Source organism: Macaca mulatta, chromosome 6 (assembly GCF_049350105.2).
Source record: "Macaca mulatta isolate MMU2019108-1 chromosome 6, T2T-MMU8v2.0, whole genome shotgun sequence".
NCBI classification, from domain to species: domain Eukaryota; kingdom Metazoa; phylum Chordata; class Mammalia; order Primates; family Cercopithecidae; genus Macaca; species Macaca mulatta.
In genome coordinates this window covers 138,784,440-139,361,155 of record NC_133411.1, presented here as the reverse complement: position 1 = coordinate 139,361,155, position 576,716 = coordinate 138,784,440, and the positions used below count along the sequence as shown (strand labels likewise).

Here is a 576,716-nt window from a genome sequence, read left to right as displayed (position 1 = left end):
ATTTCACATGAATTAAGAACCAGTGTCGGGGCGCAGTTTAACTTCAGAGAGATACAAAAGCAAACTGGAGGATTACTTGGTGATGAAAGTAGAAAAGGAGATGATTAAGAGGGGACTTAAGGTCTTAGAGATTAAATTTATTCCTTATTTAAAAAGAAAAAAGAGAACGTATTACAAAAGTTATACTTGTATCCATAATTTATTAAATTGTTACCACCAAAAGAAATCAGGTTCAAGAAATCTTTGAAAGCCAGCACCATAAAGATTTAAATAGGAAGTCACTGACATGAGCTATTGGAAAAAATCCCTTAAAGACAGTTTACATATAGTTGTAAGTAGTGTCAGCACACAATTTTAACAGAGTTAAAAGAGAAGGCCAAGAAGATCGATGAAGAATAGATGCTGCTTCATACAATGGGTTTTATTATAGTAGTTATTTTAGGTAGGGAAGCATGACCAGGACATTTATAGAGTCAAAAATCTAAGTGAAGGCTTAGGGCACATGATGCAAAGTAAAAGGGAGTCTAGCATGACTGCACTAAGAATACAAGTCTGGTTTAAAATATTGGCTATTAAAAGTCTAGATCTCTGGGAATAATCATGGACTTGGTGGTGGAAAGGATTTTTTTCAACAATGGGCAAACTCTTCCATGAATACCATACTGGACTGAATTTGGAGTATGTTAATTTGTCAAGTATATAAGATTTAAAGCAGAGATAAAGACTTAACACTTTGCCTGATATTTGACCAATTAACATAGATTTAGACCTATAGGCTCTGTAATAGACTGAATGGTGGCCCCAAAGGTATCAAGTCTTAATCCCTAGAAGGTATGACTATTATAGGAAAACAGTCTTTGCTGATGTGATTAAGTATCTAGAGATGGGGAGATTATCTTGGATTATTTGGGTAGACACTAAGTGCCATCATACGCATCCATATAAGAGGGAGGCAGAGGGAGACTTGAAACAAACACAGAGATGACTATTTTAAGACAGAGGTAGATATTGCAGTGATGTGGCTACAAACCAAGGAATGTTGGCAACCATCAGAAACTGAAAGAGGCAAGGAAAAGATTCTCCTCTAGAGCCTGTAGAGGGTTTGTGGTTCTCATGATACCTTGATTTTAGCGCAGTGGAACTGATTTTAGACCTCTGACCTCCAGGACTCTGAGATAATAAATTTCTGTTGTTTTGTGCCATTAATGTGTGGTAATTAGTTACAGCAGCCATAGGAAACCAGCAGCGGGGTCCCAAAAGGAAAATATGAGGGCAGTGTTCAAGGTGGAAAACCAGAGAGAATAATAAGCTTGATGGGGGAATATGGATCTTGAGGAAATGAAGATCATTGTAAATAGATGAGATAAAAGGGTTAAGGGGAAAATAAAACTGATTTATTTTCATATTATGTGGTCAATAATGGTTAATGGGAAAATAAAACTGATTTATTTTCTTTTCCCATTATGTGGTCAAAATTATACTATTTATGAATTTTCCCCCCAAAAGAGCTACATTCTCTGATGGAGGGATCTGCAACCTCAGGAAGCTACAGAAACTTTGGAAGTTAAAAGTTGACTTTGGAACAGAACATCAAATGCATAAAGCAGTAGATGAGGCCTGCTGGTTCAATCCAAGAATGGTGAGCCCAGAATCAGGAAGCACACATCTCTTGGCTGTGGTATTTTACCAGGACTGAATCCATGAGGCTGTATTCCAGGGAGTGGGTATGTTAGTGGGTGGATTGTTTCTGTGAACAACTGGTACTCAATTCCATGAGGTGGAAAGTTTGGGTTTAATAGAAGTTAGTCTATTTCATTAACACTCCACTCTGGGAAAATGGTCTTCCATGATCCAGCAGGAAGTGTGCCTGGCTTCCAGGGAAGCCTTGAATACCAGAGGCACTTTGTGGAGTGTTTTAATGTTTGCATCTTCTCAGTGGACCAATTTCAGCTGCAGAGCTACTTGCCATTTCCCATTTACTCACCATATGACTTTACTAACAGTGTGACCATTGCAATGAGGGGTGTGTGTGTGTATATACATGTGTGTTTTTAAGACCTGACTTGCCTACCTGTTATAAAGGGCAATCTGAATTATATTTTGTTGGCACTTTTAGATATTATTGTTACAAGGAAGGAATCACTGACTCAGATATTTGAATTGTGCTTTCACCTCTTGGAGAATTCTGCATATTGATTTTTATCTGCAGAGGCATGTGATTGCTCTTCGCCAACTTTATTTATCTTTAATTCCCTTTGATAACAGTGTTTCACAGATTATGGTCTGGAAGTGTGGCTTTCTCCTAATTTCATAGGCAATGTTTATTTTTTTTCTCTGTTTTCATTTCCTGTGTTGCATTCAGTTTTTCTCAAGCCAAAGCATGAAGAATTTACTTTTCTATCTTCAACAACAGTCCAAATGTCACAATTTGCCTAGTTGCTAATGGTTCTTGCAGTGCAACTGAATTATGTGTATCTTATCTTATTTCCACTATCATAAGCATCATAGGAAGGCTAGTGTTATCTCCATGGGCCTAAGAATTAAAGAGCTTTAAATATTGATTCCGTGGTTGCTAATGAAGAAACTGTCGTCTGATTTATGTGAGAGATAATAGCATCAGTGCCATAGGTTGAATAGAATCATATTCTCTGGCTTCTCATTCATAAACTATCCTTTCTTATTGTAAACTGGAAAAAAGATTTTCTGGGATCATTTGGGAAGTTAGCACAAGCTGTAATTTTGAAGTCCCAACATAGTAAATATGTAGTGTTGGCATTTGGTGGGAATATAAGTCATAAAGATTGTGTTTGTATCTTTTGGCTTAAAGGTTTGGTTCTGATTCATTATAAGGCAATTTATATCTCTCAGTTTTACTATCTTAGTTCCTTGCTTTGAAATCTCCCTTTCTATGATCATTAATAAATGGAATGTCTTTAAAAGGAATACATTTGAAGGGAAAATCTCAGAGACAAAAACCTATACACAATTCACCTCATCATTCTTTCTTTCCTAGGACTAGTGGAGTTAATGAGCTGTTGTCTCCTGCATTCTGTGGATGTCCTTATTGTTGGGATGTTAAATAAGGTGTTTTTTCAATGTTATATCAACTTTTATCTGAAATGTGTAGGATTTACCGACTAGATAAAATCCCATAGAAGGAATGAAGTTCAGTAGTCAATGTTTTTGCTCAGAAGAGGAGAAAACATAATAATCATATATTTTACCTAAAACACTTTCTCCTAAACATGTGAGAAATATAAGGCCCATGAGGGTAGGAACTTTTCTTTATACTCATCCCCAGTACCTATAAGGTCACTGCAGCATTACATGCACTCATTAAATATTTTAAAATAAAAGAATGAATGGAAAATATAACAATACATAATACCTATATAGCATTTTAGTGTTTAAAATACATATTAAATAAATCACATTAGTTTTCACGTTTGAGAATCAAAACAAACTTTCTTTCAACCATTACTATCCCTAGGTAACAAGCGTGAAACTCAATTTGAGTGGCAATACTAACTGGCCATGAACCTAGATATTCCAGCACCTGGTATATAACCTGACCACAGAAGCCTGTTTTCTAAAATATGCTTATTCTGATGAAAGCTAGGGGGTCACATGAAAATAATGACAAATATGAAGATATTTGTCTATTGCATATGACAAATGGACAGGAAGTGAAATGCAGCACGTTTTAAAGTGTGGCATCAATAATTGCTATTTTAAAATCACAAATAATAACTGCTGCTTCTGACTCCTTGGAAATGTCATTGTTTCTTTCTATAGAATATGGACCTTTGAGAGAATACCTGAATAAGCAGACACAAGCACATGGTTTGAAAGGAGACAGCAAAACAAAATGATACTTTCACGGTTCATAATTAAGAAGACACTAGGAATAAAGGAGAGGAACTTTGAAAATACAAGAAAAATAAAGGGAGATGATTAACAACTTGAATGTGGAACGGAGACTATCGTGCATAAGTCCAGAACCGTGTTGGCTATGGCTAAAATATTTTAAGTGCACAAATACCATTTCTCTTCTATTATACCACACCTTTATTAAAACCTGCCATGCACAAATGAATAGTGTGCCTTGGTGGTGTGTGGAGACCTGGGAAACCTACACTCATGCTCTATGGCCTGTGTAGCAAGAAAACAGTCACACATTGTGAGATATAAATAAATAAATCAATAAATCAAAAGCAGCAGGACATCAGTGCAAGAAAAGGTTTTAAGAATTTAATCCTCCTGAAATTCACAGATATCATGAGAAGAACATTTCACTTTCCACAAAAATATGGAATAGAGTATTTGAAATAATTTTTTGTAAATCTCAAATGATAGGTGACTCAACTGAGGTCTAATAAAAATCACAGGTTGTTATATATGACAGTTTCCAGAGAGCTCAATGGATCTTCAGTCTAATGTAAAACAGCTGGTTTTAAAAGTATTTGCCTGAGTTTGGGTTTGGAGGAACAGTCTTAAAAAACATGTTTGAAAACAAAGTGCTCACAGCATCTTTTAGAAGTATGAGAAGATTAGGCTTTTATGTTCCAATGCTATACTTGAAGAAGTAACAGTCAGATGGTTTACTTCATCCCTGAGGGAAAACCATTAGGCATTGAATGCTCAGTGAGAACCAATCAATGTACACTAAGAACCAAGAACATGGGCTGTGAAGTCAGATTGTAAGAGTCAAACTGCTACCTCTATCCCTTCTAGCAATGGATTCTGAAAATTTTGTTATTCTGGAATGCCATTATCTTTCAAAGATGGTTTTTTTCTGGATATAAAACCCTTGACAATCAGATTGTTTTTTTATTTTAGCATTTTGAACATATCAGTTCAATCCTTATGGCCTCTGTGCTTTAGATGAGATGTCGGCTATTAATTATATTGTTTTCCTCCACGTGATGAGTTGTTTTTCATTCATTGCTTTAAAAATGTTCTGTTTGTTTTTGTCTTTCATCAGTTTGATTATGATGTGTCTAGGTGTTGATGTCTTTGTGTTTATCCCAGTTGGAGTTTATTGAGTTTTTTTTGTGTGAATAAATAAATGCTTTTCATCAAATTTAGAAAGTTTTTGGCCAACTTTTTTAAAAAATATTTTTTTCTGCTTCATTCTCTCTTGTCTCCTTCTCCTATTTTATGTATGATTACATATGTGGCCACAATGAGATACCACTGCATACCCACTTGAAAGGTAAAATTTTAAAAGGATGATTATGCAGAGTGTTAGCAAGAATATGTTGGACTGGAACTCTCTTTCACTACTGGTCAGAATATAAAATGGTAAAAGCACTTTGAAAAAGAGTTAGGCAGTTTCTTAAAAAAAAAATCAGACATACATCTAGCACTATATATGACCCAGACATTGTACATTCAGGTATTCACCTAAGAGAAATGAAAGCATATGTCTTCAGAATGACTTGTCTATTCTAACAAAGAAAAAAAGAGAGAAGATCCAAATAAACATAATTAGAAACAACAAAAGAGATATTACCAATGATCCCACAAAAATACAAATAACCATCAGATAATATGAAAAACTCTATGCACATCAGCTGGAAAATCTAATAGGAATGGATAAATTCTTGGACACATACCTCCTCCCAAGACTGAACTAGGAAGAAACTGAATCCCCAAACAGACCAATAACAGGCTCTGAAGTTGAAGCAGTAATAAATAGCCTTCCAACCAAAAAAAGCTCAGAACCAGCTGGATTCACAGCTGAATCCTACCAGATGTACAAAGAAGAACTGGTACCATTCCTACTGAAACTATTCCAAAAAATTGAAAAGGAGGGACTCCTCCCTAATTCAATCCACAAAATCAGCATCACCCTGTTGCTGAAACCTGGCAGAGATATAACAAAAAAAAAAAAAAAAGAAAACTTCATCCCAATATCCTTGGTGAACATCGATGCAAAAATCCTCAACAAAATACTGGCAAACTGAATCCAGCAGCACATCAAAATGTTTACCCACCACGATCAAGTAGGCTTCATCCCTGGAATGCAAAGTTGGTTCAACATATGCAAATCAATAAATGTGATTCTTCACATAAACGGAACTAAAGACAAAAACCACATGATTACCTCAATAGATGCAGAAAAAACTTTTCACAAAATTCAACATCCTTCGTGTTAAAAGCTCTCAATAAACTAGGTATTGAAGAAATATACCTCAAAATATAAGAACCGTGTACGACAAACCCACAGCCAACGTTACACTGAATGAGTAAAAGCTGGAAGCATTCCCCTTGAAAACTGGCACAAGACAAATATGCCCTCTCTCACCACTCCTATTCAACCTATTATTGGAAGTCCTGGCCGGGGCAATCAGGCAAGAGAAAGAAAAATAGAGCATCCAAACAGGAAGAGAGGAATTCAAACCATCCTTGTCTGCCAGTGACATGATCCTGTATCTAGAAAACCCCATTGTCTCAACCTAAATGCTCCTTCAGCTGATAAACAACTTCAACACATCTCAGGATACAAAATCGATGCACAAAAATCATTAGCATTCCTATATACCAACAACAATCAAACCAAGAGCCAAATCAGGAACAAACTCCCATTTGCAATTGCCACAAAAAGAACAAAATACCTAGGAATACAGCTAACTAGGGAAGAGAAAGATCTCTACAAGGCAACTATAAGCCACTGCTCAAAGAAATTAGAGATGACACAAATAAATGGAAGAATATCCCATGCTCATAGATAGGAAGAATCAATATTGTTAAAATAACCATACTACCCAAAACAACTTGTAGATTCAGTGCTATTTCTATTAAACTACCATTGAGATTCTTCACAGAAAAAAAAAAACATTTTAAAATTCATATACAACCAAAAAAGAGCCTGAATAGCCAAGACAATCCTAAGCAAAAAGAGCAAAGCTGGAGGCATCATGCTACCCAACTTCAATCTTTGATATAAGGCTACAGTAACCAAAACAGTATGTTACTCATACAAAAACAGACACACAGTCCAATGGAACAGAATAGAGAGCCCAGAAATGGGGCTGCATACCTACAACCATCTGATCTTTGACAAAGCTGACAAAAACAAGCAATGGGGAAAGGATTCCCTCTAGAATAAATGGTGCTGGGATAACTGGCTAGCCATATCCAGAAGATTGAAACTGGACTCCTTTCTTACACCATATAAAAAATTAACTTAAAATGGATTAAAGACTTAAATGTAGAACCTAAAACTATGAAAACCCTGGAAACCAACCTAGGCAGTACCATTCTGTACATAAGAATGGGCAATTTTGTGACGAAAATGCCAAAAGCAATTGCAACAAAAACAAAAATGGACAAATGTGAGCTAATTAAACTACAGGGCTTCTGCACAGCTAAATAAACTATCAACAGAGTAAACAGGCAGTCTACAGGATGGGAGAAAATGTGTGCAAACTATGCATCTGATGAAGGTCCAACATCCAGCATCTAGAAGGAACTTAAACAAATTTACCAGAAACAACCACTTTGAAAAGTGGACAAAGGATATGAACAAACAATTTTCAGAAGAGGACATACATGCATCCAACAGGCATATGAAAAAAAGCTCAATATTACTGATCATTAGAGAAATGCAAATCAAAACCACAATGGGATACCATCTCACACCATTCAAAATGTCTATTACTAAAAAGTCAAAAAAAGAACAGATGCTGATGAGTTTGTGGAGAAAAAGGAACATTTATACACTGTTTATGAGAGTTTAAATTAGTTCAACCATGTGGAAAGTAGTATAGCGATTCCTCAAAGAGCTACAAACAGCTATCCCATTAGTGGATATATACCCAAAGGAATATATGTTGTTCTATTGTAAAGAGACATCCATGTGTATGTTCTTTGCAGCACTATTCACAATAGCACAGACATGGAATCAACCCAAATACCCATCAGTGGTAGACTGGATAAAGACAATGTGATATGTAACCATGGAATACTCTGCAGCCAGAAAAAGGAAAGAGATCATGTCCTTTGCAGGAGCATTGATGGAGCTGGAGGCCATCATCTTTAGCAAACTAATGCAGGAACAGAAAACCAAATACCACATGTTCTCACGTGTAAGGGGAAGCTAAATAATGATAACTCATGAACACATAGAAAGAAACAACAGTAATTGAGGCCTACCTGAGGATGGATGGCAGGAGGAGGGAGAGGATCAGGAAAAATAACTAATGGGTACTAGGTGTAACACCTGGTTGATGAAATATCTGTACAACAAACCCCTCGTGACATGAGTTCACCCATATAACAAACCTGAACTTAAAATAAAAGTTAAGGAAACAAAAAATTAGCTGGGCATGGTGGTGGGCACCTGTAGTCCCAGCTACTCGGAAGGCTGAGGCAGGAGAATGGGCTTTATTTGTAATAGCAGAAAATTAAGAATAACCTAATGTCCATCAACATATGAATAGATAAACACCTTGTGGTATATTAATGTCATGAAATTCTACTCACCAATAAAAATAAATGAACAAATGATATATACAATATTATATGTGAATATATAATTATGTTTGGTAATAGAATCCAGACACAAAATATTATATACTGTATGATTCCATGTACATAAAGTTGTTAAAAATCAAACTAATCTGGTAGTGACTGAAAGCAAATCAGTAGTGATTGCCTGGGAATTTAGTGAAGTTCATGAGGGACATATTTGTTGAAAGATGTATTCATTATCTTGTCATTAAGGTTTCATGAGCACATACATGCTTCAAACATATCAACTTCCATATAGAAAATATGTACAGTTTATTGTTTGCCAATTATACCTCAATAAAGCTGCTTACAAAAGACAGTACATTATATAACAAAGAACATGCATCTAGAATATACAAAGAACTACATGTTAATGATGAACAACAAATAGCCCAATAAAAATGGACAAAAATCTTGAAAAGAATTTTATATGTTTAATAAGTGTACTCAAATACAATTATTATTATTAATTTCAGGGAATGAAAATTATAAAGCACAATGAAATACTACTTCAAATCCACTAGAATGACTAAAATTTAAAAGATGGACAAAATAAAATTATTAGTAAGACAAAATAAAATGTTAGTAAGAAACTCTCATATATTTTTGGTGGGAGTATAAAATGGAACAACTACTTGGAAAAATGCATTTTTTTTTTTTTTTTTGAGACAGAGTCTCACTCTGTTGCCCAGGCTGGAGTGCAGTAGTGCTATCTTGGCTCACTGCAACCTCTGCCTCCCGGGTTCAAGCAATTCTCTGCCTCAGCCTCCCAAGTAGCTGGGATTAAATGTAATTCTACATCTACCCTGATACCTAGAAATTTCACTTTTTAATATTTATCCAAGGGAAATAAAAACATATGTCCTCACAGACACTTTTACAATAATATTTCTGGCAGTATTATTCATATCAACATTAAACTGGAAACAATCCAAATGTCCTTCAACAGGAGATATGGTAAACAATTCATGGTGCCTTCATACAATGAAATAATACTAAGTAATACTAGGGAGCAAAGTACTGATGCATACAACAATAGGAATAAATCTTCAAAGCAGTAGGTTGAGAGAAAGAAGCAAGATACTCAATAGTGCAACCTGTTAACAATGTATGCTTCCATTTGTACCAAGCTCAAAAACAGACAAAACTGGTGATAGAAGTCAAAGCAATTATTTCTATGGGCATGGGTATTCTTGAACAAGGGCATGAGGGAACATTTTGGAGTGAAGAAAATGTTCTGTATCTTCATTGCGATCATTAGTACATGGGTGTAGACGTCTGTTAAGATCATCAAACAGAATGCCTAACATCTGTGTATTTCACTGTATATAATGTATATATTTTATCTCATTTTTTCAAAAAATCTATGGATAAAAAATTCATTTAATGTTTTTATCAGGCTGCCCTACTTGATGATGCTCTTGACCATTCGTCTGATTTTATCTCCTGTCACTCTTATCACTTGGTTAAATTACACTGGCTTCAGTTTATATGTTTCCTGGGAAATTTCAAATAAAGTACAGGATATTAAAAATCAGAATTGTTTAGTAGACAGCATTATGACTTTCAGTGTTTAACACTGGCCCCATTTGGCAGGTTGTCTAGAGGAAGGCGTTGAGGCAAGGGCTAGGGATGCTCATGGCTTCATTAGCCACTATGCATGTCATTTGTCTAGTAAACCAAAGAATGGAGCCATCGTGCCATTCTAGAACTGCCCTTTCTATCAAATATTTCACATTGCTTTTGCTTATTACTGAACCTGGAGAAAAAAAATTTCCAAGTTGCAATAACTGGCACTGTTATTCAGGATGCTGTATGTATGTTTCCTTCTTCTAAGGCTAATCAGGAGCTTTAAGAAAGTACTTGAAACAATTTTGCAATAAGGAGAGGATTTTGGAAAGGCCTAGCACTGTTCAATTCATTTGAAGAGTTGGCTAATTTTTTGTGAAGAAAGGAAGGGATAACTGTACATTTATTCTACATTCAACATTCCCTGCTTAGAAAAGAAAAATCAAAGGTGTGGTTTATATGACCTTTTCTGGAACATAAAGATCATTGCTATGATGAAATCTTTCAGTGTATAATAAAGTTTTAATGTAACATTTCAGTCTTTATGGCTTCAAGAATGCAATAAATTTACTGAGTTTTAGATATTACAGTAAATTCTCTTAATTAGGTATCATCAAATAGTGAGAAAGTCTGATTAAGCGAGCATTCTCTCTCTCAGATAGATAGATAGATAGATAGATAGATAGATAGATAGATAATGATGAAAGTAATAACTTAAATTTATTGAGCATTTTACATGTGCCAGGCACACCGTTAAGCACTTTACATAGATGTCGTCATTTCATCATCATGACAGCCCTCGGTGGTGATTGCTATTATAAACCACTTTTTTACTCAGCAAATAAAAAAGACTAAAATTTACATATTCACATAGCTAGTAAAAGAGAAAGGAGAACCCAAACGCAAGTCTTGGCTTCTTATAATCTTAATCATTATGTAAATTTGCCTTATCATTCATTTACTCCTTTTCTCAACAAAAATGTCTTGAGTGCCTACTGTGTGTACACTACTCATATGTAAAAAACTCAGATATGTAAAAATCACAGAAATCTCATTATACATAAAATTATCATTCGCTTCAAGTTAATTTAATACTTTTTGGTAGTGAAAACTGGAAAGGTTTAATGCAAAATTGTTGATTTACACAAAGTTAGAATATAATGTGAGCATGTTTGTTAATAATTTAATAATAAGAAAACTTTAAGTAGTAAAATTACCACGAAATTTATCTTAGGAAAGTGTCCTGTTGGATGAGATGCCATCACTCAATACGTTTACTGCTTCCTCTAGGGCAGTGGTCCCCAACGTTTTTGGCACCAGGGACCGGTTTCACGGAAGACCATTTTTCCACCGACAGGGTTGTGGGGGGTGGTTTTGTGATGAAACTGTTCCACTTCAGATTATCATGCATTAGATTCTCACAGGGAGTGCACAACCTAGATCCTTTGCATGCACAGTTCACAATAGGGTTCATGCTCTTTTGAGAATCTAATGCCACTGCTGGTCTGACAGGAGGTGGAGCTCAGGCGGTAATGCTGGCCGGTCGCTCTCCTCCTGCTGAGCATCCTGGTTCCTAACAAACCAGGGACCACTGGTGGGGAACCGGGGTCGTGGGGTGGGGGGATGTCTAGAGGCTGGCTCTCCAGATGAGTTTCAGAAAAGGTTCTTGTTTTGAGTTAAGGTGTCACAGCATAAGAAGCTACTTGCTAATTTTTATACACTAGAATTACATTCAGTTTGGCTGGATTCTCACATCATGGGAGGTTCTTGGGAACAAATATCCATGAGAGAATCCCCCCCCCCCTTTTTTTTTTAAACCTCCAATGTCTTGTTCTCTGTAAGGCATACTTTCAGAGGATGAAATGTCAGGCAATGTAAAGTATTTCTCTCTTTTTAAAAATAATTTTAAAATTTATTCTATATTTCATTTCCCTACCTACCTCAGTCTAAATAATCTTTTTTTCTGATTCTGTTTGTCATTCCTTTGTAATTTCTTATAGCATTAACTACTCTCTGAAGAAGTATATTTTTACTTTATTTTAAACCGTATTGCAGTATATTGATTTTATATTTAGGAATGAAATTTCTGTACCATAAGGCATAGAATGTTCCGGTTTAGGAAAAAATGCCAAACTGATTTTCTAAGTGAATGCACCAATTTGCACTTCCCTCAGCAATGTGTAAGAGATCCTCTGGTTACACGTCCATTTCAATGCTTATTATTGTCTAATTCCTTATTTTTATTTTTTATTTTTTGAGACGGAGTTTTGCTCTTGTTGCCCAGGCTGGAGTGCAATGGCGCGATCTCGGCTCACTGCAACCTCCACCTCCCGGGTTCAAGTGATTCTCCTGCCTCAGCCTTCCGAGTAGCTGGGATTACAGGCATGCACCATCACGCCCGGCTAATTTTGTATTTTTAGTAGAGACGGGGTTTCTCCATGTTGGTCAAGGTGGTCTCCACCTCCCTACCTCAGTTGATCTGCTCTCCTCGGCCTCCCAAAGTGCTAGGATTACAGGTGCCTTCTTTTTATTTTTAAACAAATGAATGTAAGTGGTATCTCAGCAATTTTGATTTTTATTTTGCAACCATTAATAATTTTAAATATTTCATTGTATGATTATTGCCATTCATGGATTTTATTTTTAAAATTACCATTTATAACTGTTTTTTTTTCTTGAGACGGCGTCTCACTCTGTCGCCCAGGCTGGAGTGCAATGGCGCGGTCTCGGCTCACTGCTACCTCTGTCCCCCGGGTTCAAGTGATTCTCCTGCCTCAGCCTTCGGAGTAGCTGGGACTACAGGCGCCCGCCACCACTCCTGGCACCTCGTGATCCGCCCGCCTTGGCCTCCCAAAGTGCTGGGATTACAGGCGTGAGCCACCGCGCCTGGTGCCAGTTATAACTTTCAACAATTTTCTCTTTAATTTTTACTTTGCTTTTCTTATTGACCTATAGAAGCACTTTATTATCCATATCAATGCTTTGGCACTTGTCTGTAATACGGATATTGCCTCCCAATTTGATCTATTATTTTGATTAACTAATGCTGTTAGTTTTAATCCAAATGTATCATTTTTTTCTTGTACAGTCAATGCATTTTGTACTTATTTAAGAAACTTTTCTTATTCTAAAGTCTAAAAGATATTTACTTATATTTTCTACTAAGAAGCTTAAGTCCTTAATGCTTTTGGAATCTATTTTTATATTCTATGAGGCAGAGATTTAATTTTGTCTTTATTCACTTGGCTGACCATGTTTCTTAATCTCGATTTAATAATTTCAACTTCTCTATTTATTAAATAATCTCAACTTCACCCAGCCATCTGGCATGCCATCTCTGTCATATAACAATGTTCCATTAATGTTTGGGAACTTTTTTAGCACCTTTATTTATCGAATAAGCTATATTTTCTATCCCTGATGCTGTAACATACTATTTAGATTATTACAGATTTAAAGTATTTAGTAGGACAAATTACCCATCTTTCACTTATTCAGATGAGTCCACGGTATTTATTAGCTCTTTTTGTTCTTTTATATAAATTTTATAAAAATCTGAACAAGTTGCATTTTAAAAAAAAAAGAAATTTCTTTATTTTATTTTATTTTATTTTTATTTATTTATTATTATTATACTTTAAGTTCTAGGGTACATGTGCATAACGTGCAGGTTTGTTACATATGTATACTTGTGCCATGTTGGTGTGCTGCACCCATCAACTCATCAGCACCCATCAACTCGTCATTTACATCAGGTATAACTCCCAATGCAATCCCTCCCCCCTACCCCCTCCCCATGATAGGCCCCGGTGTGTGATGTTCCCCTTCCCAAGTCCAAGTGATCTCATTGTTCAGTTCCCACCTATGAGTGAGAACATGCGGTGTTTGGTTTTCTATTCTTGTGATAGTTTGCTAAGAATGATGGTTTCCAGCTGCATCCATGTCCCTACAAAGGACACAAACTCATCCTTTTTGATGGCTGCATAGTATTCCATGGTGTATATGTGCCACATTTTCTTAATCCAATCTGTCACTGATGGACATTTGGGTTGATTCCAAGTCTTTGCTATTGTGAATAGTGCTGCAATAAACATATGTGTGCATGTGTCTTTATAGCAGCATAATTTATAATATTTTGGGTATATCTCCAGTAATGGGATGGCTGGGTCATATGGTACATCTAGTTCTAGATCCTTGAGGAATCGCCATACTGTTTTCCATAATGGTTGAACTAGTTTACAATCCCACCAACAGTGTAAAAGTGTTCCTATTTCTCCACATCCTCTCCAGCACCTGTTGTTTCCTGACTTTTTAATGATCGCCATTCTAACTGGTGTGAGATGGTATCTCATTGTGGTTTTGATTTGCATTTCTCTGATGGCCAGTGATGATGAGCATTTTTTCATGTGTCTGTTGGCTGTATGAATGTCTTCTTTTGAGAAATGTCTGTTCATATCCTTTGCCCACTTTTTGATGGGGATGTTTGTTTTTTTCTTGTAAATTTGTTTGAGTTCTTTGTAGGTTCTGGATATTAGCCCTTTGTCAGATGAGTAGATTGCAAAAATTTTCTCCCATTCTGTAGGTTGCATGTTCACTCTGATGGTAGTTTCTTTTGCTGTGCAGAAGCTCTTTAGTTTAATGAGATCCCATTTGTCAATTTTGGCTTTTGCTGCCGTTGCTTTTGGTGTTTTAGACATGAAGTCTTTCCCCATGCCTATGTCCTGAATGGTACTACCTAGGTTTTCCTCTAGGATTTTTATGGTATTAGGTCTAACATTTAAGTCTCTAATCCATCTTGAATTAATTTTCGTATAAGGAGTAAGGAAAGGATCCAGTTTCAGCTTTCTACTTATGGCTAGCCAATTTTCCCAGCACCATTTATTAAATAGGGAATCCTTTCCCCATTTCTTGTTTCTCTCAGGTTTGTCAAAGATCAGATGGCTGTAGATGTGTGGTATTATTTCTGAGGACTCTGTTCTGTTCCATTGGTCTATATCTCTGTTTTGGTACCAGTACCATGCTGTTTTGGTTACTGTAGCCTTGTAGTATAGTTTGAAGTCAGGTAGCGTGATGCCTCCAGCTTTGTTCTTTTGACTTAGGATTGTCTTGGAGATGCGGGCTCTTTTTTGGTTCCATATGAACTTTAAAGCAGTTTTTTCCAATTCTGTGAAGAAAGTCATTGGTACCTTGATGGGGATGGCATTAATCTATAAATTACCTTGGGCAGTATGGCCATTTTCACGATATTGATTCTTCCTATCCATGAGCATGGTATGTTCTTCCATTTGTTTGTGTCCTCTTTTATTTCACTGAGCAGTGGCTTGTAGTTCTCCTTGAAGAGGTCCTTTACATCCCTTGTAAGTTGGATTCCTAGGTATTTTATTCTCTTTGAAGCAATTGTGAACGGAAGTTCATTCATGATTTGGCTCTCTGTCTGTTACTGGTGTATAAGAATGCTTGTGATTTTTGCACATTAATTTTGTATCCTGGGACTTTGCTGAAGTTGCTTATCAGCTTAAGGAGATTTTGGGCTGAGACAATGGGGTTTTCTAAATATACAATCATGTCATCTCCAAAGAGGGACAATTTGACTTCTTCTTTTCCTAACTGAATACCCTTGATTTCTTTCTCTTGCCTAATTGCCCTAGCCAGAACTTCCAACACTATGTTGAATAGGAGTGGTGAGAGAGGGCATCCCTGTCTTATGCCAGTTTTCAAAGGGAATTTTTCCAGTTTTTGCCCATTCAGTATGATATTGGCTGTGGGTCTGTCATAAATAGCTCTTATGATTTTGAGGTACGTTCCATCAATACCGAATTTATTGAGCGTTTTTAGCATGAAGGGCTGTTGAATTTTGTCAAAAGCCTTTTCTGCATCTATTGAGATAATCATGTGGTTCTTGTCTTTGGTTCTGTTTATATGCTGGATTATGTTTATTGATTTGCGAATGTTGAACCAGCCTTGCATCCCAGGGATGAAGCCCACTTGATCATGGTGGATAAGCTTTTTGATGTGTTGCTGAATCCAGTTTGCCAGTATTTTATTGAGGATTTTTGCATCGATGTTCATCAGGGATATTGGTCTAAAATTCTCTTTTTTTGTTGTGTCTCTGCCAGGCTTTGGAATCAGGATGATGTTGGCCTCCTAAAATGAGTTAGGGAGGATTCCCTCTTTTTCTATTGATTGGAATAGTTTCAGAAGGAATGGTACCAACTCCTCCTTGTACCTCTGGTAGAATTCAGCTGTGAATCCATCTGGTCCTGGACTTTTTTTGGTTGGTAGGCTATTAATTATTGCCTCAATTTCAGAGCCTGCTATTGGTCTATTCAGGGATTCAACTTCTTCCTGGTTTAGTCTTGGAAGAGTGTAAGTGTCCAGAAAATTATCCATTTCTTCTAGATTTTCCAGTTTATTTGCGTAGAGGTGTTTATAGTATTCTCTGATGGTAGTTTGTATTTCTGTGGGGTCGGTGGTGATATCCCCTTTATCATTTTTAATTGCGTCGATTTGATTCTTCTCTCTTTTCTTCTTTGTTAGTCTTGCTAGTGATCTGTCAATTTTGTTGATCTTTTCAAAAAACCAACTCCTGGATTCATTGATTTTTTGGAGGGTTTTTTGTGTCTCTATCTCCTTCAGTTCTGCTCTGATCTTAGTTATTTCTTGCCTTCTGCTAGCTTTCGAATGTGTTTGCTCTTGCTTCTCTAGTTCTTTTAATTGTGATTTTAGAGTGTCAATTTTAGATCTTTCCTGCTTTCTCTTGTGGGCATTTAGTGCTATAAATTTCCCTCTACACACTGCTTTAAATGTGTCCCAGAGATTCTGGTATGTTGTATCTTTGTTCTCATTGGTTTCAAAGAACATCTTTATTTCTGCCTTCATTTCGTTATGTACCCAGTAGTCATTCAGGAGCAGGTTGTTCAGTTTCCATGTAGTTGAGCGGTTTTGATTGAGTTTCCTAGTCCTGAGTTCTAGTTTGATTGCACTGTGGTCTGAGAGACAGTTTGTTATAATTTCTGTTCTTGTACATTTGCTGAGGAGTGCTTTACTTCCATTACGTGGTCAATTTTGGAGTAAGTACGATGTGGTACTGAGAAGAATGTATATTCTGTTGATTTGGGGTGGATAGTTCTATAGATGTCTATTAGGTCTGCTTGCTGCAGAGATGAGTTCAATTCCTGGATATCCTTGTTAACTTTCTGTCTCGTTGATCTGTCTAATGTTGACAGTGGAGTGTTGAAGTCTCCCATTATTATTGTATGGGAGTCTAAGTCTCTTTGTAAGTCTCTAAGGACTTGCTTTATGAATCTGGGTGCTCCTGTATTGGGTGCATATATATTTAGGATAGTTAGCTCTTCCTGTTGAATTGATCCCTTTACCATTATGTAATGGCCTTCTTTGTCTCTTTTGATCTTTGATGGTTTAAAGTCTGTTTTATCAGAGACTAGTATTGCAACCCCTGCTTTTTTTTGTTCTCCATTTTCTTGGTAAATCTTCCTCCATCCCTTTATTTTGAGGCTATGTATGTCTCTGCGTGTGAGATGGGTCTCCTGAATACAGCAGACTGATGGGTCTTGACTCCTTATCCAGTTTGCCAGTCTATGTCTTTTAATTGGAGCATTTAGTCCATTTACATTTAAGGTTAAGATTGTTATGTGTGAACTTGATCCTGCCATTATGATATTAACTGGTTATTTTGCTCGTTAGTTGATGCAGTGTCTTCCTAGCCTCGATGGTCTTTACATTTTGGCATGTTTTTGCAATGGCTGGTACCGGTTGTTCCTTTCCATGTTTAGTGCTTCCTTCAGGGTCTCTTGTAAGGCAGGCCTAGTGGTGACACAATCTCTAAGCATTTGCTTATCTGTAAAGGATTTTATTTCTCCTTCACTTATGAAACTTAGTTTGGCTGGATATGAAATTCTGGGTTGAAAATTCTTTTCTTTAAGAATGTTGAATATTGGCCCCCACTCTCTTCTGGCTTGTAGAGTTTCTGCCGAGAGATCTGCTGTTAGTCTGATGGGCTTCCCTTTGTGGGTAACCCGACCTTTCTCTCTGGCTGCCCTTAAGATTTTTTCCTTCATTTCAACTTTGGTGAATCTGCCAATTATGTGTCTTGGAGTTGCTCTTCTCGAGGAGTATCTTTGTGGCATTCTCTGTATTTCCTGGATTTGAATGTTGGCCTGCCCTACTAGGTTGGGGAAGTTCTCCTGGATGATATCCTGAAGAGTGTTTTCCAACTTGGTTCCATCTTCCCCCTCACTTTCAGGCACCCCAATCAGACGTAGATTTGGTCTTTTTACATAATCCCATACTTCTTGCAGGCTTTGTTCATTTCTTTTTCTTCTTTTTTCTTTTGGTTTCTCTTCTCGCTTCATTTCATTCATTTGATCCTCAATCGCTGATACTCTTTCTTCCAGTTGATCGAGTCGGTTACTGAAGCTTGTGCATTTGTCACGTATGTCTTGTGTCATGGTTTTCATCTCTTTCATTTCGTTTATGACCTTCTCTGCATTAATTACTCTAGCCATCAATTCTTCCACTTTTTTTTCAAGATTTTTAGTTTCTTTGCGCTGGGTACGTAATTCCTCCTTTAGCTCTGAGAAGTTTGATGGACTGAAGCCTTCTTCTCTCATCTCGTCAAAGTCATTCTCCGTCCAGCTTTGATCCGTTGCTGGCGATGAGCTGCGCTCCTTTGCCGGGGGAGATGCGCTCTTATTTTTTGAATTTCCAGCTTTTCTGCCCTGCTTTTTCCCCATCTTTGTGGTTTTATCTGCCTCTGGTCTTTGATGATGGCGACATACTGATGGGGTTTTGGTGTAGGTGTCCTTCCTGTTTGATAGTTTTCCTTCTAACAGTCAGGACCCTCAGCTGTAGGTCTGTTGGAGATTGCTTGAGGTCCACTCCAGACCCTGTTTGCCTGGGTATCAGCAGCAGAGGCTGCAGAAGATAGAATATTTCTGAACAGCGAGTGTACCTGTCTGATTCTTGCTTTGGAAGCTTCCTCTCAGGGGTGTACTCCACCCTGTGAGGTGTGGGGTGTCAGACTGCCCCTAGTGGGGGATGTCTCCCAGTTAGGCTACTCAGGGGTCAGGGACCCACTTGAGCAGGGAGTCTGTCCCTTCTCAGATCTCAACCTCCGTGTTGGGAGATCCACTGCTCTCTTCAAAGCTGTCAGACAAAGTCATTTTCGTCTGCAGTGGTTTCTGCTGTTTTTGTTATTTTTACTGTGCCCCGTCCCCAGAGGTGGAGTCTACAGAGACAGGCAGGTTTCCTTGAGCTGCCGTGAGCTCCACCCAGTTCGAGCTTCCCAGCAGCTTTGTTTACCTACTTAAGCCTCAGCAATGGCGGGCGCCCCTCCCCCAGCCTCGCTGCTGCCTTGCCGCGAGATCGCAGACTGCTGTGCTAGCAATGAGGGAGGCTTCGTGGGCGTGGGACCCTCCCGGCCAGGTGTGGGATATGATCTCCTGGTGTGCCTGTTTGCTTAAAGCGCAGTATTGGGGTGGGAGTTACCCGATTTTCCAGGTGTTGTGTGTCTCAGTTCCCCTGGCTAGGAAAAGGGATTCCCTTCCCCCTTGCGCTTCCCAGGTGAGGCAATGCCTGGCCCTGCTTCAGCTCTCGCTGGTCGGGCTGCAGCAGCTGACCAGCACCGATCGTCCGGCACTCCCCAGTGAGATGAACCCAGTACCTCAGTTGAAAATGCAGAAATCACCGGTCTTCTGTGTCGCTCGCGCTGGGAGTTGGAGACTGGAGCTGTTCCTATTCGGCCATATTGCTCCGCCCCCCCAAAAAAAAGACATTTCTATTGAAATTTTATTAAATCTGGAGTTCTACTTAGGAAAAATTGATTTTTTCTATAATATGAGGTTTTTCTCTTTATATATATGGTTTATCTGCATTTTATCATTATTTTTAATAGCTCTAAAAGTTTTATAACTTACCTGTAGAGATTTTATATATCTTATGATATATTTATTCTTGTATTCTTGTAAATAGTGCTGTATTTAAATTATTGAAAATTTCTTCTTCTCTTTATTTTTGTTTTCCAGGTATTTGCTTATGGTGTATATAAATGCTATTGACTTTATATGCTGTCCTTTTATAAGATTTATGGATTCTTTTGCATTTTCTAAGTAAATGATAAAAATTATCTCTAATAATTTTGCTTTCCCGTCTTATACCCTTAATACCTTTTTTGTTTTCTCTTATACTACTTACAACTGCCAATAAAGTAGAATAGATGTGGTGGTAGTGTATATCATTGAGTTGTTCCTTATGTTTAAGGAACTGTTTTCAATCTTACCATATGTAAGATGTTTGCTCTAGATGTTTATGGAAATATTTTGTTAGGCCTTGGGGGTTCTCATTTATTTCTAACTTAATAAGTGTTTACTTTTTTGAATTATAATTGCATACTGAATTTACTAAATGCCTGCATCTATTATGCTGACCAATTCCCCATGCTCTGAGAGCATGAAATGTTGTTGATTAGAACTCAGTTTGGCTCCCTGAGAATTGTTCTCCAGGGCTTTTGGCTCTGCCTCCTGTAATGTTGGTCCCATCCTGTGAGTCACTGCTCGTCTATGAAAAATGGCAAATATTTGCATTTGAGTAGTTCCCTCAGACTGCTTAAGGAAGGAGTCCTCTTTACATTTTGCACAATTGCTATCCTTTCAGTACAAGATGACACAAATCCCTTAAAAGTTGCATGGAATTCTTGTAGATTAGATTATAAACCACTCTGTCACACAAAGCCACACCGATGCATACCTTCAATCCAGGTTAATTTCTACTTTGGGCTTAAAAATCAAAAAGCAATGAGACAGTTCCATTCAACTTGTTAGAAACTCTTTTGTCTAGCTGAGAACTTATAGGAGCTGTCTCTTTAAATTTCTCCATGGTCTTACCAGAGAGGCTGATAAGTTGCACCTGTCAGTTGGAATCTCATGTAGATTTTGGAATAAACGCCCTTTACAGCTCATACTTTATGGACTTAAACCAATTTCCATGGCTAAATAAAAGGCAAGAAAATCTGATTCTCAGGAAAAAAGAGGGGTAAATATTTTAAAATATCAATAACAGAGTATATGAAAAGGTAAAATTAACAGTATATTTTATTTCATTTAAAATGGCAATAATTATGACATATTCCTCAGGGACTGTCTAATTTTTCCCTAAAAGTTTCAAGTGTTAAAACATTTGGGTAAGAAGACAAATAACCTGATTTTTTGCCTCTTGATTTGTAAATCATTTTTGAGGAGCCCAAGCCACTAGTCTTCCTTCTTCCTTTCTTCTATCAGTGTATTAGTCCGTTCTCATTCTGCTAATAAAGACATTCATGAGACTGAGTAATTTATGAAGAAAAGAGGTTTAATTGACCCACAGTTCCACTTCTGGGGAGGCCTTACAATCATGGAAGAAGGTGAAGGAGGAACAAAGTCACATCTGAAATGGTGACAGGCAAAGAGAGTGTGTGCAGGGGAACTCTCCTTTATATAACCATCAGATCTCTTGAGACTTATTCACTATCATGAGAATAGCAGGAGGAAAGACCTGCCCCAATTATTCAATTACATCTCTCCAGGTCCCTCCCATGACACATGGGAATTATGGGGGCTACAATTCAAGATGAGATTTGGGTGGGGACACAGCCAAACCATATCATTCTGCCCCGGCCCCTCCCAAATCTCATGTTCTTACATTTCAAAACAAATCATGCCTTGCCAACAGTCCTCCAAATTCTTAACTCATTTCAGCATTAACTCAAAAGTCCACAGCCCAAAGTCCCATTTAAGACAAGACAAACCCCTTCTGCTTATGAGCCAGTAAAATCACAAGCAAGTTAGTTACTTCCCACATACAATGGGGATACAGGCGTTGGGTAAATACATTCCAAATGGGAGAAATTGGACAAAACAAAGAGACTACAGGCCCTATTTGAGTCTGAAATCCTATAGGGGAATCATTAAACATTAAAGCTCCAAAAGTGACCTCATCTGACTCCATGTCTCACATCCAGGTCACACTGATGCAGGGAAGTGGGCTTCAATGGCCTTGGGCAGCTCCACCCCTGTGGCTTTGCAGGGTATGGCTCCCCTCCTGGCTGCTTTCATGGACTGGCATTAAGTGTTTGTGGCTTTTCCAGGCATGCGGTGGAAGCTGTCAGTGGATCTACCATTCTGGGGTCTGGAGGATGGTAGTCCCTTTCTCATGGCTTCACGAGGCAGTGCCCAAGTGGGGACTCTGTGTGGGGGTTTCAACTCCACATTTCCCTTCCATGTTCCCCTAGCAGAAGTTCTCCATGAGGGCCCTACCCCTGCAGCAATGTTCTGCCTGGACATCCAAGCATTTCCATACATCCTCTGAAATCTAGGCAGAGGTTCCCAAACCTCAATTCTTGACTTCTGTGTACCCACAGGCCCAAAACTACGTGTAAACTGGCAAGGCTTGGGCCTTGCACCATCTGTAGTAATGGCCTGAGCTGTACATTGGCCCCTTTTAGCTGAGCTGGAACTGAAGCAGTTGGAATGCAGGGCACCATGTCCCAAGGCTGCATAGAGCAGGGGGGTTCTGGTCCCCATCCATGAAAGCATTTTCCCCTCCTAGGCCTGTGATGGAAGGGGCTGCTGTGAAGGTCTCTGACATGGCCTGGAGACATTTTCCCCATTGTCCTTGTGATTATCATTCATCTCCTGCTTCCTTACGCAAATTTCTGCAGGTGGCTTGAATTTCTCCCCAGAAAATGGGTTTTTCTTTTCTATTGTATCATCAGGCTGCAAATTTTCCTAACTTTTATGCCTGTCACCTCTTGATTGCTTTGCCCCTTAGAAATTTCTTCCACCAGATACCCTAAATCATCTCTCTCAAGTTCAAAGTTCCACAGATCTCTAGGGTGGGGGGCGAAATGCCGACAATCTCTTTGCATAGCAAGAGTAACCTTTACTCCTGTTCCCAAAAAGTTCCTCATCTCCATCTGAGACTGCCTCAGCTTGGATTTTATTGTCTATATCACCATCAGCATTTTGGTCAAAGACATTCAACAGGTCTCAAGGAAGTCCCAAACTTTCCCACATCTTCCTGTCTTCTTCTGAGTGCTCCAATGTGCTCCAGCTTCTGCCTGTTACCTAGTTCCAAAGTCACTTCCACATTGTTGGGTATCTTTACAGTAGCATCCCACTCTACTTGTACCAATTTACTGTATTAACCTGTTCTCATGCTGCTAATAAAGACATACCAGAGACTGAGTAATTTATAAAGGAAAGAGGTTTAATTGACTTACAGTTCTACATTTTGGGGGGCCTCACAATCGTGGTAGAAGGTGAAGGAGGAGCGAAGTCACATCTTACATAGAGGCATGCAAAGAGAGCTTGTGCAAGGGGCCTCCCCTTTATAAAACCATCAGACCTTGTGAGACTTATTCACTATCATGAGAACAGCATGGGAAAGACTCACCCCATGATTCAGTTATCTCCCTCTGGGTCCCACCCATGATACATGGGAATTATGGGAGACACAATTCAAAATGACATTTGGGTGAGGACACAGCTGAGCCATATCAATAAGCTTCTGAAATGAAATGACTAGTTACAAGACTTCTACATTATAATCAGCTCTGTATGGATGGAGATAACTGCACTCTTCTTATCATACTTCTTCCTGATGAAATGCCTCTGGACCAACACAGAAAGGAATACATTTTTATGTAAAAAATGTGATCATTAGCTGCTCAACTAGATTAATTAAAGGGGATCATTTTACTTGCACTATTTAATTTTTATAATAATTACTGATACATTTTAAGACTCGATGGCTTTTAAAGCTAAAAGAAAAATCAATATTCATTTAAAGCCATGGAAAGAAAGACTGTTTCTGGATAAATTCAATATTTAAAGAAGAGACTTACATATCTATTTAAGTGGAAATATCAGATATAGAAACTTAAAGTAAATCAGAAGCTAACCAGCCATGGCTGTTTCATTATCTTCAAGTGAAAGGCAATCTCTGGAAATTGTGTGCTTGTGATTAATATAATTTACATGACCTATTTTCATTTCCCTGCAAATGTCTACAGAAAAATGAACAGCAACCAAAATCTTCCTTTCATAATCCAATAGGTAACAAAAGACAAAGTTTACATATATTTTTTTCCAGAAGAAATTTATTTATTTAACTTGTAGGGCACATTCTGTATACCAGACTAGTCACTGAAAATACTAGGACTCTGTCTGAGTGGAAGGCTTTTCTATGGGAGAACAAATGCCAATGAAGACTGTAATTCAAAGAATGTATTTTTATTTTAATCAATGGTTATGAAACATTTCAGAAGTGCACCAAGTGTGTGCATGTGTATTCAATTATGAATACTATTAATGATGTAAAACATTCTGACTTTTAATGATAAAAATCAAGTGAGATATAAACATTTTTTCTAAATGTGGAATATGGTGAATTGTATAAAATGTTTTTTACCAATTATTAGGGATTCAAATTTGTAATCTTTAAAACTATATTAGGATGCTTATATCTTTTAAATCACAAGGGCCTTATTTACTTAGCTTTTGTGAAGTCCAAAGACTCCTTCCAAACTAAAGTTTAGTTAATTTGGGTTGTATTTTTAGTATGGCATTAGTTAGCATTTTCATCTTGAAATTTCTCTACCAGATGTTGACAAACTTTTTCAATAAAGGGCTAGATAATAAATATTTTAAGCATTGTGGGCCATATGTTCTCATGGCAACTATTCAATTCTATCTCTGTAGGGTAAAATCAGCCATAGACAATATATAATGAAGGTATTTATGTTCGCGTAAAACTTTATTTCAAAAACAGGAAGTGCCTTGATTTGGTATTTTGGCCATAGGTTGCCAACCTGTGCTTTCTAAAATAGGTTTAATTTCTTTATTATCAATTGTAAGATCTGTTTCCCTGTTAGCTTTTATTATATGTAATAACTTTTTATTCTATTTAATTCTTTATTATTTTCACAAAATAACCTTGAACCTCAAGTACAATTGATATTATTATAATGTGCTTTTTTCACCCTACATTAACAAATATGTATTTTAACTGTTAATTCCATGCAAATTAATGATTATAGCACTTTCTTAAGCTATATTTATTACTACATGACAGAATACCTTCAAAAGTTTATACAGTTTCCTTATGCTGACACCCACTGGAAAACCTTAAGTTTGGACTAAGTTCAATACCTGGGAGTTACATAGTATCATGCAATTTTGGAATATGAGACCTGGGAAAGCTGAGATGTAAAATGATTTGTCCTATGCTTAATTGTCCCAAAATTCTCCTAAAAGAAACTTCCTAAATTCTCCTAACTTGTAGACTGTTGTTTTTTCTACTGTACTATGGTAATTTTGAACTCTGACCTTATGTGCTTCATTTCCAGTTATGTTCATGGCCATCTTCTATTCTCAGTCAGATTGCTATGTCCTGGAAGTAATTAATGAGAACAATTCATTTCCCTTGATAAAGATACAAAATACTATTTTTTTGTATTATGGTCTATATGTTCCTATACAAGTGCATGCTTTGTAAGAAAGATGTAGAAATACAAGATCAATGAGAAAAATATATAAACTCTTTGCTATAAACAGGATATTAGATAGATTCCTTGACCTTCACATAATAAAATGTAGTGCTTGGTTGTAATAACTGAAGACATATTCCTAGACTCAGTTATTGTTATTTATTTAAAAAATTATTTTCCTTTGGCAGAACGTTTTTAAGTTATTTTGGAAACAGAAGATAAAAGAGTGACAAAAAGAATACTTAAATGCAAAGGAGGTATTTTAAAACAAATTGTTTTTTTTCTTTTTTAAAAATTATACTTTAAGTTCTGGGATACATGCGCAGAATATGCAGGTTTATTACATAGATATACATGTGCCATGGCGGTTTGCTGCACCTGTTAACCTGTCATCTTTGTTAGGTATTTCTCCTAATGCTATCCCTCCCTTTGCCCCCACACCCCAAAAGGCCCTGGTATGTAATGTTCCTCTCCCTGTGTCCATGTGTTCTCGTTGTTCAATTCCCACTTATGAATGAGAATATGCAGTGTTTTGTTTTCCATTCCTTTGTTAGTTTGCTAAGGATGATGGTTTATAGCTTCATCCATGTCCCTGCAAAGGACATGAACTCATCCTTTTTTATGGCTGCAAAGTATTCCATGGTGTGTATGTGCCGCATTTTCTTTATCCAGTCTATAATTGATGGGCAGTTGGGTTGGTTCCAAGCCTTTGCTATTGTGAATAGTACTACAATAAAGATATGTGTGCATGTGTCTTTATAGTGGAATGATTTATACTCCTTTGGATATATACCAAGTAAGGGGATTGCTGGATCAAATAGTATTTCTGGTTCTAGATCCTTGAAGAATCACCACACTGTCTTCTACAATGGTTGAACTAATTTACACTCCCACCAACAGTGTAAAAGTGTTCCTATTTCTCCACATCCTCTCCAGCAGCTGTTGTTTCCTGACTTTTTAATGATTGCTATTCTAACTGGCATGAGATGGTATCTCATTGTGTTTTTGATTTGCATTTCTCTAATGACCAGTGATGATGAGCTTTTTTTCATATGTTTTTTGGCCACATAAATGTCTTCTTTTGAGAAGTGTCTGTTCATATCATTTGCCCACTTTTTGATGGGATTGTTTGTTTTTTTCTTGTAAATTTGTTAAAGTTCTTTGTAGATTCTGGATATTAGTCCTTTGTCAGATGGATAGACTGCAAAATTTTTCTCCCATTCTGTAGGTTGCCTGTTCACACTGATGATAGTTTCTTTTACTGTTCAGAAGCTCTTTAGTTTAATTAGATCCTATTTGTCAATTTTGGCTTTTGTTGCCATTGCTTTTGGTGTTTTAGTCATGAAGTCTTTGCCCATGCCTATGTCCTGAATGGTATTGCCTAGTTTTCTTCTAGAGTTTTTATGGTATTAGGCCTTATGTTTAGTCTTTAATCCATCTTTAGTTAGTTTTTGTATAAGGTGTAAGGAAGGGGTCCAGTTTCAGTTTTCTGCATATAGCTAGCCAATTTTCCCAACACCGTTTATTAAATAGGGAATCCTTTCCCTATTGCTTATTTTTGTCAGGTTTGTCAAAGATCAGATGGTTGTAGCTTTGTGACATTATTTATGAGGCCTCTGTTCTGTTCCATTGGTTTATATATCTGTTTTGGTACCAGTACCATGCTGTTTTGGTTACTGTAGCCTTGGAGTATAGTTTGAAGTCAAGTAGCATGATGCCTCCAGCTTTGTTCTTTTTGCTTAGGACTGTGTTGGCTATATAGGCTCTTTTTTGGTTCCATGTGAAATTTAAAGTAGTTTTTTTTGTTTTTTTTTTTTTTTAATTCTGTGAAGAAGTCAATGGTAGCTTAATGCGAAGAGCATTGAATCTATAAATCACTTTGGACAGTATGGCCATTTTCACAATGTTGATTCTTCCTACTCATGAGCATAGAATTTTTTTTCCATTTGTTTGTGTCCTCTCTTATTTCCTTGAGCAGTGGTTTGTAGTTCTCCTTGAAAGAGTCCTTCACATCCCTTGTAAGTTGGATATCTAGGTATTTATACTCTTTGTAGCAATTATGAATGGGAGTTCACTCATGATTTGGCTCTCTGTTTGTCTGTTATTGGTGTATAGGAATGCTTGTGATTTTTGCACATTGATTTTGTATCCTGAGACTTTGCTGAAGTTGCTTATCAGCTTAAGCAGTTTTTAGACTGAGAAGATGAGATTTCTTAAATATGCAATCATGTCATCTGCAAACAGAGACACTTTGACTTCCTCTCTTCCTATTTGAATACTTTATTTCTTGGCCTTGCCTGATTGCCCTGACCAGAACGTCCAATACTATGTTGAATAGGAGTGGCGAGAGAGGACATCCTTGTCTTGTGCTGGTTTTCAAAGGGAATGCTTTCAGCTTTTTCCCGTTCAGTATGATATTGGCTGTGCGTTTGTCATAAATAGCTCATTATTTTGAGATACGTTTCATCAATACCTAGTTTATTGAGTGTTTTTGGCATGAAGGGGTGTTGAATTTTGTTGAAGGCCTTTTCTGCATCTATTGAGATAATCATGTGGTTTTTGTCATTGGTTCTGTTTATGTGATAGATTACATTTATTGATTTGTGTATGCTGAACCAGCCTTGCATCCCAGGGATGAAGCCAACTTGTTCGTGGTGGATAAGCCTTTTGATGTGCTGCTGGATTCAGTTTGCCGGTATTTCATTGAGGATTTTTGCATCAATGTTCATCAGGGATATTGGCCTGAAATTTTCTTTTTTTTGCTGTGTTTCTGCCAGGTCTTAATATCAGGATGATGCTGGCCTCATAAAATGAATTAGGGAGGAGTCCCTGTTTTTCTATTTTTTGGAATAGTTTCAGGAAGAATGGTACCAGCTTCTCTTTGTACCTCTGGTAGAATTCGGCTGTGAATCCGTCTGGTCCTGGGCTTTTTCTGGTTGGTAGGCTATTAATTACTCCCTCAATTTCAGAACTTGTTATTGGTCTATTCAGGGATTCGACTTCTTCCTTGTTTATTCTTGGGAGGGTGTATGTGTCCAGGAATTTATCCATTTCTTCTAGATTTTCTAGTTTACTTACACAGAGGTGTTTATAGTATTCTGTGATGGTAGTTTGTATTTCTGTGAGATCAGTGGTTATATCCCCTTTATCATTTTTTATTGTGTCTATTTGGTTCTTCTCTCTTTTCTTCTTTCTTAGTCTGGCTAGCGGTCTAACTATTTTGTTAATCTTTTCAAAACACCAACTCCTGGATTCATTGATTTTTTGAAGGATTTTTTTGTGTCTCTGTCTCTTTCAGGTCTGCTCTGATCTTAGTTATTTCTTGTCTTCTGCTAGCTTTCGAATTTGCTTGCTCTTGCTTCTCTAATTCTTTTGTGATGTGAGGGTATTGATTTTAGATCTTTCTCGCTTTCTCATGTGAGCATTTAGTGCTATAAATTTCCCTGTAAACACTGCGTTAGCTGTGTCCCAGAGATTCTGGTACATTGTGTCTTTGTTCTCATTGGTTTCAAAGAACTTACTTGTTTCTGCCTTAATTTTGTTATTTACCCAGTATTCATTCAGGAGTAGGTTGTTCAATTTCCATTTAGTTGTGCAGTTTTAAAACAAATTGTTTTAGATGTGCCTAGAGAATTATGACTATATGGTCTATGATACTACACTTTGTAGTAGAACACTCGTAATGAAAAAAGTAATCATTATTTCCACCAAAGACCCCTCCTAATTTTTGCATTAACAAAATTTTCAAATTAAAGCCAAAAATTAATACAATTATCCTTGAAAAGGTATTTTTTACAAAGCTCTCAAATTTTTGCCTTTTTATATATATTTTTCATGTTTTACTTTTTAATTGTATTTTTCCCAAGAAAATATACCAATATTTCATTTTTAAATCAAAGCTAAATTTTATGTGTTTTATCTACATATTTATGTGTATACAATCTACATATTTTTATATTAATGTATTTAATACATTCATTTTATAATTATAACGGACATTTTCATGATTCTGTCTGAGTTTTAGTTGTTGATTTTTACTGCATTTTGGCTTTTTCCTCCATAAGCTATTTTTGTTTTTATTGCTCTAATTATTCAGAAAATATTCTTGTCTTTTCATGCTTAGTGATTGTCTTTATCTTTTTTAAGAAAAATAGGATTCACTAGTTAACAACATAAAGAATAACTATCCATTTATATTTTATTTAAATAAAAGGCATGATTTTATTTGGCCTCACCCACTTCACTCTACATTTTGATTTTAAAAATCTGGGATTTTATACACAGGTAAGTATTATATTTTATCATTATTTTCTTTATATTATGTTTTAAAAACATTTAGACAGTAATCATTTAGATGAAATTTTTATTTACTAGATTTTGTTACTAGGTTTTAAAATTCTTGTCCAGATCCCAATTTAAAGGATGCTACTGTTGGTTTTTCATCCCTGAAGCCCACATCTCTCCAAGAGGTAGTGGAAATATTTTATTTCTTCTTTGTTTGAATTCTACAGCCTCTTTGTGATTTGATTAGTGAAGATCCCTTTGATATCTTTTAGATAATTAAATCTAAACTGAATTTGTAGAACTCTAATAATGTTGCATATATATGTCCATTTTCATGAATGTTACAATGGGAAATAAAGATGACAATTCAAACTTTATTAGTAACTAACTGGTACTGATTCCTAGAAATTTGTACTTTTATATGGAATAGCTTAAAATATCCTGGAAGAATCATTATGAGAAAATACTTTGAAAATAAATTTAAAAAAACCCTCAACTACAATAAAAATAGTATTGTGTTTTCACTATTAACTTTACTCTTACTTCAAATAATACAACTGTTTTTGATCACATTATTTTAAGTAATAGATTACCTTTAAGGTAAAAGCTGCCTATTAGGAAAATTTTAGGGTCCATTTTTCTTCCTTCAATATTAAACAACTTAAGGAATATACTTGAGAAGTTACTTCCTGAAAAATAACAAACATTGCTGTGTTTTGAATTATCTTTGATAATTGCATCAACAAACACACATAAATTGTATCAACATTTGGTATAATACTATGAGTAAAGTTGATTTGAGAATCGTATTATTTAAAAGGCCAAAATTTTCAATATGAATTTTGGAGCTATATATAATAAATTTGAACTGTGGTCAACATATTGTCAGGTTTCTAAGAATACAGCCGCTAAACAACAAACTAAAACCTAGTAAAAAGATAGTCTAGAGGAATAGCTCCATAACTAAAACAGGAAAAATATTTTCCTAAACTATAACTTAATATGTTTCTTTTAAGCATAGAAATCCTAGTTCCTGATCTTTTTCTTTGTAGCTAGGCAGCATTGATGCTGTGCAGTGGTTTAATTCTTTTGGAATGTTACTTTGAGGTTGGATACAGAGATCAGTTCTCTGAGCAGTGGGTTCCTTTTATAGATACTTTCAAATAAAGGCAGTTGAGTGTATCTGTTGAATGACCCATGTGCCTACTGGGCAAGTTAGGGAGGATCTAGAAAATCAACAAATATCACTAAGACAAAAAACAAAAACAAAAACAAAAACAAAAAACAAAAACATACAAAAAACTTCTTTTTACATGAGTGATTAAATTTTAAAAAATATTTTTCTCATTTAAAACCATTATTTCAGATGTGCAGAGAATGGAAATATAAAGATAACAATTTTGTGGAATTGGTAAAAATAGGTATTTTTCATCATGAGGAGTTATACTAGGATCTGCAGTTAAAATAAGATCTAGATAAATTCCCAGTTCTTCAGTGTTCTTCTCAGCTACCAGTTGTCTGTGCTTCAAGCATCCTGAGAGCTGGTGATTTCTACCCACATTCAGTGTGAAAGAGTACTCATCATGCCCTTTACTTCAAATTTAGAAATCACCTTGTTTATACTTAATATACTGTCCATGTTCGGGAGAATGACATGAACAGGAAATTATAAGAGAACTGAGTATTTGAGAATCAATTACATTTTCCACAGATCTTGTACTGTGAATTTTCTTTAAAGAGAACAAAAGCTAAAAGCTAGCGGGTAATACTGAAAAGTTAGAAATCTGATAGAAATAAAGTTAGAAATCATTAGGACACTAATGATAATGCCACTTAAATACTTCTTTTTTTTTTTTTTTTGAGATGGAGTCTCGCTCTGTGACCAGGCCAGAGCGCAGTGGCGTGATCTCGGCTCACTGCAACCTCCACCTCCCGGATTCAAGCAATTCTCCTGCCTCAGCCTCCCGAGTAGCTGAGACTACAGGCCTGTGCCACCACGCCCAGCTAATTTTTGTATTTTCAGTAGAGATGGGGTTTCACCATGTTGACCAGGATGGTCTCTATCTCTTGACCTCAGGGGATCTACCCGCCTCGGCCTCCCAAAGTGCTGGGATTACAGGCGTGAGCCACCATGTCTGGCCTAAATACTCATTTTCTTATGATGTATGTGACGAATACACACACACACACACACACACACACACACACACACACAATTTTCCAAGCATTGTATCTTGTCATTACTCTCAGTGAACAGTTAAGCTCTCTCAAATCTCAACACTTTGAGCTTCCAAAATGATTTATTGCTATTAAATGGAGATATAACAGTAAGAAGTGGTCTGTATACTTTATTTACATAGATTTCAGTATATAATAGGCAGCAGAGTGCAGATTTTGAAGAGATTATAAAGTTTCTCAGGAAATCCAGGCCTATTGAAGAGAAGTACAAAGCCACATGCATTATTCTTGTTTTTGCTTTATTTTAAAATCTTACTTATACTAGGATTTCAGAAAACCAAAATTTGATTGGCAATAGAATTGTGTTTTTATGCCAGTTTCTTAAATTAAGGGAAAAAAAGAAGTGGCAATAAGATTGTGGATTTCAGTATGTCATCAGAGTCAAATTCTAGGAAGCTTAAGTTGTAGGAACTTGGAAATTCTTTGATTACACAAGGTTTCTGAGGAATGTGTATCATTCTCCATGTAGTGCCTTAATTCCCATATTATATAGCTTCTTGTTTTCACTTGTATAAATATTTAGGTTAGATGAAATAATGACAAACATCAGTAACAATTAAGTAACAGGTAGTATTATTTATATTGCATATACAATTTAAGGAAGTAACATGAACAAAATTTGTCCTAAATCATAAAGAAATTTAATGTAAAGCATCCTTGAAAAATTCCATGGCTGTGTTAATCACCCAAGAATCAATACCCTTTGATGAATTCACTGTGTGACTCTGGAAAAATGGGAGATAACAATGACCTTTAACCTAAAATCTGGGTACCTGATGAAACCTGTCATCTTTAATTTTGCATAATAACTTATTTTGCATTATTTTTTATGGTGTAATACTGTCCAAATGTAAATACTTGGCATTCTATTTTGTCCATATATCCCTCTCTAGTACTCACTCAACACATATCCAGTTCTTTATCTGTTCTACTTCCTTCTACATCACAATATGTTGAAAATTTTTCACGAGAAAAGTACATTTTTCTCAAAACCATCAATTTTTACACGTCCTCACCCATGTTCTTCTGTGCAAACATCTATCGAGAGAGTAAGGGGTGAGTCTTGCTATCAAACCACTTGGGGCTCTTTGCTCTGGAGATTAGCCTTTAGTTTCAAGGTGCATGACTGTTTTCCTCACTAAAGCTCAATGGGCTCAGACATAAACGGATTGAATGAATTCACAGATTACCTTAGCTGTTCCCTCTCATATTCTGTTTCCAGACCATATGTATCAATGATGTTCACATGAGAATGTATGGACCTTGACTTTATGAAATAATTTAATATATGGAAATACAGGTAAGGCATATAATGGAAGCCAAGAAACTCTTCAGCACTTAAGGTCTAGGTTACGTTTTGGAATTATGTTTTTATCACTTTTACAAATTGAGGCAAAAGTAACAGAATTCGAGTGAATAAGTATGGATTACAACACATGAATAGAATTAAACAGTAGAAAGCTTTTGGAGTTGTGAGTTGGGGGAAAATTCTATTATTCATCTGTGTTAAGAAAAACTGGTACACTGAAATGAGTTTATGGAACTGCCAATGTCTGCAAATCTAAGTACACTGCACGTAAAAAGTATGGCTAGCTAAAACACATTATTATTATTATTTAGGATTTTTTCTATATTAATATCATCATAAGCAAACAAATAATTCATCAGATACATTGAATCAGAGTTATGTGTTAAACTGAAATTTTATTAAATATTTCATTAAATTGGATAACGGCATTAGTGTAAGAAAAAAACTTATTAAAAATAACTCATTAAAGTTGAATTAAAATATGATGGCTTATTTATAGTATTTTTTTTTTTTAAGATGGAGTATTCCTCTGTTACCCAGGCTGGAGTACAGTGGTGCAATCTCAGCTCACTGCAACCTCCACCTCCCGGGTTCAAGCAATTCTCCTGCCTCAGCCTCCCGAGTAGCTGGGGCTAGAGGTCCCTGCCACTACGCCTGGCTAATGTTTGTATTTTTAATAGAGACGGGGTTTCACCTCGTTGGTCAGGCTGGTTTCGAACTCCTGACCTCTGCTGATCCACCCACCTCGGCCTCCCAAAGTGCTGGGATTACAGGCGTACAGGCGTGAGCCACAGAGCCTGACCTATGACATTTTTTAATTATGTAAAATAAAGTAAAACTTATATAAAAATCACCTAAATTTTTCTTTGAAAATTTAAAGTAGTAGACTACAAAGAGACATGAAGTAGTGTTACAGCTCTTTTAGAATTTGTCTAGCAGGTTTTCTGTTTTTTAGCAGAAACCCTCCCCAGCCAATACACACACAAAGACGATGTGACTAATCCTCTCAGAGAGCTCTCTCAAGTTTATAGAACAAATCTCTCTCTTTACATGCACTCTTTTTCTTCTAAATTTTTCTCATTTGAGCTTCTTAGAAGTTCTATATTTGCTATTTATCATTCTATTTAAATTTCTCTATAAAGTCATCCAAATTCTCAAATTCATAAGCACAAAGGAAAATCTTTCAGATCCTTTTGGTTGACCACTAGGTGACATTTCACACCATTCATCACTTCTTCCTTCCCATAAACCTTTCCTCCCTCAGTTTCGTGACTCTCTCGGGGCTCCCCTGCTCCTCAGCTTGTTGTTCATGTGATGCTGATCCCCAGGCCTTCTGCTTTCTGTTTGTCTTTGATCTTTAAGAAGCATTACACTTTCCTTCTGCTTTAGCTCTCACAGTCATGGAAAATATGTAGCAGTTGAAGATTCTTGCCACTTTATCCTGTGCTACATGCCCATGAAATAAAATAGAATGCATTTATAAGTCTTTCCTGATTTATAAATTCTCAAAATCCATCACATTGTGAACCGGGAATAGGGTTTATTTCCCCAGGTAAAGTCCGAAATCATGGGCAAGTCTCACCAAGGATGTGGGAATAAACCTAATGAAATGTAAACCATGTTGTGTCTCACAATACCTTTTGCCAGGACAGAGCTCATAGGTGGTTCAGCAGCTTTGTTTTAAAGAATGGCAACCTAATGCTGCGTATTATTGTCAGGAGTGCTGGTCCTTCATGTTAGTGTTAGGATAAAAGGGAAGCAACATGGGGATGGGGTATAATGAGGCATGTTCAACTCCCACTTCCTGTCAGAGTCTGATATTTTTCTGTTTTGGGATCTTCTTGGCCAGGAGGTGGGTTCCATTCAGTTAGCTGAGGGGCTTAGAATTTTATTTTTGGTTTACAATCGGAAAAGTAAATGCCAACTGAGAGGACAAAAATCCTTATAGATATTACATTGGCTGGGCTTCTTTGATTATTTGTATCAAAGTAAAGATAAGATTGTTTATTAGGGGACCATGAAATTTAATCAGTGAAGACATGTTAGAATTTTCACTGAAGAAAAATTGTAAGAAATTATCATTTGTAGAGGACACTATTGTGTCAAGGGAATATCTCTTTCTTATGCTTTTAGTTTTCTCAGTTAAATTTCTTATTAACATGTTTATCAACTGAAGTTATGGCAAGAATTACATTTCTACAATAGGTAACAATGCTGCAGGAACAATACCATGTTTAATGGGTTATTCATATCTCTGTTAAGCTTTCTTCAAAATAATTAGAAAATACTGCATTCACCTGAAGATAAAACATTCAAGCAGAAATGACAAGATAAATGTATGTGAGAAAAGGGGACAGACTGCTATGCAACTCGATAAATTGTCTGGCATATTTATTTCTTTTCCATTATCTTTAGGGTGTTTCAAAGGATTGTGAAAATGAGATAGAATCAAGATGAGTATTCTCCTCTTGTAGCAAATGACTTTTTAATACATCAGTTAATTGAACTGTTTTCCCACAAAGAAGGTCACAGACAGTATCAACTGTCAAAACTTTTAGAGAAAAAATGTTGCATTCTTCCTAAAAATTAGGAAACAACATTCTGTTACATTTAGTTTTATTAAGTTAGAAGATGAAACTAAGCATTATTTTTAAAGTGAAGGTAAATTGCTGGCAAAGCTACATTCTCTTCACTTATTTTAAATAATTTTATTCATTCTTCATTGTCTCAGTGAGGCAGCCATCACTGATCATTCTATTATGGAGAATACTATAACCAATATTAGCACTTGAAAAAATATCTTGAGGATTGAGAGTCTGCATTTACACCAATATATCCCATAAGCAGAGAAAATGTTGACAACTGCAGTCAGTACCACGCTTAAGTCAGGGCAAGAGACAAGCTCACTGGGATAATGTGTGTCTCCCCCTTCTAAACCATGTTCCTGGCACCAGAGACCCTGCAGTTCCTTCACTATATGGTGCCAACCCACATCCAAGTACTGTACCAGCCTCTTTCCAGTTTCACCTTCGTGAATTTAGATTACATGTTCAATGTGACCATACCTAACTCATATGAGTGGCCAAAGAAAAGAAATGTGAGAGAATGGAGTTTGGGAAGAGAAGGTAGGTGGCCCAGGGACCAGCTTTCCTCCTGTGGTCACATCTGCATTTTTGCTCTAATATGTTATTACATGTTACTATTACTTACACATGTTACTGTTATTGCCCTTGTCATTTGGTATTACCTGTTTTTTGTTGTTGTTGTTGTTACCTTTCAATTTCCCATTTGAGCCATTGAATGCTGACAATGGTTTTTTTTTATTTATTTATTTTTTGTATCCCTACTGGCTTCTCCAGTGCATAAAATAAATTTTCACATGATAGATGTTAGTAAATCTTTTTGAATTAAATAATGGTAACATATTATCTATTTAAACAAAATCTGGGATTCAAATCAGCTATTCAGTTGGTTACTCAAATGAATTTATTGTGTAATATTCTTGTCATTGTGGAATTGCTATTTTAAATGTATCTCCTGGAACAAGTGGTATTTTCATTGACATGATATTCTATCCATTAAATTGTTATCTAAGTGCAAGAGAAAATGGTAAGAAGTATAATAATATTTATAATTTCAAAAAGTTCTGATCAATTGTTGGACTCAAGTAGTCAGAAATCAAAAGGATGAGTGCTAATAGAAATAAATGCAATGGTGTAATGAAAGTTTGTCTTTTAGGCTAATCCATGGAGACTTCATACTTGATAGCATGATTTGACCATTATAGTAAAAGGAAAAATTTCATTAGTGTGTGTCTTATACTATTTTGTGGAAACTGTGTCTTGTATTATTCTGTATAACTCTGTGTAAATTCATTCTTGTGAAAATGCTAAGTAACCATAGGTATAGTTTTTTCTTTTAAGTTCATGGGTACATGTGCAGGATGTGCAGGTTTATTACACAAGTAGATGTGTGTCATGGGGGTTTGTTATACAGATTATTTCATCACCCAGATATTAAGCCTAGTAACCATTAGTTGTCTATCTTGATCCTCTCCCTACTCCTACCTTCCACCTTGTGATAAGCCCCAGTGCTTGTTGTTCCTGTCTATGTGTCCATGTGTGCACATCATTTAGCTCCCACTTAAAAGTCAGAACATGCCATATTTGTTTTTCTGTTCCTGTGTTAGTTTGCTAAGGATAATAGTCTCCAGATCCTCTCACGTCCCTACAAAGGACATGATCTAGTTTTATTGAGAAAGTATCAAGAAACCTATCAGTCCCTATATATTTCTTCCCACTAATTACAATGATTTGAATTGTAACTGTGGCTGTACTTAGTCCTGAACATATGATCATATTATTAGTAGAAAAAAGGATTTCCCCAAATAAAACCCATATATTGACAATATAAAAAATATATATTTATAGCCCAAATCTCTCCTCTGGGTTCTAAATTCCAATTTAATTCTTAATATCCATAATTGGATACATCAAAAATGTCAAACTCAACATGCAGAACGGAACCTATTACTTTTACTCAAATACCAATTTTCCACATATCAGTAAATGTTCTATCATATACCCAATCACTTAAGGTAGAAACCTATAAGCTATTTTTTCTTCCAGTTTGTTCTTGCCTCCTGCTTGCCATGATGTCCAATTGGTCAGAAAGTCTCAAAGATTTAAGTTTCAGTCAATTTTCCGCTAAGTATATTATGAATTTCTCTTCCTTTCTTGTCTAAAGCTACTGCATTTGTCTATCATGTCATTCCTTATATGGACTTCTGCAGCAGTCTCTCAAGCCATCTCCCTGCTTCCACCCTTGCCACCTCTGATCCTTCCTTACGCATCATCTCAAAATGTGAAGCAGATCTTAACCCTTCTCTGCTGAAAGCCTTTGTGTTGGCACTTGGAATAAAAATTCAAGTGCTTTCCTGCATCTGATCCTTCCTGCTTTCTCCCTGGTGGGTTGCTCCAGCCTTATAATATAACAATACTTTCATTGCTCTTTATACTCCTGCGACATTTTTCTTCACTGAGTTCTTCTGCTTGTCATTCACTTTATTCCAGTTTTTACGTGGCTACCACCACTTAATTATGCAATTCGTAGTTTCAATATCCATTTCTCAAAGAGATGTTCCCATATATAATGTGGCTTCATTCCACCCACTCACACACATTTTTCTCCATTATTTTTTATTTCTTTCATAGAATTTACCCCAATTTACAGAGTTTATTCTTCTACTAGCACTTATATTCATCTCTCTTCTTCTGTCAGAATGAGAACCACAGGTGTTTGATTTACTACTGGATTTCCATTACCTCGCATGGTTCCTGTTGTGTAATAGTTAATTAATATTTGTTGAAAAATAAGTGTATCTAGGATAAATTTACTAATATGTAGCCTACTGAAGCTCCCTGAAAAATATTTTAATGTAAATCATACAGATGTTGTCCTCTTAAAACTTTATTAAAATAAGATGGAATACAAATATATAAACAAAGAAACAACCAGGTAGTGCAGTTTTAAATTTATTTGGTAAAAGTAATAGGTTTTCCAAAATATCTGTCCATAGGATAGTGAAAGGCTTTTGCTATTTTCAAACTACATTGGTTCTTATCTTTATATTTGAGGAAGATGAAACTCTTAACATGTCAAATTTTATCCATTAGTTTCACATTTTACCTTATAATTTAAAAGTGACTTCCATTGTCACTGAGGTCTCTATCAAAAACACATCTATAAATATCCTTTGCTCATTTTCTTGAAACGAGGTGTGAAAGAATATTGTCATTCTTTACAATTTCGTAAAAATAATAGTCAAGTTTTTTTTTCTGAGAAAAAACTACTATATCCATGCTTGCTTTTTATAGTTTGGTTTTGGTTAAACAACATAATAGATTAAATAAACTACATTGTGATATAACGATAGCCAGTTTAATATATTAATAATATGCTAGATTTTGTCATGTACCTATAAGGAAAACATGTGCCCAAATACTCAAAATGAAATGGATATTTAAAATGACAATGATAGGTGGCCAGATTAAATGAGTTAACTCCAATCTTAATAAAATTCCCTGTTTTGCTATAATGGTTATGTAATTAGAATAGAAAATGCATTTTAAGTCCAGATAACCCCAATATTGCATTTGTTTCCTGTGTTTTACTTTAGACACAGTCTGTATTTTACTAGTATTATAACACCCAAGAAGCTGTCCTTAAGTATAAAATAAAAATCATTCCAATCTGTGTTATCTCTACAATTCAATCTCTGGGGGAAAGAGTTCTAGCAAAAAAGGACCATGTTTGTAGTAATTTGAAAATAAACCATGCTAGATGAGGTATGAAATGGGACAAATCTTAACATTTATATGTTTATTTTTCCTTTCTTCTGAAGATTCTTAGTGAATAACTGTATTCCTATGAGACAAAGCAGAGTTTATAATAACTGAATTACATTGTAGAAAATGATGTACTTGGGGTTTTAATATTTTAATATTTTTGTTTTGAAGCGAATCTTGTGATTTTTCTACTTGTTATAAGTCAAAAATTTTGAGACATTAATAGATAGGAGGAAATGGTTAAATGATTTTTATAGTTTTCTTTATTACTGATTAGAATAAAAGTATAAACAATTTTCAGCTATTATTCATAATGCTATCCACCATCTCTGCTTGGTAGGGGCAAATTCAATAGTCCATGAATCCTTGGAGCCAAGCTGTGGTAGTTTTAATATGTTGGAGGCAGACAAATTAGGGCCAGGGTGGTTTACAATCTCCACTTGCCTGAATAATTGAAAACAACGTGATAGTTTATTTTTATAACTTGTCTATGGTCTAAGAGTGCAGTGGTTAGAGGTGAAGCAGGGGATAGAATTTATCTACTACCACACTATCATTTACTGCAAAGTCTTCAAACAATTTTTAAACAGAGTAACAGACCTTTTCTCAAATGGATTTAAGGAGAATTATGCAGTTCATTAAGTGAAAAATCTAAAATCCCAGAGACATATACATAATATTCAACTTTTCAGAGTGAAAACTTGTACATATCTTAAAGAAAAATGGGGGAACTCCTTTTTAGGGAACTTTTGTAATTTTTAAAAATATTCTCTTTTCCTATATGGTGGGAAACATTATGTGACAAAACAAGAAATTAAAGTTCCCCCTAAATCTCCCATAGAAATACCAAACTAGAAAATAAAAGCTGGCCAAGGTGGTGGCTTACGCCTGTAATTCCAGCACTTTGGGAGGCCAAGGCGGGCAGATCACAAGGTCAGGAGATCGAGACAGTCTTGGCCACCATGGTGAAACCCCGTCTCTACTAAAATACAAAAAATTAGCCAGCCATGGTGGCATGTGCCTGTAATCCCAGCTACTTGGGAGGCTGAGGCAGGAGAATCACTTGAACCCAGGAGGTGGAGGTTGCAGTAAGCTGAGATCACGCCACTGCACTCCAGGCTGGCGACAGAGCAAGACTCCATCTAAAAAATAAACAAATAAATAAATAAATAAAAATAAAAGCTGAGCCAAAATATCAGCTGAACCTTCATTAAGTGTGGGATACATTTTATCATATTTAGAAATCATTTCACATATAAATCATATGTAAAGTGACATATTTAAGCTATCAGAAATATTAACATCATAGATAAGTTTCTAATTTATTCTGTACATAATAAAATATTACAGATGGAGAGAGAAAATATGTACATTCAGAGATCATACATTTTTCATGACTCCACGATTCAAGTGATTGATATTTACAGAATTTTTAATAGCAAAGACAATTCACAAAAAGCTTAAATTCATAATACTAGATGCAGCTTGTCAAACAGGATGAACAAAAACATCTAGTAATCCAAAGTAAGAAAAGAAGGTGAAGTTTAAATGGACAGCAGAACACTTGAATTAAATCAGCATATCTCTCTGTGAATCTAATCAGCTTACATTACGAGTATTCTTCGATTCACTCCAGCAACCCAAAATTGCTTAAGCATTCAGCCAAGCAGTAATTTTATTTGAAATTACCTAGACTTTATGTGTGCTGAATGACCATGGCTTGGATTTTTATTTGTGTTGAATTAACAAAGTTGACCTTCCCAGATATTAGCACTCTGTTTAAACTTACCTTTATATAACAAATTCCACATTTCTCTCTAAATAAGCTGCCTAGCCTTAACAGTTACAGTAATACTCGAAGTCTCATCAGCTTCACTCAAGACAGGTCATTAGAATATCCACTCTTATAGGCATGCTACCTCCACCTCTTTTTCTTAATGCACATGTTTATATATATATTTATATGGCGCCCTTGATGTTCAGACCCATCCTTATGAGATCCGCAGCCATGACAGGATGTGAGACCATGTATCCTATGGAAGGTCCAGTCTTGACCAGCCTGTCACCAAGGACTCTAACAAACTTCTGTACTTTTATCATGAGGAATAAGGGTAAATCTGTGAAACTTTAGTCATATTTCAGCCAATTGTAAGGAAGAATTATAAAATGTTAGCCATTCAACATGCCTCAGAAAGTATGATTGTCCTCACTAGAATTTTCAGATAGAAGGTGAATGGCCATTTTGTCTTAGATGTCAAAGAGATTTTTATTCATCCACTGAGGGTGATACAGGTCACTGTAAAAGTTTCTTGAAGTCTAGATTATATTTCATAATATTTAGCTCTAATTCTTAAAGAAAAAAAATCTTATCCTCAGTTGTCACAGAAAGAGCCATCTAACAGATGTGGGCAGCTAGATTGTCTGTCAGAATGTATATTTGAACTGGCATGTTTTATAAGAGTGCACCTTGGATAAAGTCCTATGATGTAAAGACAACAGACAGGTTGGAGTGGCTAAGCCTGTGAATAGAAAACAGCACTAAATAATCTCCACCGTAGATGTTCAATCTTGGCCAAAAGTCCAAGGTCTTCATCAACCAATCTATAAAATGAAGGGATTGGACGTTATTTTATTCATCAAATATGTCTGGAATGTTCATTATATTTCAAGTCCTGCAGATACAAAATGTAAAGATATAATCTTTAAAGTACTTCTGGTGAAGCAAGTAGAGCCAGGTGAGGAATGGCATCTCAAGGAGGGCTTCCTGGAGGAGGTGAACTCTGAGTCTGAAAAAGACAGGGATTGAGTCAGGGAGCCTATTGAAAACACGATTGTTATGAATCCAAGCTGGAAAAGTCTTGGTGGGTGAAAATGTGTGTGACAGAGTTAGAGTAAAGGGGAGAAATTATGAGAGGCTCCTTTGAAATTTCAGCTCCCCTGAATGTATTTCTATGCCACTGACCTAAAAAAAGTGTTTTAATTTTTCACTCAGTATTATTTTCTTCAGGATAAAAACCATATTTCTTTCTTTCTTTCTTTCTTTTTGAGACGGAGCCTCGCTCTGTCGTCCAGGCTGGAGTGCAGTGGCGTGATCTCGACTCACTGCAAGCTCCGCCTCCCTGGTTCACGCCATTCTCCTGCCTCAGCCTCCCTAGTAGCTGGGACTACAGGTGCCCACCACCACACTCAGCTAATTTTTTTGTATTTTCAGTAGAGACGGGGTTTCACCGTGTTAGCCAAGATGGTCTTGATATCCTGACCTCGTGATCCTACGTGCCTCGGCCTCCCAAAGTGCTGAGATTACAGGCGTGAGCCACCGCGCCTGGCAATAAAAACCACATTTCGATGTTGTTCTTTTCACTCTACCTCCCTAAACCGCCACCTTACTACTACCACTCAGAGTGAGTGATAATCACAGACTCTCAATAAATAGGTTGGCGAATAAATGCTATACTCCTTTTCCCCTAGGCAAGGATGCAAAGTTAAAATTGAGTCAGAGATCTCTAGGCAATTAACTGCTGCTCATTGGTCTTTTGCATAAACAGGTCTTGGCCTCAACCTCTACCCAACCCTATAAAGTTTCCATAGCTTCCCTCTAATCCCTCCCAACTCCATACCTCACAAAGGTCTAAGTCGACAACTGATATAATTAAGGGACCTCACAGTAATATGAGTCTTTATATGTGAAAAATATAGTCTTGCATCCCCCAGCCTACGGGAGGCAGCACTGGTACTCAGAGCAGTAATGAGGCAATATTTGGAAGCCTGAAAAATGAAGAATCCAAATGAAATCAAAGCTAGTTGGTAAGCCTGTTTTATCAAGCAGTCCTGTGTCTTTGGATTTTTTCTGCAGGCTCACTACATCTGCTTTACGTTGCTGCCATGTTTTACACATAATTGTTCATTGTTCCCATGTTTACTCATTGCTCAGCAAATCGCTGGCACTAACTTCAGAGAAGTCATGGGCCAGGCGTGGTGGCTCACGCTTGTAATCCCAGCACTTTGGGAGGCCGAGGCAGCAGATCACCTGAGATCAGGAGTTTGAGACCAACCTGGCCAACATGGTGAAACCCCACCCTACTAAAAATATGAAAAGTAGCTGGGTGTGGTGGTGGGTGCCTGTAATTCCAGCTACTTGGGGGATGAGGCAGGAGAATCACTTGAACCTGGAAGGCGGAGATTGCAGTGAGCCGAGATCCTGCCATTGCACTCCAGCCTGGGTAACAAAAATGAAACTCTGTCACAAAAAAGGAAAAAAAAAAGTCATGTACAGGAACTATCCAGCAGTCAGGCCAAGGTAGGTATAGTACATGGGGCACAAGATTTGCTATTGAGTATTTCTGTGCCAAGGGCATTAATGAATGAGTGTCTTTAAATGGATACTTGACAAACAATCGCATAATTTTATTCATTTCAGAGCTAGGGAGCGTAAGTATTACTCAAAAATTAACACACACTATGTTTTCATCCAGCACAAGGAGTAGCAAATTTCCCATGTGCCAAGCAAGAAAGAAATCTTTCATCAGCCCTGCTAAGGGCTGTGTCTTTGAGGATAGTCATTTTTCCTTTGGCTCCAATTCATCCTGATGGCTTAAATATAAGGTCAGGTTCGAAGAGTCTAAATCAGGTGAAATAATTTCCTTTTGAGAGGAGGCAGGAGGAGAACAGAGTTATCTGTCCCATCACTAGAATATATTGATTTGGCACTAGAAAGAAAAGAAGTAAAACAAATGGGCTCTATATGTGACTCCTATTAAGAAACATTTACATAATTCAAGCTAGAAGGGAAAAATGTCACCTATCAGAGGATATGCTTTTGGAAAAAGGGAAATAATAACATTGAGATCTCTCTTTACTGGAGACTTTCAAGTAAAATATGCCTCATGTCTACAGAAAATATATAATGGCATTAGTAATGAAAAACTCATATATAATGTAAGTTATCATTTTGAGAAAGCCAGCTACTACTTTTGCATTTCCTCAATAAATTGTCACATTGCATGCATTTGAATTCTTGCAAGACAATTTTCTCATTATTAATAGATAAGAAAATTACAGTACCTTTTACTTATAAGTCACTAGATATTAGTGAAGATTCCCTTGAACTTCCTCTGTCCTCAGTATAATAAATATTGAAAGGCACTTTCATATAGAGATTATTACATCAACTTAAAAGTCATGCAGAGCTGGGTTTAAAATTTGGCTCCACTAACGTATCATTACAAGTGACAGAAAACATGATTTAAACTAGCTTGAGCAAGTAATGGGAATTTGTTCATATAATTAATATATTTCAGGGGAATCTGAATTCAGGTAGAGCTGAATTCAAGAACCAAATTGTATGATCAGAACTGAATTTCTCCCCATCTCTTGGCATGATCTTCTCTCTTCCATGCCATGATTTTGATTTGTTTGTTGGGAGATGGCTATAGCTCCATCTTCTCTCAGGAGCAATCATAGGGATGTTCAGCCAGGAAGACAGTGCGCTTGTAGAACAAAGCTTGAAAAACAGGTGCCCTAAAAATTGATGGTTATTATTAGAAATTTAGTAAATACATTCTTGGTGATGAAAATGCCATTTTCCATCCCACAATAATTTACTGTGTGATCTTGGGCAACTTATTTAGCCCACCCAAGCCTCAATTTCAATTATGAAATGGAAATGATATTAAGTACTTTCTAAGGCGTCTAAAGTTTAAACAAATTTTTGAGAACTGTTTCTAAAGCTCTTGGTAGAATACATGACAAATAATAAGTGGGAAATAAAGCTGCTTAAAACATCCAGAAAGAAGTATGAGTAGGCAAAGGGGATTCTGATCCCCGGCCCTGATCACAGGACTAATGGTCCTTCTAAAGCGGAACTACATTTCTGTGACAAAAATGCATTTGAAAGTTTGTGACTAAGTGCATGGAATAGCATAAACTTGCCAAAGAAAATTACACCAGCATTTATGAGAGATGCAGTATATTTGGTAGAGAGAAATAAAAAGGAAAAATATCTATGTTCTTGCTATATGAAAAATGCATCATTTGTTATAATCCTTCCACCTACAGAGAAAAAAGAGACAGTCAAGGACAAAAACATAGCTTCATGCATATGCATCACTTGGCTATAGAACATTGGTAAAATTTCCTTGTATCTGTTAGGATCTTCAGCCTGATAGCTCAAAGAATACCCACTGGGCTAGACTAGATTGAAAGGACACAAAGATACAAAAATGTGTACCCTCCCTTCCCCCCTGCCCGATGTTGCTAAACTCTTTGTTCTGCTTTCTAATCTCTGCACGTACCAGAGATTTCGTAAGTTCTGTAAGTACATGTTTTTCTTTCTGAGGCCAGGTCACAAGGAATGTTTAAGTAAGATAGCCAGGTCACAAGGTGTGTTTAAGCAAGATAGCCATAAACTGGTTGTGCAACCTGACGCAATATAATTAACTGCCTTTGTGTAAAACTGCTCTTCCGCCTCAAGGGTTGTACTGAAATATCAGAAATGGTGGGAACCAATCATAGTTTGCCAAATCGCTTTGTTCAAACTCCAGCCAATCATACCTCTAATTTGTATAATGATTCTATGCCTACTTTCCTTAGACTATATAACATTGTTCAGAGCTCAGTGGGGGAGCTCTCCTGCCCGTCTCGTTTCACGAGCGAGGGAGAGTTCCAGGTTCGAACCTGTAATAAAGATCCTTGCTGCTTAGCTTTGACTCTGGACTCTGGTGGTCTTCTTCGGGGAATAAACGGTCTGGGCATAACAAGATGATGAAATCGATGAGAGAGAGAGAGAGAGAGAGTGAGAGAGAGAGAGGAAAAGAGGAGAAGAGGAGAGGAGAAGAAAGAAAAAAGAAGGATGAAGAAAGTATAAACCAGGGATGTGTGCATTAGATATTAATGCTGGCAAATATGTGAGGCTCCATATCTTCCTGGAAACATGCTAATGATCTTATTCTGACTTCCTCACAAGCAATATGAATTTCCAGGAGGGCAACAAGGGATAGTTGCCTTGAGTCAGAAAATAGTTGAGGGTAAAGTACTGATTCTAAAACTCTCTTTCTAATAGTCCTCTCAGTCCAGAACTCAGGGCAGATTTTCTGCAGACAGAGTAGACTATGGGGAAGTAACATAATGATTCCTCTATTACTTCAGCTATACTTGTATAGTAAAGACAGGGCAAAAAGTACAACAAGGAAAGTCAATTGATTTGCTATGATAGGCATGGCAATTGTCTTCTTTTTCATTTCTGTCTCAGAGTCCCATCAGGCACAATTTACATTTTATAAGATGACATTTAATATACATGTGTGTTTTTTGCTACAGGGATATTTGAATTCATCAGCACACCATTTGCCTTAGTCTGTTTGAGCTGCTATAACAAAAATAACATAGACTGGGTGGCTTATAAATGACAGAAATTTATTTATCACAGTCTGGAGGTTGGAAACTCCAAATCAAGGAGCTGGCAATTTGGTGTATGATGAGGGCCTGCCTGGATTGTCACATGGCAAAAAGTGTCATGCACTTCCATGTGAAGAGACCACCAAACAGGCTTTGTGTGAGGAATAAAGCTTTTTACTCACCTGGGTGCAGGCGGACTGAGTCTGAAAAAGGAGTCAGCAAAGGGAGATAGGGGTGGGGCAGCTTTATAGGATTTGGGTAGGTAGTGGAAAATCACAGTTAAAAGGAATTTTTCTCTTGTGGGAAGGGGCGGGGGTTACAAAGTACTCAGTGGAGAGGTTCTGAGACTCATTGTCTAGGAGAAGGAATGTCACAAGGTTAATTGGTCAGTTAGGGTGGGGCAGAAACAAATCTCAATGGTGGAATGTCATCAGTTAAGGCAGGAACTGGCTATTTTCACTTCTTTTGTGATTCTTCAGTTGCTTGAGGCCATCTGGATGTATATGTGCAGGTCACAGGGGATATGATGGCTTAGCTTGGGCTCAGAGGCCTGAATAAAAGAACTAGGGAGTCTTGTGGGGTCTCTTTTATAAAGGCATTATCCCATTCATGATGGCTCCATTCTCGTAACTAATCACCTCCTAAAGTCCTCACCTCCTAATACCATCACTATTGGAGATTAGGTTTCAATATGTGAATTTTGGGGGAATATAAACTATAAGTCCATTGCATTGTCATGATCAAGGGTGGAGCAACTTGGAATCAATAGTTCTCAAGAATTACATACTATATTGAAGGTGTCCAAGTGATTGTGTTTTCAGAGAAAGAAGTTCAAGAAAGAGTAATTAAGAACTGTAGTCATTCATATGACAAATGAGGACTGGTTGATAAACCCATCTAACATCTAGATTCTGGCTCAGAATATTAATTGTTGAGGAATTACATGGATGGAGCTACTAGCAAATATGTTTTACCTCTTACTAACCATGATGGCTGATTTGGGGTATCAACTTAACTGGATTAAGGGATACTTGGGTAGCTGGAAAGGCACTAAATATTCTCAGTGCTTCCGTAGGCACTGAGCCTGTCCCTCTTCCGTTAAAAATAAGCCAGGTGGTTTGGCATTAGATTAGAAGATTGAGCTGCCCTAGGTGTGTCTGTGAGGGTGTTTCAAAAAGAGATTGGCATTTGAGTCAGTGAACAGAGTAGAGAAGATCTGCCCTTACTGTGGGCAGGTATCATTTAATCAGCCAGCTAGAATGGAACAAAAAGGGAGAGGAAAGGAGAATTCTTGCTGTCTCTTCCAGAACCTGAACACCCTTATTCCACCCTTGGACAACAGAATTCCTTATCTTCCATGCTTTGAGACTTGTACCTGTGCTGCCTCCTCTCCGAAAAAACCCTCTTTCCCTGGGGTTCATGGGCCTTGGGCTTTAGACTGAGAGTTCACCATCAACTTCCTTGGTCCTGAGGCCTTTGAACTTGAACCGAGTCACACTACTGGCTGGCTTTTCTAGTTCTCAAACTTGCATATGGCCTATCATGGGACTTCTCAGCCTCTATAATCAAATGAACCAATTCCCCTAATAAATCCCTTCTGGTCTATGTCTCTCTGTCTCTCTCCATATATATATATACACACACACGTATATACACACGTGTGTATATACACATATATATATACACGTGTATATATATGTATACATACACGTGTGTATGTATATGTATATATACGTATATATACATATGTATATGTGTGTATATATGATTGGATCATATATGATTGGATCGGGGGGCAGTTTTCCTCATGCTGTTCTCATGATAGTGAGGGAGTTCTCATGAGAGCTGATGGCTTTAAATGAGGCACTCTCTGGTTCTCACTGACACTCCTGCAGCCTTGTGAAGAAGTTGCCTGCTTCCCCTTCCACCATGATTGTAAGTTTCCTGAGGCCTCCTAGCCATGCTTCTTGTTAAGCCTGCAGAACTGTGAGTCAATTAAACCTTGTTCCTTATAATTGCCCTGTCTCAGGTAGTATTCTTTATAGCAGTGTGAGAATGGACTAATACATCACTGATGTTATATAACCACCAAATACATTGTTTTCTTTATACTTTAGTCAGTTATCTTTTAATGATTAAAAGTAAGAAAAAAATGGCTTTTATTATTATCTTTAACTTTACCTTTTCCAGTGCTTTCATATTCTTTGTGTAGCTCGCATTCTCATTTGTTATACTATTTCTTATGCCTGAAGACATTTATTTATTTCTTGCATTGCAGGTATGCTTGCATTGAGTCTCTCAGCTTTTGTTTTTCCAATAATTATTTACTTTGCCATTATTAAAATATATATTTGCTACATATTGAAATCTGGATGAGATTTTTTCCCTCAGAACATAAAGATATTGCTCTATTTTTTTCTAACTTGTACAGTTTCTAATGAAAAGTATGCTATAATTCTTACTTTTGTTCCTCTGTATCTAGTAATACTTTTTTTTTTTAATTATACTTTAAGTTCTAGGGTACATGTGCACAACATGCAGGTTTGTTACATATATATACATGTGCCATGTTGGTGTGCTGTACCCATTAACTCATCATTTACATTAGGTATATCTCCTAATGCTATCCCTCACCCCTACCCCCTCCCCACAATAGGACCCGGTGTGTAATGCTCCCCTTCCTGTGTCCAACTGATCTCATTGTTCAATTCCCACCTATGAGTGAGAACATGTGGTATTTGGTTTTCTGTTCTTGCGATAGTTTGCTGAGAATGATGATTTCCAGCTGCATCCATGTCCCTAAAAAGGACACGAACTCATCCTTTTTTATGGCTGCATAGTATTCCATGGTGTATATGTGTCACATTTTCTTACTCTGTATACCTTCAAGGTACTCTCTTTATTTCTGATGTTCAGAAGTTTGACTATAATGTATCTAGGTGATGTTTGCTTTGGTTTAGTTTATATTTTTTTAAAAATTGTTTATTCTGCTAGAGATTTCTAACTTCTTGAATGTATGGTCCATTTTTCTTTCACTAACTTTGAAAATTCTTGGCCAATGCCTCTTCAAATATTCCTCTGTGCTGTCCTTTTGATTCTGTCTTGTTATTTGTGGATTTTAATCACATCTATGTTAAAGTCTTTGGTATTGTCCCACAGCTATCTGTGCCTCACTGGCTTCAAATTCCTCTAGTTCTCAGCTTCTGTTATTTTGTACCCAGTGTATGGCCTGAGATGCCAGGGTATTTTTTCTCAGTGTTTCCAATTTCCTCAGCTTTCAGTAGTTTCTGAATGTTTGTGCCACAGAAAGGACATTTTCTCATTCTTTCTTCATTGATAGATTGTTGAGCTCATGGTGGTGTGGCAAAGATGTTTTCAGTTTTACTTGTTCAACTTTAATACTATGCAGGGCTTGTGATCCTGGGCCTTGGATAAATGGTCTTTTAAGAACCCCTGCCCCTCCTCTACTTGGCAGTTAGACTCTGCTATGTATTTGTTGGGTCTTGGACAGGACAGCTTCCTGCTCCTTCCCCAGTTGTAGCCAATTTCTATTTGGTGTCCATGAAGGAGGCTGGACCAAGTGATTTTTCTGCTCCTCCCCTGTGGCATAGGGCCTCTGCTTCTACCCTTGCCTAGAAGCAGTGGATTTTTTTTTTTTTTTTTTTTTTTTTTTTTTTTTTTTTTTTTTTTGAGATGGAGTTTTACTCTTGTTCCCCAAGCTGGAGTGCAAGGCACAATCTTGGCTCACTGCAACCTGTGCCTCTCAGGTACAAGCGATTCTCCTTTCTCAGCCTCCCAAGTAGCTTGGATTACAGGTATGCACCACCATACCTGGCTAATTTATTTCTTTTTTATATATATTTAGTAGAGATGGGGTTCTACCATGTTAATCAGGCTGGTTGCAAACTCCTGACCTCAGGTGATCCACCCGACTTGGCCTCCCAAAGTGCTGGGATTACAGGTGTGCACCACTGCACCCAGCCACGAAGCAGTGTGTCTTTATCTGGGTCCTAGGGTTGGGGGGATTCAAATCCCTTCTAAGATCTTCGTGTTTTTATTTTGTATGAGAGTAATGCCCAGAAAAGCAGTTGATGTTTGATGCCTGACCCAGGTAGCAGTTGAAAACTATTTGTGCACCTGCATCACGAGGAGGCAATTTTACAACCTCCTGCTTTTTTTGTGGGCATTGGGTGGAGGCCTATGAAAAAGACCTTTCTAGTGAACATGGCCCCCACTTCTGACTGGCGGTCTCAGCTATTCTGAGTTTATATGCTAACCCTTGTTAGTTGACCTACTTGTTACATAGCTTTAAAGGATGTTATAGTTTGTTGCAGAGGATATAACCACTGCCATGAATGCACAGGGAACCTGGGAGAGCTTTTCTTATGCCCTAGAGCTCAAAGAGAAATATGTTGCTTATTTAAAATTAATATAGTTTAAGACACCAATTTTCAAAGTTTTCAGCAGCATAAACCCTTTTCTGTAAGAAATTTTAAGTGGAACCCCCAAAACCAGGAGTAATTTACAAAGTCAAAGTTATAATTGATTTTTTAAAGTGATTTCAACACTGTGAAGCAATAGATGAGAGGTTTTTTTAGTAAAGTCATAGAAAATCCTTGGTCCTTTTACCATGATTTAAGCAAAGATTTGGGATATCAGTCTAGTCAATCTGTTTATTTGAATTCTCCAACACAGAGAGAAGAAACCTTATGTCCTCCTTATTATTCTTAGGCAGTGACTACAAGGTCTCAGAAGTCTTACCTTAAGTCTATATTTGATTCTAGGTAAGTTTGCTTGATAGTCCAATTAAGTATTTCATCTTTTCCAGTTATCAGTTGCCAGAACTGCATGCCCAAATGATAGTGAGATTTTTACTAATGTCAAATAATGACTGTTAATACTAATTTTCTTCAAATCCTACTTTCTGTAACCACCATTGGTCCCAATTGCTATTAGTCAATTTTTAAATTTTAAATGACATAACCCAGGCTAGGTAGTTTCAACAACAACAAAAAAAAACACATGCATTTGTAGATTCTATGTCATAACGGAAAATCAAGTCTGGGGACAACGTAAGGAGAAACATTGACAACATAGACAGAATCCAGTGAAGACCCACTGCTGCCTCCCAAAGACACAGTCCCTAGAATATATCTGTTTATTCTGAGCACTTGATGTTTAGACTTCAGCTTCTTCTCTCATTTGACCTCATGTCAGAATGGTACTTGCTTCTTCGCATCATCTACTTTTGAATCAATGTCTCATAAAGGTGCATCTGAATGGCACAGGCTGGGTTACATATATGACTGAAGGGAGGCTGGAGAAGTGATTGTGGACTTTCTGCCTTAGGGATAACAAAACCAGGGACAAAAACTCTCCTAGCCTAGAAGAGATGTTAAAAAGATTTTAGGTAGACAAAAAAGCATAATACTTGTCTCCTGTAGATACCATTTTCTAGCACAAAATTATTACTCAAAATTATGTATTTTGAGTATGAATTTCTTGTACAATTCTCCCTACCCTTATCCCAGAAGTTTGTTTTGACTTTTCTGTTTCTTCTTGAGAAAAGATAAATAGGACAATAATAAACGTTATCTCTAAAATTGTTCACCATCCTCATCATATTATTTGTTGCAGTGAGAATACTTTTTTCTTAAGAATATTCTTCTTAAAATCCTAAGAACTCCCCCATAAATTGTAGACTAGTTATTTTTCAGGTTTACTGCCCAGCTGTCTTCCTCAGATTTCTTTCCATTTGCTCTTTTGCTTGAATTGTCTTATTTCTTGCATTCCATGTATCTTCTTTCTTGAATTTCCTTTGTTTTCAGAATGCACTCTTCTTTTCTCAGAAAGAGTGCATGGGGAAAAACTTTATGACTAAAAATAATTTCACTTTTCTCTTGTAGTTGATTAAAAACTGGGCTATGTATAGAATTCTAGATTCAAAGTTATTTTACCTCAGAGCTGTGAAGACATTGGTTCATTTTCTTCCAGCACTTAATTGCTAAAACACTGATTGTAATTATTGTATTGATTATGATGATCCTTCTAATTTCTTTGGGGTTAAGTTGTTTATATAACTAGGTAATAACATTATTGGCTATCGAATTTTATTGGATGTGAGAAACATAAGTGAAGATAAACTATGCAACTCTTTTGTTAGCAAGTATGTTGAATTGTCTCAAGATGAGAAAGACAAATAGAATGCAAGAAATGAAAACAGGAGAATGTTGTATATTGATTTCCCATACTTTTTACCATCTACACTCTTATAGCCCCTTACACTCTATTTCCATTCGAGATACAACCATTCCTCCATCTTTGAGCACAAAATAGTAATATCTTCCACAACAACTAGAGAACCTGTTCAGTTTCTTTCAGTGAGAGCCAGTGCTAAGTGAAGAATTCTGTGCCATTCAGGGTTCAACTAGAGAAGCATAACCAGCAAGATATATTTTATATAGATATGCATATCTGTATATATACATATGTGTGTTTGATACTGATAATTGACTGACATAATAATGAGGACTGGTTAAGCAGTCTTTTGAAAGCTATGTCTCTATCTTATGTTGGAGCTTGAAGTCCACAGACAAGGAATCAGGAAGAGAAGATTGGAAGTATGTCGGCAACCCCACAAGGATGAACTTAAATGCATGTCCATTCTTGTTGCCTCTGACCTTGGTTAAAAGGGTATCCTGCAAAGGCCTTTATCTCAGAGCTAAACACCTACCTGGCCCAGGGGCCAAAAAACTGAAGATGAATCCAGAAAAGGCTCAACAACTGCAGATTCAGATGCTGCTTTATGCCATTGAAATGATACAGCAGATCAGCAACACCATAGGTCAGCTATAAAATGTCACTTCCTTCCCTAGGTCTTCCAAATCTTGCAAGAATCTCCTTTGTGCTTCGCCTGATTGGAAATGCTTAAAAAAGGGAATTCTGGGTAATCTAGTTCAACCTAGCTAAGTTACACTTTAAAATGTCATCATAAGGCCGGGCGCGGTGGCTCGAGCCTGTAATCCCAGCACTTTGGGAGGCCGAGACGGGCGGATCACAAGGTCAGGAGATCGAGACCATCCTGGCTAACATGGTGAAACCCCATCTCTACTAAAAATACAAAAAAAACTAGCCGGGCGAGGTGGTGGGCGCCTGTAGTCCCAGCTACTCGGGAGGCTGAGGCAGGAGAATGGCATAAACCCGGGAGGCGGAGCTTGCAGTGAGCTGAGATCTGGCCACTGCACTCCAGCCTGGGCAACAGAGCGAGACTCCGTCTCAAAAAAAAAAAAAAAAAAAAAAAAAATGTCATCATAGTCCCCCCAAAGTAATTTTTAAAAAATTAGTTTTATCCTAAAATTTTATTCACTAAAAGTAGAAAAAAAAGTCTGTAACAATTCTCTCAGGAACTTCTGGTGGCCATCAATATGATTTCACCATATGCCTGACAGAGTGAATGAAACTAAAGCCTGGAGGTAATTGAGGGGTAAGATTTTTTAAAATACAGAATTATTTTGGTTGCCTAAATGTTTTCCAAAGGGAATCCTTTTTTGTTTAATCCTACTTCTATACCAGATACTTTTGAATCATACAACTCTCACTGAACAAAACCATGATGTTAGCATACACAAAGTTTTTCTGGTTATTTGCAGAAGTGACATCTTTTGGTTGATCTAAAAGTGGAATCACACTATTATTGGATAATTTAAAATCGCTTTAAATTATAATATGTCTAGTTAAGATACAAGTCCTGATTTCTCTTGCTCTAATGGTGTCATAAGCACCAAGACTTTATAGAAGCATTAATAATCAAACTCACGTCTTGGTCTTGTCAACATAATCAAAGACTAAAAAAGTGATTTAAAGCTGAAAGCAATGGTCGGAACAGTTCTGGACTCATTCTGCTACTGCTCATATAGCCTTTACATGGTGCTCCAAATGTATAATCCGAAATGGAAGGCAAATGAGATTCAGCTGGTCTCAAAAAGACACAGGGAACTTGATGAAAGCATTGCAAAATCCAGTGGACCCGTCTATCACAAATTGTAAGCCATGTTTTAAAATTAAAACAAAGGGCCTGGCAGAGAAATTGCCAAAATGCTGTTCTTTAATAATGAGACAGAACTGATAGTTTGTTCAATTTACCCATCAATTTGTCCAGAAGCTTTTGTTGGGAAGGAAAATTATTTGAATGCTAATCACTTTATACTCTAAAGGTGCCTAAATCTCCAGCCAGAGTGTATCATGAAGAGATTAAAATGTTCTTATTTTGGGCTGGGTGCGGTGGCTTATGCCTGTAATTCCAGCACTTTGTGAGGCCAAGGCGGGTGGATCACCTGAGGTCAGGGGTTCAAGACCAGCCTGAACAACAGGGTGAAACCCTATCTCTACTAAAAATACAAAAATTAGCTGGGCATGGTGGCAGGCACCTGTAATCCCAGCTACTCGGGAGGCTGAGGCGGGAGAATCGCTTGAACCCAGGAGGCAAAGTTGCAGTGAGCCAAGGTCGCACCACTGCACTCCACCCGGGGCAACAGAGCAAGACTGTGCCAAAAACAAACAAAAAAAAAGTTCTTACTTTTGTAGAGATTGAATTTACAGCAATGAGTTTAGAAAACTAAAATGTGTGTGTGTGTGTGTGTGTGTGTGTGTGTGTGTGTGTGTGTGTGTGTGTGTAAAATTTCCTGTGGTTAAAGCTGTTATTAAGAAATACCCTAGGTATCAACATGATCATTTTAAAGCTCTGGTTTGCCACATCTTGCATGGTTTTGATGTCACAAAAAATAGAGATTTTTCTAATTCTGAGTATTATTGTTTTCAAAGAAGCCAGATTTAGATAAATTTAATCATATAAAATACCTCATATGCTCTTATCAAAGTGATTTAATTGCTCAATCTCTCAAGACATAGCTATTTTAGTTGGTGTTATGAAGCTAAGTTTCTTGGAAAGCCTCTTTGAATCTTCTAAAATACTAACTAATGTGTTCAGTTAAAGGAAATTGGGAGAGCAAACTAGGTATTGAGTCTCATTTAAAATATCTTGCTGATGAAGCGATATCTGCGCTCCCATGTTCACTGCAGTATTATTCACAACAGCCAAGATATGGAAACAACTTAGATGTTCCTCATCAGATAAATAAAGAAAATGTGATGTATAATTACACAATAAAATGCTATTCAGCCTTGAAAAGGGAGAAATCCTGTCATTTGCAACAAGATGAACAAACCTGGAGAACATCATGCAAAGTGAAATAAGCCAGGCACAGGAAGGCGAGTACTGCAGGATCTCACTTATACGTGGAATCTAAACAATTTTAACTCAAGGAAGTAGAGACTAGAATGAAGATTACCAAAGTCTAGGGAGAGTCTGAAGTGGGAGAAGGGAAGATGTTGATCAAAGGGTAAAAGAGGAAAAATAAATTTTAGTGAGTTATTGCACAAATGGTGACTATAATAAATAATAATGCATTGTATATTCCAAATTGCCAAAAGAGTAGATTTTAAATGTTCCCCCCAAAATAAGTATATAATGTATGGATTTGTTAATTAGCCTGATTTAAAGATTCTATATTGTAAACATATATCAAAACATCCCACTGCAACCCCATAAATATATTATTGTTATTTTTCAATTAAACATAAGTTTTAAAATTAAAAAATAATATATTAAATGGTTTAAAAGTAGTTTGAAAGCCCCCCCTCCAAAAAGAACTAGCATATTTAGCCCCATCAGACTAATTACAAATTATATGTATGGTATTTGCTTCAATATTTTTATGGATGACTCTTTTTAAGCCAATGATTCAAGTGGCTCTTAGGTTTCTAGTGGTAGTTCAAGATTTCACAAAAGATAATTCAAATTTCACAAAGAACCTTTATATTATTAAAAATTTATTTAAAAACAGAGATGTATTATGTACCACAATTAAGCTTATTAAAGACCATTAAGGATGCTAATTTTATGTCAGATTTCTTCATATTTATGCAGTTTTCAAGGAGAAAAATCTTTTCTTCCTAATCCTGTTTAACTGAAGAATATCCTAAGATCTCAAAAAATACTGCTAAAAATATTTTACCATAACCACCTACTTGCTGATGTAAATGGGATTTAGATGCATGTATTAGATTTAACTATTGCCCAAAACTCCAAATTTTAAATGCCTGTGTTCATCAAAAAAACCAAACTTAGTATTTTTACTTTTTAATAAGTAAATAATTGTGCATTTAGCCCCAAGTAGCAAAATTATATTAATAAATAGCAAATATTAAGTGGTTGCACAGATCTGTAGTCCCAGCTGCTCAGGAGGTGAAGGTGGGAGGATCGCATGAGTGAGCCTGGGAGGTTGAGGTTGCAGTGAGCTGTGATCATGCCTCTGAGCCTGGGAGGTTGAGGCTGCAGTGAGCTGTGATCATGCCTCTACACTCCAGCCTGGGCAACAGAGTGAGATTCTATCTGAAATTTTTTAAAAAAGAAGAAGTCTAGGACTCTAAAATTTCATAAAAATACTATCTAAATCCATCTATATCCTACTTGAAAGAATAAATCTAAATAAAATGATATAAACATTTTGAAAAAAACAAGATACAAAAATATATGTCATAAGCAAGCAAAATAAAATCTGTAATGATAATTATATCAGATAAAATAAAATTCAAGGTGGAGAGTTTATACTGATAGAAAAGCAGAGTTTATATTGATTTTAAAAAAAAACAATTCTTGAAGAGAACAGAGTCGTGAGCACATCAGTTACATCTGAGAATGGCACCTGATGAGGTTCTGTGTGGATCCCATGAGAAAGCCATCATTTGAATTAATGCTGTAATACAGACATACCACAACTTGCTCTCAAAGCACTCTAACCAACACTGCTCTTTCTGCTATTCATTAAACAAAGCCAACCATACTTCTGTTTTAGGGCCTTTATACCCAGTTTCCCTGTCTGAAATTTTCTTACCCCATATATCCTATGATATATTCTATTACCTTATTCAAGTCAATGCTGAAATGTGACTTCATCAGAGAAAGTTGTTCCTGAACACTCTGTGTTACATAGCAGCCTCTCTACCCCTCATCCTTTCCCTACTTCTACTGTCTAGATCCTGTATCATAAGCTGATATTATATGTTTATTTCTTTATTCGTCCATTTGTCTCTCTCATCCCGATAGAAATGATGCCTCATGAGGGAAGGAACTTAATTTCTTTGGTCATTTCTTTATTGCCATCCCTAGAAGAATATCTGAATAAGCAAAAAAAGAAGTGCAAGTGTGTCAGCTGTAGAGTTTTTTCACTGAAGAACTGGGAGGAGACTGAGTCCAGTCGCTCATGCTTAACCCAGCACTTTGGGAGGCCATGGCAGAATTGCTTGAGACCATAAGTTTGAGACCAGCCTAGGAAACATACTAAGAACTTGTCTATACAAAAATAATAATAATATTTTTAAATGATAGGTCCTATAACAAATACCTAAAAATGTCGAAGTGGTTTTGGATTTGGATTATGGATAAAGGCTGGAAGGGTTTTGAGGCACTTTATAGAAAAAAAAGTCTTCATTGTCTTGAGGAGACTATTGGTAAAGATAATAACATTAAATGTGCTTCTGCTGAGGTCTCAGATGGAAATGAATATGTTATCAGAAACTTGAGGAAAGGCAATCCTTATTATAAAGGGACAAAGAACATGGCTGAATTGTGTTGTAGTGTTTTGTAGAAAGTGAATGTGTAGACATTTCTAAGCAAAATGTTGAAAGTATGGCCTGGTTTTTCCTTACTGTTTATAGTAAAATATGAGAAGACAGCTAAATTGAGTAAGAAATTGTGTAAGAAATTGGTAAGCAAAAAGGAACTAGAACTTGAAGACTTGAAAAATTCTCAGCCTATACATGTTATACAAAATGAGAAAACACATTCTATAGAGAATATCCAGGGTGTGGTTGGATGATCCTTTGCTGAAGAGATTAGGCATGTGACTCACAGATCCAATCAACTAACTCAGCAGAAGCCAGGAATAGAGATGAGTTAATCAGGAAAGATCTGTAAATGATCCACTTATCTGATGGACCGGACCCCATGAATTGCATGGGAGGCCAATAGGTTTCTGAAAATTTTATACAAGCAGAAATGCTGGTACAGTAAACTGAGATGAACGGAGATGGGATAAAATGAATGAAGGTTGCCAGACTTCTAGAATTCTACAGGAAAGAAATGGGCCAATAACACTAACATGAATTGTCCTTCAAGAAAAGAGAACAATGACCTGGAAGTTGATTCAGAGCATGTCAGGGCTGCCACTGCTACCACGGCTCAGAGTGCACAGCCTGTGTATGGGACCATCTCCTGCTTGGTTCCAGAGAATGGGGTCATCTCCTTGGGTTCAGAAGGATTGGCCCTCTGCTCAGAGCAGAAAAGGTAGGATTGCCAACATGGCAGGCCTGGAAAGTGGGGTTACCACTACTGTGGGCCTGTAGGACAGAGCATGAAGCAAAAGAGGATTATTTTCAAGCCTTAAAACTTTAATGGAATTTGCCTTGTTAGATTTCAGACTTGTTTGGAACCTGTGATCCTTTTCCTCCTTCATATGTCTTCCTTTGGAATGGGAATGTTTATCCTATGCCTGTCCCACCATTTTATTTTGGAAACAGCTAACTTGTTTGGTTTCATAAGTTCACAACTAGAGAGGAATTTTTCCTCCAGATGAATAATACCTCCAATCTCACGCATACCTGTGTTAGGTGATATTTAGATGAGATTTTGGACTTAGAGTTGATGCTGGAATTGGTTAAGACTCTCAGGGATGTTGGGATGACATGAATATATTTGCATGTGAAGGACACAAATTAGAGGATACAGAGGGTGAAATGTTATACGTTGAATTGTGTTCCAAAATTCATATGTTGAAGTCCTGACCCTCAGTGCCCTGGGATATGATTTTATTTGGAGATAGGATCTTTACAGAGGTAATGGAAGTTAAAAGGTCATTGGGATGAGCTCTAATACAATATGACCTGTGTCTATATAGAAAATGGAGCTTTGGATACACATATACACAGATATGTATAGAGAGAAGATAATAAGAAGATACAGAGAGAATATCATGTGAACATGAAGACAGCCATCTACAAGCCAAGGAGAGGGACCCGGAACAGATCCTTCCCTCACAGCTCTCAGAAAGAGTTTACCCTCCCAACACCTTGATTTCAGACTTCAGCCTCTAGAACTTTGAGACAACATGTTTCTGTTATTTAAGCGACCCAGTTTATGATACTTTGTTGTAGTAGCCTTAGCAACTATTATAGTAGAAATGTAAAGGATTTGATCATATTAATTATACATTAAACAATAGATGTCACATGTAAAATACACTCCTGCATATCAATAAGCCAAAAGAAAATGACCTGACAAAAAAATGGACAAAGACACTTAAGTAATTCACAAAAGGAGTAAAAATAGTCTGTATTCATATGCAATGATATTCTACTTTACCAGAAATCAGAGAATACAAATTAACACAGCAATATATTTCCGATTCATAAAAATTAAAATGACTATTGTGAGGATGGTATGTGAGAATTAAGCATAGGAATTTTAACACAATTATTGATAGCAATTACATTTGTGCAATGTGTTTTGGAATTATATATTGAAATAAGGGTTGTACATATTATTTTGATCACAGAGGTCCAATTTTGGAATATGCTTCATAAAAAATCTATATCTACCTACATATACATTTTCTTAATAAAAATATTCTACACATATGTATAAAGATATTCATTATAGGATTGATTATATTACTAAAACATTAGTAACAATTTAGATGTTAATCAGTAGGGAAGTTATTAAATGAATTAAGACACCTTCGTAAAAATGCATACAGTAGTTAAATGAGATCTAGATGCTCTGAAATGGAGAGACTGCTAAGTCACCATGTCAACAATAAAAAGACATTTAAGTAGCATGATTTTACTTAGGTAGAAATTTCCATTTTTTAAAAAAAGGTAACATATATTTATATGAATGCATACAAAATGTCTGAAAGGGTGCACATTAAACTTGAAAAAGTGGTTAAGGGTCCATGGGATGGGATTAGAGAGGAGTTTGGTAAAGGAGAATCCCTACTTTTTACTCTAAATCCTATAATTATATTTTATTTATATTATTATTGTACATTCATTATTTTTAAGTCTATGAACAACATAGAAATCTGTGCCATATTTCTCATTATGATATCCCTGGGCCCAGGAAAGTATATAACAAATAATAAATATCAAATAAATGTTTTGGATTCAATATATAGGAGAAAGAAAGAAAGAGGCAAACATAAATCTTGAAACAAAATTATTTAGAATGAGCTTCCAAAGGCAAAAAAGAAAAAATATATAAAGAATAAGAGATATTTTAATAGGAGAAGGGAAAGAAAAAGGTTTAACATGATTACATCTTAGAAATCTGTTTTGTTGCTCTGGGTAGAGGGATACAAATCAGAAAAATCAGATTAGAAATGAATCTTGCTTTTGTATCTGTACTAATGGATGTGGGATAAAGCAGCATATGGAGAAATATAATTATACTAGAATTTTTACAGCTAGTTTTAAGTGTGTTCTTTCCACATAGGTGATTTGAATGTATTAAAATTCTTTGACAGTTTTCTGGCCAATTGATTCACATATGAAGACTTTCTTTCTCTGGTGATCTATTTTTATTCAAATAATAAATTTTTATTATATAAATGAATGGAACAGAAATAGAATCTAGGAGATTCTACAAAGCAATTGGTAAAAGTAATATCATCTAAAATTAAGCAGTTCTCAAATGAAAACTGAACTGGAGCTTATATTCCTACTTGCATTGTCAGTGGGCCAAGAAGACGATATAGCTCCTATGCTTACTGAACACAGTGAACTCTTTATGTTCTTCACTTTTGTGACTCATATTAAAATAGGTAGATTAATCATATCTTTGATGAATTATATGTGGTATAATAATCAAGCTTATATTACATCACTTTGGTTTGTATTTTTAAAAGTTTTGTTGTAAATCTTCCTTTGAGTGACATCTGACACACTAGGACTGATAATTGAGTTTTCTATTTCTTTAAAATGTATTTTAATAAAAATTTTAGTGTGCAACTTAAAGAATAATCTCAGGAATCTTATCAACATTTTTTAAATGAAGAAGAAAGACAAGATAAATTATAAAATGTCAGCTATTTATACCACTTAATGAGAATTTGAGTTATTATTCAGTCTATTAAATCTCTTATAAAGACCCCCAAAAGTAATATGATCCAACTTTGTTAGTTTAATATTCTTGCCTGGAAGATTTTTTTAAACTGAATAAAATTTATCTTGAAATTTGTCACCTTTAATTTTATATTTTCTCCTTTTTTCAGGGCAGTGTAAAGTAGAAGATTTCAAATTATTCTTATAGTCAAGCATCTTCAAGTAGTCAGCTTTTCAATCTTATTTATAAGATCAAGTGCCCTTTAATTTGCAGCATCCATTATCTTTCTAAACATCAAAGAGTACAAATAACTTTTTTATATTAATGGAACATATAGGAACAGATAGTACAGGATTAAGTTCTTCCAATTTAGGTCAATTTTAGAACACTTTGATAGACATTACCAGTGGTTTGACATGGTGTAATGTTTTCTAAATGTTTAAATAGTTGTTATTTTATTTCTAGAGAATAAAAATTTTTGTTACATATCCTACAGGAAAATTTCTGTTTTATGTATGAAATTATTTGATTATTTTCTCAATGTCATATGTGATAGAATAAAAATTCCTAAAGTTCACATCTTCTCATATTTTACTTTTTGAATGAAACCCTTTGAGTTTCTTTATCAACTTAGCTGCTAGCTATTGCCCTCAGCAGCCACCACAGGCCAGGACCAAAGAGCACCAGCAGGGCTTGCATGTGCCTGTGCCACTTAGGGCAGCCTTGCCATCAGGGGCTGGAATGCAGACACAGCTTCAGTGACACAACCACAATGTTAAAAGTTTAAGAGGTTGTTTTTTTTTTTTTCTAACTTTTAAGTTCGGGAGTGCATGTGCAGGATGTGCAGGTGTGTTACATAGGTAAATGTGTGCCATGGTGGTTTCCTGCACCGATCATCCCATTACCTACGTATTAAGCCCAGCATCCATTAGCTGTTCTTTTTTTTTTTTTTTTTTTTTTTTTTTTTTTTTTTTTTTGAGACGGAGTCTCGCTCTGTGGCCCAGGCTGGAGTGCAGTGGCCGGATCTCAGCTCACTGCAAGCTCCGCCTCCCGGGTTCAGGCCATTCTCCTGCCTCAGCCTACCGAGCAGCTGGGACTACAGGCGCCCGCCACCACACCCGGCTAATTTTTTTGTATTTTTTAGTAGAGACGGGGTTTCACCGTGTTAGCCAGGATGGTCTCAATCTCCTGACCTCGTGATCCACCCGTCTCGGCCTCCCAAAGGTCTGGGATTACAGGCTTGAGCCACCGCGCCCGGCCCTAGCTGTTCTTCTTGATGTTCTCCTTCCTCCCATCCCCAGCCCTCCAATAGGCCCCAATGTGTGTTGTGCCCCTCCTTGTGTCCATGTGTTCTCATCATCCAGCTGCCACTCATAAGTGAGAACATGTATTTGGTTTTCTGTTCCTTAGTTTGCTGAGGAAAATGGCTTCCAGCTCTGTCCACGTCCTGGCAAAGGACGTGATCTTGTTCCTTTTTATGGATGCATAGTATTCTATGATGTATATGTAACACATTTTCTTTATCCAGTGCCTCATTGATGGGCATTTACGTTGGTTTCATGTTTTTGCTATTGTGAATATTGCTGCAATAAACATACACATGCATGTATCTTTATAACAGAATGATTTACATTCCTTTGGGTATATACCAAAAATTGGTACAATGGTATTTCTGCCTCTAGGTCTTTGAGGAATCACCACACTGTCTTCCACAGTCGTTGAACCAATTTACACTCCCACTAACAGTGTAAAAGCATTCCCTTTTCTCCACAACCTTGCCAGCATCTGTTGTTTGTTGACTTTTCAGTAATAACCATTTTGACTGGTGTGAGATAGTATCACATTGGGATTTTGATTTGCATTTCTCTAGTAATCAGTGATATTGAGCTTTTTTTTTTACATTTCTTGGTTGCATGTATGTCTTCTTTTGAGAAGTGTCTGTTCATGCCCTTTGCCCACTTTATAATGTTTTTTTTTTTCTTGTAAATTTGTTTAAGTTCCTTGTAGATGCTGGATGTTATGTCCCACGTGTCAGGTTATGAGTTTTTAATACTTACAGGCCCTGGGTGGGGTCACAGCACACCTGTAGGCCACAAACACAGAGGTCAGGGAGCATAGGTAGGGAGAGAGAGCCAATGCCTTTACTAGTAGGTTGGTGCACGAGTAATTGCAGTTTTTGCCATTAAAAGTGATGGGGAAAACTGCAATTACTTGTGCACCAAACAAATAGGCCCAGGGCATTTTCCAAACAGGTCTCCTGTGGGGAATATTAATTGGTGGGTTTAAAACAAGGAGGCATGAGTTCCAGGAAGTCACACACTGACTGAGAGGTGGTCACTGTGCACAGCCCATGTGAGGTGTGAGGGTCAGCAGGGCCAGTCAGGCAGGCTGCACCTAGCTGTTTTCTAGCAAAGTAGTTACTAGGAAGCAGTTGTATATGGATCTACTGTATTGAGGCACTGAGGGAAGAGGAGTGTGTTGTGTAGAACTGGAAACCGTCAAGGGTGACTAAGCCCTGTTCCCGGTATAAGAAAACCCAACTTATATTTGTGTATGTTTGTATGCATTTATTTTTAATTTTATGGGAACACAGAACATGTGTATATTTATGAGGCACATGATGCATTTTGATACAGGCATACAATGTGTAATAAACACATCAAGATAAACGTGGTGTCCATCACCTCAAGCATTCATCATTCTTTTGTGCTATGGACATTCCAATTGTACTCCCTCAGTTATTCTAAAATGTACAGTGAATTATTGCTGACTGTAGTCGCCATGTTGTGCTGTAAAATACTAAATCTTATCTAACATATTTAAAATGGATGCCAAGACAACATAACGTTATAAGCATTCACTACACTTACATGTTAATCTAATGTCAATCGTGAGTTATAATCCAATAATGGCATCCCCAATAAGTCAGAGTTCAGTAGGGGGAATAGAAGGTACTCAAGGTACTTAAGCTGAAAGAGGTTTAATATAAGATATTAAAATATCATCAAAAGAACTCAAAGATCTGGCTCTAAGCTAGACCTCCAAGGACGACTCCCAAAATAATAAAAACTCACCATAGTGTTTCTACCTCTGAGATCAACTAGCAAGCCAGAGCTGTTTTTTTTTCAAAGGAGAAATACAATAGTATTTGGTGAGTTCTGTGGCTTAGTTCCAAAACTGTAGAGTGTGATTCTCTTATTGAAGATTTCCAAGTTCTTTATACGATGTCCTAATCTACCATAGAAACATCAAGGGTGACTATATCTACTTGGTCATAAAAATTTGTTATGTAATAGCATATCTGCTTGACTGGCAGCTTACATCAGCTACCTTGAGCCCCATTCTAAGCCAGTTGCCTATGGGTTACTTAGTAAATGGTCAGAGCAGCACCCTTAAATATAATGTATGCAGCATCCAAAACCCAGAAATGCCTACCAACACCAGTGGGTCATGAATGTGCAGCCAACTGTGTTTCACTGTGAAATGAGTATACTGATAATGTGCTTGTATATTTCACCAAGGTAGCAGGCACCTATATTTTCATTGAGTTACCTTCCACATTCTAATGCACTTGTATCTTTCTAAGACAACTGGGATAGCAAATACTTCTGGCCCACTAGGTCCATGTGGCATTCTGACATCAACATTGGAAACATCATTGTGATGATCTGTAGTATGGTAAGACAATGAAGATCTTCTTGAGTTTATTACACAGCACTGGAGATTTGACACTACCTGAGGTAAACCAGTATAGGTGTCCTACCTCTAGTGGTGGTGAAAACAAATTGGTTTGCTCCAGTAAAGAGACAGCACCTGGATAGATAGCTGCAATTATCATCATCACCTGATTATGCTTCCAGCAATCTACTACATAGTGGTGGCACTAATTCCCTTAAGGATGTGCTGAAAGTTAAGGAAATTCTTCCAGTTACTAAGTGTATTTTTCCATTCTACATTCACAAACAGGGGAAATAGCAAGAAAATAAGTTCTAGACCCAGAGAGTCACAAGGGGATAAAGTTTCATCAAATCTCCGTTTATCATACCTGAGAGCCAAAGTGGAACACTGTGTCTCCAGAGACTTGTGTACTTTGAAGGACTGAGAGCATGAGTACTCAAAATCTTTGATTATTTTTCTTTCTTTAAGGTACAAAAACCATGGGAAATAGCTACAGATTCCTTTGGGAAAGACTAGGAGGAATATTTAAAGTGTATACTTGAAGAATGATGTCATGGAACTTTCTCAAGAACACTTGATTTCCAATTTATTTAAGCATTGCTGGGTCTATACTGATTCAGGTCTGGGATTTTGCTCTTCATTGTGGTGGCTTAAATTATGACTGTATTCTTCACACTCATACAGGTTATATTAAGCAAATAAGGACTTAGTTGTTCATCTGAACAAATAAAGTAAGGGGAGTATATATTATAAAGTTAATCTTAAACATTCCTATCTCTTAAATGTGTTAATACTCATGTTATAACAAAAAAAAATCTGGCATCTTAATTGCTTCTAAATCTAGGTTTCAGTCAACAGAGCAAGCAGTTACCCTCAGCTTCTCAAACCGCACATCAAAAGTACCACCAAAATTTTCTGTTGTAGGAATCACTCCATCTGCCATAGCCTTACTCTCAGTAGCTACTTCGTTGCCGATTACATCAAGTTATAATTTTAAGGTATTGTTTTGTCATCATGTGGCATGGACTAGTAGTATTCTTATTTCCTATTTTGATAGGGACATCACTGCCTTTAATTCTAAGTTAGGTAAAGGATCTAAGATTCCCATCCTTGTAGTTTTGTTGCAAGGAACCTCTTCTGGCTCCAAATACTGATATCAGTAAAGGCTCTGTGCATGAAATAGAAAATATTTTAGGTATTAAGCAGGAAATAGGGTGTAATTAGGTGCTTAGAATGATTGGAAAAGCTGGGGGAATGAGTCTCTACATACGACTTTCAGAGCAATGCAGAAATGACCCACTGAGAGATGCTGTTTACTAGATCACCTTTAAAACTATTGGGTTCAACACACTACCACATTATGATTTAGGGACTAGAAAATAAAATCAAAGCTCTAACAACTCTGCCTATACCTCCTAAATTACCTTTGGACAACCAGAAAACTACAGAACAGTGAATGGAAAATAGCTGAAGAAAAACCTTATGCTTTCATGATTTTATCAGAAAAAATAGACAAAGAAGAATAAGAGAAGCTCTGCTTCTGTGTACCTCTATCTGTCAAATTTTATATATGTAAAATTTAATTTCCACGCAACTGTAGCTACAAAGAATTCTGAAAAATGTCGATTTTAGGTTTCTGGTCTCTGAAGTAGAGTAATGGACTCTGGAAGACGGGTGAAATGAAGATTAAGTAAGCTAAATCATGGTACCTAATACATATCTTCAGATAGAAATTTGAAACAGAATTAAATGATGTCTATAGAAAGATAATGTTAATATAAACAGCTAGGAGTCTGTTTAGAAATGTACGGATATGTGCCTAATGTCACAGCTCCAAAATGTATGAAACAAATACTAAAAAAATTGGAGGAAGACATAGTTCAACAATAATTGTTGGAGACTTTAGTCTCCACTTTCAGAGATAGAACAACTAGGGAAAAGTCAACAAGGAAACAGAAGACTTGAACAGGATTATGAGCCAAGGAGATCTAACAGACACCTACAGGACACACGAACTCAAAACAGCAGAATATCTGTTCTCAAGTGCACATGGAACATCCTGCAGAAGAGACAATATGATGAAACACAAAATAAATGTATAGAAATTGAAAAGGTTTGAAATAATGCAAAGGATGTGAATATTCTCTGACTACAATAGATTTAAATTAGAAGCCAATAGCAGAAAGACATTTGGAAAAATAACAAATTTGTGAAACTTAAACAACACACTGCTACCTGGCCCATTGACTAAGTATGAAATCACAAAGAAAATTAGAAAATATTTAAAAGTATTTTTAAAGAGTAATTCAAAAGGAAATGAAGCACAACATAGCAAATTTATGGGACATAGCTGAAATAGTGTTCAGAACAAAATTTATATTTGCAGACAGCTATATATTTTTTTAAAAGATAAGATATAAAATTAAATGTACTAACCTATCATTTAAGACACTGGAAAAAGACAAGTAAGCTAAACTTAAAGCAAGAAGGAAAGGAAATATTAAAAATTAGAGCAGAAATTAGCAATATAAAGTATGGAAAAATAAAAGAGAAAAATCAACAAACCCTAAAGTTAGTAGTTTAGAAAGATCAATAAAATTGACAAATCTTTAGCTAAACCAACCAAGAAAAAGAAAGGGAACACTCAAATTATCAAATCAGGAATTAAAGAGCAGACATTACAATGTACTTTACAGAAATTTAAAAGATTATTGAAAAATTCTATGAAGAATTATATACCAACAAAGTAGACACACTAAATGGAATGGACAAATAGATAAAAATGCATACGGTACCAAAATTGACTCCAGAAAAAATAATTTGAATAAGCATATAATAAACAGATTGAATTAATAATATTATATTACAACTTCCCACAAAGAAAGCCCAGGCTCAGATAACCTCTCTGGTAAATTTAATGAATCATTTGAAGAAAAATTAATTATAATTCTTCATAAACCCTTCAAAATGTGGAAGACAAAGGAACACTTCTCAACTCATTTTATGCAGTCAATATTAACCTGAAACAAAACTACTCAAAAACAGCACACACATGGCCAAGTGTAGTGGCTCATACCTGTAATCCCAGCACTTTGGGAGGCCGAGGTGGGTGGATCACTTGTGGTCAGGAACTTGAGACCAGCCTGGCTAACATGGTGAAACCCCGTCTCTAAGAAAAATACAAAAATTAGCTGGGTATGGTAGTGCACGCCTGTAATCCCAGCTGCTCGGGAGGCTGAGGCAGGAGAATTGCTTGAACCAGGGAGGCAGAGGTTGCAGTGAGCAGAGATTGAGCCACTACGCTCCAGCCTGGGTGACAGAGTGACTCCATCTGGGAAAAAAAAAAATTAGTACACACACACAAACCCCTAAACTATTGACCAGCATCTCCTATGAATATACATGAGAAAATCTTCCAATAAAATACTAGTAAAGCAAACCCAGCAATATTTTAAAAGATTTCATACTATGACCAAGGTAGATTTAATTAACATCTAAAAATCGTATAATGCAATATACCTTATCAATAGAACAAAAGACAAAAAGTGCATCTTCTCAATGATGCAAAAACAAAAAAATCGCATTCTATCATAAAATGCTTTTATGATAAAAACTGTCAAAAGGTTGGAATAGAGAGGGAACTTCTTTTTTTTAAATTTATTTATTATTATTATACTTTAAGTTGTAGGGCACATGTGCATAACGTGCAGGTTTGTTACATATGTATACTTGTGCCATGTTGGTGTGCTGCACCCATCAACTCGTCATTTACATCAGGTATAACTCCCAATGCAATCCCTCCCCCCCAATAGCAAAGACTTGGAATCAACCCAAATGTCCATCAGTGACAGATTGGATTAAGAAAATGTGGCACATATACACCATGGAATACTATGCAGCCATCAAAAAGGATGAGTTTGTGTCCTTTGTAGGGACATGGATGCAGCTGGAAACCATCATTCTTAGCAAACTATCACAAGAACAGAAAACCAAACACCGCATGTTCTCACTCATAGGTGGGAACTGAACAATGAGATCACTTGGACTCGGGAAGGGGAACATCACACACCGGGAACTTCTTCACTTGATAAAGAATCTGTACAAAAAGCCCAAAGCTAACATCATTCTTGATGAAAAAATACTGAGTGCTTTTCTCCTAAGATCAGGAACAAGACAGGAATGTCCACTCTAGTCAGCTTTGTGCTGAAGGTTCTAACCAAGCAATTTGGCAAGAAAATGAATTCAAAGGCATTCCTATTTGAAAGGAAACAGTAACTACCTGTATTTGCAGATAACATGATCTGGTATATAGAAAATCCTAAGAAATTCTCTAAAAATGTATTAGAACTAATAAGTTCAGAAAGGTTGCAGTATAAAAGATCAATATTCAAAAGTTTATTGCATTTTATACCTTCTTAGTGAACAATCAAGCAAGAAATTAACAAAAATATTTACTGTAGCATCAAAAAGAATAAAATATGTAAAAATAAATTTAACAAAGGCATGCAAAACTTAAAATTTGAATTTGGCCAATAAATTACTGATGTAAAATAAGAGTTCCTTGAAAACATCTAGACTTAGTTGCCTGCAGAAAGTCAGGCTGGGCCTTAATCATAAAATATGCAAAATTCCACTTTTAGACATTTAATCTTGCAGACTATTGGAACTGTACACTCTGAATTTCTGCAAACGCAAAATCTGTGCCTTCATATTGAGAACACATTAACTCAGTTGAATTCAACCCACTGAATTTTATTTAAAACAATATTTTTAAAAATCCACTGAATAGCAGATGTCTAATTTGGCTAATTATTTTTTTACTCCCAAGTAAGTTGTTTTTTTCCCCTGGATGATATAATGCCAAATTATTATACCTAGCTGTAGGCAAGTTTTGACTGAAAGAGATAGATTTTATTCATTGTTTCTAGCTCATTTCTCTTAGCCATAGCCTTATTGCTTTTAAACTCATAGGATACTATAATACAAATAATAGTTCAACAAAAAGTTTTTGTTGAGGAAATCATAGTGTAGGTGCAATAAAAATGGTTACATCAAATCCTAGCTTAAAATTATTCTAACTGCATGAGTCAACTAAAATGAGTTTTAGCATCTAAAAATTTTACAGCACATTCAAGTCTGTTTCCTCTATTATGCATAAAATAAATTATAGGGAAAACTACTAAAAATAAAACCTATTCCCTTAAGCTAGCTAATTATGAAAAGTGACTTACTATGGGAAATTTAGTTGTATCCAAAATGAGTAAGAGCATGGAGCATGGAGGTGCAACTTAGCAAGGGGAAGCAGAAGAGGGCTATAATAGCTGATACTACAATGTATCAAGGAAAATAATTTGAAAATGATTCATAAAGCTTTCAAAGTAGACAAATGGTCCCATATATGCCATTACCCATAAGAGCAACTATTTCCACTTCTGACAGCTTAGAGATCAGGCAGGAGTTGATAGGGGCCATCAGCAATTACTTGTTTGATTCTGTTGTACCTGCATCATTAAGCCAATAAAAGAAACCGAAGGTAGTTACGGGTAGAAATCAATTTTTCGCTGTTTCATTTTAAGCGTGTTATTGGCTAAGGTGTCAGTATTGCACTGCAGCTAGATTTTTCACTGTATTTAGTAGATTCTGTAATTAAAATAACACTTTTAAAGGATTTATAATTAAATATCTTAATTTTGTTATGTATTATGAAATACTAGAGTTTGTTATGAATCTTTCCCCCTATTGCTGAGATTTCTGCGGAACTCACATTTTGCTATTGGGGAAATGACCTCTTCTTCCCACAGTTTAGCTATTTAGAGCTATTGAAAGCTAAACAGATAACTAGAATTTATAGGTGATTTATAGCCATGAAATAACCTTATTTGACCATGAGAGAATTATTTTCTATACTGTTTATTTAACATTTGCCATAATTCCTTATATGTTTAAATATTTTCTTGATTATCATATTATATCTTTCAAAACTTGTAGGCAGGAATTCTTGGTTCTCTTTTCCTACATCCCACAAGCGCACCTAACATCACATGCACTCTTAGATTACTGAAGATGAAGAGGATTATCTCATGCAATCCCTTCACACCATAAATGAGCAGACTGAGGTGTAGCGGTTTGGATAATTTTCTCAAGGTCACAGAACTAATTAACAACACATTTAGGGCGAAAACCTATTCCAGTGCTCTCTCTACTGTGCTGCACACACTCTGAAGCTAAAGAGTCATCCCCACGTATTCAGCGATGATCCCTTTGTGTGACGGAGATTCTTCTCGGTAGAGCACACAGTGATTATGATGATGTTCACATTGTGCTGCTGATCCTTGTAAAGGCTGTTGTTCATTCTGTAACAAGAGCTTGCAATTCAGCCACATTTTTGATAGAGGTGATATATTACCAACAATCTAAATATATTCTTTATTTACTCCCTAGCGTTTATGGTCAAGGACTAAAGTAGACATTTGCCTACAGTAGCGCTGTGAGAACCAACTACAAAAATCTAGAAAGACAAGTCAATCTCAGCAAGAGTTTTAGAATGTGGGAGGAAAGGTCTCTTTTGGTATGAAATCTGCATACCTCTTACCAGCCTACATACCAACACTAAGTGAAAGCAGATATATATCTTTTCATTAAATTGTTAAGGCAGAACTTCATGTAACTTAAAATTCCCCAAGACAGATTTTATTTCATTTCTTTTTTTTTTTTTTAAGACAAAAGAGAATTCTTATTCCCTCTGAGGGCCAAATAACACTTATTCAAATGACTCTTATAAAACTATAATCATAAACACAGAATACCAGAGTTAAAGTGTTTAGAACTGTATATTAGATGTAGACTGCCAGAATGACAGCGTGAGAAGCTTCACTGACCCACCTTTATTGAAACTGGTGAAATCAATTTTAAAAGATAACCGTTTAAAGCCTCTGGAAATGGTTGTAAGGATAAACAGCATACGGAGAAACAGCAATTAAAGAAAATCTATTTTAAAAGGTGAGCATCTGTGGTATCTGAAGCAAGAACATTCCCTTACTACCTCCTCCCAGCTCAGCAAGGTAAAGACTTCGCTTCAGATTGCTGCAGCCAAAAGCACAGGGCCCCCTCTCCCCAAAACTCTGAGTCAGAAATCATTTATATATATATACACACACACACACACACACACACACACACATATATATACACACACACACATACATATATATATATCTTGGGAAGAGTAGGACATCAGCATTTCTCATGCTGCCCTCAGCTACCTGTTGCTGAGGCTAAGTCCTGTGTGTCACTGAGAAACTGTCTCAGAGCCTCCACTCATAGAATGGAGTTTGCATAGGGCATAGTGATCTGAGGAGCCTGAGGCCCTGATCATCTTTGTCCTTGTTCATGCCAGGAGAGGTAAAGGAAAGGACCTCTGGCTGCCCCCTAACCCCACTCCAGAAGCACTCAGTTCCTAGGGAAAGGTAGACACTTGGAGAAAAGCTTGCTATTGTCCCCTCTTCCAGCTCCAGAGCCCTGGTTTACAGATTTTGCCTGGAGGGAAAAGTGGGCCATGAGACAGATAGTTCCTAATTTATTCTCAAAGAAATTGATTTCCTTTGCGACAGAGCAGGGAGAAAGTCAAGCTTAAGGGCACTCTCAAAAACAGTGCAGGTTGTAGTAAAAGCATATTAGGGAGTGATTCAAGATACAAGCTAAAATGTAGGCTAGCTAGTTTGCAAGAGAGAACAGCTATAGACAACTAGATAGAAGAAAAAGACATGCAAATTACCCTGATCTCATCACTGTGTGTTATATGTATCGCAGCATTACTATATACACCATAAATATGTGCAATCGTTATGTGTCAAATTTTTTTTAAAAAAAACAGATATCTACAGAACACACAACAGCAACAGCAAATACTATTTTCAAGTTCACATAAAGCATTGTCTAGAATAGACCATATGCTAGGCCATAAACTGAGGCTCAATATATTTCAAAGGATGCAAATAATATAAAGTATATTCTCCTACTGCTATGGAATGGAGTTAGAAATCAATAGCAGGAGGAAATTTGAGAACCTCATAAATATGTACAAATTAAACAACATGCTCCTAAATAACCAATAAGTCAAAAAATAAATCAAAAGGGAACTCAAACCTTAAACTATAAAAATCCTAGAAGAAAACCGGGAAATGCCATTCTGAACACTGCCCATGGCAAGTAATTTGTGACTTAGTCACAAAAAGCATGCAACAAAAACAAAAATTGACAACTGGGGCCTAATTAAGCTAAAGAGCTTCTGCAAAGCAACATAGTAAGCAGACAACCTACAGAATGGGAGAAAATATTCACAAACTATGTATCCAACAAAAGCCCAATAGCCAAAAGCTATAGTAACTTAAATCAACAAGCAAAAAACAAGTAACCCCATTAAACCATAGACAAAGTACATGAACAGACACTTATCAAAAGACACAAATGCTGCCAACAAGCATATGAAATAAATGCTCATCATCACTAATCATTTGAGAAATGCTAATCAAAACCACAATGAAATATCATCTCACACCAGTCAGGATGGCCATTGTTAAAAATTCTAAAAACAACAGATGCTGGGAAGGCTACAAAGAAAGGGAAACACTTATATACAATTGGTCACAATGTAAATTAGTACTGCCACTGTGGGGAGCAGTTTGGAGATTTCTCAAAGTACTTAAAGCAGAACTACCATTCAACCCAGAAATCCCATTACAAGGTATCTATCCAAAGGAAAACAAATCATTCTACAAAAAAGATCCATGCGCTTGGTGTGTTCATTGCAGTGCCAGTTACAATAACAAGACATGGAATCAACCTAGGTACCCATGCATGGTGGATTAGATTAAGAAAAGGTGCTATGTCTACACCATGAACTATTATACAACCATAAAAAAGAAAGAAATCATGTTTTTTGCAGCAACATGGATGCAGTTGGAGACCATTATGCTAAGCAAATTAATGCAGGAACAGACAATCAAATACCACGTGCTCTCACTTCTAAGTGGGAGCTAAGCATTTAGTACACAGAGATGTAAAGATAGAAACAATTGACACTGGGGACTACCAGAGTGGAGAGAGAAGGAGGGGATGGTGGGCTGAAAAACTACCTGTTTGGTACTATGCTCTCTATCTGAATGATGGGATCATCCATACCCCAAACCTCAGCATTGTGTAATATACCCATATAACAAACCTGCATACGCACCCACTGAATCTAAAATAAAAGTTGAAATGACTTTTAAAAAACAGACAAAAACAGAAGGGAACTCAGAAAATTCTTTGAGATGAATTAAAACAAAGAGAATTAAAATAAATATACAACTTATAAAAACATATGGTATGCAGCTAACGCACTGCTTAGAGGAAAATGTAAAGCTGAAGATGTCTATATTAAGTAAGAAGAAAGAGCCAAATCAATAACTAACCTTCCACTTTAAGACACTGGAAAAAGAAGAGCCATCTAAACCTAAAACACACAGAAGAAAGGAAATAAAATGTTAGAGCAGAAATTAATGAATTAGAGAATAAAAAAGCAGTAGATAAATTAAACCAAAAGTTGGTTTTCTAAAAAGATCAATAAAATTGACAAATCTTTAGGTAAATGGCTGATGAAAAAGATAGAAGACTCAAATTAGGGGACATTAATTCTGAACCTACAGAAATAGAAAGGGTTATAAATGAATACTATGATAACTGTATGTCAACCAATTAGATAACTTAGATAACCTAGAAAGACACATGCTAGCAAAACTGACTTGAGAAGAAATAGATAACCTGAGTGGAGATATATTATGTAAAGATATTAAAGTCATAATAAAAAAAAATACTATCCTCAAAGAAAAGCTCAGGATCAGGTGACTTCAAGCTGAATTCCACCAAGCATTTTTTTTTTTTAAAGTAGTACCAATTGTTCACAAACTCTTACCTAAAATAGAAAAAGGGGAAATACTTCCCACTCATTCTATGAGGCCAGTATTACCCTGGTAACCAAACCAGGCAAAGACCTCACAAGAAAACTAGAGACCAATATCTCTTACGACCGAAGATACAAAAATCGTCTACAAAATACTAGCTAACTGAATCCAGCAATATATAAAAAATAATTTTACATCATGACCATATAGGACCATTATTCCAGGAATGCAAGATTGGTTTAAGAACTGAATATCAGTGTAGTACATTCTATGAATGAATAAAAAGGGAGGAGCATATGATTCAGAAAAAGTATACGATCATAGGTTCAGAAAAATCCAATACCATTTCATGATTTTTTAAAAATTCAACAACCTTATCCCTGATGAACATCGATGCAAAAATCCTCAATAAAATACTGGCAAACCGGATTCAGCAACACATCAAAAAGCTTATCCACCATGATCAAGTGGGCTTCATCCCTGGGATGCAAGGCTGGTTCAACATTCGCAAATCAATAAACATAATCCAGCATATAAACAGAACCAAAGACAAGAACCACATGATTATCTCAATAGATGCAGAAAAGGCTTTTGACAAAATTCAACAGCCCTTCATGCTAAAAACGCTCAATAAATTCGGTATTGATGGAACGTACCTCAAAATCATAAGAGCTATTTATGACAGACCCACAGCCAATATCATACTGAATGGGCAAAAACTGGAAAAATTCCCTTTGAAAACTGGCATAAGACAGGGATGCCCTCTCTCACCACTCCTATTCAACATAGTGTTGGAAGTTCTGGCTAGGGCAATTAGGCAAGAGAAAGAAATCAAAGGTATTCAGTTAGGAAAAGAAGAAGTCAAACTGTCCCTCTTTGCAGATGACATGATTGTATATTTAGAAAACCCCATTGTCTCAGCCCAAAATCTCCTTAAGCTGATAAGCAACTTCAGCAAAGTCTCAGGATACAAAATTAATCTGCAAAAATCACAAGCATTCTTATACACCAGTAACAGACAAACAGAGAGCCAAATCATGAATGAACTTCCATTCACAATTGCTTCAAAGAGAATAAAATACCTAGGAATCCAACTTACAAGGGATGTAAAGGACCTCTTCAAGGAGAACTACAAACCACTGCTCAGTGAAATCAAAGAGGACACAAACAAATGGAAGAACATACCATGCTCATGGATAGGAAGAATCAATATTGTGAAAATGGCCATACTGCCCAAGGTAATTTATAGATTCAATGCCATCCCCATCAAGCTACCAATGAGTTTCTTCACAGAATTGGAAAAAACTGCTTTAAAGTTCATATGGAACCAAAAAAGAGCCCGCATCTCCAAGACAATCCTAAGTCAAAAGAACAAAGCTGGAGGCATCACGCTACCTGACTTCAAACTATACTACAAGGCTACAGTAACCAAAACAGCATGGTACTGGTACCAAAACAGAGATATAGACCAATGGAACAGAACAGAGTCCTCAGAAATAATACCACACATCTACAGCCATCTGATCTTTGACAAACCTGAGAGAAACAAGAAATGGGGAAAGGATTCCCTATTTAATAAATGGTCCTGGGAAAATTGGCTAGCCATAAGTAGAAAGCTGAAACCTTTCCTTACTCCTTATATGAAAATTAATTCAAGATGGATTAGAGACTTAAATGTTAGACCTAATACCATAAAAATCCTAGAGGAAAACCTAGGTAGTACCATTCAGGACATAGGCATGGGCAAAGACTTCATGTCTAAAACACCAAAAGCAACGGCAGCAAAAGCCAAAATTGACAAATGGGATCTCATTAAACTAAAGAGCTTCTGCACAGCAAAAGAAACTACCATCAGAGTGAACAGGCAACCTACAGAATGGAAGAAAATTTTTGCAATCTACTCATCTGACAAAGGGCTAATATCCAGAACCTACAAAGAACTCAAACAAATTTACAAGAAAAAAACAAACAACCCCATCAAAAAGTGGGCAAAGGATATGAACAGACATTTCTCAAAAGAAGACATTCATACACCCAACAGACACATGAAAAAATGCTCATCATCACTGGCCATCAGAGAAATGCAAATCAAAACCACAATGAGATACCATCTCACACCAGTTAGAATGGCGATCATTAAAAAGTCAGGAAACAACAGGTGCTGGAGAGGATGTGGAGAAATAGGAACACTTTTACACTGTTGGTGGGATTGTAAACTAGTTCAACCATTATGGAAAACAGTATGGCGATTCCTCAAGGATCTAGAACTAGATGTACCATATGACCCACCCATCCCATTACTGGGTATATACCCAAAGGATTATAAATTATGCTGCTATAAAGACACATGCACACATATGTTTATTGCAGCACTATTCACAATAGCAAAGACTTGGAATCAACCCAAATGTCCATCAGTGACAGATTGGATTAAGAAAATGTGGCACATATACACCATGGAATACTATGCAGCCATCAAAAAGGATGAGTTTGTGTCCTTTGTAGGGACATGGATGCAGCTGGAAACCATCATTCTTAGCAAACTATCACAAGAACAGAAAACCAAACACCGCATGTTCTCACTCATAGGTGGGAACTGAACAATGAGATCACTTGGACTCAGGAAGGGGAACATCACACACAGGGGCCTATCATGGGGAGGGGGGAGGGGGGATGGATTGCATGGGAACATTATACCTGATGTAAATGACGAGTTGATGGGTGCAGCACAGCAACATGGCACAAGTATACATATGTAACAAACCTGCACGTTATGCACATGTACCCTACAACTTAAAGTATAATAATAATAAATAAATTTTAAAAAATTAAAAAAAAATTAAAAAAAAAAATTCAACAACCTGGAAACTGAAGGAAACTTCTTTAACTGATAAAGAAGGTCTATGAAAAACCTCTGGCTAACATCATACTTAATTGTGAAAGACTGAATGGTTTCCCTATAATATCAGGAGAAGGACAAAGACACCTGCTCTTGACACTTGTATTAAATATTGCACTATAAAGTCTAGCTATGGAAATTAGTAAAGATAAATGAATATAAAGGCATTCATATTGGATAGGAAAAAGTAAAATTGTCTTGGTTCATAGATGACTTGAAGTTGTAGATAGAAAATCCTAAGGAATGCACTAAAAACTATTATTACAATTAATAAATGAGTTCAGAGACGTTACAAAATAAATCAATATACAAAAATTCTTATACACTTGCCATGAATAATCTGAAAATGACATTAAGAGAACAATTCTGTGTATAAAAGCATTCAAAGAATTAAAATACTTAGGGATAAATTTGACAAAGCTGTGAAAAATTCATATTCTGAAAACCACAAAATATATAGAGAGGAATTAAAGAAGATCTAAATAATTGAATAAATATCCCATGTCATGGATTGGAAGACTTAATATTGTTAAGAAGGGAACAGTCCCCAAACTGATCTGTAAATTTAATGCAATCTGTATCAAAATGACTTCTTTTAAAAATTAACAAGCTGGGCCAGGCGCGGTGGCTTACGCCTGTAATTCCAGCACTTTGAGAGGCCGAGGCGGCTGGAACATGAGGTCAAGAGACTAAGACCATCCTGGCCAAAATAGTGAAACCTCATGACCTCATTAACCAGGCGTGGTAGCACGTGCCTGTAGTCTCAGCTACTCAGGAGGCTGAGGCAGGAGAAAAGCTTGAACCTGGGAGGCGGAGGTTGCAGTGAATGGATTCCAGCCTGGCAACAGAGCGAGACTCAGTCTCAAAAAAAAAAAAAAAAAAAAAAAAAAAAAGACAAGCTGACTCTAAAATTTCAAAACTTCCAAATAACTAAAATAATCTTGAAGAGAAGAAGTAGGATGCCTAACATTTCCTGATTTGAAAACTCTCTACAAAGCAAAGTTTAGATAGTGTAGTATTGGTATAAGGACTTCGGGAGGCTGAGCAGGTGGATCACCTGTTGTCAGGAGTTCAAGACTAGCCTGACCAACATGGTGAAACCCAGGCAGGAGAATTGTTTGAACCTGGGAGGTGAAGGTTGCAGTGAGCCGAGATCGCACCACTGCACTCCAGCCTGGGTGACAGAGTGAGCCTCCGCCTCAAAAACAAAAAACAAAAAACAAACAAACAAACAAAAAACAGAACAAAAAACCCCACAAACAAACAAAAAACCCCCAAAAAACAAAGATAATGGCTATGATAGATCAATGGAATGTAATTGAGAATATAGAAATAGATCTATTCATATATGCCTGCTTTTTAGCAAGTGTGCCAAAACCATCCAAAGTGGAAAGAATAGTCTTTTTGACAAATGATGCTGGAACAACTGGATAGCCACTTGCAAAATCAATCAAGTTGGGCCGTTTCCTTACACCATATACAAAAATTAATTCAAGATGGATCACAAGAGCAAAATGTAAGATGTAAAGCTGTAAAATTTTCAGCATAAAGCGTAGGAGTAAACCTTCATGAATTTGATTTGGCAAAGGATCCTTAGATATTATATCAAAAGCATAAATAACAAAAGAAAAATAGATACACTGAACTTCATCAAAATTAAAAACTTTCATGCATCCACAATCTAGTATTCAAAATCATATACTTGATAAAGATCTAGTACCGGAATACATAATTAACTCTTACAATTCAACAACAAAAATACCACCCAATTTAAAAATGAGCAAAAATTTGAATAGACATTTCTCCAAGGAATATATACAAATAGCCAATAAGTACAGAAAAAAATGACAAACATCATTAGTTTCCAGGAAAATGCAAGTCAAAACCATAATGAGATGCCACTTTACATTTACTGTGATGATAATAAATATTAATTTATAATAAATATGTATTTATCATATTAATAATATTTATCATATTTATCATATTAATAATATAAATAGATAATAAAGACTCCAAATCAGAAACTGATTATGCAGAGGAGGAATGACCCTAATTGAAATTCTGAAATTAAGCTAGTTTACTGAAAAAAATGAGATTAACAATTAAGACACATTCTTCCCATTTCCTGTACCTGCTGACATCTCCAAAAAACAGACAAACAAAAAACCCAGCAGCATTCTTTATTTAGGAAAGCTAATAGCACCACTACAAGGTTACTACTAATGAATTCAGCAGTAGACTTACTTTACCTTTGTAATGCTTAGTATCTCACTGGACCACATACTTTATTAAGTAGCACTTCAGACAGGATTTCTTATAGCAATAAAAGGCAGCACCATCTATCTAGACGTGTAAACTAGATATCTCTAGTCTTGATCAAAGTACACTTGGATGTATAATAGGCATCTTAAACAACATGGATGATTTGAAATTCTTTATTCTTCCTTCCCTGTCTGAAAAACTTTCTTCTCCTAAGTTGTCCTCCTCTAAGGATATGATACTATCATCTCAGTTGTTCAACTAAAAACTGAGAAAGAGGGCTGTCTTTCTTGAACCCCCACATCTAATCCAACAACACATTCTTCCTTATTTACCCTCAGAATAATCCCAGTTGTATTCATTTTCTCCATTTTCCACCAATGGCTCACTAGTCCAAATCACTATCATTGCTTCCCTTCTGGTTTGCTGCAATAGGATCTTGATGACCTTCCTGTTTAAAAAAACAAAAAAACAAAAACAAACAAACAAACAAAAAACTTTATGCTTTTCCATAGGCATTGCATAAAGTTGAAACTGTTTAGCATGATCTACCAGGCCCTACACGATCTAGCCCTGCCTCTCCAACCATCATTCCTTCCATGGCACCCCTCCGCATTCCTTTCCAAACAAAGTAGCCTTCTTTTTTCCTTAAAGACATTAGGCTTGTTCTACCATTAGGATATCTGCACTGCCTTTTTTTGGTTTGGTCTGGAAGGCTCCAATTCTATTTCCTCTTATGACTAGTTCCTTCTTGTTATTGAGGTTTCAGCTTAACACTTAACTACTCTTTGAGATGCTCTCTAGATACCACCAATTTAAACATTTCTTCAGTGACTCCCTGTCGCATCACAGCATTTTATTTTCCTCAAAGTACGTGTGATTTTTATATTATTTTATTATTTCTTTATGTGTTTATGTGTCTTCTCCGCTGATATGTAAGCTTCACAAACTCAGGGACCTTGTTCATCTTGTTCACTGGTGTACCCCTAAGTACTACAACAGTACCCAACACATAGTAGTGTTTTCATAAATATTCACTGAAAGAACAGCGCCTTGAAATATTTTGTACTCCAATCCCATCCTCAACCTTTCATTAAGTCCTATTGATATTAGTTTGCAATTAACTTATGAATGCATCAACTTTATCATCAATTTTTCATCAAATTTTTCATCTCCCTTGTCACTTTATCAAAATAAATGATCATTAATCTGTTAACTGGACCACTGATATAGACATCTATCAGAATTTCTGGTATCATCTTTTGTCCCTCTCCAATCTATTAAACACCCCGCAGACAGGGCAAGCCTTTCAAAACTATAATCCAATCATGTCACCTTCCTAATTGATACCATTCAGTGGCTTCCTATTGCTTTTAGACAAAGGTCAAAATTGTGAACATGAACTACAAAGTCATGTGTTGTCTTAGTAATATACACCTCACCTCTCCAGTCTCATCTTTACATTTTCTCTTTCACATTCTGTTCTGGCCACTCACACTCTCTTTTAACTACTCATCATATTATGCTTTTTGCCTACCACACAGGCTTTGCACATGTTCTATCTGCCTGGAACGTCCTTCTAATCCCCGTTTACATATGTTTCAGATCTCTATCATGTTAAGTGCTTTAGGAATACCTTGCCTGAGCCACAATCCAGGTCAGATTTCCACTCCTGAGTTATCAACAGGAACAGTGTTCTAAAAAGAAAAAAAAAAAAGTATATAGTAAATACAAAAGAAAACAGATGAGATGCTTGTATCCACTTCAGGCTTCTTGGATGAGAATATAAAGGAGTAGGTTCCAGTCACCCTTATTTTCTAAGCAACTCTTTATTTCTGACCTTAGATTATGAAACTCTGGCTATATAAGATTTCCAGGTACTGGTCAAAGTACTGTAAAGATTGAGAATAAACTGCTCCCCAAACGTGGACATTCCACTTTGGATAGTTTCAATTAATCTTTAGAAAGTTTAACTTTAGTACTGGATGCAATGGCGCATGCCACTAGTCCCAACTACTTAGGAGATTGAGGCAGGAGGGTCACTTGAGGCCAGGAGTTTAAGACCAGCCTAAGCAACATAACAATACCCTCGTCACTAACAAAATAAAAAATAAAGTTAGCCAGTCTTGGTGGCATACGCCTGTAGTTGTAGCTTCTGGGGAGGCTGAGGTGGGTAGATCACTTGAGCCCAGGAATTCAAGGCTGTCATGACACTGCACTCCAGCCTGGTCAATAAAGTGGGGCAGGGTGAGTTTAGAGCTTGAGTGAAAATGGTTTTCCCCATCTTCTATCAATTGATGCTTATTCGATACCTCTGACACATAGAACAAATTAGAATTTAATGAAGCTCAGAATTGCTTTATTTTATTGAAAATTTATTTTACAGTTTTTGACTCATAATAAGCTTGCTTTTCAACAAATATTTTCTCCCCACTAATACTGATGCTAAGTAATACTGATGCTTAATGCACATGGACAGTTCTTTTTTGGGTTTTTGTTTTACTTAAGTGTGCTGTTCTTTAATTTTCACTATTATAATTAATTTTATTCCATTCAACCTGTTGTTCTAGAAAGAAACAGTTCTTGGATTCCTGATTTGCTACCCTTCAGCTTTATTTTATCTTCTATCTAATAACTTTGCCTTCCTGAAGTCATTAATGAAAATGCTCAGTAAGAAGAGTCTAAATTGCAGACCTTTATTATGCCACTGAAGTAATTTCTTTATCTTAAATTCTTTCAATATTATCACCTGGTTACAAATTCACCTATTTACAATAAAATCTGTTCTGATCTGTCCCCATTTATCAATTTAGACAATATTTAACACTTTTCCAAAATCTTTTATGAATACATGTTATATTTTAACCCAACTAAAGTTTCTCAAAAAATAATGACAATCATAAAAATAGTTTATGCTTTTTAAGCTCTTACCATGTATCAGGCAGCAATTCCAATTGTTTTAAGTCTATGAAGTAAGTCTATTAAGTCTTAGACTTAATAGGTTAAAGTAAACATTACTGCCACTGTTACCCTTGCACATATTATTTCTATTACTGCCACTGTTATCCTTGCACATATTATTTCTATTATTTTTTTCCTTAGAACTTCCATAGTCTATTAATCTTATAACCTTGTTATTAAAAAATGTAGTTATTGTGATATAACCTGTTTAATGAGGACATGCTGGCTTTAATAATCACTCGTTTCTTTCCCAGTTGCTCACATATCAACCTTTTAATAATGTAGCCTAAATTTTAGCCTGGAATAAAGGTCATGTTTTCTTGCTCAAATAACTTTTTTTGTTCGAACGACTTTTTCCTGCCTTTTTCGTTTCTGCATAGTCCCTTAGAGTTGCTTAGCATTATCAATGGGTGAAATGGACAATCCCTGGAATTCTGGCATCACATTACTAATCAAAATTTATCTATGTATTTGAAAGGCTGGAATAATTTATACTTCAATATAACATACAGACCACAACCAAAGTATTGACTAATTTGTCCAAATAATTCATTTTTATATTCTAAGGATGATTAAATTTCTCTATATACAGACATATGTGATTACCATAGTTTTTAACCATTATATTAAACTTATCTTGATCATAACACAAGGCAGCATTTAGACATCTATTTAGTCTCTGTGAAAAGGTTATATGTGATGGCTAACATCAGGAAGGAACCTTCATTTATCTGGTTTTGTTTTCTTGTGCAGAGTGACAATGCTCCTTTAATGTTCAGGCCTCTTTCTTCATCCCTTTCCTATTCTTCTCCATATAGAACGTGTCGTATTTGTTGTTGGTTGGCAAGGGTCTGACACCATAGATCCATGTTTAAAATTAACAGACCTCATCTATTAAACATCTGTAAGCATTGGGGATTAATCTTCTTTTATTTCTTCTCCACCCATTAAGGTCATCATCCCAGATCAGTATATTTACTTAGCAGACCCAAAGTTTCCCTAGGGTGAGTTTTAGCAGGCCCTATGTTATGAAAACTAAAGCCAAATTCTCCATTTAGCTTTATCATTATTAAAACCAATATTTCGTCCTCATCAGTATCTTTTCCATGTTTTATTTCTTAATTGTTTTAAATTCAGGACAGGAAAAAAAGGTATGATTTATTGGTTTTCCCAATCCAGTACCTTTACCTCCTGCCTCTCCCTTTGTTCTCTTGGTTAGATTCTCAGGCACCTGCCATCCTACAGCCAGGCACCCAGGCAACCTGCTTCACTACATTATTCTGTGAGAAACTGGCACTGAATTTTCCAAATAGTTGTTCTAGGCTTTGTATGAAGTATCTACACATACACTGGCATCTAATTCTTATGCTGATCATCCTCACAAATGAACATACCAAGAAGGGTTTGCTTAATTTATCATCTCCAAATCAAAACAGAAGTGGATCGAGTGCTACATACTAATCAGCAGTCTTGTGTACTCCTGATGTCTCCGTGAATGACATAGCAACATGTAATAAATGACGTAGCAACACATAATCCAAAAGAAATTGAATGTACTATGTCTCTCTGTCTTTTATCTGTCTCTCTTTTACACACACACACACACACACACACACAGAGAACTACTTCACTATTATAATGTCCTAATAATATAGATAATGGGCAAGAGTTATTTTTCTGAGCTGAAAAACCCCCCAACAACTATGAACACAATAGTCACTGCATTAGGCAACAGTCACTGATGTGAAGGAGATATGAGGATGAACTTTCTGGGAACCTGATAATAATATATTTCTTGATTTGGTCTACTTGGTAGTTACACTGGTGTTGATCACTTAGTGAAATTTCACCAACCTGTATAATTTATGACTTGTTCACTTTTCAGTATGCATGTCATACAACAAAAATGTTTACTTTAAAAAGCCACACAGGAACCAATCAAATTAAACAACAAGAGCTCAAACAGCATATGAAATTAAAAATTGAGATTTAATTGTATCTTGGCATATCTTGACTTATGAAAAAATTGGAACTTCTATTTGTATTGGATATGTTTATATTCTCCACTTGAATAACATTGAGAAGCCCTATGTACTTGCAGCATTTATATCTGACAAAACATTAAACATAATCATAAATGGTGGCAAATTATTTGATGTTTTCTAAAAATGTTTGTCAAAATGGTAGTCTACATGGAGACAAAAATACTATACTTGTGACAATACTTCTGTTAAAATATTTATGTATTTCTTTATGAAAATAATTACAATTGACTGTATTTTCCAGTTTGTAGAATTTGCTCTGAGATTATCAGAAATTGATGTGCCACGAAATACAACTTTAAAAATACTGAAGTAATGTTATAAGAAAAAGAAAAAGTAGGACCGTACTAAAAATATATCTTTTTTCTAAAGAACTCCAGTGACGTGATATTAGAGATACGGCCAAGAAAGATTAAAATTCCAAATATGTACCAAAAGTAATTATTTAATTAATATAATTTTTCATAATCAGATAGTCATATAACGTTTTTGTTTTAATGTACCTAACTATACTATCTTTATTTTTCAAAAGAATTTTATTTTCATTTTAAATTTTCAATATAAGTCGTAGGTCCACCAGTAAATTAAAACCGATTTGGAAATGCTTAAAACATGTTAGACTAAGTGTGATGATTAATTTTATGTGTCAACATGGCTGTGCCACAGTGCCCAGATATGTGGTCATACATTAGGACTGTTTCTGTGCAGGTGTTTTCGATGAGATCTACGTTTAAATTGGTGAACTTTGAGTAGAGTATCTTCTATAATGTGGGCAAGCCACGTTCTATCAGTTGCAGGCCCGTGTAGACTAAAAGCCTGACCTCCTACAAGCAAGAGGAAATTCTGACAACAGAGCAACCAGCTTTAGATTTCATCTGCAACATCAGTTCTTCCTGGCTCACCAACAGACTGCCTTTGGACACAAATTGCAGCTCTTTCTTAAGTCTTCAGCCTTCCAGGCTTCCTCATCAGAATTTGGACACGCCAAGTCTGGAAAATATCATAAGCCAATTCTTTAAAATAAATCTCTTTAATTTATATATATTTATACACACACACACACACACACACACACACACACACATCCTATTGGTTTTATTTTTCTGGATAATCCTAACTGATTACTAAGTGTCAGCAATTTTTCGTAATTTCTTCAGATCCTCCAATATTTGAGCAAGTAGGCAAGACAAGAATATTTTGGGGAGCGGCAGGTTATCATGCTCTCAGTATTGCAATCTACAGCAGCATGCAAGAGACCATGGTAATCTGTCATGGGAGGTTCCCCTGGTGCCAGGGTCCCAGAGCTGGGCTCTGGAGGCGTGGCTGTTGACAGAAGGTAAATAGGAAATAACTAACCATTATCAAAATCCCTATTGTTAGAATCTTACATACTTTACTCTTATATATCTTACCTTTTAATGTATTAGTCTACAATTTTAATTCCATATTGCTCAGATTAGTAGCTTCGCTGAAAGAATACAGAAATGAAACCCTATTCTGTTTAATAATACAGACATTTCTCAAAGTAAATTTCCAAAGTGTCATTCCTTTCTCTGTCTGCCCTTCCAATCCCATGAGATTAAGTTCATGCTCCATACTTGGGTGGTGACTCATTTCTTCAAGATAAACTGGAAGTTGCATAGTAATGTGCTGTTTTTACATTTTTAAAACATAATGACAAATGAACAGAAAATGTGTTAGAAAGAAAATAAGGACTTGTTCAGTTACAAGTGATACAAACCCAATTTGAATTAGTTTATGCAAAATAAAACTATAAAAAGGAACGTAATGGTCCTATTAACTGGAAAAGGAGAAAGGGATGCTGTGTACAAAAATGAGAGACAACCACTACGTTCCACTAAGTGGCCTCCTAGCATGCACATACAGACCCACATATGCATGCTTCTTCCGATACCATAATTCATTTTAGCCCTTGTTTGTATAGTAATATTTATAGAATTACACAAGCAATGTAGAATGCATTGTCATTGATAAAAAATGAAATATTATGGGTTAAGGTAAAATGCTTTTTGACTACTACATGTAATACCTCTTTTTATCCCAGATTATCATTTAATGGGTATATTTTTAGGCTTTTTAATGTGTTAAATACACATGTACTCATACAAGCAACTATTTAGAGAAATGTACAGTGTTGCTGTGTGTGTTTGTGTTTCTGATGGATAATTTATCATGCTGAATGCTTTATTATGATAATTGCTTCCTATTCCCTTCTCTCACCACCATAATCCCTTTGGAGACTTTTCTGTGTCACTTTTTAACCTTACATAGTGTATGCTATACTATGTATGCAATTTATTTGTAGTTTAGTTATTTTCCCAATGATGGAAATATAATTTGCTTTCAAATTTTTTATAATAATAAACAATATTTCCATGAAAATCTGTTTATTCCTCTTGTTCTTAACCATGATATTAAATCTGAGTGTATAATAATAAGAAATAAAACTGTTGGTCATTAGACATATAATATTTAAATTTGGGGGGGCTACTTATTTCCCATAACTCTACATTTGATATGAACAAACTAATTTTTGCCAATTTTTTTTCCTTTTTCCTTTTTTTTTTTTTTTTGAGATGGAGTCTCACTCTCATCAGGCTGGAGTGCAGTGGCATGATCTCAGCTCACTGGAACCTCTGACTCCCTGGTTCAAGCGATTTTCCTGCGTCAGCCTCCCACGTAGCTGAGATTACAGGCACATGCCACCATGCCTGGCTAATTTTTATGTTTTTAGTAGAGATAGGGTTTCACGATGTTGGCCAGGATAGTCTCTATCTCCTGACCTCATGATCTGCCCGCCTCAGCCTCCCAAAGTGCTGGGATTACAGGCGTGAGCCACCATGTCCAGCCACCAATGTATATTTTAAAAATGCTTGACTCTACTTCATATGTCCTTGGTTATATGTATTTTCTGTTGTTAAATGCTATAGTTGTTTATATTTTCAGCTCTGTTTTCCATTGGCCTATTATTTTTATTATTTGGTAAACCCTTTACATATTTTAATATTAATCCAATGGCTGTTTTATGTGTACTTGTTCTCATCTGTCATTTATCTTTTAACATTGTTAATGGGGCCTTTTTTTCGATGGCAGAGACATTTTTAATTTTAACATTGTGAAATTTGTTAGTCTAGCTTTATAGCTTATAATTTTAGTTTATAGAAAGCTTCAATAACTCAGTTCTGAAATTATTTTCCTTTACAAATTTTATGATTTTGTATATTCTATTTTAGATATTTAATCCAATTAGAATTGTATGTTTGCGATTGAAGAAGGTGTATAGCTCTAGTTTTGCCAAATACTTGTCAATGTTTCCAGTGCCGTTTTTAAGTAGTCTATAGGTTCTTAACTAAGTCAAAAAGTTATGATAACTCTGTGCTAATTTTCCATATAAGTACAGTCCATTTTCTGTCCAATAGAATTTGCTTAACTCCACATCAAATAACCAGTATTTTAATTAGTCATGCACTGACTGCATACCGTTGTTTTGGTCAACAATGAATTGCCTATTTGAGAGTGGTCCTGTAAAATTATAATGGAACTGAAAAAAATTCCTCTCACCCAGTGATATCATGGCCATCCTAACACTATAGTGCGTATGTTTGTGATGATGCTGGTATACTCATATGTTTACTCATATGTTTGTGATGATGCTTGTATAAACTAACCTACTGCTCTCAGAATGAATCCCTGTAATTAAGTGATATGTGACTGCATTTTCTTATAGAGCACATTTTCTCACATCTTTAGCTCTAAATCGTCTTGGTTTATTTATACTTTCAACTGAGATAGAACAAGAAGGATCAGGTTTATCCTGCTAGCAGAAACAATGAAAATCAGAGTAAAATATATGAAACAATAGTTTTCAAGACATTGGATATCAGGAGAAAAGGACAATGATCACTGAAAAATAGGAAATAAACAAGCTTAGCTCTGCAGTTGCCACAGCTTACTGCCTTCAGTGTTCCAGCCAGTGGAGCAGGAAGAAAAGACCCAGGCACAGCCTGGTAGACCTCCTGATTTGCAATGATAAAGCTAGAAATCCAAGGAACCTAAGACACCTCTAATTACCCTAGGATACATACTGCTGTGGTACTACCTAATAAATCTCAGAAATAGGCACTCTTCCTAAATAATGTAACTGCATCTCAGAACAAAGGTCATTCATATTTATCTCAATGAAAAAATTCCCAGCAACTAAGAAGGTAAAATCAACAATGGTTGGCATTCTATAGAAAAACCATATAAAAAGCAGGAAAATACAACCCCAAATTAGGAGGAAAAGCAACCAATCAGCAGCAAACCAGAATTAACACATACATTATTAGTAATAGGCATTAAAACACTTGTTATAGCTGTATTTCACATGATTGAAAAGCTAGAGGAAAGGTTGAGCACGTTAAACAGAAACATAGAAGATTAAAAAATATTCCAAATCAAAATTCCAAAACCGCAAATTAGTACAGAAATAAAAAATACTGAAAGGATTTGATGGCTGATTGGATATTGCAGGAGAAATAATAAACTTGAGCACATAGAAATAGAAACTACAGAATATGAAACAGAGAGCTAAAAACTAAAAAATAATAATGAAGAGAGAATAAGTGAACAGCGTGACAACTTCAAGCAGCCTAGTTTATGTGTGATTAGTATCCCAGAAGGAAAGGAGAGAAATGGTACAGAAAAAAAACAAAGCTAAAGAGGTTGTGACTAAAAATCTTACAAATTTGATTTTAAAAACAGGAAAAAAAAAAAAAAAACCCTATAGTGCACAGTGTGAAAAAGTTCAACAATCCCAAAGGCCGAAAGACACATAATTTAAAATCTTCACCACGCATATGGCCCAAAGCTAGGGATAAAGACAACATTTTAAAAGCAGAGAAAAACAGACAATACATAACGTAAAGAATTAAGATACGGATGGCACCAGATCTCTTATCCAAAACAACAAGAACCTGAAGATAGTGGAATAACATCTTTAAAATAATGAAAGACAAAAAACATTAATTTACAAATCTATCTGTACCCATCCAGTGGTAGGAGAGTCAGAAGGGAAGGATTACAAAGGACACAAAGAAACTTCTAGGAATGATATTCTATGTTCACTATCTTAATTGTAGGGTCAAAATTTATCAAAATGTATGCACTTAAGAGTATGCACTTTACTGTACGTCAATTATGTCTCAATAGCACTATTAATTTTTTAATGAAGTAAAATTTGTTCTGGTGATTTGTGCATATTTTACTTTTTAATTTTAAGTTTTAGGTTTAGCTTGTGAAATTTTATTGTAATCCCTATTGGAATATAAATCTGAATTCCACTGATTTATGATGTACTATAAGAAAGAACTGACAATATTTATCACTTTGACTCTATGTTCTTTATATGTGTGTGTCGTATTTATATCTGAAATGTTGTCAGATTGTCTAAGATTATGATCTTTCCAATTTCCCTTTTTATTTAGTCTTTGAACCGTATATCCCCACTTACCTGTGGTTTTGCTTTGTATTATCTGTGGTTTGCTTTACTTACCTGAGATCAACCGCAGTCTAGAAAATATGAAATGGAAAATTCCAGAAATACTAATTGTTAAGTTTTAAATTGCACACCTTTCTGAGTAGCATGATGAAATCTCATGCATCCTGATTCATCCAGCCCAGGTCATGAATCATTTCTTTGTCCAGTGTATCCACACTGTAGAAGCTACCAGCCTGCATCACTTATTAGCTGACTTGGCTTTCAGATTGACTGTAGAGGTATGGGTACTGCTTATGTTCAAGGAACCCTTATTTTACTTAGTAATGGCCCATGCATGATAGTAGTAATCCTGGCATTTGAATATGGCAAAAAGAATCCCTAAAGTGCTCCGTTTAAGTGGAAATGTAGAAGCTTTGAGTTAATAAGGAAAGAAAAAAAATCATGTGCTGAAGTTGCTAAGATCTACAGTAAGAACAAATCTTCTATCCATGAGATTGTGAAGAAGGAAAAGGAATTTGAGCTAGTTTTGCTGTTGCACTTCAAATTGAAAAAGTTACAGCCATGTGATAAGTGCTAAGTTAAAATGGAAAAGATATTAAGTTTGTGGGTGGAATCTGTAAACAGAAATATATTCCAATTGATGGCATCTGATTGGGTACCATCAGTGGTTTGGGCATACAATGGGGATCTTGGAACATATCCCCTGTAGATAAGAGGGAAACTACTGATTTCAAAAATTCCTCAACTAGGGCTAAGCACAGTGACTCATGCCTATAATCCCAGCACTTTGGGAGGCGAAGGCGGGTGGATCACTTGAGGTCAGGAGTTCAAGACCAGCCTGGCCAAGAAGGTGAAATCCCATCTCTACTAAAAATAAAAAAAATTAGCCAATGTGGTGGTACACACCTGTAGTCCCATCTACTTGGGAGGTTGAGGCAGGTTAATTGCTTGAACCTGGGAGGTTGCAGTGAGCTGCGATCATGCCACTGAGCTCCAACCTGAGCAACACAGTGAGACTGTCTCAAAAAAAAAAAAAAAGAAAAAAGAAAAAAGAAAAGCCCCAATTAGCTCTTCCCTGTATAAACAGAAGTGGAAATATTCCTTCACTAAAGGAAAACAATTAGTTTCTTTCTCCAGAAACATCTAGTTGCTATCCAATAACATCTAGTTCTTATTCAATTCCAAATGCAGGATCTCTGATAAGATTCAAAACTGGTTTTTTGGGATCTTAGAAAATGTGATTAACTTATCCAAATCATAGTGGGAGGAATGATTATAAGTGTTTTCCACTTAGAAACAGAGGAAAAGGTACTGGCAATAGTGGTTTCTGGTCCATAACATATCTAGATGGGTAGAAGAAGCAGTTTTCCTACTCCCTGAACTTAATGGAAGTTCTTTGTTCTGTCAATCTGGCTGCCCAGAGCTCTGCTCACTGTAGGCTCTTTCTTCCTTGTTGTCTCCACTACAATACTTCAAAGGTACACCACAAAGACTTCCACTTCTGATGACTAAACCAGTCCAACAATTCAGTTGCTGTTCATGTCAGTTTTATGAAAACATTGGGAAGACACTCCAGGACATTGATCTGAACAAAGATTTCTTGAGTAAAACCTGAAAAGCATATATAATCAAAGCAAAAATGGACAAATGGGATCACATCAAGCTAGAAATCTTCTGCATACCAAAGGAAACAATCAATAGAGTAAAGAGACAATTCACAGAATCAGAGAAAACATTTGCAAACTACCCATCTGTATTAGTCCATTCTCACACTGTAAAAAGAACTACCAGAGACTGGGTAATTTATAAAGAAAAGAGGTTTAATTGACTCACAGTTCCACAGGCTGTATAGAAGGCACGGCTGGGGATGTCTCAGGAAACTTACAATCATGGCAGAAGGGGAAGCAAGCATGTCTTCACATGGCAGCAGGAGAGAGAGCGCAAAGGGAGAAGGGCAACACACTTTTAAACAACCAGATATCCTGAGAACTCTGTCATGAGACAGTACTAGAGGAAGGGTGCTAAACCATTAGAAAACCACCCACATAATCCAATCACCTTCCACAAGACCCCACTTGAACATTGGGGGATTATAATTAAACATGAGATTTGGGTGCAGACACATAGCTAAGCCATATCATTCTGCCCTGGTCCCTCCCAAATCTCATGTCCTCCTCACACTTCAAAATACAATCATGCCTTCCAAACAGAGTTCCCCAAAGTCTTTTTTTTTTCTTTGAGACAGAGTCTTGCTCTGTTGCCCAGGCTGGGTGCAGTGGCACGATCTCGGCTCACTGCAAGCTCCGCCTCCCAGGTTCACACCATTCTCTTGCCTTAGCCTCCTGAGTAGCTGGGACTACAGGCGCCTACCACCATGCCTGGCTAATTTTTTATATTTTTAGTAGAGACAGGGTTTCACCATGTTAGTCAGGATGGTCTCCATCTCCTGACCTCGTGATCCGCCCACCTCAGCCTCCCAAAGTGCTGGGATTACAGGCATGAGCCACTCCACCTGGCCCAGTCCCTCAAAGTCTTAACTCATTCCAGCATTCACTCAAAAGTTGAAGACTGAAGTCCCATCTGAGACCAGTACCTTCTGCCTGTGAGACTGTAAAATAAAAAACAAATTAATTAGTTCCAAGATAAAATGGAGGTTCAGGCATTGGGTAAATGAACCCATTCCAAAAGGGAGAAATTGGCCAAAACAAATTGGCTACAAGTGTCATGCAAATCTGAAACCCAACAGGGCTGTCATTAAATCTTAAAGCTCCAAAATAGTCTCTTTTTACTCCATGTCTCATATCTAGGGCACACTATGCAAAGGGTGGGCTCCTAAGGCCTTTGGCAGCTCCACCCCTGTGGCTCTGTAGAATACTGCCTCCATGGCTGCTTTCATGGGGTGGTGTTGAATGCCTGCAGCTTTTCCAGGTGTACAGTGCAAGCTATCGGTGGATCTACCATTCTGGTGTCTGCAGGATAGTGGCCTGCTTCTCATAGCTCCACTAGGCAGTGCTCCAGCTGGGATGATGTGTAGGGGCTCCAACCCTACAATTCTCCTCTGCACTGCCCTAGTAGAGGTTTTTCATGAAGGCTCTACCCCTGCAGCTGACATCTGCCTGGATATCCAGAGGTTTCCATACTCTCTCTGAAATCTAGATGGAGGCTTCCAAAGCTTAACTCTTGCCTTCTGCACACCTGAAGGCCTAACACCACATGGAAGCCCCTGAAGCCACAGTCTGAGCTATACCCTGGCTCCTTTTAGCCATAGCTGGAGCTGGAGCAGCTGGGGCACAGGACACTATGTCCCAAGGCTGCATAGAGCAGCAGGTCCTGGACCTGGCCCATGAAAACATTTTTCCCTCCTAGGCCTCCAGGCTATGAAGGTCTCTGGAATGCCTCAGAGGCATTTTCCCCATTGTCTTGACTATTAACATTTGGCTCTTCTTTACTTATGTAAATTTCTACAGCCTTGACTTCCTCCCCAGAAATGGGTTTTTTCTTTTCTGCCATATGGTTGGGCTGCAAGTTTTCTAAACATTATGCTCTATTTCCCTTTTAAATATAAGTTCTAGTTTTAGGTCATATCTTTGTTTATGCAGATGAGCATATGCTTTCAGAAGCAGCCGGGCCATATCTTAAAACACTTTGCTGATTAGAAATATCTTCTGCCTGATACCTTAAATCATCAATCTCAAGTTCAAAGTTCCACAGATCTCTAGAGCATGCCACCAGTCTCTTTGCTAAGGCATAGCAAGAGTGGCTTTCACTCCACTTCCCAAGAAGTTACTTATCTCCATCTGCGACCACCTCAGCCTGGACTCCATGGTCGATATTACTATCAGCATATTGATCACAACCATTCATCAAGTCTCTAAGAAGTTCCAAACTTTACCTCATCTTCCTGTCTTCTTTTGAGCCCTCCAAACTGTTCCAACCTGTGCCAGTTACCCAGTTCCAAAGCTGCTTCCACATTTTCAGGCATCTTTATTGCAGTACCCCACTACTGGTACCAATTTTCTGTATTAGTCCATTCTCACATTGCTATAAAGAACTACCTGAGATGGGGTGATTTATTAAAAAAAAAAAAAGATTTAATTAACTCACAGTTCTACAATCTGTATAGAAGGCATATCTGGGGAGGCCTCAGAAAACTTACAATCATGGCAAAAGGGCAAAGGGGAAGCAAGTCATCTTCACATGGCAGCAGGAGGGAGAAAGCAAAGGGGGAAGCGCTACACACTTTTGAACAATCAGATCTCATGGGAACTCTATCATGAAACAACACTAGAGGGATGGTCCTAAACCATTTGAACCATCCCCATGATCTAATCACCTCCCACCAGGCCCCACCTCCAACACAAGGGATTATAATTCAACATAAAATTTGGGTGGGGACACAGAGCCAAACTATATCACTATCTCACAAAGGATTAAAAGCCAGAATATATAAGGTGCTCAAACAACTCAATAGGATAAAAACAAATAATCAAATTTTTAAATGAGTCAAAGTTGTGAATAGACATTTCTCAAAAGAAGACCTACAAGTGGCCAATAGACATATGAAAAAAATTCTCACCATCACTAACCATCAGGGAAATGCAACTTAAAACTACAACAAGATTTCATGTTACCCCAGGTAAAATGGCTTTTATAAAAAAGACAAGCAATAATGAATGCTGGTGAGGATGTTGAGAAAGGGAAACCCTCGTACACTGTTGGTAGGAATGTAGATTAATACAGCCACTATGGAGAACAATATGGAGGTGCTTCAAGGAACCAAAAAGTAGAACTACCATATCATCCAGCAGCAATCCCACTGCTGGATATACATCCAGAATAAAGGCAATCAGTATATTGAAGAGCCATCTGCACTCCCATGCTTATTCCAGTACTATTCATAATAGCCAAGATATGAAATCAACCTAAGTGTTCATCAAGGGACGAATGAATAAAGAAAATGTGGAGCATATATGTGATGAAATATTATTCAGCCATAAAAATAATGAATTTCTGTCATTTTCTACAATATGGATAGAACTTGAAGATATTCCGTTAAGTAAAACAAGCACATAAACACAAATATTGCATGTTCTCAGTAATATGTAGCTGCTAAAAAAGAATTGAACTAATGGAGACAGAGAGTAAAATGATGATTACCTGGGGCTGAAATTGGTGGTGGGGAGGAGGGCATAAAGAGGAGATGGTTAGTAAATAAGATCTAGTGTTTGGTAGCATACTAAGATAGTTATAGTTGAAAATGTATTGGTCATTTCAAAGTAACTTAAAGAGTAGAATTGGAAGAAAAAATAATGAATGCTTGAGGTAATGGCTACCCCAATTACCCTGATTTGATCATGATACATGATATGCTTATATCAAAATTTCACATGTACCCTATAAATATGTACAACTATATGTGTTCATAACTTTTTAATAGTTAAAAAATATTTTCAGAAATATTGTAAACAATGCAGAAAAATATATTTTATTAAGTATATAGATTTTTGGCCATATTTCTATTTGCTGACTATTGGATTAACTTGTAGTTAAAGATTTACTAGGTTAAAAGTTATAGCTACTTTAAAGTTTTAAAAAATATATCTCTTGACAAGTTGTTTGATGAAAATGTTTAAAGAATTTCTTTCTGCCCCACACTACAGTGTATAAAGGTGCTCATTTCCTTAAATCCTTTGCTAGTTTGATAGATAAAAAACTATCCCATTTAATGCATTTATTGTATTAAATGCATTTTATTTTATTAAATATGTTTAATGGCTAGTTTTTCTTTGATCTGAATTGAGTATTTGCCACTTTTTCCTATTTTTCTATTAGTGCATTCATCAATTTATATTGATTTATGAAATATACTAAGGCTTATGTGACTAATATTTTCAGTTTGTCTTTTACATTTTATTTTTCATTTCTGAGGTGCCATTGTTTCACATTTTAATATTGTCAAATCTATAATGTTTCCCTTTAATGATCTCTGACCTTATTATTTTGTCTCAAACATCCTTTTCCATTCCATATAAATGTTCACCTAAAAGAAGAATTAACTTAAGTGTTGGGCAGTCAGAAGCTACTGGATGCCAAAATTAGATTTCTCTGACAATTCAACTTCCATAAAACTGTAATTGGCTGGTTCTTGTTAATTACATTAGCTAGTAATCAAAGCCAGAATTTTTACCAGTCAGAATTTCAAATTGAGGCAGCGTTTGAGTATTTTCTGACCCTTAGTAATTGGCATGCAAGTGTTGTCCTTATTCCTAATTTCAACTTAAAAGATTGTGTTGGTGTTTGTCTAACAGTAATAGAAAATTACAGGCAGGGATGTTGGTGGAGATACGTTGCCTTTGCGCCCAAGCTTCAGTCTAGTAAAAAGCATACTTTTTAAACTTTTATTTTAAGTTCAGAGGTACAAATACAGATTTGTTACATAGGTAAACTTGTGTCATGGGGGTTTGTTGTAAATATCATGTCCTTTGCAGGGACATAGATATAGCTGGTGGCCATTATCCTTAGCAAACTAACGCAGGAACAGAAGCTCAAATATTGCATGCTCTCACTTGTAAGTGGGGGCTAAGAGATGAGAACACATGGACACACAGAGGGGAACAACACATACTGGGGCCTTTTGGAGGGTAGAGGGTAGGAAGGAGAGGGTCAGGAAGAATAACTAACAGATATTATACTTAAATTATACTTGTGTTGTGTAAGAGTTTTCAAAGCACTAGGTATTTGTAAGAGGCCCAGAGGATCACATTCTCCCATTCCCCAACCTATTGCCCTGAATCCTAACTTCCAACTTTGTTTCTCACAGTGTTTGTCATTTTAGATTAACTAATCAATCTAGAAAGATAATCCAACTTAGTCTATAAAAGGGAATTGAATTTTAATCCTGCAAAGTTTATTATTATCTAATCTTTGACAGTCATTGGTTGCAGTTCAGTGACCTTTCCTAAAGATGCATATTTTTCTCTATATGCTCTCAGATATGACGGCTTAGACTGAACATTTAACACTTTCCATTTGGATGTTACTGGAAGTTACAAGAGATAATAAACACATTAACAACATGATGTTTCTCTACCATGCCCATGAAGTGCCACTCTTGGTTGATATATGGTCCAAGATCCAAGGTATAATAGGTTATAGATCTACCAACTGCTTTGCTATTGGTGATTGCAAAATGTAAGATCCATACTTCCCTTCACTCCCTTTTCTATTCTGTCAAATCTACATTTTAGGATTTTTCCATTTGCAATATTTTTGTTTTAGTTGGCTCTCTGTTCATCATATTTGACAGAACTTCAAGTAAAAATAGATTAAGCAAAAGATAAGCAATTTGTTAGCCTACATTCATGGGAAATCCAGATGTGGGAAAGGTCTCAAGGCTCCAGATACTCAAATGATACCATAAGAAATATTCTTTCACCAATTAGCTCTGGTTCACTTCATGTTTTGGCCTCATTTCCTCCACTGCTGCTGAGCCTTCCCCCAGGTGGGAGATAAAAGGTGGGAATGACATATTTGTAGACGGCTTTAAGCTTACATGATGTCAGCCTACTGATCTCAGAGTAAAGTGTGCTTCTGTTATCCAGTATTTACATATTAAATGCCACATAAAAGATCAGCAGCGCTCCTTTTGTAACATTCATTAAACAATACTTTGGCTGCCTGGCCAGGCCCAGGTCAATGACCCGTACTGGGTTTGGTGAAATACAATTGGCATCCTTGTCAGGAAGGGACAACTTTCAAAGGAAATTGTGTCCACTTACTGTTACCAAAACACCAGGTGTTCGGTCTAGGTCCTGTTGCTTGCTGCACAGAAAGCCAATCACTGAAACAAGTATTGCCAAAAATGAAGCCTTTAATAGAGTGCTGTAGCCAAGAGGCCAGGAGATCTCAAATCCATCTCCCTGACTGACTAAAATTAGGAGCTTATATAGCAGGGAAGAAACGTAACTATGTGTGGGAAAACAGGAATTAGGGAGGTGTAAAGAAGAGCAGCTGGTCAACGGGAAGCAGGTGGTCAGTTAGGCAATCATAACAGATGAGGTGTCTGGCATCTCATTGTCCAAATGCAGTGATCTGGTGACTTTCAGCTCCTTGCTACTATCTGGGAGGCCTGATGGCTGGTTTCCTTGGAAAGGAACTCAGATAAGAAAAATGCAACTTTCTCAAGTTTTAAGACTGGGAGGGCCAATTTCTATGCTTATTCAAAGAAACCATGAACTTCAGCTCTATGGGACACCTGGGTCAGTTTCATTACCAGAAGAATGTGGAAATGATCTTTGGCTGATGAAAGAGTAAATGCTCGTGGGAAGAAAAATAAAAAGAAAAGCTCTGAAAGTGACTGAATCAAAGACTGACATCATCTGATACAAGTCAGTTATTCCCTTTTGCCTAAGTTCCATCAGGTATAAAATAAAGAAGATAGTCTACTCCTTAACCCCTCACATTTGATAGAAGCACAACTGGATGAACTTGAGTATTTACTTGCTTGGGACATCAAGGTTTCTTTGCTTTTCTCTTTCTTTCCCCGATTACAGAAAATTAGTGCTTATAAAGTAATAACAAAATATTAATAAGTCAATACTTACATAGTATTCATTGTTTGGCAGGCTGTTCTGAGTGTTTAACATATATTAACTCATTTAGTTCTCACAACACCCCTAGGATGTAACTATTATTAGTATCCCCATTTAAGAGATGAGAAAAATAAGAGAGATTGGAAAATTTTCTATGGTCACAAGGTTAGTAAGTGGCAGAGCTGGGATTCAGATTCAGGTATCCCATTTGCTGCTGAATGTATGATTTCTACTTCTCCTTTCTTTCAGTAAGTATCACTTACTGAAAGTCATAGTTGAGTCTCACTATAACTTTTCAGAAACACCAGGAACTATAGGCATGATAAAAGAAGGGCTTTGTATATGTTCTTAATCATGAAACAGTAGATAGCACAACATCCATTTTTATGTAAATTTGAAGAACATATTTTAATTCCTGTTAAAATCTCTCCACTAGTACAATGAGCTCCTTCAACAGGAAACAGGTGGTCAGTTAGGCAATCATAACAGCTGCATTTCTTATCTGCCAGGTATTCTTAAGATATTGCTCACTTCCTTTTTAACTTTCACAAGCCATAGCTACTCTGATGTAATTGATCTTTTGAAAGTGTATAAAGTGCTATTTAAAAGTTGCTTAAGCACAGGAAGATTCTACATCCTATACCCATTCAGTGGAGATGAGAGTTTTTGAGGAGTAACAGTTTATTTGCTGCTGTTTTATAGGAACACACATTTGGGTACCCACCTTGTACCAGGCACTGTGATAAGGACTTTGTCACCTTCAATAGGACTTTCTTACCTTCACTGAGAGGTGTGAAGCTCAGTTATCCATAAACACAGGCTGTTCGGTCTATAGTCAATTCTGTTCTTCAAAGGGATTCTCAAGTCTCCCTTCATCATCATCACAGAACAATTTTTTTTTTTTTTAAATCTGCTCAAGTCTTCTAAGCGGGTCTCAGAAATAGAAAGCAATTTTCTGCTAAATTAAGCAAGGTTGTAAATTCAAAGAGGATAGTTTACTATAAAGGCTTATGGGATTGTGAATCAATGTAAACAATTTACTTCTAAAGCCTCTGCCTGGATGGCCATTTAAGGTTGAAATGTGTTTCAATAGTGCCCTGAAAGCTTAAATGAAATTGTCATATAAATACTCCACACTTTGACACATTTCCAATTATTATAATAATTTCACAGCCTTTGAGACTTTTGAAATTATTTGGTTCAATTTAATGTGTAAGGAAAAGACCAATGAAATTCTTGTTACTTAAGAAGATTAACACAACCTTTGACAGAGTTGTTTCTATCATAAAATACAAGTATTTGAGCACTTAGTATTACAAAAGCTACCTATGATTTTTACATTTTGAAATGAAGAGGGGAAATTATGTTTTTACCAAAGGTCCATATTTTCATTGCGAAACAATATTAAAGGAGAACACATGTAAGAATGAATTCTTATAATTATTTTATCTGTGCCTTGGGTGGGAGTGTATTAATTATATCAAATTACTACCTAAATAAAAAAGAATGAAAATAATCGTTTATGGAGAGCAGAGCTAGACATTGAGAGCAGAGCTAGACATTAAGATTATTAGAAAACAACTGTCATTTTCCCTTCTAACTTTAGGAAACCACATTTTATATGGGAAAGTGAAAAAACACAGAAAACCTAATAGCATTATTCTACATTTCTTTCTACTAACTCACTCTAATATTGTCCTAACGACATGCATGAACTTTTAATATTCTAAAGGATAAACACAAAAAATAAAAAGTTTGGATTCCATTATACAGCATTTTGTATTCCTAGATTATATATATATATATATATTCCAAATTAAAGAAAACAAAAATATTTGTAGTAATCAATTCTTCAACAGAACTTAGTGATGGCACCTACATTATAGATTAAAATAAAATTATGCATACAAAATTATACAAATCTGTTCACTTAATGCTTGAAGTAGGTAGGAGGAAATTACTGCATGTGATTTTTAGAAAGTGTTGTTGAGCACATCAGAAGAGGTTAAATTAATAACCCCTTAAATCTTTGCTTGTTATCAGCAGCCATTCACAAGAGTAATATATAGGAGCTATAAGTAAATGTTTAACCAATCTGTAGAAATGTCTTTTACTCTATAACTTAATAGTTCTGCCAGAGTTTTACTTAACTAGAATTATACCAAAATAATACCTGTTATTTTGAGGACACATTTAAAAAATAATAAAGAATACTTTACACTGTTACCAAAACAACATTATGGAGCCTGCAGAGAGCATGTCAGGAAGACAGAATGCATAATTTTTCTCACACACGACAGTCAAAAGCCTACAAATGTTGTTCGTTGTTGGTTCAATAATACATTCTAACATTCTCACATCTTGTGATGTCATGTTTTTAACCTTGCGATATTGATTCCATAGATTAAAATCTACAGTCTTACCTAATTTGGAACCAACAAATGCTCTGGTTGGGTGTATCTGAAACACTATCTGAAGCTGAAGATTATCTCAAAAATGAGCCTGGCCCTGAAGAATTGTAATTTTTTCTTAACATATGGACTATGATGCTTGTGCAAATATTTACCTTAAATCAACTATCTTAAATCAAATGCAATATTCTTTCTATTTGCAAAACTGTATACCTTAACTTTCCATAAAGAAGGTGGATACTCACCCTCAGGACTGTGAAAATTACACTTCTATAAATGGCAGGTGTGAATCTCTTATTCAAAATGTGTGAAAAATAGAATCAGAGTTAATTTGCTTTGCCACAGACCTATTTCCCCTGATTCTTCTTTCACACTAAAAAAATTAGTCATGTGCATTTTGGAATTTTTAGAGTCAAATTATATTGCTCTATTATTACTTTTGACTATAGGGAGAAGAATTTTCATTGTCCAAGTTTAATGAAATGTTACTCTCAAGTAGACTGGATTAGCCAAAAGACAAATTTATAATGTAAATATGTAAAATTTCCTTTAACAAGACTTCATAAAATTCTGATAACATATTTTCTTTAATTTTATACACTTTTATTTTAGATTTACGGGTGTATGTGAAGGTTTGTTATAGAGGTCACTGGGGTTTGTTGTACAGATTATTTGGTCAGCCAGGTACTAAGCATAGTACATATCTTTTCTGCTCCTCTCCCTCCTCTGCCTCCACCCTCAAGTAGGCCCTGGTATCTGTTGTTGCCCGTTTTATGTTCATATGTTCTCGTTGTTTAGCTCCCAATTACAAGTGAGAAGATGCAGTATTTGTTTTATGCTCCTGTATTAATTTGCTTAGGATAATGGCTCCCAGCTCCATCCATGTTGCTGCAAAGGACATGATCTCGTGCTTTTTTTATGGCTGCATAGTATTCCATGGTGTATATGTACCACATTTACTTTTTATTTATTTATTTATTTTTTGGGACGGAGTCCCGCACTATCGCTCAGGCTGAAGTGCAGCAGCATGATCTCAGCTCACTGCAAGCTCTGCCTCCCAGGTTCATGCCATTCTCCTGACTCAGCCTCCCGAGTAGCTGGGACTACAGGTGCCTGCCACCATGCATGGCTAATTTTTGGGGGGGGGTTTTTGTATTTTTATTAGAGACGGGGTTTCACCATGTTAGCCAGGATGGTCTCGAGCTCCTGACCTTGTGATTCACCCACCTCGACCTCCAAAAGTACTGGGATTACAGGCATAAGCCACCACGCCTAGCCTACATTTTCTTTTTCCAGTGTACTGTTGATAGGTATTTAGATTGATTTCATGTTTTTGGTGTTGTGAATAGTGCTATGATGAACATATATGCACATGTGTCTTTACAGTGGAATAATTTATATTCCTTTGGGTATATGCCCAATAATGGGATGTCTGGGTTGAATGATAACTCTGTTTTAAGTTATCTGAGGAATCCCACACTGCTTTCCACAGTGGTTGAACTACTTTACATTCCCACCAGCAGTGTATGTAATCCCTTTTCTCTGCAACTTCACCAGCATCTGTTATTTTTTGACCTTTTAATAAGAGTCATACTGACTGGTGTGAGACGGTATCTCGTGGTGGTTTTAACTTGCATTTCTCTAATGAGTAGTGATGTTGAACATTTTTTCATATGCTTATTGGCCATGTGTATGTCTTCTTTTGAAAAGTGTCTGTTCATGTTCTTTGCCAACTTTATAATGGAATTGTTTGGTTTTTGTTTGTAAATTTGTTTAAGCTCCTTATCTAATCTGCAAATTAGACCTTCGTCAAATGCATAGGTTGCATTTTAGGTCAGAAAATTGTACCTGAGAGGAACACGTACGTGAAAGGTCCATGGAAGCAAATTCCATTTTACTTGTTTATTCTCACTTTTCCTCTGCATCACTCCTTCCCCTAATCCCCTCTCCCCTACCCAACCACAGCTACCATTCTATACTGTCTAATGTTATGTTCTTTCATTGGGTATGTGTTTTATGAAACACATATTGTTATTTTGTGTGGATATTTTTTAGTTTATATAAATGATATTGGAATATATAGCTTATTTCATCTTGTTTTTTAACTTTTCTCATATAAGCTCTGAGTTTTTTTGGGTTTTTTTTAGTTGTTTTTTTGTCATAGTAAGATCTATATTCAGTGTAATATAAAAATCTTAAATGTACATTTTGATGAGTTTTACTAAAAGCATTCATTTGTGTAACCATTACACCACTGAGGTACAGAATAATTCTATCACACCCGGACATTCCTTATTGACTCCTTTAGTCAATCTTCCGCCACTTTTTAAATTATATCAAGACTTGGAAGACAAAGCTTACAAACCGGAAAATACTAAAAATTATTTCTACCAGATCAAGTGTGGAATTGAACAGAATGAAAAATGAAAGGTCAAACAGTTCACAAGACTTAAATTGGAAATCCTGTAATTGTGATATTTTGACTTGAAAGAATCTTTTGACAGAACTGCTATTTTTAATTGGATAAATTACACTGTATACTATGATAAAATTAAATTAAGATGGTCTACAATTTGTATCTAAATGTGGTAAAATATTCAAAAAGTTAATAAATACGATTTACTTTATGAGGTTAGCTTAAAAATATTTATCAAAGAAAGGTCTTCTAAAGGAGAAAAAAGAAGAAAATAACTTGAAAAATACATTGGTTTAAAATGTTACACATTTCAATATGAAAAGAACAAAAATTGATAATATCTCACATTAAGAAAATTTTTTTGAGATTACCAAGTACCTCACATGCAGAAAGAATATTTTATTTATTAATATTTTCTTTAAAGAAGAATTTATTAAAAATATCAACTGTTAAAGTTACAAAGTATAAAGTATAACTTTAAAAATTATTGGAGTTATTTGGAAAAATAAAAATAAGACCAGCTGAAAAAATTCTAAGCACTTCAGAAAAATATCAGTGACAAAGTATTAGAAGCTAATAAAGTTTAAAAACTGATTATGTACCAAGAATAAGTAATTAACTTAGTCTATGTTTAATTTTAGATAATGAATGGGATTTTTAAAAATTTTGCTTTAATATGTGCAGATGTACGTTATTTTTAAGAAAGTTATTTTTGAATGTAATTTTTTAGCTAAAGTGTTTTGTAGGTCAATAAATGTTATCAAACTAATTTATCAGTCAATAAATATTTAAAAATTAAATTACTTCATTTGTTTGTTTTGTTTTATTTTTTTGAGACAGGATCTTGCTCTCAAGATTTTTTGAGACAGGATCTTGCCTAGGCTGGAGTGCAGCGATGCAATCTTGGCTCACTGCAACCTCCACCTCCTGGTTCAAGCAATTCTCCTGCCTCAGCCTCCTGAGTAGTTGGGATTACAGGAACATGCCACCACGCTGGGCTAATTTTTGTATTTTTAGTAAATACGGGATTTCACCATGTAGGCCAGGCTGGTCTCAAACTCCTGACCTCAAGTGATCCACTCACCTCAGCCTCCCAACGTGCTGGGATTACAGGCATGAGCCACCATGCTCAGCCAAATTATTTAATTTTTTAAGCATTACTTTTTACTCTCTGAAATGCCCTGGTTCAAGCAGTAAGTTATATGGTCACTATTATAAAGGGGCAATGTCCAATGTCCTTGAGACTTTTTAGACATGACAGTTGCTCGCAAAGAAAGTAGAGGTACAATACCTACCAATGGGTTAACCTTTTGTTTCTTGTTTGGATATTTCTCCCTGACATTGTAGGTCTCTATGGAAGCACAGACATTCTTTGTCTTGTTCCCTGCTTTAGGCTGAGCACATAGAATGCTGCCCAAAAAGTAGCAGAGGCTGACTAACAAATTTTCAAAGATGGTCTTTTGTTAATAGGATAGGTGTATTTTCATCACAACTAATGAGAATTTGCGTTCCCACTAAGCTCATTTATGTAAAACTATATGAAATTATTTTTATTTGTGTTTGGTCATGGCAGTAAAATGAATTTCAACAAATGCTTCAACATTTAAAAACTATATTTATATTATAAATCACCATAGTAGAAATATTTATACTCTAGAGTTTTAAAATTTTAATTATTAAAAGATTCTTTATTTTTAAACACAGCCAGAATTTCCCCTAGAACAATGATGTTACAATTTTATGCCCTCAGAATTTATGGTAATAAGTATGAAATACAAATTATCCCAGATATTAAGAGCATTTTTGTATGTTAGGTCACATTAACATTAAGTGACATTTATTGTTACTGCTGCCATTCTTCCAAATTACATCCTGCGGGATCTTCATCCCTGACAAGCTCAGCCCAAGTGTTTCTAGACTATGTTTGACATTTGTCCATGAACTATCCCACTGCACTTACCCAGCTGTGTCTTCAGATCTTCCAGGTACTCTTTTAGCCACCTTGATTTGGCAGGCCTACCAGTGCTTTATTAGGCACTAGAATTTCTGCTAAGCAACTTATTGCTCCATCAGGAACTAACCCGAGGCATCACCACTGAGGCACCAATGCCCTCATGGCATCAGAGCTACTCACTGATGTGTTGCAAGTTGAATATACCTTTGTAGTATATTCTATGTGATCTGAATTGCTGCTTGTGTGCTCTTGCCTTATGGCTCTGTTCTCAGACCAAACCAAGGGTCAGGGAGCTTATTCTTGTGGCCCAATAATGAGATGCAGATGAACTGGGAAAGAAGAGTTTATTTCTGTTACCGGGCACAAGGAGAAGGCTGAGAAAATATTACCAGACCAACTCAAAATTATGAAGTTTTCCAGCGCTTATATACCTTTTAAGCTACATATCTACCTGTAAGTGTGCATTCATCTAAAGACATAAATGATTAACTTCTTCTAATCTATAACTAAGGTCTGAGTCCTTAAGGCCTTCCTCTGGAGCCTCAGTAAATTTACTTAATCTTGATGGGTCCAGGAGATAGGGGTGATTACCCTTATCTTGTCTTCTGCTAAATCATGGAGGTTTGGGGGGTTCCCCAATAAAACTTGTTTGTGGAGGTCTGCAGAGTTTCTTCAGACCCCCAATAAAACTTGTTTAATCTTAAATAGATTGTGTTAAGAATTCCTTCATTATCTTGTCACGCTTCAGGACCCAGCGAAAAGCCTAGGCAAAACCCTTGGTGGGCTTCTGTTACATTCCAGCCTTTGTAAAAGGGCACTGGTCCTATCAGCTTTTAATATTTAACTTAACCACTCGGTCAGTGCTAAAAAAATCATCATGGAGGCCTGCCTATTCAGCTGTTAGTGAGACCTGGCCTGCTACAGCCCTATTATTTTTACTTATATCACTTTCTTTCACAAGGACCCAGACACGTGGCTATTAGCCCAGGCTGTTGATAACCACCTCAGTGTAGTCAGAATTAATACCACCTTTGTAATGATGAAGGCTTTGTAATGGGAGAGATATTTTGGCCTGCCTCTTTTTGCCTATAGAAAGCCTTTACACAGAATCCTCTCTTGACTCTTTTTACAGTTGGCCAGATGTGGTCAGACATGTTAAAATTTCAGGATTCCTAGATATCTTGAAAGTCTCAGGGATATTTATACAAAGAGAGGGGGATTTTCTACTGCTTTAAATCTAATTCACGCTCAATTTAGGAAACATACATATTGATTAATATGTTTTTAAATGCTGAGATTAATCAATTAAATGATCTTAATTTAAAATAAAATTATGAATTTCTTATTATATTTTAAAAAATACATCAAACCTCTTAAACAGAAGATAAAAAATACAGAAGCTCAGCACTCACAAATTAAACGGAAGAGTTCCAACTGCACCTATTTTAAAATTTAAACTCCATGAGTTTTATTCTGTATTGATTCTTATACTTTGTTTGTACAGTAATATATATTATTCTGATACCCACCAAGGTAACAATATTATTTTGATACTTTTCCATGGTAAAGGTAATGTAACAAAAATAATGTAACCAGATAGCAGAAGGTTATAGTGTCTAGAATATTAACTCTTTGATATTGATTATGAACTGGTAATTCAAATTAGAACTAACATACATTGAGTTAAAACATTTCTAAAAATTATACATCACTTACTATATAAATAGGACTTTTTGCTCCATTTCTTTCACACAATTTTTTTAAATTGAACATTGTACCCAATAGGTAATTTTTTTTTTTTTTTTTTTGAGACGGAGTCTCGCTCTGCCGCCCAGGCTGGAGTGCAGTGGCCGGATCTCAGCTCACTGCAAGCTCCGCCTCCCGGGTTCACGCAATTCTCCTGCCTCAGCCTCCCCAGTAGCTGGGACTACAGGCGCCCGCCACCTCGCCCGGCTAGTTTTTTTTTTTTGTATTTTTTAGTAGAGACGGGGTTTCACCGTGTCAGCCAGGATGGTCTCGATCTCCTGACCTCGTGATCCGCCCGCCTCGGCCTCCCAAAGTGCTGGGATTACAGGCTTGAGCCTCAGCCGCCTCCCACCCTCTCCACTTTTGGAGTCCCCAGTATCTATTATTTCCATCTTGATGTTCATATGTATCCATTGCTTAGCTCACACCTATATGTGAGAATATGTGATATTTGATTTTCTAAGTTAGTTCACTTAGGATAATGGCCTCCAACTCCATCCCTGTTACTGCAAAGGACATGATTTCATTCGTTTTATGCCTGTTGGCCATGATTATTATTCTCTTTTTCAATCTCACTTGGTAACAATTTAGCTTACGAAAATGCCTTAAGGTTGGCTTCTTTCAATACTGCCCCAGACATTTTAAAAGCATCTTTGCTTTCCAGCAATAAGATATTTCATACACTTTTTGTTTTTAATGTTTTCCTGGTCAAAGACATGAAATCAATTACTCTTCACATAACAGTTTAAATTTAGAGTGAAATAGAGTCTAAATATCAGCATAGGTATAAACATTTTTTCTCCATGTTCACTGATAGTATTCACTCCCTTGCTGGGTCTGTTTGGTGACAGTGCTGAAATATATATTTCTTACTAAAATAGTGAGCTCACATAGATACTTCCTAATTTTTGCTACTAAATCACTTTACTTTTTCCAGTATAAAACTTTAAGTAATTCTTATATCATATATTTCTAATTTTGATCATTTTCCCAAACTTAATTTCACCCAAATCTCTTTAAGTTTACGCTGACCACACACAAACAAACACATTCACACATACACACAAATAACTTTCCACTACTACATTGGATTTGACCCTGGCTCAAAGTAAAATCTCTGCTACTAGCGTTGTAATAGAAAAACCTGTGAACAATTAATTAGGACACTAACTTATTTTTATTATTAGGTCAAACAAAGATTTACTAATATAATGATCGGTTAGGAAAAGTTTAGCCCCATTTGAAATTATGGACATTTACAGTCTATTATTATTTAAAAAATTTCTAATTCTATCCATTTCTCCAATAATATTGCCTTCATGTCTCTACCTTCAACCAGAATTTATAGTGGATTCTTACTGCTGATCAAATAAAATTTACTTATTTCCGAATGCATTTAATTTTGACTGACTTTACTTTTATCAAACAAATGCATGTACTTAGTAAAAAGGTGAGAATAACAATGGAATTTTATTTTCTAATAATCAGAAGCAAGGCAATCCAGATTAACACTCCCATTGAGACAATTAATAAATCTGAACAAAATATTAAAAATATGTACTTATATTAGACATCTATTAAACTATGAAGGACTTTTAGGCTGAGATCCAAAAGAAGGCAGAATCGCAGTGAGGTAGGCCCCAAACTGGCATTGCATTTTTCAAGATATTTTCAAGAAATGAAAATAATGTCAAAAAAATTAATGCATTGGATATGATTAATGGCAGATTGGACATTGATACCCAAAAGATTAGTGAACTGGAGGCTGGGCACGGTGGCTCACATCTGTAGTCCCAGCACTTTGGGAGTCCGAGGCAGACAGATTATGAGGTCAGGAGTTCCAGACCAGACTCGCCAATATGGTGAAACTCCTTCTCTACTAAAAATACAAAAATTAGCTGGGCATGATGGCACGAACTTGTAGTCCCAGCTACTTGGGAGGCTGAGGCAGGAGAATCACTTGAACCTAGAAGGCAGAGGTTGCAATGAGCCGAGATTGCACCACTGCACTCCAGCCTAGGCAACAGAGTGAAACTCTCTCTCAAAAAAAAAAAAAAAAAAAAAAAAAAAAAAAAAAAAAAAAAAAAAAAGATTAGTGAACTGTACAAAATGAAACATAGGGGAAAAATAACTGAAAATAAAATGAACAGTTTGTGAGTGAGGTGCTGGACAGCTTCATGTGGTCTAATATACATATGCCTGGAGTATGTGAAGAAGCGAGAATAGGGAAATAGGAGAAAAAAACATATAAATAAATAAATAATGACTGAAGAATGTCAAATTTAATGAAAACTACAAGCCCCAGAGATCTAAAAACTCAAATCTAAAAACTCCAGAGATCTAAAAACTCCAAGCACAAGAAACAAATAAAATTACATCAAGGCATATTTGAATCAAATTGTTTAAAACCAGTGACAAAGAAATCATCTTAAAATCAGCAAGAAGACAAAATACAACATGTATAGACGTAGAGAGATATAGATGGCTACAGATTTCTCACTGAAAGCAATGTAAGCCAGAAGATGGTAAGCAATATTTTTCAAGTATTGGAGGATAGGAAATTTGTCAACCTAGACAAGTATTTCCAGCAATTTCTTTTAGATTACTAATAAATCACATCCAGGGTCAATACAAGTCTCAATAAACTTTGAAGAATTCAAATCATGCAAAGTGTATTCACTGACCACAATAGAATTAAGTAAGATGCCAGTAACAAAAAGATATCTCCAAATATTCAGAAACTAAAAAAAAAAAAAAAAAAATTACTTTTCAATAACCCAAGGTCAAATAAGATATCAAAAGTAAAATGGGAAACATTTTCAGCTATTTATATTTTTGAAATACAAATAGAGCACATCAACATTTGTGGTATGCATCTAAAACAGCACTTAAAGGGAAATTTATACGACTAAACACCAATACATATATGAAAAGAGATGAAAACTAACTTCAGTTTCTACCTTAATTAACAAAAAAGTGTAAATGAAACCTAAAGTATGCATTAACAATGAAATAATAAAGATCAGTCCAGAAATCAATAAAATACAAAACAGAGAACTAACAAAGAAAATAAAGACAAAAGTTTTTCTTTGAAGAAATATATAGTTGATTAACCTGTAGCTGGGCTAATCAGGAAAAAAAAAAGAAAAGGCAAAGTTTAACCATAGCAAGAATGAGAAACACTATCACTATAAATCTACAACTTTTAAAAGAATAATAAAGACTAAGGGAATATTATGAACAACTTTATGTCAATAAATTCCAAAACGTAAGTGAATGGGACAAATTTCTTGAGAGACATAAACTGTTGAAGCTTACTTCAGAAGATACAGATAAACCGGATAGCCCTATACTAATTAAATAAATTAAATTTGTAGTTAAAAACCTAACCACAAAGAAAACCACATGTGCAGATGGCATCAGTGGTAAATTATGCCTAACAGTAAACAAAGAAATAGTTCCAACTCTACACAAACTCTTCCAGAAAATTGAGAGGAGGGAAACACCCTCCACATGAGAATAGCAGTATTTTCTACCAAAACTAGATAGAGACATTACAAGGGGAAAGATAAACCTCTAAACTACTCACCAAAATCTCTTAGGAACCCAGAATCAACATTTTTTAAAGATGTAGGGGGTACATGGGCAGTTTTGTTACGTGGGTATATTGCATAGTGGTGAGGTCTGGGCTTTTAGCGTACACATTTATGTATAGTAAATATGATACCCAATAGATAATTTTTCAACCCTCACCCCCACCCCACATTTCTGAGTCTGAGTCTCCTGTGTCTATTTTCTCACTCTGTATGTCCACGTGTACCCATTGTTTGGCTCCTACTGATAAGTGAGAACATGCGGTATTTGACTTTCTGTTTCTGAGTTATTTCACTTGGTTTAATGGCCTCCAATTCCATCCATCTTGCTGCAAAAGCCACGATATCATTCTTTTATGATAGCTGAGTGGTAGTTCATGGCGTATAGAGATTACATTTTGTTTACCAACTCATCCATTGACAGACACTTAAGTTGATTTTGTATCTTTGTTATTGTGAATAGTGCTGTGATAAACATACAAATGCAGGCATCTTTCTAATAGAATGATCTTTTCTTTCTTTTGAGTATATACCCAGTAGTGGGACTGCTGGATTGTATGGTAGTTTTATTTTTAGTTCTTTTTATTTTTCAAGTTCATTTTACTGTTAGTTGATATATAATAACTATACATATTTATGGCATATAGTGTGATGTTTTCATATAGGTATACAATGTGTGATGATCGAATTAGGATAATTAGCATATTCATCTCCTCCAAAATTTATCATTTCTTTGCGGTGAGATCACTCAAAATCCTTTCTTCTAACTATTCTGAAATATGTGGTATATTATTGTTGACTACAGTCACCCTACTGTGCAATGACACATTACAAATTATGCATCCTATCTTACTGTAACTTTGTACTCCTTGACCAACCTTCCCCAACACCCTCACCCTATCCAGCCTCTAGTAGCCACTATTCTACTTTGTACATTTTAAAAAATAACTTTTACTTTAGTTTCAGGAGTACATGTGAAAGTTTGTTACGTAGGTAAATGCGTATCATGGGGCTTGTTGTACAAATTATTTCATCACCCAGATATTAAGCCCAGTACCCAATAGTTATCTTTTTTGTTCCTTTTCCTCCTCCCACTCTCCATCCTCAGGTAGACACCAGTGTCTGTTGTTTCCTTCTTTATATTCATAAGTTCTTATCATTTAGCTCCCACTTTTAAGTGAGAACGTGCTGTATTTGGTTTTCTGTTCTTGCAGCCCCATCCATGTTCCTGCAAAATACATTATATCATTCATTTTTATGGCTGCATAATATTCAATGGTGTATATGTACCACATTTTCATTATCCAATCTGTCATCGATGAACATTTAGATTGATTTAATGCCTTCGCTATTGTGAATAGTGCTGCAATGAACATTCGGGTGCATGTGTCTTTATGGTAGAATGATTTATAAATATATTCATCTGGGCATATACCCAATAATGAGATTGTTGGGTTGAATGTTACCTCAGCTTTTAGCTCTTTGAGGAATTGCCATACTGCTTTCCACAATGAATGAACGAATTTACACTCCCACCAACATGGTGTAAGTGTTCCCTTTTCTCTGCAACCTCACCAGTCTCTGTTAATAGCAGACATTCTGATTGGTGAGAGATGGTATCTCATCATAGTTTTGATTTGCATTTCTCTAATGATCAGTGATATTGACCTTTTATTCATATGCTGATGGCCACATGTATGTCTTCTTTTGAGAAGTGTCTGTTTGTGTCCTTTGCCTTCTTTTTAATGGGGTTGTTTTTCTCTGTAAGTTTGTTTAAATTCCTTATAGATGCTGGGTATTAGACCTTTGTCAGATGCATAGTTGGCAAATATTTTCTCCCATTCTGTAGGTTGTCTCTTTGCTCTGTTCTTAAATACATTTTTAAACAAAATTCAGTCAAATAAAATCTCTCATAGGCAGCATTCTGAGATAATCCTCAAGATTCCCACCATCTGGTGTATGTGCCTATATAATCCCTTTTATTGTGGGTGGAAGCTATAATTGTAATTAGTTACCACTCTCATGATTATGTTATGCTATACATCTAAAAGGGAAATTATCCTAGGTGAGCCTGATCTCATCAGGCAGGATCTTTACAGAGAGTTTCTTCTAGCTAGTTGCAGAAGAGAAAGTCATATTTATGCACTCCTTCTGACCTGGGAGAATGCAAATATCCATGTTGTGAACTGCCCATGAGCTCCACATGATATGAACCCAAAAGTAGCTTTTAGGATCTGAGAGTAGTCGTTGACTGACAGAGAGCAAGAAAATGAATACCTCTGTCATACAACCTCAAGAAGCCTAATTCTACCTAAAACAACCTGAATGAGCTTGGAAGACCCTAAACTCCAAATAAGAACGCCATCATATTTGGCACCTTGCTTACCGCTGTAAAACTCTGATTTGAGGACCCAGTTAATCCATGCTCATATGCCTAACCTATGAAAACTGTGAGATAATAAAATCATGTTTTAAGCAGATGTGTTATTGGGAATTTATTATGCAGTAATGTATAACATAACAGAGCATCCAGTAACATCCAAAAAGCGTAATACATCATGACCACATGGGATTTACTCCATAAATCCAATGCTCACTTAGCACTGAGCTATCGATTTTGTGGTATACACTGTGTTAATATAGCGTGATCGTTTATCACATTAGTAGAATAGAAACAAAAAATGCTTTGATTATCTCAATAGGTTCAAATAAGTATTTGAGAAAAATTTCACATCTATTCTTCATGAAAATGCTCAGAAAACTAGGAGTAGATGGGATCTTCCTCAACTGTATAAGGGATATTTATGAAAAATCTATAGCTATCATACTTAATGGTGACATACATTGAGTACATACATACATATGGAAGGATGTGTGTGTGTGTGATTATGTTAAGTGTAAATGAAGTTAATGTAAATATAATATGTTTTCAGACTTTATAAAAATAATAACATGAACAGCAACAACCATACTCTATTTAGAAAGCATATCTAAAGGACATACAGAAGCTGAAAATAAATAAAAGTGAAAAGCATACAACTTATAAATAACATTCAAAGTGTACAGACCTATGAAATAAGACATAAGACATAAAGAAACACTAGATTTGTGAGATATGCTTTATAATAAAATGTTTTAATTTACTAGGAAAATAGGACAATTTTAACCTGAATCACCTTAATAATGTCATCTAATAATTAATTTTTAAATGATGTATTAAAAAGTAAAAATATACAAATCTACATTATTTGGGGGAGATTTTAACATCATTTTTTTAAATTTAGAAAACAAGCAAACACATCTCAATATGACTATTTATTATTAAAAACATAATATTTTTGGTCCAAATGACATACTTCTCTGCATGTGGTGCCAAAATCACAAGATACACATTTCTTTACTAAAATTCACCATTTGTTTAGCCAAATTTTAAAAGACCATATCATATACTATGTAATTTTACCATGGTACAATTAGCATAGAAATCTATAACTACAAGATAATTAGAAAATATTCCAAAGTTTGTAAATGGAAATATTCGTAGGTTAAAAAAGAAATCACAAAGGAAATTAGGAAATATTTTGGAACAAATGATAATTAAGGTACTACGTATCAAAATGTATGTAATGCAATTAAAGCTGTGCTTCATATGAAATTTTAAAGTTCCTCATGAAAATGCTCAGGAAACTAGGAATAGATGGGATCTTCCTCAACTATATAAAGGATATTCATGAAAAATCTATAGCTATCATACATACATCATTTCATAGAAATTTTATGATTAGTTAGAAAAGATAGGTGGAAAACAATTATCTAAGCTTCTATCTCAAGAACTTAGAAAAATGACAGTAAATTTAAATCTATAAAATGTAGAAGGGAAAGAGTCAAAATAAGAGTTAATGAAATAGCAATAAACATAAAATAGATCAATAGCTAATTTTTTTCAAGAAAACTAATACAATAGATAAACTCCTGGTGTGATGGGTCGACAAATAAAAACTAACAAAAAGCAAATAATAAGAATAAAAAAGGGACAATAGTAATAGGAATTAAAAAGTTTGAGACATTTTAGTGAGCAACTTTATGCCAATAAATGTTTAAATTTAGAAGAAAAGGACAATTTTCTAGGAAAATACAACTTACCAAAATTGGCACAAGAAGATATAAAAAGTCTCTATTGTCTTAAAACTGTTAAATGAAATAAATCTATAATTGAATACTTTACCTTAAATAAAACAGATAGATTATCTGGTGACTCCAACTGTGGTGTACTGGAGATGGCTTGTTCCTGACAACCGCTAAAATTTCAGAAATTTTGCAAACTAGTTGTTTAACACAGTCATTATTAGAAATTAAAACATTTAAAATTACAACTAAATAAATTATATTGAAAAATAATCAATATCACAAACTTGTTACTTCCTCATTACTTTTTACTACATTTTACTATTAGCTGCTCTCGAGGTTATTAACATTTATTTTATCTGTAGGGTGCAAATACTTATACTGCTGCTCTACTGTGTCCCTCTTCCCAATTTTATTTTCAGTGATATCACATTGATAGCATGAAATCAGCCAGGGTGGGAGAGTTAACACCACAGAAATTATTAAGCAATATATATGAGGGCTTGATTTATTGCTAAATATAAAGAGGCTTCAGTTTAATAAATATAGTTTGTATGAAGGTAAGAATTAGTTGATCAGTAGATCACATATATGATTTAATAACAGTAAATATAAAAGGAACACATTTAATAGATTAGGATACAAATCTATTTATCATATTGGCTAAATTGCTCTTTTAGGGTGAGTGTGGATACAAGAGTTCAGAAAGAAAGCAACTAAAGTATTATATGAGACTCAATTGGCAATAAAGAGTTTACAGTAAAGAATGTACATTTTATTTGTAAGTTGTGTGTTACACATCCTTAATAGCAGTAAAACTTCACAATGAACATGCAGTATATACTACATATATAATATTTGCATGTTATATGTAACATAAATTATAATATATATAATATTTTTGAAAAGCCAGCTGGTAAATATTTACCAGCATGAGACTGATCCTACTTACATTTAATGAAGAAATAGCACTAGTTTTCACAAGCTCTTACAAAGAATAGAAAAAGAGAGTACACTTTTTATCTTGTATTTTTAGGCCTAATTAATTTAGCTTTGAAAAATATATTATAAAAAGGCAAAATTAAAAGCCAATATATCTCATGAACAGATGCAAATATCCTAAATGAAACATTAACAAACATAATTCAGCACTATACAAGAAAAGAATCATTTATTACAATCACATTTGACATGTTTCTGGAGTAAAAATCTGGTAGATCATTTTTAAGACTGCATTGTGTTGCAGCAACTCAATTTAACTGATTGTCAACCAGTCATTACATTTATACTTTGTCGATGAGCCCTTGTACAAAAACTGAGGTTGTAAGGAATGAATCGGACTTACATAAATGTCTGTGCTGTGATCCATTATAGGGACTTTCCAAAATCTCCCTATAGAGTCCTTATCTGCCATAAATACTTCAGCAGCATCAGATCTAATGCAACATATGTCTCAAGAGGAAGAGCATCTGGCATGGCAGCCTGGATCTGTTGGAGAGGCTTCTCTTATTGCAGTACCACTTAAAAATGGCATTCTTTTGTGTTCTTCAAAAAACAATGACTATCATACCCGATATTCAAAGACTACCACTTGGTATTGTACTTCTTTCTTAGTGGTATAAGGGGCCGGATCCAGTAATTTATGCTTCATCTTAAAAATAATATCTCAGCCTCCTGCAGACCACCGAGCCCCTAATAGCAAGATTACAGGTCCCTAAATTTTGGTAGGATTTACTTCTCATCCTTTGATAAACATTTGTCTTCCCAAGGTATCTAGAGTAGCTGCTACTTGCTATTCACCAGATCCAATGAGCAAAATATTCATATTACAATATTATCAATCAACATGATATTATGAAATGAAGAAATGATCAAGGGCCCTACAAACTAGATTGTGTCATAAGGCTGGAGAGTGGAAACCACCCTGAAGTAAGACAATGAAAGTGAAAACTTTACAGCTAAATCTGCCAGTTAAATCAAACTCCTTTGGCAGTATTTACTAAAAGATATAGAGGGCAGAAAAACATTCAGCAGATCAAAAGCTACATATCAGGTGACAGAAGATTTGTTAATTCTCGTTGGTAAAGGAAAAACATCTGGATCAACAGCTGCAATTGTAGTCACCATCTGATCAAGTTTATGGTAATCTGCTGTTATTCTCCAAAATTCATCTGTTTTCTATGCAAGCTAAATAGGCTAGTTAAATGCAGTAGTATCACCACTCTGATATCTTTCAAGCACATTTTGGTGGCACTAATCTTTGCAATTCTTTAAGAAATGCAGTATTGATTTTGAATTATCATTTTGACAAAGAAAACTCTAGAGGTCTCCACTTAAACTTTGCTCTGAGAGTATACTTATTCCAATTATGCCCAGAAGGGTTGAGAAAATAATCACAGCATGAGTTTGAGGGATTACCAAGCCAACCGTGAGATGGACTCATGCTAAAACTCCATTAACCCACTGCTCTCCTTAAACCACTGCTCAGAGCCAGTGATCAATAATCTCTGAAAAATCTGATTATTTTCCCTACTCCCATCAACAATCATTCTTTTGGATGATCATAAGTTCTTTTGAGGAAAGCTGGGGGAAATTTAGGGCCTAAGTTTTGGGCAGTATAATTCTCAAATACACTCAGCATTGCCTAAGAGGAGCTGGGGATGTAAACGGGCCATAACTCCATATGGAGAAATTCAAGTCGAACTTCTGTTCACCACATGTAGGGCCATTTATTGACATATACCAACTATAATGTTAGTAGGCTGCATATTTATTTTAGCCATAGGGTCTCCATGATTAATTAGCCAATGCCAAAGGTCTCTGTGGGTCAGACCAATTTTTATTACTGCTTTGAGTCTGCTGCCCATGTTGTCTTTGGCCATTTAGTGCTTGCATTTGACCCCTGAAATATAGGACCCCATAGATTCCATTCAGTTCAGAGAACCCGTTTTTATAGCAGTACTTTCTGCTGTCATTTCTGGCCTCCAGAGAAGCCACTACAGAGCAGTGTTCTTCTCACTGACACATTTCTCAAACCCTAGTTGACGGAAGTATTCTCTGCACTCTCCAAGAAGATATAGTTAATGGTTGATCTGGCAGGTACTACATTTATTGAGACATTTGGATATATCCCACCACCTTATTTTATGTTTACAATAGGATTTTATTTATTTTTTCTTACACGTTCCCTTTTGTTTATATTTCTCTGGCATTTTATTAACTCTTTTCTTCTTCTGGTTACCTGGAATTTATCAATTATATTTCTAAAATTTTATTGGTTACCCTTGAATTGTTATCAAACATTGAACATTTAAGCATATTTTCTTATTATAGTCAAACATTGATCTCTCACTGAAAAGACAAGATCTTTAACACCTTCAAACATACCATTACACATCTCAAACCACGTTAGATAGTAAACTTTTGATTATCTCCCACTAAATCCTATTCCTACATAATAATTTCCCACCTCACTAAATACCACCACCATCCTTCTGTTGCTCAAACCAAAAACCCAGGAATCATACCCAAAGCCTCTACCTTGTCTGAGATGACATCATTCTTGCCTAGACTACCACCTGAGACCATTTACTGGTCTCTCTTCTTCCACTTTGCCCTTATTCAATTATTTTCCTCAGAGCTAATGTAGTGATTGTTTGAGAAATAAAGCTGATGATGCCATCCTTCTGAGTAAAACCTTTAATGCTATCTCATGGGTCAGAAAAAGAATCCAGGCTCTACTGTGTTCTACAAGGCACTTCTTGACATGGACACTGCCTCACCTTACATCAATCTTCCCCTTTCTCATGATGCTCCAGGCCCACTGGCTTCCTTTGTTTTTCTCAAAGATGCTGCCCTCCTCCCAACTATGTAGCCAGGCCCCCTTTTTATGACTGTCCCTCTGCCAGAAATGTTCTTTTCCATAACTTTCCACATGTTTGGCTCATTCTCTTCTTTCAGGTTTCATATTGTTACAGGAGCCCTTCTGACTTTCCTTTATAAAGGGACTCTCTTACTACCTTCTAGCTCCTCACCTGCCTTTTAAACTTCTGTATCACTTAACCATAATCTGTATTTTTCTTTATTTGCTTATTTAAATATTTTTCTTTACTTGCTCGTTTATCATTTGTATTCGCTGTAAGACAGTTAACTTTATGATGCCAATGACCTGTTCTGAATTGTTCACCTCAGTGTATCTCATTCTTTGATCAGTGCTTGTCATATCACATGGACTCAATAAAAGTTCTATCAGGAAAATTACTTGATTTACAAAGAGAGAATTATAATGATTATAATGATTCATATATGCAGCTGGGATGGGCTTCTTAATTGTGAAAAAAAATGTTTCACAGTAGCCTTCCTCATGAAAGAGAGGAATGAATTTGGGTTCTGTGCAATTGGGCGTTCCTTTTGGTAGGTAGGTGGAGGGCAAATACTCAAGGTTGGGTTTTTATGATTGATAAAGAGAAGAATGATGAACATTGGAAAGGGCATCAAATGCATCTGCCTTTCTCACTTGAGTTTGAGCCCAGTCTCCCACCTTGAACATCTCTATATCCCAAGATGATTGGCATGCCTTGCCCACTATGACAGAAAGACCAGTCATCATGCCCACCCACAGACTACAGATTTGGGATTTTTCCAGGGACTTATTAATAAGACCAATTATCATCCCTGCAGGAGGATGCACATTGTGTATATTGTTATAATTGACTTTGCTTTAAATTTACCTGCCAATCTCAAATCATTTTTTGCTATTTTCCAGAAGGCCCTCAAAGGGCAAATTTTCTGGTTCTCATTTTTTTGTTGTTGTTAAGGGATTTTGTTAAGTAATCTTTTATTGTTGTTTTGATTTCAAAAATGAGAGATGAAGAGAGACACCAATGTCACATTTTCGGTATGCCATCTTCATCAGAGCATCATTAAATACAATTTTGAGTAATTCTCACTGAACTTTTTTTTTTTTGAGACGGAGTCTCACTTTGTCACCCAGGCTGGAGTGCAGTGGCACGATTTAGGCTCACTGAAACTTCCGTCTCCCTGGGTTCAGTGATTCTCCTGCCTCAGCCTTCCAAGTGGCTGGGATTACAGGCACACGTCACCACGCCCGGCTAATTTTTGTATTTTTAGTAGAAACGGGGTTTCACCATATTGGCCAGACTGGTCTCGAACTCTTGACCTTGTGATCCACCCACTTTGGCCTCCCAAAGTGCTGGGATTACAAGCGTGAGCCACCGCGCGCGGCCTCACTGTAGATTTTTTAAATTAGCTATTGGTGTTGTGTTTAAGGACAGGCCATCATAGTATTTATTTGCTTAAAAGATATTTGATGAAATTTGTTTAACATGTGATGCTCTATAGAAAGTAAAATTGATGTTATGGAAATAAAAGTGACTGTAAGAGTGAGGTATCAAATTTTCAACTTAGACTCAAATGGAATAAGATTAATATTCCCCACATTTATATTGAACTTTTCAAGAATGGAAGCTGTATCTTATCATTTCTCTAGTTCCAAGGTATGCATAGTGACAAGATCGTTTTACATATTTAGGGACTGTTAGTTAAATGAATGAAAATAAAGCTGAATATTTTCAACACTTGCATTGAATTTTAAGTAGCTGGGAAACAATCTTATTTACCTTTTTGGCAGTGGCTCAAAATTGTTACCAGTTTGGTGGCCCTACCACCAATTTAATTCATATTTTTTTTAATGTCCAAGTATGGACATTTAATTCATATTTTTTTAAATGTCCAAGTATGATTTCACAAACTTTATAACTGTTTTAAAGTCACATTTGTTTACCTGGTACTTCCTTGATAATTATAAATGACAGTAACAAGAAGTGAAGGAGCATGGACACTGGAAAGATATTGTTCCTGCCAGACACACAGACCTGTCATCATGTACCAATTTTAAAAAACAAATAAAGTCATGATTTTATTGAGTACATATATAAGGATCCAAAAAATCTGAAAAATATTGTTATGCTGACTAATGGTCAGAATGGTTTTATAGAAATTCCCAAAACAAGTTTGTGAGAAAGTGTTACCCTTTCTGTCCCCTTTTTTTGCCTTGTGTTTGTTTTTAGTTATTTTAACCAGTGTTTTTTCCAAGGCTAATGATGTTGTTTGCTAGTTTCCTCATGTTACATCAAATGAATTTGGATACCCTCTGAGACATCTAAATAGCAACTGCAGTAAATATTCATCATGTGGAATTAATAATACATCTTGAAATGCTCTATTTGTTTTTTACGGGCTCTCTTTACCACACAGAACCATCACCCAACGTGGTATTAAAAACAAAAGAGGGCCATAGCTGGATTTTACATTGCATTGAGAGGAAAAAAGGTGGAACTGTGAGATCACTTTGGTAACAATCACTAGCAAAGCTTAAAGGCTTGTCAAGAAACTTGGGTACAGGAGAACTTGGGTTTATGATTACTTAGATATTATCCCTAATGTGAAATGAATGAAATAATTATAAATTGCCCAGATAAATGATTATTGGTTAATTGCTAATTTCTGATGCAATAAAAATTCAAACTGAAGTTTTCTATTGATCCCAAATACTTATCAGACTTAGAAGTGGAACTTTCCAGTTATATGTTAATTAGATAAAGCAAATGAAGAAGCTCTATAGAATAATGTTATATAATTTCTGATTACAGGAAAACTTCACCTTGAGTTACATTCATTTAGCATATCCTGTCTATTTTTTATTATTAACTGTAGATAGAGAAGGAAAAAGAAAGAAAATGGGACAAAGATGAATAAAAATAAATAACAGATGACAACGCCATTGAAGTTTTTTAAAACATTCTTTATTGGTTGGGTGGTGCCTGTGGGGCCTGTATTTCTGCCTTGTGTGTTTAAAATAAACTTTAAAAGCTAGAGAAATAAATATATCTGCCAATTGTTATGGTCACTTTTCTTCCTGCTACTCTTCTCATTAACATTTACTTGGAAAAAGAATAGAATCCAAGGAATACCTGGCAATAGTAATTTTAGTTCCATGTGTTAAATTTATTTTATTGAAATGTTTGGAAATTTTAAAATTCTAGGCTAACTTAATAGCAAAATTAATATATTTAAAATTGTCTCTAGTAACCATTAGATTTTTAAATGCATAATTTCTAAAAAAACTAGAATAAAGGGAAAAGAACAAAGAAAACTCAATGCGTTAGTAAAAGGCATGAAAGATTGACAATAAAACAAATGAAAATAACTCTAAAAACTTTAAAAAAAAAACAGAAAATGTAGGTCTTGATAAATCTAGAGTGTGTGTTAGTTTGACTTTACAGCCTACTTGGGTTAAAGATCACATACTTTCCATATTTTCTCCTTTATAGCCTTTTCTTAAGCCTCCATTAAATACTGAGTTTGAAGGGATCCACTGGTTCCATTTTCCTGGCAAAAATAGTTTCCATTTTGTCAAACATTTAGAAACCAAATGTTGATATTTGTCTTATAATTATTGTCAAGAAACATTTCCTTGGGGATATCAAACTGACTGCTGCTAAAACGGACTCAAAACACATTTCTCCATTTGTTCTGCCTCCAGGGACTGTTTCCTTTTGCCACCTCTGTACCGATTGGTAATAAAAACAAATTTGAGCAAATTAAAACTAACAATCTGTGCTGCAAACACCCACTGTCTTTCAGAACAGGCCAAAGAAATGTCACTGGTGCCACTGGTACAATTTGAATTCAGTTGTAGTTAGACTTTGAACCTTGTTTCGTTTGCTGAAATTTGATCTGTTTGCTGCTAGTTGTTGAAGTTTCTTCTACTTCACCAGAATGTTTATTTCCAGGGCACCACAGAAATTGTTCTTAGAACACATGACTGTCACTGAGTCTTCATGAGCAAAGAAACTTCTTGTCTCTTAACGATGGATATGAGTGAGTATATGCATATAAAGTAGCTAAACTAAAGTTTTCAGAGATGGCACAGATAAATTAAAACAGTAAAAGATATATTAGTCTGTTCTCATATGGTTAATAAAGACATATTAATAAAGACTGAGTAATTTACAAAGGAAAGAGGTTTAATGGACTCACAGTTCCACATGGCTGGGGAGGCCTCACAGTCAAGGCATAAGGCAAATAAGGAGCAAAGTCATGTCTTACGTGGTGGCAGGCAAGAGAGCTAGTGCAGGGAAACTCCCATTTCTAAAACCATCAAATCTCTTGACACTTATTCACTACCACAAGAATAGTATGGGGGAAACCACTCTCATGATTCAATTATCTCCGCCTGGCCCCACGCTTGACACATGGGGATTACTACAATTCAAGATGAGATTTGGGTGGGAACATAGCCAAACCACATCAAAAGGAATTTTAAGTAGGAGTATTATTCCTCCTAGTAATTTTAGATGGATATTTTCTAAAAAAGAATTGAGATGAAACAACACAAACTTAAAGTAATCCAAACATCAAAACTGATGGTTTCTAGTTTTCTTTCTGTCTCAATGAAAGAAAATAGGAAAACTTGACTACATAAATTAGAACACATAGAAGTCCAACTTCATGTTGATTAAGAAGAACTTGGCTGGGTGCGGTGGCTCATCTCTGTAATCCCAGCCCCTTGGGAGGCCAAGGAGGGTGGATCACCTGAGGTTAGGAGTTTGAGACCAGCCTACCAACATGGAGAAACCCTGTCTCTACCAAAAATACAAAAAATTATCTGGGCATGGTCTACCAAAAATACAAAAAATTACCTGGGCATGGTGGTGCCTGCCTGTAATCCCAGCTACTTGGGAGGCTGAGGCAGGAGAATCGCTTGAACCCATGAGGTAGAGGTTGCAGCGAGCTGAGATTGCACCACTGCAGTCCAACCTGGGCGGCAAGAGCAAAACTCCATCTCGAAAAAAAATAAATAAATAACTTAATTGAATGGACTTTATAAGCTCTAGGGGAGAAATGGGAAGCTCAAAAAATACCAAGTGTTGTTATAATCAATTGGCAATTGGAAAAGAGTTGCAAGTCAAGGTAAGACAAATTAGATAAACTCATGTTTCCCAGGTAAAGTCTCAGAATGCAAGTGAATGTGAAGTGCATAATGGTGGAAGTAGAGTGTTTCTTCATAAAATGATGAAGAAAACACACAACTGACTATGAATGACAAAATGTAACAGGGTGAGAAATAATATGCAAGGAAGGAAAATGCCCCTGGTGATCTAATCATCAAAATAATTATTAATGCTTAAATTTTTTTTAACAAATCAGCAAGAATTAAAAGTCATAATATTAAATGGATATTGATATATGCACTTTCATCCACTGATAGTGAAAGTACACATCTTGTAAGTGTCAAGGACAAGTGTAACAAGAAACTTTGTGGTATTTATCCTAATGAATTCACCCTACAAACATCATTATTTATTTCTGTGAAATGAGAAAAAAATATAAACAATAGAAAATGATTGAATTACCCTTGTAGACATCTTTAAGAAAATGTGCAGAGATTAGAGATATTTATTAAACTTATAGCACTAGGAGCATTTTACATTGTTAAAATGATAAAAAAAAGAAAACTTTGTGTAAAAGTGAGCATGTAAAATTTGATCTGATACATAAAATAAACTACAGTCTATGCATAGGAACACACCAAAATGTTTACAGAAGTTTTCTTCAGGAGCTGTTGCCATCAGTGAAGTATATTTAACTTCTTGTTACTTTCCTACACCTCCTAAATTATAAAGCTTACAGTAAATTTTATTTGTATGAAGTTTAAGGAGATTTCTTTTAGTATCACTTAATCTATGCAAAAGTATCTATTTCATCCTCCTCACCGACATTGTTAACTTTACTGCATTTACTTACTCCTTTTCTTCAGGTAGAAATTCTGTAACAAATCCCTCAGCTTCTATCTCATTTCTTTCTTCTTTATCCTGGATTTAAATGAATCAAACACAATCAACTGATGAGCAATTAACAACATGAAGTGATGACCTTGCTTTTTTTCCTATTTGGCAAATCAAATTTTTAAAAACTAATTGAATTATTTGACATTTTATTGCTTCCCCCATATATACACTTTATCTTTTTTATGTACTCTTTAACCAAGACACAATTAAAATAAGCATGCTACCACCAAATATGATAGTAAAAGCAAAAGTGTCATGGAGTTTTCAACTTACAGAAAACTCCATCACATTCAAATTTAGTTTATTTAGCTTACCAAGAAGAGGAACAACCCTAAAACAGTCTATTCCTTTAACGTGAAATTTAGTTTGTCCCTTTCTTTCTTAATTCCCTAAGGTATTTCCTCTCATTTTAAAGCTTTCTTTAACTCTCCTCAGTTTCTCCCTGATCATTCTGATAGTTTCTCCTCAACTAAACAACGAAGCCCACCACAATACAATTATGTCATTTATTCCTACTCTCTCTTTTTAAATTTTGCTAAGAAATGACAATAATGTTTATGGGGTACAGTGTGATATTTCAATACATGTATACATTGTATAATTATCAAATCAGGATCGTTAGCATGGCCATCACCTCAAACCTTTATCATTCCTTTGTGGTGATAACTTTCAAGATCCTTTTCCTGGCTAACTTGAAATACACAATACAATGTCATTAGCTATAATCACCTTGGTATATAACAGAACACCAGAAATTATTCTATCTGTAACATTGTACCTGTGATCAACCTCTCCTCATCATCTGTCTCCTTTCCTCACCCCTCCTCAGCCTCTGGTAACCACTGTTCTCTCTACTTCAGTATATAGAAAAATCTGCATTTCCAAGTTTATTATAGCAGTATTCACAATAGCAAGAGATGCAATTAACCTAAGTGTCCATCAGTGAATTAATGGATAAAGAAAACATAATTTTATATATATGTATACATGCACACATATATATACACCCATACATATATACATTTGTGTATATATACATGTATAATTGCATTTTCTTTATATATATACATATATGTGTATATAAGTACAAGAAAAACCATGACTGGTTGGTATAATTTGCTTAATGATTACCCTGCTTTTGCTTATATATAGTAGATATTCCAACTTATTACAGTGAAGTCATCATGGAAGTCAAAATTATACAATCAAATGGAAACCTAAAGTTAAAAAATACAATTTGGGTAGTATGCCATAATGTGATATTTTATCATTAGAATTTTACATTGAGAGTTCCTGACCTTTAGCTCAGCCATCTACAATTATTGTGAAAATAATCATATGAGAAGGGAATGGGAAAGGAATTCTGTTCTAATTCAAGCATATGAATAGTACCAAAGGATCTATATCTGTTCAGTAAACATCTTGATGGCAGTATGGCTCATAGTTTTATTGCAAACACTTATATCCAAAGTATTTCCCACTCCCTTTATTTTTGTTTTCTTTCTCATAGAATTTCATTCTCATGCCACAGTTGTCTTTCAAGGATACAAAATCAGATGCAAGGTAAAGACAGTGATAAAAGGTTGAGACATAGAGCAAACTGGTCAGCTCTGCTGCCTAGTTCTCAGGTAAACTTAGATGAGTTATTAATTTTTTTGAACTTCAGATTCTTCATCTAAAAATGGAATAATATTACCTGCCTACTTCTCATAGTTTTGAGTCTCAATGAAATTGTGAGTACAATCATACTAAAAAATGTATATATAATATTGTTATCAATTATTTATATTTTCATTGCTTAAAATCTTCACTCTCAGCATGCAGAGGTTTATTAATAATTATTTTAAGTATTTCAATGAAGCCTATAAGTAGAATGATATAAATATTAATTATTGCCCAAAATATATAATACTTATTCCAGACAGCAGGTTATATAGTCAACCCACTTATAACCTGCTGGATGAGTTTTCAGCATATGTTTAGGCACAAATGAACTCCAGCAAGTATTTTAATACTTTAAAATTCTTTATTTGGCAAATTCCATGCACATGTAAAATAATTTAAATGGAAGATAAGTGTTATTTTTTTGAAGCAATTTAAGCCAAAATACCATTTTTCCTGATCTCTATTCACAAATGATGGTATTTGACCCTAATTTCAAAGTTTAAAAATACATAAATTCAGTATATTTTTGACAAATTTTATTTCTTCAAAAGTTTGTGTGTGCTATATATAAATTATCTGCTATAGTAACAATTCTTTGTGGTAGGTGTTTTATTTCCATTTTTCAGATGGAGAAATTGAGTTCCAAGAGGTCATAGAAGACTTTCTCTGACAGTCATGAATAAAGTACCTTCTGCTGACTATTTGCTATAGTCATAATGTACTCATTAAAGGTGTAATGGAAAGCAAGGTTTCTGTGAATTGAAAGCCAATGTACTTAAACACTACTCTATATCAACTACCAAATAATAGTATCCAGCATAAAGCAATTGCTCAGCAATTGTCACCATCATTGCCTTTATTAACATTCCCCCCAGCTTTATTAAGATATAATTGAAAAATACAAATTGTATGCATTTGCACTGTACAATGTGATATTTTGACATATGCATACAATGGGAAGTCATTAAATCAAACAAAATGACATAGCCATTACTTCACATACTTGTCTTTTTTTAGTGGTAAGAAATGTAATGTCTACTCTCTTAGCAATTTTCAAGTATACAATACATTATGTTAATAATAGTTATCATGCCATACAGTAGATCTTCATAATTTATTCATCCTGTCTGAGACTGCACTTTTTGATCAATAGCTCTCGTTCTCCACCTTTCCTACCCCCAGCCTCTGGCAACCACCACTCTACTCTCTGCTTCTATGAGTTCAACATTTTTAGATTTCACATGCAAGTGAGAACATACAATATTTGTCTTTCTGTGTCTGGTTTATTTCACTTAGCACAAAGTCTTCCAGTTTCATCCATGCTACAAATGACAAGACTCACTTCTTCTTAAAGGCTTAATAGTACTCCATTGTGTGTGTTTGTGTGTGTGTATGTGTGTGTGTGTCTGTATATATCTGTGTGTGTATCATGTTTTCTCTTTATCCATATATCTATTGGTGGAAACTTAGGTTGATTCCATATCTTGGCTATTGTAAATAATGTTTGCAATGAAACTGGGAGTGTAAATATCTCTTTGACATACTGATTTCATTTTTTTTGATAAATCCCCAGTAGTGGGATTGCTGGATCATATGGTAGTTCTATTTTTAGTTTTTTGAAGAAGTACAGCAGTGTTTTCCAAAATGGCTGTACTAATTTACCTTCCCACCAACAGTATGTGAGTGTTATCTTTTCTACATATCCTTGGCAATACTTGTTATCTTCCATCTTTTTGATAACAGCCATCATAACAGGTGTGAGGTGATATCACTGTGGTTTTAATTTGCATTTTCCTTATACTTGGTGATGTTGAACTTTTATTTTTCATATACCTGTTAGTCATTCGTGTGTCTTCTTTTGTGAAATATCTCCTTTGGTTCTTTGCCCACTTTTTAAATTGAGTAATTTTTTGTCTTGCTGTTGAGTTATTTGAGTTCTGTCTTGTCCATTTTGTGTGCTATCAAGGAATACCTGGGGCTGAATAATTTATGAAAAAAAAGTTTATTTGGCTCACTATTCTGATGGCCAGAAAGTTCAAGATTGGGCATCTGCATCTATTGTGGATCTTAGGCTGCTTGCACGTACGGTGGAAGGCACAGGGGAGTGTTTGGGCAGAGGTGCAGGAGAGAGAGAAAGGGAAAAGGTTCCAGGATCTTTCTAACAACCAGATCTCTCAGGAGCTAAAAGAATGAGAACTCACTCACCCCCACAGGAGGACATGAATCTGTTCACGAGGAATTCACCTCACGACCGAAACACCTCCCATTAGGCCCCACCTCCAACACTGGGAATTAAATGCCAACATGAGGTTTGGAGAGGACAAACATCAAAGCCATAGCAAGTCTCTTAAATATTTTGGACATTAACTCCGTATCAGTGGTTAATATTTTCTCCCATTCTCTAGGTTTTCTTTTCCCTCTATTGCTTTCTTTGCTGTGCGAAAGCTTTTTAAAGTTTGTTGCAATCCCATTTGTCTATTTTTGCTTTTGTCACTTATGCTTTTGGGATCATATTCAAAAAATCTTTGCTTAGATGAATTTCAAAAAGTATTTTTTCCTATGTTTTCTCCTAGGAGTTTTACATGTTTAGGTCTTATGTTTAAGTCTCTAATCCATTTTGAATTGACTTTTGTACGTGGTGTGAGAAAAGGGTCTAATTTCATTCTTCTGCACATGGATTTCCATTTTTCCCAGTATCATTTATTGAAAAGACTGTCCTTTTCTCAGTTTGTGTTCTTGGCACCTTCGTTAAAGATCAATTGGCTGTAAATGCATGGATTTACTTATGGGCCATCTTTCCTGTTCCATTCATCTATATATCTGTTTTTATGCTAGTATCTTGTTTTGAATACTATAGCCTTGTAATATATTTTGAGATCAGGTGGGGCAGTGTCTCCAACTTCAGTTTTTTTGTTCAAGTTTCTTTTTAATATCTAGGGTTTTCTGTAGTTTCATAGGAATTTCAAATTTTTTTCTATTTCTGTGATAGTAAAATTTTTAATAATCACAGACAAAATCATCAGGAACACTGAGTTATGATAAGAGTCTATAAACATAGTTCATTGTATAATATCAAGAATATTCAAGCAACTTTTTAGAAAGAATTTTTCAAAAGCCAATCACATTGGCAAATTAGGTGCATTTCCCTTCTGAATTTCACAAATCATTTATATGGATGTTGTAAATTAATAAAAATATCCTAAACTTTAGCAGCATATCAGAATAAAACTCCCTAGAGTGTTCTTTCAAGAGAGAGCATTAAATTGCAGAATCATTAATTTTCACACATAACTTCATTGTGTGAGAAGCAGGGGAAAGTCACTTAATTTATGAAAGTGATAAATTACTTCAAATTGAATGAATCAGTATGCACACATTTCAGAAAGAATGCAGCTCAAATCTTCGATAGACTTAGAACCCTTTATAAAAACAAGGATATCCATTATCGTTAATTTAGTGAAGCATCAAATATTTTCTGTTAAAGTCATATTTATTTCTCAAATAGTTTTGGAAAGCAATCGGCTCTTAAAATAATATCCATTTCTTAGTATCCCATTGGTGGTAACTGTAGCAAAGGACTGATTTATTTGACTTCATAGACAATTTGGATAGCTAAACATAATGATCAGAAAGTTTTGAAAACACATTGGGAAAATAAGTTTTCTCCTTAAACAAAGTAAATGACAGTACACTTTCTTTGGAACTACGCCAAGTTTTCTTACAATGTTTACTAAAGAGGGTTTCCTGAGTTTCCAGTTGGTTGTTCCAAACATGAACTTTATTTGTTCCTACCTAGAGGAGTTACTGATGCACCTGCGGCCATGTACCCAGCCATGCTGCCTGTTCTCCACACAGCTTGACTGGCGGCATGAAGACCCGTGCAAGCAGATGTGACCAGCTGCATGCTGAGACTGAGATGTAGAGAGCAGGAAGGGAGATAAAGCATCAGCCATGTGCAAATTTTCCCTGTAGCACTTTGAAGGCTTTGAGTTTGCCATAGTTTTAAAAATTAGACTATATATTCAATTAGAGATAATTATTACATTTTTTTTTTCATAGTGCTCTTGGTTGCTTCTCAGATAAAATGACCGTCCATATGGCATCAGCCTCACCAGAGGTCAGATGGCTTATTGCAGGGATTGGGAACCAACAGTCTTTTGCTTAAAGAGGCACTTAAATTTTTTCAAAATGACACAGCCCTGGGAAAAATCTTGTTTTGGAATTTCTCCAGCTTCCCTGTTTGCTAGCACCTCCCTGTTCTCTATGAATAGCCTATTTCCTCAAGCCTCTTCCACACCCACTCAGTTTGCAACCTCTGTTTAGTCTTGCGTTATGCTGACTATCAATAAATTCTTCCTAAGATGTTTGTTACAGTGGGCTTATTAAGGTGATAACCTACATAGAAAGTTCTTTGATTATTCCTTCCACTGACAAAAACCTGTTGCTTGGGCATCACTAAGTAGGCTTCTGTCACCTGTGCCAATGGATCAGCTCAACTCACTTGGCATTTTGTGAGATGACTCTGGTATCACCGCTACATTCCTCTTGACCACAAAGAGAAAAAGAGAAATTCTCCTGTTTTCTACTCATGGAAACAAAATAAATGAAGAATTGCATTTCTGCTGAGTTTTTACAAACCCACTAACTATCATAGTTTTGTGTAAGGAGGAAATCTGCCACCTACTTTGGCAATACCTTGCACTAACCCGCTACATTCCTTAGAATGATAGTCACTGCTCTAAGCAATCACGCAGCCTAAATTTGGAAATTCATTCATTTGTGTAGCTTTTCTGGGGTTGTTTTAACAACTGTGGTGCAGTAGAGCCAGTGATTTGGGGTTTCAACGTAATTGTGCTCTGGGGAATTACCTAGGGACCTGGTCTATGTCAGATTTACGGGCTTGATCCAACTGGAATATGGAAAGCTTGTCTGAACTACAGTGCACACATGCACACACACACATGCACACAAATGCCTGTGCCAGAGCATGTGTCTGTGCTTATGTAAGGTAATGGAGTTGGGTTATTATAACAACTAACACACTTGTTACATTAAACTATGTTTTAAAATATTTTTTCTAGTCTAGAGTCTGCTGAAGAAAGCAGAACAGTTTAGCTCACATCCTGCTCTATAAATATTAAGTCTATAAATTAGAGAATTAATTCAGGCTAAAGAAAAGAATCAGATTCAGTAAGGCAAATTTGAAATTGTAAGTATTTTTATAATTTCATATAATCATCATAATAACTAATCTTTATTTAGTTTTATAATGTGCCAGGCACTATGCTAAGTACCGGACATAAAATAACTCATTTGTTGACTTCAGAAACTTTGTGAGGTAGATCTTATTATTATCCCTATTTTAAAAATAAAGACATAAGCTCGGAGATATTAAGTCCTTTGCTGCAAATACAGAGGCAAAAAGCGACAGAGCCGGGATTGGAACACAGGTATTCTGGACCCCAAAGTTAAGGCTTATACAGGATCTAAACATTTTACCTCTCTGGCGGTACTTTGCACTCTTTCCCGCAGTGAATCTCTGTGTCCCAGCCACCCTGGCCTTTATTCAGTTTCTCATGCTCTTCACGTGCCTTCAAGCTTATCAGGTTCTCTCTGTATAGTGTTCTTACACTTGGATGTGCCCCATTATAATTGTTTACAATCATATAATTATTGTGATTATGTGATTAATTTCTTTTCCTTCACTAGGCAGGGTCAAGTACCATGTCTGCTTAACTCACTATTATTTTAGAGGAGACACTATGAAGTGGTGTTCAAAAGCTTGGGTTCTGACCTCACGATGTTACGTTACCATATGTGTTTCTAACTTCTCTTTTCCTCAATTTTCTTATCTACAAAATGGGGATAGCAGCAATACAGCCTTCAGGAAGTTATTGAGGTATAAATGAGTAAAAGAACAATAAAGTATTTAAACTCTTTCCTAGTACCAGCAGGGCATAATAAGAATTAGCTATTATTATTTTTATCTGTTCCTGACACCTGTCACAGTGCTGGCTAGGTAGAAGGCACTCAGTAAATATTTTTTGAATAAATGCATGCATGCATGCAAGAATTAATGAAAGACTATTTTTTTCTGGAGTTATCTCAATACCTACTCTGTTTGTATCACATCCAGCTTTGAGATTGCCTTCCAAAAATTAGCCAAGGATTAGTGCTACCTTGGTCCCGCATCAAGGAATGGATATTGTCTCTTTGGATACTCTTGAAAAAATCCTGGATTTGGAGTCCAGAGTCCAGGGGCCTGGTCTTGCAACTCATAAATGAAAGTTACCTCCAAATCAATTATGCAATAGTGCATTTGTTCTCTAGTTCTCTGTTTGGTACTATAATCTTCAAAAAAAATTCTTTCAAGAAAGTGAGAATAAGAAAAACAATTAACCACATCTGGGCTCAGAATACTTCATGGATGTATTCAAAATTGCCTTACAGTTATGAAACGATAGTAGTCCCTTCTTATAGCCATACTGTATATATGAAGCTTTCAGACCTATAATAACATACTGTTAGGTACTTACTATGTTTCAAGAACTTAGCATACATAATCCTCAACCTTCAGAACTAGAATGCAGAAAAGTTGTTTTTATTATTTCAATTTTATTAGGTAGAAAACTGAACTTCAGAGATTAAGAAACTTGAGCAAATTCATGCAGCGAGAGAAGAAAGGAGTGTGGTTTGAATACCACATTGCCTCATTTTATTCTCGTGCGTTTTATTCCTTTTCAGTATTTTAAATTAGCACAAAATACCTCAAAAAGGAAAGATGACTGTTAAAAGGGTTACATTTTTAACATACTGAAGGCAATTAGTAAAGATGTTAAACAAAATTTTACCAGTAAGTGTGGTTTGCTTTCAAATGTCAAAGATAAAAATAATGCTAAAGTATTTTTGGCATCTTTATTGGACATCATCGTTGGGAACAAGCTAATGCGATGGTTTTAGTCATGCTCCCTCAGGAACACAGCTAAGAATTAGGGAGTAGATTAAATTTAGTGTGGAGCTACTGTATGCAGCTGTCTCTTATAAAGCAGATGTTATATCCTGTCATTGTCATCATTTTTGCAGAAAAGTACATTTTCATTGGCTCTAAAGTGTGAAAAAATAAAATGTTTCCTATACAGGAACCCGGGAAGCCATCTGTCCAAGGGGAAGCGCCTATTCCCAAGATGATTATATAGCAGCACTAAAAATATTTATTTGTTCAAACTGAATCTTAAAGACCTATGATCAGTCTTTAGATGGCCCTGTACACTCCATCAGGATTATAACCTGCCAGACAAGAATAAACTTCGCCAGCAAGAGAAGCAGTGGGGAGAGATTCCAGGCAAGTGAGTTTTCCTTGTATTCCTCTAACTTCGAGTCAAATATGCATGGATGCTCAGAAATCCACTGACCAAGATGGTCTTAACATTACCCTTAGCTTGACTAAACTTTAAACAGATTTCTTCTTGACTATAAACCCCTGACCTCTGTTAACTGAGAGCATCTAATTTAGGAAACTTGCAATTGTAGATTTTTTCTCTTCCCCTTTTGAGATGTACATCTCCCAGCCTCTTGCCAGTTTTACACCCAAGGAATGTCTTTCTCTAGGACCTGGGAGCCACCCTTTTGAAATATAGTCATCAAGAAAGATAGTGCCCCTCTCTCTCAGTTTCTGTGGGAGGGTAGGAGTCTAACTTGGATAAGCACAATTAGAAAACGCAGATGGCCTAATCACATGGACCAACCTCCCCCTCAACATCCTGTAGTAGTTTTCCACTAGCTTACCCCAGTGCTTAAAAACTCTCCTGCATTTTTTCCCAGTAGAAGTTGAATTTGATCTCTTATTCTTATTAGCAATAGTCTTGACTTTCACTGTAATAGTTTTGAATAAAGTCTTCCTTGCCTGTTTAACTCTGGTATAATTTCTCTTTGACACCACAGAACAACTTCCAGAAATATATTGCTGGACAGTCAATATTCTAAAAGCTATACATTCCACTCAGTAATCAAATTGCCAAAATATTTGCAATACCAATGCTAGCCATTAGACCCCATTCTCTCTCACTGGAGTTCTCTCTGGAAATTTTTGTATGTCTCCAACCAGGAACCCATAATATTAATTAATGAATATTTTTTCATTCCATTACACTGTGAGCTTCTGGGAGGCAGAGATAGTTTTAATACTACTTTTCTGTTTCCAGTGTCTAAGCCAGTGCCTTGAAGAATATCACTGCATCACACTAGGGGAAGCAGTCGGGCAACCTCCCACGACATTATACATAGGGTGAGCATATAATTTATCATCTGTATCAGAACAGTTTTGAGAATAACAGGAGGCATTAAAATAATTTTATGTAATTTTTGAAACATTGTGTTGCCAGATAAATTAGTTTTATAAAAGAATGGATAAGAAAAACTCACCAAAGTATTTATTTTTAAGATGTTTCATCAAATTTATTTAACTGTTATTAGGTTCAGGGGTACAAGGCAGGTTTGTTATATAGGTTAAACTCATGTCATGGGGGATTTTTGTATAGATTTAGTTACTTGAGTACTAGGTCTAGTAGCCAATAGTTTCATTTTTCTTGATCCTCTCTCTCCTCTCACTCTCCACCCTCAAGTAGGCGCCAATGTCTTTTGTTCCCCTCTTTGTGCCCATGTGTTCTCATCATTTAGCTCCCACTTATAAGTGAGAATGTGCAGCATTTGGTTTTCTGTTCCAGTCTTAGTTTGCTGAGGCTATGGCCTCCAGTTTCATCCATGTTCCTGAAAAAGACATTATCTCATTCTTTTTTATGGCTGCATAGTATTCCATAGTGTATATGTACCACATTTTCTTCATCCACTCTACCATTGATGGGCCCTTAGGTTGATTCCATGTCTTTGCTAAATTTGGATGTTAAAAAAATCGTAAGTTTTCTAAATTTGAATCTACTCAAGAACACAATTTTCATTTATACAGCTATAGAAAGGAGTTTAATCAAATATTTTTCTCAGAAGTGGAGATATTTCAAAGTGGAGATATTTTAGGTGGAGAACCTAAAAATTCAACCTATACATTATTTGAATTCTCCATGTTTAATTTACTTAGTTTGCCCTTGCTTTTGTGGGTATAAATTTCAATTTCTATCTGCAAGCTTTGTTTTCAGTTATTCAACTTGATAAAGTTGTATTTTTTGGTACTCCATTTTTTGAATGCTTTTATTAAAATTTCTATCTGATTAAAAAAGGGAACACAAACTCTTTTCCAGTAATGGTCGATACTACTGTTGAACATTTAGATTGAAATTGTTCTCCAAAGTCTCAGCATTTTTAAAGTCTGTCTGAAAATGGGTAGCAAAAAGAGAAAAACCAGCTGTTACGCTGAAGTATTTGTTTCTATTCAACAAATTGGAAATAAATTGAAGTCCAGTTTCTCTCTCTCCTTCATTCTTTCTCTCTATGCATATACAATTAAATCATTATTAGAATTATTATATGTGCATTTATATATTTAACCAAGTATTTTATATATATATATATAGTTACTTGTACATTTTAATTTTTTGCTTCTGTGTAAATTGGCAAAGCATTTCAGCTTGTTTTAGGTGCACTGTGAATTGTGAGTGTGCCTCAACCAATTTTACATGCATTTCTGTTCCATAGATGCTTTAACTTACTAAGAACATTGGTTTTTACTATGATGTTCTGAACCACCAAAAATTTATTTATGTAATTGGTACCAATATATTATTTTATTCACTTAACTTTTGAATGAATTGATAACATCTTTTTCGATAATGTCATTTTTGACTGAATTAACTTATGGAAGATTTACTTTTTCCATAAACTGAATAAAAAATGAATAAATCATTATTATAATTAACTAAATTTATTTCAGCAGCCGATGATATTGACATAAAACTAACATCACTGAGCAATTCTCCTTTTGCTAATGCATTAATAGCCACCACTTTATTCTTTGTACTTATGTAAGAAAATCTGAAATCGTAATGAGCAAAATTAATATAGATGAAGAACAATCAATCTAAATAAAAAGTGTTGTTTCTAGAGTGATATGCAAATTAACTTTTATAGCTATATGTGTTAAGTTATCATCTTTGATCACAGTACTAAAATCACTAATAAATTTTAAAATGGCTAAACTTCTTAAGCTGTTTGGTGTTTTCTGGTTTTCATATTATTGGTGTTATTATTACTGTGCTCTTGGTGGATGGTAAAAGTCCATAAACATTTTACATTAAAACATACAGTACTTATATTCTTAAGAAACAAAAATGCTGTATTCTTTTTAAATGGAATGCTTTTGTCTTATTAAACTTATTGCTGTCAAAATATTTGTATTCAAAATTGAAAACATTACAGCACAATAAAATAAATAGTTGTAAGTGTCCAGAATGCTGTAGCAAGAAGACACAGCAGAAATGCTGAATTTCCATCTCGCATCTCTTACCTTTCATTTCTGTGTTCACAGCTGACCCTGCCCATGACTGGCCTTGTAGCTTATTGCCTTTCCTAGACTGGGACACCAGGAAAGGCAGGAGCAATAATGTCAGATATTTTCCTTATCAATTATTAGAGTCCTCTTTAGGAAAAAGAAGATGGAATTATAAATGCAATATTATGTAACAGTTCCTTGAAATAAGTTTGTGCATATGTGGAGCCCTGCATCTTAACAACCATTAGTTTCATGGTAAATCAGCCTCTGGGTAGCCAATCAAAGGTTTGGGTCCTGGAATGTGCTCCAGGCCAAGGAAACAGCAAGTATGATACAACTATTCTGATGTCCAACAGAAAGAGTAATAAGAAATGAGGTTGCCGAGGAGAGCAGGAACCAGGTGATTATGTAAAAATTTGATTTGTAATCCATGGTAAAGAATTTGAATAGGATGAAAGGTAAAGAATAAATAAGTGAATAAAGCAGTGAATTAATTGTGCTTTCAAGAAATAAGGAGTAGGAAAAAATAGAAAGGTCTCTTCTTTTATCCAAAGGCAGTCATCAGATGTAACCCTTATGATTAGATCCAGGAGGGGTGGCATGCTGTCACATGCAGAAATCTAAGTGGTTAGATGGGTGAGGGTCCCTCATGGCCACGACTATCCTAACTTTCTGTTTTCTCATCCACAAAATGTGAGAGTTAGGCTAAGGTTATTTATGTCTCCAAAATTTACTTCTAAAATTCTTTGAAAACATTCTTCTTTCTTTCTTTCGATTTTGATATTGGTGTGAAGAATGGTTTTCCATAGTTCCCTAACTCCCAAATGAATTTTAGGATTTTTACTGTGATACCTTTTCTAGTATTTGGATGCAATGTTATTTGATCATTTGTTTTTATGAGATGTTTTATAACGTATTTGTATCTTCACCTTCTGTCTCAACTATTACCTGCTTTAAGTTAGTGACAAGGCAGTGACAAGGACCTATCTTTCTTATGATCTTATCAACAATTCTTTTATTTTATTTTTAACTTTTATGGGTACATAGTAGGTGTATATATTTATGTGGTACATGAAATGTTTTGATACAGGCATATAATGCATAATAATGACATTAGGGTAAATATGATATCCATCATTTCATGCATTTATCATTTCTTGGTGTTACAAACATTTCAGTTACACTTTTTAAGGCCTACTCATCTTTGAACTCCCCAAAGTGCCTTTCAAAGTCTCTGGCACATGTCTACTGTATCTCTCATAAAGCCTTTGGTGGAAGGCAAACCAACCCGAAACTTAGTGGCTAAAACAGCAAACTATTATTATTTCTTACAATTCTGTGAGTCCACTTGGCATTTCTTCCATTCTGTGCTAGCGTGGTCTAGAATGGCCTGACTTACATCTGGTTTTTGATATCTTACGTGGTCCACGGGCTCTCAACTGAGATGGCCAGGATGGCTGGTCTCTCTTCTTGTGGTCTCTCAACCTCCAGGAGGCTAGTCCACACTTAGTCACATGGGAGCAGAAATCATCTCAGCCCCAAGAGAGGAGAAAAGCTAATCTACAGGCACTTTTCACTCCTCTGCCTATGCCATATTTGCTGATATTCTATTGGTCACACCAAGTCACAAGACCAACCCCAGGTTCACAGGGAAGAGAAATATTCTCTACTTCTTGATAAGTTGAATTTCCTTCAATGTATCCAATTCATTTAGCAGCCAGTGATTTCTGCAAGCATATGTCTACTTCACCCTTAAGGTGACACTGAAGCAGAAAAGCAAGCTGTTTCCATTATATCCCTCTGGCCCTGACCTGGCTAGAAGTACAGATTTTGGGGAAAGTAAAAGGGAAAAACTGTGAAGAATGTGGCTCTGTTAGTAGATTAATGGGAGAATAGGAAAGAAACATTTCCTGTTTGTGAATATCTTCAGCACTGTAAAAATACTGGAATGAAATAAAAAATGAATAAGAAATCCTGTGATACTTTACCTAATTGGGGCTCCATAAATACCATTTGTAAATGGCTCATTTTATACAACTAAGGCTTGTTAATGTGCAAAAGTGCAAACGGCATACATTTTGCTATCTTTCATGTCATGATTTGAATTCTATCCAGGCCACTGCCTAGCATGTGAACTTGAGGAAAGTACTTAAAACAACCTCAGTTTTCTAATTTCTTAAATGAGATAGTTGTAAATAAAAGACAGCTCCAAATAATATAATATATATGATTCACACATGCTAAGCAGCCAGGAGTTGGCTCCTTTCTTTATTTTCTTATGTATACTTCAGTTTGTATAGTATTATGCACTTTTTTGAAAGATACGTGCTTTCAGTTCCTAAAGTTTTAAACTGCTTTCTATATGAATAACAAACTCACATGTACTTGTGTGTATTGTGCATATTGCTACAACTCTCAGTAGGTACAAAGTGATGCGCTAAGTGGTTTATTAAAAATGAATCATTAAAACCTCACAAGAGATCAATGAGGCTGGTACCATGATTTAATAGTGAGGGAAACTGAGAATAGAGATGTTGAATGGTTTTACCGGAGAAGGAAACCGCAAATAGAAATGTTGAATAAGGTACACGGCAGGTTTAAATAAAATAAAACATGAAGCTGAGGTTGTAACACACAGCAGCGTGTCTCTAGATACGTCCTCCTAACCACAATGCCCAGCTGCTAATTGACGGCAAAGATTCATTGCAGTTAAAATGAATTTTAAAACCAACTTTTAAAAAGGGAATCTATTGTATTAATTAAAATGAAATGTGATTGTAATTAATTTAAAATAGTCTCCAGATTTTTTCCCTTTATACTTGCACTTATTTCCCCTTAGTCCATTCAGGTTGCAGAGACGGAATACCACAGACTGGGTAGCTTATAAGCAACAAATGTTCATTTCTCACAATTCTGGAGACTGAGAAGTCCATGATCAAAGAACTGGCAGCTGTGGGTCACGTAAGGTTCTGCTTCCTTGTTCATAGAAGGCCACCTTGTCAATATAATCTCACATGACAGAACAAATAAATGAACTCTCTGGATCTTGTTTTTATTTTATTTATTTATTTGTTTGTTTGTTTATTTATTTATTTATTTTTGAGAGGGAGTCTTGCTCTGTCACCCAGGCTGGAGTGCAGTGGCGTGATCTTGGCTCACTGCAACCTCTGACTCCCGGGTTCAAGCGATTCTCCTGCCTCAGCCTCCCAAGCAGATGGGATTACAGGTGCCTGCCACCAGGCCCAGCTGATTCTTGTTTAGTAGAGACGGGGTTTCACCATATTGACCAGGCTGGTCTAGAACTCCTGACCTCAGGATCCACTGCCTCAGCCTCCCAAAGTGCTGGGATTACAGGCGTGAGCCACCGTGCCTGGCCTGGAGTTTATTTTCTAGGGGTTCCTAATCCCATTCATGAGGGCTCCACCCTCCAACCTAATCACTTTCCAAAGGCTGCACGTTCACTTATCATCATCTTGGGGGCCAGGTTTCCACATATGAATTTGGAGGGAGGGGAATAAACACTGAGTCTATAGCACCCCTTAACAAAACAGTTTTGTTTTAGAAAAAATATCTAGAAAAGTAAAAGCCATCTAGATTAAACTGCTTGTTTTCCTAAAATTATTTTGAGAGGTGGCCTAGAGACAAATTGTCATGGTATTTTAATTTTAATCGGTCACTATAGTGCCTTGCTGGTCAGAGAAAGTGTTTTCTAAGCTTGTCCTGACAAGGGTGGGGTGTATTACACAAGATTATAGCTCTGCTCCAGCAAACTTTTGGAGTTAAAAATGGGTTGTCATTTTGAAAAGGACAAGGACATAATAAAATATTCAAAAGGTCAAAGGCATATTTTGTTATACCTAAAGTAGTTACGCTTTTGCACAGAATTTTAAATGTAAGCTAGGCTCCAAAACTGTAGAGCCCCTTAATTGTATTTTCACTTGTTAAATGCTAACGATGTGCTTGACAGAAATTTTGATAGAGATATACAACGTATTTCTTAATTTAAGAAAAATCTCTCTTACAGAGAAGACAATTCAGCTTTTGTCAATTCAGTTGTGAGTCACATAACTGAGTCAGTTAGATATACTCATACAGTTTAATACCAGAAACATAATATACCGGGAAAAAATCCAGCATCTCTTAATTTTTGGAGGAGAGAGGACATTGTCTTTCTCTAGTTATGCTGTTTATCTTCCCTTTTCTGCCATTTTTATTCATGTCACTGAATGTTTCATGCTTTCCTTTGCCTTCACTGAACACTACTTACTCTGCAATTTTCTGCAGAAGTGGCTTCTCAACTGTCTACACCCTAGTTACCTAAGGGTCAGGTTGAAACTAGACTGGTAGACTTCTTGCTTAACACTGCTGCTGCTTTTGAGATTTCTTGCTTAACACTGCTGCTTAACACTGCTGCTTCTTTGCCTCGTGCTAAAATTTTTACATATCTGAGATCCTGTGAATGGACTATAGAGCACAACACCCTTCTATACTCCTGTTCTGGATACACCTTATATTTTGGATGCTGGCTCAACTCCCCTCTATTCCCTATTGCTGCTGCATGTATGGAATAACGTATTCAACGTCCACTCTCAAGCTCACTACTGTAGCTACTCACACATACAGCTACACTCTGGTTATTACCTCATTCTGGTTCTTACACAGAATACCTTGCAGAAGTAGCTCCTTGAGGTGGGGGACAGTTTCTCTGGGGTTAAACACTGTGTCTTCAACAATAAAGTATCTGGTACATATTAGGTACTTAACTAAGTAGTTATTAAATAAATAAATACATAATCACATCATATGAGGAAATCTTATTCCAATATCTTGCCTAAATTCCAAGAGCTTACTATTTTTACCACTTCCTATCTTTCCAGCTCTCTTGTGACCCAAATTTTACTCTACATTTTACATCATGTTGACCACTATTCCTATCCTTTCTCTATTGTCTCCTAATCTCTCAGTTATTCTCTCTGTTTTACATATTTTACTGACACCAATAAGATGGACCTCTCCTTGCCAAACACTCTTTACTATTACATGCCCCTTCCTAGACAGTACATAGTCATAAGGCAAAACTCTGACCCAGTCCCATAAGCTGTCTCTAATGGCAGCAGTGGCCCATCTGGAGTGGCCACTGCCAAGGCGCCAGCTGCAGCAGAGAAGTGTAGCCAGGGCTGCATGCTCTGCAAAGCCGGCAGGAGCCCTACCCCATTCTGAGTTGATGAGGCAGGAGCCTTGTGCTTCTGGACACAGCTGCAGCCACCCATCTGTGGCTGCGGACACAGGCATCCCTGCATTCTCCGGGCCTGGGAAGCTCTCCTGCCCCCAAAGGCTCAGAAGTGCTGCTCCTGCTGCCTGGCCTCTCCTTCCTCTCAGCACCAGCTCTGATTTCACAGCAAAGTTGTGGCTGAGTCTAGGCGTTGTCACAACCTGGCTGGGTGTACACATGCTCAGGGTGGCACTGACATGCCAGCCCCCTGCCTCTTCAACCCTCTCTGGACTTTGAACACCGACAAGTATGGGAGGGAGACGGAGTGGGGGGCTGAGGGCGGCATATTGTGAGCCTGCAGGCACCTCTCGGCATGAACCACCTGGGTGCCATGAACAGTGGCAGGAGACAGACGGGCTCCTGGGCTGAAAGGAGTAGGTCCCTGGTTAAACCCCATCTTCAAGCCAGGGACAGCCTGAAGCCTGGGAGCCAGGCTGCCAGTTCCACAGACTGGAGTGCAAAATTATGAATGCTTTTTCTGGGCCAGCCCATGGCCACCAATCCAATCAGCATTCACTTCATCCCCTCTGAAGCCCATAAAAAACCCCGGACTCAGCCAGACTCAGGCAAATGATGGGACTACCTGCCTGCGGAGAGAAGCTACCCACTCTGTCTCCTCTCTGCTGAGAACTGTACACTCATAGGGACAGCCTGCGGCCTGCCTGTAGATAGGAGCTACCCACTCTGGATTTCCTCTCTGCTGAGGGCTGCACAGATGTTGCGATGACCTGCCTATGGAAAAGAGCTACCCACTTCTGGTCGCCTGGGAGCTGAACTGTTATTCAATAAAGCACCCTCCACTTGTCCATGTTGTCCACCTATCTCATTCATGCTGGATGCAGGACAAGAACTCAGGACCCTCCAAATAGCAGGACTGAAAGAGCTATAACACACACAGCTGAAACATGCCTCTTCCCACCCCACTTGACACACTGCAGGTGATGAGGAGAGAGTAGCTGCGGCCCTCTGGGGACCCCAGACCTTGGAGCTCCCCAAACCAGGGCTGTGACACCCTCTTTGGGACTCTGTAGTTCCTGGCATCTCCAAGCTTCCAGGTGTCACTCCATTCCCCCGTGCCCGCAGTGGAAGCCGCTTATAGTACTCCTGGTCCAGCCACTGCAACTGGCATGCCTGGCTATGTGCAGTGGCCAGACCCCATGCTTGCCTGCTCACACATCCCTCGCCACTCAGTCCCTGGCTACCCCTTGGCAGGTGTGGGTTCTGGGCCTACAGAGCAAGCTGAGTGCAGCCTGCCAGGCTGAGTGGGCAGAATGAGCCCAGCAGCCCCTAGCAAAACTCTGGCAAAGGTGCCACTGTATATAGAGGTTTCTGGCTGGCAAAGTGACACCCCAAGGATCCCATGACACCTCCTCCAGTCTTTTGCTCAAACTGTCAAGCACAGCAAAAGAAAATCACACAATCATGCATATGAGTGACAGACAAATTATAGTCAGTTGTAAGGGGATCCCTGATTCTAAGAAACAATCCTTTTGTTGTTTGTAATCCCATTCCTCAGCAAGAATGTGCTAAATCTTTGCTATTTCTCTCCACCACCCCCACTATTCAGCACACTACTAGATGTGAGTGTACACCCATCAAATCTGAACTACAGCTGCATGACTCCTCCATCTTCAAATACTTTCGCATCTTCATTCTAACATTCTTTTAGATTCAGATGTATGGTGCAACTTTAGACTCTATTACAAAAACCAGTGGATGATTTTGAGTTCTTCACTTACTGCAACTCTTCTGGAATCTTCACTGTCTTGACTTTATTGGCACTATCTTCTAAATTTCATTCTAATTCTGGCCATTCTTTCTCAGGAACTCTAATCTAAATCTACATCTTCCTTTTGAACAAGAGAAAGGCTGTAGAACACTATTTCTATTTACTTCTTAAAGGTTACTGTTGGATAGCTGTTTAGTTCTATTTTGATTTTATGAAAAAAATAAAATAAATTGCTTTGTTTTATGAGTATCCAAAAGCTACAGGTTTGTATTTGTATACAATCAAAATTTGTCTTAGCCTTATAATACTATGGTAATCTCCAGATTATAAGTTCAAATTTACCTGAAAATTTTAGATTTAGTTTACATATGACAGCAGTTAGATAAGGCTGTTTTAAATATATGTTCCTGCTGTAACTTTTCAGCTTATCTTTGAGGTGGTATAAAGAGAAGAGAGAGTTGGAATGCAGGAAGAGTGGCCAATCACAGTATTACAGTGATGTGCTTTGGAAATAGCAAAGCCTTTGATTCAGACAGAACTATACAAGAAACCAGGAACTGTCCTTTCACTGTCTAGTGGGCTTTGGTAAATTACTTTAGTTCTCTGAGTCTTCGGTTCCTCATATTTAAAATAGATACAATAATGACTTCCTAACATAAATCATTTACAAGTATTTCAAGAGCAATGTTTGCACATATTAGGGATTTAGAAATACTGCTTTTTTCCCTTTTGTCTCCTACTTCCATCATAATGCAGGTTAGATCACAACAGAAATTTTTAGGTTTTTTTGTATATAGCAAAATTTTCTCTTTTTGTTAAGGTTTAGATGGATGATTCATTCATATGAATATCTCTACAACCAAGATATAATTTTTCTTTTGAGGATGACTTTATTATTAACTAACTTAGGTTTTAAGATTCAAGGACATTGAAAGTAGAATTTAAAATATTGGCTTCTGCAAAATGTTTAAGTAACAAAACTAAACCCAGAATCTAGTCACATTCAAATGGATTATATTCAATCTTTAGAATGGAAATTAACACAACTTCCACACTCTAATTTTAATAATATGATGACTAGGCATACTTTTTTCGTCCTATTTAAATCAATATGGAGAGCAAGCAAAAGTAACATCTCCCTACTCTAGAATACACCTGCTTCTGCAAATGAAACTAAGCCCACTCATCAGCTTATTTATCAAAACCATTAGCTTGGGGTATCAAAACTCATTTCAATGACCACCAGTCCAAATTTCTTATGCTATTTCATAACCTCTGCCCATTCCCAGTCTAGAGTGGACAACTATCCCAGTTTTCTCAAGACTTAAGTTTTAGCACCGTAAGTTCCACATGCTGGGAAAATCTTTAGCCCCAGGCAAACTAGGACAGTTGATTACTCTATCTTCCACTTGCCTAGAACGAAATCATGTCCTCTGCAGCAACATGAATGCAGCTGGAAGCCATTATCTTAAGCAAACTAATGCAGAAACAGAAAAACAAATACTGCATGTTCTCACTTATAAGTGGGAGCTTAACATTGGGTACACACAGACATAAAAATAGGAACAATAGACACTGGAGAATAGCAGGAGGGGGAAGTGGGGGAAAGGGTTGAAAAACTACCTATTGTTATTGGTACTATGCTCACTACCTGGGTGATGGATTCATTTATACTCCAAACCACAGCATCATGCAATACACCTTCGTAACAAATCTATATGTTATCCTTGATTCTAAAAAAAGAGTTGAAAAAAAAATCATCCAGTCAAGGCTCCAGTACCCTGCAAATTCTCTTTTTAAATTTATCCTCTTAAATTTTGTCAAAACAGCATTCTCCATTGCTTCAGTGAGTCTAACATACTCTTTCTTGATCTACAGGTTTTTCTGACGGGCTTTTGGAGAAATCAACTGTCAACATTCTCCACAACAATCACTAACTCTATCAAACAACTCAAGAAGGGAGTAAAGATAATTAATAAAGTAAGTTAGGTTGTATTACACTCACAAATAAAAATAATTGGAATCATTTCTGGGTGACGTATGGAGCTAATAAAGTACTAAAAAGGTGCCAATGATTTTAGGTAAAAGATCTTGCCACCCCGCTCTTGTTATGTGGCAATGCCTAAAGAAGAGATAGCACCAGCTGCAATAATGCCCCAATGGTTAAGATATGCCATTTACTCAAATTGGAAAATCCAGGTATGTTCACGAAACTTACCAATCTTTGGTTACTAGTAGGAAGTCTGCACCAGCAGCAACTACCACAGTTGTTCTAAAAACAGGGTGCTGACAAAAGGCCACTCTTTCAGGCTATGAAGACATTTTGGCTTTTGTTTTCACAATTAGAGACTCAGCAGCTTTCTGGACAGAAACTGCTGGAGTCCAGGCTATGGCATACTTGTTTCATCTGTTCTCTCCTTCTTGGCTTCTGTCAGCTTTCTTGTCATTGTTTCACTTGAGAACAATTATACAGCTTTGTCATTTTCCCAGTTAAAGACCCATTTCCATTTTGGTGTTAATGCTGCTATTTTTTTTCACTCCTAATGTATAAGAGCAAGCAAATTTTAAGATACGGTTCTAACAAGAGTTGAGAGTTGAAAGAGGATTCAAAAATCCACACACAAAAAATGGGCTCTTCTGATCATTTACATTTATAAAATAAAATGGCAATAGATGTGATTCATTTGATATTCATTAATAAGATTCTTAATAAAAACCTACCATGTGGTAGGAGTTCGACCAGATTCTGAGAAAAATATAAAAGAAAAAATGTATCCTGCTCTAAAGACTTTGCTCATAGACTGTTTAGGAGACATTCAGACTTGGTTTCTCTTGTTCACATTGTCCTATAATACAACATGTTGTGAAGATGGAAATTTTGAAAGAAGTGTAAATATAGTGTAATTATAGGACATCAAATCAAGGTTATGAAACAAACTATTTTTTATGTAAATAAATGTGTTAAAAAGTAAGCCTGGGCCCGGCACAGTGGCTCACACCTGTAATCCCAGCATTTTGCAAGGCCGAGCAGATGACCTGAGCTCAGGAGTTTGAGACCAGCCTAACATGGAGAAACCCCGTTTCTACTAGAAGTACAAAATTAGCCGGGCATGGTGATGCATGCCTGTAATCCCAGCTACACGGGAAGCTGAGGCAGGAGAATTGCTTGAACCCAGGAGGCGGAGGTTGCAGTTAGCCGAGATCACACCAATGCATTCCAACCTGGGCGACAGAGTGAGACTGTGTCCCCACCACCACCCCCCCCAAAAAAAGTAAGCCTGAGAAAGAATGACATACTAAATTTTCAATGTGGTTTTTTATTAAAAAGTGATAATTATAAATATTTACAAGCAAATATTTAAAAACTGATGACATAAAGCATCAATATCAATTTAAAGTTAGTAAGTGTGAGTTCAGTCACTATTCGATTTTGAGAGCTGAAGTCTGTATGCACCTTGCAAAGGTTATTCTAAAACTTTGTGCCTGAGCTATAGCATAGAGCAAGTTGGGAGCTAAATAAGTACTTGCTTCTTGTGACACACAATTTTTGTTATTCAGTGTTCTCACAGAGTGCCTAAAGCAATAAAATTTGGGTTAGAAAGAAAAACTATTAGCTGGGATTTTGGAATACACAGAGATTTGAGTAGTGAAAAGGCGAAAAGTTAAGGCCTTAAGTTAGGGACCTCACCAGGATCAGTGGGAGTTCTTGGGTTAGTTTAAACATAATCCAATATACCTATGCATCATGCTCACAAAAATGGTCTCTTATTCTCTGACTTTTTGAATCAGTGATTTAGGAAGCCACTGACACTCTCTCTTTTACAGTACCAAACATCTATTTTTTTTTCCAGGAAATTGAATAAAGCACCTCTATTATAATATATAAGTAATAAATTACTAACAGAGTCACATCAAATCTGTCATTTTTAGTGAAGTCAAATGTCTATGGGATGTGTAACATGTTTTATCAGGAAGTTGGAGAAAATGGAGTTAATATTATCAGGAAGAAATTTAATGGAACAAAACAAAACAAAATGAGCCTACTGCAATAGAATTTCATTCAAGAACCGGTTCTCAAAAGAGAAGTTGCCTAAGGAAGAAATCAGCATTTCTAAGTGAAATAGCCTTGGAAATGCCATCTTTAGTGTTAACCCCCTCCTTGTAATCCATTAGTTTAATAATGTGGCTTAACTCATTCATTTTTTTTTTAAGAGTTGTCTTTTGATTTACATCAGACAGAACCAAAGACTCACAAGGATGCTGACATGATTAGGCCACCCTTGGGAACCACATATTGAATTTAGCAGATAGGTAAGGTCTAGAAAACTTAGATAATATTTAAAACAAAATTTATAATGGCTCATTGATTTAGAATTCTGTGAAGGCTTAATTAGATGTGTAAAACCCATTTTATGCAAGAAAAGCTATATAGGTTTTATAATACATACGAAGTACATCAAGCTATGAAGAATATCCAATAGACTCTAATATCAGTATCCAGGTATTTTACACCAAGACATTAATGACAATTCTTAGTCAAAATGACTAAATGAAGAGTCTCCAGATTCTCCTCTGGGGAGGGGTAAGAGGTTTCACAATGATCTTGATCTATATATATTTCATTCTTCATAGCTGTTATTACTATATCAGATAATTCTTAGGTTGCTTAAGGATAGGTTTATGGAACAAAAGATTTACTTGTTGACACCAGAAATGACTCTACCATTTCAGCTCTGACTCTCTGGCCTCAGTGTTTTAGTATGAGCAATCTTTGCTCTAATTAACATGTTTTCACTGTGCAGTTATAATGGAAGGTATGCTTTCAGAAGGAAGAATCTTTTCTTACTTGTCAGTTTGTACTTGTAAAACAGCCCTCTAATTTTTACAGTACCATGATATTTCTTCCACAAGGTCATTAAACATCCTTCAGAAATGCCTGCCAAAATACTTTAATCATTTTGTTATCACTTACAATTACAGCATACTTAGAGGGCACCTAGGGAAGCTTCTTACTCAATGTAAAATACTCCCAGGTGGGTGCATGCAGCCTTTTCTGGACAACTCCTAGTGAGAAACAAATCTGGGGATAATAAGGAATCCCTTTGCATTTTTAAATTACTGTATTTTTTGAAAATTATTTGCATATTTTTATATTATGTTAAGATTGAATTTATCTAACTGGGACTTCCGTCCCTTGTTTCAATTTTTTTCTAAGTCTGAAACAAGATATGAAAGCCTTTTAGCCATTTGAGTACATTTATCACAATCTCTTCCCTCTTCTTGCTTCTGATTTATATACATTCCATTCTTTATTCAATAAATAAATTGGTCCTTTTTTTTTCTCTGTGTAGACAGCATTTTTGTAGCAAATAATAGAACAAAATCTAATTAATTTAAACAAAAAAGTTTAGACTTTTAGAAAAATTTCAGGGATATATCTAAGACTCCTTGGAAAGGGCAGACAAGTTCCCCCAGAGATTTTTGAGAAGAAGTGAAAGTCACCAGGAAGAGAGATATCTGTGTTCTCTGTCTTTTTTCTCACTTCTGGTATTTTTCTTACCTCTGATTCTTGGAGTGGATTGGATTCCATCTCCTTTCCCTTTAAACAGCTGGTTTCTCTGGTCCTCTTACTTATGGACCAGTATGATTCACTCAGACTCCACATTCCATCACTTCCTTGTTGAAATGACCAATAAATGGACTAGTCTTTGTGTACTAATTATTTTGTGGTGGGAGTGGAGATGAAGCAAGCGTATAAATTAGCTCAGTCTAGACTGTGGATTGATGCCTACTGACTCAAGCAATTAGTTGAGGTCACATTGCATGAACTTGACAGCAGATCTTCACTTATGGTTTGAAAGTGGGAGTGTTTTTAGAAAAAGGAAAGTGTAAATTAAACAGGTTTGAAAATCACTTTATCTTTTCCACTCATAAGGATCTAAAGCCAACACATCGTATTTTAGATGTGTTGAACAAAGCAGAATATGTTGACCAACTCTCTTACTTCGATCCAGCACACAAATAATTCACTTAATGAAGCACTGGGACACATTATAGTAATATTTTTAGAATTTTAGTATCTTAGTTATCAAATAGATCAACAATTACAAAGCTTCCAGAAGCCTTCTCACTGATTTTTGTTTTAGTACATCATAAGGGAATGGTACTGTATATTTGAACAGCTGCAATTCAAGGTTTGTGAACAATTGTTACCTATCATGATACTGAAATAAGAAACCCATCATTAGTTACATGTGTTATCATTGAGACCAGTTAGCTCACAGTATGTCTTTGGTATGATATTAGAATTAGTCAAAAATCTTGCAGATTATTAATTTTACCCAATTCTATAAACAATTATTTAAATCACAGTTTTAATTTAGACAATGTTTTCACAAAAAGAACATAAAATGAGGTAAAATATCAAATCATTTAACCAAAGAATTCTTATTATTCCATCCTATAAAACAACTCATCCTTTGGATTACCTTATGGGTAATTTATGATTTAAAAAATGCATATGATAACTTCTATTTTTTAGTAATTTTTTACCATATTCTCAGAAATTTGCTAAGGAAATTGAACAAATGTAACCAAGTGACCAGTGTAGCATCACCAGTGATATCATATATCCCAAAATGCAGTGTGAAAAGGACACTTCACCTCTGTGGTATTCTTCCTCAAAATATCATCAGCCTAGTCAAGAAAGATACCAGACAATCTCAAATTGAGGCACATTCTACAAAGTTGACTCTTCAAACTGCCCAGCTCAAAAAACAAGGAAACCTGCTTGACTCTTCAAAACTGTTAAGGCTATGAAAAAAAAAACAGGTAAGTCTGAGGAATTGTAACTAATCAGAGAAGACTAAAGAGACATTAAAGGAAGGACGATATGGTCCTCTGAATGGATCCTGGAACAGAGTTGGAAAACTGCTGAAATATATACAATGTCTTTAGTTAATAGTAATGCACCAATCTTAATTTCTTAATTTGATAAATATAACATGGTTATGTAAGATGCTAACAGAAAGAAAAACTAGCTGAAGGGTATGCGAGATTTCTCTGCATTATCTTTGCAACTTTTCTGTAAATCTAAAATTACTCAAAAGTAAAGAGTTTATTTTAAAATATATGTTTTAATTAAAGATTGTTTTGCACACGAGAAACTACTCTAGCCTCCGTTTTTAAATTTTGTCATTACACTTCTGTATTATTTCACCATTTTGCCTTATTTTTGAGGGAAATAAATGCATGTTATTTGATAATGCTTGAAAGCATTTTGGCTTTCAATTTGTATATGGATAACAAAGTAGAAGAATAAATAGCTATACAAAAGGTCTGTGGTGCAGTCCTTTACAAGCTTGGAGCAATAACTAATATGCTAATAACATTTTAGGATAGTTTAAAGCATATTTGATAATATAAATTATAAAAAGGCTATAATTGTGCCGTGTTCTTGAAAGCTTTTAAGATTCACAGTACAAAGCCTCTTTGAATACCCTGTTATTAATTTTTTTACGAAGTTTAATTCAAATGTCACACTTAGTGATGTATGCTGAAGGCAGAGTATTGACAGTCCCATTTATAGAGGGCTTGTCCTTGCCAGTGCACTGACAGACTATTTTCCCTACAGAATTAATTTCAATGATATTTCAAATATAAACATTTTGGGGTAATATTCCAGTTGTTTCTTCTTTGTGCAAAAGGTTAAGTGGGCAAGTCTCCCTGCATTGAACTCAAATGAATGAACAGGGTAGGTATAGTTGGTGTTTATTAACTTCAAATGTAAGTTGTCATGTTTTTATTTTAAGAAGTTTTTGCTACATTTCCCAAGGTCTCTTCCCAGCCTTTGTGAATAAGTGTGTAATGTATTACCTGTGCCCATCAAACTTGTTTATTCCTTCTTCCTATGATACTTGCATCGCAGGAAGTGGGTAGAAGAAATAAACAAGTTTGATGGTCACACGTAATACATTAGGCATTTCTCTAGAAACAGCCTACCATCAAAGAATATCCAAACAAAGTCTGTGTTTGAACAGAATATCCAGTGCACCAAGATATATATGTGACTATATGTATTCATAATCATCAAGCAAACTCACTAAGGATTCCCTATGCTCTTTTTCAGTCCTCTTTGCTCTGCTACCCCCACCCACGTTGTTAGAGGTTATCTCTGCAATGTAGTCTTCTTAAGGAATTTTATGTAAACCTTGATGGCTGCAGTGTTAGTTTTTCTATTTTCATAAATACATACATATTAAGTAGGGATTTATGTCTACTTTATTTTGTATTATCCATGGGCTGAGTATAGTGATTTTCCAATAGAGAACAATCAGTAAATATTTATTAAATTGGGGAACCAATGAAATAAGAAAGTTTTCTTTATATTACCCTAATCAACTTCCCAAGTGATAATGTTACCTCCTGAGGTTAAATAGAACAAAGCAAAATAAAATCTGGATTGAGAATCAGGAGACAATGATGTCAGTCTTGAGTAATCCACTAACTTTCAGTAGACACTGAGCACCTTACAAAATATGATCATAAAGTAATGAAAGTTAAACTGAAAGCCTTGTAAGACACATGTATGTGTTCTTATTTTCTTTATGGATGTTTATCCATCTGTGGAATTAAGGTAATAATTGCAGTCCTATTCTGAACTGTTGTCCTTCATCATTGCATTCATTCCTTTGTCAAGCACTTGCTGATTGCTTATGTAGTGAATCGCTAAAAATAATAATATATGCAAATGTCAAAATATATGCAAATGAAAATACAAGAATTAATATTAATAATAGTTATTATTAGCAATCAATTATGGTCACATAAAACAACGATTCACTTTTCTCTTTTTATTAAGCTTTGCAAACTTTGGAGAAGGTAAAAATATTCCACTGCAGGGAAATAGGATTGAGTTGCTTAATAGATATAATAAAAGTCATACAGGTCCTACAGCTTTAAAGCAGATAAAGACTGACAACAAAATAAAATTAAAGAAAAGTAATGGAAAGAAATAGGTTATTTTGTGTCTTTATTCCCATGTTTTAATTTTCACATTGTATATGTCATATTTCTCATGACGAATATATCCAGATGACTCATGCATTACATGATTTAAAGAAAAATACTCAAATGATAACACTAATGACTATCATCATCATCTTCACTATTATTTTGGAGTATTTGATCAAAGGGATCTCCTTGATATAAGAAAGCATGAACATCTCAATTATTAACATATAATGATAATAATATATAATACCAATTGGAGTGAAAGCAAAAAAAAAAAAAAAAATCTGCAGACCAAAAGGATTTAGGTAATGTATTCAGTGAAATGGAAATATTTCCCTTCCTTTGAGTTTAATTAGAGTTAAAAGAACAGGAAAATTCAACTTAAACTTTAGCCCTAAATACCCTTTGATTGTCTAAACAATCAAATGATTTTCCAACCACAGAATTAGAGTCAATCTATGGTTTTCGTCAGACATTCAAAGAGTTCCATTACCAAAGGTGATAAGAGGCATAGTTATAATGGGTTTTCTATAAAGCTTAGAGTAAAGCACTTCCAAAAGCTCTATAATGATTTAATTTAAAAAATTTATCTGATCTGGAATTTATCAATTTTTCATGTTTCTAACAGTTATATATGCAAGATATTATTATATAGCTTGTAGTGCAAATAGTGAGTAATTCCAGCTTAAATATTTTACTATATCTACAAAAATATTGCTCATAATATTAATTAGTATGTGCTATGTTAAAATTATCTGTATGAAGCAAAACACAAAACAAAGCTGGAGGCATCACTCCACCCGACTTCAAACTATACTGCAAGACTATAGTAACCATAACATCATGGTACTGGTACAAAAACAAATACATGGACCAATGGGAAAGGTTAGAGAACCCAGAAATAAAGCTGCACATGTACAACAATTCGATCTTTTACAAAGTTGACAATAACAAACGATAGGGAAAGGACTCCCTATTCAATAAGTGGTGCTGGGAGAACTGGCCAGCCATATACAGAACTTTGAAATTGAACCCCTTTCTTTCACCATATACAAAATCAACTCAATATGGATTAATGACTTAAACATGAAACCTAAAATTATAAAAACTCTAGAAGAAAACCTAGGAAATACCATTCTGGACATAGGCCTTGGCAATGATTTAATGACAAAGGCTCTAAAAACATTCTACCATAAAGACACATACATGCATACATTCATTGCCTCACTTTTCATAATAGCAAAGACATGAAATCAACCTAGATGCCTATCAACAATAAACTAGATAAAGAAGATAGAAGTATGGTATTTTTCCATCTGCAAAACAATGGCAAGATAATAATAGTCATGTAAAACAATGTAAATAAACAATCTAAAACAATGATAAAAAAAAAAAAGAAGATAGAGTAAATATACACCATGGAATACTGCACAGCCATAAAAGAAATAAAATCATGTCCTTTGCAGCAACATGGATGGATCTGGAGGCCATAATCTTAAGTGAATTAACACAGGAACAGAAAACCAAATACCACATGTTCTCACTTATAAGTGGAGTTAAACATTGAGTACACATAGACACAAAAAAGGGAACAATAGACACTGGAGCTTACTGAAGGGTTGCGGGTGGAAGAAGGGTGAGGATTGAAAAACTACCTGTCGAGTACTATGCTCACTACCTGGGTGGAAAACTAATTTGTACACCAAACCCTAGAAACATGCAATTTATCCATGCAACAGACCCGCACATGTACTCCCTGAACCTAAAATAAAAGTTAGAGAAAAAAATAAAGAAGAAAAAACATTAGTACGGCCTGTAAAATTCTGATTCAGAAGGTCGAATGTGAGTTTAATTCAATAATTAAGTCCATATTCTATGACAATGTTTACGATGTGGAGTAAAATTTTGTAGCCAATACCCAGATATATTTTAAGGCAAAAGAAGTGTTTTTAAATACCTGTATTTTTAAAATACAATTTCATAGTTATCCAATTAGAATGTATAAATGAAGTAATAGACTTTTAATATTATACAAATCTATTTTAGTAGTCAAAGTATATTATTTGAAGCCATTTGTAAGGGACAAAGGGTAATATTGTGACTTATGTCATTGCTTAACATTATGAGAGTTTATTGCTCACAAAATTTTTGAAATAACTTTTCCACTGAATAGAGAAACCCATATAAGCACTTTAAATTTTTTTCTTATATTATATGAATTATGAGCCTATGAATACTGTGATCTATCTTTTCTGATTAATAATGGGACAAAGTTTACACACAATGTGTATTTGGACCTTGCAAAACACTGATGAAAATAAACAAAGAAGACTAAGTAGGTGATGTACTATGTTCACATATTGAAGACTCAATATTGTTAAGATGTCAATGTCTCTCCAATCTGATCTGTAGATGTAATGCAATCCCGACAAAAAATTCCAGCAAGAAATTAACAAGCTAATACAAAAATTTACAAAACAAAAACCTAAGTGATCTAGAATAACAAAAGCAATTTTGAAAAAGAACAAAGATGGAGGAAAGACATCATTAGATATTAATACTTACTCTAAAGCTATAATAATCAAGACTGTGATATTGGCAAAAGAATGGATACATAGAAAAATGGAACAGAATAAAAAAATCCAGAAATAAAACTCAAATAGTTGTGGTCAAATTGACTTTCAATAAAGGACAAAGTCAATTCAATGTTCAAAAATAATTTTTAACAGATGGTGCTGGACATTGAAGTTTTAGGTAGAAAAATAATGAACCTCTATCCATGAATTTCTGATCTATATTTAAAACTGAACTGTATAACGTCTAGAGAAAAGTGAAAGAAACACTATTTCTTAGATTTGGTACCAAAAGCAGAATCCATAAAGAAATAAAATGATAAATTTATAAAATTGACTTCATGAAAATTTAAAAACTTCTCCTCTTTGAAATATGTTCTTTGGAAATGAATGTACAAGCCACAAAATGTGAGAAAATATTAGCAAAGCACATATTTAAAACAAGTACTATATATAAAGAATTATCAAAACTCCTTAATAAGTAAACAGACAACTCAAGCAAAAAATGAGCAAAACATGGGAATAGACAAAAATATGAATGATAAGCACTAGAAAAGGTGCTTCATAACATTTAATATTAGGGAAATATAGGTCAAAAATCAATGATACATCACTACACACATATTAGAATAACTATAATAAGATTAGTAAAATAAGTATCCAGTGTTAGGCTGCTCTGTGCAACTTGAATTCTTAAAACTGAGCAACTAGAATTGTCGAACATTGCTGATGGAAAAACAAGTGGAAGCAGCTTTGCAGTTTCTTATAAAGTTAAATACACACATAACCCATCGATCTCATTCCTAGGGATTTATTTAAGTGAAACAAAACTTACATTCACAGAAAAATCCATGAGTGGATGTTTATAAAGTTTTATTCATAATCACTATAAATGGGAAATAATCCAAATGTCCTGTGGCTGGTAAATTAATGAACTAACTGTGGTGTATTCATATGACAGAATGCAACTCAACAATAAAATGATACAAACTACTGAAACAAGAAACAAGATAGATGAATTTCAGATGCATTATACAAAGAAAAAAGCCAGACTCAAAGGGCTAAATTCTGTACAATTCCATTTACATGCCATTCTAAAATAGGCAATCTATAGGAAGAGAAAACTGATCAAAAAAATAGTTGCCAGGGCTCGTGGATTAGAGGAGGGTTTGGCTCCAAAGAAGCACCAACAGTTTTAATTTAATGGGCATCAGTACAGGCACAGATGGCATAGTTTAGATGTGATAGTGCTTTAAGCAATAAGTAACATTAGTTAAATATTCATCATTTGGCTCTATTACAGAATTATTAAATTGAAATTATTCAGGCTATGTAACTGGTATGCTTTAGGCTGATCACTTTATATCTAGTGTTTTCTGTTTTTGTGTCGTATTTCAAAAGAGACATTAAAATACATAAAAGCAGTTGACCAGAATTGTTAAGTGTTTTACAACTATTTCATGTCTGGGATATTTGCAATAGGTAAGTCATATTTTAACTTAAAAAGGAAAACAAGAGGAATAAGGCAAAACTGTCAGGAAAAAGTACCAGTCTTTATACTTGTTTCTTCAGGATGGAGAATTCAGACATTGTTGAAGTTACACAGATACACACTGGGGCCCTAAATAAAGACACAGCATTCTAACAATTGTAAGGACCATCACAAAAAGCGCTAACATAACCATACCTGAATATCTTTGGGCAAAAACTTGGTACCTGTATGTTAGAATGCTTTGAAAGAGATTTTTTTTTTTTTAATTGATGAGCAATTTAACTAGATAAGTCAGGGGGCTGTGTGTGGCCATGAACACTCATGAAGTCAATATTAAGCTATTGAATACCAGCATTAAGATGGGAATTGTGCACGATGTTGGGGATAGGAACACATATATCATTCCATCTCCACAACAGAAATTTTCTTAATCAAATGTAGGAGAGAGACATGGATATAAACAATTATAATATAGTAATAGTAACCACATATAGATTTAGGTGCAAAGAGTACTGATATCACTAAGGAAGATGAAATTGACTGACACTCTCACATCTCTTGCCCCAAGGTAAGAGACTATTTCACAACAGAAAATATGTGAGCAAAATACATAGAGAGAGAAAGGAAATTTGCTAGATGAAGTTAGAGGTAAAGGGTAAAGTGGTTTTTTAAAGCAGAGAGAACAGCTTTTATACAGTGATTGGTAAGAGATAGGCATGTTCGTAAACTACAAATGGTATACTATAGCTACCACATTGGAAAGAAAAATTGATTTGCATACAGCTGGCAGAATATTTAGAGTTTGGATGCACATGCGCGCATCGTAAATATTAAGGGATTTATTTCAAGATCCTCAGTTCTCTAAATGTGTTTTCATTAAACTGATGTGTCTAGGAAAGTACCTTTCTTTAAGACCCCATTGTGGTTGGAGAACTGGGGTATCATGGCCTGTGTTGGAATATTCTAAATTCCAATCTATTATGTAGTTGAGCAAAAGGAATGATGACAATTTTTCTAAAAAGACTTTGCTGCTTCTGTTTTTAAATTTTCTAAAAATGTATCACTTCTCAGGAAGAGAATTAGTAAGAAATATTGAAGACAGCATAGTCTTATTTTCTCCTAGTGACAAACTCATGGCAAGGTTCTGTGCCTTGCCTATCTATCTTTGAGTGAGATTTTCCAAGGCTCGTATTAAGCAGGGAGTAAATATCCAACCTCTAAGAAGCAGGCCCTCTGAATTGTCAGTAAGAGAAAATGCTTGGGGAGAACTCTCATACATCAGTGTCTTGAATGTTTTGCATAACATCAATTATGAAAAAGTTAAAAATTCTAATTTTACTTCTGACAGATCCATACTACATTTTCAAATTTAAAAGACTTATAAAAGAGACTAGTTAATGCTTGAAATGTTCTTGAAAATTTATTCAGACTCATTGAATAAACAGTATTACTCAAGCTTACTGAGAAATTTATTGGCAGCTACAAATCCATTCTCATTTTTCCTTCAAATGAAAGTTTCCTGTTAATTGCTACTTGTCAAACACTTTCTGATTATTTACTCACTCAAATCAAATGCATATGACAGAGTAGGTTAGCTTTATCTGAATGTTGTGGATTTTACTTTAAATACCAGATATATTAAGTCTTTAATAGGGTCTTGAAGCCCTCATATACCAGTGGGCTAATAGCTTTCTTTCTTTGGCTGCTAATTTCAACAAATTTTTATTTAATTTATTGATTTGTTTATTTTTTGAGATGGAGTCTCACTCTGTCACCCAAACTGGAGTGCAATGGTGTGATCTTGCCTCACTGCAACCTCTGCCTCCTGAGTTCAAGCGATTATCCTGCCTCAGCCTCCTGAGTAGCTGGGATTATAAGCATGTGTCATCATGCCCAGCTAATTTCTGTATTTTTAGTAGAGACGGAGTTCTGCCATGTTGGCCAGGTTGGTCTTGAACCCCGACCTCAGGTGATCCACCCTCCTTGGCCTCCCAAAGTGCTAGGATTACAGGCGTGAGCCACTGTGCCCAGCCTAATTTCAACAAATTACACTACATTTCATTTTGAAAAATAGAAAAATTTTCTGCATATTAGTGTAGGACAAATGTATTCCCCAAATTTAATTGGAACCATGTTATCTTCAAGCTTAGAAAATCTGCTTTATTTAATTATGGTTAATTCTTCCCTCTTGTCCATTGATATCATGTTCTAATTCTGTGAGAATATGTTTATAAATATAATAGTTTTCAACCATGATATAGTATTTGAAAATCTAGCAATAGGTAATAATGTCTAAGTATCCATATTGCTGGCTTGTTTCATGCCTTTATAAGTCCCTACTAAATAACCTGGTTGTCCTCAACAAAACACTTGCAAACCAAATTCAAAAACACAATAAAAAGATCATTCACCATGATTAATAGAGATTCATCCCAGAGACATAAGGTTGTTTCAACATGTATGAATCAATAAACATGATGCATCATGTCAATAAAATAAAGAACAAAAATCATATGATCCTTTTAATAGGCGTAAAAAAGCATTCATTTAAGCTCAACATTCCTTCATGATAAAAATTCTCAATCAGCTGGATAGAGAAGGAACAAAGCTCAAAATGATAAGGGCTATATATAAAAAACTCAAAACTAATAGCATACTGACTGGGAAAAAAAGTTAAAAGCCTATCTTCTAAGATCTGGAATAGGATACAATGCCCACTTCCACCACTCCTGATCAACATAACTGGAAGTCCTAACCAGATCAATTAGGCAAGAGAAATTAATAATAGGCATCACTACTGGAAAGGCAGAAGTCAATTTATTCTTTTTTGCAAACACATGATTTTACATTTAGAAAAGACTAAAGACTCCATCAAAAAAACCCTGCTATACCTGACGTATGAATTCAGCTAAGTTACAGAATACAGATTCAACATACAAAACTCAGTAGCATTTCTTTTTTTTTTTTTTTAATTTATTTATTATTATTATACTTTAAGTTGTAGGGTACATGTGCATAACGTGCAGGTTTGTTACATATGTATACTTGTGCCATGTTGGTGTGCTGCACCCATCAACTCGTCATTTACATCAGGTATAACTCCCAATGCAATTCCTCCCCCCTCCCCCCTCCCCATGATAGGCCCCTGTGTGTGATGTTCCCCTTCCTGAGTCCAAGTGATCTCATTGTTCAGTTCCCACCTATGAGTGAGAACATGCGGTGTTTGGTTTTCTGTTCTTGTGATAGTTTGCTAAGAATGATGGTTTCCAGCTGCATCCATGTCCCTACAAAGGAAACAAACTCATCCTTTTTGATGGCTGCATAGTATTCCATGGTATATATGTGCCACATTTTCTTAATCCAATCTGTCACTGATGGACATTTGGGTTGATTCCAAGTCTTTCCTCTTGTGAATAGTGCTGCAATAAACATACGTGTGCATGTGTCTTTATAGCAGCATAATTTATAATCCTTTGGGTATATACCCAGTAATGGGATGGCTGGGTCGTATGGTACATCTAGTTCTAGATCCTTGAGGAATCGCCATACTGTTTTCCATAATGGTTGAACTAGTTTACAATCCCACCAACAGTGTAAAAGTGTTCCTATTTCTCCACATCCTCTCCAGCACCTGTTGTTTCCTGACTTTTTAATGATCGCCATTCTAACTGGTGTGAGATGGTATCTCATTGTGGTTTTGATTTGCATTTCTCTGATGGCCAGTGATGATGAGCATTTTTTCATGTGTCTGTTGGCTGTATGAATGTCTTCTTTTGAGAAATGTCTGTTCATATCCTTTGCCCACTTTTTGATGGGGTTGTTTGTTTTTTTCTTGTAAATTTGTTTGAGTTCTTTGTAGGTTCTGGATATTAGCCCTTTGTCAGATGAGTAGATTGCAAAAATTTTCTCCCATTCTGTAGGTTGCCTGTTCACTCTGCTGGTAGTTTCTTTTGCTGTGCAGAAGCTCTTTAGTTTAATGAGATCCCATTTGTCAATTTTGGCTTTTGCTGCCGTTGCTTTTGGTGTTTTAGACATGAAGTCTTTGCCCATGCCTATGTCCTGAATGGTACTACCTAGGTTTTCCTCTAGGATTTTTATGGTATTAGGTCTAACATTTAAGTCTCTAATCCATCTTGAATTAATTTTCGTATAAGGAGTAAGGAAAGGATCCAGTTTCAGCTTTCTACTTATGGCTAGCCAATTTTCCCAGCACCATTTATTAAATAGGGAATCCTTTCCCCATTTCTTGTTTCGCTCAGGTTTGTCAAAGATCAGATGGCTGTAGATGTGTGGTATTATTTCTGAGGACTCTGTTCTGTTCCATTGGTCTATATCTCTGTTTTGGTACCAGTACCATGCTGTTTTGGTGACTATAGCCTTGTAGTGTAGTTTGAAGTCAGGTAGCGTGATGCCTCCAGCTTTGTTCTTTTGACTTAGGATTGTCTTGGAGATGTGGGCTCTTTTTTGGTTCCATATGAACTTTAAAGCAGTTTTTTCCAATTCTGTGAAGAAACTCATTGGTAGCTTGATGGGGATGGCATTGAATCTATAAATTACCTTGGGCAGTATGGCCATTTTCACGATATTGATTCTTCCTATCCATGAGCATGGTATGTTCTTCCATTTGTTTGTGTCCTCTTTTATTTCACTGAGCAGTGGTTTGTAGTTCTCCTTGAAGAAGTCCTTGACATCCCTTGTAAGTTGGATTCCTAGGTATTTTATTCTCTTTGAAGCAATTGTGAATAGAAGTTCATTCCTGATTTGGCTCTCTGTTTGTCTGTTACTGGTGTATAAGAATGCTTGTGATTTTTGCACATTAATTTTGTATCCTGAGACTTTGCTGAAGTTGCTTATCAGCTTAAGGAGATTTTGGGCTGAGACAATGGGGTTTTCTAAATATACAATCATGTCATCTGCAAACAGGGACAGTTTGACTTCTTCTTTTCCTAACTGAATACCCTTGATTTCTTTCTCTTGCCTAATTGCCCTAGCCAGAACTTCCAACACTATGTTGAATAAGAGTGGTGAGAGAGGGCATCCCTGTCTTGTGCCAGTTTTCAAAGGGAAGTTTTCCAGTTTTTGCCCATTCAGTATGATATTGGCTGTGGGTCTGTCATAAATAGCTCTTATTATTTTGAGGTACGTTCCATCAATACCGAATTTATTGAGCGTTTTTAGCATGAAGGGCGGTTGAATTTTGTCAAAAGCCTTTTCTGCATCTATTGAGATAATCATGTGGTTCTTGTCTTTGGTTCTGTTTATATGCTGGATTATGTTTATTGATTTGCGAATGTTGAACCAGCCTTGCATCCGAGGGATGAAGCCCACTTGATCATGGTGGATAAGCTTTTTGATGTGTTGCTGAATCCGGTTTGCCAGCATTTTATTGAGGATTTTTGCATCGATGTTCATCAGGGATATTGGTCTAAAATTCTCTTTTTTTGTTGTGTCTCTGCCAGGCTTTGGTATTAGGATGATGTTGGCCTCATAAAATGAGTTAGGGAGGATTCCCTCTTTTTCTATTGATTGGAATAGTTTCAGAAGGAATGGTACCAACTCCTCCTTGTACCTCTGGTAGAATTCAGCTGTGAATCCATCTGGTCCTGGACTTTTTTTGGTTGGTAGGCTATTAATTATTGCCTCAATTTCAGAGCCTGCTATTGGTCTATTCAGGGATTCAACTTCTTCCTGGTTTAGTCTTGGAAGAGTGTAAGTGTCCAGGAAATTATCCATTTCTTCTAGATTTTCCAGTTTATTTGCGTAGAGGTGTTTATAGTATTCTCTGATGGTAGTTTGTATTTCTGTGGGGTCGGTGGTGATATCCCCTTTATCATTTTTTATTGCGTCGATTTGATTCTTCTCTCTTTTCTTCTTTATTAGTCTTGCTAGTGGTCTGTCAATTTTGTTGATCTTTTCAAAAAACCAACTCCTGGATTCATTGATTTTTTGGAGAGTTTTTTGTGTCTCTATCTCCTTCAGTTCTGCTCTGATCTTAGTTATTTCTAGCCTTCTGCTAGCTTTTGAATGTGTTTGCTCTTGCTTCTCTAGTTCTTTTAATTGCAATGTTAGAGTGTCAATTTTAGATCTTTCCTGCTTTCTCTTGTGGGCATTTAGTGCTATAAATTTCCCTCTACACACTGCTTTAAATGTATGTGTCCCAGAGATTCTGGTATGTTGTATCTTTGTTCTCATTGGTTTCAAAGAACATCTTTATTTCTGCCTTCATTTCATTATGTACCCAGTAGTCATTCAGGAGCAGGTTGTTCAGTTTCCATGTAGTTGAGCAGTTTTGATTGAATTTCTTAGTCCTGAGTTCTAGTTTGATTGCACTGTGGTCTGAGAGACAGTTTGTTATAATTTCTGTTCTTGTACATTTGCTGAGGAGTGCTTTACTTCCAATTACGTGGTCGATTTTGGAGTAAGTACGATGTGGTGCTGAGAAGAATGTATATTCTGTTGATTTGGGGTGCAGAGTTCTATAGATGTCTATTAGGTCTGCTTGCTGCAGAGATGAGTTCAATTCCTGGATATCCTTGTTAACTTTCTGTCTCGTTGATCTGTCTAATGTTGACAGTGGAGTGTTGAAGTCTCCCATTATTATTGTATGGGAGTCTAAGTCTGTTTGTAAGTCTCTAAGGACTTGCTTGATGAATCTGGGTGCTCCTGTATTGGGTGCATATATATTTAGGATAGTTAGCTCTTCCTGTTGAATTGATCCCTTTACCATTATGTAATGGCCTTCTTTGTCTCTTTTGATCTTTGATGGTTTAAAGTCTGTTTTATCAGAGACTAGTATTGCAACCCCTGCTTTTTTTTGTTCTCCATTTGCTTGGTAAATCTTCCTCCATCCCTTTATTTTGAGCCTATGTATGTCTCTGCGTCTGAGATGGGTCTCCTGAATACAGCAGACTGATGGGTCTTGACTCTTCATCCAGTTTGCCAGTCTGTGTCTTTTAATTGGAGCATTTAGTCCATTTACATTTAAGGTTAAGATTGTTATGTGTGAACTTGATCCTGCCATTATGATATTAACTGGTTATTTTGCTCGTTAGTTGATGCAGTTTCTTCCTAGCCTCGATGGTCTTTACATTTTGGCATGTTTTTGCAATGGCTGGTACCGGTTGTTCCTTTCCATGTTTAGTGCTTCCTTCAGGGTCTCTTGTAAGGCAGGCCTAGTGGTGACACAATCTCTAAGCATTTGCTTATCTGTAAAGGATTTTATTTCTCCTTCACTTATGAAACTTAGTTTGGCTGGATATGAAATTCTGGGTTTAAAATTCTTTTCTTTAAGAATGTTGAATATTGGCCCCCACTCTCTTCTGGCTTGGAGAGTTTCTGCCGAGAGATCTGCTGTTAGTCTGATGGGCTTCCCTTTGTGGGTAACCCGACCTTTCTCTCTGGCTGCCCTTAAGATTTTTTCCTTCATTTCAACTTTGGTGAATCTGGCAATTATGTGTCTTGGAGTTGCTCTTCTCGAGGAGTATCTTTGTGGCGTTCTCTGTATTTCCTGGATTTGAATGTTGGCCTGCCCTACTAGGTTGGGGAAGTTCTCCTGGATGATATCCTGAAGAGTGTTTTCCAACTTGGTTCCATCTTCCCCTCACTTTCAGGCACCCCAATCAGACGTAGATTTGGTCTTTTTACATAATCCCATACTTCTTGCAGGCTTTGTTCATTTCTTTTTCTTCTTTGTTCTTTTGGTTTCTCTTCTCGCTTCATTTCATTCATTTGATCCTCAATCGCAGATACTCTTTCTTCCAGTTGATCGAGTCGGTTACTGAAGCTTGTGCATTTGTCACGTATTTCTCGTGTCATGGTTTTCATCTCTTTCATTTCGTTTATGACCTTCTCTGCATTAATTACTCTAGCCATCAATTCTTCCACTTTTTTTTCAAGATTTTTAGTTTCTTTGAGCTGGGTACGTAATTCCTCCTTTAGCTCTGAGAAATTTGATGGACTGAAGCCTTCTTCTCTCATCTCGTCAAAGTCATTCTCCGTCCAGCTTTGATCCGTTGCTGGCGATGAGCTGCGCTCCTTTGCCGGGGGAGATGCGCTCTTATTTTTTGAATTTCCAGCTTTTCTGCCCTGCTTTTTCCCCATCTTTGTGGTTTTATCTGCCTCTGGTCTTTGATGATGGTGATGTACTGATGGGGTTTTGGTGTAGGTGTCCTTCCTGTTTGATAGTTTTCCTTCTAACAGTCAGGACCCTCAGCTGTAGGTCTGTTGGAGATTGCTTGAGGTCCACTCCAGACCCTGTTTGCCTGGGTATCAGCAGCAGAGGCTGCAGAAGATAGAATATTTCTGAACAGCGAGTGTACCTGTCTGATTCTTGCTTTGGAAGCTTCCTCTCAGGGGTGTACTCCACCCGTGAGGTGTGGGGTGTCAGACTGCCCCTAGTGGGGGATGTCTCCCAGTTAGGCTACTCAGGGGTCAGGGACCCACTTGAGCAAGGAGTCTGTCCCTTCTCAGATCTCAACCTCCGTGTTGGGAGATCCACTGCTCTCTTCAAAGCTGTCAGACAGAGTCATTTGCGTCTGCAGAGGTTTTGGCTGTGTTTGTTATTGCCCTGTCCCCAGAGGTGGAGTCTACAGAGACAGGCAGGTTTCCTTGAGCTGCTGTGAGCTCCACCCAGTTCGAGCTTCCCAGCAGCTTTGTTTACCTACTTAAGCCTCAGCAATGGCGGGCGCCCCTCCCCCAGCCTTGCTGCTGCCTTGCCGGTAGATCACAGACTGCTGTGCTAGCAATGAGGGAGGCTCCGTGGGTGTGGGACCCTCCCGGCCAGGTGTGGGATATGATCTCCTGGTGTGCCTGTTTGCTTAAAGCGCAGTATTGGGGTGGGAGTTACCCGATTTTCCAGGTGTTGTATGTCTCAGTTCCCCTGGCTAGGAAAAGGGATTCCCTTCCCCCTTGCGCTTCCCAGGTGAGGCAATGCCTCGCCCTGCTTCAGCTCTCGCTGGTCGGGCTGCAGCAGCTGACCAGCACCGATCGTCCGGCACTCCCCAGTGAGATGAACCCAGTACCTCAGTTGAAAATGCAGAAATCACCGGTCTTCTGTGTCGCTGGCGCTGGGAGTTGGAGACTGGAGCTGTTCCTATTCGGCCATCTTGCTCCGCCCCCCCCCCCTCAGTAGCATTTCTATACACAAACAGCAAACCATCTTAAAAAGAAATTAAGGAAGGAGTTCCATTTTATGATAGCTACCCAAAAATACCCAGGAATAAATTTAACCAAAGAAGTGAAAAATGTCTACAATGAAAATTATAAAACACTAATTAAGGAAATTGAAGAAGACACACACATGCACACGAATGAAAAGATATCCCATGCTCATGGGTTGGAATAATTAATATTGTTAAAATGTTCATACTACCCAAAGTGGACTACAGATCCAATGTAATCGCTATCAAAGTATGAATGACATTCTTCACAGAAATACAAAAAAAAATTCTAAAATTCACATGTAATCACATAACCCCAAATAGCCAAAGCAATATTGAACAAAAAGAACAGAGGTGGAAGCACATTATTTGATTTCAAATTACACTACAAATGTATAGTATAGTAATAGTAATCAATACAGCATAGTACTGGCATAAAAACAGACACATAGACCAATGGAACAGAACTGAGAACCCAGGAACAAGCCCACACATTTATAGCCAATTCATTTTCAACAAAGGTGAAAAGAACATCCACCGGGGAAAGGACAATCTCTTCAGTAACTGGTGCTGGGAAAGCTGGATTTCCATTTGCAGAAGAATAAAGCTAAATTTCTGTCTCTCACCATATATAAAAGTCAACTCAAAATGGGTTAAAGACTTAAGTGTAAGACCCAAGACTTTAAAAACCAGTAGAAGGAAATGTAGGGAAAATGATTTAGGACATTTGTCTAGACACAGATTTTATGCCTAAGACTTCAAAAGCATAGGCAACAAAAAGAAAAACAGACAAATGAGACTAATTAAATTTAAACGCTTCTGCACAGCAAAGACAACCATCAACAAAATGAAGAGATAACCTATAGAATGGAAGAAAAATTGGGCAAAGGATCTGAATAGACCTTCCTCAAAAGAAGACACAAATGGCCAAGTATATGAAATAATGCTCAACATCACTAATTGCAAGGGAAATCAAATCAAAACCACATGAGATATCATTTTACACCAGTTAAAATGTCTATTACCATAAAGATAAAAAAATTAAAGACACTAGTGAAGATCCCCAGAAAGTTGAACAGTTGTACCCTGCTCATGGGAATGTAAATTAGTGCAGACACTGTGGAAGATAATATGGAGGCTCTTCAAAAAACTAAAAATAGAGCTACTGGCTGGGTGCGGTGGCTCATGCCAGTAATGCCAGCACTTTGGGAGGCCGAGTCAAGTGGATCATAAGGTCAGGAGTTCGAGATCAGCCTGGCTATATGGTGAAACCCTGTCTCTACAAAAAAATACAAAAATCAGCCAGGCGTGGTAGTGGGCACCTGTAGTCCCAGCTACTCGAGAGGCTGAGGCAGAAGAATTGCTTGAACCCAGGAGGCAGGGGTTGCAGTGAGCTCAGATTGTGCCATTGTACTCCAGCCTGGGCAACAGAGCAAGACTCCATCTCAAAAAAAAAAAAAAAAAAAAAAAAAGAACTACCATATGGTCCAGCAATCTCATCACAGGGTGTATATCCAAAAAATAAAGGAAATCAGTACAATGAAGAGATATCTCATGTTTACTACATCACTATTTACAATAGCCAATAGCCAAGATATGGAACTAACCCAAGTGTTAATTAATGGGTGAACTGATAAAGAAAATGTGGTATGTATATACAATGGAATATTATTCAGTCATAGAAAAGAATGAAATCCTGTCATTTGTAACAACATGGATGGAAGTGAAGGACATTGTGTTAAGTCAAATAAGCCAGACACTGAAGACAAATATCTCATGTTCTTGTGGTAGCTAAAGAAGTGGATTCATGGAGGTAGAGAGTAGAATGGTGTTTCTCAGAATAGAATGGTATTCTCAGCTGGCAATAATAGAAGGGAGGGAGAGATGAAATAAAATTGGTTAATAGGCACAAAAATATAGTTAGAAGGAATGAGTTCTAGTCACAGTAGGGTGACTGTAGTTAACAAAAATTTATTGTATATTTCAAAGTAATGGGAAGAGAAAATTTGGAATGTTCCACAACACAAGGAAATAATAAATGTTTGAGGTGATGAATATTCCAATTACTCTGATTTGGTCAGTACATATTTTATGCAGCAATCAAAATGTCACATGTACCTCAGGAATATGTTCAAGGTTTGTGCATCAAGTAAAAAAATTATTGGTGAGAGAAACAAGAGAGGCAGGAGGCCAGTGAGAGCTGTGGATTTGGGCATTTTTAAGAAGGAAAATGAACAATGCCATCAACAACTACTGTGAGCAAAGTAGGAAAAGAACTGAACCATATCTACTGAATTTAGCAACAAGGTCACTGAGGATTTTTAGTCATTATATGGCTATGTTAAATGGCTGAGAATTTAAAAATTATCTTGAAGCTAGGAAAGAATGATGCTTTAGCTTTCGTATGCCCTTAAACAAAGAATTTAATTCAATATAAGCATTAACAGGAATTTATTTTTGCATAAGATTTAAAGTATTCTTTCTGTGTACCCTCTGCAGCTCCTATAACAGAAAATATTGCTTTAGCTCAAAGGAATCTAGCCAATTAATTTTCTTATTCTATGAGTATTTTTGTAGTCAACTATCATTAGAAGTCATAACTGTAGTCTTCTCTAATAATGGCTTATATTGAAGTTACCCATTGCCCTTGACTAATTTTAATAACAGCATTTCTGTGTGAGAAAATCACTAGATGTTTGCTTGGGTTTTGAGGAGATAGCAAAATTCCTTATTATTTTTAAACTTAGTGATAAGAGAACTCTCATATTAATATATTATTTGAAAATCTAATCTCAAAGGAGCTCAGGATTAGAACAAACAATAATATGATTGATTTTCCAATAATATGAAGCTAAAAATATCCTAAATTTTATTAATTTTTAAAAGTATATTATTTATAGACAGACTTCAACAAAAACACAGAAAGCAACCTGTTTCCTTTTTACCAGTTATTTGGTGTAAAAACATATATTACTTCTCAATATTAGTGAATTTATTTAATTTAAAAATAAAAAATAAGAATTTCTCGAGTTTAAAAATAAAATAAATTGAAGGAATTCATTAATATGTATTAAAATTTCTCAGGGTCTACATCTCTAGATAAACTATGAGTTGAATGAAACACCTCAATTTCACTCAAGTCTGTCAAAGAAATTTCTTTGGAATTTAATTGACAATTTAGAACAGAAGTTTCTGCCAAACCAGTAACTTTTTCTTGGGCTGCAGTAGCAGTTTAACAAATATTTAACACTAACTGCTTTAGGTCAAGCTTGTGCTCTCCAGTTTGATGAAAATCTCCATCACGTCTACTGTCTCTGACCCAGGCAATCCACCCACCAGCTCTTACTGTCTTTCACTCAGGCAATCCACTCATTTGCTGACCTAACCCTGAAGGTTTTGAGTTTTCATCCCTGGGAACAGAGTTTAGAACTCTGTTCTTGCTATACTGGATAAAATGTAGGTCACAGCAAGGGAATTTTAACCTGTCTTTGATGAATGAAGAAATAGATTAGTTAAAAACTCTTGTTTCTTATTTGCCATCCTGTGGTTATATATTACAGATTAATAATGATTTGAGAAGAATGCAAGCTATGTGATGTCGATATATAATTTTTAACATAAATTATTAACAATTTTATATTTGTTCATCAAGTTTCCTACCTTCACCCCCATCCTAGCATGGAGATGTTTAGGGGACAGGCCCAGGGCCAGTGCAATACCAGCAACACAGCTTGATGTCCACCCAGAGTTACTGAGCATTGAATAGGACTTCAGTAAGTGACATCTAGGGTAGAAATTGATCAGTTCTGTTAGTAAATTAAAAAAAAAAACTTTCAATTTTATAATAATTTAGATTTACAGAAAAATTATAAAGATAATATAGAGTGTTCCCGTATATCTCAGAGTCGGTCTCCCCTATTAATAACATATTAGTTTGGTGCATTTGACACAATTAATCAATATAAATACATTATTATTCATTAAAATTCATACTTTACCTGGATTTCCTTAATTTTTAGCTAATGTTCTCTTCATGCTCCAGGATTCCCATGTAGCATATCACTTTACATTCAGTGGTCATGACATCTTAGCTGCCTCTTGGTTGTGACAGTTTCTCAGAGTTTCCTTGTTTTTGATGATCTTGACAGTTATGAGGAGTATTGCTTAGGTATTTTGTAAAATGTGCCTTAGTTGGGATTTGTCTGAGCTTTCCTCATGAGTAGATTGGGGTTATTGGATTTGAGAGAAAGACCACAGAAATAAAGGGCCATTTTAATCATGTCATACCACAAAATGAATACTATCAACATGACTTACCGCTGTAAATGCTAGTCTTGATCACCTGGCTAAGGTAGTGCTTGTCAGGTTTTTCTAAAGTTATTCTTTTTCTTCCTCTTATTAGGCTTTCTTTGGAAGGAAAAGCTCATAGTTAAGGAATAGGGAATTCTGTTTCATCTTCTTGAGGTTCGAGTGACTACATAATTTATTTGGAATTCTTCTGCATGTGAGATTTGTTTATTCTTTCCCATCTCAATTTATTTGTTTATATTAGTATGGATTTATGAAAATTCATTTTATAATTTGGGTTCTAATACACTACCAATAAAATTCTTTATTTTATTGCTCAAATTATTCCAGCTTTGGCCATTGACAGCTCTTTTAGTTGGTGCCTGTGTCACTTTGACCTACTCCCATCATTGGAAAGCGAGTTATTTTTACTTTATTTGTTTAGAACTTCCTTATTTTTGGCATTACAAGATGCTCCAGGATTATTTTGTATATTTTCTGCCCCAGGTAAATTTTAACAAATGACTGTCCGATGGGTGAAAAGACCTCAATTTGTGGAATTTGATGATTTCTGCCCTGTGAATATTCCACTATGGGCAGTTTCAAGGTACTAATATGATGTCACTGAACACAGAGTTGAGAAGAGATGTACAGTAGCTCATCAGTATAAAGTATTTCTACCTCACTGCAACAAAGGATACAAATAACCTCAAGAGCATAGAAAATATAAAATGTGCTAAAATAATTAGAGATTGTGTTTTCAATATTTATTACATTTTATGTAATTTATTTAATTGTAAGTTTATAAAGTTTAAGTTTTAATAATGGCTATGTTTAAGAATCAGCTCATAAAATTCCTGAAAATTCAACAGTTGGCTCTTGCAAACTAGCTGTGGCATACTCATGAACCAGCTCTTAGGCAAATAGGCAGAATTCATTGTAATTATGATGATGATTATGACAAAGGAGAAGAAAAATGAGGAAGATGAATTAATTTGACACATTTGTGTTATCAGAGATCTGCAAGCACTTTATATGCATTATTTTGTTAAATTTCAAAAATAAATCCATGGGACAAGTAGAAGTAAGGAAAAGCCAAGGGACTCCAAAGCCAAAGTGTGAGTGTCATAAAGAGTAAAAGAGGATAATCTTCATAAATAAGATGCGTGTTTTCCTTTTTAAAAAGCATTTCCTTTTACATTCTCTCCTTCTGTATCAAATTTATAATACATGAAAGCAGGGCAAATATTTTATGTCCAGTTTAATATTTTAAAAATGAGGTGGCTCCACCTACATGCCTTTTTAAATTTACGCAATAGAGGTACATGAAGTTGGTTACTGACTTTTACAGATTATTAAGGGGAGAGATGGGAGAATAAAGAAAATATGCAAGCTGACACTAGAAAACAAATGTTATACAGTAATTATATTTAATGTCATTCAGTTTGAATTAGTTATAACCAATAGGGCATAATAATAAATGCCATTAAGGACATTTTGTGAGATTAGAGCAGTCTTGCATAATTTAAAAATGTAAAATTTCATGAAACATTTTACTTTTAAAGCTTTGGTGAGGTTTACTGGAGCCAGTGTTTTGGACGGGGTTAATAAGTGACACATAACAAAAGAATAAACTAAAGATGGTGAAACCATCTGGAGTTTCTGTACTTAAAAAAAAAAAAAATGTTTCTGTAAGATTACTCCACATAAAACATTTTCTGAAAACAAACTCCCTCCTTAAGATGTCCATGCCTAATGTCAACTCTGCTAATTACACAAAAAGTTATTTCTAAAGATAACCAAACAGTGAAGCCTTGAGCTGCAAATGTTGAAAAGCCAGTGGTTTACAAACCTGAGTAATGACAATGTTACCTCCAATGACAATGACGCTACCTATCCTGCTCAGGCCCCACAGTGGCTTACTCTGAAGATGGTCAAACAACTTCATTAAAAAGTGAGCAAAAGACATGAACAAACGTTTCTCAAAAGAAGACATACAAGTGGCAAACAAACATGAAAAATATTCAACATCACTAATCATCAGAGAAATGCAAATTAAAACCACAATGAGATACCATCTTATATCAGTCAAAATGGCTATTATTAAGAAGTCAAAAACAACATATATTGGCGTGAATATGAAATAAAGGTAACGCTTATACATTGTTTGTGGGAATGTAAATAAGTTCAACTTTTATGGAAAATAGTATGGAGCTTCCTCAAAAAACTAAAAATAGAATTGCCATTCAAGCCAGCACTACCACTACTGGGTTGAAAGAAAGTAAAAGGCATCGTTATATCGAAAAGACACTTGTACTTGCATATCCATTACAGCACTATTCACACTAGCAAGGTAATGGAATCAGCCTAAATGTTTATCAACAGAAGAATGGATAAAGAAATGTGGTATATATACATCATGAAATACTATGCATCCATATAAAAGAATAAAATCATGTTCTTTTCAGCAATATGGAAGGAGGCGGAGGCCATTATCCTAAGTGAAATAACTTAGAAACAGAAAATCAAATGCTGAATGTTCTCACTTATAAACGACCTAAACACTGGTACAGATGGGCATAAAGTTAGAAACAATAGACGCTAGGACTCTAAAAGGGGGAAGAATGGAAGGTTTGAAAAATAACCTATTGGGTACAGTGTTCACTGTTTGGGTGATAGGTACACTAGAAGCCCAAAACTCATCATTATACACATGTATCCATGTAAAACACCTGCACACATACCCCCAAATCTAAAATAAGAATTTAAAAAGTAGAAGAGCATGATGAGATTTCATAACTCATAGTCCAAAATACCACTCCTGATTGTGTACCTCAATGACTTGGAGAGAGAATTTCTTATCTTTGTTAGTGGATTGTATAGTAGAATACTCATTAGATATTCTTTATGAAAACTAATGGATTTTTAAATTATTTTAAATGTTATAATTTAGACTTTTTAATATCTGTGATAAGACAATATTTATATTTAAATAAATATTCCATGGATAGTCTAATTTAAAGACATTAAGCCTGCATTGTCCCACAAGTGACTATTTGGACCATGAAATGGGCTAGTGACATGCTGAAATGATAATATTTTCAACATATTGGGTGGGTTAAAATATATTATTTAAAAAAGAATTTCACATGTTTCTTATTTTTAATGTGTTTTTAAATGTGTACTAATACATTTAAATTACATGTGTCATGCCTTCTATTTCCACTGCAGAGTGCTAATTCATGTGCACTCAGACTAAGGCCAGAAAGAAAAGAGTTTTTCCATAGCAAGAACAAACAAATAGAGAATGTTACCTCTCTTCCGTGGGTGTGTCCCTGGAGAGTGGGATGCTTTCTCAACAGAGGTAAACCACTTAGCTGATGGTTGAGAGAATGGACTTTGGAGTTAAAGGGGCTGGAGTTTGAATTTTGTGTCATCCAATTTAGAGTTTTGGGGTCCTGGGCAATTTATTTAATGTCTCTAATTCTGCACCCTTCTCTCATGTGAAAAGATGAAGGTGATGTTATTTTTATCCTGGGAATGTTCTGCGGAATAAATAAAATAATAGCTATGTAACAGAACTCAGGCTGTTGCCTTGTTAGACAGCAAGAACACCAATCCATGGTAGCTATATTTTTGATATTCTGCTTATTGTGATTATTGGCACGCATAAGTAGACACTTAAAGGGATTAGATGGTAAGAATTGAGGATGAACACTTGGGATGATGGAAAATATAAAATGTACAGTGAACATGTTACTGGAAAACCAGGAAGTGTTGTTCGGGATGCATTACAGAGATAGATAGATAAATAGATAGATAGATAGATAGATAGATAGATAGATAGATAGATAGATAGATATAGATATAGATATAGATATAGATATAAATTTTTTTTTGAGACAGACAGAGTCTCACTCTGTTGCTCAGGCTGGAATGCAGTGAAGTGATCATGGCTCACTGCAGCCTTGAATTCCTGGGCTCAAGCAATCCTCCTGCCTCAGCTGACTGAGTAGCTAAAACTACAGGCATGCACTGCCATGCCTGGCTTACTTTTTAGGTTTTTGTAAAGATGGGGTTGTGCTATGTTGTCCAGGCTGGCCTCAAACTCCTGGTCTCAAGTGATCTTCCCACCTCAGCCTCGCAAAATGCTGGGTGGCGTGAGCCACAGTGCCCAGTCAACTGTTGCTTTATTTTTAATAGCAAATCTGATCCCTGAGAGCAGTCCAGGGTGAAGGAATGAGAAATGAACTCATGTATTTTGAAGAAGTACTTTATAGACTAACAACCAAAAGAAGCCCAGGACCAGATGGATTCACAGCCGAATTCTACGAGAGGTACAAAGAGGAGCTGGTACCATTCCTTCTGAAACTATTCCAAACAACAGAAAAAGAGAGACTCCTCCCTAACTCATTTTATGAGGCAAGCATCATCCAGATACCAAAACCTGGCAGAGACACAACATAACAACAACAAAATAATTCAAGCCAATATCCCTGGTAAACATCGATGTGAAAATCCTCAATAAAATACTGGCAAACCAAATCCAGCAGCACATTAAAAAGCTTATCCACCACAATGAAGTCATCTTCATCCCTGGGAAGCAAGCCTGGTTCAATATACGCAAATCAATAAACATAATCCATCACATAAACAGAACCAATGACAAAAACCACATGATTATCTCAATAGATGCAGAAAAGGCCTTCAACAAAATTCAACACCCCTTCATGCCAACAACGCTCAATAAACTAGGTATTAATGGAACATATCTCAAAATAATAAGAGCTATTTATGACAAATCCACAGCCAATATCATACTGAATTGGCAAAAGCTGAAAGCATTCCCTTTGAAAACCAGCACAAGACAAGGATGCCCTCTCTCACCACTCCTATTCAACATAGTATTGGAAGTTCTGACCAGGGCAATCAGGCAAGAGAAAGAAATAAAGAGTATTCAAATAGGAAGAGAGGAAGTCAAATTGTCTCTGTTTGCAGATGACATGATTGCATATTTAGAAAACCCCGTCATCTCAGCCCAAAAACTCCTTAAGCTGATAAGCAAATTCAGCAAAGTCTCAGGATACAAAATCAATGTGCAAAAATCACAAGCATTCCTATACACCAATAACAGACAAACAGAGAGCCAAATCATGAGTGAACTCCCATTCACAATTGCTACATACAACTTACAAGGGATGTGAAGGACTCTTTCAAGGAGAACTACAAACCACTGCTCGAGGAAATAAGAGAGGACACAAATGAATGGAAAAACATTCCATGCTCATGGATAGGAAAAATCAATATCGTGAAAATGGCCATACTGCCCAAAGTAATTTATAGATTCAATGCTCTTCCCATCAAGCTGCCATTGACTTTCTTCACAGAACTAGAAAAAACTACTTTAAATTTCATATGGAACTGAAAAAGAGCCCATATAGCCAAGAGAATCCTAAGCAAAAAGAACAAAGCTGGAGGCATTGCTCTACCTGACTTCAAACTATACTACAAGGCTACAGAACCAAAGCAGCATGGTACTGGTACCAAAACAGATATATAGATCAGTGGACCAGAACAGAGGCCTCAGAAGTAACAACCACACATCTACAAACATCTGACATTTGACAAACCTGGCAAAACAAGAAATAGGGAAAGGATTTCCTATTTAATAAATGGCATTGGGAAAACTGGCGAACCATGTGCAGAAAACTGACACTGGACCTCTTCCTTACACTTTATAAAAAATTAACTCAAGATGGATTAAATATTTAAATGTAAGACCTAAAACCATAGAAACCTAGAAGAAAACCTAGGCAATACCATTGAGGACATAGACATGGGCAAAGACTTCATGACTAAAACACCAAAAGCAAAGGTAACAAAAACCAAAATTGACAAATGGGATCTAATTAAACTAAAGAACTTCTGCACAGCAAAAGAAACTATCATCAGGGTGAACAGGCAGCCTACAAAATGGGAGAAATTTTTTGCAATCTATCCATCTGAAAAAGGGCTAATACCCGGAATCTACAGGAAATTCAAACAAATTTACGAGAAAAAAACACAAACAACACCATCAAAAAGTGGGTGAAAGATATGAACAGGCACTTCTCAAAAGAAGACATTTATGTGGCCAAGAAACATGAAAAAAAGCTCATCATCACTGGTCATTAGAGAAATGCGAATCAAAATCACAATGAGATACCATCTCTCCCCAGTTAGAATGGCGATCGATAAAAAGTTAGGAAACAACGGATGCTGGAGAGGATGTGGAGAAATAGGAATGCTTTTACATGGTTGTTGGGAGTGTAAATTAGTTCAACCATTGTGGAAGACAGTGAGGCGATTCCTCGAGGATTTAGAACTAGAAATACCATTTGACCCAGCAATCCCATTACTGGGTATATACCCAAAGGATTATAAATCATGCTGTTATAAAGACACATGCACACGTATGTTTATTGCAGCACTATTCACAATAGCAAAGACTGGACCAACCCAAATGCCCATCAATGTTAGAATGGATGAAGAAAATGTGGCACATATACAGTATGGAACACTATGCAGCCATGCAACAGAATGAGTTCATGTCCTTTGCAGGCACATGGATGGAGCTGGAAACCATCATTCTCAGCAAACTAACACAGGAACAGAAAAACAAATACCACATGTTCTCACTCATAAGTGGGAGTTGAACAAAGAGAACATATGGGGGCAGGAATGGGAACATCACACACTGGGGCCTGTCAAGGGGTGGGAGGGAAGGAGAGGGATAGCATTAGGAGAAATACCTAATGTAGATGATGGATTGATGGGTACAGCAAACCACCATGGCACATGAATACGTATGTAACAAACCTGCACGTTCTGCACATGTATCCCAGAACTTAAAGTGTATTTAAAAAATCCTTTAAAAGTACAGAGTCTATAAAATTTAAGTTTTGTAAACTGTGGCCAACAAGAAAATAAAGATGGTCTCATTAAAAGTTAAGAGTTTCTTTAGACTTTAATCAACAATCTGAAGTTAGTGAAGATTTAACAAAGCAAATATTACCTATTTTTATAATTTCAATGAGTAGGATAAGTGAACAGACACTTTCCTGATTTTAATGAAGGTCTAAATTGATTCTTATTTTAAAAATCCTTTATCATTTAACCAATTAGATAGGAAGAAATGTAGCATTCCACATATTTTATTCAGTGAGACTTTTATAAAATTAGTGCATAAAACTCTTTTTGTATGAACAATCACATTCTAGTAAACTCAAAGTGTAAGTTAGAAGTAATAATAAAACAGATAGAAGCCTGTGAAATACTTTGCTCACAGAAAAGAGGTATAAATCTTAATTTTTTTAAATTAATTTTTTGTTAAGAGAGTAGATCTTGATGTTCTCACCACACCCAACAACTGACAATGGGAGATGATATCAAAACATCATGTAGTACACCTTAAAATATACGATTTTGTCAATATGTATTTGATTCCATAAAACTGGAAATTTTTTAAAATTAATTTTTAAAAATATTATTTCCCTTTTAATGGTCATGGAAGTGTTATCTTTTGAGAATGGAATACAATTTTCTTGTAAACTGAAAAAAGACATTTCATATTTTCTTGCAGACCACTAACACCATATTACAGCCAATTTTGCTTTCATGTGTCTAACTGGTAAAAGGACAAAACAGATCTTGGAAATGCTAATAAGGTTTCATCAGCTTCTAACGTTGCAACTAGTAGTAATCAATTCTCTGCTAATAGAATGATGGAATGAAGATTAAAGGGTTTTAAGAAAGTGTTCCTTTTTCTTTCTTTCTTTGTTGCTTCATTATTATTATTATTTGTTTTTGGCTATGAAACATGTACTATCAACAAAATTTTAAAGACTTCAGAAAGATACAACTGCTGCAAAAAAAAATAAAGGTGGCTCATTTCAAATGAAGATGGACTAGATGGAAAAAGAGAATTTTCTCATGGCTACCCTTAGTGACTCCTAATATTAAAAATTATTGAGAAATATACGTGATTGGATTCTGCATTACTATTTCCTTAAATGAGATGCAACTAGCACAATCCTTTTAAAGGAAGTGTTCTAAGATATTGGATTTTCATCATTCTAGTTTTTCTTTTGAGACTAAGTCTAGCTCCATCTCCCAGGCTGGAGTGGCGTGATCTCAGTTCATTGCAACCTCCATCTCCTGGGCCCAGGCAATTCTGCCTCAGCCTCCTGGGTAGCAGGGACTACAGGCATGCACCACCATGCCCGGCTAATTTTTGTATTTTTATTAGAGACAGAGTTTCACCATGTTGGCCAGGCTGGCCTCGAATTCCTGACCTCATGCGATTTCACCTGCGTCGGCCTCCCAAAGTGCTGGGATTACAGGCGTCAGCCACCATGCCTGGCCTAGTTCTAGTTTTTCAAATAAATTTTAAAGTTCTTTAAGCTTAACACAAGCACTTAGATGTAGCAAGCACTCTAAATACTTCATATGTTATTTCATTTAATGTTCATACAACCTTAGGATGTAGGTGCTATTATTCTATCCAATTTTACAGTGAGAAATCTGGGAACTAAAGAAGTGAAGGGCTTAGGGGCTACAGCTGGCAGATCTAGCCACTAACCCAGACAGGTTAACTCCAGAGCCCAACCTGAGCTCTCTGTAAACTTACTATAAATTCAATTCACCTGGAGAAAATGTTAAACCTACAGATTCCCAAGCCTCATGACCAAGAAAGTCTATTCAGGAGGTTTGGAGAGGGGTTTAGGAATGTGTCTTTTTAACAAGTATAATAAAGTTTCTTTTTTTTTTTTTTAATGTTTTCTTGACCCAGTTTTGAGGCCTTGACTAGAGGTGGGTCAGTTCCCCTTCTTGAGCAGGTAAGTCTATAGTCCAACAACTTCTTTATGGGTGATCACACTCTGGGCCACTATACACCTGCCCTAATTGCCCCAGCTATAGATACCAGAAAACTAGAGACAATCCCTCTGCCCTGGAGCCTTGTGAAATCATTCAAATTACCTGATCCACCGGGAACCTGCAAACCCTAGCTAACCTCATGCCACTTGACATATGGAAGTTGCCCCCTATGGCTACGGCTTGCTATTACCCTGTTCCTGGATGCAGCTCTCTGTGGGCCCTGCCTGGCAGCTTTCTTTGGTTTGGAATATCAATGTGTTGTGTTCTGCCATCAAAAGAATCTTTAAATCAGGAGCTGATCATAATCCCAAAAGACAATCCTGAAAGCCATAATCTCAATTGTGGAAATTCTGAAATATCAATATCCTAAAAATATAATTATAAAAATAATTTGAAAGGTATTTATTTATATTTTTAAAAAACATTTATTTGAGAAACATGTGAAAGCATGACAGAACACTTCATAGGCCACTTTACATGATAAAATAGGTAAACAATAGTGTATATTTTTGCAAACATAAAAGCTCAGGTATAATAGTAGCACAGGCATAAAGTTATAAGCAGACAAACCATATTAATATTCATAAAGAAATAGGTGAAAAAGCAAAATATATAAATGTATGTCATTATGGTTGGTAATTGTATATACCCAGCTCAATAATGCAATTCTCTGAAATATGCTAAGAGACAACCCACGTCTTTTCACAAGATGGATCTAAAACCATAAAGGCCACCACCATATATGCAGCCACCCTAGAAGCCAAGAAATTTTATCTTTCACAAATGCACATGTACAAAAAAGACATCTCATTTGTTGAGGAAGTTTCAATGTTTTGATGTATATACACAAGGCTTACACACAAAGTCAATGTTGTGACAATGCACTTTTGTGGAATCAAATTTCTGTCCAAAGTGGCAGGAAAAAAGTCTGTCCCAGCTCACAGAGAGACAAGTTCACCTTTTGTATTTGCTCTCTTCAGGTCCTTGGCCAGTTGGATGGTGCCTGACTATGCTGCAGGCAGATCTTTCCCGCCCACTTTATTCAGACCTAATTACTAATCTCCTCTGCAAACACTCTCAAAGACACACCCAAAATAATGCTTTACAGGTTTCCTAGGTGTTCCCTAATATTGTCAAATGGACACTTAGAATTAACTCCACAAGTCCACCCCTTGTCAATTTGGCATCCAGATGCATCTCTTTAAACCATACTTAATTTCCAAAATAAAGATGATAACAAGGTAATAGTTCTGCCTAATAAGATGCAACTTGACTGTATACAATCAAAAACACACTAATCCCTTCCCCAGAATTCAGCTTTAAAGATTTCAACATTTGGTATTTTAACCTTTTGGAACTGTGATTTTTGGAATTTTACACATTGGGGATTTTGATCTTTCCGGGATTTCAACATTCAGGATTATGGATGGGATTGTCTCTGTTGGGATTATGATCCAAACCCCTTTAAATCTTATAAATCAATCTTAAAAGCAATTGGCTCTGTGAGCAGGATGCATGGCCATGACTGCTGACTCTTGGATGGCTTCTTGGGGGTCTGCTCTTGGTTTACTAAGTGGATCCAAACCACCTCTAGAGTGGCTCCGGCCAGAACCTGTGCTTTGGTTTCAGCTTTGTTGCCTATTGCTGTGTCTGCTGGCACAGCTTTGTTAGAGGTCTCAGGGTTGGCCACTTCTTTGGAGTTAATGCTTATTATTATTTGGGTCAGAACTCTGGTCTGATATACCCCCAATGTTAACCTATATCAACTGTTTAGACTCTAAATTCCTCAATACTCCTAATCTAATTCTTTTATTATGACATTTTAAGAGCTTAGACAAAGATATTTTAAACTATTACATTTATTTGTTTGTTCTTTTTACTTCTGTTTTCTTTTTCTTTTCTTTCTTTTTTTGTTTTTGAGAGGGAGTCTCTCTGTTGCCCAGGCTGGAGTGCAGCGGCATAATCTCGGCTCACTGTAACCTCCACCTCCTGGGTTCAAGTGATTCTCCTGCCTCAGCCTCCCAAGTAGCTGGGAATACAGGCTCATGCCACCACACCCAGCTTTCTTTTTTTTTTTTTTTTTTTTTTTTTCGTAGAGATGGGTTTTCATCATGTTGGTGGCCAGACTGGTCTCAAATTCCTGGCCTCAAGTGATCTGCCCACCTTGGCCTCCAAAAGTGTTGGGATTTCAGGCGTGAGCCACCGTGCCTTGACTGTTTTTACTTTCGAATATGTAATAATCTCACATGGTTCTTAAAACAAAAAATGCACATAAAAGTATACGGCAAAAGGTATCCCTCTCAGCTTTGTTCTCCATCTGCTGGTTCCCACTCCTCTTCCTCACATTTACTGTTTCTGAAGTTTCTTATGCATCCTTGTAGGGTTTTTTTCCTCCATATTAATTCAACTTAGACATACCTGTATTTTTAAGTTAGTAATAATATATCAATTCTAAGATAGTGATTATAAAAATAGGCTAGGTGTGGTGGCTCATGCTTGTAATCCCAGCACTATTGGAGGCTCAGGTGGGAGCATCACCTGAGCCCAGGATTTCAGGACCAGCCAGGGCTAATGGTGAGACCAAATTGCTACCCCAAAATGAAATAAATAAATAAATAATTTACATAAAAATAAGCACATTTTAGCTGTCTGAGTGTAAGTAAAGAAAATAAAACCTATACAACAAGGATAGGACTTAGATAAACACTATTCTTTCTCCCTTTTCCACATGTAAAGAAATGGATGAAACGGGAAAAACACTGTTGGGTTTGTCCAGTGCCACTCAAGTTTCCTTCGGACAAAATGTCCAAATCATTGAAAATATTCCCAAATCAACGAACTACTGAATACCTGGCTCACAAAAAGTTGTCTGAGAAGAAGTGATGAAATAAGCATCTGAAATGAATATCAGAATTAAAACTCAAAATGACAATCCTCAGAGAACTTTGACCAAAGACCCTCTACATATTAGGGTTCTAGTTTAGATTGAAACTAAATCGTAGTGAGCAAAGTAAGCACATAAAGCCCATACTGAGAAAACCTCATGTCAAAGATGGGAGACTGGGGACTTTTGACAGAAAGGCAAACTTCTACATTTCAGGATTTTTATGTTACTCTGTATAAATGGAGCAATCATATCCACAGCCATCCCACCCTCAAAATGTAAAGTCAATTGAAAGTGACTGATCTTTATTGTTTTTTTTTAAATACTTTTTGGTATGTTTTTGCTTATTAAAGACACTTTATATGATACACAATGACCAAGAAACATATGAAAAAATACTCCTCATCACTAATCCTCAGGGAAATGAAAATTGAAACCATCTCACACCGGTCAGAATGGTGATCACTAAAAAGTTGAAAAATAACAGATGCTGGCAAGGCTGCAGAGAAAAGGGAATGCTTATATACTATTGGTGGGAATGAAAATTGGTTCAGTCACTGTGGAAAGCAGTTGGAGATTTTTCAAGGAACTTAAAACAGAACTACCTTTCAACTTAGCAATCCCATTGCTTTGTATAGACCCAAAGGAATATAAATCATTCTACCAAAAAGACACATGTACTCATATGTTCATCGCAGTGCTATTCACAATAGCAAAGATATGAAATCAACCTAGGTGCCCATCAATGATGGACTGGATAAAGAAAATGTGAAACATATGCACCATGGAACACCATGCAGCCATAAAAATGAAAAAAATCATGTCCTTTTTAGTCACATGGATGGAGCTAGAGGCTGTTATCCTAAGCAAATAAATTAACACATGAACAAAAAACCAAATGCCACATATTCTCACTTATAGATGGGAGCTGAAATTAAATACACACAAATGGAAGGATGGGAGCTACAGACCTTGGGGACTACTAGAGAGAGGAAGGACAGGAGCATGGCCTGAAAAGGTACCTATTGGGTACTATGCTCATTACCTGGATGATGGAATCATCTGAACCCCAAATTTCAGCATCACTCAATATACCCATGTAACAAACTTGCACATGCACTCTCTGAATCCAAAACAAAAGTTGAGAAAAAGACACTTTATACCACTTACCAGTTTTTAAAAATAATAATTTAAAAATCAAACAAGACAATAAAAACATCCTCAATGTAAGTAACTTTCCCTTAAATTGGATGAATTTACCTCTGTCCAAAACTTGTTATGTCACCCTTATTTTTCATTTCATTGCATTCTTGTGAAAACTTTATGGTGCAACAACATTTGGGAATCCATGATATAGAATAAAGTAATCTCCTTAAAGGCCAACAAAATACTACAAGTAGAGTAGGCTCCCAGATAACAACTTATTTTCAATATCTATAACATACTTGTCATACAAAAAAGGGTAAGGATATTTTTGTACGAAAGAACACTGCTACACATCTCAGAGATGTCGGAATACCTGATAATGAGGTTCAGAGTTCTATGACTGTAAAGTATTAGAAGATATCAATAGGAATAACGAAGTTAGAGTTAGATTCTAGGGACTTTATGTACCAAGCCAGGATGACAAAAATGAGGAAAATAAAGCTCATGGTATCTATCAAGTGCTAAAATCGCATTTTGTCCAATTTTTGTAAACTCATCAATGTCTAACCCAGCACTAGATACATTGGTCAGGCATAATCAGTAACTGCTAAATTGAATTGAACTCTTACAATGGTGATTTCTTTTTTTTTTTTAATTTATTTATTATTATACTTTAAGTTGTAGGGTACATGTGCATAACGTGCAGGTTTGTTACATATGTATACTTGTGCCATGTTGGTGTGCTGCACCCATCAACTTGTCATTTACATCAGGTATAACTCCCAATGCAATCCCTCCCCCCTCCCCCCTCCCCAGGACAGGCCCCTGTGTGAGATGTTCCCCTTCCTGAGTCCAAGTGATCTCATTGTTCAGTTCCCACCTATGAGTGAGAACATGCAGTGTTTGGTTTTCTGTTCTTGTGATAGATTGCTAAGAATGATGGTTTCCAGCTGCATCCATGTCCCTACAAAGGACGCAAACTCATCCTTTTTGATGGCTGCATAGTATTCCATGGTGTATATGTGCCACATTTTCTTAATCCAATCTGTCACTGATGGACATTTGGGTTGATTCCAAGTCTTTGCTATTGTGAATAGTGCTGCAATAAACATACGAGTGCATGTGTCTTTATAGCAGCATAATTTATAATCCTTTGGGTATATACCCAGTAATGGGATGGCTGGGTCATATGGTACATCTAGTTCTAGATCCTTGAGGAATCGCCATACTGTTTTCCATAATGGTTGAACTAGTTTACAATCCCACCAACAGTGTAAAAGTGTTCCTATTTCTCCACATCCTCTCCAGCACCTGTTGTTTCCTGACTTTTTAATGATCGCCATTCTAACTGGTGTGAGATGGTATCTCATTGTGGTTTTGATTTGCATTTCTCTGATGGCCAGTGATGATGAGCATTTTTTCATGTGTCTGTTGGCTGTATGCATGTCTTCTTTTGAGAAATGTCTGTTCATATCCTTTGCCCACTTTTTGATGGGGTTGTTTGTTTTTTTCTTGTAAATTTGTTGGAGTTCTTTGTAGGTTCTGGATATTAGCCCTTTGTCAGATGAGTAGATTGCAAAAATTTTCTCCCATTCTGTAGGTTGCCTGTTCACTCTGATGGTAGTTTCTTTTGCTGTGCAGAAGCTCTTTAGTTTAATGAGATCCCATTTGTCAATTTGGGCTTTTGCTGCCATTGCTTTTGGTGTTTTAGACATGAAGTCTTTGCCCATGCCTATGTCCTGAATGGTACTACCTAGGTTTTCCTCTAGGATTTTTATGGTATTAGGTCTAACATTTAAGTCTCTAATCCATCTTGAATTAATTTTCGTATAAGGAGTAAGGAATGGATCCAGTTTCAGCTTTCTACTTATGGCTAGCCAATTTTCCCAGCACCATTTATTAAATAGGGAATCCTTTCCCCATTTCTTGTTTCTCTCAGGTTTGTCAAAGATCAGATGGCTGTAGATGTGTGGTATTATTTCTGAGGACTCTGTTCTGTTCCATTGGTCTATATCTCTGTTTAGGTACCAGTACCATGCTGTTGTGGTTACTGTAGCCTTGTAGTATAGTTTGAAGTCAGGTAGCGTGATGCCTCCAGCTTTGTTCTTTTGACTTAAGATTGTCTTGGAGATGCGGGCTCTTTTTTGGTTCCATATGAACTTTAAAGCAGTTTTTTCCAATTCTGTGAAGAAACTCATTGGTAGCTTGATGGGGATGGCATTGAATCTATAAATTACCTTGGGCAGTATGGCCATTTTCACGATATTGATTCTTCCTATCCATGAGCATGGTATGTTCTTCCATTTGTTTGTGTCCTCTTTTATTTCACTGAGCAGTGGTTTGTAGTTCTCCTTGAAGAGGTCCTTTACATCCCTTGTAAGTTGGATTCCTAGATATTTTATTCTCTTTGAAGCAATTGTGAATAGAAGTTCATTCCTGATTTGGCTCTCTGTTTGTCTGTTACTGGTGTATAAGAATGCTTGTGATTTTTGCACATTAATTTTGTATCCTGAGACTTTGCTGAAGTTGCTTATCAGCTTAAGGAGATTTTGGGCTGAGACAATGGGGTTTTCTAAATATACAATCATGTCATCTGCAAACAGGGACAGTTTGACTTCTTCTTTTCCTAACTGAATACCCTTGATTTCTTTCTCTTGCCTAATTGCCCTAGCCAGAACTTCCAACACTATGTTGAATAGGAGTGGTGAGAGAGGGCATCCCTGTCTTGTGCCAGTTTTCAAAGGGAATTTTTCCAGTTTTTGCCCATTCAGTATGATATTGGCTGTGGGTTTGTCATAAATAGCTCTTATGATTTTGAGGTACGTTCCATCAATACCGAATTTATTGAGCGTTTTTAGCATGAAGGACTGTTGAATTTTGTCAAAAGCCTTTTCTGCATCTATTGAGATAATCATGTGGTTCTTGTCTTTGGTTCTGTTTATATGCTGGATTATGTTTATTGATTTGCGAATGTTGAACCAGCCTTGCATCCCAGGGATGAAGGCCACTTGATCATGGTGGATAAGCTTTTTGATGTGTTGCTGAATCCGGTTTGCCAGTATTTTATTGAGGATTTTTGCATCGATGTTCATCAGGGATATTGGTCTAAAATTCTCTTTTTTTGTTGTGTCTCTGCCAGGCTTTGGTATCAGGATGATGTTGGCCTCCTAAAATGAGTTAGGAAGGATTCCCTCTTTTTCTATTGATTGGAATAGTTTCAGAAGGAATGGTACCAACTCCTCCTTGTACCTCTGGTAGAATTCAGCTGTGAATCCATCTGGTCCTGGACTTTTTTTGGTTGGTAGGCTATTAATTATTGCCTCAATTTCAGAGCCTGCTATTGGTCTATTCAGGGATTCAACTTCTTCCTGGTTTAGTCTTGGAAGAGTGTAAGTGTCCAGGAAATTATCCATTTCTTCTAGATTTTCCAGTTTATTTGCATAGAGGTGTTTATAGTATTCTCTGATGGTAGTTTGTATTTCTGTGGGGTCGGTGGTGATATCCCCTTTATCATTTTTAATTGCGTCGATTTGATTCTTCTCTCTTTTCTTCTTTATTAGTCTTGCTAGTGGTCTGTCAATTTTGTTGATCTTTTCAAGAAACCAAGTCCTGGATTCATTGATTTTTTTGGAGAGTTTTTTGTGTCTCTATCTCCTTCAGTTCTGCTCTGATCTTAGTTATTTCTAGCCTTCTGCTAGCTTTCGAATGTGTTTGCTCTTGCTTCTCTAGTTCTTTTAATTGCGATGTTAGAGTGTCAAATTTAGATCTTTCCTGCTTTCTCTTGTGGGCATTTAGTGCTATAAATTTCCCTCTACACACTGCTTTAAATGTGTCCCAGAGATTCTGGTATGTTGTATCTTTGTTCTCATTGGTTTCAAAGAACATCTTTATTTCTGCCTTCATTTCGTTATGTACCCAGTAGTCATTCAGGAGCAGGTTGTTCAGTTTCCATGTAGTTGAGCGGTTTTGATTGAGTTTCTTAGTCCTGAGTTCTAGTTTGATTGCACTGTGGTCTGAGAGACAGTTTGTTATAATTTCTGTTCTTGTACATTTGCTGAGGAGTGCTTTACTTCCAATTATGTGGTCGATTTTGGAGTAAGTACGATGTGGTGCTGAGAAGAATGTATATTCTGTTGATATGGGGTGGAGAGTTCTATAGATGTCTATTAGGTCTGCTTGCTGCAGAGATGAGTTCAATTCCTGGATATCCTTGTTAACTTTCTGTCTCGTTGATCTGTCTAATGTTGACAGTGGAGTGTTGAAGTCTCCCATTATTATTGTATGGGAGTCTAAGTCTGTTTGTAAGTCTCTAAGGACTTGCTTGATGAATCTGGGTGCTCCTGTATTGGGTGCATATATATTTAGGATAGTTAGCTCTTCCTGTTGAATTGATCCCTTTACCATGTAATGGCCTTCTTTGTCTCTTTTGATCTTTGATGGTTTAAAGTCTGTTTTATCAGAGACTAGTATTGCAACCCCCGCTTTTTTTTGTTCTCCATTTGCTTGGTAAATCTTCCTCCATCCCTTTATTTTGAGCCTATGTATGTCTCTGCGTGTGAGATGGGTCTCCTGAATACAGCAGACTGATGGGTCTTGACTCTTTATCCAGTTTGCCAGTCTGTGTCTTTTAATTGGAGCATTTAGTCCATTTACATTTAAGGTTAAGATTGTTATGTGTGAACTTGATCCTGCCATTATGATATTAACTGGTTATTTTGCTCGTTAGTTGATGCAGTTTCTTCCTAGCCTCGATGGTCTCTACATTTTGGCATGTTTTTGCAATGGCTGGTACCGGTTGTTCCTTTCCATGTTTAGTGCTTCCTTCAGTGTCTCTTGTAAGGCAGGCCTAGTGGTCACAAAATCTCTAAGCATTTGCTTATCTGTAAAGGATTTTATTTCTCCTTAACTTATGAAACTTAGTTTGGCTGGATATGAAATTCTGGGTTTAAAATTCTTTTCTTTAAGAATGTTGAATATTGGCCCCCACTCTCTTCTGGCTTGTAGAGTTTCTGCCGAGAGATCTGCTGTTAGTCTGATGGGCTTCCCTTTGTGGGTAACCCGACCTTTCTCTCTGGCTGCCCTTAAGATTTTTTCCTTCATTTCAACTTTGGTGAATCTGGCAATTATGTGTCTTGGAGTTGCTCTTCTCGAGGAGTATCTTTGTGGCGTTCTCTGTATTTCCTGGATTTGAATGTTGGCCTGCCCTACTAGGTTGGGGAAGTTCTCCTGGATGATATCCTGAAGAGTGTTTTCCAACTGGGTTCCATTTTCCCCCTCACTTTCAGGCACCCCAATCAGACGTAGATTTGGTCTTTTTACATAATCCCATACTTCTTGCAGGCTTTGTTCATTTCTTTTTCTTCTTTGTTCTTTTGGTTTCTCTTCTCGCTTCATTTCATTCATTTGATCCTCAATCGCAGATACTCTTTCTTCCAGTTGATCGAGTTGGTTACTGAAGCTTGTGCATTTGTCACGTATTTCTCGTGTCATGGTTTTCATCTCTTTCATTTCGTTTAGGACCTTCTCTGCATTAATTACTCTAGCCATCAATTCTTCCACTTTTTTTTCAAGATTTTTAGTTTCTTTGCACTGGGTACGTAATTCCTCCTTTAGCTCTGAGAAATTTGATGGACTGAAGCCTTCTTCTCTCATCTCGTCAAAGTCATTCTCCGTCCAGCTTTGATCCGTTGCTGGCGATGAGCTGTGCTCCTTTGCCAGGGGAGATGCGCTCTTATTTTTTGAATTTCCAGCTTTTCTGCCCTGCTTTTTCCCCATCTTTGTGGTTTTATCTGCCTCTGGTCTTTGATGATGGTGATGTACTGATGGGGTTTTGGTGTAGGTGTCCTTCCTGTTTGATAGTTTTCCTTTTAACAGTCAGGACCCTCAGCTGTAGGTCTGTTGGAGATTGCTTGAGGTCCACTCCAGACCCTGTTTGCCTGGGTATCAGCAGCAGAGGCTGCAGAAGATAGAATATTTCTGAACAGCGAGTGTACCTGTCTGATTCTTGCTTTGGAAGCTTCCTCTCAGGGGTGTACTCCACCCTGTGAGGTGTGGGGTGTCAGACTGCCCCTAGTGGGGGATGTCTCCCAGTTAGGCTACTCAGGGGTCAGGGACCCACTTGAGCAGGGAGTCTGTCCCTTCTCAGATCTCAACCTCCGTGTTGGGAGATCCACTGCTCTCTTCAAAGCTGTCAGACAGAGTCGTTTGCGTCTGCAGAGGTTTCGGCTGTGTTTGTTATTGCCCTGTCCCCAGAGGTGGAGTCTACAGAGACAGGCAGGTTTCCTTGAGCTGCTGTGAGCTCCACCCAGTTCGAGCTTCCCAGCAACTTTGTTTACCTACTTAAGCCTCAGCAATGGCGGGCGCCCCTCCCCCAGCCTCGCTGCTGCCTTGCGGGTAGATCACAGACTGCTGTGCTAGCAATGAGGGAGGCTCCGTGGGTGTGGGACCCTCCCGGCCAGGTGTGGGATATGATCTCCTGGTGTGCCTGTTTGCTTAAAGCGCAGTATTGGGGTGGGAGTTACCCGATTTTCCAGGTGTTGTGTGTCTCCGTTCCCCTGGCTAGGAAAAGGGATTCCCTTCCCCCTTGCACTTCCCAGGTGAGGCAATGCCTCGCCCTGCTTCAGCTCTCGCTGGTCGGGCTGCAGCAGCTGACCAGCACCGATCGTCCGGCACTCCCCAGTGAGATGAACCCAGTACCTCAGTTGAAAATGCAGAAATCACCGGTCTTCTGTGTCGCTGGCGCTGGGAGTTGGAGACTGGAGCTGTTCCTATTCGGCCATCTTGCTCCGCCCCCCCAGAGTTCTTTTTCCAATGGTGATTTCTTAAGTAGAGACTGTTCTAAGAAAATTATCGGTATTTGTGTTGTTTGAGTGCCTATAATGATCACTTTTAATTTTTAATGAATTAGATCAATAGAATAAAATAGTGTAAAACAGAATATGTACCTCATATCTAATAAGGATATCTATAGAGGTATATATATCACTCTCTCTAAATAAACAATAGATATATATAGATATATAAAAACAAGCTTCATATACAGATATATCTTTCACTTGTATATCTATATATAAAAACTTCGTATGTAAGCAAAAGCTTCATATATAGAGATATATATGAAACTTTTGTTTCAGTCACATGTATGTGTGCATATTGTCTTGATGCAAGATATATTTATTATAGATTATAAACACAGAGTTTTATTAATACAGAGTTTGAAAGGAGTTGATAGATACAATCCCTTTCAAAGGGGTTGATTATATCATAATATATGAATTATATAAATAATATAAATAATTTTAAATAACAATATACAAATAATACAAATAATTATGTACTATATCATAATATAAATAAGATTTAATATAAATATTTAAATAATTTATAGATAATATATCCACCCCTTTGAAAGTGGTTATTATAGATTATTAACACAGAGTTTTATAAACACAGAATTTGAAATTTGAAAGGGGTTGAGAGATATTGGAAACACCAGTTTCACCTGAAATTTGAAAGGGGTTGATAGATATGAACATCAGTTTCTCCTGAAATTTTAGAAATCTGAAATAAAAATATTTTCATTATTCTATTAGAATTGATTAAATATTTTTCATGATGAACAGCTAAACTTCTTTTCTGCAATGGTACTTAAGTATGTTCTTTATATTGAAATACTAAGTAAAACTGAGGATTAAACTATTAAATGTTTAACATCTAAAAGTTGTTCTTACGAATTAATTTTTATGATCACATGTACATAATTATTATAATCAAATATAATCAAAATATATCAACTACGACAGAGAAAATTCACATGTGAACATTTTGATATGGAACTATTAGAAATGACAGTACAAAGTTCCAAGGTTTCTTCTCAACAAAGAGGAAATAGGAGATTTTACTGTCAAATTTCTCTATGATTAGATAGATATACATAAAGCTAAAATAAAAATTTTAAAAGCACCACAAAAAGGCGGCAAAAAGTAGCCATTCCTTCAACACGTAGTTTTTTGAACTACTGGTGGCTGAAACTGAACCAGATTCTAAGAATACAGCAAGGGGCGAAGCAAATTTCCTATACTCATGACACTTATCTTGGGTGAAGGGGAAGGGAGGGCTGTGGTGAGCAAAGTGGACCATAAACGAATGCATATCTAAGAAAATTCCCTACATTAAAATTTGAGTACATGGACAAGGAAGAGTACCACTCAGTTCCTGTTTTGTTTCCTTCTTTTGTCTACAAAAAGAATCACAGTAAAACTGGAAATGCTCCAGAATATATTATAAAAAGGAAGTCATAGCTCAGATGATGTGAAGTCACAGAGAAGTGAACTTCCACCAAAATCATATTTCAGAGTAGTGGAAAGATATGCAGATGTAATCACAAATCATTAGCTACTTTTTGAATTTATATAAAGATAAAGAAGTTCCAGACATCTGCTCAAAACTTTCATGAAACCACTTAAAAAGTGGAGTTCTATTAAGGATCAGCAACTAACACGTCTGATGTTTCATGAAACCACTTAAAAAAGTGTTAGCTTGCTAACGTGTTAGTCGCTGATCCCTAAAAGAACTCTAGAACTGTTAAACAGATTGGCTGTAAAACTGTTTTAAAATAATGCATTATCACTGAACACCACCATGGACTCACTGTGGCTAGGGTATCTAAATCAGGGGAAATTTTTGAAACACCTCATCTTAATTTACCAAAGAATTTGTAAAAATTTCTCCTGAAAATTTGGGACAAAATAGAGAAATGTGGCTTATTGATATATCCAAAGCTTTAACTGACTAGAATGACAAACCTGAACTATAAAACAAAATTTAGCGGGAGTGAAAATGAAATTCAGCATTGACACAAAACTCTTGAATATATATATACAGCCATGACAATAAAATGTAATTGGAACTCAAATTCAATATATTTTTACTAGCATTAGGAACAAATAAATGACCATACAGCATATACTTTTCGAAGGAAGCACACGACATCCATCTGTGAAGTAATCTTGAAAAAACAGAGGGAAATATAAATGGAATCCAATCTCGTTTTTGAGGTGTTATTCAAACTCACATAAATTTTGAAAAATATTGTATTTCAGCTAGTTTTATTAAAACTAATATTTATAACTAGTCAGCAGAGAACCAATAAGGAAGTAGAATGTCCAAACATTTAGGAAATTGCCTCTGGGAACATGACCATCAACCATCTGGAAAGCCTCAGAAAGAGCTGGTGAAACAATCTGAAAGGAGTTAACTTTTGGAAATAAAATGGGGGGTATGTGTTTCAATAATATGTGGCTTGGAATAGTGAGTGTGATAAGAGTTGTCTTAATTCACAATTTTACCTCAACTCATATTTTCTTTTGAAATTCCACTGAGACCGTTCAATGCCGCCTCACCAACAACCTCTAATTGTCAATTTTCTGTCCTTATCTTACTTGGCCTATCAGTAGTGTTTGCCCATTTGATTACTCCCTTCTTCTGAAATACTTTCTTTGGCATTTGGATCTCTCTCTCCCTTTTGCTCTCTGTTTTTCTTCTGCATCACAGGGCACTTCCTCTCAATATCCTTTATGGAGTTCTCTTTGACTTCTAAACTTCTAAGTACTGGAGCATCTTACAGTTCTTATTTTTTCCTCCCTTACTCTTCACTCCATCAGCAAATCATGAAACCCTCTGTCCCAAATCTGCATCCTAAGTCTGACCATCATCACAACTCTGGCTCTCACATTGGTCCATATTACCATTTATCTCTCACCTTTACTCCTGTAAATGGCACCTAAATAGGTGTTTCAGCTTCTCTATTGTTCTACAACACTCACTTCTCAATACAGCAGCCAAAATATGTTATACCACATGACTCGGATGCTCAAAAGCCTTTGACTAAATTCACATCCAGGATAACATCCACAACTCTGCCTCCTGGGGCATGATCGCCTCTTTGTCTGCTTTCCATGTCACTGTTCATTCATACCTTCCAGCCACCCTGGCCTTCTTTCTGTACTTTAAACTCCCCATAAACACTCCCACCTCCAAGCCCATTTACTGAATTTCTCAAAGATAATCCTTTTTCAAAGATAACCCATCACTTTCCTTCAGTTACCCTAGTCTATTTTTCTTCATAGCACTTGAGATAATCAAAATTCTAATAAAAGTCTATGTGCTTATTGTTTGCATCTCCTTATTAGAATGGAAGCTCCGTAAAGACAGTGACCTTGTCTCTTTTCCACTTTAGTGTATTCCTAGCACAAGCAGAATGTTAAGCATAGAATAGAAGCTCAATAAATATTTGTTGGATAAGTGAAGTAAGGAAGTGAGTAGCAGAAGAAAGTAGTAATCTCACTATATTCTGTTGTAATCAAATCTCATTTGGATTATTTTGTTTAATATCGAGCACCACGTTTGTAAGACATTGGTGAGGTAAAGACGTTGGTAGGGAGGCTAACAATGATGGTGTAGGGGTTGAAGTGCGCCCCTCCAATAAAATGGTTATGATAAAGCTCTGGCCCCCAATATCTCAGAATATGACCTGATTTCGAAATAGGATTACCGGAGATGTAATTAGTTAACATAAATGAGATCATACTGGAGAGTAGGGTGGGCCTCTAATCCAATAATCCAATATGACTGGTGACCTTATAAGATGTTCATATAGACATAGACACACACACACATGCACACACATGCGCGCGCGCGCACACACACACACACACACACACACAGAGGAAAAATGTCATGTGAGGGTGAAGGCTGAGATTGGAACTATGCAGCTGCAAGCCAAGAAATGCCTAAGATTGCCAGAAAACCACCAGAAGCTAAGAAGAGGCAAAGAATGTTTTTTCTACAAATTTCAGAGGGAAGATGATCTTGCCAACACTTTGACTTTGGAAGTGTAGCCCCTAGAACTATGAGACAACGAATTTCTGTTGTTTTTAGCCACCTAGTTTGCAGCAGTTTGTTATAGCAACCCCTGGAAACTGATACAGATGGTACATCTAGAAAATCATGGACTTTTGAGGAATACCAGCGATCTTTCACCCAGAGAAAAGAATGTCTGTAGCTTTGCAGCCCATATCCTGGGTTTTATATTAACTGGAGTAGCTTTGGAGGCCATAGCTTAATTGGAAAGATATTTCTAGGGGTCCTAAAATATTAGGTAGTCTGAGGCACAGTCAGAGAAAGGGAAAACCAGGTATGTCTGGTCACATTTGGTGAACAGCCAGAGATAATCTGCCAGATCCTTATGTAAAAGGAAACTGAGAATTCTGCTGGCAAAGAAGTCAAGCGTTACTTGCTGCTGAAGTTCAAACACTTCTGTACATTCTGGCAAGTTTGCGGGGTGAGACCAAAAAACTTCTATCTTCGGGGACTACTAAAGAACCTCCAAGGGAAAAAAAAATCTGAAGAAAGAGGGACCAGGCACTCTGAGGATGCATTAACTAAGATTCAAGCTGGGAAGTGGAGCCTCTATGAAGACATGGAATATGGAGTTTACTCTAGGGATCAGACTTGACACAATGGTGGCATCTGGCGAAGAAGCCTAGGAAAATCTGTTGCTTCTGCTTCTGGTTGTAAGCCTGAAGGCACTGTTAAGACCGCAGGGCCACAAACTGGAATGAAAGTAGGGAACGAGGACAGACTAGCACATGAAACCCATCATATCAAACGGGAATTGCAAGGTTAATATTTAACCCACATCTGTCTCTCATCACCTCCAACCTCAATCATGTGGAAGACCTTCAGAAGAAACGGTGCTCTTTGTCCCAGAGCTGCACATCTGTTCCAGAATTTAGAGAAGCCAGAAGAGATCCGGCAGGAGCTGGATACAAGGCTAGGAAATGAGTGAAACACTAGTCCTTCAGACAACAGTCACTGATGCAAAAATTTATGGAGTGCCAAATAATTTAGTAATCAAGATAAATAATATTTTAATGCAACATATCAAAGTCAAAATTTATCCAAAAATTTATGCTGAATAAAATATTAAAATTTTAGACAAAACAATATCTGATAGGGATTAGAATAAAGCTAGTGAGGCCAAGTCATGCAAGGGACTAGAGTGAAGTTAGTGAAGCCAAATTGCCACACCATCCCAATGAGATAAGCCAGCAGATCAGTGGCAACGGGTGCTAATTATGGTGGTACCTGGTCCCTTACAACGACCTTAGGAGCTAATGGCTGCTGATCTTCTCCTCTCTATAAATCTCACAATTTTCCCTGTGGCCAGCCCTCATCCAGAACCATGGGTGGAAGGGAATTCTGGGAAAAGTAGTTTTAGCTTGGCTGATTTGCCATGATAAAACCCACCACAGTAGATTACTCAGGAACTGGCAGCCCAAATAATTAATGATATTTATTAAATGAATCTGCCAACCTCAGTTCCCTGGACACTTGTCTTGTACCTAGGGGACATAAATGGTTAGCGAGTAAAAACAAAAGCTCTTTCTAGAAAACACAATGTGGGAGAAAGAGATGTGACTTTCAGATCTCTTTAACAGAATATGCCTCGAAGGAGAGAAAGCTATTCTCAACTCCAGTACAGGTTGCCACATTTCTTTGAGAGGTCAGCAGTAAAGTATACCATGCCCATGGAGCCACAGGTGAGATGGGACACAGCAGGGGTGCAATGATTGTCTGTAAAGAGTGGTAGACCATTATCTGAGTAACGCTGACCCCAAGGAGTGATGAAAGCAAAGATAGGACTCAACAGGCAGTTTCATAGATACGGGCATGGAGCAAAATTGATATATTGCTTTGAGGACTCCAAAAGATACCTGGGTACCATGGACTCTAAAAGGGCAAACAGCAAAATCTGGGTACAAATGCATATAGGTCAGAAATGGCTGTAGTTTGGGGCCACATTTTTCATCCATAATATCTTAAAAAATACAAAGCAGTTATTTGGCCTACCTCATATCCCAGAACTCATCAGTATTGGGTCTGATCTATAAATTAGGCATTCCAACTGCCAAACCAGTGTGTTTTCTTTTTTCTTTTTCTTTTCTTTTTTTTTTTTTTTGAGACACAGTCTCCCTCTGTCGCCCAGGCTGGAGTGCAATGGCGCGATCTCGGCTCACTGCACGCTCCGCCTCCCAGGTTTAAGCAATTCTCCTGCCTCAGCCTCCTGAGTAGCTGAGATGACAGGCGCCTGCCACCATACCTGTCTAATGTTTGTATTTTTAGTAGAGGCAGGGTTTCACCATGTTGGTCAGGCTGGTCTTGAACTCCTGATCTCGTGATCCACCCACCTTGGCCTCCCAAAGTGCTGGGATTACAGGCATGAGCCACAGCGCTCGGCCAACCAGTGCATTTTCTATCATACCACCTTGCAACCACATTTCAGAAAAAAATTCTGATTGACTACAATCTTCATGATGGTAGAGTCATATAGGATTTTACATATCATTGTGCTCAGCATGGCACTTGCCATAACTAAGAGATACATACAGAGTTTTAAGTGAATAAATAAACTACAACAGCTCAAGTTTCTGTACTGGGTTAAATAATATCCTCCATAACTTCATGTCCACACAACCTCAGAGGATGGCCTTATTTTGGAAATAGGGTCTTTGACCTTGTAATTAAGATGACGTCATATTGAAGTAGGAACCTAAATCCAATGTCTGGTGTCCTTATAAGTATGCCATGAAAAGATACAGAGACTCACACAGGGAAGAGCATGTGAAGACAGAGGCAGCAAGTAAGAGCGATGCAGTCATAAGCCAAGGAATGCCAAGAGTTGCTGGCAACCACAGAAGCTAGGAAGAGATAAGGAAGAATTCTCTGGAGGCTTCAGAAGGCATGTGGCCCCACTGACAACTTGATTTTGTACTTCTAGCCTCCAGGACTGTGACAGAGTATTTGCTGTTGTGTTAAGCCACCTAGTTTGTGATAATTTGTTACGGCATCTCTAGGAAACTAATACAGTTGCCTGCCCAAAAGAGAGTAGCTGCTCTGATGACTTCTGATGTTCCTTCTCATTATGAGGTTTTGTTTTATATGTTTGCTTTGATTAAAATGAATGATTGGCTAAAAAATAAAGAAAGTTTTTATTTTTCTAGTATTTTCAAGCTAATAACATTTAACAAAAATGGGAAAGGCCTTCCTAAAACTCATGTTTTTACATGATTTTTTTCTTTTCATTTGTAATGTGAAGTCAAAATGTACTAAATTTGATACTTAACTTTCTTTTCTTGTGAAAAAGAAACATGTTTTTACAAATATGCTTGTGCTTCAGATATACATGGTTTGAGTGAAATACAAATATTTTCATAGTTCTCCGGACTCAGTGGCACACGCCTGTAATCTCGGAACAGTGGGAGGCCGAGGCGGGTGGATCACATGAGGGTCAGGAGTTCGAGACTAGCCTGGCTAACATGGTGAAACCCCATTTCTACTAATAATACAAAAACTTAGCTGAGCGTAGTAGCGTGCGCTTGTAATTCCAGCTACTCATGAGGCTGAAGCATGAGAATCGCTTGAACCTGGGAGGCAGAGGTTGCAGTGAGCAGAGATTGCGCCACTGCACTCTAGCCTGGGTGACAAAGCGAGACATTGTCTCAAAAAAATTAATAAATAAATAAAAATAAAGAGAAATATTTATATTGTTTATTTTATATTTATATTAAGGCTCAATATGTTTGGTCATTTTTATATTAACTTAAACCTTGAAGATACTTTAATTCTGACTGTTTGAAATAGACTCAATTTTAATTTTTATTTATCATTGGCTAATAGAAATTGTTCGTTTTTCTACCCTACCATCTCCTGGAAACCACATAATAAATGAATAACAAAGGAAAATTACAGAGGCAATTCAATTTCACATGCCATACTCTAGGCTGTTGTCACAGCTATTTTCCAATGTATCAATCACTGTTTCCTGAGACAAGACTATAACTGGCGGGAACATCTGCCTACAAAGTACACAATGAAGACAGGAGTATTACTAGCTTTTAGAAAAATCTATCAATTTCTATGTCTTTAAATTAAACAGTATTTGCTAAAATTACTCAGTTATGCATACTACAAAGTCAAAATAAAAGCCCTTATAGAACTCTTGCTGGGCAAGTAAAATAACTCAGTTCTAAATTTTACATTAAGAAAGAAGCTTTTAGTATCTAGGGATAGTCATTGTCGATCTTTATGGCATATTTTTCATATGAAAAGCTACCTGATCATATAGGTCTTGTCAATGTGAGTTCTGCACTGATTGCCCCATGATCATACATGTTTCCTTTGACATAGGAAATCACATTTCATTCCTTTTGGTTCTATGCATAACAGTTTCTTTGACAGTGGGAGCAACTGGTTCCTATTCCTTCACTTTGGATCCATCCTGACAGATGGTGGTGTTAAGTAGACACATCTTTCTTTACTTCTCTAACTTCTTTTTAATTTAATGTAATTTTTAAATCAACAGATAAAATTATATGTGTTTATCATGTATAACATGATGTTTTGGAGTATATGTACATTGTGGAATAACTAAATCTAGCTAATATCATGCATTACCTCATTTAGTTATTAGTTTTGTGGTGAGAACAATTAACATCCACTCTCCTAGCAGTTTTCAAGAATACAATATATTGTCATTAACCATAGATATCATTTTGTACCTTCTCTTCCTGATGTGTTAAGGGGGAAAAGTACAAACCAAAAAGGCTCTTCCTCATTCTTTTAAAAGTCCCTTCTCATAATCCATTTACCTACTTCATGTTTAGGTTCTTGCAATTTTCAAGCTGCTGTCTTAATACCTGAGGTCACTATCACACTTTCACCTACACATACATTTGACCTACTTGCTAGGCTTCCTTTAACAATTCTTCTAAGTTCACAGCATTGCTAAACATGGAGTCAAATATGTCAACGTCCCTAAGAGTTCATTGTTAAAATAACTCTACCCCTATGCACTAAACATGTGTCGTAGTTGAACACGCTGTTTCATAACCTAGCATGTGAATTGTAGTCTGCTTACGGTTGTGTTTTTATAAATGGTGAATTAGTGGGATCTCAATTAATAAATATCACTATACTTTTTTATTTTTCTGTATATGTATTTCAATTGGTAATTTCCTGTATATTCTCTTTTTCTATATATTTTAAAAGTATAAAACATCTGAAGTAACAAAAGAATATATGTAACATATATGTAAAGCAATCCCACTAGTGGATGTCTATCCCCCCCCAAAAAAAAGTATTATATTAAAGGGAAACCTGTACTCTTATGTTTATCACAGCACTATTCACAATAGCAAAGAGATGGAATCAACCTGTGTCCATCATGGGATGACTGGCTTTAAAATGTGTTGTGTAGACATAATTGAGTACTATAAAAAGCCATAAAAAGAATGAAGACATGTTTTTTTCAGAAATATGGATGGAACTGGAGACCATTGTATTAAATGAAACAACTCAGACACAGAAAGGCAAATGCCACATATTTTCTCACTCATAAGTGAGAGTTAAATAATGTGTACCCACAAACATAGAGTGTGGAATGATAGACAATGGAGATTAGAAAGGATGCGCAATGGGAGGAGGGTGGAAGACGAAGAATTGCGTAATCAGTACATTTTACATTCTTCCTGTAATAGATACACTAAAATCCTGAATTCACCACTACACAATATAACCATGTAACAACGTTACACTTACAGCCCATAAATGTATACCATTTTTTAAAAGCTTAAAATAAAGTGGGTGTTTATAATCCCTCCAACCAGTTTCAGACCTAGAGCATAACCAGTACCTTGCATATAACTATGTGTTCCTCTCCTAGTTCATCTCATTCCTCCACCAACTGAGACAGACGATATTCAAAATACATTAATCTCTTGTTTTATTCTCCATGAAGTCTTTTTTTTTTTTTTTTTTTTTTTTTTTGACGGAGTCTCCCTCTGTCACCCTGCCATCTCGGCTTACTGCAAGCTCTGCCTCCTGGGTTCACGCCGTTCTCCTACCTCAGCCTCCCGAGTAGCTGAGACTACAGGCGCCTGCCACCACTCCTGGCTAATTTTTTTTTTTTATTTTTAGTAAAGACGGGATTTCACCGTGTTAGCCAGGATAGTCTCTATCTCCTGACCTCGTGATCTGCCCACCTCGTTCTCCCAAAGTGCTGGGATTACAAGCGTGAGCCACTGCGCCCGACCTTATTCTCCATGAAGTCATATCACATATATATGTATTTCCAAAAATATGCTGTTTGATATTGTTTGTTCCTGATTTTTATTTATATATGTGGAATCTCCTTAAAACCTTGCTCTTTTTTTTTGGAAGACCTAGGCGGGCAGATCACTTGAGGTCTGGAGTTCAAGACCAGCCTGGCCAACATGGTGAACCCAATCTCTACTAAAAAAATATATAAAAACTAGTCGGTTGTGGTGGCAGGCACCTGCAGTTCCAGCTACTCAGGAGGGTGAGGCAGAAGAATTGCTTGAACTTGAACCTGGGAGGCAGACGCTGCAGTGAGCCAACATGGAGTCACTCCACTACAGTGTGGGCGAGAGAGTCAGACTCTGTCTAAAAAAAACAATAAAAAAAAAAAAAAACACTTGCTTTTTTAGTGCAAAATTATGTTCGTATATAATTTATTGTAGTCCTTATTTGTATAATATTCCATTGTGTACCTATACAATAATTTATTCATTATCCTGCCAATAGGCAATTAGGATGTTTCTGGTTTGTTGCTATTGTAAATAATGCTACTGTGAGCATTCTTGTATAGGTTTAGTGGCATCAGTCCCTTACGGTGTATGGCAAGGAGTAGAATTTCTGAATTTAAAAAAAATTCAAATATTCAAACTTCCATAATAATGTTAAATTTTTTCCAAAGTGTTTGTATCAATTAACTTTTTCTCCAGCAGGGTATAAGAGTTTTCATATACCTCTATACCCTACATCACTTGTTATTCTCTTTTTTTTTTTTTTTTTGAGACGGAGTCTTGCTCTGTCTCCCAGACTGGAGTGCAATGGCACAATCACTGCAACCTCTGCCTTCCAGGTTCAAGCAATTCTCTTGCCTCAGCCTCCTGAGTTGCTGGAATTACAGGCACGTGCCACCAGGCCCGGCTAAATTTTTCTACACAATTACTTTTTTTCTTATTGATTTGTAGCCATTTCTACAATGTTTTTTTACATCGGGCAGCCTCCCCTGCCAGAGTTAGCTCATAGAGACTTTCCTGAATACTAATTCTTTGTTCAGTGTTTTGTTTTGTTTTGAGACGGAGTCTCACACTGTCACCCAGGCTAGAGTGCAGTGGCATGATTTTTGGCTCACTGCAACCTCTACCTCCCAGGTTCAAGCAGTTCTCCTGCCTCAACCTCCCAAGTAGCTGGGATTACAGGTGTGTGCCACCACATCCAGCTAATTTTTGTCTTTTTAGTAGAGACGAGGTTTCACCATGTTGGCCACGCAGGTCTCAAACTCCTGACCTCAGGTGATTCACCTGCCTCAGCCTCCCAAAGTGCTGGAATTATAGGTATGAGCCACAGCGCCTGGCCCTTTATTAGTTTTATATTTTGAAAATAAGTTCTCCAGGTTTGTTACTTGCCTTTTGACTTTTTGATGCTGTAATTTGATGAATGTTAATTGTTAATTTCAATATAGTCAACTATTAATCTTTTGGTTTTATGGTCTTATCTATCTTAATGACAGAAAGTTCACTAAATACTATTTATTAAGATATTAAAGGTATTTCTCTCATTTTAAGTATTTAATCAGTGGGAATTAAATTTCATGTATTTTTTAAATATAAAAATACTCATCTCAGCCTAATCAAATAGCTTTTCTTTCTTCCTAACATGGCACTTCTTCCATATGTATTTCCACATGAAGTTGGGTCTCTTTCTGGGTTCTCCATTTCATTCTCTTGTTCAATTTCTTTATCTTTTTCTCCAGAGCTTCTATTTCAGTAATATACATTGGCACAGCATGTCTACTTTTATTTGTCCTGATTTGTTAGACCTTTATTCTGACTGGCCAAAAGTTCATTCTGATTGCTAAATATTGAACTCACAAAAATCATTAGAATATTTTAATATATCATCCCGGCCTGGACCAATATACACTGTCTTAGTTATTATAACTTAATAATGTTGCAATAACTTATAGGATAAGTTCCTCACAGTATTCTCTTCTTTGAGAAAGCCTTAGCTCTTTGGGCTTTGTGCTTTCACATAAATTTTAAAAAAGATTTTCAATCTCCATATAACACCAGCTGGAATTCTGATAGAATTAGCTAGAATTTAAACATTCTATGGGATAATTTAATTATTTATGACTTTATGTCTTCCTTTCCATAAATGTAGGACATGTATCAATGTACTTAGAATGTCTTTAATATCATTTTATGTATGTTTTTATATAAGCTCTACTTATCTGGATAATTAATAGTTTTTTTTTTATTATTGCCTATTGTAAATGTTTTTTAATTATATTTCTAACTTGTAATTAAGTTCTAATCTTTTTCTGATTTATTTATAATCCATTCATTTTTACTGTTTTCTAAGCCATTCATATTTACTTATTGTACTATTCTGTTTTCACGCTGCTGATAAAGACATACCTGAGACTGGGAAGAAAAAGAGGTTTAATTGGACTAATAGTTTCACATGGCCAAGGAGGTTTCAGAATCATGGCACGAACTGAAAGGCACTTCTTACATGGTGGCAGCAAGAGAAAAATGAGGAAGATGCAAAAGTGGAAACCCCTGACGAACCCATCAGATCTCGTGAGACTTATTCACTACCATGAGAACAGTATGGGGGAAACTGCCCTCATGTTTCAAGTTATCTCCCACTGGGTCCCTCCCACCACACATGGGAATTATGGGAGTACAATTCAAGATGAGATTTGGGTAGGGACACACAGCCAAACCTTATCACTTATGTTATTTCTTTCCTAATTGTCCTATTATTCATATTACTGTTTTTACTTCTGTCTTTACTGTTTTAGAAACGTACACCCTATACTTCTTTTAGCTTTATCCTTGAAATTTATGAAAAATTATAATATTGAACAATTTATTGACCTTTTTTTCAGAATAATACATGACTCTTAAGACACTCCTTCTTCTTTCTCTGTTAATTCTAATCATGCCCCACCTAGCATACATGCCATTGTTGTTTTGAATTTTAGCTCTTTTGTCTACACTTATATGATATTTATTTAGGTTCACATACATTTTCTATTTTATTTCTCACCAGTTCCTTTACGTTTCAGATTTTTCCTCTTCCTTAAAAGTACATTCTGTTGTGAATTTCCTCAACCAAATCTGCCATTCTGTTAGAAGCAGAAGATCATGTGATGAATTTTCTAAACTCCCTGATAGAATAAAGCTCATGTATTTGCTCTACCCAGAATGAACACTAAATTCAAATGTTTGAAATTTCTTTTTCTAAAGTTAGAGCTCTTTATTTTTTAGCATATTCCAAAGTTGGCAAAAATATTCTCCCAGCTGGTATATGTGACAGTACTATCAGTGGATCTAATTCTATACGTTTTATTTCATAAAAGTTTGTGTCTCTAATATATTTTTCAAAACGTTCTGATTTGTTCTTGAAAACAGTTTCATTCCATAATCACATAATAGATACTGATTGTCTCACTGCATTACATCATTTATTTTATTTTTCAGAGATGTCTTGTGGACTGTCTTGTGGACTGTGTCTTGTGGACTGTATCCGAAATACAGTGACAATCCAGTCCTTCAATCTAAACCTTTTTTTTTGAAAACACAAATGAATATGCCTATTAAATTGTGTGGCTGGTTCATCAAGAACCCGAATAGTATCCAAAATTTATACTCAGCCAGATGTCTTATAGATATTAAAATGACATAGACTTTAGATAGGTTGAAAGCTACGTTAGTGTGGTCCTATCTGCCATTCTGTTTGGTCATTTTCTTAGAAAACAAACAAAAAACAAAACCTTAAGGTCAGCTTTTGTGTTCTACATTACCATGTTATCTATGCTGATGTATAAACCTCCACAAACATCTACCTGTCAGATAATAAACTCCATGCTTAAAAGGACTTTCATCGTTCTTATGTAAAGGATTTCTAAACTACTTTTATTTGCCATACAGTGCAAACCAAAAGTATATTTCCACACTTCTCTGCAGAACACATTTTAAGTAAAATTACCCCCTGATCTTGTAGATACTTTATCAATGCATTTGTTGTAATGAAAATATTAAGACCGGTAAGCAAATGGCATAAAGGTTTTTTTTTGTTTGTTTTTTTGTTTTTTTTGTTTTTTTGTTTTTTGGTTTTTTTTGAGACGGAGTCTTGCTCTGTCGCCCAGGCTGGAGTGCAGTGGCGTGATCTCCGCTCATTGCAAGCTCTGCCTCCCGGGTTGGCGCCATTCTCCTGCCTCAGCCTTCCGAGTAGCTGGGACTACAGGCGCCCGCCACCACGCCCGGCTAATTTTTTGTATTTTTAGTAGATACGGGGTTTCACCATGTTAGCCAGGATGGTCTTGATTTCCTGACCTCGTGATCTGCCCGCCATCCGCCCGCCTTGGCCTCCCAAAATGCTGGGATTACAGGCGTGAGCCACCGCGCCCAGCCGGCATCACGAGTTATTATTTAAAAGTCTGATTTTAAGTAAAACCCTGGATAAGTTACTAGACTGCTATACACATTGTTATGCAAAACCGAGTCTATAGTACCTGGATATTCGAATGTAAAGTCTTTAGTAGGTTTCCTGCAGCCTCCTACTACAGGAGAAAATAAAGTTTCCTTCTTTCTCTGTTTCATCAGTGTTCCACCTGGACCCTGCTGTTTTCAGATTTGTATTAAACATCACACAGCAGGGTATGGGTCTTTGTCTTTTGAATGGCTGATGAAGGGCCAAATGATGCAATCCAGAATCTTTAGCCTCTCTTGCGGTAAATCTTGACCAATGGGAAATGGGAAAGAGGAAGGAATTAAACAGATAAAATGCCTTTAAAAAATGTTTTCTATAGATTACTCTAAGTGTAATTCCTTTTGTATTTCTTTCAGAGAAGCCCTATAGACCAAGTAAACAAATCTGGCTTGTGACCTGCCATTAGTATCACATTATATCTTTTGCCTCATTTCCATTTTCCCTCGCACTTAATACCTTAGGCTTGGTACTTGCCCCACCCCAACCCCCCAATTATTGCCAATGTTATCTTTGTCTCCAGCTCTACTTTCTAGAATACGCAGAGAAAAGCAATCGTACATTTTTATAGCAAAAATTATAACTGTAGAAAACAAAAATTATTCATACAATTAGAATTTGGTAGCTAGACAGAAAAACCCACTGTGTCTTTGTATAAATAATACATGTTTCCTTAATTTATTCTTCTTAAAAATAAAATATTTCTTATATTTTTAAATTTCAAAGACATCTCTATTGATTTAAACAATATTAATTATAGTGAAGAATAGTACTGAAATAGATTTCTGAGGTTTGACTAAAGGCATTGGGATAGCTAACAAGCCATGATTTTTCAAACATTAAGAACAGATACTGAAAATTATAAAGTGTTGTGATTCCAACAGGAATCAGATACAACAAAAGTCCCCAGAACAAACCATAAATAGCAACAATCTTCTGGAAAGTTTTCACAAGGAACCTTTTCTTCTTCTTCCCATATGTTCCCCTCATGTAGATTTAGGTGGTTATTATGTTGTTTGAGAGGGTGAAGTAATAAGTGAAGAAAGAATTAAGGAATTATACTGTAGTAAGAGTCATTGTTAGGACATCTTCTCTGAGTCAGGTTGCGTCTAAGACATTTCCTTACTTCCGTGGATTTGGTAATGCCATGATGAAATAAAAACAACTAAAGTTTTCTACAACCTCTTGCCTCTGCTTTGTAGATTTACGTTTTTAATAAGAGCTTCAAATAAAAAGAGGACTCACATGGTAATGAGGAGTGTATTTCACTTGACAGATAAGTAAATTGAAGTCCAAAGAAGTTAGATTACTTCCATAAGTTGTGTCTCACTCCAAAGCCTATGTTTATTTCATTATGCCCCATGCGGTAAATGAAAATAAAGTGAGGGGAGCAAATGAAAATGTTAAGATATTCAATTTAATTGAATTGGAGAAGTCATAAATATCTGTGGAAACTGCTGGAAATCAGTTTGATAATTTTCTTTGAAAATGTGATACAGTTATTCCATGAGTATGGTATGCCTTCCTAATAAGTCTTCACTGCCTTCTGAACTATCATTAGATGGCAGTAGATGATTCTGAAAGATACAGTCTCATTTAAGGTAACTCTTGTGTTGAGATGTCAAGAGGCAATTCTGTAGACAAAGGCTCCAGAAAATGATCTTCAATATATTGTCAAAGTTTAGGGGTAAGTCAATTGTTTGTGAAAATGCAATTCTCAAGCACTTTACCATTGAGCAGCATTGGTATCAGCTGACAACTTGCTAGAAATGCAGATTTACTATACCAGAACTGCATTTTAACAATGATTCCCAAATTTGAGAAGTAATGCTTTAATAGGCTATTCAGAAATGTTGGGACCAGTTGAAGTCAAGAGAATAAACATGAAAGCAATCACCTACCCAATTTAATTTTTGCTGAAAGCTATGGGATAATAAATCTGCTTTCCGGTGTATGTATTCATCAAAGTTTTCCAGAGAAACACAAATAATAGGATGTGTATGTGGGGGGGGGGGATGTACAGAAAGAGATTTATTAGAAGACATTAGCTGATATGATTATGAAGGCTGACAAATCACAAGATCTACAGTCAGCAAGCTAGAAACTGAGGAGGGCCAATGGTAGGTTTCAGTTCAAAAGCTGATAGACCTGAGACCCAGGAAGAGCAGATGTTTCTGTTTGAGTCCAAGGGCAGGAAAAAAACTGATATTCCAGCTCAAGACAGCCAGGCAGGAGAAAAATTCTTCTTAATTAGGGTTTGTTTTTTTTTTTTTTTTTTTTTTTTTCTGTTCAAGTCTTCAAGGGATTGAATGGATTAGATGGGGTTCATTTACATAAGGGAGGGCAACCTGCTTTACTCAGTCTACCAATTTAAATGTTAATTCCATCCAGAAACACCCTCAGAAACACACCTAGAATAACATTTAACTGAGTATCTGCACATCTTGTGGCCCAGACAACTGACATAAAATTAACTATCAAATCTGGTAATAAATAGAACTAAATGAAAGTAGTTCCATCACAAAATATAACTGTAAATCACTAAAGAAGTAGCCTCAACACAGTCCTGGGATTAAAAAAGCAATCCTCAGAAGATCAAGGCAGAATCATTTGACAGTCCCACATACAGTTTTTGGCTGATTTTAAGACAAAATAACTTATTTAGATCTAAAACAGAGACACAAAGGAAAATACCTACACACAGATAATTCAATTGCAAAAATCAGAGCATGTGGAAAAAAATTCCAGCTACCATAAATATAATCTCAGTGTAAACATTTAGCAAAAGAAAGCATAGGTAACATTAGACATTATAATTTTAAATATTTAGATATTTAATTCTTAAATATTCTTAAGTTTTTCTTTACTGACATGTTACTATTTTGATTTGCAATCTGAAGTCTAACATATTTCTCTTGCACCAAAATATGAAAATCAGAAATTATTTTAGTTTTGATCCTTTAACTTTGAGCAGTATTTATGTTTAAGCAGTTTCTTAGTTGAAGACAGTAGTACACAAACACAGGTACTCATGAACATGGATAAAATCTTGCTGACTGGTTTGTATGGTTACGGAAGCAACTAAGATATTTGTAGAAGTCTGGTTTCTAATATTGCCCTGTTTAGTTTTAGTATTATGTAGTCTTATAATTTAACAGCATCCACTTGCAGTTTTTCATTCACACTGTCAAATTTTTAAGAGAAAATAAACTGGGAAATTGTAATTTATTTTCATAAAATTTGAAATCAAAGAAATCTTTTTTTTTGAAAATTGAATCTTAATCTCAAAATTGTAGAACTTGGCCCAGGCCGTTGCTTTCATTTTGAAAATGAACTTCAACTCCAGAAAGACCAGTGTGTGCTCTGCCAAATAAATTTCTCAGAGTCACAGTCTCACTAGGAATGTGCAAATCATAGCATATGTTAGTGTAAATTCTTTTGAAATCCTTGCCAAGAAATATTCAAAGGAATTCAATGGCTATAATATTCAAGGCTATAATAATGTTCATCCAAATGTTTTTGATCCAGTCTTCATCAGTTAGCCGACTTTCACTGTTTAAAAATTTCCATAAAAGGATTCAGCACCACTTCATACCAAACCACGTAACCTCATTTTAGTAGTGCCAACCACCATATTGTGCTTGCAGTTCATCAATCACGACTAAATTGTCTCCAGTTCAAGCCAAGAGAACACATCTAGGACAACAATGTCTGTTCTTACCCAACATTTATTTCCTTTTTCTCTATCTCAATAGAACTTTTTTTTTTTTTTTTTTTTTTCCTAGAAAATCCCAAGCTTTCAGGGCAGGCTACACTGGTTTAAATATAATTCCCCTTTCATTGATTGGTTCCAGGAAAGGTCTCTCATCTTCCTCTGAATATTACAGTGGGTTAAAAATTGTGTTCGGCACCTCATCCATCAGGCATCTTGCTAAAGCCCGAGTATGAAACCGGCATTGAGGATTCCTATGATATTTAATGAGATATTGAGATATTAAAGCCACCAACTTTAATACCTCTTTCTCTGGACTTTCTGCATGCAGCATTAATATTTTTCCTATTTTTAAGCCAATTGAAATGGAAATTTTCTATTCCTTGCAGCTGAAAGAATCTTGTGTGATATGTGAAGGGTTTGAACAATTTGAACAGTTTGAGCTTTTGAACAATTCCAGCCTCTGGAATGATTTAATTAATCTATGTTCATTCAGCATTGTAAAATGTTGTCCAGTCACATATAAGTTCTGTAACAGATACAGTGTTAGAAGGACCATTCCTTGGCTACAATATTTGTAGATACCCTTACCAACTTTGACCAGTTTTTCAGTAAAATTTATAAGATCCTTTCCAAAATAAAGGTTAAATCAAGGACTATAAGTCATTCTATTATAAAAATACATGCACATGTATGTTTATTGCAGCACTATTCACAATAACAAAGACATGGAATCAACTTAAATACCCATCAATGATAGACTAGATAAAGGAAATGTGGTACATACACATCATGGAATACAATGCAGTCATAAGAAGGAACGAGATCGTGTCCTTTGCAGGGACATAGATGAAGCTGGAGACCATTATCCTCAGCAAACTAACACAGGAACAGAAACCCAAATAATGCATGCTCTTCCTTATAAGTGGGAGCTAAACGGTGAAAACACATGAACACATAGAGAGGAACAACACACGCTGGGGTCTGTTGGAGGGTGGAAGGTGGGAGGAGGGAAATCAGGAAAGTAACTAATGGGGACTAGGCTTAATACCTGGGTGGTGGAAATAATCTGTATAGCAAACCCCCACAATACAAGTTTACATATTTTTCAAACCCTGCAAATGTACCCCTGAACTTAAATTAAAAGTTAAAAAAGAAATACCTACATGCAGATAATTCAATTGCAAATAATAAAAATCATAATAAAAGTAGAAACTGAGATTTAAGACATTTCCCAAATAAAAATATTTAATCAGTTCCTAATACTGCAATTGTCATAGGCATCATGTATAATTTTTTTAATCGTGCAAAAATTCTCTCCCAATAAATACCATTATCTAGATGTCTATATCTGGATTCTAATGCTCACCATACAAAAATCCCACAAATGATTTGACTTTCCCATGTAATTTGTTCTGGAAATTATCAGCTAAACCTTCAACATGCTGATAAGTAGTATTTCTAGGGAGAATTAAATTAAGAAAATATTATTTGTGGTTTCAGATTCACCATTTCCTCTGCATTCATAGATACCCACATCTGTCAATGCTTTTAAATACTTAAGATAATAATTTAACTTAAAAAATACATAAATGCATTCCACAGTAGTACTCCTTTTTTACATACAGAAAAAAATGTTAAAACTATATTCTTTTTTACCCTGGACATTAAGATTTTACCATGAATCTGGTGGTGTCTAGTGATATCTCCCAAGTAAATTACCTGCACAAATAAAAACTATCCATCATCTTGTGGGAAGTATGGAGGGGTGGAGGGGAAGGGGAGGGGATTTGTAAATCTTCTTTAAAAAAGACTGCTGCTAAATCTCCTTACCTCAGTTCTATATCTCTCATCTCTTCTAGAGGTTCTTAGAGCCAATAACTCCAAATTTGGGGGGAATTTTCCATTTTGCTTAAATTTTATGGCTTATTTAAGTAATTTTATCTTCTTTACCTACTTTAATCTTTAAGTAATTAAGTAATTTTTGTTATTTCTCTCTTCTTTCATCCTCCATGTCTTTGTAAGTTTATGCTTTTAATAATGGATATGTTTGATCCCCTCCTTTAACTAGGAATTGCAGATCAAACCTTTTAAATGTATTCAAATTGTTGTGGATTTGGTTGTGCCTTTAACTTTGCAGGCTCAGGGAGTAAATGGTGATGATGATGATAATGTTGATGATAGGTAACTGAGTACTTATTTTATGTAAGACTCTGCTAAAAGCTTTACAGGAAAAAAATCTTTAAGTATATTTTAAAGCAGTGTAAGGTGGATATTAATATTCACACTTTCATATTTTACTTTGGGGAAATGTGAATTACATAATAACTTCAAAAACTTTCAGCAGTGAAATGTTTTTATACCAATATTTTTACCTCATCATTTTTCTCTTGTCTTGCTGCAATGGCTACAATGCAATATGATGTGGTACAATAGCAGTGCTCATTGCTTGTGTCTAGCTTTGATGGAAATATTTCCAATGCTTTATGTCTAGTTAGAGTGTTCGTTGTAGATGTCTGGCAGAGCACAGTTTATAAAGGCAGTTACCTTCTACTTTGAACTTGCTAAATGTTTTATAAGGTTATTTATCAAATTATAACTTAATGTATTTCATCAGTTTTTATTAATCTTCCCATGTAATCACAATTTTTACATTGATAATATAGCCAATTATAGTAACACATTTCCTAATTGTGAGCCATCTTTACATTTCTACAGTTAAACACATTTGCTCCCCATATTCTGTGCATATCTCTTGCATGAATTTAGGGTATTTACAGCTGCTTCCATACATGAAATTAAAGAGTAGTTTTCAGTTTGTGTGATGTCCTTGACTGATTTTTCTTTGCTTTGTAAAATAATTTGGAAACATTTCAATTGTTTTCTTTATCAGAACAGTTTGAATCGGAATTATTATCCGTTCATTAGAAATTGAGTAAAACTCACCTTTCTGGGTCTAGTTAAAAGCTGGCAGTTACATCTCTGACTAGCTTCCCAAATTCTCATACCATCCCTATCAATCCAGAAAATAGAAATTATTATGTCCATTTTGGTAGAAAATTATCTATTTCTTCTCTACCTCCAAATTAATTGACACATATAACTGAAAATAATATTGTGAAGAAGTTTAATAAAAAGCCTTGTAAAGCACTTAGAACAGTTCTGTCATGGAGTAAGTGCTCAATAAAACTTACAATATAGCTATTAATTGGATGTGCTATAGATTTATTTTATAGTTCTATCTATTCAATATGATTATATATGTATTCACACAAACATACATATATATACATTTTTAATCAAGTGATTTTAAATTTATGCAGATCAAGATGCCTTTCTCCCTCTTCTTTATTAATTGAAAGCTTAACTTTCATTGTGAAATCTTAGTTCTCATGTTCAAAACGTTGGGGAAAATCAAACCTATAAACCCTCCATAATGACAAAAAGGAAAAGCCAACATAGAGTTTTTTCTTCCACTTAAGAGTGGAAAACTAAGAGGATGATTTTTTAAAAATTAGATACAGCAAGAAAAAGTTATACATGCTTCCTTGTTTCCAGAAATATATTTAAATTACTATTTACTTGGTAAATCCTACATGCCAAATGCTGTCCTAGTGACTGTGAGATGCAAAGATGAAAAAGACATGATACCTAGTATCTAACTGCTCACAAGTTAGTGAGGAAGAGAGACATGTTGGAAAATAACTGTAATGTATTATGGCAAAATATATAGAAAGCCAGAAAAAGATATGTAGAAATGTGGAAATGCAAATATAGAACAAAAATATTTCCCAAGTTGTATACAGTGTGGGGATGCTGGAGAAACTTACAGCGAGATGTCCCCAGCCTGACATAAGGTGACAGCTTTAATAAGATAAGTCCCCTTTATTTTCCTGGGTTTCATCAGCCACACACAGTAATTTCACCTATATTAGGCTCCAAGTCCTAACCAAGTTTATTTTTTAAAATTTTCCTCCATCTGCTCATGTATGTGGGTGAGTGATTGAATGTGTCTCCACTGGAAGATTTAGGAAGTAAAATCCCCTGATTGGCCCCGCTTGGGGACTCATGCCGGAGTTTCCTATAATAGGACATCATCACAAGCTCCTCTTCTGTAGCTCTGATTTCCAGCGCTAGAATCAGGACTTTGGTTACTGCACACTTTTCAATATTTTGTATCAGTTCCGTTCAACAGCTACTGGCCACACATTCATACTGTTTTTTCCGTCTTTTACAGATTTTTTTTTTACTAAATGTGACAGCCTTCAGCCAAATTTGAAGTATCCATGCTCCCGCATATTTGAGATTTTCTGTAATCTTTTATAATCTAAGTCAGATTATATTACTGCTTTGCTTATGATCTCCAAAGGCTCCCCATCTCACTAACAGTTAAAGCCAATGTCATTAACTGGCACAAGCCCTACATGATCTGGCGCCTCACTACCTCCAAGGCTTCATCTCTTACCACTTTCCACCCCCACTGCTGCTTTACCACTACATGTGCCTCTTTGCTGGTCCTCCAACATCAAGTACACACCCACCTTGAGATATTACACTTGTTCTCTTTGCCAAAGACATTCTTACCCTGTGTATCAATGTGAATCAACTCTTGTTTACTCAAGTCTCTGCTCAACTGTTGCCCTCTTGGAGAACTTCCCATACTACCATGGATAAGATAGCAATCTCTACTCAATTTGGCACTACACAATCATCCTTACCCTGCTTTCTTTTCCTTCCTTCCTTCCTTCCTTCCTTCCTTCCTTCCTTCCTTCCTTCCTTCCTTCCTTCCTTCCTTCCTTCCTTCCTTCCTTCTTTCCTTCCTTCCTTCCTTCCTTCCTTTCTTTCTCTCTCCCTTCCTTCCTTCCTTCCTTCCTTCCTTCCTTCCTTCCTTCCTTCCTTCCTTCCTTCCTTCCTTCCTTTCTCTTTCTTTCTTTCTTTCTTTCTTTCTTTCTTTCTTTCTTTCTTTCTTTCTTTCTTTCTTTCTTTCTTTCTTTCTTTCTTTCTTTCTTTCTTTCTTTCTTTCTTTCTTTCTTTCTTTCTTTCTTTCTTTCTTTCTTTCCCTTTTTTTTTCCTTCCTTCCTTTTTTTTTTTTTTTGGAGGTTTTGCTCTTGTCACCAGGCTGGAATACAATGGTACAATCTCGACTCACTGCAACCTCTGCTTTCCAGGTTCAAGCGATTCTCCTGCCTCAGCCTCCCGAGTAGCTGAAATTACAGGAGCCCACCACCATGCCTGGCTAATTTTTGCATTTGTAGTAGAGACAGAGTTTCACCATGTTGGCCAGACTTGTCTTGAACTCATGACCTAAGGTGATCTGTCCACCTTGTCCTCCCAACGTGCTGGGATTGCAGGTGTGAACCACTGCGCCCAGCCCCCTGTTTTATTTTCTTCATAGCACATACAAGTAATATACTCTGACATATTTTATACTTGCATGTTTTGCTTTTCTGTTACTTCCCCTACACTGTTGTATCCACTGCCGGATAAACCCCGGCACCTGGAATGGTCCCTGACACTTAGTATGTCCTCATTAAATATTTGCAGAAAGATCAAATTCCTAAGGCATTTGGTACTGTTCCTGAGCTGCTCATTACACTGAGCCTTGCACTGAAGTTCATGTTCATACGTGGTTTCTTTTGTATATTACATTGCTCTATCTTTGCGTCATGAGATTATGCAAAACAACAATATAAGCATATAAGTACTGAATGATAAACACATACATACTGTTGCATAGAAACAAGATACGTTACTACATTTTTTTAAAAAGAGTGTGTTTAGAGAAATAAAGTATGAACAATTTGTGGGGAAATAAAATATATAAAGAAATATTTTCTGTCCACTTAGGTAACAGAATATTGAGAGTCGTCAATAACTTTTCAAATATATTTAAATTTGGGGGACTTAAGTAAACTCTTCTTTCTTTTATCTGCTTCACCTTAGTAGCTGGGATGCTCCGTCTTTATTACAGAGCCTGTATGATTTAGTCTAGGATATTCTGAGAACTGGTTTACAATGAGTAAAATAATTTAGGAGGAAAATAGAATAAAGTAACAATTTTTTCAGATATCTTTCCCAAGGGAAAGTTCTGCTTGTTAGTACTGGCCTGAGTTGAGCTGAAAGCTTATTAAGAGAAAAATGAAAGATTTGTAAATGGTTCTGTTTGTTTTAAGAAAGAGTAGAAATGTATTATTTTTATTCCCTGGGGGAAAAATATGCAGCAAGTTGACTCTATTCTTTCCAGTGTAGAAGCCAGAAGCAATTTCCTCATAAGCATTTCCATTCTTTTTCTCCAAGTTCTCTAGTAAGTATTTTAACAGCAAAATGATTTCTAAAAGAAAAACTGGGAGTTACATGATTGTGAAACAAACGCAAATAATTAGATTATGTTGGAAAGCAAATTGATATGATCTACATGATTTCCACTTTTTTGATTTTGCTGAGATTTTCTTGGTAGCCTAATAAATAATCAATTCTTGAAGAGTTTTGTAGGAATATATAAAGAAAATGTGTTCTCTGTTGTCAGGTTATTGTGTTTGAGATATATTGATTAGGTCAACTGTATGATTTATTATATTACATGCACTCTTACATATTTTGGTCTACCTCATCAATCATAACTGACAGTTTATTTAAATTCACCTACAACTGTTGTGACTTTCTACTGACATTTTTGCTTTATGTATTTTTGTGTTACGATAGTTGATGGATAAAGATGTTAGAAAAGGATATCCTTATTTAAGATTGCATGCTTCATCTTTTAAAGGTGTCCTTTTTAAAACATTTTTGCATTGAGAAAAACTCATCTACAAAGCTACTGCTTTCCTAAATATCCAAATACATTCTTCATCCCATTAGTAACTACATATATAGCTAAGTGTTTTTAGTTATCGAAATTTAGTTATAGCCCTACTCTAATGTTCTGAAAACTAAGGATAAAATTATAAATGTAACCACTACCAACTCATTTTAATGAAATAATAATAAGGAAAAAGAAGAACAAGGAAAATAGATTAATATACATAAAAATACAAATAATAAAAACAAAAATAAACAGACAATCATGGGTGGTTGCTCTAGTTGTTTCTACTGTTGGTCATGAGGCCATAGTTGGTATTTACAATTTCCATGTTCTTCAGCTTTGTTTGGTTGAGTGTTATACTTTTCTCCCAATGGGGGATGAGCCATGGTCATTTTTATTGCACTGATTGGTTTGAAACTAATGAAGCTTTTCAGCTGGATGTAGAAGTGCTAGGAGGTATCCCCTCTCAGAGGTTTTACACATAATTTATGCTGTCCCTTTTTTGTAGAAACATCAGTCATACCCACTCTGAGATCAGTCACCATAGATACTTTATCAGTCTCCTTTGCTCATTGGTAGTGGAACATGAGGAGCCCCAAAGGCCAGCTGGCAGCCTCAGCATCCAGGTCAACAGAACCATTATTTTGCTCCCTTGTTTAAGCATTTGTCCCTTGGAAACCAAGAATTCTAATCAGCCAAAAGCATAACTAGAGAAAAATGAAAGCAAAATCTTTTCAAGAGTGTTCTTAAGAGAAATAGTACTGTGCTCTACGTTGCTATATTCTGACTTTGGAAAAAAGAAAAACCAGATACATGTTGTTGATTTTGAGCTCATAAAGCATCCTGTAGAATAGCACCTCAAATTTGCAAGTTGTTGTCACCCAGCCGGTGTCACAGCTAAGATTTATTGACAATTGCACCATGTTGCAATGAATTCCTAAGTAATCAGCCCGTTTTCTCACTTTTTCACCATAAACATTCTTTGTTAAAGGCAAAGTAAAAGGTGATAAAATGATGGCAAATAAGGGATTTGTGGTTGTCAGATTGTCCAAAGAAGAGAAATCCACATTTGGAATAAATATTTATTCCTGTGGGGGCAAATTTTTGTCCCATCCATAATGACATGACTGTCTGCCATGATCCCCTAACCTTGTGAGAAAGGGTCAGTTTTTGCTACTGCTAATAGACTAGGCACTCAGCAGTGGGTGTGCCAGATCAGCTTTAGTGAGGGAAAACCAAGGTTTTTGAGCAAACATATAACTTCCAGCCTGGTTTCTGTGGCCACTTTTCTCATTAACCTTTTGAGCAAATAAGCAGTGAAGAAATGGGAGAGCGGGTTACAAACATCCCTAGAGTGTGTCATATTGTACATCTGATTTTTTAAAGTATTGTCTTCAGTCTGTGCCCTTGATGAATAATTCATATAGGACACACCTATTCTTATGCTCTGGGCCAATTCTGAGACTACCATACTTAAAATGTGTTCAAATCCTGTTTATTCAGATTATTAGACCATTCCATCCAAACTTTTGCTACTATTCACAAATCAGTTCACATTCATACTTCTCGCCATTTCTTTTTTCTAGGCCCTCCAGATATATCATCTGAACACATAGCCAAATGGGTACTATCCAAGTATACCCATGAGATACTGCATTACATAGCAGTTCATTTCTGGCTGGTATCAGTATATTTTGCCTACTCACCTGCAAACCTTCTTCAGTCAACTCTGTCTCGGAGATCCTGACATGAGTCCATTGGTATTTGCTGAGGGAGATGTGTGCAGAGGTGTGGGAGTACATGCACTAAGAATATCAATCACCTGCTCAGGTGGTTTACTTTAGGATCAGCTTAAGGCCAACCTTACATGCCCCACTACTCTCCCCGCCCGACCACCACCTACTTGAATGCTGCCCCTTTGTGCTGAATTTTGTAGCTTATTGGAAAAGATAGACCCTAGTTCATGAGGCACAGCTAAGGTAGCATGAATATTTTGTACTCTGATCTGATGTTCTGTCATGAGTAAGGCCCAATAGTGTACTGGGAGCCATTTCTCAGAAATATAATAGTTACATGCCTAAGAGAGCACTTGATTCCAAAACTCTAGGGGCTTATGACGGAATTCTCTTTAGGTACTTATATTGTCCTTAACTGACACAGGCATTTTAGGCAATATTACTTTGTTTGAACAATAAGGCTAAAGGACAGAGTTTTTATTTATGAGTTACTCACTAATGATCAGTATTCTAAATGTTGTGCAAATACATCTGTGGGTCAGACGCAGTGGCTCACGCCTATAATCCCAGTCCTTTGGGTGGCCAAGGCTGGTGGATCACGAGGTCAGGAGTTCAAGACCAGCCTGGCCAAGATGGTGAAACCCCATCTCTACTAAAAATAAAGACAATTAGCCAGGTGTGGTGGTGGGCGTCTGTAATCCCAGCTACTCAGGAGGCTAAGGCAGGAGAATTGAGTATCGCTTGAACCTGGGAGGTGGAGGTTGCAGTAAGCCAAGATCACACCACTGCATTCCAGCCTAGGTGACAGAATGAGACTCCATCTCAAGAAAAAAAGCAACAACAAAAACAAAAAACAAAAACAAAACAAAACAAAACAAAACCATCCGTGATGGTTAACATTGAGTGTCAACTTGATTGGATTGAAGGATGCAAGTTATTATTCCTGGGTGTGTCTGTGAAGATGTTGCCAAAGGATATTAACATTTGAGTCAGTGGACTGGGTGAGGCGGACCCACCCTCAATCTGGGTGGACACCCTCTAATCAGCTGCCAGCATAAAAGCGGGCATGGAAAGAGCAGACTTGCTGAGTCTTTGGCCTCTGACTTTCTCCCATGCTGAATGCTTCCTGCCCTCTAACATCAGACTCCAAGTTCTTCAGCTTTTGGACTCTTGGACTTATGCCAGTGATTTGCCAGGGGCTCTTGGGCCTTCAGACACAGACTGAAGGCTGCACTATTGGTTTCCCTACTTTGGAAGTTTTGGGACTTGGACTGGCTTTCTGGCTCCTCATCTTGCAGACGGCCTATTAGTTGTGTCTCTTTAGAGAACCCCAACTAGTATGACATCTAAAACCCAAAAAGACCTGCCAAGCATTGTGCCTCTACTTACAGTGGAGTATGCAAGATTAAGCAACCTGGTTTTTATTCTGGAGGGAATATCCCAATATGCACCAGGCTACTGCAAAATACAGAAATTTCTAATTTGGCACATCTGGAATGAAAATTTTTTGTGTAGAGAGAATACTGAAAGTGTTATTGATAAAATTCAATTAACAAATGATACTGTTTGACATCTCATAATGTGAATATCAAACAATGGAGAATTATTCCTGTAACGTGTATGCTGCTGATAATTTGGTAAAGCCCCTCATATTCAATACTATGAATCAGATCTGATGGAGAACTTTGAAATATCTTGTTTGATATATCCCTGGTGATCTACTAAAAAGTGGAAAATAGTTTAATTAATTTATTTAACTTTTGAAAGCAACAACTGACATATAAAAATGTTACAATTATTCCATTTCTTTTCCAATTCCAATTACTATTTATTTTCCCCTCTATATTGTTCTAGCTATTTAAATTGCAACTTTTCTTCTTAACTTTAACTTACTTAACTCTCCATTTCTTATACTCTTAAATATGTGTATGTAAGAGTATTGATATGGTTTGGCTCTATGTCCCCACCCAAATCTCATCTCATATTGTAATCCACATGTCTCAAAGGAGGGACCTGTAATTCCCACATGTCAGGGGAGGGAGGTGATTGGATCATGGGGGCAGTTTCTCTGATGCTGTTCTTATGATAGTGAATGAGTTATCATGAGATCCGATGGTTTTATAAGTGTTTGGAAGTTCCTCCTTCATTCTCTTCTTGCCTGCTTCCTTGTGAAGAAGGTGTCTGCTTGCCCTTTCACCATGATTGTTACGTTTCCTGAGAACTCCCCAGCCATGCAGAGCTGTAAGTCAATTAAACTTCTTTCGTTTGTAAATTACCCAGTCTCAGGGAAGTTCTTTATAGCAGTGTGAGAAGGCACTAATACAAGTCAATACTGAGTGCTCCATTCATGTTTCTCAAACCTGGTCATTCCTGTCTGATTTCCAACTACCAGAATCCATTCCAGTCACCAGAGATAGGTGGCTGAATATCACATTCTTTATTTATCTGCCCTTTCTTCCTGTGTTACTTTCCAACTCCCCATTACTTTCACTTCTCCAATAAACTACTTTTTACTGAAATATTTGTCTCCAAAGTATTTATTGGGAACCTAAACAAAAAACTAAGATAGGAAGTTCCTAAGTGACAGCTCACTCTGTATTGGAGAGGCTCAAGATATTCAACATAGACACCTCTGATATGGATAATTCTAAACTCCCAAATGTAACATAATCATGAAGCCTAAAAGCCTACTTATCTTGCTGTTAGAATCTTCCCAACAGCTGTCCAGTGATAAGATCTAAAAAACAGGGGAGTTTCATGCCAACTATTTGTAAACATACTTTGGGAAATGGATCAGACCCAGCCTAGATCTTATATCTAAGATAATAAGTCACATGGAGATGAGCTTAAACAAAGATATAGATCCCAAAAGTTGGACCTTGGACAAGAAAGCAACAGGCTCAGCTATTGCTCTGTAACAAAACTTAATTGCACTTACCTAAAATAGATATTGAGACTCCCAGTTAGAGTTTTCTATGATTCCTTTTGCGCGCAGTACAATCAAAATGAAGGAACTGTTCAGTTGGCAGTAATATGTAATAACAATTTTAGTGTAGAAATCCTAAAACTACCTGGAGAGATTACTGCTTAGTATTAGGGAAATACTATTAACATGTATTTTTATAGTAAGATATTTTGTATTTTAGCTGTTTTTCTAATTTGTACAAGTAATAAAACAATTAGTTTATTCTCCAAATATTTGCATTGTACATTATTTGGTTTCCATCTCTGGATAAAGTCAACTACATTACTAATAGAAGCTTGGGATTTTTCATAAATGCAGATCAATGTTAATAATTGTATCTATCATTTTAGACATTAAAGCTCTCAGTGATATGGTGACAGGTCAGAAAATACTATGATGCATTAATTATTTTAATAAAACAGATATTTCAGAGGCTTAAAATAACTCTAGTTAGAAAAGTAACATGTTTTAAAGAAGTACTTTTCATTTATTATGGAGAAGATAAAGATTAGATTTTATTAGAACACACCCAAAACACAGTAAAGACATCAGCAATGAAAGCTTGTACTTGTAAATAGTATAAGGAAATGTTGGAATGGAGAATCAAAGCATAACAGTGCTTTCTAGAAGGATTATGCAGGCCAGTTCTTCTGATAAATGAAACCTTTCTGCAAACTATACAGAAAAACATAGAATAAGACAGGTACAAGCGTCTGAGACAATAACAAGGCTTTGGAAAAATAGAAGTACAGTTATCCGGGCTGGTATCATTTGTCCATCTGACTATATGAGTTCCAGGGTGGTAAGAAAATATAGAAATAGTGCCACAAAGCAGTTAAAATATGAGCCACAGAGGCAGAGTAACCCATCTCAATCACTTAATAGCTGAATAACTTGGGTCTATTGACGCCCTGGATCTCATACTTTTTAACTATAAAAATGGGAATACTCATGGTATGCACCTTGTAGAGTTGTATCGAAAATTAAATAACTTATTTATAAACATTTAGGACAGAACATGACACATGAAAGAGTAAATGCCAGCTGTTATGATTTGGATTACAAGAAAAATCTTCTTAGAGCTGGACACAGTGAATTGTGTCTGTAATCCCAGCTACATGGGAAGCTGAGGCAGGAGGATCGCTTGGACTCAGGAGTTTGAGGCTTCAGTGAGCTATGATTGCAACCACTGAACTGCAGCCTGTGTGACAGAGCTAAGAGGGAGACCCTGTCTTGGGAATCTTCTTAGAGATGCCTCAAAGTAAAGAATATAAAATACAGTGTAAGATGGAGACAGTCTAGAGGAAGAAGAAAGATTATGGAGAGATATAATTGTAAGGTTAAACAAAGCATACAATAACTATGTATAAAATATTAAACTGTTAATTTGGAGGATAGACAAAAAAGATCCTGACGAGAGACAATCTTGTTTCAGGACAGCAAAAGAGAAAAAGAAATGTATGAAGAAAGGAATGGCATCCAAAGAGATCAATGGAGGGGAAGCATAAAATTGCAGTAACTTTTTGTATAGATAGAAAAAAAAAACCACTCAAGAAAAGGAGAGAAACCATGAAGAAATGGGAGAATTCAGATGACAACTTAAAGGGTGAGAATGAATAAGTGGGTATTTATATTGAATTGAAAGTTGGGATATTGGGAATGGAAAGATGAATAGTTGTATATAGATATGTTGTTCAGTGGATCAACATAACAAGTTTACAATCCATAAATTATTTATCAGGGATAAAATATACCTATTGAAGACAGTGAAGAATTAATTCATTCTACAAACCTTCACTGAGTCCCTACTATGCACTAGGCCCTTTGCTAAATCCTAAGAGTAAAGAAAGAAATAAAACGCTGTAATAATTTTAATGCGTAGGGGTATTTGCTAATAGGCTGAATGTTTATGGACTCCCAAAATCCATATGTTACAGTCTTAACTCCCAAGGCAATGGTATTAGGAGGTGGGGTCCTTGGCAGGCAATTAGGCCATGAGGGCAGGGATTAGTGCCCTTATAAAAGAGACTCCAAAAAGCTGCCCTACGTTTTTCCTACGGAGGTTATAATCACAAGACAGCTGTCTATGAGGAAGTGGGCCCTAACTAGACACAAAGTCTGTCAGCATCTTTATCTTAAACTTTTCGGCCTCTAGAACTGAGAGAAAAAAAAAAATGTTGTTTATAATTCACCCAGTTTATGGGTTTTATAATAGCAGCCGAAACGGACTGTGATTCTTTAAGAAAACAAATAACGATCAGATAGGAAGAAAGTGGGTCAAATTGGAAAGAACAAAAATAGCTTTTAAGAGTTTCCCCCCACCATTTATTTATTAACTCATTCAATATTTAACAATTCCATGTGATAGTTCCTAATAGCATCCTGAAGAATGAATAGTGATTGTTCAGGAGACAATGAAGGAAAGAAGAAATTGAAAAGGTTATGTGGTCACTTGGTAAGTGGCTGGAATAAAGATGGATTGAGTTTACTGACTAACTTACTCCCTCAAAAAAAGGATGAATTGCTTGAGAAAAAAATTATAGAAAGGAAAACATCTATATACAGTTGAGACTTGAACAATGTGGGTTTTTAACTACATGGTTCCTCTTGTGTGCAGATTTTCTCCTGCCTCTGCCACCTCTGAGAGAGCAAGACCAACCCTTCCTTCTTATCCTCCTCAGCCTACTCAATGTGGAGTTGACGAGGTTGAAGACCTTTAAGATGATCTACTTGGACTTAATGAATAGAAAATTTTTAAATGATTTTCTTAATAACATTTTCTATTCTCTAGCTTACTGTGTTGCAAGAATACAGTCCATAATGCATATAACATATAAAATATGTATTAATTGACTTTTTAATGTTATGAGTAAGGCTTCTGGTCAATAGTAGTCTATTAATTATGTTTTGGGGGAGTCAAAAGTTATTCATCAATTTTTGACTGTGTGGCTGGTTGGTACCCCAGACCCCTGTGTTGTTCAAGAGTCAGCTGTATACACACATACATACACACACACACACACACACACACACACACACACACAATTCAAGTCAATTGTATACACATACGACTGTATAAATATACATATGTACTTGTATACATTTGACTCTTGAACTATACACGATTGACTCGACTCTCTCCCCCCATATATATATATACATGAAGATGTGTGTTTGTGTGTGTATATATATGTGTGTGTATATATGTATATATATGTATTTATATGTATATATATGGGTACATATATGTATGTATGGGTGTGTGTGTGTCTCTATATATAGGTATCATAATAAAGCAAGGATTATGCTGTTTTTAAATTAACATGGATAATAATTGGGAAGGAAGATGGAAAACAATGTGTTGTTATGCTTGCTCTTTATTCTCCTTTTGCTCTTCTAGGATTCTACTCTGCTCTTCCTGGTCTTGCCACCACAAGCTGACATTTAGGAGCTACAACTATATTTCTTTCCTTCTGTCTTTGGCAGGTTTCAACCAATAGCAGGAACTAGCATCAGTCTGGGTAGTGGCAGAAAATAATTAGGGGAATATTTATTCCTCTAGTTTACTCCCTGTGATGCTATGGTTTGACAGTGGCTATGTTTTTCTATCTAAGGCCATAGCCACTTCTTACCAATTCTATCCTTCAGAGTAATAGATTTTTATAAAGACTGATAAAAGAAGAAGTGGCAAGGTCTTTAAATTAAACTTGTCATGACTTTTGCCTCACTACACAATACATTGGAATTTAGAACATCTCAACACAGGCAATAATAGCCTCATTCTTCATCCACCTTGAGGTCTTTAAAGAAGACACCATCTTGGGAGGCCGAGGCGGGCAGATCATGAAATCAAGAGATGGAGACCATCCTGGTCAACCAACATGGTGAAACCCCATCTCTATTAAAAATACAAAAATTAGCTGGGCTTAGTGGTGCATGCCTGTAGTCCCAGCTATTCGGGAGGCTGAGGCAGGAGAATCGCTTGAACTCAGGAGGCGGAGGTTGCAGTGAGCCCAGATCGCCCCATTTCACTCCAGCCCAGAATGAGACTCCGTTTCAAAACAAAACAAAGCAAAACAAAACAAAAAACAAACAAACAAGAAAACAACAACAACAACAAAGACACTATCTTGGGCACATCAGCTTTATAAAAACAAATTTAGAGAATTTGAGGATCTCAACATGAATCCCTTAATATTTACCCTGTGTTCATACTCTTTCAAAGTCTGAATGTAATGCTAACAGTTCATAAATCACATTTCTAGCTATTATGACCTATGTGTGATTTGTGAACAGTCCTACAATTATTAAAATAGCATAGCTGCTCTCTCTTCTTTAAAAACCAATCACTTCACCCTTTACCTAGAGATAATAATTCCCCCTTGCATCATCACCTATAGTGGGCTTACCTCAACCATATCCATATTTGGTAAACCGTTCCTTCCTTAAACATTTTTCATTCTTGCATTCTGAGTGTGCCATCTCCTTGCTGTCAGAAACCTGATTGTCAGGGCTATGTATTGAGATTTTAATCATGTTCTCATGCTTCTTTGCACTGTTAATCTATCCTACTATTCAGGGAGCAGAGTAGCTTTGTATATGCATTGATTGGAAAGGGAAATATGGCTAGAACAAAGAAGTTAATTAAACCCTTAATAGAAATGGCACTCTTAAAAACCACAGCTCTCAATTTCAAGAGCCAGAGAAGAGTTTCTTGAATTCCATATGACTGACTTCTCATATCAAATTTCAAAGCCAGGAGAACTATAAATATGGGGTTAACAACACAAATTATAAAATATAAAAATATTACAAATGAGAATTTCAGAAGTTTTTCTGCCAATGTGGAGTGGGGGAAACTTTTATTGAATTACAGGAGGAGGAGGTGGTATCTTGGAGACAGAAATCTGCTGGAAGTAGAAGAGAAAATTAATACAAATGTGAAATTTCTGGGTTCTGCTCTCCATTGGGCTGAGATCCCAGGGTCAGGCTGAAATATCACATACATTTGGGAGAATCTGAGAAGTGACAGACTTGTTTGTTCTTCACTTTGTGTAGAATTAGGCAGGTTCTTGTGCCTTAGAGGCAAATGCATCTAACCAGTACCCAAGCAATGGCTGAGGGAATGGTTTAGGCAAATGGTTCATAGAGCATATTCCTAGAGTCCTATGTACTTCACAGTAGTGAAGGAGAGCATCAGACTAGTGTCCTAAGAGAGAAACAGATACGGCTAAGAAAGGAGAGCAAAGAGAATACAGGTTACAAGGATCTGATCCCTGTAGATTATTAGCAAAATCTACTGGTTTAGGATGACAGAGACTGGATAAGATGCTGTTCCTCAACAAAAGCCAGGAGCAATGCCAGACTGTGGTATGGTGATGTGATAACCGTCTCCTAGCTCCGGTATGGTAATTGGTACATTAGATGCTGGTTATAAAACCAAGGAGAAGGAATGAGAAGGAGAAGGGTGGAAATCTGAGTTAGACTGGATGTTATACAAAATGACTGAATTCTAAACACACATGACTGAATTACTTGAATTGGCATGTTTAACTTTTCTGTCATTCGCAGAAATTGAAGTATATGATCTATATAATTGATTTTATAAAGAAATAAATTTCATCTTTGTATTTCTGAATATTGCAGATGGGAGTAACTGGCAAGGAGGTAGTAAATTCTAGAGTAAATCAAGACCTTTATAAGTAAGCAGAGCCATATCAGCATTCATACTTGGAGAAATATACCCGGTTTGGATATAGGTCAGGATACATGGAGAAAATGTATATGCAAAAGAGGAAATTATCTGGGCTTTTGACAACAGCACGAATTGGGAGGCTGGATTGCATCTGGAAGAAAGTCAAATATATGGACAAACAACTGGGTCCATCCTTTAGTTTTGCTCAGAAAACTTTATAGGAGGGGCTGATAAGCAGAAATAAAGCATATAGTACATTGTCAAGGTGATTGGATTTTGCAGCCCAGCTAGGGTTGAATATAAAGGTGAACGAAAAATATGTAAAAATTCTGCCAATCCTGTTCCTGCACAAATAATTAATGTATCAAAGAGGTGACATCTGGGAGAATTAAAGTTTAAGTTAATTAAAGGTAAAATAAATAATTTGCACTTCAATTGAGTGCCAGCTCAACATACGTTGGAAGGAGTCTGAACGATTAACCCTCACCTCAGCTGCTAGGCACTGGAAAGGGTGCGCACTCTCTGGAAAATAAACAAAACATGTATATTTAGTGTCTAATATTCTGTTATTCACAATGTCCAGAATACAATAAAATCATTACAAAACATACAGAGAACCAGAAAAATATGACTTAGAATCAAGAGGAACAGTCAATAGAAGCAGGCTCACAGATAAAGCAAATTATTAAATTAGTAGGCAAGGACTTTAATACAATAATAAGCATATGTTACACAATTTAAAAGAAAAGATAAGTATAATTTGTGGAAATATGGAACACTTCAGGAGAAAAACAAATAGAACTAAGTAGAAATTTTAGATCTTAGACACTCATTAACAGAACTTAAAATTCCAAGGGCTTTTTCTTTCTGCATTACCCAATCTACTATTATGATCCAATGATAGCTCAGGGAAGTGGAAGTTAAAACCAAAATGAAATATCAGAAAAACTAAAATTAGAAAGATTTGCATGTGACAGGGAGATTGTAAAGAAAAAGTATTCTCGTACATTGCTGGTTACAGTGTAAATAAAATAGTAAACCACTTTAAGTAAGACTTTGCACATACTAAATCAAGTTAAAGATAGACATATTTTTTGTTTTAGCAATTCCACTCCTTGGATTATATGACCAAGAAAACAAGAGCATGCATCCACAAAAAGAATGTATAAGATTTATTCATGACAGCACCAAACTGAAACAACTCAAATGTCCACCTATAATACAACGGATGAAAAATTGTGACATATTCATACAATGAGAAACCATACAGCAATAAAAAATACTACTACATGTAACTACATGAATAATAACAAAAACATGTAGAGTGAAAGGAAAAAGACCTAAAATGTATCTACTGTTTGATTCTGTTTATATGGAATTTAGAAAGAGAAAAATTCTAATTTATGGTGAAGAGTTTAGTATGTTTGTTACCTCTGGGTGTGTGGTTAGTTATTGATATGGCTTGGCTGTGTCCCCACACAAATCTCATCTTGAATTGTAGCTCCTATAATTCCCATGTGTTGTAGGAGGGAACTGGTCGGAGGCAATTGAATCATGGGGGTGGGTCTTTCCATACTTTACTCATGATAGTGAATAATCAATACCACAAGATCTGATGGTTTTAAAAAGAGGAGTTCCCCTACACAAGCTCCCCTGCCTGCTGCTACATAAGATGTGACTTTGCTCCTCTTTCACCTTCCATCATGATTGTGAGGCCTCCCCAACATGTGGAACTGTGAATCAATTAAACTTCTTTCCTTTATAAATTACCCAGTGTTGGGTATGTCTTTATTAGCAGTGTAAGAACAGATTAAAACAGTAAATTGCTACTGGGAGTACTGGGGAACTGCTCTAAAGATACCTGAAAATGTCAAGTGACTTTGGAACTGGGTAACAGGCAGAGATTGGAACAGTTTGGAGGGCTCAGAAGAAGATAGGTAGATGTGGGAAAGTTTGGAACTTCCCAGAGACTTGTTGAATGACTGACTAAAATGCTGATAGTGATAGGGACAATAAAGTCCAGGCTGATGTGGCCTCAGATGGAGATAAAGAACTTGTTGGGAAGTGAAGCAAAGGTAACTCTTGCTATGTTTTAGCAAAGAGACTGGTGGCATTTTACCTCTGCCCTAGAGATTTGTGGAAATTGGAACTTGAGAGAGATGATTTGGGGCATCTGGTGGAAGAAATGTCTAAGCAGCAAAGCATTGAAAAGGTGACTTGGGTACTGTTAAAACCATTCAGGTTTATGTATTCACAAAGATATGATTTGGAATTGGAACTTATGTTTAAAAGGATGCAGAACATAAAAGATTGGAAAATTTGCAGTCTGACAATGTGATGGAAAAGATAAACCCATTTTCTGAGAAGAAATTCAAGTCTTCTGCAGAAATTTGCATAAGTAATAAGGAGCCAGATGTTATTTGGCAATACAATGGGGAAAATGTCTCCAGGGCATGTCAGAGGTCTTTACAGCAGCCCCTCCCATCACAGGCCTAGAAGCCAAAGAGAAAAAAATGGTTTCATGGGCTGGGCCCAGGGCCCCCTGCTGTGTGTAGCCTAGGTACTTGGTGCCCTGCATCCCAGATGCTCCAGCTGTGTCCCCTTTTAAGGGGCCAATGTACAGCTTGGGACATAATTTCAGAGGGTACAAGCCTCAAGCCTTGGTGGCTTACACTTGGTGTTGGACCTGCAGGTGCACAGAAGTCAAGAATTGAGGTCTGGGAATTTCCTTCTAGATTTCAAAGGATGTATGGAAATGCCTGGATGTCCAGGCAGAGGTACACTGCAGAGGTGGAGTCCCTGTGGAGAACTTCTGCTAGGGCAATGCAGAAGGGAAATGTGGGGTTGGAGCTCCAACACAGAGTCCCCACTAGGGCAGTGCCTAGTGGAGCTGTGAGAAGAGGGACACCATCCTCCAGATCCCAGAATGGTAGATCCACTGACAGCTTATACCATGTGCCTGGAAAAGACACAGACAATGCCAGGCCATGAAAGCAGCCAGGAGAGGGGCTATACCCTGCAAAGCCACAGGGTCCGAGATACCCAAGACCATGGGAACCCACCTCTTGCATCAGCATGACCTGGATACAAGACATGGAGTCAAAGATCATTTTGGAGCTCTAAGATTTGACCACCCTGCTGAATTTTGGACTTGCAAGGGGCCTGTACCCTCTTTGTCTTGCCCTATTTATCCCATTTGGAATGGCTGTATTTACCCAATGTGTGTACTTCCATTGTATCTAGGAAGTAATTAACTTGCCTTTGATTTTATAGGCTTATAGGCAGAAGGGACTTGCCTTGTCTCAGATGAGACTTTGGACTGTGGACTTTTGAGTTAATGCTGAAATGAGTTAAGACTTTGGGGGGACTGTTGGAAAGGCATGATTTGTTTTGAAATGTGAGGACATAAGATTTGGGAGTTATCAGTGATGGAATGATATGGTTTGGCTGTGTCCCCACCCAAATCTCATCTTGAATTTTAGCTCCCATAATTCCCATATGCTGTGGGAGGAACCTGGTGGGAGGTAATTGAATCATGGGGGTGGGTATTTCTCATGCTGTTCTTGTGATAGTGAATAAGTTTCATGAGATCTGATTGTTTTATATTGGGGAGTTTCCCTGCACAAGCTTTCTTGCCTGCCACCATGTAAGATGTGACTTTGTTCCTCATTCACTTTCCACCATGATTCTGAGACCTCCCCAGCCACGTGGAACTGTGAGTTTAACAATTAAATCTCTTTCCTTTATAAATTATTCAGTCTCAGGTCTGTCTTTATTAGCTGCCTGAGAACAGACTAATACAGTTATTTACTGGAAAGTGGCATACAGAAACTACTGGAGAGAGGGAACATGTCTTGATCTGTATGGTGGTAATGTATGTATATGCACACATAAAATTTCATTAAGCTGCACACCAAAATTTGTACATTTTTGTGTATGCAAATTACATCACAATAAATAAAAGGAGGTACATGTTAGCATGGGTTATTAGAGCAAAAAAAGATGTTTGGAGATTTTCAGGATTATATAGCTAATTCAAAAACAGGTCATAAAATTTAAACTAATAACAAAATAATAAATATTATGTGCTTAGAAATGATCACAATATAGGAAAACACCTGTTAATTGACTTCTGGTACCATATTTGGGGGTCTCTTATTTAAATGTTTTTAACATGCTAGAATCCTTGCACCTTTATTAGAATCCTTGATCCTCCACCTTCTGGCTGTGGGACCTGGATCCAGTAGTTTAATCTTTGTGTTTCTGTGCCAGTATTGTAAAGCAGAGAAAATAATACCTACTTTATAGGATTATTGTAGAACAAAATTAGAAAATATCTGTAAAGTAATTCGTAGAATGCCTGGAAAATGAATGGGCCTCAATAAATGTTTACTATTGTTATTTGTAGTATTATTCCAACCCATATCTATTTTAGCTACCAATATTGGTTAAAAATAGCCCATGTATCTGTTTTAAGAAAGGTCAGAAAAATATTTCTGGGAATTAATTCTTAAGAGAAAAGAATATGTATTTTGGGAGGCAAACTCATTCACATATCCTCTATAGAAAGACTTGAGAAAAGGAGAGTAGTTTTTACAGTTATATGCATTCATAGATAATTTTATAAAAGTATGTGGAAAATTTTTACAAAATTGAAGATAAAGATTGTGGATTTTGATGTTTAATTATAAAAAATTCTAAATGCATACATCCTTATTGCTCTCTATTTAGAACTTTTTAATAGAATAAATTCTAAAGTCCTTACTATGAATAAATAGTTCTTTATTTGGTCTTGTTTGGAGAAGATGTTCCCTGCCTGCTCTTTTTGTCCCCAAGAAGAATCTGATCTGACTCTACTGAACCCATAATACATTTTTCTGTTGTGCTATTTCACATATTTTGTAATAGTTAATTGTTCCTGTAAGTTTCTTCAGGATAACAGTCCTATTTTAATCAACTTTGACCAGAAATTAGTGCAATGATAAGAGAAATACAGTAGACACACCAAAATCATTTACAGAATGAATAACATTTTAGAGTCTAGAATTAACATAAGACAGTGGGGAAAATATCAAGCAACACACAGCTGGCTAAAATTATTTAAAACATTCATTCTTCAAATCAATATATATGAAGGGCAGGGTAGTCAGCATGTGCTTAAGGGAAGAATATTGAAAAATAAAGATATAGCAACAGATTTTCATTTATTATCTACAGAGCAAGAAGTGACTATTTAGATCCATTTATCAAAGATTACTTAAGAAAAATATTTTTTGATAAAGTATGATTAGCTTAATGTTTAAAACACGTTATTATCATTAACATTTTTACTAAAGTGGAAAGGAAAAAGAAAACAAATTCTAAAATCCTGTATTGAAAATTAAAATCTTTGGGCATCAAAAATATTAAAATGCATATAAATCAGAACTATTATGAATTATGAAAAACAAATAAAAAGGATGAAAAACAGGAAAAAGAAGAGGGTGATACGGATAACAAGGAAACAATGATGAGATGAAAATTGCTAGATTTACCAAAACTGTGTGTAAGTTGTCTGTTGGAGGATTCATGATTTTGTTTGGTTATAGGAAAATTTTAAACAAATAATATAGGAATCATGTATTCTCTTTTAAGAGTGTTTTATTTTAAATTATTAGGTTATTTTATGAACCAGTGATAAACAAAACTGCTGGTTTTACTTGTGTGAAAGTGCTGAGTTCTTCAGAGTTCTTGAAAATTGCTGGAGAGATAAAACAGCCAATTAAACACTTGAGATTTAAGTTCCCTGAAGATTTAACACTTGTATAATCGAAAGTTTTGATCGATAAATCACCATATCATGGCATTTGCAGCATGCCAAGAATTTTTTGTTTCTGTGAGAGATTAACAGGCAATTTTATAAAAAGTGTTTTGTGAAGTGCCTTTTAAACCTTCTTTCCATGAGCTCACCTGCTTTCTTCTTGAGAAAAAAATTATCAATTCTTGGTCTTTTTTCTTTATAGCTAAGTACATCATTTTGTTGTGTCAAGCTGTGATGAGACTCAGCCTTTCTTTCTCTTGATTTACTGCCCAGTTTTCTGGAGAGGCAGAGATGAAACCATTTTCTGGGCATGTTGAACGTATGGACCACACTTTCTTTGCAATAATTCCTATTGAGATGTAGAATGGAACTCCCTCTCCTCCATGACTGACTTCATGAATAGAATGTGTTCAAATTCCAAAGCTGGATTATAAGAAGGCTTCCAGATTATGCCTTGGTCTCTTGGTACACTTGACTTTGGAGACTTAAGCTGCCAAGTGAAGAAACTCAGCTACCCTTGGGCCGCCAAGCTAAGAGAAGCTCCTTACATGAAGAGGCTCTGAAGGATGTGAGAGAGAGGGATGAAGAGCATGAATGCTTTAGACAAGTGAGTGAAGATGCCATCTTGGAGTAGATCATCCAGTCTCAGCTATTCCAGAGGATGCCATGGGCATCAGCTGAGTCCTTCCCATATTACTGACCCAAAAAATCATGAACAATAAAAAATGTTTGTTTTAAGCTGTTAAGTTTTGGGGGTAGTAGATTAGGCAGCAATAACTAATCAGAACAAATGAAAGTCTAGCAAAAACTTGAAATATATTTGTAAGATCAACTTTGCTTTCAACTTGAGCATTTTTATCAGGGAAACACATCAGTAAAACATTTAAATAAATACTAAAATAATAAATTATAAAGGCAATAAAAGTTATTACATTAGCATGTAATAAGTTCTCTGAGAGAGTGTGCAAACAAAATAGAACTCTCAATCACAGAAATAACAGTAATAACAAAAAATGGATAATCTTTATGTCCATTCTTAATTCTCCCTCAAGCAGTGATAAAATGTCAGCATTTCCAACCACCTAAAAAATTCTGCAGAACTGTTTCTGCCTTTCTGACCTGGTTGAGAAATAATGAGAAGAGGATGTCAAGTTCATTAAAAAAAAAAAAAAGACAAATGATTTTGTCACTAGGGGATACATTAATCTCTTTGTCAGGAGAAAACCTTTCATTGGAGGGATAAGCCAAATACAATCCTAATGTTAAAATTCCATTTCAATTGAAAAGAAGCCTTTGATAACCACACTGTAACTTCAGATGAAATTATTATTTTTAAACGTGTAAGTATGGATATTTAACATTAAAATATCATGTTTCTTCCTAAACAATGCAATTCCAATGAATGGTTATGGACAGCAAAATGAAACAAGATGAAATGAATAACTGATATATACAGGTGAGCGTTATTTTTTTTTCAGGAGAAAGTTTCTAAGAATTTTCTAGACAAAAACATTGAGTCAGACTTGATTTTCAATTTGGAAATAATTATTATAATGCTTCCTTTAGTCTTTTGAATTGATATAAACAAGAGTTTTCAGCCTAATTTTTTGAGTTATTGACAAGTAAGAGAATTGTGAGGAAAGGAAAAATACACTCACTCTGATAACCAAAGATTAACAGAAAATGAAGCATTTTTGAATAGAAACTAAGACAAAGTATGGCTGATTCCCAGCCCGGACAGTAAAGCAGTTTCATGCTCTGGACACTCCCTTAGCACACCACATACTGTTCAGTTACTAAGAGTTGATCTGAAGAGGGATAACAGTGGACTGTCAGGAGGAAATGTCTCATAAATATTTTCATATTTCTTCATGATGTGAGCTTTCTGAATGCTAGTAACCTGGATTCAAACATGAATGAGTGGCAAGAACCCTTTGAAAATTAAATTCAGATATGTCCTGGAGAGATTCAGATTTTACTCCCCTGGAACCATTTGTTAGATGACAAAGGGTAGTGATTCTGGAGACATTCTCTTTCTCTTCCCAGAGAGAATTTGTTTATATTAGAAGATATGATTTCTCTTTCTTCTGAAGGGAGGATGGGCAACTATGACAGCCATTCTATGAAAGCTCAGAAATGTATAATTCGGAGGGTTCCTCTCCTGTGGAACAGACCTCTCTCCTCTTGCACAAACTGGGTACATCTGACTTTCATCACATCACCCTGTAGGGGATTGGGGTGTGGGAAACCAATACAAGATTTTTGTAGGTAATCATTCTGTTTTCTGTGTCAGAAACCTCATGTTTTCTGTCAGGACTAGTAAAGACAGATATAAAACTTAGGAAAGTGGTCTATGGGGTAAAATTCCCTATCTTGTAGTGAATGCAATGTGGGCTGGGGTTTGGAGCTCCTTGAGTCTGTTAATCAGGTTTCTGTCTTCATCCTTTTTCTATAATGTTCTTCAAATAAAAATATTTTATTAAAGTTAGTGCTATTTGTTTAAAAATATCACTCAAGATTAAAATTAAGCATTTATTTAATCAATAGAATTGCATAAAACTTTAGCTAAACTCCAAATTCTGTGCATTACCAATTTGGGAGCAAGGGCCAAGTGGCTGTCAGTGAAGCAGAAAATTATTTCTCTCACTTTTATGAAATGGATGAGATTGTTGTAGATGAAGTTTTCCCAATTTGACATGCCCAACCCTGAACAGTGTCTTGCATTAGGTAGTTCTTAGTAAACTTTAATGGGAATAAATTATAGAAGTAGCTTGTTTTAAGACAGAGTATGCATGTGTGTGGCTTCTGATATCAGAGAATCATCCCCAAATCTCATTATAGATTTTAATGTAATGATGAAACTAACATAACCTGTAACCATGTTTAATATATCCATCATGAAAGCATGTTGTATAACAGAAGAATAATGGTCAACATGGAGGCTAAAAAGGCAGCAAGAAGAAGACAGAGTTCATCAAGTTTTGGGAGACCAGAGTTGTCTGGGCTGTTTCATAGTTCTTCATACGCTTACACTGAAGAAGCCAGAGATGATTGGGAGCTAGCAAAGGGCAAGGTAAAAGTCACATATGAATTTTCTTTCATATAACCCAACTCTCTTTTATTTATATATACTTGTGTGATGGATTTAACATATCAATAGCCATTAGTCATTAGCTTTGGCTAGTCACTTTTCAATTGATTGCTTAGAAGATGCTGCCTTTATGTACTAGTTCTCATTTAGTTGCAAAGTTCAAATAGTTGACCTTAAAAAACAAGTGTGTAACTAGAGTAAGATCAAGACTCTGCAGACATGTGATCATTTTAATTCTCTTTTGTCCTTGTTGCCTGACCATTAGTCGCTGATGCACACTGGTAAAATGCAGGTTTTTATAATTGCTTTTGCATAGAATGCAAGTTTTTAATCTGCCCTAGTTGATATTCTACTAAATATAGTTTAATAAATTCTATAGATGAAATAGGTTAGAATATTATACCCTCTAGAACATGACTGATACATGCACATAACACTATGATTTAAATTTCATTTATGACTAAAACCAGAATATAGTAACACACATTGGGTGAATAGCCTGCATTTTCCTGTAGCAATGGAAGTGTGAGTAAAGAAGGTCCTTGATGTTGGGAAACAGTCATCTAGTTGGAGTCATCCTGGTAGAGGCTCCTCTGCCTATCCAGGCCACATAGTTTGATGGCAATATGCATTAAAATCATTCATTTTGATTAATTCTAAACCTGTGCTTAACCAAACAATCATTTTTTGCTGTTTGCTTCTAAGAAGGCTTTGGATATTGGAGAGATGATAACATGGGGACAATGAATATGTCTTTGTGAATTAATTGACAACTGCTATCTTTGTATTAAGGACCCCATTGGAATTCTGCACCTGGTAAGATTTGCTAATACAGATCAATTCGTATCAGAATCTGCTCTAAACCCTTTGACAAAGTGGACCCCTGAGCCCACAAGGGTCACTGATAGATGCCAGAGCTGTCCAGATTCCACAAAAATGCAGAACTTCTGTCACAGTGCTGAAACTTCAAACATATGAGAGATTTAAATGGAAACATTAGATGACAATACAAGGACACTCAGAGACACAGTTTATTTTCACATTTTGGAAGAAAAAACTTTTAAAGAGAATCTGCCATAATTGTGCAGAGTAGGGAAAAGAAAGAAATAAGTCATAGTATCCTTGCTGATATCCTGAAGGATACTTTTAATTCGGGGGTTGCTCTTTTGTGTTTTGTTATTATTACAAGTGGGGAAGGTACTTTTTCCTGCATTACCTAGTATTTAACAAATATTCAGCTTATGGCAAAAGATGGAAGACTTGCTAATACATGTATAAGAAACAAACAGGGTAAAATAATAAATGACACAATGTGCAATGAAGCTCCAAATCCACAAGGCTGAAATGAATGAAAATGGCTTATTAAGAGAGAAGAGAGATTAAAGAAAGTAGGAGGTAGAGAAGACACAAATGGAGAGAAGGAATAATGAACTGAGTCTGAGATGCCCTCTCCAATCAGGTTCATGCTCTTGACATTGAGATCCCTGAGCAAGGCTCTATTCTAGCACTTGAGGGCACAGCACTGAGCAAGACAGATATTGAGGGTCCCTGTTCTTATAAAGCACTTTATTTTAGGGAGGAAGGACAAGGGGGTGTATTTTAAAAGTAAATAATGAATATTCCAGATTCATTGTAAACAGAATATACCAGATAGAGGTATGTGAGATGCTGTTTCAATGTGATGAGAATAAACAGAGAAGTAAATGAAAATAACTTGGAGGAGGTGGCAGAAGAAGCTATTAAAGATTGAGTGGTCAGAAAAGCCTCTCTGGTGAGGTAAAACGTGTGGTAAGACCTCAATTATAAAAAGGAACCAACTGAGAAGACTTCAAGGGCAAACTTTCCAAGCTCAGAGAATAACCTGGGAAGAGGCACAAAGGTGGGAGCCAGGTTGGCACACTTCAAGTCCAAACAGAGGCTGGTATGAAGGGAGCACAATGAACCAGGTGGAGTGAGAGAGTAGAGAACAGAGAGGAGACAGGAGCAAGTGCCGTGCAGCAGGTTTTAAACACCAAGGAAAGGAGTTTACATGTTATCCTAAGTAAATTTGGAAAGCTCTAGAGACTTTTAAGAAGAGAAGCATCAATCATGAAACTATCTATGATCCAAATCCTGCTTCTTTTTGGAGTTTTAAAACATCCTAATTCAAATACCAAGTTGAGGCTTCAAAAATCAGTGGAGACTAAATATTCTTAAATATTATTTTGAAACAAAATGAATCCCATGATTTGTAAGGCAATTCCCAGTTTTTCAAACTACATTAATTATTAAATATTATTGGACTTAAATGGACCGTTTGATCTATTTTGAGATACAGTTAAAAAAATCAATGTTTAAAAAATACTTGATGAGGTCAGGGGCAGTGGCTTATGCCTGTAACCGCAGCACTTTGGGAGGCCGAGGTGGGCGGATCACGAGATCAGGAGATCGAGACCATCCTGGCTAATACGGTGAAATCCCGTTTCTACTAAAAAATACAAAAAGATTAGCAGGGCATGGTGGCAGGCGCCTGTAGTCCCAGCTACTCGGGAGGCTGAGGCAGAATGGCGTGAACCCAGGAAGTGGAGCTTGCACTGAGCCGAGATGGCGCCACTGCACTCCAGCCTGGGCAACAGAGCAAGACTCAGTTTCACAAAAAAAAAAAAAAAAAAAAAAAAAAAAAAAAGACTTGATGAAATAGCCATGGAAAAAACATTTTAAATGTACAGCCAAATATTATACTATTATAATATCTTCAATTTCTAAAGATTCTGAAGAAACCAATTAGAATGAGAAATGAATTCAGCTATTCTGCCCACGTGGAGGAGAGCCAGCTACATAGAACAAGGAAAATAAAAGAACTACAGGTTAGAATTGCTGGTGAAGGAACAAGTTTCTCCATAAAGATGAAGGCAGTCGTATTAAAAAAAGGTCAAGAAAAAAAGAGAATACAGAAAAATATATAAAACCACAGAAGGAGTAAGGGACTAATTTTCTTATTAGGAAATTCTCCTTAAAGGACCTCAATTTCTATGCAGTATTTTTTTTTTTTGTAAAGAAATATAAAGTTCAAATTTCTTGTCTGAATAAAGGATGCTCAGAGAATAGTACCTGCAACTGATTCACAATAGAGTTTTTGCTGTTGTTGTTGTTTGTTTGTTTGTTTTGAGATGGAGTCTCACTCTGTCACCCAGGCTGGAGTGCAGTGGCATGATCTTGGCTCACTGCAACCTCTTCCTCCTGGGTTCAAGCTATTCTCGTGACTTAGCCTCCCAAGTAGCTGAAATTACAGGCTTGTGCCACCATGCCTGGATAATTTTTGTATTTTTAGTAGAGACAGATCTCACTGTGTTGGCCAGGCTGGCCTGGAACTCCTGAGCTCCAGTGATCCACCTGCCTCGGCCTTCCAAAGTGCTGGGATTACAGGTGTGAGCTGCCGCTCGTGGCCTAGAACTTTTTTTTCTTAACAAAAATATTGTCATAAATTGCCCCATAATATCTGCTTTTTCAAAAATGCACTTGACATTTTTCTATATGACTCAGTCAAAAGTTACTTCATTAAATAATAAACTAATAAATCAAGAAATTATATAGAAGCCGTCAGAGTAGAAACAATAAATCATACATCTTAGAAGCATAAACTTATAGGTTTGATAAACTTATTTATATTTAGGTGAAAAGTAAGCACAATGAATTATACGTTTAAAAAACATATAAGCATGTGATTTTATTCCAAAAGTTATGCAGTCTGGGGAGTTTTGAAGTCTTTCTGGTAGAAGTATGTCCCACTATCTGTGAGTCTCATTTTCATAATATATGATATTTTTTAGGATGTTTTATTGTGGCAAAATCATGAATTGTGGCATTATGGACAATCCAGTTAGTTACTGTAAATTGATGCTGTTGAGACAGTAGTTTGAACAAAACGAGATGTCATACTGGCCGTTTGTCTCAAATAAGGCTTTGGTGTATGTTAGCTCAGTAAAAGAAATAAAAGAAGGAAGAAAATGTTGCTGCCAGAAATATGCCATGAATGACCTGATACTAATATAAATACATACCAGCCTTGCTTAAAGAACCCCCTAAAGAATTTCTGAAGGTAGATGGGTAGATACTCTATCCTGTCTATCTTACTGTATACTGGCGAAAGTATGTGCTCTGGACACAGATGAACTTTCTGGGTCCACCTGCGGCAGATGAACCAAACACATTTGAGCTGGGTTGAGTCCCAGCGCAAATTCAGACATTGTCATTTTTGAGAGCAAAATAAATCTCTGAAATTTATTTTGCTCACCTGTAAAATAGGGATAATGATATCTACTTTAGAGCTGATGAAGCTCAAAGAAGATAATTTTTCTGAGTAACAGTGCAGAATAGGTAAGCACTTAATGAATAGTAACTACTAAAATAATAACAATAAAAGCATTTTGCTTTTTCTCCTCCCTTATTGAAGTAGCTTCTTGTATAAAGTAACAAATAGAAGTGTTTGAAAACAAAATGACCTTTCTCTAAATTGACTGCACATTGGGTGGAAACAGGTATAAATGAAAAAAATGATGATTATGAGCAATGATAATTTATTTCCATTTTTATCACATGCCCTTTCTGATCTCTTAGGCTTATTAAAAGAAATGTTTGTCTTATGTAGAATATAAAATTATGAACATGATCAATATTGAGAAAACAGTGACAACTAAAACATAATTATTTAATATTCCTCATTCAATATAATGAACTATCAGAAATATGAAATACATATAAACATATAATTCATTGTGAATTATTTAGTTTGCAAAGGCAAGATAGTTTCTAAAAATGTACATTATATTATTCATGAAGTCTTTTTCTTTAAATAAATGAATAATTAATTCAGTAACTATTTTCATGCAATCCTTTTTTTCATTAAAGTACAAGCCTGAATATAATGTTGAAAAGATTAATTGAGAAATGGAAGCAATCGAAGGGGATCAAACTTCTCTGCCTTCAGTTTCTAGTCTAAAAACTCCAGAAGCTGTAGAAAAGCCTCTGGCATTCCAGTCGACTAAAAAGAAGTATACTCCAGTACACTTTAAATAGGCCAAGATGACTGAAGAAAAAGAGTTGAAAAATGTATGCTAACTTTGTACTTCAAGCTCATGAATTATATAATAGTAACTTCTCAATCCTCATACTAAAACTTGTAGTCTAAACTGCATGTAGTTTGTATCATCTAGTTTCTAAGTTAGAGAGACGGGGAAGATCTTAATGGCAGGAAAAAAAGAAAAAAAATTTTAAAGTAGGTCATCAACATGTTAGAATGGTATGAAGACTAGGAGTCAAGTTAAAAAGCAGAAAATAATGCATTTTCTTAGTACCATGTCTTTAACATTTTGCTTCTTTACTATTAAAGATACTTCTTTTAGAAGTAGGTGTTGGATCCACTTTGGTGGGTATGGAAGAGAAAGGGAAAAGAGCTTGAGAGTCATTGTGGTGACAGAGCATTTAATAGGTTACATATTAAAAATGATTGGAGCTGAAACCCTATGATTGGAGGTATTTATTTTCATTTTTATATGAACCTTGTATTGGGATGGTGGCAAACCCTACAGTTGAAGGTATTTTTCATTTTTATATTAACTTAGTTATTTTTGACCAATGTCAATTTGAACCTTTGTTGCAAGAATCAAAATGGAACAACTGAGGTAGATTCATGTCTGTATTTGAAATTCAACTGTAGGACTTAGATTCCATTTGGTTTGTACACACACTTAGCCCCACTTGGACAAAATAAGAAACTGTGTTTGTGGGAGACTGAGGGATAGTGGCTGTGGGAGAACTGAGAAAGAGATGGAAAACAGTCCCAAGGAAGGAGGCCTAATAGTACTGAGAGGTTTGCTTCCAGATGATGCATGTTTTCACAGTCTAGGAGTTTCCACTTGAGAGTATTGTTCCCAAACAAGTTCCAACAAATATTTGCTAATCAGTTAACATTACAGATATGAGCAAGTATTGTGGTTTCTTTGTTGTTGTTGTTACTGTTTTTTTTTTTTTTCTGTTGGAAGTCTTTTAACAATAGGACCATTTAATATACAATTTTACCATTCTAATATGATGTTCACCAAATCCTCCAGAATTAAGTCTATAAAGATGGGGGTTGGATGGTAAAGGAATAGCAAAAGTGTACCCATGCATAATGGATAACAAAACTGAAGAATCTCAGCATTGACACCAACCTATAAACACAATACATATTGATTGAATTTGATTGAAATAAAATCCTGCATGGAGTGAAATCCAAAATATGTCTTAGACTTTGGCAGTTTTTGAGATCAGAAAGGAAGAGGGAAATGGACAACTGGGTGTCAAATTGAAGTTGACAATAGAATATCCTGGCACTTTGTGCCAGTGCCAAGTAGTTTGTTGCTTGATGCAGATGCTGACTGTATCACCACCTGGGAGCATGAGTCATTGCCGGTCCCTCACATCATTCCCACCGTCTGCCGTGGCAAGCTTGGCAGCACAGCCAGCATGTGAAGGAGGCTGTGGGGCAGACAGAGGCAGAACCACACTGGCATATCCAGAGGCTCCAACCTGGCACCACTATTGCCACTAGTTGAAAACAAAGGTCTAGGAGGCTCCTGGCCTCAGCACAGGCAGAATGCTCCAACACTGTATGTTTGACAGGGATTAAGATGCTAATAAGAATGTGAATGGGGAAGGTAGGCAAGTAAACAGCACTAAGAACTGATAACAAATTCTTGTATTGTCCCTAAAGACACCGTTTTTCTCATTCACTCTGTAATATCCACAATTGCAGGCTACTTCCTGAAGAGATTGTGCCATCAACAATTAAGCACAAATGAGAGATTAAGTGGACAATTCTTCAGATTACCAGTAGTCTTCAGATTACCAGTATCTACTCTTAGATAGAGATATTGCTAGGAGAAGGCACACAAGGTTCCTGTAACTTGTAGGGTCACAGGTACAGTGACTTAGAAAGCAGGAGGTAGCAGGGAAATAAACGTAGCTTGATCATATAATGTAAAATATGTCGAAACCTTAATTTCTCCATATAAATCTTATCATCAAGGTAATATGAAGCTACAAATATTCTGTTGGTTATTTATATTTTACCAGCATAAGCATGTTTTCTGTTGGGTAGGAAGAAGAAAGGAAGAGAGACAGCAATCTCTTTCTAGATCCAGGTCTACCTTAGAATATAGTCCCCAGGACAAGGAAGTCCTAGCTGAGGGTTCAACAGGGTAGGCAGGCCCACAGCCTCTCATGTGAGCAATCTGAAACTATTAGAAGGGAACCTTATCTGGTGAACCCTACTCCTAGAAGAAAGAACTTTCCAGGGCTCCTCTGGAAATGAAATGAGAGTAGCCCAGTCATGGGGCTGCTGTCTAGAGATGGTCTCCAGGTTTCATATGCTAAAAACAAAGAAACTTCCTAATCTACCTTTTCAGGGAATATTTATTCTCTTGTTTGGACTACCAGTCTACACATTTGAGTGTTTCCTTCCTGTAGTTCTGTATCTATTAACTAGGCATAATGGGCTCAACTCTTAAATTGAGAACTATTTCAGCACTGATAACATTGATTATACCAAGTCCATATGGGTAAAGTGACAGAAAGAGTCAAGCAATTACTTGGTGGTGTTCATCAGTGTGAACAGTTTCTACACTCAGGGGCTGAGATGATATAGAAGGGATATTGTTGGCATCCATCAGAACTTCTGGACAGTTTTTTTCCTTGCTGAAGTTCAGCCATGTTTGAGCAGGTAGACAGAAAAACTCTACCCTTCCCTGACACAATGGTACACAGAAGGATCTAGCAAAGTGGTAGATGCTTGAGATTAAATCTGGAAGAGGCTTTAACTGAGCAAACATCCACAAATTTAGCTCTGCCCAGAAAGAGTGTTCAGCAGGAGCAAACTGACTAGTGGATCTCACATGTGCATGATGTCAGGAGGCCTTTTGCGCTCGCTCCCATTGTTTTCTACATCCCTCTAGCAACTGAGAAGCCATGAGGCAGAGTGAAAAAACAGGGGCTTCAGATTCAGACAGGCTTTTGTTTAAATCTTACCTCTACAGCATACCAACTGTGTGAACCCGGGACAAGTTACTTAACCATGTGTGGCTTCAGTTTCCATATCTGTTTAATGAAGAAAGTAATACCAATATTCTGAGAATTGTTCTGAGGATTAAACTTAAAAATAAAATGCATAGTGTGGTGCTGAGTGGACAGCAGATGAGCAGTAAGAAGACATTGAAGGCTGATGAAATTATTCTTGGGGTGACATTGAAACAGAACATCTACAGCTATCCAAATAAGGTAACACTACAATGTATGGACTACTTCACCTGCATATATTGTGCTTTTTTGGTTGCATTCATAGTGTCTTGCCCTTCAAACTTAAAGGCTTTAGGTAATTGATACTACATGGATAGAAAAACACTCAATTTTACTATCATCATTCTCCCCATATATTCAGTGAGGTAATACTGCATTGCCTGTAAAAGATTATATGAAGGCTGAATGCAAAATTATGTAATAGATTTAAAGTATACTAACAGTAGAGTGTATATATGTGTAATTAAGTTCAAATGAGGTCTCTGTATTCCCTGGTTTCATCAGCATGGTTTCATCATATAATACAGAATGCCACTTCATCCCCTGGCAGCTGCTTCATAACTCTCTAAGTCTTGGAGTTTTAAACTAGGCCTTTACATTTATTACCTCTGTAAAACTCCCTCTTATTTCATTTGTCTGAGTTAAAGATCAGTCCCTGATTTCCTTTCTTCATTAACAAAATACTTAATGCTTATTATTTGGTAATAGATCTTCCCAGATGACTATGTTTACTGAATGTTAAAATATTTAGTGTTCAGGAAAATAAAACCTGCAAGAGAGCTAAGTCTTGTAATATAGCAAAGTAAGTTACTAGAGTGAGGGTTTGTGAAAGTCAGAGACAATATTAGAGCAGAGATCAATTTTGAATTGTTGGCCCTGTCAAGATGAGCATTTTAATATCTAAAAATTCCATTAATTATTTTCTAATGAATTTGACATTATTAAGATTACAAGTTATAGTTAAGGATACTGCCATCCTGTTTGTCCTAATATTAAGCAATGATATTTGTTAAGGCTCCCAAAATGTCTTCAGTAAAAGAGATTGTCAATATGTAAGGAATCCATCACCAACGCAAATGATATGTGGCCTCATGGCATTCAGTAAAACTAATGGCAACAATTTACAACACTCACTTAAATCAATTTTGATGCAAATTATTTTTTCATTAAGTAGAAACAGAACATCAAAGTACAGAACAATATGTATAATATACTACATTTTGTGTATAGAGGGTTAAAAAAATAAAATTTGTGCTTCAGAAACTCTAGAAAGACATGCACAAACCACTCACACAGCCCAAACAATGGTCATGTGTGGTCAGGTGACAGATATGGGTGGATGGGGAGTGGGGCCAACAACTTTAGATATTTAAAAATTTTGTTTGATTTTGGAACCATGCAAATGTATTACCTATTTACAAAATAAGACTTTTACAATATGCCTTAATGACACTCCCTTGCATGGATGTTCATTTTCTCTTATACTTCTTTAACCCAATTATGCTTTTCTAGAAACTGGACACCACTGATCCAGGTCAAAGAAAGAATGATATGTAAAGCTAAATAAGATATTTCCTGATGTGTTTTATAAAATTGATGTGATATTAATCATTTCCCCAGTGACTTTTGAGAGACCTACCAACCCATATTAAAGGCAAGTTTTGAGCTGTTCTTGGGTTCGCTTGATCCCAAAGCTGAAGAGATTGAGGAAGGAGGTTTCTCCCAGATCGTAAATTATTGAGTAAAGAAATTGCTCGGCCGGGAGCGGTGGCTCAAGCCTGTAATCCCAGCATTTTGGGAGGCCGAGACAGGCGGATCATGAGGTCAGGAGATCGAGACCATCCTGGCTAACACGGTGAAACCCCGTCTCTACTAAAAAACACGAAAAACTACCCGAGCGAGGTGGTGGGCGCCTGTAGGCCCAGCTACTCGGGAGGCTGAGGCAGGAGAATGGCGTGAACCCAGGAGGCGGAGCTTGCAGTGAGCTGAGATCCGGCCACTGCACTCCAGCCTGGGCGACAGAGCGAGACTCTGTCTCAAAAAAAAAAAAAAAAAAAAAAAAAGAAAAGAAATTGCTCAGTTAATCACCTATGAAGGCTAGGTTTTCCAGGATAATAATACAAACAGCATACCATAATCCCTTGTTAACTTTTCAAGCCTGCTCAGCAAGCATATTTTGGTGAGTATGAACAGAAACGTATCAAGTATGAGTAAAAGGAAACAACAAAACCTTGTCAGCATTTTTGAAAAAGAATACTGCTATACCTGTGTTTTATTTTAAATAAACAGGTTCTGTCATATTTTATCTTCTTGCCAGCAAATGAAGGACATTATTTCATAAAGCTTCTAAAATGTACATGAATATTTAATTAAATCATATTTCCTTGAGAAAATAAAGTTCATTCGCATTTATAGCAGACAGTTGTGAGGAGCTCATAATTGTCATAAGACCAGGGTAGCCAGTACCGGTTGCTTGTGGAACAAAACTCCTCAATTTTTAAAACTTTTTTTAAAAAATAAACATACAATCATAGGTGTTCATTTACTTTAAAAATTCTAAAGATGAAGAAAATTATTGTCTATATATTTAAGTCCTTGTATAAATTACAAAACTCAAGTTTATGTTACAGAGTCCCTTCCCCATAGGAAGCATAAAGCACTTTTGTGGTACCTTTCACCATTAAATATTTGTATCACATTGAGTTTGAGAAACCAAATAAAAGTCGATATTGCATCTTTAAGTCCAAAGAGAACATTCTTCTAAGCTGTCTCTTGTGATGAATGAGTTTCAAAAGTCATTTTGATTGCCATGATTTAACTCAATCTCAAATAAAGATATATAAAAGTAATAACACATATTGACTTCAGTAGAAATCTGAAACATCAGTGAACTGCAGACTCTTCTTGCTTGAGGTCAAAAAACACCCTTAGGAAGACAACCAAGAGTAGTTTAAGACCAGGACAACAAAATAAAATTATTACAATAATAATAATAAAAATAACAATAAAATAAAAATAACAACAACCAACAATGAGGTAAACTCCCCTTTAAAAAGGCAAAATGTGTTGCCTGGACTGTCAGGAGAGAGTTCGATTGTACCTGACACCCAAATGTTTTTCTAGCCAGAGTTCAGCCAGTTGCATGGTTGAGGCAAAAGTACTTGCCTTGGATCCTAAGCACATCTTATACTGCTTAGGGTCCAAGTTAGGATCACAATGAACTGGATGGAAAATATGCACCACTCCTACTTCTTGACTTCTAAAGGGCCTTAAGCCAGATAGAATGACTTTATTGTAGAGATCTACATCTTCTAGTCCCCAGCCTTGTATTGAGGTATCAAATCCACCTGCACCTAGAAGATCACTTTTGTAAATACAGGTGATTCCATATCCATAGTCTCTCCAAAATCCAGTCTTTTTTGAGAATACAAAGTAATCATCAGTGGGAGGATTTCCCCCATTTGTTACCTTTGGGTCATACTGGCTAAATATGATGGGATAGTACACCTGTTGTCCCTGAATTGTATTGTCTCTACATCGTTGGAGAAAGTCTCCTCTGAAGATCAAGTCAACATCACAAAATAGCAGCAAAGTGTCATTGTCAAACTGGGCAGAAGCCATTTCAAGACCAAGACCTCTGGAAAACTCTCCCTTCATTGGGATCAGGGTCATTTCTGCTTTGGGGTATTTGTTCTGGTATCCTTTTATCAGCTCAATATGCTTGCTGGAATCTTGGCCAGAATCCCTACTGAAAAGGATAATGACCAACTTTACATTCTGCTTTGGGATAAGACACATGTTTTCAAAGTTCTCCATGAATCTCAAGAAAATGTCATATCTTCCGATGAGAGGAACGAGAATGTGTATTTTCTTTTCATTGTGCCCTCCCATTTCTTTGGCACCTTGAAAAGAGGATAATATCTTTAAAGAATTAGATATAAAGGAGAATGATTGAGTTTCACTGTTAATACTCTCCACAAGACTGTTGACATCTAGCTCTTCGGTTTCTCTGAAGAAAGGCTTGCTGAACAACTGCTGAAGATAGGCATGACGTCTCACTGGCACAGTCAGTTTCCTTCCCTTGTGTCTTTTGTATAAAAGGAGCAAATCCAAAATGTACTCCACCCCGTGCATGGGGTTAACTCTACGGTAGCCATACTGAATTTCCTTGAAGTCAATGAGCCGTCCTCTGCTCTTGGCATTCTCGTTGATCATCTCCATTACCTGTAGGACAGTGTCATCCAGTGCTGTTCTTAAAATGCTACTGAGGCTCTGTCGAGGGGGCTGGTTCTCAGCTGCTGAGTATAGGAGCTTCCCTGTCAGGAACTCCCATTCTATCACTTCATTTCTCTCCCGAGGCTGGAAGTGGTTGAAAGAAGGTATCACTCCCAGCTGCTGGTCCTCTTTGCTCACTTCTGTGTTACTGAGCTTGCTCATCAGGGCACTCTCCCTGTGGAGCTGGATGGTGCGGTAGCGAAGTTCAGAAATTTTGCGGCTGAGCATGTAATTATGCAGCCTGTATTGGTATGCAGGTCTTTTGTTGGGGTGAAGTGTTATAGCTGCATGGATTTTGCTATTGTGAAGGTCTTGGATGTAACCCTTCCGATTGTGTTCATAATTTTCATGGAACAGTTGTTGCATCTGAAAAGTAAAATTAAAAAAAATCAGGATTAATTTTAAAAGATTTATTTAAAAAGAAAACCAGCAATAAACTAAAGCATCTAAATGAAAATAGTTAATACATTTTTGGTATCGTATTTCATAACAAAAATGGTTTATAATATTTATATTTTTAAAAATTAAAATAGTTTTATTATTTGTAATTGGTAGATGAAATTCCATGTACTTATCATGTACCACATGTTTTGAAGTGTGTGTGTGTATATATATATATACACACACACACACTTCCCACTATATATATACGTATATATATATGTATATATATAGTGGGATGAGTAAATCTAGCTAATTGATGTATTCATTACCTCACGTAGTTATTATTGTGGTGAGAACATTTATCATCTATTTTTTCCAGCATTTTAAAGTATACAATATATTGTTATTAACTATAGTGATCATGTTATTCAAGAGATCACTTGAATTTATTCCTCCTATCTAACTGAAATGTGGTATCATTTGTCAAAAATCTCCCCAACCCCTCTCTCCAGCTGACTCAGCCCCTGGTAACCAACATTCCACTCTCTAGTCCTATGAAATCAACTTTTTATTTCTATATACGAGTGAGAGCATAAATGTCAGGTTCATAGGCTCAAATATTGCAAATGAACCTCTAGCTATACATAAAACAAGAATTGACTATGTCCATAACCCCATAACAGATCATGGAGAAGCAGAGAGTCAGAATGGACACAGCATGAGTCTTCCAAAATAAGGAATTCACCCTAAGGAGGAAAACCAGTGACCTGTTGTTTGGAATGACAGTAAGAGGTTATTTGCCAGGGGAGTCTTAAATTTCATTTAGCATCCTGATATACTATTTTTACAGAGTAAGTTCTTGGTAAGATAAGGTGAAACAGAAACTATACTGATCTACACTCCTGATGTAAAGTATCATATCCAAAATAGACATGCTTGACACCCTTATGAAACAAAAAGGCTTTCTGCTAGTCTAGAACAAATTCACTAGTTCAGGCAGAAACAAAAATGAAAAAAAAATGTAGTTATGAGGACAAAGTTCAAACCACCAGCTGATTCTTCCTTTTCTGCTAGTCAATTAAGATACCTCCATTATACCCACTCAAGATAAGTGATTATGAAGAAGAAAAAGAAGAAAAAAGATGGGATGAGGAGAAAAAGGTGAAAAGGAAGAAAAAAGGCCAGCAGCATCATGAGATGTCTGCAAATATACTGATGAATAAGAAGAAAGAAATACTGCAAACTTAAGAATACTCATCAGAAGCAGGTACAAATTGTACACAAATTTAAAAAACAAAACCGCCTCTTCAAAAAAATAACTCAATTAATAGACAAATAAGCTTAAAAAAGATAAAAACTAAACTGGCAGAGCTAAAGAAAAAAGGGAGAAAAAAATAAAATCATTGATAGACATATTGCAAGAAGCATAAAAAGAGATTTGTGAAAAACGTAGGAAGAAGAGACTTGAAAAAATTTAGCAAAGTAATAGAAATATAAAATAGAGCTTACAGTTTGGAGAAAGGGTGGTCTTTTAAGTAATTAGTGCCAGATCAGTTGGATATTCATATAAGGGAAAAAAGTAAAAACTGATCTCCTACATCCTACAATGGATGACCTGTCGATGTAAATATAAAGGTTTATTTTAGAAAAAGGCTTTAAAAAGTTTCTAAAACTTACATGAAAATATCTGCATGACTTTAGGGTAGGTGAAGATTTTGTAAATAGGGCATAAGGCACTAACCATTAAAACAGACTAATACCTTGCATTATGTTAAAATTAAGAACTTTGTTCTTTAAAAACACCATTAGGAAAATTAAAAAGGGCAATTACAGAGCTGGAGAAAAAAATTTCAATAGATTTTATGAAAAAGAACCAGTTCCCAGAATAAATAATAAACTTGTACAAATAAGGAAAAAAGGAAGGACAAATCTAACAGAAAAATGGGAAAGAAAACTTGAAAGAGTACTTCACAAAAGAGTATGTAAATACTCAACAGAGATATAAAAACATTCTCTACTTTATTCATCATCAAGGTAAAGCAACTTAAAATGACAATGCGATAACATGATGGATCCACAAAAAAATGGCTAAAGCTAAACAGAAAGATAATACCATGCATTGTCAAGGCACTGGAAGGTTTGGAACTCTCTTACACTGCTAGTGAGAATGTAACTTGGTTCTATCACTGAGAAAACGCGTATCAACTAAAATGAACATACATATTCCCTATGACTCAGTAGTTCTCTCTTAGATATATGCCCAATAGAAATACATATATAAATACATACATACACCTACATATATATAGAAGAATTTTTATAGCTGCATTATTCATACTCCAAAACTGAAAATAACCTAAATTTACATCAAGAACAGAATAAATGTAGTATATTCATGTAATGAAAAACAATACGTCAATTAAATACTTGAAATACTACTCACAACATGGATGAATCTCACAAACAAATGAAAGAAGCCATATAACAAAATAATACACTTTGTATGATTCCATTTATGTGAAATTCAGAAACAGGTAAGCTAACCTATACGGTTTGCTGTTGGAATAATGATCAAGAATCAAGAGGTTTTGTAGTTCTCCTTGAAGAGGTCCTTCACATCCCTTGTAAGTTGGATACCTCGGTATTTTATTCTCTGTGAAGCAATTGTAAATGGGAGTTTACTCATTATTTCGCTCTCTGTTTGTCTGTTATTGGTGTATAAGAAAGCTTGTGATTGTTGCACATTGATTTTGTATGCTGAGACTTTGCTGAAGTTGCTTATCAGGTTAAGGAGATTTTGGGTTAAGAGAATGGGGTTTTCTAAATATACAATCATGTCATCTGCAAATGGGTTTTCTAAATATACAATCATGTCATCTGCAAACAGGGACAATTTCACTTCCTCTTTTCCAATTGAATACCCTTTATTTCTTTCTCCTGCCTGATTGCCGTGGCCAGGACTTCCAACATTATGTTGAATTGGAGGGGTGAGAGAGGGAATCCCTGTCTTGGGCCAGTTTTCAAAGGGAATGTTTCCTGGTTTTGCCCATTAAGTATGATATTGGCTGTGAAGCACTTCACGTCTAAAACACCAAAAGAAATGGCAACGAAAGCCAAAATTGACATATGGAATTTAATTAAACTAAAGAGCTTCTGCACAGTAAGAGAAACTACCATCATAGTGAACAGGCAACCTACAGAACAGGAGAAAAATTTTGCAATCTACTCATCTGACAAAGGGCTAATATCCAGAATCTACAAAGAACTCAAAACAAATTTACAAGAAATAAAAAAACATCAAAAAGTGGGTGAAGAATATGAACAGACACTTCTCAAAAGAAGACACTTATGCAGCCAACAGACACATGAAAAAATGCTCATCGTCACTGACCATCAGAGAAATGCAAATCAAAACCACAATGAGATACCATCTCACGCCAGTTAGAATGGTGAAAATTAAAAAGTCAGGAAGCAACAGGTGCTGGAGAGGATGTGGAGACATAAGAACACTTTTACACTGTTGGTGGGACTGTAAACTAGTTCAACCATTGTGGAAGACAGTGTGGCAATTCCTCAAGGATCTAGAACTACAAATACCATTTGACCCAGTCATCCCATTACTGGGTATATACCCAAAGGATTATAAATCGTGCTGCTATAAAGACACATGCACACGTACGTTTATTGTGGTACTATTCACAATAGCAAAGACTTGGAACCAACCCAAATGTCCATCAATGATAGACTGGATAAAGAAAACATCACACATATACACCATGGAATACTATGCAGCCATAAAAAAGGGTGAGTTCATGTCCTTTGTAGGGACATGGATGAAGCTGGAAACCACCATCCTCAGCAAACTATCTCAAGGACAAAAAACGAAGTACCACATGTTCTCACTCATAGGTGGGAATTGAACAATGAGAACACTTGGACACAGGAAGGGGAACATCACACACTGAGGCCTGTCATGGGGTAGGGGTGGGGGGAGGGATAGCATTAGGAGATATACCTAATGTAAATGATGAGTTAATGGGTACAGCACACCAACATGGCACATGTATACATATGTAACAAACCTGCACATTGTGCACATATACCCTAGCACTTAAAAGTATAATGAAAAAAAAAAAAAAGAAATTTCAGAACTATATACATAAAAATAAATCCACAGCAGTCCGGGAAATCTAAAAAAAAAAAAAAAAAAAAAAAGAGAAGCTTCTGGAGTAGTGCTGGTAATGTTCTTTTATTTATCCAGGTAGTGGTCATATGTGTACATTTAAGGTGTGAACACTCACTGAACTGCTGCTTAAGATACACTTATCTGCTATACTCCAATTAATGAAGGATTTATTTTGAAAGTATGCATATATATGTATGTTCATAAATGTGTGTGGATATGTGGGCTTGGAGAGAGAGACAGAGACAGACAGAGAGATAGAGAGACAGAAAAAGAGAGAAAGAGAGAGACACACACACACACACACACACACACACAGAGAGAGAGAGAGAGAGAGAGAGAGAAGATACCAGAGAGATTTTCCCAGAGAAGGTGACTTAAAAGGGAGATGACTAATACCATGGCAGATTCTTTACCCACGGTATTTCACCTGATTCATTTTCTAAACTTGGACAAATTTTTACTAACAGATAAACAAACATCATTTGCCTTTGAAGAATATAACAGTAGATACTTTGAGAAAGATTTTGGACTTGATTTAAGATGCAGTAGCTTGGTTGCATACAATTTTTTTTTATTTTCTGAAAACACATGACAACTTTAATATGAAACTTTTGATCAATGTTAAATCAAATTATACCCATAATTTGCAGTGGCCTATATATCTCAATTTGTGTAGTATTAATATGTTTTACCTAAAATTGCTTCAATATTTTACACTATGTAACATCCCAAGGATTTTTTTCTTTCTATGTAGGAAGGTAAAACAAATTCTGATAATGTATAAATTACTAATTATACCATCTCTAAAGAATATTGGCTCTCTGAAACTATTCTTTCTTAGGGCATGCTTTACATTACTAAGAAAAGGATAAATGCTAAAATAAATTTTAAAAATTGCTCAGGAGTGAGCTGTTAAATTGCAGGCTTGTCCAGCTCCTTTAGTGATATTGAAGTGATTAATCGCACACAATTTGATAAAAATGACATTATGTTATAAAATAAATAATATTTTAGTATTGAAATGTCTAAGTAACTTACATCATCATTTCTGCTGTCTATATGGTGCTTATGTTGCCAACATATCCCTTTGCATAAATATCATAAGTGAGGAAAGACAGTGGTAGGGATGATTTTTTTTTGTTTGAGATGGAGTCTCGCTCTGTCGCCCAACCTGGAGTACAGTGGTGCCATCTCGGCTCACTGCAAGCTCCACCTCCCGGGTTCACGCCATTCTCCTGCCTCAGCCTCCCTAGTAGCTGGGACTACAGGCGCCCGCCACCATGCCTGGCTAATTTTTTGTATTTTTAGTAGAGACGGGGTTTCACCGTGTTAGCCAGGATGGTCTCGATCTGCTGACCTCATGATCCGCCCGCCTTGGCCTCCCAAAGTGCTGGGATTACAGGTGTGAGCCACCGCGTCCGGCCGGGACAATCTTTAAAAGCAGTGCATTCATACATACTCTAGGTAGAAATGATGAGTGCATCCCGAATTTATGTTATTTGCCATTAAGAATCATAGAGCATATCCTAATTTGCTATAGAGGGATGTCCAATTTATACAAGATAAAAGGGAGAATGTTTAAAAGCTTGGCTATGGAATCAGGGTATGGATTTGAATACTTGCCTCACCATTTCTAAGCCTCCAGTCTAAATCTCAGTTTCCTTCTCTATAAAATGGGAAAATGTCAAATATCTCAAAGGAGATTGAAGCATTATTAAATTTAAAAAACTATATAAAGTGCTTAGCGTTGTGTCTGGCGAATAGAATGCACTCAATAAATGACAGCTGTGTGTAAATAGCACTTTAACAAACCTCCTTCTGAGATTGTGCTTTTTAGCTAGGAGTCTTCAGAGAATGAGATTCATACCCTTTAGTTCACTTAATTCATCTTTGTTCATTTATGGAAATGCATGGGAATAATTATAAATTTGGCCACATACTCAGTATTTCAATGCATCTAGCATGCCATTTAGGTGCCTTACTATGAGAAACACAAATTATTGTGGGGATTTCAGAAAACTACAATTCATGGAAACAGAATTATTCAACCAAGTGTCTACTGAGAGTGATGAGAATAAAATTAAAACTAGAATTCTCATGATTTTCAGTTTTGCTATAGATCGTGATACATTTTGAATGTAGCAACATTGTTCTAAGAAAAAAGCGTGTAAAATTTATTTTAAAAATTATATTAATTTGCTTGAAATAATTAAGAACCTCTAGTTTACGCTGGCTTCATTTCCTTTAAAGAATTATCAGTTGATTTCATGGAACCTCCAGAACATTACACTGCAAAGAAAAATCATTTCACAACAACAAAATCACAGCAGCAATGAACACCAGTGTGTCCCAACTGACGCCAGTGCTTTAAGTGTATCACACGTGATCTCACCCTCTGAGAAAGATTATCTGAGAGGCTCTAGGAAAATCTTCTATAAAAAACCTAACAGAAGAAGAATAAATGCCAAGAGGCAGTTGTATGTTGAATTATTTAGTCTTCTACCGTATTAAACTTTCATTACCCTTCTTAGAATTATTAATAATGAAAACATAGCATAGGTCATTTCTGAAATGATCATAGCTATATAAATGAGAAACTTTTTTTTTTTGTTTTCTTGAGATGGGCTCTCACTCTGTCGCCCAGGCTGGAATGCAGTGGCCTGATCTCTGCTCATTGCAGTGCTCCTGGGCTCATGCAATCCTCCCACCTCAGCCTCCTGAGTAGCATGCCACTGCACCTGGCTAATTTTTCAATTTTTTTTTTGTAGAGTTGGGTCTCACTATGTTGCCTAGGCTGGTCTTGGACTTCTTGGCTCAAGTCATCCTCCCACCTCAGCCTCCCAAGGTCTGGGATTACAGGCATGAGGCACCATGCCCAGTCTTAAATGAGAAACTTCAAAATCTTAAAAAGAAACAAAAACAAAAACAAAACAGTTAGGAGTTGATTACTAACAGGCACAAGGTAACTTTCGGAGCAATGGAAAGTTTGTAAAACTAGATTGTGGTAATGATTGTGTAACTGTATAAACTTATCAAATATCAGTAAAATGTAGTACATATAAGGAGAAAATTTTGTGGAATGTAAATTATACATTGATGAGGCTATTTAGAAAACAATAGGGAATGCTAAAAATAAAATACCGCTAACTCTAGCTTTAAAAACAAAGAGATGGAATAATACATAGTCACCAAAATACCTTTAGTCACCAAAATATTTTTGGAATTTCCAAAAGGTATAGAAAGAATTAAACACTTAAACCCTAGCTTCATGAAGCAGGTTTAATCTGAAGCAGCAGAGAAAATCTATGTCTTTTCTTTGTGGAAATCAGCAAGCTAAGAATTATAGCAAACACTCCTACCAAAATAAATCTATGGTGAATAGCTTGTCCAGGAATAATGCAGTTTTTTTCAGAGATGAGTCATTTATCTAAAAAAGAAAAACAGTGTAACACTGACACGAAGTATCAAAAAAAATTAGATGAAAAACTACCACTGCCTTTTCCCACCAGAAAAAAAGCCATGAAATTGAGAAAAACATTAGGCACCTGTTTTTGAAAATGTATGAAGCATCTGCCTCTATCTTCATAAACAACAAAGCAGAAATATAAGATCTCAGGGGTGTGATGCTAAGATGAAATGTCAGCTCAAAGAACAAAGAAATAAAGAAATAATTAAAAAATAAAGTCTATCACAGGCATGAAAATAAAATCAGAAAAAAACACACACTGTGGAAAGCTATTATTAAGGTATAGAAGGGCAGAAATTAGGAAAACTAAGGAAAATGAAATAGAAATAAAGAGTTAATGACAGTTGAAAGAGAAATCATACTGATAGGAGGGTAGGCTAAGAAAAGCCAAAAACATACTTAGAGTGACTGAAAAAAAAATAAAACAGAAGACATAAAGATACAATTTAAGAAACTGTTATTAAAATAAAAGGAGTATCGTATCTACATTAAATGTACGTCTTACAGTGTGTGCCAGATAAAATCAACCCGGAATGTTCAATAAAAGAACAAAATCCTTTGGAAGGTAGATAAAAAGTTCAAGTCGACTTCTGAATAAAAGTGGTAGATTTAACAGTAATTTCCACATTTACTATTTATTGAATTCAATGAGGACAGTAATAAAGTGATTCTTTAAAGGTATACACAAAAACATAGGGAATAAAAGAAGGGGAGGACACGATAATTGTGGAAGTTGACTGCACACATATAAGTGGTAATAGATTTAGCAAAGTGTAGAAAACTGAATTGTAGACTTGCAATGGGCAAAGCCAAGAATAAACTTGAACTGAATCTTAGAAACCCTTATTGGAACCTCCAGAAACAGGAGTAAAATTTTGTAGAGTGAAAATAATCAGTCAGATTGTGCAGCCAGACCCTCTCTGAGCAAAAAAGTAATATTAACCAACTTAATATTCATTTTCCATCATCTCTGAATTAAGCGATATCCTTATCACTGTTGACAAAACCAAGTCACTTTTTCAAAGTTTCTCATCAGATTTTCAACCCTTATGCTCAATCTTGAGCAGTTTATAAGGATAGAAGCCATCTCTACAGAAATTAAGAATATGGCCGGGCGCGGTGGCTCGTGCCTGTAATCCCAGCACCTTGGGAGGCCGAGACGGGCGGATCACGAGGTCAGGAGATCGAGACCATCCTGGCTAACCCCGGTGAAACCCCGTCTCTACTAAAAAATACAAAAAACTAGCCGGGCGAGGTGGCAGGCGCCTGTAGTCCTAGCTATTAAGGAGGCTGAGGCGGGAGAATGGCGTGAAACCGGGAGGTGGAGCTTGCAGTGAGCTGAGATCGCACCATTCACTCCTGCCTGGATGACAGAGCAAGACTCTGTCTCAAAAAAAACAAAAACAAAACAAACAAAAAAACAAAACAAAACAAAAGACCACAAGTAGATCCATATTTATCCATGTTTATATGTTTTATATCTATCCACACATAATCACACATATCAAGTATACATGTAGAAAACCCAAAACATAAAATGCATCAAGATTAAAATATAACAAATTTCAAAATGCAAAACAAGAGTTGGAAAATAAAGGTAATAAAATCTCCTAGAAAGTTAAGCAAAAAGACAAAACTGAAAAATACGTGGGAAAAGTTTTAAGAATTACAGGAACAGTTCAGGAGATACAATATCCAAATAACAGTAGTTCCAGAATGAGTGAGCAGAGAAACAGAGAGGAAAAGCTATCAACATAATAATTCAAGAAAATTTCCACAAAATGCAACAGATAAAGGGCTTGAGTTTCCAAATTCAAAGGGCTTATTCTATAAAAGCTAAATCTGATGAAATTAGACCCATATGAAGCATACCCCTGTGAAATTTTAGAGCCTTGAGGCAGAGGATATGTTAGATGCCTCCTGGGAGGATAGTGATAAAAGGCTCAAAAAGCAGTATGTCTATAGACTTCTCAATGAAAACTGGAAGTACAAAAAGTAATGAAATAGTCATTTCAAAATACAGATGAAAATGGCTTCAAACCAGAATTCTATAGCTAAACAAGACATCAATGAAGTGTTAGGAGAAAATAAGGTCATTGCTGTACCTCAAAGAACTATCTTTCAAGCTCATTTCTCAGAGAACTGTTAATAGCTTTGTTATTCCCAAGCAGAGAGGAAATCAGGAAAGAGAAGACATGGTGCAAATGGGAACATAAAGGGCAACCAACGGATATTCCAGCAGGTCAGAAGGCAAAAGGAAGGGATTGTTCAGAAAATGAAATTGATAGAAAACCCAGTAAATCTGGAGAAGCAGTTAGTAAAGAATATAAAAAATGAATATATATATACACACACATATACACACTATATACATACTCATATATATGTATGAAAAATTATTATGTGCCCCTTATGAAGTATAGGGAGTCAAGGACAGGATACACATGTGTGATTGTGTAACTTAGTTAACTTAGTAAAGTTAACTAAGTCAATAGCAAATGACTAAAACTGGAAAATGAAGAAAAAACACAAGGAAGTTATTAGAGATGTCATAATCAAAATAACAAGTATTTTAATTCAATCTTTTTTTTATACTTTAAGTTCTGGGATACATGAGCAGATACATGTTACATAGGTATACAGGTGCCATGGTGGTTTGCTGCACTCATCAACCTGTCACCTACATTAGGTATTTATTGTAATGCTATCCCACCTCTAGCACCCCACTCCTCGACAGGCCCTGGTGTGTGATGTTCCCCTCCCTGTGTCCATGTGTTCTCATTGTTCAACTCCCACTATGAGTGAGAACATGCGGTGTTTGGTTTTCTGTTCCTGTGTCAGTTTGCTGAAAATGATAGATTCCAGCTTCATCCATGTCCCTGCAAAGGACATGAACTCATCCTTTTTTATGGCTGCATAGTATTCCATGGTGTATATGTGTGACATTTTCTTTATCCAGTCTATCATTGATGGGCATTTGGGTTGGTTCCAAGTCTCTGCTACTGTGAATAGCACTGCAGTAAACATATGTGTGCATGTGTCTTTATAGTAGGATGATTTAAAATCCTTTGGGTATATACCCAGTAATGGGAATGCTGGGTCAAATGGTTCTAGAACCTTGTAGATTTGCCACACTGTCTTCCACAATGGTTGAACTAATTTACACTCCCAACATTAGTGTAAAAGCATTACTATTTCTCCACATCCTCTCCAGAATCTGTTGTTTCCTGACTTTTTATTGATCACCATTCTAACTTGTGTGAGATGATACCTCATTGTGGTTTTGATTTGCATTTTTCTAATGACCAGTGACTAGGGGCTTTTTTTCATGTTTGTTGGCTGCATAAATGTCTTCTTTTAAGAAGTGTCTGTTCATATCCTTCACCCACTTTTTGATAGGGCATTTGATTTTTCCTGTAAATTTGTTTAAGTTCCTTATAGATTCTGGATATTAGCCCTTTGTCAGATGGACAGATTGCAAAAATTTTCTCCCATTCTGTAGGTTGTCTGTTCACTCTGATGACAGTTTCTTTTACTGTGCAGAAACTCTTTAGTTTAATTAGATCCCATTTGTCAATTTTGGCTTTTGTTGTCATTGCTTTTGGTGTTTAATCATGAAGTCTTTTCCTATGCCTATGTCCTGAATGGTATGGCCTAGGTTTTCTTCTAGGGTTTCTATGGTTTTAGGTCTTACATTTAAATCTTTAATCCATCTTGAGTTAATTTATAAGGTGTAACGAAGGGGTCCAGTTTCAGTATTCTGCATATGGCTAGCCAGTTTTCCCAACACCATTTATTAATAGGAAATTCTTTCCCCATTGCTTGTTTTTGTCAGGTTTGTCAAAGATCAGATGGTTGTAGATGTGTGGCATTGTTTCTGAGGCCTCTATTCTGTTTCATTGGTCTACATATGTGTTTTGGTACCAGTACCATACTGTTTGGGTTACTGTAGCCTTGTAGTATAGTTTGAAGTCAGGTGGCATGATGCCTCCAGTTTTGTTCTTTTTGCTTAGAATTTTCTTGGCTATACAGGCTGTGTTTTGGTTCCATATGAAATTTAACGTAGTTTTTTCTAATTCTGTGAAGAAAGTCAATGGTAGCTTGACGTGAATAGCATTGAATCTATAAATTACTTTTGGCAGTGTGACCATTTTCACCATATTGATTCTTCCTATCCATGAGCATGGAATGTTTTTCCATTTGTTTGTGCCCTCTCTTATTTCCTTGAGCAGTGGTTTGTAGTTCTCCTTGAAGAGGTCCTTCACATCCTCTGTAAGTTTTATTCCTGGGTATTTTATTCTCTTTGTAGCATTTGTGAATGGGGGTTTACTGATGATTTGGTTCTCTATTATTGGTGTATAGAAATGCTTGTGATTTTTGCACATTGATTTTTGTATCCTGAGACTTTGCTGAAGGGCATTACATATTGGTAATGGGATCACTGAAACAAGAAGAGCTAACTACCTGAAATATATATGCACCCAATACAGGAGCACCCAGATTCATAAAGCAAGTTCTTAGAGACCTACGAAGAGACTGAGATTCCCATACAATAATAGTGGGAGACTTAACACCCCACTGTCAATATTAGACAGATCAATGAGACAGAAAATTAACAAGCGTATTCAGGACTTGAACTCAGCTCTGGACCAAGCGGACCTAATAGACATATACAGAACACTCCACCCCAGATGAACAGAATATACATTCTTCTCAGCACCACATTGCACTTATTCTAAAATTGACCACATAATTGGAAGTAAAACACTCCTCAGCCAACGCAAAAGAACGGAAATCATAACAGTCTCTCAGACTACAGTGCAATCAAATTAGAGCTCGGGGTTAAGACACTCACTCAGACTGCACAACTACACGGAAGCTGATAAGCAAAGTCATCAATTTTTTTAAAATTTTTTCTCCTAAATGACTATTGGGTAAATAGCAGAATTAAGACAGAAACAAATAAGTTCTTTGAAACCAAAGAGAACAAAGGCCCAACATACCAGAATCTCTGGGACACAGCTATAGCAGTGTTAAATGTATAGCATTCAATGCTGATAGGAGAAAGCAGGAAAGATCTAAAATCTACACCTTAATGTCACAATGAAAAGAACTAGAGAGGCAAGAACAAACAAATTCAAAAGCTAGCAGAAGACAAGAAATAATTAAGATCAGAACGGAACTGAAGGCTACAGAGGCACAAAAAGCCCTTCAGAAAATCAATGAATCCAGGAGCTGGTTTTTTGAAAAGATGAACAAAATAAGATAGACAGCTAACAAGACTAATAAAGAAGAAAAGAGAGAAGAATCAAATAGATGCAATTAAAAAATGATAAAGGGGATATGACCACTGATCCCACAGAAATACAAACTACCATCAGAGAATACTATAAACACCTCTATGCAAATAAACTGGAAACTCTAGAAGAAATGGATAAATTCCTGGACACATGCACCTTCCCAAGACTAAACCAGGAAGAAGTCGAATCCCTGAATAGACCAATAACAAGTTCTGAAATGGAGGCAGTAATTAATAGCCTACCAAACTAAAAAAGCCCAGGACCGACAGATTCACAACTGAATTCTGCCAGAGGTACAAAGAGGAGCTGGTACCATTCCTTCTGAAACAATTCCAAACACTTGAAATGGAGGGACTCCTCCCTAACTCATTTTATGAGGCCAGCATCGTCCTGATACCAAAGCCTGGCAGACACAACAAAAAAAGAAAATTTCAGGCCAATATCCCTGATGAACATTGATGTGAAAATCCTCAATAAAATACTGACAAACCAAATCCAGCAGCACATCAAAAGGCTTATCCACTATGATCAAGTCAGCTTCATCCCTGGGATGCAAGGCTGGTTCAACATATGCAAATCAATAAATGTAACCAATCACGTAAACAGAACCGATGACAAAAACCACAGGATTATCTCAACGGATGCAGAAAAGACCTCTGATAAAATTCAACCCCTCTTCATGCTAAAAACTCTCAATAAACTACGTATTGATGGAACGTATCTCAAAATAATAAGTTATTTATGACAAACTCACAGCTAATATCATACTGAATGGGCAAAAGTTGGAAGCATTCTCTTTGAAAACTGGCACAAGGATGCCCTCTCTCACCACTCCTATTCAACATAGTATTGGAAGTTATGACCAGGGCAATCAGGCAAAACAAAGAAATAAAGTGTAATCAAATAGGAAGAGAGGAAGTCAAATTGTCTGTTTGCAGATGACATGATTGTATATTTAGAAAACCCCATCCTCTCAGCCCAATATCTCCTTAAGCTGATAAGCAACCTCATCAATCTTTTTTGAAAATCAAAATTGTTTAAAAATTTTGAAAAAAGTCAAAATTTAGCATTTTGATCCAAACTCTGGATTTGCATTATAAATTCAAAGGATCACTTAAGGTTTTAACAAATATACATGTCATGTGTCTTTGATAAAAATTAGGTTACACTAAATAATCATCTGTGTAACATACACATTTTGATAAGTATTATCCATAACCGAGAGACTTATGTTAGAAATTTTCCTGTATCTTCGGAAAGGGACCCACACTTGATAAAAAAGGAGCTGTTTCCTTTCGTTGTTCTCACTTAAAGGAGCCCAGGCACCTTTCCTTCCTAGAATCTCTTCTCCTTGTTGCCTGCCAGGCCTCTTGTTTTCTCTTTCTTCCATCCTGTCAATACACTATTAACTCTGAATTACATCACAAATGTTGCCACCTTTTTCAACTACATGTGAGAAATTCTATTCTATAAATAACTCAGAAATCCTCCAAGTGTATGTCTTAATTACCCCAATCTCCTTCTGTCTTGTACTATAGATGTTTGTCATTTCTCTCTTATAAGTCTATAAATATCCTGAAGGAAAGGAACAGGCCTTTTCCATGTATGTCTCATTGTAATTCAGGGGGGTGCATGTGCATTGCAACAAAGTGCTTAGATTCTGGAGCCAGATGCCATGGATGGAGCCAGGCTCTAAAACTTAATGAACATGTGACCTTGGACAAATCCTTTAACTTTTTGCCTCAGTTTAACTATTTGTAAAGTAAGAAATACAATAAATAGTATATACCTCATAGCATGGCTGTTAGTGTTAAATGAGTACTTGTATTTGAAACATTTAGAAAAGAATGTGGTATATTGTAACCGTTTAGTTATTATTGTATATAATTAGTTATTATTATTGTAGTTGTTATCTTTGTAGTTGTTGAAATTTGTTTTTATATTATTAATGTAGGTATTGAATACATGAGTACATGAAAATGGTCTTGATTAAATTTGCCTTAGAGAATGATTCAAATATATTTACAACAGCTATCATTTGACTTCAGATCATAATTTGAAAACTAAGAAACTAAATTATCTCTGTTGAAATGAAAGAGAAATAAGAGGCCATACTATTATGGATAAAGCTGTTTGTGAACATCTTTGGTCTTCTCTATGAAGGAAAAAAGTCTCCTTAATTTACTTATGTAAAGAAGTTACTTCAATCTGAAAGCTTTTTTGTTTTCATTAAGCCACTACTTTTTTTTTTTTAATTTATTTTTTTTTTTTATTTAAGAGAAGGGAACCTCTAACTTGGAAAAATCTGTTTGTATCTCTTCTTAGATATGAGATGAAGGAGGATTTGGGAGATATGAGATGAAGGAGGCATTCTTTTACTAGGAAGTGAAGACTCTGCAAATTAGAAAAATTGTGAAGGCATATAAGAAAATAAAAAATCATTTAAGTGGTGTACAATATAATGGTGAATATGTACCTACGGGTTCAGTAATTTGCTTTGCAAATATTTAAACCCATTTTATTTTCAATGATTTAGTTACATAACTAAATGGAGAGTTGTATTATCCTTAATGAAAATGACAGTAATCTTTCTTTTATAAGACTAGTGAATATAAAAATTCTAAGTAAAATAGTGAATTTTCAAATTAACACAATTGTTTGTCCTCAATTATTGTCTGCAGATATTAACAGTAAGATTCCTAAAATTTGCCCTACTTCTCTGGTAATAATGGTAAAATTAAAAAAAAAATCCTGATTCTCAATATTAAAGAAAAGAAATAATTTGAGGGAAAATAAATATACATATTTCATTCTATAATTATGGAAAGAATGAAAACATGTTAAAAGGTGTATATAGCTTGAATGAATTGTTTAAAGCAATGATCTGGTATAAAAATAATAGGGTATGCTCTTCTTCATATCATGTATGCATATTTTTCATATAAAATAAGAACATTTTGCTACTAAGATTTATAAAAATAATAGCACCTTGATAATAGATACATCTGATCTATAAACTCTACTTTTGAATTCACTATACGATGTGTGATAAAATTGCATGAAACTAAGTCCATGTGTGTATACATGCACACAAACGCCCATACACAGAGTACTTGCAAAACTAAGAAAATCTGAATAAGATCAGTGGATTATATCCATGTCCTGGTTGTGATACTTGAGTATAGTTTTGCGAGATGTTATCAGTGAGAGAAACTGGATAAAGGACACATGGAATCTCTTGGTATTATTTTTTACAACTGTATGTGAATTGATAATTATTTCAAAACAAAAGGTTAAATTAAAAAAATAATGATGCAAAACAAAAATTTGTCTCTTGCCTCTCTCTCTTTTTAAAGGAAATCCCTCCCCAAATATATTAGTAGCAGTATTGAAAACATGTAGTACAAAGGCTATAGATGTGATTTTTGTTGCTGCCTTTTTTCTTGGTGAGTCCACTATTTTGAATAAATTTGAATTTGAAAGATAATAAGAGAGCAGTGCATTTTCAAATTATTTTCAGTCCCATCAGCTTTCTCCATGTTTGTTATAAATTTAAGTTGTCATAAACTTAAGTTTCCTGAAAGCATTTTATATTTGTGAATATCCTTTTAAAGTAACTTTTAAAAAATCTTAAAATTTCCTTTCCTTTTGAAATCTTATTGCTTGCTACAATATGGATGAAACGTGAGGACATTATACTAAGTGAAATAAGCCAGTCACAAAAAGACAAATACTCTATGATTCCACTTATAAGAAATATCTAAAGTAGTCAGAATTATAGAAATAGAAAATAGAATGGCAGTTTCCAGGAGCTGGAGTGAGAAGAAAATGGGGAGTTGCTGTTCCGGCACGGAGTTTCAGTTTTGCAAGATAAAAAAGTTCTACAGATGTGTTGCACAACACATGAATATAGTTGACACTACTGAACTGTACACTTCAAAAGAGTTCAATGTGGCCAGGCACGGTGGCTCACGCCTGTAATCCCAGCACTTTGGGAGGCTAAGACAAGCAGATCGCCTGAGTCCAGAATATTGAGACCAGCCTGGGCAACATGGCGAAACCCCATCTCTAAAAAAATAGAAAAATTAGCTGGGCGTGGTATCACACACCTGTAGTCCCAGCTACTTGGGAGGCTGAAGTGGGAGGATGGTTTGAGCCTGGGAGGTCGAGGCTGCAGTGAGTTAAGATGGTGCCACTGCACTCCAGCCTGGGTGGCAAAGTGAGCCCCTGTCTCAACTATCTCAAAAAAAAAAAAAAAAGAAAAGAAAAAAAAAAGGAGTTAAACAAAAAACAATTCTTTTTCTTCACTTTTTATTTTACACAACTTTCATCTTTTTCTAAAAGTGAATGCATGTCACACTCTGGCCAATTAACATATTTTGTTATAAATGTTTCCTTCTGGATTAGCTTTATTCATGGGCAAGATCTCTCTTGTAACAGGAAAAAAAAATGGTTTCCTTTGACCATAGGCTCATATTTTGCACACTAGAATCCTAGAGAAAGAAAAGCAGACCTCACCACCCAGACAGGGCAGAAAAGTGACACAAGAAAAACCGAGTGCTATTGAGAGCACTGAACACAGCACTGAGCTATGCCTAAGGCCAGAGCACACTCAGACTTTCCGGCTTCCTAGGACTATAGTTTCTTCTTTATTCCAGTTAGTTCAGCTGTGGTTCTGTCACTTGTACCACAAAGCATCCTGTCAAAAACAACCTGATAAGTGAAGTTGCAATTTCAGCTTGGTACTAGTGCTCTGTATGGTTTTGAAGAAAGTTTGCCTTCTGTTTAATTAGTTAGTTCAGTCTTGGTTGAAATCCAAGTAACAATCTGATATGGGTAATCTGCACCATTAAAACTGACACATTTTTCCTGTTTCTTTTTTTCTTTTTTTCTTTTTTTTATAGCTATTTTAGTTTTTTAAAAACCTGTCAGACAACACAGAAAATAGCTTGCAGATAACAACTCTTATATGTGATGAAGATTTCTCAGAAAGATATATTCTATACAATTTAAAAACACTTTCAGACAACATGGAAAATAGCTCATAGATATTAACTCTCAATCTCTGACATAGATTTCTCAGCAGAGTATATTCTGGATACCTGATGTCTTAGACAAATACCAAAGAGATTAAAAATCTTAAAGAAATCACTAAGATCATCAGATTTGTTTATAATGGTATAATGACACATAATCATTTGTTAGTTTAAATAAACCCATATGCCTTAATTAAAACTATCCTTTTAGAATTAAAATATTACTCTAATAAGAAAAAAAATCTAATGATAACTGAACTTAACTGCTCATCTATCTGCCTGATTTAGCCTGACATACACATATTCAGAGAGTGACTATATAGATACTTCCTGAGATACAGTTAAGATAACACTAGATGATTCTTTAAATCTACACATTTCTCTTCCTCCAAGGCCTTTGAAAAAATTTGGTAAACTTTCAAGTACAATTTTACATTTATTTTTTCCCTAAACATTTTAAGTACTCACTATTTATTATAAGGAAGAGGTAAAGAAGAATATTAGGTTTGCAAGTTGCCATTTTGCAAACATGCACACACCCTTTATTCATGTAATACCAATATAACGACCTCCTTCACTAGTGATTTCATTTTCTTCTAAATGATTGGTTCACAGCATAACTAACAATAGACAAAGAGAAGTTATCATTTCCAAACTAGGCTTTCAAGACCTTTGAAAAACAAAATGTAAAGTAATAGTTACTCAAACAACTCAACAAGAAAAAAAAAAAAACTTCATTAAAACTGGGCAAAGGATATGAACAAACATTTCTCAAAAGAAGAAATACAAACAGCCAACAAACACATGAAACAACGCTCAACATCACTAATCATCAGAGAAATGCAAATTAAAACTACAATGAGATATCATCTTACACCAGTCAGGATGGTTATTATTAAAAAGTCAAAAAACAACATGTTGGCATGAATGCAGAGAACACGGAATGCTCATACACTGTTTGTGGGAATGTAAATTAGCTCAACCTCCATGGCAAACAGTATGGAACTAAAACAGTAAACAACTAAAAACAGAATTACCATTATACCCAGCAATCATACTACTGGGTGTCTATCCAAAGGAAAAGAAATAATTATATACAAAGATACCTGTACCTGTATGTTAATCACAGCATTGTTAACAATAGCAAAGTCATGGAATCAACCTAAGTGTCCATCAACAGTTGACTGGATAAAGAAAATGTGGCATATACAAACCATGGAATACTATGCAATTATAAAAAAGAATGAAATAATGTCCTTTGCAGCAACACGGGGTGCAGCTGGAGGCCATTATCCTAAGTGAACTAACTCAGAAACAAGAAACCAAATAACACATGTTTTTTCTTATAAGTGGGAACTAAACAATGAGTACACATGGATATAAAGATGGAAATAATAGATACTAGGGACTCCAAAATGGGCAAGGTGGAAAGGGGGCAAGGGTTGAAAAATTACCTTTTGGTTACAATATTCACTATTTGGGTAATGGGTACACTAGAAGCCCAGTCTCTACTAGTACACAACATACCCATGTAACAAATGTGCACATGTACCTCTTGAATCTAAAATATTTTATTAAAAAAATTAAAAAATAGAAAGAAAGATGGGAGCTGCTGCCCAATTCATGAAAGTACTGTATCCATGGAGGAAATATAATGAGGGTATGATGTCACTGATCATGCATAAAATCATATCTCTCTTCCAGATAAAAAATAGGAAATTACCTTCTTTCTAATTCATATGTTTCATTCCAGTTTTGAAAGCTTTCAAATACCAAGTAGATTCTTATTTAACTAACGTGCTAAAGCAAAAGTCAAAGGTTGTATTGGTTGTAGTTACTGTTTTGTTTTTATTTTTCTGTGCTCCCAAAATTCAAGCAACCAACTATTTAGCCTTGTGAAAAACTTAACATAAGCTTATCTAATTCTGCATAAACATTATATCATTCACTAATGTTAGAAAGCATAAAAATGGGTCAGATAAAGTTAGGACAAACTTAGGATTTTTTTGTTTGAAGGATAACATATACTTCTGTGAGTATGAGCTTTGGCTACATGATAATTTCCAGTGATCATCATTTATGCCACTATAGTAATCTTCAGGGAAATTTGGAATGCTGTATAAGGAGCTAAAACATGACCGATTTCCAACAAATAGGAGGGCCATTGTGCAGTGCTCAGTGTAAATTGTTTTTTTGGAGTTTCGTATGTCATTTAGTCTATATTCAGATATTCTCAGAAATGGAAATTAGGTATCACATTGTCAATATTTAAGAGTGAAAAATTTATATTCATTACGTAGAAAATGGACCTCAGCTCTCAGTACACTGCACAGTAATAAGGTACAGAGGAGAACATAGTTCACTGCCATGTATACAGTAGATGCTCAAGAAGGTTAGTGAAATCGAATTGACAAAAAAATAGAAACCATGAGACAGATGACACACTGTTCTCTACAACAAGATGATCATTTCAGTAATTTTGCCTGAACAAACCTTTCTTGATTCTATCCTCCCCAACAGTTTGACTCCCTCTCCTACTTGCAGCTATATTTATTCAAATATTTACAAATATTTACTGAGTTTCTAAAATGCATGTTACTATAGATATAGCAACAACAACAAAAATGGTCCTTGTTCTCATGGAGCTAACTATCTAGTGAAGGAGACAAGCACTAACTATATACATTCATAAACAGCTGTATAATTTTGGCCAGTGCTCATTGTACTAATTATTCCATATTGTACTTGCTGCTTTACTTGATAGCGTGCCTTTCTAGATGACCAGCTCCTAGGGGGTAGCCTAGGCCTAATATTTAAGAATACATTTATAATTAATTTTTAATAAATTAATATATGCCCTCCCAAACTAGCTGATAACCAAAACAGGGAGCAAAATGTTTACTGGAAGAACTTTAATTGTCAAAAAGACAATTCTCAGAATTCTGCAGTATTTCCCAAGCTTCTAAATGTTCCTTTAAGTTAAAAAATAAAACTTAACACTTTACACATCTGTGCTGCAAAAGACTTGGCACATATCTTAGAGCTTTTATATCTTATTTAAGTAGTGACTCACAGGCCAGTACTATTGTAGCATGACTGATGGGAGTCCTCCATCTCTTTACTATTTTCGTAATTGATGTAGTCATCCAAGCAGGGAGAAAGGGCGAAGACAGCCATCATCATTCCCGCTTTGTGGCACTGGGATGTGAAATGACTATAGGAGTCTAAACAGATTCTAAGTCAGGCTGCACTCCATCACATTAATAATTTCTGCACAAATAAATGAAGTGCTGCTGAGAGACCACAGTAAATGAGAATGACAGCAAAGTCCAATGAAGGCCTTTGCCAGCTGCATGGAAACAAGGTAGTCATTCATTCAAGAAATAGGACAAAACTAGGGCTTCTGTAGGAAATTTTAAAGTGGTGTGTAGTTAGACCTGGGTTGTGAGGACCTTTCAATTATGTAAAGGAAAGAAAAAAAGAACCTCTTCAGCATATTCCTGTTATTCCATCAGTGTATGTGCATGTGTGTCTATTCCAGGCCAACATTCCCTCTCTGGAGTCACGGGCTTGGATTTGAGACCTGCTCTTCTATTCCCAGTCTGACATTGGATTAAATTACACCCTCTGGGAAAAGAAGAGCTCCTAGATTTTTTTGTACATTATACGAAACATGCATAAATTAGTATCTGACATAGGGTAAATACTCAATAGGTGTTGCTATTATTATTATTTAGTAAACTTTAAACAGTGAAATCTCCTGCACTCTAAAGCACACTTCAAAGACATTCCTTCTGCAACTGAATATCTAATTTATTAGTTTTCTAATAAGTAACCTTTAGTTGTATATAATATTTAAAAGTGTTAAGATTGTATTATATATTGTAAAGTAAGAAAGGGCTTGTACTTTTAGATCAGTTTCCAGATCAAGTAAAATCCAATACCCATCAATGCATGGCCAAGATGGCCTTAACATTTCCCTCAGCTTGAAATAACTTAGGCTTCTTCCTGACTATAGGTTCCAGATCTCCTTTTCCTTAGAGGATTTACTTTATAAAACTTGCAATTATAAATTCCTTTCTACCCTATTGAGATGTAAATCTTCCAGCTTCTTCCCTGCCAGTTTTACAATCTAGAAATGTCTTTCTCAAGGTACTATTAGCTATCCCTTCAAAACGTAATCATCAAGAAAGACAACTCTCCATCTCTTAGTCTCTGTGGGAGGTTGGAAGCCTATCTTTGATAAACACCAATTAGCAAACACAGAAGTCCGGATCACACCAGCCAACTTCCTCTCTAATGTCTTCCAGTACTTTTCCACTGGCTCACCCCAGCACTTAAAAACTCTCCACGTAGTAATCACTTTACTTTGTGTATGCATATAAAAACATCAGTTGTATACCTTAAATTTAGACAATAAAAAAGGAGCAGAGGAAAAAAAGGGAAAACAAACAGACAAAAAACTCTCCTTCCTTTTGTTTCAGTGGCAGTTGAGTTGAATCTCTCTCCCCTATTGTAGTAGTCTTGAATAAGTCTTCCTTGCCTGTTTACCTCCACATTTAGTAATTTTTCTTTGATGTGGATCATGGGCAATACTTAATGAAGCATTGTGTTACAGTGCTTAGATCCCATGATCCACTTAAAACTCTTTCTCCATTAGCTTAAAAAAAGAAGAAAAGAAAGGCTCAAATTAGACCCTACTCCTTGTGATGCAATCAAGGAGATAATAATCAATAAGCAGTGTTTTTTTCCAGCTGATTTTATTAACATTAAAGCTTTATGATAAATTATGAAGATCCCTAGAGCTAAACATCCAATTAAAATAACATAAGCATGGTGGGATGTCTATTATAATATTTTTCTTAGGAAAACAATATCCAATTATAGTGCTGTGGACTTCTGCATGGGCCCAACACTGCTGTGGGAATTGACGGGCATCACAGTGCCAAATAACAGGTAGGTATTTATAAGACAGTGTCAACAAAAATCAAGTAAAACCGAATCTTTTTAAAGTGAAGTGTCTGGAAATGAAGATACAATGACTTGAGTCACTTTGATCTAATTACATTGATATATCTTTACTGGAGACTAAGTATAACTTACCTTTCTTTCTTATGTATAAAGTTGTCACAACAAAAAGAGTAATTTACATAACGGAAAGGGTAAGATTAATAAAATCATTTCATGAGACCCAGTAAGTGTCCTAGTGACTCACCATCACCATAATAGCTTTGGTAAAAGAGTAAAGAACAATTTGGGTTTCAAGTCTCCACAGTTATCTTTTAAAATGGTTGAAATTGAGTTTTTAAGTTTTTCTCTCTGAACAGATAAAATAAAATAAGTGAATTATTCTTAATTTTATCTTTTAAAATGGTTGAAATTGAGTTTTTAAGTTTTTCTCTCTGAACAGATAAAATAAAATAAATGAATTATTCTTAATTTTATCTTTAAAAATGGTTGAAATTGAGTTTTTAAGTTTTTCTCTCTGAACAGATAAAATAAAATAAATGAATTATTCTTAATTTTATCTTTTAAAATGGTTGAAATTGAGTTTTTAAGTTTTTCTCTCTGAACAGATAAAATAAAATAAATGAATTATTCTTAATTTTATCTTTTAAAATGGCTGAAATTGAGTTTTTAAGTTTTTCTCTCTGAACAGATAAAATAAAATAAATGAATTATTCCTCATTCTATAAAGCAGATATAAGATTCTAAGGCAAAAACTACTGAGATTTGAGGAATAAAGCTATAATTAGTACAATAAATGAGCTAAATAACTATATTTCATAAAGAAGCACGCTAAACACTCCAAATCTCACTAGGTTTTGGATTTGTTTTCATGGCTCTGTTTTCACTACTATTGCTCCTAATACTAATGGACATTTAAATTTATTTTACATACTGTTTACAGAATTGTTTAAAACAGATCACTATAATCAAAGTATTCACATGAATACTATGTCCTATTCTTTATATGTTGTACGGCTAATCTCAGTAGCATATTCATTGAGAAAATATTTCACAAAAAGGCAAATGACTCAGAATCATATTTCATATATGATTTATAGGGCCATTAGCCATTCACAAGGAAAAAATAAATTTAGATCCATACCTACCTCATATCTTATACTAAATACAGTAAATGCATATACATATATACCTGTATATATGTTCGGATGTATGTGTGCACATAGATATGTGCATGTATCTCAAATATATAAAAGATCTAAATCCTACTCGGACCCTCTCCTATAAGAAAAAAAAAATACCATTAAAGAATGGGAAAAATATGTAGGTAAATATTTACCTTTTCTAAACATGGAGAAGTTCTTTAAGCAAAAACAAAACTATAAACAAGAAAATAAAGGACAGGATAATGGATTTTAATAGTACCTTAACATTAAAACCTTCCCATATCAAAAGCAACAAAGATAAAATTAAAAGGCAAATTAGGAAAGTGATTTTGCAATAATGATGTCATGTCAAGAGTTATCCCTAACATATCATTATAAATCATTATTATATCATTGCTCTCCTTTAAGCCTCATTACTAATTCCAATCCATTTTACCTATCTCTTGAATCTTGCTTCTCTTCTTCATATCTTCTGGGCAACCACCCTGGTCCAAAATTCCAAGAATTTTGTCTGCAATAGCTACCTGTCTGCCTACATCTCATCTGGCCACTCTCCAATCAGTTCTCCATGATGCAACATGAGGCATCTTTCCAAGACGGGATGTAATCATATGACTCTCCCTTCTGTCAATGCCATCCACTGACCATGGAATAGATGACTGTAGAATAAAGGACTCTTATGGTCTGGTCCTTCTGGTCCTTGCATACCTCTCCAGCTTTCTCTGCTACCTTTCACCCTCTATACTCCACCAATACTGGATCGTTTCCCTCCTAGTGCCTTTGCATATGCCTTTTTTTCTACTTGGAGTGTTCTCCCATCTGTCAATAGCATTTCTTTTCCTATTTAACTCTTACTCAGCTACCTCATGGACACTTACTCTGACTAAATCAGGATTAGTATATGTCTCCTAGTACTAGGTGCTGTTTCTTCCTCACCATTTAATCCAATTATAACTTTACATTTGTTTATTGATCTACATACATCTATCTTCTTAACAAATTTGGGAATTTTCTGAAGGATAGGACTGTGTCTTTTTTTCTCCATTCTATCTCCAGTGCCTGACATCCTGTAAATGGTGCGGGGCAGAGCTGTCTGGGAAGAGAGACTCAATGTACATCACATGCCTAGGAGTGGATTCTAGATGTTCAGAAAGGATGGAGTCTTATGGATCCAACCAGAATAAATCTGGTCTTTATGTTCCTGCTTTAAAGCCATCTCAATACAGTGATATATTGAAAGAGGGGGAAATTGAATAAAACATACATATACTAAAACAAAGAGACAAATAGAGTTTCATCATCCTGATATCTAAATTGTCTACCTTGTACAACTGTTTTCCTTCCTGATATATAGACTTCTTACTTCTACAATGTTGCAGACTCTTCCTTTCCTCCTCTTCCGGTGTCCCAGTCAATCAATTTTCTTTCTTTTTTACAACTGCTTCCTAATTATCCTGTTGTTTCTTCCCCTCTTATTACCTGGACCCTGACTCAAGTTTGAATTATTGCAAGTGTCTCTAATATACGGCATCGGTATTAATCCTCAAGGAAGATACAGATCAAATGAAATATAAATAGTGAGTTTTTAACATTCTAAATCAGGGAGAGGCCCAGGAAAAACCAAAAGGGCATATTAACAGGGCTCTGGAGCCCATTTTTCTCCTCCCTTCAATCACGGCAGTTCTGCTTTAAAGCTGTTGCATATTAGGTTTCCAAGTAGTCGTTCACTTGAAGAGAAAGTTCTGTCAAATGGGAAAAATCGCTGTTAACAATCACCTGAGTTTTCACCTTCTTGCACAGCTCTGTTAATATGAACGCTACCCATTCCTTAAATCTTGTTAGATGCCTATCATAGAGCTGCATCCTCTGTCAACTGCAGGGCACCCTGACTTTTCTTTGCGAGGTATCACAGAGCTCACTATATCGCATAGTTTGGTGTTTACTATAATGCTTTACTTTCTAATTTATTCCTTTATCGATTAGAGATTTATGTGTTAGTTAGCTAGCTTAGTTATTATTTTCAATCCTACCCCATCCACAGTTAAACTGTTAAGTTTATTTTGACAAAGGTAGTAACAGATTTTTCATTTCACTCACTATGATTAGTGTTGAGATAATTCAGTATGGCAAAATGTAATAAATGATCATACTTTTAATGAGGAAGAAAAAATAGGTTTTCTCAAGAAAAATAGATTTTTTTTTTCCTCAGAGATTTAGAAACAAATGGGAGCAACTCTTTGAAACCTCAAGTTAAGAAAGGTCCAGAAGTTGAAGGGGAAGTGTCAGTATTAGTTGGGAGTGAATTCCATGGGTGTGGCATGTATTATTTGTGTAAAGAAATGAAATGTGAAGGCATCCTCATTCTGCTTAAATGTCTTCTTTGTCAAAGCAAACAATTATTATATATATGTCTATTAAGTTCTCTAAAAAGAAGGAAAATTAACCAAGAATAAAATGTGCTTTATTCTTGGTTAATAAAATATGCTTTATTTTATTCTTATTTTAATCAATATTGTGTTTCTTTGTTAAATAAAACTACGTATCTCACTAATAGTTTTATTCTACTCTTCTCACATTTAACTTTTTTTCTAAAGAATGACAACTTAGACGTTACTTTTGTGCCCCACATGTCTGCTTTCCATGTAATCTCTCCTTAAACTTTATTTATTTTCTTCATGGGTGGGGTACGTCTGGGCATCATGAAGTGCATGATGAGTGAATTAAATCATTCACATCCCAGAGTGCTGATTTGCACAAGTTGCACTGATTGAAAAATTGCTTGTTTGGTAACAAATAAACTTGGAGGTAATTGCAATTACATAGAGAAAGCACAATATTGCTACATTCACATCACCTGAGTTTAGATCTGAGTTGATTGCAGCTATGTAATTTAGTCCATCTGCATTGTGCCAGCCACAGTACAATTGGTATGCGACCTTTCTACCATCCTTCAAGACTTACTTCTTAGGGTGTCCTTCCTCATAGTTCTGCTCCAATGCTTCTACTTGGAGACAGCAAAATGAGAAATAACATTAAAAAAATATATATGAGACAGGTGTGGTAGCAGGCTCTGTAGTCCTAGCTACACAGGAGACTGAGGTGGGAGAATCTCTTAAGCCCACCCAGAAGTTCCAGGCTGGAGTGAGCTATGATCATCTCACTGTACTCTATCCTGGATGACAGAGCAAGACCCCGTTTCTTAAATAAGTCAATAAATAAATAAATATAGGAATCTAGACAGTTTGCTGTATGGCTTTACAGAAAGGAATATTAGGAAGCAGCTGATTTCATAAGGAAGGTCATTGTACTGAGAGTCCACTGACCAGCTTTGTGATAGTGGGCAAAGCACATTATTTGTCTATGTCAATCTTCTCATTTTTTTTTAATGGGGAGAAAAATCATTGCTTTTTCAAAAGTACAATGTTTGTATGAAGGTCAAAAAAGGACAGTTATATGAAAACATCAAAATATATTTATATATAATACATTATTTAAACGTGCAGTAGACACAAATAGATCTCTGGTTAAGTGTACATTTTTAAAATAAATGTCCCAACAAATCAAGGAATGACTTTTTTACATCACACAAATGTCAATAGGTAAATGGTCTATTGAGGGGTAAAATTAATTGACCAAATAATTAAATTAAAAAGCTCTTCCTACTATAAATAGAAATGATATACAAGGATAGTCTTAACTTTTCTTTTCTTTTTTTTTTTCTTTTGAGACAGAGTCTCACTCTGGTTGCCCAGGCTGGAGTGAAATGGTGCAATCTCACTGCAGTCTCGAACTCCCAGGCTCAGGTGATTCTCCCACCTCAGCCTCCCTAGTAGCTTGAATTACAGGTGTACGCCACCATATCTGGCTAATTTTCTGTATTTTCAGTAGAGACAGGGTTTCATTATGTTTCCCAGGCTAGTCTTGAACTGTTGGACTCAAGCAATCCACCAGCCTCAGCCTCCCAGAGTGCTGGGATTACAGGTGTGAGCCACTGTGCCTAGCCAGTTTTACGTTTTCAACTATTTTTGAAGTTAAGAAGTCAAACATTAAAGTGGTGATAAGATGGAATAAACATTCTTTATTATAACAAGTTTATAATGGTTGTATGACTGACTGATACACCTTGTAAAATAGCTATTCTAACATAAGAGCAAACTCTGAATAAATTGCAAAATGTAACCACAATCCTGAAGGAGAATATAATTCTTTAAAGTTGATGTCTACATTAATTAAATAAAATCCCTTTTTAAATAGAATGCAATTCCAGAAAGTATATTAACTTTTAAAACTTCAGAATTTGATAGGCTTTTCCTAAAACTTATACAGTGTTTGCACAAAACTGGTAAAAAAAATCTTGAAAAGAAGGACATCCAATTTATTTGAGTAATGTAAGGGTGCGGTAATAGTACTAGGATAGACAAATAGATCAGTAGAATAGAATGAACAATCCAGAAAGAGTACTACACATTCCAGAAGTTTAATAAATTAAAAGGTAACATTTCTAATAAGTGGTCAAAGGATAAATCATTCAATAAGTACTATTAAAATAATCACCTATAGGCCGGTCGCGGTGGCTCACGCTGTAATACTAGCACTTTGGGAAGCCGAGGCGAGTGGATCACGAGGTCAGGAAATCAAGACCATCCTGGCTAACATGGTGAAACCCCATCTCAACTAAAAATAGAAAAAATTAGCCGGGTGTAGTGGCGGATGCTTGTAGTCCCAGCTACTCGGGAGGCTGAGGCAGGAGAATGGCGCGAACCCGGGAGGCGGAGCTTGCAGTGAGCCGAGATGGTGCCACTGCACTCCAGCCTGGGTGACGGAGCGAGACTCCGTCTTAAAAAAAGAAAAAAAAATTACCTATAATTTAGGAAAAATATATTAGCTTCCTAATCTGGCACATACTACAAATATGAATTTTAGATCATTAAAAAATTTATAAGTAAAAACACAAAACTAAAAAAAAAATTAGGGGAAAATTACTTTTCTCTCTCTCTAAGATGAAACACTTTGAATGACAGAGCCTACTTTGAATGAGAGAACATATTCCCACAGAGGAAAAGAGTGCACATATTGTGGAGTATACACAGCATGTCCTCAAATGGACCCCGAGAATTCTCTCTCTCTGCCACACTGGGACTTTCTTTTCACAGGAAAGGGATTGGTCTAATAGGTTTTACTCTTTAGTCTTCTAATTCAAGTGGACCAAAGTCACTGAGCATATTTGCCTGAAGGAATGCCGAAAACTTTTTGCTTAGGCTTTTTAATATTGTCTTCCTAAATAGATTAGTGATAATCGTGTCTGTGTTTATTCCAAATGAAGCCTATTTATAAAGTCCTGCTCTGGTATCAGAACTACTTGGGTTTGGATCCTGTTCTATCTAGGGAAATCTTGAACAAATCACTTAACAACCTAATATTTTTGTGTCCTGGTTTTCTCATCAGTAAAATGTGGGAAATATTATGGTTATCATGAAGATAAAATTAATACATACAAAGTGTTTTGAATAATGTCTGGCATGTAGTAATAACTCAATAAACATAAGCGTTTCACCAAGAATAGAAGTAGTACTGTAGATGAATTTCACTGAGAGCCCTTAACCTATGCCCCTTGGAGAGTAATAGAAATGATCAGTACTTTACATCACTTTCTGGAGCTGTTCCCTGGTATTCCCTCCAAAGGATTATCTGTAGTTGTGGTGAAACCCCTTTACTGGTCACACATCCCTCATCCTCCACTGAACCCTCATTTGGCAAGTGAGTGACACCACCTAAATTAGAACTGTCCTAAACCTAGAGTTAGGCAAAGAGTTAAAAGCAGCATAGGTCCCTTTTGGCTAATGTTAGGACATTGCATTTAATTGGGGAGAAAGATTCTTCCCCTCTGTGAGAATAAAAGAATCAAAACTCTTTGGTACTGAGGCAGAAAGCATCTCCAAATGCCGAGGACACCAGGAAAGCACAAAGTAGGTGCTCAGTAAACTGTTTAGTGGATTTCAAAGGAAATAATGAAGTAATGGGCAAAGGGATGGATTTACAAAGGGGAGGAGATAGGTCTCTGAGAAAGAAATGAGGTCCAAAGCATCAGAAAATGAATGGGCCTTTGATAGGAGAAAGGGCCATCCCATGTTATAGTAAGGAGGGTTGAAAAGATAGTGGGCAAGGAGGAAAGCAGGACTGAGGATTTGGTAGTGAGGAGATGAGAGGCTTCCTATATTATGACTTCTAAGTAAGGCAAGTATTGGGAGTCAGATGGCCAAGGAACTTGCTTGTTCTCAATTTAACTCTGCTTGGTTGAAATGAGTAAATCTGTGGTTCCAATTTACATAATCTTTCTATGAATAAAAATAGAATGCAAATACTCAATCTGCTCCAGATTTAGATCCAAACTGGAATGCAAAATTTGACAGAAATCATCTTCTAAGATGGAATAATCTTTAAATCATGTTAACAGTCTCAAAACAGAGTATCTCCAGTAACATATGCCTTCTTTTTCTGTAACCTGGGTGACACCTTCAAACTCCATTCAAACCACTGTGTTGTCTTTGATCTTCTTTGAAAGAAAAATGCTACTATTAGGGATTTTTAGTTAGAAACATTCTTTGTCCCATGAGGTATGCACTTCTACCAAGAAGCTGTTCCATGGTAAGTAGTCAGTAACTGATTGCCTTGGATGCATTTCTTGGCTAATTTATGGTGATCACTGACACCCATCCTTGCTCTTGACCTTTAAATTATTACCAATATCCTAATCTCACCACTCATACCCCTAGTCATGTGTACCTAAGAATAATTGACATATGCTAACTTGCTTGTTTAAAGTTATTAGACTTAATTTGCATTTTAAAGAGAAAATGCAACTACTAGATATTGCATTCAAGCTTTTACTTCACTTATTTATGCAGCCTTAATTGGAAAAATGAAAAATGGAGAGAAGAGGCAGTACAATAAGTAAAAGAAAAGTGCTTAAAACTAAATTTAAAGTGGTTTCAAGTACTACATGAAACATGCTTTTACAAATCTTAATGTAGAATTGCAGCTGGGTGCAGTGGCTCAAGCCTGTAATCCCAGCACTTTGGGAAGCTAAAACAGGCGGATCCCTTGAGCCCATGATTTTGAGACCAGCCTGAGCAACATAGTGAAACCCTGTCTCTACATAAAATGGAAAAAATAGCAGAGTGTGGTGGTGCACACCTGTAGTCCTGGCTAGTTGGGAGGCTGGGGTGGGAGGATCACCTGAGCCCTGGGAGGTCCAGGCTACAGTGAACCATGATTGTGCCACTGCACTCCAGCCTGGGAAACAGAGTAGACGCTGTCTCAAAAAAAAAAAAAAAAAAAAAAAGAAAAAGAAAAAAAAAAGGACAAATCTTAATACAGAATTAAGGAATAAATGTTTTTTAGTAAACCAAAATTGTGCTTGGTGCCGTGGCTCACACCTGTAATCCTAGCACTTTGGGAGGCTGAGGCAGGCAGATCGCTTGCACTCAGCAGTTCGAGACAGACTGGGCAATACGGTGAAACTCCATCTCTACAAAAAATAGAAAAATTAGCAGGATGTGGTAGCACATGCCTGCAGTTCCAGCTACTTGGGAGGCTGAGGTGAAAATAACGCCTGAGCCCTAGGAGGTCGAGGCTGCAGTGAGCTGTGATCATAGCACTGCACTCCAGCCTGGCCAACAGACGGAGATCCTGTCTCTAAAATAAATAAATAAACAAACAAATAAAAAATAATGGGAATTCCTTTGATGACAACTGTCTTTTTGTCTGTTCATACTTAAGTAATGCTTTTCAGAAACTTGCTGCAAGAACTCTGGGATAAGCTTTCAGCTCACCTATACTTTCCTTTATAAAAGGTCACCACTTAGAAAATTCACTCCCTCTTGTTTAATGGCTGCTCCTGACTTAGAATCAAAGACTGTCCAGAGCACAGTGTTGGGCACTTTAAAGCACATCTTGTCTAGACCCACACTTGATGTTAAATGCATTTTATTTGATCTCTTTAAACTGGGAAATTGACATTAAGTATTTGCCAGGTACCGCTTGTTGGCTAGGAAGTATTCTAGGAAGCTTAGCATAGGGTATAGCTAGATGTTACTTGCTTCTTTAAAAACAGGATAGAGCAACTCTGCCATTGTTCTTCAGAGCAGTGCAATGGTAGAGTTGAAATTCAAACTCTGGCATGTCTGGCTTCAAAGGCGTGCTCCTGCCACTCACCACACCAGCCAGACAACTTTGATTGTCAGAGGTGTTTGTGAACCAGAGTGACTCCATCTTGAATAGGTGCTGGGTAAAATAAGGCTGAGACCTGCTGAACTGCATTCCCAGTAAGTTAGCCATTCTAAGTCACAGGATGAGATAGGAGATCAGCACAAGATACAGGTATAAAGATCTTGCTGATAAAACAGGTTGCAGTAAAGAAGCTGGACAAAACCCATCAAAACCAAGATGGCAACAAAAGTGACCTCTGGTCATCCCCACAGCTTTTTATCTGCACTTATAATGCAATAGCATGCTAAAAGACACTCCCATCAGTGCCCTGCCACTTTATAGGTGTCATGGCAACATCCAGAATTTACCATATATGGTCTAAAAAGGGGAGAAATCCTCAGTTCTGGGAATTTCCCACCCCTTTCTTGGAAAACTCATGAATAATCCACCCCTTGTTTAGCATATAGTCAAGAAATAACCATAAAAATGGGCAACCAGTGGCACATGGCACTGCTCAGCCTATGGAGCAGTGCCTTTTATTCCTTTTATTCCTTTACTTTTTAAATAAACTTGCCTTCACTTTACCCTATGGATTCACCTTAAATTCTTTCTTGCACGAAATCCAAGAACCCTCTCTTGGGGTCTGGATGGGGACCCCTTTCAGGTAACATGATGACTGGGATTCAGTACCTCTCTGTTCAGTTGACTTCTTTTTTAGACAGATGTGACCCATAGAAAATTTTTCTCTACTAAGCGAAAATCTTTGGTCCTTTAACTCTTAGCTACTGGTATTAATTCTAACATCTAACATTGCCAAACTCAGGTTTTATTCCTTCTTCCATATGACATGTCTTCATGTCATAGATAGCTTGGGTCACTTAGGTCTGCTGCTATGTAGCCTAAATAGTTCCTATTAGCACTCTAGTCTCTCTCCTTTAAATATGTTTCTACTGGATTGCAGTTCTATTAAGGTATAATAACCAAAAGTAAACACATAACAGCACTCCAGGTATGGCCTGAGTATCTGAGCACCAGATTTGGCTCATTGTTTTGGCCTTTTAAAAACACAGTAAATTGTTATTCTCTTAACTAACATTTACTCTATTAACTTCACCGTCTTTAAAACATGATGTGCTTGCTGTCTGTAACTTTACCTGAGTCACTGATAATAATGAGAGAGAGAAGTCAATTCTCTGTGGCTCTCTGGTCTAGATTGATACTTAACCTCAACATGTGCACATTTGGGGACCACAAATAAGTACAAATTCATAAACTTGTGTTTGGATCAAAGCCTCACCTCAAACCAGCCAAGTGATTTAGAAAAGGAATTTAACCTCAGTTTCTTAATCTACAAATTAAGAATGACAGTATATCCTTACAGCTGCCATAACAATGATATTTGTAGATTCTAAGAGAGTCTTCACACAGAATAGATACTCAATAAAAAGTGTTTCCTTGCTATTAAAAAAAAAAAGTGTCCATGCTGTTGTCATAGAGATGGGTGTCAAAAAGCCTGATCCTATGGTTTCAGCCAGTAGCTGTCTGTAGGATGTAGCTTGCTTGCCCATAGTCAATCTAGTCCGTGTAGTAATCAATTAAACCTTAGTAATTTGTTTATCTGCTGCTTAAGCAAATCTGTGTCTTTACTAATATTAAGCCCTCTTTGAGCACTGAGTGGAAGGGTGTTGATGCTCAGAAAGCATAATATGTTTAAAATCCCAGGCTGGTGCCACAAATCCATCCTTGGCTGCCTTTGACTTGTTATATTCCTTCATTCAAATCACTCAGCCTTTGTCATCCCACTTTTCTGATCTGTAAAATGGTGATATTGACCCATCTCACAGGTATGCTGTGAAGAAATGCTAATTAATAGTTGACAAAACACTTTGAAAATGCAAATTGCTATTTAAATACTAAATGTGTGTATTCAACAGATGACAAGTGCACCTTGGCATTAAGGTGGCCTAGATGATGAAATGCCTTGCACAAAATGGGGGAAACCAAATAAACAGCCCGACACCTGCTCAAAATCCATACTCCTCTCTCTTTCTATTTTGAAGCAACAAAATTTTTATGGATTTTGTGACTGCAAGTTAGAAATAAGCAGTAAGTTGATCATGTCTCTTTAAAAGGTGGAGGATATGCTTTAAGTGATTGTCAGAAAGAGAAGTAACTAAATTATTCAGGGGAAAAAATTACTCCAGGTAGTATATGCTATGATAAGAAATCTGACAGTTCTTTTCTGTAAAAACTCAATATTACTAATAAAGGTAAGATCATACCATAAGATCTATTGATTTGGATTAGCAGATACAGCTGCTCTCAAACGCTAAACTGTCAGGTTAAGAAAATGTTTTGAGATTGCAAAATAGATTAGAAATGTATAATGATTAAAAAACAAGACTATACAAGCCATCCTATCCTTCTACTGAGGCAGCTCTTACTAGAGCTGAACAGCTGCTTAATAGAATCTCACTAATGTATGCCACTCCAGGAACTATGCAGTGGCCTTCTTCAGCTTCTGAAAAAGAAACTGCTAAATATTCCTCAATATGACTTTTTACCAACTCGTCCAGCTTAGAATCCCTCCCTTGCTTTGAGGATATAAAGAACATAATGCCTAAACCATCTGGAAACATTTTATTTGAGTTGTCTTTTTACCCCACGAGGAGCCTGTGGCAGGATTTGCATTTTCAAGGCTTTTCAATTTTAAACAGTTAATCATCTTAGAGGATAGAGATATGCAAAGCTGGCAGTGTTTCTTGGGAGACTTGATAGAAACTCAGTAGAGGAAAAGAAACGTTTCCAGTTTGAAGTGGAAGGTTGCATTAAACATGAAATAAACACTCCATTCCTGTGCTGCCAGACTCTAAAAATAGGGCCTTGAACAGATTTAAAGTACCATTCTATGCTTTCTCCAACAAAGCCACTAGCACTATTAGCCTGATTACTGCACAAAAAGAGGGCCAGATGGCTTGCCCTTGAACTGAAATCAAAGGGCCTTCTTTTATGTGCACATTTTTTTTCCCCAAATGGGGCTCCTAAATATGTAAAGGTCCCACGTTTACTATAAAGAAAATCTGCTGGCCCATTACAAGCTATCTATCCAGAATCCAGCACTCAGTTTTCTTGGCACGCTGAAGAATTAAAACCAAAGTTAACTTTAGGAAATGCCTCCTACAGACCTCATCTTCAGATTACAGTATGTCCCAGGGAGTAGCAGTCTACCACTTAACCAATACCAAATTCTCCACTGAAGAATCAAACCTGTTGGAGTTGCTGTTCGAGGTGTCAATATGTGCATCATCATAGAGTGTGTTAGAAATGAAGACTCTCAGGCCCCACCCCAAACCTAGTGAATCAGAAGCTGTAGTTTAACAAAATCCCCAGGTGATCTGGATGCAAGTTAAAGTTTTAGTCACACAGGGTTTGCCAGTCTCTATCCAACACTCTACCTTCCTAGGAAGATCTTTAACTCCCTTAGTAGTTATATTGTAGTTATCTCACACTCCTAACAATAACATTAATTTCTCCTCTTACAATACAATATTGAATAGAAAAGAATTTCATCTGAGATTCACACAGCAACAAAATATAAGCACCTCCATGTCAAAGTTAATTAACATATTACTATTAATGAACATCCACTATGTGCTACATAACCATCAGAATTGAAGAAGACACACTCTCAGCCCAACAATTTAATAATGTCTAGACACATATGAATAATTGCAAATGAATAATCACAACGCTGGATGGATAGACACAGAAAAACATGGCATTTAAGAAGGTACTGAGTCTTTCTGAATGGGAGAAAATAAGATCATGGGATGGTTCATTGAGATAGTTTAAGATAATATTGGATTAGCTATGATAATGTTTTGTCTCCTCCATTCCAAGGCATGTGAAATTTAAATCAGCAAGTGGGACACACACATTCTAATACTCCAGAGGCCAGGGGCAAAAAGTTGAAGGAGATTAAGTGAAAAGCTATTTGTCTTATGTGAAAGGAAGAGCTATTTCTTAAATTCTTGTCTATTGGGACTGATGTTAGCATATCTTGCGATTTTTAAAAACAGCCAAGGCCAGGCATGGTGGCTCACCACCTGTAATCCCAGCACTTTGGGAGGCTGAGATGGGTGGATCACCTGAGGTCAGGTGTACAAGACCAGCCTGACAAATATGGTGAAACTCTGTCTCTACTAAAAGTACGAAAATTAGCTGGGTGTGGTGGCGTGCACCTGTAGTCCCAGCTACTCAGGAAGCTGAGGCCAGAGAATCACTTGAACCCGAGAGGTGGAGGTTGCAGTGAGCCAAGATCTTGTCACTGCACTCCACCCTGGGCAACAGCATAAGACTCTGTCTTAAACAAACAAACAACAGCCAGAAATCCAAATTGCTATGGTATGTGCAATTTCCTAATGTTTAAGTACTGATTACAAAAACAAACAAACAAAAAAATGAAAAACAAAAACTAAATGAACAATGAACCAAGTAAATAAAACTAAGAGCTTGCCAAGAAGCAGTAGTTTGCAAACTCTAAACTCTAGCATTTGGACCCAACAGAGGCTTGGCAGCAGTACTCACAATGGGGGCTCCATGATGATCAAGACCAGCTGTGGCACTTGCAGAGGCGACGGCAAGAGGAAGCACAGTGTGATGCATGCTGAAGTAGAATCCTGCCTTCAAAGAGCTATAAATTAAAAAGGGACTATCTGTTGGGGCAATGAGAAAAGGCTTCCCAGATTGGAGATTATACACTGAGATTTAAAGGATCAAAAGTGCAAAAAATGGAAAGAGAGATAATAGGAGAAGGTATTTATAAGCAGGTAAGAAAACTCGACTTGCAAAACTTAAAGGCTGAGAGAGAATGATGTTTTGAGAAAACATCAGAGGTCAGAATGGCTAGGAGAAGGGTATACAAAGGCAACAAATTTATGTAGTTTTAAGCAGTTGGTGAATTATGTCCCGTGTTTTTCTCTCAAGAATGGTAATTTTCCAGGCTGGGGCAATAAAAATAGGAAACCTCTTTCATTTATCAATAGTTGCTTTTTTTAAAAAAATTGTATTTTAGAGTCTCGCTCTGTTGCCCAGGTGCCCAGGCTAGAGTACAGTGGTGTGATCTCTGCCTACTGCCTCACTGCAACCTCTGCCTTCCATACTAAAGTGATTCTCGAAGGCTTGGGACTCAGCCTCCCAAGTAGCCAGGACCACAGGTGTGCACCACCACACCCAGCTAATTTTTGTATTTTTAGTAGAGGCAGGGTTTCACCGCTTTGGCCAGGCTGGTCTCGAACTCCTGACTTCAAGTGATCTGCCTGCCTCCGCCTCCTAAAGTGCTGGGATTGATTCCAGGTGTGAGCCGCTGCGCCCAGCCTATCAGTAGTTGCTTTTATGTAACATGCCATTGATTTGACTGGGGCTATAGAGATGATGTACACAGAAGTAATAATTTTATAAAACTAGTGCTGCTTAGGCTAGCAAATGGTTTCTAATAATTTCTTCAGTTTTCAAAAATTACCAAAAACTGAAAGAAGGCCATTCTACAGATGTTCCAAGGGCATTAAATATCAGTCAAGCTTACTTCATATTTCCTTGCAAAACAGTTTTTAACAACAGCTGTGATTCTTTTATCTGTTGCTTTTAAAGGAAACTTGTGTCTATTGCTGTATGTATAGTTTTAATTATAGGTATTCCATATGTGAATTTTAATTATTTATTTACCCCCAATTTTAGCAAGAGAGCACTGATTAGAAGCTTAAATAACTCTTGCCCTCTTACTCACACTCACAAAACTGATAGGAAAAGTTTTAAATGCTCTGTGGTGAAGGCAAAAAGTCAACACGAAAATATCTACAAAAATTACAGGAAGAAGAGAAATGATGAAAGTTAGTAGAGAATCAAAACATGTGAAGCATATTTTATTTAATTTTTCAATATGTGTTTTGGAAACCATTAATATAGTCAGTCTGCAGCTGTTTCTTACTGAATACAGAGTGTTAGAATGGGAAGACCACAGCTTTTATGGAAAGTCAACAATTTTGGTTATAGTCACAAGGTTTGCAAATTACTTTGGCTTCAAATATTTTGCTATTATTTTTTCCTTATAATAAATATTAGACGTTAAACCTGCAACAGTGGTTTTTAAACTTTGTGAAGATGCAGCTGGGGTGCTTGTCAAAAATGCAGGTTTTCAGACATTTTCTTAAGAGTCCAATTCTGATTTTTAAAATGTGTCTCAAGTGATTCTGATGCAGGTATCTCCGAATTAAATTTTGAATAATGTGGGGCACCTAGTGCCTGGCATAGATATGTTCTCAAAGAAATTAAAAACTTCTGAGATGTATCTACAATGACAATGTTGATGAATGCAAGCATTGTGAGGGGATGAATTTTGCTTGTTTTGTTCACAGCTAATACGGTTAGGCTCTGTTTTCCCACCCAAATCTCATCTGGAATTGTAACCTCGTAATCCCCATGTATCATGGGAGGGACACAGTGGGAGGTAACTGAATCATGGGGGCGGTTACCCCCATGCTGTTCTCATCATACTGAGTGAGTTCTCATAAGATTTGATGGTTTTATAAGGGGCTTTCTCTGTTTGCTTGGCACTTCTCCTTCCTGCCACCATGTGAAGGAGGACGTGTTTGCTTCCCCTTCTTCCATGATTGTAAGTTTCCTGAGGCTTACCCAGCCATGCTGAACTGCAAGTCAGTTAAGCCTCTTTTCTTTATAAATTACTCAGGCTCGGGTATATCTTCATAGCAGCATGAGAACAGGCTAATATAACAGCCACATTCCCAGCACTGAGATTAGCACCTGACACAGAGTCAATAACTATTTGTTGAATGGATGTGTGAAAGAAGGATTTGAACATGTCAGTACTTGCTTTCTGAAGTTCATGACCTTCACTGGATCTTCTATCCCACACTAACAATCAGAAGGCAAATAACTTGTGTCAAGCATGCCCCAATTCGCTCACCAAAAGAGGCATTTTGGGGCTCATAATAATGACATTTGGCAAAGTTGCCAGTCTTGAAAGTGTAATTTTTGAGTTTTATTTTCTGACCTACAAAAATTAAAAGTGTATCTGTAAGGAGCTGCAGTACCTTAGTGGATCACAACAAATCAGCATCCACATTCCAAATGTATAACCTATCACAGAAATATAACACCCATATTCCCCACAAAGTATCCATGTGGTTCTTAATGATGCTGAACTACAGAGTTCCTTTTTTTTTTTTTTCCAGACCCTATGAGCTTGTAAAATGTTCCTGCGTTAGTTGTCATGCTCTGAAACAAACTTGGTGTGATGTTTCAACTAGATCTAAAGGTAATGGATAGGCAGATCCACACAAACACATGATTTCTTTTAAGAAATATTGTATTATTTCACTAGGGCACATAAAAATATTTTATGAAACCATAAAGTTACATAAAACTCATAGGAAGAAGCAAATATAACTGCAAGTTTTATTCCTTCATAGAGATTCAGAAAAGAAGGAAAATACATGGTATTAACCATTGGAGCAGATCCTGTACTATTTTGAATGTGTCCTTCATTAGTAAGGACATCAGTGCTAATGTCCTTAGTAATTCATCCTGTAAGTTAGCACACTTAACATAAAAGTTTACAGTACTTTAGCACCATGATGGAAAGTAATCCTTTTGAGATTGCTTCAGGCCTAAATATCATATAATCATAAAATTTTACTCAGTAGTATATATTCAGATGTGTTCATGTTGTTATTAATTAATACTGGTTGTTTGAACACAGCTCTACTTATCAATATTTTAAATGATTTATCCAGTACAACAGTATTTCTATTTATATTTTTTCATTTTAAAGTAATACTTTGACCTCACAAAAGTAGTTTGTTGGATTTTTTATTTATTTTATAAATCAATTAAACAAAATTTGTGTGCAGCTAGATACTACTTGTTCATTACAATTTATAATTTCTACTGCCATTTTAGTGTCCTAAAAGATATGACCTGTTGAATTTCCGCTTTCATAAAATTAATGATATTGTTAGGCCTAAAACTTTGCTATTTATTTTTCCCCCTCTGTTATTGGAATACAGTGTGTATTTTCTGTTTACTGCTGAAAAATTCTATCCATTTGTCTCTCTCACTAGTAGTCAAACTTTCTAATAAAATTATTTTTCATTTGTTGTGAAAAAAGTAATAAATACTTACTTTACAAAATTTGGAAAATATTTTAAAAGTTGTCAAATACACCCCTCATCTAAAATCGCATGAGAGCCATCATTTTTATATACTTACGTTCAGTCTTTTTGTATGTATTTATACATAGTTGTGATCATAAGACATATGAAATTTCTTAGTCTACTTTTAAAACTAGCTATTTCAAATAGTTTATAAACATCATTTTAATGGCTGAATAAAATTTTCAAGCATAATTCATATTTTAAAAATTACTGTAATTTTACATTTCATTAAAGAAACTTATATACAGATACTGGTGTTTTTAACCAATAAATGCACAGTGGCAAATCTGTCCAATTCTGAGAAAGGTAGCTGACCCTTGTTATACCAGAATTTTAGTCAATAATGCAATTCTCACTCTTTAGATACTCAGTCTCATTTAATATAATAATCTCTCATAATGGGTTGCCACCATATGTTGATATAGTTTGGATGTTTGTCCCTGCCCAAATCTCATGTTGAATTTTAATCCCCAATGCTGGAGGTGGGGCCTAGTGGCAGGTGTTTGGATCATGGAGGCAGACCCCTTACGACTTGGTGCTGTCTTTGTGACAGTGAGCTCTTGCTCTGAGTTCACACAAGATCTGGTCTTTCAAAAGTGTGTGGCACCTCCCCTCCCCCTACTCTCTCTTGCTCCTGCTTTCACCATGTGATGTGCAACCTCCTACTTTGCCTTCTGCCATAATTATAAGTTTACAGAGGCCTCCCCAGAAGCAGATGTTGGTACTATGCTTCCTGTGCAACCTGCAGAACCATGAGCCATTTAAATTTCTTTTCTCTATAAATTACCCAGTCACAGCTATTTCTTTATAGCAATGCAAGAACAGCCTAATACAGAAAATTGGTACCAAGGAGTGGGATCTTGCCATAAAGATACCTGAAAATGTGGAAGCAACTTTGGAATTGGGTAATGGACACATCAATAAATGGTGCTGGGATAACTGGCTAGCCATATGAAGAAGATAGAAACTGGACCACTTCCTTACAACATATACACAAATCAACTCAAGATGGATTAAAGACTTAAGTGTAAAACACAAAACTATAAAAACCCTGGAAGGTAACTTAGGCAACACCATTCTGGACATATGAACAGGCAAAGATTTCATAATGAAGATGCCAAAAGCAATGGCAACCAAAGCAAGATTGATAAATGGGATACAATTAAACTAAAAACCCCGCACAGCAAAGGAAACTACCAACAGAGTTACCAGACAACCTAGAGAATAGGAGATAATTTTTTTCAATTTATGCATCTGACAAAGTTCTAATATCCAGCATCTATAAGGAACTTAAACAAATTTATAATAAAAAACACAAACAACCCCATTAAAAAGTGGGCAAAGAACATGAACAGACACTTTTCGAAGAAGACATACATATAACCAATAAGCATATAAAAAAGCTCAACAACATCACTGATCATTAGAGAAATGCAAATCAAAACCACAGTGAAATACCATCTCACACCAGTCAGAATGGCTATTAATAAAATACCAAAAAATGAGAGGTGCTGGCCAGGTTGAGGAGAAAAAGAAACATTTATACACTATTGGTGGGAATGTAAATTAGTTTTAACCATTGTGGAAAACAGTGTGGTGATTCATCAGAGACCTGAAAGCAGAGCTACCATTCTACCTAGCAATCCCATTACTGAGTCTATACCCAAATGAATACAAATCATTCTATCATAAAGACACAGGCATGTGTTCATTGCAGCACTATTCACAATGCTAAAGACATGGAATCAACTTAAGTGCCCATAAATGATAGACTAATAAAGGAAATATGGTACATATACACCATGGAATACTATGCAGCCATAAAAAGAATGGGATCATGTACTTTGCAGGAACGTGAACGGAGATGGAGACCATTATCCTTAGCAAAATAATGCAGGAACAGAAAACCAAATAACACATGTTCTCACTTATAAGTGGGAGCAAGATGATGAGAACACATGTACATATAGAGGAAAACAACACAAACGGGGAACAGTGATGAGAACACATGTACACATAGAGGGAAACAGCACCCTTCAGGAGAATGGAGGGTGGGAGGAGGGAGGAGATCAGGAAAAACAACTATGGTTGCTGAGGTTAATACTTGGGTAACAAAATAATCTGTACAACAACCCCCCATGACATGGGTTTACCTGTATAACAAACCTGCACATGTATCCCTAAACTTGAGGTTTAAAAAATTACTTGTCAATATAAAGGTAAAAATTGTAAAAAGCAAAAAATGAAATCAAATAAAAGTGTGTATTATCTTCCCCCTACTCGCTCTCATTCCTCCTTTTCCATGTGACATGCAAGCTCCCACTTTGCCTACTGCCAGATTGTAAGCTCCCTGAGGCCTCATTAGAAGCTGAGCAGATGCCCAGCACCATGCTTCCTCTATACCCTACAGAATCAGGAGCCAATTAAATTTCTTTTCTTTATAAATTACCCAGTCATGGGTATTCCTTTACAGCAATGCAAGAATGGCCTAATACACATAGGCTGTTAAAATGCTTGATGTTACAGAAGTTGAAGACATCTTTAACTGGAAGTTCATAAAAGGAATGTCATTTTCTCGTAATGTTAAGGCAGGCATTTAATCTTTCATTGACTCAATTTCTAATTTTTTACAAAAGGAAACAAATGTATTAACTAACATAAAGCCACCATGCAAATTAGCAGTGGTATTGACTACCTGGAATAAATAAAGCTCAGTTGATACGATCACAATTCACATATGCTTTAAAGACTTTGGCTCACAATTCTACATCTGTATCCATGAAGAATGATATCATGGCTGGCAGCCTTCACATCTAGATCATAGTCCCAGATCTGATATGGAACGATGCTATTTATACAAACGCTTTAACCTTTTAACTTCTTTGGATCTCAGATATATCATGTGGAAACAAGGCAAGCAGTACTGCCATGAGATAAAAACATATGAAGTCCCGGCACCGTGGCTCATGCCTGTAATCCCAACATTTTGGGAGGCTGAGGAAGGCAGATCACTTAAGGTCAGGAGTTCGTGACCAGCCGGGCCAATGTGGTGAAACCCTATCTCTACTAAAAATACAAAAAAATAGCTGGGCATGGTGGCAGGCACCTGTAATCGCAGCTACTGGGGAGGCTGAGGCAGGAGAATCACTTGCACCCTGGAGGTGGAGGTTGCAGTGAGCCGAGATCCCGCCATTGCACTCCAGCCTGGGCGACAAGAATGAAACTCTGTCTCAAAACACAAAACAAAACAAAAAACAAATGAAAATGCTTGTTTTTTTTTTTTTTAAATTAACACACTATAATTGTAGATATTCATGGGGTACAATTTAATGTTTCAATATGTACGTATAATGATGAAATCAGGGTATTCAGTATCCATTACCTTAATGATAAATGCATTTATCATTTCTTTGCAAAGAAAATATTTTAAAAAGCCTATCTTCTGTATTTCATAATATATAATAACTTACTGTTAACCATTTAGTGATGGTTAATTCTACCGTACAACAGAATACAAGAACATATTTTTCCTATCTAATTGTAACTTCTGCCTATTAACCAGCCTCTTCCCCTTCCTCTCCCTTCCCTCTCCAGTCTCTGGTAATCACTGATCTACTCTCTGGTATGTTTGATAACACCATTTTTTTTTAAGTTTCCACATATGAGTGAGATCATGTAGTATTTGTCTTACTATATCTTGCTTATTTCATTCAACACAATATCCTCCTGATTCAACCGTCACCTGGCAACATGAAGGATTTCATTCTTTTTTATGGCTAGATAATATTACAGTGTGTGTGTGTGTGTGTGTGTGTGTGTGTGTGTGTGTGTCACATTTTCTTTAACCATTAATCTATTGTTGGACACAGGTTGATTGTATATCTTGACTATTACATATAGTGCTACAATAAACATGGGAGTGTAGATGTATCTTCAACATACTGATTATATTTCCTTTGGATATATATTAAATAGTGGGATTGCAGGGTCATATGATAGTTCTATTTTTAATTTTTTGAGGAATCTCCATACTGTTATCCATAATGGACATACTAATTTACAGTACCACCAACAGTGTTTAAATGTTGCCTTTTCTCCATATCTTTGCCAATACTTTTCTCTTGTCTTTTTAATGATAGCTATTCTAACTGGAATGAGCTAGTATCTCATGGTGGTATTGATTTGCATTTCCTTGATGATTAGTGATGTTGAATATTTTTCTTTTCATGTATTCACTGGTCATTGGTATGTCTTCTTTTAGAAATGTCTATTAATATCATTTGTCCATTTTCTTGATGGGGTAATTTAGTTTTTTCGCTGTTGTTTAAATTCCTTATATATTCTGGATACTAACCCACTGTCAGATGTATAGTTTGCAAATATTTTTCTCCCATTCTCTACATTGTCTCCTTACTTTGTTGTTTCCTTTGCTGTGCAAAAGCTTTTTAGTTTGATGTAATCTCATTTGTCTGTTTTTGTTTTTACTGCCTGCATATTTGAGGTCTTGGTTTAAAAATTCTTGCCCAGGCCAATGCCATAAAGCATTTTCCCTTCTTGTAGTTTCATCATTTCAGGTTTTATATTTAAGTCTTTAATATTCTCCTTAAAGTCTTGAATTTGTGTTGATTTTGTGTATGGTGAGAGGTAGTGGTGTAGCCTCATTCTTCTGCATGTGGATATCCAATTTTCCCAGTAACATTTATTGAAGATACTATCTCTTCCCCAACGTGTGTTCTTGGCACCTTTGTCAAAAATCAGTTAGACATAGCTGTATGAACTATGTTTGGGCTCTTGATTATGTTCCATTGGTTTATTTATCTGTTTTTATGCCAGCACCACAGTAGTTTTGATGTTGTGGTTTGGATATGTGTCTCCACCCAAATCTCATATTCAATTGTAATCCCCAGTGTTGCAGGTGGAGGCTGGTGGGAGGTGACTGGATTGTGTGAGTGGTTTCTCATGAATGGTTTAGCACCAGCCCCTTGGTGCTGTTCTGATGATAGTGAGTGAGTTCTCATAAGATCTTGTTGTTTAAATGTGTGTAGCACTGCCCCTCCCTCTCTCTTCCTCCTGCACCAGCCATGTGATGTGCTGGTTCCCCCTTTTCCTTCCATTGTGATTGTAAGTTTCCTGAGGCCTCCCCAGAAGCCAAGCAAATGCCAGCATCATGCTTCTTTGTAATTGGCTTACAGCTTGCAGAACTGTGAGCCAATTAAACCTTTCTTCTTTATAAATCATCCCATCTCAGATATTTCTTTATAGCAATGAGAGAAGGGCCTAATACATTTGATTACTATATTACTGTATTACTATATTACTATATTATGGTACTGTATTTTGAAGTCAGGCAGTGTGATGACTCCAGCTTTGTTCTTTTTTCTCATGATTGCTTTGGCTATTTATTTGGTGTCTTTAGTTCCATAAAAAAATTAAGATTTTTTTTCCATTTCTCTGAAGAGTTTCATTGGTATTTTGATAAGAATTATATTGAATCTGTAGTTTCCTTTAGGTAGTATGGACATTTTAACAATATTATTTCTTCCAACCTATGAACATGGGGTTTCTTTCCACTTAATTGTGCCTTCTTCAATTTCTTTCATCAATGTTTCATAGTTTTTAGTGTAGATATCTTTTATTTCACTGGTTAAATTTATTCCTAGATACTTGACTTTTATGCAGCTATTGCAAATAAAAATTTTTTACTTGATAGTGTAATATTAGTGTTTAGAAATGCTACTGATTTTTGTGTGTTGATTTCGTATCCAGCAATTAACCATATATTTGTTGTTTAGTCCCTTTTGGGGGGCAGGGGATAAGTACCAGGAAACTGGAGTCGGCCATCTTGCTCCACTTGGAGTTTTAGGAAGACTTTTCTGCGTTCTAAAGTACTATTATTTATATCAAAAGTCATTACATGGTTTTTCATTGGTAAACATGGAAATACTTGTGAATATTTTTTGCTTGGAAAGATATATTTATAGAAGAAACACCTCTAAACCCTTTAAGCATAGAAATCTAAAGCTACCCACAAATCATTACAATCAATCTCTAGACACCCTCAGATTGAACGACTTAATAAAAAGAAGACAGCATTGTAAAGCTGAAGTTTGCCATTCTGAAGTTTAATATTTACTTTTTCCTCAATATAAAGTAATACTTTCATATGCACTCAGTAAAAGTATACAATTGATTCAACTACTTTGGAAAATAGTTTGGAAGTACCCAATATAGCTGAATACATATATATATATATATATATATATATATATATATGTACACACACACACCCTATGGATATGATTTCTACTCCTTGGTTTGTAAAATAAATATACATATGTTCACCAAAAGACATGTCCAACAATTTTCAAAGTAGTGATAGTATGCAATGGCCCCAATAGTAGCAATAACCCTGAATTAGAAATGGCCCAAATATCAACCAGTAGAATGAATGAATACATCAAGAGAATGAGCAAACCATCGCTCCATGCAACAACACAGATGAGGGCAAACATAATTTTGAGTGAAAGAAGCCAGATACAAAATAGCACTTACTATGTAGATTCATATATTTCAATTCAAATAGCATAGATTAATTTGGCCTGTCTTAGAACTCTGGTCCCTTAGTGGGCTTTTAAAAATCCCTTTGTCTCATGGTCTGCTTCTTTTTCCTAGTACATTCAATAGTATGTCTTGTAATCACAACCTACTCTGGAGGGTTATTGCCTTTCTATTTCAAATGATGAACTCACACTACTTCTATTAGACAAGTTGTGATAATGATCAAATGAAAGAAACAGTCTGGAGAGATAACTAGCTAGCTCTTTATGGGTAAGGCAATCACTAGGCTTTTATCCACACAAAAAAAATTTGTCTGTTGTAATTAAGGATTTATATTTTGGAATAGATATACTGAAATGCCAGCAACGCACTTTCATGAGAAGATAGCATTAACAATAGATCAATGTGTTAAATAAGGCCACAATATACTTCCATACTCTTATAGAAGAGAGAATGAAGAGCAAGTACCAGATACATTATTAATGTCTCTTTAGAGGTGGCTCCCTTTCCTCTGGCTCGCTCCTCCTTTTCACCATCTACTGTGTTCTGATTAAGGGAAATCTTCAAGTTCACCCATATGGGATCCTGACTCTGCCCTATTTTCTGAGGCTTGGCCCTTTCAGTACCACTGAGCACTCACTAAGGCAGCTATTAAGGTGAAGACCATGGATTCTCTGTCTTTGGAAAGTGGAAATTTGGGACTTGATCAGATGACCTCGGAGCTCCTTGCACATTTAATAACAGAAACTGTCTGGATAATTTTTGCTTAGAAACAGTTGCAAGGAAAGGCTTTGATGATCTTGAATTTATACTCTCATTTATCTTTCGATATCATGTAATTAATTCCTACAACAATAATAAAAATGACAACCCTTTAAAAAGAGATTGATTTAGATACCTTACTTTAAAAATAATTTCCTAAAACATAATCAAATTGGAATATTCTATTTCCTTGTTAGCTAAAAGTAACATTTCCAAAAAGTGAGGTTTCAGTTTTCCAGTTGGAAAAGAAAAATTATGAACAAAGGGTCATGACTCTCACTTTGGAGAATAAATGTTTGAGTGATTGAGAATAAAGGTTCCACCAAATGAAATAGATACCAAAAAGTCACAATTTATTTTAAATACATAATCACTGCATATGTACACTCGTGAGTTTCAAAGTACTCTATGAAGACCCCCATCTCCTCAGTAGATACTGACTGCTAGTCTGGTTATGTGAAAACCATATTATTATAGAATTTTTTGGTGCCAATTTTAAATACAGTTTTTTTTAAGACATTACATTTTCCAGTTACAATACAGTACTTATAAAGTGCAATGTTATGTACCTCCCCTGTGCACATGTTCCATATTCAAGTATTGAGATTGGTTGGTAGTTAACTATAGCAGCTCAACTTTAAGACGGCCACAGAATTTGCTACAAATTTGAGTCCTTCAATGTTTTAACTGTGTGGAACAGTGCGACACCTATATTTGGGTTGACTTAGTCAACCTCTTCAATGGGGGCCCTGGGGAAGCTCCAGCAGAGAGAGGAGTTCCGCCATCAGGGAATCCCCCAGGCATTCCTCCTGGTGTGCCTCCTGTACTCTGGTACAGCTTGGTAATTACGTGACTGCAGACTTTCTCCAGACTTTGATGTTGAAATTCTTCCTTCTTCTGCATCTGATTCTTATCCAGCCATTGATAATTTTAATACCCTTATCAAGAATCTTCTGTTTGTGCTCAACATTAATCTTGCCTTGGAGTTTCTCATCTTCAACAGCTGCTTTCATGATGAATACATAGCATTCAACTGAATTCTTGGATGACATCTTGTCCTTCTGCTTCTCATCTTCAGCTCTGTATTTCTCAGCTTCCTGGACCATACATTCAATGTCTTCCTTGCTCAAATGGCCCTTGTCATTAGTGATAATAACTTTGTTCTCCTTTACTTACTCTGGGCCACAGAAGAGACACTGAGGATGCCATTGGCATCAATATCAAAAGTGACTTAAAGCAAAGGAACACCATGGGATGCAGGAGGAATGACTGTGAGTTCAAACTTGCCAAGCAGGTTGTTGTCCTTAGTCATGGCACTCTCTCCTTGATAAATCTAAATAAACACACCATGCTGGTTGTCAAAGTACATAATGAGGTCTATGTCTGCTTGGCAGGAATGGTGGGATTATGCTTAATGAGGACAGTCATGACTCTATCAGCAGTTTCAATACTAAGAAAAAGAGGAATTGACAACCAAGAGCAGCATATCTTGAACATTTTCAGATTTGCTTTCAGATAGGATGGCTGCCTGGACAGTTGTACCATAAGCAACAGCCTCATCAGGCTTGATACTCATTCAGCTCATTTTCATCAAAGAAGTCTTGGAGAAGCTACTAAACGTTGGAGATACAAATAGAACCATGAACCAGGGCAATAACATGGATCTGTGACGTGTCTAGTTAGGCATTTCCAAGGACTTTCTATATTGAGTCTAGAGTGCCATGGAACAGGTAAGCATTCAATTCTTCAAATAAAGCATGGGCAATGGAAGTATTGAAGTCAATTCCTGCACAGAGAAAACAGATCTCAATACTGGCCGGGGTGCTGGAAGAGAGAGTACGCTTAGCACATTCACAAGAAGTATGGAGGCATTGGACAGTTCTATTGTTCTCACTGATGTCCTGCCTGTGCTTGTGCTTGTGCTTGTGCATGAACTCAGTAATAAAATGGTTGACCATTCAGTTGTCAAAGTCTTCTCCACCCAAGTGGGTGACTATGGCTGTAGATATAACGTCAGATATTCCATTCTAAATGATGAGGACTGACACATCAAAAGTGCTACCTCCCAGGTCAAAGATCAGCATGTTTCTTTCAGCTCCAACCTTTTTGTCTATAAGCAGTAGCAGCAGCGGTTGGCTTACTGATAATTCTAAGTACATTGAGACTAACAATTGTTCCAGCATCTTTGGCAGCCCGTTGCTGAGAGTCATTAAAGTAAGCTGGCACTGTGACCACAGCATTGGTAACAGTCTTTCCAAGGTAAGTCTTTCCTAGGTTTCTGCAATTTCCCTCATCTTTATCTGAACCATAAAGAACACTTCCTCTGAACAGAAGCTTTTTGTCTCTCCCTTGTAGTCTACTTGGACCTTGGGCTCATTCACCACTATGAAGGGGTGATGCTTCATATTAGACTGGACAACAGCATCATCAAATGTCCATCCAGTCAGACACTTGGCATCAAAAACCATGTTGTTAGGGATTCACTGCAACTTGATTCTTTGCGGCATCACTGATCAATCATTCAGTATCAGTGAAGATGACATAGCTTGGAGTGGTTCTGCTTCCCTGATCACTGGCAGTTATCTCTACTTGTTCATGCCAGAAGATGCCCACACAACAGTTGGTAGTGCCAAGATCAATACCAACTGAAGGTCCTTTAGACATGTTTGCTTGCATATAGTCATGGCATGGATTGCAAAGACACAGGAATCCCAAAAGCTGTCACAATATTCCATGAGCCATTATAGGAATTTTTAAAAAAATGCTTCAAAATTCCGTCACTGCACTTGACTTGATAGCCAAATTTGGCTGTAGTAGGAATTAGTTCTACTTTTGAGGTAAGATCTATTATTCGAGGTAAGCTATTATTAAAATAATTGGCTAAAAATTTGTTTTAAAATCATACTAGTAAGCAATATAATATTGTAGAAGCCTTAAAAATATTTGCTTTTGTTTCCAATTTCTCCACAATAATCAATACCTATTATAATGGCAGCTCTAACGATTATTATGAATATTCTTCACCATATTTTAAAGGTAGAGTATTCAGAGTGGAACTGTATGGTTTTGATTTTATGTTGTAAAATCCCAAGAGGGAAGCCACATGTTCTAATTAGCAGCACAGAAGAAAAGAATTTTAACTTAAAATAAAGCAGCTCCTATTCTCAAAAAATTGTTTTTTTTCAAAAAATCCATCTTCTAACAAAGTGTTGCTCTCCTCTTTTATGAGTGACAAAGATGTAAAGTTATCATACATACTCTAATCTGGAGCTCCCATAGACTTCATATCCTGCTAAAGTGTGACAGAGCCCACACTGCTTGCCCTGAGCTTCCGAACTTCATATGATGAGAAAAAACAATCACCTGTTGTAATTTCTACTTCTGTCTTCAAGGTTCATTCCAATGTGTCTTGCTCAATGGACCTCATTGGGCCAATTTCTACCCTTGGCTGAACTGATGTTTTAGATGATGTTTCAATCAATGATGGACTGCATATATGGTCAGTGGTCTCGTAAAATTATCATGGAGCTGAAACATTTTTATTGCCTAGTGATATAATTGTTGTAATGTTGTAGTGCAACAAATTAACTTTTCTACGTTTAGATACTTTCCTTTGCCTTACAGTTGCCTATAGTATTCAGTACAGTAATTTGCTATACAGGTGTATAGCCCTAGGAGCAATAGGCTACACAATATAGCCTATGTGTGTAGTAGGTTATACCATCTATATTTGCATACACTCTATGATAACCACACAATGATGAATTCACCAAAAATGCATTTCTCAGAACATATTCTCAGAATGATGCATTCACTTAAGGGACACATGACTGTATTATTTTTAATAGTCTCATCATTGCTCTACTTTAACAAAAGGGATTTGGGTCCAACCTACTGGAACAGTATGAGCTCTTCGGTTAATATATTCTTATCTCATAATTTATCACGACTTTAGCAATATTTTGCTGATTGCTAAATCAGATTAAGGGTTTATTCTCTATGTGGCCTCTATTATCTTTATATCATCCTTGCCAATTCCCAGCCTCATTTTAGCTCTTGAGCCAATACTGCTTCTGGGCATAAAGAATGAAATGTATTCTAGGATAAAAATTCAGCAGTCTTGGCTCTCTGCCATTCTTCTAGTGTCAGCTTTCTATCTAACCTTCTTGCCTGTAGTCCACCCCCTGCCATTTAACTGGCTTCAGTTTCACATTTCCCACTAGCTGGCTGGCCTCTGAGTTCCCTACATCTAAGCCACGCCCATCACCAGAACCATGTGGCCCTGTGGTCCTTCCAGGCTTGCTCCACCGGCATTTTGGATAAAGCCCGCCTACCCTGTATGACCTACCTTGCTGACAGCCTACGCCTACCTCTGGTCACAGCCTGCCCTTAGATGCCTGAGGAGATGTGTCCTTGGTTGGCTAGATATTGTCCTGGTTCCTGGTGGCTGGCTCAGCCCTCGAATGGCCTCCTTAGCCCAGCTGTGCCTCTTTTGCTCTACGCTTCTGCCCAAGGAGCGTCTATTCTTAAACAACATCTGTAGCAGGGATTGGTAAGCAAGAGTTACAAAATTGCTATGTCTGCCCTACAGAAATTTTGTTTGAATTATTATTATTTTTTTTTTGTATTTTGCATTTGTATTTTTTGGCTAGCACAATATTAACACACAGAGTTCTCTTTTTCCTCTCTCTCTCTCCTCTCTCTCTCTCTCTCTCTCCTCTTTTCCTTCCTTCTTTCAATTGACTACCAAATTTACAAATCAAACAATTTCACATCAAAAAACCAAAAAAAAAAAAAAAAAAAAGCAAAAACCAAAAACAGACTTCCAGCTGGCTTGGAGATAGAAGTTGTAACAATGTTGGGTCCACATTGCCATACGGCAACATTCTTGACTCTTAAGATTGGGTATAAACTCTCCCCAGATGTTACAGTTGCTGCTGTAAACAACTATCTTCCTTCTCACACTGTAGCCAAATTTTCAGGTTCTTGATCATCATGTTTGTACTGTTGCTTTTTTCACACGGAATATTTAAGAGAAAAATATTTAAATTTTATATCTAAGATTTAAGTTAATATATCCTTTTACTGTTGACTCTAATAAAAGTAGGAAAACAAACAGTTGACCTAGAGACATGTTAATAAATAAATGAGAGTATATCTTTAATGAAAGAGAAGACATTCTCAGATGTTTAATGTGCAACATTTCTGATATACCCTCAGTTAAACTCACACATTTGTATTATGCCCATTGTCATTTAAGCTTTTAACCAATATATATAATATAGTGCTTCAGGGAAAAAGGATCAGGATGGCAAAATGATTTAAAACCAAGAAGATATACTGAAAATACTCAGATATTTAGTTAGAAAAGAGAAAACTTAGAGGGTCATAATAATCTTCACATACCTGATGAGCTGTCAGAAAAGAAATGAACATTTTCTGTGTGGTTCCACAGGACTGATAAGGGAAAAGAGTTGTAGGAAGATGTATTTCGGGTGTATTAAATAGCATGGAAAATGACAGGATACAAGATCTCCATTCCCGGAGATGTGCAAACAGAACCTACAAAACATCTAGGGAATCTAATTTTCTTTCATCCATAAATGTCTCATTTTTAAATAGTAGGAGACAATATATTGAGAGGAGTGATTTTTTTTCTTAGTTCTCTCTGAAGAATAGAGATTTATATGTAAGGGAAAATACAGAAAGAACAAAGGTAGGAAACAGTTTTGAACATTTGATATTGTTTGGAGCCAGTGGAGACAAGAAACCCCTAACAATTTTGAAGGCACATGAGGCCTTTTAAGTCTTATTGAGCTTTGAGAACCTGAGATTAAAATAGGGAAGAAGTAAACAGACTCACTTGTTGATGATGATCTGGTTCGTGGGATGGGTGGTGAGTTCAAGAACAGGTATTATATGCTTTATATTTTAAATAAATCTTTTTATTTTACCCACCAGTATTCCTGGTGGATAAAATAACACAAAAATTAAAAATTCAAAACAATATTTAATTTCTTTCAGGACAGAATTGTGAAAAATTTTGTGGCTCAACTGTTACAAAGAATGAGATTCTGATTCAAATCTACTGGTAATTAAAATCTCTGCTTAATATGATTACCTTCTTGTTGAATGACTCAGGAGTGAATAAAGTCCTGTCTTTTTAATTTCTAGAGAAATCTTAAACCATTATTTTCTTTCCATTATTCCTGCCAGTGCTTAGGTCTGTATCTCATCAGCTCATGCCTGGACTATTTCAGTAGCTTTTGAAATGGGTCCACTCTCTTCTTTCTCAACTCCATCTGCTATACAAATACCAGAGTTAAAATCCACTTATATCACTCCCTGCCTCAAAATTTCAGTTATGCAAAGCTCCTTGGTATCAGCCTTCATGACTGTCCCTTGGGTTCCTTTGCAACCATCCATGCGCAGTACATCCCAGTTTTACCAAACTACTTACAGTTTCCCAAATACATTATGCTGATTTTTGTCTTGGAGTGACTTATTCCTTCTGCCTGGACCTTTTCTCACTTCTCTACCTCTGGCAACCACTCCACTTCTCTAGCTGGCTTAATGCCTTCCTGTATTAAAATTAAAATCGAGTATTACCTCCTTGGTGAAGCTTTTCTCACTCGGACTCCTATTTAGCTATGGTAGATAACCTCTTCTGGATTTCCACTGTATCCAATGTACACCTTAAATATTCAACATTTGTCTTAAACACTTTGCTTGTTTCCTTTAACAGCTTTAGTGAATGCAAGGGTCTGGGACTTTTCGTAGTGAATTTTAAACACATGGCATAATGCCTAGGAAATGAAGGGCCTTCAATAAATATCTGGAAAAACAAAAGGAAAATTAACATTTTTAATTTTGGTTTATTGGTTATATACAGTCTCTAAACAATTATATAAGCAAAATAATAATGGATTTTACTTATTTCTTTTGAGACTGAAGATTAGTGAGGGTAGAAAAACAATCCTCTACCTCTTTTACCTTTCTTAGGAAATATATAATCAATACATGGTCCTCATTGAGACACACTGAGTTATTTCCAGAGAAATGAGTCATGAGTTCAACATGACTGGTAAAGCCTGAAAGCTTTCTCAACATTATTTCAGTGACAGTTTTGACAAGCAGGGAAACCCATTCATTGTGATATGGAGAGGTACAGAAAAATGATGGTAACAAACAACAAATGAAATGGAGTTTGAGACTGTGAGAAGTCATGAAGGAACATGACTGGTGTGGCTTTAGAGTTAAACTAAACAAATGAAAATATAAGAGAAAGGAATTAAAATTTTATTTTTACAATGGTGAAAATGCTTCCCAAGTCTAATTTTCTAAGGATAAACCTCAATATCTTTTCAGTGATTCCATTTTGCAGTCCTTAAAATAAATGAGGTAAATCTCTATTTGTTAGCGTGCAGTAAGTTTAAAGAGATGTGATTGAGTGAAAGAAAACTAAAGTACAGCACAGTGTGTGTGTATGCACACTTATTAAACTTATACATATAATATATATACACAGACATGTGTATATGGTTGTGTGTATACATATATGTATACACACATATATATGTAATATACCTTCATTTACAGCCATAAATAAGGGACCACACGAATACAACTGTAGGTATAAGTAGGTATAAAAATATAGATATGTATATATGTGTGTGTATATTTGTATCCATACTAGTATATCTATATATACACCATAGGTACACAAGGTACCCATGTACTTTGAATACCTTGTGTACCTATACTTGAATAATATTTCTGGAAACATAAGATTCACAAATGGGTGACTGGGGAATGAGCTTTAAGATTCTGATATTGGAGAAAAATATACTTCTTGTTGTTTACCTTTTCGTAGCTTGTCAATTTTAGCCACATGAAGCATAAATTTGGGGGGTGGGAAGTAAAACATGAGAGAGTGTAAGTAAATAAAACCAGAGATGATGGTGCAATTTAACTATTGACTTTATTTTTTAAAATTCTATGCTTCAGTTTTCTTTGCCATCTAAACACTTTGTGTGTAGAAACATGATGCAAACAAAAAACAAAACTACATTAAAAAATTGAAACCTTCAATCTCAAAATCTTAAATAATCAGTGTAGTAGTAACAACAGTAATTAGCAATTTCAGGATGATCAATGGTTTTTAGGAATAGCATATTTAAACCAAACTAAGTCTCTCCTCTCAAGAGATAAAGTCCCTGCTCAGGAGAGTAAATGTCTTCAACATATGGATATGGAATGCTATATAAGATCATGATAAGATATTACAATTGGTGAATATCAACAGGACTCAGAATAATGCTACATGTTTTGGATTATTACCTGCCATTGTAAAAAAAAAGATCCTAAACTTTTTTTGTGTGCTACCAAAATATCTAACTTGTATAATATATTTTGATTTCTAAGGCTCCTCTTCTAAAGTTTTAAAATGTATGACCTTTCAAATGGAAACTAAAAATAAAACCAATTAGATTGTTCAACCATTTGCAAAAAAATCACCACGCATACTAGTGTAGCAATAACTTGAAGATTAGAAGCATGGACTGCGTGTAGAATCAGACAAACCTAGGTTTGAATCCAAATCTGCCGTTTACAAACTCTGTGACCCTGAGAAAGCAACATCACTTCTGTAAGCTTCACTGTCCCGTTAAATAACAAGGCAAACGTATCTCACCAGGTTGCTTAAAACATTAGTGGAAAAATGTAAATAATACATTAAGTCAAGTCAATAAAATACAACTAATATTATAGTAACAATACTTAATAAAGGTTGTTAGAATAATCTGGTATAGTTTTTATGAAATAACTGAAAATCAAAACTTAGGACTAAGCAACATGAGGAAAGTGGGTATCATAATAAAAGGAATATATGTTTGGGAGCAAACATAAACCAGTTTTCTTTGCTGCTCTCTCTCTTAGGATGACAGCCCATTTATTCTAAGAGACTTCTTTCACTGTTTTCTTACCTTTTCTTACCTTGTAAAACTTTTTTCTTTCTTTCTTTCTTTCTTTCTTTCTTTCTTTCTTTCTTTCTTTCTTTCTTTCTTTCTTTCTTTCTTTTTTTTTTTTATAGATGGAGTCTCGCAGCAGGCTGGAGTGCAGTGGCACGATCTCGGCTCACTGCAACCTCTGCCTCCTGGGTTCAAGCAATTCTCATGCCTCAGTCTCCCAAGTAGCTGGGATTATAGATGCATGGCACCACACCCAGATAATTTTTGTATATTTAGTAGAAATGGGGTTTCACCAATTTGGCCAGGCTTGTCTTGAACTCCTGATCTCAAGTGATCCACCTGCCTCAGCCTCCCAAAGTGCTGGGATTACAGGTATGAGCCATGACGCCAGGCCTTACCTTGTAAACTTATCTTGATGCTTAACCTCTTTTGAAAACCAACTTCTAGGGATATGAAAAAGATCATAATTATCCACTAATTTCAAGATTATGAAAGCTAAAAGTATAAATTATGCATCCCACATGGCTACCTGGTAGTCATGTGTATCTATGCACACCAAAGGACCAATTCCAAGTCTAACTAGAAGAATAAAAAAATGCATTACAAGTAATCCACACAATTGTCTCACAGATGATTGAGAATGTAATGGAAGCAATATCATTAAAATTTTCTGCCTCTTGCCCTTCTCATGGTGCCGAGACTCTGAGTCCTTTTCATGTCTATGATGGAGAACTTTTGGTAAATTGGTAAATTACTATCAATCTTTTACATAAACATCCCAGGACACATCTCTCCGGCATGCCCAACCATATTACACAGATTTCCAATGAGGCGTGACATTTCTTATGCTCCTATAGTAGAATAGTATAATAAATAAATACTTTCTGAATAAATTATGCCTACTGAAGAGGCTTAGAAAATATTAACTATTGCTTTTATGATGTCTTTGGTGAAAGATCATAGAAGTCCGATTGTGAGGCCAGTATTAGGGTACTTCAGGGTTTCTCAACATTGGTACTACTGACATTTGGGGAGGAAAATTATTTGTTGTGTGTGTATGAAGAGAAACATCCTGGTCATTGCAAGATGTTTGGCAGCATTTCTGGCTTCTACTGACTATGTGTCCCCCAATTATGACAATCATAAATGTCTCTAGACATTGCTAAGTATTTCCTGGGTGGGAGACAAAATTGCCCTCTATTGAGAACTACTGAGCTATCTGTATCAATCAAGTCATTCTTGCTACCCTAATCAGATTCAGTTGCTAAAACAGAGAGAGGATACTCTTGGAAAACAGAAGGTCTAACTACTTATATCAACTGAGATTTTGTCACTGTGGCTTAAGATACCAAGAATAATGTGTGATTCTATATAACTTAGCTCATCATATTACATTGCAATCATTTCTTGTTGTGGTTTTTGTTATACTTATTATTTCTTCTTGTTCTAGACTGTATGCTCTCTGAATTCCAGGATCATATTTAACTTGCTCAGTTTGGCATCTTCAGTTCCTATGGCACCTCCAGTTCCTATGGTAGTTTTAGTTTCATGATAAATCACTTAGTATTTATTGAATTTATGAATGCACCGGGAATAACCGTGCTTTTTCAGAGATTATCTCTGATCTTGAAGAGAGCTTAAAGTTGAAAATGGAAAGCCGATTCACTCAAGTATTTCTTAAATGCCTGCTATGAAAGACTCTGGGTTTACAAGAGTAAACGTGTCTGTGCCTCTATGGAGCTTACATTCTGGTGTAAGTCAAAAGGGAAAAGAGTATATTAGTTAACAGTAAGCTCAAAATGGGCTAAACGGTATGAAGGAAATTAATTGAATAATGCTATAAGAACAGTCACATAGGGTTTACTTTAAATACGGTGGCCAGTGAGGGTCTTTGGGTGGAGGGGGGCACTGAGAGTAGGGAATCACTGTTTAGGTAAGACCTTAAAGATAAGGAGACACTCCCTATGATATGATTTAGAAGTGTTCTCTGGGTTCTCTGGGACCAGTATGTGCAGTCCACAATAAGAAGAGAGTTTGCTTCTCACATACACACGTTGTTCCAGGCTCTGGGGACACAGTAGTGAAATAAGTAGACAACATCCTTATTATTATGAAGCTTATATTCTGGTGGATATCATGAGGTTGAACGGGTGGGTTGGCAATGACCAACTCTATTGGGTCTTTGAACTGCAACATGTGATAGTTTACCATACAGGCTCTGAGAACACCTACCCAGGTTTTAATCTTGGATTCAGTAGTTATTTCCTGGATTAACTTGGACAGGTTTTCTGTGTTTTCTGTGTCTCAGGTTCCTTGTCTATTCAAAGACTATATTAGTAGTATTTACCATGTAGGATGGTAGGATTAAATAAATACATATAAATATTCATTATTAACTTTGGGCTTGGTAATAATGCCAAGTTTAAGTGAAAAAGTAAGGCATTTCAAGGTTTTCAGCAGAGAAGTGGCATGATTTGATTTACAATTTTAGAAGAGCTCTATTCCTTCTATATGGAAAGTTGAGTGGGAACAGCAGAGACAGTCAGGAGGCTACTGCAGAAGGCCCAAGTAAGAGGCAACAGTGGTGTCTAGACAGAAAAGGCTTTTTAGCCTTTTAGATGCTTTAGGGGAAATTGAGTGCAGAAAGTGAGAGAAAGGGAAGAATCCAAGAACACACTGTAGTATCCAACTTGACCCATTCAACGATTTCCTAAGGTGGAGAAGGCTCTGAAGAAACAAAACTGGGCAGATATTCTAGAATGTAATATTAATTGTCTTAGTTCAGTCCTTTCTGGGAATATGTGAGTAGATGATGAGTGAGCACTGGGCTATACAAGTGGTGAGAGTAAGTGATATTCCATAGAAGACGTGTGGAGATAAAAAGGAATAGAGATGAAAAGCAAGCTCCGAGAAACACCCTTAGTAATGGATCAGAGAATCCTGACGGTATGGAGAATCATACCCAGATAGAATCATGAAAACAGAACCTGTCTGTGAGACTGATATAGGGAAAGCAGGAAACATGATACAGGAAATGCATCATTTCTTAGAAACAATTTCTGCTACAAGTTGTTCACAGAAGTACTTATTAAAAGAAGATGAACACCTCTGTGGAGATTTGTGAACCTGAGGGAGTAAAGGAAGTGTGGAACATGAAAGGAAGGACAAAGAGAAAAAGGAACAGAATTATGATGACTGCAGAACCAGCTACAACAGCTCAGGCCATCTAGAGAAGAGACTGATGTCTATGACCAAGTGGAGTGTAGGAAGTAATGCTGACAGTGAACATCAACAGTTGGGGCATCTTCTGTAAGTCTTGGTCAAAGACGAGGAGAAGTTTTAGACTCCCAAGAAGGAGAAGTGCCTGGAGGAAGGGCTCCTGCAAACCTAATTCTGGCAGATAAAAAGGAATGGGTTAGTGAAGTAATAAGAACATGAAGATAAAATGTCTGTGGCATCTCAGAGATGTGAAAGCTAGGGAAGGAACCTGAGATCAGATTTCCAGATACACCATAGGTTTAGGCATATGGATTTCAAAATGATTACATGGCAAGAAATTCTAGGAGAGGATGGTTCAGAAGAGTTGAGAAGTCAGAAATGCGTAAACTATATAAAAAAAACCCCTTAACTTAATTATGTGTACATCTGACATCAGGGAAGAAAAATAGGAGACAGAGAAAGATAACTTAAGGGGGGATATTTACTGACAGTCGTACCGTTAGAAATTAAATCATGCAAATTAAAAATAAATATTTGGCCGTTTGTCTATAAACTCTGACATCCTAATAGAATAAACAGTTTATAAAAGCTAGACTAGATTTAAGATAACTACATTCATCTGTTTCTAGTTCCCTATCAAATTTTCTTGGCATAAAAATTTGTGAAATTTAGTTTTTTAAAATAATTGTAACCATATTTTCCTATCAAAGGCCAATTTCATTTTACTTCAGATTCAGAGGAAAAGTATGTCAAATGTTACATTTTATGAATAGTAGTTTACATGTGTACAGTGCTTGATGGCTTTTAGAGGACTTTCATGTGCTTTCTTTCATTGGGTCCTTAGGGTTAGTCAGGCAATGTGGTTTCAGCCCTCTTTTACTGATAAGGAGAATGAGGCTTTGAGTCTGTGGCTTCCTACAAAAACACACAACTAGTAAGTGGCAGTGCGAGCTCCATAATTAGAGCTTCTGACAGATGGTCCATTACAATTCTTTCCATTACAATGTTTTTATGACAAAATTTAAAATTATTTAATATTCATTTTCTAAATTGCTATGTGTATTCATATTATTGTGACTCTAAAGTAGGATAAAGGCCTAAATTTTTTATTAGTTTTATAAATAGCACATGTATAATCACTTAAGGGAAAAATTACCTGTCATGCTACTTAGAGAGCTAAACAGGATAATGAAGGTATTGTGTTATAAATTAATGTGTGATATGTAAACAGGAAGTATTTCCAACAAAGCCAAGTGATCCAGTTGCTCACCTAAAAGTTTGCACCTTACATATGTGGAACTAGTGGCATATCATGAGTAGAGATTTTGGCACATAATATTACCACCATGGCACACCATGAGTAGACAACTTTTGGCACACAATAGTGCACACCATGAACAGAGATCCTTGTGAAACCAATCCTTTTAGAGCAATCCACATTTTGGGTTGGCCAAATGTTGCTCATTAGATGGAAATGGGACCTCCCATCTAAGCTAAATTGATGATGCTATCTTGTATTAATGTTATATTTTTGGGCATATTAAGTAATCGAGAATAATACAACAAAGACTTGTACACCATCCACAAAATTGGTGCTGATTATCTTGAGGAAACTTGACACACAGGGCTTTCTGTGTCCACCCTAGTTTCTATGTGCATCACTAGAATTGAGCAGATAAGTGTTTTCCTGGGCACATTTCCTACCGTATTGGTTAACTACAATAGCCATAATATTGAGCATTCTCTACACAGACCTGTTGAAAAAACAGGAAAAAAGAAACGCCTCCCATTTTTGTCAACATACACATGCCCATGATCTTACTTTGACGAGAAATAAAGTTCATTACAGAAATATTTTAACCACTTTATAAAGGCATTATTGACATGTAAATAACTGTCTATATTTAATGCATACAATTCCATGAGTTTGGGAATAATTATACACCTGTGAAACCATCCCCGCCATCACAGACTTATACAAGGCCACAGACATATGTATGACCTCCCCAAATTTCCTACCATCTCTTTTATTATTTTTTTTGTGTGTGTGTGTTAAGAATACTACTCCTATAAGATCTACTCTCTCAGCAATTTTAGGTATGCAACATAGTATTATTAGCTATAGGTACTATGCTGCATAAAGGATCTCCACTTATCTTGCATAATAAAGTTTATGTTGTTTGACCAGCATCTCCCCATTTTCCTCTCCCCTCAGCCGCTGGTAATTACCATTCTACTTGCTCCTATATGATTTAACTTAGATTCTACATATAAGTGGGATCACTAGGTATTTGTTTTTTGTGTCTGGCTTATTTCACTTACTGTAATGTCCTCCAAGTCCATTCATGTTAGCATAAATGGCAGGACTTCCTTATTTTTTAAGGCTGTATAGTATTCCATTATTTACACATACACACACACACACACATCATGACATGTGTATATATGTAGATGTGCACAAACACACACACCCCCCAAATTTTCTTCTTCCACATCTTGGCTACTAAAAATATTTTTTAATCTTGTTCATCTCTTGAGAGAATATTTGAAGGAGATATAATTTGTTTTTCTCTATGAGATTTTGCTATTTTCATTCCTCAGTATGTGTTCATTGTCAGAAATGAAAAGATTTTCTTGGAACAAGCACAAAATACTACTTCTTGTATTAAAATATCCATAAATATAAAGATGGGATATGTTTCCTTCAAACTTTGTGAATAAATTAAAGTTGCAAATTGTCAGTGAAGCAGTAATTATTTAGGTACATACTTCTTACTTGGTTGATAAGGTGCTGAAATTGTACCTTGCTCCTATATTTTAAAGCATATATTTATAGAATTGAGAACTCTAATGGTGCATAATCATAATAAAGCATCCCACACTCTAAAAATAATATTCTTTAGAATAGAACAAAACCTTGTTAATTCATCTTCATGGAGAAAAAGCACCAGAAACAGGTGTTAATCCTTAAGAAGCTGATGGTATGATAGCAATTTCAACATCAGGAATTTCTCATTGACCTAGGTTTGAGTTCTTACTACTTTCGTGACTATTTAGTTTTCCTAATTTATGACTTAACAACGGTCTAAGTGACATGAAAATAAAATAAAACAAAGTGCTTTTATCCATATATTTACAGCAAATGACTGCTATCAGATCATAACTGAGAACAAGATATGTTCTAGAATGTTTATGGTATTACTAATTAAAGAGAAATGAGGGTTTAGTAGGAATAACATGGGCTTAGAGTCAGACAGACCCAGGATGCAACCCAGAATCTATATTCACTAACTAGGCCAGTGTCTTAGCCTCTTTCCTCTTCTTTTTCTTCAGATTTTACATGAGGATATGCTTCTTCACTTGTAGGTTGTTTTAGTGATTAGAAATAATGTAGGGGAAGTGTCTGGCACAGAGCATGGCATAAAATAGGGGCTTAATTTGGAAATATTATTGATATAATTACTCATAGATTGAGATTGAGAAAGAAAGGCTAAGTCTGTGATGATTGGCTGAAGAGAAAAATGTGGCATGATCTACACTAATTCATGTTATAGCATTTTTGTCCATTACAGTATATCAACAATATACACTTGGAAAACAAAGCTGCTGCTTGATTCAGATTAGATTCCCAATAGTGTCCACATGTGTATCAGAGGAAAATAGATACAGCCTTTTCCAGGAGATGTCAATATCTTTCATGTTTCTGAAAGATGTTACAGTTGGTGCAAAGCCAGAAAGCATTAGCATAGCCACACAGGCCACGAGCATGAGAAACTCAGAAAGGCCCTTGCCTGCATCTGTTCAGAGTCAGACAGAGGTGGCTCACTAATGGACTAGGAACCGAAGGAAAGAAAAACAATGACAATGTGACCCCACAGTCTGGGTTTATGCTTTTCATTCTTGGATAATTATAGAGGTGCCTCTTTTATTCTTAAAGTGTCTTGGTTTATATGATATTATATAGTCATGCTACCACTAAATTATGTGACAGGAAATCCCCAAAAATGAAATGAGAATGATTCGACCATTCAAGTTTTAGTCTACTAGAGAAAAACATAAAATTATAAGATCAACATGCATTTTTCAATTTATAGACAGAGCAAGGTCACTTGCTTCTTCTCATTCTTGCTCTCTCTACCATAACAAAATTACAAGCCAATCTTATCAATGCAAAAAAAAAAAAAAAGACAAATGGACACTATTCTTACCAAGAAGTTCCACCTAATACCGTGAGTATAATAATGTCTTTATTTATTCAGAGTTGGTTAACTTAATGACTATAAACACAAGCCCATCATATTGCATAAAGATTTGGAAGCAGAATACTAAGATTATCTAATGTTACAGCCTAAGACCTACCTTTTTTTTTTTAAACTCAGCCTATGTAACCAATAATCATTGGTCTTTTTTCCTTAGGTAAGGTTATTAAGCCCATCAGAGGCCATTCAGCAGGAAATCAATACACACATACTTATCAAGTACCCACAATGTGTTAGGGACTTCGTATTGATAAGAAAACTCTCCCAGGGGCAGACATGAAATAGGTACTCATGCAACTTCAAAATGCGATTGTAATGAGAATAGCATTCATCAAGGAGCAGTTTAAAAGTATAGAAAAAGGCACTGCAAAAACCAAATCCTAGGCATTATTACAATGACCAATACCAGGTATGTCAAACAAGTATGTAAAGGGGACACTCAATTGAGAGCTGGGCAGCTACAATTGGTTTAAAAGTTCTAATGAACTGTGCCCATTTTATTATGGAGTGGGAAGGATGGCATTCCTGGGACCAGTTTGCACAATCATCAGAGATGGAGTCATAAAATACAAAATTCAGGATTGTTATCCAAGGAAATCTTAGTAGCCATTCTTATGAGAGCAGCTTTCTAGGATCTCTTACCTTTTTTCCTTTTGGTTTTGCCACCATCAAGTCAACAGATTTACAGGTAGACAAACCTGTTTCCAAGTGACCATCACAGTCATGTATAGATTTGGATTCAGAAAAGGGATCAAGAGAATAAATTTTGACTCTGTTATTCTTATGTTAATTAGGTATTAGCTTGGAGTTCATCATTATCTCTATACTGAAATTTTATCATGTATAGCTCAACATTTCATTTCCAACCCTTACTCTTGCTCTCTAGTGATGAACTGAAAAAAAAGAAAACTGCAGCATAACTAATATTAAATCCATCTATCTATCTATCTATCTATCTATCTATCTATCTATCTATCTATCTATCTATCTATCTATCTGAGACAGGATCTCACTCTGTTCCCCAGGCTGGAGTGCAATGGCATGATCACAGCTCACTGCAGCCTCAATTTCTTGAATTCAAGCAATTCTCCCACCTCAGTCTCCTGAGTGGCTGGGACTACAGGTGTATACCACCATGCTGAGCTGATTTGTTTAATTTTTGGAGAGATGAGGACTCAATCTTCCGATCTTAAGTGAAAACAACAGGATGTGAGCCATGGTTGCGGGACAGTGTCTTAAGGGCCAAAATAGCTCCACATTCTCTAAGCTTACCTTGTCCTGTGAGCTTCAACTTGCATTTTCTGTCTTCCTTCTGTAATCTCTGCAGGAGTTCGAGGACTCCTGAGCTCAAGCAATTCTCACCCCTTGGCCTCTCAAAGGCTTGGGATTACAGGCATGAGCCGCCATACCCGACCGATACATTTAGTTTTTAACAAGTATTTTCTCTGCTAGAATTTTTACTGCCATTGAGAGCAAAATATGAGAGGTGCCTTAAGAATAAGGAGAGAGAAATCACACTTGGAGCCAAATTTGAAGAGCTGCATTTTTTTTACTCTATTTTTTATTATTATACTTTAAGTTCTGGGGTACATGTGCAAAACATGCAATTTTACATAGGAATACATGTGCCATGGTTAAGGAATAAAAGTTTGCTTATGTGCCAGGCGTAGTGGCTCATGCCTCTAATTCCATCACTTTGGGAGGCCAAGGCAGGTGGATTGCCCGAGCTGGGGAGTTTGAAACCAGCCTTGGGCAACATGGCGAAACACCATCTCTAATAAAAATATAAAAAATTAGCCAGGTGTGGTGGCAGGTGCCTGTAATCTCAGCTACTCGGGATGCTGAAACAGGAGAATCACTTGAACTGAGTAGGTGGAGGTTGCAGTGATCTGAGATCACGCCATTGCACTCCAGCCTGGGCAACAGAGTGAGACTCTGTCTCAAAATAAATAAATAAATAAATAAATAAATAAATAAAAGTTTGCTCTGTATGTTTTTGGTATTTGTACCGAAGCACAGATAAATTTGCAAGATGCAAAAATAATTTGCCCTATTTTACAGACAGGATTATGAAAATAACTACTGTTGGTTCATTCTCAGAAGAATAGATGAAGAGGATTCAGGGGCAGAGATTACAGTAGGAAGGCAGGAAATGCAAGTTGAAGCTCACAGGACAAGGTGGGCTTAGAGAATGTGGAGATATTTTGGCCCTTAAACATTGTCCTGCGACCACGGCTCACATCCTGTTGCTATCACTTAAGAGCTATCCAAAAAATTCTGTTTTCTGTTTCATCATTTAACTTTTCTTAATCCTATATTAGTGAATTTTATGCTTTTTCCTCCATTGCTCTTAGAATGGTTTACTTCTTTATATTTTGTCATCACTGTCTCTGTCTCTCTCTCTTTTCTTTTTTATTTTAGGGCACTGATTGTGTCTGTGTGTGTGTGCATGCACAAATGCACAAAAGAAACAGAGTAAGAGCAGAAGCTGATGTGGTCTAACACAGGAGTCCTCCAACCCCAGGCAACAGACTGGAAGGTGTGTTAGGAACCTGGTCGCACAGCAGGAGGTGAGCAGTAGGTGAGCATCACAGTCTGAGCTCTGCCTCCTGTAAGATCAGCAGTGGCATCAGATTCTCATAGGAGAAGGAATCCTATTGTGAACTGTGCATGTGAGGGATCTAGGTTGTGTGCTACTTATGAGAATCGAATGCCTGAGGTGGAATAGTTTCATCCTGAAACCATCTCCCTATCGGTCCATGGAAAAACTGTCTTCTATAAAACTGGGCCCTGGTTCCAAAAAGGTTTGGGACTGCCGTTCTAACAGGCTTATTTGAACAATCAGCATATTCATTAGATTGAAAATGGTGAATTTAAAACACACTCTCTTTCTGAAACAGTCTCCCTATTTGGGGCTCAATAGAAATGTTTCCAAATTACTATAGTTTTATTTTTTATGTAGTGGAAACTATATAAAATTAATCTCTTATTTTATAAATATCCGATGGAAATGTTTTAAATTAACAGCTCTGTTTAACTTGCGTTTTTTTTTTCTCTCACACCTTATGGAGGCAGGGGTCATACCTACTAATTCAAGAAATGGCCAACAGGATGAATTCCAAAATATTTGTTTCAAGAATATAGAACGTAAAGATAAGAAATACCTAGTATCACTAAAACTTTGCCATATGGTCAATTAACATCATCTCTCTGGACAACTGAAGTGAGAGCAAACAGAACCCAGAAATGGACTCCCTATTTTAACCATTTTCTCACATTATACATAGCTTCCAATATGTGTTGTTATGAAAGAACATTTATAAATGACATGAAGAAAAACACCCTTATGTTTTAACAAGCTTATTTCTGGCTCACAATAAGATTTTCTTTTTAAATTATTAAATATTTAGGCAAGCCAAAATATTTATGTTTACCTGGAAAAAACAAAAACCTTTTCCATTTTGGAAATGCCATAAGCAACACTACCCTTATCCTAACAGCACAAAACTACTGGCTGTTGTGTATCCTTGACTAGGGGACTGTCTGAGCACCTCCCTTTCAAAAGTGATGCAAACACTTTCTTCAAGATGGTGTTGTTAGAAAGCTGAGTGCTGCCTTTCTGCTACTTGCTACAGACTGTTAGAGGACAAAAATGTATACTTATTTTTCTTTTCCAGAAAGGCATCAAAAGAAAGCCTAAGTGTGAAATAATACTCATCATTAAGAAGAGCCACACAAATCAACAGTTTAGCTTAGATTAGATTAATCCCTTATTTTGTCCAAATATTTTCTTAAAGTCTGAAAAAATGTCTGATTCAACTAAGAAGAAATTTACTCTAATAATTATATAAAGAGAGGAAAACAACAAATATAGGAACAGATTGAAGAATGTCTAAACCTGCTGTTATCACAGACTGATTTTCTACATGTATGTATGGATGTATTTGTTAGCTATTATAATAATTGTTTACTTAATAATTCATGTATTCATGTATATTCTGGCAAGTCACAGATATTACTGACTTACAGACTAACAAATGGATCATGGGGTCACCTAATTCAGTGTACTCACTCATATTTTCTCGGGTGGGGCCTTTACACAAAGTAAGCACTCAATAAATCCAGCATCTGGATTTGTGAACTGTGCAGCTGAGGGTGCTGAGCCCAGACGGACATGTCCAGGATCACTCAGCCATGAATCAGGAAGGCCAGTCTCTGGCAGTCAGCCTGTTACAGGTTCTATTATGCCCAGCCTCATCCTCCTTAGCAGCCTCACTTTCCTATTTCTGAAAAAAGATAAGCAATTTGGAGACATACACGGCTCAACAAAGCAATCATGTGCTTGCCCTCATTGTTTTTCTATCACCAACGACAAAGTATACACTTTTTGTTTTTGTTATTTAAGGGAAAATATTGAAATGAATGGTTTCAAGTCTACTAAACAATACTGCTGCCCTAAATTCCCCTAAAATTACATAAATCTCAGAGTATACAAATATTATAGAGTAGTTATTTAATAAGTGATGTGACCCAAGTATCTGTGTTTCTGTGCTACTGTGGAGGTTATGCTTTATTATTAGAGCTACAAGGAAGCTCCAGGAGAAATGCAGGAAGCTCCTTTAATAGATTTATACTCTGGCCCTGAATTTCAAAAATGTTTACCTATGGAAAAATACAATTCACGACTCTTCATCATTTTACCTTTACTTGGCATCATTTGTCTAAATAAATTAGAAAAAATGGATTTCTAGGTCTCTAGTGTGTATGAAATACAGCTTATCCTTCCTTCTCATGCTTCCATTTACCCATCCAGTCAGCATTTATTCATGCAGCCCCTATTACATGCTAAGAACATGATTAGGTTTTAGAACCTGGGTATTCAAAGTATGGATCAGCAGCATCAGTACCCAGAATCATTGAATCAGAACCTACGTTTTAACAAGACTCCCCCAGCTGACTCATATGCACATTAAAGTTGGGGAATCACTATAAAGACATAGCGCCACCCTTGAGATTTACAAAGTCTATCACAGGAAACGGCCAGGGCCACAGCCAGCCCAAACAGAACAGTAGGGCACACATTGAAAAGATGCTGATCTCCAGATGGAGGAAGCCCTGTGGGCACATGCACTGGCAAGTGGAGGAGTTTTCGTACAAATTAGAAGAAGGAGGCTCTTCTTCAAGGCAGTCCATCCCACATGCCCAGACTCAGGGATATGGAAAGCAGTGTGCAGGCCAGATTCTAACATTTGGTTGCTCTGTGCAACCACCAGCTTTTATGGTGTGTCCCTGAAATAGTCATGTTTTCTCCCTCCCTCACTCCTTCTCTCTCTCTCCCTTGCTTGCTTGCTCTCGTTCTCTCTTTTTGAGAGATTGATTGTTTTCCCTAAGGAGCAGATAGTATATTATTCTGGGAAGCCTGAGTGTTATCTTACAGGCTACAGAGAACACTACAGGAACAGTCCAAGTTGTGCTTTTATCTGGTTCAATTTTCAGGAATATGACCCTGGTAGTAATATAAGAAAAAAAATGACAGGAATGTTTGAAGGAATCTATGTAGGCAAGAAATAATGAGGCTCTGGAGGAGATGGCGGGCCCCAAGCAGCAAGGCTGGGAGACTCTCCCTATAAATAGGCAGGTGGGGTAAGGAGAGGAGAAGTGAAAGTTTATACTTTATTTTTTCGTAGATTTTTAAATTTTATATTTATGTTCTTTCAGGTTACATGGATGGGTTTGATAGTTTAATTTATGCTTTTTAAATTGAAATTTAAATGTGTATAGTAATCTGAGGATAGCAAGTGAATGTGGAATTAAAAAGAACAAAAGGAAAAAGAAGCAGACACAATGTCATGTTACTCCTTTAACATTTTTAGCAAATGAAATAAATTTTAAATAGGCTACCTTTTATTTATTTTTTCATGGGTATAAGAACATGCTTTCCATTTTAATTGGCCTTTCTGTTGATTAAAATTTCCCTTTGAGTCTAATGATATTAAGAGGAGTGATGATAAGTAGAAAAGAAAACAAAAGGAATAAAATATTCTATCAAGTTAGGAGGAAAGCCTGTCTTTCCTTTAGTTTCGTAATCATTACTCAAAAATTAGTTATCGATCCTGGAGTTTTCTAATTTAGGAAATGACTGAATGCTGAGTCAGGAATATAAGCAATGAACCTCTGCGAAGGGAAGATAATCCCTTCAGTTGAGAGTCTCAGGTTGAATATGTCAAGGAGAAGCCTGGAATACAGACCAGGTGCGGCTCCTAGCGGGAGAGGGAAAAAGCGGCCATGGGGAGCTCCTCCCTGGGACCCGAGCCCCCTCAAAGCTGTTTAGCACACTAAATATGCGCATAATGAATCCAGCATACACAGAAACAGTTAGGATGTTTAGCACATCTCTATCTTCCTCAAGCATGCACCTTTCTTACTACTGCAATCATGGCTACAAAATGTCATGTTTGTAGAAACAGTCTGGGAAATGCTGAACTGCGTAGAAAGATAGTCTAGAGGAAGGAGCATCTGCTTTGAAGTCAGTCAGTCCTGAGTTGGAGTTCTGGATGTCTACTTTCTAAATACAACCTCGGGCCTGCTACATATCCTCTCTACACCTCAGTTCCCCTACCTGTACATGAGAGAGTCTGATACCCTCCTCTAGGGGTCAAGGTAGAATGACCACATTTCCTCAAGTTCCCAGGATAGTCTTTGTTTATACCTTTTGCCTCTAAGTCATTAACAGTGTTCCCTTTCATTCTAAAAAGGTCCCAATTTGAAAAAATTATATGCTCTCTCCTCATGATAAGGATATTAAATGATTTGATGTGTGTAAAGTCAGCATTGGGCTTTTAGTTATCATGTTCCTTCCTCCTATCTGTATGTGAAAGGAGGAGGAAAATTTGGCAGAATTATCATTACTGTAGCCTCGCTTAATGACACACCTGGAATACAAAAGCACCCAGCATTCCTATTTCATGGACACTTAGGTATAGAATCACTTTAATAAAGTGCTTTACAGAGGGTAATTTCAGGAAGAAAATTTCACCTCCATTAAAAGAAAAGACAAAATTCTTCATTTTAAGGTTACATGTGGAGAAAGGAAATCGATGATAATTTGCACAAATACTACTGAAAAGTATCACACTCGACAGCAGATGTTCCACTTTATTCTCTGCATATACAGATAAATAGCCTAAGGTTAATGAGAATCACCATTTTTTATATATATACACACACACACACACACATATACACCCACATACACCCCCCCACACACACACTACGTACACACATATATATGTGTCTGTGTATATATACACATATATACATTATATATGCCTATGTGTATATGTGTCTGTGTATATCAACAGAGAGATGTAGTAATTGTAGATGTGCAGTTGCTTACTTAGAATAACATGCTGCTTTGATAAAAACAACTGGGTAAATTCTGATTCTTTTATTAAGTTTATCTGCATTTAAAACACTATAAATGCCCTGACTTATAAATACTGAAAACAAAGCTAAAATATTAGTTACTATTCTATTAGGCCATTCCTATATCCCTGTAATGAAATACATGAGGCTGGGTAATTTATAAGGAAAAGCTGTTTAATCGGCTCACAGTTCTACATGCTGTACAGGATGTGTGGTGCTGGCAGCTGCTCCTAGTGAGGGTCTCAGTAAGGTTACCAGTACTTGCGGAAAGCAAAGAGGGAGCAGGCATGTCACGTGACAAAAGAGGGAGCAAGAGGGGCAGGGGGAGTGGCATGTTCTTTTAAACAACCAGATTTCACAGGAACTGAGAGTGCTAACTCACTAATCACTAAAGGGATGGTGCTAAGCCATTCACGGAATCTGCCTCCATGGTCCAATCCCCTCCCACCAGGCCCTACCTCCAACACTGAGAATCACATTTCAACATGAGATTTGGAGGGGACAAACACCCAAAGCATACCATTAATGCTGAGAATTTCATGGAAATGCAGCAGTGTTATTCTGAGCATTAAGAAAAATGATCTGGAAGCATCAGTATTTAACAGATGTATGATGTGTTTGATACTGGATAAGTAGCTGGACATCTGTAGTTTTGAAGAAACTTTTGGTGGTGAAGCTTAAAAAAATTAACATCTTTACAAACTTTTGTAGTCACACAGAAAGTATGAAGGAAAAATAAAATATTTTATTTATTATGCTCTAATCTTATTTATGAACAAAAACCAGGGAAACAAAAAACAGCTTCCCAGAAAGTAGACATGGTACAACTATTGATAGAATGTCTCTAATGAAGCTGCAAAGAGCTCAGAGAGAAAGGCATTGACTGGGAATCAGAAGACTGGTTTTTATTCTTAGCTCTGCCACTACCTGACCACGAGATCTCAATGGAACTTCTTTGGGCTTCATTTTCACTGGCTGTAAACTAAATGGTCTGGAATCTCTAGTTCTAGCATTTCTTCTATCAACAGTGTTCCAAGATCCCATGGTTCCTTAGTGTAGAAATCATCTGATACATCTTTTGGGCTCCTCTGCATCCTTGTGGCAATTCAAGACCATCACTTTCCCACACCCACCAATTCCTTGTGCTCCAGCACCACCCCTAGGGCTCCCAGACCCTGCTGGTCCAAATACAGGTATCTCATTGCTCCTCATCACACCACTGTAGTGAGTCTCTGTGCTCTCCATGGCATGCTCCCATCCAACTTCACCTGGGTAACAAGAGATTGGTAGGTACTGAAAGGACACATTACAAGAATTAGGATGCTCTGCATTCCAGTCTCAACTCTCTCCCCCAAAAGCAGCCCAGGTCCCCCTTGAAATGATGCCACATTTTCTATACAAGTGGCAATAATTAAACACTTAATCAAAAGTTCTGTTTCCATTGCAATAACTTATTTACTAAAAAAAAAAAAAAAAGACAAAGCTAGAGCTGAAAGGCAATTTTTCACTTCAGGAGAATTTGTCTAGTCTCTTAGTATACTGCTGACTGAACTTTCAGAAGGACAAATTCTGAATAAGTTTGGCCTCGAGAGCCACAATTTATCATCTGACCTTTGCTTGCTGATACTGCCTTCAGGTCTGCATTCCTGTGAGTGGCACACAGATGGGCTCTGTGGAAGCTCACAAGATCCATACAAGTAGTGAACTCTCCATTTCAGGAGCAATGGACTAATGAATCAGGAATCACTCCACTTGGCACCCACAAAGGTGGAATAATTCATCACAGCCAACTGCAGTGACTATTACATCAGGAATAAAGAAAAGTGAGTGCCAATTAAGCTTCTTGCTCAGACTATTAAAGTTATAGCATTAATACTGCCCACAAATCTTCCTAATAGTTGATTCATCTGAATTCTTGTATAGTCCATAGTAAAAGAATGCAAGAATAATTGAATATTGGATATAAAAAATAACAAACTTATTTTGATAACATATTTAAAAGCACTGTGCTTACTCTGATCCAGAAGATGCTATTTATAGCTTAATTGTGTCAAAGAGTGAACATTACAATTAGCACTCTCTCCTTGCCACATTTTTTTGTGAACTCTTCTAAGATAATTAGTATGATTGCCCAAGACTGTGGGAGTAGAACTCTCCTCTTTTTACTGCTGGAAATGGAAATGTTGCTATTTGGGTCAAGTATCTTAAAACTTCCCAGAAAGGATTTTCAGAAATAATTCTGGGCGGCAAGTGAAGAAATTACCAGAGGGATTCTGGAGAAGAAGGGGGCAATAATGCACTTAGGTTGGTCACTTTGGGATGGAGAATGAAATGAGGATTAAAATTACAAGAAAGGAGAACCTCTTGCATGATCAGTGAGGTGAAAGAACTGAAGAAGACAAGGAGAGGAGTCTTTGAGCCATCATAGAAGGAGGTCGACGTGAGCTCAGTCAGACTCCAGGGATGGTGGGCCACTGTGGGCTCCGCTCCCCTAGGCTGCTAGTCTGGAAGAAGAATACAGAACACTGCCGTTCCCAAGGAAAGCTCTGCCATAAGTGTCAGTATGTAATCTGGCTGAGCTCAGACCACATCAGTTAGCATTCATCATTACATGCATTGTGTTTTTGGTTGTCTGAAATTCACAGACAAGAAGTCAATGCTACAATAACCCAAGTGAGAAGTGAATAATTGGGCCCTAAATTAGTAAAATGTTAACAGATTTGGACAGAAGATCTTGTGGAAGTAGAAGATACTTCAGAAACAAAGAGAATGGCTGAATCATTTGTTTAATAAATACATTTAAAGAGGATAGTATAATGTCAAATTCCAGCTCTCGTAGAATGATCACAGCATTCATCTTCAGCAAGGATTATAAGTAGGAAACAATGGAAGTTCTAGCTATGGTAATCTGGAGACATAAAACATAAGTAAAAACGTTAGAAAATGTTGACAAGATGGAGAAACACTATATGGACATTGTGAAATTGTGACATTCATGCCTTGCTTTGTAGTGACTTTTTCAGGTCTAATATTACAATTATATAAATATATTACCATTAAAACATTAAACATAATTATTTGTTCACAAGATGATTATGTTCTCTGTATTTATGGAGGAAAAATGGGAGGAAAAAAGAACTATAAACCTTTCTTTTTGAAGTGTTATGGGGATGAGATTTGAAAAAAAAAATCCTCTCTACAATCATTCATATCGTAATCTTTCAGTCTCATTGTGGAAGATTTATAAAAATTTGAGAAAAGAAATAAAATCACCTAAAATTAAAAAAAAAACCCTTTGAACAATTTGCTTAATTATTTTTCCATAGTTGTAATCATGCCCTAAACACAATTTTTTTAAATTGGATTTTAACACATCTCTAGAGGTTGCACATTCCAAAGTGATAGCTATAGATCCCATTGATAGTTAAAGACCTAGGATAAATTTAGAGAGGACTGTTCAATAGTTGAGTGGCATCTTCAGGAGTCAGCTAAGGACAGATGTTCCTGTAGGCAACAGACAGGAACAGAAACAGGTACCAGGAAAGGGACAAAAAGGATCGTGTCATGCAGCCTAGGAGTGCCAGATGACGTCCTAAAGTGACAGCTTGGAAGGGACACACTCTGAACACTACTTGCAGATATTTTGAAAATGGCAAGGAAAATTCAGAGGAAAAAGCTTTTTGTTTTAGGAATACCACATAAGGAAACTTTAAGTGACTCTCTTGGTGGTTAATTCATTACCGATTTTTCAAAGTTCCATGGCATTGTGTAGTAGATGCTGTTCTAAGAACTTTACATATATTACCTTACTTAATCCTCACAATATCTCCATGAAGTGGATACTACTATTATTCATAGTATGCAGAGATTTTAAAAGTATTTTTTCCACATTTCTAATTTCACTTAGGGGCTTTAGAGTTTTCAGAAACTAGGATAACAGCAATATCCAACAGGCTTTCACTATTCATTATTATACATAGTTTCCATGCCTTATCTACAGCAGCCATCATCACATGAACTGTTTTCGTAATTCTCCAGTTGAAAACCTTACCAGGCTTCTGGCTGTTTTGTTATCCTCAGAAGTCAATATCAAGAACCACAATTAAAACAACAAAAACAAGGCTCAATAATCACTGCCTTTGGATAAACTATTATGTGAGATTTTCAAACCTATGATAATAACGTAATAATAACATGTTTGCTTAGTCATTTCACACAAATCCTTTATGGAAACAATGAAGAAAAAATATGAATAAAAATTGAGTCTCAAAATGATTTGGCATAAAGCAGAAAAGTAGTATCATTTTCCCACATTCCAAAATGTAATGTAGTTCTCATGGTGGCAATGACAAAAGGGGAGTATAATTTAAGGAATTATTTATCTAATTCTTATTGCCTCCACTAATAGAATTTTTAGCACTCCCTTGGTTTGTAGCAGTATTTTTGGATGGAGCACATTTTTGTAGAATATAGTTGGTTTTTATGTATCTGTAAAATAGCACTACAAAAATGATTCCATTTTGTGATGAATGTGGCTGGTAAAAAACCACTCTGATGGTGTGGTCTCTCATGTAGATCTGTCTCTCCTGCCACTCCTGGAATGTATAGAACTGAAGATTGCAAATGGAGAGACTGGGCCTTGTAGTAGACAAAGGAATCATGCAATAGGAGTGGAACTCAGCAGACCCCTACTCTGTGCCAAGTTCCAGAATAAAACTCTATTAGTGTTTTCTAACTGTTATGTCTGTATTTTTAAATCCTGTATTCCCATCTATAACACAAACACAATTTTTGAATTCAAAATGCTCTTTTAATAGCTTTGTTTCTGAGTTTAAATACATAGTGTGACATTTATAAATGGAGAGATTACAAAGTACACAAAACTGTACTTAAAATACATTCCTACAGAGATTGAGATACACACTTGTATTTGACAAGGACCAACTAAAGATCTATGCTCTGACAAAAATATATTGGGACATTAGGCATGATTTACACAAAAACTGAGATTTTGCAGCTGAAATATTACTGGAAGGATAATATATGAATTCATCATTTGTTATCTTCCTTGTTATAAATGGTAGCTGATATTCTGTCTCATATTCTTACCAGAAATTCTTTATCTCAGATATATACACACACTTATTATATCATTTTTACAACATGACTAATGATCACAAAATTTCAGATATACCCCTCATTAAAACACAGGCTACATGAAACAAAAGATTAATAGTACTAGCTTAAAATGTGACTTCTAATTGCCTGTAAATATAAGCTACAAATAACTACGTAATAGTAATTTTCCGCATTATATTGATAATCACTGAGTTATTTAACCAAAGGCAAACGGAGTGAAAATAGCATGAAATAAAAGATCTGAAAGGGAAAATGAGCTGGGTTGTGGTCAAAGGCATAGTGAAATGAGGATATCTATAATCTCATTTCTTCCATTGCCTTTTCGCTTGTTTAATCTCACTTTTTCAATCCCTAATAGGAAACTCAGCAGTAGCTTGTACATTTTACACACAGATTCATCAACTTAAGCCATTCCTGCCTATATCTCTCCAAACAAACAAAGGTGACTCTGAGTAATAAAAATAATTTATGTCTACCAAGGCTTGAACTTTTACACTTACATTGTTCTTATAATTAAAAAGACTATTCTATAGTGGAATGTAGCTGAACAATACAATAAAATTCATTGGCTAATTTAGAGAGGTGGTGTAGACAGTGTAGCGGTTCTCCACATGTGCTTAGCAGACCACCAGCAGAAGCAGCAGAACCTTGAAACTTAGAAATGCAAATTCGTGGGCCAGACTCCAGGTTTACTGACTAGGAAACTCTAGAAATCTGGTCTGAGAATTTGCATTTCTAACAAGTTCCCAGCTGAGAACTTGTTAAAACCCACTAGAAGCCAAAGCTCATTTCTGAAGTCACTACAAAAATAACTTTCCAGAGCATTTATTTTAGACAAATTCCAGGAAAATATTCAGAAATAGCAAGGTGTGCTATTGATATCCATGATCTATGATATCCATATCTTTAACATGAGAACAAGAAGTTGTTTGGTATCTCCAATTATAGTACTTACAAACATTTTTCTTTGGTAAGTTTGAAGTGATGATTTTCCAAAAAACCAGATGCAGCTGACTTGGGAACCACAGTCTGAGAATCAATGGATTGGAACATAGATTCTGAAGTGAGGCTCAGCCCCTTATCAACTACATAAGTTTAAGAAAACTGTTTAATACAATTCTTTTCTGTAAATGGGGATGATTTAATGTATTCCTCATAAACACGATACGAGGGTTAAATGAGTCAACCACTTAAAACCCTGCCTGAATTCTAGTAAGTCCGGTATGTGTGTGTTAAAATAAAATGTGTGGAATTAGTTGCATCTGTTATATTTTACCCACAGTCACCTCATTGCACCTGCATATTTCTGTCAGCATTTTATTTCCAGATGGCTGAAAAAAAAAAATCACTTTAACCCATTGGTTCGCAATCTTGAGAGAATATTAGAACCACCTGGGAAGCTTTTAAAAATTACTAATTGCATTATTTTGATGTATTTGATGTAGGCTGAAGCCTTGGTACTAGAATAATTTCAATGCTCTCCAGACAATTGTAATATTCAGCTAGGACTGGAAGTTATTGCCTTAACCTATAAATAACCAGTATGTTTCCAGAATACGGTGGTCATATTTGGGATCTTGTGTTACACAAATAAATAATCATACTGAATAGAGCAAAGCTCTATTGCCTAGAGCTTTTTAAAAAACGGACTGATGTATAACGTGCTCACAAACTTAATAACTGCCAGATTTTAATGAATCTGAGGACTTAGGATAAAATTAGCCATATATATTCAGGGTCATAAAATGTACTGTTTCAGACAATCCACCATCAATGTGTACAGAATTTTAAACAACTGGCTGATTAAAGAGGTGATACTTCAATTCTAGCAATATGGTTAAAAACACAGTATAGCAGATTCTTGGCATGTGAGGATTTAATGTTAACCAGTTTTCATCCTGAAGAGCCATGACTATGGGATTTGTACTTGACTGAAACATAGATTTGAAGGATTCATGCCATGGGGCTGGCAAATGGGATTGGAGCTGCTGTACCTGTCAGTGAGCCTAGCCTACAGGCAGCATTCTTTCATATGGTCATACATCCTTTTTTCAATGATAAAAACATGGAGGTTTGTGTATGAGTAACAGCCAACAGATAAGAAGTTAAATGTCGGTGAAAGTTGAAAAGCTAGCAATAAAAATTTCCCACAGCCAAAATTCAATTCCTAACAAAAGCAAAAGACTGTTCAAACATTTTTACATTCCCAAACATGAAGATTTCTAAAGATCTTACAAATATTTCTCTTATTAGGGATATAATATACAGAGTTTTAAGTTATCTTATAATGCTGCACAGTTTATTTAGATTTAATCCCCAAGTTAATGAAATGTAAAAAGGTATTATATGTCATCATTAATATTCTCTATGCTTTTTACATGAAAATGAAAATGAGTTGGATATATTTTCCATCTAAGTTAGAAAAAAAAAAAACTTGAATGTAAGTATTCATCCACTATCAAGATTATCTCCCTAAGGCTCAAGACAGATCTTATGAGGTCTAGGCTTCACACACTGTCAGCACAAAACCCTCTGGGCAGAACGAAAACCAAAGATTAGACTGTGGTTTATCTGTGCTCTCCTATGAGAAATGTTAGAACACATTTCTTATGAATTACAAATACTAAAGAAGCAACACCTTCAATAGCTGCCTCTGCCTGTGTGTTATTATGAACATGACAGTAAGATGAAGAAAATCAGGTGGGAATATATTATTTCTTAATACATCCAGGTAACCATTGCATCTAAAACGAGCTCTTCATGGTTGAAATTTTGACTAAAGGCAAAGCTTTAGTCAAATTTTGTTGTCAGGAAATTAAGAAACAACAATGGTGACTATATAAGAACCCATGTTCAGTAGAAGCCAAGCTCATTTCTGAAGTCACTACAAAAACAAGGTTCTAGAGCATACATTTTAGATAAATCCCAGGAAAATATTTCAGAAGCAGCCAGGTTTGCTCTTCATACCCATGAATTTCCAACATTTTTCTTTGTATCAGAATAGTTGCAGATTGTTCAGCATCGCCATTTCCAGTACTTATAAGCCTTTTTCTTTAGTAATTAATTATAAGCCATAGTTTTTCCTAGCAATTTTGAACCTCTCCATTCTCTATCCTATCTCTTTCCCTTGCTTAATACCCAAACTCCAATTCACTTCCCCTTGTAGAGATCTGTGGAGTTTTCAAGTCACTTTTGGTTTAAACAAGATGACAGTGAAGACTAAATGAGATGATGTGTAAAACCTACATAGGACAATATCTAGCTCTAGGCAAGCCCTTGATAATTGTCAGATTCCAATGCCATGTTAAATCCCCATCTAATATTTCCCAATATTCATCTACAAGTAGTAAATACGCACTTTAAAAAAAATTACTCTCCTCAGAATAGGAAACTGTGTTCTTTAAGGAAGAAGCAAAGGTGCAGCTCTCTTTCACAAAATGCTCCTTATATTCTATATTGATGAGAAAAACACTATAACTCCTGAAATTTTGAAACAGAAAAAATTTAAGCCTAATAACTGTGTGTTTTCTAGACGTGTAAAGATTTTAGAGGTTCTCCTTGCTGAAACTAGCTTCAAGTGTATTAATTTTTTTTTTTTCTCTTACTTACAACATTTCAGCTGAGAACTTTCTAACCTACCAAGGATATCCATTTTGCCATGGTAGGGTCACAGTGTTTTCAATCCTCCTCTGCTACTTTTAATAGGAGATCCCCCCCTAGTGGAAATGCAGACGAAAGTATGGCATTGTTGTGCTTCTCTGTTGAGTGAAAATTTAAAGGAAATCTATGTCCCTTAAAATGATATTAATACTGTCAAGCAAAATCTAAAGAGGCAATTTTGTAAGCAACAAAGATTTCTAAGTTACAATGAGTTCTTATTTGCATAAGAATATATTAACAGTTTTAAAGTTTCTTGGACCTGTATCCTAATTCACAAATTATTGTCTATTTCCGTTAGAACTTATATTTCATTTCCTTATTTTATTTTTAGACACTGATGTGCCTGTAAATGTAAACTACAGAACATGACTGAAGTAATTTGCATCTTCTTTCTGTTTAAGAAACTTGAGGGCTTCATATATCTTCATAGTCAAATGGATAATACCCATGCTTTAGACTATTTTGGTCCATTTTCAGAAGAAATTGTATACAAAATATCAAATATTAATATTTGCCTTATATGTAATAGATGCAATACAAAAGAACTATTCTGGGTGCTTGACATGTTATTCAACTAATAAACTTATAAAAATACCTGTGGATATAATGCTTAGCTATCATCTCCATTGGTGCATCTGCTTTTAAATTGATAATATAGCATGTGAATGTTCTAATGAAAAGCCTAAGTGTGAATGCAGTCATTTTTTTAAAATGCCGTAAAAACTTTATCACATTTTCAAATCAAAACCAATAAATTCAACCTCATCTTTGATAAAACCTTCCATTAATCATAACTGCATATATGTGATTGTGCTTTTATGATAATATAACTTTTTGACAAAGCATTACAATCTAAATGATTGTCAGCTTTGCATTTTTCAATCACCTCATGAAATATTGATTACAACTATTTCTGAAAGAATAAAACCTCAATCTTAGGTAAATGGCAAATCGCCACTTACGTTAGCCAACGGAGAAGTTATTTATTTGTACTAAGTACTTTGCATAGACTCTTGATGGCCCTATACAATTCATAATATGTGATATATACAATAATATAAAAAAACACTAATGCACGAGAATAATTTTTTGAAAGGGCTCTCTGGAATTATGCATGGAGATTCCAATATGAGCATGATATTTAGATAACTTCAAATATAACACTAACATTTATATATTTATATATGTGTATTTTCACGATATAAAAAATTTTGCATCATAAACTGATTAAATTGCCATCAACTAGAGTGCATAAATTATAGAATTAGGCAAGAATATTAATTCCTGCCCCACCTACCTTACAAGACCGTTGATAGCACCACAATTAAAAATATATATGAAAGTGCATTGTAAATTACAAACAATTATACAATTTTCAGGTGTGCTATGCTTATAGTTGGTTGATAAATTATTTTGATAATAAAAAGGTTTTTCATTTTAACATACTGAAGGATTCTATCAGCCATATGAAACAGGGTGTTAGGCATTGAAGCAAATATACCCCTTAGCTATTCTGCTCTGAAAAGAAGAAATAAGCTAGAAGAGAGAAGAATTAAGTAGCCAACTGATTTGAGTGATTGTGGGACAGGGTGGAGAGGATAGAGGCTGGTTTGCAGGCATGACACTAAGAATTAGACCTAATTATTAAACTGAACTGACTTGATTGATCAAATACCACTAAGTTTTACTTTCTATCTATTCTATGTAATCAAAGGCCTGCCTGCTAGGGTCTGTCATATAAGTTGGCAGAACAGATTTTGACAATACACATATAATGCTACAAAGAGTGAAGTTAGGGCTGTCTAAGCTAACAGCACATTTGCAAAAGTGGTATATGTATGTATAAAGCAGAGGGAAAACAACTCATTTTCAAATTTATTTTAATATAAGTACCATTTCCTCTACATATATTAAAATAAATGTGAAAAAGTATACACCCACACGTGTGCACACACACACACACACTAGCCCTGTAAGGAATACTTAATTATTCAGTAAAAGGGACTCAGAGCAAGTCACCTTCGTTGTTAAATATATACTACTCTTTTTGCTGAGCTAGTAGGAACTCTACATTACTATTGTTAACGTTAGCTATAGTAACATTGTGAAGAAGGTCAGGAGAATGTACCCTTTACATAACGCTTGGATGGCAAAACTGCAATTTAGATCAGTTTTATTTCTGTTTTTATAGGTGAAGAGTAAAGAATGAAAGCTCTGATCAAAATAATACAAAATTATACAAGTAAGAATCATTTTGCTGGCCGGGCGCAGTGGCTCAAGCCTGTAATCCCAGCACTTTGGGAGGCCGAGACGGGTGGATCACGAGGTCAGGAGATCGAGACCATCCTGGATAACACGGTGAAACCCCGTCTCTACTAAAATATACAAAAAACTAGCCGGGCGCGGTGGCGGGCGCCTGTAGTCCCAGCTACTCGGGAGGCTGAGGCAGGAGAATGGCGTGAACCCGGGAGGCGGAGCTTGCAGTGAGCTGAGATCCGGCCACTGCACTCCAGCCTGGGCGACAGAGCGAGCCTCCGTCTCAAAAAAAAAAAAAAAAAAAAAAAAGAATCATTTTGCTTTGAAAAGCACAATATTAACTGAAGCAATTATTATCAATGTTATGTTAAATAATCATATTAACAACTTTAGTTAGCTATATTCTAAGATCCTCAATAAATTAAGAGTAAATCCAGAAATGGACACTTACAGTGATAAAATGAGACTTGTTAATTAAATGTTATTCATTCTCAACTCCTCAAAGCACAACAAAGTATCAAAAAAGTAACTAAGCCTATGCAGCACATGTCACATTAAAAACTGCTTAAACTAAAATTATGAACTTTCCTTAGCATTCCTGGATTGATTCTTAACATAATTTTTCTAACTGGCCTAATTTCCACGTTTCCTTCCATATGCAAGTAATAAATACAGTAAGTGGTGCAGTTAGAGGTAGGTATAATGACATCTAGAACAGTGACAGCTGAGATCATAAATTTAAGTTTAGAGACAGACAAACATAATAATGAGTCATGCAAATATGAATATTTATAATAGATGATGCTAAGTCATCTCAAGGGCAGGTTAAACTGTGTTCAATGCCTTCCCACCAATAGTACTTTCTCACTCCTACTTCACTTTATTTTCTTTCATAGAACTTTGTCACCACCTGAAATATATTTATTTCTTTACGGGTTTATTGTCTGTATCCCTACAGTAGAATAAAATAAAAGCTGGTTTAAAAGGCAAAGACTTGATCTAATTTATTCTCTGCTGTATCCTCAATGCCTAGCACACAAAAGTAGGTGTTTTACGTAACTGGTTTGCCCATGAGTGTGTATTCTTCTCCCGTACTGCTGGGAGTGATATGCCCATAACACCAAGTAATGGATTTTTAGTGACAAGATTGGTCTTTTACACCGTCCATAAGCAGCAAAATTATATGAATTAGCAAAAATATATAAGCGCATGACTATCATACATCCACTTAACTCACTGCACAGCTAAGCACTGTCTGTTCACACTAATGAAATAAAATTATCATGGAATTTACATGACTAAATGTAACATGTGGTATAGTAAAATAACATAATTGGCAACCATTTTCTGAAATAAGTCTGAGACTCTTATTCTTATATCCAAATGCACTTGAACTTGTGTGCTTGGAGAGGTTAAGGAAGATATTAGAGTAAAACATTTTCACATATTCACAACGAAAAATGTCCGAAACAAAAACCAAAACCCTGTTTATCAGAATTTCTTTTTAAAAAAAGAACAGCATCCTAGTTCTCTAGGGGAATACTAGAGAAAAATAGTTTTGACACAATTATAATTAGCCATATTGATCAATTATTGGAACTTTGAGAACAGAGTACTTGAATTGCTGCCTATCACTTTTTCAAGAATAATTTTATGTCTGCATATATTTTTAAAATCTTGCTTTATGTATGATCGATTTATAAAATAATCTGGAGATTATTCAATACTCATGACAAAGGCACTAATAAACTAATACTAATAGTAATGATTGAGGATGGGATACTTCAGTGAACTCTGACAAAATTACAACCCAAGTCAAGTTGCTACAAATGTAAATGCAATTTTACGCTCTCTAGTTAGTAGCCACTGCATAGGAATGAGCATAATATGACAATGTAACTCCAAACTATTTCCAGAATGAAACAGGACCTATGATGAAAAGTTATGCTAAATTTCATGCCACTTTGTTCTGAGAATGCTACTGCTTCATGTAGGCCTTTCTTGAAGTGAGTAATAAGTCTCTCTGTCATCTTTTTATATAGTTGGATCTGGATTGACTCAGAGAATTATAAACTATGGCACAGTGAAAATGTCAGTGTGAAGCATTAAATGAATAGCGATCTTTACTTACCTAGGAGCCACTTCTATCTCAGTGAAACACTCTGGTAGTGAGACTAAATTATATGTCTAAACATTAGATATTTCAAATCAAACAATACCTTGAAGTTCTGAAATTCTTGTGTCCATATTATTTTCAGGGGAAGAGAGACAGGGAGCAAGAAAAAGAAAGAGAGAAAGGATGTGCATAGGGCTGTATTGCTGAAAGGTGACACTCTGCCTTAATCTCATATTCATACTTTCCACCTCCAATTAATCACCACATTGTTATCACATTACTCATCCCTAAAAACTACTTGGGGCCCCTCGGCTCAAACACCAAGAATGGTTTCCTTGAATCATAAGTCTAACCTAAACCCTGACTGTCTATCCGTCTAACCCAAACCCTAAATGTCTCCAAGCACACAAGGTCAAGTGGATTTGGATATGAGAATAAGAGTCTCAGGCTCCTTTCAGAAAGCAGTCGCCAATTACATAATTTTACTATACCACATGATACATTTATTTTATTTCATTAGCATAAACAGACAATGCTTAGTTCTGTAGTGACTCAAGTGGATCTATTACAGTCACGCACTTATACTTTTTTGTTAACTCACATTCGTTAACAAAAAACATTAACAAGTCGAAACATTAACAAGTATGACAGGCCTTATGCTACTTGTCTCACATTAGTGCCAATAATAGCATCTTTAAAGAAATGTCCTCATGCCTTTGCTTATGGCATTGCTCTTCCAGTCCTTCCTTCTTCTCTGTTTACCTAATACGTTATGAGACCAAAAGCCCTGAACCTTTGGCTTTTGGTGTGAAGTCTCTCCTAAAAATAGGTAATCTCTTCCCCCAAACTCTGAACCTTCCAGTTTTATTCTTTTTGAGTCATATTTTGTTTCATCAACAAAAGCACATTACCATGATGGAAAGAGGTATCTGAAAACACATTTGGTTAATTTGATCAAGGGTGTTAATTCATTCCTGAAGCCACAATTAAAGTAACTCTTCAGTGAGAAAGGATTCCCATGAGAAAACATCATGGCTGAGATGTGCTAAAATATGTGTTTAATCAACAGCTTTAATTTTAATCCTCTGAGAAATTTTCACAGATGCATTCTTTTTTATTGTGAATAATCAATTATCTGTGCTTCTGCTGAGTTGTATGGGCTGGTAATATAAACATTAAAAGGTAAGCCTACCAAAGCAAGAATCAACCTAACAAACATGCCAACAAACTAAACTAAAGGTAACATAAAAATGGGTTGGGCTAACAACCAAACTAGCAGATTCATTTAGCTACTTGTAAAAAATGAATGCTTAACGTCCATCAATACATATTTAGTCTCTGGCTAGAAAAAGGTACTGTTTTTGAGATATAAGACACTTTCAAGATGTAAGATACTAGAAGACAACCCATTTTATGAATTAATTATCCCAGAGTAAACAATGTATGGTCACCAGCTTAAGAAATGTGCATCAAGGCATGTGTAAAGCAAAGGATAGCCAGAACTAGGGTAATATTTTATTCAGAGTAAAATGCAGATAGGTAATACAAGGCCTGGCTATAAACAAGGAGTCAGTGCTCTCAGGTAAACTTATATATAACATTAAGAATTGGCTATATGCAGTAGTAAAATGTTTATGTGCTTTTTTAATACAGAAAAACATTTCATTGTCAGTTAACAGATAATTCATACGTGTATACACATATATCTCTCTATATTTTCTTCTGCCAACAGTGAGATATTCCTCTTTTAAAATACTGGATAACACAATGCTACCCTAGGACTGGCATATACTCAGCAAAAAGATGAAACTTGAATGGAATAAAACATAAAAAGAAGATAATTATAACAATAATAAAACTGCAGCACATAAAGAGAACATTTAGGCTAACCTTATAAGTCACATTTAACAGTCACACATTCATCTTACTTTCTGCTTTCAATGTGGTACAATGCCACAGAAGTAAATAACTCAATTATAGAAATTCTAATATAACTTCATAATATATCAATTCTAGAACTCCACAGATCCCTTTACTCCTGGATTGTGTATGACCTGTCTCCTACATTAATAGGTTTGTCATACAACTTGCAAATTTGGCCACAAGATGAAACAAGACCACAAAGTATGCTGTTGCTAGAGATTTTCAACATTTTAGAAAGGGCTCTGAAAGTGCATAGCTTGTTCCCAGTAGGAGTCTTGTAATTAGTCTCTGCCATATGTTTGTCTGGCTGAATCCATAGTTTCATCCTAGGAAGTACCAAGCCTCTAGGCACAAGCAGACTAAGTAGTCCTATTTTTTTTTTCTTTTTAGCTAGGCATGTGATTCATTTTACTTTGTTGTTAGGCAAATAAATAACCCATATTTTTCTCCTTGAGGTACTTGATAAACACTTTTATTCTCAAGTGAAACACTGTACTAGAGTAATTATATGGTCTTTCCTTAGAGAACAAGCTGTTAGAAAAATGTGTAGGAGAGAAGGTGTATAAATACAGTAGCAGAAAAGAGTTCTGAAGTAACATGGACCAGAAGATTCCTGGTACCCCATTCCCTTATTCTTCTCAACAACCAGGCCAATATGTAGGAATTTAAATTTCAATTAAGCCATATTCATAATTTGGCTTTAGGTTCAAGGATTATTTATGGTCATTAACATTTTCTCATCCAATTAATCATGCTCTTATACCTAGCAGATGGAATATTACGCGTGTATTTACATAGAGGTAATGTGACTAGCACCATCTGAAAGTGAAATCATTGTGTTGCTCTACATCGTAAGGCAAATGTGGTTACTGCTAAAAACAACTAGAAATATTATTGCTCACTAGTCATTTTTTTTGTAGAAGGAGAGTAGTTAAAAAACAAGATCTTTCTCAATAGTTAACTACCAATAAGGTTTTCAAATTACATTGATTTATTAAACAGTATGAATTTTAATTTTGTTTAAAATAGTATTCAAGACTAATGACAAAAAGAAGGACACATAATTAATGCAGCAAATCGAGTCTACCCTGAAGATACCCTGTTTCAAAATTAGTTAATAGTAGAGGTGATTATTTGTCTTGTTGCTACCTGGCTCTTATTATTGGAACTTAATAGCTATAGCACTGTCTTACTGCCAGAATCTTGATTTTTTTTCTTTAATTTACCATTGAAATATTTTTAAAGTCAATGTGTTAACAATAAGTTACTATACAAGGATAATATATTAGGATTTAAACTTGTGAAAGATAGCAAGACCAATAATTGGTGGAAAAAATACAACTGACATCTTCCAAAAGGAAGCACTCCAATGTAATAACACCACAAAACAATGTTGTTTTTCACGGTACAGTTTTTGCATCAAAATCCATTATAAGCTACAAAATACAAAAGTATGACAATGCTTGGAAATAATCTACTCCTTTACATGTAATACAAAAAGGAGTAAGTGAATCTTGACAAGATTGATTAAAACTGAAGAATGATACAAAATTGTGGTGTAATTTTTAACTAATGGCAGATTTCAAATACTTCATGAATAAAAGTATTGAAAGAAAATTTTTGGAATCAAATGATTTCCCAGTGTCCCTTTTATGATATCATGACATACGTATCTACCTAAATGTAAATTTCTAAATATAAGTTAGACAAGAGGAATAATTTCAAGGGATCTGTTATATAACATGGTGACTATAGTTAATAATAATATATTGTATATTTGAAAATTGCTAAGACAGTAAATAGATTTTAAGTGTTTTCACCTCAAATAATGTATATGAGGTAATGGATATGATAACGAGATTTGATTTAGCCGTTCCACAATGTGTACATATATCAACTACATACAATTTTTATTTGTTATTTAAAATATGGATACATTGAAAAATATCTTATAGACTTAACTGACATAATCATATCTGTTTGGTAATTTTCTTTTTTTTTTTTTTTTTTTTTTTTTGAGACGGAGTCTCGCTCTGTCACCCAGGCTGGAGTGCAGTGGCCGGATCTCAGCTCACTGCAAGCTCCGCCTCCCGGGTTTACGCCATTCTCCGGCCTCAGCCTCCCGAGTAGCTGGGACTACAGGCGCCCGCCATCTCGCCTGGCTAGTTTTTTGTATTTCTTAATGGAGACGGGGTTTGACCGTGTTAGCCAGGATGGTCTCGATCTCCTGACCTCGTGATCCGCCCGTCTCGGCCTCCCAAAGTGCTGGGATTACAGGCTTGAGCCACCGCGCCCGGCCTGTTTGGTAATTTTCTTAGAAAAAGCTTGTGCTTTGTGGTGTTTCTGAGAAACTTGTAATAACTGCTAAATAAATGGTGATTTTGAGAAATTTGCTTTATGCTACTTTATGAAGGAAATAATACAGTAAAAGACAGCATTTATTTGATCATTAATCTGATTGTGATTGCTCTTTGACAATGTTAAATTAATACAAAAACAACAAAAACAAAAACAAAAACATACTCAGATAAAAAAAATTATCAAGATTCTGTAGCAGTGTGATCATGCACGAGAAAATAAGAGTATGAAGAAATAGTCCACTGAATGCCAGCTCTTCACAGATGCTCCAGCTGTTAGACAATTGCTAGCGGTTTTCATTTTCAATTAAAAACTACTTGAGGGACTGTTGAATACATTTAGATGCAAAGAGAGAATTTATACCTCTGGGGTGACGCAACTGGAGAAATTTATACTTGATCAGTGAAACATTTATATTTCAAGGCAAAGTTGAGGTGAGCTTTTTCATTTCTTGCATAGTTTATGTTTGATTAGATCAAAAAGTCAACAAATTGTGCCTTTTCTAAGACTTATTTAAGAGGATTGAAATGGTAATTACAAATTTACGGGTATACATTTTCTGAATACTAACAACTTGGGTATGTTACTTACTTTCTTTAAGCCTCATTTTCCTTTGGTAACATTTACAAAGCAAAATGAACTTCATAAAGTTAGTTTAAGGATTAAATGATAGAATTCATGTGAAACTCTTACCTGATTAATTGGACCATAATAATTACTCAATAAATGATAGCCACATTATTTAACTTTTGTCACTAAGGGACCTAAATTTGACTTTCTCATTTCAACTTTAGGTGGAATCTAGGGAAACATCAATAATCTGCTGACAATCAGATACTTTGATAAATAGGTATGTATAAGCATCAAGGATATAGATGCATTAGAAATCTAACTCCTCAAATAGAGTATGTTGAAAGCTGCCTTTTTATCTCTGCCCTTCTATGAATATACCCATACTTTATCTCTGTGCTCACAAAAATATTCTCTTATTAATTAATGCTTTTGGAAAGCATTGATGTTTTCTAAAATACAGTATCTATTTTCTAAATTTCTCTCTGCAAAACTTTCTCTATTTTTTTGTGTAATCACTACAGTTAAAATAAAGTGGAGACAAGATACTCAGGGACTCAGAGGTGAGACACATTCATTACATTAGGTTCTGCTCAGTCTATGAGTCTCATTTAGAAACAGCTGCACCAGAGATTCTGCTACATGGAACAGTCAACTCTGAAAGCTCGGCAGAGGTTGGCTTTAAGGGACTGACATATTATGTGCCATAGCTTACTTCACGATTTTAGCATGAGAATCTGTGCAAAGTAGACCCCATGAAAATGTTTCGCTATTTGGCTCTGCCCCAATTATACAAATGCACTTGTAAGAGTGCTCACAAATGCAATTATAAGAGTAGATAGCTCCTCACACCGGTGCAAAATAAATGAAAAGATGAAATTCTGAATATCATTTTCATGGGTAATGGCTCCTATGTAAAAGGAATAAATTCCATTCAAAATGGAATCATTCTCACACATTTACGTATAGACATATGTGTTAATTCACTTATAATTCACTTATGAACATGGGAGATATTCCCATCTCACTGTCATTGTTAGACTAATTTTTGAGAACTATATATGTAAGACTTTACATAGTCACTACATCCTTGGCATCTGTACTAAAATGTTATACAGCTCTAGTAAAAGGACATACTACTAACAATGAACACATCTACTTGCCTCTCTATATGGCTACCAGCATATCAAAGGAGGTTTGGAGAATGGAAAGCATTGCCTTCCAAATATTCTCTCAAAGAGATCTGTTTGGAAAGGAGCATTGGAAATGCCAGAAAGAAAAACAACTTCCACATAATTATTCCATTTTTATCAACCACCAAATAAACATTAGCAGATAGTCTTCAAATTGGTTTGTGGGAGGTAGAATTACGGTTTATTTTAGATGTATACAGCTGCATGAGTCACTGGGGGAAAAATAAATGTGTTGATTTATCAATATGTTATATCAATTACAGGCACTGCTCTGCCCAACTGCTTTTGGGATCTGCATGCTTAGTGGAGAATGAATTTAAATCTGTCCAGGTGCATATTTAGGGTTTTGCTGCAAGTCAAACCCACACAGTAATGTAAAGGCATTTTTTAAGGAAAAAATTCTAACGCAGTTAAAAAATTTAGAAAGTACTAATAATTAAAGGCAGTCATTAAGTGTTATTCAAAGTTAAAATATTAATCATGGATACTTTCTCATATTAATTCATTTTTCATAATTTCTGAATATCTTAATGATTCTTAATGATTCCCTTTGGTCAAGAACCTTCTATTGATTTTACTGATTTTAGTTTTCTCTTGAGCCTGAGAAAGCGGAGTTAGGAAACTGGGTTTATAGACATCACTTGCCTTTTCCTCATATTCTAAACTCTTCTAGAACCAACTCCTTCAGGTAATAGTGAGTAATTTGCTTAAATCATCTCATGTAGTTCACCCCAAACACTTTAAGGTAAACGTTATTATTATCCATTTTTTTTCTCCCCTTGGTAAGAAAACTTTGTTTCAGAGAAGTCTGATTTGTCCAAGGTCACACAGTCGGCATGGGGCAGAGAGAGTGAGAATTTAATCCTTGGTGGTTTGGTAGTAAATTCATAGGCACTGAGGCCAAACCAAGTGCACCAACTCCCACAAACACCCAACTAGACAGATTAAGGTTTGGCAGACATCAATAAATGAGGGTGTGTATACCTTCCAAGTTATAGGAGAAAGACTGTTCCTCTCTGAGAAGCAGACAAATCATGATTTTTTAAAGTACTGCATATAGATACAGAGAAGAGTTTGAAGGTTGCAGAGATTAAGCAGCGGGTACGGCAGGAGGGAAGAGGGTAAGACTGTAAAGGGATATCATGACGGATTCTCCAAGGGATGAAAATGTTCTGTATCCTGACTGTACCAATATCAATTCCTTGATTGTGACATTGCATTATAGTTTTGTAGGATTTTTTTTTCCACTGGAGGAAAACTGGGTAATGGATACACGGCATCTTCCCTGTATTATTTCCCTCCTCCCCCCCCCCTTTTTTTTGAGACGGGAGTCTGGCTCTGTCGCCCAGGCTAGAGCGCAGGGGCACAATCTCGGCTCACTGCAAGTTCCGCCTCCTGGGTTCACGCCATTCTCCTGCCTCAGCCTCCTGAGTAGCTGGGACTACAGGCGCCCACCACCATGCCCGGATAATTTCTTTTTGTATTTTTAGTAGAGACGCGGTTTCACCGTGTTAGCCAGGATGGCTACGATCTCCTGACCTTGTGATCTGCCCTCCTGGGCCTCCCAAAGTGCTGGGATTACAGGCGTGAGCCACCGCGCCCGGCCTCCTGTATTATTTCTTACAATGTCATGTGAATCTACAATTATCTCAAAATAAAAACATTTACTTAAAAACAGTGTAGACATCTTAACATGTAGTTACACTTAATTAATTTGAAAGGTAAACCAAAGGGCTAAAAAGTCAGACCAGTGTTTCAAAAATCCAAACACGAGGGAAGCCCAAAAGACAGCCAGGAGTAGGTAGCAGAATCCTGCAGCAGCACTTTGTCAATTAAGTCATTCTCACAGGTAGCAGGAGAGCCCCAGCCTCTCCCGGAGGTTCATCTGTGACATGCTAGGAGGAGAAATACAAGCCATGCGGCCACTGTTTGAACTGCTCTTCCCTGGGGCTGCTCACAGAGGGAGGCAGAAAACAGGGTACAAGTCTTTCTTCAAGTTTTGTCTGTCCACACTGGCTGACTGGCTGCTCTGGTGAGCCTAATACTGGTGTATCTATTTCCTGGCATTGGAAATAGGAAGAACCACTTAGAAAATGACAAATACAGTGGGTTACCTAGGGGCCATTCTGTAAGCAGAAGTCAGTGCTTTCTGTACTATAATTTACATACTATCTAACAGTCTGGGTAATCAAAACTTCTTAATCTCCTAGCAAAATTATAGCTGTCATAGAATTATCTAAGAGAATTGCTCTACTTTATATGTGTGTACCCACAAGCGGAGCAAAAAACAAATTAGACCCTTGGAAGCAGCACACTAAATACTAAAATATCATATTTAAGTATCAAAATATTATAGATCACAAAACAAATATAGTAGGAGAAAGAGTCATAGCAATAAAATGTTAATACTGTAAGGATAAAAGAATAAAAATAATACTTTTTGGACAATTCAGGCTCCTACTCCTTCCAGATTCTCCCCCTCCTTAAGACCATTTGGAAGTAACCAGCTCTGTACTTGGGATAAAGAGGCTGAATTTTGCTGCAAATAAAAATTGGTACAACTGCTTTCAACTGCAAGTAGTGGTTGCTCATTTTTAAAAAATACTAAAAAAAAATACTTAAAAAAATGGTTGGCAACACCTTTCATCATATTTAGCAAAGAACCAATGGTAGTGAAAAAAATCAAAGCAAATTAAAAAAAAAACAAACCTTTATCTTGAGATAACTTTAGATTTATAGAAGAGTTGCAGAAATAGTACAGAAAATTCCCATACATCCTTCACAGCTTCCCCCTGTTAACATGTTACATAACCATGGAAGATTTAACAAAACTAAGAGCTTTGATACAATACTGCTAACCGAAGTGCTCGACAGAACTTTAAAAATATTTCTCACACTTTGGGAGGCTGAGGTAGGCAGATCATGAGGTCAGGAGATTGAGACCATCCTGGCTGACACGGTGAAACCTCGTGTCTACTAAAAATACAAAAAATTAGCTGGGTAAGGTGGCATGCACTTGTAGTCCCAGCTACTCAGGAGGCTAAGGCAGAAAATTGCTTGAACCCGGGAGAAAGAGGTTGCAGTGAGCTGAGATTGCGCCACTGCACTCCAGTCTGGGTGACAGAACAAGACTCCATCTAAAAAAAAAAAAAATATATATATATATATAATATATATTTCTCCAGTTTTTCTAGTCATGTAATTTTTCTGTTCCAGGATCCAATTCAAGATCCCATATTGCATTTAGTTGTCATGCCCTTAGTCACCCTGAATCCGTAACAGTTTCTTAACTTTCCTTTTATCATTCATGACCTTGAGAACTTTGAACACTTCTTGTCAGTTATTTGGTATATTGTTCCTGTATTTCATTTTGACTGATGTTTTCTCATAATTGTATTGAGACCATGCATTATCTGGAACAATACCATGCAGGTGATGTAGCCTTCGCAGTGCGTCATATTGGGGGTTCATTATGACTGTACATATTGGTGGTTACGTTAACCTCAGCTAGGATAGTGTCTGCCAAGATTGTCCACTGTCAAGTTACTACTTTTTTCATTTGTAATTATTAAATAGTTTGAAAGAGATACTTTGAGACTATGCAAATATCCTGTTTTTGCTTATACTTTTGCCCATTAATTTTGGCCTCCATTGGTGGATCTTGCCTTGCAGCAATTGTTACTGTGATATTCTAATAGTGATTTTCTATTTGTAATTTTGTATTTTAATAGAGTCCCTTCTTCTACACTTAAAATTGGAATTCTTCTGCAACGCACTGTTGTTTAGCCACCTTATTCATTGATTCAATTCTTTATATTGGCATGGGGCCATGGATATTTATTCCATTCTTTGGAGTATAATCCACTATTATAATCATTGTATTGCTCAGGCTCTTTCAGGTTGGCTCTGTGCTCCTTTCACTAGGCTTCATCCCCGGTTCCCTTATGTTTAGCACCTGGCACTTTCCAGTATAGCAAGATGCTCTAGATGCAACTTGTATTTTCCCTGCCCCAGCCCTGGAATCAAACGGTTCTCCAAGGACTCTTAGTATTTTTTACTGCAGAATTGTATTTAGAAACTACTAAGTTATAAGCACTGAGCATACTCATTGCTATTGGGGAACTCACTGCTTCTAGTCTTCTCAGTGAAGAGAACTAGGAAATATAGGTATGTATATTAACTCATGCATATGTAAGCATCTATATTTCTGTGTCTATTTCTATTCCTCTGTGTGTGTATATGTGTATATACATGTATGTAAATATAATTATACTATATAGAGTTTTTTGGTATATCCATATTAATATCTCCACCTCTCTTTCAGGACCACAGGGCTCATCCTAGCATTCCCCTTTCTTTTGTAACTTCTTACTCTAACAGTGGGACTCCTAGCTCCCATTATCTATGATATAAGAGCTATTTGTTCAATCCTAGTATACAAATATATTACTTTCAAAATTCCTTAGTAATATGCATATATACAGTTCCTTTTATCTTTAGAGTATCCAGTCTAAACATCATTTTCCAAAGTTTCTTAGGTCAGCTCCTTTCTTCCTACCACCCCACAATGTGGTTATGTGGTTCATGTGTAATATAGTTAGATTCATTTGTTACTGTCTGTGTTCTATCCCCCTGCCACCTCCTAATGGACTTTTTAAATTAAAGAAAAACATTCACTTTTTTGTTGTACAGTTTAGGGATTTTGACAAATGCCTGGAGCTGTGTATCTACCTCCATAGTTCCACCCAGAACAGTTTTGTCACCCCCAAAATTTCTCTGTTACCCCTGTATAGCAAACTCCTCACTCATGACACCAGACAAAAACAAGCTTTTACTTCAATATCCTGTATATGGTTTGGAATTAATTAGAATTAAATAGCACATTTTAACTATGCTATAGTAAAAATGCATCTGAAGGTCAGTACACAGAAAAAGTCCAACAGGTAAAGCTACAAACTGCCATTTGTTTTATAATACATTAGTGTTCAGATTTGGTATTTAAAACTATTTAGGTCTAAATATATAAAAAATTACACCATAGATTTTTTGAAGGGGTAATTTTTCTTTCTTTGAATGCTTACATTTAGAGTTTCTTAAGAAGTCTACAATTCAGCACCATCTATTCACTGAAAAGGAATGAAAATACCAGCCTTGTCTCTCCCTCCTCCACCTAATAGAAGAAGGTGGTGCTTTCTTGGAGAAGTGTCCAGTACTTCTGAAAGATTACTAGAAGGGCTGCCACTGTCTATCCCTACTGAGCCCCTTTACTGAGTTTGCTGACAACAAATGGCTCATGCAGAAAGCTCTTGTGCATTTTTGTATGCATTATAATATTTTGTTATTATTGTGCATAATAGTAGATAATGGTGAAGTGGGATCGAAGGCAAGTAATTACCAGAATGTTAAGAGAAGGAAATAGAAGAGACATGGTACTTTTTATTCAGTAGAAAAAAATTAAAATAATTTCTGATCACCATTATATGGACTTTTTCTATGCTGAAATAGCAATTTCTCAAAGCAAGCTTCCTGGTGGTTACTGTAAGTGGGTAAAAAAAATTAAAGGATGAAAATGGACCCATTCTTAAGAAGATACTGTGTTCTTGAGATATAATCAAGCAGAGAAGGTAAAGCTTAAAGTATTGACTTCACAGTTGCCCTGGCAAGTTGTGTGTGATTCTGTGCAACCGACTACATCACTCATCAGTTTCCTTCAATGCAAAATAAATCATATCACACATAACTTTCAAGGTTGTTGTAATAAGCAAGTTCAAGCATATGAAGCATCTAGTATAAATAACTATGCAACAGCAATAATAGCTATTATCATTATTAGTAGTGTTTGTGCATATTTTCTTATGTGATAGGGAAATCTGGTTATATAAGAGTAGCAGCATTTAATATTTACAACTAAACATATATAGTTTCTTAAATTAACCACAATTCCAAAAAACTTCAATGTGGTTATATCATTCAAATAAACTAAATAGTACTTGTGTTTCAAAAACAAGATAACATGTGTTATTGTGTATTCAAAAACAACAAGGCATGATCTATCTAAATGTTTTTCTGTGTTTAATTATCTGATAGTCTGTGGAGGTCCTGGAAGAGAGTGACCCATGCCTTTTTCATCTTTGTATTTCTAGGAATTTCTAAAAGTAGTCATAAGAAAACTCTCTAAATTCAATGGAATTGTTTAGATTGAAACTGACCCAATTGTACCACAGAGATGATATTTATAATTTTTTGAATAAACATATAAATTGATTCTCCCAGTCTTAAAACTTGAGAAAGTTACATTTGTTTTATCTGAGTTCCTTTCTTTTTTTTTTTTTTTGAGGCGGAGTTTCACTCTGTCTCCCAGGCTGGAGTGCAGTGGCCGGATCTCAGCTCACTGCAAGCTTCGCCTCCCGGGTTTACGCCATTCTCCTGCCTCAGCCTCCCGAGTAGCTGGGACTACAGGCGCCCACCACCTCGCCCGGCTAGTTTTTTTTTTTTGTATTTTTTAGTAGAGACGGGGTTTCACCATGTTAGCCAGGATGGTCTCGATCTCCTGACCTCGTGATCCGCCCATCTCGGCCTCCCAAATCTGAGTTCCTTTCTAAGGAACCCAACCATGAGGCCTCCCAGATAATAGCTAGGAGCTGATACTCACAAGATCATTTGGACAATGAGATGCCAGATACCTTGGCTGTTATGATTGCCTAACTGACTACCTGCTTCCTGTTGATCAGCTCCTCTTTCTTACCACTCCCTAATTCCTGTTTTCCTACACATGGTTCCATTTCTTCCCTGGTATATAAATCCTGAATTTTAGTTGGTCAGGGAGATGGATTTGAGACTGATCTCACATCTCCTCTGCGAGAGCACCTGATTAAAGCCTTCTTTCCTAGCAATACTTGTGTCAGTAATTGGTTTGCTGCGATGCAAAAAGCAGGACCTATACCAAACCCCTGGCATTTTGGTTAAAAGATTAGATTCAGATTATGTTCAGATTATAGCAAAGGCCAATATTTAAAGTGAAAGATGGACAGGAAACTTCTTGGGTACCTTAAAATTGTCCATATTTTGGAAGTTTGAAGAATCAGAATACTTAATTTTAGGGTTACTGGAATATGTAGTTCTCTTGAGTCTATACAGTAAACCAAGCTCTAAGTATTTTATAAAGAGGTGTGAACCTAAACATCATCATTTAAACTCAAGACTTTGATGAATTCACAGTGGGTTTTAGCCCACTTATGCAGGTCTAGCTTATTAGCAGTGTAGGTCTGCCAATGCTTTCTGTATGTGGCATCTGTAACTCAAGATTTGTCCCCAAAACTAAACCCTTTTCCACAGTGTGATAACTGGTAGCAGGGTAGAGAAAAAAATATTCTCCCATGTCACACATGAGGAATTTAGGGCAGACCCAGTGTTTTTAGGTTTTCAGAGCATAGGCGCATCTGCCTCCTTGAGCTGTCTGCTGCAGCGCATAGCGGGGTCCAGCGGCAGAGGGCAAGAGGGAGGATGAGTAAACACTGTGGGCCTCCAGAGGGCTCAGCAACTGACCTCACTCAAAATGGCAGGGACAGAGAGGAAGAAACTGACAGATCCCCCAAATGCTCACCGACTGAGAACAAGTAAGAGGGATTGTCTCTCTCCGTGGACTCCCCAGTACCACTGTAGGTGATCTCACTTGGGCAGGAGTCAGCAAAACAGGGATCTTCACCATTAATGGGATCTCATTTTGAACTCGGGGCTAGTTAACCTTATGAAGCCTGGGGTACCAAGAAATAACAATTAACTCTGCAAAGAGGTCATTAACATTGAGATTTTTAGAAATTTTCCTGAAGTGCTTTTTGAGTGCAGTTTTTAAAATGGCATTTCTCCCTACCTAAATATAATGCATTGTTAGAGAGAACAGGCATTTATGTCATGCCTGCTGTTTCAGGTACTGTTATATCACATCATGGTCCTATTAACTTTATGAAGTATAATTATCTTAATCATACAGATAAAGAACCTAGAAATTTAAAAAGTGATTTTTTTTCAGCAATTCATGTTGTTGTTCTACATTATGGTACTTTGACCTAGAGGGATACTGAAAAGATCATTAGGCATAGTCCTGCCATCCAACATGTAAGCTCTCCATAGCTGTTTTGCAGATAAGGCAATGAGTACTTAGAATTTTCCTTCACTTTTTTTTTTTTTTGGTTAATTTATTTCAAGATGAATTCTCTTTACCAAGTAGAAATTCAAATTCTTGTGTTTACATTTAGAATCACAATGGCACAACTGGAAACAAAATGCCGAAAAAGATTTCCATAGCTGAATAACACTGCATTCTGACAAAAATACACAGAGTCTCACTTTTTAAAATTGAGGACACTTGGGATAATTACATACTAAAATGACTGAATCATGGCCCTGATAAGAGGAAAGCAGAAGCCTCCATAATTAAACAGAACAAAAGTAAAGAAGCGTGTGTGTGTTTGTGTGTGTGTGTGTGTTGCATTTACGTTCAGAAACAGCAGACCTGGTGCTTTGGCAATGGTCCAAAGTCATTTCTGGTAAATAAGAGATATAAATAATTCATAAACAGAACATCCCAAATGAAAAAACAAAAAAAAAAAAACCACAGATCTGAAAGGAAAGAAAACATTTGTGTCAGACAGATAGCTTCTAGCCAGCTCAACCAACAACTTGCTTTAAACAGTATAATTCATTCACTTATTTCATAGGCAAAGGCAAAGTTCCCCCTTTCTTCTCAAAAAAGATTTACAATGTTTCTGTTTTGGGAAGTATTAATCTGAGAAGAGGAGGCACTTCACATTATGTAATTGCTTCCTTCTGTCCTACTGCTGCTATCACACTGAATGGGCATAACAGTCTTAATTGGAAACAACCTCATGTTATCTGTATGTATCCTGAGTAAATAAAATACGTGCATTAACCAATGAGGAGAAAAATGAGTGAGTAATGCAACAACGTGATACGTGTTCTCCAGAATTTGGAGAACGCAGGGACTGGTGTGTGCTCACAGGTAAAAATGTTTAAATGATCAGGAGCCCACCTGAGTGCGCAGAGCAAGAAGAAAGCAACAGTGGTGACAGGTGAAACACCACAGGTAGATCCTTGAAGAAGGGCACTAGCCTTGTTTTCCTGAATGTGACCTCACCTGTGTGGACCATGTGGACTGGAGAAGTGACTAGTGTGGAAGCACTGGTAGTCAGGTACTGTGGGAGACTGATGGATGGAGCCCACTGGAGGGGTCTTCAGCATGCTAGGGAATTGGAAGACTCCAGTAAAGGGCTCTCCATACCTCACAAGGAAATAATCTGCAATTAGATATCTAGCTCTTTCAGAAGGCACTAACACCATCCTAAGCCTTTTCTTACCTCTTCTCTCTCCTGTAACTCTCCAGTGGAGAGGCAGCTTGGTGAGTGAAAGAAGACGGCAAATGGTGAAGAAGCTAAAGCAGGCCTGAGCAGGGGAAGACAGAAACTTTCAATTTTTTAAGAGGTTGAAGTTTTGGTATTAGTACCTGGAGTGAAGGCAAGCCATGGGAACTGTAAGGGATAAAGGCTGAAGCTAGGAGCATGAAGGAAAGACGAAGTGTGAAAGAATAAAGATGCATTTCCCCTACTGTGTTTAGTTGGTTCAATCAATCAGTTACAACTCCATTTTCACACTGAAGTGTAAATATTGGATGAACCACATTTGTTGGTCCCCAATTGTTATTTAGACACATGCTGACAGTAATAAGCTTCCATTTCCCTTGTCATCAGGACTTCAGGGTTGCCAATTTACAGAGCTCTGCAATTCCTTTACCTATCTTCCTACACATGTCTATCCAGAGAGAAATGTGTATTATTATACACACACAACAAAATAAGATAAATCCAGTTTTCTAAACATATGAGAAGAAATCAAACAGGCATGATCAAGCAGTGATCATGTTTCATGTATCATGTTTCTCAGGCAATGCCTATTCCTATAACAGCAATTTAACAAATATTTTTCAACGAATACTTGTGTTTCTCCTGTCACAAATAGAACAGATGCTGAAAATTTAAGTCAATGAGCACATTTTATACCATTTCCCAACTGAAACTACTGATGAGCAAAATTTTACTACTTACTTGAAAGCAGCAATATTTTTTGGTTATTGATGCTTAATTAATCTATTAAAATGAAGTTTCTGTACTTTAAAACAAGTTCACATCAACCAAGATAGAAAATGCTCTGGTTTAAAAATCATCATAATTATAGACTATTTTTTTCACACTGAGTCTAATCATTTTTACCTATTTGTAATATTTTCAAGGCTGCTTCTAATACCACATATTCATATCATTATTTGATTAAATATATGTATTACATTTTCCAATTCAAAAGTTTTACAAATTTTAGTTTTCATTGACAAATAATAATTGTATATATTTTTTGGGTACAATGCAATGTTTCAATATGTAGACCCAAAATAAAACCCTAATCCTCTCAACTACTGATGAACCATCCCCCTTGGCCAGGGGCATTCCAATATTAACTTGAAAAGTTAGTTCAGGCCAGGATGGGAAGTGGAGATAGGACATGCCTCATTACACTTTCTTCTCTTTGGAATTCAGGTATAGCTGACCAGCATTAACATGAAAACAGAGATCCTACGATTGATAGAACAGACTCTGTAAGTGTGATAAGAAACATTTACAATCTATTCTCTCTGAAGCCTGCTACCTGGAGGTTTCATCTGCATAATAAAAACCTTAGTCTCTACAATTTATTATCTTAACCCAGACACTCCCTTCTATTGATTCCAGGTCTTTAGATAGACTCTCTCAGCTAATTGCCAATCAGAAAAAAATCTTTGAATCCAATCACCTGAAAGTACTTTTCCTACCCCACTCAGGCTACAGCTTGGTTTTATACATTTTAGGGAGACATAAGACATCAATAGATTAATTGTGTTTACATTTAGGATCAGAGCAGCACAACTGGAAACAAAATGCTGCAAAAGATTAATTATTATTTTGATGTCTTATTAAAGTAATTAATTAAAAGATCAATTCGTCTATTGATGTCTTATTTCTCCCTAACATGTATAAAACCAAGCTGTAGCCTGACACCTTGAGCGCATGTTCTCAGGGTCTTCTGCAGCTGTGTCACAGGCCATTGGTCATGCATATTTTGCTCTGAATACATTTTTTTCAAATATTTTACAGAGTTTGACTCTTTGTCAACACATACATGTATACATTGTGGAATGATCAGATCAAGCTAACTGCATATCTATCACCTTAAATATTTGTGATTTCTTCGTGGTGAGAAAATTTAAAATCTTCTCTTTTAGTTATTTTGAAATATACATTATTAGTAGCTATCGTCACTGTCTAAAAGTTCAATATTAGAAATTCCTACTTGTTGAAGACAACAGCTATTTTAGCAATTTGAGATATTTGAAATATAATCATAAACCAAATAGCAAGTGGAAAAGTTCCTCTTGAAGGATATCATAGAACTAACATGAATTACCTAAGGAGACAATGAAATATCCCTCAGATGACAGGAAACTTTAGCTGTGGCCAAATTGCATTAAATGGTTTAACATGATTAGTTACTTGATTAAAAGGAAGAGAGGTAAATATAAAAGGTGGGTAGTAAACTATTTGATAAAAACGCATATTTCTTATTTGGAGGGAGGAAAAAACTGAAATACAATCTCCCATTTAAAGAAGAGGAGGAAAAAAAGAAAACAGAAAGATCAGCATAAGTCTGTATATTAAAAGGCCAAAAAAAAAAAAAAAAGTATACTTCTTACTTCTCAAAGGCTTCTGAGGTGTTTCCATACAGAAAAAAACAAAAAACAAAAACAAGCATTGTTTATGATAATGACCCTGAATTACCATAAAAATGTTTGCTGGTATCCAGAACACTGTATTTCAAGAATTCACTGAAGTATTTAGATAATGTATTTAGAAAGATGCATTGGAAAAAAACTTGCTAAAATGAAAAAGCACATAAGGAACTAAACCCCTTATTATCTCAAACATTCATTTATATTTCTCATCTAATTCTTTAATAATGTCAGATAAATTGGATGTTACCACATGTGATGACTCAAATTGATCTTAATATTTTTCTTGTCATATTTATGGCTAGGTAATGAAGCCTGCTTATAACATGGAATCATTAGCCTTAGGGCAGTGGAAATGAGACTTGAGAAAGGAGAAAAATAGGGTGTATTTTCCTATGCATACATTTCCATAAAATGCTAACACAGAGAGATACATTTTAAAAATAACAGAAGAGGATCCAGTGAAAAAAGATGCTTTGCCAGCTCAGTACTTGCTTCATTCTCACATATGTACCTACGTAGGAAGATGAATTGAGAAATGAATTTGCTTTACTGCTGATCAAATGTATAAACCCCAAATGTAAAATAAAATAATTAATAGGAGACCAAATGATGCTTTTGAATCACAGCAGTCATTTGTTATATTAAGAAGGAAACAAAAAAAGTTCAGATCTTGGAAAAGTATGTTTCCACTCTGCATTCAATGGGAAGTTACAACACTGGAAATGATTGAAGCTCCTCATTTCTGTTATCTCTGTTCCTGTTACTATTCCTGTTGCTGCAGCTATCAACCCATCACGATTCCTTTAAATATATAAATGTGTATATACATGTGTGTGCACATATACATATATGTATATGTGTATACACATATATGTATACACGTGTGTGTATACACACACACACACACACATATATATACAGTGTTCCAACATTTCAGGAGGACTACTGTCACTTAAGCATGTACAAGTAATTAGATACACTCCATTTCTGTCACTGTGAAAATAGTGTTTCTCATGTGTTTGTTGAAGGCTTTTTTCAAAAGCACAAACACATGCCAACATGCCTTCCTACCCCTGCTCCATGCCGACTTAACTATACATAATCTTTGGGAATAAAACACAATATGGTCAATAGGAAAATATTCATTAAGAAAAATCACTAAATAAGGAATTGGCCAGATTAATCCAGAGATTAGCATTAATGATATTTATTCAAATAAACTCTTGCCATAATATAAGAGGAAAGTGAATTTGGTGCTTAAGAGAAATCATTAAAAGAAAATGTTTTATTGGATCAAACATATGATTTGAAACAAACTACACTGTGATTTGGATTTCTTATCTCTGAACAAAACATATTAGTAGCTGCTTCTCAAATTTGTTATTTCAGAATCCCTTGTATTAATTTTTCTATGAAGAATTCATGTTTTAAAAAGTTATTAATCATACTGAATTTATCAATCACTTATTACTCTTATAAATCAAAGCTCATTTTATATAAGTAAAAATTCAGCAGTCCACTTTAAATGTCATTTCTGTTGGCCTTTTAAGATTGTGATCATAATAATCATAATTCTATGAAACACCACTGAACTTCTTTTCTTTCCTTCTTAATATAATAAATGACTGCTGTGATTCAAAAGCATTATTTGGTCTTCTATCAATTATTTTATTTTACATTTGGGGTTTGTACATTTGATCAGCCGTAAAGCTAATTCATTTCTCAATTCATCTTCCTACGAGATGGGGTTTGGAGACAAATGCTAACATTTGGGTTCTGGTTAACCTGGATTCAGACAGGAAATGTGATTTTTCCATTGTACTCCCATAATGTGCACACCCATCTGTGGATATTTCTAGGAGAGAGATTATGTTCAACGAAAATGTCTTTAGGATTTACTTTTAATTATAGAGCTATAAGTAAAGAAAATTTCTAGTTCAAGCAATAATTCAAAATAACATTCCTTAATTCCTCTGTTAAATCTTCGAGACAGATGTTTAAAAAGAAAGGAAAAAATATATACATTGGGAATGTATTAGTCCATTTTCATACCGCTATGAAGAAACACCCAAGAGTGGGTAATTTTTAAAGAAAAAGAGGCTTAATGAACTCACAGTTCCACATGCTTGGGGAGGCCTCCCAATCACATGGAAGGTGAAGGAGGAGCAAAGGCACGTCTCACATGGTAGAAGGCAAGAGAGCTTGTGCAGGGGAATGGCCTTTTATAAAACCATCAGATCTCACGAGACTTATTCATTACCACGAGAACAGCACAGGAAAACCTGCTGCCATGATTCAATTACCTCCCACCAGGTCCCTCCTACAACACGTGGGGATCATGGGAGGCACAATTCAGGATTGGATTTGGGTGGGGACACAGCCAAACCATATCAGGGAGTCAGGTACTGGTTTGAGATATTAAACAACATATCTAATTTAATCATCATACTATGTTCATGGGGTATGTTGGGGTTCAGAAACCAGTACTCCCAAATATGGCACTTTCACATGCTGACCTGAAGAAGAAGCCTCAAGGTCTTTGTGACCTCCCTGCCCCCAAGTCCTGCAGTGCCCTCCACCTGCCCCACCAACACATACACCTGTCTGTCCTGCCTGACAATCCTCAGTCCCACCCAAAGCACAGAATGAAGTTGTTCTCTGAATCCCTTTATCTGACTGAAGTCCAGATTCAACAAGGAAGAAAACAGTGACCTCTGGTATCCTCCCTGAGTTTTCATTAATTGAACTCATATCACAGGAAGAAAGACCAAAGTCTGTCAACACATCCGAATAGATTTTTGTCACAAACCATTGCCTGTTCTGCAGGCCCAACAGACTTTGTTCCCAGCCATTGTACGTTCTTCAAGCCCACTGAATTCCCCTAAAAAAATTACTACCTCCCTAAAATCATCCACATGTTCCCATCTCCCTGGTCTCTAAGAAGATGGTATAGAATGACTGTACCCCGTTGTGTGGCGGGCTAATCACTCTATAATTTTCTCCCTGTGCATGCTAATAAATTTCTCCTATTAATGTGTCTTTTTTGAGTTTCCTTTTCTGTGAACCTTTTGAGGGTGAAAGGGAAGTTTTCTTTTGGCCCCTACAGGTATAATCTTCAATTCAGAAACAGGGACTTAGAGAGTCTAGAAGATTGACTATGATCACACATTAAGTGAAGCATATTTATTCACTCAAATCCACTCAGCCTTTTCCTCTGTGTTGCCCATAATTTTTAGGTATTTAAGTAATGAAGCAATGCAGACAGACTTTTTAAAAGAGAGGTCATTCTGTTCAGCCGAGCACACCCTGATTTCTCATCTTGATTATTTTCCAAGAGTTACATTAAACAATTACTAAATTTTGTTTACATTCCCAGGTTTTACCTAATATCCTAAGAATGAAGCCAATAAATCATAAACAAAATAATAAAGCTATCACAAAATACCTTGCTTGCAGAAATACACTGTGAGAAAAAACATCCTAGTGGGCTTCATATGACAGCTTACAGCAATCAGTCCTCAGCTATAAACCAATGCTACAATCAATACAGATAGAATACCTACTATGTTAGGTTTCAGTGATGGGCAGAATAATTATGGGAACTACAGACCATGGAGAAGCCATGGTCACACAAAGAGATGGGTATATGGTATAATGAAAGTGTGTATTGGAGGTCTGACCTGCTTCCTTGAAGTAGTTTATATTATACAGTATAATATAGATTGACTGAATTACCTGTAGCTTGCAGAAACAGTAGTATGATAGATATACATTTTATGTATATGTTTAAGTGTGTATGTGTGTGTGTGTATGTGTGTGTGTGTCTGTATGTGTGTATGTTCAGGTGTATTTCTGAAGGGCTGAAAACATTTTCCTAACCAAGGATAGCTATGAGCTTGGCAGAAAACAAACAAAAAAACAATTTAATGACTTCTTTAGGACCCCTGGATCATTAGAAGGTACTCAGAGAGAGAAATGTTAGCCTTTTATTGATAAAGTCTCATGCTAATGTAGTACTCACAAACTTCCTTGTTTCTGATAGGGATTGAAAAAGTACATTAAAATAATCAGTAATCCCTGCACATGTAAAACTTGTGCCAAGTACTTCTTACAAGTTCTTGATTTCTTCATCTCTGTGAAACAAGTATGATTGTTATGCTACTGTTGCAGATAAAAGAACAAAGACTTGGGAAGTTTTAATTATTTGCATTAAGCCAGGCAGCTAGTGTCAGATCCAGTACCTGAACCCAGGTCTGTAATATCCCTCTCTGTGTTCTTAACTGTGATTCTCTTCTGCTTGTCCCTGAAACTGTTTTCTTTGGATACTAGAAAAGATATCCATTCTACATATGACAGCATTCATTGAAATCACAAAGAGGCAAAAATATTTGCTTTTAAACCTAACAAGATTCTATTTTCCACAAAAATCCTGAAGTTTATCCCAATGTTAAAAATTCAAAAATATCATAGTCGGAAAAAAAGCTTTCCTAAGATTTGGCTTCAAGTCTTTAATAAAAGAAACTTCCATTTATTTAAATACATCTGTAAGTGTATTAAATATATTTGAAAGGAAATGTTCTACGTAGAAGAGGTAAAAGCAATACAAATCGGGTCTAAATTTCTAAGGAAAGAAGCTCTGACCTCAGCTTTGAGCTTTATCCTTTTTACAGCCTATATCCAGGCTGGGAAATGGAAGAATGGAGGTTGTCATGGGTCTCTGAAGCATACAAGAGAAAAAAGCAGAGAAGAACGATGTTTTCCTTCAAATACAGCAGATCTTGATATGCAGGCAGTGCCTCTCATTTGATATTTGCTGGAATCTTTCACAAATATAATCCCATCAATCCTCATAATAACCTTTGGAGGAGAAGAAATCTCAGTATATACTTAATGTCTTGCTTTGACGACTATCGCATATTGAGCAAGTGAGCTCAGAGGGATGGGTGATTAAAGAGAGACTGAGTATAATAGACATGTAGCAAAGGATCTGGCCTTATTCTCCACTGCTGTTCACAGCCTCTCCAATAAGCACAGCTGTTTCTCGACAGCTGCCTGTCTTCTTCCCTCTCCTTCAGAGCCCAGCTGAGCATCACTGAAGGTTCAAGCACTGAGGAAAAGAACAAGGTCTGCTTTGATGAAGTCAACAGGAATTTATTTTGGCACTTTATATTTTATGTTTATAAGGACCAGCTATGCATCCTATGTCCAAATGGTCTTTAAAACTTAATAGCGAATAGGGGAGCATTCTAGCTTAGCAATGACTGGTTATAGCGATAAATACAAATGATAGCTGAGGTTTTTGAACATCTAACAAAAAAATCCAATAGTCAACTCCCATCAATGACAAAACTGACGTGTAAATTTTTAAAAATATTTATAAAATGATTCCAAAAATGAATTACCTTTTAATCCTAGAGTGATTATATTAACAAGATGGGGCAGCTGCTTTTCAGGGACTGGGATATGTATCTTTTTACATGGCAGTTCGATAGGCAAATACTGACTGTTTTGTTCATGAAACAACACACACACCCATGGAGTAAAAGCATCTCAGCATCATGATCATGTAAAATTTATGAAAATTATATTTGGTGTTTCTGAAGCCCAAGTGGGTAGGCTGACACAGAGGCATTTGTGATTTAGGAAACACAGATATTGCCAGGTAAAGTCGTATGGATGACCCCCCAACATGGTGTATTTGGAATCTGGGATCAGACAATATGATTCAAAATCCTATCACCAACACTTATAAGATATTTCACCTTGCATGAGTTATTTTAACTCTTCAAATTTCAGTTTTGTTATCCATAAAATGGAAATAATACTTCAAAGTATTGTAGTACAGTTCAACAGAGAAAACGTGCATTTCTTAGCACAGTGACTGGCAAGTATTAAGTGCTCAATAGGTGTTAGTTGTTATGGCTACATATTCACATTTAGCTTTCTTTAGAAATAGTTTTACTAGGAGATTTCTATTTGTTATATAAAATAAAACAATTTTTTTTTCAATATGTATTCTCACAAAAAAGAATATATATGTGTACATGTGTATATATATGTGTATGTATATATACACATATATATGTCAGAATTACAAGTAGGTTTATTAAAAAGTTAGACACAGTAATTTAAAGAGATACAGGATCTGCTAGTCAGTAATTGTGAATTATCCCCATTGATATTCAGACTTCTCTGATAAGTTCAAATTTCCATTTATTAGTATAGAACACCTGCTTGTATACAAAATATTATATGCATTGAGAAATAACTTTCCAACTCTTCTTCTCTTTAGCTCGCTGAAATAAATGTACTGTCCTGAATAGTGGAGAATATTAATTCTGCATACAACATATATGGATATTAGCGGTCCAATGTCTCCATAATGAAAAGGTCCCATATTTATTGCATCAGCCTCCTTTAAAAGGCCCATCCTTAGGTTCACAAAGAGCAGGCAATTGAAAACTAAATTCCTGTTTGGGCTTCTGCCACACTCTAGTCACGTTATGGTATCCAGGTACTTCAAATTAAAAAGAGAGGGCACTGTCTATATACATTCCTACCATATACATGGTTAAAATTAAAACAGATTCCAGAATCATTGACGGTGTGGGGGATGGGTAGAACTTTAAAGATAATGTGAACCAGGCCTCATACCTCTTCTGGCCATATGTGGGCAGTATTTATACCTCTTCCAGCTATACAAGTTACTCTTTTGTGTAGTTTAAAATATTTTAACTCCAGTGAAAGATCACTGACTATCCCCTACTCCCAAAAGTTTACATTTAAAGTTTCAGAGTAACGTAGCATTATTAAAGTGATGTCCTTCTTTTTTAACAATAAAAGAAAATTTCAAGAAAAGTAAAACCCTATGTGTATGTATCTTAACATATTTTTTTCTTTAGAGAACATATGAAGTGTGAATGTAGGAATATTTTTAAAAATATTAAATCTCGAGGAAATGCTGTTAAATTATTTGTCTGAAATTATCTGTTAGGTCATTGATACACAAACATTTATTACTATTTTACTCTATAAGATGCAGGATACTAAAATGGAAAAAAAGAAAAAAGTTTCCGGCCGGGCGCGGTGGCTCAACCCTGTAATCCCAGGACTTTGGGAGGCCGAGATGGGCGGATCACGAGGTCAGGATATCGAGACCATCCTGGCTAACACGGTGAAACCCCGTCTCTACCAAAAAATACAAAAAACTAGCCGGGCGCGGTGGCGGGCGCCTGTAGTCCCAACTACTCGGGAGGCTGAGGCAGGAGAATGGCGTGAACCCGGGAGGCGGAGCTTGCAGTGAGCTGAGATCCGGCCACTGCACTCCAGCCTGGGCGGCAGAGTGAGACTCCGTCTCAAAAAAAAAAAAAAAAAAAAAAAAAGTTTCCTTTCTTTAGGGCCTTATAAACTAATTATGAAAAAAAGTATGTTCTCAGATAATTATAATGTGGCATAGAATGCGATAAGATCGCAATAGTGGCAGAAATTGAGGGCCATGGATTTTGGAAAAAAAAAAAAAGATTCAGTTTTAGCTGGGAGGGCGAGGTGTCGTGAAGTGAAGGTATGCAATAAGAAAGAGGACAGACAAGGTTCATGGACAAGGCTACATCTTAGTTAGATGCTTATAGCTCTCAAAAAACAATTAAGGAAGGGCATTCCAGGCAGAGGAAAATATATATGTAAGCGCATAGAAATACAGTGGCATAGGGTAAATTGACAAAGTGGAGCGCAGTCAGGATAAGGCAAGGCTGGGACCAGAAAGGCAATAGATAAGTATAGTTTCAAAGAAGACATGGATCCCTAGCCCTATGGATTTGAGAATGGAGAATGAGGGAAGGGTCAAACATAATCAAGATTTTAAGCCTTGATAGCTAAGAAGGTAGTAATTCCCCTAAAAAGGAAAATTAGGTCAAGAGGAAGCGGTACTTTTTGAAAACATGATAAACTCTGGTACATCACTGAATTTGAGGTACTGGGATAGCTACAGAAATTATCACCAAAAATATGAATGCATTATATTGGCTTATATGAAAACTCAGGTGGCACTTGCCTTACTTGATCTAACGCCATTGACATGTCCCTTTCTTCCATGGAGATGGCACATTTCCTCAAGGCACTCCCAGCTTCTTTGCTTTTTGCATTTTATTATACATATGAAATTGATTTACCTTTATCCAACTAGATGCTAAGCAATCTGAGGTCAAGATTTATAAATATTTTGTCTTTGTATTTTTCTTTTTAACAAAAAATTTTTTTAAGTCTTTTTTTTTTTTAATACTTTAAGTTCTAGGGTATATGTGCACAACATGCAGTTTTGTTACATAGGTATACATGTGCCATGTTGTTGTGCTGCACCTATTAACTCATCATTTACATTAGGTATATCTCCTAATGCTATCCTTCCCCGCTCCCCCAACTCCACAACATGCCCCAATGTGTGATGTTCCCCTTCCTGTGTACAAGTGTTCTCATTGTTCAATTCCCACCTATGAGTGAGAACATGCGGTGTTTGGTTTTTGTCCTTGCAATAGTTTGCTGAGAATGATGGTTTCCAGCTTCTTCCATGTTCCTACAAAGGACAGGAACTCATCCTTTTTTATGGCTGCATGGTATTCCATGATGTATATGTGCCACATTTTCTTAATTCAGTCTATCATTGATGAACATTTGGGTAGGTTCCAAGTCTTCACTATTGTGAATAGTGCCACAATGAACATACGTGTGCATGTGTCTTTGTGGCAGCATGATTTATAATCATTTGGGTATATACCCAGTAATGGGATGGCTGGGTCAAATGGTATTTTTAGTTCTAGATCCTTGAGGAATCACCACACTGTCTTCCACAATGGTTGAACTGGTTTACAGTCCCACTAACAGTGTAAAAGTGTTCCTATTTCTCCACATCCTCTCCAGCACCTGTTGTTTCCTGACTTTTTAATGATTGCCATTCTAACTGGTATGAGATGGTATCTCATTGTGGTTTTGATCTGCATTTCCCTGATGGCCAGTGATGATGAGCATTTTTTCATGTGTCTGTTGGCTGCATAAATGTCTTCCTTTGAGAAGTGTCTGTTCATATCCTTTGCCCATTTATTGATGGGGTTGATTTTTTCTTGTAAATTTGTTTGAGTTATTTACAGATTCTGGATATTAGCTCCTTGTCAGATGAGTAGGTTGCAAAAATTTTCTCCCATTCTGTAGGTTGCCTGTTCACTCTGATGGTAGTTTCTTTTGCTGTGCAGAAGCTCTTTAGTTTAATTAGATCCCATTTGTCAATTTTGGCTTTTGTTGCTGTTTCTTTTGGTGTTTTAGACATGAAGTCCTTGCCCATGCCTATGTCCCTGAATGGTATTGCCTAGGTTTTCTTGTAGAGTTTTTATGGTTTTAGGTCTAACATTTAAGTCTTTAATCCAACTTGAATTAATTTTTGTATAAGGTGTAAGGAAGGGATCCAGTTTCAACTTTCTACATATGGCTAGCCAGTTTTCCCAGCACCATTTATTAAATAGGGAATCTTTTCACCATTTCTTGTTTTTGTCAGGTTTATCAAAGATCAGATGGCTGTAGATGTGCGGTATTATTTCTGAGGGCTCTTTTCTGTTCCATTGGTCTATATCTCTGTTTTGGTACCAGTACCATGCTGTTTTGGTTACTGTTGCCTTGTAGTATAGTTTGAAGTCAGGTAGTGTGATGCCTCCAGCTTACAATTGATTTGGCAATGTGGGCTCTTTTTTGGTTCCATATGAACTTTAAAGTAGTTTTTTCCAATTCTGTGAAGAAAGTCATTGGTACCTTGATGGGGATGGCATTAATCTATAAATTACCTTGGGCAGGATGGACATTTTCACGATATTGATTCTTCCTATCCATGAGCACAGAATGTTCTTCCATTTGTTTGTGTCCTCTTTTATTTCCTTGAGCAGTGGTTTGTAGTTCTCCTTGAAGATGGCCTTCACATCCCTTGTAACTTGGATTCCTAGGTATTTTATTCTCTTTGAAACAAATGTGAATGGGAGTTTACTCATGAGTTCGCTCTCTGTTTGTCTGTTATTGGTGTATAAGACTGCTTGTGATTTTTGCACATTGATTTTGTATCCTGAGACTTTGCTGAAGTTGCTTATCAGCTTAAGGAGACGTTGGGCTGAGGCGATGGGGTTTTCTAAATATACAATCATGTCATCTGCAAACAGGGACAATTTGACTTCCTCTTTTCCTAACTGAATGCCCTTTCTTTCTCCTGCCTGACTGCCCTGGACAGAACTTCCAACACTATGTTGAACAGGAGTGGTGAGAGAGGGCATCTCTGTTTTGTGCCAATTTTCAAAGGGAATGCTTCCAGTTTTTGCCCATTCAGTATGATATCAGCTGTGGGTTTGTCATAAATAGTTCTTATTATTTTAAGATATGTCCCATCAATACCTAATTTATTGAGAGTTTTTAGCATGAAGGGCTGTTGAATTTTGTCAAAGGGTTTTTCTGCATCTATTGAGATAATTATGTGGTTTTTGTCTTTGGTCTGTTTATATGCTGGATTATGTTTATTGCTTTGCGTATGTTGAACCAGCCTTGTATCCCAGGGATGAAGCCCACTTGATCATGGTGGATAAGCTTTTTGGTGTGCTGCTGGATTCAGTTTGCCAGTACTTTATTGAGGATTTTTGCATTGATGTTCACCAGGGATATTGGTCTAAAATTCTTTTAGAATTTTTTGTGTCTCTGCCATGCTTTGGTATCAGGATGACGCTTGCCTCATAAAATGAGTTAGGGAGGAGTCCCTTTTTTTCTATTGATTGGAATAGTTTCAGAATGAATGGTACCAGCTCCTCCTTGCACCTCTGGTAGAATTCGGCTGTGAATCCGTCTGGTCCTGGACTTTTTTGGTTGGTAGGCTATTAATTATTGCCTCAATTTCAGAGCCTTGTATTGGTCTATTCAGGGATTCAACTTCTTCCTGGTTTAGTCTTGGGGGGTGTACGTGTCCAGGAATTTATCCATTTCTTCTGGATTTTCTAGTTTATTTGCATTGAGGTGTTTTGTCTTTGTATTTTTCATAGTGCCTACATAATGTCTTACCTGCGTATCAGCCACTTGAAAAATAAGAGTTTGAATGAATGGGAAAGGAAAAATGTTCTTCCATAAAACCTAAATAAAAATGAACAGAAAGGCATTGGGTACTTTCAAACAGGAATATTTTTAGTAGAATGAATACAACTGCGTAAGCTGTAGTAATTAAAGTATATAATATATTAATAGAGACCCATCTCTTTGAATTTTATATTGCTTTATTGTATTATCACTATATTTCAGTTCTTTTAAAAATATTCTGAGCACCAGAACGTTCTAAAAAGGATTCTTTTTCTTAAATTTTAAGCCCAAGATTATAAAAAGAAGGTGTTTGACTTTTTCCTATAAAGCAAGGAGAATAATGAGTTGGATGTATCCCTCTCTAAGCCTGAAATATTTTAAGCGCATTTAAGGTAGGTGGACCACAATGGCCCTCCTCTGTTCTTGGAAAAAAAGTAATAGTGGTTTTAACAAACAAACAGAAATAGCACCGTAAATGGGTGTCGCTCTGGAGTCTGAAAGCCCTCTTTTCCACTTAATCCTGACAGCATTCCGGTAAGAAAGGAATTTTTATTTCATCTACAGATGAAAAAACTAAATATAGCTCAGGAACAAGGGGTAACTTGTCTGAAGTCATGTGGCTATTAAGTTAAAAAGCTTAATTATTATTATCATTCATGTATGTGTTTATATAACTCCAACCGTTTACTCTCAAAAATCAACTTTCCTCTTTATTTGGCATAAAAGCAAGTTTCCAATTGCATTCAACAAGTATTGAATCCTAAATATGTTATTTTTATCTGTCAGTATTGCACATTTTGTCAATGTAAAAACTGAAGTAATGAACAGTCTTATAATCTTTAATAAATTATTTCTTCTCTCAAGAGCATTTTCTATAGAAAACTGTCCCCCATTTTCAGAACCAATGAATAAAAGTATTCCAAATATTTTCCTTGTTAAATAGTTGGATCTTTCATAAGTAGACATTGTGGAAGTCATGTAGAAATGCCATATTATATCAATATTTTAATTTCAGCAGTTCCTAAATATTAAGAGAGCAAATTTGGTTATGTCAAATTCATCCTCTCATTTCCTATGTTTTAACAGTTTTATTCTACTCTGTTACCCTATCTTTTAAGAATGTGCGCCATATCTTCTAGTGTGGTACACTATTAAAAAAAGTTGTATGGCCAGGCGCTGTGGCTCATGCCTGTAATCCCAGCACATTGGGAGGCTGAGGCAGGTGGATCACTTGAGGCTGGGAGATTGAGACCAGCCTGGCCCACATGTTGAAACTCCATCTCTACTAAAAATACAAAAATTAGACAGGTGTCATGTATTGCAACTGTAGTCCCAGCTACTCAAGGGCCTGAGGCACAGGAATCACATGAACCTGGAAGGAGGAGGTTGTAGTGAGCTGAGTTCGCGCTACTGCGCTCCAGCCTGGGTGACGGAGTGAGACTCTGTCTCAAAAAAAAAAAAAAAAAAAAATGTATTCTAGCTGCAGGATAATTGTTATATCTTCCAATGTGATATGATTTCACTAGGACACAGACAAGAAAACAAAAAGTCAGGTAAACAAAGTAGTCTGATGCCCACTTGGAAAAATATTGCTGTTTACATACGAGTTCTATAAACTTGTGGTTGTCACTTCAAACTCTGTATCTCACCTCTCCAGTCTGTGACACAGGTTGATGTTTCTACCACGCCTGTCACTAAAGTCTGTTATGAAAATCAGATAAGAAATAAACATAAGTATGTATTGCAGACAATATACAATAGATTATCTAATATGACAATGTAAGATTCAGTTGATTTCAATAAAGTTTAGCCAATGATGACATTTTTATTTTTTTAAATTTATTTTTGGCCAGGCACAGTGGCTCACGCCTGTAATCCCAGAACGTTGAGGAACCTTTGAGGACCCTATGTATTATTTTTCAAAGTGACTGTACTAATTTACAATCCCAGCAACAGTGTACAATTGTTCCCTTTTCTCCACAGCCTCACTAACATTTGTTATCTTTCTCTTTTTGATCCAGCTGGGATGGGTGGGTCACTTGAGGTCAGGAGTTCAAGAGCAATCTGGCCAACATGATGAAACCCCATCTCTACTAAAAATACCATAACTAGCCAGGCGTGGTAGCATGTGCCTGTAATCCCAGCCACTCGGAAGGCTGAGGCAGGAGAATTGCTTGAACCCAGGAGGCGGAGGTTGCAGTGAGCTGAGATCATGCCATTACACTCCAGCCTGAGTGACAGAGTGAAACTCTGTGTTTAAAAAGAAAAATAAAAAAGTTTATTTTTAATTGAACAAAAATGTGTATATTTATGGGGTATAATATGATGTTTTGATCTATGTATACATTGTAAAAAGACTCAATCAAGCTAATTAATATATATATCATCCAATCAATTTATCGTTTTGTGTGAGTACATTAACATCTACTCTTTTAGCAATTCTGAATGTACAACACACTATTATTAACTGTGGTCACAATGAAGTGCAACAGATCACTAAAAGTTATTCCTCCAGTCTAATTGAACTGAATTGTACTCTTCGATCAACATCTTCCCTTTTCCGATCCTGCCCTTCTCCCAGCCTCTGGTAGCAACCTTTCTACTTACACTGTTTTTGGGAGACTGACATTTTCAGATTCCACATATAAGTGAGATCATACAGTGTTTGTCTTTCTGTGCCTGGCTTATTTCACTTAGCATAATGTCCACTAGTTCAATTCATGTTGTCAGGAACGGCAGATTTCCTTCTTTTTAGAGACTGTGCAGTATTCCATGTTTACAGATTGGAAGAATTATTATTGTTACTATGTCCATACCACGCAAAGCAAGCTACAATTTCAATGCATTCTTATCAAAATTCTAGTACCATTTTTTCATATAAATAGAAAAAAATCCTAAAGTTTGCATGGAACCACAAATGACCCCGAATAGCCAAAGCAATCTTGGGCAAAAAGAACAAAGCTGGAGGTATTATATCATATTTCCTGACTTAAATATATTATAAACTATTGTAATCAAAACAGCATGGTAGTGGCATAAAAACAGACACACTGACCAATGGAACAGGATAGAAAGCCCAGAAATAAACCCAAATATTTACTATCAATATATTTTCAAGAAGGGTGCCAAGAACACACATGGGGGAAAGGACAGTCTCCTCAATAAATGATGCTGGGAAAACTGGATATCCACACGCCGAAGAATGATATTAGAATAAAATTAAAATACTTTCTCACATCACAGAAAAATCAACTCAAAATGAATTAAAGATTTAAATGTAAGACCTGAAACTGTAAAGCTACAAGGAGAAAGCATAGGGGAAAATCTCAAAAACATTGCTCTTGGCAATGGTTTCTTGGGTAGATTGCATGAAACTAAAAAGCTTCTGCATAGCAAAGAAACAACAATGTGAGAAGACAACCATGGATTGGGAGAAAATATTTGCAAACCATATGTCTGATAATGGGTTAATATCAAAAATACGCAAGGAACTCAAAAAACTCAATACTATGAAAACGAATAACCTTAATTAAAAATGGGCAAAGGATCTAAACAGACATTCCTCAAACGAAGAGACATGATGGCTAACAGATACATGAAACAATGCTCAACATTTCTAATTATCGAGGAAATGTAAATGAAAACCACAATGAGATATCCCCTCACACCTATTAGAATGGCTATTATCAAAAAGAGAAAGGTAACCAATGTTAGTAAGAACGTGGAGAAAAGGGATTCTGGGATTGTAAATTAGTACAGTCACTTTGAAAAACAATACAAAAGGTCCTCAAAATCTAAAAACATAATTAATATATGATTTATTAGTCCCACTTCTGAGTATACATCCAAAATCATTGAAATTTTTATGTTGGAGAGCTATCTGAACTTCCATGTTCATTTCAACATTATTCACAATAGCCAAGATATGTAAGAAATCTAACTGCCCATCAAGGGGTAAACAGATAAAGAAAATGTCATATGTGTATACACACATACACACACACACACACACACACACACAATGAAATACAATAATGTCATCTTTTTACTCAGCTATATTTTGTGCAGGTTTTCGAGGCAAAATAAACTGCTTTGTTTTCTCACACAGATATGGGTCTTTTCACTCATTTATTTAAACTGTCCAAACTTCAGAGGATGGACTCAGCTCTTCTCTTGACAGAATACAAATATCAGTTTTGAAAATTTATTTTGCATGTGAAACCTTCATTTTCATACAAACATATAAATGTAAAAGTCCAGGCAACCAAGAACTAATTAATATTTTAGGTGACAAGTGTTCTCTCTTATATATGGTTATAAAACTGTGCATTTACTAACTTCCAAGTTAGCTACAAAACAATAGATGTGCTTATGAAGCTCTCTGGAGCTCAACAGCCTTATTATAGATAGCTCATTGGGTTCCTTTATTGCCAATGTTGGGCATCAGATTGGATACCACACTGCTAAACTGATATAATCTCGAAAAAGCATCTCTATTACTCTGTCTCTCTATCTAATCTATCTAAATGGTACAGACATATATAGATAAATGAACACAGTGACCTATATAATTTTATCTATACAAGCTACAAACCCTTCTCTCTGCAAATAAAACGGAATATAAAAATGACTTCCAATCTTTCTGAAGCACCAATAAAACAAATATGAGTCTTAAAGCAGTCAAAATATCACTGTTCTTACTGTGTTTATTCCTAACGAGTTTATTCTGTCTGCTGAAAACAGCTTTAATGTTATAAAGATTTATCTTACTTTTATTAACACTTCAACAGTACTGAATATCCGTATATTTTATCAAAGTAGTAAAAGTTGAATTTATTTTTATATGACTGTAATAAATAAATGAGGAATAGAGCCTTTAGTCAAATAATTGAGTATTAACCTTAAAATTATTTCCAGTTTCAACATCTGATAAAACCAATTGCATTAAGTCATTTCAGTATTTCAACACTGCATTATGATTTCTATAGTTAATTGAACATTTGTACTTAAGAAGGTTTTTCATTTCATGATTTTCTGACACCAAAATCCACAAAAAACTTACTGTGATGTATCAGGGAAAGCTGGACGTGGTGGATTCATTTATCTAAGCTCTTTGCCTTTCAATCACTGTGTCCTAGTCTTAGCTTGTTTTAGTCTGAAAACCAGACATCCCAGCTTCCACTAGCAATCAAATATAATCAGTTCTGGGAACAACTCAAATTGCTTGATTCAGTATAATGTCTATCATTTCTTTTAACATTATATGACAATGAATACATAACAGTAATCCAAATGAAATAATAAAAACTTACTTATTTAGAATTTTCATGAAGAGAAGTATTTTCATAGGTAGTACTCCTATCAGTTAACAGTGAGTGTAAAGATGTTTCTGAAGTTCTAAAGAGTGGACTGTGTTTGTAAAACAGCTATAAGATCTAATTTTTCATTATGTCTATTATTGGTATGTTTTTCTTAGATATGTGATCTTTTCTGTGTTTCTAATTCTATAATCCTCAAAGAAATAGAAATATATGCCTACATCTTATAAGTTTCATTAAAAATGTTATTTAAAATAAATGTCAATATTAAATGCAAATGCTACAGTAGAAATGGTAATAAAGTACCTCCTAGTGAGATACCAAAATTATCAAATGTACTTAATAATTTAATTTATGACAGAGGAATCCTCTAAAATCTTAATTTAGAAGACAAAAAATTGGTGAGAAGAAGTAGAAACATAAAGATAAGATAAATATCCTTTGTCTTCCATATTATCAGAGATTTCTACCCATTAGATGAATCTAGAGCACAGTCTGGAATACGCTATGTTTCCTAGAACTTCAATCCAATAAAAATAGCAATAGTGAAGATTCAAATCATATATGATATAATATGCAAAGAAAGCCATAAAATTAAGAAATGTTAAGAAGCTAAGTCAGCAAAGATTTGTATGTATATATTTACCAAATAGGCCATGGCATGTCAAGAAAATAATTATGTGAGAAAATTGTTCCATGTAAGTTCTTTTTATTTCTTTATTTTAAATATATATATATTTTAAAATAGAGATGGAGGTCTCACTATATTGCTCAGGCTGGTCTTGAACTCATGGGCTCAAGCAATCCTCCATGTCATCCTCCCAAAATGTTGGGATTACAGGCATGAGTCACCATGCCTCGCCATACACTCTTCTTCTATCTTGGTTTATTTAAGTTAATAAGATTGAAATGTATGTTTCATTTCTGTTCATTTTATTGGTCACAGATCAATATTCACAGCAATTTTCTGTTTACATAGTCTTATAGCTTCAAATGCATTTATGTCCCATATCTGAGAAGATGACCACAGGCTAGGTATGATCACCACAGAGGCTGTGATGACAGGTCTGAACTTACACTGTTTTGCTTCTTCAATAACATTCTCCATACAAGGAGTTAAGTAGTGCTTATGTTTTCAACCTCAGCTAATATGATTTACAGGTAATTGAACCCTGGGTAACCTATTAGAAAATATGGATTGTCTAAGACAAGATGTTTATAAACACAATGAAATACATACATATTTTGAGTCTTCTACCCATTCATTCATTCATTCACAAAACAATTACTGAGTTCTAGATTGGCAATAGACTCTACTACTAGACTTTGTAAATGCCAAAAGGAGCAAAACCAAATCCCTTTCCTTGACAAATTTGCTTTCTAGTTGTTATTGAACTACCTATATAAATGTGTGAAAGTGAAATATCAGCTCTTTGAGCCAGAACCTGACAGTGGCAGACTATAAATAAGTTGACTGCAGGCATCATGTACCACTATGATTGATGAAAGCTTTTAGAAAATGTCTTTACAGACTCATACCATTTAAAATGGTGTTTTTCATAAGGAATTGCTGTACGGTACTTATTCCTATGAACTTGTTTCATATTTTCTACCGCACTTTTGTGCTTTGGCATGCATTTGCTCTGTGGCAACCCTCCCAATACACACTCAGGATGTTAAGTGAATTCCCCACAAAGGTTTCTGTACTAGAAAAGGGAGTAGACATTTTGTTGTATAGTTTTTTTTGTTGTTGTTGTTCTTTAGGGGAGTAGTATTTTTCTTATAGGGTTTTCTTGGTGACTACTGACAAACAGGAAATCAGCACAACTGAAGACAGCCCACCCTGTGAGCACTTGGACCATCATGTACAGTCAGAGGCATCAATTCAATGCGGCAGAGAGATGCTTTGGTAATTATGAAATCTTCTGAAACTGAAATGGGCAATTAGTGGATTTTCCATCTTATTTTTTAATTTTCATGGGAAACTCAAGTGTATTCAGCTCTTTCACTTGCAATTATAGAGCTAATTAACAGAAATTGGTGGTGCTCTGTGTATGATAATGACACTTAGTTGTTGGCTAGAAAACCAATAAAGAATTACAAATGAAATTAAATTCAATATTGAAACAGGGAACATTGAAGAACGGGTGAGAAGAGGTGATGGCAACTTAAACATTAGATAGTTACATGTAATACATATTTACAGCTGCCTGGACATTTATGAGCCCAGTATCCATTTATTCACTGGGGAACTTATTTACAGACCAACAAACATTAAACTTTCATAGACCTAAACTATGGCTTGGATTTATTTTTGTAAAAAGTTCTACACTTACGTTTGGGAACCTATATAATATTAAATCATTCAACAATGCTTTATTGTGATAGATGTGTGGAACCCAGAGATGAATAAAATATATAGTCGATGTCTTTGATATCACAATCATGTAAACAAAAAAGCAGATATACAAACATACATAATCACTCATATTCTCAAACTCTACCCTAAACATTCCTTTCACCTTCTTGTTCTAACCTATTCTCATCTTATTGCTCTAACCTCTTTCTTCTGAGCATCCTGCCTTCCCTGGATCTTCTCTAGGAGTGGCTGTTTTCTCTTTTAAAAGCCCAGCACCATAGAGTACAGAGGTGGCACAGGTTATCTTCACTGCTTTAACTCTGCTAAACAAACATTCCTACCACTAAAAAAGTCTGTTTTATATAAATATTCTAGAATCATGCTTTCACTACACAGCTGTTTGAGAAGTTGGGAGAGTGAACAAAATTTCATTACTTCAAAGAGGCATTCAATTAGAAAATAAAATTTGAGTGCACACATTGTGTACAAACTCTTCAACTAAGTTTGAAAAGGATATGACAATTTTTCAAATATTTCAAACCATGTTACAAAACAGAACTATGGTGACACATCTAATGAAAATATAAAATGCTGACAAATTCACAGAGAAATATGCAGGATATAAAATGATTGTAGTACATATGAGGAAGAGAACTATCTGGTCAGTGGAATTAGAGAAGGCTTCAGGGAGAGAGCTATTTCACTGTTATTGGAAAGTCCTAATTGTGAGTTTCAGCAAACTAAGATGTGAAAACTTTAATAAAGGATTATTTCCCACCCAAAGTCATCACAACTTTTTTTTGTACAACTGTGTTGTACAAAACACACTTAAAGAAAATAAAAATGAAATGCAGACAGGAGAAGAAACTGAGGTGCTAGTTCACAAAATTCTAAAGCACTATTATGAAACACATTTCTTACATTAGCAGATCACTGAAAAGGAATCTAGCACCCTGGCCTTGCTGGCAGTAGCTCAGGCATGAGATAAAACAGCACTCCTGATGAAATAGCCATGATAAGCCTATCACAGACCCCAGATCCTGAAGGGTGCTGAGAAGCATCCGACAGTGAGGCTTGCTTTTGTGCTCCCTGGCTTGTCCTGCAGCTTACGCCTTTTCCTGGCCTAAATACTCCGAGTAGATGACTCCTTATTTTCTCCATGGAAAAGTTACATTATATAACGAAGTCACCTAATGTCAAAGTGCTATGCAAGTTATGAACAAGTAATAACAATAGAGATAGGACCAAGTAAAGCTTTACTAACCTGAGGATTGGGTGGAATTCTTGAGATTGGTTAAGGATGCTATGCTTAATTTTTTCTCAAATCCCCTTGGGCTAGTCAAGTCCTACTATACAATACACTCCAGTTTCACTTTGTTTGGAGAATGGAACAATATACAAATAATCAGACTTACAGCTAGAGGCCCTAAGTTCAAATTCCATCCTGCTACTAATTAATCATGAACCTCTGGAAAAGTCACTTCACTTTTATGCTCCTTAGTTCTCATAGTATTCAAAAGGAGGGAGGTTTTCTTGGTGGCCTCTCTGGATTCAGCATGCTCTATTATTTTTGGAGCAGCAAAATATTATCCCTAGAGTGTTCTGAAATAATGCCCAGCATAGTTGTGTACAAAATCAATAATAACAGATGATTTTGGTCAGGAATTCAATAATCCTCTAGAATATGTCAAATGAAAGAGATACAGGAACGGGGTATTGAAAAGAAAGTAATGAGTAGCAGAAACTTCTGACACAAACAGTAGAAAATGCTGGTTTGAAGAAGCATGAAGAAATGAGGGGAAAGATTCATGGCTTTTTGTGTTGATGTAGTCTCAGAACACGGTGTGTTCCAAGTTTTGGATTATTTTCCATGGTAGAAGCCAAAATGTGTTTGGGAATAAAGAGTTAATGGCCTGAAAATAGGCTGGGGAGATCTTAATGTAATATAAAGCAGTATGAACAAGGACATTGTTCAGAATTTAAAAAAATTGTGGGCCCTGAACCAATGTGACAGGGGAGGAGACTGTGTGAACCAGACATTTCAGTTTAGTAAACTGGAGTCTCACCAAACTGGAAAAGTCGATGAATGGCTGTGATTAAACAATGATGTCAGACAATAAATTTAGGAGCATATTCACAAACTGGATCAATGTCAGACTAGAAATACAACTTCGTCTGAACCTTTTAAACTGGTGACACAGCAGTGCTATCTTAGATATTTTACACTTAACCAGCTTTTCTTGAGTTGTGAAGCTGATCAGTAAGGTTCTCAGGGACAGTCTTTGGTAGTCTGTGATCTGCACCAGTTTCTCAGATTCACCCAAGAACAAGAAGCTACCCCAGAGAATAGAAAGGGTCACAGAGAGGATGGACCCGAGTGTACTCCATACTATTCTGAGAAGAAACCTCATTTTCTATGAAGTACCCGAAAATCCCCTTAATCAGAAATTCTAAGGAAAGGAGCAGATGAAGGGCCAATGGCCTACACGAGGTGTTTTTTGTTTTGTTTTGTTTTTAATTTCTACTAAACAGAGGCCAAGGGCTACCACTAAATCTTCAATAAATATTCAGACATTGTTAAGAGAGAATTTTACAAGCTGGTTCTAAATGTCAAAGTTGCTAATACCTAGCAAAGGTGTTCTTCTTATTTTAAAGTGGATTTATTCTTTCAAAATAATGAACACTAAGTTCATATTTTACAGGCAAAATCGAAACTACCACCATAAAAAAAAAACACATAACATTTTAAAATAAATTTAACAGTTCTGAGGCTTTGGCATCTGTCAGCTCCGTAGTAGCAAAATAAAGGACTTCTTCCCGATGAATGAGTTACAGAAACCAAGTTCTATTCACAGCATCTGCAGGAAATCAATGCACACAGGGTAATGAAAAAGAAGAGAAAGAAACTACTTTTGCAAACTGATGTGTGCAAAGTAGAAACTATACATGGGTTCCTGACTGTTCACAATAAAAATATTCCCCCTAGGCAACTCCTTAGAGAGGCATATTCTTAAATCTAATACAAAGGTAGCTCTAGAAAAAGCAAAAGCAAATAGCATTTCATGTGCAGCACGATTATTTGGTAATCTATCTAGACTTTCTCTTTTCTCATGGTGAATGACTTTGTTTGGACTTAACTTTCTAGACCCTACAAATCACTTGGAAGAATTCTGGGAGCAGCCCTTGCTCTTGAGAATTCTCTGAGATCAGGCTCTAGATGAGTCAGGCATATGCAGATTTAAACATGTATACTCATTATGTAAAATGTGAAGTCAATGAACAGCAGACAAGACTTTCAACTGTTTCCCAAATTGAGCAAAATTATTTGAACTGTTTTTAAAATTCTTAACATGTGCCATAGAAGTAGGTTTGTTTCTGAAACTTGCCTAGAGCAAGTAAAAGTTATTTCAAAACCACCTTCCTTATCCAAACACAAAAAGGATGGGCAGTGAAGAATTAAAGCAATAAATAGAACTATCTCTAGTCCTTCCTTCCACTGCATAATTGTGTAAAAACTCCTTAACTTCTGTCAGCTTCAATTTTTCTATGTAAAATGGACCTTATATATACATGACAGGACTCCTGTGGGGACAGGAGAGAATATGTGCAAAAAATCTGGGGCATTTTGGATATAGAGAATGTACCTAAAATAATCACTAATAATATATTAGGTGGGAATGTCTATCATCTTATGGGCTACTGATGAAAATATTTTAAAATATAAGATTGTCTCCAGCCCAAACAGCAAGTCAGTTGTCCCTGAGTCTTCCTTAGTATATCTGCAAAGCCTCCTGTGACTACTTTTTTATTAGTCTGAATAGGAAGGCAAACTTAGTCAATATGAGTAATTTCTCCTAAATCATCTTTTTAAAAAATTACTGTTAAAAATCACCCTCATCAGTATTATCTGCCCTTATTGTCCAGGTGTTGCCAATGTGATAGTATTAAGAAATGGGGTCTTCTAGGAGTGATTAGGCAATGAGGGCTCCTCTCCATGTGAATGGGATTAAGACCCAGATAAAAGAGGCTTCACACAGCATTGGGCTACCTTGCTTTCTTGCCCTTCCATCTTCTGCCAGGTGAGGATGCTGCAAGAAGGCCCTCCCCAGACACCAAATACTGGCACCTGGATCTTGGACTTAACAACCTCCAGAACTGAGAGAAATAAATTTATATTGTTTATAAATTATCCAGTCTGTGGTATTCTGTTGTAGTAGTACAAATGCACTAAGACATAACAGAACCCCTGGGAAATGAAAATACTAAATTTATAAAAAGAGAGTACCCCCTCTTCAATTATTTAATGACAACAGTAACAATGAAAGGTTCTCAAGAGGAATGAAGATGGAAATTTAGGGAAAAAGCAAGAAGACAGATATAAAACTATGAGGCAAATATGTATCTCAGATGTCGCAACGATGAAAAATCAGATGAAGAACATTCTAGTACAGTGACAGTTTCACTACTGAAATGCATCCAATTTTGTGAACCTTTATGACAATCAGTGTAGAAGTATAAATGAAAGTTGGGCTCTGAAAGTTAAAGACAAAAGGCTTAGCTGTTTATGCTGAGAGTCCTTTATTTTTTTCTTCATTTTCAGCTACTGTCCCCACCCCCCAAATCAAATACGTGATGAGATTCAGGCCAGTAGATGTATATTCACAAAATTATTGCTCAGATTACATGCATACAATAAAAAACTGTAAAGTTTATCTTCAGTTTTAAAATGGTAAGAAAATAAATTTAAAAATCAAAAATAGATGTAGTCATTTAATATAGAAGACCAAATTCTACGGCTGAATCTTAACAGATGTTAAAACACAAGAAAGAAAAGAATGCTAAAAGAAGCCACACTCAACAAAATCCAGGAGCTATTTATTATCCACAAATGCAAATTTCCTTTTAAATGGAAGTCTGTTTTTCATTTGGGCACTGAATCCCATGTGTAAAACAATCTATATTTTCTTCAACATGTTTTAAAAATTGTGAGTTAATATATACCTTAAAATATGCTTGATATTTATTTGTCTGATATATAGATAGCTTGAATAAGTTATTTACTAAAAAAAAAAAAAAACTTCATAAACTCCGGCAAATATGCAAATTAATAGAACAAATATAGTTTGTATTAGCCTCTGGACCTAATGTTGAAAAATTAGCCGGGCGCAGTGGCTCAAGCCTGTAATCCCAGCACTTTGGGAGGCCGAGATGGATGGATCACGAGGTCAGGAGATTGAGACCATACTGGCTAACACGGTGAAACCCCGTCTCTACTAAAAAATACAAAAAACTAGCCGGGCAAGGTGGCGGGCGCCTGTAGTCCAGCTACTCGGGAGGCTGAGGCAGGAGAATGGCGTGAGCCCGGGAGGTGGTGCTTGCAGTGAGCTGAGATCCGGCCACTGCACTCCAGCCTGGGCGACAGAGCGAGACTCCGTCTCAAAAAAGAAAAGAAAAGAAAAGAAAAATTAGGTCTCTGGTTTATAGAAACACCAATTTCCTCAGAAATTAATTTCACTGCATTTTAAAATATTATTACACAGATATGCACATGTACCCTAGAACTTAAAGTATAAAAAATTGTTCAGTCAAAAAAATTATTTTATTTTATATTCGGGAGGTACATGTGCTTGCTTGTTCCATGGGTATACTGCATACTGATAGAGACTAGGCTTCTAGAGTACCTATTACCCAAATAGTGAACATTTTATCTGACGTAATTTTTCGGCCCTCACCGCCCTCTCACCCTCTCCACTTTTGGAGTCCCCAGTGTCCACTATTTCCATCTTTATGTTCATGTGTGCCCATTGTTTAGCGCTCATGTATAAGTGAACATATTTAGTATTTGGTTTTCTGTTTCTGGGTTGGTTCCCTTAGGATAATGGCCTCCAACTCCATACATGTTGCTGCAAAGGGAATTATTTCACTCTTTATTAAAATGGCCGTGTAATATTCCGTGGTGTATATACACCACATTTTCCTTATCCAGTCAACTGTTGATGGACACTTAGGTTGGTTCCATCACTTTGCTATTGTGAATAGGACAACAATGAACATGAGTACAGTTGTCTTTTGGATAGAATGATTTCTTTTCCTTAGGCTAGATATCCAGTAGTGGGGATTGCTGGGTTGAATGGTGTGCTATTTTTAGTTCTTTGATAAATCTTCATATTGTATTCCCTAGAGGCTGAACTAATTTATATTCTTACAAACAATGTCTAAGTGTTCTCTTTTCTCTGCATCCATGCCAATACCTTTTTTTTTTTTTGACTTTTTAATAATAGCCATTCTGACTCATGTAAGATGCTATTTCATTGTGGTTTTAGTTTGCATTTCTCTGATGATCAGTAATGCTGAACATTGTCTCGTGTGTTTTTTTTGTCTACTTGTATTTCTTCTTTGGAGGAATGACTTTTCATATCCTTTGCCCAGGTTTCAATGGAGTTGTCTTTTTCTTGTTGCATTGTCTGAGTTCCTTATAGATTCTGGACATTTGTCTTTTGTCACAGGCATAATTTGCAAATATTTTCTCCTATTCTGCAGGTTTTCTGTTTACTCTGTTGATTATTTCTTCTGCTGTGCAGAAACTTTTAATTTAATAAAGTCCCATTTGTCTACTTTTGTTTTTGTTGTATTTGTTTTTGGGGTCTTCATCATAAATTCTTTGCCTAGGCCAATGTCAAAAAGAATTTTTCCTAGATTTTCTTCTGTGACTTTTATAGTTTCAGGTCTTACGTTTAAGTCTCCAATTCATATTGAGTTAATTTTTGTATATGCAAAGAGATAAGAGAGATTTCTCTACATATTGCTGGCCTGTTTTTCTAGCACCATTTATTGAATAGGGTGTCCTTTCCCCACTGTTTATTTTTGTCAACTTTGTCAAAGGTCAATTAGTTGTCAGTATGTGGCTTTATATCTGGGTTCTCCATTCTGTTCCATTGATCAAAGTATCTATTTTTGTACCAGTACCATGCTATTTTAGTTACTATGGCCTTGTAGTATAATTTGAAGTCAGGCAGTGTGATGTCTCCAGATTTGCTCTTTTTGCTTAGGATTGCTTTGGCTATTCAGGGTCTTTTCTGGTTCCATATGAGCTTCAGGAGTTTTTTTACACTTCTGTGAAAAATGCCATTGATAATTTTACAGGGATTTCACTGAATCTATAGATTGGTTTAGTACGGTCATTTTGATGATATTGACTCATCTAACCCATGAGCATGGGATGTTTTTCCTTTTGTTTGTGTTATCTATGGTTTCTTTCATTAGTGTTTGTCGTTCTCCTTTTAGAGATCACTCACCTCCTTGGTTAAATGTATTCCTAGGCATTTATTTATTTTGTGTGTGTGTGTGTGTGTGTGTGTGTGTGTGTGTCTATTGTAAGTGGGATTGAGTTCTTGATTTAGTTCTCAACTTGAATGTTATTGGTGTATGGAAAAGCTACTGATTTTTGCACACTGATTTTTGTATCCCGAAACTTTACTGAATGTGTTTATCAAGTCTAGGAGTCTTTAGCTTCTCTAGGTGTATGATCATGTCATAAGCAAACAGAGATAATTTCACTTCTTCTCTTTCAATTTGGAGGCCTTTTATTTCTTTCTCTTGCCTGACTGCTCTGGCTAGGACTTCCAGTCCTATGTTGAATGAAAGAAGTAAGAGTAGATATCCTTGTCTTGTTCTAGTTCTTGGAAAAAAAGGCTTTCAACTTTTCCTTATGCCGTATGATAACTGTGGGTTTGTTGTATGTGGCCTTTGTTATCTAGAGGTATGTTCTGTCTATGCATAGTTTGTTGAGGATTTTTATCATGAAGAAATGTTGAACTTTATCTAATGCCTTTTCTGCATCTATTGGAATGATCATATGGTTTTTGTTTGTACTGCTGTTTATGCAATGAATCACATTTATTGATTTGTGGATGTTGAACCATCCTTGCATTCTGGAATAAAACCCACTTGACTGTGGTAAAGTATCTTTTTGATGTGCTTTTGGATTCAGTTTGGTAGTATTTTCTTAAGGACTTTGCATCTATGTTCATCAGGGATGTTCCCTTGTAGTTTTCTCCTTTTGTTGTGTTCTTGCCTGATTTTGCTACCAGAGTGATACAGGTTTTGCAGAAGGAGTTAGGGAGGAATTCCTCCTCCTTGACTTTTTGGAATAGTTTCAGTTAGACTGGTTCCAGTTTTTCTTTGTACATATTCATTTCAGTTTTTAAAAGTGTGGCTCAGATTCTAGATTTTATTAATAAATACAGCTTTATGCATGTGATTTAAAGTTATAATTAACTATACTATTTTTATTATACCTTAAGATAATCTTCTCTCATAAAGTTCATCTGACATATATGTTCATTTTCTGATGTGAATAAAATTAATTTTATGTTGATAACTCTTTTGAAAAGTATATGATACCTTTTGAAACTTGGTAATGTACTGTGGTACACGTGAGACAGAATAAGGAATTCCTAATTATAGGGTAGTTGTAGTTGGTTAAAACATGTCCACCCATCCCAAAGATATTTATTCATATCAAATCCCTGGAACTTGGGACTCTTATTTTATGGATAAAGGGTTTTTCAGATAGATAAAGGGTTTTTGCAGATGTAACTAAGTTAAGAATTTAGAGTTGAGTTCATCTCAGAGTATGCATGTTGGATCCTGTTTCAGTCAGGGTTCTCTAGTGAAATAGAATCAACGGAAAAGATGGAAATGAGGAGGTAGATTGGGAGAGGGGAAGGGGGAAGGAGTGGGGGGAGAGAGAGAGAAAGAGAGAAAAAGAGACAGATAAAGAGAGAGCAGAGAAAGACTGGTTTTAAGGAATTGGTTTCCACAACTGTAAGTGATGGCAAGTCCAAAATCCATATGGCAGGCTAGCAGGCTTGAAATTCAGGTAAAAGTTGATGTTGCAGTCCTAAGTCTGACATTTAAAGGTCAGGGTAGCAGACTGAAAACTCAGACAGGATTTTTATGTTACAGTCTTGAGACAAAATTCTTTCTTCTCTAAGAAATCTCAGCTGTTGCTCTTTAGGCCTCAGCTGATTGCATGAGGCCCATTCACATTTTATGGAAGGTAATCTGCTTTCTCATAAATATTAATCACATCTTTAAAGTACCTTCACAAAACACATCTAGACAAGTGTCTGATCTAACAACTGAGCACCATAGCCAAGTTGACACACACAAAAAATCAACCTTCATAGTACCTAAATTCAAAGACAAGTGTCTCATAAAAAACACACAAAGAAGGCCATTTGAAGATAAAGCAAAGGGAGGTGGACACAAGTCAAGGATGCTGGTAACAGCCAGAATGACAAAAAGACAAAGAATGAATTCTCCCCTGGAGCCACAGAGGTAGTGCAGCCCTGCTGACGCCTTGATTTCAGATGTTTGGCCTCCAGAAGTATAAGAGAACATATTTCTGCTGTTTTAAGGCACCCAGTTTGTGGTAATATGACAGCCACAAAAAACTAATAGTTGAAAATAGAAAATTAATATGTTCCTCATACTTTTAACCAATCAATCTAAATATTTCCTCTTTTTTCTTTTTGAGATGAAGTTTCACTTTTTTTGTCCAGGCTGGAGTGCAATGGTGCAATCTTGGCTCACTGCAATTTCCACCTCAGGGTTCAAGTGGTTCTCCTGCTTCAGCCCCCCAAATAGCTGGGATTACAGGTATGTGCCACCATACCCAGCTAATTTTGTATTTTCAGTTGAGATGGCATTTTACCATGTTAACCAGGCTGGTCTGGAACCCTTGACCTCGAGTGATCCACCTGCCTCGGCCTCTCAAAATGCTGGGATTACAGGCATGAGCCACCACGCCTAGCTATTTCTTCTCTATTATATTATTTTATGATATTATATGATTTCATCTTTCCTTGTCCATTTTTCATCTACCCATACTTAAGGATAATTTGTCAATGAAGCATTTCAAAAGCAACGAGTACCTTGCACCTAGATTTGATAATAAAAATCAATATGACCAACAAATACAGATTGTTAAGTATAGTGACAATACGGAAAGAAGAAAATCAGACATTGAAGGCTATCTCGAGAGTCATGACAGCAGTGGTAGGAAAGAAGAGCTATTTTAAAGGAAGGTTCATTACAATTTTATTGTATTCTCAATTTTTTAAAAAAAAAGAAATGATGACTCAAATATAGCTAAATATTTGAGATTGGGGAAATAGGAAACAAAGATACATCTGAGAAGAAAGTTGAACAGAGGTGCTCTGTATCTCTCGGTCTCTCTCTCTCTCTCTCTCTCTCTGTCTCTTTGTGTGTGTGCATGTATGTGTTGACACAGGCAGTATAAGGGAAAGGTTGAAAGGAGGCGGGAGAAATAGATAAAGGTCTGAGAACTGAGCATGAATGATGAAAAATTAAGTTTGGCATATGTTGAATTTCACAAACTGGGTAAACATCTTGGTATGAATGTTTTCATCAACAGAGTTACTACTGAAGAAGGTATGGAGAAAGCAAGCCAAAAATTACAGATGAGTCCATCATTAGTCCTTTTATACTTACATTAATAGGCACTGTATCCAACAATATAATTTAATGTGATTTTTGCTACCAATTCTGAAAATGAATAAAAATGCTACAAACAGTAAGATATACTGAGCTAGGTTATTAATGACAAGTATTAGTATTATGGGATCATTGATAAGATTTTCCTTCTAAAAGGATCTCATTAAATTTTCTGTAGTTTTTATACTGAGATATGCAAAGGAAAGAAAAATATTTTAGTTTCAGAAAACAGTGTTAAGGGTGAGAATAATTATTGTTCTTAATTATAACTAGGGAAGTTTTTTAGTAGTAACTTACCACACATGATGTCAGAATCACAAAGTATGTTTACAAACAGCTTCGGAAATAATTTCACTTTATATAGTCCAATAACTTAAGCTTCACCATAATTTCAGGTGGTTTTTTAAAAAAAGAAATGCTAAAAATATGGCCGGGCGCAGTGGCTCATGCCTGTAATCCCAGCACTTTGGGAGGCCAAGGCGGGTGGATCACGAGGTCAGGAGATAGAGACCATCCTGGCTAGCACAGTGAAACCCATCTCTACTAAAAAATACAAAAAAATTAGCCGGGTGTGGTGACAGGCGCCTGTAGTACCAGCTACTCAGGAGGCTGAGGCAGGAGAATGGCGTGAACCCGGGAGGCAGAGCTTGCAGTGAGCAGAGATCATGCCACTGCACTCCAGCTTGGGTGACAGAGCCAGACTCCGTCTCAAAAAAAAAAAAAAAAAAAAAAAAAAAAGAAATGCTAAAAATAAACATATATATATATAGTATTTCCAGGTAGTATATATAGTCTTTGTGCTTTCCAAGTATTGACTCACATAATCCTCTCAACAATCCCATCAAACCGATACTCTTATTATTCCTACTTTATATATGAGGACATTGAGTCACAATAGTTAAGAATCATGCCCAAGACCACATAGCTAGTAAGGGCTAAGACAGGATTTTACCCATGATCTAAATCACTAAGCTACACTACTGTATGCACTGCATGCTATAAATAAAAATGACATTTACTTTAAGATTTTGTGATAGGTATTTGTAGACTTAGTGTCTTTCTTATTGAAATGAAAGCAAGCTGTAAAACAAAAAGATCAATTCTGAAAAGTCAAGCTTCCATGTACCCTTTGCTTTTCTAAGATCAGTGAAGATTCCATCTTTGGTTCATTTTGAAATTCCTTTTCTTACAAATCACGACTATATTTAACAGCCCACAGTATTCTAATGCAATTCTATCAAAGCTCTTTAAGCAAAAGAGAAAGAAAAATTCTAAAGATGGGAACCAGAATAAATGGAATGTTAACATTTTAACAAAAGAGAAGCAAATTTTAAATCAAAGTGAACACGAAGCTGTCAAATTAACTGCTCAGTTTTTTTTTTCTTTAACCAACTTTTCTTTCTGATGAACCAAAACTTTTTTATTGAACTACCTGAGTCAGAGAGTTTGTTTAAATGCCAACTCCATGCCATCAGATACTTTCTGGGTCGATGAACTGCATCCAACCTGGAGAAGTTAGGATGCACAAAGGAAAGAAAGTACAGTTTAAGGTTTTCAAGGCATGTCACACTGACTTTAATTCTTAGATAGAGCATTATAGGCATTCACCTCTTCCACAAAGGAGAATCTTAATAAACATCAAATTCAGCCAACATTAATACTTATGAGATCAAAAGGGAAAGAGAATCAATATCAATTCTTATCCCCCTCAAAATCTTTATACCAGCATCATTTTTTATCATATGTTGTCCCTTGGTGTTGGTGACCAGTAGCCACAATGACAATTCTGCAGGAAGGGGGATGAAGGTGCCACTGCCATTGCCCTACATGAGCTCAGACACTGAGTACATCGTCTTGTTAAAATGCCCGGGACTCAATGGCACTTCACCTGGAAAACTGAGTCCCTTCCCACCACAGTGCTTCTGGCGGCAGTAGCAGCAGCTGCTGCTGTTCTCCTATTCAAAATAATCTTTGGGATGTGTACAGGACATACATATACTACTAGGGTGTATGTGTCATCCTCTCATTTTATGTCCTCAAAGCCATCATGAAACGATTTGATTCCATGAAACTAATTAAGACAGTTCAACTAATAGCTGAATAAACTCCCATATCTCTTCTAACATTTCATCAGTACAAAAAATGCCAAGAACTTAAAATGTTTTCCACTTGTTTCCAACTCTTGTTTCACAATCTACTTATTAATGAAAACCAGGAAAAATCTATACACTAGTTATTAATGGATGTATTTACTTATTGTAGCCATGTATCATAAACTATGAAATAAAAACAAAAGCTATCTTTATAACACTTTTGTAGACTGCCATATCCATAGCTCAGAGAGACTTTTTATTTTCTTACAAAGGGCAAATTCTAAGACATATTGGCAGAAAGGAGGGCATATCAAAGACATAGAATTGTTTGTTGAATCACATCAGGCAACTCACATTCAAAACAATCACTCAGAATTGGCTCAAGATGGGGATCATGCTGCACTTCATTTTCCTATCACAAATCCCTATACATATCAGAAGACAGAGACCCACAGTCAGACACACTCCCCATAAGGTGAAGAGTAGTGATACAAGATTGGAGTAGCCAGGGAGTCCTCCACCTCCATACATACACTTGGACCAGGGAGTGAGAAGGAGATATGATTTTCCACTACCATCCTCAGACCCCATCTAGCCCTGCCGGAGCAGTAAATGCCCCAGGTGGCTGACTACATTAGGTAGGATCAGAAGGCCTCCATACCCAGAGGACAAACTACTAGTATATTCCCACTCCACTCAGCAACACAGCCTAACCACTCACACAACCAGTGGAATCTGAATGCAATAAAATGTTTCAGTAGTCATATAATATTAAAAGCTAGTATTTATTAATACCAAAACACTTCATTATTCTCATAACATTAAAAACCAATACCCATTAAGTAGTAGGTTTCCTTCCAAAAGCACTGCATGTGTTAATAATTTAATTCCCATGAAACCCTGTGAAGTAAGAGTTTTTATATGTGAGGAAACTGAGGCACAGAAATGTGAAGTCACATTAGTAACAGGGTAACTTAGGGAATATTAATACCACAGGGCCAACACATGGTAGAGTAGGAATTTCATCACAGGCCATGCGGCTCCAAGCCTTATCTTCTTAACTACTTCACTAGACTTTTTCTTGAGCTAACAAGGAAACCTGATTCTAAAGATGAGAACATAGACACTTGAGAAAAGCCAATGCCATGAAAAGCAGCTAATAAATATTAATATATTTGAAAACAAAGTTAGAAGAAACTTCTCAAAAATTTAGATTAAGTATAATTAATATCATCAGGGAAATAGGAGGCTATATCCATAACAAAAAATCAATTAATTTTCAGAGAAATGACAAAAATGATCACTGACATTTAAATCTCAATAGATGAGCTGAATAAGAGAATGGGCACAGCGAAAGAACAAATTAGAAGAATGAGCCAGAATTCTCCCAGAAGCAGTTAAAAATATCAAGAGATACAAAGCGTGAAAGTAAAGCCAAAGGATATGAAGGACTGATTCCAATATTTGACGATAGGCTTTCCAGAAACCAAGAATAAGAAAATAAAGCATAAGGACATGTAAAGCAAGCATGGAACAAAATGCCTTAAAACTGAGGAAAGTTTTAAGCTCTTGGATTTAGAAATTCTAATGAATGCTGGGAAAACGAGTAAAATAAACGTATCTTGATATCTCAGGATGAATTTTCTAGATTTATGAGGCATTTATATTTCATTTTTGAGCACCTCAAAATTAAGATAACTAAAAATATACCTAAAAGTGAGCTCATCTGAACATACCCTTTTATTTTCACGATTTCTATCATTAATATTGATATTTTCCCAATTACCCAGGCTCCTAATACAATGCTTTCTTTAACTCTTCCCTTTTCTGACCATATTTATTCTATGGTTCTACTTTATCTTCCCCTGTTATAAAGAATAGAGACTCACTAAGGCCAGCAAAGGAGCCACCATAAGACATAGGTGATAAAGATAAGGGTATCATAAAAAAAGTTTGCAGTCAAAACACATCATAAGCTTGGCTTCCCAATAAGGAACTGAAGGATAGTTCTGGAACTGAGACGGTATGTATGCATTTGAGAATCAGAAACATGAGGACTGACCATCATTATTAACAGATACATTTCTACTCTATGGATTCCTTCTACAGATCTGCCTACCTGGGTTTCCCACCTCCAGTTCACTAATTCTTTCCTTTCATCCTATATAGCTTTTGCTTGATTATAGTTCTTGCTTCCTTATTACTTTTAACTAAAAGTAAACTCATTTTGGTCCTAACTTTGACTCTGCTCTCATTGTCTGTATTTTCTGTTTCTTACTTAAAATCTATTACATTCTAGTTTTCCTTTTACTTAGCTATCATGTGATTCTTTTCTCCTTCAGGAGACTAACTCTATACAGACCAGCTATTTTTCCTCTTAAAACAAACTCTTTTTTAATTATTCAATTTAGGAGTGTTCCTATTTGGGAATATATAAATTATTGAGGTGTGTCTAATCTTTAGGATACTGCCTTCCTCTGAACTTACAATATCTGTAATTATACAAAGGACTCAACTGTTCATCATGGGCTTGTTAACCAATTCACTCCTTGTTTGCTGTATTTCATAATTGTTGAATTTTTGTATTGTTTGTTTATCATGGTTTATAGCTTCCTGTCTCTTCTGGGCATTCCTGTTTTAGTACTGGAGCATTTTTCAGTACTTAAACTTACTGAGTCCATTTGTCTGTCTTATGCAGCATTGAGAAAAATTAAAGGCTTCAGCTTTTCATTTGTAAAATAGAGGCAGAAAAGATAAATTAAAGCCTGTGAATATTATCTAATTATAATATTTAAATGGTATTAAGATGTGAAAAGCCTTGGGTAAAAGACATAGGCCCCCTTACAAGAATAGAAAAAAATAAATATTTCCCAAGTTTGGTTTCAGCACTTCTTGATCAGACAGACGTCTCTTTTTTTTCCCCCTTTGAATAAAATTCCCACTTATTTTCTCTCACAGCAGTTCACAAAATAAGACATTCATAAATATTTTAAGTTCACAAAATAAAAAAATTATTATTGATGGTAAACTGGCATGAGCAGTGCCAAGGGACCAAAGCTTTGTCACAAAATATTTATCAGTATCTTTATGGATAATAATACCAAAAGTAAAATCTTCCCAATGGCAATTATGTAGCTAATAGTTACATAGATAATCGAGAGAAAAGGTATCGGATCACAACTCTTCCACTCACTTGCTCTGGGAACCACACCTCCACTGTGGGAGGAACTCCCAGAAGTTATGACTGCACCATGAACTGCTCACTACTCCTCACTATAGATTATTGGATGGTTTCTTGAGCCCAGATTGGCTAATTAGATTTCTCTCTCCCACTGAGAGAGATTGGGTGAGAGGGAGTCCAGTACCTCTGTCTATGGGGCTACACCATGCAGAGCAGGAGCTGTGGGAATGACCATCTATGGCAGTGTGGACTGAGAGTTCGTGAAAGCTCATCTGCAGAGAGAAAGAAAAGAATGATGCAGATACACCCAGAGAAACAAGAGAGGGGCAAAGTATAGTTTTTGGTTTGCTGTATCCTAATCATTTTAGTACACTCCCGTTTGTTTTCAAGGTGAGTTTTTTTTTTTAAAGAATTTTAATGCACACAGTTGTCATTCTCAATTCTACCTCTGAATATTTTTCTATCATCTCAATGTACTGCATCTAACTTAACTGCCTGTCACCTTCTCTGGCAACTCAAATGCTAATGTCTGGTTTACAAGTCCATTCACAATTTACCACAATTTGCTTTTCTCCCCTTATCTTCCCCAGAATGTTTTACTTGTTTTGCATTTCATCTGCCCGGGTCTCTGTCCCCTGAATACACCTTAAATGGTTATCTCTTTTTCCCGTAAGTTTTTTTGTTTTCCTCAAATGTCTGATTCTGGCTTATCACTCTAGTAATGAAGCTTGTCCTCCTCACAGGAAATGTCCCTGTCCTATCCCCCAGGTATTAATGACATCCTATGATCATTTTCCAGGTCATTCTTTGGGGTTCTATTACATATATATCCATGTGGTTTGAGTTTTCTTCCCTAGTGTGTAAGAACTTGATTACATTGTGAGCACTCCAGGCCCACTGTGTCTCAGAATCATGTTTTTTCTTGGGTTAAGAAAGTAAAGGAGCCTAGAAAGAATCAAAATTTAGTGGACCTGGTAGACAGATGGGCAGTCTTTAAAGAACTTTAGCTCCTTTAAAAAAAAGTTCTATAGTGATTTTCAATTATATTCTTTATATTTTACTTACAGAAGCAACAAATGAATATATCTTTACCCTAAAAACAAATCCAAGCAATATAGAATTGCACAGAACATAATATGAAGCTTCCCTCCATGCACGCCCACCTCCACCACATCCTCATCTCCATCCACTCCCTTCCACAGAGGTGACCGTTGTTAAGAGTTTGGTATACATTGTTCCTAAGTCTTACTAAAGATTTAGTTGCAATTATAAACATGTCTTTCTTTTGTTAACAAAAATCAAATAACACTTTATAGCTTTTAGCATTTTTCCACTTAAGAATATATTTTATATTTTTATGATACTACATTTAAATATACCATATTTTTTGTAATAGCTGCATTAACAGCCCAAAGGTGGGTATATACCAATTAATACAATCATTAACTTATTGATGCACAATAGCAACAATGTCATAGTGAAAAAGATAAATAAAGGTGTTTCATGCGTCAGCTGAGTGTGGTGAAAATTCTGCTGGCTGGTTTTCCTCAAACCTTGCTGAGTCTAGGTGACTGATATGTATATGTAGATGAGTGCCAATACTGAAGATGAGTACATTTACATAGGCCTAGTGAAAATTTTCATTTCCTTGATGGCTAAGACAGATTCTTATCTAGAACTTGAACCCAATTCTATGTGATTACAGTGCCCATGTTCTTTTCATTATATCACGTTTCAAGTTTTAAAACAGAGGTTTTCTTCCTAAATGAGTGCTTATTAAATCTTCCACAGAGAGTAAATTCTATATACAACTAGCTATTGGTGTATTATATTAGATAAAATTATTATTTCTTTATAAAATTTGGTATTTAAAAAGAGCAGTTGGTCAAAACCAGATTTCATGACATAACCATAAATATGTATTCTTTGTGTAGACATAGCACTCTTTCCTCTAGTTGCCAGAAGATATCATTTATAATGTCCCCCTTTATCAATAACATGTTGCTTAAAGATACCACAAATGAAATTTGTTATTTTTAAACAGATAAAGATAATTAATGGAAGGTAATTTGAGTGATTCTCATAAAATCTTTTAACGTGAGATAGAAGACAATTGACATACAACTGCCAGGATTTTTATAACACTAGAACGGAATGCACTAGTCAAAAGAAAAGTACTTAAATACAATGTTGTTGTAGTTTGATGTATATTAACCTATGTGGAGTAGTAAACAAAACCCTACAACAGTAGGTGGCTTAGTAGTAATACTTTGCTTCTTAGTGTTCAAATATTAAAGAGATACAGCTTACAGTCATACCTACAAATTTCTCCATGGTGTCTTTAAAGTGCTGAAAAAACAATCTTAAGGTAAAAGATTCCACTTTAAAACTGCTAGGCAAGCCAGTCAAATAAGTACAAACCACAGAGAAATTTTGCTGTCTCATGAAAAGAGCAAAATGATGATCCCCTTATTCCCCCATTGTACTAACTTTATGCAGCAGAAGAGCCTCATTTCTTCCCATCCCTAAATTGCTAAAGAAGAGGTGTGGTTATTGACAATCTCAAATTTAAAAAAAAAAAAAAAAGATGGGGAGATATATAGGGAACATTTTATAATTGATTCTTGGCTGTGAAGCAAAACTACCCAATTAAGTACCAATTAATTAGTGCATCAAAGAGCATTTTATCATTACATTTATATAGCACATCCTAGCAAGAGAATTTTATCTTCATACTTTGCCAGTTAAGTGAGCTTATCTTGTTACTAGAGTAGTTGACAGCCTCTCCTTCAAATAAAAGATATTTGAAGGTTTTTCCTGAAATTCTAGTTAGGGTCCCTAATTTTGAGGAGCTGCTTATATGGTGGCCTTTGGTCTTGGGCAACAAGTAACAGAACATCGAGAATGGCTTCTTGTTCTTTTCCATGGCATGTGCCAACTATCTGTGGGAAAAATGTAAGGGGACACAGCTTTAATAAATTTTCTTTTTTTCTTTTTTTTTTTTTTTGAGACAGAGTCTTGCTCTGTCACCCAGGCTGGAGTGCAGTGGCCGGATCTCAGCTCACTGCAAGCTCCTCCTCCCAGGTTCACGCCATTCTCCTGCCTCAGCCTCCCGAGTAGCTGGGACTACAGGCGCCCGCCACCTCGCCCGGCTAGTTTTTTGTATTTTTTAGTAGAGACGGGGTTTCACTGTGTTAGCCAGGATGGTCTCGATCTCCTGGCCTCGTGATCCGCCCATCTTGGCCTCCCAAAGTGCTAGGATTACAGGCTTGAGCCACCGCGCCCGGCCATAAATTTTCTTTCATAAGAGAAGCCCTGTACTATACTAGCATGCTCCCAGCTAACATAAAGAGAAGCTCCTCTTTTTGTCAATGAAAGAATTTTTAAAAATATCTTCTTGGTGTGATAATTTCTTGGTGTGATAATTTCAATCATGAAAATAAGAATTCTCAACTCTCATAAATGTCATATTTTATCTTTTATTTAGAAATTCAACATCAGTTCTAAAGTGAGAGTTTAGAGATGTATTAATCTAACTCATGACTTAGAGCCAAATTATAAATGTTGTAAATTATGTAACCACCAGCCCATCCCTTTTGCTGCAACTTTGTGAAGGGGAAGAACCAGGATTGAAAAGTAGGTTTTACTCACCATCAAAATTCTGTATGCGTGTGCGTGTGTGTGTGTGTGTGTGTGTGGTGTCAACATTTGAAATTTACTCTCTTAGCAATTTTGAAATATACACCACTATTTTTTTTTTTTTTTGAGGCGGAGTCTCGCTCTGTCGCCCAGGCTGGAGTGCAGTGGCGCGATCTCGGCTCACTGCAAGCTCCGCCTCCCGGGTTCCCGCCATTCTCCTGCCTCAGCCTCCCGAGTAGCTGGGACTACAGGCGCCGCCACCACGCCCGGCTAATTTTTTTGTATTTTTAGTGGAGACGGGGTTTCATTGTGTTAGCCAGGATGGTCTCGATCTCCTGACCTCGTGATCCGCCCGTCTTGGCCTCCCAAAGTGCTGGGATTACAGGCTTGAGCCACCGCGCCCGGCCAATATACACCACTATTAACTATAGTCGCTATGTTGTGTATCACAAAAAATTCATTCTTCCTGTCTAACTGAAATTTTGTATTATTTGACCACCATCTCCCCATTCCACTCAATGCCCTAGCTTCTGGTAGTCACCGTTCTACTCTCTGCTTTCTTAATATTTATCCTCACCATCTCACTCACAAGTTGGAAGATGACTGAGGAAAGAGAAGGACTTGTAGAAAAGATACATAACAAGAATAAAGAAGAAAAGGAAAAAATATAGAGAGAAGAGGAGCAAGAATGGTGTGGGGGGAGGGAGAGAGCAAGCACAGAGTAATTAGCATAGTTCTGGAAGTTGTTTGTTCCCTAATTGAAAACAGGAGCACATTCAAAAATCTGCAGAGAAACGGCTCTGCCCTATCCAATTATTCCTCCACTCCAACCTGTACTCCATAGATTTAAGGAGACAGAAAAAGAAAACAGTTGCACCTACTGTATTAATTATACAAAAAGAGTGAACATTTTCCAGAGGTATACCCTGAAAATCATAGTTTCAAACTATAAAATAATAAAAGGAAAAGAAATTAAAAATATCTAGAAAAACTCATCAAGGAGCAGGAATGTATTTCAGGGAGTAGCTATATATTTCACTTTATATATACATTTTAAAACTCCTACCATTTTGTGGATGTGAGGGTTTTTGGATGCTTATCACAATATTAAAAATAATAGACTAAACACATAAAAGCCAGTCCTGCGTGGACTAATGATAATGATAAGGATTAGACTTAAGATCCAACAGGGCAGAAAAGTAGAACTCAGAAGAGCCCATCTCTATGCACACATACACACTAAATCCATACTTCAGAAGAGCCCATCTCTATGCACACGTACACACTAAATCCATACTTCAGAAGAGCCCATCTCTATGCACACGTACACACTAAATCCATACTTCAGAAGAGCCCATCTCTATGCACACGTACACACTAAATCCATACTTCAGAAGAGCCCATCTCTATGCACACGTACACACTAAATCCATACTTCAGAAGAGCCCATCTCTATGCACACGTACACACTAAATCCATACTTCAGAAGAGCCCATCTCTATACACACGTACACACTAAATCCATACTTCAGAAGAGCCCATCTCTATGCACACGTACACACTAAATCCATACTTCAGAAGAGCCCATCTCTATACACACGTACACACTAAATCCATACTTCAGAAGAGCCCATCTCTATGCACACGTACACACTAAATCCATACTTCAGAAGAGCCCATCTCTATGCACACGTACGCACTAAATCCATACTTCAGAAGAGCCCATCTCTATGCACACGTACGCACTAAATCCATACTTCAGAAGAGCCCATCTCTATGCACACGTACGCACTAAATCCATACTTCAGAAGAGCCCATCTCTATGCACACGTACGCACTAAATCCATACTTCAGAAGAGCCCATCTCTATGCACACGTACGCACTAAATCCATACTTCAGAAGAGCCCATCTCTATACACACGTACGCACTAAATCCATACTTCAGAAGAGCCCATCTCTATGCACACGTACGCACTAAATCCATACTTCAGAAGAGCCCATCTCTATGCACACGTACGCACTAAATCCATACTTCAGAAGAGCCCATCTCTATGCACACGTACGCACTAAATCCATACTTCAGAAGAGCCCATCTCTATGCACACGTACGCACTAAATCCATACTTCAGAAGAGCCCATCTCTATGCACACGTACACACTAAATCCATACTTCAGAAGAGCCCATCTCTATGCACACGTACACACTAAATCCATACTTCAGAAGAGCCCATCTCTATGCACACGTACACACTAAATCCATACTTCAGAAGAGCCCATCTCTATGCACACGTACACACTAAATCCATACTTCAGAAGAGCCCATCTCTATACACACATACACACTAAATCCATACTTCATTGTACTAATTTGTTCATTTTCTCTTCTTTCCTTCCCATTTTTTAAACCTTTTCCTCTTTCCTTGCTTTTTCTTTACTTCTTCTTTTACAGCCACACATGGGCAAAAGAGTTAAAGCCATTCTTTATTTTTACTTAAAAAAGGAAGAAAAAGGATGAATACTCCTAAGATGTACAAGTTAACACAAGCAAAAACCTGACAATATCTCTGTTCAGTAATTATAAAAAGTGAAATGTTATATTAAAATGTGATTTAACAAAGTTAGTTAAAACATATATTCACATATACATAATGCAATGATAGTATTTGATTTGATTACATAATGAGAAAAGTGATTAAAATATATTGATCTCCATCTCCTGGTTTCTATGCTTTAAATGGAATTAGATATTATTCTTGCTTTGGCATTAGTAAGAGTTCAGTATGTTGTTATTGAGGATTTTAGAATATATTATATAAGAAATATGTATTATTTGAACTTTATTAATTTCAGCTAGTGAACTGTACCCAACAGACTTTTCCTATTATATAGAAGAGAAATCTGGTCCAGGAAAATTCTGGGATAAATAAGGGACCACGATTGTTTCTGGACGGCCAATAAATTACTAACCTATAATATTTCAGAAGACAATTCTTTCCTACAATTTAGTATTTAACTTGCAATTGGTAAGGTGTATTTGTAAGATTCTGTGGTTGCGGGCCCTGTCTGCTTTATTTTGATAACATACTGAGAGGTCATGTGGTACTTTGTACATAGTAGGTGAAAAAGAAAGGTTTGTTGGATGAATGAGTCATTTCAACTCCTAAAAGCAGTTAAAATATTAGAGAACAATATCAGATAAAAGGTGAGATGAGCTAAAGTCATTTCAATACATTCTTGAACATGAATAAAATATTTCCTCTTTTATTTTTGTTTTATTTTTATTTTCCCAAGACTTTTGCAGGATCAAATATTGCAAGTTATCAAATACACTTTTAAATTTTATTGATTGACTTTTCTTATATTTACAGAAGACATGGAAATATATGTGCCCACTGAAATCGCACAGGAGAAACAATACCATATTTTAAATTTTAATTACTTTATTTTAGCAATTTATATTGAGAAAATTTATATTTGTGTTAATTTATTAATTAAAAATCCAATCTCTTCCAAACAGATGACAGTTGAATACACTGAACTTTTAATTAACTTGCTGCCATTGAAGAGATCACAAAATCATCTGATTTTTTTATACAGGTATTTTTAAAAGTAAATTTAAAAAACTGAAATGCTGATTTTATACAAGGTATCCATAAAAATTATTTACTGGTGCTTAGATATCATTTATTTGAGAGCTCTGCCCTGATACCCTGCCCCCATGTGTAATTTCTCTGTTGTTCCAGTGTCGATGATTAGCATGTTCCAATTGACAATTGATTGTATGTTTTACAAGATTGTAAGCTCATTCAAGCCAGGAAGTATGTCATATTTGATATTGTCTCCACTGAACAATAAAGCTGTCTCTGTAGGTACAGCTTCCCACAAAGTAGCTGTTCAACAGATATTTGAGATAATCACAAGATCAAATCCATGAGTCTACAAATTTAAAGTCAAACCCAAACCACGGTGAAAATCTAATTTTGAAGCACCTTAATAACTAGCTAGATTATATTTTCATGATAACATTCCTCTCAGCATCTCCTCAAGCTTTAACTCTATAACATAAACTAAAAGAATAGCATAACACACATAGAATTTGGTTATAAATCAGTCTAACTTTGGTGATAGATAATGTAGTTCACCTTCATTTGTATGCTACACGGCTTCCTAACCTTCACAAAGATTTGGATGCAAGAAATCTAAATTCCAAAAACAGCATTACTTCGACTTAAATGTAATGTGATATTAATAAAGTAGCCTCCTTGAGCCAGTACTTTCTCCCTTTAATATGGTAGTTTTCAAGATGTGGGTATAATGACATGAGTTATAATAGTCGTTTCCTGCCCTTAAGTATTGCTAGCATTAGTAGAGTTGAGGATCTTGCTTACAAAATGAGCAGAAAAGTAGATTGAAGCCACAATAAATGAGGCAAGCGTTTCCAGAGTTCAGCACATCTAGATACTCAGTGAAAATTTCTTCCCTTTACTCCTTGCCCTGCCATTGAGCACAAGAAAATTACCAGAGCAATGAAGTTCGAAGCACATCTTGGCAGGGTTGAGAGCTTTTACCCACTCTGAACAAGCACAAGGTATTCATATTTGCTGACATCATAGTGACAAAGTTTCCATCTCCAAAAATGTACTGATTGGGTAGGACTCAGAGTGAGGCAAATTAGAGGAAAACTACACAAAGCTTCAGTATCCTTCACCAGAAACAGTAGTTCCAGGGCAATGGTATCCCCACGTACTCCCATAAGGAGCACCAAATCTACATCAGATAACTTTTCAGGCACACAGACAGAACTGATTAGTCTTATTTCTGCTCAGGATGCTCTCAGGATTAATTTTATCTTGCCCCACATCCTTGTGTCACTAGCAACCAGACCTCCAGGATCGTAACAGTCACTATGACTCAGACTTTCATCCCGTGTGTTCTGTGCGCATCCCCTAAATCACATCTCCACTCCATTCTAAACACTTTAATGTTACTGCCAGAAACCCACATCTATGATCACTAAATGTTCCTCTACCTTCAATGTCTTTTAAAAATATGTCCTTCCCCTTGCCATAACTCAAATGTGAATGTACCCTGAGCACATCATTGTTTTACTAGCCCTCCCTAGTGAGTGCTTTTTAAATTTTCTTTTACACTCTGTGTACCTCAGGTCCAGGAGGTGAAGATGAGTGTTCTCACTCTACTTTTCCCATTTGTAATTCATTTACTTCTATTAAAAACCCAAACTGACTGGCATGGTGGTGTGTGTCTATAGTCTCAGCTACTTGGGAGGCTGAGGTGGGAAGATTGCTTGAGCCCAGGAGTCCAGGCTGCTATTTAAGCCATGTTCGTGCCACTGCACTCCAGCACAGGCAACAGAGTGAGGCCCTGTCTCAAAGCAAAACAAAACAAAACAAAAACAAAAAACTACTTATGCCATCCAAGTATGCTAGCCGCCATTTTTTCTTCTAGTATCATTTATAAAACTTGGGTCATTCATTGAAGATCCTTGAAGATCTATTGAAGTATCTTCTCTGTCATCCTTCTGTGTTACATCAGCATCCTGGGAATGACCCATCCAATATGCTGACATCTGATTCCTTGACTTTGTCACCTCCAGTAAGCTATTCTTACATTACTTGACAGCCTCCTATTCCCATAACAATACCCTAGTCCTAATCTTCACTTAGAAAAATATCCCACCTCCTTCATCTTCTTTATAATACATATCTCACTCTGACTATATTCTTCTATCCTTTTCATTGACTCAAATACATTTAAAAATTCTACTACTTCATAATGACTTTCACTGACCAATCCACTTTTCTGCTACCCACCACCAATCCCTTTTAGAGTCACTTATTTCTTTGCATGGTTTCACTTCCAAGATCTGTCATTACAGACCTTATAAATATTTCCAACTCCTTAGCCATCCCAGAAAAACTCAGTTTCCCACTCTCCAAAATGATTACTTAACATATTTTCTCCTCCCAATTCAGTTGCAACAGTTTATCCCAATTCCTTTCCCTACTCACTGTTAGCTAATGATTGTACCTTTTACTTTTTTTAAGAAAAAGAAGCTATGAGATGAGAGTTCCCTCACGTTCTTACCATTGAATCTAGAAATCTATCCACATCTGTACCTGTCCTCCCTGCCTTCTCTCTTGTCACAATGGAGGAGGAGTCCCTTCTTTCACAAAAGGTCAATTTCTTCACTTGTACTCTGGATCCTACCTTCCCTTGTCTCCTTACGGATCTTATTCTTGAAAGATATTATCATTGCCTTGTGTGTGTGTGTGTGTGTGTGTGTGTGTGTATTATATATATTTATATATATTTTTTATATATATAATGAATTCCTCCATTCTAATCAGTATGCAAAATGATGGTTAAGTGTTCTATATTTTTTAAAAATGTGTATCTCCTTTGACTTCATATTCTCTCCAGCAACTATTTTTCTTCTCCTTGTTTCAAAGCCAAACTGACTTCATCTGCTTTCCTCTGTTTCTCCTACCATTCATGCTTCAGTACTCGCCAATCTGATCTGTATCCACCACACTTCTGAAAAGTCTCACCAAGTTCACCTACAAAACCCCATGTTGTCAAAATCAATGATGATGTTTCTACCTTCATATTTTAGCCACAGATGATGCAGCTGACCTCCTCTCCCCTTCTTGAAACACTCTCCTTTCTTGGTCTCCATGACAATATGCTCCAATGGTTTTTATATTACTTCCTTAGTGACTCCTTTCTCCTCTACTTGACCTCCAAGTAATGAAGTTCCTAGATAATCATTCTTGAATTGTTCAAATGTTCTCAGTATACATTCAGTATATTCCTTCCTCTTCAAGTAAACTTATCTGACTCTGGGACTTTAAATGCATTTTATATTTGCTGAAGATTTACATATTTCAGCATATATATTTCCAACTCTGATCTCTCTCTGAGCTTCAGACTCCATTCAGCTATGTGCCTGATATCTCCACACTGATGTCTAACATGCATTTTAACCTCAGCATGGCCAAATCTGTGGAACTACAAAGTTGACAATAGAGGCCTTGCATGGTGAAATGGTGTTTTTCAACATAAAAAAAAAAATCTGATCTGGAATCTAGAACTAAATTGTAATTAAATCCAGAAGTCGACCTTTTTCTCCAATGAAGTTAAAGACGGGTCTTTTTCTATTATCTTTAGAACAACCTTAAACACTCTAAAACGTATGTATATGTCAGGTGTTTTTCCAATGATTTCTTAAACTAATTCTGCTACATGACATCAAATATAATAGATGACTAACAAGCATTATATGTGACTTACTTCCATACTAGAAGGCAACAGTACTGCGAAGGATAACTGTATTGTCAATGTCCTACATTTAGGATTGTGGATGGCTAATGTTCTAACGCTCTATTTAGAGACGCTGCTGCATTATTCCTATCTACCAAAACAGAGAATGCAAACAGACCCACGTGGACAAGACTGTGAAACAGGACAAATATCTGAAGGAACTTCCATTTTCTAAGTTCTCCCCTCTCCAGACATCCAAATTCGTGCAAATCTCTCCTTTTCAATCTCTAATTCCTTAATTGAAACCTATTCTCAGGGAAATATCTGATGAATCATCCCCCTGATATTATAAATTATAGTCTAGACAAACAAGTGACTTATCTTAGGAGTATGACTTTATTTAATATATATTTATTAAATATCTTTATTAATTTTAATGAACAGATAAAGTATTAAAAATTATTTATTTGACAATAAATTTCAATTTAGCACAGCAAAGAAACAAAGAACAACGAAACAACAAAATAATCTCTAACTTGGGGGATTTTTGTGTTCTGACCTAGTTTATAGAGGCAGTCTTAAGGCAAAGGGCTCCTTGGTAACATGGAATTTAACATCTGTATCACAATTAAGGATGATGTCTCAGCTTTTTAGTTGGACCAACAATAACTTTCCATAAATTTCCAGCTTTAGGATAACTATCTGAGGCCGACTACTTAACTGCCTATGACCCAACTTTGCTATCCCAGTTCTTGTGGTAGAAATTCTGTGAGTTATTATCATGACCCTACTGAAGAACTCGAAAATAAAACTACTTTTGCAAATACATCTTTGTGTTTATACTAATGAGGGTTAGATAATACATACCACGATAACAATCAGAAACTGCTGTAGGGTACTCCATGTTGGAAACAAAACACTGAATTAATGTTTATTTGCTATGTGAAGAGTGAGAAATTAAAAAGAATAATGTACCACTTTGGTAGGTATTGTCCTGCTAACTGTAACTGTTATGTATTTCTATACATGGTACGAAAGTGATTGATTTTTATCTCTAATGCACCATGATTAAAAAATAAAAACAAAATCTTATAGAGTCCCTTTAACGAACTAAGAATATAAATGCTCTGTACTTTAACAAAAAACAAATATTGGAATAGTTTCATACATGCAGGTTGCTATCAAACAAAATGATGTGCTTGTCTTTTTAAAACCAATAGACAAAGGAATTGATACTGTAATAGGAACTTATCATTTTAAAATTATAATAAAAGGTTCCAACAGTTCAAAATTAGAGTGTATGAATATTTATTTTGCCTTGATCTAATTAAAGATTAGCCTGAATTATTACCGTTTGGGGGAAAATGCATATTAGTGAGCTGCTATGGTATAATAAATTTACATGCAAATTAAAAGCTAGAAGGTAGCAATGATATCCTGTAACAGAGGAGATTTAAAAAAAAATTTTGGAGATAGGGTCTCACTCTGTCCCCCAGGCTAGAGTACAGTGGTGCAATCTTGGCTTACTGAAGCCTTGAACTCCTGGGCTAAAGGGATCCTCCCAACTCAGCCTCCCAAGTAGCTAGGACTACAGGCATGTGCCGCCATGTCCAGCTAATTTTCTTCAGATTTTGTAGAGATGAGGTCTTAATATGTTGCCCAGGCTGGTCTTGAACTCCCGCACTCAAGTGATCCTCCTACCTTCCCCAAAATGCTGGGATTACAGGTGTGAGCCACTGCACCAGGCTGATTTTTAAATTCCAAACTTCCTTAAAATTATGTAGAAAGCTTTCATTACTTCAACCATTGTTACCCTTTCTCCATGTTTCCTAATTTATAATTTATAAAGACATAGGCATCACTAAAAGATGCATTAAGAGAAATTTTCACATTTTTAAACATTTCAAATGTGATCACTATGCATTGAATCCTCATTATTACATTGTTTATTTATATCTGTTAAAATGTAGCCTCATAAGTTTCAAAATTAAGCAAAATTTTTAAATGATCAAAAAAGGAAAATTTAATGACCTGAACATTTTATACTATTTTATAGTCACTCTCTCTCTGCTTCTTTCTCTCTTTCTCTTTCACTAAATATTATCTTTACACAATTGGGATATCCTTTTAGAGAAAACATCCACGGCTTTTATCGTTTTATCAGTTTATATGTTGACTAGTGCTAAGTAACCTAAGTAACGTTTGGCTTCCTGGTCACTTTTGGTGTCTTGATGCCTCTTACATTTGATATTAGTAATGTAATATAGTATATAAATAGTATTGTAGAAATGCAGCATTCACATTTGTGTTGGGCTGGGGTGCCCAGAGGCAGCTTCAGGTGCTCGTGTCTTACTGAGGGAGTACTCCCTTGGAACAGAGTGTCAGGAAACCATTGCAAGAGAATGTGGTCTCAGCTGGTGTCTAGCTTCAGCCTGATTGCTTGGGGAGAAATGGATGCCAATTGCACAGCAGACTTTATTCCACCTTGGAACAAAGAGACCATCTTCCACAGCCCATTATCAGTCAGTCATTGGGTAGGTAAGGGGCATGTAACTTTTTTGGGAGGTAAGTCAATTCCTGTTGGACCAAGGGCAATTTCCGGAGAAAGAGCTCCAAAATGTGAGCAGCCAACGCTTAGAGCAGCTTGCTAATGGCCATTGACATTACAAGTGCAGATCTGAGCTGTACCCCAATAGCTGGGAGAAGTAGGATCCTTCTTAATCATCAAATCTGTTCATCAATACTAATTTACCTCTGTTAAAGAAACAGTCAAGCAATTTTGCTGCTTGAGCTTACTAAACAGTATTTTCTCTTCTGAAAATTAAGTAGACCTCTTTTTGTACTGAACCATATAGGGCCTCCCAAAGGGATCAATACAGAATAGACACTGAAGGAATTTAAGAAGAGCCTTGAAAAAACAGCTTTTCCTCTTTCCTCAAGAAATGCTGTCAATATAGGTAGGCTGCAAACTGTTCATTTAGGTGTTTGACATAAGAATCAGTTTCTCTGAAACGTAACGATTTGCTCATTTTGAGTGTCCATGAAGTTTTAAATTGTTTACCTTTCTGATTTCCATGACTATAGTTGCAAGTTATTATTTACGGCTGTACATGACATAATATTGAAAGCATCCGAGCCAGAAAGGATTTATCATAGGCCATTAAGTGAGTAAATTCTTGGCTATGCTGGGCCTTCGCCATCTCCTCAAAATTAAATATGGACAAAGAAAGACAGTTTTGACAGTTTAACCATTTTTACTGTCTCAAATACATATTATTACATGTATGAACAATTTTGGGGAGCAAATTTTAGAATAGACACCTTGTCACTCAGTATTGAAACTGGTATTCTGCAAGCCTGATGAAAATTGGTACTCTGGAAGCTGATGGCTGGACAAAGAGAGCATTCCCTGTGATTTGTCTTCACGTGGTGTACTCTAAATACAAGACAGTTACTTAGTGTTTCCAGGAAAATGGTCGCTGATTAGTGGTTGAAAATGGAATTTATTTTGAAATCAGTTTTATTTCAGATTTAATGGAGAGACACTCTAAGACCTCTTGCACATAGGCACCCAAGTACCTGGATGTTTAGCAATACTAATACTGTGGTCGATGGAGACAAAACTGTAGACTAAAGTTCGAAATGTTTACAGTCACACCCTTCACTTTCCACACAGAATAAATTAATTTTACCTTAATTTTTTACCTTACCTCCCTAAAGTGACAATGTCAGTGTCAAAATTTAAGCAACTTAGACACACATCCAGAATATTTTGAAAGGAAACCCTGGAAAATCAAATATTATAAAGAAATAAGAGGATCAGAAAAGTTTTCACAGGGAAAAGCCCTTTGCCACAACTGCTATTTAGGGGGGAAAATGTTGGTGGGATGCAGTGGCTCACACCTGTAATCTTACCACCTCGGGAGGCTGAGGCACATGGATCACTTGAGCCTAGGAGTTTGAGACCTTCCTGAACAATATAGTGAAACTCTGTCTCTACAAAAAATTAACCTAGAATGGTGGGGCATGCCTGTAGTGCCAGCTACCTGAGGAGAATCTGAGCTGTTATTGTGCCACTGCACTCCCCGTCTCAAAACAACAACAAAAGTTTATACAAACTGAGAAAATTCCACATTAATCTATCATCTTGGTTTTGTTGTTGTTTGTGTTTTTGTTTTTAGATACAGGGTCTTGCTCTTGCTCTGTCACCCAGGCTAGAGTGCAGTGGCATGATCATAGCTCACTGTAACCTTGAACTCCTGAGATCAAGTGATCCTCCCACCTCAGCCACCCAAGTAGCTAGGACTACAGGCACTCACCATCATGCCTGGTTATATTTTTACTTCTTATTTTTTGTAGAGACAGGTTTTCCCTATGTTGTCCAGGCTGGTCTTAAAATCCAGGATTCAAGCAATCCTCTTGCCTTGGTCTCCCAAAGCTCTGGGATGTCACCTATTTTTAATCCAAACTGTCCTGTTCCTGGAATCTCTGGTAGATACTCTAAATAACTTTGAAGTCCTACAAAGGGAATCTGCCACACAATGAACCCCCTGTTCTGTGTGAAGCTTTAATTGGAGGTAAAGTAAAATAAGAAAAATGTCTTGAACATATTATAACCCTAATGTCTTAATTTTTTATTTTCTTTCTTCTCTAATAATTTTCGAGGAACTGTTATGATACAGAAATATTCATCTGAATTTCACCATTTCTTTCATTGGTGCTTCTGTTTCTTTTCTTCTAATAATTACAAGGAAATGTAAATATAGTATGTCAAAAAGGGTAAACGACTGGCCAATAAAGATAATCTAGTGATTATGATGGCTTCTTCCTTCCTGATGGCTTTATTTATAATTCTGTTATAAACCAGGCACTCACCCTTAGTAACAATAAGAATGCACATATTTTGTAGTGCAGTGAAGACAAACCATTCCCTATCCAGCATGCAGTAAGTTAATTGTCTTCTGTTGCACATGTAAAGCAGAGAAAACTAATTATTTGGCAAAGGAATAAAAGACTGAAATAGACAAACAATACACTATGGAGAGGAAAGTAGAAATTCCCTTCAAAAGAATTTCCTACCTCACAGCATCTCTAAGGTTTGGATGTGCTTCCATCCTTCCCAGTCCTTGCATGCAGAGTAGGAATCTACATATGCAATATCTCTACATTACTTGCTCTTTTTGGTTAAACACAAATTGATGATCATATGTAAGAGAAAGTTTATCAAGCCTTCATTTAAAAAGTCATAACTATGACTGACAATAAATAGCACGGTCATTCTGTATATTAAGAAGTCTATTTTCAATCTTAATAAGAATTAGTTGTATTATTCCTAGAAGGTAATAGAGCAATGCTGCCTAATAACTTTTCAAATAGAGAAACATAAAGAGGTACCTTTTTCACTGTCCCTCAATCTTTTTCAGGAACAAAAGTTCTGGAAACATAAAGGAAAGGATAATTACACAATATTAATATTCTGCCCTTTTCCTAGGCAGAAGTATCTAAAGTCACTCCCTACAGTGAGTTAAATACAAAGCAAATGTAAATTTCAGCAAATCCCTCTGTGGCAGAAATTAACCTGCTAATACAGGTATCTTTTGACTTCAGTAGCACTGCATACCACAGGGGCTAATGAAAGAACAAGTTCAGGTTAATAATATTTATCTCACTTACCATCCTCTCACACAATTTTTTAATGGTCAAACAGCACCATAAATTAAGGGTCAAGAGGATAAGTGATTCTAAAAATAAATATCTCATTACCAGTACTAATGATTTTTAGATTTCAAAAAATTTGCATTCTTGTCTCTATACACGATCAAATGGCTGCTTTTAAGTGAAAGCAGAATTTGAACAACTTAACTACACAAGTGGTTGAGCTTTAGGATATTAGCTGCTGCCCTGTACTAGGCACTTTGAGGAGTATTGCTCTTTCCTTTCTTTTAAAAATTTAAATAAAAGAAAATAAATTACATTGTAAATTTTAAAAATTATAAAAACATAGTAAATTATGAGGTAAAAAGGAAAAGTCATCTCTCCACCTCAGTCTTGACAGGTAGGCACGATTAAGGCTTTATTTATATAATATGTATCATAGAAGTGGAACAGTCAGGCTATAGTACATGCAAACTACCTTGGTTCCTCACTCATTTTTCTTATTGATTTAAAAGCTTTTTAAAATACTTTTAAGAAATGGAGACTTTTGCCGGTTTATGTTTTACAAATAATTCTTCCAACTGGTCATTTTCTTATTATTTCGCCAACTCTAGCAGCCTCTGCCCTGTGAGCACATCATGATTCGTCTTCCTGTACCTTCCTTGGCAAGAGGGGGCTGAGGGTAGGACGAGTGTCCCTCATCCTGCTTTCTATGATGTATCACTTGCCCATCAAGGTCCTCAGCTGCACTGGTGGTGAAACTCACCATGCTCCTTCTCTCTAATTTCTGGGCTATTTTTTTCTAGGTCAGCAGGTGGGTTCCAGAAATTAAATATGGCCTGTCTCAAAGGTATCTCTTTGAATTTGCCTCCTTGCTATCCCGCTGAGTAAAAGGAAGTCTCTCTTGCTACGCATGTTTCCTTCTTTTATGACAGCTACCATCCTATACATCCTACTTCCAGTAAGCAACTTCGGGCCATTCAGGAGACGAGACGTTCTTGGAGGATCTATGTGCTACATGAGTTAGGAGAGCTATGTTTTTTCTTTTAGTATCTTTCCTCAAGCTGATCCAGAGTTCAGTCTACTTAGCATGGAATTTATCGTCTGTGGTTTGGACTATGGCTCTTTACCAGTTTCACTGACAAGGAGTTATGGAGTTATTCTTCTATCTTTAACATTTATGATCCTCAATACACATAATATAAACACCCACCCACAGCCACACACACAGAGCTGGTTTCAAAATGGGGAGAAAGTAAAACCACATTTACTCAGTTATTAGTTTACTAATCCATGTGAAAACAAAAACCTTTCCACACATGAAGAAACTGAGGCTTAGTGAGGTGAAGGAAGGACTCACAGCTGGAGCCTGGCAGGACTAGGATTCGAGCCCAGATCTGTAGGGCTCCAAGGTCCGAGCTCTTTTCTCAATAGCCTGCTTATATTGTTCTTCTGCTTTTCCAGCAACCTTTGCAGTTTAACAGGGGACATGATATTTAAGCAATGAACAAATTCATTTTATGTTTAAAAGGGAGAGCATTTACAGCATACAAGCCCAATGTCATTGAAATTAGTACACATTTCAAAAGCAATCTTTGTGCATTTTAGATACTTAAATTTGGTGCTCTAGATTAGCTATGATATGTTAGCACAGTTATGGAAGAGATATACTAGGAAAATATATATGTAATTTAAGAATGCATGCAAATCATAAATTTGCTAATCTTGTCAAAGTGAGAAGATACAGAAGACACAATTAATAAAGTATATGCAAGAGCTTTTGTTACCCTTTTTGTTCAATACATTCCCTCAAGAATGGGCATTGCTTAACTAATTCTTTATCATGTCCAGGAAAGACAGTGTAAGAAAATGACCAGGAATTACTGTCATGTTACATTAGAGTGCTCAGCAACACTGAGATGCTAAATCTATTTTCCCATATTTTTTTGAGACAGTCAGTGCATCTGGAACCAAAGCTCTTCTCTTAGCTGCCTGGGATTGAACAAAGGGCTTTGCCACATTTTTAGAATGTACATCTTTTTAATACAGGAGTTTGATGATCATACCTCACACATTGATGCTCATGCACTACTTTCTAAAACAATACCAAAAACAAAAGAAACAAAAAACAAAACCAAGCAAATGAATGATCAGACTTGGGAATGTGCCCTAGAATTACTCTGGGAATGCTAGTATCCTGATCAACTGCATATCTTATTCTTATTTCATTGTCATAGGACCTACCTGCACTGATCTTGTCATTTGAATTTGAAAAAGGAAAGAAATTAGCTAGAAGCCTTCATTTTCAAAGTGACTGAAGATCTGATACATCAGATTTCTCATGAACAGAAATGATTACACCCTTCACACGGTAATTTTTACCTACCGCTACAAGGGTTGGCTCATTTCTGCTTCCTGTATCTTGAGGCATGTGTGCCATATCACTCACTTCTACTTACTTTATCAGTGCTATTTACAGCCTGGGGGCATGTATAGGCTTCATCTTACTTTATTTTAACTGTAAAGTAGCCAATTTCGTTTGTTTTTCTCTGTAATACCTCGTGTTATGACAAGTAAATACCAAATGCATATGTGATTCTGATTCGACTGTAGATATTCATATTTTGTGGCAACTCCATGTTATTGGCTGTTTATACCAAAAATCTTGAAGGAAGACTGGATTCCCATCTTTTTTTGCATTTCCACTGCTAATCCATCAGGAAATCCCATGGGTTCTAAATTCAAAATATACCCACAAAACTGCCCCTTCTCCCACCTCTCCTATAATTATGTTGGCTCAAGATACCACCATCTCTCATTTGTATTATAACAAGAGCCTCCTACCTCATCTTTCTGCTATTTCCCTTGCCTTGTTACAGTATATTTCTAATGTATGTTGAAATGGAAGTCAGACCTTGGGACTCATCTGATCAAAATACTTCTATGCATTCCCATCTCATCAACACAGATGTCCTAGTTCCTCAAATCACTTAAAAGAACTTACATGCTGTGTCCCCTGTTAGTTCTCTATCCTTATCTTCTTCTCTGTTCCCTTCTCTGTCCACTCTGTACTAGCTATATTGATCTCCCTGTTCCTTCTTTAATATTTCAAGCAAGCTCCTGCCTTAAAACCTTTGCACTTGCTATTCTGCCTACCTGGGATGCTCATCCCCTAGATATTTTTCTGCCTCATTTTCTGACCTCCACTGGGTTTTTATTCAAGTGTCACATTTTCTCAGTGACAACCTGCTGATTTAAAATTGCAAAACACTGTCTGCTCCTATCCCATCAGTGCTTCCTGTCTTGACATCCTGCTTTATTTTTTCAACATAGCACATACCACCATCAGGTATGCTAAATATTTTTTGATTGCTTACTTTTAATTGTTTATCTCACCTCTTTAGAGTCTAAATTCTATGAAGTGAAGGATTTTGACTGTTTTGTACCATTTTATCTACAGTCCTTAGAGCTGGGTCTGTACCAAATATCTGTTGAATGGATCTTTTCCTGGTTTTGAAAGGAAACCAATTAAATGTCAACGATGAGAATGGTGACAACTGCTCATAATAAAATGTTGCTAAAATTGGCAGTGCTAAGATTTCTATTTGAGGAAATGAACCATTCTTTTTAAAAATGTGAAGTTGTACCTCTCATAAATATGGAAAAGATGAATTCTGAATAACTTAGGAAGTTTATAATGATAGAGTCTTTCATAGGAGAATCATCCAAGATTAATATCTAAAAGCCTATTAGAATATTCATTGTAAAATGAAGTGAAATTTGCTTCCATTTCAAGTATGTTATTTGAAAAAGAAAAAGAAAAACAAAACTTAGCTGCTGTATTATTCTTACACAAGAAAAATTAGAAATAGACACAATTAATATTTGTCCTATTTCATATGATAAACACCAAAGCAACTTGCAAACAAACATCTGGGGAAACTTATTGTGTAAAAAACTTAAGCAATAGTCAAAAGCAAGATTTAGTTTAAGAAGATGTTATTCTCAGATCCTCCCTTTCCTACAAAATTCACTCTTTCGCAACTTGCATTTTAAAATATAAATCCCTAAAACAAAAATAGATTTTCCAATTTAAAACTACCTTCCAAACATCCAGAGAATTACAAGTTGGATTTATTTAATTTGTTCTGAGATAGTTACTTGTATTTACTCTCTTGATTTGTACTAATAGAAAGACCAGTAATTGGTAAATATAATCAAAATCAAAAATTTTATTGAGCCAAAAGATTTTTAAAGCAAATATAAAGTACATAATATAGAAATCATTTAAAAAGTCTACCCCACATTTGGGCAGCCTAGGCACAAGAACTCTGGTATCTTCAGCTATACAGACTCCAGCATCTCCATTTACCAGTGAGGTTTGTTTGTTGTACATAAAAATTGGTGTAACGGTTAAAAACACATATTGTTTGTAAATACAGTTCCTGGGAGTGTCTTCCAAATCAGTGAGAGTTATTGTTATTAATAAAAACATCAAAATCATCCAATATTTTTATAATTCAATGAGATTCATTTATCATAAGACAGTTTCATGAGAGAGAATTAGTAATTGCACATCTATGGATCAGGGGACACCAACAGTATCTCTTCTTCCACTAATGCCTCTCCTCTTTGGGTCTAAACTGGAAGAGTTAGAAGCTACCTCTGGCAAGTGAGAGAAACAGGGGTTAAAGAACAAATGGAGGAAAAAGAATAGTTGTATATGTGCTGGGGTTGAAGGGATAAAATAACTGAAGAAAATTCAGAACTTTGATGATTACACTAGACTGTAACTAATTAAAAAGTTTACTTAAGTTTGATGACTAAAAGTACACAAAATACTTTGATTATAGGAATATCAACAGAGTTGCTAGAGGACTTTTACAAATGGAGATATCCTGTCCAGATTCTCCTTCAAGAAAGCACTCAATGTCCATTTGTGAGGAGTGTGGTTAGTTGGCAGCCTCCAGCTGTCAGCTTCATCTGGGTCTGCCTCAGCTTATAAGCCAAGGGCATAATCTTCTCAGAGTGGCCCCCAGCCCAGGATTGAGTAAGACTCTGGTATGAGGGACTGGCCACTTACCCACAACATGGGACTTGTCTAATGTGCATTATGGCTGGGCTGGCAGAGACATTGTCTGGTCCACATGGCTGTCTAATGGCTTCCCTGGACCAACTAATTGGGCCTCCTCACCCTTCTCCTTTCACAGGTGTTAATGGTGTTAAATCTCAGATGAATCTTCTGAGATTCATCTTGGGAAACTCCAACAAACTTCAGGAGTGTAGGTTTATCCCAAAGCATACAACCCTCTCTCATTCATATTCAGTTTTGGTTTCCCAGGTGTATGTCTAACCTGGGTACTCATTTTCTGCCCTCAGAGTGGTCTACTGAAATCCCCTCTCTCTTAACCTGAAGTGAGGGGGGTAGCACTCCTGGGAAGGGGGGGGTGGGGAGGTATAGCAGAGTTCTCTCCAATAAATCTCCTCGAAGACTCTCTCACTAGGCTTAAGGTAGGTGATAGCAACATGCACTTTTTTTCATTTTGGAAATGGGTGTTGATGAGTCACAGTGGAATTCTTCTGAGGAAAGCCTAGGCAAAATCTACCTTTATAATGTTTCTGCCAAAGCTTCCATTTAAACACCCTATTACCCAAACAGGCCCAATCTAACAAAATATTTTTACATTAGTAGAAACGATAATACATATAATCTAAGTGCTATGAACACTATCTTCCAAACAACCAATTTATGAGGGAAATATTCCCCTATTGTTCAAGGATATCTCACATCTATAATATGTGAGGGGAAATGATTTGCAAACATAGAGGCTGCCATAACAGAACATAACTACAGGAAATAGAACATATTATATAGACATGCAACAGATACATTCCAAACCCATACATATGCATTTACGTAGTTGGGATTTACTGACAATAAGCAATAGAGGAATAGGGAGGAACCACAAATGAAATACAAGTTGTGAATTTTCTTTGATTTACTGAATTCATCATCGCATGCCTATATTCTCTGATTTATCAAATCGCAAATTTATCAAGTTACATCTAAGTTGAAGATAATTTCTTCTCCTGAGTTTCTAGCCTGCCTCTGTGAAATATCAAAATATTTGGCTTGGGCATATTTTTGTTAGAACATGTTAATTTCAACAGAAATTATTTATTTTTAAAACTGAAAATAGATTTTTACATATTTACCCAAATGTCAATTTGTAACACTATCTTGCATAATTTCTGAGGGAAGATACTATGTCCATTGGACTCAATTTTGTGCCTTTGCATCTTAAACAACACAGGTACAATGTTGAATGAATAAATTAACTTTATTCAAACCATGCATGGCTAACAAATATTATATGGATCAATGTACATTGTATTCACAATTTATGCAAGATATATATCCCCTGTACATGTCAACCAATTCAAAACTTGTATAATTCACTTGGATCTTGATTACCAATGAGAGTTTTATTGGTGTACAAGCCAAAGCAATGTTGCCACATGGAATACTGTAAACAAGGTAGACAAATAACCACCCATCTTGGAAATTTCCCAATTCTTTGACAGTAGAAAGTTAATTTGGGGGCTGTTCTAGTAAATATTTTGTGCACACAGTGATATAATAATGTTGTATATCACACTATTTCAAATTTAGATGATTTATATATGCATAAAATCCATTAAAGTATGAGATAACAGCAAATAAATAAGTATATCTGGGATGAATAAAGACAATTAGAGTCTAATAATATACCTCCTTGGACGGATCTTCAGCCATCTCACGTGTTAGCAAAGGTGCAGAGAAATTAATGGCTCATCAGGATACACATTCAGAGCAGCAGAATTGCAGTCTTCATCTTTTTTTTTAACTGTTTATCTTAGAAATTCCATTTTGTTTTATTTATTTATTTTTCATACCACTCAGAATGAGCCAAAAGACACTATCTGCTTCTTACACGCCACAAATAATAGGTTTAATTCTTCTAGGATAAGCCTGCTATACTCTAGCTATTAAAATAAAAAAAGTAAAAACTATCCCTGATTTGTAGGGACATACAATGAGGCGAAAACTTTCACTCATTATTCTTACAACAAAATGTTTTATAACAAGCCTAAATTACCATTCTTTAGACCATCCTCAAATCTTCAATGGAAAGTTCAGATCCAGGGACTAGGTTTATAAACATTCTAAGAACCTAGCTCCGGGGAATAACACTAAAGCCCCCAAAGCTCTTAAAACTGTCCTGACTTAGTAGAGTCCACCTGGAAGGCTCTGTGGGATTTGGCCTCAGATAATAGCTTTACTAGTATTCTCAAAATGGATACTGGAATTAAAAATGTTAAATTATTATTCACATATCAACTTTTCAAAATCAGTATTTTAAACCTTTTTGAATTAACAAGTTATTTTCAGAAAACAAAATAATAATGACTATATAGTAACACTAAAATTTCCCTATTTTTGAATAATGTTCTAAGCACCTGTGTTATATTAGAGTTGTGGCACATGCTCCTTTTGGAAAATTAACCTCAAAATACAGTTCTAACACTAAAAGTAAGTTTACTTGACTTCCTGATAAACAAATTTTTTTTTTAGCATATACAGTTTTTTAAATTCAGGATTTTGTATATCATCTCTGACATAGGTTAAAGGAAATTTATAATGCTGCCTCCATTACTGGGAGCAATTTTAAAAGTCATTAAAACTATAAACCTGCGCAAAATTGGCAAAACATCACATAACCAGAAAACTATGATATTTAAAGCTTTCTTTTTCAATTCATTAGAACAAAATATTGAGATGAAAAAGATTTTTTAGGTGAGATAATTCAAACTGTGGTTAAATACATACAAAATAATAAAAAAAATAGCATACCATCAACCTAGCGGATAAAGTAGAGGATCTCTTGAAAATAAGAAAGAAAATAATAAAAAATTAAAAATCAGAAAACTGATTTAGGAAAAAAATTTAAGTATAGGACAGATGCAAATATTTGTGCCTGTAGTAACTTTCATTTATAGAATTCAAAGAAAAAAGCCTAATCCACTACTTCTTACATTTTTGACTACACAAAGAAGACACAATTTGACATGTTGTTGAATATAAGAAGTCTTTGGACTTCAACCCCTCCCCTCCCTGGCCGCCGCCCTGCCATTTCTAGCAGAAAGATGGAGTGGGGACGGGGCTTGGTTAGGAGAATCAGTTCTGTCTCTGTGCCCACAGTGGGCAACCAAGGCTGATTTTCTCTCTAATGGCTATGTTACCAAGAGATTATGTTACTGAAGTTCTGGTAGATATAAAACAATATGTTGAATGAAAACCCCACAAATTTTTATTTAAAAAAAAAAAGAGGGCTAGCTGAGAGTTTTTGGGAAGGAGCAGGAGGTGCTCAAATGTGTGTATAATATATTGCAAATTAACTGCAAAATTAATATTATAAGGACTAAACGGCATAAATATATAAATCAAATACCTCATGAACATATGGAGACCCAGTAAATTTAACTTCCTTGTGAGGTAGTGGTGTGTGTGTGGCATTAACAGTACAGGGCTTGGGGCAGGCAGTCCATATTCTATTAATAATACCAGCTTAGTTGCTTAGTTGATACACAACCTTATGAAAGACCCTTCATTTTTTAAACCTCAATTTCCTGATTTGTTGAATGAGGACAGCATAGTTCTTAATACTCAGAAATGTTATGAGGATATAATAAGATTATTAAAATGTGTAGCATGAGACCTGCTAAATAATAATTAATCTAATAAGCTGTAGTATATATTATTGTCACACACAATCCCCACGGAGTCCGAGAGACTTGGGTAGAACAAAGTTTCTGGCTCCAAACCTCGGCAAATAGCACTTAGCTCATATCTGTGAGGATCGGGGTAACGACTTTGGCTGGGGATAAGAGAGAAGTAGTAATTTCTTTACTGTGGGGCCAACGGCACTGATGTCAGTCTATCAAGAATCATATCCAACACACAGGAAAGAAGGAGGGAAGGAGACAGAATAGATAAAGAAGCAAAGACAGAGGGACAGACACAGAGAGAAGGAGGGAAAAAAAAGAGAGAGACATGAGGTGGTGAGGGATCAGTGGGACAAGCAGATGTGGGGGAGAGACAAAGAGGCAGAGAGAAAAGAGGCAGAGGGACAGAGGCAGCAAGAAAGTGACAATGAGATAAAACATAATAAGAGAGCTTTAGAAAGGGACAAAAGAAAAAAGATAGAGGGCTGGGCACGGTGGCTCACGCCTGTAATCCCAGCACTTTGGGAGGCCAAGGCAGCAGATCACGAGGTCAGGAGATCTAGACCATCCTGGCTAACGCGGTAAAACCCCGTCTCTACTTAAAATACAAATAATTAGCCAGGCGTGGTGGCGGCTGCCTGTAATCCCAGCTACTAGGGAGGCTAAGGCAGGAGAATGGTGTGAACCCAGGAGGCAGAGGTTGAGCTGAGATCGTGCCACTGCACTCCAGCCTGGGCAACAGAGCGAGACTCCATCTCAAAAAAAAAGGAAAAAGAAAAAACATAGAGAAAAGATATGGAAACAATAAGACAGAAATAGATAATACAAAAAGTAATAAGAGAGACAATGACAGAGAGAAAGAGAGAGACAGAGATTTTTTCCGGCACCCTCTCCAGATGAGCCCAGGACTGGGACCACCCTATACTTTTCAGTTATGTGAGATAAGTTGTCATTTTCACTATAGCTAATTTAATTAAGCAGCTATTACATACCAGGTGACATGTTGGATGTTTAGCCAAAATAGTAATTGTAATAATAGTTCATAGTTATCGAAAAGTATGTATCTGATATTGTGCACGCCTTGTTTAATCCTCATGGTAAGCCTATTATCATGTTTCTTTTACAGGTAACATAAACGTTCACAGAGACTGAGGTGCTCTACTAACCCCAGAGTTGCAGCTATTCTTCCTCCTAGCTATATTCTCCTTTTATAAAGTTGTTCAGGGTTTGGGCATTTCTAGATATCAAATGAAAAAGTAGATCCTTTATCTGCTATAGATTTATTAGACTCACATTATACAATTTGTTGAGTTCAGTGCCACGCAGAGCTTCTTAATGCCCGCATGAAACTCCTTCCGTGTCTCAGGAAGTCCCATAGTGTTAGAGAACCAGAAAGGCTGCATTTGCTACTACAGTGCCTTTGGGCACAAATTTAGTCAATGTTCCTAGAGGCTGCAAGGGCAAGTCACATGAGGTTGCAACACCCTAGTGATGATGGCTGTAAACACAGGAAAAGACAGCACTAGCATCCCACTCCCCACTATTTTAAATTAGATTCACCTATGTACTTATGTGTGAATGCACACACACGGCCCTTGGGAAAAATAATATTTTTATCTCAAATTACTAAAAAGTAAACTTGCCAGTATTTTTAAAAATGTGGTAACAGAATAAAATGTTACAAGAATTTTACTTAATCACATATTATTGTTTAATTCAAATTTAAATAGATTAATCTGCCAAACTTGCAGAAGGAAGGCAACTTTCTATGAAATTTGTTTTAAAACACCTTACTTTTAAAAACACAACGTAATACAAAATGCCAAAAACAATTGCATACAATTTTAAGGGCAGTAAGATCCCATTTTCAGAGAACTCATTTGGAACTATGATAAGTAAGCACGATATTCTTATAAGAATGCAAATTAGATTCAAAATTATAAGGCAAAATACATTTACATCAATACCACTAAAACATATCACTGCTATTTATAGATCCCACCTGAGAGTCCATAATAATATTTTTTGCTGATGTGAAACAATGAATTCTATTGAAGGAAATCCTGCTTACCAGTATTTTCAACAAGCAGTCAATTTGTTTTGAAAATTATCTTCCTTTACTATAGTATTTAATCATGGTGAATGCAGTTTACATTTTAATCACTTCATTAGTCCCATTTTATTACTTTTCCAAATAAAACGTGATGATTTTCAAAATGTTGGATTGGTAATTAAGAGGAGATGACACAGTCATTTCAATCTATGAATGCCATAAGAAACTACTAAGGAATCCATGGTCATGCAGAAATTTCAAGGAAAGAAAGAGTGGGCGGCAGAGATCAGAAATATCAGAAAAAATACATACAAACAAGTAAGTCTCCTTGGTAACATGGTCTTGTGAGGCAACAAGGCCCTATGAAATTTCCTTCACATCACTTCACTTTTCTTCTTCATTGTACTAGTCCTTAGGGTCACCAGAATCACTTACCTAAATGCCTGCAAGGGGCTATCGATGTTAGTAAAACTGGCCTCTCCTTGCTTCATTCTTGGCCTTTCAATTCACTCTCAATGGTGGTCAAAACGAATTAAGCACAAACCAGATGATATCTGCTATAGCTGAAGGTTTGTGTCCCACCTCAAATCCGTATGTTGAGTCCAAATGCACAATGGGATCATATTTGGACATGCATGGGGTCTTTGAGAGGAAATTAGGTCATGAAGGCAGAACCCTCATGAATGGAGTTAGTACATTTATCAAGACATCCCAGGGAGTTCCCTGGCCCTTCTGCCATGGGAGGACACAGCCCAAAGACAGCTGTCTATGACTCAAAAACCAGGCCTTCAACAGACACCAAATCTACTGGTGCCTTGATCTGGGACTTCTCAGCCTCCAGAACTGTGAGAAATAAATTTTGGTTGTTTAGAAGCCACCTAGTTTATGTTACTTTGTTAGAGCAGCCCAAGCAGACTAAGACAATATCACTGTTCCTCTTTGATTCTGTGGCTTTTTTTGTTATAGGGCAAATCTTTTTTTTGTGAGCCAGAACCCCACCCGATCTGGCTCCTCCTGTTGGCCCTCCAGCTTGTCTGAGTTCCTTACTTCCTTCTCTTTGATTACACAGGCCTTCTTTCCCAGCTCGTTTCCAGCACTGTACCTTTTGCATGTTGCTTCTTTTGCACAGAACACTCTTTGCTGGTTTTTTCATATGGCTAATTTCACCAGGTCTCAACCTAAAGGTTAATTCCTTAGAGAAAATTTCACTGATCCCTATACCAAATCCAAATTAGGATCCTTTCACCATTCCTTCTCATACAAAGCCAAATTAAGGGGCTGACCAGCCTGAGAGATGTTCCTAACATTAAATCCATAAAGGACCCTAATACAACACTGAAAATAAGTTTTACATAATGGAGAAAAATGTGTTGTATGAAAATACTTCTCAAGGGAATAACTTTCTGTTTTATTTTCCACTATATAACCTGCTTCACGCCATAAATCAATCACTCATCAAACATTTGCTGAATCAATAAATACAGATTAATAAAACTGAACTCAATTCCAGCCCAGCCACTCTTACTTTTCATCCTGTGCAACATTAAAACTCAGATAATTTATTTGTAAAATTGGAATCAAAATAATAGCTCTCCAGCCTCTTTTACGGTGTTTTCCAATGGATTAAATGAGATAGAAAATGTGAAAAAGTGTCTTAACTCTGTAAAATACTTTTCAATATGTGTCAACATCGTTAACCTAATCAGCCATTCCTAGAAAGGTCTCATATATTTCTTTTTGCGGAGATAATTGGAACTGGGGTTGGGAGGGCTAGATATGTGCTCAATAATATAAAATACCTTTAGAATTGTCCTATTACCAACATAAGTTTATACACTGTAGTTTGTGACATGAGGGAGCAGTCTGAATTTGCCTATCTCAAATTGTAGATTATTTATGAATGCTGCTTCAATGTTTTGTCTAATTTTTTTTCATGCTATTCATGGTTGCCAAGAATTTCTAATCTCTGACCACTTCTCTAGGTATGTAGAAGAAAATTAACTCTCCATATTGTTAATATGAAATCACCAAAAGTACATTTTGTAAAACATAATTTGATTGACTATCTTGTATTGTCCTTAATAGGGGTTAAAACAGATTAGATGTCACCATGAAAGAGTGGCACACTTCAGAAAGTCAGGGTCAGAGTCTGCACATTCTTTTTATCCCTACAAATAAACACTTCCCAAACTAATTGCTCAAAAATTCAAAGTAGGAAAGGCACTTTCCCTACATTAACCAAGTAAAGGCTCAATAAAATACAGACTGCTGCAATGGGCTTCTATATTTAAAAGATTTGGATGAACAACTGTCATTTTTAAATCTTATCAAACTCATTTAAATTAGATTGTATCAATAATGGAAAAGCTAAAGAAAATAACTTGATATTTTATTTCTAATGTGGAAAGAATTTAGGTTCTCCCTGGGGGTGGAGGTTACACAATTACAAAACAGGCAAGGAGAAAGCCTTTAAACAAGCATGACGGGCTTTTTTATTTTTGCCATCAATCATAGGGAAGGATGAGGACAACATCTGATTATTAAATAGGAGATACAAGTACTACCCAGAAGAAGTGTCTACATTGATTGCATGTTTTAAGTGGAATAAACTGTTTAAAAACTTTAAGAGTTGCTACCAATACCTAGTATTAGGAAAATGTGATACAGTAGTTCATGCCAAAAAGCTTGTATTTCCTTTTAAAGAGCTATTTTGGAGAAAAAAAAATGGTCTTACCGTGTTATGTTTAAATAATGTGCGCTGTAATGCTGTGTATTTAGAGAACAAGCATTTCCTCCTATCTGAGGCTAAACTGTCTTACTCATTTTTCCTCTCTGTACGCTTTATAACACATGAGACCAAAAAAACAGAAAAGGGTGGAGGGTGTTACATGTTAGCCCTGGGTGTCAATTTCTTCAGCACTGTTCTCAGGACTGTCTTTAAAACCCTGTGATGATGGTTTTAGACTTTAGTATGCTTTATTTACTGCTTACATACATTTTACTGAAAAATTGAAAATCTGAAGACATTTAGGCCCAATGATTAGCTCTCATTGAACCTTGGTTGGGCTCTTTTCCTCTGTACTTTAAACACATTGGTTTTAAATAGTTGATGAAATTCTTATAAACACCCTTCAAGCATTTACAAAATTTCTTTCCTATTATATTTTCATGTATTCTTGCTTTATATTTATCTTCCCAATACTAATTGTGAGGCAAACTGGGAAACTGACCTCTGAAAAAGTAAAAGTGCAGCATGATCAGAATCAAAGGCTAGATTATGGTCCCTTCTTCCTTGTGTAATTTCTGGAGAAAAAATGTATTCCAAAAAATCCCTTACTATTTACTAGATTCCCTATAACTGGGTTTCCTAACATCTGTAAGCAACTACAACCTCTTTTTTTTTCTTCCTGTGGGGAAAACAAAACCTAAGAAACAAAACTCAAGGACTATACACTCATCTGTATAGATTTTTCCCACTTCTAAAAAAAGAATTGAACGTTTCATTATCTAAGAGTGAAAATCACTCTGACCTGGAACATTCTAGAAGTTATTATGAAATGTTTCAAGAATTTTGAGAGGTCTTCTCTAGGAATATCCAAGGACATTCTAGCCATTGTTTATGGTTCTCAGTCTATCTCAAGTTTATGAGTCCATCATTATTTAACTTTACCCTATTCCCAAATATAACAAATATAGGGCATATTTTTATACTCTGAATTTTAAGTGAATTAAATTTCATATTTTACTGGAAGTTTCATAGACCCCTTTTAGAAAACTGAACACACAAAGGCAAGAAGAGAAATAACTATTTTATATTTACCTTACATTTACTGTAAGGTATATATACTATTAATTTTTAAATATATTCCAAAATAACATGCAAGTTAGGAAGGCAACATTTAAATAATGTGATTTCATGGAAGGTATCTGAATAAATGACCAAGGATTAAATGTAAAATCATTAAACTATCTGCTGGGATTGTAATTTATTAAGTTTATCATTTCACTACCTGGTCAAAAATGTATTTTTAAAAATAAATTATAAATTACAATTGATCAAACAGGGTCACAAAAAGAAGGCAAGATGTCATAGACAGAATAAATAGAATTGGTACTGCTCTCAAAGACTTACCTATATTTTTAACTTTGCTAGGATCAAATGTAAGCATATATATAATTTACTATTTACTATTTTAGGTACATTATCAGTGGTGGTATTAACAGCAGCGATACAAACATACTGTTATGTATAGAAACCAAAGGAGTTTCTTAGTACAATACTTAGTCATGACTACTTACTCATGATTACTTATTAACACCATGTAGTTAATGCTAATATCTGCTAACAATGTAACTATACTACAGAATAGTGTGACTCACAAACACATGAAAATTAAAGTTCAATAATTGCCATGGTAAACCCTAATTACTGAGAATAACAAGCTAGTATAGGTGGAAATAGATATTCATTAATCCCCTGGAGATAGAATTAAATTATTTCTACATTAATACTATAAATCAAATTGTCGAATTCATCCAGCCCTCCCTGGAGGGTATTTCAAAAAGCAAATTCGGTCTTTCAGAACACAGAAGAAATTTAATCTACTTTCCCAGCAAATGACCGAATTCATACATACAAATAAAGAATAATGATTTCAGTTAATTATTCCTGTACTCCATGGATCTGACTACACATGGATCTTTCCAATAGATGGCACATAATTACATATATTGGCAAGACAATGAGTAAACAATAGAAATGATGACTGTCTCCTTTTTAATTTTATTGAAACCCCAGTTAGAAAAGTGAAAGTCTTCATAACCCTGAGATCTGTAGTATATTTTGAAAATATCACATATTTGCTCCTTTCACATTTTCTAAATATTTATCACACATGCAAATTTACATAGTGCTTATCTTTTTATTATAAGTGAAATAGCACTGGGTAAGACAAATTAACTAAAGTAGAAAAAGCATTAAAACATATTATAGTTTTGGCTATATTTGACAGAATAAACTTTTATGATGTTTGTATATATGTATGTGTGTATGTGACAGTGTGAGAAGGGGAAAAAAAATAAAAACAGGTGTGAACATTGTTTCCTGGTTAAACAAGTAGAAAGCTCCATTACCATGGAAACTGACAAGAAAAAAATTCTTATTTATTTTCTACTTATTCTCTCCTCATATTTAGTAGGATATGAAGAAAAGATCAGAATGTATTGATCCAGTGAAAACAGGAATTCCATTATAAATAAAAATAATAGTAATTCAAAAACTCTCCAATATTCTGGTTAGGTATTATTACCATTTGGGGCATGTTACTAGTGGTGGTAGTAAGGACAGCAATATAACAAGTGTAGGCACAGGCAAACGTTTCTTAGTGCAATATTAGCCATGGCCCATTAGCTAAGACTTTGTAAATAATGCTGATATATGCTTATTGGGATTGTGAGTCAGGACAAGATTCTAGTGACTAAACCCATTATCTTAAGCATACAAAAAAAATATGAGAGAAGAAGCTACATAAATATTGGTAATATAACATCAAATAAACAGAGGTCCCATCTCCAAGTTTTACCATCTTGGCAGATGTCTTTCATCCATTTATTGGTCAGGCAAATATACTTGGACATTTGCTACACCAAATACTGAGGACACAGCACTGAATAAAGCATGGCTCGTTCTCTTAAGAATATACTATAGAGTTGAGAAGCAAAAAACACATAAATAACTGAAAATACTATGGTATGGAGGGGGTTAGATCAGGACATGCACAAGGACAAATATGAGCCCAGATCTGAAGCATCTCGACAGACTGAGTAGGGGACAAGGGAAGAGGCAATAGATTTCTTAGAGGAATTACATACACACATCATGAGTTATTGCTTAGGTGAGCGTTCTGACCAATAACTTATGCAATGGGTGAAGATTCCTAGGCTAGACTCCCACAAACTCTGATTTCTGTGTATCTGGGCAACTGTTTGGGAACCCACATTTTTAATATGCATCTCAGGTGATTCAGATACACATGGTCCTGAAGGGAGAAAGACTGCTTTGAAGGGGCAGTGTGGAAAAGTCATGGAGAGGTATAGAAAGCTTTCTTCAAGCAACAGAGTTTAAACTTTAATCAAAAGGATGTGGAGGAGCCAGAGGAAAAAATACATACATATATTTTTTGAGATGAAGTCTTGCTCTGTTGCCCAGGTTGGAGTGCAATGGCGCGATCTCAGCTCACTACAACCTCTGCCTCCCAGGTTCCAGCGATTCTCCTGCCTCAGCCTCCCGAGTAGCTGGGACTACAGGCACCAGCCATCACACCCTGCTAATTTTTTTTTTTTTTTTTTTTTTGAGACGGAGTCTTGCTCTGTAGCCCGGGCTGGAGTGCAGTGGCCGGATCTCAGCTCACTGCAAGCTCCGCCTCCCGGGTTTAGGCCATTCTCCTGCCTCAGCCTCTGGAGTAGCTGGGACTACAGGCGCCCGCCACCTCGCCCGGCTAGTTTTTTGTATTTTTAGTAGAGATGGGGTTTCACGGTGTTAGCCAGGATGGTCTCGATCTCCTGACCTCGTGATCCGCCCGTCTCGGCCTCCCAAAGTGCTGGGATTACAGGCTTGAGCCACCGCGCCCGGCTTTTTTTTTTTTTTTTTTGCATTTTTAGTAGAGACGGGGTTTCACCATGTTGTGCAGGCTGGTCTCTAACTCCTGACCTTGAGTGATGCACCCAGTTTACCCTCCCAAAGTGCTGGGATTACTGGCGTGAGCCACTGCACCTGGCCCAGAGAAAAAAAATTAATTTGAGAAATAGGAGGGTTGAATGTATATTTTAGCAAGATCTCACAGGCAACACTGTAGAGGAAGTATGTGAATCTCACTCTAAATGTCAATAACTCATGAAAATCAGATGTTCTAATATTCCTCAGTACAATGCTAATTGGGGCTTATCTCCCATAATTATAATGCATAATAAATCAATGCAAATCCCTAACATTTTCCTAAAGCATATCTAAAATATCTACAAGTTCTAATTTACTGATAAAACAATATGATTGCTAAACCACATAGTTTTGTGAAAAGTAAAAGGGCCTCTCATAGTGTGAGTGACAAGAGAGATGCAAAAACCTTTAGTTGATGCTCAGACTGATGCAGCTCCACTGAATGAGAAATTTATAAAATTTTCTGATACAAACATCAAGTGAAGCACCTATGAAATTGTAACTGTAAAAACTAAGAGACATTCTACCAGGGAAAGATAAACCAGGTCGTTATTTTGAGGGGTAAGCCTGCTTAAAAACCAGAGAGACTAAACAAAGCAGACTAACTAGGTGGGAAATGCAGTGATCTAAGTGAGAAGGGATACAGACTTGAACTAAGGAAGAGGGGACCAAGTGGTGACACAGGACGTTAGTGATGGGACCAAGTGATATTAGGGATATAAGATCAACAACATGAATAATTGGGGGAATGTATGAGTATCAAAAGCAAAAGATAACTGCCCAGGTTTCTGGGCTGGGTGATGGGGTACTTTATGTTGCCATTCACAGGGATAAAGAATACATGAGAAGAGTAAGGAAAAGAGAATGGAAAAATTAGTTGTTTTAGAATTTATATTAAGGTCTAATAATATTACCACATTGATGGTAATTATGTAAGCAATTATTCTTCAAACAAGCATGTGTAAAATTAGTTATTTAAGTGAGAATGCAATGCATTTTAGAAAAAAAAATTTTCTACACAATTGTTTTTAATCTGTTTTGTGTTGCTATAAAGAAACAGCTGAGACTGGGTAGTTAATAAAGGGTTTAATTTAGCTTATGGTTCTGCAGGCTGTACGAGAAACATGGTGGCGGCATCTGCTTGGTTTCTGTTGAGGGTCTTTGGGCTGCATCAAAACATGGCAGAGATGGCCCGAGGGGAAGCAGGCACACATGCAAAGAGGGATCAAGCCTGAGGGCATCCTGGCTTTATAGCAACCCACTCTCAAGGAAATGAATCCATGCACTTGAGAACTGAACCAGTAATAAGGGTGAGAACTCACTAACCTAGAAGGGCAATGAGCCCTTCATGAACGGTCTGCCCCCATGACCCAAACAACCTTCCACCAGGCAACATCTTCAAACATCACCACACTAAGGATCAAATTTCAATGTAAGATTTGGTGCGGACAAACAAACTATATCTAAACCATAGCAATGATGTATTAGGACAGAACCACAATACACAGACAAGGCTAACCAATAGTTATGATACATAAAGCCTTTTGATAAATAGTAAAAGTCCTAGAAATGTGTTTGACCTAATATAACCATGACAAAATTCTTTGCAAATAGAAAAGATTTAGAAGCACAAAAGCCACAGCGGTATTGGCAAAGCATAGATAGAGACAGAAGCAGAGAACTAAAAAAGTACTTATTGTCTCAATTACTAGGACCATTTCAAAGTTATTCACGAAGTGCGTTAAATAGTTGGAGGTGCAGGGGTGATTGTAATTTAAACAATTACATTTCTGAATACTTGTTACAACCTCAGGAGGTATGTATCTGGGCAAGAGGCATTGTAATTTATTTGGCAAATAAAGACTTACTATATTTCACTAACATAGTGAAAGAAGATTTAAAATCTTATTTGTAAAAAATACGATTAACTTTTTTGTAAAAAATAAGATTTATTTTTTACACATAAGAATGTGAAACCACATTCTCTCTTTAAAGAGAAAAACAAAATAGTTGAGTGAGGAGCAATTTGTCTATTAAAAAACAAAAGAACCTAAAGATGTACCTCCGCAATCTATTTTGATTCTCTTCAATGGCAAGATCCACATAAGGTTACCAGATAGTGGGCACCCATCTGTGACCCCCAGACCACTCAACAGGAAACACAACAGTTACTACAAAGGTATTATGTGTCCGTTAACCTCATTCTCTCAAAAGTAGTGTCCTTGTTCAAAGAGGTTTCTAGAGGATTATAATTGGTTTTCTCATCTCAAGATATCATAAAAGAAAATGCAAACAAAGCTGTTTTTCTTCCTTTCTAGAGTTCTTATGTTAAATCTACTCCTTAATATCTCCATGATGTTTTAGTTAAATGTTTTTAAAAGCTACATTTTACTAACTTTATATATTGCAACAAAAGATTGTTAGTAGAACATTTAAAAAATTTTACTTCAGTGTGTTAATATTCAACTGGTCTAAAGAAAATAATAAAATAAGTAAATGTAAACTTCACTTAAGAGCAAGGAATATGGAGTGAGATTTCCTCCAAAAGAGATTATTTTTAAAACCTGACAAATTTTCATATTGAAGAAAACAGGAAAATAAGAACTTCTCGGGAGATCAGTAGCTTTTTCTCTTTCATTACCTTTCACTACCATCAGGATTAGAAAGTACACTACCCCAACCTTCCCGATCCCAGACCCCTCCATCCAGCCACCACACCTGTGCCTGCAAAGTGTTAAAAACCTACTGGAGAGGCAGTGGGAAGTTTAATGATCTGAGAAAGCCTGGAGCAATGAAGAGACTAGTTTGACAGGGGATCTCAAGTGTGGAGTGAGGAAAAAGCAGCAGAATTCTAATCATCATGCAGCTGCCAAACTCTAGAATATCTGAGACTGGCAGCAACCTGAACACTGACCATACACTCAAACTTCCACACCTGCATAGCATGAATATAAAATATGCAAACAAATGAAAAAAAAAACAAAAACAAAAAACTGCCAGCAGTAACCTCTTCGTCCAAGCACTTCAAACCACTACAAAGAAACTAATTTTAAAAAGTAGAACCTTCATAAATCAGGCTTATATCAGTGTCTTCCAATTCCCACGGCTTTGCATTCATCCTGGTCCTTATCTCATGGCTGAATGTTTACAGCAGTCCCCTCAAAAACCCAACTATCTTCAGACTCTCACCATTATTACCTATACTATACCCCCTATCAAGACCCATTTTCCTAATGTGTTGGTTGATCATCCTCTCTCTAGCAGTACCTTCCCATTCTCCTCTACTGTCTCAAAAGCCTTTAAAGTGATGGTGTCCATTGCCACTAAACAAAATCCAAGCTGGAATTCTAGATCTAATATAACACACCTAGTATAGTTGCATGCCTAATTAATATGTAATATGATCTCTATATTTCAGACATGTTAGAGACTGTCCTTTCCTTGATTAATAATACTAATTGGTCAGGCACAGTGGCTCACACCTGTAATCCCAGTACTTTGGGAGGCCAAAGTGGGCGGATCACCTGAGGTCAGGAGTTCGAGACCAGCCTGGCCAACATAGGAAAACCCCACCTCTACTAAACATACAAAAAATTAGCTGGGCGTGGTGGCAGGCCCCTGTAATCCCAGCTACTTGGGAGGCTGAGGCAGGAGAATCACTTGAACCCAGGAGGCACAGGTTGTAGTGAGCCGAGATCGTGCCATTGCACTCCAGCCTGTGGGACAAGAGCAAGACGTCATCTCAAAAAATAATAATAAAATAAAATAAAATAATACTGCTAATAATGATATTTGAAAATGATGGACAAAATCATCAGCCCTGTTATATTACTTGATGTGTTCACTCCAGACACTGTCTACATACAATATGGATAGGCTTATATCCCCAACTACGTGTCTTCTCTCCCCTTTTAAGTGGAAAATTCTTTTTTTCTTCTGTTTCTTCCAAAATTTATACATGTGCAGATTTGTTACATGGGTGAATTGTGTGACATTAGGGTTTGGTGTAAAATTACTTCATCACCAGGTAGAGACCATAGTACCCAATAGGTAGTTTTTTGATCCTTACCATCCTTCCTTCCACCTTCAAGTAGGCTCAGGTTGTCGATTGTTCCCTTCTTTGTGACAATATGTCCTAAATGTCTAGCTTGTATTTATGAGTGACAATATGTGGTACTTGGTTTTCTGTTCCTGCATTAATTCGCTGAAGATAATGGCCACCAGCTGCATCCATGCTGCTGTCAAGGACATGATTTCATTCATTTTTATGGCTGTGTAGTATTCTACGGTATAGATATGCCACATTTTCTTTCATCCAATCCACTGTTAATGGGCACCTAGGGTGATTCTATGTCTTTGCTATGGTGTCTAGTGCAGAGATGAACATCCAGGTGCATGTATCTTTACAGTAGAACGATTTCTATCCCTTTGGGTATATACTCAGTAATGGGATTGATGGGTTGAATCATAGTTCTAAGATCTTTGAGAAATCTTTAAAATTCTTTCCATCGTGACTGAACTAATTTGCATTCCCTCCAGCACTGTGTATGTGTTCTCCTTTCTCCACAACCTCACCAGCATCCCTTAATTTTTGGCTTTTTAATAATACGCATTCTGACTCATGTCAGATCAAAATTCAATGTAGTTTTGATTTGCATTTCCCTAATGATCAGTGATGCTGAACATTTTTTTCATATGCTTGTTGACCCTGTGTATGTCTTCTTTTGTGAAGTGTCTGTTCATGTCCCTTGCCCATTTTTTAATGAAGTTGTTTTTAGCTTGTTAATTTAAGTTCCTGTATTAGTCCATTCTCATACTGCTGTAAAGATATATCTGATACTGGGTCATTTATAAAGAAAATAAGTTTAATTCACTCAGTTCCACAGGCTGTATAGGAGGCATGACTGAGAGGCCTCAGAAAACTTTAATCATGGCAGAAGGTGAAGGGGAAGCCAGCATATCTTCATATGACAGCAGGAGAGACAGAGAGTGAAGGGGGAAGTGCCACACACTATTAAACCATCAGATCTCATGAGCAAAACTCACTATCTCGAGATAAACAAGGGGGGAATCCACCCCATCATCCAATCACTTGCCACCAGGTTCCTCCTCTAACACTGGGAATTACAATTCAACATGAGATTTGAGCGGAGACACAGAGCCAAACCATATCAGTTTCTTATATATTATACATATTTGACTTTTGTCAGATGTATAGTTTGCAAATATTTACTCCCATTCTGTAGGATGTCTGTTTACTCTGTTGATAGTTTTTTTTTTGCAGTGCAAAAGCTCTTTAGTTTAATTAGGTCCTACTTGTCAATTTTTGGTTTTGTTGTAATTGCTTTGGGAGTCTTTGTCATGAAATTTTTGCTGGGGCTGATGTTCAGAATAGTATTTCCTAGAATTTTTTCTAGGATTTTTAAAGCTTTAGGTCTTTCATTTACATCTTTAATCCTTCTTGAGTTAATTTTTATATATGGTTGATATGGTTTGGCTTTGCCCCAACCCAAATCTCATTCAGAATTGTAGTTCCCATTCTCCCCACATATCATTGGACAGACCTCATGGGAGGTAATTAGATTGTAGGGGAGATTCCCCTATGCTGTTGTCATGATAGTGAGTTCTCACAAGATTTGATGGTTATGAGTGTCTGGCATTTCCCCATCTGGCCTGGCACTCAATCTGTCTCCTGCTGTCCTATGAAGAGGTGCTTTCCACCGTGATTGTAAGTTTACTGAGGTCTCCCTAGCCGTGTGAAACTGTGAGTCAATTAAACCTCTTTTCTTTATAAATTACCCACTGTGGGGTATTTCTTCATAGCAGCATGAAAATGGACTAATACAGTAAATTGGTACCAGGAGAAGGTGCTGCTATAAAGACACCTGAAAATATGGAAGCAACTTTAGAACTGGGTAACAAACAGGTGTTGGAACAGTTTGGAGGGCTCAGAAGAAGACAGAAAAATGTGGAACAGTTGGAACATCCCAGAGACTTTTTGAATGGCTTTGACCAAAATGCTGATAGTGACATGGACAATGAGGTAGAAGTAGAGGTGGTCTCAGATGGAGATGAGAAACTTCTTGGGAAACAGAGCAAAGGTGACTCTTGCTATGCTTTAGCAAAGAGACTGGTGGCATTGTGCCATGCTTTACGGATCTGTGGAACTTCAAACTTGAAAGAGATGATTTAGGGTATCTGCTAGAAGAAATTTCTAACTGGTAAAGCATTCAAGAGGAAGCAGAGCATAGCAGTTTGGAAAATTTTCAGCCTGATGATGCGATAAAAAAGAAAAACCCATTTTCTGGGAAGAAATTCAAACTGGCTGCAGAAATTTGCGTAAGTATCGAGGAGCCAAATGTTAATCACCAAGACAATGGGGAAACCTTCTCCAGGGCATGTCAGAGACTTAATTGCAACCCTCCCATTGCAGGCCTGGAGGCCTGGGAAGGAAAAGGATTTCATGAGCTAGGTCAAGGGCTCCTCTGCTCTGTGCAGCCTCAGGACATGGTGCCCTGCATCCCAGCTGCTTCAGCTCCAGCTGCTCCAGCTAAAAGGGACCAAGGTACAGCTGGGGCCATTGTTTCAGAGTGTGCAAGCCTCAAGCCTTGGCAGTCTCCACGTGGTGTTGGGTCTGAGTGTACAAAGAAGTCACAACTGTGGTTGGGGAACCTCTCCTTAGATTTCAGAGGATGTATGCAAATGCCTGGATGTCCAGGCAGAAGTTTGCTGCAGGGGCAGAGCCCTTATGGAGAATCTCTGCTAGGGCAAGTGTAGAAGTGAAATGTGGGGTTGGAGCCCCCAGACAGAGTCTCCGCTAGGTCACTGCCTGGTGGAACTCTGAGAAGACGGTCACTATCCTCCAGATCCCAGAATGGTAGATCCACCAAGAGCTTACACCATGTGCCTGTGCAAGCCAGGGACACTAAAAGCCAGCTTGTGAAAGCAGCCAGGAGGGGGGCTGTACCCTGCAAAGCCACAAAGGTGGAGCTCTCCAAGACCATGGAAGCCCACCTCTTGCATCAGTGAGACACGGAGTTAAAGGAAATCATTTTAGAACTCTAAGGTTTAATAACTGGCCTGTTGGATCTCAGACTTGCATGGGTCCAGTAGCCCCTTTGTTTTCACCAATTTCTCTAATTTGGAATGGGTGTATTTACCCATTGCTTGTATCCTCATTGTTTCTAGGATGTAACAAACTTGCTTTGATTTTATAGGCTCATAGGTGGAAGGGACTTGCCTTGTCTCAGATAAGAATTTGGACTTGGACTTTTGAGTTAATGCTCCAATGAGTTAAGACTTTTTTGGAGACTTTTGGGAAGGCATGACTTGGGTGTTTTGAAATGTGAGGACATGAGATTTGTGAGGGACCAGGAGCAAAATGATATGGTTTGGCTGTGCTGCCACCCAAATCTCATCTTGAATTATAGTTCCCAGAATCCCCATGTGTCACACGAGGAACCTTGTGGGAGGTGATTAGTTTGTGGGGGTAGTTCCCCCATGCTGTTCTCATGATAGCAAGTGAGTTCTTATGAGACTGGATGGTGTATAAGCATCTGGAATTTCCCCAGCTGGCACTCATTCTCTCTCATGCTGCCCTGTGAAGAGGTGCCTTCCACCATGATTGTAAATTTCCTGAGGTCTCCTTAGCTATGTGGAACTGTGAATTAATTAAACTCCTTTTCTTTATAAATTACCTAGTCTCAGTCACAGTAGCATGAGAATGGACTAAAACAATGGTGAAAGGAAGGAGTACACTTCAATCATCAGCAAATGACTAGTCATCTATCCCAGTACTATGTATGGAATAAACAGTCCTTTCCCTAGTGCTTGTTTTTGTTGGCTTTGTATAAGATCAGATGGTTGTAGGTGTACAGCTTTATTTGTGGGTTCTTTAACCTGTCCCATTGGTCTATGTGTCTGTTTTTGTATCAGTACCATGCTGTTTTGGATACTGTAGCACTGTATTGTAGTTTGACTCCTGGTAGTGTTATGCCTCTGGCTTTGCTCTGTTTGCTTATGATTGCTTTGATTATTCAGGCTCTTTTTTGGATCCACATGAATTTTAAAATTTTTTTTCTGTTTCTTTGAAAAATGTCATGGGTAGTTTGATAGAAAGACCACTGAAACTTTAAATTGCTGTTTGGAGTATGGCCACTGATTCTTCTTATCCATGAGCATGGGATGTTTTTCCATTTGTTTGTGTCATTCTGATTTCTTTGGACAGTGTTTTGTAATTCTTCTTATAGAAATCCTTCACCTCCCTGGTTAGCTGTATTCCCAGGTATCTTCTTTTTGTGGCTCTTGTGAATGGAATTGTGCTTTTGATTTGGCTCTCAGCTTGAATGTTATTTGTGTATAGAAACACAGATTTATAAACATTGCTTTTCTATCCTGAGACTTTGCTGAAGTTGTTTATCAGATCTAGGAGCCTTTGGGCAGAGACCATGGCATTTTCTAAGTACAAAATCATATAATAGAGATAGTTTGATTTTCTATTTTCCTATTTGGATGCCTTTTATTTCTTTCTTTTGCCTGATTGCTCTGGCTAAGACTTCCATTACTATCTTGAATAGAAGTGGTCAGAGCAGTCATCTTGGCCTTCTTCCAGTTCTCAAAGGAACGCTTCCAGGTTTTGCCCATTCAGTATGATGTTGGCTGTTGCTTTGTAATAGGTGACTCCTATTATTTTGAGGTATGTATCCTTGATGACTAGTTTGCTGAGGGTTTTTAACATGAAGGAATGTTGAATTTTATTGAAAGACTTTTCAGCATCTATTGGGATGACCATGTGGTGTTTGTTTTTAGTTCTGTTTATGTGATGAATCACATTTATTGATTTGCATATGTTCAACTAACCATGCATCTCACAAATAAAACTTACTTGATCATGGTGGATTAGCTTTTTCGTGTGCTGTCAGATTTGGTTTGCTTGTATTTGTTGAGCATTTCTGCATCTAGGCTCATCAGAGATATTGGCCTGAAATTTTCTTTGTTTTGTTTTGTTTCTGCAAGGTTTTGCTATCACAGTGATACTGGCTTCATAGAATGAGTTAGGAAGGGTCCTGCTTTCTTGATTCAATGGAATAGTTTCAGAAGGATTGGTAATAGCTCTTCTTTATACATCTAATAGAATTTGGCTGTAAATTTGTCTGGATCAGGACTTTTTGTTGTTGGTAGGTGTTTTGCTACTGGTTCAATTTTGGAACTCATTATTGGTCTGTTCAGGGTTTTAATTTCTTTCTAGTTCAATCTTGGGACGTTGCATGTCTCCAGGAATTTATCCATTTTTCCTAGGTTTTCTACTATGTATGCTTAGAGTTGTTCATAATGCTCTCTGTTTTTTTGTGTGTGTGTTTCTGCGGGTTGGTGGTAATATCCCTTGTCATTTTTGATTGTGTTTATTTGAACCATCTCATTTTATTTGTTTACCTAGTGGTCTATCAATCTTATATATTCTTCAAATCACCACTTTTGGTTTTGTTGATCTTTTAGATGATTTTTCATTACTCCATTTCACTCAGTTCAGCTCTGAGTTTGGTTATTTATTTTCTTCTACCAGCTTTGGGCTTTGTTTGCTCTTGTTTCCTTAATTCCTTTAGGTGTGATGTTAGGTTGCTAATTTAAGATCTTTCTAACTTTTTAACGTGCACTTTGTGCTATTACCTTTCCTCTTAACACTGTTAGCTGTGTCACAGAGATTCTGGTGTGTTGTATCCTTGTTTGCATTAGTTTCAAAAAATTTATTGATTTATGCCTTAAGTCCTTTGGGAACAGGTTAATTTCCATGTAATTGTATGTTTTTTCAGATATCTTCTTGTTATTGATTTCTAATTTTGTTGCACTGCGGTCCAAGAGTGTGGTTGGTATAATTTTGGTTTTTATAATTTGTTGAGAATTGCTTTATGGCCAAGCGTGTGGTTGATCTTAGTGTATGTGCCATGTGCATATGAGAAGAATATATATTCTCTTTTTGTTGGATGAAATGTTCTGTGAATGTCTGTTAGGCACATTTGGTCAAGTGTCAAGTTGAGGTCCCAAATATCTTTGCTAGTTTTCTGCCTTGATATTCTGTCTAATACTGTCAGTGGGGTGTTGCAGTTTCATACTATTATTGTGTGGTTATAGAAGTCTCTTAATTGGTCTCTAATTACTTGTTCTATGATCTGGGTGTTCCAGTGTTGGATGTATGTATATTTAGGATAGGTAAGTCTTCTTTTAGAATTGAACCCTTTATCATTATGTTATAACCCTCTTTGTGCTTCTTGATGGTCGTTGGTTTGAAATCTGTTTTGTCTGAAAGTAGAACAGCTACCTTTACTCATGTTTTTTTGTCTTCTTGATGGATTTTTCTCTATCCTTTTACTTTGAGCCTATGGATGTCACTGCATGTGAGATGGTTCTTTTGAGGACAGCATACATTTGGGTCTTACTTCATTATCCAACTTGACACTCTGTGCCTTTTAAACGGGGTGTTCAGCCCATTTACATTTAAGGTTAATATTGATATATGTGTATTTGATCCTGTCGTCATGTTAGCTGGTTGTTGTTTAGACTTGACTGTGTAAATGCTTTATAGTACCAATAACCCATACAATTAAGTGTGTGGTTTTACTTTTTCTTTCTTTCTTTTTTTTTTTTTTTTGGTGGCCAGTGATGTCTTTTGATTTCATGTTTTGTACTCCTTTAAGGACCTCTTGAAAGGCAGGTCTAGTGGTAATGAATTCTATTAGCATTTGGTTGTCTGAAAAGGATTATATTTTTCCTTCATTTATGAAGCTTAGTTTGGCTGGATATGAAATTCTTGGTTGGAATTTTTCTTTTTTTAGAGATGCTGAATATAGGCTCCCAATCTCTTCTGGCTTATAGTATTTCTGCTGAAAGGTCCTCTCTTAGCCTGATTGGGTTCACTTTGTAGGTGATCTGCCCCTTCTTTCTAGCTGTCTTAAATTTCTTCTGCATTGTCCTTGAAGAATACGATGATGATGTGTTTTGGGGATGGTCATCTTGTACACGATTTTGCAAGGATTCTCTGAATTTACTGAATTTGAATGTTGACCTCTCTAGTGAAGTTGTCAAAATTTTGTGGATAATATCCTCAAATATGTTTTTCACATTGCTTGCTCTCTCCCCCTCTCCTTTAGGAATACCAATGAGTCATAGGTTTTCTCTCTTTACATAATACTATATTTTTTGGAAGTTTTCTTCCTTTTTTAAAATTCTTTTTTTCTTTATTTTTGTCTGACTGAGTTGATTTCACAGAAGTAATCTTCAAGCTCTGAGATTCTTACCTCACCTTACCTCTACTCTGCTGTGAATACTTCTGAATATAGCATGAATTTCTTGTAGTGAGTTTTTCACCTCCATCAGATCAGTTTGGTTCTTTCTTAAAATGGCGATTTCATCTCTCAGTTCTTAAATCATTTCACTAGATTCCTTGGATTGGGTTTCAACTTTCTCCTGAATTTCAATGATCTTCACTGCCATCCAGATTCTGAATTCTATGTCTGTCATTTCAGCCATTTCAGTCTTATTACGAGCCATTGCTGGGGAGCTAGTGGGTTGTTTGGAGGAAGAGGACACTCTGGCTTTTAGAGGTGCCAGGATTCCTGTGCTGGTTCTTTTCCATCTGTTAGGCTGATGTTCCTTTAATCTTTGATGTTGCTGTCCTTTGGATGAAGCTTTTTGCTTTTATATTTCTTGATTATTTTGAGGCTCTGACTGTGGTATATGTTGGGTTCCATCAACTGGCTTCATTTCTCGATGACTTCAGGGGGCCAAGGCTCAGTTTAGCACTCTTGGTCTGCATGCTCTAACCCCAGGTGTCTGGGACCAGGCCCATGGCTTTGTTCACTGACCTGCTATCACTGGAGAGGCCAATGTGTCCCCAGTCTGCTGGCAACAACACTCCAATGGGGGGTGGGAGGGGGTGGGCAATAACAGTGCTCTGTCAGAGTGGTGGTAGTTGAGTCCATGCACATGTGTGTGCACCAGCACTGGCCTAGCCACAAGGTTCACACATACATGTGCTCCAGTGGGGGTGCAGCACTGGGGTCTGCACATGCTGGCAAACTGGTGGGGGATGCTGCAGATGAATGCATGCTGGCAAAGTGGTGCAGGGGAGGCTGCATGTGGTTACACACTGGCTGGGGCCCATCTGCAAAATCTCTCTGATGGTTAGGCAAGGTCTGTCAGTAAAAAAGCCATGGTGGTGGCCTTTAAGATGTGCCCCATATGAACATCTAAGGCTGTGCTGCAAGAGGGTGTGGCCAGGCAGGGACCCTGGGAGAGGCTAGCAGACAAGGGGGTGTTCAGATTATATTGGCCCAATCCCATAGGCAAGATAGCCTGTTCTGTACAGACCCAACAGTCAACAAAGACCAAACCACCCAGAGGAGTGTGGCGAGTCTTGAGGCATGAGTTTAACTGGCAATACGCCACTGTAGCAGTTCCCACACCAAACCCTCTGGGCTCCAGACATACTGTAGTCATGACCCTGCAAACTCTCGAGGCAGCTCTCCCTCCCAGCCTAAATGTCCACAGGGGTCATGGGGTCTCCTGGTGCTACTATTCTAGAGTTCTGTGGCAAATGTGGGCCACAGACCATGCCTATTTAACTCACTCCTTCTCCAGGAAGCATGCAGGTCCTAATGAGTCTTGCTTCTCAGTAACTACATGTAGGATTCTCTTCTTTCCCCCCCTTCAACCCAGGATCTGAGCCCCTTTTCCTTCCATTCTCAATGACTTCCTTCAGAAGATCTGCTTGGATTGTGCATCTTTTAGATGGTCTGGCCTCGCAGTGGGAGAAACTCTGCCTGTTTGTGTCTAGTCAGCCATCTTGAAGGAGTTAAATAGAAATTTCTCGACAGCAGTGATAGTATATTTTACAAATTTTTTATAATTCACAGCAGTGACAATTAAAACACCATAAAAATGTGTAAGAGGATGTTAAATCCTTCACTATTTAAAAATATTCGATAGAATCTTAGAACAGTACTTTGAATATAAACCAACACATAACAACATGGTATAATATTTTCTTCATGTACAATACATTAAGAGACTAACTTGTTGAAAATTTCATTGTATTACTCAACGTGTAGTCCAAGGATAAACATCATGAATATCACCTAAGTGCTTTTTAGAAATGTATAATCTCTGGTTCCACTCCAGAGCAACTGAACTCTGAATCTGCATTTTAACAGGATTCCAAGCTACTGTGGCATAATGTTTGACAGCCACCAATATCTAGTTTCTTCACAAAGTCAATTGATTTTCTTAGTTATCTAGCACATTGTAGGCTCGGAGCCCTTTCATTAAAGATTATATCTACATAGGATTAGATAAATTTTTTAGAGGACCCAAGCACTGAAAATATATCCCCTTCCTATATGCAACTGAAAATAAATATATTAAATTTTTTAAATGATATAGCTCTGATTCTTCCATTTGTGACTACTTTGATACCTTTCTTAAAAATATCATATTATTTCACAAGATATTGTTGAGGGGAACCACTTTTGCTGATGTGTTATACCTATGTTTCTTTCCTCTGCTCCTTGAGTAATCCAATAGTGCATTCAGAAAATACAAAATTTTATTAATAATTTATATATTCTGAGTTTCACCAATCAAAATATGTAGCACACACTCTTATTTTATAAGGCATTTTGAAACATATTACCTCAACCCAGATCATCACAGAGCTCACCCTCTGATTATCTAACATAGCTGGTTCTTTGGCACTTGTCACTCACAGCTTAAAGACATTCATGAGCTACATAATACAAACACTTCAGCCTGACACTTCTTCATCTTCATCTCCTAGTGCCACACTACATAGTCTATCCTCTCTCACATCAGGTTTGCATCTTACTATGTCCTAACATTCTAGGCCATCCAGGCAAATTCCTAACCCCACAATTTTACTCAAATTCCTACTGCTTGGAAAATATTCCTCCTAGTTTTTGTTGAAACAAGGTTGTATGCAAGTATAATCCAAGAATGTGAAGTTCATTGACTACCCTCAGACCCCAGTGACCCAAATACCCTTCTATTTTCTGCAATGCTTATTTAATTTTGGGACATGCATTATTAATTTGACACAAATTAGTATGGGCCTTCCATGGGTTTATCTTTTTGTGTACAATTTGCCCAGTAGACTAAGTTCTATATCTTATGGCTCTGGGATTCCCATTATCTATAGTAATAATTTAAACATAAGCAATAAAAATGTGTTATTGATAGCAAAATGAAGATAAATTAAAAAGAACAAAGGCATGAATTAATGTATTATATAGCCAAACAAAACTTATTTGGAAATTATATGTTAATTACTTTCCTCTTTCAATTAAATATTTCAGAGAGAATGACATTCAAAATTTGCAATTTAGAGTATCAGTGTGCTTAGGACAGAAGGTATTTATTATTGCCTCACTGCAGATCTGAATATAAAAATTAAAGATTGTAATCATCTTATTCAAGTACTTTAATTTGACATCCTACTGGAATCACTCATAGATTTAAAATGCAACTAAAAAGAAACAAGTGATTCTAAGTATCATGAGTTTTTAAAACATCACAATATCTTCAGACTATTAAAATGAATTTAACTTGAAATTCAGTATTGTATTGAGTCATGTTTAGCAATGCATACTAAAATAGTGAATTTTAAAAAATAACTTTTATTTTACAGAATAATATTATAGGTTTTTTTTGTTTGTTTGTTTTGTTTTTTTCCCACAGAGTCTCATTCCGTCACCAGGTTGGAGTGCAGTAGCGCAATCTCGGCTCATTGCAACCTCTGCCTCCCGGGTTCAAGCGATTCTCCTGCCTCGCCTCAGTCTCCCGAGTAGCTGGGACTACAGGCGCGTGCCACCATGCCAAGCTAATTTTTATATTTTTACTAAAGAAAGGGTTTCACCATGTTGGCCATGATGGTCTCGATCTCCTGACCTCATGATCTGCCTGCCTCAGCCTCCCAAAGTGCTGGAATTACAGGCTATTATAGTTTTTGGTTTTTCATTTTTTTGCTTTTTTAAAGAAGGTACTTTTAAAAATCTCAGCTGCTTTCTTATCTAAATGATAATAGGTTTTTTGGCCAAACTAAACTTTATAGTATCTCAAAAAACTTTAATATATTGAGTTTATATATGTGTTGCTGAAATAGGATCCTCAAATTTATATACTTTTAAGCATACAAAAAAAACAGCTTTGGAAAATGTTTGAATAATATTCACTTAGTCCGTCACTTTACTTGATATAATGATATAGAGTTATTTATATAACAAAAATTGCAGCATCCAAAATAATATTGAGAAGAAAAATAAAATATGCATAAATGCAATTTTAAAGTGACAGGTCTATTCATGGACCTACTTCACTATCTTCCAGTCTTGTAAATATTATTTTTTATTCAGTCTCTTAAAAAATATTTCATTCACTTGTGAACATTTGTTTTAAAATAATCTTTTATTAGAAACAGGCAAATAATTCAGAGCCACCTGAACCCCTAAATGTCAATTTTTAAAACTAGACTAATTTGGGGTATCCTAATTATTACCAAAATCAAGTCTTACATTTTTGCCTCACCTTTTCTCTTTCCTCATTTAGTAGATACTATCAACAAATACAAACAGAACAAACGGGCAAATAACTGGGTAACTATTGCTTCTATGGATTTACATACTTTTTACTTTAAGTCACGATTAATAAAGACCAGGTTCCAATCAATATTTCTAACTTTAGATGGTTTAAAAATTTCAAAGTAACAGAAATATATCACTTATACTCAAATATATAAAAATTTTAAATGTTGAAAAACACAAGCTTATTTAAAGAAAGACATTGCATTATTCATTATTTGCCACTCAGCAGTCAACTTTATGCTGCGTGGTTCAGTTAAGAAAAGAACATCATTTCGTTTAAGAAAAGTAGGTTGAATGGCCACTATATGGAGGAGACAAAAACAAATGAGAAACAACTTCCTTTCTGCATTTTAGCTTTTCAAGAGTTATAGTCTGAATAAATTTTAAGAATTAAAATGTGAATATATTAAAGCAAGTTTAAAGATCACATAAACCCTGAAACACATCTAATTTATCAATGGCTTTGAATGTTTCAGAACATTTTCCAGAGAACTCAAAGTTCTCAAAGGAAAAATGTGAAACCAAAAAGTGCATATCCTGTCAAACCAATTTTTAAATAAAAATATCTGTTATATGAAATATTGAGAACAATTCAAAATACATGATAAACGCTGATTCATGACATCACAAGGGTTGGACTTTTCCCAAAAAATATGAGGCACAAACCGGTTTTGTGTACATCAGATTAACCACTGAGATATTCAAGGTGCTTAAACCAACTTGGCAGTCATATACTTCAATGCCCTCATAACAGAAATTTTCGAGAAAACTAGACCACAAGGTCTCAAATTGCCTATGGAGGAACTTTAAAATCCCTCTCTTCTTATGCATTGGGATGAGTTTTCTGTTCTGCTTTGTTATTTTTTTTAATTAAGTAAATATTGCTTTGTCCCATCTGGTAACCCCTCTTTGCCTTGCCTCCAGAGTACATGAGCGTGTGGCTTATGCTAAAGACAGAATACAAATAGAATCCTCTCCGAACTACAATTGTGCTTGGGAAGAACACAACACAGCTTTTCACTGAGCCTAACTTGAGCCAATACAAGGTCCTTACAACAAGGCTGATACAACCTAAATGGTGAACTAATTTCAAAAAAACTTAAATGTGAATTAGAAAAAATTACAAAATGTATTTTTTTTCAAATTAGTTCACCATTTAGATTGTATCAGATCCAAGTCTGAAAGAGCACTCTAACCATAATAAACCCCAAAGGGAATTAAACTGTTGCTCCTTTGACAGCCTTCTGTCCATCAAAAGAAAACAAAGACGTTAAATACCCTTTTTACATACCAGCAAATTCCATTACAACACGGCATTGTATCTCATGAAAAACTCATTACCTGAGTAATAATGCTTCCTACCACATTATGGTTTTGATAACAAGAACCCGAGCTGTCATGGATATTCCATCCAGAGTCCTAACAAATTAATTAGCAACAACACTATCACCAACATCAAAAACAGGACGAAGTTCTGACAACAGGCATATCTGATCTGCAGCTGTTGAAGGACAGCTTAGAACAAATCAGTTTGAGTAGGAAAGTCATCTGAGAAGTCCTGATAACATTCATGTGCAAAGCAACCCAAAGAAACTGGGACTGAACACAGGAAATTTTTTTAAAACACAAACAGAATAGTAATTCAAAAACAAAGACACAAAAACACATGTAGAGTCATTTGGGAGTACAGTTGGTTTAGAAGTGTGGCTATGTGATTACAAATAAGCCACCCACCCCCTCTGGCCCCTCCCAAAAAGGGAAAAAAAATCAAGCTTAATACCTATTATTTTTTAAATAATATTTATTGTGTATATTTAAGGTATACAACATAAGATGCATACATGATAAAATGTTTACTATAGTGGAACAAATTAACATAGACATCTCAAATAGTTATCCATATAAAAAATACTTATGTCTCTAGCTTCTATGTCTCTTTAGGATCTAATTTGCTCTTGGTGGCTCCTACATTGTAGCACTAGCATCAGGACTGCCTGAAAAATGACTCTAAGAGTACTATGGTTTCCTGGACAATAAGCTAGTCAGGATGGGGGCTGCCCTGTCACTTAGCAGGAGGGGCCATGCAAGCTCAGCTTCCTGTGGCTCTCTCTCATCTTCAGAGGGAACTGTAATATCCCATGCATTGTAAGGCCTCCAAGTGCTGAGCAACTGGGGCACATCCAGAAAAGGCTTTTAAACAGCTGGCATCCTAAACACAGGCTGCCTGGCACAAATCAGCCTGGGCCGGAAGCACCCTAGTCAGGACATGGTTTTCTACAGGATGATGGGAGAATCTGGGGCAGCCATGCTTTCTCTTCTCTTTTTGATCCTGGGCTATGCAGGTTTTCCCAATAAAACCTATTCCTTAACTACATAGGCTTCATAGAATTTGTCCCGAGCCCTATGGCATACGAGGTGGAAATCTGGGTGATTCTCTCAAGGGACGACACACAGAGACACAGAAGAAGGCCACCAGGTACCACTTCTGTTTATAGGCAACAGAATTTCATCTTCTATTGCTAAAGTAGTGAGTTAAAAAAGAACATAGAAAAAGGGCTTAGAGAGTAACTCTATAGTTACTATAAGCATTGGCTTATTGTAGCCAATATAAGGACTGGCTGACATATTAATTAACATCTTAAAGGAACTAGCCAGAATTTTAAGTAACTGTTTCGACTTCCCCCATTACCTTTTTGTTACACATGGGATTATGTTAGTGGGTTAAATTTCTGAATGTCAGTTATAGGAAAATAGATATTTCTATTCCCATAACCTAGATATACAGGAACCTATCAGCAAGGGCATGTTCAGAAAAAGAGATGCCAATTTTTATGAGCATAGAGATCTTTGCTCATAATGTTACTTATTTTTATGAAATAATTGTGAATATTTAAGACACAGGCTTATAAATTACTCTGTACATATTATCTTACTCCTTAACTAGAAACAACAACACATAAATTCTCACAGAATGCTCACGTAGTACTATTCTTACGGAATAAAGGCAAGGACAGGAGGGACTCTTCATGGGTCCTGCATATCTTGGTTCTCATTCCAGGCCCTTCACTAGATCTTGGTACCATTCTCTGCCACAGGCACAGAGGAGCAGTGCCTACTGTGTCCATGGTGATACCTTTATCATCTAGTAATTTCTTCAGCAGCCTACTAACTCAACTGTGGAGGAGGAAGAGAAGAAGAGTAGGAGGAAGAATAATTTTAAAATGAAAGAACTCCACCAAGCCCCTAATTCTAAAACTTTTTGAATCATGAATCATGACTGTTTCTCAGATAATCTTTTCTTTCCCTTGAGTATAAATTCAACCTCCAGGTAACCTGAGCACTGAGAGGTGGAGCCCTTTGCCTAAATTACTGAGGATAAAAAAGAAGGCAGGGCCAGGCGTGGTGGCTCCGGCCTGTATTCCCAGCACATTGGGAGGCCTAGGTAGGTGGATCACCAGGTCAAGAGATCAAGACCATCCTGGCTAAGATGGTGAATTCCCGTCTCTACTAAAAATACAAAAAATTAGCTGGGCGTGATGGCACATGCCTGTAGTACCAGCTACTCAGGAGGCTGAGGCAGGAGAATCGTTTGAACTCCGGAGGCTGAGGTTGCAGTGAGCTGAGATTGCTCCACTGCACAATCCAGCCTGGGTGACAGAGCGAGACTCTGTCTTGACAAAAAAAAAAAAAAAAAAAAAAAAAAAAAAGAAGTCAGGCTGGCTGGTGCTGTGGAGTAGCCTGTAATCCCAGCACTTTGGGAGGTCAAGGCCGGAATATGGCTTAAGCTGTATGGTCAGGACCAGCCTGGGGAATGTAGCAAGATTTCATCTCTACCAAAAAAAAAAAAAAGAAGAAAGAAAAATTACACACCTGTAGTCCCAGCTACTTGGGGAGCTCAGGGCCAGGAGGCCCAGGATGCAGTGAGGCATGATTGTGCCACTGCACTCCAGCCTGGGTGACAGAAAAAAAAAAAAAAAAAAAGTGGGCGAAAGAAGGCAACAATGTACCTAGCTTCTACTACAGTCTGTAAAATAATCATCAACCTCTGGGGTTAGAGAGAAAGAACACAGAATCATAATTGGCAACAGACATAGACATAGTATATGTAAAATAAACCCATGTTAGAAGAATGTTTTAAACCATGAAGTAGATATTTTTTATAAAGTATAAATTTGTGCTGACTTGAAATTTAAAATCAGAGATAATTCTAATTATCAACTCTTCCACTATTAACAGTCAAATAAAAATTATGCAGCTCATTCTACCTTATTTGTACCTGCTACAAAAAAGTGTTATTTTTATAGTGCAGCATTTCAAAACTTTACACTAAAATACTACAATGATTTTTAACCTTTAGAAGGAAAAGCATGCTTAACATGTCCCCATCTTTCATAAAAAGCAACAGAAAGTAAAATATATGTTATTCATAATCATTATCTTTGAAAACTGTCTATTCATCTAAGAAGTTATGAGTTCTTTATATATGGTAATACTCCTCATAAAAAATACTTTTTACCACTGTTCAAAGTTAGCTGTTTCTAAGATATGCTGAAATTTATCACAAGTTTCTTGATAAGCAGGAGATTTTAGCTTTCTGAAAGACAATGGATACTTCTGAGGGAAGATAAATGGGATGGAATCAGAAAGGAAGAATAGGGGGTTTCTTGTATGCTTGTGGTATCCTAATTCTTAACCTGGATGTTGTCACAAAGGTATCCACTTTATAACATTCTTTATGCTGTCACATTATCTTGCAGCTACATAATATTTAAATTAAAATATTACTTAGATATATGGTAGAGTTTAATTTTGTTTTAAAGCAAATTCTTCTAAGTAAGGAAGGAAAATTACTCAAACTAGAGGAATAAATTCCCAAAGGCAGGAAAGCGTGGTGTGTTCAGGAAACTGAAAGAATTCCAGGGTAGCTAGAGCTACCTGAATGAGGACGAGAACAGGACAAAATGAGACTACAGGCAAAATGAAGGGTCTGATAATGCAGAAACTTGGAAGATAAAATTCAGTACCCTCTCAACATTGCTGGAGGGTGTTCATGGACCTTCTTTTCTAGTGCAATCAGTACATTTCTTAGGATGGAATACTCCACCACTGCCATTATCATTGGCCAGGTCTTCTCTGGGATCTCAGTTCCTACTGTAATACACACTATCATGATAGTACATGATGGAAAGTTTTTAGATATTTTAATATTTAGAGGCATGGTCCTCTCTGAGCCTCTTCTGCATAACTGCAAATAAAAAGGAGCAATGAAATAACGCTGTTTTCAATCATAGCAGTCTCTTCCTTTTTTCCTTTCAATTTTTACGAAAGGTTGGGTGTATACGTTTATAGAAATTATGTATATGATAAAGATACTATCTCAGCTTATAGAAAAAAGATACATTAGTCAGCAATTAGTGTTGGGACAACTAGCTAGACACACAGGAAAAAAAAAAAAAAGGAGGGAAGAGCTAGATTTGTATTTCACTCTTCCAAAAAAATAAATTCCAGATGGATCAGGGATTTACATATTCTTAAAAACCTGTAATATTTTAGAATAAAATGGTACAATGTTTAACCTAATCTTGGAGTAGGAAATCCTTTCTGTATGTCAAATAACACAGAAGCCTTAAAAAGGGTTAATGGAAAAGAATAATAACTATGTCTGCACTTTAAAAATTCTGCATAAAAAACATGGTAAAGTTAAAAGAAAAAGGCCAAACAAAAACCGAAAAAAGAATTTTGCAACATATGGCACAAACAGAGCAAATTGCTGTACTGAATGAGATAGTCCTACAAATCAGTAAGAAAAGTTGAAAATATAAAAGAAAAATGGGCAACAAAAAAATACATAGATTTGAAAGATCTTAAGCCTTTTACTTAGTTAAAAAAAAACTGCAAAACAATTTAAAAGGGACTGGCTATTTTTACTAATCAGATTGACAAAATCAAAAGGATTGACCATAAACAATATTCTTCATAGACTCTTCTCAGTAGTATAAATTTGAGCAATCAACCTATATGAAAATTTGGCAAGATGTATTTTCACTTGCAAAACATTAACCTTTTTAAGCAACATTTTGCCTTAAGAATGTATCCTATATATTTAAATGTATGTATAAAAAGTATTTACCATAATAATTATTGTAGCATTGCTTTTAAATATCAAAACACAAAACAATCTTAAGGCTCATCAGTAGATTAATCACTACATTTAGGGGTTTATATCCTCACAGTGAAACTGTATGCAGTAATTTTAATAAAATTATATATACTAATAAACAAGGATCTTAAAGATACATACTTTTAAGTGGGGAAAAATAACCAAAGTGTTATAACAGTGAGCACAGAATTCATTTAACTATACACATACATATATGCTAGCATAAGAGTGAAATGTTTCTAAATATTTTACTGTTAAATTACTACAAATTAAGTTATTGATTATTTCTGGTCTTGAAGCCAAAGGATCTGAGTTGGCATGGAGACTTACATGTCATTGCACTGTGATTTTTGATTTTTAAAATCTATATGCTTGCATAGATTTTTCAATTTAAAAATGAGATTAAAAAAAGGTTAAACACTTTGTAGCATTGCTGATATAACTTTATTGTCTGAGAGAAAAAGAGGTGGGGGTCATATTAGTCATATATATGGCATATATTGTCATATATTGGCTTTGACAAAGTGCAGAAAATGACCTAACCTGGTTTTACTTAATTTGTTTAAAAAGTCATCCTCAAGAATGAAACAGAAGAGCTAGAGTTTTTTTGTTTTTTGTTTTAATGTGCTTTGAATCATCTGAGAAGTATGCCCTTTGGTAGACTTCAATCATCAGCAGTTTCTGCAAAGTTAATCCAAAAAGGAGAAGAAACGACCAAGTATTGACAGAAGGCATAGTTATGAACAAAACTTTACATGGATTCATTCACTGGTTCAAAAAACACTTGTATAAATTCAGGAATTGTGTTGTGTACAAGCAAAACTGAAAAGAAGTGAAATAATACATCTTCTTTTATTTAGACTATGATGGGAAAGATACACAATCAGCAAGAATTAAATTAGGTTGTTACAAATATGATAAATACTATAAAGAAACAAAAATAATGCAAATGATACAGGAGTGTGTGTGTGTGTGTGTGTGACTATGTATTGAGGATGGCAGACCTCAGAATTGCTACATGTTTGTCAAAAAGATAATAAGATCTTCCTTGAAGCACCCAGCCTGATTTAGAAGGCCTTGTACTCAAATACTAGGGCACACAAAACTTACCTATGATATTCATCAATACAGAACTTGGCTGTGCATTTTTAAACAAGTTGTTTCTGACAATGAGCTAAGCAACCAAATCAAGAAATCCAGTATATTTGTTGGAAAACAGAAACTGTTTATGGTATTAAGTCCTACAACATATTAAAATGCTGTCGGATGATGTAAAAATAACACATACAAATAACTTCAGTGTTCTGAAAGGCACAAATGACACCATGTCCCACTGGGTTTCTTGTGCCATTATTTGAGACACTCACATTTGGTGTATGAAATAACACAGTACTTTAAAAGTTATTATAAGCAAGCTATTCCATAAGCTCTAAAGGGACCACAATGCAATCAGGCTGCACTGGCTGGGTATATAGATGAGAGCAGCATTGAAAGTGAGGTTCCAATGTAACCTAAAGTAATCATATGGACAGTAACAACAAAATTTCCTCATAATAACAGCTGCTGTTGTTAGGTACTTCCCAGACACAAAATAATTTAAACAAAAATCACTCTGCCAAGTGTATTATTACCCCATATTTAAGATGGAAAACTGAGTCTTAGGGACGTTCACTAACATAACAAAAACAAAGTGGTTGGCAAATGACAGAACCAGGCTTTGAAATAAGATCTTTTTCATTCTAAGTCCTATGCTCTATATCTAGAAATTGAAAGATGAAGTGAGAGAGAAAGAGAGAGAGAGAGAGAGAGAGAGATGGAAAATGGGAGATGGAGATGGGAGAGACAGATAAAAATGTGAGATTGTAGATAGGTGGGAGTTGGGACAGGGAAAGGGAGAAAGAGAGAGAAAGAAGACACGGGGAAGAAGATAAGGAAGAATAACCTTAATGTATGTGCATTACTTTTTTGTTTAAGGTATACAGATGGTTTGGAACCAGATCATTCTTAAAAAATAGAGTATAGTGGATAACAGTGTAGTTGCTGGAGTCAGAACTAATGACTAGAATTAGAATGTTGGCTCCAACATGGGAGAGGAAGAAAGAAAGAAGACACAGGGAAGAAGAGAAGGAAGGAAGGAAGAACCTTAACACATGCGCACTACTTTTCTTAAAAGTACACAGATGGTTTAGAATCACGTCATTCTTAAAAGATTGAGTACTGTGAATAGTGTGTAGTTTTTGGAGTCAGAACTAATGACAAGAACTAGAATCTTGGCTCCAACATGAATTAATTTGCCATATAAACTTGAGCTTGTCATGTAAACTTTGAGCTCAATTTTCTCATCTGAAATAGCATATAACAGTACCCACTTTCTAGAGTTAGAAGGAAAATTAAATGACAATATGGGTAAAGCATTTGCAGCAGTGTTTTGAGTGCCAAACCACCAGAACAAAAGTTTGAGATTCAAAACACTCAAGACATTGAACTTAAAACACTCAAACACTCAAAATACTGAACAAAAATTTATTTTACCAATTACAACAATAATAATAGATATGTGTGAGAATTTCAATCAAAAACTACCACTGTAGTACACAATTTGATATAACATGGAATGACTGAGGATTTGCATGGAAATTGCCACAAATAGACCAGCATGTTACTATTAGAAATGGTTCTTTTAAGCAAAACCTTAAGGCAGATCAGGATTTAGCCAAAGCCACAAAAGGTGACAACACTACTAATGACTGCTCCTGCCATAAAGCACATCATATATTGACGGGACAGGACTACTGGTAAAAATTCATCTCCTCTGCTCATAGTACCTCTAACAACAGACATCAAGATTGTTTTCCAGCTTTACTGGAATGATATAAAAAATAGGCCCTATTTAAAAATCTAAAATCTGTGAAATGTGTTTAATACCATAAAATAAAATTTTTAAGTACTAGAGAATGCCAGTTTGTTCTATCCTCTGTCTTATCTGGTATGTGTAGTTTAATTCAGCATGCTTTAGTAATTAAAAAGAACAATAATTCAATAGCATATGATTCCTAACTGAAAATTATGTATAAAATAAAACGTTATCAGAAAACAAATACAAGTAGGGGACATACTCATTCCTTCCAAAATATACTTTGGCTTAATCAAGGTAATCATTTAGTTGGGATGCCAAAGTAATGTACTACTGAATTCTAGTCAGATTTTAACTTAATTGTATTGTTGTTACTGAAAGGTGAAGAAAGTGTGTGCCTTAGCAAAAGTGGATAGCATGGTGAAAAAGACTATTTGCAGGCCTTCAGTTTCAGCAAGCTGTCTTACAGTGTCACATGGCTGATTTGAACTGCTGAAGAAGTTCCCAGAAAAGAAACTTCAAAGGCAAGCTACAAAACAACTTTAATTAATTAAAAGGTTCTTTCTTCATCTTTGATTGTCTCCAGTGCTTCTTGGACAGAAGCGAATGGAGAAACAAAGAACAGTTTGTATTATAGGATGAGCCTATCCATAAACTATAAACAGAGAAAGGGCATAACCACAGTGGAGCAACCTAGAGAGTTCTCAGAAGCAACTTCATGTTCCCTGAAATCTTTTTGGGACATCATTATTTCTCATATTTTTCTTTTAAATCTAAGGGAAAAATTATCTGCTTCCCTGATTCCCAATCTCAAATAAGAATCCTCTGCCTCTTCCTCTTCCCCCTACTCTTTCTTCTCTTCTTCCTCTTTTTCCTACTCCTCTTCATCCAGTGATAGCTATTGCCCATGCTGTTATTAAGGCACTACCCATGGCTGCTTGCCAGTTACATTACTTACAGAATTTGAATTTCATAATTGTAACAATGGCAGACACTGGTTAAGATTCAACTTTAGGAAAAACTCAAGCTTGTTAATCAGACTTCAACACCCTACATATTCTTTAGCTTTACTATTATACTTATCAAGGAACAAACTCTTAAATATATCAGCACTATCACTGCTTTATAAAAAGAGCAAATAACATGTTGATGAAATTTCATACCTGAGATACCAAATATAAATAAATTAGTATAAAAAAGAGCCAGAAGTCCAGAAGTCATCCTGATTCTATCTTCACTCTCATTTCCCTCTGAAATTAATCTTCAAAGCTTTTAATTTTAGCTCCTAAATTTTTCTCCAAAAGTCCAACTGGCATCATCTCTCATCGAGATTACTACTACAGAAACTTCTTAATTTGTTTCAAACTCCAGCATCATCTTTCTCCAATGAATTCCCCACCTTGCCACTAGATCATTCTTCCCCAAGGGTAAATTCAATTATGCTATTCTTCAACTTAAATTCTTTAGTCACCATCCCAGGAATTATGCAGATAAAGACCTGCAATCTCCCCAGCCCCTTCTCATTTTACTCACTTCTAATGATCTACTTGCTGTCTCCTTGTGATATCTCACCTTTGTGCTCTATTTGTCTAAAATGCATTTCCTAGTATCCTTAAACTTGCTAACAATAACTTATCCACTAGGTCTTAGCCTAGGTGTCACCTCCTTGGATAGGCTGGGTTATGTGCTCCGTAGATTCACAACCCCCTGGATGTCCTTCTATGGTACTTTTGTCAACCATGATGTTACCACCTTACTGCTTCTCTATTATCCTTATTCTACTATAAACTTTTGATCCCTGGGACTATGTTTTTTTAATATTGTCACACTTAGATTCTAACCTAGGGAAGGTATTCAACAAATTATTGCTAAATGAATGAATAAAGTGAAAAATTAAGAAATAACTGAATATAAGTAAAATCTACTACTATATAAATGGATAGAATTTGATTGAAGTCATCCAACTCTGATATAAATGCTACTGGAATAACATTTCTAGCATTAATAAAACCAGACAGTGTAGTTAAGTTCTATAAAATAAAAGTTTGGGTTTGTTAATATATTACCTATCCATCTTCACAAATATACATTGCTTTATATTCAATTTCTGTATGACCAGGAGGTAAACATACTTTCTAAATTCAGTTACACTATGGATGATTGACAGGTAAAAAGGCCACAGACTAGAAAGCAGGACACGCATACGCACACACACTCTCTCACTCACACCACTTCAGCCCCATTCCAGACATTCTTTTATAATAAATCTGTATTTTTGTTAAAAAATTAGATTTGTAAACATACAGTGTTTTTTTTTTTTTTTTTTTAGTACATTGGGGAATTCTATGTATCCATGATATGTTAACTGAAAAAAATTCAAAAGGGAATAAAAGATTTAATCATTTTTAACTTGATTATATATTAAGCAATATTTTACACCGGGGTCAACAAACCTCAGCTCCTGGAATGTCTGTTTGGGTAAATAAAGTTTTACTGGAACAGACCCATATTAACTCATTCACAGATTACCTATGTTGCATGTATGACACAATAGGGTAAAGTAGTGTAGAGGTAGGGGAGCACATGGCATACAAAGCCTGAAGTATTTACTATCTATCTGTTTACAGAATAAGATTCCTAAACCCTGCTCATAAAATCATCAAAGTAACATTAATACTATGAAGCATGCACTATAATTATCACCATTTTATGAATGATAACCCGAGACATCAAGAAGTTAAGCAATTTGCCCAACTTCAGAAAGTTAGCAGATGGTAGAGTTGGGACAAAAGCTGCAAGCCGTGTTTTTAATCAACCACTTGTCAAGCTAATTTAGCAGAAAAGAACTGCTATGGTCTGAAAGTGCCCTTTGAAGTTCATATGTTGGAAACTTGATTCCCAATGCAGCAGTGTTGGAAAGTGAGGTTTAATGGGAGGTGTTAAGGCCTGGGTGAGGCCCTCAAGAATGGATTAATAACAAAACCGTGGGAGTGGTTTCCTTATAAAAGAAAAGTCTCTACTAAAATACAAGATTTGCCAGAGCGGTGGTGCGTGCCTGTAATCCCAAGTACTTGGGAGGCTGAGGGAGGAGAATCACTTGAACCTGGGAGGCAGAGGTTGCGGTGAGCCGAGATCGCACCATTGCACTCCAGCCTGGGCAACAAAAGCGAAACTCCATCTCAAAAAATAAAAAAATAAAAAAATAAAAAAAAATAAAAAAGTTGCCCTCTTGCTTTTCTCTCATCCTCTCTTTGCCTTTCTTCTATGGGATGAACCCATAAGAAGGCTGTGCAAATGGCAGCCTCTTGATCTTGGACTTTCCAGCCTCCAGAACTGTCAGCCAATAAGTTTCTGTTTGTTATAAATTACCCAGTCTTTGGTATCGTGTTATAGCAGCATAAACAAACTAAGACAGGAACTAAGTAAAGAATACTTTACAAAATTTTTCACTGTGTACCTCCTTTCATTCGGGAGGCATCCCTTACTGGAATACAGTTTTCTGGAGACATATGCCAGATGTGAAGCAGTATAGAAAGTATTTCAAGTTGCTCTTCGAGGAGGACTAATGGGCCCCTCTGATGATGTTGGTAGAGAAGTACAGGTTTTAAGGTCCTTCTCAGCTTTAAATCCTATAGCACGAACTTATACTTCTAGAAAAATCACATTTTAGAAAATCCTGATTGAGGTTAAAATAACAAAACATTGCAAAAGACCAGAGTTCTCTCTTAAAAAGTCAGCAGCTTCAGATGATTATATCTTTGACTTGATTGGCCCAATGATCTAATAAAAACTAACTCATACAAATGACAGCTATAATAGAATATTAATGCACAATATATTAATTCATTCAGAAATATTTATTGAGTGCCTACTATGTGCTAGGCTCTGTTTTAGGGGATGGGGATAAAGCAGTGAACACAACTGATAAGAACTCCTGATTAGATTTGTTTGTGTGCTCTCAAATGGAAGAAGCCGACCTTTACTATCATCAAAGAAAAGAATATGTCTAGAAGATACCATGACAATGAGTGGGGCTTCATGACAGTCCTTACTGCTGTCTGATTCTTCACCAGTGTTTATAAATAGGCCTGTTTCTGAAAAGGTATTTTGTAAGGAAGGTAGAAGAAAACATTAATAACTTTTTAGATGAATGAGCTATGCCTTTTATCAACAACATTTTCATCCTGCATACTCATCACCTGAGTGATTAAACAGGATTAAAAGAATCTAAGAGATCTGGGCTCACATGTAAAATGGTTCTGGTGCCATTACCCATCCAAATTCAGGGAACAATGTGTCATTGTAAAGAGAGTACATTTCTCTGGGCCAGGAAAATAACTTGTTTTTAACCCCGAGTGCAAATGCCATTTTGAAGCAAATGTCCTTTTATGTCTATAAGTGTCCTGTGCATTTATTGTATTGCATTTCTTGGTTCACTACACAATCATATCTGTAGAATATTTCAGGTACCTAAAAAAATTTAATACTTATAAATATCATGGCACACTGCAAGAAAAAAAGAAAGATTTTAAGAATTATTTGAAATAGGCAGTCATAATATGATCTTCATGGTAAATCAAAAGAAATTACTTAAGAGCCACAAATGCAGCTAGAAAAATTAGAAACTTTTCCAACACATTTAGTATGAAAAAGCAAAACAGTTCAAATGGAATATGCTTCTTCACAAGATATTTATGCTTATTTTTTCTACTGGCCAGCTATTATTTTATTAAATTTATAGTCAAATAATACAAGACAGAAATATGCCATGTTACACATATGAGCAAGTTACGGAAATAAAATTTAACAATGTGATCTTGTTTTGAAGGGAACTAAAACCAACCTACAGAGCAGTACCAAAGCTCTAGTATCTCTGAATGAGATCATACCACCCTGTAGAAGCCATTCCTTTAAACATGAGTGATTTATATCTATGCTAGAAACATGGCATATTTTAACTAAAAGATAATCTCTAAAAATATGCTTATAAAGGAGTTGATATTATGAATTAAGAAACATCTCCTATTATTAATTACACAGAATGTGTCCTAAGTTCTGTTTTAAAAATCTGTCATAATAAAAACATTTTGTACCTAATTCATACAACAAAGACAGCATTTGGCATTCTCTATTACTGTAAATTAAATGAGAAATGTTTTACATTACTTTTGTATAGTATGTCCTCTCTAATTTTCCAAATACTTTTACCAATAACATAACATTTAATCTTCTCCATATGGTCCAGAGAATTTTATGAACAAACTGTTGAACACAATTCCTTCCACCACCAAGCTGAATTTAGGGTAGTAATGAAATCTTTGTTTCCTATGTTCTCTATTTTAATATTTTCATTTTGCTAAACATCAAGGTCTAATATGGCCACTGAACTTCACAGAAAAAGGAACTTTAATGAAAACAAATTGTGAGTAATTTGAAAAATTATAAAATAAACAAAAATTTTGCTATAATTTTTGATATCTTTTTTTCAACTTTGTTCAATGTTTTTAGTCAAAGAAAAGTCATTAATAAGAAAACTTGTGACTGGACACACTGGCTGACTCCTATAATCCCAGTACTTTAGGAGGCCAAGGCAGGCAGATTGCTTAACCTCAGGAGCTCGAGACCTGCTTTGGAAAGATGGCAAAACCCTGTCTCTACAAAAAATACAAAAATTATTTGGGCGCAGTGGCACATGCCTGTAATCCTAGCTACTCAGGTGGCTGAGGCAGAAGAATTGCTTGAACCTGGGAGGTGGAGGCTGTAGTGAACCAAGAACATGCCGCTGTACTCCAGCCTGGGTGACAGAGTGTGACTCTGTCTCAAAAACAATAAATAAATAAATAAAATAAAGGAGAGCAACCTTTTCCGGTAACGTTGAAAATGTTAATAAACTAATCATGCTAGTATTTTTAAATGGTTTAGAGATTCCTCCCTAAATCATTCTATGTGGCCAGCAGCATTCTGATAGCAAAACCTGGCAGAAACATGATGAAAAAGGAAAACTTTAGGCCAATATCCCGGATGAACAATGATACAAAAATCCTCAACCAGTAACTGCAAATAGAATCCAGGAGGACATCAAAAAGCTAATCCACCACATACAAGTAGATTTATTCCTGGAATACAAGGTTGGTTCAACATATGCAAATCAATACTTGTGATTCATCACACAAACAGAACTGAAACAAAAACCACATGATCATCTCAATAGATACAGAACAGGCTTTAGATAAAATTCAACATCCTTTTATGTTAAAAATCCTCAATAAACTAGGCACTGAATATACATACCTCAAAATGATAAGAGTGATCTATGACAAAACCACAGCCAACAGCATACTGAATGGGCAAAAGCTGGGAGCATTCCCATTTAGATCTGGAACAAGACAAGGATGCCCATTCTCATGACTCCTATTCCACATAGTACTGGAAGTCCAGAGCAATTAGGCAAAAGAAAGAAATAAAAGGCATCCAAATAGGAAGAGAGGAAGTCAAGCCATCTCTCTTCGCAGATAATATGATACTATACCTAGAAAATCCCATAGTCTCTCCCCAAAGGCTCTTGGATATGATAAACAACTTCAGCCTAGTTTCAAGATACAAAATCAATGTACAAAAATCAGTGTCATTTCTATTTATCAATAATGTGCAAGCTGAGAGACAAATCAAGACCACAATCCCATTCACAATAGCCACAAAAAGAAGAAGATATCTAGGAATAGAGCCAACCAGGGAGGTAAAAGATCAGTACAATATAAATTACAAAACACTGCTCAAAGAAGTCAGAGATGACACAAAGAAATGGAAAAACATTCATGCCCATGGATAGGAAAAATCAATATCATTAAAATGGCCATACTGCATAAAGGAATTTACAGATTCAATGCTATTCCTATCAAACTACCAATGACATTTTTCACAGAATGTGAAAAAATTCAAAAATTCATTTGGAACAACAACAACAAAAAGCCCAAATAGCTAAAGGAATCCCAAGTGAAAAAAACAAAGCTTGAGGCATCACACTGCTTGACTTCAAACTATACCACAAGGCTAGAGTAACCAAAACAACATGATACTGGCATTAAAACAGACACACAGACCAATAGAACAGGTTAAAGAACCCAGAAATAAAGCTACACACCTATAACCATCTGATCTTCAACAAAGCTGACAATAACAAGCAATGGGGAAAGGACTCACTATTCAACAAATGTTGCTGGGATGACTGGCTAGCCAAATGCAGAAGATGAAAACTGGACTCTTAGCTTTCACCATATTAAGAAAAACCAACTCAAGATTAATTAAATGCTTAAATGTACAACCTAAAACTATAAAAACTCTAGAAGAAAACTTAGCAAATACCATTTGGGGCACTGGCCCTGGCAAAGACTTCACAATGAAGACGCCAACAGCAACTGTGACAAAACCAAAAATTGACAAGTGGGACCTAATTAAACTAAACAGCTTCTGCATAGCCAAAACAAAACTATCAACAGCATAAACAGACAACCTATAGAATGGGAGACACCATTTGGAAACTATGCATTCCTCAAAGGTCTAATGTCTACAACTTCCAAGGAACTTAAACAAATCAACAAGCAAAAAATAAACAACCACTTTACAAGATGGGCAAAGAACACGAAAAGGCACTTCTCAAAAGAAGACATATACATAACTATCAAGCATATGAAAAAATGCTCAACATTTCTAATCATTAGGCAAATGCAAATAAAAATCACAATGAGATACTATCTCACACAGTCAGAATGGCTACTACTAAAAAGTGAAAAAATAACATATGCTGGTGAGATTATAAAGAAAAGGGAACACATACAGTTCTGGGGGTAATGTAAATTAGTTCAGTCACTTTGGAAAGCAGTTTAGAGATTTCTCAAAGAACTTAGAATTACCATTTGACCCTGAAATCCCATTGCTAGGCATATACTCAAAGGAATATAAATTCTTCTATCATAAAGACACATGAATGTGTGTGTCATAGCAGTGTTGACCGTTGCAAAGACGTGGAATCAACCCATATGCCCATCAACGGCGGACTGGATAAAGAAATGTGGTGCATATACACCACAGAATACTACACAGCCATAAAAAAGAATGAGATCATGTCCTTTGCAGCAACATGGATGGAGCTGGAAGCCATTATCAAAAGTGAATTAACACAGGAATAGAAAACCAAGTACCACATGTTTTAACTAATAAGTGTGAGCTAAACCTTGAGTACACATGGACAAAAAGAAGGGAACAACAGACATTGAGGCCTACTTGAGGGTAGAGGTTGGGAGGAGAGTAAGGATTGAAAAACTACCTATCGGGTACTATGCTTATTACCTGGGTGATGAAATTATCTATACATCAAACCCCTGCAACACACAATTTACCCATGTAACAAACTTGTACATGTACCTCTTGAACCTAAAAGTTGGAAAATGAAAAATATGAGGTTTCTGGTGTAATTTCCACTTAATCATCAGATAACACTCCTTGTTTACAACAATTAAAATGCTTTGCTAAAACTCATTAGGATGTTTTGTTCAATATCCAGAGAATTACTATGATCACAAGTGAATCTTTACTGATGACCAAAGAATTTCATGATAATTCAGATATAATTCTACATATAATTACCATTCTACCTTAAAATGGGTTGTTTGGGCTGAATTTATTTCCTGGAAGCTGGTTTAAATGCTTCTTTGACACTCTATTCCCCTCATATTTTATTTGATCTTAACACTTAATAAACTACACTGAAATGAGTTTGTATGCACCTGAGCATCCTAAAAGGCAGTTTTCATAGTTCTGTCATTAGCATCTACCCTATCTCTTGGCATGTAGTTGGTGCTCCATAAATACATGTTAAACTAAATCATTCATGGCCCGCATCAGAGAAGAATGAAAAGGAAAAGCTCTCTTTCTTCACTTTCTTCAGAGATCAAAGAAAATTTAAGCTTAATCTAAGTGTACACAGTAGAAAAATATAATGTTTCTAAAAATGGAATACACTGGCCGGGCGCGGTGGCTCAAGCCTGTAATCCCAGCACTTTGGGAGGCCGAGGCGGGCGGATCACAAGGTCAGGAGATCGAGACCACAGTGAAACCCCGTCTCTACTAAAAATACAAAAAATTAGCCGGGCGCGGTGGCGGGCGCCTGTAGTCCCAGCTACTCAGGAGGCTGAGGCAGGAGAATGGCGGGAACCCAGGAGGCGGAGCTTGCAGTGAGCCGAGATCGCGCCACTGCACTCCAGCCTGGGCGACAGCGTGAGACTCCGTCTCAAAAAAAAAAAAAAAAAAAAAAAAAAAATGGAATACACTATAAACTTATTTTATTTCATAATAAGTAATGTATTACATTGATTGCTTATATCATAAGGAATGTTGACAAATATGTATGTAGGAGGACAAAGAACACCATGCAAAAGATTATGTTGACCTAACCACACTGTTTCTGTGAGTGTAAATATTAAAGAATTACCACTGCCACAGCACTAAAACAGACCTGAACAAGATACTGAAAGTGTAGAGATTTAATCTTCCTATTCTAGAAATAGTTATTGGGTTGATAAATGAAGAGAAGAGAGGTGAAGCAAATACATGCGTTAAAACACACAAACATTGTCAATTATACTATAATTTTTAACAGTAGATATATCATACAGTGTTTTTCAAAGTATAATTAAGAAGTTCAATTTTTGTTTGAAACAAGTATTATGCTTCACTACAACATGGAAAGTTACAAACTGGTTAGCTTAATTATAAAATATAAGATTAAATCCCAAGCATAAAATTATCGGGAACATTATAAACAAACACCAACCTGTATTGAGCATTTACTGTAGGCAAAGTACTACTAAACCTTTTATGTACATTGGCTTATGTAATTCTTTTTTTTTTTTTTTTTTTTTTTGAGACGGAGTCTCGCTCTGTCGCCGGGGCTGGAGCGCAGTGGCCGGATCTCAGCTCACTGCAAGCTCCGCCTCCCGGGTTTACGCCATTCTCCTGCCTCAGCCTCCTGTGTAGCTGCTTTGCTAAGTAGCTATCACTCTCCCTTTCTATCAGATAAAAAACAGTGAGATAATCTTCATTTTTAAATCAAAAGCTAAAATAATAAACTTTTACTCAATTTTATCTCAGTGTTTATATAACTTCTATGAGTGCTGCTTTTGATACTTTATTTAATTAAATTAACGTACATTTTAAAGCCTTGAAATTGAATGTTTCATTTATATTTGTATTTAATGAGGCTATTAGAATATATTAGGAAAGCTGAATGAAAGAGATGGTATTAAATATAGCAACTGTTCTTTACCCTTTGTAAAAACATAGTTCTGAATTGTATAAAAGAAAATTATATGCTGAATTAACAATTCAAGATACAAATTTTGATCAAATTATGTAACTTCTCTTACAATATTATTCCACTTTCATGAAAGGGAAAAAGTGAATACAAGAATGTGTTCAAATTTACATGGAATAGATGGATAACGAAAATGAATTTTTCGTTTCTCCTATGTTAAAAAAAACTATGCATTTATAAGGAAAACCAAGGCAACAATTTTAGAGTTCATTGATGGGTTGTTTTTTTGTGTGTGTTTTATTTATTTATTTTTTTACATTGGAAGAATATCGTTTTATATACAGAAAGATGTGGGGACAAGAGTCAGTGAAGACTGAATTTCTATCACATAAATGAATAGTGTATTTATTATAAAGAACCTTACCGCAAGTGTCATATATGTTGCCAAAGTAAAAAATACGCACGGTACTCAAATCCTGCTAAAAAGCAAGCCAGAAAATCAAAGTCAACAATGTATAAAAAGAATTGTATGCCACAAACAATTCATATCTGTCTCAGGCATGCAAGGCTGGTCCAACATTAAAAAATCAATTCATGTAATCTAGCATATCAACAGGTTAAAGAACAATTGCATGATTATATTAAATTCAGAAAAAGCATTTGATGAAATTCAACACTCATTCACGATAAAAATTCTCAGTAAACTAGGAAAAGTGGGGGGACTTACTCTACTTGATAAAGAATACCTACAAAAAACCCCACATCTAGCATCATACATAGTGATGAGAAACTCAAAGCTTTCCCACTAAGATCAGGGCAAGGATGTCCCCTCATTCCATTGCTTTCCATTAGCATACTGGAAGTCTGCTAACACAATAAGACAAGAAAATAAAATAAAAAGTATACAGATTTGGCCAGGCATCGTGGCTCACACTTGTAATTACAGCTACTCAGGAGGCTGAGGTGGGAGGATTCCTTGAACCCAGGAGTCTGAGGGTGCAGCAAACTATGATTACACCTCTGTACTCTGGCCTGGGTGTCCAAGTGAGACCCTGTTTCCAAAAATAAATATAAAAAATAATAACAAATTAAAAGTCTGCAGATTTGGAAGAAAGAGAACTGTCCTTATTTGCAGATGACATGATCATCTGTAGAAAATCCAAAAATATTGAAAAAAAAATCCTGGAAATAATAAATGATTATAGCAAGGTTGCAGAATATAATATAGCAAAATAATTTAATATAAAGCTACAGTAATCAAGACAGTGTGGTACTGGCAGCAGAACAGACAAATATTATAGATACATGAAACACAAAATAAAGCTCAGAAATAGATGCACATAAATATAGTCGACTGATCTCTGACTAGGGTGTAAAGGCAGTACAATATAGCAAACATGGTTTTTTTTTTTTTTTTAACAAATGGTACTAGAAAACTGGACATCCACATACGAAAACATGGATCTAGACACAGACCTTATCCTCTTCACACAATTAACGTGAATCCTAGAATTCCATGTAAAACACAAAATTCCCAAATGGTAACATAAGAGAAAACCTAGACGACCTTGGGTATGGTGATGACTTTTTAGATACAACACTAGAGACACAATCAATAAAAGAAATCATTGATAAGCTGGACTTTGATAAATTTAAAAATTTATGCTCTGTGAAAGGCAATGTTAAGAAAATGAGATGACAAGCCACATACTGGGAGAAAATACTTGAAAAGGACACATTTAATAAAGAACTGTTACCTAAAATATACAAAGAACACTTAAGACCCAACAATAAGAACACAAACAACTTGATTCAAAAATGGATCAAAGACCTCACCAGACCCTTCACCGAAGAAGATAGATGGCAAATAAGCATCTGAAATGTGAAATGAATGTGAATGAAATGTCAAATATGAAAATATGCTCCACATTATATGTCATTAGGAAATACAAATTAAAACAAGAATGAGATACTACTACATACCAAAATCCAGATCACTGATAACGCTAAATTCTGCAAGGATGTGGTGCAACAGAAACTCCTATTGCTGGGATGAGTGCAAAATAGTATAACCACTTAAGAAGACAGTTTGGTGATTTTTTACAAAGCTAAGTATACTTTTACCATACAATCCAGCAATCACACTTTGTAGTATTTACCCTACGGAGTTAAAAACGTATGTCCATATAAAACCTGCACAAGGATGATTACAGCAGCTTTATTCATAATTGCCAAAACTTAAAAGCAATCAAGATGTCTTTCATTAGGTGAACGGATAAAATAAGGTATACATCAGGGAAATGAAATATTATCTATCATTAAAAGAAATGAGTTATCAAGCCATTAAAAGACATAAGAGAATCTTAAATGCACATTATTAAGTGAATAAAACCAATCTAAAAAGGTTATATACATTATGGTTCCAACTATGTAACATTCTGGAAAAGGCGAAACTATGGAAACAGTAAAAAGATAAGTGGTTACCAGGGACTGGGGTATAGAGAATGAATAGCTCAAGTGCAGAGGATATTTAAAATGTACTCTGTAAAATACAACAAGGAGGAATACATGTCATTATACATTTGTTCAGACCCATAGAATGTACAACATTGAGAGTGAACCCTAAGGTAAATTATAGACTTTGGGTAATTATGAAGTGTCAATTTGGGCTCATCGATTGTAACAAATGTACCTTCTGGTGACAGATGTTGATAACGGGGAGGCTATGCTTCTGTAGAGGTCGGAGATACATGGGAAATCTCGATTCTGCTGTGAAGAAAAAACTGCTCTAAAAATAGTCTCTAAAAAAAAGGAAGGCCAGAATCTCTAATTGAACCACTTGTTATGAGTTGAAAAGTTTACTTTATGATATCGTACAATCAATGAGTATTTAGTAAATAAAAAGCCATAATTAAATCTTGTCAGTGTTTTAAACCTCACTTACAATTTTAACTTTTTGATATAATATTTTCTTCATTAGATTAATTTCTGAATTACATTGTTACTGATAAATTAGTATCACTTTTTCTTTTTCTTTTTCTTTTTCTCTTTTTCTTTTCTTTTTTTTTTTTTTTTTTGAGACGCGGTCTCGTTCTATCGCCCAGGCCAGAGTCTTAGAGGCGTGATCTCCGCTCAAGGCAAGCTCCGCCTCCCGGGTTCACGCCATTCTCCTGCCTCAGCCTCCCTAGCAGCTGGGACTACAGGGATCTGCCACCACGACCGGCTAATTTTTTTGTATTTTTAGTAGAGACGGGGTTTCACTGTGCTAGCCAGGATGGTCTCGATCTCCTGACCTCGTAATCCACCCGCCTCGGCCTCCCAAAAGTGCTGGGATTACAGACGTGAGCCACCGCGCCCGGCCAGTTAGTACCAATTTTTCTAATGACAGTATAATGCTAATGGACATTTCTCTGACCTCTTAACTTTAGGGTTAATTATTTAGTATAAATAAATAATTACAGTTTCAGTTGGTAAGCTAAGTATCTGGAAAAATAAATTATCAAATATACTTACATTTCCTTTTTTAGGTAGATTAAAATACTTTTATATATTTAAACTGAGATAATATCTACTCACTGTAGAAAATTTACATAAATTATTAAAGAAAAGGCAAAATTCTCATTTGTCAGTGACACATTCCATCAACATTATGGGCTTATCTTCATTATGATTTGTACATAAAAATACTTATGATATATTGGAAAGTCCTTGATCTCAAGAACTGTTTGTAATTCATCTTTGTATCCCTGCAGTAAGGAGTATAGTGCATAAGATACAGCAGGTGTTCAAAGTTCTGTTAAATTGCACATTAACTGTAAGAGCATTCAAAAAAGCTATATATTTACATATTTTAAAGTGTTCATGTATACATATGTAAAATATGTATTTGTACATCTCCAACTTAAGGACAAATATGAGTGAAGCTATTAAAAACTCATTAATATTGGCAAAATACTGGATATTAAATAACAGATATGACTAAAATGAATCATTTATATTAGATATTATTATAAGTTGAAACTGTTTTGAAATCAAAGACATACCATAAATATTACTTTATAAATGTCATTGGAAGCGAATCATGACCATCTTTTTTTCAAAAGCAAATATAGCCAAAATGCCAACAAAACAATTAGTACTCTAAGCTCAGAACTAAAGGAATACCTAAAAATAAATGATGTTAATATTTAACTCACAGTATTGTAAACTTCCTGTTTAAGTAATTAATTAACACATTTACTTTCTAGAAAGGCAGAAGACTGTGAAAAAGAAGCACAACAGAAACAGACAAACTGCTGAGCGGATCTGGTTAAAGTTTTAGATTGATTTCTTTCAGCTCTGCTTTGTTAAAATCTCCACTCAGAAACCCATCTATGGTTTATTTTTTTTATTGTTCTGAAGTAAGCTACTAGTTTCGTTTTTTTACTTATTATATTTATAATGGTCATACTGAGCAAGTCAAAATCAGGAAAATGACAACATTTCCATACATGTTTGCTTAAAAGATTTACTTTAAATTAAAACTGTAGTACAGATAATCTCACCATTACTATTTTGACAGCTTTATGGCCACGATAAAACTTATAATTACCATTGAAATGCGATACCTGGTTAAATGCTATGCTCATCTCATTCTTTTAAAGTATATTTTAATGAATCATGAGCATATTTTAGTTATTATCTTCCTACATCTTAAAACCATCTTACAGATAAGCTAACTTTGGGTGACATTAGACAAATATACATTTAACTTATGTAATACAGATACATTGTGTGTACAAAAGACTGCTTTGTTTTGAGCTGCCACAGTGGTGAGTTTCAAGGATTCACAAGGGTACAGATAGTCCCAAGTAATCTGTTCCCAGATAAAGCACTGTCCTTAAAGGGTTGCTTATACTTCATAATTGTGCTGCTAATCAGTAACTGAAAACATACCTATCCTTGAAATACCTATCTTTGGATTCATTATGTTCTTTGCAGCCAGTGTGATGTAATGAATAGTGTGTGACCTTTGGGGCAAAGAGATTCAGGTTTGGATTGCCTTCATGCCATCTGGACCTTTGGAACACATCCCTTTACCCAAAACTATCTGAGCTCTGACTTTCTTCTAAGTAAAGAAGGGTTAATAATTTCTACCTTAAAGTTATTTTCCAGATTAGAGGTATAAAATGTAACACCTGCAGCTGGAAACCATCATTCTCAGCAAACTATCGCAAGAACAGAAAACCAAATACCGCATGTTCTCACTCATAGGTGGGAACTGAACAATGAGATCACTTGGACACAGGAAGGGGAACATCACATACCGGGTCCTATTGTGGGGAGGGGGTAGCGGGGAGGGATAGCATTAGGAGATATACCTAATGTAAATGATGAGTTAATGGGTGCAGCACACCAACATGGCACATGTATATATATGTAACAAACCTGCACGTTGTGCACATGTACCCTAGAACTTAAAGTATAATAATAAAAAATAAAAAAAGTAACACCTAGCAGGAAGTGCCTTCCATAGTAGCCATTCAATTAAATGAAAATTTTAGGCTAGTATTGAAATAAACAAAGCAAAACTAAAAAAAATTGAACATCTTATACATAGTAATATCATATATATATAGTCTTCTCTATATATAATAAGAAAGTTGCTTTGTCTTAACAAAAAGCAAATCATTAGACATATTTTATGAACGGCTCAAGTAAACCACCCCCCAGGCAGAAGCTGTCATAAGAAAAACAATGTGCTTTATTTAACTCTGTTTTTAACAAATGTTTTTTTGATTGCTAGAGTTTTCTTCATCATGAGTAAAAATGCCAGAGTAGCCAGTTCCTAAAAATCTACTGCTACTATATTTTCTCCATAAACCATTATATACACAGCTAAAAATCCCACCATTTAAAAAATATATAATATTAAGTGTGAAGAGCTTTTTAGCGTATATATGAGTCTTCCAATCAGGAAGTTCTATATTAAATACTCCTAAAGGAATACGAATTCAAGAAAAGGAAAGCTTCCCAGATATCCTTCATTCAGTCATTCCCTTTTATAACATTTTATTCTGGTGTCCTAAGACAATTCACTGTATTTTTAGGTGAGCACTCTGTTACAGCAAATATCTGTGCACATTTACTGGGATATTATCTATGAAACCAAGATGGGATTGGTTATGGAGGGCAAATCCCTATTTATTAACTGGTTTCTTTTTAACTTAGCTCTCCGCTTTGGACTCAGATTTTATTCATTCAGCTATTTAAACTGCTACAGTCTTTGAGGCCAAGATCTAGGATTCCTTATGAAATTTCTGCCTATCAGGGCAACTTCCAGTTCATCAGAGACTGATTCTAGGTCCTAACTGATCACATGTTTCTTCTTTGAGAGAATTCCACTACTTATTTTTCACATCTGTGGGGTCTGTGGGGATCTAAGGATATAGACATTTTCAAACCAACTATTGTATCAAGTAGAGTGAAAGCAAAACAACTGATCTTTTTGAATAAGACTGGTTTTATTTTATTTTTATTTATTTTTACTTTTAATTTTTTTTCACACAGAAGAACACAGAATGTGGTCAGAACAGCCAGGATGACACTCTGAACACAACCACTTACTGATCTGTACAAGTTACTTCAACTGTCCATGCATCAGTCTCCTTGCCCATATAAAGAGAAAAATGATGACTCCTACCACATAAACTGTCTCATTTTATCCATGCAACAACCCTATACAAAATACTTAGAAGACTGACTTGTCCGTAATACGAGTTCAAGTTTCATACATAACTATAATGCCATCATTGTCTCCATCATCATCACCAAACAGAAATTCCATAGTAAAAATGGCTTAAAAGTAATTTTTCCATTACTTTTATTCTTCACTATCATGAATACATAGAACACATCAAATATTATTCAAATATCCAAATAATCACATATTGTAATATATGCCAAAAATGGTTTATAAAATTTAAAAAATCAAATAATCACATTAGATAAAGCACTTTCTATTTAAGTTTTATATTTGACCATCTTAGCCAAATTTCCAGAGATACTTTTGTTATATATGAAGTACTTAATAATTAATTATTGTATTAAAATATTGTACTAACATTAAAAATTGTGACATTCATCTCTTAATCAATGCTTTGTGTTCTTCAACTTGCTACTTCCTTCAGAAACTGAAGGTCAACGACTTTATAATTTATGATATTACAGTCATTTTGTAAGATCATAAATTATAAAGTAATCATTTAAAATAATAATTGCAAATAGTTTGAAAACTAAAGTTCTGAGTAGATGCTACTATAATTGTATCAGAGGTAACAAAACTAATAGTCTTAGTAGATTTTAAATATGATTAACACTACTTCTCTACACTATATCTTACACAAATAATATACATTCCAGTATAAAATATCAATTTAGATCCTCTCTACAGATAAAACACAGACATTCTATGGTGTCCTGAAATTTGTAAAATCAGCTGTGACTTTTTCAATGTGCTGTGCTGCCCACCCTGATATTCATTCAGTAAAGGAAATCCGTGCTCAACTTTCTGCTTCCAAATCTCATTCTCCGCACCAGTCCTTACAACTGCGCCATGAAGTTCTAGAATTGTGGAGAGTACCAGCAACCCAACCACACGACAGCCTTGAGGAACTACAAGTACATAGGGGCTTTTGCTTTTTTTTTTCTCGATCATGGGAATTTTTGTTTCTCAGCGGAGACAATTTAAAGAATTCCAGTGTTTTATGATCTTCCTTCGAAGATTAGCAAGAGAAACTATATTAAGGCCACTGGGGGTAGGGGTGAGTATAAACACATTTTATATATTCCAGTTGGAATTTTTGTTCTTCTGACTGCTCTAACTCATATTAAAGGTCGCAGTATCACCAAGTCAGGGTAAGCCTACGTAAGGGTCAGTTGAGTTATCCTTTCTATGGTGATAATCTGCACAGCCAGACTGGCACATTCCATCCCTTTTATATGATTCACCAGGAGGACCAGGCAGGAATGTAACCAGATCAATATAAAGGTCCTTACCAGTTCAAAGGCATCCCTTCTAATTAGGGGCTATTAGAAATAAGCTATATGCTAGGAAATCTCATTTGCCCCAAAATAGACTTGATGAAATTCTAACTTTTCACATTCAGTTATTTGGGCTAATAAGCTATTTTTACAATTATAGAAAGTTCAGAAGTGGTCAATCTATTAAGAATGCAGAGGAGACAAGAGACTGACAAAGAGAGTAAGAGCATTGCAGACCTAGGAGCCAACTTATGAAAAATCATGAGGTTGTATAATAGCATGTCATTCTAGGAGAAAACACAAGTAGTTTGAGGTTTATAAACAGTGGGATAATTTCTACTGAGAAAGTAAGCAGGGGCAGATGCTGCTACGGAGTCTGGGTTTTGTCAAGACACTGAAGGACTACAAGACTAAAAGTGACTTATCCAAAATGATACACTTTTTTTTTAGAAGATTGCTGTGGAAACAATCACTTGGTAAGGGGATGGACTGTAAGGATGCAGCTCATCATTCCTCTATGAGAGGTAATGAGGCCTTTAATCAAGGCAATGCCTATAAAAATTGAGGAAAGGACATTTCACAAAATGACAATATAGACTACTCCAAATTTGTAACAAATCATACTTAACAGTGTGGCGTATTAGGGAGAGAAAATATGTATATAATCATTTTGAAATTCTGAAGAAACTAAATTGCATTTAGTTATCTTTAAAAATGGCAACAATTCAAAAAGAAATATTTTATATCCATTAGAATATGAATAAAGAACTTCATATGCATAAAATAGCTAGTCATACAAGAATATAATTCAGACACATAAAAACAGGCACAATTTTCTCAGTTCATTTGAATATGTAGTTAGAGGTGGCTAAGTTAGGACTATGGATAGAATTCTAGATTCTCTGAAATTCTTCATAAAAAGTGTAATTAAATTAGAAGAAATAAAATGAGAATACTTTCTTTTTGGAAAGCTTATGATCTTGGACTGAATAATACAATGCGAATCAACAATCATGACTGATAGTACTACATTCTTGATAATGCATGATCAGTGTAGAGAGAATCTATGACACAAAGGTTTCATAAACACCAGAGGTAAAAGAGAACTCACAAGACAGCAATTTAATGAAAGAGTCATTGAGGGGATAGGGGAGCAGGAGCATCATGTGAGAGTTACAATCACAATGTGAGAGCAACACAAGGCATAACACTCATCATGAGATGAAAAAGCATGATTGACTCATCACAAGACTCCATCCGTGGGCTAAAGATCAAGTAAGAAGAGGCAGGCAGTACATGGGAGAAAAGAGCAGAGGAGGCAAGATAGGCCTATGAAACAAAGAAGACAGCCATGAGAAGATACAAGGCACAAACCTAAGTCACAGGCAACAACAGACAGCACTCAAGATGGAAATATGTTAGAAATGGACATTTGAGAAGAAATAAAGATGGTTTCCCCACTACTTTCTTGCCTATTATAGGTCTGGTTTTGAAAGCTTTGTGAGTAGGAGAGTGGGTGTGGGGGATTTAACCTTAAGGGTTCAATTGCAGAGCATTTTCCCATATTCATCAAGACACACACAGAAAACACACACACACACACACACACACACACACACACACACACTGCAGAGATCAGGCCAGTAGCTGTTTTCATGATGCAGATTTCTTGGAGAGTCCCTAAAACAGACATTAAGACTTTTACTTAGGGAAAAAAAGGCTACTAACATCAAACATTTTGGACTGTACAAAAATAATAGGATGTATAAACATATAGATAGCATATACACACATATGTGACTGAGAGGACCAAACTGGGCTTGCATAACTGCGTCCTGGAATACTACAAATAGAAAGTGGGAAGGGAAACATACCAGTAACAACGGTTAGGGGTCTTGAAATCATCCCCTTCTCGCTCATGATTTTTCATATTTTATCTTTCTGCAACCCCAAGGTCCATTTAGACACCAGGATTTTCTAGGATGTTCTGGTCTTGGTATGGCTAGAACTTTTATTAAGTTCTTAATTTAAGTGAAAAAATACTTTTTGTTATTTTTTCAAAGTGAGTGTACTAAAATGCTAAATGCAAAGAAAACAAACACACAAGCATAGGCACACCCCTCCCTTTTGGGAAAAGGTCTAGTGAAGGAATTTCAGTTCAGTCCACTCTATTGGGCAATGGGTGGTTAAAGGTCACCCCAAATGGAAAGTGAGATCAGAAGCACATAGTATTAGAGCACTATTCACCTCAGACACTGAGGACCAGTTCCCCCGCCTTACACCTACCACTTAGCTCTAGTGGCAATTCCTAAAGCTAAGTATTGGATTAAATAAAAGATAGTATTACTCCATGGTACAAAAACTGTATGTGGATTTTGTTACTCAGATCATAAAAAGACCGGAAAAAGATGAAAATATATTTATACCAGTTTACAGATGGCACCATGACAATGGGTTATTAAGGGAAATTAGATACATTTAAGCTTTATTATCTAGTTAAAGGCAAAACAAAAACAAATGCACATGATGACACTGTCAGAAAGATAATTAAGCTAAATGGAACAATATGACAGTCCACATGTTTACATTGATGATGCTTTAGGCACATTTTATGTTCAATTAACCTTAATAAATTGCATCATGAGAATTTGCTTTAAATGGACTCAAGCTTTTTGTGTTCAAAATTGAAGTATCAAACCAAGTTTAAGTGCAAATTCTATCATTGCAGATTCTTTACAACTCAACTTTCTGTATCCTTGGCCCTCTGTCCCATATGACTGACAATAGTAGCAAGCAGGCATTTCTGCTTGGAATTTCTCCTTAATCTCAAAAGCACACTACTGAAATACTCAATGCTGATGAATTAGTTTTAGTCTAATGAGATCTCAACTTGAAAAAAGTTAAATAATTATAGCTAATTGGTGCGTAGAAATTACAACCCTTTACGTAGTAATTGGGTTTATAAATTGAACATATAGGTATTAAATGCCAATTCTGCCTTAGCCCCAGCTGGGTGTTACAAGGACAAAAAAATGCATATATGATATGAGCCCTGATCATCAGATGGTTATAATCTATTTGAAAATATACTCACATACTGGAGACAGAGATATATGACCATACAAAGGGCCAGGGAGGGAACAAAGAATTGTGAAACAACATGGGCCAAAAGAGTTCTGTGGAGGGATGATTAATAGGGGTGGGAACAGTTAAGAATGCCTTTGCCAAAGAAGTTAACTTGAGCGATGTATGAAATATGAGTAAGATCTGCGAAAACAGCAAAGACATTTCAAGTATAGATAACCCTACAGCAAAGGATACTATCAAAAACCACTAGGGTAAATTTAGGCAAAAAGGAGGTAACTAACTGGCCTTTTGGATTTGAGGGTTCACAGTGGTAAATCCGGAGATAATCTGTAATGTTCTTAAACTTGGGGACTGGTTATGTCATAATTTTTAGGTCATTCTAAATAATTTTGACTTAATCTGTTAATAACAGATAACGCTGAAGTTCTTTTTGTTCAAGTTACTTATCTGATTTCAGTCAAAACTCTAATCTTATTCTTAAGGGAAAGTCTATCTCTTGGTAGAATAATTTAGTGCATTGTTGGTTAAACAAGGCACAGTTAGAATTGCTCTAGGGGAAGCAGCCCTTTCACACTTTTGAATCAGCTACAGATGAAGAGATGTATAAAATAGCATAGCTGAATTCCCAGTAGAATCCAAGCATGTGTAGAAATTTACAGTCACCAGCAACGATCTCACTTTATAACAGTAAGGTCCTTGGAGACAAGTCTCATGTCTAATTTTAGACTATCTCTAGTTCTCAGTTCAGTGCCTGGTCATTCCCTATAAATGCTTGCTGATCGGCTAAATGAAAAATATAGCCCTCATTAATAATGTCTCGGAATATTAATTTACTTAGCTAAGGCTATTTTTTATAAGCAATGTGATATACAATAACACATTAGGGTTTGAAAGCAGGTAAACTTGACCCTGAAACTTTTTAACAATATAGCATTAGACAAGTAACTTCCCTAAGTCACAATTTTCTCATTTGTTAGTTAGAGGTAATGATAATAACTTACAGAGTTGCTGTGAAGACAGAAATTTTAAAAACTTGCCTACGTTAGCATCTGGTAATAAAATGTACTAAGCAATTCAATTCACAGTACATAGTATTCTGATGTAAGTCTTATTAGCCAACGATTGAAGAATTACATAGCTAAATAAAGATTAAAGTATTTTATTATTTTATTTATTTTAATAAAATTAGTTCAGGGAAATAAAATTGGAAACCACCCTCACATTTATTATTATTATTTCATATCTTTAAAACAGCATCTGTCTTAAAATAACTTACTATATTTTGACTAATTAATGTATTGAATATCTACTATCTTTTACTATAAAATTATACCAAATCTAAAATGCACTCCCTACATTATTATTAAACCTAAAATACATGCAGAGTTACTTCCATCTTATTACAAATGAGATAACAGAATAATCCTGAAAACTTGTCACTTTCAACCTCCTCATCCTGTTCAGCACATGTCCTTTGAATGCCAAATATTCTATTTTCTTCTAAATAGTTTCACATATTTTTAAATAGAACACCAAAGAATGTGCTGAGCATACATTTATAGGTACATACTATAATAAGCCTTAATATTCTAGCTTTATGAAAAAGACCTGCTATAACCTTATATTTATTTGGCATAGTAGAGACATTACATTGATATTTAACTATAATAATTTAGAGTTATAAACAGTAACTCATTTTTCCCCAGTGTTATCACATATATCATCAGGTTTGGACATTTACCAAATTCAAATTGCAGCATGGCTTCTGGTAGCATAGTTTTATAGCCTAGAGTAGCTGGTAGCATTATTAATCAAATTTACCCACAAGTCATATCTTCTTTATAACTAAGAGAAAAATTATGCAATTAAACAAAGAAAATTGCATCTATAGTATCAATCAAATGAAACACAAGAGCGTAAGTGAAGTACAGCATTTCAGAAAAACAACCCAATCCACAAAATTCTCTAGCCTGATTATTCCTTTCAAATGCTTTAGATAAATGTAAGATTAAACTTTTATCTATTCCTTACCACTGATCAAATATAAGCATTATTTCATGCTAACACTTCATTTAAGATCTCTCTCTGTGTAAACATTTTCAACTCAAAAGCACTATTTATCGATTATCTATCTATCTATCTATCTATCTATCTATCTATCTATCTATCTATCTATCTATCTATCTGATCTGTTCCTCTGTCCACCCCTCTGTTTGCCCATCCATCCATCCATCTATCCATCCCTAAAGTCAAGTAAAGATGTTGAGTACCTACTATGTGCCAGGCACTCTGCTGGGCTCTGGTGATGCAAATGTTTACAAGACAAACATTTTCTCTGATCTCAAGTTGCTTACAGCTCAGTGGGAAACAAAAAAGAAATGAGTAAATAGACAAAACAATTGAAATAAGTCTTACAAAAGAAGCAACCAAAAGGCTGACTTGGAGATCTACATTAAATGTAGTAGGAAGGCAAGGCTGATCTGAAAGGAGCTCCTTCAAGTGGGGAACTAAAGAATGAGAAAGAGGCAGCTTTGCAGATTTGGGGGGCCTTTTATAAGCAGGGACAGCATGTGGCAAGGACACAGTTCAGGAAATAGCCTGGAATTTTGGAGAAATTGAAGTGCAGAGTTCATTTTATTTATTCAACAAATAAATACATTCATAATGTTTCACTAGTATTTTGGTTGAAAAGTTCCTTATTATTTTTGATACAACAGAAAGAAACTGCCTAAATGTATTCATTAAAGTAAAATATTTTTCTCAAGCTTCTATTTTTGGATACCCTTCAATTATTGTAGAAATGGCACTTAAGACAATCTTACCAAAATTATCCTACCACTAAATTAAAGATAAATGCATTTAAGATCGTGAAGGAAAGTATTTTTTCCACCCATTTCCTCAAACAATCTAGCAAAACCATTTACATATGCTTTGAAATTACATATCCTTTGTAAAAAGTGTAAAAAGAATTGAATTAAATTCTTCATGAAAACAGTTTATTTTTAGGCTTGAGATCAGTCACAAACCAATAACTGTTATTCATGCAGTATTTCAAATTAATTGTCTGTAAAAAGCAAGAAAATGTGTTGAGCATGCAATCAGTATATTAAATGACTTAACTATAATTAGCTAAAGTTTAGTTGAAGAAAATATGCATCATAAAACATGATCTATTTAATTACGTTAAGTAATGCTTAATATTAAACATTAATGAGTAAATCATTACATTGATAATGGAAGTAGTATCAACTACTTTAAATATATTGGAATATGCAATGCTTCCAGAAATCTGGTCTCAAACTTGTACCAACTTATTTAACCCTAGCTATGTCACCTCTTAACTTCATGCGTGTGTGTCTAGGTGCAAAGTAAATTTTTTGAAGCATCATTTTACAGGAAAATAGGAAAAGACCTGTCATACCAGCATCAATTTACTTCCATTGACCCACAGATATTTCTTTTGAAAGATACAGTAATGTTGTAAAATATATACCAATACATAACAACACTGACTTAACTATAATGTGATATCCATTAATCATAAGCATTTTTCACATAAATTAACCACTCTAGCTAAAACATCAGAAAAATAAGTCAGTGATTAAGAATTCCCCCAAGGAATGTGTTACATACAGATTCCCAGGCTCCACTTCTATAGATTCTGACTCAGTTAACTGTGGAGTAGAGCCAAGAAATCTGCATTAACAAATACCCTTAAATATTTCAGATGCAGGTAGACTACTGGTGGCCTGCAGTTTGGGAAACACTGCCTTGAGCCTGGATAATCTTAAGAAGAAAAGTGTTTTAAACACACATTGGCCTATTTGCTGGGAGATCTTGTAACAGTATGCTTACCATTTAATAAAAACCTTCATTCAAAACTGTTGGTTCCTATTTGCTTCTGACCATCAAAGTGTGACAAACACCTGTCCTTTACAGTTACAGCAAAATTCATAAGGAACTAGTGAGAAACCAGTCAAATGAGATGACTAAACACTGTCACATTATCAGTGGAATCAAAATCCTCTACTCTGTTTCTCCCAAGTTAAATGTTAGAGTACCAAGTTTCAACCTCCCCATCTAAATGGTTTAACGTAGAACAATGCATTTTGCACTCAATATTCAATATATGTTTGTTGAATTGCATTAATAAAAATAATTTAATATTGAAAATGATCAAGATTTTTCAATGCAACAATTAGATGGATTTAAGTGTTCATCTGCAAAAAGAGACAACTTGAAAATACATGTTGAAATTTCAGAAATATTAGCTACATAGATAAAACGGAAAACAGGGACTTTACATAGAATTAATTGCAAGTTCATTTTGGTCTATTCTTATGTGTGGATTTATCAAAGTATATTATAAGATATCACTCTAATGGAATTGAAAAATAATTTAGATTCCCCAACAGTATATATTTAACAAGGCACAATCTACTTGCTGATATCTTAACAATAGGTATGAGGATTATCTCTTCTTGTATCTTTATTTTAACTTGAAAACTTTACTTTAACTTAGTGGATGTTTTGAAGAGTACACTACCATAGTTTATTGTCAGGGGAAGAGAGATTTTATTACTAAAAATGAATCTGTAGCTTATCATATTATGTATACTCTCTTATTGCCACTTCAACCAAAAATTCATGCAAGTTTAATAAAAAGGACTTAACAGTAAATTAAATTGTAAAAATCTAGACATTAATGTTATTTCTAGATGTGCCATTTAAAAACCCTTACTACGGCTGATTTCAAACACTTAGGAAAATTAACGACCGCCAGATGAGGTATATAATGTCTGTGGACACGGTCAGGTTTAAGCATGGTTTGCCTTTGAATGATCCTTTCTATTCACTCACCGTCTTCTGTATAATTAATAGCCACTCTCCCAAATCACATGCCAATTAATGAGATGCAGATAAAGGCTTAAAGGTCTGTACTGCAATTTGGTCTTAATGAAAGTCAATATCCTTTTGCCAAGAAAGCTCAGATCACATTTGGCTTTCACAGATAATTAGGAGGGTTTTCAGAGAACCAAGTAGCAGTGACTGGTAAATATTAGATCTTTTAAATAAATGCCATATTTAGCAGGAAAAAGAGCTGTTAGAAATAAATTTTCAATTTTACAGAAATAAATGTGTTTAATTCTCTTCAAATGATATTGAAAAGTAAACAAGATAAATATATATACATATCTAAAATTATATTCCACATAAGACTTTTCATCAAGTGTAATAATTTGAAAATAGTCCTCATTTACATGACTTGATTCCTCTCGTATCAAATGTTGTCTCTTAAGACATGTAAAAAGGCTCTCCATTAACTAATTCCATCTTTCCTCCTTCAAAGTCTTTCTCACCCTATATAAATGTGGCATGGATACATTAAACTATAGAGTCTATGAGATAGGTACATTATTTTTATTTTATGGATGAAGATACTGAGGCCAGTTAAGGAGTGAAGTCTGATGTTAAACAGGGCTTTTGATTCCCAGTATCTTTTTCTGTTACAACTCTGCCACTCTAAATTGGTTATATAAATAGAAGATGGTCAATTCGTTTATGTATGACCTTCTTAAATTGCTTTAGACACAGGTAACACTAGACATGTTGAGACCCTACACAAGGAGTACTTTGACCTTAAGTATAAAGTTACTTACAGTATCTGTACTGTAGGAGCGACAACTTGGTCATCAAGAAAGAAAATAAAGTCGGGCATTGGTTCCCTTCTTGTTGTTACTTCTTAGTGACTTTTTTCATTCCGTTTTCAAGGTAAGAACTAAACCCACTTTAGGAAAACTGATACACAAACAGTAGGTGAGAGTCTTTCCTTCGGACAGACACTGGATAAAAGCAGAACTTTTCATGGAGCTGCAAAAGTTCCATGTAAAGAATATCTGGCAAATTTGTAGAGGTCTATAAACTCCAAACTGTGATTTGATGAGTATGTCTTAGGAATCTTTCCATTTTCATACCTCCAAGATGTTATAAGACACAAATAAAGGTATTCATTATTTACTTATTTCTCATTAAAAAATTTACCATTTTATTAACATCATATTATCTAATTTAATGCTCATAACAGCCTTATGACATGGAGCTTACATTGCCCCCATTTTCAGATGAGTGCTCAAATGCTCAGAGAGATAACGATTATCTGGCAAATAGTTAGACAACCAGGGTTCACACTTGTGCAGTGCAGCAAGTTTTACACAATGCACCACCTACCTGCTGAGCTGTGCACTGAGAAATGCGGCCTTATTTTCACTTGCCAATCACTTACTGAGTTCCTGTTATGCACAAGACACTGAATAGTTTCCAAAGATGAATTTATTTGGATCAACAGATTAAACAGAAGAAAAATACTCCACACTTTTGCTTCCACTACACAAACATTCCTTGACATTTCAACAGCTGTTCTTCTCAAATCATTTGCTATTTCTAATACTTTAAAGGTGCTTTTTCTCTAACAGCCTATAATAAAAATACAGACTATCACCTGGAATAAAGCATGTTGTCAGAAAAGTTAGGATGGAGCTTTACATCTTTGCATGTGTGTACAGAGCTCCCCTCACCAAAATATGTTTCTGAGGGACAGAGTCCAGAATCCGTTGAATATGAGAAGGGTTATTCAATCAACTACTCCTCATCTAACAGTTTTTAAAACAAGAATTTAAGGCTCTGGTCTCACTAAATGAAACGTTTTTATACCAGCAAGTTTATCAACAGGCAAACAGCTGATGAACCAGTATTTTGTAATATAAAATAAAATACCTGGTGACCTTAAATGAGACATCTCTTCAATTCCTTTCCTATTGCTGCAAAGAATAATTACTGAAAAAAATTTGACAAATGTGAAAAGACAATTACCCTTTATCAATTATATGTTAGAAATTAGTAACCTCCCCACGATTCCAGGTTCCTTTCTGAAACCTGTCAATTATCTCGTTTCAACAAAAGGTACGATGAAAACCTTTCTTTAATGACTCATAGAAGCATTGGATTAAACAGTGTATCTAAATGGAGTAACCTCAAGGTGCACTGCAGCACCAAAATAGCATATGATAACTAGAATTGAAGAGTCCACAAAGCGAACTATGTACAATATTTATTTAACCACCAGGACTGACAGTTAAAGCAAACTTTTGATCAGCTGCACATCACACTGCATTATACGGAAATGTAATTTGGAAATTCTGCAATAAAATCAAAGAACACGTGATGGTGTCACAGATTTCAAAGCTGGCAAGGTAGAATATATCTAGGCAACTTCTGCCAATTTTCCAGATGGCAAATCTCAGTTCTAAAGAGGTAACATCACTTCCCCAACGTCAAATGGCAGCGTTTCCCAGAAGTTGACCTGAAAACCAGATTTCTACCACCCATTTCAGAGCTCTTTCCATAAAATAACATGCACCCACATCATTTAGCCTCTTTGCCTCTTCCCCCTGGAATGAAAATTCTTGAATCCAAATCCTCACTGACCAAGAAACACAAACCAAGAAATTTCCAACTGATGTCATGAGGCACTTGAAAATGTTTTTCAATTAAAAGCAAAGTTTAAATTGGTCAACATGAAAAGTTACACAGGATTCAACCTATGTACTGTGGCTGCAGACTAAATACATTTCAAATAATGTACTGGTATTTGAATGACAGAAAACAGATGGGGAATGAAAAAATCAAGAACATTTTGTGTTTTCAGTCATAGCTCTAAAAGTGGGGGAAAAGAACAGATTTCCACCGTGAGCAGCTTCATAGCTCCAGAGTTTGTACAGTGAGGAATAAAAACTCTTCATACTAATTTGAATTTTAAACACACCAAAATTACTAATAACCAGTCTTATGACCGTAATTAAGATTATTTCTAAAGTGATTAAGATTTTCTACATACTATTTGCTATATACACAGGGGGAAAATTGCCCTGAATAATTCAATCCTAGACTGTTAAAGAGTGGCTGTTAAAATAAGACGAGATCGGCTGCGCACTGTTTTCCAGCTGGGAATCCCAAACAGAACAGAGGCACATAACATTGACAGGGATCGATTGACAGCTATTGGAGTCCTATATCTGAATGCACACTTGGGCTGTGTTAGTCCCTAGCTTCTGGAAAAATTATAATTACCCCCTTCTTTTTCCTGGAGGGTAATTATAATTACCCTCTTCTCTTCATCTTCTCCTACCTTCTCCCTCCCAAGCTAGGTTAGAGCCCAACTGATGAAACAGAAGATGCTAGGGAAGTATGAGTGGGGATTCCACCTTACCCAAGGATACATCTTCTCTTCTTCACATATATGTATATAAGAGCAGGAGTATCCTTGGGTATTCAGGGTCAAATCAGACCTTCAGTCAGTCAGTCTAGGATCACACAGCCAGCAAGCACATCAGAGTTTCTTCTCTAGAAACAACTTCCAGCCACATAAAATCCTGGCTCCTGAGTAAGAAGGCAAACCATTATTCCACTCCCATCCAACAAAGACTTCCTTGATGCCTGTGAGGTGGGCTTGAGGGAGAGATTGCCCACTGTATCTGTTTCTGACTGGCATACACCCTCCTGAACAGTAAGGATGGAGAAACTGAGCACTACCATGATTCAGAAATTTTTTATCCCAAGTGAATTACAGGACATGTGCGCACACATGCAGATAGACATACACATAGATACAAGTACACACCTACACATATACACATACACACATATATATACAGACACATATATGCACACACATGCCCACATACATCCCTGGGGTTTTTTCAAACTCCTAAAGGAAAAAAAAAAAAACCCTGATATTATATAGGACCCAAGATTAGCCAAACCAATTCTGTGGAAGAAAATGAAAATGTGGACTTTCTGAGTCAGATGACATAAGAAACATTCAAATGATGACTAAGGGTAATAACACCCAACAGGAGGTTGTAGACTCTGTAAAGTACAGCTCTGGGCTTTGTCCCAAACACAACTAAAAATAGGTCGATTTAACTGCTGAATAGAGGGCTGCACTGTGAAAAGCAGCTGAAAACTGACTCCACAGTGTCATCTGCTAGTCATTTTCCCACTGCATCACACTTCACTCATATGTTAATAGTACACACCGTGACCAGAATAGTGTTAAATGTTATACCAGTCCCATGAGGGGAAGCACAGAAATCAGAACAAGGAGCTGCTCATCCTGGACTCTGACACTCAAGTGTCGTGGCCAAGTCATAACCCTTCTCTTAGCTTCTTCGTTTATACAAAAAGAAACTGAAAAATATTTGTCATGCCTACTCTAACAATCAAGTAAGCTATCCACCAAGGTAGTAGATGAAAATAGTTTCCTAAACATCAAAAGGCTATAGAGATGTAAGGTATCTGTAATAGCTATTATCCACTTTCAAAGCCTGGGAAATAAAATAGTGTACACATTTTTCTTCAATAATCCAATAGCATTCTAGATCTAGGCTCAGTATAGAGGCCCTCTCTCCCCATTCCACCATAGTTTTGCTAGACTGATTACAAGTTATAGTCATTTCTCATCATTCTGGCTTTACCTCTGGAGCTGAAACCCTGGCCGCTACCTTTGAGGCTCCCAGCAACCACCTAGAAGTTAGTAGAACTCCAGAAGCAGAACGTAAAACATAACCTGCAAAGACCCCTAAATTGGCTGTTCCAGAATGGGCTATCGATACAAAAGATAGGTGCAGCCTACATCACAACCCATGTGTTCTAACCTCTCATACAGTCAACTGGCTCTTCTGGATGATAATTCTGCTCTTTCTGCTGGAGTTATCATTTGAATGCAATCCTTGAAGCCAGAATTCTGCCATCAAGTTAATGTGTACAATTAAAGCCAGAGTCCAGAGACTTGATGTCACCATCAAAGAGGAGGAAGCAGGATTTCTTTGCTTGACTAGAGAAGCCTGGTGTGGTTGCAGAGCAGAGAGCAGGGAGCATGAGACAGCTGCAAAAGCACACAGGTGTCAGACCATGCAGGATCTTATGGGCTACTGAAAGGAGTGTGGTCTTTATATTGTGTTTTATGGGAAACAGCTAAATAGTTTTAAGCAGGGCAGTGACAGGTCATATTTACAATCAGAAAAGATAAATACAGCTGCAAATCAGAGAACAACCTTGATGCATTAAGAAGTTTGTGTAGTATCTCTGGAAACAGATGATGCCAGCCTAGATAAGGGTGTTAAGTGGGGAGAAGAAAAGAAGTGGATTTAAAGGAGACATTTAGGAGGCAATAGCAACAAGACTTGGGGACAGATTGAATTCAGGGAGTTGAATTCAGGGAGAGAGGAGGAGATCTCATGAATGACTCAGGTTTCCGTTTAGTTGGCTTGGTGGTGGTGCCAATTGCTGAGATTAGAGAAGAAAAGGCAAGGCTTGATGCTGAAGGTTATGCGTTCAGCCATAGTGGTGTTGAGTCTGAGTCTTGACTGGAATGATTCTTTTGAGATGCAATAGTTGGTACGGAAGAGAGGAGAAAACAACTGACAATAAAAATTTTCTGAGAGGGCTGGGGATACAGGAAACAAAACCCAGAAGCAGGGATTGGTATGAGATGAGTAGAACCCCTATTATGTATGTAACTAAGCACGAAGTTGAAAGATTGGCTGCAGGTATGGATAGTTTCCTGGTCTGGGCTGAGAGAATATGAGAGTTCCCAAATGACTTTTATTTTCTTCTGGATGAAAGGAGTAGAGTCATCTGTAGAGAATGAGGTGAGTAATAAAAAACATGAGAACAGAGAAGATCTGAAATAGTTATTGAAAGTTGTTTTTAAAAAGTTTGTTGACTAGAGGGAAAAAAGTACAGCTGTTACACAAGTTTATGTCAGGTTGTGATTTCATAAACAAATTAATGCTTAAAGGTTACTGAAATTGTGGACCATCCTGGATCAGAAAGGAAGAAAGAGGCTAATGGAGAGAAAAGGAGGGAATCTTTGAATAATTATGCTCAAAGAAAAAAAAATGTGTGATCAGAGAAGGGGTTATCTGAGGTAGTGTTTAAAATGAGAAACAAAAGGTGTGGAAAGCCTGGAGCAGTTTAGGACTTTGGGGTATCAGAGAAAATGCTCAGATATAAAAAGAAAGGGATGATCATTACTGATGATCATTTCTTAAAAGGGGACAGTAAGTGATCTAAACTATTTTTCTCAAATGAGAGTTCAATTTGAAAAGCTCACACAATTTCGAGGAATAATTCTCTCCATATTGCTATTCCACATAAAACTATTTTAAGAAATAATAGATCAATGTGAACACACATTTTATTCTGTCTCAATTCAAACCTTTTTTATCACTGTTACATACCTTCCCTGCTTTTACTGACTTTATATGTTGCAATTAGAAAAGTAAGCATTTTGAGCAACTTTAGCTATGTCAGAAATACTGAATTTAAAGAGGGAAGGAAGGAAGCAATTACCCCTTTTGGTGTATTCCATGCATTAGCTGTAATTTCCATTGCCCGTTTTCTGAAAACTCATGTCTGTACCATTTATGGTGAAAAGCAAGTCAGACTTGCCGCAATCAACCAAACATTCCAATTCAAGTCACTCTGGGAAGAATTTCAACTCAGAACATACTGCGGAAATTGTCTACTGGTTTGATCATATCCACTGGTGGACACAGCATTCAGAGTAGCTTGGAAAATAAATTAAAATTTGATAACTACGAACACTAGGCACAAAGTAAAATAATTACAAGGGCAGTCTTTTACAATGCCCTTTCTTATTTATGCTATTATTTGGAGTAGGGTACATATAAAATGTTTTATAAAAATCTGTCAATTTTGCAGGAAAAATAAAAGCTAGTTTACTTTTTAAACAATAGCATGCATTCATTTCTTTTGAAAAAATTTCATATATAAAACAAATGATTTACTAAAAAGATATTGATACAAATTTCATATTTACCAAATTATCAGAGATTATTACATTGAGAGTCTTAAAACTTTAAAACAAATAAATCTAATTAAAATCAAAGTTGGAGTTTAATAATCTTTGTTGTAATTTGTTTTCTCATGCATTTAAGTAAAATGACCAAATCGTTGCTCATCATACTACAATTGTCTTTTTTAAATGATAAAAATGTAAATTTCCCAAGTCATTTCACAAGAAAACACATTAATCCTTGAATTTATTTATTAAGAAGTATACCCAGTGACAAAATCCCAACTTCAATGACCATTTTAAAGAGTATCAGGAAATAAATATTTTGGAGACACTGTATTCACCATGTCATCTTTGGCCAAAAACCTTCAAAGATCCTCCAAACTTTATAAGCTCAATCTTTACTCATTCAACCACGTTATGTGAATGTCCACTACAAGCCAAACTCTGCCAGTCCTTCTGTGGGCAACGTCAAACAGGGAGAGGAAGAATCCTGTAAAGCCCACAAAGAGCATCAGGACCATGGTAGGAAGATGTGCTAAGTGTGTTGGGAATGGAAAGAAGCTGTCTTAAGGGAGGGAAAATTCTACTGATGGGGTCCCAGAAAAGCCATTTCTAACTTCATCAAATCATCATCTCTCGTCATAAAACGAACTTAATCCATTCAGAGTCCTTTGGATTAGGAATCTTCTAAGGTTTGTCTGAAAATATATTCAGCATCAAATATGCTTAAACACTACACCACTTAACTTCATAGCAATGCAATAATCAAATATGATATCAGAGAAATTTTAAAGTGTTGTTAACAAGTAAAAAAAAGATATACATCACTTGCAATAAGAGGAAAAAGAAAACAGTACCTTAAACTGTAACAAAATGAACATGCAAAGTAAAAACTGTAATCGGAAAAAAATTTCAAATTTATTATAGCTCTCAGCATCTTTCCTATGCTGATGACATAGAAATCTTAATGCAAATAAGTCTAAACATGCTATCTATGGAAACCACTTATTTATAATCTTGCTTCTTTAGCTGCATATTCAAACTGAATAACAATAAACTCAACTATTCCAGATCATAAATATATGTTTATTGTTATTCCTCCCTATTTAACAATATTGAAATTAACATGTCTTATATTTTACATGCAAATTAAGAATCTCTGCTCTACTGAATTATAATAAATATGAAAGTGAAGAAAATAGAGAGTTCTTGTTTTCAAATTTTTATTCATAATATCCAAATTTCAAGATGCAAACCATAAATCAAAATACAAAGTACAATCCCATAGGTAGCTATAGGAAATGTGAAAGCATCAGAAAACAACATTCTGGATATATGGGCAAAGATTTTTGCTTAGAAAGCAAGTAACAAATTATTATTGGAATACGATGATGAGATCATCTCTTTAGTCATCTAACCAATATTATTTACATATATACTAGGCAAAAGTATCTAAAAATGAAGAAAGATATATGAAAATTCAAATCTTATTCAGAACAAGATTAACGTCTAGCAGTAACTAGTATATAATGCAAAATACATTAATCATCATAAGAGAAGGAAAAATAAATACATGAGTATGCAAATTCACTAGAGAACACAATCACTTGGGATTCATCCAAGAAGACTTCATTAAGAAGGGCAAGATTCAAGCTGAAATTTGAATGAATAGTAGAGTTTGCTATGTTTAGCTAACAAACTAGATTAATATGTCATTTAATTAGGCTAATAAGGAAATATTAAGTCCTATATTTTATTCTTTTAGGGATTAATATTTATCAATTTATGGCATTCAAAAATAACCTCTCTCTAAAAAAAATTGCTTCTCTATCTTCTTACAAAGAAGACATCTGCATCTGCCAGGCACACGGGCTAATTTCTATAATCCCAGCACTTTGGGTAGCTGAAATAAGAGGATCACTTGAGGCCAGGAGTTTGAGACAAGCCTGGGCAACATAGTGAGACCCCACCTGGAAAAAATAAATAAATAAATAAATAGCCAGACATGGTGGCACATGCCTGTAGTCTCAGCTATTCAAGAGGCTGAGGTATGAGGACTGCTTGAACTCAGGACTTTGAGACTTCAGTGATCTGTGATCACACTCCTGCACTCCAGGCTGGGTAACAGAGCAAAACCCCATCTCTTTAAAAATAGAATATTTTTAAAAAGAAGGCATTGAACATAGTTAAATTTGGAGATTATATGGCTTATTATTCATATTGCTATGGTTCCATCCTCCATTTACTTTTGATCCTCAGAAGATCACCTATTTCTAACGATACCTTGTTTCTTTTTCTTTTTTATTATCTTTTTTTACTGGGTTAAAAAAGATAAAAAACAAGAAAGCAACTTTGTTAGAAAAACAGGAAAACTCTAGAGTAGATAAAGTCCTGTATAAAAGATAAGGAATCAAGCTCATACTTTAATTTCTTTTTTATTATTATTATTATACTTTAAGTTCTAGGGTACATGTGCACAACGTGCAGGTTTGTTATATATGTATACATGTGCCATGTTGGTGTGCTGCACCCATTAACTCATCATTTACATTAGGTGTATCTCCTAATGCTATCCCTCCCCTCTCCCCCAACCCCACGACAGGCCCCGGTGTGTGATGTTCCCCTTCCTCTGTCCAAGTGATCTCATTGTTCAGTTCCTACCTATGAGTAAGAACATGTGGTATTTGGTTTCTTCATGACAGAGATTCGGGATTACAGAGAATTTTTGGTTTGTTTTTTATTCTGCTTTGTGGGTTGAAAATAATTGTCTCTTATCTTGTTGGTAAGTGAGATTTCCCTGAACAACAAACCAGTAGGAAAGTGATATTTAATGGATAACGAAAGTAGTTCAACAAAAGTACGTAAGTTACAAAAATGTTAAAGTGACCTGCAGGGCTTTCTAATGCAGGCTTGGGGTCAATAATTTGACAGCAGCTTCCCTGCCCACCCAATGCAAGGAATAATTTTAAATACGTTCATCTCCTTCCTATACACAGTTCCCTGTCAGATGCCCTATTCCCAAGAAGGGCCCAGCTGGAATCAGGTCTAGTTGTATACCAGTAGAAGAAATCCACATTGCATAATTAGAATAATCAACCAAGCCTTTCACTCAAATATGAGCAGAAAACCAAGAATCAACAGATTCCCAAGGAAAGCAGAGGACAAACTGATAATTCAAGATAGCAAAGAAAAGTCAAACTAGTAACACTCTAATATTCAAGAAGAGTATCACATTCATAAAAATAAATGGATCCTCCGAAAAGAAGCAATCAGAAAACACTTAAAATATTTAGAAGTTTTAAAAATTCACATTTTAAAAAATTAATAGAAGGTTTAGAACATAAAGTTGAAAACATCAGCCAGGATATAAACCTCAGAAGAAGAAAAACATAAAAGGAAAGATAAAACAGAGAGAGGATCAACATAGCAAGTTAAAGATACGGCCAATGGGGATTTATTTTGGAAAAGAAAGAATAAAAATGAAGTTGGAGAGGAAGAACAAATCAAGGAAACAATAGAAAAAAAAAAGAAACCCAGATTTGAAGGACACAAATGTTTATATTGAAATTAATATGAACCTACAACGCCTAGACATAAATCATGAAATTTTAGAGCACTGGAGATAAAGGAAGAACCTAATAGCTCCTGAAGGCAGGAAAGGCAAGGAAGTAATGATTTCCAAATGATCAGATTGTCCTCAAATATTTCAACATCACAGTAGACAACAGAACACAGTTGACCAATATCTTCAAAGTATGAGGAAAAAATATTTTTAACCTAAAATTCTATGCCAAAGCAAACATTAATTATATGTGAGGAAAAACTACAGATACTTTCATACTTGCAGGAATTCATTCAGTTTATCTTGCACATATATTTATATGTCAAATATATGAAGATCAACCAGGCAAGAGAAACGAATAAAAAGCATTCAAATAGGAGGAGAGGAAGTCAAACTATCCCTGTTTGCAGTCAACATAATTCTATATCTAGAAAACCCCATAGTCTCGCCCCAAAAGCTCCTTAAACTGCAAAACAACTTCAGCAAAGTCTCAGAATACGAAATCAACATACAAAAATCACTAGCAATTCTATTCACCAAAAACAATCAAGCTGAGAGCCAAATCAGGAACACAATCCCATTCACAATTGCTATAAAAAGAATAAAATACATAGAAACACAGATAATGACGGAGGTGAAAGGTATCTACAATGAGAGTTGCAAAACACTGTTCAAAGAAACCAGAGATGGCACAAACAAATGGAAAAACATTCCACGGTCATGGATAGGATGAATCAATATTGTTAAAATGTCCATACTGCACAAAACAATTTATAGGTTGAATGCTATTTCTGTTAAACTACCAAAGACATTCCTCACAGAACTAGAAAAAAATCAATTTTACATTTAATATGGAACCAAAAATAGCCCGAATAGCCACAGAAATCCTAAGCAACAAAAACAAAACTGGAGGCATCACACTACCTGTCTTCAAGCTATACTAAAGAGCTACAGTAAGCAAAACAGTGTAGTACTGGCACAAAAACAGACACATAGACCAACGAAACAGAATAGAGAGCCCAGAAATAATGCTGCAAACCTACAGCCATCTGATCTTTGACAAAATAAAACAAAAAAAAAAAATCAAGCAACAAAGAAGTACTCCCTATTCAATAAATGGTGCTGGGATAACTGGCTAGCCATATGCATAAGACTAAAACTGGACACCTTCCTTATACCATATGCAAAAATCAATTCAAGATTTCATGATGAATATGCCAAAAGCAATTGCAATAAAAGCAAAAGTTGACAAATGTGATATTATTAAACAAAAGAGCTTCTGCACACCAAAAGAAACAATCAACTGAGTAAATACACAACCTACAGAATGAGAGAAAAATTTTGCACACTGCATTTGACAAAAGACTAATATTCAGGAACTTAAACAAATTTATTAAAAAAAAAAAACCAACAGCTCCATTAAAAAGTGGGCAAAGGACATGAACAGACACATTCCAAAAAAAGACCTACATACTACCAACAAGCATATGAAAAAAAGCTCAACATCACTGAGTAGTAGAGAAATGAAAATCAAATCCACAATGAGATCCCATCAAAATGGCTATTATTAAATACTACCGGTCAGAATGGCTATTATTAAAATGTCAAAAAATAACATGCCGGCAAGGTTGTGGGGAAAAAAAAGAAACATGCATATACACTGTTGGTGGGAGTGTAAATTAGTTCAACCATTGTGGAAAGATGTGTGGTGATTCCTCAAAGAGCTAAAAAGATAACTTTTTAGAGAACCTTCAACCCAGCATATCCCATTACTGGTCATATACCCAAAAGAATATAAATTGTTCTATGGTAAAGACACATACATGTGTAAATTCACTGCTTATGATAGCAAAGATATGGAATCAACCTAAATGTTCATCAGTGATAGACTGGATAAAGAGAACGTGGTACCTGTACACCATGGAATACTATGCAGCCACAACAAAAGAACAAGATCATGTCCTTTGTAGGAACATGGATGGAGCTGGAGGCCATTATCCTTAGCAAACTAACACAAGAACAGAAAAGCAAATACCACATATACTCATTTATAAGTGGAAGCTAAATGATAAAAGCTCATGGACACATAGAGGGGAACAACATACACTCGAGCCTCTTGTAGGGTGGAGAGTGGGAGGAGGGAGAGGAACAGGAAAAATAACTAATGGATAATAGGCTTAATACCTGGGTGATAAAATAATATGCACAACAAACCCTCGTGACATGAGTTTACTTATGTAACAAACCTACACATGTACCCCTGAACTTAAGAGTTACACTTTTAAGATTATATATATGTCAAAATATATATATATAAAATAAATACATATATCTTAAGACATATGTAATAAGGAAGGAAAGAAAGGAGGAAGGAAGGGAAGAAGAAAGGCGGGAGAAAGGGAAAAAGGAAAGGAGAGAGGAAAAAATATTAAAAACAAAAACCAAGTAAAAATCAATGATAACCAGGAAAGAATAAATGCAGAAAACTTGGTAAGAGCTGTGCAGCTGGCTCTGGAACAACAGACCCTAACTTGGGCAAGATGGTAGAAGGCACCAGAAGACTTCTCCAAGGAAAAGAGGGGGATACTTAATTTTCATATAATTTGGTCAAAATCTGTTTAAATAAAAGTTATTATATAAAAATTATAGCTCCAAAACAGTCATTTAAAAAAATGGACCGGGCGCAGTGGCTCACACCTGTAATCCCAGCACTTTGGGAGGTCAAAGTGGGTGGATCACAAGGTTAGGAGACCGAAACCATCCTGGCCAATATGGAGAAAACCAGTCTCTACCGAAAATACAAAAATTAGCAGAGTGCTGTGGCATGCGCCTGTAGTCACAGCTACTGTGGAGGCTGAGGCAGGAGAATCACTTGAACCCAGAAGGCTGAGGTTGCAGTAAGCCAAGAACGTGCCACTGCACTACAGCCTGGGTGGCAGAGCAAGACTCTGTCTCAAAAAAAAAAAAAAAAAGAAAAAAAGGCAACTTCAGCAAAGTCTCAGGATACAAAATCAATGTGCAAAAACCACAAGCATTCCTATACATCAATAACAGACAGAGAGGCAAATCATGAGTGAACTCCATTCACAATTGCTACCAAGAGAATAAATTACCTAGGAACACAACTTATAAGGAATGTGCAGGACCTCTTCAAGGAGAACTACAAACCACTGCTCAAGGAAATAAGAGAGGACACAAACAAATGGAAAAACACTCCATGCTTATGGATAGGAAGAATCAATATCATGAAAATGGCCATATGGATCAAAGTAATTTATAGATTCAGTACTATCCCCATCAAGTTACCATTGACTTTCTTCACAGAATTAGAAAAAACTACTTTAAATTTCATATAGAACCAAAACAAACAAACAAAAAATTCCTGTATAGTCAAGACAATCCTAAGCAAAAAGAACAAAGCTAGAGACATCACTTTACCTGACTTCAAACTACACTACAAGGCTACAGTAACCAATACAGCATGGTACTGGTACCAAAACAGATATATAGACCAATGGAATACAACAGAGGCCTCAGAAATAATGCCACACATTTACAACCATCTGATCTTTGACAAATCTGACAAAAACAAGAAATGGGGAAAGGATTCCCAATGTAAACACTGGTGTTGGGAAAACTGGTTAGCCACACGCAGAAAACTGAAACTGGACCCCTTCCTTACACCTTATACAAAAATAAGTCAAGATGGATTAAAGACTTAAACGTAAGACCTAAAACCATAAATACCCCAAAAGAAAACCTAGGCAATACCATTCAGGACACAGGAATGGGCAAAGACTTCAGGACTAAAACACCAAAAGCAGTGGTAACAAAAGCCAAAACTGACAAATCAGATCTAACTAAACTAAAGAGCTTCTGCACAGCAAAAGAAACTATTATCAGAGTGAACAGGCAACCTACAGAATAGGAGAAAATTTTGCAATCTATTCATCTGACAAAGGGCTAATATCCAGAATCTACAAGGAACTCAAACAAATTAACAAGAAAAAAAGAACAACCCCATCAAAAAGTGGGAGAAGGATATGAACGGACACTCCTCAAAAGAAGACATTTATGCGGCCAAGAAACATACAAAAAAGTTCATCATCACCGGTCATTAGAGAAATGCAAACCAAAACCACAATGAGATACCATCTCACACCAGTTAGGATGGCAATCATTAAAAAGTCAGGAAACAACAGATGCTGAAGAAGATGTGGATAAATAAGAACGCTTTTACACTGTTAGTGGGAGTGTAAATTAGTTCAAACATTGTGGAAGACACTGTGGTGATTCCTCAAGGACCCAGAACCAGAAATACCATTTGACCTAGCAATCCCATTTTTGGGTATATACCCAAAGGATTATAAATCATGCTACTATAAAGACACATGCACACGTATATTTATTGCAGCACTATTCACAATAGCAAAGATTTGGAACCAACCCAAATGCCTATCTATCAATGTTAGACTGGATAAAGAAAATGTGGCACACATACACCATGGAATACTATGCAGCCATAAAAAAGGATGAGTTCATGTCATTTGCAGAGACATGGACGAAGCTGGAAACCATCATTCTCAGCAAACAAATACAGGAACAGAAAAGCAAACAGCACATGTTCTCACTCATAAGTGGGAGCTGAACAATGAGAACACATGGACACAGTGAGGGGAACATCACACATCAGGACCTGTTGAGGGTAGGGGGATAGGGGAGGGATAGCATTAGGAGAAATACCTACTGTAGTTGATGGGTTGATGGGTGCAGCAAACCACCATGGCACTTGTATACCTATATAACTAACCTGCATGTTCTGCGCATGTATTCCAGAACTTAAAGTATAATTTTAAAAAAGAAGATATAGGATAATACTCAATTTTCAGTCATTCTTATTTGTTCATGTACTAAAGTCTCAAATAAAAGTTTGTCATACAATTTTAAAAATGGGGACAATAATATTCACCTTACAGTGTTTGAAAATTAAAGTAAACAATATAATCAAAATATCCAGCCCAGTGCCTGGCATATAGTAGACATTAAAAGTTACTTTTCCTCTCTTCCTGTCTCAGCACTCATCCTATCTTTATTGGTGTTTCCTAGCAACTACCACAGCATGCCAAAGTGCTTTCCTAATGGATGCAAAAGACATCTAATAATTTGAACTAAAGTAGAAATAAAACACACTCTCTGGAAACAGGCTAGGCAAATTCTATAAAGAAGAAATTGCAGATTTTAAAGAATAAAATGGACATTTTCATTAAAGGCATTTGGTAGAAAATATGACTCCTCAAATGTGTTTAAAGAAAGATTTTAAAACATGAGGAGAAAATGTAGATAATTAGGCAAATTAGCATCTTAAGTTATAAGCTCATTTCTGAAAGCAAAATGAATACAATTCTATTTTAATGGCACTGTTTATGTAAAGATATTAATACATATTTCAATTATATTAGTAGAAAGCATATATGACATTGATATTTTAATAGATGTTAAACAGTTTCCAGGGGTCTTCAGAACAAATAAGTTTTCGTTACATCTGGTTTCAATTGCTCTTCCAACTTGATACTGCTCACCTCTTATCCAAACCCTCCAACCCAGCAGGACAAGGGCTCTGCTTATTGCTCTAAGAGCTACATGCATTCTTTCCACTTCTACTCAAAACAAATATTAGAGGCTCCACTCTTCCTCCAACATCAGTCTCTTGACTGCCTTAAACTTCTCAACCTGGTTCAGCTCTTTTTCCTTTACCTCCTGCTTGAATATTTATGGGTTCTGACTGCCTATACCAATGTGGTAGTAAGTTAAAAGCTAATTATGTGATAATGATTTTTCTACATAGATGCTCCCTCTTCCTATCCAGGCTGATTGTGTCATTCCTTCTAGTATAACCAGTGTTTAGCAGATGCTCAATAAATGTCTGTGCTAGTAATGTAAAGCTGAAAAACAGTTAAAAACAAATGGTAATTACATTGTTTGCCAAAACAGATAATTTAAAAAATACTACATACCTGGAGAAGTCTGCCTTTCGATTTATATCTGGATATCATATTTTAAGAAAATGTAAATTACAAAGCCAAGTATCTACATAGATGGCCAGTGGTTTCGACTGCTTCTATGTACATGAATTCTCAGAATCGCTTCAGGGTCCACATGGAGAGACAATGGGTGGAGATCCCTATCAGCTTTCCCAAGCTTCCCACCACAGGCATGTGATTTTACATACAGAATCACCAGGGAGAAAGATGATATGTGTTGCTTAAATGTTATTACTCATATTGATATATATTATTAATTTTAAAAAAGCAATTTACAGATAAGATGCTTTGGTATTTAACCCATATTTAATATCAAATAGAAAATGTCATATTTTGTGTAAATGTGCATTTTAAAATTAAAAGCACAAAATCAGTTTCATTTGATGTAGCTTCATGTGTTTATTTTTTTTGTTGCCTGAGCTTTTAGTTTCACATGTAAAAAATCATCACCAAGACCAACGTCATAGGGCTTTTCTTCTCTGTTTTCTTTTAGGAGTTTTATGGCTCCAGATTTAAGTTTAAAACTATAATTCATTTTGAGTTGATTTTGGGGTATGATGTAAGATAAGGATTCAATATCACTTTTATTTTGCCTGTGAATAAGCAGTTTTCCTAACACTATTTATTAAAGAGACTCTGCTTTCCCCATCATGTATTTTTTGTGTCTTTGTCAAAGATTAGTTGACCATAAATGCTTGGGTTCATTTCTTGGCTTTCTATTCTGCCCTATTGGTCTTTGTGTATGCTTTTATGCCAGTACTACACTGTTTTGAGTACTACAGCTGTGTAATATAATTTGAAATCAGGAAATGTTGTGCCACCAGCTTTGTTCCTGTGTTTTAGCTATTCAGGGTTTTTTGTGTTTGCATGTGAATTTTAGGATTACTTTTTCTATTTATATGAAAAATACTATTGGAATTTTGATAAGGATTTCATTGAATCTGCAGATTGCCTTGGGTAGTATAGACATATTGACTATGTTATTTATTCTACAAATACAAGATGCCTTTCCATTTATTTGTGTCTTGCTCAATTTCTTTCATCAATATTTTACAGTTTTCAGTGTATGGCTTTTTCACCACCATGGTTAAATTTATTCCTAAGTATTTTTCCCATACTATCAAAAATGGAATTATTTTCTTAATTTTTTTCAGCTATTTCATTGTTAGTGTATAAGAAAATAACTGATTTTTGTACATTCATTTTATGTCCTGAAACTTTACTGAATATATTTATTAGGTCTAACAGTATTTTGGTGGAGTCTTTAGAAATTGTAATATAGAAGAGCATATCATCTGCAGACAGACACAATTTTACTACTTCCTTTCCTATTTGCATGCTTTTTCTTTCTTTATTTACCTAATTGCTCTCGCTAGGGCTTCCAGGAATATGGTGAATAGAAGTGATGAGAGTAGGGATTGTTTCTTTGTTTCTGGTTTTACAGGAAAAACTAAGTTTTTCACTATCATGTATGATGGCTTATTATATATGGTTTTTACTGTAATGAGGTACATTTCTTTACACCTAATTTGTCGAAAATTTTTGTCATGAAAAGATGTTGAATTTTGTCAAATGTTTTCCTGCAACTACTCATCATATGATTTTGTGTGTGTGTGTGTGTGTGTGAAATGGAGTCTTGTTCTGTCACCAGGCTGCAGTGCAGTGGCGCAATCTCGGCTCACTGCAACCTCCGCCTCCCGGGTTCAAGCAATTCTCTTGCCTCAGCCTCATAAGTAGCTCAGACTACAGGCATCTGCCACCACGCCCAGCTAATTTTTGTATTTTTAGTAGAGATGAGGTTTCACCATGTTGGCCAGGATGGTCTCGATCTCCTGACCTCATGATCCACCCCGCCTCAGCCTCCCAAAGTGCTGGGATTACAGGCGTGAGCCACCACACCCGGCCTATTCATCTTATGATTTTTATCCTTCATCCTTCACTCGATTAATATGGTGTATCAACTTTACTAATTTGTGTATGTTGAACCACTCTTGTTATCTCAGGAATAATTCTACTTAATCATGGTGAATGATCTTTGTAAAGTGCTATTAAATTTGGTTTACTCTGGTTTTGTTGGGAATTTTTGCATGTATGTTCATCAGGGATATTGGCCTATAGTTTTCTTTTCTTGTAGTGTCCTTGTCTTGGCTTTGGTATCAGGAAAATGATGGCCTCACACAATTAGTTTGGAAGTATTCCCTCTTCTTCAAATTTTGGGAAGAGTTTGACAAGGATTGATATTAGCTCTCCTTTAAATATTTGGGAGAATGCACCAGTGAGGCCATCAGGTCACTGAACTTTTCTTTATTTTTTCTTTGCTTTGTTAGGAGACGTTTTTATTACTAATTCTGTCTCCTTACTCCTTATTAATCTGTTCAAATTTTCTATTTATTCTTGATTCGTGATGGTAGGTTATACGTCTTTAGAAATTTGTCCATTACTTCTAGGTTTCCAGGTCATTGGGGTATAATTGTTCACAGTTTCTTATGATTTTTTTTTGTATTTTTGCAGTATGAGTTGTAATATCTTCCATCTTCTTTGTTGACTTTCTCTCTTGATGACCTGTCTAGTGCTGTCAATGGAGTACTGAAGTCCCCCACTATTATTTTGTTGCTGTCTATCTAATTTTTTAAGTCTAGCAGTAATTGTTTCATAAATTTGGGACCACCAGTGTTAGGTGTGTGTGTATATATATACACACACTTATATATATATGATTATATATATATACATATATTATATAATATATACATACATATATTATATATTATATATACATATATATATGATTGTGATAGTTTCCTGTTGGACTAATCCTTTTATCATTAAAAAGCTTCTGCACAGCAAAAGAAATAATCAGTGGAGTTAACAGACAAACCACAGAGTGGGATAAAACCTTTGCAATCTCTGGGTGGGAATGTAAACTAGTCCAACCACTATGGAAAACAGCATAGAGAACCCTTAAAGAACTACAAGTAGATCTACCAGTTGATTCAGCAATCCCACTACTGCAAGAATGGCCATAATAAAAAATAATAGATGGCGTGAATGTGGTGCAAAGGGAACACTTTTACAGTGTTAGTGGGGATGTAAAATAGTACACCCCTATGGAAAACAGTATGGAGATTCCTTAAAGAACTAAAAGTAGAACAACCATTTGATTCAGCAATCCTACTACTGGGTATCCACCAGGAGAAAAGGAAGTCATTATATGAAAATGATACTTAGACATGCATGTTTATAGCAGCACAATTTGCAATTAAAAATATGGAACCAGCCAAAATGCCCATCAATCAATGAGTGGATAAAGAAATTATGACGTGCGTGTGTGTGTGTATATATATACACACATATGCACCATATATATATATGGTGTGGGTGTGTGTGTGTATGTGTGTGTGTGTATATATATGGTGTGTGTTTGTATGTGTATATATATGCCTTAAAAGAACAATACAATGGCGTTATTCACAGTGCCCTGGATAGAACTGGAGACATTATTCTAAGTGAAGTAATTCAGGAGTGGAAAACTAAAATCGTATGTACTCACTCGTAAGTGGGAGGTAAGCTATGAGGATGCAAAAGCACAAGAAGAATACAATGGATTTTTGGGACCCAGGGAAAAAGGTGGAAGGAGGGATGGGGGATAAAGACTGTAAATTGGAGCCGGGCGCGGTGGCTCAAGCCTGTAATCCCAGCACTTTGGGAGGCCGAGACGGGCGGATCACTAGGTCAGGAGATCGAGACCATCCTGGCTAACACGGTGAAACCCCGTCTCTACTAAAAAATACAAAAAACTAGCCGGGCGAGGTGGCGGGCGCCTGTAGTCCCATCAGGAGGCTGAGACAGGAGAATGGCCCGAACCCGGGAGGCGGAGCTTGCAGTGAGCTGAGATCCGGCCACTGCACTCCAGCCTGGGCGACAGAGCGAGACTCCGTCTCAAAAAAAAAAAAAAAAAAAAAAAAAAGACTGTAAATTGGGTATAACATATACTACTTGGGTGATGAGTGGACCAAAATCTCAGAAATCACGACTAAATATTCATGTAACTAAACACCACCTGTTCCCCAAAAACCTATGGAAATAAAAAAATAAAAATATCTTCCACCTTTTCCAATTTTATCTGTTTGAGTATTCTCTCTTTTCTTAGTCTAGTTTAGGTTAGTCAATTTTGTTTAGCAGCACAGTAGAGGACATCATCAAGAAAACTAAAAGGCAACCCATAGAATTGGAGAAAATATTTGCAAACAATTTATATGGTAAATGGTTAATATCCATAATATATGAGAAACATACATAGCTGAATAGCCCAAAAACAATACGATTTTTGAAATGGACAAAGAATATAAATATTTTCCCAAAGAGGACATACAAATAGCCAACAGGTATATTAAAAGGTGTTCAACATCACTAATCATCAGGGAAATGCAAATCAAAACCACAAGATTTCACCTCACACTTGTTAAGATGGCTATTATCAAAAAGTCAAAAGATATGTGTTGGTAAAGACATGAATAAAAAGGACCATTTATACTGTTAGAAAGAATGTAAATTGGTACAGCCATTATAGAAAACGGTATGGAGGTGATATAGTTAGGCTGTGTCCCCACCCAAATCTGATCTTTTTGTTTTGTTTTGTTTTTTGAGATGGAGTCTCGCTATGTGCACAAGCTGGAGTGCAGTGGTGCACTCTTGGCTCACTCCAGCCTCCACCTCTCGGGTTCAAGTGATTCTTATGTCTCAGCCTCCCAAGTGGCTGGGATTAGAGGCATGCGCCACCACACCTGGCTAATTTTTGTATTTTCAGTAGGGATGCGTTTACCATGTTGGCCAGGCTGGTCTTGAACTCCTGGGCCCAAGTGAATCACCCGCCTCAGCCTCCCAAAGTGCTGGGATTACAGGCATGAGCCACTGCACCAAGCTCAAATTTCATCTTGAATTGTAGTTCCCATAATCCCCACATGTCGTGGGAGGGAAAGGGTGGGAGGTAATTTAATAATGAGGGCAATTATCCTTATGTTGTTCTCATGATAGTGAATTCTTATGAGATCTGATGGCTTTATAACGGGCTTCTCCCCCATCACTGGGCACTTCTCCTTCCTGCTGCCATGTGAAGAAAAACGTGTTTACTTCCTCTTCCACCATGATTGTAAGTTTCCTGAGGCCTCCCCAGCCATGCTGAACTGTGAGTCAATTAAACCTCTTTTGTTTATAAATTACCCAGTCTCAGGTAGGTTTCTATTAGCAGTGTGAGAACGGACTAATATAGGAGGTTCCTCATAAAATTAAAAATACAACTACCATATCCAGCAATCCCACATCTGGGTATGTATCCAGTGGAAATAAAATCACTATGTCTAGAGATATCTGCATGTTCATTGTGGTATTATTCACAATAGCCAAGATATGTAAACAACTTGGGTGTCTGTTACTGGATAAATGAACGAAGAAAATATGACAACTATATACAACGAAATATTATTTCGCCTTAAAAAGGGGGATATCTTGCCATTTTCAACAACATGGATGAACCTGGAGGACATTATGCTAAGAGAAATAAGCCAGGTACAGAAAGACACATATACATGGAATTTTAAAATGTCAGACTTACAGAAATAGCAGAAACGTGGTTATCAGGGTTCAAGTGTCAGGGAAAATGGGGAGATGCTGGTCAAAGGGTATAAACTTTCAGTTATAAATAAATTTTGGAGACCTAATGTACAGCAGTGTAACTATAGTTTTTTATTGCATGGAAATTAGATTAAAACAAAATTATCTATGAATACTTATAGAATTTCAATCCAAACAAAACAGTCGTTTAAATTTATGATTGTGTTTGGATTGTTAAGTTTAAAACCTATACTTTTTAAACTTTCTAATTCTATAGTCTGAATTTTGCCCTGGCCTAATTTGGGCTAATAATTTCCTTATATGGAGAAATCCTTTTTAGAAATGTGCTTGCTTCCAAGATCCCCTAACCTGACCTCAAAAGTATTCTTTAGAAAACATCTAGGAAATGAGAAATAAACATTTCTAGAAATGTCAATTTTTTTCCAAAAAAGAAAATTCTTCAACTGCACTATTTAATATCAAGCCACATACCTAAAGACAAAAGTAATAACTGGGGAAGAAAATAAGAATATTCAGAAAGGTGAAAAATTCTGCCCAGCACCCTCACTGTACTTCACCTAGTGCTGTTGTGCTTCTGTGCTGCTATTCAAGTCACAGCTAAGTGTGGGAAGATGGTTAAAAATAAGTTTTGTGGTTGGAATAATATTTTTATAGGTTCACTTTACTCAAAATCTTGCTCTTTTTTCTCTGAGAGAGTCAGAGCTCACATCTACAGAAGAAAAAAAGAGAAAAAAGAATGTACCAGCCACTTAAAAACTTTTTATAAACCTTATTGGCAAAATTTGGAAGCTAGTGTTCAATAATACGTGATTTTTTCCTTAATAAGAAAAGAAACAATCAAAAATCCCAAAAACATTTCTATATGCCCTACCAGCCTACCATCTGCAAGGTATTATCCTAAATATGGTGGGGAATAAAAAATAAGTGAGAAATCCTCAGTTTTTACCTACCCGTCTCTCCTCCTATAGTGTCCGAAGGAAAAATCCAAAAGTTTCCCCTCTCTTCTTTCCCCAAGTCCTCACATAGCAGTTTCTCAACTTTGCCCAAAAAGTAGTACCCTTAACAGAAGGGGAGATGAGACACATACCCTCAGGGACTTGATGGTGTAAGGTCACTGTTTATGAGTAATTTCTTCTGTTTTATATTAAAACTTTAAAAATCTTAAAAATCAAGTATTTGATGTTGCTTCTTAACATAGCCTTATTTATTTCATTATAATGTTTTCCTCTCACAACTTTAAGCAAAGCTGATACTTCAAGAAGTTATGCCATGTTTATTCTGTGGCTTTTCTTGGGATGTTTGGCCACTCTGAAAAGAACAGACTAGCAATTTTTGTTTTCTCCCAACAGGCACAAGTGCCATGTTCCACATTCCTCCTGTCCCACAGAGTTTCCTAATGCCCATTTTCACTTAGAATACCTAGGGCAGTAGATTACAAAAAGCTTCAGAATGATTCACAAACTTTGAATATTGCAGTAATCAGGTGTTTAAACACATCTGTTTTTACTAAAGCACAAACGGCTCAAAAAACAGGCTCATTTTAATTCCCAATACACTTAATTTGCGTAGATAAATTCAAAGAAATGGAAAGAAAATAAGAGATGTCTTAGCATGGAATATAAGTCTTCTAAAATTATCATTTGATATCAGCATTTGTTAAGGAAGTGACAATCCTTTCTGTTTCATTCCTTTTTTATACAAAAAAACCCACTGTTTTTTGTCTAAGCTATGAACACATATATTGTGAAATATACAGAGAAAAAAGACATTTACTTTAGCCCTTTTACCTGTTTGCATTGTTTTGTTATTTATAAGCAGCATGCATTACTTTTGTAATAAAAAAAAAGGAAGTAAAACTATAGCACGTGGAATTTTCATTTATACTCGCTATAAATTCGTTTTCATGTAACATTTTCAAATATATTAACCTAAAATTTAGATTAAATAGTTAAAATATAGCTGTGGTCAAAGTTCAAAATATTAGATTTGTTCATTGGGCTGGGCGCGGTGGCTCACACCTGTAATCCCAGCACTCTGGAAGGCCAAGGCGGGCAGATCACGAGGTCAGGAGTTCAAGACCAGCCTGACCAACATGCTGAAACCCCGTCTCTACCAAAAATACAAAAATTAGCTGGGTGTGGTGGTGTGCACCTGTAATCCCAGCTACTCAGGAGGCTGACACAGGAGAATCGCTTGAAGCTGGAAGGCGGAGGTTGCAGTGAGCCAAGATTGCACCACTGCACTCCAACCTGGGTGACAGACCGAAACTCCAACTAAAAAAAAAAAAAAAAAAATTCATTCATTGTCCCAAATGAGTGACTTTATCACAGGCAATTTATAAGACCATCTACACAGCTTGTTTCTATTTAGGCAAATTAAAACTGATCTCTTTCTGGATACCTTGTATTACCAGTCTAGAACAACTAGTCTTCTCCCTCCTCCTTACACATACCAGTAAACTATCATGGATGTTCAGATGGGTCACTTATCTCTGTTGAAGAAAGGAGACCTCTCCGTCAGAGGCACAGCCTCTTTTGCAGATTAATTTCAGCTGGCCCTTGGCCAAGTGCCACACGAGGGGATGTTGTCAACCTAGCATTGAAGCCCAGGAGAAAGTGATAGTTCTGTAACTATCACTTTCCAAGTGGAAGCTCTAAATTTGATACAAACCATAAAAGAGCTGCCATTACAGAAGAGAAGCAGCATAGAATAGAAGGGTATCCATTCAACTTTACTACAACACTCACACTTGTGTGTTCCCCAGCTTGTGCAACTTACCTCGCATTTATCTAATTTGGTGAGATTTCCAGTTAATTCCTTTCAAATTTTATGGCAATATTTAATATTTAATCCAAAAAAGCCATAAATGCTCATCATTATAATCTATGTGTATGAGCTGCCTCTTTAATACTATCTATATGTGGATGATACAATTTAATTCTTCACAAATTTGTTGAAAACATCTATTCTGTACAGCTCCGCATTATATCTGGTACCTGTCTGCAAAGTAGTTAGAATATACTAATCTACCCTTCATGAAATTTTATGTACAAAATATGTTTAAAGGGAAAAAATTCTCAAGGATCATGATTATTGATTTAAATGGCTATTATTAATACATTACCTAAATATGTACAAATATATCACTAATTACAAAATCTGTCAGCTTATATCTGACATAATAATATAGTTTTATTTACACAGATCTAATTTACAAATTAAATGCCAGCATGGAAAACCAATAAAATTTGAATTGACGTAAATTTTAGCATTAATTTAATGTGACAATTGCCGTTTTGCAATTTGTTTAGAGTAGTGCCTACAATGGCACAGGTTCTATAAATAAAATTTGAACTGACGTAAATTTTAGCATTAATTTAATGTGGCATTTGCCGTTTTGCAATTTGTTTGGAGTATTGCCTACAATGGCACAGGTTCTATAAATAAAATTTGAACTGACGTAGATTTTAGCATTAATTTAATGTGACAATTGCCATTTTGCATATTTGTTTAGACTATTGCGTACAATGGCACAGGTTCTTTGGAGTTCACCATGATTTTTTGATCACCATTTGATAAACCAGTTCCTCCAACAGTTTTCAGTAACTGAACTACGGCAAAACCCTTCTCACAGTGTGCACTGATGATATTTTAATCTTCATTTGGTGCTAATGCATTAGGTCCATATTAGTCTGACTTCTGTTAACCTTAGCTCATAATAATGAAAAGAGACCTATTTAGTTCAAATGAAAGAAAAAATGGACACAAATATGCATACTACTACTGCATGCCAAAACTGTTATAATGGCATCATAAAAATGATGCAGAATCTGTTCAATGTGTCAACATATATTATTTCATTATCATCAAAATAAAAAATATATATATAACTTTTGTGGAAAACTTTCAGACCCATAAGAAGGCAAACTTCACTCTTTTACATCCAAGAAAACACTCTAACGAAGACTGTTTGTTGAAGGCAGGATAAATACATGAGTCAATAAAAGCTATTCTCATATACATCCATTAACTACTCAACTTGCAACATGTCATAAGTGAAGAAAACATTAAATGTCAATTCTATCTCCCAAATCCATAACCAAATAAAACATGGTTTTAAACATTCAAACCAAAGCATATATGCTCTCCTTGATCTGGTTAGGTAGAATACAAAGATAATAGGTTTTGAAATCAGAAAACTTTTAGAAATATTAGGTAACCTCCCCTAAGCGGCAGTTTCATTATCTATAAAATTGAGATAAAATATACACTCAGGTTATTGTAAAAACAAAACAAGTTAACATGTTATGCAGGGTGTCTGGTACAATAATATAAATGTCTCCTTTCATTCTAGCTAATCTGTACTATCTCCTTTGGGAAGAAATTTAGAGATAATTATTTGAAGTTATTACATCTAAATAAAATCCATATTCAAAAATATAAAGAAAATTAATTTTATGAAAGTTAACAAATGTAATTTTCCAAACATATAATAGAAATTTTAGGGGTCAACATTTATAAGAAAATAATGAACTCATTTAAATAAAACAAATTTAGTGTTCTTACAGGGTTGACAAGTGTTACTGTAGTGGTATATACTGTTTTTTGTCCATGCTTCCTGGCTCATAACTCCAAAAGCTCTAGTTATAGCTTTTTTATATAATGTTGGGTGTCACAGGCTTCAGCAAGCAGAATCTCTCTCCTGCCCTAATTTCACCTATCCCAAGGCAAGACTCTAATCTTTCCCCACCTTTCTGGTTGTGGATTTTATGACCCTCCCCAGAGAGAGTCCTGCCCTATACCATGGGGGAAGGAATTATGACACCTTGAAGCTCCCATAAAAACCCAAGAGGATTGGGTTCCAGAAGCTTCTTATACCTTGTCCTGTGTATCTGTTCATCCGTATCCTTTGCAGTGTCCTTTATAATAAACCACTAAATACATTTCCCTGAGTTCTGTGAGCAATTCTAGCAAATTAATCAAATCCAAAGAGGAGGTTGTGGGGACCCCACCTTGAAGCCAGTTGGTCAGAAGTTCCAGAGATGTGGACTTTTGACTGGTTTCTGGGGTGTGTGGTGAGTCTTGGGGATAAGCCTCCAATCCATGAAATCTTACACTATCTCCAAGTAGAGAGTGTGAGAACTGAATTAGAGGACACCCAGCTGGTGTCTGCTGCTTTTGTCATAGAAGTCTTCTGTGTTGATTGCTGTGGTAGTGTGAGATTAGAGGAAAAACATCATTTCAGAAAGTTTTTCCCCGGACAAAGACACTCTCTGGTAATCTTCACTTGTTATATGGATTCTATTGGCTAGTATTCATAGCATGAAAATTTAAATGGGCTTTGCTTTATCAAAAGTGTATGCCACTTTGGGAAATTTCTACTTATACCAAGAAACATCATGCAAAAATCATAATTAAGACACTGGCATAAATCTGTCTACCATTAAAGCTACTTATTAATTGGAAAAAATGATAATAATATGGCCCTGTCTCATATAATAAAATGAATATCAAGAGTCTGATTTTGATATTGATTTACTTAAACAATACATTTGTGTGTGTACGTGTTTATACAAAGATATGGATGTTCCTTGACTTATGATGGGGTTACATCCCAATAAATCCACCATAAATTGAAAACATTATAAGCTAAAAAATGCATTTATTTATTTATTTATTGAGACAGGATCTTTCTCTGTCACCCAGTCTGGGCTGCAGTGACCTCTGAGGTCATGCTCACTTCAGCTTCTGGAATAGCAGGGACCACATGGAACCACAGGTGTGTGCTGCCATGCTCAGCTAATTTTTTAATTTGTAGAGACAGGCTCTCCCTATGTTGTCCAGGCAGGTCTCAAACTCCTGGCTTCAAGTAATCCTTCCATCTTGACCTCCCAAAGCGCTGGGATAACAGGCATGAGCCACCGTGCCTACTGAACATCATAGCTTAGCATGGACTACCTTCTATATGTTCAGAACACTTACATTAGCCTGAAGTTGGGCAAAATCATCTAATACAAAGCTTATTTTATAATGAAGTGTTGAATATCTCATGTAATTTATTATTATCCTGAAAGTGAAAAAACACATATATATATATGTATATATAAAGCCTATACACATAAATATACTCTCACACAGATACACCTGTATATACTATATGTACATACATTGGCATACACACACACATGTACACACACAAACACACACACACACACACACACAGAGATAGGCTCTGCAGTATTTTTTATAATAGTGGAATTTTAAAATCAGAGTTTATAAAAAGAGGGAAAAGGTCAATTTTATGTAATTTTCCAAAATGTAAAAAGCATATTCTTACATATTTAAGAATCTACATTAAATTACTAATGTGTAGATTTGTTCTCAGCTTATTTTTTAAAGGTTAACATAGTATCTACAGGATATATTCCTAAAAACAATACTTGTACAACAATATAATGACATAATTTTGGGAATTACTCTTTTGAAAAACTTTAATTTCTGATTCACATGTAAGCCATCGCTACAAATCCTGAGAATGAGTTCAGTTAACAATAATCAAAAGATTCATCACATCTTAAATAACTCAATAATCAGAATTTCAAATCATATCTGTCATAAACAAAGAATTCAGTTTTTTTTTTTTTTTTAAGAAAACCTAGGGAGATGCCTGCTCATATCCCCTTAGATCTAGAAAATAGGTTTAAATTTCTTACACTCTGTGTAGAGACACTGCATGGTGTATGTAGGCAATGAGAATATGTGTCTCCATATTTTCAGGAGTGAAGATAATCCAAACTGGAAAAAGGAATTCAGAACATTTCTATTTAATGACAAGCCTTTAAAGAATGTTTTCAATGGTGTTATAATTTTATCAGCATAATCACTCTTAAAATCTAATATATGGAAATTATACTGTTTAAATAGTTCTATAACTCAGATAACATACAATGTTCCCTAGCAAATGGGGATATCTCCCAATATAATATGAGATTGAATAATCAGAATTCTGAGATATGTCTGATCATTATGTCTTTATATCCTCAGGCTTTAAGTTATCATCTAAACTTTAAGCAGCACTTACAAAGATTTCCTATGTTAACTGATATTAAAAGGTGTGCATGAAAAAGCTATGAGCACATTTATTTTCAGCCCATCATTTTCCACATAAGTGAAGATTATTCGCAACCCAAATGTAAATTCAGACTCACTGAAATAAAGTTTACTATATTGCATTAATTCAAAGCATCATTCAAATAGACAAGACTTTCCATATTCTAGTTTTTCATTTCTTATTTGAAGAGAAAAATCCAGAGTACGTAATTTCTAAGTTTGTTTTATTTTTCAAATTATACATAAAACATAGTACCTGAGGCTCTATGTAAAATGGTGCTTGCAGAAAATAAATGAAAAGGTAAAATCCCATACAAATATTACAAAATTCAAGTTTTAAAGGGTCATATTAAAAATTATTTTGACAAGAGTGAATACAGCCTACTCTTCATTATGACTTGAAGCTCCACAGAATGATTAAGGTATGGCATCTGATATGGTTTGGCTCTGTGTCCTCATCCAAATCTCATGTTGAACTGCAATCTCCAGTGTTGAAAGAGGGGCCTGGTAGGAGGTGACTGAATCCGGGGGACAGACTTCTCCCTTGCTGTCTCCTGATAGAGTTCTCATAAAATCTGATTATTTCAAAGTGTGTAGCACTTCCCTGTTCACTCTCTCTCTTTCATGACAGCCATGAGGTGTGCCTACTTTCCTGTAACCTTCTGCCATGATTGTAAGTTTCCTGAGGACTCCCCAAGAGCAGAAGCCTGTACAGCCAGCAGAACTGTGAGCCAATAAAACCTCTTTTCTTCATAAATTACCCAGTCTCAGTTATGTGTTTATAGCAGTGTGAGAATGGACTAATACAGAAAATTGCTAACAGAGTATTGGAGTATTGCTATAAAGATACCTGAAAATTGGAAGTGACTTTGGAACTGAGCCATGGACAGAGGTTGGAACAGTCTGGAGGGCACAGAAGACGACAAGAAAATGAGAAAAAGTTTGGAATTTCCTAGAGACTTGTTAAATTATTGTGATCAAAGGCTGATAGTAATATGGACAACGAAGTCCAGTCTGAGGAGGTCTCAGGAGATGAGAAACTTATTGGGAACTAGAGCAAAGGTCACACTTGTTATGCTTTACCAAAGAGACTGGTGACGTTGTGTTGCTACTCTAGATAGCTGTGGAACTTTGAACTTGAGAGAGAAAATTTAGGATATCTGGCAGAAGAAATTTTGAAAGAGCAAAGTGTTCAAGATGTAGCCTGGTTGCCTCTAACAGCATATGTTCATATGCATGAACAAAGAGATTATCTGAAACTGGAACTTATATTTAAAAGGAAAGCAGAGCATAAAAGTTCGAAAAAGTTCGAAAAATGCTCAGGCATGTAGCAGAAAAGAAACACTCATTTTCTGGAAGAAATTCAAGCTGGTTGTAGAAATTTGCATAAGTGAACATAAACTGAATGTTAGCAGCCAAGACAATTGGAAAAATGCCTCAAAGGCATTTCAGAGACCTTCCCAGCAGCCTCTCCCATCACAGGCCTGGGGGCCCAGGGTGGAAGAATGGCTTCATGTGCCAGGCCCAGGGTCCCTTTACTATATGCAGCCTTGGAACATGGCTCCTGGCATCATGGCTCCTCCAGCTCTAGCCATGGCTAAAAGGGACCAAGGTACAGCTTGGGCTGTTGCTTTGGAGGGTACAAGGCCACGTTTGGTGGCTTCCACATGGTGTTAAGCCTATGGGTGCACAGAGGGCAAGAGTTGAGGCTTGGGAGTCTCCACCTAGATTTCAAAGGATTAGGGAGATGCCTGGATGTTCAGGCAGAAGTCTGCTGCAGGGGTGGAGCCTTCATGGAAAACCTCAACTAGGGAGGTCAAGAGGGGAAATGTGAGGTTGGAGCCCCCATACGTCAGCCTGTGAAAGCAGTTGTGGAGGCTGTACCCTGCATAGCCACAAGGGTAGAGCTTCCCAAGGCCTTGGGAGCTCAACCTTTGCATCAGTGTAACCTGGATGTGAGACATGGAGTTAAAGGAGGTTATTTTGGAGTTTTGAGATTTAATAACTGCCCTGCTGGGTTGTAGACTTGCACGGGACCTGCAGCCCCTTTGTTTTGGCCAATTTCTCCCATTTGGAATAGGAGCGCTTATATCTTAGAGGTAACATTTTTTTAAATTTTATTTTTCAGGCTCATAGGTAGAAAGGACTTGCCTTGTCTCAGATGAGACACTGGACTTGGACTTTTGAGTTAATGCTGGAATAAGTTAAGACTTTCAGGGACTGTTGAGGAGGCATTATTGTGTTGTAAAATGTGAGAAGGACATGAGACTTGGGAGGGGCCAGGGACAGAATAATATGCTTTGGCTCTGTGTCTCTACCCAAATCTCATGTTGAATTGTAATTCCCAGGGTTGGAGGAGGGGTTTGGTGGGAGGTGACTGAATCATGGGGATGGACTTCCCCCTTGCTGTTCCCTGATATAGTTGTCATGGGACCTGGTTGTTTCAAAGCATGTAGCACTTCTTCCTTAACTCCCTGTCTCTCCTGCCAGTCATGTGAAGATGTGCCTGCTTCCCCTTCACCTTCCACCATGATTGTAAGTTTCCCGAGGGAGCTGCAGAAGCAGAAGCCTGTACAGCCCAAATAACCATGAACCAATTAAACCTCTTTTCTTTATAAATTACCCAGCTTCAGGTATGTCTTTACAGCAGTATGAGAATGGACAAATATAGTATCTCATTTGGAAGAGCTTACCTTCAAGTGGATGAGACAGAAACCAAAAAGAGAATGAGAGTGAGAAAGAGAGAGAACTCCAAATGAAGGAAGCTATTTCTTCTACCTAGAGAAAAGAGGAAGACTTTGTGGAGCTTTGAGATAGCCCTTGAAGAAAAGTCTATATAAATGGAGCAGGAGAGCATTCCAGACCAAGGGAACAACATGAGCAGCACCACAGTGTCAGAAAAGTATAAGGAATGCCGAAGGGATGATGAGGAGCCTCTGGCCAGAATGCAGGGCAAAATTAATGGGAATGGTAGTTTAAGACCTTGTACACCATATATATTTTAATATTTTTCTGTACTCTCATCGTCTATACCCCATTCTTATATGGGGAATTCCCTATACAACATCCCTATCTTATGTCTCTCAAAGAAACAAACAAACAAAAAAAGAAACATAGTCATGTTCACAACCTTCCTTACAGCTATGGTGCAGAAATGTAGCCTGGGGTCTCCACATCAGACCCAGCTGTCCAGCAAGCTGGTGACATGAAGAAACAAAAACAGTGCAGACTCCTTCCCTGCAAAAGTGGTGACCAATGAGGCAGCAAGGAGGGGAAGTGTTTCCAGGGTCAGTGCCTGGTGACCAAGGTCTGATGAGTGTCCTTGCAGTGGTACTTGACATCACACTAGATAGGGGCTGACCCAAAACTCTAGGTCCTATCCCTATCAGCCTAGAACTCAATCTGGTTCTTAGGCTATGTGAGGATTCTGTGAATGGCACAAGATCCTTTTTTAAAAAATTCCCTTCTATATAAATTAACCAGAGGTGGTCCTTTTGCTTTCAACCAAGAATCCTGACTAACATGCCATGCAAAATTGCTTAGCCTTTATTTTATAGAATGCATTGAAAAAAAAGTGAATTACAGGCAAATTAGTTTTCTCCAAATCTGACTTTGATTTAGAAATGTTATTTCCTTTTATCCACCAATGAATTTCATAGTCTTTCAAGTTCTCCAAACTTTTACATAAGCACATGTGTATTAATGAAAAGTTTAAAAGACTATAAATATAGATTATCGTTTAATCAGTACTCTACTACAGCTTCGAAATTCTGATTTTTTTCAGCCTCTGAGTTAAATTTTGCCAAAAGTATATTTGAATCAACAACTAAGTGGTTGTTCTCAGCCTAGTTCCCAGATCTGTCTAGTCTGAAACTCCTCTGCAGAAATTTGATTTTAAAATGCATTGAATAGGCCCCTTTGCTGTACAAACTTTGAAGATGGATACTGTCTAAACAACAGCTGGTGATTTATGAGCCATGCGAGTCAACACTTGACATGTGGCAGCTTCAGTTTAGAATCTGAGAGCTGTAAATGTTGTGCTGTAACACTTATTTTAAAATGCAATATTCCCAAGTGATTGACTCAGAATTTGGTACAAGATGAATCAAAAGAGTAGCCACATCTCATTTCTAAGTGGAACAACTTTGGAGTTTCTGTTCCATCCATTCTTCCTTTTTGTTCAAGCAATTCAATTTGTGAATAATTCCCCTTATGCAACTATTGTTATCCCTGTTGTGGATGAATAAGTCCTGAAAATGCAAACTGTGCTAAATGAATATTTTGTCTGAATGAGACATTGTCAAGAACCAACCTTTCTAAGGGATGACTAATAAAGGCCTTAAGAGCGATGTCTGTCCTTATTTATTTGGCAGAAGAACATGAGTGTTCTGAGGTAAGGCCCTGTAGTGACTCTAATTTAGGGACACAGAGTAAAAACACAGACTGCCAAAATTAAACAAAAAATGTCTTTGATCTTCTTATTTCATATTTCATGTAAAACTATGTGACTACTAAGACAAAAGATGATACATAACAAAGAAACCTCTTCCATGTTTGTGATCAGAGAGGTTACTTAAACACCAAAGGGACTGCTCAAAACAAAATAATATTTCAAAATGTTTACCTCAGAAATGTGAATTTGAATTCTTAAAATGTTCTCACAATAATGAGAGACAACTACCAAGAGAAAACATGATGTAACTAAGGAAATTCTGTTTATCTTTACGAGAAATGTCCTTCTTGTATGGCAATTAAAAATAGCGGTTTTAAGTAGTTTATCTTTCTTTGATAACTCAGCTCTTGTTCTGATTCATTTAATGTGAGTGTAGAGTTTTTATTATGAGTGAGAATTTCTTCCTGTATTTTGGAGTGCCAGCTTTAGACTAAGTGTTCCTAAGTTTGTAGGATTTTACTCCTGCAAAGTCCCTCTCAGTGAGACCTACACCTTTTAATAAAGCAACCTGTTTTCTCATTGCTTCCCTTCTCTTTTCCCAAATCTTATTCATAACAGACTGCTATTGGAAACAAAAAGATGTCAGCATTATTTTTGGAAAACAAAATATGGGGTATCTACATTTAATTACCAGCACTATCCAGGACCAGTACTCAGTCTTATTTTCACACTCCAGTACAAATGAAGAGCCTATCCTGACAGACAAACAAAAGCTTCCTCCTAACCTTTTCAAATCCAGACTTACTCCTCCAGAACCTTCCACAGACTGCTGCTCCAGTTATCTTCCTAATAGGCTATCATAATCACAGAACTACACTACTGAACAACATAGGATAAACTGCATTAAATTCAAATGAATTCTTCTATATTTACTCTATGCCTATCATCTGGCAATAAAATCACTGTTTATTTTTCATTTTCTCACATTAAAAATGCACTTTAAATTGCAGTAAACAAAGCAACCATATCATTATACATATTAACAAAATCTGATCAAGTATAGAAGAGTTCAAGGTAATGCCCCCATAACCCTAATTATATTGCAATGTACATCTTAAAGATAATGATTTGAATTATATTTTTATCTCATTCTTTTCACATATTATGTCATAAGCATTTTTCTATTTCATATAATATTGAGATCATTTTTAATGGCTGTCTGAAAGTTTATAATACAAATGCACAGTACTTTATTAACTATTTCTATCTATTGTCTAGGTAGCCTCACATAATAAATATTATTTCAAACAAATCTAAAATCATCTCTAGTTTCCTTAGGATAAATAACTAAAAATGGCATTGTTCGGTCAAAGGATAAATTATGCATAAGCAACACTGAAAACTTGAAACCAACACTGAAATTTTAAGTGTCCATTTCACATGAACATCAAGAAAGAGTGTTAACAGCTGGTGTTTAAGAGCTGCAAAATTACTATTTTTAAAGAAATTAAATGCTAGGTACAACTTCTAAAAAATTCATCCAATTAGATGATAAGAAATAATTTAGAATTATATGAAAAAAATATATGAAAGTATAGAATTACATGAAAGAATTTAGAGATAATGTTAAATGAATATAGGGTTATATAAATCCCATTCCAGGGGTATACTTATTATCAAATATTTTTGGAAGTTTTGCTGATTAATCTCACTGAATTCAGAAATTGTCAATGACTTTTAGTGGTACCTAATGATTCTGTACGCAAGTAAAATTAACTTAGCTAACATTACTTTGACTAAAGGATTTTCTTAAAAATAAATACATCAAGTAAACACTTCTGTTACACCCCTCTTTGTTTAGTATTTTATAAGATTCAGATTTAGAAATTTGTTATTAAAATGAAATATTTTTTATATTGGATTTTTCCCAACATTAGCAGAGTAATTGCTTGTGTATTTCCAAGGAAAGGGGTTGGACAAGCATGAATTGAAACAGCTGTCATGCCGACCAAGCCTGACAACCTGATGCTAATTTCAAAACATTCCTCATGCTGACAGAAATGGCCCTCCTTTCCACAGAATTTTACTTCTAATGGATGGATAATGGATGTTTCTTTGTGGCCATCCAGGCTAACAGAGTTTGCACCAGGTCACTTCTGAGTCTGCATTCAGTTCTAACCTTTGTTTGATGGCTCGTCAGCCATGCCATCCTCCAATCACAGAGAAGGTTATCATGAGACATTTATCTTTATATTCTAGTGCTGCTTTATATATTTGTATCACTCTATGCTACATAAAGCATTTTTTTAGATCTGTTATCTCATGTAACTGTCACAATCTGGAAGGAAAGATAGGGGATCTATTATCAGTCTTCAGTTCAGAAAAGCAAGGTGATAAACTAGCTAATGTCAGAGTTAATATAAAAATCTACATCTCCTCATTCCAGACCAGTCAACATTCCTTTATTTCTTCTAACGTTTTCCAGGCCATATGAGCAAGAGTAATCTTATTGGTTAAAATGTTACTATATAAGTCATTTACTGGCTGAAAACAAAGTAAGACCCTTAGAAATTCTCAATATGCTTTTTTAAAAAAAGAAAGAAAGAAAGAAAGAAAAGAACTCTTTCTCTTTTTAAAATGGACATTAGTCAATATTTTAACTCTAATTCAGAATTAGCATAATAACTTTCTGGAATACATGGAAACATTATTGCATTTAATATACATAAACTAACACATGGATCAGGAAGAGGTCAGCCCTAAGAAACTGATGCTGGACTTTAGTATCCAAAAGTTTTAAACCACTGATTATTATTAATCCTTTGTAGATAATATAGGTGTGATGTGTCAGTTTGGCTAGTTATGGTGTCCAGTTGTTGCATCAAACACAAGTCTAGATGTGGCAGAAAAGGTATTTTCAAAGACATAATTAACATTTAAATCAGTGGACTCTGAATAAATCATATTATCCATCATATTGTATGTAGGCCTCATCCAATCAATTGAAAGTCTTAAGGGGAAAGATAGGTTCCTGAACAAGAAGAAGAAGGTCTACCTCCAGACTTCCATTATACTTGGGCCCCAACATCAACTCCTGCTAGAATTTTCCATCTTTCTACCTGTCCTGCAGATTTTGAACTTGCCAGCCCCCACAGCAGTGTGAACCAATTCCTTAAAAAAAAAAAAAAAAAGAAAAAAAAACTATCAGAGTCTCTGATAGTTAACTCTCATATATATATGGTTTTATGGTTTACATTATATATGGTTTTATTGCTTATATATAAATATATGGTTTTATTGTTTACATATACATGGTTTTACTGTTTACATATAAATTTTTTTATGTTTTTTTAGGTTTTTTTTTTTCATACATCCTATTATTTCCTTTTCTGTAGAGAACCCTAACTAGTAGAGTAGATTAGCTTTATCAACACCACGTCCCAAGATCCTTCTCCTTTTCCTTCTTTTGCTATGAAAGCTAGAATGTAAATACTCAATTTATCTGCCTCTCTTGCAGCTACACTCAGTTATATGACACAATTTAGGGAGAAGTCCATGGGGAGAACTTTCATCCATGCAGAAAAGACAAAATCCATGCCAGGAAAAAGTTTTCCCCCTTGCTACCTAAAACTAGAATTAAATACTTAAAAAGTGTCTGAAATCTATAAGCATGAGAACAAAAGCCAACGCTTGAAGAAAAGGCAGAGTAAAAAGACAAAAAAAGTATGAGACCCTAACTGCATCATTTAGTAATGGCCTACTCACCTACACATCTGGAAAATTGAAAAGCAAAAGCCACTGTGGCCAAGTTTTCTGTTCTCTTTAGTAAAATACATTATTAACTGCCACACTAACTTGTATAATGTCTTCATACACGTCTACTCAAATATCTATAGCATTCAGCTGGTAAATATCTCTTTCCTTATAAAAAAAATAATTTTAAGAAAATAGAACTATTCAAAGCCCAGGTATAATTTATAAAGCACTTAATGATTTCCTTAATTAAAATAATTGAATAATGGCTGTGTTTAATAGGCTCTCATTTAGAGCGATGCTGGAAGAAATCAGCCCCCAATCAGCTGAGATTCACGAAACAAGATGAGGATGTCAGTCTGTTCATGGGCACAAATGGTTGTAGGCAACACTACACATAATAATGGACACACGTGTGTAGGCTGGATATATTTTTCACAAATATACATGTTTTAAATTATTTACAAAGTCACACTAAACAGGAGTTGTTTTCAGTGGATTATTCAAAACGACAAAAAAAATTCAGTTAGCATGATATATGACCTTACAACTGTTACTATAGGCAGACTATAACAAAATCAGGAGGCTAAGACAAAGGCAATTTAAAAACAACTGAATTGGAAAGACTGATGTGCACCAGACACAAATTTGCATAAAGCTGTTTCCAAAATAAAATGAAATTAACCTAGTGACCTATGTGTTCCCAGAATTCTAAGACATTACTTTAATTGGTAGGGTAGAAGAGATGCTCAATCCCCAGCAGTAGGAGAGGATTCTCCTTCACACTTTTCATGGTCCCTCTGTGGCTGTCATCTCATCTGTAGTCTTCCCATGGCTTTCTGACAATAGTTAGGACTCTTAGGTAGTCACTGATACAGTCAGCCTTATGGGGGTAGAGTCTCAGGTTTCCTCTTTTGGTTCTGTGACCACCTCATCTACAGCTTTGATGTAGGTGAAGCTAGGTGAAGCTAGGCTGACCGTCCTCCCCTCAGGGCATCATGCGCAGCTCACCTTGTTTCCATTCCTTCTCTGTTCTTGGAAAGTTTATCTACCTGCTTTTCCAAGTTAAGATCAACTTCATGAAGTCCTCCAGCCAAAACTTCATACCCCACTGGTGATGCCTCCTTTTAAACATCTATGGTGCTTATCTATGTATGACTTATCAATGCCATATTAGCTTCTATGTGACTCATATTCTTACTTGGCTATCTTGTTTCCATAGCTACACTCTTCAAGAAAAATGGTTATGTGCTTAGAATAAGGCATAGCGTTTTTTTTTTTCTTTTTCTCTTTTATTTTATTTTTTTTTTTTTTGAGATAAGGGTCTGGTTCTGCTACTCAGGCTATAGTGCAGTGGCAAGACCTTGTCTCACTGCAACCTCTGCATCCCGGGTGCAAATGATTCTCTTGCCTCAACCTCCTGAGTAGCTGGGATTACAGGCATGAGCCACCATGTCTGACTAATTTTTGTATTTTTAGTAGAGATGGGGTTTCACTATGTTGGCCAGGCTGGTCTCAAACTCCTACCTCAAGTGATCTGCCTGCGTCAGCCTCCCAAAGTGCTAAGATTACAGGCATGAGCCACTGTGCCCGAAGGCATAGAATTTTATACTTGGTAAGCACTTCCAATACATTCATTCAGGTATACTCTGATGTCCTGATATTTTTACTGTATGACTTTACGTTTTGTTTAAATTCCAGAAATAGTTGTACCTTTCTAAAGAGATTATCTGGAACATCATCATTTTCATAGTCTATCAACAGCTAAGCAAACGGCTAAATTCAACACAAACCTGCTTACTATGGTAATTTTAATAAAGGTGGTAATAACCCCATTTATCCATAGATTTTCACAAGGATTTACTAACAATATAAAGACATGTAAAAGACACTCCTAGAAATTAAACATTATTAAACACTAATGTTAAAAATTCCTGGAGCAACAAGGATTTCAACAAAGTTGTAGCTAGTTTTTTGTTTTTTGTTGTATTTCTACTATTTAACTATTCCTGAGAAATTTCCACTATGTGTATGTATTTTTGAGCAGTAAATGAGAAATCTTCATTCTAACCTACACTAATCACCAGAACAAGGAACATGTTCTGCTACAATGAGTTTTCAGAATATAACCCATCAAGTGAAATTCTAGCGTGATGTGTATCCCGTGTCCCATGTGCACTTTGTTCCTAAATAGTATAGCTGAAAGAAAAACAATTACATTAAATAAAACTGACAGCCTATATTTTTATTCTTGCCCTGAGGCACAGTAAAAGATACAATTTTCTGTTTCTACTGAAAATGAAAACTTTATTCTTTTTTTTTTTTTTTTTTTTTTTTTGAGACGGAGTCTCGCTCTGTCGCCCAGGCTGGAGTGCAGTGGCCGGATCTCAGCTCACTGCAAGCTCCGCCTCCCGGGTTTACGCCATTCTCCTGCCTCCGCCTCCCGAATAGCTGGGACTACAGGCGCCCGCCACCTCGCCCGGCTAGTTTTTTGTATTTTTTTTTAGTAGAGACGGGGTTTCACCGTGTTAGCCAGGATGGTCTCGATCTCCTGACCTCGTGATCCGCCCGCCTCGGCCTCCCAGAGTGCTGGGATTACAGGCTTGAGCCACACGCCGAAAACTTTATTCTTACATATTTTTCCTGTAAACATGCTAAGGAGTAGAAGAAATGTAGCAATTTTGGTCTGTTTCACTCCTCACAGATCTCTCTTAGAACAACAAAGTGACTCTAGCTCCAACTGTCTAGTAGAGAGAATGCTAAAATGGATGACAGTAGTTCATTCTGGGCCTTTACTGTCTGACCTTTGTCACCTACCTCTTTTCTTTCCCATTTCCTTATATTATATATACTTGAACTTGTCTATTCCAATCTGACATTGTGGTTTTGAAATAAAAATGAAATGCCATTCTTTGAATTCATAAGCAGAATTTCAATGTAACATTGTGAGAAGAATATATAGTCTTTGAAATAAAACAAGCCATAGCTCAAAGCAAGACCCTAACAACTAGCTAGCAGTGTGATCTTGGGCAAGTTATTAAATTTATCTGAGCCTGTTCCCTCATTTGTGGCACAGGGCAAAGGAACTCACTTAATTCTATAGCTCAGAAAACTGTGTTAAAGTACCCACTACACAGCTTGGTACATAAATAATGGTCAACAGTTTATTGTTTTAGCTACATATCAATATAAATGAATTTTATTCTTATTACTATCATTATTTTATACAATCAGAAATGTTCAAACATTTATATTATTATTCAGCAGCAGCATAATAAAATACCAGATATTTGAGACTTTTTTTAGCATAGTTTTGATTCTATAATGAAAGAAGATAGAAATTAATAGAACCACACTGAGCTACAAATCAGCATGTAGTTAGGTTGTCTATACTGGTTTTTATGCTACAACAAGTCTTTGTTCCAACTGCCATTTCCTCCACAAGTTACATGATACCTTAAGTGTTAAAATGATGCAGAGACTCACCTAAATTTACTTCAGCTGTAAACATAGCATCCAAAAGAAACAAAGTTAATCAAAGCAGCTGTACAAAATGATACCAGCATTATCCACCAAACTGTTAAATTAAAAAACTTGTTTTTTATTTAAAAATAGAAACTACTAGATACAGTTCTAGATTAATTTGGTCAAGCCATGTAAATTATATTCTATTGAAAAAATGGCAAATGTGAACTAATAAAAATTTATTTTCTCACTCTAATGATCAGTGGAGTGCTGGAAACTTTCGCAGGGTGGAGGGTGGGGAGAGGGAGGATCAGGAAAGATAACTAACGGATACTAAGCTTAATACTTGGGTGATGAAATAATCTGTATAACAAACCCCCATGACACACATTTACCTATGTAATAACCATGCACATCTTGCACATGTACTCCTGAACTTAAAAGGTTTAAAAATGTATTTTCATAATTTTCTACTATTCTAAAATTTATGATTAAAAACCACAGGAATTGGCCAATAAGAATCACATAAAATTATCATTCTTGATTCATTTTTCCTAGGAATTGTGGGAGCTTTAGGTCAACTAGATATCCCATAAACTCACACACACATAAAAACTGGAATTTAACACTAATGTGGAGAAATGGAAAACAAGAAAGGGATTAACCATTCCAATCCTTTAAAAAAATGTTGCTGTAATGTGTTCAACCACAAATCTTTTGGGAAAAAAAATGAAAGTACAGTTTCTTAAAAAAAAAAAAAAAAAAGCGTAAATGTTTTACATAACCAGGAATCGTCAGTATTATTACTTATTTACACACGAAACTGATAAATGCCACTATACAATAAAACCTGAAAAACAACGAAGTGCATTTTCCTTCAATTATTCACAGACACACTTTACAGTTGTCTGCCAAATTTGATGAACACAATTTCACTCATTAACAACTGTTTCAATCAATTCTGCAAATGACATACTTGATGAAATGGATATTTGGTGTAATTCAAATGCAATTTAAGTTTTACAAGCTTGGATAGTTTAAGGGTTTTGGGTAGGCTGATTTTTTAATCTATGAACACAGTGTCCTGAACACAAAACTTAGTTCGTGTGACCATTTGTTAAAAATGTCAAAAGTTTTTTTTTTTTTTTTAAGAAAAATGTAATCGAAATTCATAAAATGTCCAAGAATTTCAGAGCAATGTGGTAGTATTTAACAGAAAATCAACGATTTCTAAAATGAATTGAGACAAAATAAAACCTGCTAACAGCACTGAACAATAGGCAGACTAGAAAACAAAGAAATATTAGAGGCATAAAGAACATAAAATGAAAATTTAGTTGAAATTTCAAAAAATTAGAACGTAGTTAAGGAAAAAAACAGAATCCTAAAATTTACATAAATCAGGGCCTTACAGGACCTCATGAAAATATCTACATTTATAGTTTGTTCCAGGTAACTTTGTTTTATTATTAATACACTATCATTCATTAGATTGCCTAGGTTTCAGCAAAACCAATTTGTGATATACTGTTAAATGCTCTTTAAAAAAAACAACAGATCAATTTCAATAAATTTAAAAGTATTTATATACTTGACCAGGTGTTAGACAATCTACATGCAGAAGTTACTGAATTGAATATATAAATATTATGATAACAAATATGTATACCAACAAGAGTATTTATCAACTATATGCTTATAACTAATGAAAAAAACACTCACAAACAAAACCATAAAATATGTCATCAGAAGAGCAAATGCTGAATAACAAAAGTTATTTGATTATGATAAATATTTCCATAGACTTTCCAAAGTCAGAAGACATTCTTGATAAAATTCGATTTACCACAACCACATAAATCTTTAAGATTTGTTTTTAAAAAAGGAAATCAAAACAAGATGAAGGTCAAATATGAGAAATGCAGAATTTTAAACAACCATAGGGAATCACATGAATCTTAACCAATTATATTGGTGGAAAATCAATGATCATGGATTTATATTTTAAATTGTTAATCCAAGGTTATGCTGCTCTCAGTCTATTTACAGTAGAAGCATCTACAACTCAATTAAGATACAAAATAAAACTATATGTTCATAAATCTAAACTCCAGTTTCACAAAATAAGACATATATCTTAAAGAGATTTGGCACACCAAACTAAAGACATTTTAGATGGAAATTTTATTAGATGATTCTATATTACAAAAATAACTTGTGGGCTTGACAAATAATATCATGTAAATAGTCAATAAGTTGGCCATCTAAAATGAATTTTCAAGGGAAATAAAAAGTACTTTGGTTCACGACCAGATAATAATGTGTGATCAAGTTCCATGCTATATGCTTTAATGGCCCCAAATTTGTTTTGTACTCCTAACTCAGAAACTCTCAATGACAGAATATATTGCATTCAAGGTCTGGTAAATCACATAAAATACATAGAAGCTCAAATTTACAACTGGAGATTTATTATGCTTTATGCCCATTATCCTCTTACTGCCCATTTAGTAATAATCTCTATAACTGCCCTCACAATCTTATGCAGTGATAAGTGCTTTATATAAATGCATATATATACATGCACACACACATATATACACACACATTAGTATAAGAAATATTCAAGAATACCTAAAATGTGTTTTAATATTACAATTTGTACCTTTCAGATCACACTAAACATTTCTTAAAAAAAAAAAAAAAATGGTGAACTCATAGAAGCAGAGAGTAGAATGGTGTTTACCAGAGCTTGGGGAATGGAAAATTGGGAGATGTTGATCAAAGGATAGAAAATTTCAGCTAGATAAGAGAAATAAGTTCAAGAGAGCTATTGTACATTGTGATTATTATAGTTAACAATATACTGTATACTTGAAAACAACTAAAATAGTAGATTTTAAGTATTCTCATCACAAAAATATGATGAGTGTGCAAGGTAATGCACGCTAATTAGCTTAATCCAGCCATTCCATAATGTATACATATACCAAAACCATGTTGTACACTACAGAAATATGCAATTTTTGTCAATTGAAAAATAAAATTTGAAAAAGAACATGAAGTTATAAATAAGGCAGATCACTCAGCTGTTTAAAATCTTTCAAGCCTTCCCATTTCTCTTACTAAACTTCTCTTCCATCATCTGGCTCCTGCCTCTCTGGAACCTTATTCTTGCGTCATTTCTCCCTGAATGTTTATATATCAACCACATTAGCCCATAACCAATTCTACACACATCTCAGTAAGGCCTTATTCTGGGTATTCAACTCTTTCCAGGTTCATTCTTATGCTTTGCTTCTGGACTCAAATGTTACCTCTTCCCAGAAGCCTTCCCTGGTGAAATAATCTGAAGTGGCCTCCACATTTAATCCTTCCAGCATCATCTAGCTCATTTTTTTCTCAGAGTTCGTGATTATCTATTTGTTTATTTGTTTATTTCATATCTCCCTCCATGAAAACATAAATTCCACAAGGACAGAGAACTCACCTATCCCACCATCCAGAAAAGTATGTCTTTCCCAAGAGATACTCAGTAAATGTAGAATAAACAAATGAGACATATTAAAGAGGGGTAATCATTATTTGAGGAATTTGCTCCTCTTTTAAAAAAATTTTTAGTAGTCTAAAAAGGTTGGGAATTTGTGTGTTAACTGGAGGATGTTATGCAGTGCATTTCCCTCTTGCTCTCACAGAACTGGGTGCACTTCTCTTAAAAAAATAATTCAATTGGTTTGAAATGCTGGGCAGCATTAAATTAAAAAAAAAAAGAATAAGGATTATATCTAGGTACTGGCATCAGAATAACTACAGAAAGTTAATTCTATTTTTTTTTTTTTTTTTAGATGGAGTCTCCTTCTGTCACCAGGATGGAGTGCAGTGGCACGATCTCAGCTCACTCAACCTCTGCCTCCCAGGTTCAAGTAATTCTCCTGCCTCAGCGTCCTGAGCAGCTGGGACTATGGCGCATGTCACCATGCCTGTCTAATGTTTGTATTTTTAGTAGAGACAAGGTTTCATCATGTTGGCCAGGATGGTCTCAATCTCTTGACCTCGTGATCCGCCCACCTCGGCCTCCCAAAGTGCTGGGATTAGAGGGATGAGCCACTGCGCCCGGCCATTAATTCTAATTTTAAAAGCATTCAGAACAATGTGAGTAACATCCCACCTCTTGAGATAGACAAAAATTGAGGGTAGAGGAGGTAACATATGTATCAAGTTGTCTAATGTTTGAGAGAAACTATGGAAATATAAAAAAGAGTGGTTAGTAGGGGGTTGGGGGAAGCTCTCTAGGAAGAAAGAGAACAGAAATTGATTTTTCATTATATATATTTTTATGCTTTTTAGTGTTTAAACCATTTTATATTAGTGATTTAGTTCAAATCACTAAATAGAATTTAAATTTTAAATAATTTAAAACAAATTACTAAGTTTAATACATCAAATTTTAAACAAATTAAACTTTTTAATTCTATGGCTGTGGTACAATTTCTTTTTAATTTTAAATATTAACTACTTTACCCATGAATAGAATTTACTTAAAACAAATGCATTTATGTACTCTGATAATACTCAAAATGATTTTGTACCCCTGCCTGCCTAATCTGGGAAAGTTATTCAACTAGGTGATCCTTACTTTTCTCCTAAAAAGTTTTCACAAAGGGCTGCAAAGCCATACATGATATCTGCCCTCAACTCCCATGTTTTTTCCGCTCTCATTCCCTTTTACTACTCTCCCAAAGTACCTTCTTTACTTCCAGTTTCCCTTGTCTTCTGCCTAGTTCTTGACCTGCCAATTGTGTTTCCCCAGGGACTTGTCCACCTACTCTTCCCTGCAGAAAAGCTTCTCCCTCAGACATCTGCATAGCTTAAATATCATTTTCTCAGTGAGGCCCATCTAACCACCCTATTTAAAACTGCACACCTACCATCCTGCATTCATTTCCCCTGCTTATATATTATCTTTCCCACTATAAAATAAGTTAGGGATGTTTGTCTATTTATTTGACTACTACAACTCCAGAACTTGGAACAGTGCCTGGCATACTAGATGTTTGATAAGTGTATGTTGAATAAATGAATAATGAATGAAACTCAATGTTCACAAACAAAACTCATTCCTCTTCACCCTCTCCCAATGGCTCAAACACCCCAACCACCTAAGTTTCTTTTTCCTCTCTTATACTGTATCTCTAGGAATATTATCATCATCCAAATCCAAAACCTAGGCATCATCTTAAAAATTCCCCCATTCCTCTACTGCATATCTAACCAATCACTAGTTCTGCAAATTCTCTTTCCTCCTTAGCTCTTAAGTCCATCTCCTCACTTCCATTTCCACTATGACTTAAAATTCATCTCTCACTGGATCTGGGGAAATAGCTGTCATTTGTCACAATCCCTACGAACAAAAACCTCCAGTACATCCTTCTATGCTCCAGCCATTAAGAGGTAATCTGATCACGATGCTCACCTACTCAGAACTCTTCAAAGCTCCCCATTATCTACAGAACTGATTTTCCCACATGACTGCTCACTAGAATCACCCAGAACGATTTTTAACAACACTATGCATGGGCACCACTCTAGACCAATTATATTACTCCAAGTAATTCTAAGAATAACTGATCACTGCACAACATAGGAAACAGCTAACAGAGTAAGGAAACAACCTATACAATGGGCGAAAGTGATTATAAACCACACATCTAGTAAGAGATCGATAACCAAAATATATAAGGAATTCAAACAATTCTACAGAAAGAAAACAAGGAATATGATTAAGAAATGGGCAAAGGACCTGAACTGACATTTTGAAAAGACATACAAATGGCTAACAGATACATGAAAAAAAAAATGTTAGACATCACTAATCATCAGGGAAATGTAAATTGAAACAACAATGAGATATCACCTCATGCCTGTTAGATTGACTATTATCAAAAGATGAAAAATAACAAGTGTTGGTGGGAATGTGGAGAAAAGGGAACCCTTGTACACTTTTGGTGAGAATGTAAATTATAATAGCCATTATGAAAAACAATATGGGGGTTCCCCCTAAAATAAAAATAGAACTACCATATGATCCAGCATTTTCACTTTTGGGTATATATCCAAAGGAAAATGATATTAGTCCATTGGAGAGATACTTGCATACCCATGTTCATTACAGCATTACCCGCAATAGCCAAGATATGGGATCAATCTAAGTATCCATCAGTGGATGAACAGATAAAGAAAATGTGCTACATATACACAACGGAGTACTGTTCAGCCATAAACAAGAATGAAATCCTTGTTTCATTTGCAACAACATGGATAGAACAAGAGGGCATTATGTTAAGTGAAATGAGCCAGATACAGAAAGACAAATTTCACATGTTCGCACTCATATGTGAGAATTAAAACAACAATTCATGAAGATGGGGAGTAGAATGATGGTTGCCAGAGGCTGGGGGTGGGTAGAGGGTGTTAAAGTGGTAATGGTTAATCGGCACAAAAACATGGTTAGATAGAATGAGTAAGATCTAGTATTTGGTAGCACAATAGGGTGACTGTAGATGAAAACAGTTTATTGTATATTTTAAAATAACTGAAACAGTGACATTGGAATGTTCTTAACACAAAGAAATAATAAAAGGCCTGATGACAGATACCCCAATTACCCTGAGTTGATATCGGCATTGTATGCCTATACCAAAAAATCACATGTACTGTATTAATATATACAACATATACCATACAAATTAAAAATAAAATGTTTTAAAGTAAAAATAGAAGAAATTCTCTCATCTGCGACAACATGGATGGAATTGGAGAACATTATGCTAATGCAATAAGCAAGCACAAAAAGACAAATACAGTAGTCCTCCCTAATCCACCATTTCACTTTCTGTGGGTGGTTTCAGTCACCTGTAGTCATCTCTGGTCTAAAAATATTAAATGAAAAATTCTAGAAATAAACAATTCATATGTTTTAAATTGTACATTGTTCTGATACAGTGATAAAATCTTAAGTCATCTTGTTCTATCCTGCCCAGGACATGAATCATCTCTTTACCTAGTGGATCCCTGCTGTAGATGCTACCTGCCTAGCGGTCACTCAGTAGCCACCTCGCTTCTCAGACTGACTGTCAAAAGTATCACAGTGCTTGTGCTCAAAGCATCATACTGCTTGTGTCAAGGTATCATAGTGCTTGTGCATAGTACTTGTTTTACTTAATAATGGCCCCAAAGTGCAAGAAGAGTTGATGCTGGCAATTTTGGTATGCCAAAGAGAAGCCATATAATGTCTCCTAGGAGCGAAAGGGTGAAAGTTCTGGATTTAAGAAAAAAAAATCGGCCATGCACGATGGTTCACGCCTATAATCTCAACACTTTGGGAAGCCAATGCGGGCAGATCACTTGAGCTCAGGAGTTGGAGATCAGCCTGGACAACGTGGCAAAGCCATGTCACTACAAAAAAATTAAAAAATTAGATGGGCATGGTGGTGCATGCCTGAAGTCTCAGCTGCTTGGGAGGCTGAGGTTGGAGGATCACCGGAGCCCAGGAAGTCGACGTTGCAGAGGGTCGTGATTGTACCACCGCATTTCAGCCTGGGTGACAGAGTGAAACACAGTCTTAAATAAAAATGAAAAAAATCATATGGGGGGATTGCTAAGGTCTAATGTAAGAATGACACTTATATCCATGAAATTGCAAAGAAGGAGAAAGAAATTAGTACTACTTTTACTGATACACTTCAAACTGTAAAAGTTACAACCACAGTGTGTGATAAGTTATATCACAAACATATTAGTTATAATAGAAAGGCATTAAATTTATGGATGGAAGACATGATCAGAAATCACGCCGTTCCAACTGACGGCAACTGGGCTCAGTACTACAGAGGGTTTCAGGCATCCACCAGGGGTCTTGAAACCAATTCCTTGGCTGAGCACAGTAGCTCACACCTGTAATCCCAGCACTTTGAGGGGCCAAGGTGGGTGGATCACAAGCTCAGGGGCTCAAGACCAGTCTGGCCAACATAGCAAAATCCCATCTCTACCAAAAATACAAAAATTAGCCAGGCGTCCTGGCACATGCCTGTAATCTCAGCTACTCAGGAGGCTGAGGCAGCAGAATCGCTTGAACTTGGGAGGCAGAGGTTGCAGTGAGCCTAGATCACGGGCCAGTGCACTCCAGCCTAAGCGACAGAGTAAGACTTTGTCTTAAAAAACAAACAAACAAACCAAAAAAGAAACTTATTCCTTGTGGATTGGCGGGGGCCCACTGTACCACATGTCCTCACTTCTATGTGGAATCTAAAGCAAATGAACGCATAGATGCAGAGAGTAGAATGGTGGTTACCAGGGACTTCAGGTGGGGTAAGTAGGAGGATGACAATCAAAGATTAAAAAGCCTCAATTAGATAGAAACAATAAGTTTGGTTTTTTAATTGAATCTATTGCACAGCATGGTAAATATGGCTAATACTTGAGTACTGTACATTTCAACATAACTAAATCTTGAATGTTCTCTTCAGAAAACAAGTAAAATATTTGAGGTGATGAATAGGTTAATTAGATTGAGTTAATCACTCCACATTGTATGAAAAATCATTACATCACTTTTTGCCTTATATATACATATACAATGATAACTTACTAATATATAAGAATAAAAATGTTTTATTATAGTTATACAAATCAGTGTCGTTGACAGAATGCCTACTGATATGGTTTGGCTTTGTCCCCACCTAAATTTCATATTGAATTGTAGCTCCTATAATTCCCACATGTTGTGGGAGGGACCCGTGGGAGATAACTGAATCACGGGGGCGGTTTCCCCCATACTGTTCTCATGGTAGTGAATAAGTCTCAGGAGATCTGATGGTTTTATATGGGAAAACCCCTTTCACTTGGTTCTCATTCTCTGTCATGTCTGCTGCTATGTAAGATGTACCTTTCGCCTTCCGCCATGACTTTGAGGCCTCCCCAGCCACATGGAACTGTGAGTCTATTAAACTTCTTTTTCTTTATAATTCACCCAGTCTCAGGTATCTCTCTATCAGCAGTGTGAGAAAAGACTAATACACCAACTATGTCGACTGAAATGCAATTGATTAGTTGACAACACCTTATAAATATTAAGTTTTCCTACCTTTGCATCTATTTGTACATTTATCCCAGCATTCTCTAACACTGATATGTGTAACTATCTTTGAGTTATTCTCTGAACAGTTGGTAACGTATTATTTCTTTATTAATTGATGAAATAAATAAGACCTTCGATGTGTATATTTTTGCAAGAATCATGATTTTACCTTCTAAAAAATATATTAGCAGAATAAATTCTTAAGGTCTTTGCCTGCCCATGCATCGCCACTCACCTGGCATTGTCCCTATGTGTTACTTCCAGTTTGGAGGAAGCATTTTCCTGTTCTCCTCAGGCATTTCTTCCCTACATTCCTGTGTATCCTGTACTTTTCTCCATCATAACAGTCACCTCTAGCAGTGGGCTCAAAACTATTTGTTGAGAGTGATGGAATAGAATTAAAATTACCCATTTAAGCTTTTAAAAAATCTAAAAAGTTACTATTAAATCACATATGTCATTCTGATACCTTTTACCATCAGAGATAAAATTATTTAAGTCAATGTTAAAGCAATCAAGCCAACGTAGACATTCCACCTATATTATAAGAACTCTCTTACTATGCATTACTGAGATGTAATAAATAAACACAACTATAAACCTTAAGCCTTGGACAGGTAAAATATATCTTTATGAGAATGTTTAAAAATCAACCTTGGATATTTTTTAAGAAAAGGGTAATTAATATATGAACCATGAAAATCAGATCATGAGAAAACATACAGTTGTGAGTGATGGCTTTGTAGCCACTGTCTTAAAGTCCAATGATTAGTTCAGTAACAGGCCAGACAAGAACGGAAGTGCAGAAGTGTTCATTACTATCCTGTGATTCCCCAAAGGAAAACAAAGCAAAACTAATTTTTAACAAATAGTTTTAAAATAGACTAGATATTTGAATATGGAAAATTGATAAAACAAATTTACACAGTAGTCTAAACCCTGAAGCCAAATTAGAGTCACCTGAGAAGTTGTAAACACTACCCATGCTGCAGGTCTCACCTGTAAGAGATTTTGACATAATGGATGAAGGGGGTGGGGGAGTCCAGCATCATAAGTTTTCAAAGTCCATTGAAAATTCTATTGTGCTGTCAGGAACCACCCTGAATGAACACCTTCCCTATTACAGCAAAGCCCACCATACAAAAAGAAATAGCAATGAAACCCTATACAATCAACATTATCCCACTCCCATGAGAGGAACAAATAATATAAACATTATAAGCTGGAAAATATTAATAACAGTTAACCTTTATGCAGACTTTATTGTGTGGCAAGCATTATTCTAAGGGCTTCTAATACACTGACCTTTTTATGCTTCACAACAGCTCTGTAAAGTTGGCACTATTTTATGCCTTTCTGCTTCTGCAAAAATAGCTAGTAGTTGTAGCCACTGTCTTACATGCTTAACACTGTGAGACATTACTCTGAATGCTGCTATTTGCATTTAACAGCTCTAGGGAGTAAGTACTGTTATTACAACAGGCTGTCTATATCTTTGGATGTGGAACCCATCCAAAGAAGGCCTATTGTTCTACACCATTTTATGTAAGGAACTTTAGCGTCCATGGATTTTAGTATCCATGGGGGTCTTAGAAACAATGCACCTCAGATATGAGGGCTGACCCATTGTAGATAGATGAGGAAACTAAGGCACAGAGAGGTTAAATAACTTGTGTAAGGCCACACAGCTAGTGAATGGCAAAACTAGCATAAGAAGCCAGGTAATCTAGTGCTAGACTTAAAATACAAAATCCTAGTTATTTGTGTGATTCAACAGGCATAAAATATATTAATATACAAGAAAATTACTAAAAATGTCTTTATTTTTCTCCCCTTCAAGGGATAAATATACAAATAAAAGAAGAGGCTTACTTAAGAAAACTCAAATGAGAATAATCTGGTCCTAGCTCTGAGAGAGGTACCAAAGTTGGACCCAACTAGAGATATTTCATGAATTATAATGAAAAAAAAAAAACAATTTAGAAGGATGTCAGAGACGAGAAACCCAACTCTATATTAGATTTGAAACCAAGAAATCAGTAGGAAGCCTGACTCCTCCTCCCTGTGCACACCATGAAGACAAGGAAGGCATGTGTGTTGTTTACTGCTGATAAAAACTGCTTAATAAATACATTTGAGCAAACAAAATCATTTAGCTATATAAGATGTGAAATGACTGAAGTCTAAGGCAGAACATTTTCAATTTATTTTAACACCATATTTTTTCATATTTTATGAGATACTCATGTATATTAAATATCCTTACTTCATATAACATTTATTTCTGTATAATAGGATATCAGATTAAAATATACTGTTTTAATTAAAATGCCTATTTTTCCATATTTTAATTTTTACATGAAAATTTTACCTTAAAATTAAATTATTATTATAAAAACAGACCTTTTAAATAATCATCTCAGTAGCTAGGTGACCACATTTCTAAGCCAAGCTGTTTGGAATTTTCTGAACCTCTTCTGTGCTCAGTTTAGGGGGCCATCCTGTCCTTAGCTAGTTGGTTTCCTCCATCTGTGGTTGGTATATTTAATATCTACCCTCCTCTTGATTAGCAAAGCACAACTATAGATCTGCCGTTAATCAACAACACAGTAGCCACACTCTGGGTTCTCACCAGAGAATATGCATATCTCAGACTTCCTGTTGGACAACCTAATATAAAACATTTAAGTGAGACATAACAGCCTTGAAGGGCTCTCTGAAGAGTATTCTAAATTTTACAATAAAATCAAGCAAGGAACCAAATAATAGTACACTACGACCATAACTGCATTGTCTCTAAGTTGAATTTCTTTTGTAGATTTGCCCTTTTGAGCTGTAGCCCTGGCTTCTATTGAGGGAATTATTAAGGAACATCCAAATTAAACCATGCTACTCTACTTATAGAAGTGGTGCTAAGGATGTGATCTGCTACATCCCTCACAACTTCCTTCTGTTCTCCGGGGGAGATTTCTCAGGTCTCAGTATCAAAAGAAGTTAGAGTTCTCTTTCATGCCAGGAAAACAGGAACTCAACTTGTATCTTTATGGTTTTATCAAATTTTCTGCACACTTTTCTCTTATTTCTTCACATTTTATTTTTATTTTACTATACAATATTTATATTAATATGTATATTTCTTCAAATCACCACTTTTTGAGACACAGAAACTCTACAAATAAATAAATAGCTTTGCAATAAAAATTAATGAAATTGAAAGAGATAATCAGATGTTCAGATACCACTGACTGTGAAGAATGATGAGCATAGCTTTCAAAATTATAAAGGTTGAGTAAAACTTTTTAAATCTCAAAAAATTAATAAATGCATTTCGTTCATCTGTTACTTCCAAAATTGTGCCTACTTATTTTTAAAAAACATGTTATTTTGATTCAGTTAATTTAGAAACTTGTTATATAGTTTCCAAGATAGAGTATCTTTAAACACATATCATGACTCAAACTGATTTATATGTAGTTAAGCCTCAACTAGAATGTTGTTTAATGGTTAGGACAGTATTTAAGAGAACATTAGAAATGTGAAGAACTGCAACTCCTCAATTTTTCAGTTTACGTAGGTTTTCTTGTGGTTCAATAATATCAAATAATTACTCATGTAACGCAGTAAGCTGATTTTGTTTCTAATTTCAATGAATTTTTTAACTGAAATGCCTGATTAACAGCTATATCTTTGCGCAAAAATAACATGCTATAATAAAACTTAAATGTAATATATTTATATAATAGAATATATTTCTTTGTAATTTCAGCATCATTCACTAGATAGAAAAGAGACTAAAATAAATGTTTCCCAAAACATAGCTTTTTGGAGACCAAGACAAAGAAAGGGAAAGTAGGAAACTGACCTGGAATTATTTCAGGATGTTAGAATGTTTGTGATCAATTAAAGAGAAAGAATATTCAAAGTTTTTAAATTAATATGAGTATTTTTGTTATTATAGAGCTTACTTCAAATTGCCTGCAGGCATCTTCCAAACTTAACATTTTTCATAATTGTAGGAAATCATCTTCTTGGAAAGCATAAATTGTCACAATTTAGGTGATAAGACATCAGTTAGTGATAAAAATGAACTATCTAAGCCTACAATGCTTGCCATATCATGCTTTTCCATCAACTCAGAATGCAATTTTGTTTTGTATAATGAAGAAAACAGTGTGGAAGAAAAGAAGTTCTACAAAATCAATGCATGATGATTTCATCTGACAAGTGGGATGGGAGTGGGAAGAGTAGGTGTGAGAAGCTTACTGCTTTTAGTAAAGTTAAAAACTAAATTGTGACTGAATCAGACCAAGAAAAGATTTTGAAAGACTGAATTTTAAAATAAAAATCCCTGCTTTATATTTTTCATATATATGAATATACTTTGGGGACATAAACATGTTCATGATTGAGTAAAATCAACATTAGAAAAGAGGGAAATTTGGCCGGGCGCAGTGGCTCATGCCTGTAATCCCATCACTTTGGGAGTTCAAGGTAGGCAGATCACCTGAGGTCGGGAGTTCAAGGCAAGCCTGACCAACATGGAGAAACCCCATCTCTACTAAAAAAAATATAAAGTTAGCTGGGCGTGGTGGTGCATGTCTGTAATACCAGCTACTCAGGAGGCTGAGGCAGGAGAATCACTTGAACCTGGGCAGGGGAGGTTGCAGTGAGCCAAGATCGTACCATTGCATTCCAGCCTAGACGACAAGAGTGAAACTCCGTGTCAAAAAAAAAAAAGAGTGAAATGTATATGGAATAGGAAGCTAAGAAGGATGTGCAGCAGCCCTGTAAGAATAACACAGATATTTTAACCTTAAAAATTTGTTATTAAGAACTTATTGATAGTTCAGTTTCTTATGGTACAGCCTTCTGATACTACTTACCAGCTCAGGAAAACACTGCCAGAATATATCCTTTTGTGAAATAATGTAATTTCCTAGGGTGTTTACAGACTTTAAGGAACTAAGATTGAACATAAAACATTCTAGTGTAAAATTATCACTTTAAGAAGTCAAATAAAAATCTAGTTAGTCTTACGAAATAATTTTTAAAACTACAGAGAAATATTTTTACCAACATAGAACTCTGTTGTCTTTGAAATAACATTTAATTGAATGAAACTGATATCTTCTTTGGCTCTATTTTAGTGCAAACATTAAAATGATAAATACAAACTTTTCTTAAGCTGACTCTTAGAAAAAATGCAAAACTCCTTCAAAGGGAGAAGAATAACCATCAGAATTAAAATTATTTTATGATTTGAATATAAATGATCATGTTAAAAACAAAATCAAAAAACAAAACTTTCAGTTCTGCTAATACATAAAATGAACATGGATGTATAAATAATTTTTAACAGTGAGAATATTTTTGTTATTTACTAAAAACATATCTATAATAAAATGTAACTATGTTATATAATAATACAATTTTAATGGCCAAATTTATAACATATTAACTCTTCCATAAATTAAAATATTTAAAATATACCTCTCAGTATCACTGGAAAATCACTTCATTTTCTAGAGAATATTATCATGAAACTTGCAATATATGGATTGTCCAGTTCAAAAGATCAAAACTTTTACGCCTACATAAGCCAGGAAGGGAAAATAAACGTGCAGGAAGAGTCTTACAGACAATAACAGGACATGAAAGGAACTGTAGATTGCCTGCCTCTGCTAAAGATGTCAAAAAACAAAAACAAAAACAAAAACCTTAAAATACTCTATGTGCCAAACAATGTTTAAGAGCCATATGCAGTCTCCCAAACTGCCAGATTGCAGCTCTAGAAAAGCAGTAGCCAAGATAGAGCTCAACCAAAAGTGTGATCTTTGCCAACAGGAGAGGCCAATAAATTCTAACACTTGCAGAGTGAATAGAATAGAATGACTTCTTCATGAGCATGCATGCTTCATTCAGTTAGTAATCTTTGCTTATAAAGTTTGAGGTATAACCCATGAAGTCTGTTGATTATTAACATCTGCCATATGGCCTTAAAACAAGATGCCTCAATCCCAGGTGGGAAAGGGAGAATCTCAATTTAGACTCTCCGGTGATCACAGGCACACAAAGAACCAGTCTGTGTAAGGTTCACCCTCAACCAAAGGCCTCTTTATTCTGAACAGGTCAGGCCATGTTGGAGCCCTAACTGTGATCTACTGCGGTCTGGGTGCACATCCTGTGATCTTTTAAGATACCTAGGTTGGCCTTTATGAGCACATTAATTTACTAGGAACCTGATGAAAAGCAGTACATATCAAAATACATTTGAAATTTATCACTCAAGCGGAAGGAAATAGAAAAAGTGAGCAGAAAAGACAGAGAAAAAGAGCAAGAGACCAACAAGCAAGACAGACTTCCTCAGACCACCTGGGCCTTATTGTGAGAAAGGCCGGAAGCTGCAGATCATTACCTCAAAGACCTGAGGTACACCGGGACTTTCTTCCCTACTGAAGATGCCAGAGAAACTCAAAAAAGGTGGCCATTGTTCTGGCAATTAATTTAGAAATCTATACAGTAATATTTTTCCTTACGTAGATCTGTTTGGGATTCTTTACATATGTATATTAAATAATAATTTGTTAGGTAATATTTTCCACACAACATCCTCAAATTCACTTATATATATATCTTATACATATTAGGTGCAAAGACTGAAACAAATATTTGTAATGCATTTTTAAAACAGGTGTCTATATTTCAGAGTAAGTTTCACTAATGCTGAATTCCTCATATTTCTAAAATACTGCAACATACTGGTTTCTTATTCTTTACCAAAAAAAGCTTAACTCTCTGAGAATTCATTTTTTATTTTGACCTTTTTGATATAAATGAATCACCCATCCATTACTAATAATTATTACGGGAAATATATGAATCCATGTTGTATAATACAGTACGTGATATCTATAACATTAGAATAATAAAAACTAACATCTATTGAAAATGTACCATGTGCCAGACACTACCTTAAGGGCTTTACATGGATCATTTCACCTAATCTTTTCTGAAATGTATGAGATAAATGCTCTTATAAACTCTACTTTCAGTTGAATTACACAAGACTTAAAGAAGTAACCTGCGAAAGACAATTAAACTAGTAAATGTTAAAATGGTGGCTCAAACCCCAGTTCAAATCCCCCCATCATCTTTCTCTCTCTTTCTCTTTCTCTTTTACAATATATTTTTAATGGTACATACAAACACAGAGAAAGTAATTTCAGTTTAGCAGTTAAGAATCATACTGGAAGCTTCATTCCTAGATTTTATAAAGAATATAACTTATATTCAAGGAAAACTAACAATTATATATTTTATTTAATAATCTTACAATTCTCTTTTTATAAGATCTGCAAGCGTGTTCACCATTTTTAAAAGATGACATTCTATCATGAACATTTGATCTATTCAAACTCAAAAATCATGAACATGCTGTCTTAACAAGACTCTCAACTCTGAAAGAACTTTTATTAGGAGGATAAACAAACAAACAAAAAAAATTGTAAAATTTGTGAAAGGGACAGATAAAGGAAATTTAAAATTTTACGAAAATTCTATCGCAGATAGTGCTTTTAAAAGAACTATGGGAAAAAAGTAATGATCAATTTCATAGCTTTTTTAATGAGCAGATGTAAAATCTCACCTTTACTGAGAATGCCAACCTGGAGTAGAATAGACCAATCTTTCTATATAATATGAACAGTATCATACATGGACATCATTTCCACTAACATAAAATCCAAATTAGAAAGTGAAGTATGGCATCTGTGAATGTTATACCCAGTTTAGCTGTGCCCCAAGTTACCTACTTAGGTGTCTCATGAAACACAGAACACATTCTAGTATTAAAATTTAGATATCATTTCTTTGTATATATATCTTTATTAATTTTGCTAACAATGCTTTTTCACATATCTCTTGGTAATAAAATTTACCATCACTTCTCTACGTAAGACTTTTGAGACTTTGTATTATAATTAAATCAATGCGTCCTTTAAATTAATACTGTTTAAATAGCTCCTTTAAAGACTGAAATCCAAAAACAAAGTAAATTCTATATAATAGCTTAGAAAAACATAAAGTCAACAGTAGTTATCTAGAAAACATTTTCTAATGCTAGGGAAACATGTTGAGATGATTAGTTTAGTTTTATACAGATTCGTAAGTCAGTGATGGTCAAGTGTCAGTCTAAATTCAAATGTATTACAAAAAGTACTGAAAGTGTTATATTCACCAGGTTACAGCCTGTAAGACTTGGAATCTCTTTTGTTTCCTCTTACATCAGTTAATAAAAGGATCTAAGATTGCACTTATTCTAACAGACAGGGTGCACATCTATAATATAACTTCTCTTCACTTTAACCAGGACAAAGGCCTATATTATAAATAAAATATTAAATCAATTTTTGAGCTCCCAATTTTGTGCATATCTTACTCTCTTGAACATGAAGGAATGGAATGCTAGGTGAAGACTAGGCCTTCATAGCAGAATCAATGAGAACTTGAAAAGAAGAATGTTTAAACACTATCTTGGTTAAAATTTTACATATTATATTAAGGTAATAAAGTATCATATAAAACAATAATTTCCCATCTATATTGTTAACTACAGATGAGATTTTTTTACTTATCCATACAAATATGTTTTTACTTATCCATGTAAAGTAAATATCTGCAAAATAATAACATTATGTAAACAAAATCAACTGAATATGTTCTCTGTATTAAAAATTTTTGTCTTTTACTTTGTTTTATAACAAAGGAAGAAATATTGTATTGAGTTTATTCTAGATGACCTGTCTCTAAACTGTAATGTTTTCACATAAATTTTTATCCTAAAGGGTAGTTGTAGGACGGTTTTTATAAATTACCATTTTATTATCAAAATAAATTAGCAACATAATCATTTTAAATTTTCATGCCTATTTCAAATGACTAATAATTTTTACTTTCTGTAATGTATAAAATATGTCCCCAAAGTATAAATACCACAAAGCATAAAAGAGAAAGCAAAATTAACTAAAGTGAGACTACACTTACAAGAAAAACAAATGAAACTGTGTATTTAGTGACTTCACAGGGAACATATTTCCATAAAATGTTTCTTCTATACTAAGTGACATGAAAAATTTGAAAACATAAACAAAGGAGTTAAGATATAATTTACAAAGCTGTGCACTCTGTAGCTAAAATAATACTAAATTCCAACTACTTGAAAACCAAACTATACTAAAGACAATACATTATTTTAACGTTAAATAAATTTTTATAAAAATTATCTATTAGGAAGTGTATTTTAAATAAAATGTTGTTACATTTCAAAATCAATTTCTGAAGGAAAAAATCTCAAAGTATTTCATAAAAATGATCACGGCAACAAATAAATAGCTAAGATTATTTAAATAATTGTTCCTCTTCAGAAAATAGCATAGAAATAGACATAAACAAATTTTAGGGAATCTGTCAAAAATACTAAGCAGCTACTGAACACCATTTAAACTTCTGCTTTTTTTCCAGACAACTCATTCCTTTTATATGCCTAAGGAAATACAGTGACTGGAATTTTGTGAATACATCTACCATAAGTGATACACTATTAGTTTACTTTTCTAATACCTTTAAAAATGTGTTAAATTTCCACTGGAAAATATCCAAAGAAACTTCAGATTTTAACCATTTAAAAACAAAGAGATGCCATTACACACCTAACCAAAAATAAAATAAAATAAAAAGGCACAGTACCAAATGCTAAAGGCTACAGCTGAAGAGAGGAGTAAAATTACACCCTTGTTAGAGAAGAGAAATAGATTCACGTGTATATAAGCACCAATAAATCAAGCAGAGGAGGATATAAGAATGTTCCAGAGATGTGGCCATAAGTATAGGCCACTGCTTGAAGTTAAGGGGCATGCTAATAACAAAGTCTCAGACAGGCCCTGACACCTAATGAGAAAGTTATCTCCCACTCTTGTATCCCCAAAGGGCTGCTACTATCACTTTCAAGTAGATACAAAGATACAGAGACAATGAATAGAATTGCTGCCCTAGATTATAAAAAGGCATATACATGTACTATGTGAACATTTTCATCACAGCTCAAGGCTTACCTCATAAGACCAGACACATTGAGTCCCACCAAAACGGCGAACGCATCTTCCTACTTCCACATCCTCGTGAGTCGTGTACATTTCTCTAAGGCATTCACCAATATGTGGCACCATCCTCCTGAGAACTTCTCGGCTAAAGATCATGCCAGGTCCTCCCATACAGAAGTTCTCCCCAGGCTCCAGTCCCAGCTTTCCAAGCTCTTCAATATTCCCCAGGCCAGTCTGCCCCAGGTAGAGAGGCTTACTGCTGTTTAGTGATCTAAGAAACTCTTCTAACTTATCACCTACAAAAAGAAAGGCAACAATTACTATGTCTCCTTATTTCATAATCACTTATAATGTACAAGGTAAGGGGCAGAACTTTAAACATTGTGCTTAAACTCCTCAGTCTTACACAATTGAACAGAAGAAAAAACCTCTTCCAATATTCTATTATTTTGAAAACACTAATTCATATTTATTAATTAAAACATATTAAAATTATATCAGCTTCTTAAGGTCACTGAAAAACCTTAACAGCTCTGACAAACACCAATTTTCTGTAAAAGGTGAAATAATAACAAGGAAAGTAAAGACAGGTTTCTCAGTATATTTGAAGTAACAAAAAGTTCCCAGGAATATAAAATAATATTAAATAATGGTATTTAGCATTGTTTTGGCTGACTGTTGACACCTAATAATTATTTTTTACTCATAATTGGTTTAGTTCAGTGTTTTGCCATTAATTAAACTTCAGTCATATACAACCCACACAGTTTTGGAGGGTGTTTGAATCAAACCTGTCTTGAAATTTAATTTGAGAAGGCACCTTTTTAGAAAAAAAAGTTTGCCAAAAATTAGTGTAATTGGTTTCACTTGTAGTTTGTAAGTTCAGGAAAAAAACTTTTAAAAATAAAAATTTGCAGGTAAAACAGTTCAGAAGCACTTGGTATTCTAAGTGATACACTGGAATAAGTAGAGAGTCACCTTCTTCATACTCCCAGTCAGCATCTTTACTGCCATTTTTGATGAGCACAGCATCTGCAGTCATTATCTTGATCCCATGCCTTGCCCCTTGTATCTCAATGAGTTTCAGCTATTATTGGGTTCTTAATACAAAATACATTTCATTCTTAATAGAAATTGAAATAATATGTCATTTTAATGTTCTGAAGGACAATCTTTCAAAGCATTAAAACAAATGAAAGAAGTAGGTGCTGTTGATGCATTTTATAAATTCTCTGCAAAGTGTGGCAAACTTCTGCTAGGAAACCTTTGAAATTTTGACACATCCAAGACAAGGAACTTAAAGTAGAGGACGCTTTTTTCTTTGAGTCAATCCTAAATATCACTGTTAAAAATGTCATGGGACCATTCTTTATTTTTGTATCCAATTATCAGTACTTTTTATTCCAATCAGCTCTAGAGTGACTTCCCTCCTTCCAATCCAAACCCAAGAGATCTCTAGTTATTATGATTACACTAATTCCTTGTGCCAAAATGTGACAGTTAGGGTTTATTGTTTGGCTTTTTGTTTGTTTTTCTTGCATTGTGTGAAAAGTACTATCTGAATCAGGAGAAAGCAGCAAGGCTTTCTCCTGATTCGGATAGAGTCAAGGCATAAAATAAGGAAGGGCTGCCCCCCTTTGACCAAGAAGCTAGGAAATGTGGAAAGCTCAGAGAAACCTCATTCAGTACAACCCTGCTGCTTCCCTTGCGTTCCTCCCCATCTCTGCAACTGGCTGGACTGGAAAGATTCACTTCCCTGACCTAAAGAACTTTGATCCGCTGAGTTTAGAAATTCTCTGTCCAGAGCCGCCCACATTCCGGGAAGAAGACCGCGCCTCTTTTAAACTGACAAAAAAGTTTTTTCTTGCTGTGGCTGCCTGTGGTTCTGGGAAGAACTTCCAGCCTCTGCTTATCACCGCGGCCACCAAAATGCACTGGAAAGGAACCAGTACTAGTGTGTGCTAGTACAGTCTGCTGTTCCCGGGGTCTGGCTTATCAGTGGGTGCTTTCCTCTTCTTCCCCACCACTAATTCCTTACAATATGCCCATCCTCTCAGGGTTTTATTGAGGTGTGGCGGGGGATGGGAGACGGCTTGGTGCTGCACTGTAGTGGCTGAAAAGAGCAGCGTGCTAGGGCGGTGGGGATGGCCAGGGACTCCCAGTGTGTGGAGAGTTGAGCCAAAGGGAAGGGAACACGTAGGAAAGGGTCCCGGACAGCGAAGATGATTCCTCAATCTGAGCAGTTCCAAAAGTGCGCTAGATCCAGTTTAAACAAAAGAGCAAGATTCAAAGCAAGAACACTGGATCTCCAAACTGGTTGTAGCCAGCATCCTCCGTCTTCCCTTCCTGCACCAAAGACCACGCCCCTCTGGACCGATTGGGGAAACTACCATCAGCAGGGGCTTTCAGAGGAGGGCAGAGTGGGAATGGCCTTTGGTTTAGCTCTACGGTCCCTTTTCTAACCTCTCCCACACGGTAAAGACTGAGGGACAAGAGCGAGGCGGCACCGAAAACAGCAAGTGAGGAAGGCGAATAAAGCCAGGCAGGTGTGAGAAGGGTCCAGATTGCAGAAGAGGAGGAACTGGCTACGAATTATGGGCGGATGCAAGGGGTGGGGAGGGCGGGCCAGGGCCTGTGGGAGCCGGGAGCACGTGCTGGCAGAGAAGCAGCGGAGGGGCTGGGCAGGGGCTAGGGCCGGTTACAGAGAAAGGAGTTGGGGAGGCGGACAGGCTGGAAAGCCGGCGCAGGGAGGTCACCTTTGATGTAGACATCGTCGTCGGCGCGCATGAACCACTCATACTTGTCCAGGTAGTGGTCGTGCATGTACTTGATCATCATGAAGGACTTTTTCTGGGGAGGATAGGAGTCGTCCACACCCGGCAGCGCGATGACAGGCAGGGGTGGCGGGGGCTGGCCGGCGTTGGGGGGCTGCTGGCTGGAAAAGAACTCCACGCGGCCGGGGATGAAACGCGCCCAGGTCCGCTGCGCGGCCAGCGCGCGGCTGCCCAGGTACTTCTGCGCGGTCATCACCCCCACGTATAGGAAGTCCCGGGGTCGGGCGCTCGGGGCGGCAGCACCCCCGTCCCCGCTGCCGTTGTGGCTACTCCCTGGCCGGCCGCCTCTCCGCTGCCCAGCCGCGCCCCTGTCCTCCTCCTCGGGTTGCCCCTCGGCCGCTGGAGCACCGGGAAGCCCTGTCGCACCCTCAGGCTCGCGTCCTCGCCGCCGCTGCTGCAGCAGAGGTGGCTGCTGCCAGGGGCTACTTCGAAAACTGGTGATTCCGGGGGCTGCCTCGGGCAGCGGTGGCCCCTGGAGCTCCTGGCGCGCGGGGGGCGGTGACTGCTCCTGCCGTGGCCGGGACTGGAGCTGGAGGAGCGGCTGCTGAGCGCCGGCGCCGGGGCCAGCCGCGGAGCGACCGTAGTAGGAGCAGAGGCTGGAGCCGCGTCTCTTCCTCTCGCTCAGCTCCGCCACCCTGGGGGCGATGAGCCAGGACGCGGCGGTGAAGCCCAGTACCAGCCCTAATGCCACGCTCATCCACGGGCGGCGGGAGCGCACAGCCATCGCGGCTGCCCCGGGCGCGGACGCTCGCTGGGCTGCTGCGGCGGGGCACGCGGGTTCCCCGGCTCACACCCGCCCCTCCTCCGCCTTTGCGCCCCCAGCCCCGGCCGCAGCCCGCCGCCTAGGCGCCGACACCGGCTGGAGGTCGGAGCGCCGCGGACGCCTCGATTGCCGCGGGCTGCAGCTGCCTGCCAGGCTCTCGCTCGGCTCTGGGCCGGGGCTCCGAGCGAGGGTCGGGAGTGAAACTTCTCCCGGCGGCGACGGTGGCGGCGGCGGCGGCAGCGAGAGGAGCTGCAGGAGGAGGAGGAGCAGCGGCGGCGGCAACGCGTCCGCTCCTAGGCTGCCACCCTGTCACTGGCGCGCCTGGGCCCTCCCTCCTCTCTTCTTCCCGAGCCCCCGCCCTCGCTCCCGCCTCCCGCTCCCCCCGCCGCCGGGCTCCGAGCTGGCCCGGAGGGGGAGCCGCAGGCGGCACCGCTGCCAGCCGGAGGGAAGCGCGGGCCGCGGTATTTCCCCGTCACCCGCCCTTGGACGGCCCCCGTCCGCGCCTCAGTCCAGAGCCGGCCTCCTCTCCGGAAGGAAACGATCCCTGTCGGGCCGCCTCCGGCTTGCAGCGCCGACGCCCCCTCTTCCCTCCTCCCCCAGCTCTTGCTCTTCGTCCCATTTCCCGTCCCATCCCGCCCCTCCGCTGGCCTCCCGACACTCGTGTCTGGGGGCTCTACTGGCCTCCTCCCGGCGCCTAGGCTCCGCTGACCTCATCGGCGGAGCTCGGGTCCGGGAGCCCCCACTAAGTTCGTTGCTGTCCCTCCGGGCTCTCCTCCCCCGGCCCACAGCCGGGTACGTCCTGGCGTGACCCTTCCCACTCTGCCCCGCCCCGGGTCTGCCAGGGCGCCACTCTTCGCGTTTTTCCGTCCTTTCCACGTTGTTCTTACCGCTGCCCCTCCGCGCCTTCTCTCTCTACTCGGTCATTTGTCAGGAAACCCAACGTCCCATCCCAGCACCTCTCCTCCCAGCCTAACTTCCCTCCTACCTGCATCCTCCACCAGCTCTCCTCAGTCCATCACAGAAGTACCATTGTCGTTTGGAGTCTCTCCTAAGAAAATCTCTGAGGGATTGGAAATACTTACCCTGAAAGGCTGAGGGAGATGATGGTGACTGGGGGTTCAATCCCCAAAGAACGTAAAAATCCCATGTCCACCTGTTGACTTGGAAAACCTGAGGCTGCCTAATGGTCTCCCCCTCGGCTCTCCTGATGATAGCTGTTCTAGAAATGAGAACCATGGTCTATTTTCAGTCTTGGTAGAAGATTGGCTCAGTGAGACTGTCAAATAGTGGAGAAAGGGGCATACATTCACAGGGCCAATACCCTGAAGATCCAAAGGGAAGAAAGTCTTACCCCCACAAAATAAGTGAACTTAATCAAAAAATAAAATGGAAGATACGATTTTTATTCTTGCCTATGAACCGTTTTATTTTCTAAGGCAAAGACAGGAAAATTTTACCTCTCCAATGAGGGAGGAAAGTTCTCCAGCAACAGAATCTCAAAAAAAGTTAAGCTGTATTGGCCAAAATCATTGTGACTTAGTTACGTTAGGAAGAAATTACCTGAAGGTATATGACATTTTGAAGAAGGGAGCATTAACAAATTTCTCTCTAAAGGTTGTGCATAAAGCTATAGTCTGGGGTGCTTTTGGCATTCCAAGCCCGCCCTTCTCTTCAAATTTCAGTCTTCTGTTTTAGACATCAAACGCAAGGGGATGGTATTGAATGGCATTAGACATAATGGCTCGATCCAGCGAGGTGCTGGCAGCGTCCCTGGAACACTAGGCCTGCCTGGAGTCCTTGGAGGAATGGTTCTTTCCACACCGGTCACTGGCTGTGCATGAGCACGTCTGACTGAATGTTTCATCTGCTGGACAATGAAGCTCCTTTTCCACATCTAGGTTTTGCCCAGAGACACTTGGGAATACAGATTATTAGACTCTCTCAAAGTTGAAGTTTAGTTAGAATACAAAGCTAGTCAAACAGACCCCTTCTGATTTGAAAATATATCTTCCCAAAGCCGTTTTAAAATTTCTAGAATAGTACTATTCAATAGAACTTTCACTATCATGGAAATTTTTTTTATTTGTTCTGATAAGACAGTAGCCACATAAAATTATGGAGCATTGAAAGGTGACTAGTGTGATTGACAAAATGAGTTTTCATTTTATTTAATTTTAATTACTTTTTATTTAAATAGCCCCATGTGGCTAGGGGTTACCATGTAGGACAGCACATTTCCAGAGGATTTCCTATTGCATATGGTCAACAGTGAAGGACAAATAAGTCCACCCACACACCAGTACCCTCTCCCCTGCAGTATTCAACTGGAGTTTATGGTAATGGATGTCATTCATGTAGTTGATCTACAAAATCATTAATTCTCATTGGGCATAACTAACCCATTCATCAACTGTTCGGAATATTTGGGGAGAAAGTTAATTTCATTCACTTATTCAACAAGTGTATATTAGAGATTAAACATTAGACAAGGTGGAAGGCTCTGGACATGGAGATGTCAACAAACTATTCAGTACTTCCCATCATGAAACTTATAGTGCATTGAAGAAGACAGACATTAAACATCACACTATGAAATGAATTACAATGGTGATAAATGATATGAACAGAAATACAGAGTACTCTGAGAATATTTATAAGAGCATCTAATTTAGTCTGGGAATCAGGGAAGGCACTAGAAAATATTCAAATAAAATGAAAGTCAGTGAAGTGATGTTACATATGAGGCAAGTGACCTTGGGCAAGTTATGAAAATTCTCTAAGTTTTGGATTTCTCATTTGTAAATTCATTTCTGTGAGGCTTTATTAATGTACTATATGAAGTGCTTAGCACAATGTTTAGTTCATTGTAGATGCTTGGCAAATGTTCTCCTCATTTCTAATCCCTTCCCTCATGCTAAAACCTCTCTCTCATGGTATCTATCATCTAATTTTTATTACATTTCATATTTTCATTTATTTAACAGATACTTACTTAGTATCTACTGTAAGGCAGACACTATTACTGAGAAGCAGAAGTAAACAAAACAAAGTCCTGACTTCATGGGTACACACACACACACACAAACGCAAGTGTGTATATGAAGTATTTTTACATATAAAGAAATAAATACATGTAATATGTTGGTGTAAGTGTTTATTTAAAAAATAGAGAAGGATAGTGAGTGTATTATGTGTTGGGTGAGGCCACTTAAAACTGATAGGTCAGGAAAGTTCTGTCTGATAATTTTAGCAGAGAACAGGAAAAAGTGAGGAAACTAATCCTGAAGATATCTGAAATAATATTTTTCAAGGAGAAGGAGTAGCTAACACAAGTCTTTGACACAGACATGTTATATTGAGAAGCAGCAGAGGCCAAAGTAGATTGGAAAAAGGAGGCAGTGGATGACTTGTTGATACTTTAGGTCAGTGCTGAATAGAATTATAATGTGAGCCACAAATGCAAGACATATAATTTAGTTTTTTTCTAGAAGCCTCATTTAAAAACAGATGAAATTGATTTTAATACTTTTTATTCAACTTAATATATCCAAAATATCAGGAGATATTTTACATTCTTTTTATTGATACTAATTTTTCAAAACCATTTTGTGCTCTCCACTTACAGCACATCTGAATTCAAACTAGCCACATTTCCAATGTTCAATAGACACAAGTGGTTAGGGACTACCATATTGGACAGTGCATATGTAGATCCTTGCAGACATTCATAAAGACTTTGGCTTTGATTCCAAGTGACAATGAAGCTGTTGTGTAGAGTAGTGATCTGGTTTTGTTTTATTGTTTACAAGGATCATTCTAGCTCCTATGGGGAGAAAATAAACTAGAGTGGGACAAGGGTAGAATTAGATAAAACATTGAAATCTTTATTGAAGTGACCCCATCACTTTAGAATAGAAGGGAAAAAGCAAGCCTCTTTTTTGTTCTTCCCGCACAGCATCTACCCCTTTCCTTATTTGTAATAAATAGAAGCTTTGGGAAAAGATTTTTATATAAATTTAATTTTATATGTATTGAGATTCCTGTCGTTATCTGTGGGAATTTCCCAAAGTCAGTAAAGTAATTTTCTCGTACTCACTTTTGTTCTGAAGATACATGATTTTACAGGAGGTAATTTTCTGGGAAATCTCTATCAAGAACTCACTTTTTTATTTTCACAACATTAAGTAATAAGTTATAGGAATAATTTAAGAAAAAAAATTTCAATTGGATATAAGGGTTGTTGAGGAGGAAATTTTCATGGAACTAACAATGAAGAAAAATAAACATAGTTGCATACCAAAATATAACAAAATCTATATACTATGTTAGAAGAAAGAATACACAAATACAGGTAATTCTATAATAATAACTCTGGGAAAAATGTCTCATATAGTTGCTGTTCTTATCTAAGCAAGAATGTACCAATAAGTATACTTGTGAACCATCTCATAAAATCTCTGTGAAGCAACTCAGTAGTGGATTTTGAGAAAAAAGCAATAATAAAATCCTCCTAAAATTATAATAGTTTACAAAGAAAATTACAAAACTGATTTTCTGTCTTTCCTAAACCCTTTAACAATTTCAAATATGTCCATATTAGACTACAGTAACATATGAATTATTTGCCGCCTTCTCTGAGTTGTAACTACTGGAACATAAGGTATCATCTGGATTCACAGTGAAGACAGATTTCTTCTTGTAGAGGTTGTGTTCCTGTGGCTTTGGAAAGACTTTAATGTCAACCACCCCAAGACAAAGTCTGCTACACTTAGCAGAAAGTCTTTGAGCAGACTACTTTAATGGAGCTACATTAGATATTAAAACTAATTGGAAAAGGTTACTAATAACATTAAAATCACAGACAAGGCACAAATGACTTTAAAGGGTGGAATCATTCTTTGATCATTTATGAAAGTGAAAGGTCAATGAATGTTCAGTTTATGCTTTTGCTACAGGCTATAATCAAGATTAGACTTGTCCTGACACTTTGAATCAGGATTTTACTAAGCTATTTTGAATGTTATCATTTTTTCTTGACAGATCAAGGCTGAGTTAATTTCGTTTGTGTGAAGCAACTGTGGCATCTAGTGGTTAATAATCATAATGGTAATTCAGTTTGTTCCTAAGGGATAAATTGTGTTACAAAATATTTTTTATATTGCCAAGGAGTATTATAATTATAGAGACATACTAAGATAACAATTTGATTCTATTTTTATTTTCTCAGAAATCAGCACATGAGGAGATGATCAAAATTAATATATTGAAATATGAAAAGGTAATTATTTACAGCATATCATAAAACTAGGTAAGTTTCTGGGCCTAGTATTAATCTACATTTAATCACCATGAAAATGTTGCAGTAAATTTTTTTACACTGATCAGATATTTGATGCTACCAAAGATTTATTAATCATGAATTACTTTTTAGGTATGATAATGCTATTGCAGCCTTGTTTTTTATAGAAAGAGTCCTTATTTTCTAAAATACATACTGAAATATTCATAAACTGGTATGATATCTGGGATTTAGATATATGGGATAGAGGGAGATGTAGATGTGACTAAGGTCTGATTGACCAGGTGTTGATTACTATTAGGGTAGGCAATTATCTTTGGATAAATTTGGATCTCTATAATAAAAAGGTTTTTTAAAAAAATACTTCATTTGTTTAAGGTCAGCACATACTCTTCATTTATTTTCTACAGATTTACCTAACCAAGAGATGGTCCACTTGTTTAAGCAATCAGTGAGAAGATCAATTGAGAGGAAAGAATGAAACTCCTCCTGTCACTTGGGAAAGGGTCAAAAAGCAATCAATTGAAATAAAAACATCCACTTCTTCCAGCCCCTCTTGGCCCCATGACAGTCTGAGACATAAGCAAAATACCCAATTGAGCTTTTACAAAGAAAAAGGGACTATTTACACATAATATTTTTGTAAGTAGTAATAGTCTATGATTAGGTAGTGGGCTGCAAAATCTCGAGTTCCTAATCACTAACCTGAATTTATGCTAAAAAAAAAAAAAAAAAAAAAAAAAGACTTTAATTTTTAATTGGCTCCGTTCACTACTTTCCTAAAATATGAATAATCTCCAATTCAATATTTCCTGTCTCAGAAAACTTAAAATAAAATGCATGTGCCACCTTCTTTCTGTTGCTTTAATTGTCAATCCCTGTTAATTACTTGGTTTTCCTTTCCTGTCCCATAGATCTGTGCTGTTCAGTAGAGATATAAAATTATCCACATATGTAATTTTAAAAATTTTAGTAGCCACATTTTGCGAAGCAAAGACATGTGAAATTAATCTGACTAATATACTTCATTTTATTTTCCTTAATATATGCAGTTCCAGTAGAGAGTAGAGTTGTGGGTATTTGAGACTGGGAAGCATAAGTGGGAGAAGGAGGAGAGCATGCATAAAGGATACAAAATCACAGCTAGATAGGAGGAATGAGTTTGGGTGTTCTGAAGCATCATAGGGTGAATATGGTTCATTATCATTTTTGTATATTTCCAAAAAGCTAGAAGAGAAGATTTTTGCATTTTCACAGCACAAAGAAAGGTAAAATGTTTCAGGTGATAGGTATCATATGCTAATTACCCTGATTTGATCATTATATATTATGTACATGTATTAAAATATCACTCTGTATCCCATAAATATACACAATTATTACATGTCAACTAAAACTAAAAGGATGGGGGAAGCTAAAACATTTTTTAAATTAAAGAAAATACCATTTCCGATTGTTCAATTCCCACCTATGAGTGAGAACATGCGGTGTTTGGTTTTTTGTCCTTGCCATAGTTTGCTGAGAATGATGGTTTCCAGCTTCATCCATGTCCCTACAAAGGACATGAACTCATTATTTATTTATTTATTTATTTATTTATTTATTTATTTTGAGACAGAGTCTTGCTCAGTCGCCCAGGCTGGAGTGTGGTGGTGCGATCTCAGCTCACTCCAAGTTCTGCCTCCCAGGTTCACGCCATTCTCCTGCTTCAGCCTCCCGAGTAGCTGGGACTACAGGCGTCCGCCACTACGCCCGGCTAATTTTTTTGTATTTTCAGTAGAGACGGGGTTTCACCGTGTTAGCCAGGATGGTCTCGATCTCCTGACTTCGTGATGCACCCGTCTCGGCCTCCCAAAGTGCTGGGATTACAGGCGTGAGCCACCGCGCCCAGCCGAACTCATCATTTTTAATGGCTGCATAGTATTCCATGGTGTATATGTGCCACATTTTCTTAATCCAGTCTATCATTGTTGGACATTTGGGTTGGTTCCAAGTCTTTGCTATTGTGAATAGTGCCGAAATAAACATACGTGTGCATGTGTCTTTATAGCAGCATGATTTATAATCCTTTGGGTATGTACCCAATAATGGGATGGCAGGGTCAAATGGTATCTCTAGTTCTAGATCCCTGAGGAATCACCACACTGTCTTCCACAATGGATGAACTAGTTTACAGTCCCACCAACAGTGTAAAAGTGTTCCTATTTCTCCACATCCTCTCCAGCACTTGTTCTTTCCTGACTTTTTAATGATCGCCATTCTACCTGGTGTGAGATGGTATCTCACTGTGGTTTTGATTTGCATTTCTCTGATGGCCAGTGATGATGAGCATTTTTTCATGTGTCTGTTGACTGCATAAATGTCTTCTTTTGAGACATGTCTGTTCATATCCTTCGTCCACTTGTTGATGGGGTTGTTTGTTTTTTTCTTGTAAATTTGTTTGAGTTCTTGGTAGGTTCTGGATATTAGCCCTTTGTCAGATGAGTAGATTGCAAAAATTTTCTCCCATTCTATTGGTTGCCTGTTCACTCTGATGGTATTTTATTTTGCTGTGCAGAGCTCTTTAGTTTAATTAGATCCCATTTGTCAATTTTAGTTTTTGTTGCCACTGCTTTTGGTGTTTTAGACGTGAAGTTCTTGCCCATGCCTATGTCCTGAATGGTATTGCCTAGGTTTTCTTCTAGGGTTTTTATGGTTTTAGGTCTAACATTTAAGTCTTTAATCCATCTTGAATTAATTTTTGTATAAGGTGTAAGGAAGGTATCCAGTTTCAGTTTTCTACGTATGGCTAGCCAGTTTTCCCAGCACCATTTGTTAATTAGGGAATCCTTTCCCCATTTCTTCTTTTTGTCAGGTTTGTCAAAGATCAGATGGTTGTGGATGTGTGGTATTATTTCTGAAGGCTCTGTTCTGTTCCATTGGGCTATATCTCTGTTTTGGTACCAGTACCATGCTGTTTTGGTTACCGTAGCTTTGTAGTATAGTTTGAAGTCAAGTAGCGTGATTCCTCCAGCTTTGTTCTTTTGTCTTACAATTGACTTGGCAATGCAAGCTCTTTTTTGGTTCCATATGAATTTAAAGTAGTTTTTTTCCAATTCTGTGAAGAAAGTCATTGGTAGCTTGATGGGGATGGCATTGAATCTGTAAATTACCTTGGGCAAAATGACCATTTTCACGATATTGATTCTTCCTATCCATGAGTATGGAATGTTCTTCCATTTGTCTGTATCCTCTTTTATTTCATGAGTAGTGGTTTGTAGTTCTCCTTGAAGAGGTCCTTCACATCCATTGTAAGTTGGATTCCTAGGTATTTTATTCTCTTTGAAGCAATTGTGAATGGGAGTTCACTCATGATTTGGCTCTCTGTTTGTCTCTTATTGGTGTATAAGAATGCTTATGATTTTTGCACATTGATTTTGTATCCTGAGACTTTGTTGAAGTTGCTTATCGGCTTAAGGAGATTTTGGCCTGAGACGATGGGGTTTTCTAGATATACAATCATATCATCTGCAAACAGGAACAATTTGACTTCTTCTTTTCCTAACTGAATACCCTTTATTTCTTTCTCCTGCCTGATTTCCCTGGACAGAACTTCCAACACGATGTTGAATAGGAGTGGTGAGAGAGGGCATCCCTGTCTTGTGCCAGTTTTCAAAGGGAATGCTTCCAGTTTTTGCCCATTCAGTATGATATTGGCTGTGGGTTTGTCATAAATAGCTCTTATTATTTTGAGACACGTTCCATCAATACTGAATTTATTGAGAGTTTTTAGCATGAAGGGCTGTTGAATTTTGTCAAAGAACTTTTCTGCATCTATTGAGATAATCATGTGATTTTTGTCATTGGTTCTGTTTATATGCTGGATTACATTTATTGATTTGCATATGTTGAACCAGCCTTGCATCCCAGAGATGAAGCCCACTTGATCATGGTGGATAAGCTTTTTGATGTGTTGCTGGATTTGGTTTGCCAGTATTTTATTGAGGATTTGGACACAGGAAGGGGAACATCACATACCGGGCCTGTTGTGGGGTGGGGGGAGTGGGGAGGGATAGCATTAGTAGATATACCTAATGTAAATGATGAGTTAATAGGTGCAGCACACCAACATGGCACATGTATACATATGTAACAAACCTGCACGTTGTGCACATGTACCCTAGAACTTAAAGTATAATTTAAAAAAATAAAAAAGAGAAGGTAGTTGAGGGTAGTAGGTTTCTGGGTTATTTAAATATTTTATTTTTTCTTATTTGTACTTAATTTTCTACATGGCACTGAGAATCTAAAGCAAGTTGAGTATTGTGCATGTCTTTGTTCTCAAACAGCAGCCGTGGCCATAATAATGGCAGGATACCTACAGCTTACTAAGACTCCCTTTCACATAGCTCCTATGCATTCTACAGTTGGAGAACGTGAGTTCCAGGAGATTTGTTTACCAGACCAGTTTATGCTAGGATGGGACAGAATGGGAGTTAGAGGTGCTGAAAAAATGGAAACCTTTCGTGTTACCACATTTCTGTCATTCAGTATCTAAAAATTAACGTGGACCTACTTGAGCCTTTGAGGATTAATGAGCTTATTTGTGAATAATCAGATAAGAGAAATAAAGCTTTATTTCAGTAGCTCTCAAATTTTAGTAGGGAATAAGAGGACTCCACCCCCCGAGTTTCTGAGTCAGCAGGTTTGGAGCTTGAGAATTTGCATTTCTAATAAGTTCTCAGTGATGCCCGTGTTTCTAGTCAAGGACCAGCAATGGTGGAACACGCTTCTTAGTGCCTTTACTGCTCCATGGATTGGCTAGAGTGGCATCACCTGGGAACTTGTTTGAAAGGCAGAATACTTTCCAATTATGTTTTGGAATAAAGTCTATGACCATTAACTATGCATTTTTTTGTTGCTATCTCATAGCCAGTGCACTGTACATATTTACAGAGAAAAAAATAAAGGATTTAATTTTCTGTCCATTCATTCATTCACTTATTTGACCATTTGGAGTCATGTAAGAAGCTCACAGACTCAGAAGCTCTTCAGCTCTTCCTCAGACTCAAGTCACTGCTGGTCACTAATGCTGACAAAGAAGTACTTTCCGATGCATCCTCTTTCCTTAGGTTCAAAAATGATTCTCGAGTTATTTGAAGGATCTCTCTCAAGCCTTTGTTTTCTTGTTCAAGTTGAAATATTCGTTCTTGTTCCTTGCAACCCTGTTGCTCGTCAATTTCAATGGCTTTCCTCATTACTGCCGCCATTTCAGTTATCTGGTCAACATGTGCTTGCAGTTCCCCAAAAGTTGACTGTTTATTTAGTGTACATTCTGATTTGCTTCCAAGTGCCTTCTCTCCAGTCCATGTTGAGGTGCTTCAAGGATGTGTCGAGATGCATCAAGGAAGAAACTGAGCCATTGCTAGTTGGTAGAGAAATGAAAGGTTTTCACAGTGACTACTGAATATACCAAGAGCTTTTGGCAGTACTGCTGGCTTTCTGGGTGATTAATTAGGTAAACTTGAATATTCCCAATAAATGTTTGAGAATTCATAAATTATACCAATTTAAAAATATAAATTTTTGCCACTGTTTTGTGAACGGAAGATTTGTATCCTAAATTTCATCCTTCTTATTTGGCGTCAAAGTTAATAAAAAGTTTATGTACCATGAAAAAAAAAAAAGAAAGAAAGAAAGGCAGAATACTGATCCCAGTTTGAAAGAGTCAGAATCTGCATTTTAACAGGATCCTCAGGTGATTTGCTTACATAAGAAAGTTTGGGAAGCAGCACTTTGGTACATAGGTTATCAAATACCAATTAGATAAATCATAAATCTGAAATGGGGTGTGTGACATTCCTGCTTGTAATATATTTTTCTCATGTTTGTGACTGATAAATAATACAAAACTTATGAATAAAAATATACCATTTCTGACTATTAAGCCTAAAAACACTTAAATGATAGAGACAATTGGATTTCAGGATGTTTACAGGATTCATTGTGCTGCATTCTTAGATACCAACATATGAATACATTGCATATTTATACACATAAATATGATATATATGTATGACATGTTTACATACAGAAACACTATATATATGCATATGTACATACAGAAACACACATATATACATTTCTTTATAACCACATATCATGACAAGTTAAACGTAAGAGGAGAGATTAGGGGTCTTTCCTTTTCCATAATGATTACTCTTATTTAAATTTTAGGATACCTTACTAGGATGTAGGAGAAGTTAGATACCACATCTCTCAACCCAGTGCGAAGGGGATATGGCTTAGGCTTAGCAAGTTGGGTATTCTATCTGAGATTTTGTATCTTGAGTGAATGAGGCAGAAATAATTTATAATTCATCTTAAGGTGCTGCATACAGCAGTGGACTTTTATTTAAGTCTGTAGTGAACTAATAATGACACAAATATTTCAATAGTTATTAAAAGTAAGGATTTATGACTTGCAACAGAATGTTAGCACCAAGAGAGCAGATTGTTTTTCTGCCAGTCTTCAAAATTCTTGGCGGGGCGGGGGGGTGGTTGAAAATATAATTATTTTCACAAACTATCTTATTTAATCATGTTAACATGATTCCACATAGTTGGAAGTAAAACACCCTCAGCAAATGCAAAAGAGCAGAAATTATAACAAATAGTATGTCAGACCACTGTGCGAGCAAATTAGAACTCAGGATTGAGGAACTCACTCAAAACCGCACAACTGCATGGAAACTGAACAACCTGCTCCTGAATGACTACTGGGTAAATAACAAAATGAAGGTAGAAATAAAGATGTTCTTTGAAACCAGTGAGAACGAAGACGCAATGTACCAGAATCTCTGGGACACATTTAAAGCAGTGTGTAGAGGAAAATTTATAGCACTAAATACCCACAAGAGAAAGCAGGAAAGATGTAAAATAGCCACCCTAACATCACAATTAAAAGAACTGGAGAAGCAAGAGCAAACAAATTGAAAAGCTAGCAGAAGACAAGAAATAACTAAAATCAGAGCAGAACTGAAGGAGATAGAGACACGAAAAACCATTCAAAAAAATCAATAAATCCAGGAGCTGTTTTTTTAAATAATAAAATAGATAGACTGCTAGCCAGACCAATAAAGAAGAAAAGAGAGAAGAATCAAATAGACGCAATAAAAATGATAAAGGGAATATCACCACTGATCCCACAGAAATACAAACTACTGTCAGAAAATACTATAAACACCTCTACACAAACAAACTAGGAAATCTAGAAGAAATGGATAAATTCCTGGACACATACACCCTCCCAAGACTAAACCAGGAAGAAGTCAAACCCCTGAATAGACCAATAACAAGTTCTGAAATTGAGGCAGTAATTAATTTAATTAAATTAATTAAAGTAATTAATTAAACCAACCAAAAAAAGCCCAGGACCAGAGGGATTCACAGCTGAATTCTACGAGAGGTACAAAGAGGATCTGGTACCATTCCTTCTGAAACTATTCCAAACAATAGGAAAAGAAGGAATCCTCCCTAACTCATTTTATGAGGCCAGCATCATCCTGATACCAAAACCTGGCAGACACACAACAGAAAGAAGAAAATTTCAGGCCAATATCTCTGAAGAACATCTATGCGAAAATCCTCAATAAAATACTGGCAAACTGAATCCAACAGCACATCAAAAAGCTTATCCACCACGATCAAGTTGGCTTCAACCCTGGGATGCAAAGCTGGATCAACATATACAAATCATTAAACGTAATCCATCACATAAACAGAACCAGTGACAAAAAAAAAACACATGATTATCTCAACAGATGCTGAAAAGGCCTTCGATAAAATTCAACACTGCTTCATGCTAAAAACTCTCAATAAACTAGGTATTGATGGAACGTGTCTCAAAATAATAAGAGCTATTTGTGACAAACCCACAGACAATATCATACTGAATGGGCAAAAGGTGGAAACATTCCGTTTGAAAACCGGCACAAGGATGCCCTCTCACCACTCCTGTTCAACATAGTATTGGAAGTTCTGGCCAGGGCAATTAGGCAAGAGAAAGAAATAAAGCGTATTCAAATAGGAAGAGAGGAAGTCAAATTATCTCTCTTTGAAGATGACTTGATTGTATGTTTAGAAAGCCCTATCGTCTCAGTACAAAATGTCCTTAAGCTGATAAGCAACTTCAGCAAAATCTCGGGATACAAAATCAATGTGCAAAAATCGTAAGCATTCCTGTACTCCAATAATAGACAGCCAAATCATGAGTGAACTCCCATTCACAATTGCTACAAAGAGAATAAAATACCTGGGAATACAACTTACAAGGGATGTGAAGGCTCTCTTCAGGGAGAACTACAAACCACTGCTCAAGGAAATGAGAGAGGACACAAACAACTGGAAAAACATTCCATGTGCATGGATACAGAAAATCAATATCATAAAAATGGCCATACTGCCCAAAGTAATGTATAGGTTTGATGCTATCCCCATCAAGCTACCATTGACTATCTTCACAGAATTAGAAAAAACTACTTTACGTTTAATATGGAACCAAAAAAGAGCCCGTATAGCCAAGACAATCCTAAGCAAGTGAAATGTTTTTAAGTACATGATTGTCTCCATGTTTCTAGAGTCACACCTATTGTTTTTTAGGAATCCAGTAGGTTGAATGAATCTTCTGAGACCAATATAATTTAAATTTTTCAAGACTTGTCTAATTTGTATACAGTAACAAATTAATATCTTTAACAATTTGGGAAATATGCTTCTCATTTCTACAAAAATAAGCTGCAGGACAGTACATTACTCTGAAGTTCCAATCATTTTGTATTATTCCATCAAATAAATAATATCTTGATTAGCTAATTCTAGAGTTGGACAGTCATAAAATTTAGTGAGGAAGGAAGATAACCTTGCCATACCAATAAAATTGAAAGGAGCAATTATTTTCATTTTGATGCCAATTGGAGCTCTAAGAATAGAGGGAATGCTAACTCCAAATTAAATTTTGTAAATATGAAAAAAGTAAATTGGCACTCGTAAATGAAATTCTAGAGGAATTTACAAGTGGTCATCATCTAGAAAATGCAACAAGACTATTGTGCAGGATCCATAGTATGGGGTGGAGAATGGTGATGATGCTTTCTTCTCACTGGGCCCCTGTGGCCTAATCTCTGAGTTCTTATTAGGCAGAAAGAGGACAAGAAGGATAGCTTCCAGCCAAGAATAAAAGCACATATTATAAGTTAGGGTGGAGTACGACATTCTTTAGACCCCCACTGAAGCTTTGCTCACTCTCTATTCTACAACACACATTATTTTTGTTCCAGACTGCTCTCCCCATGTGGACCTTTACAGAAAAGCAGACAGGAATAAAAACAGTGCCATCTGAATCAGATTAAAATTAAATTTAGGTTTTAGTATTAGCAGCACAGCATTAGGACTGCAGGACACAGTATAGTTATCCAAGTCATCTCAAACCTTCTTGTACGCATGCAGACCCCAATTGGCCATGATGGTATACAAATAATTAAAATGTTGGCACCTAGGTCAGTGTTTTTCAAAGTGGAATCCTACACAAGTATTTCTAATGCTTTTTTTTGTGGCATAACTATTAAGAGTAAATCTGAAATCCTACTGAATCCACTTTATGGGACTATTGGAGCTGCTGATGTTTGCCCTGTTGCCACTCCCTATTGAATTACCAGAATTCATGGTAAGGAACTACTACTGCCATCGTACCATGTCTTATTTTGGGGGATTCCCTTTGGCTATTAAAAAAAATTACCAGGGAAAATTTCAAACATATACAAGGTACATAGACTAGAACTCCCTGTGCAGTTCATCCAACTTCAACTTATGACCAGTTTTATCTGTATCACCACCAGCTTGATCCCTATTGGATTATTTTAAAGCAAATCAAAAATACAATATCATTTACATATTAATATTTCAATATGTATCTCTAAAAGATAGGGACTTTAAAATAACCAAATATCATAACCTTACAAAATATCCAAGAAACATTTCCTAATATTATTAAATATTAAATTACTCATATTTCCAACAGTCTCATCAGTTCCATATTTTCACAATAGTCTCATCAATTCCCTAAATCAGTATTGTTTTATATGTTTCTCAAGATTCTCTAGCAGGTTATGCCTCTATGTCTTTATATTTTTTTTGTATTATATTTAGTTAAAAAAGAAAAAACTGGGTCATTTGCCCTCTGAGGTTTCCTACAACCTGAAATTTTGCAGATTCCACCCCTGTCATGTCATTTATCACGCATCTCTATGTTCTGTATACCCTGTGAATTGGTAAGATGGTGTAGGGCCTAGAGACTTGCCAATGCCAGTTTATTTTTTTCTTCTTGAACCAAAGTACTTCATAGATAGCTTTATGTTCTTTCAGGAGACATATAATATTTGTCTATTTCTGATGTAAGCAGCTGTTTATAATGAATTCCTATGCATCAATTCATTTGAAGTTGCAAATGGCAATATTCTACTTCTACTACTGTTCTTCCTTATTACTGAAATACTTCTATGAGGAGAAAACTTACTATTATCCAGTGGTACAATATGGATAAAAATAAGATAAATAGTTCTTTCCTTTTACTCTTAGTTTATGATGATCCAGAGATTTTAAAAGATGATTAATACCAATGTCTATGCCCAGTTCCTTAGAAGACCTTGCTAAGTAAAACTAATTGAAATAATCCCAAAATGGAAGCTTATTTACACCAGAAGCAATCTTATTTTCTGCTATGTAATCCCTAATCATATCACTAATATTTCAGCCTACACATCAAGACATAAGTTATCGCTGTGAGAAGAAAAAGAAGCTATATTTTCCCATTTTTACTTTTTTATTCAATAAGTGGTATTTATTGACCTTTTACAATTTGGAAGCATATAGGCTGTGAACGTAAGGTAGAAAGCTGGACACACACACGTATATATATAATAGAATATAATATAGAATTCTATATATATATAGAATAAAAAGCTGGAGATATATATATATATATATATATATATATATATATATATATATATATATATACACACACACATATGGGGGAGTACACACACAGTTCCTAGCCACCTGGAACTTCTGATATATTATATATGAATTATTTATGAATCATAGGAAATTGTGCTTTGTGTTCAAAAAGAGTTCACTGGGATTGAATTTGGGAAAGGAAAAAACCTGCTAAACATGGTTCTTTTATACAGTGAGTGTTTATATAGTCATTTTCTATGTGGTTTTGGCTTCAGCTGTGGTTTGCTGTCTTTTCCTGTCTGTATCGATGCCCCTTTTCTTCTTAGGTTATTCATTAATGACACAGTGATGTTAGACATTAAGAGACCTACATTGCAGTCCGTGCTTTTAGGGTTGCTACAATATCTGTGAACCTTTCATAGAAAATTCAGCTCTGCTAATCATTTATTCACCAGTAAAAATAGCGGTATTGGGCTAGAGTAGAGGTGAGCAAACTATAGCCCATAGGCCAAATCCAGACCATCACCTGATTTTGTATGACCTACAAGTTAAGAATGATTTTTACATCTTAAAATGCTTTTACATTTTTAAATTGTGACATTTAAAATATTACATAAGTACCCACATAATATCCTCAATTTTGCCATTTGGCCTGCAATACCTAAATTATTTAATATTTGGCTTTTTAAACAAAAGTTCACCAATCCCTGGCTACCACAGTGATTTTCAATCTATTTTCAATAGCGGAACTTTAAAAAAGAGAAAAGAATTATGATACAAACTCCTCTGCTTAAAACAAATAAATTGTACATTTGTTTAAATGAATTTAAAATTGTTAATAATTGCTTACTAAAAAATTCAGTGAGGAATAATGAGGTTTGATGAACATAATAGACATAAGGAAGGAACAATTTTGACACTGAGGATTGTAGATGGAAATTACAGTCTTAAAGAAGATACAGCTTACAATTTATTCCTGTGGATTTTTTGTTAGACTAGTTCAAATATAAAATCCTGTTTCAAGTAGATAAGTGATTATAAATAGTAGCATTTTTTTAACAACTCACCTTGCCATCTCAGGACACTCTGAAATTATACTGATCCAAATTCTTTAAAAATAAGTAGAAAATTTTGATTTTACTTACAACATCCAAGAAGAGCTCTCATAATCAAAAAATCGTAATCAGACAAGAAGCATCAACAATTTGAAATAAGAGATAAAGCTGTCTATATTTTAACACTTTATATTTTCTTGTCATTGCACCACTGAGGAGCAGGCAACCAACAGATGAATTTGCTGCTGTAATTTTATGTGAGTGGACATACGCAAACTTGAATTTTAAAGATAGCAGTGAAAAACAACAGCCTTCTTGCTTAAAGTTCCTTAACATAATGTTCAAGTATGTGCATAAATATGACAGTTACAGCTTTATTCTGAAGTTCAAGAAGAAACAGGTAACTTTAAATTACAATGGGATTAAAGTTAGTATAATTTGGCATTGTATTTTATGAGAGATTAGATTAGAAAGCAAGATGAAAATTGGGTTGAGTGAAAATTACCCTTGAGGACTCCTTATTTGCCTATAAAGTAGATTATACATGGTTTTGGATATGTATATCTTTATGTGATGCATTTTATGCCACTTAAGTTTGAGGACTGCTGAACTGGACTGAGAGGAAGCAGTATATTCATATGTGTGAGAATTCTGCCCTTAAAATAACCTGCTACACCCTTGCAGTGAGTAGAGGATGGGTAGAGAGTTCAGAAATACTCCTTGTGTTCAATGTTTGTCTTCCACTGACATTCTTTAACAGCTTTGCAAATTGTTGTGTGGATTAAGTTAAATAAGATGAACACCCCCAGCATAAGGTCTGGAAAACAGAAAGTGCTTAACAGATATTTCCTATATATATGAATATGACTGAAATACACACTGACCCACGTTTACCTAGAAAAATGTGATTTCTTGGTCCATTTGTCTAGTGGCCTTTGCTCTTTGACTCCACCCATCATCTAGTTCCTATTCATTTATTTGGCAAAGATTTACCGAGCACTTGGTTTGTGGTCCTGTTCTAAGTGCTGGAATTTCATTAAACAAAGCAGATAAAATTCTCTTGTCTTTGTCTTGGGGAGCTACACACTGGTGGGGAGTGGTAGACAATAAAATGAAACATATTTTAACATTGTACAGTACATGGTGGCTCACGCCTGTCATCTAAGTACTTTGGGAGGCCGAGGCGGGCAGATCACTAAGTCAAGAGATCAAGAAAATCCTGGCTAACATGGTAAAACCCCGTCTCTACCAAAAATACAAAAATTAGCTAGGCGTGGTGGCGCAAGCCTGTAGTCCAAGCTACTTGGGAGGCTGAGGCAGGAGAATCGCTTGAACTGGGATGCAGAGGTTGCAGTGAGCCAAGATTGCACCATTGCACTCCAGCCTGGCAACAGAGCTAGACTCTGTCTCAAAAAAAAAAAAAAAAAAAAAAAAAAAAAAAAAAAAGAGAGAGAGAAAGAGAAAGAGAGTAAGAAAAGAAAACATAAGACAAAGAAGTGGGTTAAGAACTTAGGGATAGAGAGGCAATTGTTAAATATGTGGTCAAGGAAGGTCTCATTCAGAAGATGACATATGAGCAAATACTTGAAGGAGGTGAGGAAGCAAAACCCTGTGATTCTTGTGGAGGGAGCATTCCCGGCAGATGGAAGCGTGGTATGTGCCAGAAGCAGCAAGGAGGCTGGGATAGCTGAAGGGGAGTATAGTAAGGGGAATGTCACAAAAGATGAGGTTACCAGGTAAGGGGTATGCCCTCTAGCACCTGTTGGCCAGTGTAAGACTTTCACTTGGAGATGGGAAGCCATCGCAGAGGTTTGAGCAGAAGAAGTCTCTGAGCTCGCTTAAGTTTTAACACAATTCCTCCACAATGGGCCTCATGGAGTAACATCTTATGTGATAGTTAGGTTCTCAAATTAAGTTTTAAGCTACGCACACATTTGGTATTCCTTCACAATATAAAACTTTTAGGTTTACCTGCTATTCTTCATTATAGCATTACAAATAGCTAAAAACACTATTTGCATGAATTACAATCAAACATTTCTGGAACCCCTAAAACCCCCCCCGTGGACCCACAGAACATAGGCTGATGTCTCCTGAGTTAGATGAGCTTAAAGACTCTTCTAGTTCAATGTTCTGTGTACTCCTTAGGATGCCGGACAAGTTGGCCTGACTTAGTTTCTGGCTATAGGTATTTATGTCTGACCTCTTTAGTTTGTTCTCTAGCTGTTTTTATATAGTTATTCTTCTTTTCCTGCAAATGGCATCTCCTTATTCCTTTGTTTAGATGCTGCTTAGGGATCCTCCTGGCATTTATTTTGGGCATTATCTCCAACTCATTGGAGCTTAGATGTATCTGATTAACAGCACTTCAAGATGGCTAAAGTTGATGAGATTTTCTTGTCACTTGCTATATTATTTCAGAGGTAACATTAATGAAACTGTTAAGTCAAGCTACAGATCATGGTTGTGCATGTGTGAGAGGAGTGTTGTTGTTGCTGGTTTTTTTTTTTTTTTTCCAGATAATAGTTTGTATTTATCTTCAGTTTTTCTCCTTCTTCCTCCTATTTCAAGCTGGTAGCCAGGCCATTTATATTTCCTTGCGCCCAGCCTTTTTTGCAGAGCTGGAAATAGAGTCCTCCTGAGGACAACAGTCATTTCTATGTATTGAAAAAAGTATTAGCTCATAGATGAGAGCATTTTGGCTGTCCCAGCAGGTAAGGAGAGAGTGGAGAAAGGAGTGAGGTCTTTGAAGCCAGAGAGTGAGATGACATTTCTAGTTTCTAAAAGGGGACCAAGATCTGTGTGTCCCATAATCATTGGTGATTTGAGTCCCCCTAGTAGCAGCCTCCAGGGATTTGGTGCCCTAGACACAGTGGTCGCAGCCTCAACAAAAACTCAGGGCATCCAACAGAAAGGGCAGAGAGAGTCACTAGCCCAGAAGGTACCATGCATAAGGAGTGATGGATATATTAGCAGAAACCACTGAGGACCCATATCCTTTGAAGCATCTCAGATACTTGATCCTATGCCAAACCCTAAGACTTTAAACAGTCCTGATGGGAAGATGTATCCCAGAAGTGTCTGAGATTTGATTTCATACTGTCCCCTCAAAATAGAGGACTGAAGATGGACTTAAGAAGACTTAAAAAAAATAAAGAAATGTTGCTTGGCATGTATATTGAATATGTAGACCAAGACTTAACAGGATCCACAATCTTCTCGCCCTCAGGCAATAACGACCTAGAAATTTTTTAAAAATAAGCTCCCTTTCCCAATGACACTTCCTTTTTACATAAAATGTTAATTAAGTACTTGCTGTTGCTTCAAGTTCTTGTAACTTCTGAATGTATTTCATTAAACATGACTCTTAGAAATCACATTTATTCAACTAAAGAATATGAATAAATCTGACATTCATCCTATAGAGATTTTTCACTCTGATTTGATACTCTGAGGAAGTTACATGAGTTAGGATGCATATGATATTAGATTATTTTTTAAATATTATCACCATATGCTAAAATACCAAATCAGACTAATGTCTAATTTCATCCATTTAAAAATATTTAATCCTTAAAATTTAATACTTAGATGTGATGCTACTACATTTCAGCCTAGACATGTGAATTTTGCATATTATTCCTGTAATAGCAGTGCAGTCGGATACATAATTCATCTTTAAAAGGTCTGATGACTTAGACATAATGTGACCTTTGGCAATTTGCATTTGTCTTTGCTTCTGTTAGCTGAAAAATGAAGATAAAATTTACCTCATGATGTTTTTGTGAAACTTTATGTGGTGTTTTGTGCTTTAAACAAGTTTAGTAATTCACAAGGTCTAATGTTAATTTTTATTAATGGGCATTTAATAGGTTTTGAAATTTTATTTATTTATTTATTTATTTATTTATTTATTTATTTATTTGCCTGCCCAGCATCCTTCTTTTGGGGAATCATCTGACCTCTCATCTATAGTAATCCTGTTCCGTCTTTGTGGTTAAGTGGGGCCAAATATAGTACATAGCTCTCTCAAAGCTCTGACCATCATGTAACCCCAACAAGTCTAATAATACCCCTTCACAGGATCTTTGCCAGAGATCATAGGAAAGATGCTCTCACTTTTCCACAATCTCTGGCTGCAAGGGCATTGTGAGCCTCGAGCTGCTGGGGGACTCATTTTAGACACATGGAAACAGTTTGAGTGTGAAGCCACACAGGTGACCTTGTTGTTGTTTAAGGATCCAAATCCAGCAATGTTTAGAAACTCACTTCTAGATTTTTAGTTATGTGAGGCAATTTATGCCATTTTTCATAAGCTACTTTATGATGAACTTCTGCCACTCACAAATAATAGAATTTTCACACACACACACACACACACACACACACACACACACATGCACAAATGGTGAAATGTGCTTTGAAGTCATACCTCATGTAATCAAATCCCAGCTCTTTACGTATAAGTCGAGATTGTGTGTGTGTGTGTGTGTGTATTATAGCATAGCGTCTAGACCATGAGATGTATTCAATAAATGCAAGATATTATTACACCAAATAAGGTGTACATTAAAAATATTACCTGGTTAAGAAGAGATACATTTAAAACAACCAAGTAATAGTACAGAGTTTTTAAAAACCCAATACTTCAGCAAAGAAGAGATAGAGAACATATAGGACAGTGAAATTAAATGGAGCTCAAAGAAAGGTGAATAAATTCTTAGTGAAAAATAGGAACATAAAAAAGTGAAGACATAAATTCATGTATTTGATGACACCAGCAGCACAAAATCCATGAATCAAAAGTTGCCAACCAGTGCTCCAGACATTCTATTTATTTTATTTTTTAAATGGAATGTTTGATGCTGGCACTGAAACAAAAACTCTATGGATAGCACCAAACCAGCAGATATTCTAAATTGGCAGAATTTTTGTTAGCTATTTCAGTACCTTACTCATAAATTTTCCTTAATTTTTTTCTAAGGGTGGTGTTAACAGAATTATAAAAAACTTGAATATTGAGTTTCCACCTTTCTGGAAATTTTATACACATAGAGCAGACATTTCTACAGACATGTTATAACAGTTATTTACTGGAATATGGTTTCTGTCTGGGGTTTTTAATTAGTTTATGAGGGAACTAAAATGATAATATGTTAAAATCAAATTATCTTTATTAAAACAGGAAAATAAATTACGTGGTAACAATTATTATATTAAAATGATATTTTTATTAAATCTGGTGTTTTGTTTTAAATATAAGCTAGTCAATTCCTAGGTTTAAGTCAAAATGTAAGAATCTAAGTCAGATGTAAACTAATGTAGTGTAACGCACAGAACAGATCATCAAAACTTTCTATGACACAGACTTTTGTTGTTAATATCTTGTAAGTGCATCCACCTATTCTGTAAGTATTGTTTTTTTTAACAAATATTAATATAATTTTAATTACTTTTTCTCTCAAATGAATTCAGTAAGTATGCTTTGGAAATGAAGGATAGCAAAATATCATAAAAGACTACAGATATTACCATTTTACTATAAATGAATGAATAAAATATGAGTGACTCTATTTGAGTATTATTATAACTAATTATTTCATCTTATTTAATATGAACATAACCAAATAATTTAAATAAAGATTTAAACAATATAATACTTACATTTTTCTGCTATTTAGAGTATTGTCTCTAAATTGCCACACTTAGATTATATATAATTATGTGAATACAGCCACTATCACTGAGCTCTGTTAAACCACGAGATAATTACTGTGGTATTAAATTCGCACATATACTACACAGATGTCCAAAGAATGCAGGGATCCTTTATTTTCTATAGCTTTTCTAAACTCTATGAGAAGAAACGGGCACTGGAATTAAGGGAATTTCAACAATAGATTATTATATTTTGTTTTAAATAGTGTGTTTTCAATTTTAAAAGTCTTTAATGCATTAATATTTTTTTAATCCAAAGTCAAACTGCCTGCAGCGCTTTCCCTTTCACTTTCCTCCTTAAACTGGGAACAGGGTATAGAGGAAAGAGTAAGGGCTTCTCCATGGCAAGCCAGTAAAGGTGGCTGAGATCTTTCTACTCTACTCACCTATCCACCAATGCTTTAACCCACAATGGTGAAGGGGGCTTACCCTCTGTGTGGTCTTCCAGTTCTCCAAATAGAGGACAAGGCAAAAGCTGTTCTGTTTTCCACTTTCTCCCCAACACACATAGTATAAATCCTTATGATGTCAGGGACACTAACCCGGAGATGGGAAGCCAGGACCCAGGTATTTGACCTCTACTTCCAAAACCTCTGTTGCCTTTTCCCTCCTCCAATCCTAGGTCAATAAGGGTGGGCTCTCTCTTTCTCTCTGCTCTCTATATGATAATGACTGCCCCTCCATTGTTCTGATTTGGTTCTATTTCTGGTTTATGGTAAAATTTTACTATCTGGTCAGCAAGTCCTAGCCCCAGATGTGTTAATAAAATCCTTTTATCAACGAAGTGTGGCTTTCAAGCTTATTTTCAGGTTTTGACTCAAAAATTCCATTCTGAAATTCAAATGTTAAATGTTGACTTCTTCTTCCTCTTGGCACCTTTCTTGTAACGATAAAAATCTGTCCTGAGGAAAAATCATGCCCATGGAAGAATGGAGGCAGAAGAGTCACATAAAAGGAATTTTAGAAAGATAAAAAACATAGAATACATTTCAAAATCTATTACTTACATTTCAATTAGAATAAATCAATGCTTTGCTTACCCAGAAGTGGTGAAAGGTCATATGTGCGTGTTATCATCAATGACAACATCAAGTTAAATGTGTTTAGGCATCATGAAGGCTCATAGATGAGTAAGAAAAGTTAGGTAGATTGCAAAGCAAGTTTAAGCATATGAAAATAGGAAGAAGAGTGACTGTATTTACCGAACGTATGAGAGCTGTTATAACAATCTAAATATTTTGGAAATGTAACTATCTGAAAATATGAGAGAAAATATACTGAATTATAATCCATTGTTAAGTGTTAAATTCAGCATATATAACAATTAGATTCACACATGAACAATGGCTTAACATAATAAAATTTTACTCTGTAAGAAAATTATAAAGATGGCTTCAAATATGGCATATGTTTCCTGGAAAACTGATAAAGTCCGCAGAGCATTATGACTTGTAAAAAGTGGTATAAGATGGAGCGACGTGCCTTTCTTTTTCAAGGTGCTTCTCTCCATGCATCATCCCCTCCTTCCCATTAGTACTTTAATTAAGAAATGCATTTCAGTTGTCTTTTACACAAGACTAGAACCATGACTGTATCTGAAGAATAATCAACATAGAACAGAAATGAATAATGACTATCTTCCAGAGATAGAAACTTTGCTTCATCTTATTTTTGAGGAAAGGGAAGACATCTTTCTTGATTTGTATGAAGAAGAGTTGCATTGCACTGGGTGGAAATATGGAATTTCAAGTGTTTGTTATAAAGCTTTATATTGATGCTGCATAGTCAAAGGTGAGTTTGTTGGTTATTATGCTATTCTCTCTACCCGGCAAACCCATCCTTCCATATTCACTTTGAGATATTGGAGTTGAACCTGCAAATCACATTGCTGCTTTTGGCTGGCTTTCTATTGGCTTAACTGATAGCAAGCACTAGAGAGAGACTCGAGGCTATAGGAGGGAAAATAAACTGTTTCATCCAGTTTGCTTTGTGATTGTTTCCTATTTGCTTCCTACTTCCATAAGCATCATCTTATCAATACTTCTAAAAAATAATTTCTGATAAGGGAAGTTGCAGTACCTATCTGAAGCAGTGTTTGAATCCATTTCATATTTTTTTCCAACACTGTTAAAATCAACCTTATTATATTTCCCTTAAAAACCCTGGCACTGTCCAAATTGTGCCATCCTAAGAGACATCAGATTCAGTTCCATAGGGCCCCTCCTTCAAGCTTCTGTTTTCAAAATTCACTGTTTCCTCAAATCTAGTGTTAATAGCTGCTTTCTGCAGTTGATATTCTTGTGATCCTTAGTGTTTTTTTTTCTTATTTACTAGATGAAAATTACTTATGTTGTTTTTCTTTTTGTGATTTTTCCATGTATTGAAAAATACAGTATTTGCTACATTTTGGGGGTATGATGTTCTATATAGCAATATCATTATGTTCCATATATTTTCTAAAAATATTACTAAATACATTAATTAATTGAACTTTTTAAGAAAACGAAGAAAATAAACTCTGGGTGATAGGTAGGTAGTACTATAGCATCCATTTTACAAGCAAGAAAACTGAAGCACAGAAAGTTTTAGGTTCTTACAAACCTGTCAGATGAACTAGAGGGGCAGAGGTATTACTGGACTTTGACTTAAGACTCATGCCCCTGACACTGTCAACCAGAATTCAGGAAGCTATTACCATCATTCATAATTCTGGAAACTCTTGCTGTCACTACATCATTATTGTTGACACAGCTACCCTGAAACAAGCATTTTGCAATGGAATGCCTATCCTCTTTATGTACCACTCTTTACAGTTTTCATTGCTTCCAGACCCACAAGTAACATAAAATCCCTACATGCTTAAGGTCTGATAGGCTGAATATGCTGCCCCCAAAGATGTCCATGGCCTAATTCCCGGGTCTTGGGGTTATATTACCTATGTGGCAAGTCAGTCTTTGCAGATGTTGTTAAATTTAAAATCTTGAGATCCTGGGTTAACTGGGAAGCTCAGTGTAACCCAAGGGTTCTTATAAGAGGGAAGAAGGAGAGTAAGGTTCAGAAAGAGAGGTGACAAGATGCTATCAGGCTGGCTTTAAATGTGGAGAATGGGGCCATGAGCCAAGGACTACAGGGGACCTTTAGAAGCTAGAAAAGGCAAGGAAATGGATTTTCTTTTAGGGATTGCAGAAAGAATGCAGCCTTGCTGATCATTTTAGGACTTCTGTTCTCCAAAATACTAAAATAATACATTTTTATTATTTTAAGCACTAAGTCTGTGGTAATTTGCAGCAATAGGAAACTAATATACTGAGGAACAAATACAGAGTCTCAGGAGGAGACAGCTTATACTAAAAAAGAATTGAAAGGTTTTGCTGAGTTACATAGAGAAATCCAGGGAATGCATATGAGATGGTTCCACTAATGTCATATTCCTTTTCTGGTCTAGCACTTTTAAAATTCATCCACACACATCTACTTCAGTGGAGGTCATTACTGCGTTGTTAAGCAAAGCTGAGCTAGCTAATCAGAACAGAGAGGAGAGGTGGCCTCTGTTGTCAAGGGAGGTTTTATAGGATTTGTTTGTTCGGGGCTCTCAGACTCATTCCACTCTAGCCTAACTTCAACATTTCAGTTCTCAATGTGCCATAGATTTTCAGACAACCCCTAGACTTTACCCAAAAGTCCTAGAGAGCCAGGATAATTCCACTGCAGGATCAGACTCTGTGTTGTTGTTGATACTATTTAGGTACATTTTCTCTTTCCCCTGGACCTGCATCTCCACTCTCCCCTGAGCACGCTGTGCTTTCTTACCCATCCTATTGTTACTCAGGTGTGTCCAGCTCCCTGTTGGGCATAATGCGGACTCTATTCTCTGCTTAACAACATTTTACCTATTTTTAAAGTTATAATTCATATTTAATTTTCTTTTGAGTTCTTTCCTTTGTGAAGCAGGTTCATTTTGCACCAGTTATTCTATTTACCACTTGCAGGAACACTCACTCACATGTTAAAAGCAGCTTTATTACCCTCAGATAGGCAGCAAGGGACAACAGAAGCCTAGGATGGTGAGCGGGCCCCTAAGGTTCAGGAAAGCTGCCAGGTGTGGATGGAGTCTCTTGTCTGTGCTTGCCCCATGTCTCAACACAGTTGAGGGACCTGAAAAGCATTCTGCTCTGGGTTTTTATACCCCAGGGGACACTGCAATTGCTGGACTGAAGTGTTGCAGAGCAGACTGCTCTAGGAGGGATGAGGATTGTTCCAGAAATTTCATTCTTGTCTCATGATATTTTCTTCTCAGCACATTCTATAGTTACCCTGAGAACTACAAGCAGGAAGGGGGGACAGCTGAGTCAGCCAAGGCCCTTTGGGGACCTGCCCTCCTGCATCTTCAGTTTCCTCTTTAGAGCAATTTATACTTGTACTTAGATTAATGTTCATGCTTCTTAATGTCTATTAAATTATTTTAGTCTTTGATTATGTAGGAACTCATTGCTACTTACCTTCCCTTTTTGAATAAATGAACTAAGCACTTCACGAAAGTCAATAACTAACAGTTGAATGAATTAAAATACATAATAAGTAGAAGAAGGTGGTTTCCATACATTTTTTTTATTGAAAGAAAGGCTTGTAGGTATTTTTTGTTCTTGTTGTTTAGAGACAGGCTGGTGTTGAACTCCTGGGCTTAGGTGATCCACTTCCATCAGCCTCCTAAAGTGCTGGGATTGTAAGTGTGAGCCACAAAGCCCAGCCGACTTGGTTTTATTTTTATTTTTATTTTAAAAGTAAAATTGACTGAGGTTGTAAGCTTTTGGCTTGCCAGAGCATTTTGATTTTCTTTACAAATTACATTGCTTTACATGAAGCTTTGAATTTCCCATGCAAACAATTCATTTAAAAAAACCATTAGTGGGGAATTAAGAATTTGCTGACAATTTTATAGGTAAGATGGAAGAAATCAAACTCACTAACTGATAATTTAGTAAATTATCATTGGCTACATCTGGTATCATGAAAGTCTTTCTTTAGCCCTGCTAGCTATTTTATTGACCCTTAGTGCAACACTTAGTATCCCCACTCTTCCCTCCCCTCACATTTCACTTTGCAGAGTTGCTTTCTTTTTTACATAGGATCATGGGAACTAACCTAAAATGGTTTTGCTCTCCTTAATAAGCTTATCAAAATATCTTAGTTAACAAAACTGTTTTCCCAGATTTGAATTGTGGTACTAGTTGCTACGAAGTAAACACGTTTAAACGTTTACAGCAGCATAAATGGCTTTTTCTAGGTTTATATGCACAGATAATTATAGCTGCATATTTGTTGATGTCTCCTGGTTACACAATTTCATTTACCTCCTACAGTCACACCTTGGTTCTCTTTTGAGACATTAATTTTTCTCTTGATTTACTATTTCTTAATTCTCTTTAATAATCACAATAATGTTTTAAATCAACTCTTTCCATACTCTTGATTCTATTCCTTCTGCATTGGCATTTATCTATATCCGTTACATTTTCTGGAATTTTAATTACTTTCTGGTTTTATACACAACATTACATGTTTTGAGAATTTGCACAATAAGAGTATTGGGAAATAGTTATTTCTTTAATCGATGGGGTGAATCTTCCTTCATCCACTGAATCTTCATATTTCCTCCACTTCATTAACTTGGTCTGCCACCACATCAACTTTGGTTCCTGTTAGCTTCTGTTTTCTCTTTCAATTACTGACAAGGAACAGTGGGTGGTGATATGCTGCATAAACACACACTGAGGTGCACCATACTCTGCATTCACCGCCAGTTTCTAGTACAGCAATGACAAAGATGAAAGTAGGGATTAAATGAATCATATCAATGTAGAAAACAAAACAGGTACTCACACAGTAGGCAGATTTGTGGTCGACGGAAGTTGCACGTTTATATGCCGAAGACAAGGAAAATTAAGTAGCAAGGAGAATAAAAGCAGTAAATGCAAGAAGTTATAAGGATTTACATCTTTCCCTTGAATAACTCTTACAGCAACAATTATTTTAAAATAAAATCTCCTAAATGTTTATCTTGTACTTACATTAAACGAAGTCATGGCTGTGAGTTATATAATTTTCAAATTCAATCCATCATGTACTCTCTCCAGAAACTTTTGGTAAAATAATGTATCTTATTTCTCAAAGAAAACAAATAAAATATAAATAGTACTTTGTCATTTACTCATCAATTCTTTCCCTTGGATTTTTACGTGGAAATCACAGTGACCAAGTAAGATGACTTTACCTCCCTCACAAATGCAGCTGAAATGAAACACTAAATGTCAAGTCTATTTCATAGGTTCCCAGAAAAACGGGAAGGGTTAACATAGCGAAACCAGAAAAGTAGGAAATTTGTGAAAGCCATAAAGCAGACAGGAAAAAAATTGATCTCAAAATCTCAAAAATTTGAAAACTCTGAAATTCTATAAAAGTGATATAGATGACCTCAAGAAATTTTTTTTTTTTTTTTTTTTTTTTTAGCAGAACCTAAAAATAACCACAAGACTAGAGAGTGCAGCAAGGACTGAATGAGAATGTAGGGTGAAAAAGGTAACAGAAGAACTGACACGTTCTGAGTAACTGACTCTTGTTTTTACCTTGGACCATTCTCCCAACCCTCCCACATCCACCTATGAGTGTCCCCACTGCCCACTCCCATGCCTGTGCAATCAATGGAGGTAAGGTTTTCAAGTCGAAACTTCTATTTAATGCCTGGTTATATTATTTGGGGGTGATATTATTATTTAAATTTGTTACATGAATTGAGAAATATAGAAGGAGTTATTGGTGTTTAAAACTAAGAAGTTAAATTAGTAAAATAGAACTCTGTAATAGTATTTACAAGTTACCAACATAACACAAAAAAGAGTGAAAACAAAAAAAAAGTACCAAAAAAACTGATTAATCCAGCAAACATAAGGAAGGGGGGAAAAAAAGAAACATCTATAACAAGTAGCCATTTTTTAAAATGAAGAGTTAAGCAAAATGATCTTTCCCCCAAATTTCCCATTGCACTGCTATCAATACTTCAACCATCCACACATTCCTCTGCATATACGGAGATGAATTTCTTAGGATACCTCACGATGCCAAGTTGAGTCCCTTAAGCCAGTTCTTAGGGCAGTGCTTATCAGAGTAAGAACAGAAGTCTGAATTTGGGTGATAAAAATTAAATTTACTATGCACCACAGTGGACAGCCATAATTAGATTATCATCAAACACAAACTCCCAAGCCTTAATTACCTTCTTTCCTCCCTATGGCAGCCAAGGGTGACTTATTGCCTCCTCTTCCTTGCCCTTCCTTCCTTGTAATGCTACCCAGGCCAATTACCTTTACATTTACATTTAGCTGTGTTCATCACACAGGACATGACTTCATTACCATCTTCTTTTTTTCACTTTGGGGATGCTAGAGTAAAATTTTACCAAGCTTTCTGTATCATCAACTATTTAGTCTACCAGGAAGGGGCAGTTGAGCTAAAGTTAATTTTGGACACCATGAGTCTGTAAAGATCTGGTAAATCTCACATAGCAAAGCAGTATTAGAGTTTAGAAGAGATGAGCAGTGAACGGAATTATTTTAATTTCTGTTTTAGGTTTGGGGATGCATGTGAAGGTTTGTTACATAGATAAACAGGTATCATGAGGGTTTGTTGTACATACTATTACATCACCCAGGTATTAAGCTCAGTATCAAATAGTTGTCTTTTCTGCTTCTCTCCCTCCTGCAACCCTCCCACTTCAAGTATACCCCAGTGTCTGTTGTTTCCCTCTTTGTGTTCATAAGTTCTTATCATTTACCTTGCACTTGTAAGTGGAACATGTGGTATTTGACTTTCTGTTCCTGAGTTAGTCTGCTAAGGATGACAGCCTCCAGCTCCATCCATGTTCCTGCAAGAGACATGATGTCATTCTTTTCTATGGTTGTATAATATTCCATGGTATACATGCGCCACATTTTCTTTATCCTTTATTCTTTATTCTAGTCTGTCATTGATGGACATTTAGGCCGATTCCATGTCTTTGCGATTGTGAACAGTGCTGCAATGAACATTCACATGCATGTATCTTTATGGTAGAATATTTTATATTTATTTGGGTATATACCCAGTAATGGGATTGCTAGGTTGAATGGTAGTTCTGCTTTTCTCTCTTTGAGGAATCACCATACTGCTTTCCCCAGTGGCTGAACTAATTTATGCTCCCACCAACAGTATATAAGGGTTCCGTTTTCTCTGCAACCTCAGCAGCATCTGTTATTTTTTGAATTTTCAAATAGCCATTCTGACTGGTGTGAGATGGTATTTCATTGTGGTTTTGATTTGCGTTTTTCTAATGAGCAATGATATTGAGCATTTTTTCATATGCTTGTTAGGCACATGTATGTCTTCTTTTGAGAAGTGTCTTTTCATGTCCTTTGCCCACTTTTTAATGGAGCTGTTTTTCTCTTGCAAATTTGTTTAAGTTCCTTATAAATACTTGATATTAGACCTTTGTCAGATGCATACTTTGCAAATATTTTCTCCCATTCTGTAGGCTATTGACTCTCTTGATTTTTTTTAATTTTTTTTATTTATTTTTTTGCTGTGAAGCCCTTAAGTTTAATTATATCCCATTTGTCAATTTTTGCTTTTGTTGCAATTGCTTTTGGTGTCTTTGTCATGAAATTTTTGACTATTTCTAGGTCCAGGGTATACTGCCTAGCTTGGCTTCCAGAGTTTTTATAGTTTGGAGTTGCATATATGTCTTTAATCCATCTTAAGTTGATTTTTGTATTTGGTGTAAGGAAGGGGTCCAGCTTCAATCTTCTGCATATTGGTAGCCAGATATTCCAGCACCGTTTATTGAATAGGGAGTCTTTTTCCCATTGCTTGTTTTTGTCAGCTTTGTCAAAGATCAGATGGTCATAGATGTGCAGTCTTATTTCTGGGCTTTCTATTTTGTTGCATGGGTCTATGTGCCTGTTTTTGTACCAGTACCATACTATTTTGGTCACTGTAGTCTTATAATGTAGTTTGAAGTAAGGTAACATGATTACTTCAGCTGTGTTCTTTTTGCTCAGGATTGTCTTGGCTATTCAGGATCATCTTTGCTTCCATATAAATTTTAAAATAATTTTTCCTAGTTCTAAGAAGAATGTATTTGTTAGTTTGATAAGAACAGCATTGAATCTGTAAATTGCATTAGGAAGTATAGTCATTTTAATGACATTGATTATCCCTATCCATGAGTATGGGATGTTCTCTTATTTGCTTATGTCTTCCCTGATTGAGCAATGTTTTGTAATTCTCATTGTAGAGATTTTTCACCTCTGTGGTTAGCTGTATTCCTAGGTATTTTTTAAATTTGTTTTTGTGGCAATGTGAATTAGATTGCCTTTCTGACTTGACTCAGTTTTGTTGTTGGTGGTGGGTGGGATAGGAATGCTAGTGATTTTCGTACATTGATTTTGTATCCTGTAACTTTGTTGAAGTTGTTTATCAGCTGAAGGAGCTTTGGGGGCCGATACTATCGGGTTTTCTAGATATAGAATTATGTTATCTGCAAACAGAGATAATTTGATGTCTTATCTTCCTACTTGGATGTTCTTTATTTCTTTCTCTGACCTGATTCCTCTGCCTAGGACTTCCAATACTATGCTGAATAGAAGTGGTGACAGAGGGCATCCTTCCTTGTGCTAGTTTTTAATGGGAATGCTTTCAGCTTTTGCCCATTCAGTATAATGTTGGCTGTGGGTTTGTCATAGATGACTCTTATTATTTTGAGGTATGCTCCTTCAATATGTAGTTTATTGAGAGTTTTTTTTAACATGAAGTGATGTTGAATTTTATCAATGGCCTTTTCTGCATCTATTGAGAAAATCATGTGGTTTTTGTCTTTAGATCTGTTTATTTGATGAATCACATTTATTGATTTGCATGTTGAACCAACCTTGCATCCCAGGGATGAAGCTTACTTGGTGGCTTAGCTTTTTGATGTGCTGCTGGATTGAGTTTGCAAGTATTTTGCTGAGGATATTTGAATCAAAGTTCATCAAGAATATTGGCTTGAAATTTCTTTTTTTGTTGTGTCTCTGCCAGTTTTGGGTATCAAGATGATGCTGGCTTCATAGAATAAGTTTGGGAGAAGTCCCTCCTCCTCAGTTTTTTAGAATAGTTTCTGTAGGAATAGTACCAGCCCTTCATTGTACATCTAGCAGAATTCAGCTGTGAATCCATCATGTCCTTGGCTCTCTCTTCCTTCCTTCCTTTTCTTTTCTTTCTTTTTTTTTTTTTTTTTTTTTTTTTGGTTGCTAGGCTATTTATTACTGATTCAATTTCAGAGCTCAGAGCTCATTATTAGTCTGTTCAGGGAATCAGTTTCTTCCTGGCTCAGTCTTGGGAGGGTGTATGTATTCAGGAATTTATCTGTCTCTTCCAGATTTTCTAGTTTGTTTGCATAGAGGTGATCATATAGTTTCTGAGGGTTGTTTTTATGTCTGTGGGGTTAGTAGTAACATTCCTTTTCTTGTTTCTAATTGTGTTTACCTGGATATTCTCTTTTTTCTTCTTAATTAGCCTAGCTAGTGGCCTATTTTATTAGTTTTTTCAAAAAACCAACACCTGGATGTTTTTGTTTTTGTTTTTTTTATTTTGAGACAGAGTCTCACTCTGTTGCCCAACCTGGAGTGCAGTGGCACGGTCTCGGCTCACTGCAACCTCTGCCTCCCAGGTTCAAGTGATTCCCAGTCTCAGCCTCCCAAATAGCTGGGATTATGGGCATGTGCCACCATGTCCAGCTAATTTTTGCATTTTTTAGTAGAGATGGGGTTTCACCATGTTGGCTGGGCTGGTCTTGAACTCCTGACCTCAGGTGATCCGCCTGCCTCAGCCTCCCAAAGTGCTAGGATTACAGGCATAAGCCACCGTGCCCAGCCTTGTTGGTCTTTTGAATGGTTTTTCATGTCTCAATTTCTTCAGTTCAGCTCTTGTTTTTGTTATTTCTTGTATTGTTAGCTTTGGGGTCCATTTGTTCTTGCTTCTCTAATTCTCTCAGTTGTGAAGTTAGGTTATTACTTTGAGATCTTTCTAACTTTTTGATGTGGGCATTTAGTGCTATGAATTTCCCTCTCAATACTGCCTTAGCTGTGTCCCAGAGATTCTAAAGTGTTGTATTTTTGTTCTCATTATTTTCAAAGAACTTCCTGATTTTTGCCTTAATTTCACTATTTACCCAAAAGTCATTCAGGAGCATGTTGTTTAAGTTTCATGTAATTGCATGGCTTTGAGTGATTTTCATTGCATTGACTTCTGTTTTTATCGTGCTATGGTCCAAGAGTGTGGTTGGCATGATTTCAGTTCTTTTGCATTTGTTGAGTGTTGTTTTTTGTCCAATTATGTGGTTGATTTTCGATTATGTGCCATGTGGCAGTGAGAAGAATGTATATTCTGTTGTTTTCGGGTGGAGACTTCTGTAAAGGTCTATCACATCCATTTTGTCCAATGCTGAGTTTAGGTCTTCAATATCTGTTAATTTTCTGCCTTGATGATGTGCCTTGGTTATTCATCTGTCAGTGGAGTATTGAAATCTCTCACTATTATTGTGTGGGAGTCTATGTCTCTTTGTAGGTTTCTAAGAACTTACTTTATGAATCTGGGTGCTCCTGTGTTGGGTGCATATATATTTAAGATAGTTAGGTCCTCTTGTTGAACTGAACCATTTACCATTATGTAATGCTTTTCCTTGTCTTTCTTGATCTTTGTTGGTTTGAAATCTGTTTTGTCGGAAATTAGGATTGCAACCCCTACTTTTTTCTGTTTTCCATTTGCTTGGTACATTTATCTCCATTCCTTTGTTTTGAGCCTATGAGTGTCATTACATGTGAGATGGGTCTCTTGAAGACAGCACACCATTGGGTGTTGCTTTTTTATCCAGCTTGCAACTCTGTGCCTTTTATGTTTGGCATTCAGCCCATTTACACTCAAAGTTAATATTGATATGTGTGGGTTTGATCATGTCATTGTGCTGTTACCTGGTTATTTTGTTGACTTGTGTGGTTGCTTTACAGCGACACTGCTCTGTGTGTTTAAGTGTGTTTTTGTATTAGCTTGTAGTGGTCTTTCCTTTCTATATTTCATGATCTCTTGTAAGGTAGATCTGGTGGTAATTAAGCTCCTTAACATTTGCTTATCAGAAAAGAATTTTATTTCTTTCACTTAGGAATCTTAGTTTGGCTGGATATGAAATTCTTGGTTGAAGATTTTTTTTTTTCTTTACAAATGTTGAATATAGGCACCCAATCTCTTCTGGCTTGTAGGATTTCACCTGAGAGGGCCACTGTTAGCCTGATTGGAATCTTTTTGTAGGTTACCTGACCTTTCTCTTTATCTGCCTTTAACATTCTTTCTTGCATTTTGACCTTGGAAAATCTGGCGATTATGTGACTTGGGGATGGTCTCCCTGTGTAGAATCTTGCAGAAGTTCTCTGTATTTCCTGAATTTGACGGTTGGCCTCTAGCAAGGTTGGGAAAGTTTTCATGAGTAGTATCCTGAAATATATTTTCCAAGTTGTTTGCTTTCTCCCCTTCCTTTACTCCAGCTTGACCAGAGGCCATGAAAGAAGCAATAAGGAGTAATCAGAAGCTTTCTAGATGTACAGACATGTATGGTCAAGTTGGCCCTTAAACAATTCACACTCTTTTTCTCTATCCTGATGCTTAGTCTGCATCATGAACCCAAATTCCTCCCCAGATCATCTCACAAGTACAAATTAGGCACATAGGCAGGTAAATCAAGTCTGCACTTACTATGTATTTTATTTGCATGTGTTTATTTTCTCATTATAATACCTGACTGGGGTAGACTTATTATTATTATATTTAGGGCATCCTGGACTGATTTACTGAAATATAACTTTATTTTTTTACAGCTTTATTGATGTATAACAGACATAAAATAAACTGCACATATTTAAAGTATACAATTTGATATGTTTTGACAAAAGTATACACCCATGAAACCATCACCTAAATAATGGATTATGAACATGTACATCACCTCCAAAAGTTTTCCTGTGCTCTTTGTAACACATCCCTCCCTCCCCCACCCCATCTGTAATTTTGAAGAAGTCCAATTTGTTAATTTCTTCTTTTATCGTTCATACTTTTGTAGCATATTGAAGAAATATTTGCTATGTCCACATCACTAAAATTTTCTGCTCCTTTTTTTTCTTAAAAGTTTGTTGCTTTTACTAGGTCATTGATCCCCGTTAAGTTACTTTTTGTATACAGGGTAAGGAAAGGGTGGAGGTTCCATTTTTTCTTTTCCTTCTTTCTTTTCCTCCTTCTTCCCTTAGTGTCTCTCTCTCTCTCTCTCTCTCTCTCTCATTTTCTTTCCCTGTATTCCTCCCTGTCTCTCACTCCCTCCCTTCACCTCTTTTCTCCCTCTCTCCCACCCTTCCTTCCTTCCTTTATTATTATTACCAATTACTCATGAACCATTTATGGAAAAGGTTATCCTTTTTATTGTCTAAAATAAATTGATTATCTAAGTAGTCAAACATTTCCGTGTTTTAGTTCTAATTGTAAGTTCCCCATGGTATCACTGGCTCTCCTCTCTCTGATCATTAACAAAATATAAATCCTTTTTTTCTACTATATCTTTTCTCTTATTTCTTTTTTTCCTCTCCGTCTGTCAACGATATTTAATACTGTCACAATATATGGCAAAATAAATACGTTTTATATGAAAGAAGTAATAAAATATATCACTTAAAATACATTCCTGAAAGCTATTTCAGAGATGTACCCAAGCTATACATTAAATTGTATCCTAGAAGATGGTGGAACATGGTGAACCACGTTGAAGAGAAAAATCAGTTAAATATACAGTGAAAGAGCATCTTTTTATTTCTTTTAACAATTGATACATAATGTATATACATATTTATAGGCTACATGTGATATTTTGTTACATACATAGAATTTGTAACGATCAAGTCAGTGTATTTGGAGTATCTACCACCTCCAGTATTTATAATTTTTATGTGTTGGAAACATTTAGGGTCCTATCTACTATTTTGAAATATACACTGTATCATTGCTGACTACAGTCACTTTACTGTTCTGTCAGATCTTAGAACTTTCTATCTAACTGTGTGTTTTTACCCATTAACTAATCTTTTAATCACCTTCCCTCACACATCCTTCCTAGCCTCTGGTATCTATCATTCTACTCTCTACCTTACAGTGAATTGTATCTTTTTGGGCTTTTTAGAGTCTTTGGTTAGTCTACAGAGTACTATTGTATATTATCAATATTACTCTTTAAATCTCTTTAAATTGCTAATAAAGTGAAGTATTCATAGTTTTCTGTAAACCTATATATATCATTTCTCAATAAATTTATACAGTCTAGCTTTCCTCCATTGTTAGAACTATTACTATTTAAAGGTTAATTGGTTTATTTTCAGAGGCCATGAAGTGTTAAAAATATATATATATGTGTATGTGTGTGTAGATACAATGAATATTGCAAAAGTTAAATATGTGTGAAGAAAGCTATCAAGTACAAATAATCACTAAAAACTTTAGATTGCAGAAAAATATTAATTACTAAATAGAAATGAAATTTAAAGTATTACAAGAAAACATGGAAGATAGTAGTAATGTGTCTGATGAAAGTGTGCTTCATGTTCTCCATAGAGAGGAGATAGTGATCAATTCCTAGCAGTACTCATAGAAATTGTTTTAAAAATATCAGTGTAGGCTGGGCGCTGTGCTCATGCCTGTAATCCCAGCACTTTGGGAGGCTGAGGCGGGTGGACTCTGAGGTCAGGAGATCGAGACCATCCTGGCTCACATGGTGAAACCCCATCTCTACTAAAAATACACACATACAAAAAAAATTAGCCCGGCATGGTGGCGAGTAGCTGTAGTCCCAGCTACTTTGGAGGCTGAGTCAGGAGAATGGCATGAACCTGGGAGGCAGAGCTTGCAGTGAGCTGAGATCGCGCCACTGCACTCCAACCTGGGCGAGAGCGAGACTCCATCTGAAAAAAAAAAAAAAAAAAAAAATCAGTGTAACCAATAGGGAATAGTAAAAGTATGTTTAACATCCTAAACTTCAGAGGAGGATAAAACCCTCTGTCAGTCCACCAAGAAACTCCAAAGAAAGGAAAAATAGAAAGGGCAAAAATATACAAAACAAATGCCAGTTATATCAGGAGCCAAAATGAGGCAGAAAGTTTAGAGTGAAAGGACAGAAGGATATTTCAGGCAAATTGAATTAGAGAAAAACAAGGGTTACAATAAAATTTATATCAGATAAAATGATTCAAGTCCAAGCATTAAAAATGAAAAAAGAAAATGTGTGTTAATCACCAAGAAGATATATAGTAATACGTTCTATGTGCCTACAATATAGCATAAAACCATTAAAATTTAGAAATAAATTGAGAAACCACAGTCTTCAAGTAGATTTAAATACTACCCATACATTTGCAGATCAAATAAACAAAAAGGAAACAAATACAAATGGAAATGATATAAATAAATAAAATAACAAATGCTTATGATTTATAATAAATATATAATGTATGGAAGAACTTAAAGAACAGTTAAATATATGTTACTTCCTTGGATAGGAAATCCTGTTGAAAAGTTGTTTATATACAAGCATAGATACAATACAAAAATTATAAAGATAAAATTTATATACATAATTTTTATATAAAACCTATCTACCTTTTTCCAGATTTCTTCTCTTTAGCATCTATTATCTTCATTAGTTTTTACCCACCTTCTCTCAGTTTCCCTGAATTCTTTTGTTTCTAAATTTGTGTTTCTTATTCATCTTACCAATTTTTTTTCTTATTTTCTTCTTACTGATTTTTTTCATTTTAAAATTTTGTATACTAGTCCATCAAAATTCTTTTCTAAGTATTTTTCAGTAATATCAAGTGTTGTTTAATTCAGTGTAGGGCAAATACATATCACCTTGAGGACATGAGGGATAAAAGTCCTGAAACTGGTTAATGAAGGTACTTCTGGACAGAAATTGATTTCTTATGATTCAAATCTCATTGTATGGGTTACTGCCTACTTATGGATTACTGCCTATTCTTACTAATTCATATTACTAACTCGAATCTGACAAATGTGAGTGAGCACATATTTGCACACTTTCCTGGGGATAAAATAGCAGCCAATTTCATGTGTGGCAGGGTTTTTCTCCCTTTCCCTCATTATTCTTCCTGATACATAAAAACATCAAGGCTAATTTCTGAGAAAAGGACATTTAGTGATGTGAACTAAAGCAGAGGAACAGAGATTCTAACATAACAAACTTGGCAGTTTGTCTAATTGAGCCACAAGGTCTGAAGTACTTCTTTTCCCAGTTCCCACAAGATTCTCCCTCCCACCTCACTTCTCCAGTCCCTATCCAGAGTGGGACTAACTGGACTTGAAGGACTGATTGAGCCTGGATTGGATGCCAAGGAGAAGGGACTGAACCTAGGGAGTTAACGTGATTAAAATAATCACAGAGCTGGAGGAATGTTGAGCAAATGAAAAAGAAGTCCAAGAGAATGTGTTCTCTCTACTAGCAATGGGGATAGCCACAGCCATGCCCCTAAAACATGATCAAAAGACCATTTGAGGAGAGCTAGGACAAGCTGAAGAGTGGACAAGTGACCCATAAATACCCACCCAACAGGGAGCTCTGTGTGGAATGAAATGTAAGACTTGAACTCACAGTAAAGAACAGTTTATTTCTTTACTTTGAACCCTGGGTTTCTTCTTGATTTGGAACAGTAAGGTTTTTATGAACTATTATACCCTTCTGTCCTCTAGGATAGATTCATAAGTTCAGTAAACAAATCCTATATTCATATTTTATAGCATCATATCATATCCAGATCATTATATTGTCTTTTATTTTAATTTTAACTCTGAAAGTGAATCCATGAATTAACGTCTTGCTATCTATCTATCTATCTATCTATCTATCTATCTATCTATCTATCTATGTTTTTTTTAGAGACGGGGTCTCACTCTGTTACCCAGGCTGGAGTGCTGTGGCACAGTCATTGCCCACTGCAGCCTTGATCTCCCAGGCTCAAGGTGGTCCTCTTCCATCAGCCTCCTGAGTATCTGGGACTTCAGGTGTGCACCACTATGCCTGGCTATTTTTTTTTATTTTTTTACTTTTTTTTTTAAGTAGAGATTAGACCTCACTATGCCCAGGCTGGCCTTGAACTCCTGAACTCAAGCAATCCTCCCACCTCAACTTCCCAAAGTGTTAAGATTATAGGCATGAGCCCTCACCTGACTACTTCTATTTTCTTTTTTCTACTTTTTTTTTTTTCTTTGAGACAGAGTCTCCCTCTGTCACCCAGGCTGCAGTGCACTGGCGCAATCTCAGCTCACTGCAACCTATGCTTCCTGAGTTCAAGCGATTCTTCTGCCTCAGCCTCCCGAATAGCTGGGATTACAGGCATGTGCCACCATGCCCGGCTAATTTTTTTGCATTTTTAGTAGGAATGAGGTTTCACCATGTTGTCCAGGCTGGTCTCAAACTCTTGACCTCATGATCCACCTGTCTCCGCCTCCCAAAGTGCTGGGATTACAGGCATGAGCCACTGTACCCAGCTGACTGTCACTATTTTCTATTTGTTCAAATCATTATCAGTGAGGAAGAACCTGAGTTAAAATTTTGGCCCTGCCAATCACTAGCTGTATAACCTTAGGCAAGCTGACTTTCCATTCTCTTGTTTCAGTTTCTTCATCAATAGAATGAAGATATTAATACAAGTCTTAACATCTGCCACAGTTCACCATTTGCATCACTCAAATCCACTGAAGACCCTCATTAGTTTATTCCACTTTGTAGCTTAATCTTCAAGGTGGTGGTGAGTTATAATTTTTAAAGAAAATACTTACAAGATATGGATTAGTAGGACCAACTACATTCTTTCCTGCTGCAGTTATTCCCAAGGCCGCAAATGATATTCATCATCTCTTTCTTCCACCACTCATTGTAGATCCTTTACTTTGGCTGTCACCTCTGCTATTCTACAGTATTTGCCCCTTGCACAACCTAGATATTCATCCTTGAGGGGTCTGAAGTCTTTACTTTGGTAGGTTGCTATCGTGTTGCATGAGCATTGCCAGGCCTGAACAAAATGTGGTTCCCTGATGAACCCTCTGAATTCCAAAAATACTCTGCATTATCCCCGTGTAGCTGCAACTCT

General features: G+C 36.1%; 1 protein-coding gene and 1 non-coding gene across 2 annotated transcripts; one reads left to right on the top strand and one right to left on the bottom strand.

The window, feature by feature from the left end:
- The first annotated feature begins 34,363 nt into the window (after window positions 1–34,363).
- LOC114679128 (U7 small nuclear RNA) lies at window positions 34,364–34,425 on the top strand. Its single transcript, XR_003730807.1, has one exon. It is a non-coding gene; the product is annotated as a U7 small nuclear RNA (small nuclear RNA).
- Window positions 34,426–246,760: 212,335 nt separating this feature from the next.
- Window positions 246,761–535,706, bottom strand: CHSY3 (chondroitin sulfate synthase 3). The gene is made up of 3 exons (XM_001099447.5): window positions 534,552–535,706; window positions 531,808–532,091; window positions 246,761–249,161 (listed from the first exon to the last, which is right to left on the bottom strand). Exons 1-3 carry the CDS (start codon window positions 535,351–535,353, stop codon window positions 247,599–247,601), a joined length of 2,649 nt encoding a protein of 882 aa, XP_001099447.5. The 5' UTR covers window positions 535,354–535,706; the 3' UTR covers window positions 246,761–247,598.
- Window positions 535,707–576,716: the final 41,010 nt, after the last annotated feature.

Bases quoted from the DNA above. Each gene is read 5' to 3' on its own strand.
- CHSY3 (XM_001099447.5), bottom strand. From the start codon at position 535,353: ATGGCTGTGCGCTCCCGCCGCCCGTGGATGAGCGTGGCATTAGGGCTG. The intron at 532,092-534,551 runs GTGACCTCCCTG...TTCTTTTTGTAG, and splicing joins CGACGATGTCTACATCAAAG to GTGATAAGTTAGAAGAGTTT. The intron at 249,162-531,807 runs GTAAGCCTTGAG...TTTACTTTTCAG, and splicing joins AATGTGTCTGGTCTTATGAG to ATGCAACAACTGTTCCATGA.